The sequence below is a fragment of the Dreissena polymorpha genome, chromosome 4 (genome assembly GCF_020536995.1).
Source record: "Dreissena polymorpha isolate Duluth1 chromosome 4, UMN_Dpol_1.0, whole genome shotgun sequence".
Lineage (NCBI taxonomy): Eukaryota > Metazoa > Mollusca > Bivalvia > Myida > Dreissenidae > Dreissena > Dreissena polymorpha.
This window is the reverse complement of record NC_068358.1, coordinates 82,465,681-83,042,396: the sequence shown is the minus strand read 5'-3', so window position 1 is coordinate 83,042,396 and position 576,716 is coordinate 82,465,681. Positions and strand designations below refer to the sequence as shown.

The following is a 576,716-nucleotide window of genomic DNA, read 5'->3' as shown; positions in this document are numbered from 1 at the left end:
TGTCAGCAATCAGCTAGATACCTATTGATAACAGATACTGATTATTGACAACTGATCAGTGGTGGAGATTAGCAGATTAGCTGGGTATGCAAGTGGTAATGGGTTAACCGTAGTCCCGAGGGTAAACAACCCCATTAGTCAGCCCAGATTTCATCAAGATAAACATTCTGACCAAATTTCTTAAAGACTGGATGAAAACTGTGACCTCTACTGTCTACACAAACAAATTGTTGACGGACGCGCGCACACAAGCACAACGGACGCTGGACATCACACAGTCACATAAGCTCACCATGTCAATTCGTGACAGGTGAGCTAAAAACTTGGTTTTAACCTGCATGAAAGAAAGTTCATCTGAACATGCATTTAAGCATTTTATCCATCTTAGGTGTAACTTCAGTTTAAAAACACATTAGTCAGTCCTTGAAAATATGTACTTTGGAATTCGCTCGAGTAAAACTCAAGATTGAAAACGTTAAATCTTGCAAAGAATACATTCAAGTGGTCGAATCAATGCTGAGAAAGTATCTCAAACATGCAAAAAATGTCTCGAAAATAGTTATATGTGAAGAGAAATACTCCTTCACCCCAGATGATCTGAAGGCCAGTACAAGGCAACAGCGTCACAAAACTTCAAAACAAAGAGACATAGACCACTTGAAACCTACTGCCACATTCTGAATGAAAGTACATTCAATAAAGAAGTTGTTACCAAATCAGCAGCTGAAAAATGCATGATCAGTACATATCTGGCAGAGAATTGTACTTCTCTAGTTCTTGATAGAGACATTCAAGTTGTCATAGACAGTGAGCTGTACAAGAGTAAGCAATGCTCTTGCATACCTCATCCATGCGGTAGCTCCAGTGGTCAGTGTGACAGCAGAGAATATTGTGATCCACTATGTGTCCAGTTCAGTAGCCACGATGGCTATAAGACAGAACCATCGTGTGTTACCCTAGAAAAAGTGGTGAAGTCATGTAAAGGAGAAGCAGAAATGGATGTTGTAGATGGCTGGTTTATTACAGGGTCCTCTTACAAGCTGGAGACTCTGTGATTTGTTTTGTGCCATCTGTAGACATTGATGCCATTTGTGTTCACCTTTTTGCACTTAGTTGGGATTGGAAAAGAGAAGAACATGCAAAGTTCAAACACAATGTTTATGTTGTGTTGCAAAAGCCTTATGGCAAGAGTGATATTTTCAACATAACAGCTTTGTTGGAGCTATTTGAGGAATTCTTCAAAGACAACATGATTGGTTGTAAAATTGCCATAGCTCTGTGCATTGGTGGGAATGATTTCAGTCCAAAGTGTTATCAGTTGTCTCATGATACTGTTTTGAAACATATGCCTGACAATCCTCACCTTCGAAATAACTTAATTTCTTTTGTAATGATAAAGGCGCAGCTCAACTCTGAACTCTGCATTGAGTTTTACAAAACATTATACTGTCCAAAGAGGCTTCAACACTTGAAATTATCATTTGACAAAGTTAAAGCAGAGACATTTGGGAAGTCACAAGATGAGAGCAAAGGTTCTTGTAGGACTTGTGACCCAAGAAAATGGCTACCTCCTAGGTCTTCAATAGAATGATTGGGCAGTCTAATACAGCTTCAAATTGACTATTTGTGTGCAGCTGGAGTTCATGATGCACATATACCAGACTTTTTGGGTAGTAATTGCTTACAAAAGAACTCCAGTGGTGAAATTAAATACAAATTTGGCCCAGAATCAAGCTTAAGTTGTTTATCAACCCACCGGAAGTGCAGTTGAAGTTAAATAAGAAAAGATTCTAGCTAGAAAACACTCCACAAAGTGGTGCTAGTAGGAAACAGCCTGTTACATCTACCCCTGACCCCAAAAGAGACTCAACTGATATTGAAATGATATTCCAATAGTCTTGTACCCCATTATCAGATAACAAAATGCATGGCAATATTATGTCATGCATTTTTCTCACGTGACAGTTCAAGTGTAATTACAAGATGGACACACCCATGATGATTTAGCAACTGTAAATAGAGATGTATTGCATTTCTTTGATAGAATATTGCCTGATATCTGGTATGTTAATATTACAAAACCTGTTTACTCATTCAGTCCTGAAAACTTTAAGAACATTTTAATACCTCATGAATATGTATTAGCTAAATTGCAAATATTGATGGCGCGTTTTGAATAATTATTGTCTTTACATGAAGGAAACAATTTATTCTTGGGGTACACACAGGCAAATTAAGTCTACCCTGAATTAGGGAGGTCTTGATTTGCAAAAGACGATGCGGGGCGTCATCAGGGCTGAATGATTTCAATATATGATTGATAACACTCTGTGCAAATTAAAGCTGTCTGAAACAGAAAAAAATTTGTAATAGCACTGTGTTATTAATAATTGTTCAATCAATACTATTTTTTACGATGCTGTTTCAGCATCGTCTAAGTTATGATACCATGAAAAAAATCTTAACAATGGCAACCTATGTAAAAGACTGAGCCAGACCGATTGAGATAATGCTCGGTTCGAGAAATACCGAAATCCCTGTAATTACCGAAATTATATATATTAGTTTTTCACTATCAAACTTGGATAAAAACAATGTTTCATAAGTGATTTTGTTGTATTTTGCAATATTCTATATTAATTTCCGCAGTATTTTGATAAATAATCAATATTAAGGGGGATTTCGGAAGATTTCTAGGGGTTTCGGGGGATTTCGGTCATTACAGGGATTTCGGTATTTCTACACACCCCTCAAGGTCATACAACAATGGCGGCGCCCATGAATGTTCACACTCGTGTCAAAACTTTCTTACAGCATACATCGGCTTGTTTGGCTATTTAGAAACTGTCATTTAGGATATATGAGTTATTTATTAACTCAATCTCCGCTTATGTCAAGAATGGATTGAATTCGAAGGATACATTCAATGTGAATGCAGGACTTCCTGAACTTAAGACTTGACAGCTTGACTGGTATTTTTAATTATCAATTTAAGTCACATTTTGCTTTGGAAATTGTATTCAAGCATTTTGCGACTTATTGAATGACTATGATACCCTATATCAACATATACATGGGATTTGCAGATCACCAAGATGTCTTGAAAACATTGATTACTAAGTGAGTAAGTCTTTACTCATATTACGGGTTTGTATTATTTCTTCTTTCTATTTTAGTAAAGTCAATTGGTGTATAGCAGATTTTAGTGAGTAACGGATAGGTTAAAAGTTTTTGCAAAATACTAATATGTAAAGATTTATAGTGAATAGAAAATGCCTATTATTGTTCAGTTGATTCATGTTTTAGTTGACGTGTATCAATGTTTAACTTATAATTGTTTCTTTTTTCGAAAGCAAAACAAGGTCACGTTATGTACCCACCATTTTTGTGACAAAAGGAAATGTGAAGACGTATGATTTCCTGAATTTTGCAGATTTTGTTTGGTTAACATTATCTTCACTAATGTAATATTGTAGTATAATGTGTCCTTTCTAACAGTAAGAATGCTCAGAAACCAAATTGATGCGTACCACATAAAATAGGCATGTGAGCTGCAACTCATGATAAAGTAAATAACGGACATGTGGCGACACATTCGGGAATGTGGGGATTGTCTCAAACTAAATGAAAACTCAATTGAAGTTGTCCAATACACATGTGGGTTGGTTGGCGCTTGGCTATGATATTTATTAGTAAAAACATCATTTTGAATGAAAAATAATAAAATTATAATGAAAAATCGTTTTCTCTGAAAACATAGTTTTCACTATCAAATCTATATACATAACTAGGTATTCAACTCAAAACGACCCGAATATAGGGTGCATAGCTTTGAACAGCCATTACTTCTTCCATTGTGCAGCAATTTCAACGAACTCAGTCTTATTAAACGCAGAAATGAAGTTCCTTTTCTGGAAATGTACATATCTTGCAATATGTTTTACAAATGCTGGGTAAAATTTCAAGAAATAACATTGGAAATTATATGTTAACTACATTTTTACGTCTTTTGACTGATTTTTCTTTGTTATTTAAATTGTGCAGTCAAAAGACGTAAAAATGTAGTTAACATATAATTTCCAATGTTTTGATGAAGGCATTATGCCGAAACGTCAATTAAAGGAGTATAATCAGAGAGTTGTTCATTATGATCATTTTAAGCAAGAAACAGTTAAAGTTGTAATTGACTTATTGCAAAGGAATGATTATTTGACATCCATTGATTTACAGGATGCTTATTTTTCTGTACCAATTCATGCAGAATTTCAAAAATTTCTTAAGTTTGAATGGAAAGGTGTTTTATATCAGTTTGTTTGTTTACGGTTCGGACTCAAGTCCGCCCCATTTGTCTTTACGAAGATTTTAAAACCAGTTTTTGCATGGTTTAGACATAGAAATATAAGATGTTCGTATTATATTGATGATTCAATCAATATGAATATGGATAAAATGGTGTGCCAAGAGAATACAGTTGTTGTCAAAAATACTTTGGAAGAGCTTGGGTTTATGATTAATTAAAAAAAGTCTGTTTTGGAACCTGTACAGCGATTGATATTCTTTGGTTTTATTATAGGCACAGTTGAATTCAAGGTTTTTCTAACAGAAGAGAAGGTAAATAAGATTTTGTACAAATCACAAGTTTTGTTGGACAGCAAGATTGTCATTGTTCGTGATTTGGCATCTTTTATTGGGTCTATAATAAATGCTTTTGATGCAATTTTAGAAGCACCGTTGCATTACAGACATTTGGAAAGGAACAAGTTACAGGGTTTAGGTCAAGACTTGGACTTTGATAATAGAGTTTGGTTGAGTAACAAAAGTATAAGTGAACTTAAATGGTGGCAAAACAATGTGGTTACAAAAAATGGAAAACATATAAGACCACCAGTAGTAGATAGTACATGTAGAACGGACGCAAGTCTTTTAGGTTGGGGTGCTATTGAAAGGAGTACAGATTGCCATGCAAATGGAAGATGGAATATTGATGAATCTGTGTATCCTATCAATTATCTTGAACTGTTGGCAATTTATTATGCCCTACAGTCATTGTATTGAGATCAAAAGGGAGTTCATATTTAAATACAGTCTGATAATGTTGCTGCAGTTGCATACATTAATGACATGGGAAGTATTGCCTCACTTAGTATGGATTCTTTATCCAGTGATATTTGGCAATGGTGTTTGCAGAGGAATATATTTGTTTCAGCAAGTTATATCCCTGGGTCTAGTAATACTGCAGATTTCTATTCTAGAAATTTTTCTGAAAATACTGAGTGGAAAATCAAAGTAGACATTTTTCTTAGAATATGTAAACAATTGTTTTGGCCAAATGTTGATTTATTTGCATCAAGATTAAATAAACAAATAGATTGTTTTGTGTCATGGTACCCAGAACCAGGCTGTTTTCATAATGATGCTTTTTCATTAAACTGGAGGGAATTTGAGCCATATATTTTTCCTCCTTTTAACCTTATTGCAAAAGTGTTAAATAAAGTAAGGCAAGATAGAATTAAAAAAGCTATTTTAGTTTTTCCATACTGGTCTACACAGTCTTGGTTTCCAGTTATTTTGGATTGCCTTTGTGATATCCCTGTAAGGTTGCCAAGGCATAAAGATTTGTTACTTTTTCCACATAGCGGGAAAGTACATCCATTGTGCAAGAGGATGAGGATCTTCGCAGCTGTCATATCAGCAAGCAGTTGTCAAAAGGAAAAGTTCCATCAGCAGCTGCGGAGATCATCATTTCATCATGGTCTAAAGGAACGCAAAGACAATACAAATATGCCTGGAGGCATTGGTTGGTTTGGAACAGTGTCAGGTCTGAAAATCCCTTTCCGACAACTCAAGTAAATGTGTTGACTTATTTATGTTATTTATTCCAGATAGGAAAATCATACTCAGTATTAAATATGCATAAGGCAATGCTATTACAAACGCTTCCATTAATGGGAAATACATGGTGTGGTAACTGTGCATTAATTACCAGATTTATGAAAGGTGTTTTTATGCATTCACCGCCTAAACCTAAGTATAACTTTACTTGGGATGTTACAGATGTTTTGAAGTATTTATCTTCATTGTTTCCTTTGGAGAGTTTACCCTTAAAATTGTTGACATTTAAGGTCGTTGCTTTAATTGCCTTAGCAGCAGCCCCAAGGGCACAGACTTTGGTTGAGATGGATGTTGATTACATGTTAAAGGAAAAGCTATGTATTGTGTTCGGTTTCCCTTCCAGGTTGAAAACGTCTCGTGTTGGACATGCATATACTTTAAAAATTGAACATTTTAAGGACGAAAAATTATGTGCGATGCATACGTTGTTGTGTTATCTGAATAGAACAGAGAATGTGAGATTATCCAGAAAAGTTCTTGTTTCATATGTGACATTTAAGGCTGTTTCTACTAGTACTGTTGCTAGGTGGTTACGGTCTATCTTAAGTTTAGCTGGTATAGATACTGCAAAATTCAAAGCACACTCCTTCAGAGGTGCTTCTGTTTCTAAAGCTTTGGATAATGGTTGTTCTGTACAGCGCATATTAAATACAGCAGATTGGAAATCTGACAAGAATTTTCGCAAATTTTATTACAGACAGATTATAAGCAAGAGAAATTTATCTTTTGCTAGCTCTGTTTTGCAGAAAAAATAGATGTAACGTATTTGTTGATTGTATGGATTAGATGTTGTTTGATGACATAAGTTTTTTATGAATATGCAAATGTTTTGTTGCTCTTTGAACATGCTAGTGTATACATGTGAGGCCGAAGGCTATTACGAAAAATAATGGTCCCTCATCCTAGCTTTAGTGAAGGATGAGGGTCATTATTGGAGTAAAGCCGGAGGCTGAGCATGTATACGCCCTCCCATATTGTGTTGTTTGCCTGGTGATGAAGTGGTTATATATAAAGATATATATATATATATATATATATATATATATATAGTTTGTGTTGTACAGTTTTTAGATCACATGCATATAAGGAGTTTTCTCTGACCCACCCGATTAGATTGCAACAAAACATTGGTCTTTAAATTATGAACATGTGTTTTATGCTTCCGGTAAACATCACTTCCGGTTGACTCGATTTTTTTGTTGTACTGGCGAATTAATCGATTATGCCGAACGACTCGGAACATAATGCTAGTGTATACATGCTCAGCCTCCGGCTTTACTCCAAAAATGACCCTCATCCTTCACTAAAGCTAGGATGAGGGACCATTTTGTGCAAAACTTCGTGTCCATAACCGTAGGGCTTAGGGCTACTAAATTTGGTGTTTAGTGACATCTAAGAGTTCTCTACTTAGTTTGTTCAAATTTTGCCCCTGGGGTCAAATTAGACCCTGCCCCGGGGGTCACAAAAATGAACATACGCTTAATAAGGCCTATTTTGTGCAAACTTTAAAACCTTCTTTTCCATAACCGTACGGCATAGGGCTACCAAATTTGGTATGTAGTGACATCTAATAGTCCTCTACCAAATTTGTTCAAATTATGCCTCTGGGGTCAAATTTGACCCTGCCCCGGGGGTCACAAAAATGCACATATGCTTATATAAAGCCTATTTTGTGCAAACTTTAAAAACCTTCTTGTCTATAACTGTAGGGCCTAGGGCTACCAAATTTGGTATGTAGTGACATCTAATAGTTCTTTACTTAGTTTGTTCAAATGATGCCCCCTGGGGTCTAATTTGACCCTGCCTGGGGGGGTCACAAAAAATGAACATACGCTGAAATAAGGCCTATTTTGTGCAAACTTTAAAAATCTTCTTGTCCATAACCGTATGGCATAGGGCTACCAAATATGGTCTGTTGTGACATTTAATAGTCCTCTATCAAATTTGTTCAAATTATGCCCCTGGGGTCAAATTTGACCCTGCCCAGGGGTTCACAAAAATGAACATATGCTTACATTGGGCCTATTTTGTGCAAACTTTAAAAATCTTTTTGTCCATAACCGTAGGGCCTAGGGCTACCAAATTTGGTATGTAGTGACATCTAATAGTTTTCTACTTAGATTGTTCAAAATATGCCCCTGGGGTCAAATTTGACCCTGCCCCGGGGATCACAAAAATGAACATACGCTTAAAAAAGGCTGATTTTGTGCAAACTTTTAAAACCTTCTTGTCCATAACCGTATGGCATAGGGCTACCAAATTTGGTATGTAGTGATATCTATAGTCCTCTCCCAAGTTTTTTCAAAATAAGCCCATTGCATCAAATTTGACCGTTCCCCAGTGGTCACAAAATTGAAAATATGCTTATATTGGGCATATTTTGTGCAAACTTAAAAACCTTCTTGTCCATAACCATTGGGCCTATTTCTACCAAATTTGGTATGTATTATAATCTTAAAAGTTCTCTACAAAGTTTTTTCAAATTTGACCCTGCCCTGGGGGTCACAAAAATGCAAATATGCTTAAATAAGGTTTATTTTGTCCAAACTTTAAAAATCTTCTTGTTCATAATCTGTGATTTTTTTTGCCAGAAATTACAGCCGATATTCGGCTGCTTCCCAATTGCAAAAAATGACGTTTTTTCCCAAAAATTTGTTTAAAATTTCCCAAAAAAAGACAAAATTTTCCCAATAAAGTCAATAAGATTACAATGTAATTAAGCAATAATTTCGAACGAGTGCCGATCGAGTTGCCGAGTCGTCGCCGAACAACAACTGACTTACGTATTGTTCGCGAATTTAGCCGAATACGATTTTACGTTGCTCTCCACATCTCTCTCTATATTGCGGAGGATACCGACGATAGTCGATGTATCCCGATTGTAAACGCCTGTTTTAACACACGCCCAAGATGGCGGCAAGCAGACGAGAAATTTGCGATGAGCGGCGAAAATGATAAATAACATTCAAATTAACAATGGATATCATATGGTTATTACGGAATAATTTAATGCGTTTGTCAATTAACGCAAAATATAACGTTTGAGATAAAAACAACAAATATTTATTACAAATCTTCACAGTGAATGTGCATCACGGAAATCAGTGTTGGGAAATTAGAATTAGTCTACCGTTACTCACAAAGTTAATGCATTTAAGATGAGTATCGTTCGAAAATGGAAAGAGACAAACATGATATGATTTATATGTGAGTGGATCTGTGTAAAATCAGATTCATAATTTCATATGCATATTCTGCTTTATTATGTTTGTCACGCTTTACAGTTTAGTGAAATAGCATTGAAGTGCAAGATGTTGAAAGGTAAAGAAATGAAATAAATTATTTTAACTCCATATAATACATCATTAACATAGCAAGACCACTAAAGCGTTTTTTTTATAAATATTTGTTAATGTTTTCACCATATGATATTTAATTTTAAAGAATACTGAATTAAATTCTTACTGTTAAAGAGGTTATGATTAAATGGTATATTTAAGAATCTATATAGATTATTGCAAGTTCAATATGAATTTGGAAGGATATTAACTTAACATTGTCTTCATTGTAAGAACACATTAAATTAGTACTTTATAATATAAAAATGCTGTCAAACATACTTTAATAATTTTAATTCTGTTCGTATAGATCTAATCATATTTATAATGTTTCCCAATTTCATGGTTTATCGCGCTATTTTTCCCAATTTCATTGTTTATCGCGCTAATTTTCCCTATCCAAAAGGCACAGGCTGTAAGAAAAAAAATAAAAAAAAATCACTGTAATTATAGAGCCTAGGGCTACTAAATTTGGTATGTAGTGACATCTAATAGTCCTCTACCAAATTTGTTAAAATTATTCCCCTGGGCTAAAATTTGAGCCGGCCGGGTGGGTCACAAAACTGAACATATGCTTATATAAAGCCTCTCTTGTGCAAACTTTACAAATCTTCCTGTCCATAACCATTGGGCCTATGGCTACCAAATTTGGTATGTAGTGACATCTTAGTTCTCTACCAAGTTTGTTCAAATTATGCCCCTGTTTATATATAAAAATGCTCACCCTTCCAACTTTAAGCGTCCAGTGGGACGAGGGATAAAAAGAGAAAGTCACATGCTTGAGTACATTTCACCCCATGCGCATTGCATGCTTTTTATGCCCCTCTTTGAAGAAGAGAGGGTATATTGTTTTGCTCATGTCGGTATGTCCGTCCATCCGTATGCCAGATGTCCGTCCACCAGATGGTTTCCGAATGATAACTCAAGAACGCTTAGGCCTAGGATCATGAAACTTCATAGGTACATTGATCATGACTCGCAGATGACCCCTTTTGATTTTGAGGTCAAAGGTCAAGGTCACGGTGACCCGAATTAGTACAATGATTTCCGGATGATAACTCAAGAACGCTTTGGCCTAGGATCATGAAACTTCAAAGGTACATTGATCATGACTAGCAGATGACCCCTATTGATTTTCAGGTCACTAGGTCAAAGGTCAAGGTCACGGTGATCCGAAATAGTAAAATGATTTCCGGATGATAACTCAAGAACGCTTAGGCCTAGGATCATGAAACTTCATAGGTACATTGATGATGACTCGCAGATGACCCCTATTGATTTTCAGGTCACTAGGTTAACGGTCAAGTTCATGGTGACCCAAAATAGTAAAATGGTTTCAGGGCCCTCAATCCATTTTAGGGGAAGCGGGTCGCTAACCATAGCAGGGGGAATTTTTGCGGCGTTTCCCTTTTTGGGGGATTTTTTACTTACTATCTAATTATTACATTTGTAAATGTTTGCACTATATTCATTGCTAATTTTATAATTTAGTATGTTTGACAAGATTAAATTGAAATAGTATTGAGATATGATAATCATGAGACATCTAAAAATGGGGGGGGGGAATTTTTCCCCCCAAAAGGGGAAAAAAAGTATACTTTTCAGGGGGGGGGGGATTTGACAGATTGAGGGCCCTGGGTTTCCATATGATTACTCAAGAACGCTTATGCCTAGGATCATGAAACTTCATAGGTAAATTGATCATGACTCGCAGATGACCCCTATTGATTTTCAGGTCACTAGGTCAAAGGTCAAGGTCACGGTGACATGAAATAGTAAAATGGTTTCCGGATGATAACTCAAGAACGCTTATGCCTAGGGATCATGAAACTTTATAGGTACATTGATCATGACTCGCAGATGACCCCTTTTAATTTTCAGGTCACTAGGTTGAAGGTTAAGATCACAGTGCCCCGAAATAGTAAAATGGTTTCTGGATGATAACTCAAGAATGCTTATGCCTAGGTTCATGAAAATTCATAGACACATTGATCATGACTCGCGGTGCCAAAAAACTTATTAACACACAATGGCTGCCTCTAAAACTGACAGCCCATATGGGGGGCATGCATGTTTTACAAACAGCCCTTGTTTCACATACAAAAACAGTGGAGCGATACAGGGCCCTCTTGTTTCTGGTCCCTCGGGATCAATGACTCAAGCACTTTCTTGTTGAGAATTGAATACTGCTTAAGGCGATGCTAGGGGGCGTGAGAGATGTTGCATCTTCCATTATTTCTCATGAACTGACTCAATAATACTGAGTCAGCAATATTCGACTTAATTTTTGGTTTGGTTGCTCTGATGAGGGATCGAAAAATTTCAGAATCTTCCTAAAAGCCAAGTGGTAGAGTGTCGTCTTTGATTGCAGGAGGATGTGCTGCGGGTTTGATCCCCAGAAGCGACATTGAAAACTAGCCAACTTTGTTAACTAAAAGGCTGCTATACCTGATATACTAAGATAATGTGAATTTTCTCTCAAATGATGGTCATCAGTTATATTATATAAAAACTCACAGCAGAAGTAAACAATGGGACAATAATTAATGAACGCATCTTTCATTTGACTGACACTTTGAGTTTGACATTGCCTAGAATGAAATATGAAACTTGACTTTGGGTCAAGTTCCCCAGGGGAACTACGTCCCCATACCCCCATTTTTTCCGTACCAAAATTATTTTGTACCCATTTTTTGTTTCGTACCCAATTTTTATTTTGCTGCAAAAAAAATGTTCGTACCCAAAATGTTTTAACTCTCTGATTATACTACTTTAATTGACGTTTCGGCATAATGCCTTTATCAAAACATTGGAAATTATATGTTAACTACATTTTTACATCTTTTGACTGCACAATTTAAATAACAAAGAAAAATGTTTTTAAACGTCAAATGACGTTGTACATGATGACGTCATTAATGGCGTTATATAAAATGGCGCCAAAAAAATGTAAAAATTTGCCAAAAATGAAATGACGTTAAACACTTACATATTGTATCTTAATCCTATGTTAAATGTGTGCTTTAGATATTTAATAAATTGATATTTTACAATAAAATAATCATCATCATATGTAATTATAATCTACCTTAACTTATTATCATAAATTAAATAGGGTAAACTTATTTAATGACTCTTATTATTTCAATCCATATCTATGTATAATATTCTAATGATATTTGATTAAATAATCATATATACTTGCTATTCTATATATCATATACACATTATGGACAAGATAAATTGCATAAAGTACTATTATTTTTACATTCATTTATGTTGATGATTAATATAAAATGTTTTTCACATATATTTTTTACAAGATAGGTTCCCGTAGCAGGACATCAAGTTGATTTTTTGTATTTAGTCCATTTGGTGATTGCGTTTGAAACTTCTTTATAAATTCCAATTCTTTAAAAAGTCTGTAATAATGGGAACTGTCTCTTATTTGTGTTAACACTGATACACCCATATCCTGCACTCTGTGGCCAGCACCATTGAAATGTTCTGAGATTGGTTTCTCTCTTCGTAGTCGCACGTCAGCCTCGTGTTCTTTGGCACGTTCCTTTAATGATCTGCTTGTCTCTCCGACGTATACCATCTTTTGGCATGTAATACAAAATATACCGTACACCAAGTTGTAAATGTTACAGTTCTGTTTTATTGCTTCGTTTGGAATTTCACTTTTGGGGTTGTTATGAAAACCTCTTTTCAACATTTTACAGACTATACAATTAGTCTTACACGATTGTGGTATTAGTTGAAAACGTTTGTTTATTTCTTTGTTTGTTTTTCCATGAACTAAAATGTCACCGATATTCCTATCTCGTCTGTATGCAACTATTGGTACGTCTGGGAATATATTTTTCATTCTGTCTGATTTATATAGTTTGTCTGTATGTTTTCCAATTATTGAGTGGATATTTGGAAGGTTGTTAGAATAAGTTATAGCTAGTGGTACTCTCTTGTTGGCTGTTTTATTTGTTTCTTTCTTCTTAAGTAAGTCTTTCCTATTTAAATTATCAACTCGGGATAGCTCATGGTTTACAAATTTATTTGGATATCCTCTTTTTTGTAGATTCTGTTTTAGTTCTTTTTTACGATGTTTGTATTTGTTTTCGTCAGAACATATTCTTTTTAAACGTACTCCTAATCCATAGGGTATTGCTTTCTTCACATTTGTTGGATGGTCTGAGTCATATTGGACATATTGATGTTTATCGGTAGGCTTTGAGTATAAATCAGTTGTTATTTTATTATCTTCTAGTTGAATTCTTGTGTCTAAGAAATCTATCTGTGTTGTGTTCCATCTTAATTATACTTTGATGTTTTCATGTATTTTGTTAGCATAGTCGAAAAATTTCATGAGTTCGTCCATGTGTCCATAGTCCAAACCCATCATCTATGAAACGTTTATAGAATATTGGTTGTTTATTGTATTCAGATAATTGTTCATCCCATTTTCTCATGTAACAACAGGCATAATTTCTCCCAAGTTTCGATCCAATAGCTACTCCCTCTTTTTGTCTGTATTCTTGTCCACAAAATTCTATCACATTATTTTCTAAAACAGTTTCAATCATTTCAATCACCGCTTCAGTGTTGATGGTCTTAAAATGCCAAAAGATGGTTTACGTCGGAGAGACAAGCAGATCATTAAAGGAACGTGCCAAAGAACACGAGGCTGACGTGCGACTACGAAGAGAGAAACCAATCTCAGAACATTTCAATGGTGCTGGCCACAGAGTGCAGGATATGGGTGTATCAGTGTTAACACAAATAAGAGACAGTTCCCATTATTACAGACTTATTAAAGAATTGGAATTTATAAAGAAGTTTCAAACGCAATCACCAAATGGACTAAATACAAAAAATCAACTTGATGTCCTGCTACGGGAAACTATCTTGTAAAAAATATATGTGAAAAACATTTTATATTAATCATCAACATAAATGAATGTAAAAATAATAGTACTTTATGCAATTTATCTTGTCCATAATGTGTATATGATATATAGAATAGCAAGTATATATGATTATTTAATCAAATATCATTAGAATATTATACATAGATATGGATTGAAATAATAAGAGTCATTAAATAAGTTTACCCTATTTAATTTATGATAATAAGTTAAGGTAGATTATAATTACATATGATGATGATTATTTTATTGTAAAATATCAATTTATTAAATATATAAAGCACACATTTAACATAGGATTAAGATACAATATGTAAGTGTTTAACGTCATTTCATTTTTGGCAAATTTTTACATTTTTTTGGCGCCATTTTATATAACGCCATTTATGACGTCATCATGTACAACGTCATTTGACGTTTAAAAACATTTTTCTTTGTTATTTAAATTGTGCAGTCAAAAGACGTAAAAATTTAGTTAACATATAATTTCCAATGTTTTGATAAAGGCATTATGCCGAAACGTCAATTAAAGGAGTATAATCAGAGAGTTATAATTTTTTAATATCCTTTCGGATAATTCAACTGAGCAAAATGTTTTACTACCCAATTTTTTTGTAACCAAATTTTTTTTGGCATAATTTTTTTCGTTCCCCAAATTTGTGTACCAAATTTTTTTTTCGTACCCACATACACAATAAATTGTGAAGATGTAGATCAACTTAAATTGTAGATCAACTTAAATTGATGCTTGTATACATCCATCCTCTTCAAAAGCATCGTCACACCAGTACTGTCAGTACTTTAATTTAACTCTGGGATTATCAGCAGGAAACACAGTGTGTAATTAATATTGTGCCTCAATTACTTAACTCAGGTTACTCTGACACCAGTGCCACACAATGGGCAAAAGTACAATTCCGTGAGCTGTGGTCCAACAGATTCTGCAGCAATTCAACATTAAAGATGTTGAAGATGGTCAGTTTCGTCTGCTATTTTGGGAGGATTCTACAGTACAGCCAAAGCGGCACAAACATAATCCGCGGCTACGCCACGGCCAGATTATTAGTCCGCGGCGGCCGAATCGTGTGTTCACGCGGCGTATCGCCGTGGCATTCGGCATCGATCCGCGTAACGACGCCGAGTCTGTATTAACCACGCGTACTTTCGCGGAGTAAATCCGCCGCATACGTACGCGGCGGATCGAGTGAAAAGATATCCACCTACATGTACATACATGTATGTGTCGCGTAGAATTAATTACGCGCAACTGTTTATGTTTCGTTCGATTATCATTATTAAATTTGTAATCCGAAACACACTTCCGAATTTTAATGCTAACGCGTCCTTTGGCAAATTCTAGCGTCAAATAAACAGTGCTAAAATATCCTTTGTTTCATAAAAAGCGCGCGAAAATTATGCAGACATGTAGAACGTCGTTTGGAAAGTTTGGGTGTATTTTGTGTTGTATAAATACATCAACATCACGTCAGGCGTAAATCGCGTGTTCAGTGGAGAAAAAAACGCCCCGATTAGACGTTATTTCATCATCTCTATAAATAGTAACAAATGCCAAAATGTATTTGATACTTAAGGAAATATCGAGAATGTTTGTGTATCGTAAATATTTACCAGCATTTGCTTTAAAACTGGAATATACGGGATTATCGGGTAATTAGTAGCGATATTTACTGTATAATATGAACAAAATAAAACGTGTTTATATACGCATATTCAAACAATAGTTATAATAAGCTGATAATTAACAAAACTACAAATACGTCGTCACCGTCTTGATTATTGATGTGGCTTCAAACTGCTAATTTTCTCAGCTAAAATATAATAGCGGAATCAACATGCAATTAATTTATAAATCCACCATATGCTGGAGCCTTGACCACTTGTATGTGCGAAAACATAATTACGTGACCTTGTTTATGTGTGAAATACATACGCTACGGGCGGGAAACAAACTTAATAATTGGCCAGACACATTAACTATGCTTACATGTATATGCTAATACAATCCGCGCACAATAAATTTATTATGATTTTAATTATTATTATAATTGTTCTATCAAAATTTGTTAACTACATGTAACTAATAATTAAAAAAATAAATATTTCATGATCGCATCGACTCGGCATCATGTCGCGGACCGCGGCATGCCTCGGCGGACAGATGCGAAATTTCGCGGCGAAATGCGACTTGCCGCCGCATACTGACGCGGCTTCAACGACTGACGCGGCATCGACTCGTTTCGCCTTGCCGCCGCGGATTGCGAAATACGTTTGTTCCGCTTTGGCTGTACTGTACCTTGGGAGTGATCCAGGAGAAGAACATAGTGGAATACAACCCATTCATGCAAAACTCTGAGGGATTTTCCACTGGCAGAGCAAAATACTCACAGAGGGAAACTTTTTCTGTGGCATACCTGGTGAGAGGTAAAGTAGAAAAGTGTAATAGTGCCCCCAAACTTAAAATATACCATGGATTTAAAGTAATTTTGATTTTGAGGTATATTTAAATTATTTACAATTCGTAAATTTCGAAATCTGTATGCATGTTTTTCAGCTGGAAATATCTTCAAATCGTCGGCCTTTTTTTCACTGAAAATTTTCAGCTTACAAAGTTAAAAAAAACTTTTCAAAGGGGCGCAACAACAGTAAATAATACAATTTTCTCTTTGTATAAAAATGCATTGCTTCAATTTATGATATAGTATTGTAGGTTCATAGCTGTCAAGGATTGCAATCATTCGTCAGTTCTTGATAGACTATAATGGTAAGGTCTATACCTAAATAACATGCTACATTACTGCACAGACATTTTATTGATCTTCATGGTATTTGTTCCTGCAATAAAGTCTCAAGTCAACTCGATGTGATGTCATAATGTTGGTAACATCATTACTTTATCTTGAAAAATGGTTTAAATGGTTTTGTACAACATCTTGAGTTACAAATGTATTTTCACACTCATACATCTCATATTATACCTACAAGATCAGATAGTTGATGCACCTTTTTAAAACCATGCCAAAGGTAAGACTATTAAATTATTATACTGTTGTTTCTTTAGTTTAAGAATTCCATTTAATACTTTTATATAATATTAGATGATGAGATTTAAGCATTACTTAATCTGAAATTATTTATTGTGCAGGTAAAAAAGCATTGGTTCTTTTGCACATATAAAACTATTAATTGGTCACACAGGTGTAATTGATATTAATGGTGTCGCCCAAGAAGTCACGGGTTCAATCACTACTTAAAGAACATTCTTTAGATCTCAGAAAATTATGTATAGATTTAGACAAGCATTGTTTTATCTTTTGCAGTGCATCTGCAAGTATCTTTGTTCTAACAAAGCAGAACAATGAATGAAGTTCTACAATGAAATTATTTTACTACATGTATTCAGGTAACAATGTTTCCTGATTTTATGCATTAAAACTTTATTTATTTTACTAAAAGGCTTAGTTATTATTTAAAAACATTTTTTCATTATGTTTTTTTTTTATTCCTTGATATTTTATCATGCTATTTTGTATGGCATGAATGTCCATTATGCCTTATGTTGTTGAATCATGGTGATTACAACAGCCTGTATTTTTTACCCACAAGAGCATTGTCCATTAACTTACATTGTCCATGTTGAGTTTTAAATAACAGCATATAAATATATATGATAATACAAAAGAATGTCTTTGGTTACATTTTAATAAAAATTATTGAATAGAATGAAGTTGAAAATAAACTGTATTTTAACATTGTAATTTTCATGTTTAAAACAACATGTCACAAAAACAAATAAAGAGGTTATAAACTTGATGTATCTTCTGTTCCTGAGAATATGGAATTTTTATTATTTTTGACAGCATTTCTATTATATATAGACAGAAAGAGACCTTCCAATATGATGGTGGTACAAGCCAGTTACAGTCAAGGGCATTTGAAGTTTGGTGGAAATGGTCGACAGTGCATGGCAAATGTCATATGCGCTGCGCAATAGTGTTCACAGTCAAATCCATCTGAATGGGGCACCTCAGCACTTGACTCTATTTTAAAAGGTGACATTATGTATCAGTCAATTGCTTTTAAAAGGCAATACTTGTGTTTTGAAGACATTCCATGGTCTGTTTGTAGACTTGAAAATCTTGTTCATGGATCTTTGTCTATTGGTGCTGATAATGACTCAACATTTTTTAGTCTAGAAGATGCTATTAGTAAGTGTATTGGTACAGCAGAACTGCCGGTTGCGTGTTTACTATGGGGGATTTAGAACAATGCTTTTAAAGTGCCGTAATGAAGCATTCTAATACATATTTCTTTTTTTTACCCTCACAGTCGAAATGAGTGTGGTATGTTCAGCTCAGATGGAAAAGCTACTTTAACCTCACATTGTAATGCCTCCTCCCTTTGCTTATTTATAAGACATCTAGCTTCTTCATCAGTTCCATTTGAACTATCCATGGTAAACCATGAAAACATAGAACATTCTGATTCAGATAATGAGTTTTCAGGGTTTGATCCTGTAAGTGACAGTGAATACACAAAGCGTGTTGCACATTCAGTTGTTGAAAGCTGTAGTGTAAGCACATGCTCAAGTGTTTCATCTATATCTGACTCAGATTGCTGTACTGCAGGGTCTTATTTTGATCACATAATTATGGAAACAATAGCTGGGTTAGATGATAGTGCCACCTTTTTGCAATCAATGATTTTATCTACCTTTTCTGAAGAAAGAGCACACAAAAGCCCTTCAAGCAGACATGCTGTTGACTCATCACTTAATGAAAAAGTTTAAAGTGATGTACCCATGAGTAAAAGACAGAGAATTGACAAGAATATACATGACCATTGCATTTATAGCAATTATGAAAATATTGAAGGTGATGAATTTGATTGTGAAGAAGATGATTAAAAAAATCCAGATTATGTGCCTGATGGTGATGATGATAATCATCAAGATAATCATCATAATGGTGAAAATGAAATTTTGCAGGTTAACAATAATGCCCGATCGACAACAAGTAGGTCAAGCGAGTTGTGTATCGTGTTATTTCTTAAAATTTGACCCAGCATTTGTACATTTCCAGAAAGAAAAATCATTTCTGCTTTGAATAAGACCGAGTTTGTGAAAATCGATGTACAATTGATGAAGTTATGGCTATTCAAAGCGATGCACCCCGTTTTCGGGTGATTTCGAGTTGAATACCTTGTTATATACCTTATATTTGATAGTGAAAATTATTTTTTTCAGAAAAGATGATTTTTGTTATAATTTGATTATCATTTGAAATGATGTTTTCACTAATTAATATCATAGCCACATGCTAACCACTTGTGCTTCAGTCTAATAAAAAAGCAATGGTTCTGTAATCAATACTTCACCTGCTGTCTGATGTAAAAGCGATGGTTCAGTAATCAATAGTTTACCTGCTGTCTGATGTCAAAGCAATGGTTCTGTAATCAATAGTTTGCCTGCTTACTGATAGGAAAGCGATTGTTCTGTAATAATTAGTTTATCTGCTATCTGATGTAAATAAAAGTGACGGTTCTGTAAAAAATAGTTTACCTGCTATCTGATGAAAAAGATACGAGACTGCAATCAATAGTTAACGTACATTGTGGTGTAAAAAAGATGGGTCTGTAATTAATAGTTTACCTGCATTCTGGTATTAATAGCAGTGTTTCTGTATTCAATAGTTTACTAGTGATGAGACAAGCGATGTTTCTGTAATCAATAGTGTGCATTCAGTCTGGTGTAAAAGCGGCGGTTCTTATATCAAAAGTGTGCCTTCAGTCTGGTGTAAAAGCGGCGGTTCTTATATCAAAAGTGTGCCTTCAGTCTGGTGTAAACGCGATGGTTCTGTAATCAATAGTTTACCTTCTGTCTGATGTGAAAATGATGATTCTGTTATCAATGGTTTACCTGCAGTCTCATGTTTACGCGATAGTTCCGATATCAATAGTTTCCTCCATTTTGGTGTAAACGCGATAGTTCTGTAAGTAATGGTTTAGTCTGGCGTACAAGCGAAATGTCTGAAATAAAAGGTTTGCCTACAGTCTGGTTTAAAAACAATAGTTCTGTAATTGATAGTTTAGGCCACGACTTTTTTTTTTATTGGTTTACAAAAATTATTTTGAAAATGGTCCATCGGGCGGTCGAAAAAAAAAAAAAAAAAACATCATTGGAAAAATAAGTTAATACTAATAACATCAGAACAAAGACATCATATCTTTTATAACCTTAACACAGAGACGAAAAATCAAATTATGCAATGAAACACATCTATATCTTCAAATGAAATGAGTCACCTAAAAGCACCTTTTGTAACATCAGGCAATTTTAAACACTCCATTAAATGACATGCGTTCTTCTCCCATTAAAACGAAAAACTGCGCTTCATTTCCGTAATTCGATGCGCACCATTACGCAATGCGATGCCCGTTGCATAAATCTTATATAAGATAAACAACTCATACACAAAGTATGTGTTTGCTCTTATTGGACTTATGACATCGTCCATGAAAAAAAATCGACGTAGATCGATCCCCGATTATGACCGATCAATAATTTCAAAAGTTACATAAGAAATAAATATCTATGCTTCCTGAAGAGGTGCTAGCAGACAGTCAGCATGGGTTGTCAGGTCTCATCTAGATGAATGCATCTTAACAGGGATACAGTCATGCCATAGATTCATTTATCCTGCAAGTTTACTAAATAAACTCTTTAAAAAAAATAATTCTCTATTCAAAAAATGAAAAAGTAGGAATAGTAGGAAGATTTCGTAAAAAAATAGGAAAAAGTAGGATCCTGATGAAAAAGTAGGAAAAAGTAGGAAAAAATAGGAAAAAGTATGACCGCTTGACAGCCTGCAAAAGTTCAGTCACACATTTGATTTAGATTTGATGAAAAAAGATGCTCATGAAATGAAGTACACACCCATCTATGTGAACACAATATTTACTTTTTAAAATTAAATTTGCACTATTTGCACTGACTTGTATTATCTATTGCAGGCTTTGATTCTGGGCAGTTTTTTTTCACCTATAGGGGAATGGTGGCGGGGCCCGTCCAAAGGGGAAAAACGCGTCGATTTTTAGGAAAAGGGGAAAATTAAAAATTTACTCTTTTATATGTAATGATATTTATTATATGAATACACATGTATGCATGAATATAATATTCACAGCTGAATGTCTTTGTCCTATTTCTTAAATATATACCAATGATTTTTTCAACATTAGTTTCAGACAGTTCAGCCTTCATGCACAGTCTTAGTTTTCCTTGCCATTTCGAGTCTAATTGGGATTTTTTAAATTGATAAAATGGAAAATGTGAGCATTTTTTATCAGTACAATGGACAAAATTGTCACAAAACCAGGTTTTCATTGTGAAAAAAAATCTGATAAAGGGAGACAACTCAAACTGAACTTTTGAAATGAACAAACAAAATTAACCCCCTTTGTAAGTTTGTTTTAAAATAAATCTATTTTTAGTCGTGGCGACCTTGACATTGGAGATATTGACGTGATTCTTTCGTGCGACACACCGTCCCATGATGGTGAACAAATGTGCCAAATGATTTTAAAATCTCATAATGAATGACATAGTTATAGCCCAGACAAGCTCATTTATGGCTATTTTTTACCTTTGAACTCAAAGTGTGACCTTGACCTTGGAGATATTGACGTAATTTTTTCGCGCGACACACCGTCTAATGATGGTTAACAAATGTGCCAAATGATTTTAAAATCTCACAATGAACGACAAAGTTATGGCCCGGACAAGCTTGTTCCGCCCTCCCGCCAGCCCGCCCGCATTCGTCAATCTAATAACCAGTTTTTTCCTTCGGAAAACCTGGTTAAAAACCTGGTTAAAAATGGACCAAATTGTTATGGTTTTATCAACGAATATTGACACAATATACCGGTACGTACCGTATTTTACCATGTATAGCGCGCTCCCATGTATAACGCGCATGCGATTTTTTAAAGCCAAAATGGAGAAAAAAAAGAATTCAAGACCAAAAACCTGAAAATTGGGCCGAAAATGGCCGCCATTCTTATATTGCGCAATCATTTAATCTAAGTTTTTCGGGCGCTTAATATTTTGTTTTAAAGTAGGGAGCGTTTATACGATCAGGAGCATGGGTTGCAGGGCACTATATTTTCAACAATTTTTAAGATTATTCTCTCAAGAACACCGTACATGTCCTTATTGCTGCGCACTGTGCGTGTTTTTTCAAGACCCCTGCGCGTTAAATTCGACCACTATTACCTATTCCTCTTATTTGAACAGTGTAACATTTTTATTACCTGCCGCTCACAAAATCGTATGACATAGTCTTCTGCAGACCCGCAACATCGCAATGTCCAATTTTACGCAAATCGTCCGTGGATCCCATTTTATTTTTCATCGACTTAAAATATTTCCCCATTAAGAGATGCTCCCATTAAATCCATTTTGACCCGGTATTTCGCGCCTTCACTGCGTCTAGTTAATTAATCTATGTTGAGACAAACAATACACCCGAACGCTCAATTCCATACAGTTGGCGTTATTGGCGTTATCAGCGTAAAGCAATTAGACAAATATCATTTGTTTGTCTCTATTGAAAGAAAATAAAACGAGTCTATATCTCTATTGTTGGTTTGTAACCTACGTAGTATACTCGCACGGTAGCATATTAATGCAGAGATCAGAAAATCATTGATAAATGTATTCGTCGTTTCAATGCTTAGGGCCTAGTAATTTCGGCAAATCGGAATTCAACTTACGTAAAACACTTGCTCAATAAACAGTTAAACTCCACCTCCGTTCTCTGCAAAAGGTTTGAAGGCGGAGCTTTGCATGTGCTATTATTTAATTGGACGATTGCCATTGAGGAACAAACACAGGATTGGTTCGGCATGTTTATTGCTAGACAAAGGAAGCCAATTTTGTCTGCGAGAAACTTGTCGCTTTATTGCTTCAGACAGGAAGCGGCTTTCCTTTGATGACGTCAAACTGTCAATTCACATAGAGTGTCAATTTTCGGAATTGCTAACATTAAACTTTGGATTAAATTATCAAAATAAAGCAAAAGCGAAGTTGAGAAATATGATGGAAATAATTAGCGTCATTTCAAATTAGACGAGTTTTCATGACAACAAAAACTTTAACAAACAATACCACGACGACGCGGGGATCGATATACTTCGATTTTTTTAAATGAACAATCAATGAAGAAGTGTGAAAACACCAACAAAGACATTTTTTTCATCTTTTAATTTTTGTCAAAACTGTTACTACCCCGTTCATTCCTACCGTTTCCCGCTATTTGTTGTTTCGACAACGGCCCCTTCAGTCTATAACATTATAGGGTGTAGTTTTCTGCAATAAAAAAATGGCGGCAATTGTGAAGATTTACGATCACGAAATGGATTTTTTGCAATTCAGCAACCAGTAAAGCGTTGTGTCAATGTATTACGCGCACTGAATTTTTATTTTGAAATTTGAAGGTAAAAAACTGCGCGCTATGCATGGTAAAATACGGTAGATACATCAGGCCTTTTCCTGGCCATTTTGGGAAAAAAATGCAATTCATGTTAAATTAACTGAGTTGGGAAAAACTAACTTAATATAACTCTTTATAATAATTCAAAGTCATATAAATTATAGTTATATACTTGATTAGTTGTTTATGAAATAAATTTGAGATATATCAGGGCTCAACATTAACCGAAAAACCAACTTGCCCTACCGGGTCAGTACTTCCAAAATCTACTTGCACTGAACGTAAAGCAACTTGCCCAAACATGAAATATCACATCAACTGTAAACCTCATATTGTTTGATAAACCAAAATTATACACCCCAAAAATCTTTTTATTTTTGAACATTTAACAAAATGATTATAGCAATTAGTCTAAATTAAATGCTCTTTGTTCTTTTTTGCACTTTTCCGGGCGGACAACTAGATTATAAAAAAACTTGCCCAGACCCAACTTTTACTTGCCAGGGGCAATAGGACAACCATAAATGTTGAGCCCTGTATATTTATCATATGACAGTTATTTAAAAAAAAACAAAAAAAACCTTCTTTTTTTTACTTTTGGAGGGGATTTTTTGTACAAAATGGGGGAAAAATATATACTCTTTTTTGAGCGGAATGGGGCCGAATATCGGCCCTGAAATTGCCATAAAAAAAACACTGCTGGGTGTTGTTGCTGAGCAATCTTTGTCCATGACAATGGTTCCAGTTCTAATTTTTAATTTTTAAATCTAATTGACTTGGCACAGAATTTGGCAAAAGACAAGAAGGTGTTGGATGCATTATCCATGGACCCCACATCAACCTCCTATAAGATGACATATGGACTGAAAAGAACCTTTCACATTCAGACATTGAAGTGTATTCGTGCCCAAACGTTCTCACTGAACAAGTCAACAAGTAACAACCACAACAAAGTTCTCTCAGTGCTTGTCAGTTACTTTCCAAAGACAGAAGGTCATGTGGATGTCGAGCATCTGGCTGCAATAGAACTTGTAACTGTCAAAACCGACACAATTTTTGAAGAGCTGTGCGACCTCTTGGATCAAAACCAAATACCATCAACTAACTTGGTGTCAATCCTCATGGACTCCTGCGCAGTTATGCGAGGAAGCAAAAATGGAATGGAGCGTCGCATAAGAGGAGATAAGGCTCCAAACCTTCTGGATATTGATGGGGATGTTTGTCACCATATTCACAATTGGACTAATAAACTGTGCACTCGGTTTGAGTCCTGAGTGGAAGATTTGTTCACATCAATATTCACAGACCACAAGAACTGTGTAGACCTAGCAGAAGTATGCAACATTCAAGGTATAAAATTCACATCACCAGAATGTTTCATCAGTCATCGTTGGCTGTCAACATATGATTTTGCTGTGAGTACATTTAGATTGTAAAGTGCGTATCAAGTACAGTCGAACCTGAAGGCGCGGCCACATGAGCTAAGCGCTCAACATGCCGTATGTGGCCAGTTCAGGTCCGCCCGTTCATTTCTACTCTTTAAAAGTCCATGTTACGCACTATTTTCTGGTATGCAGCCAGCGGCCAGTCTTCTTTGTCCAAACAACAAAATTTGACATGACTGTGTATTACGGTCGCTTGACCCAATTACACGCTCTTGATAAAAAGACCGATTTATTGCACCTCAGACCTTGTGTCAAAAACTTGTAAATATGGGATTAAAGACGTGTGAAATGAATTAAGGTGGTCGAAAATTTTAGAAACTGTAAACATCACAAAACAATTTAAAGTCAGGCTTTGCCTGTGATGTACATACCGATCAATAAAAGTGATAAAACTGATTATACAGGGCAGTGAATTAGTAGAACATTATCGGTGATCTTTACAACCTTTGTTTAATGTGACTTTTTAATTTGTCATTAAAAATGGTGTTTATTAAAGAAATGGTGTTGATTAAAGAAGTTTATGGTCTAATTAAATAAAATTACACAATTTAATTTTGATTGCGATTACATTGCAGTTTGCGTTCACTCTAAGGAAGAAAACTAGGAAAATGAATTCCTATAAAATGGACAGATATGAATTTGGGAACCCAGACGCTAAGCGTGTTAAAGTTAGGTGTATCGTACAGTGAAATTGTACAGTCTCTGTTACAGATGGTTTCTGGACACAACATCCAGACAAATCAATGTCAGTGGGCCACTCTTTAAGGAAAAGGTTATGAAATTCACAAGTGATCTTGGACTTGAGGAGTTTAAAGGGTCTGGTGGCTGGTTGGACTCTTTTTTAAAGAGACACAAAATTATAATCAAACAAAGATATCAGTAAAACTGATGGATGCTCCCCAATGATGCTTTGTCGATATATGGTTTAATTGTGTGGAAAAAGTGTGACCTTGAGAAAATATATTATTAGCCTCAGTGACCTTGACCTCAGTGACCTCAAACCTCATAAAAAAGGTAGATGTCAATGCAAAGTTCCTACATCCTAAATATATAAGAGATCGATCAAATATTGAAATATTGAAGGCGCTATGAGAAACTGTAACCAAAGTGTGACCTTGAGGACAAGAAGGTGTTGGATGCATTATCCATGGACCCCACATCTACCTCCTATAAGATGACATATGGACTGAAAAGAACCTTTCACATTCAGACATTGAAGTGTATTCGTGCCCAACCGTTCTCACTGAACAAGTCAACAAGTAACAACCACAACAAAGTTCTCTCAGTGCTTGTCAGTTACTTTCCAAAGACAGAAGGTCATGTGGATGTCGAGCATCTGGCTGCAATAGAACTTGTAACTGTCAAAACCGACACAATTTTTGAAGAGCTGTGCGACCTCTTGAATCAAAACCAAATACCATCAACTAACTTGGTGTCAATCCTCATGGACTCCTGCGCAGTTATGCGAGGAAGCAAAAATGGACTGGAGCGTCGCATAAGAGGAGATAAGGCTCCAAACCTTCTGGATATTGATGGGGATGTTTGTCACCATATTCACAATTGGACTAATAAACTGTGCACTCGGTTTGAGTCCTGCGTGGAAGATTTGTTCACATCAATATTCACAGACCACAAGAACTGTGTAGACCTAGCAGAAGTATGCAACATTCAAGGTATAAAATTCACATCACCAGAATGTTTCATCAGTCATTGTTGGCTGTCAACATATGATTTTGCTGTGAGTACATTTAGATTGTAAAGTGCGTATCAAGTACAGTCGAACCTGAAGGCGCGGCCACATGAGCTAAGCGCTCAACATGCCGTATGTGGCCAGTTCAGGTCCGCCCGTTCATTTCTACTCTTTAAAAGTCCATGTTACGCACTATTTTCTGGTATGCAGCCAGCGGCCAGTCTTCTTTGTCCAAACAACAAAATTTGACATGACTGTGTATTACGGTCGCTTGACCCAATTACACGCTCTTGATAAAAAGACCGATTTATTGCACCTCAGACCTTGTGTCAAAAACTTGTAAATATGGGATTAAAGACGTGTGAAATGAATTAAGGTGGTCGAAAATTTTAGAAACTGTAAACATCGCAAAACAATTTAAAGTCAGGCTTTGCCTGTGATGTACATACCGATCAATAAAAGTGATAAAACTGATTATACAGGGCAGTGAATTAGTAGAAAATTATCGGTGATCTTTACAACCTTTGTTTAATGTTACTTTTAATTTGTCATTAAAAATGGTGTTTATTAAAGAAATGGTGTTGATTAAAGAAGTTTGTTATGGTCTAATTAAATAAAATTACACAATTTAATTTTGATTGCGATTACATTGCAGTTTGCGTTCACTCTAAGGAAGAAAACTAGGAAAATGAATTCCTATAAAATGGACAGATATGAATTTGGGAACCCAGACGCTAAGCGTGTTAAAGTTAAGTGTATCGTACAGTGAAATTGTACAGTCTCTGTTACAGATGGTTTCTGGACACAACATCCAGACAAATCAATGTCAGTGGGCCACTCTTTAAGGAAAAGGTTATGAAATTCACAGGTGATCTTGGACTTGAGGAGTTTAAAGGGTCTGGTGGCTGGTTGGACTCTTTTTTAAAGAGACACAAAATTATAATCAAACAAAGATATCAGTAAAACTGATGGATGCTCCCCAATGATGCTTTGTCGATATATGGTTTAATTGTGTGGAAAAAGTGTGACCTTGAGAAAATATATTATTAGCCTCAGTGACCTTGACCTCAGTGACCTCAAACCTCATAAAAAAGGTAGAGGTCAATGCAAGGTTCCTACATCCTAAATATATAAGAGATCGATCAAATATTGAAATATTGAAGGCGCTATGAGAAACTGTAACCAAAGTGTGACCTTGAGAAAATCTATTATTAGCCTCGGTGACCTTGACCCCAGTTACCTCAAACCTCATCAAAAGGTAGAGGTCCATGCAAGTAAAACTACATGATAAATATGTAAGAGATCGGTAAAATATTGAAGGCGCTAGGAGAAACTGTAACAAAATTGTGACTGAAAAATCTATTTTTAGCTTCAGTGACCTAGACCTTGAACCCAGTGACTTCAAACCTCATCAAAAGGTAGAGGTCCATGCAAGGTACCTTCATGCCAATATGTAAGAGAACAGTAAAATATGGAAGGAGCTATGAGAAACTGTTAAAAAAATTGTGACAGAAAAATCTATTATTAGCCTCAATGACCTTGACCTTGACCTCAGTGACCTCAAACCTCATCAAAAGGTAGAGGTCTATGCAAGGTACCTACATGCCAAATATGTAAGAGATCGGAAAAATATTGAAGGTGCTATGAGAAACTGTAACAAAATATTTGGGAAAAAATCTATTATAAGCGTCAGTGACCTTGACCCCAGTGACCTCAAAATCATCAAAATGTAGAGGTCTATTCAAGGTACCTACATACCATATGTAAGAGATCGGTAAAATATTGAAGGCACTTCGAGAAACGGTAACAAAAGTGTGAAGGAAGTAAGGAACCCCAAACTGGCAACTATATGCTCCCCATTTATATATATAATATGGGGAGCATAAAAACAAAGTGGTGAAAGTGTCTCAGTGAACGCTGACATCGTGACAAAAGAAAAGCAAGAGTGTTTGGGAAGCATATACTCAGAGTGATATCTTTAATATGGATGAGACCTGGTTGTTCTTTTGTGATACAACTAAGACAACCTACTTCAAGAAGGGTGAAGATTGTGCTGGAGGTAAACGATCCAAAGAACGAATAATGTTGCTCTTTGTGCATCAATGACGGTAGAAAAACTGCGCCCTCTGGTCATCGGAAAGTCCCTTAAACCTAGATGTTTCAAATCCCTCGACCCTGCAAAACTTCCTGTTTGCTACTATGCAAATAAGAAAGCATGGACGACGTCAAAATTCATGGAGGATTGGTTACATCACATGGACAATCTGATGAAAAGAAAAGAGACATATCCTACTCTTTCTAGACAATGCACCCTCCCATCCAAACATCCAACTGACCAACATAAAGCTTCAGTTCTTCCCACCCAGCACAACCTCCTTATGTCAACCCATGGACCAGGGCATTATCCAAACTGTCAAACTCAAGTACAGAAAGAGACAACTGCCACACGTTTTAGCTGAAATGGATAGACAGGAAACCAAAACCGGTCCACAGATTCTAACAGAGATCAACGTGCTCCAGGCCATATGTGCAGTATATACATTTGTCATAAATGTGCTATACATTGAATGTGCTACTTTATATTGGAATTAAAAGAATAAAACAGGATTGGATATCTTTTAATTCTGCTCAGCTGACCCTCAACTTCCTTAAATTGTGCTAAGCAGCCAACCTGTCGTATGCAGCCAGTTTGGGTATGTCGCTTCACTGGCTGCTAACCACAGGTTTAGCTGTATGTACATATTGCAACATTTTCTCATTGTGCATGTGTGAATTTCAATGAGTTCCAGGGTGTATCACAGTTGGCTGCTTTGAGGGTGGATGCCCACACCACATACGAACATGCAGCATCGGTGTACGACTTCAAAGAGGCCTTGTCTGCCGTCATAGAAGGTGAAGACAAGCAGCAAGTTTAGTTTGATGATGGACAAAAGTACAGATATATCTGTAAATCAAAACTTGAACATGTACATTTGTTGCTTAAAGTTTGATAGTTTATGTACGCAGAACCTGTCACTCATTTTTTGGCCAAAGATAGTCTTGAAAGGGCAATTGCAGAAGCAATTCATGGAAAGGTTCTAGATACTCTGTCAAGAAAGGGGATTGATATTTCTAAGCTTTGTGGGATAAGTACAGAAGGGTCAGCAGTAATGAGCGATAAAGTCACAGGTTGTAACTAGGTTGAAGGGGGAAGTACCTGGGGTGATGGCTACCCATTGCATAGCCCACAGACTAGCCTAGCCCTTAGCTGCTGTTCTGGGGCTGATTCTATTCTTTATCTTGTCAAGGTTCAAGAAATCCTGAATAGTATCTATAAGCACTTTCAATATTCCCCCAAGAACACTGCCATGCTGGAGGCAGCACAGCGGGCATCATCAAGTCAGGTAAGGAAGTTCAGGGAAAAGTTCCATACAAGGTGGCTCAGTTTCCACAGGTGCGAGGCACTTCTCCAGAAATACTCTAGTTTGGTGTCTGTGTTCCTCGAAATTTCTTTATGTGCTCCACTTTCTTTCTGACATCCTGCTGCCTACTTTCTGTACTTTCCAAGCAATTTCAGAAGAAGGACCTGGATTTTGCAGATGTAGCGCCACTGCTAAACTCAACAGTCCAGACGATTGAGATGTTCTCTGAAGGTAAGTTGGGAAGTAAGCTCTCCTCATTCCTTTCACAGGTCCCAGATAAGCCACAGATTGGAGATGATGGACTAGAAACATTTGAGTTCTAGGGCCATACAATCAGAGATGGAGCCAAACAACGCAAAGAGGCGGTAAGTATAGCCAAATCTTTTTCAGCAGACATGATCCAGACGATGATAATGCAGACAATGACGATGAAGACAATGACGATGCAGCTATCCTGACTGCCCTCAGCAATACTTCAACCTGTCAGTCAGGAAGAATGACAAGGTAAGTGATGTAGGTGTAGCATCAGAATACCTATGTAGTTTAGGCTTTGGGAGTTGCAGGGAAGACCTATTCTTGTTTCTTGGCTACCTGCACTCTTAAGTAGACACTGGAAATCGCACTCAGGGGATCCAGAGATGCAGCAAACTTAGCAATGAAGAAGATAGACCTCTACCCAGAGGCAAAAGGTAGGTTTTTGTTAGCGCCTGTTTTCACAATGGGGTGTGAGAGAGGCTTTTATAAGCAAAATATTATAAAGACATGCCTCAGAAGTAAGTTGACAGTTTCAAACCTTGACAATTGAATGAGGATACTATTGAGGGACTGTGTCCAAAATCGATAACCATATGTGTGTAAATGTGTGTAAAAATGTTGATTTAAATAGAGAGGTATTTTGTTGAGATGTTTATCATGTCTTTTCCCTTTCAGTTAATGTTTATTATGTCCAACTGACCTGATGTCTGATATTACTTTTCCCATTGCAGATGATGTAAATTTGTGGGATTCTATGTTTAAATAAATTACTCTGGAATATTTATGCAGCTAATTCTGTTAAAATTATTATATTATTTTGGTTAGCTGTGTTGTTTATCATGTGGAAAAATTGTTATTTACATACAAAACAAGAGATGTGTTTGTTAGAAACACAATGCCCCCTTCTGCACCGCTTTGAAGCCATATATTTGACCTTTGACCTCAATATGTGCAGCTCCATGAGATACACAATGCATGCCAAACATCAAGTTGCTATCTGAAGCGACATAGAAGTTATGAGCATTTTTCGAAACCTTAATGCCAAACCTAAATGTAAAGTGTGACGGAAAGACTGGTGGAGGAGTATTATGATGAAACTGCCCATGGTATTTTGTCTTCATGTTTATTCAGCTCATTATTTGTAATGACAAAACTGTCCGATTTTCCATTCAGCAAGCATTGGTTTATTATTTTGTTTCCTCACAGGTTTGCTATCAGAAGTGTCATTAAATCTGACATGGATTTGTTGTCATCTGAGGAAATATTCACTGGACATCTGTGTGATGAGTATATAAATTTCCCTCAAAATCAGGAGGAGGCATTTCCATATTATGATCATTATGATGATGGGTGCTCATCTTCCCTTAGTGAGGTACATGAAGATGTGTCAATAGAAACCATGGTTGCGAGTTTCATTCAGAAAGCTTGCAGATTTTGTCTATTGACCATTTTTCTTATGTCACCAACGATGTCACTGAAATGTCTGACAGCTCTGTCGACATTGAGTCATTCGAGCTACTGGAGGACATTAGCATGCCCATTTTGTCCCCGCTCCTTCCTCAACAACAGAACTCCGGCATGAATGTTACCATCGAGACCAACCGCTCCACCATGGAGCTTGTTGAATTGTGAGTGCCTGAGAAGAGCTTATTATATGCCCCTACTTTATCAAGAAAGGGTGGGTGGGTATAGAAACATTTAACATTTAAAGCAATTAAATTTAAAAAAAGCTTGTCCACATATTTGTTTGATTTGTAAATACAAGAGATGTGTTTGTCAGAAACACAATGCCCCCTACTGTGCCATTGTTTTTTTTTTACCTTTGACCTTGAAGGATGACCTTGACCTTTCACCACTCAAAATGTGCAGCTCCACAAGAAGTAAGTAAGAGATTGAATGGAGAAATGAAAAAAAAAAAAATTGACCTTTGACCTTGAAGGATGACCTTGACCTTTCACCACTCAAAATGTGCAGCTCCACGAGATACACATGCATGCCAAATATGAAGTTGCTGTGTTCAATATTAAAAAAGTTATGAAAATTTATGGGTTTTTTATTTTGACCTTTGACCTTGAAGGTTGACCTTGACCTTTCACCACTCAAAATGTGCAGCTCAACAAGAAGTAAGTAAGAGATTGAATGGAGAAATGATTTTTTTTTTTGACCTTTGACCTTGAAGGATGACCTTGACCCTTCACCACTCAAAATGTGGAGCTTAAGGAGATAAACATGTATGCCAAATATGAAGTTGCTGTGTTCAATATTAAAAAAATTAATTAAAACTTTAACGAAGGTTTAAGTTTTAGGAAAGAACAAGATGTGTTTGTGAAACACAATGTCCCCCTATATGATGTTTGACCTTGAAGGATGACCTTGACCTTGTGAAGGATGACCTTGACCTTGACCTTTCACCACTCAAAATGTGCAGCTCCATGAGATACACATGCATGCCAAATATCAAGTTGCTATCTTCAATATTGCAAAAGTATTCATAAAATAAGTGATTTGGGCCACATATATTTGACCTCTGACCTTGAAGGATGACCTTGACCTTGACCTTTCACCACTCAAAATGTGCAGCTCCATGAGATACACATGCATGCCAAATATCAAGTTGCTATCTTAAATATTGCAAAAGTATTCATAAAATGAGCGATTTTGGCCACATATATTTGACCTCTGACCTTGAAGGATGACCTTGACCTTGACCTTTCACCACTCAAAATGTGCAGCTCCATGAGATACACATGCATGCCAAATATCAAGTTGCTATCTTCAATATAACAAAAGTTATTGCAAAATGTTAAAGTTGGCGCAAACAGACCAGCAGACCAACAGACCAACAGACAGACAGACAGGGCAAAAACAATATGTCCCCCACTACTATAGTGGGGGACATAAAAATACAATATTTGACCTTTGACCTTAAAGGATGACCTTGACCTTGACTTTTCACCACTCAAAATGAGCAGCTCCATGAGATACGCATGCATGGTAAATATCAAGTTGGTATGTTCAATATTGCAAGATTTGGACAGAATGACAGACAGACAGGACAAAAACAATATACCCCCAATCTATCGATCTGGGGGCATAAAAAAGGATTGTTTAATGTTAATATATAATATTGAATGTATATTTTGTAATTTTGACATTTTTCCAATTACTTAATTTTTTATAAAATGTCCATTTACCAGTCTATGATGAACAGATCTATTAAATAACAATATTTATATATATATATGTTTGGAATACTGAACAGGAGGATTTTTTCCTTATTATATTATTATGCTTGGTTATTTGTTTTTATTTAATTTTCCTATTTTATTTTAGTGTTTGTTGGTTTCAGAATTTCCTTCTTTGTTTTGTTTAGTTTATATCGGGAGAGGACCAGATCAAGCCATATTTCAATGATCTTCTCTTTGTAAGTATCAATTTTCTTTTTTTTATGATTTCAGAAATCATGGATGCTTTAAAAAAAGTGTGATATAATTCAAAAACTTAAAGGGGTTGGATATCTAGAAACATCAAAATATGTCAGAGAAACATGCAGCAGTTCCAGCTCATTGGAAACAATAATTAAAGACCTAGAACGATTGCACCAACAATTTAAACATCTAAATAAGAGTAAAACAAGAGTAAAAGAGAAAGAAAATTTAGATAGATTTTTATCAAGCAAGTATGAATGCCCCCATAATCAATGTGGCAATCTAGCATGTCATGAAGCTGGAGCTTCTTTTTCTTATTCAGACAGCATGACTTTAAAAGAAGGTATATATAAAAATATTGTTAGAGATTTGTCAGTAGAACTTAATAACAAAACAAAAGAACATGAAAATCTAAATTCCAGTTTTCAAAATACATTAACAGAAAAGAACATGCTTCATATGAAAGTAAGTAGACAAGAGCTTGTTTTGGGCAGTCAACGACAACAGTTTAAGCGCAAAGGTAATAGTGAGATGTAATGGTGAGGTTTCAAAATTTTAATCTATTCACATATGTAATCGATTAAAACAAGCGAGGCCAACGATTAGTAAACAAAATTTGCGAATTTCGAATGAACAACGGTGAAACAATACATATTTATAACTTGTGAAATGTCCGTTTTTAGAATTTAAAACGGCCAGTTATGTAAAAAATCATGGAGGTGTTAGATTTATGAATTGTCTGTGTCAAAATATCAAAATGTCCGTCCAAGGCCAGTCTCAAAGAAGGAAAAAAAAGCCCTGCACTGTCTGTTTTCTGTCAATTAAACTCTACATGTATTATTATATTTATGTAACTTGTAAAACGTTGGTTTTGTGTGCCCCCCATCCGTACGTCATTCTGTCTGTCGGTCTGAAAGTTTTTGCTGTGCATATCTGAACAAGGGACAAAATTGTCACAAAACCAGGTTTTCATTGTGAAAAAAAAATCTGATAAAGGGAGAAAACTCAAACTGAAATTTTGAAATGACCAAAAAAAATTAACCCCCTTTGTAAGTTTTTTTTTTTTTTAAATCTATTTTTAGTCGTGGCGACCTTGACATTGGAGATATTGACGTGATTCTTTCGTGGGACACACCGTCCCATGATGGTGAACAAATGTGCCAAATGATTTTAAAATCTCACAATGAATGACATAGTTATGGCCAGGACAAGCTCATTTATGGCCATTTTTGACCTTTGAACTCAAAGTGTGACCTTGACCTTGGAGATATCGACGTAATTATTTCGCGCGACACACCGTCCAATGATGGTGAACAAATGTGCCAAATGATTTTAAAATCTGACGATGAACGACATAGTTATGGCTCGGACAAGCTCATTTATGGCCATTTTTGACCTTTGAACTCAAAGTGTGACCTTGACCTTGGAGATATCGACGTAATTATTTCGCGCGACACACCGTCCAATGATGGTGAACAAATGTGCCAAATGATTTTAAAATCTGACAATGAACGACATAGTTATGGCCCGGACAAGCTTATTCCGCCAGCCCGCCAGCCAGCCCGCCAGCCAGCCCGCCAGCCCGCCAGCCAGCCAGCCAGCCAGCCAGCCAGCCCGCCCGCATTCGCCAATCTAATAACCAGTTTTTTCCTTCGGAAAACCTGGTTAAAAAAGTGAATGATCTACAGTCTAGAAACTTGCTTACCATGTAAATTTGTGCATCTGTTTTTTTCGTGTGACTTCAACTCGTAAAAGTTACGACCATTGACTAAGTATTTTTTCTTATTTCAGAGGTGCCAAGTTGACAGCCCATATTCAAACGGTCACAAGGTTCGGAGTAAAACCAAAAACCACACTAGACATGCTTCATCTGGGCAACATATCAACGCCCTGAAATCCTCAACACTTTCGGCGCAAAAACATATGCAAACACTGGTTGCCGAAAAGTTGAACAAAGACGACATGTATGCTAACAATCTTCTGAAGACTGCGTACTACCTTGAGAAAAGAGAACTACCCAAAGAAGAAATGAAACATATGCTGTCGTAAGCTACAAATATTGGATTGAATGTATCAAAAGAGTCTTCGCCCTCCTACACTCACCACCAGAAGGTCACAGAACTTCAAAATGCCCTGTCTAGCACCACCGGAAGGTCACAGAACTTCAAAATGCCCTGTCCAGTGTCATTCTTGAGGACAAGATCAGTCAAATTAAGAAGTCAACAGTGTTTTCCTTAACGCTTGATGAAAGCACAGATAGGCGTAACTTGAAGAGTGATAATGTATTCACAGTTTTGTACAGAGTCAGGATTGGAATATGCTCTTCTGTCAAATAAACTGAAAGAGGAAGAGTCAGCCAGTGCCAGGAAAATTGTTGAGATGGTTGTTAGTGAGTTAAAATCAAAAGGCTTGGCCATTCGTAACATGGTTGGAATTGGGACTGATGATGCCAATGTGATGACAGGACGGAGTGTTACGTTGTTTTAGGAAGAGAGCCCAGCTTTGATAAGAGTACATTGTGCTGCCCATCGCGTGTCCCTTGCTACTTCTCAGGCAGCAAAACTTGTTCCTGAGATGGAGAAGTACTCTAGGACAATAACTAGTGTTTTCAGATACTTTAATAACTCTGCACTCAAGTCCAACAGATTACCTGCTGTGCAAAAGCTTCTGAACATGCCTCAGTTGAAATTCTCTGAGATCCACTCCGTGCACTGGTTAAGTTTGGAAAATGCTGTGCGTGTTATGTATCGCACATATCCAGCATAAGTAATGACGCTTGAAAGGGAGGCACACTTTGACGCAGGTGCTTAGGGTATTCTTATGGAAGTGAACCAGTATAAGTTCATAGCGCTACCCATCTATATATAATGATGGACATTCTCCCATTTATCACCAGACTTTCTAAAAACTTCCAGAATGAAACTGTCAACTTCAGCCAAGTGTTTTAACTTTTAGTTAAAACACGTGCGTTAATTGTGTTTCAAGTTGCCAGCAGTCAATATACTTCATTTATGAACGTGCAAAATAACAAGAGTTAGAAGAAACACATGCTTTAATTGTGTTTTAGGTCACCAGCCTTCAATATACTTCATTTATTCCAGGGCTATAGACGCAATTAAAATAACCAAAAAAGTAATTAAATTCAAAATAAAGCATACAAAAACGCAAATACAAACTTAATTACGTAATTTCCGTAAAAAACCTTGCGTCACGAAACACTATTCTTACAAACACCGGTCATATTTTTTAGACTGATTATTTTCCGTACAAAAATGTACCGGATAGTTTATATGCCGTTCTATGAAGAAAAGAAGGCAGTCTTTCCAGCAGTTATCAATCTTTGGGGTATTATTGTAATTATTCGTAGACCCGTTCGATTTCTACTTTCATTATCTGAAATAATCAAAAAGGCCACTTGTGGACATAAAAAGAGAGTCGTTACACAAACAAACACTTTAGACAGGTATTTACCCCAGAATATTGGGGAAACCGAAAGCTTCTGTGCTACTTTGCTAAAAGATCTGTTGCGAGATGTGATCATTTCTCCCGAGAATGTAGTTCGCCCAAGAATATAGTTTGCCCCATATTATCGGAGATTTTGAACAAGGTTGTTAAACCTAAAAAACACGATGTGGGGAGTGTAAGTGAAAAAACTTTATTAAGAGTGGCGAAAGAAACACCCGTTGCTGGTTATGGATATAGAAAGTGGAGTTATGAAATGTAAATTATGTACAAACATGAAAGGTAAATTAAAACTAATTAGTGTATGGGCAGACGAAGAAGGTTCTCCAAACTTTCGCCAAATTACCCAATTGAGTTAAAAAATCAGGGAGTTGAAAAACCAAAGTGAGCTCAAAAGTAGGGGGTGAACATTTTTGCTAAAACTCTATTGAATTTACAAAAACCCTGTTGTTGTCAAGAACACAAAGTGATTACCCAATAATACCCCAAAAGTTATATAAACCCTTGTATTCATATCTGTAATGACAAGAGCTAGAAACAAGAGGGCCATCAGGCCCTAAGACGCTCATCTGAAAGCAAAAGGAACTAGACTATTCTGAAAAAAAATGCAAGCTGATTCATTAAGATTATTTTGGACCAAAAAAGTGATTTTAACATGTTTTTTTTATATTTGACCTTGTGACCTAGTTTTTGAGCTCATATGACCCAGCTTCAATCTCTGGCAAAATTTCATTGGGACAAATGTTCTGACCAAGTTTCATGAAGATTGGCCAATAAATGTGGCTAATATAGTGTCAATAAGTTTTCACTAAAGCCATATAAGGACAACTGCCCCCCCCCCCCTGGCGGCCATGTTTTTCAACAAACCATAACCATTTTCAAACTCACTGAAGCTATTGTTAGAACAAATGTTCTGATCAAGTTTCATAAAGATTGGATAATAAATGTGACTTCTAGAGTGTTAACAAGGTATTGTAGTAAATAGCCATTTAAGGAAAAATGCCATGCCCCCTTGCGGCCATGTTTTTAAACTGATCTCAACCATTTTTGAACTTGCCCAGATATTATTAGTTCAAATATTCTGACCAAGTTTCATGAGCATTGGACCACAAATGCGACTTCTAGAGTGTTAACAAGGTTTTACCATACAGTAAAGCCATATAAGGAAAACTGCCCCGCCCCATGGTGTCCATGTTTTTCATTCAACTGGAACCATTTTCTAACTCGTCCAAGATATCATTATAACAAATGTTCTGACTAAGTTTCATGAAGATTGGACAATAAATGTGACTTCTAGAGTGTTAACAAGGTTTTACTATAGCCATATAAGGAAAACTGCAATGCCCCCTGGCGGCCATGTTTTTCAACCAACCGGAACCATTTTCGAACTCGTCCAAGATATTATTGAGACACATGTTCATACCAAGTTTCATGAAGATTGGACAATAAATGTGACCTTTAGAGTGTTAACAAGGTAAATGTTGACGACGCACGACGGACAAAAGGCGATCACAATAACCCACCAGGTGAGCTAAAAACACATACTTTAATTGTGTTTCACAGTGCCAGCAGTCAATATACTTAATTTATTCACGTGCAAAATGACAAGATTTAGAAAAAGCACATGCTTTAATTGTTTTAGGCTACCAGCCATCCATATATTTCATTTATTCATATCCGTTAAATGACAAGAGTTAGAAACAAGAGCACAGCATAATTAGTGCCAACGCTCGGCTGCGGCTGCAGTTTTGAATTTTTTTTGTTTTTTTAGAGGTCAGAGTGACCTTGACCTTTGACCTAGTGACCAAAAAATGGGTGTGGTGTGTAGAAGTCATCAAGGTGCATCTACATATTAAGTTTCAAAGTTGTTGGTGGAAGCACTTTGATTTTAGAGCCAATGTTAAGGTTTTAGCACAACGCCTACGGCGGACAACATGACACGACACGACGAGCTGGCTATGACAATACCTCGGGTTTTCTCCGAAAACAGCCGAGCTAAAAACACATTCAGCGTTGACAGTTTCGTGAATTATATTTAAAGTTGTTTATGTCGCTTGTTATGTTTCATTATTTGTTATTATATTCATGCTTATGCCCAACAGTTGTTTGTTTCCCCGGCTTAACTGTTGTTTTTTCATTTACTCGACAAAATTTACCGGACATTTATGCATATACAAATTTTATTTTATGTTTGTTAATATTTAACAGATAAATAGCGTATAAAGTAAAATTAAATGAAACAATATAATAAAATAATAATTTATATCTTAATTTGTAACTTTTTACATAAAATTGTTTGTAATCTAGCGTTTCAATTTTTTCAAAAGAATGATGTCTATGCAAAAAAAAAATATTTGAAGATGATTATGATGAAATTCAGTAGATGTTTTAAATACCTAACCATACAGAAATGCTGGTTTTAATGATTTTGCGGTTTGCCACTCTTATGGATTGTATTGTAACAAACAAAGGAAATATGTTTTAATAATAAATCACATTTATTTTTAAGGTCAAAGATAATGTATTTATAAACAATGGTTGCGTGTATGTTATGAGTTGCATTTATTCATACTCTTTTAAAGGTTTCTTCTTGTTTCTAAATATATAAGGTAAAAGGTGTATATTCATGGTGCATTTTCTTACATATCAAAGTACTGAAAACAAATCAAAACAATTACATACAACAAAAGTAATGTCAATTCGTCCCGTATGATGTTTATCTTTTGACCTTTTGAATCTTTTTCAGTAATTTCTTGCATGCAAGATACCTGAGTGGTCTGGAGCCAACCATGCCCGGGTCTTGGTCCATTAAATCCCCAGCACATGCAAAACAGTTTGATGGCGTGAGCTGTGGAGTATATGTGCTACTGGTACATTACATGCATGTTATCTTTTCTCTAAAGTTGTTAGCATCATATACCAGTATTATGTTCCTTTATTTGAATATAAACCGTCTGGCATGTTTACGGCTTATGTTGCCTATGTCCATTGTCTTTCTTTAAACATTTATTGGGTAGCTACATAAAACAAGAGATGTGTTTGTCAGAAACACAATGCCCCCTATTGCGCCGCTTTGAAGGCATAAATTTGACCTTTAACCTTGAAGGATGACCTTGACCTTTCACCACTCAAAATTTGCAGCTCCATGAGATACACATGCATGCCAAATATCAAGTTGCTATCTCTAATATTGCAAAAGTTATGAAGAAGGTTGAAGTTTTGGTTAAAGTTTTTGAATTTGTTTTTTTTACCTTTGACCTTGAAGGATGACCTTGACCTTTCACCACTCAAAATGTGCAGCTCCATGAGATACACATGCATGCCAAATATCAAGTTGCTATCTTGAATATTGCAAAAGTTATGACCAAGGTAGCATGAACCAACAGGGGAGACAACTCGTGATGTCACAAATACGCACTAACCAAAAAGTGGTTCTTGATTACGGCCCTTTACATGTGTCTAAACTACGTTTGAAAGCTTTTTATGATTGATAGAAACAGTGCGAACTCATCCAATCAAATAAGTAGAGACATTAATCTTCCAGAACATTCTCTTGCATTTCGCGCGCGAATCTGGAAACAAAGAGAATTTGCTAACCAAAAAGTTCGGGATTTTTTTTTTTAAGGTTCGAGAGCGTGTTCCTGTCTCAAATCAAGGTAATGTTACTTTTAAATTATTTATGTATTGGTATAATTTAAGAAAGTTGTAGAATATTTGCGTAAAACATTAGAACTTTGATGAAAACTTTTGTCTGCTAAAATGTTCCGACTGGTCACGGAAATTACAGATCGTCCGTAAAACAAGATGGCGGCACCCATTGATTTTGTTGTTATTGAATATCACTAGGTATGATTTCGCTTCTGATTTGATAAAGTAATAAGTTTAAGGCTCAGAAAATTGAAATATGAAAGCTATTCTGTCTTTAGGAATATGTCTGTCCATACATCTATGATCTGAATTAAAAAAGAAAAAACTATTTTTGGTAAACGAAAGTGACTTATTATGTTCTTTAAATTTCAATCTTGCAGCTTGACAAATGCTAGATACATTTAATTAGTTTATTGAAACTTTATATTTATATTTTTTGACATGGAAAATATTTATGTTGTTGTTTTTCTTGCTAAACTGGAAAACAAAGCTGACTTGATATTTGCTAACATAACACTTGTTTTCATTTAGATTGTTGTATTCACAAGACCTTTTCGAGTCTGATAGTGACACAGAGACCCAACCCCCAAGTCAAACAAACACGCAATCCCCATTAGAGGCTGAGCCATCTGTCATTGACCTAGTGTCCGAAGAAGAAACAACTCTGATATTTGCATCAATTAGAGAGAGGTTTCACCTTCAGGTATTTACAGCTTGGTTTTTACTCATTATTTCTATTTGGTTTCACACCGTTTTCAACATTTCAGTCATGGCAGTGCACCTTCCTTACCCGTACTGCACAATAGTTATTCCAAGTCGCTCACTGCATTGCTGCCGGAATACATTAATTGTTATGCCCCCGGTAGGGTGGCATATAGCAGTTGAAAATGTCTGTTCGTCCGTACGAAAACTTAAACACTGGCCATAATTTTTGCAATATTGAAGATAGCAACTTGATATTTGGCATGCATGTGTATCTCATGGAGCTGCACAATTTGAGTGGTGAAAAGTCAAGGTCATCCTTCAAGGTCAAGGGTTTAAAAAAAATCTAAGCGGCGCAGTAGTTTCTGGCAAACACATCTCTTGTTTATCTATGATTCCAATTTATTAGTGATTACATGGTATGGGGCTCCCAATACTTGCAATATAGTCTTCTTATATTTTCAGCCACTGCCAACCACTACTATTGAAAACTTGGATTTTGGTTAGTTAAACTCTCAATACGTGAAGGGCCAAAAAAGAAAAAGGCTTCCAAAAGCCCACAGTGACGCCTGTCAGGCACAAAAAGGCAAAACAATAAATAAGGTACGGTTACACTACAGCATTACTGAGTATTTGATGCGTTTTTTTTTCTTGTGGTTGACCATATTTCTTAATTTTGTGACATAACAAGCAATTTCTCCTTTTGTCACAAGGTTCCCAAGTCAGGATATTTTATGGAACAATGGATTTCGTATAATAATATACAATGATTTTTTTTTATCAAACCTCTCACAAATGATCACCATAATAGGCGAGTTGTGCATGAAATATTTTTTTGGTAATCTCAAGAGTTAAATGTTGACCACAGTTCTGATTGCAATATATTTTGAAGTTATGTAGTCGGTATGATAGAATCCACTGTGATAAAAGCAGAAATAGCTCAAAACTAGCATTTCTTCTTTAAATCAATAATTTCTAGAGTTCTGTTACAAACGAGAATAATCAAGGGATTGCTTGGTAATGGTGTAAACATGTTCTTTCAGCCATTGCCTACTTCTGTCCGACTTGGACATAGACGGAGTTCAAGCTGGCCTGATGCTTCCTCCAGTAAGGTATGTAATAAACACAGAAATTAATGTTTGTTTTATTTTCAGGAGAGGTTATATATGTTATAAAACCTTATTGAACTTTTTTAGTTCCTGCTGATATCCATGAATCTTTATCAGAGGAGTCTCTTACAGATAGGCCAAGCTTGAATCTGGGTAATTTTGGTTGATAAAGAATAGTTTGAATCTTTCAAGGATTTTTTTTGTCGAAGTTCAAATGTTTGATTTTTCTAAAATAATGCAGGATACTAAACAAAATTAAATATTCTAAAGACTATGGTCAGCAGGTTGCTAGCAGTCAACTTTTATGCTTATTCTTCCCTTGGCTTATTGTTTATAGCCCCAGATACAAAGAATATGGGGACTATGTTGAAGTCATATAAAACGTTTGGCGTTTTATAACATTGATTCTCCTAATTAAGTGGACTGTCCACGGACAGACATTGTTTTATAGTCCCCTACCGGTTTCACCGGAGGAGACTTATGGTTTGCGTTCAGTCAGTCTGTCGGTCAGCCAGTATGTCACACTTTTATGGATCCTTCGATAACTTTGAAAGTTCTTCATATTTTTACATGAAACTTAAAACAAAGGCAGATGGCAATATGGAGATTATGCACGTCATTTCATTTTGTTCCTACATCAAAAATTCTGGTTGCTATGGCAACAAATAAAAAAATAATAAAAAATCTAAACACAATGGTGGAGTTGGTAGGGGACATAATTGTTTGGCAATAGTCTTGTTATTTCTGTCATTACTAATATTACAAATATTTGATAAGATCGGAGTACTGGAGGTAAGAAAGGTTGACATTTGCACCCAAACCATAAGTACAGGCGAAATCCTCATCAAGGATATTTTTCCAAATTGAAAGACATAAGATTTTCAGAATGGAAGAGGCACGGGAAAAACTGGTTCAGAAACTTAATTTAGACTTTGAAATATCGTTCACCAATCAAAATGTAATTGAAATGTACAACAAAGTTGCTGGAAGTTCTGATTGCACTTTACAGGACTTAGCTTTAGCTTTAGATTGTGACTGTGAGCGTCTAAGAACACAAGTGTTAAGTGTAAAAAAAGAGTAAAAAGTTGAGAGGAAGAGATAAGGAGGAGTATTCACATGTTATCTTTAAATTATCACATCCGCAAGAACTAGTCAGGCCATCAACTTCAACAAAAATGGAAAGTGCTGTTGAACATTCAAAAGTGGAATCTTTATCACTTACAATAAAAGAATTAAAACATGAAATAAGCAGCATACAAACTTTCAACAGATGAAATAAGAAATCAAAATGAAAAATTAAAGAAAGATAGAAAGAGGCTGATAAGGCAAAAGAATAGACTGGCAATAACATTACAGAATAAAAGACAACAATATAAGCTTCTCCGTTCCAAGCAGAAACTACTTCGATTGATATCAAGTCATACTAAAGTTGTGAATTTAAAAAAACAAGTACATCTTCAGAAAAATGTGCGCACATTGAAAAAAAATGTTCAAATGTTACAACAGAATGCTACAAAATTAGAGAATGAAAACACTGAACTTAAGGAAAAGATAGAAGAAACAAGAACAAACAAAAGTGAAACAGTAGACATTGATGTAAGTAATCTTCTTACAGAAAACCAAAACCTAAAAGAATGTTTGGAATATGCTGAGAATATGCTTCTACAAGAGGAACCTTCAAACATTGTTTTGACAACAAATCCGGAAAAAACTGTCTATTCAACACAAACATCACTATGTGTTATGAATTTGCTTTCTGAGGGTGTTGGTGTCCATCATGTAACTAATGTTATGACTCATGTTGCTGACATGTGTGGGAAAACCTTTTCTCAGCTTCCATCAGTTTCAACAATTAATAGAATTGGTGACCAGCGAGTGAGTTTGTCATACAAACACATATCTGAAGAACTATCAACCCAAAAGGACACTAAATTGCAGTCGGACGAAACAAGGAAGCATGGTGAAGTCTATAAAGTGTATTCTATTAGGGATGAAGATGAAAGGAATGGGTACTAGGTCTTCGGGACATGTCTGATAAGAGCGCGAATACCTGCCTGGAAACACTGAAGTCGATCATTGCAGATATAAGTGATTGTACCAATACTGAAGCTGGTAATACCATTTTAACAAATATTAAGAATACAATGTCAGACAGGGCGGCCACTGAAAAAAAATTCCACACATTATTCCAGTCATATAGAGAAGATCTGTTGCCTTCCATTTACAGTAACTGGGATCAATTAACAGCTGCGGAACAAGAAACTCTTTCACACCTGATAAAATTTTTACTGTGGACTTCACATTTTGGTCAATTTCGCTGAAGTATCTGATGGGGTAATTAAAGTATTTGAAACAAACACTAAAAATGGATTGCTTGGTGCTGAAGCTAATGAAGAAACCTCAACTTTCACGAAGCAAGAGTGGAACAATCAGATTAGTACGGACAGCAAGCAAATGTTTGGCCAGGGGAGGCGACGAGAAAAGTGGATGTTATGTTGATTTTAGGACATTTTTTAATGACAAATATTCCAAGAAGACAAAAAAGGGCTCCCACTTACTTGTTCCATTCAAATGAAACAGATTCAACAGTTTGTTTTATAATTCCGAAGTAATTTTCTATTTGGCTGATGATATAAAATAATTTTTTGATAAAGTTAACAAACCAACAAATAGGCTCCAGAAAGCAGTGGCATATGACATCAATGAGACTACATACCTCGCAGTTGTAAAGGCTTTAGGACTGTGTTCAAAAATTGTAACAGGACCATTTTGGCGAGCCCTTGAGACCAAGGAATGTTCATTGGAGACAGCAAATGAAGTGTACCAGCAACTTTACCATTTCCTTGAAACAAGTAAAGAAGATTGCACTGAGGTGGTATGTGGAACCAGTGCCCCATTCCCAGACATTATTAAACAAGATGAAATTTACAAAAGGTTGACTACTCCTGATGACTTTGATGGCCAATCATGTGCAGTTATGCAACAGATATTCAGCTCCTGGCACACATTACTGAATAAAGCGACAAGTGACCATCTCCTGGGTGGTGCCTTTGCAGAAGTAGAGGAAAGGCCAGAATTAGCTGCAGAAACTAAGTCTGTACCCAGACACAACAAGTTTCCCGAACGAGTTTTTGCACTGTTAGATGCATTAACTCGATTTCGACCGGTTGCGTCAACACTGTGTAATGAAGGGTATATTCTGTTTTCGTTGAATAAAACTGGTGAGTGGCTGAACTCTATCTCCCCTGAGGCCAGAGAAATGTATTTAGATCAGTCAAGGAAAGAAGGTCGAATTGCATGCCAAAACTACAAAAAGCGTCTTGATGAAATTGAAGAAAGACGTCGTGAGACTTTGAAAATAAAAAGACAACAGATTGAGAAACGTAAAGAAAATAAGTACAGGCAAAAAGAGCAATTGACCAATGACATTTTATACAATGGATTATGGCAGTTCCCTGAAACCGTAGATGACAGTCTGAAAGGAATCGAATCAAATGCAGAAAAGAAGAAAGCTCTTAAATCACAGTTACAATTCAGAAAAATTGTCCTTGGTCAAAAGGCAGATAAGAAGTTATTTCAATTGTCTGAAAAGGGAAAGCAGTACACTATAGAAAATCTGAAAGAGAATTTAAAAACATTAATTCAACAGGCGTTAGATACATGTGATTCATCTTTAAACAGAGGCGATTCATTATTTCTATGGAAAAGAGTAAAACATTATCTAATGGATCAAGGGGTAAGAGTTGCTTATCTAGGTCTGGTTATCTCTGCTGTGCCTGGATATCCACAGTGGTTTAATGTGAAATATGATGATGATACGGCAGTTTACGTTTATCAATTATCAGAAGACTATGCTGCGGGAGACTTGGAAATAGTTGCTGAAGGTAGCAAACGTCAACCTGTTAAGTTCTGACAGTTAATTGTTAAGTTTATGTTATGTGTTAATTAGCCCCAATATCTTGTCTCAACCATATATCAAATGACAAATTTGAACCTTTTTTAAAATAAGCAATTTCTCCTTTTATCACAGTGGTTACTAGAGTTGCTGTAGCAAACTTGTTAAGTCTCGTTATTGTTTGGTAAAGGGTTAAGTCCCATGCTTAAAATGCTACATTTAATTTGTGGGGAAAAAAGGTTTTTCTGGATAAATACAACACTTGCTTAGCAAGATGTTGGGGCGTATTGTTCCCTAGATAGACACGTTCAAAATTGGCAGAACAGTTGCATTTTAACACCCTACATATGCTATTAATAGTAAAGTGCTGTTTCCCAGACGGGAACATATGAGTCGCGTTCTGAGATACCTGGGTTTAATGCATGTGCGTAAAGTGGCGTCCCAGATAAGCCTGTGCAGTCCGCACATGCTAATCTGGGACGACACTTTCCGCACAAGCATTAAAGCTGACAACTTACATGGTCTTACTGACTTACCCATTGCACCCAAAGTAATGTTTTCTTCATAACGTTTGAGTATAAGAGCTGAAAAATCACCGACATGGCTAACGGAGCTCAGCTGATGTTGAATTCTACTATGATAAGGATAAAACAACCAATTAATAGTTATGTTAGAATGTTTTCAATGAAATTTAAATGCTATAGATACGCAATTATTAATCATTTATACAATAGAAATGGTCATTTAAAAAAATCAAATATTTTATAAGTACTTTACAGCTACGTTCTCCTTCCGATTCCAGACGAGTATCTGATCAAACTAGTCATTGAATTTAACTCATTTATGCCTAGTGGACTCTCCCATCCTTCTAAATAGGATCAATTTATGTTCAAAATTAGGGACGTCTACTATATTTATTTCTTTATTTAGAAAATTTCTTACAGAAATTCCTTTAAGCAAACAGCGCAGACCCTGATGAGACGCCGCATCATGCGGCGTCTTATCTGGGTCTACGCTGTTTGCAAAGGCCTAGCTTTAATATAAATTAAGTATGTTATTGCTTCTATTTTGGCTTACAGCAGTTGCAGGGCAGAGCATGCTTGAATAGTCTAGAATCTTGTGTTGTTGATATTCTTTGTGCACGGAGTTTAGGGATTTATCAGAATCCAGAAGACCACTGTTTGTTTATGTTCATTGCATGTTACATTTGCCATGCAGTTCAGTGAGAAAACTTGTTGCATACTCATAAGTTTAAAAGATATTTATCATCATTGTTACTATATATGATATTTGTATCTTTTTCCATGTATAGAAAATTCCTATATTACCAACATTATTTAAAGCTTACCCTGCTGAAACCATCATTATATGATTTTTATCATATAATTACACACAATTTATCATGCTAAGCATTTTTCACTTTTAGAAGATATTTGAAACTTTCAGCTCAACAATTGCAGTTCTGTGTTACATTCGGACATATGCAGACCCCTCTGTTGAATAAGTCATATAGATGGGTAAAATTGACCTAGCTAATCAATACTGATATTTAAGAATATTCAAAAGGATATTAAGGTACCAAAAGTACTCTCTTATACTCATAATAGGAAATAGCTAATGCATTGCACAAGTTTTCTTTGTATGTTGAGAACATAGTGATAAAATGGAAATCGCCCCATGTAGCAATTATTTCAAGCATTATAAATATAACAATGTATGCTTTTGAAAAAGGAAAAAAATTAATAAAAGGATTGTCTTATAAGCGAGTATTTATGGTAGTAAAATCATACGAAATCAATGCTCAAGCAAAGTTAAACAATTAATAGTGCAGCCCTTTTCCTGGTCATTTTTGGAAAAATAAAATATCAGTTTTGGGAATTTGTGTGTGATGAAGTCAAATTATGTAGGAAAAATTATAATAAAATATATAAATTAAAGTTATATTTTTTCTTAGATGTTATTGAAATAAAAAAGAGATATAATATTCATAAGGCATTTTTTTTTTTTTTTTGGGGGGGGGGGGGGGTCAAATTTTTGGAAAAACTTATACCATTTCGCCTTGGGAATGAGTCATTTTAATATAGATACCCCAGCTAAAGGCCTGCAGTGATTCAACAGTGAAATTATGTAAATTAGTAAATGAGAAGTAAAGAGGATCAGGTCAGTTGATGCAAACATCATCCTTTCGGCTATTTTCTATTGTTCCGCTTTTAATTACAGAGCTTGTAGAACAGTCTCAGTCGACAAGTCAGCCCACAGATCCGTGTCAAGAAGAGCAGGAGAGGGGTGAAGGTAGCCAGCCAAGAAGAAAAAGGCAGAAAACACTGAAAAAACAACAGTGCAAGTCACCATCCTCAAGATTTAATGCGTGTATTATTGAAAAACAACATATTTCACCTTATACCGTTATTTGAATAAAAATACTTAAAAATCATTATTTATGAATTTTCTGATAAAAATTGGTATTTCTAGTTAGTTAAGATGATAAATGATCAAGAAATACTGATATGATGTTCAATGTGTTAAAGAAAGAAAAGTGTGCATTTCATCCAGTTTTCTCGTGGTACCACTTTTTGGACAGAAATTCAATAACATTATTTAAAAGTTTGTTACCCCTTGTTGCCAAAAAAAAATCATAAAAAATAGAATTTTCAAATTAATCCATCAAAACAAACAAAAAATGCCTTCTAATACCTTATATATTATTCCTGCAGGCATTTTACATCAATTATTTATGTTTGAAAAAATCATTGGTTCATGCTACGATAAAATGACAGACAGGCCAAAAACAATATACCCCTGATCTTTCGATCCGGGGGCATAAAAAAAACACTAACATCATCATGCATTCGTTGATTATTACTTAATCAACCCATAACATCAGACCTGAACTTGACTTAATAAAGAATGCGCTCTTAAAGACCATGTGGACGGATGCTTCTCAGACAGAAGCTCTTTTCTTTGTGCTATTACTATAAGGAAAAGAGGCAAAACTATACAGAGATATTGAATACAGTTTAACTTTGAAGTAGGCAGAGAGATCCCTTAATGAAGTTACACTAGAATTCAATTGGATCAGACGTCATGTGCTACATGAACGTAAATCAATCGCAGCTCGCTTGCGTCACGCTGCAGGTAATTTGGCTTAGTTGTTAAACTTAAATTATTACAGTCAAATATGTTTTGATCAATCAATGAATTAATTTGTTATTCCCTCAATATTTTACGATTGCCATTAAAGTGTATGTAATGTCTAGGTCACGTGCCCCAGGATCACCCGGACATTCCAGAAAACTCGCCTTCGCATATCATTCAGGTATAGATTTCTATCATTTATCATTACTGTTTTAATTGGCGTATAGCATTATTAATACACTACGCGACCCGTAATTTTTGCCTAACTCGCGGAATCACGGTGGACAGTTTGATTTTTTAGTGGAAAATCACAGAGATTTCATGTGATTCATCACTCCGCTGTTGCCGAGTGCAAGATAATTTTCGCGGTTATTACCCGCAATTTTGAGGTGATTTGCCGCCATTCGCCGTGATCGCAGTGAATATCCGTGACATCAGTGATTTGCCAATTGATGTATATAAACCGAATCGTATTGATAACTGTATACATACCGCTTTTCTAATGTTCACATTTATCCAATAATCCAATTTACAGTTATTACAACATCAATTACGAAAAAAAAATCTAAACTTAACATTTATGACGATAAATATGTTTAAGTATTTCATTAACACCAATTAGTTATCAAAGGTCGTATAACCTCTAAGCAATTAAAATTGGTTAAACGGACAGATAAAACAATTAAGCTGTGATTGTCGCCATCTTTGTACCGGATTGCCGAATTTCGAATTTCAGATTTCCATTTTGCGAAGTCATTTTTTGCCAATTCCCAATTCGCCGAAAATTTATCATTTCGGTTATTTACAATGTATACTAGTTTACAGAATGCATATTTCCAATTCCCATGTTGCCAACTTCTTAGATTCAGCAAATCTCGAAAAAAGGTGAATCACGACCGTTCGCAGTGATTCGCGCTAATTGCCTTACAGCGAGATTCATCGTGCGAGGGTCATCATGGAATCGCAGACACATCACCCAAATTTTCTTGTCGCTCGGAATCACTGCGCTTTGTCACTTTGCATTGATCACGGTGATGCGAGATGTATACAAAAATCACGGGCTGTGTAGTGTATATGTTTAACTGGCGTTGCATGTTTTCAGTACTTAATTTGTCATACATGTATATGCCGTTTAGAGTTTTGCAAAACATCTTATCCAAGTTGTATTTACCTATATTGTTTGATATTGCCAAAACACGTACATCAGTGGATGGAGTTACATTGACAATCTTACTGATTGCAAATACGTTGATGATGTTGTAAGTATTGCACATTATAACACACGGAGTTATACCAGCATTTTATGAAAAGGAACCATTGCATTATATTTCATGTTATTTTACATTGCTTTTTCTTTAAAGGCATAATCATGCATTTTTACTTTCATAAAATTGCAGGGCCCGGCGGATGTTGATAAATACGCTGTAACGTGGAAAAAGTGCTTCAACATGGAAGGTGAATTATGTATATATTTTTTCGCATTTTTTTTAATTGCTCTGAAAAACATGCTGACCACTGACTGTCATTGTCCCTTTTCTCCCATTAACATTCAACACAATTTATATCCATAAACAAACTCTTTTTTGGTTTAACTGCCTTTACATATTTTATATCATACATAAGCATGCAAGTGCAGGTTGTAGTGTTTTAAAATTTTGTCCAAATAGCCATTGCTATTTTTTAAAACATAAAGTATGTGATTTGAAGATGCACAAGGCATTCCAGAAGTGTTGCCTCATTTTGACATCTAAGGTCGAACAAAGATAAGAATTTACTGTTGTAACGTTACATGGCGCGACACATGCATGGTGCTCCATATAAATACAGTTCTGCAAATACAGTATAGGTCTTCATGCATATTCATGGACAATATTTTGTTTACAGTGACCGATCAGTTTAAAGGAATATCAATACTTTTTAAATATTAAATTTATTTATTTGCAATAATGTATCAACCATCAGTGTCGTTAGAAACAATTTTTTCATTTAAAATTAATCACCAGGTAATGATAAAACGTAGAATTAATGTATAATAAAATGATCATCACAAGATTTGTAGAATATAGTTTGAACATAAAATACAACTTTTTTAATTCATCAACAATGTTAAGTTTGTTAGAAACAAACTACGACTGTTTAATATTATGCGCTGATGTAGTATCATATTGAACATGTAAAGTTACCCATGAATACAGACACGCTTGGATATCGATTTATTGAATTATTATGACATACATTGGTGTTAAATTGCAAAGTCTTGTTTTATTTCAGTGTTGTACCATGGTTGAAGAGACACTGCGATTTTGTTGCTGCTCAAACTTTTCCAGCCCGTTGCATTGGATTTGGGTTTGCAGTTTTTTCACAAAAGGTATTCTGTCCTTATCGGTTTCAAATGATTTTTAATGGCTGAACGTTCTTAACATAATATAGAAATCTTCCATAATGTGGTCACATATCTAACCCATTTCAACACATGCATTATGTTTTCTTCGCAACATTGCGGTTCACTGGAGGACAAAACTGACCTTTATACATCGTGGAAGCAATGAAAAGAACGTTTCAAATATTAAGAATTAGTAAATCAAGCATGTTCACTTTACCAGATTTAGCTCTTTACATGCAATGCTCTTGTTATGACAATTTCCATTATTAATATATATTTTGATAATTGTGATTGCTTCGTCGACGCAAAGTGTGACGGCCATCGTTGCAGAGGATTTCCAATTTCAATCTAAGTCAGGGAACAAAAAATTCCCCTTAATTCAGGCATTAAGGTAGCGCACCTCTAATGATTTCCCGCGATTTCTTCGAAGGTTGAAGAGCCTACTATTTGGTGCCGTAGCCTAGTGGTTAAGGCGATAGACTAGAAATCTTTTGGGATATTCCCGCGCAGGTTCGAATCCTTCCGACGACGTATACTTTTTTTGCGACGCGTTTTATTTATTTTCTAACGTAATTTGATTTAATATGGCATATAAGCTATATTTATTGTTAAATATGTTGCAATTTTTATGCACATTCTTCAATTATTAAAATTAAAACAACGTTATGGCGAAATTGGGTGATTTACTGTTGAAAATACGAACCATGCATGTTGCATTTTTATTTTTATTTCAAAAAGTAAACGGTAAATCTGTCTATTTCTTGGTATTTTTGCTGTATATAGTGTTTCTATAAAAACTAAGTTTTAAATATGACTTAAATGATACTATTTTGAATTTTATGACACTTTGTTTTTAACCGACCCAATTTTTACTTGGCTGAAATCACTTACATTTCATGGCGCTCTTCCATAGATAAAAATTTGTAAAAAATAAATGTCTGTAAAAGAATACTTATTTAATCTTGTTTAAACTTTAAACACCTTTACAGCATCTGTACACACCAACTGCATGCCCATATTTGGAAATTTGAATGAATTATGGAACTTTTATATACCCCAGGGGTTAAAATAAACTGGACAAAAGCCGAGCGTGGGGGTGGTTTTGAAAAAATCGGTATATTTTTTTTTAAAGCATGGAAAGCCTTCCTACAAATTTGCATGTAGTTCAGTGAATTGATGCTGATTAAGAAAATAATTACTTAGATTATATTTGGATATGTGCCCATTAGAGGTGCACTACCTTAAATGCATTAAATGCTTCATAAGTAAAATGTTAATTAAGCGTATTGCAACTATTAAAATGTTTATTAAACGTATCGCAAATATTATATTTAATTTCAATTGAAATCATACCTTTTTACACAATTGTATACATGATTTTCAGAAGCATTACCTTCTATCATTATTTCAGGATATATTAGCAGTTGAAACAAACATCAGAAAAACATTTGAAGACAAGAGATGAGTTTGTCAGAAACACAATGCCCCATAGTGGCCGCTTTGAAATACAATTTCAATAAATCATTTGGCAGGTTTAGAAATTATCTCCCCTTTAAAGCTTATTACTTCCCTTGGATTGTATTTTTTTACTTTTGACCTTGAAGGATGACCTTGACCTTTCACCACTCAAAATGTGCAGCTTCATGAGATACACATGCTTGCCAAATATCAAGTTGCTATATTCAATATTGAAAAAGTTATGGCCAATGTTAAAGTTTTCGGACAGACACACAGACAGACAGACAAACAGACTGACAGTTCAACTGCTATATGCCACCCTACCGGGGGCATAAAAATGGGTAAGTAAACTTATGGGTTTTTGTAATTTTCTTATTAAAGTTATTTAACTAAGGTAACACGAAATTTGGTAAATACATGTTTACACTTTTAGATTATTGTTAGATTGATACCTATATATATACTTGTTCATGTATTAATAAATTTGGTATTCTGCTTAAATATTATCGATTTGAATGTACTTGTATGAACATTGAACCAAAATCTCAATATTTACACAAACTATTAATGCAAGTGTCTGCATGTGTATGCTGTTGTGTCAGTAGAACTTTCATAATTCTATGATAGACACTTCTTGTTTGGCATATAGAACAACAGAACATTCTCTGGTACAGAGTATAAACCATTGAATCTAAATGTGTCAATTTATATTTTCTGTGAAACTTTATGAAGGGCTCAACCACTTACCGGTATCAACATTCTGGCCTGCAGAAAGCTAGAGATTGCCTTGAAGAAGAAAGAAAGGTAAATATTTACTGCGTTTTCAGCTTTGTACTGACAAACAAAATTAAAATCTCACAATAAATGACAAAGCTATGGCCCGGACAAGCTTATTTATGGCCATTTTTTACCTTTGAACTCAAAGTGTGACCTTGACCTTTGAGATATTGATGTAATTCTTTCTCGCGACACACCGTCCAATGATGGTGAACAAATGTGCCAAATGATTTTAAAATCTCACAATGAACAACATAGTTATTGCCCAGACAAGATTTCGGGACAGACCGACAGACAGACTGACAAAGTCAGTGATTTTTTTGGCTTTTTTTGTTACAGCCTGTGCCATTTGGATTAGGAAAATTAGCGCAATAAACCATGAAATTGGGAAAAATAGCGCGATAAACCATGAAAAATATAATGTATAAATACAATACTCAAAGCCTAACACTTACCTGGTAAAAAAGAGCAAACTAAGAAATTGGTTGCCACATTATTTTAAGGTGGTTATTATTATTATTTTAATACATTATTTTAAATTTATAAGGTCAACGTTATTGTTGTTGCTCCTTATTCATAAGTAATATCTATTTGGTAACGGTTTGCTGAAATGTTAATACAATGGCGATTTTTTTCCTGTTTAGTAAATAAATACATTGAAGATGTGCTCATCAAGGAGGCATTAGTGGCTTTGATGGAGGAGGTATATGTTGATTGTTTTATTCAAACATTGTAAACAACTTTAACATAAATGTAGTCCTTGGTTTATTCTTAAACCATATTGGGTGTATCAATTACTTAAAATATCACAGTTTTGGTCGCATTTGTGTTTTATGTTGTAATTGTTTGTTTTATTATATGCTGTTAGGCAATTGGCCACTTGCCTTAAATAAGTAACTTTCGTTTGATAATAAGGATTTCACTCATAACAATGTTTCTGGAGTTTCTTAAGATTAAAAAATTGTATTCGAAAATGTTTCTATAAAACCGACATACTAGCCAACAAATTTCTCAATATCTTCAGACGACGGGATGGTCTTACATGCAGTGTAATCAAGCGCTGGAGATGACCATTTCTAGAAGCCTTATGATCTCATTCAGCATGGCCATGAATAGTGGTATGTAAAAATTACATATATTTATTATATTTGTTTTTTATATAAAATGGATTAAAATTATCCTATATATGAAACCTCTCTGTCATTTAAGATATAGCGTTGAATGCTTTACATATAATTCTTTTACACTAAAAATGTTCTAAAACATTCAATATTTGTAAATTTTGTGTAGTTATCAATGTTTTTGGCTTCTTTCTTTGTTCAGGAACCAGCATTAAGGAGATGAGTGGTTAAGCTGAGTGGTTAGATATTTTGTTCTGCCACTTCTTATCGATACACTGCAACGCCGATATATAGCGGACCGGTATATTGCACTGTCCAATATATCGCGCTTTGGCTATGGCTCCCAAAATTCCAACGAGCATGATCACTAATCATGTTTTAATCTGAGAATTTGCTTAAGCAAAAAAAACAAATCTAGCTAGTATTAACACCCTATATTTCACGACTTACTATGGCACACAGTGAAGCATGAAAAACAGTTGATTAGTGACAGTGTTGTTTGCATACGGCCGGTGTTGTTTGTAACACTTAAACAAGAGGGCCTGAAAGGCCCAAAGTCGCTCACCAGATATAACAAGATATTATTGCCCCACCCCCTGGTGACCATGTTTTTCAACCAACCATGCTATAGCATTATCGAACTCATCCAAGATATTATTGGGATGAATCTTCTGACCAAGTTTCATGAAGATTGGACAATAAATGTGGCCTCAAGAGTGTTAATAAGATTTTACTATACCCATATATAGCCATATACAGACCTGTTTACCCTACCGATTGCTTCTCAGTAGTTTGGAGGGAATCTCTCAGTAGTTTAGGGCTGTTGTCAGTAGTTTTAATTTTTTCAATCATTTAGAGCATGAAAACAGCATGACTGGGTCACATATCAATTAAAAGGTACATAAAGCATTAGATGAATTTACTTTCTATTAATTTAATCTGTTTATCACGTTATACTGTTATTATTTAGTGGATGTGCACACTGCCCTTCTATACAACACTATAACAAAAGGTTTCACATTGTGCTCACTGCACTTGTAACACAACAAATTACACATCTTTAAAAAAACTAACTTTTACATACATGATACAATGTTACACTCAACTTTAAAATGAACAAAAACTGAACACAAATAAATAAACCTGGTGTCTGATTAACCTATTACTAATTCGTCAAGGAATTGGTTAATTAGCACAAATACATGTTCATTATATATGGCATATATGAACATGATAGGCCTTAAAATAAGATCAAAATGCACTATTCTTTCAATGATCTGTTATATGCCCCTTTCAGTCTTTTGAGTGTGTCTCTGTTATGCAGAGCATTGGATGCCAAGTAGACCTGTGTTTAGTTTGTTAGTCCCAGGGTTGTCAGAGGATTGTCCTGCCTCAGTGATAGTAATAATCTTTTATAATTGTTGAAGAACTGTCTCAAAAGATGAGTTGATGAGATAAAATTGACAATTCATCTAACATGTATCAGCTTCAAACAGTTCAAACCATTACCACTACATACATTTTGACACCATTTTTTGAGAGCCATTAAAATGCTAAATTAATTGGTACCATAAAAGACTGGGTACGACATGCACATAGATGAGAGATTGAAGCTGTAGTTTGTTTCAAATAGCTTATTACCAATTGTAAAAAGAGCTGTACCTCCTAAAATAAACTTTATGCATGTTTTTTTAAATTATAACCGACTTTGAGCCATTTCCAAATCGGGAAACATAACTTTCAGCGTTTTATTCAAGGTCTTCTCCGTTGATAGAGACAAGTTGTTCTCTGAAATTAACTCGCACAAAAAACCTCCGCATTGGTGGTTTTCAAGTTCTTCTCCCAGCTAGATTCTTGCATCATAGTGAAAATGTCTTTATTTGAAGATTTGATCTTCCAATTAATGTAGCTCTGCGAGTCAATGTGTCGCTTGCAGTCATTTTTTCCTCCATGAGCAGGCTTGGCGAAAGTGGAAAAAAGCTGCCGGTCATCCGGACAGGCATTTCAGAAAATGTGCCGGTCCGGACAAAATTGAGCCGGACCGAAAAAAAACAACTAGAAAATTCAAAGATGGCAGCGATTACATCTTGATCGTTTTATTCAACCGTCCCTTAAACCGATTTTAATCGCTTACAGGTTAAACGACACCGGCAGCTAATTGGTGTTAATATGTTGTGTAATGTCAATAAAGGTGCGAAAAAATTCGCGTGTCAGTGTTTATTACATGCACAATGTATTCCCTATCAGCGGTTCGGTGCGCTAATTTCAATAACGTAAGTGCAAGCCGAATAATTATCAAATTATAATTATTCAAAACGATTAAAACATTATTGCATGTACTTTGATGAAATTGCAGTTTGGAGCAGACCGGCTGTTAAATATACTGCGCACAGTATAAAACAAGTTTCCTGACATTTAATTATCATTTTAGTATAAAGGCATTACTTTTTCAGAACGTGTACGAGAAATTAATTAAATAATCAAGATGATTCATTTACATGCTAACGCAGTGTAATTGTTAACAGAGATTCATTTTCATTTTTGCCTGGTATCAGAAAGTCCCCGGGAAGCACGATTTTTACATGACACTGTGTATGATGCAATATAACAGTTCTTTGTACATGTAACGTATTGCATTCAATCTAAATTTAAATTCGCTCGTCCAATGAAAGCTCTGCCCCATAATGCACTGTTCTCTTTACACTTCTGAAAAATGGCGTTTGCAAATGGTTGTGTTATCACTAGAACATTGTTTATACTTAATAAACAACCTTTTTAAAAGCCATGCTTCATAAAGAATTTTTATATTTTATGATATTTTAATGTCCTTATCTACTCGAAAAATATGTCAAAGCTATCAAGATCTTTTTTGTTAGAAGGCAGTTGCCGATTTTTCGACTGAGTTTGAAGTAGGTGTTGTGTAACCAATTGGATTTGCTAATTGTACGTAACAAACCTTTTGCAAACATCAAAACAATGAGCGATTTCATTTTCATGATGTAGTAAGGGGTTTGCTCTTCGAATTTTCAACTTTGAAAAAAAAGATTTGTTTGTAGTCATTTCACATTTTGCCGGTCGCCAGGACCGGCATTCTTGTTAATCCTGCCGGACCAAATGAAAATCTGCCGGTCAGGACCGGCGGACCGGCAATTTCGCCAAGCCTGCATGAGCGCACGAAAAATCAACGTTACATGTTCAACAGTGAACATGTTTCCTTTTTAGGACGGCCCGAGGCATGGCCAGTATTCTCTATAGTTTTCTTTGTACTTTCGACTCTTTTTAGCAACTCTTTGGAGTGTCAATATCGGCGTCTGATTCTGTACCACGCCGTTTGGAAGAACTCGCCATTTTTAAAATGCCAACATCCGGGTCACTAAAATAATGCATTGTCCCCGGGAGTTGAATTTTAATATTTCTTACTACGCAAGCGCCAAAATGATTATGATTGATGAATTACCGACAATGACCGAAAATAAGGGAAAGTACGATTAAAAACCCAAATTTGACCATTTTGAGCGACGGATCCGTAGTTTTACAGTACAAATCCGTAGTGCGTAGTTTAGCCAAAGAACCCGTAGTAACTACAGCGAATCCGTAGAAGTAAACAGGTCTGCATATAATGAAAATGCCCCGCCTCTTGGCAGCCATGTTTTCAAGCAAACGTAACCATTTTCGAACTCATCCAAGATATCATTGAGACCAATCTTCTGACCAAATTTCATGAAGATTGGAAATAAATGTGCCCAGAGAGTTAACAAGGCAAATGTTGACGATGCACAATGCACGACGCACAACGGACAAAAGGCAATCACAAAAGCTCACCATGAGCACGTTGTGCTCAGGTGAGCTAAAAACAAGACTATTGCCAAGCAATATGTCCCCTACTGGCTCCACAATTGTCAGAATTTTTTTATATTTTATTTGTTGCCATAGAAACCAGAATTTTTTACTTTTGAAGTTATCGCAGGATACAGAAAAGTGTGACAGACACACACACAGAGCGCAAACCGTAAGACCCATCCGGTGAAACCAGTAGGGGACAATAAGCAATTGGTGTCACTGCGTAATAATGGCAGTTTACTGGTATATAAATTGTTAAATTTCTTAACTGGTTATTCTGTCTCTGTACCTGAAATACATCGCAAAAATGGCTTGAGCAATACTGTCACATGCAAACGTAAACAGTTCTCGATTACTGAAAAGATCGAGATTATAGACAAGATAAAGGCTGGTCAGCCCCGAACATCGATAATAAAGGAATTCGGTGTCCCAGAAGGTAGGCTAAGGGGATGGCTTAAAGATGAAGAAAAGCTAAGCACAGCAATGTCTGAAATGGACATCCCTGGTGCAGACCAGAAGCAAAAACAGTTTAAGAGTGCTAATAATACCGATAAGGCTGTAATAACCTGGTTCACACAGGCTCGTACCGAACGTGTGCCCATATTTGGCCCCAATATACAACACCAGGCCCTAAAATTCAATAAAATGCTACATCCTGAAAACAACTCATTCAAGGGCAGCACCGGTTGGTTGCGAAACTTCAAACGCCGCCATGGTATCAAACAAGTTACCATCCGGGGTTAGGAGCGTTCAGCGGAAATTGAAGCGGCTGAAGCATACCCGGAAGAGCTGAAAAAATTATCGAAGATCAAGGTTACATTGCCTCACAGGTATACAACTGCGACAAAACAGGACTAGATAACAAAATGATCCCAGACAAAAGCCTTGCACAGTCGAGTGATAATAAAAAAACACTCGGCTTCAAGCAAAGTAAAAACAGACTCACCCCTCTCCTATGCTACAACGCGTCGGTGTCCCACAAGCTCCAGCCCCTGATCATCGGGAAGAATGAAAAACCGCGTTGCTTCCACCACGTCAATCTCAAAACGCTACCAGTCCACTACGACTTCTCGAGTAACGCATGGATGATGGGGACAGTATTTGATGAGCGATACCACAAAAAGTTTGTGCCTGAGGTGAGGAAGTTATCTTCATCAGAAGAAGCTCCCACTGAAGGCGCTCCTTCTTGTGGACAACTGCGCCGCCAACCCTAAGGATCTAAAACCGCAGGATGGACAGATAGTTGTGTCCTTCCTACCAAAGAACACTATGTCGAAAATACAGCCATGTTACATGGGAATAATATCAACGACGAAGCGGAACTACAGGGGACAACAGATCACCGCCATAATCGATAGTGACAAAAGCCTGACAGACTATCTAAAGCAGGTCACAATAAAAGACGCGATGAACCTGTTCGCTACTGCATGGAGCGAAGTATCCGCCTCCTGCATAGCAGTGTGCAGGCAGAAAAACCTGGGTGACGCTGTTGGTGAACAAGCCGACAGCAATAGTGACTTCGATGGATTAGACGAAGCAGACGCACGGGAAGCTGAAGAACGATTCGAAGACTACGAAGGATTCAACAACCATGACATGCTAAACGCCAAACAAACCCTGGGACCAGTGACAGAAGACATGGCTGGCAGCGGACGATGAAGAACAAACATCAGCAGTGCTTAGAGACGAACAAATAATTCAAGCAGTGACATAACCCAAATCGACTGAAGAAGAGGAACAAGAAGACGAGAAGACCATGCCTGCTATGGCAGAAGTAATGTGTAGCATCTAAGAAATGTGCTTCACCGTGCAAAATCAGAAGCTCGATCATTGTTAAAACAAAAGGAATTAACCGACTTCTTTAATTTTGAAAGACAGTGATGTGCATTTTGTTTCGAATATGTATGCTCTTGTAAATATGTTTTTTCTATATAAATGTTTGTTTATGTAAATTTCTTTAAATATATGCATATGAATGAACGCCATATAAATAAACATGTACATATGCTTTATTGAACAAATTGTCTTGTCCTCTGTATTTTTATTTGAAATGCATATTCTTCTTGCACGATATCTTGGTATGCTTGTAAATATAAAATAAAAACTGTAAACAATAGTGGAATGCTACCTACGTATTCTAAAAGACTATTTATAAGGGTGAATTGGAATGTGTGCACAATTATATTTTATACGTATTTTACAGCAATAATTCTTCTTTAAAGCTGATTCGTACCTGAAAATAAAAAATAGAACTTACATTTTTTTTTGTATCTTATGTTCTTCCTCATTATAACTTATTTAAATATAGTGCAGCTAAGAATTGTTCAGAAATTCCTGACATGATGCAGAACTCTTTGATTTTTAGTGATGATCATTTCAAACTAATACAAACCAATCAACTCAACGCAGTATGTCTTTTTTTTTAAAGATATTTCTTGTTTTTAATAAAGGATTTTTTAATTATACTTAAAGAACTTACATTTTCTTGTTACTATTAGATAACAGTTTGTTTTTTTTATTTCGTTTAACCCCTTTGCAAGTAACTCGCAGTCTGTTCAGGTTTTATGCTGTTTGCTGCTTATCAGTATCTAAGAGTTGAAAATAAATTTGACAATTTATAAGTCATCTATTGTTTGGTGCAATTCAGGTGTGAAAATAGCATGTGTTTCCTGTATGTGTGATCATTCTTTTTAATCATTGACAGCTTTGACAACTTTTACGATACATGTTTCAAATCATTGCTAATTGTACAAAATGTTATTTAAATATTGTCTGGTAAAATGCAATTGAAAAAAACATATCAGGCGAAGAGAAAGTTAATAAGCAATCAAGACATCCAAACATAGGGAAATTGTTTACAGAAATTCACTTTCATTTTCACATGATTTTCAGGCATTCCCATGGGAAGCACGTTTTTGCATGACTGTGTATGAAGCAATAAATCATCCCATTACATTCAATCTAATTTAAACTCACTCATCCATTGGTTGTTACAATTAAATCTGAACAGTGCCCTATGAAACCACTGTCCCATAATGCACAGTTCATTTAACACTTCCGAACAATCGGGTATGTTTGTGTTTTTGAAATTCTTTAACACATCATAAATGGTCAGAATAATTATTTTATTGATGTAGTAATTATATTGGATTATCAGATATATTTGCACATTAGAAATTTGGTATGTATAGAGTTATAGATACGATAGGGTTTATATGCATGTACGGCGAATGACAACACAACCTAGCAATAATTTATTTATGCTCGAACTAATAGCGCCAATCTGTTTATAACGCTGTCTTGTGACTTGGACCCCGTCATCCGCGTTATATTGGAGTTACAGTGTAGTAAGAAAACTCTTAAACTTAATTCAACTTTCTGAGGGACTACAAATGCATAACAAGAGCATCGCATAACTGGTGCCACACTCAGCTTCAAATGCTTGTCAGAATTTTTTTTTAATTTTTTTTTAGAGGTCACAGTGACCTTGACCTTTGACCTAGTGATCCAACAAAAGATGTGTTTGTCAGAAACACAATGCCCCCTACTGCGCCACTTTGAAATAAAATTTCTATTTATCATTTGGCAGGTATAGAAATCATCTCCCTTTAAAGTTTATAACTTCCCTTGGATTTAGTCCAATCCAACCGGGGGGGGGGGGGGGGGGGTCTGTAGACAGTCAAAAATGACCAAGTCAGACATCACTGACAACCAAGGCCTGTGGTTTATCAAATGGATCATAGCCAGAGTTCATCATGTATCTATGGACATAAGTTTTTTTTCTTTTTCATAAGTCCACAGGTATGTAATGAACACTACTATTAACAACTAAGTACTTGAAAGAAATGATAATTATATCATTTAAAAAAAAACTTTGACAAATCAATCATTTGAGTTACAACTAATCAAAATAATAAATCTGTACAGTAACTGTGAAAAGAACTTCAATTCTTGGTAAGGAAATATATAATATGAAATTTATAATTATATAAATTACTTCTCTTGAAAATAATTGTCTGTAACAAATCTCTATTTTCAGTAGCAAATAATTAAAAGCCACTACCGTGACTGTAGATTCACCACACAAATGTGCAACTCCATGAGATACACATGCATGCCAAATATATAAAGTGGCTATGTTCACTATAGAATAATTATCTCCCTTTAAAGCTTATTACTTCCCTTAAATGTGCATTTTTTACCGTAGAACTTGAAGGATGACCTTGACCTTTTACCACAATGTGTTTATCAGAACTACTGCGCCGCTTTGATTTATTTAAAATATATATATACATGGGCAGGTCAGATAACTATGTCCATTTAAAGCTTATTACTTCCCTTGAATTTGTTTTTTCGACCTTAGACCTTGAAGGATGATGTTCACCTTGAAATTTTACCACTCAAAATGTTCAGCTCCATGAGATACACATGCATGTCAAATATCAAGTTGCGATCTTAAATATTTAAAAAGTTATGGCCAATGTAAAGGTTTTAGCACGACGCCTACTGCGGACGGCGGACGACGAGCTGGCTATGACAATAGCTCGGGTTTTCTCCTTAAACAGCCGAGCTAAAAATACATAAAGTTGTAAAGTGTTAACATATTTCATTTATCTCTTTCAGGTTTTTTTTAATGTTTTTTTTAATCAAATTCAAGGCAACAGATAATTTAATTATTTAATTATCCAATATGTTTCTTTTTCTACACTGGATCAGGTTAACTTATATACTTAAAGGTTTTCAAAAAAATTCTGTAAGACGGGAAACTACATCTTAGGGAAAGGGCTAATATTCAGCGGGTCTCAAAGAAGGAAAAAAAAACAACCTATTAACAATTAAAATATCCATTTGTTTATACAAATAAAAATATGTATAATACACAAAACACAAAACCAACTTAAGTTTTAACACTTAACACTTACGTTTTCGCCAAAAAGACAGCAACATGCATGGCCATTTTAACTCTATGTGCTTGATGTATACGATGTTACACACCAATATAAATCACTAACCCTGTAAGTTACAGATTATTATTAATATTTACACATATCTTTATGGTGTGGCCCAAGGGATGTGGTCAGTCTGGACCCAAGGGGCATTATAAAATCATACCTTGTAAACAACCTCTATCAAATGCAACTTACAAAATATCAAAACTATAAAACTTGTTGTTTCAGATATTTGCTTTATTTACTAAACAAGCCTTTACATCAAATCTAAACCACTGACCCTCTCAGTGGTTTACAAAAAAATATATTTCCTTAAAAAACTATAACATGGGACGTCTAGGGAATGGTCAGTTGTGACACCAGGGACTCGATGCATGATTGTTGGCACATGTTTTAACACAAAGGGTGTTTCATCAACACTAATGTTTGTATCCACAAATTTATATTTATAAACCTTCTAAGGTGGAAAATCACAAATTCAAAGTTGAACTGAAATCTGCAAAGCAGTAAGAGGAGCTTAGTTCACAAAAGTGTGTTATATTCCTACATACTGAGCTTTGTGCATGCCACTGTAATTTTTGTCATACACATGCAATTAATAATCATTATAGTACCAATTAACACGCAACAAAGCTCTATTCAAGTCTGCAACTTTATACAAAGCTAGTATAACAGTGTAATAGCCTTTTCATCATCCCACTTGTGTTGCTTCAACAGATTTTTTAATGTATTTAATGTCAAACACTTGAGTATAACTACAGAGCAAAGGCATTCACCTGTAACCACTCTCCAATCATAAAGTATGTTTATCATTATATAACTGTAAAATCCAACCACCAACACTGGCGTGTAACAAAGGAATGTGAAATATAACAGCATGCATCAACAACAAAACTGTTAGAACTGTAACTGTGGCGGGGTGAGTAGAGACACCACTAACTTGACATCAACACCACTTTTTGTATCAATATAGGATGATCAAGTGATGGTACAGGTGTGCACAACTCTGCTACTTTTACTGCTGATGGGAGCACAGGCACTTGTTAATATCTTCCAGAATCCTTGACACTCTGTTTTCTAGGCAGCTGTCCTCTAGATACACTGAAAAGAAGCATTACATACACTTGAATTCTTTATCTTGCTAAATGTAATTTACTGGAAATGTATTTTTCTAAATATCAGTTTTTGGGGTAAATTGATATCTCTTTCATAACTACAGTTTCTTATACACAGATATTATTCTTTAGTTATTGTTCCATAATACACACATAACTTCTAAGCTTGTTAATGAAATCTCTTTTAATTGAAGTATTAAATTGCATAAGTTGAGTTGTAATTAGAGCAGGCAGTAAACCATTTCACCACACTCTTCCAGGATAATCTAGTTTACCAGTTCTAAGCGCACATACTTGTGTCAATTAACATCCAAATAGATTCATACTATAATAGCAATAACAAAATCAAGTTTTTCTGATAAAATGATTAACTGAAGATATATCTATGACTGTACCAATGTTGGGATCGTCTTTAATAAGCTCAAGATGTTTGAGATGCATGGGCCACACAACCTTGTCAAAATAGCCTGGCTTGTCGGGTGGATTGTAATTCCTGAAGCTGCAACAGAAAACGTATGCCACACAATGAACATATATTAATGGCTTCTGAAAAAGTATTTTCGAAGTTCTCTACACAGCCATACAAAGAAAAATGTCTCACCCCTGGGGCCCATGTATTTTAATAAATCAAACCTATTTCAAAAACTTTGACAGAAGATCACCCCTGAATCATTTCTGTGAAAATAATTTAAAATCCAGCCATTGATTCCTGGCAAGAATTTCGGCGTTTGCTAGTTTTTGTAAAGCTCTATGATAGTCATAAGAATTAAAAGGAATTCTGTAGATGAACTCCCCAGAAAAATGGCTGACAAGATAGCATAAAATCCAGCATGTGGTTTCAGAGAAGTTATTTGAAGTAAACTGTTGACTCTTAATGAAGGATGACAATATCTGACCATTATAAGACTAAGGATGACTGTCCACAAACAGAACAAGAGCTGTCTCCATAGGAAGACATTTGCCACAGAAAAACACTTTTTCGAAACCTTAACGCAGCTTTCAAAACCTAAATGCGGACCCTAAGTTCAAGGTCAAGGAGGTCAAAATGTGTGTGCGTATGGAAAGGCCTTATCCATATACACATGCATACCAAATATGAAGGTTATATCTGAAGCAACATAGAATGAGCATTTTTCGAAACCTAAACACAAAAGCGTGACGGACAGAAAGACAGACAGACGGAAATGCAATCACTATATACCCACCTTCGGCGGCAAAAAGGATGACAGATGACTGATCATGAATAATTTAGCCTTGCCCTTCAAGACACGGGAGAGCTTAAACTGGATAAATCAAGACTATTAAGTTGGAGGACAAAATGATTTTCACGCAACACATATTTGAACACAGTCATACAGGGCTTGCACTAAGAAATATATTTTGGAAGTCCATTAATTTCTAATTTACGTTTCGTCGAAAGTGGAATGCTAAATTCGGCAAGCGTACGTTGGGACATTATGAACACGAATGATAAGTACACAAATGATAAGTGGTACAAGTTCAAGATTTTTGTCAAATTCATATCTGTGTTTGCCAATTAAAATATTTTGACAAGTTACAGACGGGTCGCAATGTTCTTAATTGAAACAATGGTGCAGGCCTACTAACTGTTACAACAGTTAACAACTTTTGGCAAAACAGGGTCCAAGACGAGGTCTCAACTTCTTTGCCGACATTCACACATTATTGTTATCAAAACATCATGACAATAAACAAGCACTTACTCCAATTAAGCACGAACGTGTTAAGATTGTCTTCTGCTACCATTCTTAAATACACAAGTGTCTACTGTGAGCCTGCGCGGATCATATTGGAAAGTTGGCGGAGTTAAGACTGATCGAGATGTGTGCAAAACACATAGAGTCTGCAGGAAGCAGTGTTGATTGAAGCATTATTTTAATAGACGGCTTACGTCACAGGTTGCTATTTTTGCTGAATGACCAATTTTTAGGAAGTACAGTGGACGTCATGGGGTTTTGTTGTTGGCGTATGGAAACAATTATCGGGCGTAATATACAGCCATACGCCACTTAGTGCAAGCCCTGGTTATAGTCTATGTGGCCTAACCATACTGTCTAATCCAAGAGTGTTTATATTTTACATGTTTAAATTATTCACAAGCTGTATCAAGCCCTCAGTATGAACGTCGTTGCGATGACCTTTGACAAAGACACTGCAGGTGACAAGACATTTCCACAACATTTTATTAACATGTAACATATATGAAAATAGCCAGATTTAATATCATGGCATGGTCAGAACAAGAGGTTATAAGGTCACATCTGATTTCATTTATCTTAAGTGTGACCTTGACCATTAAGTTTTACCAACCAGTGTAGCATGTAGCACAATATCTCCACATGGTGATCTGTGACAGACCAGTGTATTTTTTCACCATTTTGGGAATGGGGCAAGGTCACTGGATTGCGAAATATCACGTACTTTTGTCTACAATTGGGAAATTAATGTTGTTGATTTTATGCTTACAAATTGACTGTTAGTGATTTTAGTATAATATTTTCTGAGGTTCAACTTATAGAAGTCACAATTTGGAGATAATTGACATGTTTAGTCTAAAAGAAGTATTCTTTTTTTGGAAACCTTCAATTGGGATTTGTTAGGTAGCATTTGGGAAAAAGGACTACACATGTACTTATTTCCAATTGGGAATGGGTCCCCCTACCAGACCCAAATTTGAATGAAAAAAAACAACACTGCAGACAAATCATGAATTCAACAGTCTGGAAAGGATTTTGGGGCTTCAGGACTGACCAGTGCAATGCTGTATGCCTCTAAATACCTGTTGTAACAAGCCTATTGCCAAGCAATTTATGTCCCCTACCAGTAAAACTCCACCATTTCAGCAATATTTCTAGTATATTTGTTGCCATAGAAACCAGAATTATTGACGTAGGAACAAAATCAAATGATGTGCATAATCTCCATATTGTCCATGTTTTAAGTTTCATGGAAAAATATTTAGAACTTTTAAAGTTATCGTAGGATCCAGAAAAGTGTGACGGACAGAGACAAAGCTTAACCATATGTCCCCTCCGGTCTCACGGGTAGGGGACAATAAAGATACAGTCAGAAGTCATTAACACTGTGAGTGATAGTCAAATAAATACCGTCGTCTCTGCCAGCAGAGCTCTCTGTCAATGGGAAGAAAGTACTTGAGATCACACAGTTTGGCAAGGGGTCTGAAAAAACATTTGTATAGATATGCATGTTATTTTATTAAGACTCATTCAAAGCGTTCTTAATACTAGAACTATTCTAAGTAGTGCAAAAAAAACTGAAGAGGATTGATCTTTGACCAAGGAAACTTGATCTTGTAGGTGAAATGCTGCCTCGTCATTATCATAACTTACGCCAAGTTATTCAAAAACCCATCTAGGCTGGACAAAGCAATGTTCCTGATAAAGAGCTCAGGACTAATCACATAAACTCAATTTTTTTACCCTGAACTGTGACCCTGGCCAACGGACCTTAATTTTGCATGTGTGGTTTTGTCCATCATGCTGTACTCATCACTTCCATTAAATTATATTACAATCAATCCATGCTGGATTCAGTTATGCTCATGACAAATTTTTGTTGAAACAAGCGCCAAAATCACCTGCCAGCTTGTACAGGCTCGTGATATGGTGTTTTTTCAACAGGGCATAAAATGATTGGCATAACTTTTAATAGTAATTATTAATATCTGTTTATAATCGGAATCGTTTACTTTGAATAATGAACCTTGAAAAATGTAGAAGTACTTCATCAACAACCATTCCTAAATTGGAACAGCAAACTTTTATCATTTCAAAGCAATTCTTGTTTTAAAATAAAGCCAATACCGTTTTACTATTTTACAAACTGTATAATCTTAGAGCTGACCACAAACAGATTGTTAGACAAATATATATTTAAGAAGAATTACAAGTGCTTCTTGAAATTAGAAGGATTACACCAAACAGGGATACTTACTGCCAGCCAAAAATGGTATATCCTTCTATAATGACAATACAGTCGCCTTTGTTTGCCATGCCTGAATGATTGAAAAGATTGAAGACATCAGCAACCATGTTTTCCATTTCAAGGGCCCGGTAATCTGCAACAGGCACAGTGGGGTTACACCGAGTCTGAACAGTGAGCAACAAGGGCAGCATTTCCTACATTGGATCTTATTGGGATGTGCCCACTCCTATACAGTACCTGCAATGAAACTGAATAATGTAATGCTTAACTCCAAAAACACTGCATAAATGATATTGTTTATAGCCAAATGCCTGATCCACACATGGACATTCAGATAATGCAAAGTTTAAACCACAACAAGATGACTTAACTGATGCAATATTCACTCCTTTTTAACAGTAAAGACATGTTATATTTTATATTATAATTTTGTACACTGCAGAGATTAATCAAGGTGAGCATTCCGTGTCTCTGACGCATTAATATTGTAAAAACGCATTGTTCTGAAGTATGAGCGTTCTAAAGGACGAATACAAAATCAAGTGGAATTTATCCATATATGTAATTCTCACGAATTGTAGTTTATACGGCACTGTAACTGTCACACAGTAAGCAAAATGTTTTCATTGGCTTATAAACCCACAGACGCTTGTAGGTAACAAATGAATGCATTTGTATTGAATCCACTCCATCGTTTTTTAAGAGTCTGAATAATCAATTCGTATCTGCTAGTTTTAACAATAATTCCACCAAAGGCTTCAAACTGGATAAAAAAAAACAGCAGACACTCTGCCAGCTTTGGCTCAGCGATTCTTGCAAAAATGATGCATCGGAAACAATCGTGGACCAAGAAATTTCGGATCATAATAGCCCAAAACAAAGTGGTGATTCCAGTCAGCAAAAAAACGCAATTTTTGCCCAAATGCCAGACCATTTACTAGTGGCTTTAAAGGTTTGTTGACAAAACGGATGAACAGTACAATTTCATATACTTTTCTATTTATGAAGAGAACAATTGTAAAAACAGTATGAATCTCTGTGGCAAGCACCATTGGGAACAGTTCCCCAACATGCAAAAACTGGAAGCACTGGCTCTTACGTAAACTGTCCACACTATTGGATGTGAGAGGTTTCTCAACCCAGAAGCGAATCCTAACGGAATTCAGAAACAGATATAGTGCCACAATTCAAGACAAATTGATGGCTGTGAAACTTAGCGAATTCCAATGATCTATGTACAAGAAGTACTGACAGAACAAGTAAGGGTTACTGACGTCAAAATATTAAGTGTATATTAATGTAGCTTAATAGAAATTAATACCTTCCCAGTTATGATGGTCAAGTTCTTGTATGTAAAGGGGCGCCAGTCTATCATCCCCAGGCGGTAAGAAGTAGGTGTCCTGGCAAACGGACACTGCATTTGGCAGTTTATCCAGCAGGTTACGTGTTAGTGTAGATTTGCCACTGTTTGTTGTTCTGTGGACAAAATGTCTAGCAGTTAGTGGCAGAATGTACCTACATGTACTCATGGTTTATATTAATACCTACTGACCAAAATTATACTTTAAACTAGAAATGGCGCGGCAAAGGCCGATGCGTATCCCCACGCCGCATGTTTGACCCAGGGGCGCCCCAGGGTTGGTAATGGGGCCATGCATAATTGAGATTGACCGTATTGTCCAGTGTTTTTTTCACCTATAGGGGAATGGTGGCAGGGCCTGTCCAAAGGGGAAAAACGCGTCGTTTTTTAGGAAAAGGGGAAAATTAAAAATTCACTCTTTTATATGTTATGATATTTATTATATGAATACACATGTATGTATGAATGGAATATTCACAGCTGAATGTCTCTGTTCTTTTTCTTAAATATATATCAATGATTATTTCAACATTAGTTTCAGACAGTTCAACCGTCATGCACAGTCTCAGTTTTCCAAGCCAATTTGAGTCTAATTGGGATTTTTTTCATCAATAAAAAGGCAAATTTGAGCATTTTTTATCAATAAAATGGACCAATTTGTAATGTTTTTATCAACAAATATTGACACAATATAGATCCATCAGACCTTTTCTTGGCCATTTTGGGAAAAATGCAATTCATGTGAAGTCCACTGATTTGAGAAAAACTAATTTAACTCTATAATAATACATCATATTAATTATAGTTATATACTTTGTTAGTTCTTTATGAAATAAATTTGAGATATATTTATCATTAGGCAGTTGTTTCTATAAAAAAAAAAAAAATATTAGTTTTTTTTTTTTTTTACTTTTGGAGGGGATTTTTTCTACAACATTGGGGAAAAATATATACTCTTTTTTGACCGGAATGGGGCCCCAAAATTGCCAGAAAAAACACTGTATTAATTAATTATTAAATATACTTTGTTAAGTCTTTATGAAATAAATTTGAGATATATTTATCATTAGGCAGTTGTTTCTAAAAAAAAAATATTGCAAAAGTATTCATAAAATAAGCGATTTCGGCCACATATATTTGACCTCTGACCTTGAAGGATGACCTTGACCTTGACCTTTCACCACTCAAAATGTGCAGCTCCATGAGATGCACATGCATGCCAAATATCAAGTTGCTATCTTTAATATTGCAAAAGTATTCATAAAATAAGCGATTTTGGCCACATATATTTGACCTCTGACCTTGACCTTTCACCACTCAAAATGTGCAGCTTCATGAGATACACATGCATGCCAAATATGAAGTTGCTATCTTCAATATTGCAAAAGTATTCATAAAATGAGCGGTTTTGGCCCCATATATTTGACCTCTGACCTTGAAGGATGACCTTGACCTTGACCTTTCACAACTCAAAATGTGCAGCTTCATGAGATACACATGCATGCCAAATATGAAGTTGCTATCTTCAATGTAGAAAAAGTTATTGCAAAATGTTAAAGTTGGCGCAAACAGACAGACAGACCAATGGACCAACAGACAGACAGGGCAAAAACAATATGTCCCCCACTACTATAGTGGGGGACATAAAAAAGATATATTTATTTTTTTTACTTTTGGAGGGGATTTTTTCTACAAAATTGGGGAAAAATATATAGGGTTGGTAAAGGGGCCATGCATAGTTGAGATTGTCTGCATTGTCATAAAAGAGGTTCAGTATCAATTTGAAGTGAATCGGTGAAGAGATGAAGAAATTCTAGTAAAAGGCAATTTGGGTGGGCGTGGCCTATGTGGGCAGGGCTCCCCAGGGTTGGTAATGGGGCCATGCATAGTTGAGATTAACCGTATTGTCATAAGAGAGGTTCAGTATCAATTTGAAGTGAATCGGTGTAGAAATGAAGAAATTATAGTAAAAGGCAATTTTTGGTGGGCGTGGCCTATGTGGGCGGGGTGCCCCAGGGTTGGTAATGGGACCATGCATAGCTGAGAGTGACCGTATTGTCATTAGAAAGGTTCAGTATCAATTTGATGTGAATCGGAGTAGAAATGAAGAAATCATAGTAAAACTGCAATTTTGGGTGGGCGTGGCCTATGTGGGCGGGGCGTGGCCTGTGGACGGGGCGCCCCAGGGTTGGTAATGGGGCCATGCATAGTTGAGATTGACTGTATTGTTATAAGAGAGGTTCGGTATCAATTCGAAGACAATCGGTGTAGAAATGAAGAAATTATAGTAAAACAGCGATTTTCCTCCTTCTTTATAAAGTACCGGTAAACGGTACTTTCCCAATCAAACGAAAATTCCCAAATTCCCAAAACGGTACTTTCCCAATCGAGCGAAAATTCCCAAATTCCCAATCGGCATCTGGAAAAATCCCAATCAGCGTCCGAATTTTTTCTCAAAACGATAGAAAGTTTCGTAAAAAAACCAACTTTCGGCGAGCGAACAAAGAAAATCGTATAGTTGTGTGTAACCACGCGCTCGATTAATTTCGGGTTTTATTATTCAGCGCATTCAATCAATAGAGTTGTTACTGTTTCCGGTTCTTTTGCCAGGCAGCCAGCGTACTGTTTTACGTCGGTTTGTAACCTTATCGTAGTTTGAAATGAGTCATAATAGCAAATATTATGCCAAAAAACCAATCGGAACCATCTATCACAGGACACATTGACAGCAATAATGATGCTGTGCAGGGAGGGATGCAAGCAACTGAGTGATGATCAAACATCAAAGATTGTTGAAATTTTCACAAAAATGAAAGAGAGACATTGCTTTAAAAGAGATTAAAACAACTAGTAATTGATTTGGTGTGTTCTTTATAATATTTTGTTATTTATATAAACTTTATAACTTAATGGTCATTAAGGCATGCCTGCAAATGATTATTTAAATGGGTATGTTCAATTAAGTATGAACTGTATGATGTATTCAATAAGACCCAAACTTCACGATGCGATTTTCCCAATTTCAGGATTTCACGACTCGATTTTTCCCAATTTTGAGGTTTTCACGACTCAATTTTTCCCAATCGGACCGGTACGGGTACTTTTCCCAATTGGACAAGGAAAATCGCTGTAAAATAACCTAAAACAAGGGACAAAATTGTCACAAAACCAGGTTTTCATTGTGAAAAAAAATCTGATTGAGGGAGACAACTCAAACTGAACTTTTGAAATGAACAAACAAAATTAACCCCCTTTGTAAGTTTGTTTCAAAATAAATCTATTTTAAGTTGTGGTGACCTTGACATTGGAGATATCGACGTAATTATTTCGCGCGACACACCGTCCAATGATGGTGAACAAATGTGCCAAATGATTTTAAAATATGACAATGAACGACATATTTAGTTATGGCCCGGACAAGCTTGTTCCCCCCGCCCGCCAGCCCGCCCGCATTCGCCAATCTAATAACCAGTTTTTTCCTTCGGAAAACCTGGTTTAAAATGAGTGAAAATCTCTTACCCGGCCCAGCCCCAACCCCCATAACTTTTGACCCAGGGGTCAGATTCAAATTCCAAATAGTGCGGGCTTGCACATATGCTCATAGCTACCATGTGTGTAAGTTTCAAGCCAAGGTTCCCGTGCTTATAATGTAGGAGGAGATAGTGGCCAGGACAGACAGACGGCGGATATAACCACAATATCCCCACGCTTTTCAAAAAGCGTGCAGATAACAACATGTATGTATCTTGAATCAAGTGTAAACCCATGTGAATGAATCTTTAACTAATGTGAATGTATCATTAACTAAGTTTTATTAAAATTGGTTCTGTATGAAAATAAGCTTCACTGGAATGAATACACTAGATGTGTTTTTTTCCACTGATGCATGTTACAGTTATTACTGTCAGACTGTCCAACTTCTACATGAGTGTGCTATTAGTTGCTTTGGAAATATTTTTCAAAACCTGGACCTTGAGCAAAACACTGTCCCATCATGCTTAACACTTCTATCAAATTTATTTCGAGCCCTGGATGTTCCAATAATTGGCTTGTTTTCAATCGAGTCTATAAAACACAAATCTGTTTTACCCACTAATTCCAATTACCAGCACCTTTCCCATCTGGCTTGCCATCACCTGAAAGTACACAAACACAATCTTGTTTTATTGAGGCTTAATGATTAATCATGATGCCCTTTCCAAAGTTAATAAACATCCTGTTCTATTTTACCTATTTATTAAATTGCCCCTTAACAAGGACCTTTTTTGGTGACAGTTATTGGAAAACAATTATTTACAAACTGACCTGTTACCCTCACCTGCTCTAGTTATGTTCTCAAAACATGCTATTTGGCATATTATTTAGTTACATAATTAATACGCTACTCAATCGTGTTTCTAATGTTGCCAAAAAATTACGTTTAACTGACTTTAAGCATATAAAATTAAACAGTAACGCGATGATGGAAAAAAAAAAAGAAAAAAATATCACTGCCACAAGACGCACGTGTTGGTCACTGTTTGTCCTCCCACTCGTCTTTCGACCCCTCTCCCTGAGCTTCCTCCAATTTCCGGTCGGGATTCTCTGCCTCTATGTTATTGATCTGGTCTAAAAACGCAGAAAGTAGTTTTTTGTTTAAGTGATCCGTTTGAGTAATTTTTCTTTCTGGTTGTTCAACTGGCGTGGGGTCAACTTCTTCAGATAAACTCATGTCCACATTTTGGTCGTTCTGAATGTGTGACTTGTCCGCCATGCTTCCCGAAGAATTGATTTCTGTGCTCACATAAAAAGCAACGGCATGTTCGGGAACCAGAAAAACGTGTCGGATCAAGACGACTTAGTCCATAACGGCCTAAACTTCAAAGACGAAAAAACAAAATAAATGTAGTTGCACTCTAATATAATTTGCATTCGTTTTACTCTATTCTGTAGATGTACAGATCGATTGCATTTATCATAAACATACGCACGTATTAAAACTATGCATCCGTACTGGTTTTTTTTTTTATAGAAATATGTATCTAGTATCAGTACTATGTTGACGACTAGGTGTATTCAGTGACGAATATATTTTAATACACACACTTTTCATGACAACTGTTTTTATTATGAAAATAAATATTTTAGAGAGCGTTTATAAAAACGAGAATATTCATAAATAATTTCTGTTACTATTCGTATATTTAATAACCATACCTCAATTTTCTTTTATGAAATATACGGGTATTAATTGATTGTACAAAATGATTATTACATGGATATGCATGTCCGTTTTTTGTAAAACAAAAAAGGTTGCTAGCAATAAACTTAATTATGCTTTAATCACAGGAATCTGTGGTTTTGAAATTTATGCAATCTCTGAAATCTAGCATTTAAACCATGTTTTTTTAGGTTTCTTCTTGTGATGCATTACGATAATATGACATTTGGACTTGCTCTTATGAATATTAGATAACGAGGTATAAAATTGTAATGAAAGTGAATTAATACTCTTTTTAGTTGCTTTTCAATTTGAATAGAAATGATATGCGGTTAAAAACTATGAACACAATTCTGGACTATCGACCATTGTGGGATTCTTCTTTTTTGATACCGGTTTTAACCCAAAGTGTTGAATGCATTATAGGATCTATAACCGTTTCAAGGTGGTGACCCTGAGTAATACGTTTTTATTGTATGAGTGTCTTTTGTGTTATGTCCATTTTGCAAATTGTGCACCGGATTTCTATGTGAGTAAAGTTTATTAACACAATTCTTCACTACTGGTAAATTTGAGAGTTGTCACTTTCTATACCGGTTTTAACCCCAAGTGTTGAATGCATAATATAACCGTTTGAATGTGGTGACCCAGCGCAAGTCATACGTTTTTATTGTATGAGTGTCTTTTGCGTTGTGTCCATATTGCAAATTGTGCACCGGATTTCCAATATAAGTAATGACCTTGAGCATGCTTAAAACCCGCAAAGCTGTGCGTTACGTTCAGCGAGAGGATCCCAGTTGTTATAAATGAATGTTTAGAGTTATGTTGTCGATTGTATTGCCCTTCCTTGTTGACTAGCATGCTATTTGTCACATATGACCGAACAATTGCTTTTGGATGCTGACGAGAGTTCTCTGAAGAATATATCTCTGATGTTTCAATATTTATAATAACGAATATATGTTGTCCTTTATTTAATTGGCGTGGTCGGTAATTTATGTCACTACTTTCCGAATGCATGGTGGTATGTGCCACGCTCTTCTATCAGTGTTTGTGCGTAGCGAGTTATTCAAAACGTCTGGCTACTAAAGCGATAAAACTTTGCAAACATATTGATGAGCATAAACATTCCGTTATTGGTAGAATTTTTAGATAAAAATGTAAATTGTAATGTGGTGGTATCCGTGACCTACGGACGCATGCTGGGTCCACATTTTGAAGTTTTTTTATATAATCATTTTGATTGAATTAACATGGATATAGGTGAATACATGTATACACAACAATTATATGTGTCAACAAAATTAATGAAAAATGTAGTATACATTAGTGTAGAGACATGACATAGGAATGAGAAGCGATGCGTACCATTTACTGCACATGAAGGAAGTTTATGTTTACATGTATATCACTCAGAGTAATGGTATAATACCTAATCCGCCAGCGCCATAAATCTGCAACAACATTCAATCGTGACATTCTTAAAACGGCGTTTACCGGTATTGTTGGGTTGGTCTTGATCAATAAAGAAGATTTAATTGTTACAAACACAGACAATGGTTCGTCTTAAGCCTGTGCTCATTTATAAAAAATTATACTTTATTGTCTGTATGACCCTAAATTAAATACATGTGTGTGACACGAGGGTTGGTGGAGCTTTCTATGTATTATAATGCAGATGTTCAATATATGGGCCCCGAATTGTGTCCATAATAATCTCAAATATCATTTTAAGCCATACATCTTTTTATCACTAGCTTTGAGTGTTTCACTTATATTTTCAGATAGACGTGTCTACAAGTCTTCAAGTCCATCTGCCCCATACGTGTGGTCGAACCCTCTTACTGCTTCTTGATGACTCATTATTTTGAAGCTTTAAATGTTTCGGCCCTCCTCTTCACCCTATGGCATAATTTTATACATTTGATTCTTAATATTTAATCACCTAAACTTGTTTTATAAGTAGTTTAATTTTGCAGTACCGCCCTATTAATATTTTTATTTTAACTTTACAGTACTGCCCCTGGATTTTGTTCACGTCATTGTGTTTTCGCGCGTCAATAACGTCATAACTCTTTTTCTGTTCCTGGGTACATGGATTTTTGTGACGTCATACGACCAACTTTCCAAGTTGTAATCTACATGCATAGGTTATTGAGTTTATAATTTTATTTTTATTTTCTCTGTGACAGGCGTTTCTTGTTTGATTTATTTTTTAGCAGTACATGAACAACCAAGCAATAAAATATGGAACTTTTATACCCATTATTGCTGCTTCTTCATGTATTTGTGCGATGATGATCTGAAATATAAACTTCATGATGCTATATTCTTAAATCTTTTTCTATAAAGAAGGAATTTAGTTGACACTTGTTCATAGTTTCATTCCATCGTTCCTCAAAAAGTTGTAACTCTGTTGCTCTGGTATCTTCAATACCATTGAGTAATTAAATGGTAATTAAATTGAATGCGTTTTAATTCCCTTTTAATTATTGTTTAATTTTAGTTACAATGCTATGAGGTTAAATTTTATTTACACGTACATGTATTATGAATATTGCTGGGCCAAGTGTGAGGTTGAGCGCTCCAAAACCGGTTTAAACCCCCAATCCTTTGCATTGACCGTTCCAAGGCGGTGACCCCAGCTTTATTCTTATTTGTGTTTATGTTGTTTTGTACTGTGCTGTATTGTCCTGTTTTGTACTGTTTTGGTAATCGGTCACTTGCTTTAAATAAAGGACCTACTAATTGTTTATAATAATAATTCAATACTACTCCAGCAGCTGGAGTTTCACTTCTTTATAATACATATATTAACCAAGTCTGCTACTCAAACTATTGAGAAGGCAGCGCGACCGATATGAAAAGATATAGAGCAAAATAGCAGGATGATGCACCATGCCCCTTTTTGTTCACAACTCTTATCCCTCTTGGTTGTGCACCCAGGAGTGAACATCTGCTAACATTTAGAATAAGTTCGCAAATACGCAATGGCAAATGGTATTTGTCTAAACATTTATTACTAGTTTTATACTAAGAAATTCCCAATAATTATTAAAGTATTAGAAAATGTAATATGATTGGTCCGGATTTTCACCATGCCTTTTTAAGTAGCACCCTGTATCTTTAATTATACTAGTTCTTTCACAAAAGCAACAGTCTCAACAACAAGCTCTATCGAGGATTACTTTAAAAGCAGGTTGGAAGAATATGTAGCAGCCAACAAGATTGCTGGTCATGCAACTCTTGGAGTGCTGTGACGAGAATCTCTGGAAAAAAACTTCTTACAGCTCAGTCAATTAAGTCAGTTGCATTACGTGAAGTAAACACAGTTGTTGCTTGGATCACACTTCACAACGTGCGACATGACCGCGATTGGCCTGTGTGCAGTTTAACTGCACGCATACGAGGACAAGCAAATGTGTGCAAGTTTATAATCAAATGCCACTGATGCAAATAGCCGCGAGCTTGAACGGTTTTCATGTGGCTACTGCGAGTCCAGCACGTACAAAACATGTATATTCAGAGAGTTTATAAATGTATTTAAAAATGTTTATTTTAATTTGCGATTGATTCGCGATCTCGTAATACAACTTTGAGCTGCTTTAAACGTGAACACATATCTTCGTAACATGAATTTCGGATCGCATATAGTGCATAACATAACTGACAATAGAGGTCTGATCGTTGTCCCAGTTGTGAAAATAGTATATGGATATCATATACTAGTTGATAGGGAACTATGTGGCTATTATCACTTATCCAGGTTAAGCTGTAGTTCATCACCATTATTTACAGAGAATGCATTGTGAAACATGTTCATGTTTCATATCTAATCATTTATCAATGGTGCATCACGACACTATAGGAGGTATTTAAGAGACTCTTAAATCACCTATTGCGTATATTACAATTATGAAAACATCACTGATTGAAAATGCGTTTTTTAGTTTGCTTGGAAAATTATGGAATGGTTTTCTTCGTTGTTTTTTTATAAATTAATTTAGAATATTTGTAAAAACACCCACAGCATAGTTGCTGTTTTATATGTTGTGTACAATGGATAAGTTATAAAACTGGCTTTAGACAAATATTGACCAAGCAACATGCATATCAATTAAAGAGATAGACTAACCTAGCTTTGCACAAATTATGCACATGCACACTTTAATGCATAATTATGCCTTAAAAGTCGGAACGTCAGAATCGAAAACAATCAAAAACCCTGAATCCGCATTGACATGTTTATTGTCACGGTCTCTAAAAACGTACACCGATGTACATTAATTCACGGTGTATATGCAAATGAACACAAAATAACGTATTTTGGGTAAATTCAATAATACTTTAAGAATGAAAACAGTGTACACATTTATATTATGTAACAACATTCGTGAAAGACATACACTCGAAAATGTTCAGAACCAGACCCTGTCGACGCTTATTTTAGATTACCAGAGGTAAATGTCTGCTATATGTATATTCGCCGTCTTTTCTAATAGGGACGCATCTATTCACTGGCAATAACAAACGTGTCTGAAACATTAAATGGATGCCAAGTCATCATAGTCCAACGCAGCGAGTTTTTCAGCAAGTTCTTGTTCACTGTGTCTGTTGTATAGATCTCGTCCGCCATTTGTCGTAATCGGTGTCCGTAAATTTTGCACATGTGTTCGTCGGCAATGATCGATTCTGAAACTTTGACCACAACTCGCTGCACTTTTTTTCTCGATGAGTTAGTCTGTTGGTGATGCTGTTTGCGTTATGTGATGATTCTGTTTGGTGTTGATTTTCTTAATAAACATGTTGGTCACGTTTATTTTCCATACGGGGTATATTGAAGTGATATATTGAATATCAATATTTCGACAAGGAACACATACCCTTTCCATCTTACGTAATAACAAAAGTGTACAAAACATTAAACGTTTTCCAAGTCACCATGGTTCAACGCAGCGAGTTCGTGTAAAAGGCACTGAGCAAGTTCTTTGGCACATTGTCTGTAGTAGATCTCGTCACCAATTCGTCGTAAGTGTTGTCCGCAAGCTTTGCACATTTGATCGTCGCCAATGAGTCTCAAAATTCGACCACAAATCGCTTCACGAGTATTTCGGTGGCTAAGTTCGTTGGTGTTTCTGTTTATTTCAGTTTGTTGTTGGTCATCCGAATAAACCGGTGGGTTCACTTTACTTTCCATACAGATGTTCAATATCAATAATTCCTCACAGAACTCAAATCAATTTCTGCTAAAGTTTATACTTTTATGAAACGTCCTTTCAGTTGTGTTACAATAACTGTTATGATACATACCTGTTACTCACGTGAAATAATACAGTCAAATTTTTCCTGTTATGTATAAGACTAAACTACCGACACGAAGTCACAAAAATATGCAGGTAAATTACGTCGAATTATAAAAATAGACAGTGCGTAATTCTATTTATATAAGTTGGGGGCTTTCTCATCCGGATAGGTATAATTGTAACATTTTTTAATTTGAGTAACATGGTAATAAATAATAACCTTAATATATACATTTACATCGAATGCGTAAAAATATTAGTTATTTATAAATGCTAAGATTCTGTTGAAATAGTAGCATGAGTAGGGAGGTTTGACGTGACTATTACGTTCGTGCTAAATTTAGAATAAACGGATGCCGTTTCAAATATAGATCCGGAAGTGATGTTGTCTTGTCAACATTGATTTCACATTTCGCCATCTTGCATTGGGATTGGTAGGGTATTTGGTACATTAGGCGCTTTCGCCACGTAAATTTTCCTTCTTTAAAAGGGCCCTGGTGAAATTATATTATTTGGAATAATGACCGCCAGAAGCCCAACTTTTGGGGGATTGAAGAGCATCTCAAACAACTTGTTTGCCGAAATTCACCAGCAATGGCGACATTTACCAGGAAATCAAGGTCTAAACAGCATCGATCAGGCTTCGCAGACGTCTTCTTTAACACCTATCGAAAGTGTTAGGAAAGAGGCTGAAGTTATTGCCAATGACATTGTTAAAAACTTTGGATCTGACAAGGAGAAAGGGCCACCCAACAGATTTTGTAAAACAATGAGGAAAACTGTAAAAGAAGTGTCTGACAGACATGACATAGCCCTCTCATCCATGGTGAACAGGCTGCATATTGACGATGACAATATGTTTGAAACTTTCATTAACGTGGCAAATGAAATATTTGATGATGGTCGTATCAACTGGGGAAGAATTGTTGTTGTTTACGCATTCGCATCACGTCTTACATCACATTTCCGAAAAAAAGATTCAAATCAAGATGAAAAAATTGCGCTCTATGTTGGAAAATATGTAGGAAACAAACTTGGCCTATGGATACTTGACAATGGTGGATGGGTAAGAAACATTCTGATTGCCAGATATCTATAAAACATTTCAAAGAATCAAGAATCATATGTCAATAATTTGTGATGATTAGTTAATATTGTCATGCAAATGTACATGTACTTACATTGGGGAGTTCTTCTTCTGGTGATAAATTTGTAAAAAAAAGATCTTCAGTTTACCATTTTATACTTAAAATAATAAGACACGACAGCCACTTGATCAAAATTGGGTTAAAAGATTAAATATAACAATTTAAAAATCAAAGAGGATTTTTTACAGCTTAGCTTCAGATGACTTTTCAAGTGACAACATGGTGTTGTATAAGGCAACCACACAATGTTGATAATGATTATCTGTTGCAACAAAGCAAAAGTTCATGACTTGTTAAAAACTACATGTATCATGTAATGCAGGATATGAAGTCTTCAAAATGATATCCCATTTAATGAGAATAATGAAATATTTGTGATTGCAATATTAATAAATCCACATTAAATAATAATGTCATAAGTGTCGCATGGTTTGATGAGTTTATCAATGCCTCATTGTTCAAAGATAGGAATGAGAAGTTATATGTCAGCTTTAATAATGTTGTTAATTTCAAGATAACTGATGATTGCAAATGTCATCCTCAGTCAATTTTGTCTTGTTCAGTTTGACCACATTGATAAGCTGCACACAAATAGCATAAGTAATATAGTTATACTTACCTTTGTCTATTTTTATGACCATGACATGCATAGTTACGGTAATTATTTCCTGAAATAAATAATGTCCAAGCCTTATCTTTGCTGCATATTGATGTATTTTGGGAAAAAAACATTGCAACTAAGTCGACTTTTATTAATTTAAACTTACATGTCACATCAAACAATCAACTCCTTACCTAAAAGGTCAAGACCACATTTTTTTTTAGAAATCTGAAATGTTTTCAATTTTAGACAGGGCCCTTGTTTTTCACTTTTTACCGCCGAATATCGACGGCTTCCTCCATGAAAAAAGTATACTTTTTTCCCCCTTTTTAAGCTAAAAATTCCCCCTTCAAAAAAAAAATTCTTTTTTTATAACTTGTATACGTATGTTGCCAGCTGGAATCGTGCTACTAACTTTTGATTAAATGTATATTTACAGTGATTTTTTTTGCTCAAATTTACAGCCGAATTTCGGCTGCTTCCCAATCGCAAAAATACACGTTTTTTCCCAAAATTCTGACCAAAATTTCCCAAAAAAAAGCCCAAATTCCAAAAAAAAAAAAAAAAAAAAAAAAAAATTTTTTTTTTTTTTTTTTTTAGAAAGAAGTCTCATATAACTTAATTATGATTTCTTAAATCTAGGTCTCAACTTTATTTTTTAAACATCTTACAAAATATATAACTTGAATTTAGTCATTTTTGTCCATAATTCATTCCCAAACTTGCCACTTTTATTGATTAAAAAAAACAACAATTTGACCAGACTACTTTTCTAGAAAACTCCCTGAACATGCACTTAAAAACAATATAATGCTTCATTTTTTCCCAATTTCATGGTTTATCGCGCTATTTTTCCCAATTTCACGGTTTATCGCGCTAATTTTCCCAATTCAAAAGGCACAGGCTGTAACAAATTAAAGCAAAAAAAATCACTGATTTATGTAAATCACATTAAAATATAGCAATTTAAGGTGTTGAATGGTTGGTGAAAAGGTCTTCTAAAATTCCGCTTTTCGTCCAAAACGACGCGATATTCCGCCTCTTGAGGAATGTGGGTGGCTTCCCCTGGCGGCAAGAGAGGGCCCTGTTAGAAATCAAAGATCAAAACATTTTAACATCTTTATCAGTCCTGTCTTAGTCATAACTTTACAACATATTTAAGTATTTTGAAATAAATTACCACAAATGACTGTTTAACACAGGACATTTTGTTGCATGTTAAACTGTCCTCCTTACTCAACAGTCGAGGACACACATTTGAGACATAACTTGAATGTGGGCGATGTTCGAGTTATAGAGAGATTTTTTTATATTTCTTAAACAGTCTCATGGATCAAAATATAACATTCCTTCACAACAGTTAAACAAACCAAGTTAACTTAAACATGCAAATTAAAGTTTACTATATATTTTACAGGATGCGTTTGCCGACTTTTTCTCCGATGAAAATCCAGTAGAGGACAAGATTTGGAAGGGTCTCGTGTATATATCAATGGGGGGCCTTGGTGCATTGGCAGCCATGATGGGACGATGAAATGATCTGGCAATTCTTGTGTGCAATCTTACCTTTATCCTAAACTTTTACAGCCTTTACTGTATCAATAATATTTGTGAAGGTTAAAAAGCGATAATCTATCAAATGCTAAGTTTATTTTATTTTGGTTAAGTTATTTTGTTGTGTTAACATTTTAAAGTTTAGAATAATTCTGTCTTAACAACACACTTGCGTAATCCATAAGTTTTTCAAGTTTTTGTCTGTAGACATATTAATCACTTAGATAAGGTTAAACTGTTAAAAATACTTAAATACTACTTTTGCGTGTATATTTACCTTTTGCATCCGTAATTGTTTCTTCTGTTAACATTTGAATTTTTTTTTTATTAATTAAAGAAACTCATTAAAAATGATTTTTTATTTCAGCTTTTGTAAAATATAGACTCAACCTGCATTCATCCCACCCTCCCTCCTCTTGAGCCGATCAATGATATAGGCCTTATTTACAATGACCAAACAGATTGGTGAAACGTTTTATTACTTGATTTTCGGTTATACAAAATCCTGAGTGATTGACTATGAAATGCAAAGAAAGTTTTCTTAAAACTTTTGTTAAATAAAGAGTCACAAGTATTTAAATTTTAATCAAATGAGTTCTTACAAAAAGGTTTGAGCCCAGCTTTTTAATTATGTTTTGTGTTTTTTTTGGATAGTACAGTCCAGCTTCATTTCTTACTTTAAGTAAACAGAACATTTTATGTTCCTAGTTTACAGAACATGTCATTGATTTCTGGTGAATGGTCTTTATGTAGCCTCTGTAAGTACACTTAATGTAATCTCAGCAACCTTATAAATCAAGTTATAACGATGTAGATCTGAACTTTTTCTAAAGAGTTATTTATGTTTTGGGAATCATCGGAATGTATATTGTATTTTAAGCTATTTGGTTTATAATTAAGGTGAAGCTGCATGCAAAACAACACAAAATGTCTTGAAGAATTGTAAAATCATGATGAACAAGTCGTGTCACACAGGTTTTGGTCAGGTCAGAAAAGACGTTTTTAAAACTTTAGCAATCAGAAATGGATATGAAATAAAAGATAAAACTATGTTGTAAATAGTAAAACTGTATGTGTTTTTTGTTTCAGTTATAAATATTAAACAATAGAACAAAATAAAACATGCAGAGGCCTGCAACTCTCATATGACTCCTTTTGCAAGCGCATTGATAATGAACGTGACCTGCTTGATATCTGTAAGGAACTGCAAGTCACATTTGCTATTGTGTCATTATCTCGGCAGGTATGAACTAGGTATTGTGTATTTCTTTAATATGTGAACTTGAGTTTATGAAATTGAGACAAATTTAAAATAATGTTTCTTTAATTAATAAACTAATATGCATGTGATGTTAACCAACTGTGCTCTCAAGCATGGTCATTAAGACTGTCTCACCCATGGATATGTAGAATCCTTACAAAATGTTAACATAAAAAAGGTCAAACAAACAGATATTAAATAATTTTTATATAAAAATGTATTTTTTTTTTTCCTTTTAGATATGGGTTGTTGCATTGTTTATTTTATGCCAAACCTTTTCTCAAATTTAGATTTTTATACCCCCATTACCATTGGTAATGGGGGCTATATAGGAGTCACTTTGTCGGTCGGTCTGTCTGTCCGTCTGTTGGTCTGTCCCGAAATTTCATCCGATCTTCACCAAACTTGGTAAGAAGTTGTATCTAGATGATGTCTAGGTCAAGTTTGAATATGGGTCATGCCAGGTCAAAAACTAGGTCACAGGGTCAATAAGTGTGTTTTTATGCCCCCGATAGGATGGCATATAGCAGTTGAACTGTCCGTCAGTCAGTATGTCAGTCTGTCCTTCCGTCCGAAAAAAACTTTAACATTGGCCATAACTTTTTAAATAATGAAGATAGCACCTTGATATTTGGCATGCATGTGTATCTCATGGAGCTGCACATTTTTAGTGGTAAAATTTCAAGGTGAACATCATCCTTCAAGGTCTTGGGTCGAAAAACAAAGTCAAGGGAAGTAAAAAGCTTTAAATGGACATAGTTATCTGACCTGCCCAAGTATATATTTTTATGCCCCTGGTAGGGTAGCATATAGCAGTTGAACTGTCCGTCAGTCCGTATGTGTGTATGTCAGTATGTGTGTATGTCAGTCTGTCCGTCCGAAAAAAACTTTAACATAGGCCATAACTTTTTCAATATTGAAGATAGCAACTTGATATTTGGCATGCATGTGTATCTCATGAAGCTGCACATTTTGAGTGGTGGAAGTTCAAGGTCATCCTTCAAGGTCAAAGGTAAAAAAAAATCAAAGCGGCAATCTCATAAAGCTGCACATTTTGAGTGGTGGAAGTTCAAGGTCAAGGTCATCCTTCAGGGTCAAAGGTCAAAAAAATAATTCAAAGGGGCGTTCTCATGAAGCTGCACATTTTGAGCGGTGAAAGTTCAAGGTCAAGGCCATCCTTCAAGGTCAAGGTCATCCTTCAAGTTCAAAGGTCAAAAATAAAATAATTTCAAAGCGGGTTTATCATGAAGCTGCACATTTTGAGTGGTGGAAGTTCAAGGTCAAGGTCATCCTTCAAGTTCAAGGTCATTCTTCAAGATCAAAGGTCAAAAAAATAATAATTCTAAGCGGCGTTCTCATTAAGCTGCACATTTTGAGTGGTTGAAGTTCAAGGTCATGGTCATCCTTCAAGGTCAAAGGTAAAAAAAATGGAGAAAAAAAATCAAAGTGGCGCAAAAGGGAGCATTGTGTTTCTGACGAACACATCTCTTGTTGTTGAATAAATCAAAGCGGCGCAGTAGGCGGCATTGTGTTTCTAACATCCAAATTGTGGTAAAAGGTCAATGTCATCCTTGACGGTCTACGGTAAAAAATACAGATTTAAGGGAAGTTATAAGCTTTAAAAAGGGAGAAAATTATTCAATATTGAACATAGCCACTTTATATATATGGCATGCATGTGTATCTCATGGAGCTTCACATTTTGAGTGGTGAATCTACAGTCACGGTAGTGGCTTTTCATTATTTGCTACTAAAAATAGAGATTTGTTACAGACAATTATTTTCAAGGGAAGTAATTTATATAATTATAAATCTCATATTATATATTTCCTTACCAAGAATTGAAGTTCTTTTCACAGTTACTGTACAGATTTATTATTTTGATTATTAATAACTCAAATGATTGATTTTCAAAGTTTTTTTTAAATGATATATATATAATTTCTTTGATGTCCATTACATACCTGTGGACTTATGTCAATAGATACATTATCAATTATGAAAAAGAAAAAAAAACTCTGGCTATGATCTCTTTTAAACCACCGGCCTTGGTTGTCAGTGATATCTGACATGGTCATAATTGACTGTGAGACCCTCCCCTCCCCCCCCCCCCCCCTCCCCAGTTGGATTGGACAAAATTCAAGGGAAGTAATAACCTTTAAAGGGAGATGATTTCTATACCTGCCAAATGTTCAATAAAAAATTTATTTCAATGCGGCGCAGTAGGGGGCATTGTAATTCTGACAAACACATCTCTTGTTAACTGAAAGTTTGTCCCGACCATAACTATGTCATTTATCGTTAGATTTTAAAATGACCTGGTACATTTGTTCACCATCATGGGACGGTGTGTCGTGAGAAAAAAGTACGTCAATATCTGAAAGGTCAAGGTCACTCTTGGAGTTTAAAGGTTAAATGCTTGTCCGGGCCATAACTTTGTCATATATGGTGAGATTTTGAAATCATTTGGCAAATGTGTTCACCACCATTGGACGGTGTGTCGCGCGATAGAATTACGTCGATATCTCCAAGGTCAAGGTCACACTTTGAGTTCAACAATCATTAATGAGCTTGTCTGGGCCATAACTATGTCATTCATTGTAAGGTTTGAAAATGATGTGGCACATTTGTTCACCATCATTAGACGGTGTGTTGCGCAAAAGATTTACGTCAATATCTCCAAGGTCAAGGTCACTCTTAAAGTTCAAAGGTCAAAAATGGCCATAAATGAGCTTGTCGGGGCCATTACTATGTTGTTCATTGCAAGAATTTTAAAATCATTTGGCACATTTGTTCACCATCATTGGACGTTGTGTCGCGCGAAAGAGTTACGTCCATATCTTCAAGGTCAAGGTCACACTTTGAGTTTGAGATAAAAAATGGCCATAAACGAGCTTGTCCGGGCCATAACTATGTGGTTCATTGTGAGATTTAAAAATCATTTGGCACATGTGTTCACAATCATTGGACTGTGTCGCGCGAAATAATTACGTCGATATCTCCAAGGTAAAGGTCACACTTTGAGTTCAAAGGTAAAAAATGGCCATAAATTAGCTTGTCCAGGCAATAACTATGTCGTTCAGTGTGATAATTTAAAATCATTTGGCACATGTGTTCACCATCAGTGGACGGTGTGTCGAGCGAAAGAATTATGTCGATATCTCCAAGGTCAAGGTCACACTTTTAGTTCAAAGGTCAAAAATGGCAATAAATGATCTTGTCTGGGCCATAACTATGTCATTCATAGTGAGATTTTAAAATGACTCTGTACATTAATTCTGTTCACAGTCATTGGACAGCGTGTCATGTGAAAGAATTCAAGAGTTCAAAGGTCAAAATGGCTATAAATGATAATGGCATGATAATTCTTAAAAATCCCCATAAATAAGATTCTCTTGTTTGTGAAGACAGCATGCAAAATAGTCTGTGTCAATGCGGCACGTTGGGGTATACGTCACGTCTGTGACAAAGCTCTAGTTGTTAAAAGTTAAACCTTTGGCTCCATTTAAACTTAGGTAATTTCTGCAAAGTTTAATTGTATTACCTGAAATTTTGAATATTTAAGTATATGTATTCAGATATCTAAAAACCTGTTTGTTGCTGTTCACCACCAACAATAATAGTTGTCATCATTATCAACATAATTATAATCATCTTCAGAAAGAACCAAACTAAATATTTATACCCCCATTTCCATTGAGTCACCTTGTCGGTCGGTCCATAGGTCGGTCTGTGGGTCTGTCTGTCTGTCCCTAAATTTCATTCGATCTTCACCAATCTTGATCACAAGTTGTATCTAGATTATGTATAGGTTAAGTTTAAATATGGGTCATGCCGTGTCAAAAACTAGGCCACATGGTCACTTATTGTGTTTTAAACCGAAAGTTTGTCCAGACCATAACTATGTCATTTATCGTTAGATTTTAAAATAACTTGGTACATTTGTTCACCATCATGGGACGGTGTGGTGTGGAAAAAGTACGTCAACATCTCAAAGGTCAAGGTCACACTTGGAGTTCAAAGGTCAAATGCATGTCCGGGCCATAACTTTATCATTTATTGTGAGATTTAAAAATCATTTGGCAAATTTGTTCACCATCTTTGAACGGTGTGTTGCGCAAAAGAATTTTGTCGATATCTCCAAGGTCAAGGTCACACTTTGAGTTCAAAGAAAGGTCAAATGCATGTCCGGGCCATAACTTTATCATTTATTGTGAGATTTTAAAATCATGTCGACAATTTGTTCACCATCATTGGACGTTATGTCATGTGAAAGAATTACGTCGATATCTCCAAGGTCAAGGTCACACTTTGAGTTCAAAGATAAAAAATGGCCATAAATGAGCTTGTCCGGGCAATAACTATGTCATTCATTGTGAGATTTTAAAATCATTCGGCACATTTGCTCACCATCATTGGACAGTGTGTCGCGCGAAAGAATTACGTTGATATCTCCAAGGTCAAGGTCACACTTTAAGTTCAAAGGTAAAAAATGGCCATAAATGAGCTTGTCCAGGCCATAACTATGTTGTTAATTGCGAGATTTTAAAATCATGTGGCGTATTTTTTCAGCATCATTGGCCGATGTGTCGCGTGAAAGAATTACGATGATATCTCTAAGGTCAAGGTCAAACTTTGAGTTCAAAGTTCAAAAATGGCCATAAATGAGCTTGTCCGGGTCATAACTATGTCATTCATCGTGAGATTTTAAAATAATTTGGCTCATTTGTTCACCATTATTGGATGGTGTGTCACGCGAGTGTTTTACGTTGATATCTCCAAGGTCATTCATTGTGTGATTTTTGAATTACTTGGTACATTTGTTCACAATCATTGGACAATGTGTCATGTGAAAGAATAATGTCGATATCTTCAAGGTCAAGGTCGCACTTGGAGTTCAAAAGTGAAGAAAGGCCATAAATGAGCTTGTCCGGGCCATAAATGAGCTTGTCCGGGCCATATCTATGTCATTCATTGTGAGATTTTAAAATGACTGTACATTAATTTTGTTCACAGTCATTGGACAGCGTGTCATGCGAAAGAATTCAATAGTTCAAAGGTCAAAATGGCCATAAATTATAATGGCATAATAATTCTTAAAAATCCCCATAAATAAGATTCTCTTGTTTTTTGAAGACAGCTTGCAAAATAGTGTGTGTCAATGCGGCATGTGGGGGTTTACGTCACGTCTGTGACAAAGATCTAGTTTTTCTTGCATTATTCAGATGACTGTATTAAGACAATATTAAAATGTCCTAATATAAACTAATTGCTTTCAGATTAAATATTCATATTTTCTCAAAAGAATGGTTCTTTATATCAACAAAATTATTTTAAATGAATATGAAAGAACAACACTTCCGAGCAAATTTCACGATGAAAACTGAAAATCACATCCCATTTAAGATATCATTGGAACCATGGTTGTGAAGTTAAGTCAATATTGGAAGTAAATTTTGTCTCTGGAGTTTTAACAAGTCAAATCTTGATGATAAAAAACAAACAAAAGCCCACCATGGGCGTGTCGGGCTCAGGTAAGCAAAAAATGTACTTCAAACAATATTAAACTATACCTTTTCCATCTTATAATATGTATTGCCTAGCAATGCATGAATGCTTAACATAAATGTTCTGATTTTGTGTTTTAAAAAGGCTTGTCCATCCTCATTTCTGGAGTGTTCTCAAAGTACCAGAGCTTATTCTACTTAACTAACAGACTCAATGGTGTTGTGATAAGCCTTAGTCTCTCAGTGCAGACTAGCTAAAATTAATGGATTAAAAAAACTAATAGGTGATAAACAATCACTAAATGGCAGCGCTTTTCACAGGATATTTTTCAGACGCCCCGGGGCCGTTAGGGATGGGATAGGGAGGGCAACTTCCTGCATACGATACTTGTTTTACATTTAATTATGACGTTATTTGGTCTGCAGAGTTTTTACGCGTTTTTTATCGAGCACTGTTTATTTGAAGCTAGAAGTCATTCATGTCGCGTTAACATTAAAATTCGTAAGCGAGTTTCGGATTGCAAATGTAACTATTATAATTTGAGAATTCAACAAAACATTTATAGTTTAGTATAATTCAACAATAATTTGTTAAAACGCTTTATGAGTCGAATAAATTATTTGAAAACATTATGCATGAAATGCACTATTTCCACGAGGTTGTATTGAATGCCTACAAGTGCGGTTGCTATTGGAAAGCTTGCGCTTTCATTGGCTAATATGGATTTTCCAATACAACAACGCTCCGCCTTTAGGTGGGCTTAAGTTGGGTAAAAAGTTTCATGTAATTGACAGATGATCGTAAATTGGCTCTCAAAATATTCAGCGAAGTCGTTATCGCTTTGATCTAAAGAATGGCTAGTTTCCCTTACTGAAAAAAAAACACACTTATCTGTAAATTTTAAGGGCACTTTAGACTCTAGATTTCCAAATTAAAGCGCCCCGGCCAGAGTCCGTTAATTGGCTTGTGGATGGAGCATAGGATGGTAGACCACGTATAAAACTTGGACCAGTCTGTAACTCTGGCACAGCACAAGGTTATCAAGAAAGTATATTCAATTAAGAATCCTAACTAGCCTAAATAACACGCCGGGTATGCGGATACTTTGATAACGGATGGCACTTCGATAACAGAGAACAACAAAAGCCACGCGCTAGCAGCGAGTTCTTCAGTTTTTAGCTCACCTGAGCACAATTAACGTGCTCATGGTAAGCTTTTGTGATCGCCTTTTGTGCGTTGTGCGACGTCAACATTTGCCTTGTTAACACTCTAGAGGCCACATATATTGTCAAATCTTTATGAAATTTGGTCAGAAGATTGGTCTCAATCATATCTTGGAGGAGTTCGAAAACGGTAACGTTTGCTTGAAAAACATGGCTGCCAAGGGGCGCTGCATTTTTCCTAATATGGCTATAGTTAAACCTTGTTAATACTATAGAGGCTAAATTTATTGTCCGATCTTGAAACATGGTCAGAAGAATCATCCCAATAATATCTTGGACGAGTTCAAAAATGATGTTGGTTGGTTGAAGAACATAGCCGCCAGGGAGCGTTTTTTTTTTCCTAATATGGCTGTAGTAAAACCTTGTTAACACTCTAGAAGCCACATTTATTGTCCAGTCTTCATGAAATTTGGTCAGAACATTGGTCTCAATGATATCTTGATTGAGTTCGAAAATGGTTACGTTTGCTTGAAAAACACGGCTGCCTTTAGCGGGGCATTATTCATTATATGGCTTTAGTAAAATCTTGTTAACACTAGAGGCCACATTAATTGTCCGATCATGAAACTTTCCCCAAAGATTCATCCCAATAACATCTTGAACGAGTGTAAAAATGATGCTGGTTGGTTTAAAAACATGGCCACCAGGGGACGGAGCATTTTCCCTTATATGGCTTTAGTAAAATATTGTTAACACTATAGAGGCCAAATTTATTGTCCGATCATCGTGAAACTTGGTCGAAGATTCATCCCAATAATATCTGGGACGAGTTCAAAAATGATGCCGGTTGGTTAAAAAACATGGCCGCCAGGGGGCGGGGCATTTTTCCTTATATGACTATAGTAAAACCTTGTTAACACTCTAGAGGCCACACTTACTTTCCGATCTTCATAAAACATGGTAAGAAGATTTCAATTATATATTGGATGAGTTCGAAAATGGTTTCGGTTGCTTTGAAAACATGGCCACCAGGGGGCGGGGCATTTTTCTTAATATGGATATATATTGCTTTAGTTAAACCTTATTAACACTCTAGAGGCCACATTTATTGTCCGATCATCATGAAACTTGGCCAGACAATTTGTCCCAATGATATCTTGGATTAGTTCAAAAATGGTTCCGGTTTGTGGAAAAACATGACCGCCAAGGGGTCGTGGCATTTTTCCTTTTATAGCTATAGTAAAACCTTGTTAACGCTCTAGAAGCCACATTTATTATCCGATCATCATGAGACTTGGTCAGAAGATTTGTCCCAATTGTCACGTAATCGGATGTACTTTAGTGAAGATAAAACAAGTCTCTGATGTCTAAAATATTTCTTTTATTTTGCTCTATTCTCTAACACCAAAATTGTACTATAATAATTTCAAAGTCAAAGTAAATAACATAACGTGAATAATTCCTAAGAGAAAGCGAGGCCCCGTCTGCCTATTTTGAGGATTATTTATACTGATCCCGTTGTGTATTCGCTTAATTCGTGACCCACGCCTGTCAACAAGTAATGGACGTCAATGTGTGTATCTTGACGTATATAGACAGATGATGTATGATCCCTACAGATTTTACACCGCCTGTAATCGCGGGCCCCTATGTAATTTGACAAGCCAATTTGTGTTCACAGGTATATTCACACCTGGAACACGCATCGGAACGTCAGTCCTCTCGCTTAACGTATTTACCAACCATTTATATGCATTTTACGAGTCACGAATCTTGCTTAATGGATTTACTAATTGCCTATATGCATTTTGCGAGTCACGACCCCCATGTTTTCTGTTAGTTACATCTCGCTGAAATATTTCTATTGACTTTTCATAAAGTAACATATTCATTATAACCCATTACATTACACATCTACATAATCAATTTCAAATTTCATTACACCCTACCCGAAGGTTCTATTTCCTAAATTAGTTTGTTTATACAACAATAACACGACAATAACAACACAATAATGTACAATGAGATAAATTCTATGATTATATATATTATATGTATACCCTACCCGAAAGTTCTATGACGTTACACAACTCACTCTTTCAAATGATTTTTTTCTATTATTATATATATTATATGTATACCCTACCCGAAGGTTCTATGAGATAAATTCTATTATTATATATATTATATGTACATTACGTTACACAACTCACTCTTTCAAATGAATTTTTTCTTATTTCATGATATGAAAAAATTACGATGATGTCAACAATTTAATCATGAGATCTGTACGAAGATAAAATATTGTATAACTCTGAACCGACGAGATTCTAAAAATATTTCCTGTTATGAAATAATGATTTTTTTTTGTTTTTTTTTTTTGTTTACCAAACTTGGTGATGTCTATTACTAAGTTTACGTCTTTTGCGTTCCAGTAGTATTTGTTTGTATCTCTGTATGTGTGGTAACTGATGTGATGCATGAATGAGGGCTATATCTGGTAATGTCAAATGTGTGAAACAAAATGTACATACACGTGTGTTGTTGAAAGTTCTGTATGATGTGCCACATGTTGGATGATATCTAAGTTTACAACAAGGTGTTTGTACTGCTGCTATACTATGTTTTGAACAGAACTTACATAAAAGTTTTGATAAAAATTGATAACGTCTTTGACGTTGGTGGCCTTGAGTGAAATATTGTTGGATGTGGTTATGCAATTGAGTGTTATCTGTTTGAGCGAATGTGGTGATTGACATGTTGCGTATTTTGTTTGGGATGGATGTTGAATATTTTAATCGACGGAATGTTTGTAGTGATTCTAAAGAGTCAATGCCGTAGTACGTGAATATTGCTTTGCAAATTTGGTAATTGAGAATGTGTTGTTCATTGGTTAAATGATCGAGCATCTGTTGATGAAGAAGAGGTATGTTGAAATACGTAATCAAGAAAATCAATGTATCCACTTGAATTTCGCCAGATCTCATCATATAAGTAAAAATTGAAACATTATGTTCTTGTTCAAGGGTGGACATTTGTTCAAACGTAGTTATAAAATAATGTATTTCTTCTATTTGAGTTTCTTCAATGGGTAAAGTAATGGAAACTGGCAATTGAAAATTAAATTCTTTGTAAAATCTAAAAAATGATTGAAAGAAAATCGAATTAGTGATCCAAAAAGTAATGTGTACAAAGAGGTCAACGAGGTACATGGTTAATAAATGAAATATATAGTTATACAAATAAGGAAATGTTTATATCCGTTTCGTCAGTGGACAACACAGTTCTTGTATGTTGTTTTAGTGGACAATAAAGTTAGTGTAGCTGGGCGTCAGCGAACAATGTTGTTCTTGTAGAGTTGGCGTCAGCGGTTGATGTAGGTCTTGTAGACTGGGTGATATTGGACGATGGAGCTCCTGCAGACTGGGTGTCGGCAGACGATAAAGTGGGTGATATTGGACGATGGAGCTCCTGCAGACTGGGTGTCGGCAGACGATAAAGTTTGTGAAGTTTGGTGTCAGTGAACGATGTTGGTCTTGTAGAGTTGGCGCCCGCGGATGATGGGTTTCTGGTAGATTGGGCGGCAGCGTCCGGTAGAGTTCTTGTAGTTGTTGGTTTGACTCTGCGGTAGAATAACTCGTGGAATCAAAATCATCGTTAGATACAGTTCATGGTGTTGACATTAGTCTTGGTAAATTATATACAATGTGGCAATAACACATATTTCAAACGTTCGTTGCAGATTATACGAGTGTTCAACGCATCTTGGTTAACTATAGACAACATCCGAATAATACATGTTCCAAACATTCTTTGAAGATTATACGAGTGTTCAACACATATATACAGTCACAATAGATGAATACGGGTGATATATCGATCGATGTAGTAGTGCACTAAACAATTGTTCGTAGATTTTAGTTTTCAAGTATATCGTTCTGTTCATTATTGACGATAGTAGGTAATATCCAGTAAACAGCCCATGGTGCTGTTTATGGTTCACAACTTGGTTGTTGACAAGTTGTTATCGCCAAGGATCATCCTGGTGTCGTCGTCTGGAAGGATTTGTTACCCTCGTAGAGACGGGTATAGGGATGACAGTGTTCTCGGTCGTTGTGGGGGTGCCGAGGGCTTTTTGACCTCAGACACGAGAGGTTCGTGCGCCACATCACAGGAAGCCACGCCCACATAACCCGGGGGACTGATTTCTCCCAGGTGCATATCATCGTTGGCAGATCGGAATTGAGTAATTATGGGACGATTAGATCGGGTCATACGTTTACATTTACAGTAAATAAGGAGTGCTGCACCAGAACTCAGAGCGGTCGCTACACCTATGATAATGTAACCCCATAATGGGAAGTCACCTGATGTCGTGTCAATGTCATTTAATTGTCTGATACTCTGCAGTTTTGTTATTAAAGCTTCCATAGGTATTTCTTTGATGTTTGATAGTTCATGAGGCATTTCGGTTTTAGTGAAATTAACGAGAGAGGTATGGAATGGTTTCCAAATGGAAGAACCCTTAAAGGTAGGTATGTCGAGTTTGTCGGTCTTAAGCCGGGTTTGACTGGAGTTAATGTACCAGGCATTTAATGTAAAGTATTCATTGTATGCGCGACAGTTCATGGGTACATTAACAATGTCTATGGGAGCGATAGCGCGAGCGGATATTTTATTTTGGGAATGATCTTGACATATCGTCACGAGGCGTAGGTCTTGTCTTGAGACTATCGCCCAGTTACCAGATCCTAAATATTTGGCATCAGGTAAGACGGTGTTAGGGTGTATGATCACCTTGCAATAATCCTTTATGTGCTGAGTGTTGTTAATCATAATGGCTATGACGCATAATTTAGACATGTCTACTTGGTAGAATGGGGATTGTACGTCACATGTACGTCGCGCTTGACAAGTTTTCAGTTCGTTATTTGTCAATAGGCAGTAGTGATTTAGCGCTTGATCAATCAAGAAGCCCTTAGTTTCCAGTTCGTATCTAGCGGACATGTTATAGTGGATCTTATTGTCATTGATAGTTTCGTTAATGGGTGAGTAGGGCATATCGAAATTGAATACTTCATATACCTCGAAAGAAGCTCCTATCTCGAGGAGAGGGATGTCCATTGTAATGATAATAGTAGTAGGTGACATTACGACGGTCGTTGAGGTAGATTGGTAATAATGCCATAGGTCGGTCTTGGGATTAGCTGGTAGTTGTAAATTATTAGGCACTTTTGTCGCAATGTCTAATAGTACGTCTTTCAGGTGAATAGGTGAAATAAGAGATGGAAAAAGTTTGCCAGTGCTGAGCATATTAAGTTGTCCTTTAAAAGTTTCTAGATATAGTGATGCGTGGAAAACAGCCTGACGTAATTCATCAATCATGATCTTAAGGGAGTTGTAATTAACCGTATAATCTTGAACAGCATGGGTCATTGCCTGTAAACGTTCATGTGTGTGCATGATTTTGTCGTCAAGTTGTCTGAGGGTAGATATCAGAGTGTTAATGGAGTGACGATTCTCAGTTATGTGTTGTTGGGTAACATTGAGAATGGATAAACTATTTTGTAACACATGGATAATAGTCTTCTGGCTTTCTTGAAGTTGATTAACGTGTGTTTGAATATTACGGATGTCAGAATCGTCAGCTGTGCCGAAAAGAAATTTAAAGAATCCGCCTAGGGGTAACAATGAGCGTTTCTGGGTATGACTGAGCGTTTTATAATCTAGATAGCTGTCAAGTACGTTGTCATGGTCAGAACGGATGTATTCGATTTCCGTATGGAGTTGTGCTAATGATTGTTCAAAGGCGTCTGTTTGTAAAAGGAGATCATTTCGTTTGAATTGGAACATCATGTCTTTCGTGGTATTTGTGATATCGTTTAGTCTTGTTTCAAGTTGGGTAAGAAATGTAGAGAAGACGTTGGTATCGAGAAGTAGGGCTATTTGCCAATGAGCTCTGGTCACAGACACTTCGTTAACTTTTTGAAATATAACATTTTCGTTAATCTCAAGTCCCCCGATCATGCGCAACGATAATATAAAAACAAATGATGGCAACATCATCTGAAATATTACAAAGAAGAAGTATATTATCCGATTTGGTTACTAACTAAATGCTATTTACATAACTTGAGGTCATTCAAACGTATAGACGTCAACGTTGCTTGTGTGGTCGTTACGGTAAATATTACATATGATCAGCTATTGCCTCTAGGCACGTGAAAATCACTTTCTTAATAGATTTATTAGATCTCTGACGTTGTCGTATGGATTTTCTTTTTTTGTGCTTAATAGCTATTTCATCAATTTGCATGTTATTATCGGTCGAATCGGTGTCCGATTGACGTGGGGGCGGATATTGTTGTTCAGCCCTATCGTATTGATGTGTGTCAGATTCGCTAGAGTTTGACGCATTGTATTTGAATTGTTTTTTCCGTAAATGTTTTTGCAATTCTGCTAAGGGGATGTCTTCCTCCTCGTCAGAATTGTCCCGAATTTGACGAGTTTGCCTAGTTATGATAGGTAACCCTTGTATTGACTTACTTAAATCACTATCAGACTCACTAGTTTCGGCAAAAGCTAAATTTGCTTTCCTTATGGGGCGTCCCATATTTGTATTTGATATAGGCCACTCATTTATATTAGCATGTCTTATTTGGTCAGCATGGACTTTAATAGTTGAGTTGTCTAATTGATTCTTTATTATGTATGTTAACGGTGATTTTTGTTCGATAATACGATAATATGGTCTCCATTTACTGTCTAATTTATTTGTACGGTGTAAGTTCTTCTAGTAAACGGGGTCATTAATCTCGAATTTGATGTCTTTTGTATTTTTATTCGCATATTCGGCTTGTTTATATTTAGATTTTTGGATTTGTGCACACACCTTTTTAAATGATTTGTGTTGTTCTTCTAATATTATTTTATGATAATCTTCGCCGTGATATTTACGCCTAGGTTTTAACAAATTGTCTATTGGTAGGATGGGGTCTCTGTTAAATACTAAAAAGAAAGGCGAATGTTTTGATGTTTCTGAATGGGAAAATCGCATAGCTGCCAAAGACATGTTTAAATGTAAATCCCATTGTTGTACGTTTTCTTGCACGCGTTTTGATAGTATATTGTTCATAGTCGAGTGAGAGCGTTCATTTTTACCGTTAGCTTCTGGGTGATATGTGGACGTTTTGACATGTTGGATATTCAGGGATTTTAATGTTTCTGTAAACGCCGTACTAGTAAACTCTTTACCATTATCGGTAATTATCCTTATGGGACATGAATGACGACAATAAATCTCGTTTACTAACAGGTGTATTACGCTATCGGATGACTTATCCGGCGACGGAAAAGCCTCTATATATCCTGAAAATTGATCCACGAAACATATTATATATCTATTTCCGGAAAGCGTTGTTGGGTATGGTCCGCATATATCTATGGAAACGACCGAGAAAGGGAATGGTGGTATTGCGGTTTCTGATGATACGGGAGCTTTAATTGCTTTCAAGTTTCTAGTTTGACAGACAATACATTTCGACACGTAATCATGCAATTCTTTGAACATTTTAGGCCAATAATATTTCTCTTTTATGGTATGAAAAAGTCTTTGAGAACCGCCGTGTCCATTTTCGTCATGATATTGATTAATAATTAAACCTGTCAGGTGTTTAGGTACAAAAAGCCTAAAGGTAGGTTCTTCATCGACGCTCGATATATAGTATAATATCTCATCAACCATAATGAATTTTCCATCTTCGTGTTTGTTTAGTTTCCCTAATTTTAATCTCGTTTTAATCTCAGATATGTGTGGGTCTTTTCCTTGTTCAATTTCCATGTTACAATCGTTTATTTTATCGGGTTCGATTGTCTCGTTATTCATAACCGTTTGTGGAATCGTGCTATTATCAATTACTTGTCTGTGATCGATATGCGTAGAGTCAATTACATTAATTTCGCGCGCCTGGTTTTGTCTATTTATTTCCGAACTAATCGTATAATGTTTATCGTTAATATCTAATTCTATTTCCGTTTGTTCGTCTCGGTCATTCGTTATTTTGGTATTCGGTGGTCGGCTTAGAAAGTCGGCAATTATGTTCTTTTTTCCCGATATATACTCAATTTTGCAATTGTAACCTGCTATACTTAAGGCCCATAATTGTACTTTCTTGTTTTGCATCGGAGATTCAAGAAGGAATTTTAACGGGCGATGATCCGTTTTGATAACAAATTCGGCGTTGTGTAAATAATGGTGTAATTTATTTAGACTGTAAAATATGCTGTAACATTCTTTCTCAATAGTACTATATTTACATTGCGTTGGGTTTAATCGGTGTGATAGAAAGAATATCGGTTTTTCCCCTACATAATCTCCGGTTTCATTATCCCCGCATTTTTGAGTTAAACAAGATCCAATGCATTTATCTGAAGCATCTGTATACAGAATATAACCTTTATTCGGGTCCGGATAGGAAAGGTAAGGAATTTGCGTGAACGAGTCTTTTAATTGTAAGAAACTATCTTCACATTGTTTTGACCATGTAAATGGGACATTCTTTCTCGTGAGATTAATGAGAGGCTCTACTACTTCTGAATACGACGGACAGAATCTCCTATAAAATCCCGCTGCACCTAAGATAGATCGTACATCGCGTACGCACTTTGGTCTAGGGAATTGTCGGATCGCTTCTACTTTTAACGGATCTGGTCTTATACCGTTTTCATCTATAATGAAGCCTAGGTATCTAGTCTCCCTTTGTAAGAATTGACATTTTGATAGTTTAAGCTTTAGGTTATGTTTACTGAGACTTTGCAGTACTGTATCTACGTGTGATAAATGAGATTGTAAGTCAGGTGAAAATATTAGAATATCATCTAAATATGCTACGGCGAATCCTTCACAACCCTTAAGTACTTTATTAGCTAATTCTTGAAATATCGATCCCGCCCCAGACGCACCGAATGGCATAACGTTAAAGTGAAATAGACCCCTAAACCCTGAAGCAAAAGCCGTTTTTTCTCTGTCTTCTTCTTTTATAGGTATTTGCCAATAACCCGATATTAAATCTAAACTGGTGAAATATTTACTTTTCCCTAATAACGCCAATATATCATCGATTAATGGTAATGGATATGCAATTGGTTTTGTAATTTTGTTAAGCTGTCTGAAATCGACGCAAAATCTTTTCTCTTCTTTATGATCTTTATTTGAATCAAGGTTATTTTTCTTTTTGTCTACTAAAACAATAGGGAAACTCCACGGACTTCTCGATGGGCTTATTATGTTTGCCGTTAACATTTCGTCAATAGCTTTATCTATGAATACCTTATTGTTTAATGGTGTTCGATACGGTCTTAATTTAATGGGAGGATGGTCCCCTGTATCGATGTTAAATTCCATTGCTGTAGTTTGTGTTAGTTCTAAATTATTTCTTGCAAAGAGAGTTCTGTGTTTTAAGAGTATTGGAAGAATATTTTCTTTTTGATCTCCAGCGACATGTAAATCTGATAGAATCTCATCTTTAGACAAACCTGATTTGGGTGTATTGTTTTTGATAACGCTTTCGATAGAACATATTTCATTATCTTGGATAGATTGAAGTTGGCCTATGGGACAATTACGTCTTAGTCTAATCGTTTTATGGGTATTGTTTATAATTAGAATAGGGAATTTACGATCACGCGTTGTCTTGACTACTGAGTTAACGATTGTTAAACCGGGTTCGTTATCAAAGAAAGAATTACTTATTCCAGTAAAGTCATAATTTTGATTTGAGCGTAAGCTGTTTTTTTTTTCGTCCTGGCAAGGAGTCTATATGCAGTTTGTGGTTTAAGAACGGTATGCCTAGTTAGCCTCGCTATTACCGAAAGGTGTACATCTTCTTCCAGAGGTACATAACAATCTTTTATTCTTAAACATCCTAGATCAAAGTATACACGGACACCGTTGTCTTGTAAAAAATCTCTCCCTAGTATTACGTTCCTATTAATGTTTTCAACGACAAAAAATGTATGTTCAATATATATACTCCCTATTTTAAATTTTAATTTTACATTCCCGCGAATGTATAGCGAGTTACCATCGACCGCTTTTAGATTAATTTTTGTCATTTTAAGTGGTGGTTTGTGTTTTAATAGATCATAAGCTCTTTTACTAATTACAGAAAGTTCTGCACCAGAATCTATCAAGCTCCTAAATTTACAATTTCCTATTGAAATGAGGCAAGAATTTGGGTTTCCACACAAAGCAATATTATACGTCTTTACGTTTCCGTCGTTACCATAGACCCCTTTTTGGTACGACGTTCCTAGTTTTTTTTGATTAAGGTATGGTTTTCTTTGAGTACATTCTCTACTGAAGTGTCCCAATTTTCCACAATTCCAACAGTCTATTTTGTCTTTCCAATTTTTGTCATATTCGTTCTTACGTGCGTAATTGTTTTGACCTACCGCGTATGCATTTATTTCGTTTTTCCTACGTCTACAGTCTTGTATAACATGACCCTGTCTCTTGCAATACCTGCAAGTGTTTGATGGTCTCAAATGATCGATTTCCATGGGAACAGGTCTATTAAGTGGTGTTTGAACTTGATTATGACTCAAATGTGACCTTAATTCGAATCTTGCTCTTACATTTTGTTCGGCTAATGCGGAATTGACTGCTAACGCTAAAGTAGTTGGATTTTCTCGCATTAATTTAAGGCGTAAATAATCATGTCTCAGGCCGTCAATGAAAGTTCCAATTAACTGACTTTCGATCATCTCGAGGTTATCCTCAACATTTTCATACGCTTCACTAGATAAAGACAGAAGTCGTTCCGCGAATAATTGGACATTTTCGTCGGGTTTTTGTTTGAGTGTTTTTAAGAGAGCGAGAGCATAATGAGGGTCCTGGATTTCTGCGAATCTTATCTTAAGTTCATTTTTTAAGGTTGCCCATGACTCATCAGGAAAATCAGTCAAATACCTCTGAATGTAATCGCTAACAAGTCCCCTACTAGATTGGTAAGCTACTAACTTCAATTGATCCCCCGCCAAACGTGAAAGTACCCCATATTTCTCTATGTTTTTGATCCAATTTTTGTATTCTTTAGGATTTCCGTCATAAGTTTGAATTACTTGTGAGACGCTTTGAGTTCCGATAGCATGTGTTACTCCTCTAATTTGTTCGCTTAAATTTTGAAAGAATTGTGGAATCGCTTGATCTGCCATCTTAGATAATTAACCATAGGAAAATAAGTCAGTCACTCACCGAATATTTGCCCGTTCGTTGTGGAGGTCCGGCACGTCTTCTTCCCTCTGGCCCGTGAAAGAAGTGGTACTTCTGGTTGATCCTGGTCACGGCACCAGTTAAACACGTGTCACGTAATCGGATGTACTTTAGTGAAGATAAAACAAGTCTCTGATGTCTAAAATATTTCTTTTATTTTGCTCTATTCTCTAACACCAAAATTGTACTATAATAATTTCAAAGTCAAAGTAAATAACATAACGTGAATAATTCCTAAGAGAAAGCGAGGCCCCGTCTGCCTATTTTGAGGATTATTTATACTGATCCCGTTGTGTATTCGCTTAATTCGTGACCCACGCCTGTCAACAAGTAATGGACGTCAATGTGTGTATCTTGACGTATATAGACAGATGATGTATGATCCCTACAGATTTTACACCGCCTGTAATCGCGGGCCCCTATGTAATTTGACAAGCCAATTTGTGTTCACATGTATATTCACACCTGGAACACGCATCGGAACGTCAGTCCTCTCGCTTAACGTATTTACCAACCATTTATATGCATTTTACGAGTCACGAATCTTGCTTAATGGATTTACTAATTGCCTATATGCATTTTGCGAGTCACGACCCCCATGTTTTCTGTTAGTTACATCTCGCTGAAATATTTCTATTGACTTTTCATAAAGTAACATATTCATTATAACCCATTACATTACACATCTACATAATCAATTTCAAATTTCATTACACCCTACCCGAAGGTTCTATTTCCTAAATTAGTTTGTTTATACAACAATAACACGACAATAACAACACAATAATGTACAATGAGATAAATTCTATGATTATATATATTATATGTATACCCTACCCGAAAGTTCTATGACGTTACACAACTCACTCTTTCAAATGATTTTTTTCTATTATTATATATATTATATGTATACCCTACCCGAAGGTTCTATGAGATAAATTCTATTATTATATATATTATATGTACATTACGTTACACAATGATAAGTTCAAAAATTGTTCCAGTTGCTTGAAAAACGTGGCTACCAGGGGGCGGCGCATTGGTCCTTCTATGGCTTCATGAATCTTCATGAAACTTCGTCAAAATATTTGTTTAAATGATTGGATGTGTATGAAAATGGTTCTGGTTTGTTGAAAAACGTGGCTGCCAGGGTATTCACTAGTCATTAAAGTTGGTTTGAACATTTTTTCTAATGACATATTGGGCTGCACAGAACAGATCAGTTCCTTTGAATCTTAGGTGAGCGACTTTGGACTTTTCAGGCCCTCTTGTTTTGCATTTATGTTCCGTTCATTTGATTTTCAGACACGAAACATTGTTTGGTCGATTAATGGTACTTCAAATTGCGACGAAAGAAAGAAAAACGTTGGATTTTATACAAAAAATATAAAATTCCATCGATAATCGTCATGCTTTAGATGATCAGTACGTATTTCAACAAAATAAAAATACTCGGAAATAAATCAAGAACGCGCCAACTATTCCAAATAAAAGATCAATATGTCCATTTATGTTACAACATGCTATTATTTAGTTTACTAACGTATTTTAGGATATTCAAATGTTAAAGAGTCGGATGCAAAATTTGCATGGACACTTCTTTAACCGATCATCTCAATGGCAATGGCACTTGTATTCCAGATTACTCGACACTTTTTACCAGATAAAACACACTATCTAGTGAATGCGGAATTCGCTGTGGAATACTGTTATAGTAAGCAGGCGATAAATAAAAAGTATGTACTGGCGTAAATTAAAAAAAAGAATTACGAAATAGTTTTTATCCCTTTGGATTATGATTTTGTATAAATGTGAAAGATAAATGTGAAAATAATTCGATATGTCTGATGAGTACAGTCTATATGACCATACATTTTCCATTTTTCGAGTAACCCAACAGATGGATGTTCGCGTAGTACACGATCTTAAACAATTTTAAATTAAATTCTTTGTAGCGAAACGGCTGATCTAAAGCATGTACATGTATACATTATTTCCTAATGAGGGTACTATGGCCATTTACTTATAATATACTAAACAGCATGTCATGAAACATCACTCTGCTAAAACTGCAACTTGGAGAAATATCAGCAGGTCCGAAATTCTAGTTGAACTTTTTGGCTCAGTCAGAAAATTAAAAAATTAGCAATAATGGAACTGGCGGTTGATTAAATCACACGATAGTGGTGCCAAAGTTGTGTATACCCGTCGTTGTTAATGTTATTAATATTAACACAACACATTCTGCATATGAACTTGGATATACATGACATAAGTATAAGTAACAGGATGAGCGAATCGGAGTTAGTGAATTTTCGCTTTTATTCGTTTCTTTCCTCAAATGACGCATACAAGATTTCATAACATATCTATACTTAATATCTAGTATGCGACACTTAAAATACAATTGATATTTTCGTTTAAGGGACCATTTAACAGATTTTGCCATGTATTGGGGTTTGTCATTAACTGCTTTATAGTGATAAATGTAACCATTAGATCTAAAAAAAACTCCAGTAACAAAAAATAAAGAAAAAAGTAGGCTCGAACCACTGACCCCTGAAGTAAAAGTCTATCGCTTAGACCACTCGGCTATCTGTGCTTATACAATGAGTGATGTATTGTATAATTTATATAAGCAATCCTCGTAGTATCACAAAATATAACGACAACAACAAATCTCTCCAAATTATTCAATCGTTTCGCGTTGCAACGCTTTATCATTTAAAAGGGTTTTTTAATCGTCAAAAAATGCATATAATGGATATTTTAGAGCATGGTAACTATTCAGTATTACTGTTTCCTAAAATATATAACTACAACGAAAATTTGCGAATCTAAAACATTTTGTTTAAAGGTTACCAAAACGTGAAAATGCCCCCTTAATAACTTTTTGTTTTGTTGTTTCACTTAGTCAGCTCAATATGATTTTACTGAGATAAGATTGAAATGTAAATAGGCATGCTTGTTTGTAATGTTTCTGATTTTTTTTCATGTTGTTTTTTTAATTTTCAAAACAAGATGTGACAATCATGCAGACACATGTATACCGCATTATTAACTCTCAATCGCTTTTCTCGTCAGTATTTACCAGTACAATGTATATACTTATTAGTCTACTGTATTAATTAATGCGCAGTTTTTATGCAAGTAGGGACAGTTTTGTATTGGCATCTTATTCATCAAGTGTAGTGTTACTTTACTTAGGATTTTATGAAGAACAAATGTGTATTTGCCGCTTTAGGATACCTTTGTTCCCGTTATCTAGAGGCCTGCTAAAATTAAAATTGCAATTATAATATTATTGTATAAATTAATAGTAATGAGATTTTTGAAAACAAACAACGCCATTGGTTATATTTCACAAGTGTATGTAATTACGTTATGCATATACTCCAAATTTGTCGCGCTTGACAATTCTAATTGATTCGTACTTCGAAACGTTTGGTAAGAATAGCCATAATATACATAAATGCATTTCAGTTAGAACATAAAACTCGGTTATCAGAGTACCCAATTTGTTGAAAGTCCATGTTATCCGAAGTTAATCGGGAATCAAAGTATCCGCAACTTCATGAAAACCACCTATTAAAGGGGCCTTTTCACAGAATTTGGCATGTTTTGTTGAAGCTTGTCATTAATTGCTTTATATTGATAAATGTAAACATTTGATTTATAAAGCTCCAGTAAAAAAAAAGAATAAAATAAAAAAAAAGGAAAAAATGTACACCGTATCAGGGCTCGAACCAGTGACCCCCGGAGTCCTGGAGTAAAGACCATTTGGACCGCTCGGCCATCCTGCCAAGTATAAATGGTTCATGTATTTTATACTTTATATAAGTAATCTTCGTAGTTTCACATCATTAAACGACAACAACAGAACTCTCCAAATTATTCAATCGTTTCGCGTTGCAACGCTTTATAATTTTCAGGTTTTTAAATCGCCAAAAGATGCATATAATTGCCATATTAGACCATGGTAAATGTTAAGTATTACTATTTCCTCACAAATATCATAACTAAAACGAAAATTTGCGAATCTGAAACAACTTTTTTCAATTTTGTCAATTTACCAAAACGTGAAAAGATCCCTTTAAAAATGCTCTATCTTCGTTTATATTTCATTGAATACTATCAGAATGTCAGTATTTGAAGCGCATTGATTACTCAACATGCTGGGATAGAAAACAATTTCTTGCAATATTTCTAAGTAGTTTTATTGTGTTGAAATGTTTACTTTTTACCCCGTTTATAAATGCTGTTTTTCGACCGAACTTTCTATTTTTGGGGCACAAATCCTTTTACCGTGATTTATTTTCTTCACCATATAAAGGGATACACCATTTATCAACTCGAACATGTACCTTGTCCCAAAAACTAATCTTTAGGACATAACTTTTGAAAAAAACTGTAGAACTTATCTCTCGCGCGTGGCTATTGTTGTTCCCTGTTATCGAAGTGCCATCTGTTATCGAAGTATCCGCATTATCAGCGTGAAAGAAACTGCTACTTCGGACTGAGGCTCTGGAAACTGACGCGATGGTTCCCAATCCCATGCACGTTACTTTGTTAAGATGCGGGAAAATACTTTGACGCACAAAAAACTGAATGAAACTTTGAAAACGTTAATTAAGCAATTATTTACTTAAAATTTAATGGGCATTAATTTGGAAATAATCATCACAACAGAGAAATATCAATGTCATTACACAACTTGTTAAATAGTCTCAAAGAGAAATATTCTATGAATGTCACTTGTGAATCTAGAGTTTACTGATTACTTGGATCAAAATTTACCCATGAATGGCTTTGATTCCATAACTGTTCTACCACAACATTTATTCTGCATAAAAAGGTCACTGTAACACTTCTTAAGAACAATTTGGGTAAAGAATGTTTTCAATGTAATTTTAATTGAACCTTTTCAGAGTTTTTCATATAAAATCAAATTGAAAATTCTTAGAAACAATAAAAACTATCTATTCATGTAGCAAATCAACAAGAATGCTTATCATAATGATAATGCCATTTTTAAGAAAAATATTCAATGCTCAAGTATGCCTAATTTCAAGATATTGAAAAGTGTAATTATTGTGCAAGCAAAACCTTGAAGTATATGTACACGAAGATAAAACAATGCCTTTGACAGTATTGCACATAATGCAAGAGTTCCCTTAAGGTCAGGTTAAAACCCCAAACAATTAAATTTTGCTATATGTTAATATGGCTCTTGATCTATACACATTCGTGGGATAGTTGTTATTCGGAACTCTCCAGTCTGGGTTTTTCCGATATTTGAGCACGCGTGGTAGGTACAAACAAACGCTGACTCGCATATTTTAAAAGATAGTGAATCAATAATTTCTCTTATCGGTGAATAGTAAACACCACTTTTCTACTCAAACGTTCGTTATAGTTGATAAAAATACCATGATTTAATCATTTTTCTTTAGATGAACTAATCTCGATCGTGTTTAATTTGTAAGAATACAATGAAATACGATATAATGCTGCATGTACATGTAAACAGCTTAGGTCACGTAACTATGTCATTGCATATACTTTGCGTAGGCCTGGGTCCGGTTTAATGAAAAACTACAAAAAACCCGACTGTAGTCGGTTGACTGTGTGGTCGACCGAAGCTCGTCGGCCGCCAACTGACCACTTGCCGCGTTCAAGGAGCAAGTTGCCGCAACTGTGGTCGCACGACGGTTTGGTCATTGGACTGCGGTCGTGGAAGTCGCTATTTTTAGAAAATAACCTCTTCTGCCATCAAAATCCGACGGCGAAATTACACGCGAAAAATGGAAGACGAAGACAGCAACATTTTGAGTCAGTGCCATATGTGGTTCAAAAAAGAGATAGATATATTTTTAGATCTTGTTATCGAAACCAGGAACCTGCTTGAAAAAAAGCACGGGACATTGGTGTCAGAGGCAAATTAGCGGAAAAAGTGCCAGGAGACTGTGGCAGCCATAAACGCGTGTTGGGTGGCGTTGAGGACGGCAGACACTTGTAAAAAAAGCTACGTGACATAAAGAGGAATGCACTAGACTGACAATTGATTGACTTCAATGTACCAGCAGGAGACTCCCAGACAGCCTGAGACGGTGCCAAGACCGCATTGACAACTGCAGCAGACTCCCAGACAGTCTGCGACGGTGCCAAGACCGCATTGACAACTGCAGCAGACTCCCAGACAGTCTGCGACGGTGCCAAGACAGCATTGACAACTGCAGCAGACTCCCAGACAGTCTGCGACGTTGCCAAGACCGCATTGACAACTGCAGCAGACTCAATGACAGTCTGCGACGGTGCCAAGACCGTCTGGGTACATGCACTAGAATTTCATACAGTCTGCGACGGTGCCAGACAGTCTCTCAGACAGGCGGGGCACATGCAGGAGATTCCCAGACAGTCTGCGCCGGTGCCAGGACAGTCTCCCAGACCGGCAAGGCACCAGCAAGAGACTCCTAGACAGTCTTCGACGGTGCTCAGACCGTTTGGGCTCCTGCAGGAGACCCCGACACAGTCTACGACGGTGCCAGAAAGTCTTCGAGACCGGCGATTCAAGTGTGGGAGTCTCCTAGACTATCTGCGACTGTGTCAAAACCGTCTGGACACCTGCAAGAGACTCCCAGGCATTCTGCAACGATATCATGACCGTCTGGTCACCTGGAGGAAACTCCCAGACAGTCTGCGACGATGCCAGACAGTCTTTTTAATCGGCGGGGCAGCTGCAGGATACTACGAGACAGTGTAAGACGATACCAAGACTGTCTGTGAACCAGTGGGAGACACCCAGACAGTCTGTGACGGTGCCAATGCCGTCTGGGCACCTGCTGGAGACTCCCATACATTCAACGACGTGCCAAGATCGTCTGGGCAACTTCAGGAGACTCCCAGACAGTCTGTAACAGTGCTTGACAGTCTCTCAATACGTCGAAGACTGTTTGGGAATCTCTTGCAGATGCCCATACGGTATTTGCACCATCAGAGACTGTTTGGGATTCTCTAGCAGGTGCCTCGACGGTCTAAGAGACTTGTAACACCGTCTGAGAGTCTCCTGCAGGTGCCCGGAGGTCTTGGCACCGTCGCAGACTGTCTGGGATTCTCCTGCTTTTCCCCGACGGCCATGTATATTGTCTGGCACTGTGTGCGAGTCTCCTGTCGGCGCACAGACGTTCTTTCCAACGTCAAAGACTGTCTGGGAGTCTCCTGTCGGTGCCCCGACGGTCTGGGTGACCGTCTTGCACCGTCTGTGAGTCTCCTTCAGGTACCAAGACGGTCTTGGCATCGTCGCCGACTGTCCGAGAGTCTCTTGCAGATGCCCTGGAGGTCTGGGAGACTGTTTGGCACAGTCTGTGATTCTTCTGCAGGTGCCCAGACGGTCTTGGCACCATCGTAAACTGTCTGAGAGTGGCCTGCAGGTGCGCCGCCGGTCTAGGAGACTGGAAACGTCGCACACTGTCTGAAAGTCTTCTGCAGATGCCTCGCCGGTCCTAAATACTTTCTGGCACCGTCGCAGACTGGCTGGTTGTCTTCTGAAGGAGCCCAGATGGTCTTGGCACCGTCGCAGACTGTGTTGAAATCTCCTGCAGGTGTCCAGCTAATGTGGGAGACCCTCTGAAACCATCGCAGACTGTCTGGGATTGTCCTACATGTGCCCAGACGATTTTGGTAACGTCGCAGATTGTCTGGGAGTGTTGTGGCACGGGTTTTGGGTGCCGACAAAGCGACGAGCAGTCGTGGTGTGAGGGGTGGACTGCGGTCGCTCGACAGTATGTCGAACAACACGCGGTCGATGGACGATCGTCGCTCTCCATTAAACCCGAGTATTGTCGCACGACGATTATTCGCTGGTACAACCATACTCGCCCGACCATGGTCGCTCTCATTAAACCGGGCCCTGGGCATACAGTTTAAATGGAAGTTTGTCAACGAAACTACCAAGACATTGACTCCATCGTATATATATTATATTAAACTATTCAAATATATTTAAAATCATGCATACAAGTACCAAACAACAAAAACCTTACTATCTTCAGTCCATTCGTAATACTAGAACTAATATATATCGGTCCATATCAGTTGGATATTTATTTGTCTATTGATATAGCTATATTGTGATGCTTTTCTTTAATCTAATCTGAACATTAAAGAAATTTATTCGCTAAAGACTAAGGCCGAAAGATTAGAAGGCACGTCACAAACGAGCTTTACCATACATGACTTTTATTTGCTATATCTATAAAGCATGCCGAAAAAACAAGAACATGAATAATGTTTTTCAGAAGAAATATTGCATATGTCAAGCCGTTTGTATAGGTTCCTTAATTACTCTACAGCTGAAAAAGTCTGGTTTTAATGTCTGTTATGGATGTTAGCTACTGGACCCATTCGTATAGGCGGCTGTACATGTGAACGGTGTATTTAGACTTCAATTCTGTATTAAACTTCTGACAAACATATATATCAGTGTTAGATTTGTTATGTGTATAAGTATGGAATTTTGACATTTCCTAAAAGAACCACTACTGACGTTTAAATACTTATTATCCACTACTGAATGGGAAGCAAATCGGATATCGACGATAACTGGTCATTACTGTATTAATAACAATGTTTGTACCGCCCGCGCGCGCTAAGAAATCGGAAAAACCCACAGCGCGCGAGTTCCGAATTAAATCTATTTCCATCACATAGTTATTTACGTATATACAGAGTTTTGTGAACATATAGTGTCAATAAGAAAAATTATCGTGAGTATTAATTTTTTTATTAGCTCGGCTGTTTCCAGAGAAAGCCCAAGGTATTGTCATAGCCATCTTGCCGTCCGGCGTCCGCTGTCCTGCATTTGCCGTCCACCGTCAGTGTCGTGCTTAAACCTTAACATTGGCTCTAAAATCATTTTTGGGTCACTAGGTCGAAGGTCAAGTTCACTGTGACCTCTAATATTCTTCTGACAAGCTTTCATTTATTAAAAACTGCAACCACAGCTGAGCGTTGGCACCCGGTATGTGGTGCTCTTGTTACCAGGTACATTTATCTGAAATGTGCAAAAGTATGAGGTTATGCATAGTCCTCTAACACTGTTCATATGTTGATGAAGTTTTCTGTGCTCTTTTCATGTAATTTCTCTTTTTTCCCCTTTTTTCGGGGGGAGAGGGGAGGGGGGTCACAGGCAGAAAAAAAGCAACTTAGAGCAAGATAATGTAAACAAATTTCATGATTATATTTTATGCATTTGTAGAGAAATTACAAAAATATGTTTTGTTTAAATTTTTTGGTATCAATGACCTGACTTGACCTCTAGTGAAAACTGAAAGGTCTTGAAAACTTACAACAGTCTTTTATCATTTTTTTTTAAAGTCTTATCAAATCTTTAGCACTTAATAATAATTGCAGGATCCAGTCATGCATACTTTTCGAGTTGTTAAAGTTGTTGTCCACTCACATACAGACAGACGGATAAACTTTGAAAAAATTAAAAAGACAGACTAATAAAAAAAAAACTATAGCTGAATTTGTAAACCATATTTCCAGATAATATCGTATGCCCTTTTTGAGATGTTTCATATTGTTACAGCGACCTGATAGTTAATGTCTTGTGAAACAAAAGGGCTGTTATGGCCATTCAGTGCTCATCCAGGTTCAAGGACATCAATTGCTGAAGACTTGACCAGGTGATTTAGACTTTGAACACACTTGACCCAAATTCTAGCTTGACCTTCATATAGTCAAGATAAACATCTGAATCAGTTTCATCAAGACTTCAGTTATAAACGTGGCCCTATAGGGCTTACCAAATTGTCAGTGATATTTTAATTAAAGGGATCTTTTCACGCTTTGGTAAATTGACAAAATTGAAAAAAGTTGTTTCAGATTCGCAAATTTTCGTTTTAGTTATGATATTTGTGAGGAAACAGTAATACTTAACATTTACCATGGTCTAATAGAGCCATTATATGCATCTTTTGACGATTTTAAAACCTAAAAATTATAAAGCGTTGCAACGCGAAACGATTGAATAATTTGGAGAGTTCTGTTTTTGTCGTTAAATTTTGTGAAACTACGAAGATTGCTTATATAAGGTATAAAATACGTTCAGCATGTGTACTCGGCGGAATAGCTCAGTAGGCTAAAGCGTTTTTACTTCAGGACTCTGGCAGGACTCCAGGGGTCACTGGTTCGAAACCTGGTCCGGGCAATGTTCTTTTCCTTTTTTAATTTCATTCTTGATTTTTTACTGGAGCTTTTACGATCCAATGTTTAAATTTATCGATATAAAGCATTTAATGAATAAGTTAAAAAATGCCAAAATCTGTGAAAAGGCCCCTTTAATATAAACTAATAATTGTAAAAAATACGGGATTTAAGAACTTTTCTTTTTTCGTCAATCGCGGTTGACGGTCCCTTTAAAGCATGACCTAGTTATTGTTAGCACAAACATATTGGCCCAGTTTCATAAGTTTGAGTAAAAAATAGGGCATGTAAAGCGGTAACAGATTTACTTGAGATTGTAGCTGGTGACCTTGTTTTTGGATGCAAGTGACCCAGATTCGAATTAAGTCGATATACACATTCTAAAATAAGATTTATTTTAAGTCGGCAAGAGTGAATAAAAAAACGAACATAAGCTCAGGCAGCTTGTAATACCGACTATAAAACATGATGAATAAGGATAACAAATGTATAAAAGCTAAAAAACTGAAATCAATTTGTACTTAAGTAAGGCAAATGTACATAAAATATATAGAATGATATTATAACATCAGATATGGTAATTTAAGAAGTTTCGATTTGTCTGCTTAAACGTCAAGTATAAAATATCAACTAAATTTCTTGTAAATAAATAAGAGGTTTTAAGAAATATTTCATCTACACAAAATATATAACACAGCGTTGTTACTAGAAATTTAACATTTTGTAAGCATACATTCGTAAGACAGCACATTTAGTCACCAATAGACAATGCACAGCATCTTGGATTTCTAAAACACATACATGTAAAGCACGTAAAATAAGGCAGAAGCTATAGCTATTTAGTTTACAGAGCATACAAAGCAGCACTTTTAGTCACCATAAGCAATACACAGTATCTTGGGTTTCTAAAACACATATAAATTAATACAGAGAAACAGCATCCATAAAAAACAGAAACTTGCAGATTTAGTATACTGAGCATACACAGACAGCGGCCACTAAGCTCAGCAGATAAAAGAAACATAAAACATTCTGACCATGTTATATTGATTGAGTCATAAATGTGTCCCAAAGAGTTGTTTCAAGAAGTTTCTAAGATATGAAAAAGTGACCGTTTTACGCACATGGCCGAGATTCGAATGCGACCTATGTATTGTCTAAACAACATATATATATATGCCTACCGGTATGTCTTATAGATGTAGCCTGTAATGTGGAAACAAGATTTTTTCTAAAATTTGATCTGCTAAACGTGTTATTGGAAGCACGTATGGCGCTATTGAATTGAATATGAACAGAAAATCTGTTGATTAATTCAAAGCAATAAGTTACACTTTAACATCATGTTCTTGGTAAACATTATCTGAAATTACTAACCATTCCGCATTGTTAGCCAAGCCCGGGAACCAGGCTTCGATAACGCTAAATACATTCGATATTGTTTTAGATGGCGGGAAATTCAAGATGGCGATGACGAACTGTCAACAATTGTTAAACAGATACATTCGATCAGGAAATGTAGAGTATGCGAACTAATTTGATGTTTGCAGAAATTATGTCTGAAACTGATGCCGATCACATGTCCTTAATTTGGTTTTGTTTTGAAATTTAACCACCTAACCAGATATGTCCAAACAAGTCTAAATGTTAGTTGCAATAGTCCAAATAGTCCATATGATATAAACGGACTCCCAGAGCCTTTGATAATGTTTGCTATGGCAGTCCATATGCACCCCTTCATAAACATGGGTGCAGTTCAGCGCAGCGAATCCGTGCACTTCACTAAACAGACGTCGTTCAAGACAAATTGAGGAAAATATAATGCATAAACTTCATAAACATGTTAAATTTACCTGAATGGCAACCTACCGATGTTATCCTTTGCATGCACCCTATAAAAACATGACGATGTTTCAACACACTTTTCTCGCTGACATGTTTATGTTTAAATTTGAAACAGTGTATTCTGTATCGAATACCACATCGTTATCGACTTTATAGGCTGGAGCACATAACCCGACATGCAAAATATTGGTGTACTGCTACCTAACCAATATTGGGTCAATTTTTCAATATGGCCCATACAGCATACAAAACAAAACCTAAGTCAATAAAATCAATTATTTCTTGCTTTAATGGAACCATTTGGATGAGTTTGTGGTTTATATAGGTAATCTTTAATAAGTTCTTGCACTAGTTGCAGTTTCAGTGTTCCTTAACCCTTGCATTGTTGATAAAATTTTGCACCCATGGACAAGAGAGAGCGCATTGCAACTCTAAGCAGCCCATTGGGCTATAAAGCTTAGAGTTGAATTATTGCAACTAAAGTCCAAATGTGCTTTGCTACAGTTTCATTCACGATTCAGCCACAGGTGGTTAGCGTGTGGGTATGATATTAATTAGTGAAAAACATCATTTTGAATGATAAATTATCATATCATATTATAATGAAAAATCAACTTTTCTGGGGAAAAAAAATCACTATCAAATATATATAACAACTTAAAAAAGGTATCCAATATGAAATCACTTGAAAACTGGGTGCATCGCTTTGAACAGCCATTACTTTATAAATTTTGCAGCAATTTTCATGAACCCAGTCCAGGGCTTTCCTCAGGCCATTTAACGATCCCTCGCCGGGGCGCTTGAATTTCAAAATCAGAGTCCCCGGGGCGCTTGAAATTTTCCGATCAGTGTATTTTTCAGTAAAAGAAAGTGGAGATTGTCAAAAACAACCAAGGTTTCTCTATTAGTGTATCAATATTCCCTGTTTTAAAAGAGCACTCGGTAACTACTTTCACAAGTAATCGCCATAAACACCACATGGGGTAATGGATAATCCACTGATAAGAGAATAGCATGACGCGCGTATCGATTATTACAGTCATTTAAATGCTGACAAGGATGTATCAGGTAACTTTCCTGTCGTCAAACTGTGATGTTCATCATCAAATCGCTTACGCGAATGCTTATGAGGGCGGGGTTAACTATCGACCATTATTTTTTATTGACGTCGGGCACGAAGTAATAGTTTATCGCAGCTTGATTAGCAAGAAGTTGTACCATTTACGTAATATAAAACCGGTAACTAGTACAATACATTAAAGACGGTTTCTGGCATCATCATCACACCTTTTTACTGTAAACAAGTGTTACCTATGACTCATAATTAATATGAGAAATTAATTGCAAATGGTAAACAATTAATTACTTATAGCGAGTAAGTTGTGCAAATTACTCCCGGTTACAATTATGTGATAGCAATTTAATTCCAGTACATGTATATTTCATCATGTCAATTTATAGAACTCATTCACCTCGTTTTTCTGACATTTATTTGACACGTTATGCGCTTTAAAAAAATTTCGTTGAATTAATTACGCACACTTGTTAATGTTTTGTCTGATAATAGATACTTAGAAGACTGATGATGGCAACCGGCCATAATCCTCGTGGAAAACGTGAATTTCATGCATAATTTCGTCAAAACATTTATTCGACTTGTAAAGTGTTTAAACAAATTATCGTTGAATTCATAACGCAACTGTTAATATTTGTTGAAATCTCAAATGGGAATAATTAAATTTGTAATCCGAAACCCATTCCCGTTAGTCGATGTTAACGCGTTTTTAATCCAAAACACACTTCCAAATGTAAATGTTACCACAATGTTAAAATATTCTTGCTTCAAACTAGCAGTGCAAATTTATTTTGTGTCAAATCTTTTTCTCAATTAAAAAGAGCGCGAAAATTATGCAGCATGTACAAAGTCGCGTCATTTGCATACTAAGAAAGCGTGCGTGTATTGAGCGTTTTAACAAGCACACAACACGTCAGGGGATTGACGCATGTTCAGAGGCAATATTTCATCAAATCTATAAATAGTCACTTAAAATTTATTTGACACTAAATTATATATATTTTTAAATGACTGGGGGATTTTCTTGAAGAGTCATAGCGCACTAAATGCCGTCTTTTGAAGCTGTTTTTCTTTGAGTTATAACGCACCACAGAATGTGAATTGACACGTTAAATAAAAAAAAACACACCCCTATCAGCCCCGGGGCGCCTGACAAAAATCCTGTGGAAAGCACTGCGGTCTTATTCAACGCACAAATGAATTTCCTTTCTGGAAATGTATATATCTTGTTATATTTCTACACATGCTGGGTCAAATTTTAAGAAATAACACGATACACAATTCGCTTGACCTACTTGATTACGATAAGACAGTATTCATGAATGAAATCTCCAGTTGTAAAGACACACCTTCGCATTGGACTGATGAAATCACTCGTGTGTTTAAAATGTCAGTTAGTTGAAATGTATGTAAGCAAAAGGTTTCAAACAGCGTTGGACAGTTAGTTTTGATGCATAATGCAACGGCAAGCACTGTAAGAATGTTTTTCCATATGTTTTATTGAATTATGGTATTGAGGTCCGTGAACTTTGCATGAAAAATGCCCTTTACTCCGTGAAGATTTCAGTCATGAATACTGTCTGATCGATGTTAAGTGGGTCAGGCGAGTTGTATATCGTGTTATTTCTTAAAGCTGACCCAAATTAAAAATTAAAAAATATATATATTGTTGATGAAACTTATTAGCTCATCTATTTTTTGAAAAAAAATTATGAGCTATTGTCATCACCTTGGCGTCGGCGTTGGCGTTGGCGTTGGCGTTGGCGTTGGCGTCGGCGTCCGGTTAAGTTTTGCGTTTAGGTCCACTTTTCTCAGAAAGTATCAATGCTATTGCATTCAAACTTGGTACACTTACTTACTATCATGAGGGGACTAGGCAGGCAAAGTTAGATAACTCTGGCGTGCATTTTGACAGAATTATGTGCCCTTTTTGTACTTAAAAAATTGCAAATTTTGGTTAAGTTTTGCGTTTAGTTCCACTTTTCTCAGTAAGTATCAATGCTATTGCATTCAAACTTGGTACACTTACTTACTATCATGAGGGGACTGGGCAGGCAAAGTTAGATAACTCTGGCATGCATTTTGACAGAATTATGTGCCCTTTTTATACTTAGAAAATTGACAATTTTGGTTAAGTTTTGTGTTTAGGTCCATTTTATTAGCTCATCTATTTTTTGAAAAAAAATTATGAGCTATTGTCATCACCTTGGCGTCGGCGTTGGCGTTGGCGTTGGCGTTGGCGTCCGGTTAAGTTTTGCGTTTAGGTCCACTTTTCTCAGAAAGTATCAATGCTATTGCATTCAAACTTGGTACACTTACTTACTATCATGAGGGGACTAGGCAGGCAAAGTTAGATAACTCTGGCGTGCATTTTGACAGAATTATGTGCCCTTTTTATACTTAAAAAATTGCAAATTTTGGTTAAGTTTTGCGTTTAGTTCCACTTTTCTCAGTAAGTATCAATGCTATTGCATTCAAACTTGGTACACTTACTTACTATCATGAAGGGACTGGGCAGGCAAAGTTAGATAACTCTGGCATGCATTTTGACAGAATTATGTGCCCTTTTTATACTTAGAAAATTGACAATTTTGGTTAAGTTTTGTGTTTAGGTCCATTTTATTCCTTAAGCATCAAAGCTATTGCTTTCATACTTGCAACACTTACTAACTATCATAAGGGGACTGTGCAGGCAAAGTAATGTAACTCTGACTGGCATTTTGACAGAATTATGTGCCCTTTTTATACTTAGAAAATTGAAAATTTGATTAAGTTTTGTGTTTAGGTCCACTTTATTCCTACAGTATCAAAGCTATTGCTTTCATACTTGCAAGATTTATGAACTATCATAAGGGGACGGTGCAGGCAAAGTTATGTAACTCTGACTGGCATTTGGACGGAATTATGGGCCCTTTATACTTAGAAAATTGAAAATTTGGTTAAGATTTATGTTTTGGTCACTTTACCCCTAAAGTATCATAGATATTGCTTTCATACTTGGAACACTCACAAACTATCATAAGGGTACAGTAAAAGGACAAGTTGCATAACTCTGGTTGTCATTGTTACGGAATTATGGCCCTTTTTTGACTTAGTAACTTTTAATATATGGTTAAATTTTGTGTTTCGATCCACTCGAAGTATCAAGGCTATTGCTTTCAAACTTCAAATACTTACATGCTATCATGAGGTTACTGTACCTGGCAACTTGAATTTTACTTTGACCTTTGAATGACCTTGACTCTCAAGGTCAAATTATTAAATTTTGCTAAAATTGCCATAACTTCTTTATTTATGATTAGATTTGATTGATACTTTGATGAAACTACTCTTACCTGACATACCACAATAGACTTCACCCAAACCATCCCCCGTGCCCTCCCCCCCCTCCCCCCCCTCCCCCCCCCCCCCTAATTTTTTTTTTTTTTTTTTTTTTTTTTATAAGATCATCTCACAAATGACCACCACACCCTCACACTATACCCCCACCCCACCCCCCCACCCCCCCCCCCAAATTTTTTTTTTGATTTTTTTTTTTTTTTTTTTTTTTTTTTTAAGATCATCTCACAAATTATCACCACACCCTCACACTATACCCCCCCCCCCCCCCCCCCGATTTTTTTATTTTTTTATTTTTTTTTCGCTTTTTTGGAAGATAATGTAATAAATGTCCACAACCCCACACTATACACCCCTCTTCACTCCACTCCTCCCTCCTTTGTGATTGAAAATGAGAGTCCCTTCACCTTTAAAAAGAAAATAGATGAGCGGTCTGCACCCGCAAGGCGGTGCTCTTGTCTATTTATGTATTATTATTATTTATTATTTTTAATTATTTATCATAATTAAAAAATATAGCACACATTGTTGTTTTTCGTCTTTCGGTTAAACACCATTATTGCAGATTTGTTTGGAATAAACATAATTTTGATTAAAACATTAGCAAAAAATTGGTATTTATGATGTGTAAATGCCCATTCTGTTTAAAATTATAATTTTCACACAGTATATTGATGTTTATAAGTCTCTTAGAAGCTTTGTTTAAAGATACTGTGAAACCATTTGGCATTTTCCTCCAATTACAGCGAATGGAGTGGTTAAGAATATAAGTAAAGGGATTTCAGAAGTAATGCATAGGCCAAACAATGCCTAGGTTGGCGCTAAGGAAAAAAACTTAGTCGCCAAATCTAGGGGGGTCCGGCAGCATGCCCCCCCCCCCCCCCCCCCGGAAATTTTTTGGATCCTAGATTGTTTGTGATGCGTTTTGGGGCTATTTCCTGAGCAAAATTAAGACTATTTGTTTCTGAAATTAGCCCTTTTTTGCTTGAAACTTTTTCTTTGCTGTTGAGCCACTTGCTGACATTTTGCAGCCAATTTATTTGTTTACATAGACACCGGTGGCGTAGTGATAATGATACACTAACACCGTTAACCAGTTTTCGGTACATGTGGTATTTAGGTTTGAAACCACTAAAACAGCCCGCCCGTCTCGGTAGTAATTATACGACATTTTATAAAATCCAAACATTACTTTTTTCATTTTTTTTTGTTTTTGAAGAAATGCGTGAGAAATTACTAAGTCAGCATGAGACCGTCATTGCATGTCAAAAACCGTGAGACTCACTACGAAACCGTGAACCTTGACATGTAAAGACGTTTCTGATTCTGCATTCACGTCTGCACTTTTTTAGACGTCCTCCGATCTCGAACCTAACATTTGGTCATTTCCTGAGTTTACATTATTCTGTCCGCTTTCTTTTCTAAAGAATTGTGTTAATTTCTGTTGCTTCGACTTTCCATTTTCGCTCGCAGCATCCATTTTCCCATAATCTGCATCTCACTTTCTAAATAGGTCTTTCAAGTCGCAAAGCGACCGTACAGGGAAGTAACTCTTATCTACTTTTTTAGCCAATCAAAATCGTTGTGTCTTGGGAAATTAGTTAATAGTGGCTATGTCAATGCCATAACTCCGCCCATCTGATTAAATGACAATTCCGTACTGGTCGATTCGATAACGTTGAATCATAACATCTATAGCATAGGTCATTACACGGCACGTTTCAGTGATTCAGTCATCACGTAAATCGCCAAGTAACCCAAATGTTCAAAAAGTCTGGTCGCAGTGTAAAGCGTGACCAATTAAGACATTAGCCATCTGTATTATCGACCTAGACGGTCGTCATTATCCCCTGGGGCCTTTCCGGTAAGGGTGTTATCTGTGTAATCTTAGCGATGTTTCTGGCGATTTATACGGCTTGAAAACAGGCATTTAGAGTGTGCATTTGTAAAGCATAGGGTCTATTTTTTTCCAATCGCCAATTTCATGAAAATCTTATTTTTAATCGCCAGCTAGGAATTGTAATCGCCAATGGCGATTTCGGCGATCGGTAACGCTAACGTAGCTGAATGCAGCAAACAACGATTAACCTTCAAAGATTTATTTAATTCCTGTTAAATCCATGTCATAAAATGTTTATTTACAGCTACAGTTTAACCACACAAACAAAGCCGATAGTTCCATGCACACACTCAATAAAATTCACTCTGCCTTTTGTTTACCTGGAATTGAGATGTCACATTCAGGAAAGGGAAAGCACTCTATGATGCAAAAGAATTATGTCTATATCTCCAAGTTCAAGGTCAAACTTTGAGTTCAAAGGTAAAAAATGGCCATAAATGAGCTTGTCCGGGCCATAAGTTCATAACTATGTCATTCATTGTGAGATTTTAAAATCATTTGGCACATTTGTTCACCATCATTGGATGGTGTGTCATGCGAAAGAATTACGTCGCTATCTCAAAGGTCAAGGTCACGCTTTGAGTTCAAAGGTCAAAAATGGCTATAAATGAGCTTGTCCTGGCCATAACTATGTCATTCATTGTGAGATCTAAAATCATTTGGCACATTTGTTCACCATCATTGGACGATGTGTCATTTGAAAGAATTATGTCGATATCTGCAATGTCAAGGTCACACTTTGAGTTCAAAGGTCAAAAATGGCCATAAATGATCTTGTACGGGCCATAACTATGTCATTTATTGTTAGATTTTTAAATTACTTGGTACATTTGTTCACAATTATTGGACAGTGTCATTAGAAAGAATTATGTAGATATCTACAAGGTCAAGGTCACATTTTGAGTTCAAAGGTCAACAATTGCCATAAATGATCTTGTACTGTCCATAACCATGTCATTGCATTGTGAGGTTTTAAAATTACTCGGTACATTTGTTCACAATCATTGGACTATGTGTCATTCGAAAGAATTATGTCGATATCTCCAAGGTCAATGTCACACTTGGAGTTCTAAAGTAAAAAATGGCCATAAATGAGCTTGTCCGGGCCATAACTATGTCATTCATTGTGAGATTTTAAAATGACTCTGTACATTAAATGTACTTATTTTGTTCACAGTAATTGGACAGCGTGTCATGCCAAAGAATTCAAGAGTTTAAAGGTCAAAATGGCCATATATGATAATGGTATAATAATTCTTAAAAACCGCCATAAATTAGCTTCTCTTGTGTTGTGAAGACAGCATGCAAAATATTCTTTGTCAATGCGGCATGTAGGGGTATATGTGACCGTCACATCTGTGACAAAGCTCTAGTTCAATTGATTCAAAATCTCAATGTTTGTGGCAGGCAAGCATGTGAGCTGTTGGAGGGAGGTGCTGACCCTAACTGCTTCTCCGATGGGGTCACGCCGATGCATCTTGCGGCTGGGCTTGGACTGGAGCAACTCGGTCTGCTTTTACAGTTTGGGGGAGACCCTAATGTCAGGTAACAAAAAAAGTTAGAGTGCACAGTGAAAAATTCTGCTTTTAACATGTTTTCTTTTTTTCCAAGCTTTTAACATTAGATCATAGTATAAATACTTATATTGTTGTCATTTCAGGGCAAATATGTCAAGTTCTTGAAGTCTTAATACAAAGAATTAAATTAAACTTATTCTAAATTGTCTGTGTTTGTTAGCCTGGAGAATGATATTTCCCTGATACTTAATTGTGTGTGTTTGTTAGCCTGGATGATGGTACCACCCCACTGCATGTGGCTGCTATCTGGGGACTGACAGACAGTGTGAGACTACTGCTTGCCAACGGTGTAGACACTTCTCTCAGAGATCAGGTATTGTTGCTAAACTACTAACAGCAGTAATTACATGATGGTAATTAATGTTACCAAGTAAAGTCCTTCTTAATCTTGTGAAAGATTAGATGTTTAAATCTTTTTTGTATTGAAAAAATAAGTCAATTTCACATTTATCCAGTTAAAATAATGCTTTTATTGGTATTATTTAGTGTAAGTTAACATGTTTAATTAATAGTCTGCAAAATTAACCCATGGCCTGATTGCCAAATGCGCTGAAATCTCAACTTGCTCAATACAAAATGTTCATCAATTGCCCAATGAGCGATATCAAAAAGCCTGAAAAGACAGAATATTAACCCACAAATGAAATATTAACACAGTTCAAAGGTGCTTGTTCTCAAAAACACCTCTTGAATTTTTTCTTTATGTGTTTTCTATTCATAGTGATCTTCTTTAGATCTTAGAGGAAGTGAAAGCTACAGCTTGCAATTGTCAAATTATCAAACACTTCTGATGAATTGAACTTGTACAGTTTGTCATAAAATGATAAAAAAAAGAAAGCATAATTTAATACTTTTTATGAAATAATTAAAAAGGTTGAGGTCTTGTTCTGGATAGCTTTGAACTTACAAAATGATTGTAACCTTTTTATGTCATTAAGATTTATAAATACTGCTGAGAAATAAATGTTTTGCAGTCCGTTATTATCTTAGTAGAATGTTCAAACTGAGACCAGCTAGCACAGCTGACCTAGAGATGGAGTACAAATCTGAACGTTGCAGGTTCCATCTCCGCCCTGGCCACATAAGTGGTATTGGGCTTGGTCAGGAAATATTTCTACAGCCATTCTCTCTCTACCTCTGTCTCTCCCTACATCTGAATCAAGCAAGGCAGTTGTCGGTTACTGTTGTTAGTTTGTGCACTTAGTTCTGGTATACCAGCTTACCCAGGAAAAGTGTGAGTTAGCTAAGTGACCCCTGAGATATAAATGAAATATTGTTGAAATTCCAAGTTGACATGCAACGAAAACACAAATGCTTTTTGGAATTGTTTCAGGATGGGTTTACAGCCTCACAACTTGCACGTCAATATGGCCATATGGCAGCCTGCAGCCTAATAGAAGCCCAAAGTGATGACTTTTACACAGCTGATGACCAGACGCTGGCACCCAAATACGCATATAGACGTAAGTGCCATTGGGTACATACCTTTCAGACATACATATACTTCCATATTAAAATTAAGATATGAGTGCCAATTCACTCGATAGTCGCCAGTTAACCTCTCCATAATAACAGGCCCAGCACCAGAGTATTTGGAAACCTAGGACATCCTGTCGCACTGCGCCCCAATCCCCCTCTCCCACGGCAACTCATTATTTAATTGATATTTACTTTCACAAATGAATGCTGTGCTTGCATTGTATAATGGTTTATAATGTAACTATATTCTTTTGCACTTTTGCTTTAGCGAATGTAGAAACAAGTTCCATCAGTTCATTTTCTCCACCAATTTCCTGTGGCTATGTACAACATGCAACTTGTTTTGAAAAAGCTTTAAGTTCACTGCTTAGATCAACTGCATCAAAATCTTTGGTTTCTGTGTTGCCAAGCTTTCTCAAAATTTAAGCAACATGCATGTTCCATAGCTTCATTGCTAGTTTTACTCTGCAAATGTGAACACCATAGAGGAAATACAGTTAAATATCTCCTCCAGACATACATGCCACACAGATGGAACTGCCTTTATACTTGAATAAAACTCATCAATAAATATCACTTTCAGACAAACATAAAGCTCTAATTGCCGTTTCACCTGAGTACAACTTAGCATCATACATATATATATACAGAAATAAGTGGCACATTGCTGGTGTATAACTTAGGATCACTCACAGATATGCAAACAGATGTAAGAGGGATTGCTCTTCAGTACAATTTAATATATTACACTAAAAATAAACAAAGCTTGTACATGTCATTTATTGAGACCAGTATACCAACAAGCAATGATCTGGGACAATCCAGTTTTCAACCTATCATGGCTGGATGCAATTGCAGGATTGAGTGTGGAAAGTGATGTCTCTCAGAAGTCCTGTGAAGTCAGCCCACTCTCCACCAGACAGCATCCTCCACCCTCCACAAGGCAGTCATGGGAGGTGAGTTCCCTTCCCCCAGACGAGAGTCCCCAGTCTGGGGCCAGTCATCTCCACGGTTTCCTGGAGGAGTTTACGTCAGGTCGAAGGTCAAGCTTCTACACAAGGCTCATACAGAGAGATATGGACAGGCATTTCAGGAACGGAACCAGCAACTATGTTGTAGATGTCACTTCACCTGGTAGGTATTTATAAGTTTAAATATATAAATTTTAGTTTGATTGCCTTGAAAGCTGTTAACTAATAGACTTAATTGAATCCTTGGTGGAACCAGTAGTTTGTGTCTTATGAGAAGATATTGAGAACCCTCCTGCAGTGGTGATTGAATCCATGACCTTTTGATTGCTAGTCGGATACCGTATATGTTTGTTTTGGGGTGTATATGAGTTAAATAACTTAAATAATTGCAAGAGAAACTTATATGGCTTTGCCCTCTGTCTGTCTGCTTGACTGTCAGTAAATCAGTATTTCCATTTAAATTAAACCTTTAATAACACTAAAAAGGTAAAGCATTTTAATAAAACTTGTTTCTTTTTGTCATAACAATGACAATGTGACAATAATGCACAATATTTTTTTACCAAAGTTTAGATCCTACTAAAAAAATCAATAAAAAAATGTTTGAATTTAAAACTTACACCAGATATGATCATCAAATTCGTTACATGTGCTTAGCATCCATGAAAGTCAGCAGGCCCTCAGACAGAGGCCAAATAAATGCTAATCACTATCTTGCTGATATTGCTGGAAAGTTAGCAGCATTTAAAGAATTAATACAAGTGACAGGTGAAAAATACCTGTCTCAGCATGGACGTCGCCATCTTGTTTGTCACATGATTATCCCCTCTGTAATAACACAATCAGTAACACTGCTCAAAGTTCAGAAAAAATCTAGAATACTGGCCCTTATGGCAATTAAAAAAACAGGCCAACAACCAATTTGAAGTTGACCTGACTTTAATTTTGAATTTGGGCCAGTAATAGCCACAATATTACAAGACCTTGTGGCCAGTATTGTTTTTAAGACTTTCGTGGGGATTCCTAATCCTTTCTCGCTCAGAAGAAATGTAAAAATGGCTTTATGCAAGCAGCATAAAACCAGTATAACCTTCTAGTAACTCACAGCCTGTTCCAGTTTTATGCTCTTTGCTGCTCACCAGTGTCTAAAGGTTGGAAATAAAGCCTTTAAAACTTGAATAATGTAAGAAAGGTCTTAAATTTAATTGGAAATTCTATTAAAGGGATTACAAACAAGCTAAGGTGGGTATCTGAGTGGTAAAGGTTTAAACGCAAACGACTTGTGTTGCAGATCACCCATATGTGGAGCTAAAAACGTCAGTGGAGGCAGGGACCGAGGACTCTCTAAATCTCCAGCTCAGCACGTCAGACTGTGGAGAACAGTCCACAGAGAGCTTCGTCACCTGTGATGGAGAGGTCAGTGGCTTTACAAACATAGCTACACACCTTTGTATTTAGGTCTAAGTGATGTATATTTAAATAAATTTTGTCCTTATGTATTTTAAGCTTGATTTTAGAAGAAATTAGATGATTGACCAAGGCATTTTTTCATATAATTCCTTTAAGCCCAAAGTTTTGTTTACTGAAAATAGAAAAATCACCTTCTGAAAAAGCACAAAAAAAACACACAAAAAAACAGATTTTTAAACTTAAGTAATTTTCAGTAAACAAATATTAAATTAAAATGCTATGCCAAAACTGCATATGTTTATTCAGAATTTAGATATCATATAAACCAACCAGATATTCATTATTTTAAGCAAATTAAAAATATTTTCCCCCACAAGGCTTGACACTAACTTTTTTTACTTACTGACCCAAAGGACCACCAGCTTTCAGAATTTACTGGTCCTCCAAGATTTCAAGTGGTCCGACAATTTCTATGTTATTTGACCTAAAGTTCAGCTTACTTTCTGGACTATCCACAATGTATTGTGCATTTATTAAAAGAAAACTACACTATCTACTAAACTATCTTTTATCCTTTTCATATTTTCTTTGTACTTCAAGCTTCTCTTCATTAGTTTTAGGTTTTTTAGGCGGAGGTTCAACCATCCCCGGAATGAAATTCCACATTGCGAAAACTTGTAATCTTGATAATACGCACGCTTACTCTCCTGCAATATCAAAACATTATTTGGCGCACTCCAGTGTAAATTCGCACGGTAAACAACGTAAATTCTGATGGTACTTAGATCGATAAAATGCTGATTATTGCTGCTTTTTCAAAATAATAAATACCATTTTGTTCGTTTCTCAATCCGAACGCTTCCATTTTTATGTTAATTTGTGTATTGATCATGGCGAAGTCCGGAGACATTTGCGGGAGACAATTGCGGAACGCAAATCAATTTTTTTTATCCGACAACAGGTTTTTTCATCTGGGCTTCTAGAAAAATTGGAATTTCAAATATATTGCTATTTTTTTTATCCTGGTCTTGAGATTGCCCATAAAATAATGATTAAATTATCGGTTTATTATGAACATATAAAGTTGTTTTATTGATAAAAACGGCTTTCCACCAGTATTTCACGATAAGCTGGCCAGGATTTTTAACTGGTCCGACGGATCAACCAAATTTCTAGTTTCACTAGGCCTCCCTATTTTTTACTGACCCCGGGTCAACGGCCTACCGTTAGTGTCGAGCCCTGCCCCATGAAATGGTTTTCCATGTTATACTGTAAAACCATTAAATTTCGTGTGGTACGAATTTTCGTGGATTTCGTTGTTCCGCTGAACCACGAATTCAAGTACCAACGATTATTTTTACATTTTTAATCCGAAATCGGTTCTTTCCGAATGTCATTGCCGACATTCTCTATTGTTTTCGGTTATCTGAGATATTTGATTGAGATATGCTGGGTAATACAATATGTTGTTTTATTGATAAGTGTTTGGGTAATAATACTTTTTAAATCAAACACGGAATTTAAACTGTACATCAACGATTGTTCTCTTTTACGTGACGTCGTCAAATTAACAGTTTGCAGATTTATCACATATGTCACTTAGTGCCAATTAAAGTTAAAAGAGACATAACAGTTTTCACACCTGTATTTTGGGGACCTTATTACTCAATTGTTACTACTAGGGGACCGATTTAGCAGAGAATTGCAAAAATTGTCAAAACAAAATTGATGGCAATAAGCGAGCGGGGACCCACAAGATCGCCGCTTATTCGCTCTTATCGACAATTATCGGCCACACTTTCATGCTTCAGTGCACATTAATCACGAGCCTTGCTGTCAACACACATTAGCAGATTATTCTTCGTTATTACTCTGGTTGTTTTAAGAAAAGTTTAATTATTATGACTGTCAATCTTCCCCGAAAATTTGAAATCCACGAAATTACGTGTCAACGAATTAGTTGTTTTGTATTAAACCACGACATTTCATACCGACGAATTTCTATACATTTACAGTATTCCACTCTGCCCATGCCGAAATTTTCCCAAGAATGGAAATAAGCCTTGTCTATGTGCATTTTATTGACTATACCTCTGTGCTTTAACAAGGATTTGGAGACAGTTCTAAAGGAGCAGACCTCCCCCAGTCCCAGTGGGCACGATGACAGCTATGATGACTACACTAGTCACAGCATCACCACTGTGGTCAAGAACCCCAGATATGCTGGCAAGGACACAGGTAGGATATGATTAATCATTCATTCTCTGTACCTGTAAAGGTTTAGAGATGTTTCTGTTAACAATTCTGTGGTTAAATTGAATTCCATATGTGTTTATCAAACACAGTCTATTGAAAGTCTTGGAATCAGTCATCAGAGACTACAGTGTAAGTTGATTTCTATTAAATCCTTCAGGTGAGGAACTTCACTCCAACAGAAGAAACTTGCTGTCCAGAAAGTACTGTCGTAGAGAGTTGATTGTCCCAGCAGAACCAATGCAGGAGAACTCGGGTATGCAACAATATTCCTGGCAGAGAAGGCATTCACAAATGAAGGTTTTATGTTTAATTATTAAATTACAGTGATCTTTTAGACACATCATTTTCATCAAGCTTGCAATCGGTCCCTTATACATGTGAATATGCTCTTATCATATTCTTTCTATCATGAATTGTTTGGCCCATGCCACAATTACTAGTACACAACAATTAGTAATTAAAAAGACAATACTATCAATGAATTTCCTCTGTACCAGCATTGACTTTGGTGTATAATTGTACTTATGGACTTGCTGAAAAGTAGGATTCTGCTGCCTCCTTGCCTGCTGCAATTCTAGATGTTATAAGAATAATACAAAATTTGCTTGGTTTAACAATTTCAAAAGAAAATGTCTCTTGATTTGCCATGCTTTCCACCCTGGCTCTTGAAAGCAGCACCCGATAAAGTTTGTTATCTAGATATTTGTCTTGTACTTATAAAAATTACATACCACTCCTATGGCTGGTTCCAGGTTCAGGCTGTTCTCAGCCCTGTGAGTATTGCGGTGCAGAGGCTGTAAAGCAGGGAAACAACAGCACTTTGTGTGTGAAGTGTCACAGACTAGCACAGGAGCTAGACCATCTAATGGCATCAGGTTGGTACTTTATCATGTTAATACATATAGAGTTTTAATTGAGTAGCTTCTGCAATGACATATAACATGAGAGGCACAGCCTCTAGTATGATATGAAATAGTGCATGGATTGCATTAAAACCAAAACTTATATTTCCATACAGTTATTGCCCTTTGTTATCTTTATTAACTTTATGAAGATCGCTTGCATGAAGATTTTTTTTATCTCAACATCTAACAGAGGTTTTCACTTCAAACCTCATTGTTTTTAACCAGGTTTTCCAAAGGAAAAAACTGGTTATTAGATTGGCGAATGCGGGCGGGCTGGCTGGCGGGCAGGCTGGCGGAACAAGCTTGTCCGGGCCATAACTATGTCGTTCATTGTCATATTTTAAAATCATTTGGCACATTTGTTCACCATCATTGGACGGTGTGTCGCGCGAAATAATTAGGTCGATATCTCCAAGGTCAAGGTCACACTTTGAGTTCAAAGGTCAAAATTGGCAATAAATGAGCTTGTCTGGGCCATAACTATGTCATTCATTGTGAGATTTTACAATTATTTGGCACATTTGTTCACCATCATGGGACGGTGTGTCGCACGAAAGAATCACGTCAATATCTCCAATGTCAAGGTCACCACAACTTAAAATAGATTTATTTTGAAACAAACTTACAAAGGGGGTTAATTTTGTTTGTTCATTTCAAAAGTTCAGTTTGAGTTGTCTCCCTTAATCAGATTTTTTTTCACAATGAAAACCTGGTTTTGTGACAATTTTGTCCCTTGTCTTGATCTTATTTTGGGGTAGCATTAAAACCTAAATTAAGTCTTCTGATGCTAGGTAGTAAATAAGTAATGCCCAATAACAAAACTGCAGGAATAACCTTTGTTTTAGGTTTAATTGTATGTCATGTTTCATTATAGGTGAGCCAAATACCATACCAGATCTGCTTATGGGTGTCAGGGAGCCTCCAACCGGTTCTACCTCCGCACAACCACGGACAAACATTTCTACAGACCGGCTCCCAGAGATTGTGAATCAGAGGGATAAAACCTTCACAGTCAAATCACACTCTTCTGACATCACATCTACAACAAACAAAGACACTTGTTTCAATCAAAACCAAAATCGTTCTCATGGACATACAATTGTGATCTCAAATGACAGGGTCAAGTCTGGAAGTGAACATGTGAGATCATCTAGGATCTTAACTTCCAACCCAAAATCTGTTTACTCCAAAATTGAAGAAGAAAAAGAACCAAAACCTGTGAACTTGAAAAGTAAAGATGAAAAGAAGCACAAAACTGCACATGAAAGGTTAAGAAAGGAAGTGGATTATATACGAGAAGACCAATCAAAGTCTATCCTGTTGTCAAGTAATAGATTATGCATGCAGTTGCCTAATAATAACCCAATCATGCAGGAGCTTGTGAATCGAATGAACAGGACCAGTCTTGACTTGCGAGACGGGCCTGGGATGTTCTCTGATAGTACTTTCACTCACGTAACTCGATTGGATCATCTCAATGACTCCTTGCTCACCAATGACGAGAGCTTCATGGAACGACACCCACCTTTTGTCAAGAAACATTTTCATGAAAGTGATATAAGCATGCTATCTGCTGACACAACAGTTGATGCAATTGACAATGCCACTATTGCTGATGTGAATAAGTTGTACAGAAACATTGTGAAGAACAAATTCCACCAAGGTGATATCAGTACAGTAAGTACAGACACATTCAAAAGTCATGACCCAGTTTCTGAAAGAAATATGGGTTTTATTGACACCAACTCTTCTTACAGAAAATCAAGCTCTTCAGCACAGAATTCCCTGCAAAAAAGAGCTAACAGTTCATCGGATTCACAGAAACAAACAAATGCTTGCAATAATATAAATGATCTCTGGTCAGAAGTTAGGGCATGTAAACATGAAAAACAGGTGTTCAAAGATAAAAAGAATGTTCTTGACACTGCTTTTTGTGGTAGAGAATCTGCCTGCCCCAGTGCGTACAGTGATGAGTCCACGGTGGACTATGTGTACACAGACAAAGAGAATGGTATTACCCTGATTGAGAGGCATCTGCCCTCCCTGTGTGGAAGCGTGGCCAGTAGGAGGTCCATAGACAGTGTATTGAGCCAGCGGACAGTGGGTAGTGATGACCCAGCCCAGCAGTCAGTGCGTCCCTCGCTGGACTCCCAGTGTACAGAGCCGTATGACTGGCGGGACCGAGGCATGCTAGAGACCTCGGGGGATAGTGGATGCGGCACTGTCAGTGCTCCTACGTCTCAGCCCTGCTCCCAGAAACTGCTGGCACTTGACAATGATGCCATAAGGTAACGCAGCCATGTTTGTATCTTTGTGTTGTCATAAATCATGAGGCATTTCATTGGAATTATAGATATTCAGATCAACCATGAAAGTATAGCAATTCAGATCAGCCATGCTTTCATGCGTGATTTTTACAGGAAATATAATAGTAAAACAATGACTTCCCTGCTTTATTGTCTGATATTATGTTAAACTCTTCCTGCCTTATCCTTGTATACGTTTGATTGTGCTATTTGATTTTATGCATTATTGCGTGTTCTCCTATCAATGTTATGTAGCTTGAAACGTTTCTATAGGTCCAAACTCTGCACGTACGGTGCTGACCCAGGCCCCGTTACCAAGACAACCAGGCAGGCCTACCTGAAGAGACTGAGTCTGTTGGAGAGCAACCCAGACCAGAAACTCACAGTAACAAGGACACCTGGTGAGTGGTAATTGGTTGGGGATATTATTTACTAACAAAAATTGCTTAGTTTATTTCTGTCACCCTGCTTGTCTTGTATTAGGCCATGCTTAAATATTTGTTTGCCATTGCCTATCCAGGGTTGCTGAAAATGAGTATGTATTCTGGTATTTTTGTTACATCTTTATTACCAACAATAAGCAGGTATTGAGTTAATACACCCTGGTTTTATCCAAAGTAAGTCACAAAAACTGATTTATCTAGAAAAGTTTTATTTTCCCCTAACAATCTATTATGAAGGGACAAATTTCTATTTGCAAATCATGTATGTCATAAGGTTAGTTGGCGATAAAAAACAAAGATATTAAATTGTCAGCTGAATGTAGTTTTTAGTGAGGCTGTTTTCGGAGAAAACCCGAGCTATTGTCATAGCCAGCTCGTCGTCCGCTGTCTGACGTCCGCCGTAGGCGTCGTGCTAAAACCTTAACATTGGCCATAACTTTTTAAGTATTGAAGATAGCAACTTGATATTTAGCATGCATGTGTATCTCATGGAGCTGCACATTTTGAGTGGTAAAATTTCAAGGTGAACATCATCCTTCAAGGTCTAGGGTCGAAAAAACAAAGTCAAGGGAAGTAATAAGCTTTAAATGGACATAGTTATCTGACCTGCCCACGTATATATTTTTGTTAAATAAATCAAAGCAGCGCAGTAGGCGGCATTGTGTTTCTGACAAACACATTGTGGTAAAAGGTCAAGGTCATCCTTTAGGGTCTACGGTAAAAAATACAAATTTAAGGGAAGTAATAAGCTTTAAAGGGAGATAATTATTCAATATTGAACATATCCACTTTATATATTTGGCATGCATGTGTACCTCATGGAGCTGCACATTTTGAGTGGTGAATCTACAGTCACGGTAGTAGCTTTTAATTATTTGCTACTAAAAATAGAGATTTGTTACCAGGGGTTTTTTTTAGAAAAAGGGGAAGACGCTGGACGCTGGGTAAAAGGGGAAAATCGAGCGCGAAAGAGACATATTTGGGGAAAAAATAAAAACTGTTCATTTCACCTTTTTGTTCTTAAACACATGAACAAGTATGATATTAAAGTCAAAGTCCTAAATAAAGTTGCAGGGGTAGATCTTATAATGGGAAATGTTTTCAACTGGGGCCGGGGAACGATGTCAATATTGTGATTTCAATTTCATGATGAATGGGTTAACGATCTAGATCTGCTACAGTATTGGAAGGGAAAGGTGCGGCAGCTGCCGATTGTCTACTTTCACTTTCACAATAATCCGACAGTATTAATCGATGTTGATTACATGTACCTCCGAATCCTGCTTGGTTTCAATGGTTTTTGATGATTCATTCTTAAAAAATGCGTCAACGCAATTAATATTTTCCGAGTCCGAACGTTTTATTTTGTTCGTGTATGAACGCCAATTGTGAGACTTTTTCTGTTTTAACGTTTATATTTTGGCTTTCACATAACCCGGATGAAAATTCGACTGGTTTCCAGTAATTAATTGACGAAACACCCTTCTCGCGCAAGACCGGAATCCAGTAAAATAGTCACATGATTAATACGATTAGTTGCCCGGTTTCCATGACGTAATTTCAGAGCTATATATAGAATCACTGGGATTCCCAGATTTGAGTGTTCGTCGGGAGAGAGAGAGAGAGCGAGATCGTTGTACGTGGTACAAATTGGATAAGTGTCGACTTCACAAAAGAAAAAAAACATTTCTTTGAGGGTAAAATATTATATTTTGGTGAAAAGTTATATTTTTGGAGGGGAAATGGTATTTTTAGGGGAAAAATTCTGGTAGGGGAAGTCGCCGAATATCGGCGTCACTTTCTTAGTAACAAAAACCCCTGGTTACAGACAATTATTTTAAAGGGAAGTAATTTATATAATTATAAATCTCGTATTATATATTTCCTTACAAAGAATTGAAGTTCTTTTCACAGTTACTGTACAGATTTATTATTTAGATTATTTATAACCCAAATGATTGATTTGTCAAAGTTTTTTTTAAATGATATAATCATCATTTCTTTGATGTTCATAACATACCTGTAGACTTATGTCCATAGATACCTGCCAAATGATAAATATAAATTTTATTTCAAGCTGACAAGCTTTCACAGCCGAGTGTGGCACCCATTATACGGTGCTCTTGTCTTTGTTTTGGTATTGATTGCTCTATAAAGTAAGAAATAATATCAATCTCTGTATGAATTACTTACATTTTGTGAAAACATTTCATGAGTATTTATATTTATTCACATAACAGTAAAATCATTAAAAAACAATAAATTTAGTGTAACTTTCTCAAGTATTGATGCATTTACTGGTAATTTTCTGCCATTTACTCTGAACCATTATCTGCCTTGAACTGTACATTGGTCATGTAACACAAAATATGCTTACTTAGTAATTAGTTTTCCAGTCAAGAATGGCACTAACCATCCTTAAGGATAGCTTTAACAATTAAATTAGTTCCTACTGTCTGTGATTCATGTCAATAGGAGCCCAACTCTTGAGAAGATCAAGTCATCTTAATTTGCACTAATCTGTTCACCATTATAACAAAAAAGAAACATTTAGTGACACAAAACATTTCATTCATTCAAATCAAAACATAACTTTTCTTTATAAATGGAAAACGTGAACATAATTGCAAAGCTGAATTTCAAGCCTCATTTTTAATTTAATAATATCATCAGGCAACTTGTAAAACTTGCAGCAAAGAAACAAATGCTAGTGGGCTAGTAAGTTTGAAATGCAAAAGTTGAATACTGATGCTCTTTATGTCTCGACCTATAATATTAATCCCCAAGTATTGAATACAGATGATCTTTATGTCAGAGTACCCACGGGAGTTGCGGCAGGCCCTTAGTGGTAACCTGGACCTCTCAGAGATGTCCGATCTGGAGATGCAGATGTTTGAAGCCTTCCAGAACCCGGACCCACAGCGACGCTGGAGGGAGGGAACTCTCAAATCATCATTTAACTACCTCCTGCTGGACCCCCGTATCACAAAGAATCTGCCCAATAGAGTTTGCAATATGTGTTAGAATTGTTTTTATTTTTATGGGTTACCTCCCCTGAAACTCACTCGAAACACAAATGTCCCCATAGTTTTGTCTGTTTTCATTGTTGATCCTTATTTTCTACATAATGGGCATTTATCTCTGATATTTCTGCAATTTATGAACTACAATTAACAACACAAAGAAAAGAAACCTTGGATGTATTATATGGTATACCTTGACCTTCATTTGTCAAGGAAAATAATGGGAGAAACACTGAAGTTCCTAATTGTTTTGCTTATTTTATCACCTCATTGGTTTGGGATGGGGCCCTGATTATTCTGAGTAAATATGCATTATCTTTGGCATTTAAAGCAAGAGAATTTATACCAGATTATTGAAAACTCCAAATGTATGATCAGTTATGAGAAAAAAACCTGTACAGGAAAAGATGCCTTATACATTCTATACGAGGATAAGAAAAGGATTTAAAAAGCTCATCACAATGATACTGATAAATTCAGTATGTTTCCATCTGAAGCACTGCGCGTTTAAACTTATTAAGATTTACTTATATTTGTACATTCTGGGTATGTATTGAAATACTATCACCTTGCGACTGTTTTAGGTGAGCTCGATGTGTTCCAAACGTTTATAGGGGCTACGTTCTACATCGGGAAGGGCATGAGAGCGCGCCCATACTCCCATCTATATGAGGCCATCAAACATCAAAACAACCCGGCCAAGAAGGTACACTAAGTGGCATGAGATTCTACTTTTATCAAATGCCATATCCTGTTTCCCATGTAATATAACCATTACAAATATTTTTATCTTACACATGTGTAATATACTTTTTAAGTGTTTTCATTGGCTTAGTTTTCATTCGATTGACCAGTCGCATTTCGTTATTTTGCTGAAATGACGTTGCAACGTCAAATGACGTCACGAAATGTTAACAACATTTGGGATTTATCATAATGTTTGCGTAAATATTTATTTAATTTGCTCATTTAAAAGCAAAAAGATCTGACACTCGTCATTTCATACCATATTTTATTAAACTCGTCCAGGAAATTCGTTAGTAAGCTCGCCAAAGGCTCTCTTACTAACAAAATTCCTGAACTAGTTTACCATTTAATAAAATATAGTATGATATGACAACTCATGCCAGATCTTATATTTATTCTTCAGAATAATTGGTGAACTGTGTTACATGTATTTTACAATTTATGTATGACATTTGAGTATTAAAAAAGGGTTTTATCCATTTTACTGACTAAAATATCATATTTTGTACAGCATACTGTAACTTATTTTACTGAAAAAAGCTTATGATAAGGAAAGCCCTAGCAATTTTATATTCAATAAAATTAAATAAATCCTTAATATATAATAAGGCAAACATATATCAGTACCAAAAAAAGGTTTCTAAATGGTGTTTTTTGTTTCTGTAAAAATTAAATTGGATGAAAATTGGCAGTTCTTATTTCTCCATTTTTCAAGTAAATATGCAAAAACACTTAAACCACCATAATGTATAAAAGATGAAACAATTAAATCCAAATATTGAAGTAAATTATGTTTATAAAAAGGATATGATTGAGCAGGTTCACAATCATATCCCCCAGTGTGCACACGGAGACATGCACGTCAAACAGTGCTGCCAGTAAGGCACCTTTCGTGCCATGAGAATCTGCCTCCTTTCAGCTTATTATGCCCCCGAAGAAGGGCATATAGTGATCTGAACGTCTGTCTGTCTGTCTTTCCGTCACACTTTGCATTTAGGTTTTCGAAAAATGCTAATAACTTCTATGTTGCCTCAGATGTAACCTTCATATTTGGTATGCATGTGTATATGGACACAGGCCTTTCCATATGCACACAAATTTTTACCCCTTTCACCTTGACCTTGAACTTAGGGTTCGCATTTAGGTTTCGAATTCTGCATTTAGGTTTCGAAAAATGCTAATAACTTCTATTATGTCGCTTCAAATGTAACCTTCATATTTGGTATGCATGTGTATATGGACAAGGCCTTTCTATAAGCACACAAATATTTACTCCTTTTACCTTGACCTTGAACTTAGGGTCTGCATTTAGGTTTCAAAAAATTCTAATACCTTCTATGTCGCTTCAGATGTAACCTTCATTTTTGATATGCATGTGTATATGGACAAGGCCTTTCCATACGCACACACATTTTTACCCCTTTCACCTTGACCTTGAAGTTAGGGTCCGCATTTAGGTTTCGAATTCTGCATTTAGGTTTCGAAAATTGCTAATAGCTTTTATCTCGCTTCAGATGTAACCTTCATATTTGGTATGCATGTGTATATGGACAAGGCCTTTCCATACGCACACACATTTTTACCCCTTTCACCTTGACCTCGAACTAAGGGTCCGCATTTAGGTTTACATTTCTGCATTTAGGTTTCGAAAAATGCTTATAACTTCTATGTCGCTTCACATGTAACCTTCATATTTGGTATGCATGTATATATGGACAAGGCCTTTCCATACGCACACAAATTTTTACCCCTTTCACCTTGACCTTTAACTTAGTGTGCACGTTTAGGTTTTGAAATCTGCGTTTAGGTTTTGAAAAATGCTCATAACTTCTATTTCCCTTGAGATACAGCCTTCATATTTGGTATGCATGTGTATATGGACAAGGCCTTTCCATACGCACAAAAATGTTTACCCCTGTGACCTTGAGATAAAACATTCATATTTGGTATGCATGTGTGTATGGACAAGGCCTTTGCATACACACATTTTTGACCCATGTGACCTTGACCTTCAACTTAGGGTCAGCGTTTAGGTTTTGAAATCTGCGTTTAGGTTTCGAAAATGCTAATAACTTCTATCAAAGCCTTTATAGGGGGAATATGTCATCCTATGGTGACGGCTCTTGTTTTTATAACATTTGACTGAAAATGACTTGTACATGTATGTCCTTTGTGTTTTATGTTCAGGCAAGTGGAAAGGTACAGCGAATCCTAGACATCTGGTTAGGGGGAGAGGGGGTCGTGTCCTTACACTGCTTCCAGAGTGTTATCCCCGTAGAGGCGTACACCAGGGAAGCATGCATGGTCGATGCCATAGGTAATTACAAATTACTGTTGACCTTCATAAACAAATTTGCTTTGTTTCCTCTTGATTCATAGCCTATTTTGATTTGCCAACTACAAAATGACTTGATAATAGTAATGCCTAAATCATGTTTATGGTGATACAATTGCACAAAATAAGAGTGTTAATAATTTTGTCTTAAATCGTCATTAAGATAAAATAAACATTTCTATTTGCAAATCATGTATAAATTAATAGGAAACATAGAGCTGAAGCATTTTATCTCTAATAGTTTTTGATGTTGACACTTTTTTATCTTAAAAGTTCAATGTTTAAACTGTGGGCAATTTAGCTACATGTATCAGTATTTTAAGCCTGCAGAAATCCCTACCAAATCGGTAATGAGAAGTATGGTAGGTAGTCAGCATTTCCTGTCAGTAGTACGATAGTCTGACTATCTCATGTCGGTATTGATCTGAATTGGCAATTTGCAGGTCTGGAGCACCTGACCAATCAAAAACGAGGTGACTACTATGGCGTGTCAGTCACTTACAGCGCACCAAGGAAGAGGACAATGGGAGTTTATCTGCTGAAGAAAGCACTTCAGATATTCCTTGCAGAGGGGGAACGGCAGATATCTCCAGCTGACATCAAGAAACCTTAAATATTGGCAATATTTCCCTAGTGGGCAACAAGAAACCTCGTTTACCTGCCAGATATCCACAGTGGGCATCAAGAAACCTTGAAAACCTGCCAGATATCCCCCAGTACACATCAAGAAACCTTGAATACCTGCCATATACCCCCAGCTGACATTAAGAAACCTTGAATACCTGCCAGATATCCCCCTGTAGACATCAAGAAACCTTGCATACCTGCCAGATATCCCCAGTGGACATCAAGAAACCTTGAAAACCTGCCATATATCCACAGTGGGCATCAAGAAACTTTGAAAACCTGCCAGATATCCACAGTGGACATCAAGAAACCTTGAATACCTGCTAGATATCCACAGTGGACATCAAGAAACCTTGAATACCTGCCAGATATCCCCAGTGGACATCAAGAAACCTTGAATACCTGCCAGATATCCACAGTGGAGATCAAGAAACCTGTTAGATATCCACAGTGGGCATCAAGAAACTTTGAATACCTGCCAGATATCCACAGTAGACATCAAGAAACCTTGAATACCTGCTAAATATCCACAGTGGGCATCAAGAAACCTTGAATACCTGCCTGATATCACCAGTGAGCATCAAGAAACCTTGAATACCTGCCAGATTTCACCAGTGGACCTCAAGAAACCTTAAATATCTGCTAGATATCCCCAGTGTACGTAAATAAATCTTGAATACCTGCCAGATATCCCAAACTGACAACAGAATATCCCCAGCTGAAATCAAGAAACCTTGAATACCTGCCAAATATCCCCAGTGGACATCAAGAAACCTTGAATATCTGCCATATATTCCCAGGTGACATCAGGAAACCTTGAATACCTGCCAGATATCCCAAAATGACATCAAGATATCTTGAATACCTGCCAGATACCCCCATTGTACGTCCAGATATCCCCATTGTACATCAAGAAACCTTGAATACCTGCCAGATGTCCACAGTGGGTATCAACAAACCTTGAAAACCTTCTAGATATCACCAGTGTACGTTAAGAAACCTTGAATACCTGCCAGATATACACAGTGGGCATTAGAAACTTTGAAAACCTGCCAGATATCCCCACTGTTCGTCAAGAAACCTTGAATACGTGCCAGATATCCACAGTGGGAATCAAGAAACCTTGAAAACCTGCTAGATACCCCTAGTGTACGTCAAGAAACCTTGAATACCTGCCAGATATACACAGGGGGCATCAATAAACTTTGAAAACCTGCCAGATATCCCCACTGTACGTCAAGAAACCTTGAATACCTGCCAGATATCCACAGTGGGCATCAAGAAACCTTGAAAACCTGCTAGATATCCCCAGTGTACGTAAAGAAACCTTGAATACCTACCAGCTATACACAGTAAGCATCAAGAAACTTTGAAAACCTTCCAGATATCCCCATTGTATGTCCAGAAACCTTGAATACCTCAGATATCCACAGTGGGCATCAAGAAACCTTGAAAACCTGCTAGATATCCCCAGTGTACTTCAAGAAACCTTGAATACCTGCCAGATATACACAGTGGGCATCAAGAAACTTTGAAAACCTGCCAGATATCCACAGTTGGCTTCAAGAAAAATTGAATACCTGTCAGATTTCTCCAGTGGGTATCAAGAAACCTTGACGATCAGCAAAATATCTCCAGTGGACATCAAGCAATCATGAATACCTGCCAGATATCACATGTAGACATCAAGCAATCTTGAATATGTGCCAGATATCCCAAGTGGACATAAAGAAACCTTGAATTTTTGCCAGATATCACACGTGGACATCAAGAAATCGTGATTACATGACAGATGTCCCAACTGGGCATCACTTAATCTTAAAAAATGGCCAGATATTCCTAATGGTCATCAAGAAATCATGAATAACTTCCAAATATTTGGAATGAGCAAAAAGAAACCTTGAATATTTGGCAGATATTATCCATGGACATCAAGAAACTTTGAATACTATTGTAACAGGGACAGTGGAATAAGTGAATTCAAGGTTACCAGTACTAAAACACACACAATTTTTCTGCCTATTAAATTAATCATGTAATTCATGAACCATTGTGAACAGGCATTGTAGCAAAGTTTACTACCACCAAAATCTGCTGTCCAAAACTTTTAACCCTCGCCCTATCCCTTCAAACATTCTGTCATATATTCAGGGTCCCAGCCACTATTATGACTAGGCTCCCGTAAATTTGATAGCTGTTTACTAATTTCCATAGTAATTTTGTGTATTTTATAATTAAATTGAAGGCAATCATCATTTTCTGATCATTAACGCTCGTTAGATTCTGGAATGTTTATACTGTCTTGCTTCATGACATGCAACATGGAACTTTACAAAATACGAAATTCAAGATATTATACACATGGTGTAACAGTGTTGTGTTATAAAATGAGATTATGAAATTGTTTAGGTGCTGAAGTAATTCATGTAAATGTTGGTTTAAGTTTACACATAAAAATGGGGCTATATAATATTTTTTAGGTGGGTTGCACTTCCTCGCTGGACATTACGATTTTGTTTACTATTTGTATTTAAAGTTATAAAATGTTTATTAAGGAATGAATTTTATGAATTAGTTTATTGTTTGTTACTTTGATTTTTTGTGCAATGTGTTTTCTTTTTGTTTTGTTTGTTGAATGTTTATTTTAGCTGCCCGTATTGTTATATAAATATTAATAGTTTTCCTCTAATTAGTAAGGTATCAGTGTTGAATGTCTTAAATCTTTGCTACCTGTTATGTATTATGTAGATCTATTATATATACATGTACATATATTTCATTGACATTTGTGCAACAGATAAAAAAAATGCTCTCTATAATACTATGGGAAAATAACTTGACTGATCCCAAATATTAATACTTTTATTATTGTTATTGCTATGATTAATAATGATAATAATATTTACCTTGGTTCAAAAGCTTTCTTAAATTGCAGAATAGTTAAGAAATTAGATCATGTAAATTTGATTCTGTTTTGGTTAGTATGTTATTGCTTAGAAAGTCCCTATTGGTGTAAACAGCAAAAAATATGGGTTTAACCCCAGTCTATCTGTTTGTCCATCAAAATCTGGATCCTGCGGTAACTGCAAAACGTCTTTGGTTAGGCAGATTATGTGGATAAAGGGCCATATGGGGGAATGAGCACGTTATTACAGATTTTTTGTCAGACAAAAATTGTTGTTGCTTTTGTTACACATGATAGGTTCCAAAATAATAGCAAACCAAACACTAAAATCTGGATCCTTCAATGACTCAAAAAAGTTTGTTAGGTTGATAAAACTGATGTGGTGATCGAGGGCCATACGGGCATTATGCAGATTATTTCAGTTTTGTCAATTGTCTATCTGGAAAACCTGGATCCTGAGATAAGCAACACGCACTGAAGCTAGATTGAGAATACTAAGTATGTGAAAGGGTCACATAGGATAAAGCTCATGATTTCAGTTTCTTGTGAGACAAAAATGCCGTTTGCTGTGCTTACAGAAATAAGTGAAAACTAAAATCAGGGTCCTAAAACAACTTAAATTTTTTTTAATCAAAGTTGACGAATCTTTGTATGTGTGTGGAGTCTCATATGGTGAATGCTTTTTTTTGGGGTGTAGGCCTTTTGTCAGACAAACTTTTAGTTCCTATGGTTTAAATAATAATTGGAAACCTAAATCTGCATCCTGCTATAACGAGAAAGTACTAATGTTAATGCAACTTAAAGAGATCGTCCTCTTACTACCACAACATCAATCCAGTAGAGCAGCTGTGTTGTCTGTGGTGTAACCTGTATTATTGTTGTGTTGTATATTGATTATGGTTATGGAATTCTCATTCACTGTTCATCATCTTTTTAACTGTGTATTTTATTACAGATCTTGTATGTTTTATTCAACTTTAAATGTTGCCGTTTGTAGCCATGCATTTGCATCAAATGTTTATACTTTGATGCCATATAAAGTTGAGGGAAATATCTACAATCACTTTGCTCAGTGAAGGTTTTTACATTTGGACTTGTCACCAAATAGTCAAAGCTATGCTACTCACTTACTTATCGGCATCTGCTTAATGCTCTGGTCATGGTAAACGTGGAGCATCTCCAAATCCCTTTCTTCTACTTCACAAATTGTAAGAGGTCACTGATTAAGGTTTATTACTCTGACTTTCAATTTAGCATAATTATGCCTTTTTTTGTCTTGGAACTTTGGGTAAGGTAAACATGCAACTTCTCCATATCACCGTTTTATTACTTGTTTTCAATCGAAACTAAACACAGGTTCAGGTCATTTTGTTGAACTCAGAAATTTCAATAAGGTTAACATACTTAGAAAAAGTAAGTTTCAAGTTTGCATGAAGTTGACATGAATATTTATGCCCCCCCCCCCCCCCTTCGAAAAAGAGGGGGTGGGGAAATTGTTTTGCTGGATGTCGGTCAATTGGTCTGTCAGTAGACCAGTTCGTTACCGATCAATAACATGTGAACAGATTGACCAATTTGCTTGATACTTATCATGTGCATTGGCCTTTGCCAGTAAATGACCCCTATTGAAATTTGGGTCACTAGGTCTAAGATCAAGGTCACTGACACACTTATAGCAAAAACATATCCAATCAATAACTTGTGAACTAGGTTAAATCATTAAATAAAACATTAGAACTGTACTGCAATTATTATTTTTAGCTCATCTATTTTGTGAAAATAAATTATGAGCTATTGTCATCACCTTGGCGTTGACATTGGTGTCCAGTTAAGTTTTGCGTTTAGGTCCACTTTTCTCAGAAAGTATCAATGCTATTGCATTAAAACCTGATACACTTACTTACTATCATGAGGGGACTGGGCAGGCAAAGTTAGATAACTCTGGCGTGCATTTTGACAGAATTATGTGCCCTTTTTATACTTACAAAATTGAAAATTTTGGTTAAGTTTTGCGTTTAGGTCCATTTTATTCCTTAAGTATCAAAGCTATTGCTTTCATACTTGCAACACTTAATAACTATCATAAGGGGACTGTGGCGGCAAAGTTATGTAACTATGACTGGCATTTTGACAGAATTATGTGCCCTTTTTATACTTAGAAAATTGAAAATTTGGTTAAGTTTTGTGTTTAGGACCACTTTATTCCTACAGTATCAAAGCTATTGCTTTCATACTTGCAACACTTATTAACTATCATAAGGGGACTGTGCAGGCAAAGTTATGTAACTCTGACTGGCATTTGGACGGAATTATGGGCCCTTCATACTTAGAAAATTGAAAATTTGGTTAAGTTTTGTGTTTTGGTCCACTTTACCCCTAAAGTATCATAGATATTGCTTTCATACTTGGAACACTCGCAAACTATCATAAGGGGACAGTAAAAGGACAAGTTGTATAAATCTGGTTGTCATTTTTACGGAATTATGGCCCTTTTTTGACTTAGTAACTTTGAATATATGGTAAAATTTTGTGTTTCGATCCACTTTACTTCTAAAGTATCAAGGCTATTGCTTTCAAACTTCAAATACTTTCATGCTATCATGAGGTTACTGTACCTGGCAAGTTGAATTTTACCTTGACCTTTGAATGACCTGGACTCTCAAGGTAAAATTATGAAATTTTGCTAAAATTGCCATAACTTCTTTATTTATGATTAGATTTTATTGATACTTTGACAAAACTACTCTTACCTGACATACCACAATAGACTCCACCCAAACCATCCCCCGTGCCCTCCCCCCCCCCGAATCCCCCCCCTAATTTATTTTTTTTAAAGATCATCTCACAAATGACCACCACACCCTCACACTATAGAAATACCGTCCAACCATCGCACCCAAGAATCCCCCCCCCCCCAAAAAAAAAAATTTGTTTTGCATTTTTTTTTTCCGCATTTGTGGAAGATAATGAAATAAATGTCCACACCCCCACACTATACACCCCTCTTCACTCCACCCCTCCCTCCTTTGTGATTGAAATTGAGAGTCCTTTCACCTTTTAAAAGAAAATAGATTAGCGGTCTGCACCCACAAGGCGGTGCTCTTGTTTATAACCAACCTACATTTACAATGAATTTCGATGATTTATTTGTGTCGCTGGTTCATTTAAATTTATTATTTATAGTACCATTTCAGACTGGATAAAAAAAACAACACTTATACTAATTGTACTCCAGTCGAGAGGTACAACATTCCTATTACAAAAACAGTGCATAGACAGTGTTGGTTCAATACATTTTTAATTTGCAATAACACTTGATTCATGATATGAAGAAACACATACTTGCTGATTTAAAATATTGGCCTACTCGTAGATAATAAAGACAATAAGAATATAATCAGTATGGTAACGATATATAACGAAATACACTATATCATGTTATATTCAATTAACACGAAGCCTAAGAGGTTAATGCAGAGACAACAATTTTGTTTAAAAAGTAAACAAATACTGTAGTGAGGAAATATAACGTAGAAGCTATTCATGTTATTTCCCATACGGACAACTTATTTCGGAAGGTGTTAACCTAACAAACAACAATAAACATAGTGCAAATGAAATTATAAGTTGTATCACACAATTATCTAACCAAAAATGTTTGCCGTACTCGCAATGAGATTTTTAATGACCCTCGGGTCTTATGCCATATGCGCCCATCATATATATATATGTATATATATATATAGCCCACTCTTATTTATTTATTTATTTATTATGCCCCCCTTCGAAGAAGAGGGAGTATATTGCTTTGCACATGTCGGTCTGTCAGTCGGTCCGTCCACCAGGTGGTTTCCGGATGATAACTCAAGAATGCTTGGGGCTAGGATCATGAAACTTCATAGGTACATTGATCATGACTTGCAGATGACCCCTATTGATTTTGAGGTCACTAGGTCAAAGGTCAAGGTCACAGTGACCCGAAATAGTAAAATGGTTTCCGGATGATAAATCAAAAACGCATACGCCTAGGATCATGAAACTTCATTGGTAGATTGATCATGACTCGCAGATGACTCCTATTGATTTTAAGGTCACTAGGTCAAGGTCACGGTGACCCGAAATAGTAAAATGGTTTCCGGATGATAACTCAAGAACGCATATGCCTAGGATCATGAAACTACATGGGTAGATTGATCATGACTCGCAGATGACCCCTATTGATTTTGAGGTCACTAGGTCAAGGTCACGGTGACCCGAAATAGTAAAATTATTTTCGGATGATAACTCAAGAACGCTTTTGCCTATGATCATGACAACTCATAGGTACATTGATCGTGACTCGCAGATGACCCCTATTGATTTTAAGGTCACTAGGTCAAAGGTCAAGGTCACAGTGACAAAAAACGTATTCACACAATGGCTGCCACTACAACGGACAGCCCATATGGGGGGCATGCATGTTTTACAAACAGCCCTTGTTTATTTTTTATTACTTTGATTTTTGTGCAATGTGTTTCCGTTTTGTTTTGTTTATTGTATGTTTATTTTAGCTGCCCATATTGTTATATAAATATTAATAGTTTTCCTGTAATAAGTAAGGTATCAGTGTTAAATGTCTTAAATGTTTGCTTCCTGTTGTGTTTTATGTGGATCTATTATATATACACGTACATAAAAAATTCTCTCTATAATACTAAGGGAAAATAACATGACTGATCCCAAATATTAATACTTTTATTATTGTTCTTGATATGATTAATAATGATAATAATAATTACCTTGGTTCAAAAGCTTTTTTAAATTGCAGACTATTTAAGAAATTAGATCATGTAAATTTGAATCTGTTTTGGTTAATATGTTATTGCTTAGAAAGTCCCTATTGGTGTAAATGGTGAGAACTATGGGTTTAACCCCAGTCTGTTTGTTAATCAAAATCTGGATCCTGCTGTTACTGCAAAACGTCTTTGGTTAGGCAGATTATGTGGATAAAGGGCCATATGGGGGAATGAGCACGTTATTACAGTTTTTTTGTCAGACAAAAATTGTTGTTGCTTTTGTTACACATGATAGGTTCCAAAATAATAGCAAACCAAACACTAAAATCTGGATCCTTCAATGACTCAAAAAAGTTTGTTAGGTTGATAAAACTGATGTGGTGATCGAGGGCCATATGGGAACTACGCAGATTATTTCAGTTTTGTCAATTGTCTATCTGGAAAATCTGAATCCGAAGATAAACAACAAGCACTGAAGCTAGATTGCTATTGCTAAGTACGTGAAAGGGTCATTTAGAGTAATGCTCATTATTTGAACTTCTTGTGAGACAAAAATGTGTTTGCTGAGCTTAAAGACCTAAGTGAAACTTAAAATCAAGGTCTTGAAACAACTTTAAAAAAAACTAATCTAAGCTGACGAAAACCTAAATCTGCATCCTGTTATAACGAGAAAGTACTAATGTTAATGATACTTAAAGATATCGTGCTCTTTCTCCTACAACATCAACCCAGTAGAGGCAGCTGTTTTGTCCGTGGTGTAACTCGTATTATTGTTGTGTTGTATACTGTTTATTGTTATGAAAATCTCATTCACTGTCATCTTTTAAACTGTATATTTTATTGCAGATCTTTTATGTTTTATACAACTATAAATAGTACCGTTTGTAGCCATGTACTTGCATCAAATGTTGATACTTTGTTGCCATATAAAGTTGAGGGAAATATCTACAATCTCCTTGCTCAATGAAGGTTTTTACCTTGAATATTCACCAAAGAGTCAAGCTATTCTTCTCACTCGATTGTCGGCGTTTGCGTAATGCTCTGGTCATGGTAAACGTGGGGCATCTCCAAATTCATTTTTCTACTACTTCTCAAAGGGGTCATTGTGTAAGGTCACTGACCAAGTTTCATAACTCTGTCTTTCAATTTAGCAGAATTATGCCCATTTTGTTTTTAAATTAGGTTAAAAATGGAACTTCTCCATATCACCCTTTAATAACAGGTTTTCAATCGAAACGAAACACACGGGTTCAGGGTCGTTGTATTGTACTTAGAAATATGATTATGGTAAACACACTAAGAAAAGTAAGGTAAAAGTTTGCTTTTAAGTTGAAATTAGTTTGAAAGTTTGCATGCAACTAGTAAATATCTGTAACTACATATATATATATAAAAAGAAACTACATATTATGTCTTTGTGGTCATCATGAGATATCACAGACCAAGGCCCATAACTTGTGCCTGCAATTAGCAGAATCATGCCTCTATTGGTTCTTTTTTATACTAGGAATTCAGGTTTACACGTGTGTTCAACAACTCCCTGAAGTGCAGACCTAGCATGGGGTGGCATTTGGGGCCAGTTGGGTCAAGATCATGGTCATTATTGCTAAAAATAGATAAATATAGATACAATTAATAAACAAAGTTTGCTGCCAATAATTTCAGTTAGGATAGAGATATTAAGCTGAAATGTGTTGGTTGGTTGGTTACAGGCTAATCTAGCCATGGTTTGCATTTTGGGTCATTGGGATGAAGGTCGCAGTAACTAAGAACAGAACAAGAGTTTTTACTCAATAGGATGAGGTTTGATGGAGGTGTTGTACTTCAATTTTGGTAAGCTTTCATGCTGACCTAGGGTGGGTTTGCATTTGGGACCATTTGGGTCTATAGTGATTGTTACTTACATAGACCAAATGTTTCAGCTCAATACCGTAAATTTGGGTGGCGGTATTGTGCTGGAATTTTGTTCGTCGGTAGCGTAGGAATCTAAGATGCAGTTCTTGCTCAATTTTATTCGGCGACACCGTTAATTAATTGGTAAAACATTAAAATCAAGTTTCTTTGCATGGTCACAGTTCTTCTTTAAATTAAACAAGAAATATCTTTAAAAAAGATATACGGCGTTGATAGTTCAATGAATGAGATCAAGGATAGCGAATGTCTTTTTCTATGCAGTTCTTAGCTGCATCACACGCAGTACGGGATGTTACGCGGAGTTTTCGCGGCTTATTTTACATTATTACATATTGCTGGTCATAAACCTATAGATACAAAACAGAAAACCAAAAGAAGAATGGAAGTGAAATTAAAACATATGAGTCAACCGGCCACACGCGAAGTATCCGTATTTATAGGCGCGTTCTTCGAACAAACCTGTTTTAGTGGTTTGTCAGGCATTGCTATTTGATTCGATTATTAACAGTATCGAGAATCATCGCTCTCATGCTTAATACATTAGTCAATATGGTGGAATAATTATTATTAAATTAATAAAAAATAATATTTATCATTGTATTGTTGAAAACACATTAAGAATCTATTATTGACATACCATTATTATATTGCTGAATATCTTCATTTAACATATTTCTGGTCTAAAGAAAATTCCAGGTCACCTAGTTAACGGATAGCGGCTTTATTATATAACGATTATTTTACTGGCCGCGAAGTCCGTTGATGACCTGTATATAAACTCTGACATTCACACACTGGCTCGCGGGTTGAAGTGCAATGCATTAAAGTGAGGCCTCGCTTCCATTGCTCTTTATACTTTTACATGTTAACATGTTGACAGGAATATGGAAGTTAGTACTAAATATGAGAACATGGCAATCCTCTGAAAATAAAATTTGCACGTACAAACTGTATTGATGTCGAGAATTGAGTGTAAAACTGTTCTATCTATTAAGCCTTTTCATTAGAAATAAAATTGTTTCATGCAGTAAAACAGTGTTACAAAGACGCGGATATGTTTCCAATGTTCTGGTGGTATACTCAAATCAGCCAATGGAATAAATGAAGTGTATTCATTCGTCCCTAGCCGCGGGAAATTTTATTTGAATTTAATTGGACACTTACAAATGTCAGGTTAGGTGAAAAGCTGGTTTAATACAGCTACGCCGAAAGAACGCTTTAATTTTACATATATCAGTTTTACTTTGAGCTTTAACAGGATTCATCAAACAGCAAAGTTATGTTAAAAGACACACTTACCTCGATAGATAACTTTAATCCGATGCTTACAATAAATTAAATAACAACGATCTGCTATTTCGTTTTCTGTTTTAACATCCGTTTATCTAAATTGATTTTTAATTGCATTTTTAAACGCTTGTATCGAATGCTAACCCATGTAACCACTGTCACCGATCACACGATTTACAAAATCGAATGAATTGTCCGAGCGATTACAATAATGTTATTCCTACCGAAGCTTCAAATTATGCATGACAAACATACAATCCGAAAAACGTTTTGAATTCGTTCGATGTTTAAAAAATATTTAACTGTTAGGTAAATACAAACCCCTCCACGCCCGAATTTTTGTCCCTAAAATCCAGAGAGTCTAGCTATAACTGGTGTGTTTTGTCACAGAAATAACGTCATCTGAAAAACGACATAAATTGCGTAGTCAATTGAATGAAAATAAAAGTACGGAAAGCTGGTTCTGCAATACATTTTAGTGAAGGAAAAAGTAAGTATGATTTAAAATATAAACGATAACACACGACATAGCTGTGCCGGACGTCTATAATCGTCTCTAGCCGCATAAATGCCCTCGGGCCGTTATGTCGGCAGCGGGCCAATTATAAACGTCCGGCCCAGCCCTGCCGTGTGTATTTTGGCTTATGATTTGTTTGTGATTAATATGCGTAGAGTCAATTACATTTATTTCATACGTCTGTGGATGTTGATTGATTTCGGAATTGATTGAATTAAGTCTATCATGAATGTCTAATTCTACTTCATCCTGATCATCCTTGGTATGCTCTTTTATAAATATGTATATTCTAAAACGATTGGAATCATCCAGAGCAATGGCAAAAACATAGTATGATTCTTAAAAACGATGATCTTATTTTACGTAAACCGGTCGGGTATTTCCACCACCTATTTTGGTGGTGACGTCATTTTTACACAACGCCCATGTCAAGGAAACTCGCCCATTGTTATTACGGATTTGAGCTTGACACTTCGCGCTTTACGTCAAAGTTGACATTCAATATCGCGCTATTTTGTTAATTTTTTGGTTAAGTTTTTATTTAAAGCGTTTGTTGAAATTAGTTATTCTACATGGTTCAGTGTGTTGCTTTCAGGTGCATGGAGCGTCCGGACAAAAATACCCACACCGGATTTTATAACTTAAAAAAGAAAATAGCGAGACAAAAAGTCTAAATGTATTAATATTACTAGAAACACGGAAACGCATGATTGTTATGTCTTTTTATAGATCACATATACTGATTATTTAAAATGCCACTATTTTTTATTAACATGAACGCATCAATGGTTTGGTAACAAAAACCAAAGACCTATAGAATACATGTATTGTATAGGCCTTTGCAAAAAAAAACACGTTATTTGAACCTTTCGCTGATCCTTAAGAAATAATAGGTGAATCAGCACAACAGCACAACGGCTATAAAAGATGACAAATACCTTTCAACTTATAAATAACTCAAGATATGGTCTGGGTCACTAAAAATTAAAAGTGTTACAAATATGTGTCTTTATCAAGTATATTTCCTCAACTAATAAGAAATTGAGAGAGAAAAAATATCTTAGCTACACTGATATTTAACCCAAATAAGTTTAATACGGTTTTCTTCACAGTCTACATACAGACAATTTTTTAAACGTCAATTAGAATAATATTTATAAAATTAATATTGTTTGCTAACACTATTTGGTATGACATATTAAAATATTCACAATAAAATATAATATGCTAATGGTTTTGTGCATTGATCATACTTATTGGTAAATATTTTAATAACTCAACTTTGCATTTTTTTCAGTGTCGATAAGTATCTGGATAAAATATATGGTCAGAATTATTGCTGGCTTATTTTTCTAAACTTTCGCAAATATCCAGCAAAAGCAAATCTCAAATTGAACTCAAATTCCATGTTTATGAGGACCATCCGCGCCTGAAGCTGCATTATGTGAGGACCCGGAGTGTGTCCCAGCACTTCTTCCTAATCAGATCTCACGAAAGGTTGGACGAATTTTGAATGATAGCTGCAATTTCAAGCTATTTATTGTTTTACTTAAAGATTTTTTTAATTTGAGGTGGTCTTATGTTGTGGGGGGTGGGGGGGGAAGTCGGAGAACCCGGAGGAAACCCCACCTGTCCGATATGGTGACCACCAACCAAACTCACATGCGCCGGGAACGGGAATCGAACCCGTAGCGAGCGTGCTAACCACTGCGCTAGCCGGACAGCCATTGACACGAGTTATCAGCGCTGTGTATTATTCAAGACAGTGTCAAATAGTTTATTGTTATATGGGTGTTGACATTTGTCTTATCAGCGGATATATCTAAAATTGATTATGGCAGTCACCGTATGGTATCAAATAAGATATTAGACCTACCCCAATTAAATCAACTGTGTATTATAAACATTGATCGCTATCCGACTAGGACCTAACACAAGGGTGCAGAGCCCTGTCGCACCAAGGTCCCATTCTGCCCCCTGTTATCTGCACATGCCCTTATTTTGATTACATCACATTATCATAACGGAAGTTGTATTGGAATTTTCAATAAATCCGTTCACAAATGTATCAAATTTCCGTTCTATGTCGATGTACCGTACAACGTAGTCATATTCAACGCGATCTTACTGTAGAATTACAATCAAAGAAATAAAAAAAACAAATTGTGTTTTGTTTCTGGCATGTGCATTAAAACAGAAAAGTATGTTTCCCAATCCCTATCGCCTACAGGCCCTACACGATGGGCATCTTAAGCACCGGCAAAAGATTCCTCGCTATCCGATTCAGATTTAGAAAAATCTGACTGACAATCACACAATTCTTATACATTAGTCACGTGTACGGTTCAGCAGAATATTCTCCATAATAACTTTCATATTACATTTTCATTTATTATATTTACAAAAGTTGCGAAAAATATCACATCAAAAGCCCTATTATGCTGGTTCGTTATTGCGGGCGAATGAAGACTGTTCCAAACTACGTCACTACCAGTTTGAATGACAATGGCGAGAAGATCGGAATGTGTTGTCGTATTCGTTCTCGCTAATAACACCGTCACTGAATCGAAGCGAGGTGCGAAAGGTTTGTGTATGCACTAAATTCGATAAATAAATGATTTTTAAGGGTTTTAATTTCATAGATACGTTACCTGCTATCTCTTAGCTATAACCTATCCAGGGTGGGTTTAATCATCCGAAAAATAATCAAACTGGGAACCGTCCACCTCTATACTGAAACCAAATCATGTTGAACATAGTACAATATAACCTAACAGGAAATCAAGAACAACAACTCATCTTCCTTTTCCGGACGGCCATGCATACAAGCCATTTTTGGACTTTTTCTGTTGTTTTTTCTGCGTAGTTTGTCGGGCTTTTGAGGGAGAAATCAGATTATTTATCTTCCTCTTTATTCATTCGGTTTATTTTATGTGTATTTTATTGCTGTACTTGTTTGATTCTGCATTTGCTGTTGTTTTTGTAGCGTGTTCATGTTTCTGTTTGTAGGATCTTTTCTTTTATTACAGAATTAAGAAAATGAACAAACTCGAGGTTCTTGCGGACATGTCAAGGCAAAGTGGGATACCAACAAGACTTGCCTTGCATGTACCCATTGCACATTAGAAAATAAATGTGCATTTTGCGAATTATGGTCTAATGACACCTGGCAGAAAGCTGGACGTCGTAGAACATCCCTCAGTCGCAAACGGATGGATGAACCTACGGAAGAGGATAATTACCCGGTGACTTCACTGGTCATGGATGACCAGTTGGATCGTCAGTCACCGGGTACCGGGCAAGATGTTGACCGAAACGGGCGTAATGCTGTCAGTCGGTCGACATCAGACCTTATGGCTCACGCCATACGTCGGTCTGTGCCCGAGGACGTTGATCACGGACCTACGACTGAGATACGTCGATCAATGTCAGACCATATGGCAGCCGCCATACTTCGGTCTTTATCCATGACACCGGTCACCTGTCCATGGCACCGGTCACCGGTTAACGGGGACGGTCTGGTCACCGGTCACCGGAGAAAGGTCCGGTCACCGGTCATCGTGGACCTGTCCGTTCCGGTCACCGGTCAGAAGAAGTCGTTCTTCATCATCGGACTATTCTTCCTCCTCTTCTGCTTCGTCGAATGCCTCTCCGTCATCAACTAGTGTCTACAATTGGAGTAGACATCGTACACGCTCTCCTTTATCGAGCAGTTCTAGACGTCGATACGCTCGTAAGCGATCACGTTAACGCTCACGGAGACGCTATTCTAGGAGATCGCGTTCTCAGCGTAGACGATCTAGATCTCGGCATCGCAGAGATCAAGGACGTCTACAATCCTCACGTAGGCATCACCGTACCTACCATTCATATCGACGTTCACCTTCTTATTCCTTTACGGAATATCATATCTCCATGCCACGTGTGTCAGTTCACATGTTGACATCCACATACGTTACAGTCACTATGCCTAATGTGTACACTTTGAACACTAGTTCATTTAGCTCTCAGGCTTTGAATTCAGGAATTCATCTCGCCACTACGGCTACATTGTATCTTCTACGTATCCTAGTCGTGTACTCCCTGCTTCTACACCGGCGAATCCTGATACTTTATGGATTCAAAGTTGGTCTGGACAATTTGTGCCTGTCAATACTGATAATCTACCGTCGACTTCCGGTTTATATTATCAGTTTGCTGACTTAGTGTATGGTCATTCTTCTTTACCAGATAATTCCAATCTGGCGCAAGATAATGATCCTGTTATTCCCAGTTTTGTCTCTTCCGACTCTATGCACACTACTAGTATTGCAGAGAGTTCAGTTGAATCAGCCGCAGAGTTTAACAGTGAGGCCGATCACTATTTGGCCTCTATTAATAAGGTCTATGAACTTATGTTCCAGAATCTAGGTGAAGACTATTGTCCACGGCCTGCTGTGTCATCTACAAGTTCGACAATCTCTGTCGATACAGAACAATAAGTTCGCATATATGTCCCGACAGGATAAGTTAGGCGAGGTCTCGTCTTGATCCACGCCTTCCTATTGGCTCTTCTTTGTCGGGTTTTTAATCATTGAAATCCGCTAATAAACTTATTTAAAAACGAGGAGAACCGTGGTAAGTTCCTAAGGACCTGTCTGATCCTAAACATCATGAAGGTAGTAAAAGCTACAAGCCTCCTGTACCAGATCCAATTTCCGGTATGGATTTTTCCAAACTTCCAGGTCTGGATCCGGACATCAACAAGCTTTTACTTAATATGCCAAGGGCTTCCAACTCTATCTGTATTCCTTACTCGTTGTTGGAAAATTGGGAATTGAGAGAGCGCAGATCATTAGGTCTTACTAACCAGATAGACAATGTTGGTGACCATTTGTCAGATGGTTTGTGATTGGTCGGACTCTGTTCCTGAGTTATTAATTAATCTTTCACGGACGACGTTGTATTTATCACATAATACTTCTTCTTCAATGTCCGAGATGCGTAGTGATCTTATCCTTTCTTCTTTACCTAAAGAATTTCTGTTGGAACCAGGTATGAACTTGCTCAGAAAGGCTTCTCTCGCATCAGGGTTCCTTTTTGGTGGAAGGATACAAAAAACAATCACAGCTGACAGGGAAGACCAGCTTTATGCTTCCTTAGCTAGAAAAACCCTCTGGACAACGCCAATGGGTCTTAAAGCGTCCTGCTTCAGGGCACCACCGGTTCCAGCAGCCAAGAATGCGAAGAGGAGCAATCTTTTCTCTGAAAGACCTTTCAGTTCACGATCGGTTCCTAACAGGCTTTCTTCCTATACCAGACTTTCTTTTTCTCAGAAGTTTTCTGATTAGGATTATGGTAAAAAGTGCAAACCCAAGCCGGATCAGAGGAACTTAAAAGCTTCTGCCGGTAGGGGCGGACCCTCCTTACTAGCCCTAGGGCCCAACCCTTTCTACCGCCACCACCTTCGATGCCGGAAATACCAGTCGGGGACAGACTTTTACACTTTTTAAATCGATGGCTTCGAATAACTTTGGACGCATGGGCTCATTCTCTTGTTACAAAAGGCCTGACTTTTCAATTCGATAAAAGGCCTCCACTTTCTCGCGGCCCAAAAGAGCTGGTATCTCCGCATCCACATATTCCAGATTCAATTTAAGGTCTTTTGGAAAAACAGGCGGTAGGAAGGGTTCAAGGATTTTACAGTCGTCTTTTTCTAGTTCAAAAGAAAAATGGTTCATGGAGACCAGTAATAGACTTAACAGTGTTCAACATGTGTCTACTCAAACCAACTTTCAAAATGGAGACTCCTTCCTACATACGGAACTCCATCAAACCCCTGCACGGGGGGTGTCTTTGGATCTGAAAGATGCGTACTTCCATGTTACTATACATCCAAACTACCGGAAGTACCTATGCTTCGCCTTTCGAGGCCAGGTCTACCAGTTCCGGGCTATGCCATTTGGGTTGGCGACTGCCCCACGAGTTTACCAAACTAATGGCTGCAGTCGGAGCACACCTCCGAGTTCACGGGATTGTTCTTCTTCAGTATTTCGAAGACTGGCTCTTACACCAGCTCGATCGTTAATTGCTTCTGCGCAACCTAGAATTCTCTTGGAAGGAACTCCTCTCCTTAGGGCTCCTTCTCAATGCAGAAAAATCAGACCTCATTCCATCTCAGGATGTCACTTTCGTGAGAATTAATTTTTTGACCCACATCAATCGGGTCAGAGTGTCACGTCAACGTATATCAGACTTTCTGGTGAAGGTCAAATGGGTTTTGTCACATTCTCATATAACAGCTCAAAATTTCCTCTCTCTCAACGGTATCCAGAGCTCAGTAGCAAACTTTGGGCAGTTGGGACGTCTCTTCCTACTTCCTCTTCAGCACTATCTCTCAGCTTGTTGGAAATGGTCTCCGGACCATCTGCTAACACAGATTCCAATCCTTCCGGCCTAAGTGTCTCATCTTCAGTGGTGGCTAGACGAGGAGACTTTCTTGGCAGGAGTACCACTTCTTCCTCCGCAACCGTCATTATATCAAATTACGGATGCGAGCAGGGAAGGGTGGGGTGCTCACCTGGAACCTCTCAGTCTGATAGTTTCAGGGTTGTCGTCTCGAGGAATCTCATCTACATATCAACAATGTAGAAATGCGAGCAGTCTTTTTAGCTGTATCTCATTAAATCACATCTTCGGCACTCTTGTGTGATGGTGTCACATATAACACATCAGTTGTGACTTACATCCGGGCACAGGGGGGAACACATTATCACTCCCTGTATCTGGAAACCAGGAAATTACTTGTTCTTTGTAAGACACTCAACATTTATCTTCTGGCCAAATATATACCAGGTCGCCTCAACGCCCTGGCAGATGGTTTGTCTCGCAAACACCAGTTACTTCCATCGGAGTGGACACTTCATCAAGAAGTGATCAACCAGATCTTTCTCAAGTTCGGTTATCCCCTGGTCGACCTATTTGCGACCAGACACAACCACAGACTTGCTCTGTATGCGAGTCCAGTTTACGATCCAGCAGCATGGACAGTAGACGCGCTTTCGTTTGCTTTGGACCAACTGGACGCTTACGCCTATCCCCCACCAATTTTAATTCCCTAATTTTTTACGAAAATCATGGTGAGCTCGTGCCGGATACTCCTGATCGCCCCTTGGCTGCCCAGGAGATCTTGGTTCAACGATCTTTTCAGTCTCGTGTACGATTATCCCACGAAACTTCCTTACAGGTTGATCTTCTGTCTCAAAGAGGCAGACTACATGCGGATCCAGAAATGTTCCACTTACACGTATGGCCGTTATCAGGCAATCCCTGCATAAGAAACGTTTTTTTCTGTTAGGGCTTCAACCCTCGTTGCTTCTGCAAGGACAAAATACACCAGAGCAGTCTATTATGCTCGCTGGAAACTCTTCTCTAATTGGTGTATTCGAGGGAAAATTGATCCCTTCAATCCCTCTGCTAGACGCATAGTGGGTTTTCTCATCTATCTTTTTGATGATAAGAAACTTTCTCTTAGCTCAATCAAAGGATACAGATCTATGATTTCGCATACATTGGCTTTTAGTTAGTTTAAGATAAGACCGCATGCATTAAGAGCTATTTCGGCTTTGTTGACTTATATTAATGAGACCCCACTTTCTTAAGTGCTTCAAGCTGCCTCCTGGAGGAATCCGACCACCTTCTCCGCTTTTTATCTTCACTCCCTTGAGTGCTAACACGACACTTTGTATATGTTGGATCCTCTTGTGGTTGCTCAAACTGTAGTTTCTTCTCTGGCGTAAGTATGTTGGTGCCATCCGAGAATTAAAGTACAACACTGTACTAACGAAGATTATCTGAGGACATGATTCTACTATATCTGGCTGAAAACCCTGAATATTGGTTCTGCTGTGATGGGAAAATATAAGCGAACCTTCCCGCCGCAGCTGCAAAATCAACCAAGAGATAGCAGGTAACGTATTTATGACATTAAAACCCTTAAAAATCATTTATTTATCGAATTTTGTGCATATACATTAAAAAAAATACTTACCTGCCAGCGGTAAGTCCCACCTCTTACCCCGCTCATCGACGAATTCTTTTTTGTAAAAGGAAGATGAGTTGTGGTTCTTGAATTCCTGTTAGGTTACATTGTACTATGTTAAACCTGATTTGGTTTCAGTATAGAGGTGGACGGTCCCAGCTTGATTATTATCCGGATGATTAAACCGACCTTGGAAAGGCAATAGCTAAGAGATAGCAGGTAAGTATTTAATAATTAAAATGAATTTTACTTCCAAAATTTGTTTTAAAAAGCATGGCATTTCTACCGTAAATTTAGTGTAAGGTGGTTCACTGAGAAAATTTGCAATAATACTCTTTTTTTCTGAGAGATATTCAATTGTACAGTTGTAACCTGCTATACTGAGATTCCAGAGTTGTACCTTTTTTGAATTGGAGATTCAAGAAGGTATTTAAGAGGTTTATGATCTGTCCTAATAACAAACTCGGCATTCTATAACTAGTGGTATTATTTGCTTAGACTGTAAACTATGCTATAATATTCTTTTTCTATTTTGCTATATTCACATTGTGTGGGACATTATATGTTCGATATGAAGAAAATTTGTTTCCCCCTGCATAATCCCCAGGTTAATATTCTTCCTATTTTTGTGTTTGACAGGCACCTATACATTTATCAGAAGCATCTGTATACAGTATAAACTGTTTATTTGGATCAGGATATGATACGGTATTTGCGTGATTGAGTGTTTTAATTGCTCAAAGCTATATCTTAACATTGTTTTGACCAGACAAATGGAACATTTTGTTTGGTGAGATTTATAAGTGGTTCAACCGTGTTAGAGTAAGAGGGGCAGAACCTTCTATGGAACCCAACGGCAACCAGTACGCAACGTACATCCATGATGCATTGTGGCTTAGGGAATTGTCTAATTTCCTCAACTTTCATTTGATCTGGTCCAAAACCATTTTGTCACAAAACCTAAATACGTAGTATTTTTTGCGTAAGACTTGACATTTTGATAGTATGTATGTGTGATAAATACGTTTTAAGTCAGGTAATATCAGAATATTGTCTTGACATGCTGCTGCAAACCTTTGACAACCTTTGAATACTTTATTAGCTAATTCTGGGTATATTAGACCATCCTGGGTTATAACGATTGATATGACCTTAATTTCAAAAAGACTTCTAAATCCTGAGGCAAATGCTGTTTTTTCTTTGTCTTTTCTTTTACAGGAATGGGCCATTATACTGATGATAAATCCAGCTTTTTGAAGCATTAACTTTTTTTCTAAATTAGACTAGAATATCATCAATTATAGGAAATGACTACGCGACTGGTTTTGTTATCTTGTTCAATTGTCTCAAATCAACGCAAAATCTCCTTTTTTATATCTTTGTTTGAATTAAGGGTATTTTTCTTGACTATTCTAACTATAGGAAGTCTCCAAGGGATCTGGACGGTCTTATAATATTTGCATCAAACATTTCGTCAATTGATTTGTTTATGATTTTTTTTTGTTAACTTGTTTGCGGTATAGTCTTAATGTAATTGTTAAATGGTCACCTGGTGGGATAATAACTTGTACTGATGACGTTTGGGTTAATTTTAAGTTATTGTAAAAAGAGTGTTGTGTTTTATAAGTAAGGGAATAATATATATTTTTTATCTTTATTAAAATTTAATTCTGCCACAATTTCTTCCTTCGATTTTGGTGGGTAATTTTTTATAATGTTTTTTACAGAGCATATTTCACTTTCTTTTATAGATTGTATTTGACCTATGGCACAATAACGTCTAAGCCTAATTGTTTTATTCTTATTGTTAATGATAGACAGTTTTTTTGTTATGTCACGATTTGTATTTTATAACTGCATTGACAATTATTTAGCCGGGGTTCATTATCAAAGAAAGAATTGCTCATTGCATTTAAATCATAATTTTTTGTTTGGTACGTTTTATGAAGTTTCTTTGAGTTTTTGCAAAAAAAAATTATAAACAGTTTGTGGTTTTAAAACAGAATGTCTAGTTTATCTCGCTATCGTGGAAAGGTGTACAACTTCTTCTAGTGGTACATCTCAATCATTGATTCTTTAACATCCTAAATCAAAGTATAAACGGACGCCATTATCTTGTAAGATATCTCTTCTTATCAAATTTCTATTATTGTTTTCCACGACGAAAAACGAGTGTTCTTTATATCGAGGGTTCAGCGAAAAACTGTTGATAATCCATTTTTTTTACATAATTGACAGTTTAAAATTTTTGACACTGGTTTCAATAGATACACAGTATTCAACATGAATTTTAACACATTTCATAAAATTGGGGCCAAAAAGGGCCAGTTGGCATTTTGTTTAAATCAGTTGAACTGTTATGATCAGCGCAACACTCTTCCAACTTGAGTTGGAACAGTGTTGCACATAAGAAAATTACCAGATTCATTAACATTTTTAGTGAAAAACTGTTCTAGATTTCATATTTACAGTTCAATTTGTTTGAATAATGCCATCATACTTAAACTATGATGTTGTTATTGTTATATATACATGCATTTGTATCCATAACATTTTTTACACTTTGAAAATGTTTTGTTAAACCTCTACAGACCATTGAAAATGGTATCCTATTATGATATTGGTAACAATAATGACAATAATAATATATATATATATATATATATATATATATATATATATATATATATATATATATATATATATATATATATATATAATAATTAGTATTTGTATAATTATAATTATTATTATTACTGTAATTATTCGCTTGATGTGTTGTAGTAGTAATAGCAGTATCTTGCTAGTCTATTTCTCCTTACTTACTGTCTAGAAATCAACAAAAAATTCTTTTTTGCACTATAAAAATGTCTGAATTAAGTTACATTTATGGGGTATGCAGTACATTTAGTTAATATTTCTTGTCTTTATGTTGAACCTTATTTTTAATGAGAGCAGGTTGCAGTAAGACATTATCTTGAGTTATTTGCATTTGGATATGTTTTAAGAAACATTTTAATTATGTCACTTTAAGTGATAGAAAAGTAAAAACTTGTTATGAAAAACTGTTTTCACAAAAAATTTGCTATGTTTATGTTGAAATACAACTTAACCAAGGGCATTGGGGATCATATATCCGGTTCAAAATAATTCTTGCTTTACTTGTTTAAAAGCCCATTAACACTCAAAATCAACGAATATAAAAATCAAAGTTCTGGTAAAATGGCATTTTAAAATAAACTTTCCAAATTTAATAGTTATTTATTTTGGAGGAAAACTCATACATCCAAAAATATTGAGTCACAAACATAATTATTTTGGCCAAAAACTCTGGTGTGACTGTCAGAACATTTAAAGCTTCTAAAAAATTAAAGTAATTACGGTGATACCGATTTGAACAGTTACCAAAATACCCAGTTCAAACTATGTGTGTGATAAATAGGCTGCAAATGTTTTTAACCATATTTTATAGTTTAAATGAAGAACAAACAATAAAATCAAAATTTCTGCAATTTATGTATTTAAGTTCAATTAAATGAAATTCATACTTTAGTATAACAAATGATACAAATAATTTCTTGACACACTATATTGGGAATCTTATAGTATATTTTTGTATATACATTTCCGCTTCCCAATTCCTACACAAATTATTTAACTCCAAAATCTTTAAGTAATTACCTTATGTTTTTCAATTTAGTGAGCTTCGTTCATAAGAATATTGAGTGATCATATCTTTGGGTTACTTTGACAGTTTTTTTTTAATTGATGAACATATCAAAAAATATTTGTTTAACATTATTTAGTTACTTGAAATATTATTGAATGCCTCTTCAGATTATTGCATGCATTGCTCAGACTTTGACTTATCAGCACATACAAGTTAGATACTGTATTGTCTGTTCAAATTTATCTTCTTCTCCTAGATCTTCTATTCTAGGGGTAAGCAAAACGATGGTTTACTAAAGAATCATTTGTGAGTAAACTGACCTAACATCTAAGTCAGAAGCCTTTTAGTTTATATAGTCATTACCAAAACATGCTTGTATAGTCCCACCTAGTCGTAACCTGTATTTTTGCTGTGATTTTTGTTAAATTGTGTTGAGAAGCTGCTCAAATAAGAAAAAAAGATAGAGCCATAAGTAAATAGTGATTCCAATGGCATGTTGTCAGGCAGTTTGTACAATTAAACATCTTCATTTCATTTTGCACATGAAATGTTTTTAAGTCGCATTATCTTTCTCCAACGTTAGTTTTTAAACATGATTAAATCACTCACGTTATATAAATAATGATAAAACTAGTGTATTTTTGTTGATTTGAAATGAAAACCTAAAGTCTTTTTTCCCACTATGAAAGTTTCATAGAAAGGTCATAGATGTGATGTCACAAAAATGTATTAACAGACATGTCTATCGTTTCTTAACCATGCATAGAATACTGCGTGGATTAACAGTATCTAGTTTAAACACAATTTTTACCGTATTTTCAATTTATTGCTACAAGAAAACGATAAACAATTGTTAAGAAAAATTGCAGTGTTGTGATGTACGGAAAGAATATTCCATACTTTTGTATTGCAAAGCATAGTCCGAAAGACCAAAATGGTCCCTATAATAATGATTTTTGTGTTCTATGTTCCTACACAAGCAATAACACAGTTTAAAATGTATTATTTAAAAATACAATCTTACATATATATATATATATATATATATATATATATATATATATATATATATATATATATATTAATGTTTATTTGTAGGTTGTTAAATTTGGATCAATTTCATTGATGTTTAAGTAAGAAAATACCAGTTCCTTATTCGACTTTAATAAGGAATAAGGAAATCGTTCGTTTTTCCTTATTCAGCCGCGAACTGGATTATTTATAAAAAAACAAAAATGTTGAAATGTACAAGATTGAAATTTTGTATCACATAAATGTAAAAAAATGGTATATGCTTTTGTTTTGTTTTTTATGAATTACAAAATACCGGTTCGGTTTAAAGGGGCCTTTTCACAGATTTTGGCATTTTTTAACATATTCATTAAATGCTTTAAATTGATAAATGTAAACATTGGATCGTAAAAGCTCTAGTAAAAAATCAAGAATAAAATTTAAAAAAGGAAAAGAACATTGCCCGGAGCAGGTTTCGATCCAGTGACCCCTGGAGTCCTGCCAAAGTCCTGAAGTAAAAACGCTTTAGCCTACTGAGCTATTCCGCCGAGTACACATACTTGACGTATTTTATACCTTATATAAGCAATCTTCGTAGTTTCACAAAATTTAACGACAAAAACAGAACTCTCCGAATTATTCAATCGTTTCGCGTTGCAACGCTTTATAATTTTTAGGTTTTAAAATCGTCAAAAGATGCATATAATGGCTATATTAGACCATGGTAAATGTTCAGTATTACTGTTTCCTCACAAATATCATAACTAAAACGAAAATGTGCGAATCTGAAACAACTTTTTTCAATTTTGTCAATTTACCAAAGCGTGAAAAGATCCCTTTAAGAAGAAACATGAATATGCAACGTAATATATAAAGTAAATGTATTCCATTTTGTTTTCGGACTTCTTTCGAGCAAAATGACCCCGCTCATGGACAGTTGTCAATTGAAGGAAAACAAAATGCGAATCATGTCCAATACATATATATAGCGATACATAAAGTATGCAGTGCAGTTAGGCTATAGATTGCCTCGTTATATGCCAAGTTGCATTTGAAAGAAAATGCAGTCCCCGTCGTGATCCCCCCCCCCCGCGCGCAAAGCCCCAGAAGCCCTCAAATCTAGGTTTAAGGCTGAGCTTGACCACATAGTTTCCGATGGAATCATCGCAGTGGTCACCGAAACAACCGCGTGGGTAAACAGTACAGTTCTTATAGAGAAACCTAAGACAGGCAAACTCAGAGTATGCATAGACCCAAAAGCTTCGAATGACGCCATATGCAGAACCCATTACCCAATGCCGACGTAAGAAGACGTTACGAATAACTTATCAGGGCCTACAGTCTTTAGCATCCTTGATATTACACATGCTTACTCTAGTGTGAAACTGGACCACGAGTCTTCCCTACTGACGTATTTTTCGACACCGTTTGGAAGGTACCGATACCTACCACTGCCGTTCTGAATTAGTTCCTTGGGTGAAATTTTCATGCAGAAATGCAATGAAATTTTTGAAAATTCACCAGGAGTCCATTGAATTGTCGACGACATTCTTATTAGTGACAGGTCAAGGGCAGAGCATGATCAAAACTTGCGCAACGCGCTCAAGCTAGCTGAAAAAGGGTGTCCGTTTAACTCCGGACAAGTGTATTATCGGTGCGACTGAAGTGCCATTCTTTGGCAATGTCGTTTCCAGTCAAGGTCTGAAACCCGATAGTAGCAAACAAAATTACGGATCTTAAAGCCCAACAAACTTGAGCCGAGTTATGGACGTTTCTAGGCATGGTCAACTACCTGGCAAAATTTGCATACAAATGTCGCTGAGATTAGCGAGGTCAGCCCCCCCCCCCCTTAGGAGCCTCTTGCAAAAGGCCTCTGGGATGACGCTCAAACACGTGCTTCCGAAAAAATTAAGGCCGTGATTACGAATGCACCAGTTCTAGGTTAAATTGACCCCAATGAGCCCCTTGTGCTAGAATGCGACGCCTCTCAAAACGGTTAAGGTTGCTCCCTGTGGCAGAAAGGTAGGCCAATTGCGTATGCTTCGAAAGGCTTGACCGCAAGTGAGAAGCTGTATGCAAACATTGAACGCGAACTACTTGCAATTGTGTTTGTTTGCAAGCGATTCCACCAACTGACGTACGGACGACACGTGACTGTTCACAGTGATCACAAACCGATTTGATCAATCATAAAAAAGCCTCTTTCGGCAGCCCCACCTAGGCTGCAGAGACTACTTCTGTCATTACAGAAATACGACATCACTGTGGAGCATGTGCATGGTAAAGACATACCCGTCTCAGACTATTTGTCAAGACACTCAGTAAATGACACGTACCCAACTCTAATTGACGGATCGGACACATCCGTGCATTCGGTCAGAAAGAAACTGCTGGTGACTGACAGACGTTTAGAAATTATCAGACAGGTAATTCGTGACGACAGTCAGATGCAAATTATGAAGCAGACGATACTCGATGGCTGGCCAGAATCTCGGTCAAAATGTAAGCCCGTGGTAACGAAATTCTTCAATCATAGGGATGAGGATGACCTAATTTTCAGAGGTCAAACACTCCTAACTCCGAGATCTCTGCAGCCCGACATGATCAGAAAGGTTCACATAGGTCATTTGTTTAATGGAAAATCCACACAGAATGTAAAAAACCCAGAATGAAACTCAAAGCATGTAATCAACAGTTCCATTGACCCTGAATATACTACATTAGAATTGATAACTAGGTTGTGAGAGTATTACATCAAAAATAAAAAAGAGCATCGCCTACCGGTTGTCAACGCTCGGCTGCGGGTGCAGTTTTGAATAAATCAAAGCTTGTCAGAATATTTTTTAGAGGTCACAGTGATCTTGACCTTTGACCTAGTGACCCAAAATTGGGTGTGGGGTGTAGAACTCATCAATGTGCATCTACATATGAAGTTTCAAAGTTGTAAGTGTAAGCACTTTGATTTTAGAGCCAATTTTAAGGTTTCAACACGGCGGACGAGCTGGCTATGACAATACCTCGGGTTTTCTTCAAAAACAGCCGAGCTAATAATAATTAAACCAATAAATATTTGTAAAAAACAACAACTACTGCATTTACACAGTCATTTCTTAGTTCTTTACAAAATTAATATCACCCTCTTGTAAATTTTAGTTTAAATTGATTGCAATTTTAAGTAACTTTAACTTTAGTGATATACATTTTTAATTAAAAAGGTGAATTACATGTAGGTGTTTCCCTGTATCAATATTTTCTTACTATTGGCATAAGTGATCACACTGTGACTCATGGTAAAAAACTTCAGTAATAAAAGTCTTAAAGTCTAGTGACCCGGTAACTAAATCATGTTTGACAGTTATTTTTTACTTTAGTTAATACATACTTTTTCTTTAAATATGTAATTATTTTGGTAAAGCAGATTCTTGATTTTTCAGCACAGAACAGCATTTCTTAATATAGGTCTCACAAGACTAGTTCAAAAACAATGTGTTGATGCTGAATCTGTACACATGTAAGAAAAGAACAAAATATACAAGCAATATTTTATAACTTTAAATAACAATAATAAGAACTAAGAGTATGCTCCATAGAAAAGTTCATATATTAAACTAAAATTTAAAATATAACAAACATAATTTATTTGAATTATATGCTAATCAAGCCTTAACACACGGTGTATGTACATTTATGGACAATGTAGCCATTTCTCATTTGAGTAAACCAACATCATATGTAAATTTAATTGCAAGATAAAAGTATTTATGAAATTCATTATTGTATTTACATGTAAAAAGGACATTAAGCTGTTGTTAAGTGGCAAACCATATTAAACTTTTTATTGTAATAATGTAAATAAAGACATGTAGGGGGGTCTTTGATGAATAGATGAAGTGTTTGCATATGGTTTTACATTTCTATAATTTTGGGTGTATGTATATTTTATACAAGACTACAGCAACTAGAATTGCTCAAAACAATAGATTTTGGCCTAGATCAAAGAAAAAATAAGTTGTAATTGTCAATGAAGGGTTATAAATTCTTAACTATTTCTACTATCATAATTACTAACATTGTTATTAAGTTTATTTTCTTTTTAATAATTATAATATATTCAACGAAATATATGTACATGTAATCTAACTATAGGAATTATAATTATAATTTAAAGACTGCTATTAACCATTGCAAAGACTGATATCATTTATTTATATAATACTATCATATCTAATAATAATAATCATCATCATCATCATTGAATCGATGTTATATCGTGAATATTACAGCACTGAACATAAAATCTTGTTTCACTTTCAGTTTCGCCTATTTGTAAACACATCATTGTAATTTTTCATTTAAAAGAACAATTCTAACATTTGTTGCTTTCAAAGACTGTGATGTTCTATGATAGTTCAATATATTCATTCAAATAAAATGTATAAACCTAACTGTACAATTATTTCGGATAAAGTATTGAGCTACTTCAGTCTGCGTCGTGAATAGCCTAATAATGCAGGCGGATCACGCGTTGGGTGTATCAATTCCAAGATGGTGGGCATTAGGAACGAGTCCTTTCTCTACGGAGACTACGGAGATGAACGAAGTATTTCGATTGAATAAATTGAGTTACCGGTTGACCTTGATGGACAACCTCTGCGCAGAGATTTTACCGGAATCAGCATAGCTATATCAAATCCCTGCCTTTATAACCCATCACGTGATGATAGCCTCACAACGTGGTGCAAAAATTTAACCGTTGTTATTTTATTTTAATTTAATTTAGGTATTTTTTATTATGACCCTTAACTTCTTTGCTATTTTTTTCAAAATGTTAAAGAAAATGATAATATAATACTTAAACAAAACAAAAATCCTACCAAATCTGGTAGAATTTTCTTATGATGGCAGAGAGTGTATGTGAGAGCAAGGAACGAATACTCAGAGTGGAGCTTGATGGAGTTTTACGTGGTTTATTACATACACATTTTCAAAATTTAAACCATGGCTTTCGTTTCCTGGTACTGAAAACTGTCAGTCTATTCGTTATTTAGCAATAAATTTGTAAATCAAATATCACATACAGTCCGTTTAAATTATTTAACACTTTATTTAAAATCTCCATGTAACGGATATTTTCAGCAACTTCACACCATTATGTCTTTCATACTCACAGAAAAATACTCTTTTAACAAAATAACGTTTTTAATGACAAGAAGTATCTTTATCGAAATGGATATTCTGAGCGTTTGGAGTATACGTGTACTTAAAACGTCCAGAATATCAATCTTAACAAAGTTATTTTCGCGTCCTTTGCTCATTTTGTTACATAAATAATATGATAATAGGAGCTATCTAATTTACGGACAAAAGCTTATTTGATAGCCATGCATTGTCATAAAAAATTGAACATAATTATGTACAAAACATTATATGTGTTTAAAAAATAACGCATCCAAAAAAATAAATCTTATTTTTTGCTGGATGAAGCGCCTAACATCTGCCAAGCATTTAGATCTAATATTTTATAATTGTGTGCTTTTAAAGCCTTAAGAATTCAAAGATAGTTTGGTGGCTGTGGCATAGTGGATTTGGTTCGTATTACACAATAGAAATAACAATCCATAGACATGCGTAGGTTCTATACACTTTCAAGTGGCAAAGACAATTGTTTCATGATATGCATTAACAAATACTTGTTGATTTAAAAGATTGGCCCACTCGTAGATAATAACGACAATAAGAATATAATCAGCAAGGGAAGGATATTTTAAAAAAACACACTACATCATGTTATATTCAATAAACACGAAACCAAAGAGGTTATTGCAGAGACAACTATTTTGTTGCTTAACACACATTTTAAAAAGAAACCAATACTTTAGTAAGGAAATATAACGTAGAAGCTAGTAATGTTATTTCCCTTACGGACATCTTATAAACAGTGAAAATGAAATTATAACTTATATATTTCATTTAGCGTTATCAGACATGAAAAGACCAAGATGCTTAGTGGCATTGACCTAAGTTATGGGAACATTGTTCAGTGTAATGTCGAAATGTAGCGGTTTAAATGCTTACATGAAAATATCGTGGATTCGGGTTTTGGTGGTTTAAAAGAAACGAGCCATGTGACCTTACATGCATCGCGAAAGATCGTTGTTGAAATGGGAAGACGCCTCTGATGGATCTTATACTCGGATGTAAAAGCTGGTGTCGTCAGCAGAGAAACGAATGTTAGGCTTGATGTCAGAGACCATTTCGTTTATATTAATAAGAAAACAACATGGTAAAATAATAGATTCTTAGCGGACACATTCGAAAATAGTTCCCCACTTTGATAAAGAGTCAGTAACTAAGACCACCATCACCAGCTCATTTATATCGTATCTGAATGATAGACTGAAATTATGTATCAATAATTCGTTTTGAGCTCGGCTGTTTTCGAGGTATTGTCATAGCCAGCTCGTCGTCCGGCGTCTGCCCTCCGCCGTCCTTGTCGTGCTAAAACCATAACATTGGTTCTAGAATCAAAGTACTTCCACCTACAACTTTGACACTTCATATGTAGCTGCACCTTGATGAGTTCTACACGCCACACCCATTTTGAGGTCACAAGGTCAAAGGCCAATGTCACTGTGACCTTTAATATAAAACTTTAACATAGGCTCTAAAATCAAAGTGCTTCCACCTTCAACTTTGAAACTTCTTCTGACAAGCTTTCATTTATTCAAAACTGCACCCACAGCCGAGCGTTGGCACCCGCTATGCGGTGCTCTTGTCTATATTTGGATAAACCACGATACTGTCAAAACAACTAACATATGGTTGAGATTCAATAGCTACGATGTCAAGTTTTGATTTTAAACTTGGTATGCTCACGTGCATGATGTTCGAGCCACTGTTCGTCAGACATATATTAAGTGTCTTGGAGGTCGCCGTCATTGTTGGTACTGCTAGTATAGCTATTAAAGGGTGCTGGGTTAGGGTCAGCATCTATATCCTTGAAAATCTTTAATAGGCGACAACGAGCATGTGCACATGAATTTAACGCTGTTGTCCAGCGACAAGGAGCCACATCAATCGCAAATGTAAAGCTTCATTATGAGGGTTTAAAATAATGAGAAACATTCGACACTTAGGATTATGAAACAGCATGAAATGGGAGAAGACGGCTCACTGGGGATGAACAACTTTTGTCACGTGACGACAAGTCAACGAAGGTTGCTGAATTGCATAAGGAATCCCGCTCCGTAAGTTAATTTTCATATTTTTAAAGAAAATATATAACAATTTCTGGACAATACAAAGCCTATGACATACTACATACCTTTTTGTATATTAAGACGCATTGCAATTGTATCGAAGCTTTGCAATTTTTAAGAACACTTCGACACAAAATTTAGATTGTCAATGCAAACGCAGTTTGACTTCATATTTTTTTACTTTCGAATCACTTATATATCATATTTCTAGAAAAAATAAGAGCACACTATGCATAATTTTTGTTTAATTTATTGTATTTGAGATAAAAGTTGTCGTTTTAATATTGTATTTTGTCAGTTCTTGATATTTCAAAAATATACAAACGCGCGTTCGATGAACAAACACAGTTTGCTGAAGCTTGTTTATGACAAACGCAGGTTGGTTGAGAAATGGTGGCATACGCCGATCGATTTAAATTGAATGCCATTTTGTTTCGATTTTGAACGTTGTGCTCATTCCTATGATTTCCTTTTCAGAATAACGCGAAAAAGTCTCACCTCGGGCGGAGCAAACGAAGGACTGGATTGCATCAGACTTTGGAGTTTCTACCGCAAACAACCTCGCCTGTTCGAACAGCAATGAAACGAAAATTAACACCAATAAATTAAGTCGCCAATTCAGCAATCCTTTCGATACATTTTTATAAAGCAAAAAGACACTAGCATCGAGAATTATTTAAAGACAATGATAATCGCGATATTGAGTGGTTTATTGATATGAACTCTGAAATACAAAGTGACAACGCGCCAAAATCAATAAATGATATTTTTGTAAAGATGCTCAGTACTGTTAATGATTCACAATTCGACATAAAATGTGATTTAATTTTATTGTCCTTGCTTCGGTTTATGTCGAGCGGAAAAACGCTTTTAGTTACTGCGATGGAAAATGTTGCAAATACATGGTTAAATAAATAAACACATATCCTTTTTCAGGGACAACGACTTTGACATGCGAAAATGGACGGAGGCTTAATGAAAATTTGACACCGTGTCAACAAGCAGAAACGCTCTCTGCAAAGAAACGGTGGGTGTCAGATGGGAAAGGGCAAGACAAATGACAACAAAATGCTTCTAACATCAAAAATGGAAATTTACATTGCCGCGTAAAAGGAAAACATAATATCATAGGACAGTTTGTAATTCTTTTAAAGACAGGTGTCGGTTTCTATATTTCGTAAACCAAATCATAATTTTATATTTCGGGCTTAAAACCGATTTTGATTTGTTACGTCAAAAAAAAAAAAACAATTTCAGTATGTGGCAATACTGTAATCCCCCACATATCTTAAAAAACGCAAAAGTAATTATTTTAGTGTTAAATATGTCAGTGTGTCCATATATTTTTATTTATTTTTAGGCTATTAGTATTTCCAGTTGTAAACCTTGTCATCAATCTAAACTAGGCTACTACCTATATTTATTCCGTGGTATGTTACTTTTATTGAATCTTTGTTTTGTTTCCTATTTTGATTCACTGTGAAGTTACCTATATTGATTCTTTGTAGTGCTACTGAATTTGATTTTGTGTTGCGCTATCTATGTTAATGCATTGAGAAGCTATACTGGGCCGTATGATGCTGCCGACATTGACGCTGTGTGATGCATCCTTTAACGAGGCCTACCGATATATTCAAGCTTTTAGGTGGATTTGAAACAAGAACAGGCATTTTGGATCTAACTTAATCATGTTTGCTGTTCTATGTGTCAAGTTTTAAAATTGCAGTTTCTAAAATAATGCCTTGAATGTAGAAAAATGTTCAACAAAATTGTATCTTTCTTTTAGTTTGATAATGATAAATTGTGTGGACCAATAAGGAGAGGGTTATCACGAAGCAAATAAAACCATCGATTCCTCTAATTCTGCAAGACATAGAGTTTTCACTTTAGGTGTAAACCATTATCTATTGATCCGATACTGTTGTAATGAATGACCCTTACATGGGCGCCTTATGAATCACCACAGTGTCCTTATATTGATCATAAAATATAATGTCTTAAGCGTGTAAAGTGAGCAACCTGACAATCTTACAATATGAATGTTAGAGTTAATAATTAAAATATAGCTGAAGGCATACTACATATATGTCAAAGTACATTTCACCGTGATAAGTCTGATTATTTAATGAAAAAACATTGAACATCCCAGTGGTTGAACGCAAACACAATCCGTGTCTTAAACAACAAAACGAAGCAAAAATTTGCAGATTATATGTTTTATTGCTGCAAACAATATCCCGTATCGCAATAAGACTCGTAATAATAATATCGACAGCCAAAATTATTACAGAAACGACATGCGTATACGCAAAAAAATAAAATTATCCTAGGTGCAAGGCATTACAGATTTAAATGACAATTCGCAAAATGATTCCAATGATACAAAGATATATCGCCGAAAATATACTTTAAGCATATTGATTCGAATTAGATCAACACAAATCTCAGATTTGTATATTCCAACGGATTGGGTGAGATCAACAATAATCACAGATTATCAATATACATCACAATTAATCGGTTGAGATCAACATTAATCACAGATGAGCAATAATGAACACAATAATTTGTATGAGATCAACCATTATCATAATCAATTTAAAACAGAATAACAAATACAACACCAATAATCATATTAAAAACAGGAATACCAAACAAAACAACAAAAGATAAACGATAAGAAACATAATGCTTTGGATGCAAAATCACACGTAATACAATATATTATTGTATTCAAGTATGTATAATCATTAATCAAGAAAATAATCGCGACACATTGGTTAGAAATATTCAAGAAAAGGGTTAAATATAATTCTTGATGATATCATCGTCATATAACAGATAACTAGGCACAGTGATTTTCAGATATGTGCTTGGATAGACTACTGCGGTACCTGTACCTACTTTCACACATATCGCATGCAAAGTTGTTGACTCCATTGTGGGAGTCAAGGTGGGCCTGAAGTTCAATTTTCTCTCGGAATGTTGCATATCCAATTGAACAAGCAAATTGTTATTTTTAAGCCGGCTAATTTCGAAAACACCAAACGAAGCATTTCAAATAGTGCTTTGTAACTAGGTTTTCAAAACATACTGTCGATAAGAATGCATCAACCTATGTTGATGTGCATTTTGACTTCTTTAACGTTTTAACTTGGCGTTGTACTTGAATAATACAAACCTGTGTCTGTGGAACGCCTGATTTTTGTAAAATGTTTTTCCATAACAGGCGAATCGCCCAGTCCCTCTGTGGCGCTTATCATGAAGCTTTAGACCCCACTCCGATTTAAATGCCTCCCCACAAATTTTACACACGAGCGTTATGTTTCTGTTATTAAACAATGACCATTTTTTTTTATATATTGCTAATTTGTTTTTAATGTTTTAATGAATATACCAAATGCATAACAACACAAGTGATTGGATATGACACAATATTTGTAACAATAACTCCATTCGTATTTTGTCGGACAAAATAGCAAAAACATTTCACAGATAAAAAATAAAGCATATATTAAAACCTACAAATGTCGATTACAGACTAGTTTAATATTTGGATTTTTGTGTATAAAGTGACGCTTTGTTGTGGCAGAGCTTTGCATTGAGACTACGCATAACATTATAATGAGTTCTAAAATAAGGACAATCGTCCACTGCTTGCTGTTTTGATGTTTCGCCTACAAGACTTCTTTCGTGACAAGCTAAACCTGAGAAAAAACATAATTAGGAATGAGTTTAATTAAGTGATTATGTTGAACTCATGCTTCTGATAAATGTGTTGATTAGCATATTCCCTCTCTGTTCAAATGTCGCCAATTAAAGTTCCGTTGTCACAAATTGTTTTGTATAGTTAATGTTTTCGTGTTTGTAGCCTTAACAGCATTTTGAAGACTTCCTAACATGGGCAAAGTGTGAGTTTCATTATTTTTTAATATTGTCGAAACCTGCGTTTGCCATTTTCTATTGCTCAAGAACTTAAATACCAACCTGCGTTTGCAATAAAAAAAAATAAAAAATAACATATTGTTTGTCAAATTTCACCACTATTAATGTCATTAATGTTATTAAATATATTAAAGTAAAGAGTAAAACATACTAATTCAGTTGTTAAACAAATATTTTTAAGAAAATCATCAAAACCACATAAACAAACAGCGTTTGTATTGCATTTCAGAATTTTGTGTCGAAGTATTTTCGGAAAGTGGAAACAGTAAAGACAATCTAATCAAATTAAAGTTTATTTAGTATACTGTGTCATAGGCTAACGCTTTTGTTTAACTGAAATTTCGATCATATCATATGGAAAAAAAACTAACCTTAAGGTAGCACTATACAGTTTTTAGCCTTAGTGTCGAATTAGCAGGGGAGAAATTTCTAATAAATAGCTAGGGCTACAATGAAACTGAGCAGCAATAATAGTGTTTTACAAGTTTAAAGTATCAGATTTGAGTGGTGGTGGTTTGAAATGCATGCTGAGTGAATTCGAAAATGTGTCCAGTGCATAGCCAGTGTCTCTGCTGGGCTGCCAAGGTCATGAAATACGTACATGCTGGTTTCTAGCTCCGAAGGCTAATTTTCCATGAATTTTAAAGGTGCCTCCACTCAACTGAATTTCTGTGAAAATCCACGTGGATGACCCTAGGATTCTTCGGTGTCGGTCAAATATCTGGTTAGTGATACAGTGAAACAGAAAGTGTTTAATGAACTGGCATTTGCAGTTTAGTGGTAAATTTGTGTTGAAAATCACGGAATGGCCGCAAAAACAGGTGACATTCAGACCCCAAAATAGGCTGATTTTCCATGATAAAAATATAGAGCAAGTGGGTGCACCATGGCTATCCATGTATTTTTTTGAAGACATACCCCCAACAATACTGAAGATATGTTTTGTATGATACTAGGTGTAGACGTTGTGTCAGCAGTGAGGACGGACAGTGCCCCCACACCGGCAGCCAGTATCCAATTTGTGAAAAACTGTAGTGTGCCCCCTTAATGTGCAAGTTGCAGACTGTTACTTCAACCGGCGCAATCTCCACGCAAAGTTGTCGTTCCTTGCTCTCACATTCACATGAATGTAATGTAACCGTCGTGAAAGAGATTGCAAGCGGCGTTGACTTTTGCGGTTATAAAGGTTGTTCACCACCGGTTACTGTGTTAAAGGGGCCTTTTCACAGATGCTGGCATTTATTGAAGTTTGTCTTTTAATTCTGTATATTGGTAAATGTAAACATTAGATCTAAAAAGCTCCAGTAACAAATCAAGAATACAATTAAAAAAAGAAAAAAGTATCCCTAAACAGGGCTCGAACCACTGACCCCTGGAGTCCTGGAGTAAAAGTCCACCCACTTAGACCACTCGGCCATCCGTGCTCATACAATCAGAGATGAATTTTATACTTTATATAAGCAACCCTTGTAGTTTCACAAAATATAACAGCAACAACAGAATTCTCCAAATTAAATTATTCAATGGTTTCGCGTTGCAACGCTTTATAATATTTAGGTTTTAAATCGTCAAAAGAAGCATGTAATGGCTGTTTTAGAGCTTTGTAAATAATTCAGTATTACTGTTTCCTCTCAAATAGCATAACTAAAACGAAAATTTGCGAATCTGAAACAACTTTTTTTAAATTTTGTTAATTTACCAAAACGTGAAAAGGCCCCTTTAATAGTGCTAAATGGGTCAAGGTCCCCCCGGGTACTACTTCCCTGTACTCCGGGAACGTTGAAGTATACTTCACCGTACACCGATTTTCAAATGATACTTTGGGGTACCCCTGTATACTTACAGGTACCCCATCTTTCATATTAAATTTTAAAACATGATGTGATACCGTATTTTTTTATAATTATTAGTTTATATTGATTAAAATATTACGACTGGTATATTACATTACTTGAAAAAAGTTGTTAAGTTTTCAAATTTTCAGTATGATCGGTAATAAAATTTTACTGCGTATGTGTACCTGTAACTACCAGTTAACTATAAATAACGCAAGTAGATCATCGTCACGTGGTAAACCCAGGAATGCAAATTGCGCATGCGTAGTGAATATTATATGTTATATATGTAAAATGATCAATCTACTTGCGTTATTTATAGTGTGTATATCGTTATGTCACATATTTTCGCGATGTACTTTAGATTTCACATCGTTAAACCATTAATTCGTTAACGGTGAACTTTGTCTTTGCGGCGTGTTTACATTTATATTTTCGTTGTCCGGTGAATGAAGGTCATATATGCGGGTTTATCTGTGTGTAGGCTTAAACCGGTTGCGCGTGTAAGATACCACATTTCATATGTTTCTTAAACTTTGATTGATTCATTCAGTACGCAAAACAAAAGATGTTGTCGAAGCTGAGTTACGTATCGCGACCGATGGCTCGGCCATATTTGTACACCACGTTTGCTGAGCGTCTTCATCAACTTGCGGAAGCTAACCCTACCCAGGAAGCGTTTGTATTCTATGACTTCCATGGATCCCGGTCCTCTTTGACTCGGAAGCAGCTGCTTGAGCAGTCGGTAGAGGTTGGCAAACGTTTTGTACAACTCGGGGTAAAGAAAGGCACACCGGTTGCGATGAGTATGTACAATTCCTTCGACACGTTGCTGCTGCAGATCGGATTGATGCTAGCAGGCGGTGTTCCTGTTTATCTGAGTACAACACTGAAAGACGGAAGTGATTTGATCGATATGTTGAATGCGATGAAAGTTGAAATTCTGATAATGGATGTATTCAGTTAAGATGGAGAGGCAATAACAGAAAAACTTTGTCAAGAGCTGTCCAATTGCCTCCTTAAAATACATTCTCTATTCGGGAAACATTCAAGAGCACCATGCTTGCAGGATTACTACTATGCCTATCAAAGAGTTTCTTGTGAGTCCTGCTCCAGAGGATGTTATGTTCCCAGACATTCAACCAGAAGACGCATTGGCCCATTTTTGTTCCTCTGGTTCCACGGGCAAACCGAAGACAATAACGTACACACACTTTATGATACTCAACTAGACTGCCCTGACGAATGCTGAATTTGGTATCAAGGACGAAAGTGTTTGGTTCTGCGACAGAACATTCAGCTGGGTGGTGGGATATCCGCGGACATACTTAACTGAGGGTACTACGCGGGTCTTCCTAGACATGCGAATAACGGTGTCAGGAAAAGAAGTCAAACGTGTCTTCGATATCATTGAAGCGGAACGGTGCGATGTTGTATACCTGCCGGGATACTTGCTGAGGGACGTATGCAGTCGTCCTGATTTGTCAGATAAATTCAGATATGTTAAAAACATTGTGCTGTCAGGCGAACGCATTTCCCGTTCAGCGGTGACCGAGTTGCATAAGATCGCTCCTACAGCTTCACTCCACTGCTACTATGGAACCACAGAGACGGGCGGCACTGCTTCGTATACAATGACGGATCCCTCACAATGGGAGGATGGCATTATTGGTATGGACTCGTTTATAAAAAACATGGAAAATATGATTTTCTTATGTGCTAAAATTGCTACACAAATTTGCTTAATCAATAAACATGCATATTTCTATTATCAAACACAATGATAAAAGTATAAACAAATACAATAGCTGCTGGTTTATACATAAGTATAATATATTTCTAGGTTATTTTGAATGCATTTTATACTTCAGGTTCGCCGTTCCGTGGGGTTGAGATGAAACTAGTGGATGACAATGGTTGTGTAGTACCAAAAGGTGAATCTGGTGAATTGCTAATCCGCTGCGCATGGCGGTTTAAAGGATATAAGACCAAAGGACTCGTAGTTGATGACCTAAACTGGTTTCACACCGGCGACGCAGCCTTTCTTCGAGGCGACGATCAGTTGGTTATAAACGGCCGTAAACAGGAACTGATCTCGATTGGCACATCGAAGTTCTTACCTTGGCCAATTGAAGAAGTCCTCAGAAAATGCCCTGGGGTCGAAAATGCTTTTGCTGTCGGTGTGCCCGATCCAAGACTTAAACAGGTTGTGTGCGCATGCGTGGTTTCTAAGTCAGGCGTTCAACCCCTGCTTGCCTCGGGCAAAATAGATCGGCAGGAGATTTCTCGGACGGCCATCGGCAAACTCGGTCTTTGAACAGATGCATGCTGTTTTTATATTTATGTCGCATGTATATTTGTAATGTCACTGTAACTGTGATATATATGTAGTGTGTATCCGATGAAATGAAACTGTTTTGGTATTGTATTATTAATCAATATCACATATCGTTACGATTATAGTCCTACGGCCCAGCTCTGCCGTGTGTTATTGTCTAAAAATGTGAATGCTGCTGTAACTGGGAACCGTATTGTGAATCTTATGTAACTGTAAATTAATATATATAACACGTTGTATCAGGTAAGAATGCAAGCTGGTAATACCACAGAAAGATACTAACTACGTTAATTGGTTGTTACACTCTGAAGCTTTAACTTATGTCTGATTACAAGATAAAATCGTTTGTAATGACAACAGTTCTTAAATTTAGTTTTTATATATTTTGTAAGCAGATAATTAATAGGAATTGTTATATACCTTTTTGGAGTCAATAATTCGTTGATTTGCTATTGGTTTTCATGTGTGTGTTCTGCAAGTATGAGCAAATGATGAAAATGTTTTACATATAAGACAATTTACTACAGAAAAGTAAAAGAGTTTACAATTTATATACATTGTGTTACATAAAAGAATATTAATTAATTAATTATTTTCGGTTTCTAATGATTTGGGTTATGTTGTTTTAATACATAGTTTAAGTGGTCCCAAAAGCACGGGATATATTACAGTTAAGTCCGGTAATCTTGCGCGTCCGGTAATCTTGCGCATTTCGCATTTGCGAATCTCGCAGGCGACAAATGGTTTTCTTTAGTAAAGAAAGATGGAATTTCACATTTTTAATAATTAACGGATTTAAAAGGTACGTATTCCATGCAAAATAAAATTTGATAATTACATTTAAACACCGGTTGCGTCATCCCTATACATTGTGAAAACTGGCCCACTTACGAAAAAATCGAAATTAATCACAAATTCCCTGCAGTCTTTAGCGTTTTCATACTTTAAATTAAAAATTCATAGATCCAACGTGTAATTTAGCATTCAATTGCACAATATCCGATCAGTTATGGTATTTTTGGCCATGAAAATATATCGCATCAGACCGGCATAGTCAATTATTTACCGCCATTCTGTCAAACCAATTTGGTATGATTTCCGCACGCGCAATGGCCTAGTTTTGATATTTTCTGTAAACTTTGGAAGCATGATCGTGGTAAAATCAAATCCGTTATGCATAAACATTTTTTTTTCACGCATACCGGTACTTTTTTTATTAATTGTACACTATAACTAGTGACTATATTATTTGTTGATTTGTAAAGAACAAAAACTGCACTAGAAATCCACATTTAATTTCAATGGTTTTACAAACTGATTTTAAAAATATTTTTCTGGAATGTTTTTTTGTCAATAATTGGACACCATATGTCTAAAATTTTGCCTAAATGCGGTCATTACAGAAAGTGCGCAAGATTACCGAACACTGATAGTTTGAAAAAGAGGTGAGTCATGTTTGTTTTGAAATCAAATCGGACAGTTCTTCACTGAATTAATCAGGTATTTTTGTGCTAATAAGCACATGAATTTATTATTTTCATAATAAATTTAGACATTATGTTGTCAATTTATAAAAGAACATGTTTTAAAACCAATTGACCCTTAACTGCGCAAGATTACCGGATAGCATCGTATAGGTTAATGCAAAACAATAAACGCAAGGGCATGTCAGAGGCTATAGACCTCGTCTTAAACTATTTCAGAGAAGCAATCAAGCCAACTATGATACACGAAGAATTGAATTAATACGTGTATGTATTTTTATTTAAATTGTTACTTTAATCGTTATTAGAGGAAATAAAATACCGTTTACTACACATATATGGTTATATGGTTAGCAAACGAGCTAAATTTGATGTTTAATAATTTAAGTTCAATCTTACTGTGAGAAATATTATATCGAATTTAATAAGAAATACTCGACACTACTCATAAAGGATGAACTTCATTTGCGGTATCTAATATTGTGGCGGTAATTCTTCCCAAAGGGTGCGTCCAGAGAAGTTCTTAAACCTGAAAACGGGTAAATAACCGGGATATCAAATTGTTATTAAACATACGGTAGATTAGCATTGCAACTCCGCGAAGAATTCTGCATAAACGCTAAATCTAGTGTCCCTATGGACATCATTAATATGGGTTACACATTCACTTCAATATAAAGTAGAACTAGTTAAAGTTATTTCCAAACCATGACTGAAATGTATTGGTTACCTCTGCTTGCAAATTGTGTCTACTTCAGCTTCAAAAACTTGTTCAACTATGTGTGACCTATATTGGTGGGTGGGTAAAAGTCCATACATATGTAATGAGTTTATTTTGTACGACCTTCAATTTGAGCCCCATTCGTTTATATAAGCAGAGCACACCTTATCAAGACAGCAAGGAAATAGCTTAACATTTTATGTTGTACTTCCTATGACATCTTTCTTAAGTTACATTAATTTTAGTCTTAAAGTAGTGTTTAATTACATTGCATGCAACTGCTTCAAAAGACAGACTTTGATAAAGGGTACCACAAAGATACAAGGTGTGAAGATTGGTTAATACTTACAAGCCACTTACTAACAGAGAAGTTTTTTAATGTCAGTCTGACTTATTCAGAGATCACAATAGCTGACTCATCTTCATAGAGGGGATGTTTTTTAAGGTAGCGGACATATCTCTGACACAAATTAGGAAAAGAAAAGCTCCGATATAAACCCTTGGCGAACGCAGCATGGTAAACATTTTTGTAAATGACAATTTCACCAGGCTAATGTCTATAAAATAAATTGGACGAAAACAAACGAGCAATATGTGCTGAACAGAAATTACATTGTGTTATCTTTCAAAGCCTGAGAAGAATACAGTACATTCATAAAACAAAACAAAATTCCAAGATGTCGCCGAATCTGAGTAACTAATCGCAAGCTTAGTGATTGCCATATTGTACACCGCGTTTTCTGAGCGTCTTTTCTTGAAGAAGCTGACCCTTCCAAGGAACCGTGTGTTTTAGTATCTATATTGATCCCGGTCCTCTTTTACTTGGAAGCAGTTGCTTGATCAGTCGGTGGATGTTGATCAATCGGGGTAAACAAAGTAACGCGGGTTGGACCGAGCATGTACAATTTCTTCGGCATGTTGTTGCTACAGACCGGATTGATGCTACCTGGGTTGTTCCTGTTTATCTGAGTACAGTCATTAGGTGCCTAGGTGCCTTTAAAAGAGATAATTTTACTCGCGTCTGGTCATTAAAACAGATCATTAAGCTATTCCTCGGTAGTCAGATATTTTTATGTACAACAAAATTGATATGAGCGCAGATGTCACTGAACTGCCTTTTCGAGTTTAAGTAGTGATCTTTGAAAAATTGATGTCCCGATTCAGTCAACCTCAAAAAGCTATCTCGTGGCCAAATATAAACATGTACCTGTAAGTGGTACCTTAACCTTTAAGGTAGGAAAATGGGTGATACACGCAAAACGTCTTCTCATCACGGTGGTCATTTGTAATAAGTTATTTAAAAAAGTGCATGATTTCTAAATGGAGCATTGATTTTTGAAGAATAAAGATGTGTAATACGCTCGACACGTCGTGTTATGCATCCTGGTTAACATATGTGCCAAGTTGCTTTTAAAACAAAAAAATCAAAAGAAAATGATGACTAAGACAGGTTTTTTTTTAGTGCTTTATGGCCAAACTTGCCTTTTTAAGTAGGGAGACATATGCTTCACGCGACACATCGTCTTAGGATGGTTTTCATTTGTGCCGATTGATTTTTAGAAAACGTCAATATATATCAAAAGTATGGCTGATATAAGAATTTTCGGACGCACAATAAGGCGGACGGACAGCAGGACGACCAGTGCAAATGTTTTATTATGCCTTCTTTGTAGAAATGGGGGATAAAATGATGTTTGTTTCCTCTTTCATTTTTACTATATAGAGGAGGGGTGAGTAGATCGGTTTAATTTGTTCAGTTAACTTTTTAAAAATACACGAGTTGTTCCTACCAGTACATCAAAGAAAACACACATACCTTAAAACTCGGTTGAACGCATATGTTTATCATTGGTATGAACAGCTTATCAGTTACATAGGCATATATGCAATGATTTAGTTATCATTGAAATCCAGGGCCGTACGCAGGAAGTTTTGACTGGGGGCCAAACCAGGGAGTGTGCGGGAGGGGTCTTCCCTGTCTGTTTGTTTTTTAATTTTGCATTTTTCAAGGTGAGTTTTTATGCTTAACAAAACCAATTTTTGTAATATAAATTTATGGAATATAACAAGTAAATCAGCACCTTTCTGACGTCTAAAGCTTTAAATATTAGTGTGAACAGCATTTTCAGAAATTTATGATATTTGATGGCGAAGGAAAGCAAACTTTGAAAATCAAAAACCTTTATAAAGTCATGTATCATAAAGTATGACTGCCATATAACCATAATTCTATTTTTTCTTTGAATTCAAGCCTCCACTAAAGTTTCAAAATAAATTCCTAATAAAATGTGTATCATCTACTACACAGTTTTACTTTCACCACCATCAACACAGATAAACCCTCAAAATTGTCTACAACTGACATTAGATTGGCATTAGATTGAACCTTGAAAACGTTTGAATAATAACCGTTTTCCTTAGGTTTTTTTTACGGAACTATATCAGATATTGAGCTGATTTTTGGTATGCGAGTCTAACTACATGACCGAAAGATAAAGTGTGAAATTTGTTCCAGCCCATTGATATTTGGCTAAGTTATTGGCCTTGAACTTAAATTTTTACAATAAGGACCATTTTTCTGAGTTTTTTTTCGCAACTCTTTCAGATATTAAGCTGATTATTATGGCCCGATGTAGGGTGGAATATGGCAGTTGTACTGTCCGTCCGTCTGTCCGGCATTTCATTATCCAGACTTTTTGAAGTATGACTTTCGTTCGGGTCAATTGATTTTTAGCGAAGTTATGGGCCTTAGACTTTGACAAAGAAACTTGCCGGTACAAAGTATTGAATCATTTTCCATATCACCTCTCTAATTGCTTCCAACATTATTTGTTTTTCACAAATTATTTTTTTTAATGCTAACTTGACAGCCAGCTAGGGGGACCGGGTCCCATGCCCCCCCCCCCCTTCCCCGTGCGCACGGGCCTGAAAAATATGGTAATCCGGTACTTCCACCAGATGGTGGTTTAAAGTTCATAATATACTACCATTCCGTTATAATTTTATGTGAAACATTCACTTTTTGTTAAAATTGACCTCAACTTTTCGCACTTAAGTATGCCATAACCATATCTATTCTTACAGCACACTCTAAGCTGAATGCATTAAAAATATAACATGACATGTAAGAGAGACGACAACAAGTATCAAAGTTCACTTTTCAACATTTTCTCTGCTATTGTGGAGTTTAGTAAAACACGCCTTCCACTGTAGTCGCCAAAAGTTAATCTAACTATTTATTTGTTAGTAAACATTACTGCTTTTCCTGCACATATATTGAAAAAGAATATCATAACTAGGGTCATAAACGGAAATTCGAGCAAATCAAGTTAATGACGAGGCAATCTCTTGTATATGAGAGCAAGGATCGACAACTCTGCATGAAGATTGATGACGATGTAGTAATTCGTGAATACAACGCTGTAATGGCGGCGCCCATTATCTAACTAGTCAATGTTAGAATAAAACAAACGGTTTTGATAATCATACACAATGACAGTTCAGTTGAAAACGTTAGTTTGTCAGATAAATGTATCAAATGGACAATTCTGCAGTGACAAGGACAGAGACTTCGCCGATCATCTGTATCAACGTCATAGCCTTCAATCTATGCTTGAAACAGTGGGCGAGTTAACGAGGGATAAGAAATGGAGGGATTTGTGTGACAAATACATCTCCATAATAACAGTACTTATTGATTATGCGCCGCATACATGGATCTCAAATTTTATCCAAGGTTTCAATGATTCAGAAACATTTCACTTTTGTGTTAGTTCACTAAAAACTGCAAGCCGGTTTGCCGAAAGCCAGTCATTTGCTGGAAGGGATTACACAGTCTATGATGAAGCAGATTTTGCTGGGCTGGCAGATAAAGCTTTAGTTGTTTTCAATCTTTTGGATACATTGCTCTTAAAGCAGTTGAAAGTGGGTCAAGAAAATGAAAAGCTTGACCATTGGCAGGCAATACTGCAATGTTGTTATTTCTGCATACTTCTTCTCTCTCAGCATGTCGAGAAGCAATTATGGACCAATTCACAAACAGAAAAATTTGCTAATGACATGGTAAAAGTTTTGATGCAAGAGTTTTGCTGCTCAACAGTGTGTAAACTTCTATGTCTGGACTCACAATATGTGTCTGCAGTTGAAACTGGGGATGAAAGTAAATTAACAGTGAAGAATTCCATATTTGGCAAACTCTTGGTTCAGTGGAAACCTATGCTACAGCGGAACACATGGAAACAAAATCCAGTTATATCAGCAAGTTTCAGCTGGTGTTTACAGCAAATGTCGTTCCCAAATTTGAGCAATTTTATTGAGTTAGTTTTGCCACCAACTTTGCTTTTTATGGACGGCCATGAACTGCATCATAAGATCGATGGAACAAAGTGCTTGATTCACATTTTGAACAACACAGGTGGAGAAGAACTCCGATGGTATGGAAGAGCAGAGGTCATCTATAGTGCACTTAAACTGCAAATTCTGTCAACTGAGGAAGAATTGCTGCCGCTGACTCATACAGCACTTCTGTTAATTCTGAAGGTACTTGTAAAAAATCCAGACAACATTGGTGTAACAACAAAATATGATGAAGTGTTTGAAATTATACTACAGGCTGCAAGTCACGAAAATAAAGTGGCTCTTCGAAGAGTTCACACAGCTCCACTTAGTACATTTATTGAAGCACTAGGAATAAATACTGTGAAGTTTGCAACAAACTTATTGGAAGTCTGTGAAGAATATTTGGAAATACCTGACGGTCCAAGTGAAATGGTCCGAACCCAAGTTTTGGACGCCTTGCAAAGTTTTATCAAGGTCTGTTATCCAAGAATACCAGCACATAGCATGAGGATTGTGAAACTGTTAGTAAAATTCATTCACAGTGTTTATACAAAACAAGATCAGATTCCTGCACTAGTTCTGGAACAATTGACTTCAAAGTGTGGATCGTGTTTATCACTGCTGAAAACATTAGATAATAAGTTCATTAGTGAAGCAGTGCAAGGTCTTTGCAAGCTGCCATTTAATGAAGGTGTTATCAATTTACTTAACAAGATTTAACACAAATAACATTGGTCATTTTGCTAGATACATTTTGTACAATGCCATGATACACTGTCTTTACAAATGCTCATCATGATTATTTGTTGTTGTTGTTCAGTACAGTTGTAAACTTTTGAGGCCCTGCCAATATGCTGGAAGACAATGTGACAGTTTTCGACAGTTATAGCATTGAATTTGCCAGATTTGATTTGTCATTAATGCATGAATGATTATGAGCTGTTTAATTAGCAATGGAAGATAATTAACCAGTATCAAGTTCTAAATTGTGTTTGAGGTTTCTTTTTATGATCATCTTTTTTTAAATTGTCTGAGCTAATAACAACTTGCTTAAATGTTGGTGTCCCCATCTATGCAATTCTCTGGTAAAGGTTAACTTGAAATATCTCTATTACTGTTTTAAGTGCATGGCAAATCTGTTTGGGGTTATTGTATAAGGTCACTGACAAACTTTCATAACTCTGACCTGCAATATGCAATGTAGCATAATTATGCCCTCTCTTCAGCTCCCCTGAGCACAAACTGGGTCATGTGCATCCAAAAACTGCCAAAATCTAATCTTAAGGTAGCGCAACTCTAATGATTTCCCGCGATTTCTTCGAAGGTTGAAGAGCCTACTATTAGGTGCCGTAGCCTAGTGGTTAAGGCGATAGACTAGCAATCTTTTGGGATATTCCCGCGCAGGTTCGAATCCTGCCGACGACGTATACCTTTTTGCGACGCGTTTTATTTATTTTCTAACGTAATTTGATTTTATATGGCATATAAGCTTTATTTATTGTTAAATATGTTGCAATTTTTATGCACATTCTTCAATTATTAAAATTAAAACAATGTTATGGCGAAATTGGATGATTTACTGTTGAAAATACGAACCATGCATGTTGCATTTTTATTTTTATTTCAAAAAGTAAACGGTAAATCTGTCTATTTCTTGGTATTTTTGCTGTATATAGTGTTTTTATAAAAACTAAGTTTAAAATATGACTTAAATGATACTATTTTGAATTTTATGACACTTTGTTTTTAACTGACCCAATTTTTACTTGGCTGAAATCACTTACATTTCATGGCGCTCTTCCATTGATAAAAATTTGTAAAAAATAAATGTCTGTAAAAGAATACTTATTTAATCTTGTTTAAACTTTAAACACCTTTACAGCATCTGTACACACCAACTGCATGCCCATATTTGGAAATTTGAATGAATTATGGAACTTTTTTATACCCCAAGGGTGAAAATAAATTGGACAAAAGCCGAGCGTGGGGGTGGTTTTTAAAAAATCGGTATATTTTTTTAAAAAGCATGGAAAGCCTACCTACAAACTTGCATGTAGTTCAGTGAAATGATGCTGATTAAGAAAATAATTAATTAGATTATATTTGGATATGTGCCCATTAGAGGTGCGCTACCTTAAAAACATACTTGGAATTTCTCTAGAGGCCATAGTTATGCGCAATCTCATTGAAACTTGGTCAGAATATTTATTTTAACGATTTCTAAGGCTGATTTGATTCTGGCTCACGTGCGTTCCAAAACCAGATCACCTGTGAAAATCTTAGAAAATCCTCATTTTCACTGTAGAAGCCACATTAATGACAATCTGATTCAAATTTGTCAGAATGTTTATCTTTACAATATCCAGGCCAAGTTCTTATCAACTTCATATTTGTCTAAAATAAGTTCACTAGGTCAAGCATTAGAAAAAACTTTTAAAGTTTTATTCTTTACAAATGCTATTTTTATGACTTTTTCTTGATTAAATTTGGCCAGAATCTATATCATGATAATGTTTAGTCCAAATTTGAATCTGGGTCATGTGTGTCCAAAAACCAGGTCACCAGATCAAGTTTTTGTCGATTGAGTTTGCCTTGAACTCAGGTGCAGTTCCATAATGAAAGCATGCAACTTTCTATATCACTGTTTATACTGCAGGTTTTCAACTTAGATATGTTTGGGAAATTGTGTGAGGTCACTTACCTAGTTCAGTAACTCTTACATGTGATCTATCAGATTTAATTATTGTTACCACCTTTTTGTGCCTAGAAATTTGTTGAAGATAAACATGCAACTTTTCCATAATGATATCACTTTGTCTTCTTCAGGTTTTCAATTTTAACTGCGTAATTATGTTCAGGGTTTCTGGGTGAGGTCACTTACGCTCGATTGGTCATTGTCGGCTCGGGTACTACTTAAATGAACCCCGGGTACTCTTTAAGTGTACTTTAATGTACCCCGGGTATGGAAAATATTATAACATGTACCTGGCAAATTTAGATTGTACCCGAGTTTTATTCCCGCCCAAAATCTGATGGCGTAAAGCGCGCTACGAAATACGAAACACAATTTTCTTTAAACAAAACCTGCCTCATTATGCTTTTTTGAGTAAGAGGTTCGACAATATAGAGGCAATTTTACAGAATATTAACATAAATATACATATTATTAATTTTTTTTAATAGCCGATAAAGACAAATTTTTCGTTAGAATTCCCGGGCATGTTTCAGTATATTTTTCGTACCCGGGGTACATTTAAGTATACTTAAGAGTTCCCGCGGTACATTTAAGTAGTACCCGAGCCGACAATGACCAATCGAGCGTCACGAAGTTTTATAATATTGACCAGCAATTTAGCAGAATTTTGCCCTTTATTTGAATTTGGTTTAGGTTAATATGCAACATCTTCATATCAAGGTTTCGACTAAAGTATTCAACTGAAATTTTCATAATATGTGAGGTCACTGACCAAGTGCCATAACCATGTCCTGCAATTTAGAAGAATTGTGCGCTTTTTGAAAATTCTGATTATCATTTGTGTGCAACTCCTCTGTATCTATTAGTATATTTAAGAGACATATGGAAATAAACATTGCATATATTTTCAAAATCTTTATGAACATTCTATTAGACCTATAACTTAACCCGCCTTTAAGCATGATAATGCCCTCTTTTATAATAAGAAAATTAAGATTAAGGTTTGCATGCAAGTTGAATTTTAGGTTTAAGTTTGAATGCAACAAGTAAATATGTTAAAACTACTACAGACATTTAATTGACACTTCACACATATCTTAAGGATCATAATGCAAGATCACATACCAAGGCCGATAACTAGGATCTGCAATGTAGCAGAATTATGCCCCTTATTGTACTTTTTGTACCTCCAGTCCTTTTTTAAATTCAGGTAAACTTTTGCTTCCAACATCTCTAGCTACCATGCAGAATAAGCATGGGGTTGCATTAGGGGCCAGCTGGGTCAAGGTCACTGGTGTGAAGGTAGCCTATTGGCTGATCTAGAAAGATAATGCATTTCAGGCCATTGGGATCAATGTCTATGTTACTTAAAATAGAAAAGATGTTTCTCTTTGATAATTTTATTTTTATGCCGTTGGTGCGAAAGATTGGGGCTTATTGTTTTTGGCCTGTCTGTCTGTCTGCCTGTCGTTCATTCATTAATTGTGTGTGTCCCAAAACTTTAACCTTCGTTCAAGTTTTGCAATAACTTTTGCATTATTGAAGATAGCAACTTGATATTTGGCATGCATGTGTATCTTATGGAGCTGCACATTTTGAGTGGTGACAGTTCAAGGTCAAGGTCATCCTTCAAGGTCAAAGGTCAGATATATGGCTTCAAAGCGGCGCATTAGGGGACTGTGTGTCTGACAAACACATCTCTTGTTGATGTAGGTATTGTGTTTTAATTTTGTTTCACTTAGCTTTCATACAGACCTAAAGTGGGGTTGCTTTTGGGGCAAGTCAGGTCAAAGTAATTGGAACTTAAAATAGCAAAATGGTTTTTAACATTGAACTTGGATTATTTTGGGGGGCTGTAATTTTGTGCAAACGTACTTTAGATGCAGACTTTGCATTGAAAGTTTATTAATTTTATCTACATTAATGAATTAAAAGTGGAAAATCTTGTTTCATGGCATTACCACATTTCATGTGTGGATTTATTAAGTGTCTGCTTTAAGTTTACATGTATAAATACTGCAGATGTTTAACATCCAATATGTTAATAATTGTGTTTGTTACATCAGGTGACTAACTAGAAATGAACTAAATTATATTCTAAAGCCTGAATGGCCCTTAATAGCATGCTTCATGTAGATTTTGCTCCAAAAGATTCTGGGTTTACCCCATTTGAATCCGGTTGAAGACAAATGTTTATTCAGCTTTGTATGCCCCACTTGAGTAGAAGGCAGTAAATATTGCATTTAACCATCTAACTGTCTGTATGTACATGTGAACATCCTAACGCTTGTGTTTTCAAATACATTAGGACGGATCTGGCTAAAATTATCACAGTTGAATAGATGCAATATTAAAAGTTTGGAAGAATTATTGCTATTTGTCTCTTTTTATACGCTCGTTTTTTAAAAACGGGACGTATTATAGTTTCACCCTTGGCGGGCGGTCGGGGGGCGGGCGGCATCCACAGCAGTGTCCGCTCTCTAACTCAAATAGCTTTCATCCGATCTTCACCAAACTTGGTCAGAAGTTGTATCTAGACAATATCTAGGTCAAGTTCAAATATGGGTCATGCCGGGTCATAAACTAGGTCATGGGGTCATTTAGTGCATTTCAAGGATTTAGCATGGTGTCCGCTCTCTCATTGAAGTAGTTTTCATCCCATCTTCACCAAAGTTGGTCAGAAGTTGTGTCTAAATGATATCTAGGTCGAGTTCAAATATGGGTTATGCCGGATCAAAAACTAGGTCATGAGGTCACTTAGTGCATTTCAGGCATTGAGCATGGTGTCCGCTCTCTCATTGAAGTAGTTTTCATCCGATCTTCACTAAATTTGGTCAGATATTGTATCAAGACAAGAGCTAGGTCAAGTTCAAATATGGGTCATGCTGGGTCAAAAACTAGGTCACGGGGTCACTAAGTGCATTTCAAGCATTTAGCATGGTGTCCAAAACCTTCAAACGGGCGTATCTTGTGACAGTTTGGCACTCTTGTTGCAATATGGAATATATAGTCTAAAAACTTTGTGTTTTCAAAAGCTCTTTAGCTGCTATGTGTATTCTCTTCAAACTGTCACTACTGAATGACCTCAATGTGTAGATGATTGTTAATTAGTTTTCATCCGATCTTCACCAAATATGGTCAGTAGTTGTGTCTAAAGGACATCTTGGTCAAGTTCAAATATGGGTCATTCCGGGTTAAAATTTAGACCACTAGGTCACTTAGTGCATTTCAAGCATTTAGCATGGTGTCCAAAACCTTCAAACGGGCGTATCTTGTGACAGTTTGGCACTCTTGTTGCAATATGGAATATATAGTCTAAAAACTTTGTGTAGATGATTGTTAATTAAGGAATTTTAGCTGCAGCCATTTTAGACAGAATCGTGAAACTTTGTTCTTTTTGTCCACTGTAAAATATATAATAGATCTGTCTGTGTCCAAACATGTGCTGTAGGAGCATCAGTTTTGTGACATATTTAACATATTAAACCAGGTTTTTTAATGAAAAAGACAATCCTGGTTATTAGATTGGGGTATGGCGGGCAGGTGGTGTCAAACAGTTGATAAGTTTAGTTTTTATTGACTGATCTAAATGAAACTTAATGTAATTTTCAAAAATTTCTGCTCAATAACTTTAGTTTGGATGGAGATATGGCACTTAAATTGTGTGTAAATACAGGTAGCTTAAAATGAAGACCTAACGTGAAATTAGAACTGGGGCCTGTCAAGTCAACGACATTGGCACTAAATTTGAAAAAGCAAACTGGTGGTTTCTGGTTGATAAATTTACTTTGCCATTTTACCTTCTAGCTTAGTCAGAACTGGAATACAAAAGAGTATAACGGGTTTGATTCCTGGCTTAGTCTCATAAATTATGTGGAAATTGTTTATGAATTTCTTTCTACCTCCATTCTCCCCCTACATTAAATTAAAGTTGGGTAGTTTATAGTAACTTGCATAAGTGTGAGCACTTAGTGCTGGTATACCATCTATCACATGACAGGTGTGAGTTGCTAAACTGGCTGCCATTGTTTGGCTAAAATACGATTGAAAAAGGCAGAAAATTAAATAAAAATTGACCAATTTTGACAAATCTTAGAGTATAGCAAGCTTGCTTAGAGACCCACATTTGGAGTTGTTTTGGCTTTGTGGAATAAAAAGGTCAAGGTGACTGTAAATATAAATAGAAAAATGGGTGACTTTCAATAATTATACCCCCACTAAACAAAGTTTAGGGGGGTATATAGGAGTGAGCTTGTCTGTCGGTCGGTCCGTGTCCGCTCTCTAATTCAAGTTGTTTTCATCCGATCTTCACCAAACTTGGTCAGAAGTTGTATCTAGATGATGTCTAGGCCAAGTTCAAACATGGGCCTTGTCGGGTCAAAAACTCGGTCATGGGGTCACTTAGTGCGTTTTAAACATTCAGCATGTCGGCTCTCTAATTCAGACCAAACTTGGTCAGAAGTTGTATCTAGATAATGTCTAGGTCAAGTTCGAATATGGGTCATGCCGGGTTAAAAACTAGGTCACTGGTTCACTTAGTACGTTTTACATATTAAGCATGGTGTCTGCTCTCTAATTCAAGTAGTTTTCATCCGATCTTCACCACACTTGGTTAGAAGTTGTATCTAGATGATGTGTAGGTCAAGTTCGAACATGGACCATGCAGGGTCAAAAACCAGGTCACGGGGTCACTTAGTGTGTTTTAAACATTGAGCATGGTGTCCGCTGTCTTTTGTGAAGACAACGTGCACAATATTCTGTGTCAATGCGGCATGTGGGGGTATTCGTCACGTCTGTGACAAAGTTCTAGTTTGAGTTTGGAAATATTGTACTGAAATTATTTATAGGTAGCTTACACGCAGACCTAGATTCAGATTGCGCAATTATATAATAATATATGTATCTCCAGGGCCTGTCATACCGGGTTGGCAGAGGGCTTTAACAGCATTCTAAACAAGAGGGCCAGAAAAGCCCAAAGTCGCTCACCTGAGATAACAAGATATTATTGGGACAAATCTTCTGACCAAGTTTCACGAAGATCGGAAAATAAATGTGGCCTCTAGAGTATTAACAAGGTTTTACTATAGCCATATAGGGGAAAATGCCCCGCCCCCAGGCAGCCATGTTTTTCAACCAACCGGCATCATTTTTTGAACTTGTCCAAGATATTATCGGGATGAATCTTCTGACCAAGTTTCATGAAGATTGGACAGTAAATGTGGCCTCTAGAGTGTTAACAAGATTTTACAATAGCCATATAAGGAAAAATGCCCCGCCCCTTGGAAGCCATTTTTTCAAGCAAACATAATTATTTTCGAACTCGTCCAAGATATCATTGAGACCAATCTTCTGACCAAATTTCATGAAGATTGGACAATAAATGTGGTCTCTAGAGTGTTAACAAGCTTTTACTAAAGCCATATATAGCCATAAAAGGAAAAATTCCCCGCCCCTGGTGGCCATGTTTTTAAAGCAACCAAAACCATTTTCGAACTCATCCAAGATATCATTGGGACAAATCTTCTAACCAAGTTTCATGATGATCGGAAAATAAATGTGACCTCTAGAGTGTTAACAAGCCATACAAGGAAAATAGCCCCGCCCCTGTGGTGGCCATGTTTTTCAACCAACCGGCATCATTTTTTAACTTGTCCAAGATATTATTGGGATGAATCTTCTGACCGAGTTTCATGAAGATCGGACTATAAATGTGGCCTCTAGAGTGTTAACAAGATTTAACTATAGCCTTATATATAGCCATATAAGGAAAAATGCCCCGCCCCTTGGCGGTCATGTTATTCAAGCAAATGTAACCATTTTCGAACTCATCCAAGATATCATTAAGACAAATCTTCTGACCATATTTCATCAAGATTGGACAATAAATGTGGACTCTAGAGAGTTAACAAGGTTTTACTATAGTCATATTAGGAAAAATGCCCCGCCCCCTGGCGGCCATGTTTTTCAACCAACCGGCATCATTTTCGAACTGGTCCAAGATATTATTAGGATGAATCTTCTGACCAAGTTTCATTAAGATTGGACAATAAATGTGGCCTCTAGAGTGTTAACAAGATTTTACTATAGCAATATATAGCCATATAAGGAAAAATGCCCCGCCCCTTGGCAGCCATGTTTTTCAAGCAAGTTTTCAATTTTTGAACTCATCGAAGATATCAGTGGGACAAATATTCTGAGCAAGTTTCATGAAGATCGGAACATAAATGTGACCTCTAAAGTGTTAACAAGGTTTTACTATAGCCATATAAGGAAAAATGCCCCGCCCCCTGGCGGCCATGTTTTTCAAACAACGGACATCATTTTCGAACTCGTCCAAGATATCATTGGGATGAATCTTCTGACCAAGTTTTATGAGGATCGGACAATAAATGTGGCCTCTAGAGTGTTAACAAGATTTTGCTATAGCCATATAAGGAAAAATGCCCCGCCCCTTGGCAGCCATGTTTTTCAAGCAAACGTAACCATTTTTGAACTCATCCAAGATATCATTAAATCCAATCTTCTGACCAAATTTCATGAAGATTGGGCAATAAATGTGGCCTCTAGAGAGTGAACAAGGCAAATGTTGACGTCGCACAACGGACGACAGACAAAAGGCGATCACAAAAGCTCACCATGAGCATGTGCTCAGGTGAGCTAAAAACTGTGGAGTGCACAGTTTGATTCATTCAAAATAAAAAAATACATAATAAATTGAAACTGTGGCGCTAACTCTGTATCCTCTAAGCATCCTCATTGCATACTCAGAGTGCCATCACATCTTCCCAACAGAAATTGCCGCAGTGTACAATTGGCACAATCTTACACAGCGCAGTAGAAGATCCCTGATTATTGCTACTGCCATGCCACAGTGCTCTCCCCAACGCGCCATGCAAACTCCTAGCTACAGGTATGTTCAAAGTGATCGCTGCCACAGTGACAAGGTTGCTAGGTGATGTCAAGAACCCCCTTGTCTCCACAATGTTGCTGGCGACTGCATAGGGCCCATCTTGGAATTCTTAACATTTGTTGTATGAAGTGAGTGCTAGGTTATCACTATCACAGTTTTAATTTCCATTACATCGTCTATTTAAATTTCTTGATTTTACAAGGCAAAAGAACATTTTGTCTAGTAAGTGATTGATTAAAACATCATGCTGTTCAAAGCTTATAAGGCATCTTGATACCTGTGTATGCTTTAGAATCGACTCAAAATCAATTGATAACAATATTTTATTAGAAAACAACAATTCAGATCATTCATGAGATGTCATTATACAAGAGAGATTTTCTTTGAAATGAATTATAAACATGGGATTGTATAACAATTTTTATATGAAGTAATATGCATATTGTTAGATATTTATTAAAAAACAACAACATAATACCCAGTAATAGAAATTGGCAAAAGCCGGTAAGCACCTCACTGTAAACTTGTAATCAGGCTATGATTAAGAGAATAATACACACATCCTTGTAAGATTTTTCCCTCAAGAATTAAGGCTTGCTTGGCCAAACTGATAACTACAATGACTAGACTTTTACATTAAAACATAGATTATTATAGTTATTTCACCATGATGTTATTAATCATACTGGTAAAACTTTGTGTACACACCTACTTAATTGTAACAAATGTCATGTGTGCAACCCTGCTGTAAGTGTTATGTTGGCATTACATGTTTCATTAATGATATATGAACATAATTTTATACCACATGTTCAAATAAAAAAAAACAAAATTATATTAAACCATGGAACAATTTAAAGCAAATTAACAGAATTGTCTAGTTAAAATCCAATAATATAAACTACATTCAAAGGAATGTAACTTGATTCATAACATTACGATGGAACAGCCACAAAAATGAACATGGATTACAATTTCCATCACTTTAGTAAGCTGAAAACAATATTGTTCTTGCATAAACTGTTTGTTATGCAAAATGCGCTAATTTCTAGGATTGAACATGAACACAAATTTAAGATTTATGTACCTAATGTACAAAAGAATATAAAAGTATAAATTTACTTCACACTGAAATAAAGACACCAGTCAAAAATACTTCATTTAAGTTATTTAGGTAGGTTTGATGAAGCATGTTGGATCATTGTTGCTGCTTAGAAACAAAACACCAGTTATTGTGCTGAAACCAAGTATTACAAACAAAACCTTCAATAGCCTATGGTCAGGGCTGTTGAACTCTGAAGGCAGCACCTCAAAAAATGTGACATATAAAAATGTTCCGCAAGCAATTCCTGTGAGTATTCCTTGCACCAAGAGAGAGCTGTTGTTGTTCCACACGTCCAGTATGCCTATTCCGATACCAACCCCTACAGGTGTCGTTAAGGCAAAAAACAACACTGATCTAATTCTTACAGAATTTGATAATCCACTTGAAATTAAGTTCATACCAAGGCAGAAGCTTACAACTGACTTATGAATAACCAAGGCACCAAATATTCCTAAAACATCATCAGTTTTCTTTTGCAGTCCAACTGCTAATCCTTCAAATATGGAATGTAGTGACAATGCAAGTACCAGCGTAACTGCTCTTAATGAGGAATGTTCATGTTCAGGAAGAATATCACGAGAGGGTGCTGGATGTTTCGGTAAATGACCAGTTCGGTAAATTGATTTATAGAGTAAAAGTCGTGGATGTTTCGGTAAATTGATTTTATATAGGAGGTATACCTACAACGAGGTGTTAATGACACCTATTATCGGCTTACAATAACATTGGGGGCATTTATTTGCAAACTGTGGATTACTTTTGAGTTGAGTAATTAATGCCATGCCTAAGGTAAAGAATTTAGTTAATTTTACGATTTAAATAACGCAATACTGTTGTTTGGTTTTTAAATTGGTGCTTTTATTTAATTAACAAAATTATAACATAATAGTAAAAATAAGAAATAATGATTTATGGCGGAATAAATGTAAGCTCTGCAATTACGTTTAATGCTATTTTAAAAAGTTTTTTATGATTAAAGAATAAAGGTTTCATGTTGAATTTTATATTTATTTATATGTTTTATTATTTCTTTCTGGTTGCGAAAAACACACAAAAAAACAATATATAAAATTTAAAACGTGTACGTAATTAATAAAAAGTAATATAATGATACGCGTTATGTTTTATAATTATGTTAAGTGCGCGTGTCATTGAACGTTGAGTTAAGCGAAGAGATACACATACTTGAAAACTGATAAAATTGACATATAACACAACGCCAGCCGAATGAATACACTGTGTAATAGCAAGCTGCCGTGATGATCATTATCTTATCAAATTAATACACTGGCACCTGACTACTGTACTGGAACAATGGGTTTTACGGCCAAAATAACTGATATCATTTTTTGCCCTAACAAATCGGTTCAATAAATAAATAATAACTGATCTACTTTGTAATCCGTTTTATTTACCATATAATATAAATAAGCAACAACTAAACCTTGGATACTATATATATATATTTGAATATTTCATGTCATTTAAAAAAAATGAGGGAGTAAGCACATATTAATTAGATACATTTTTGACGCACTACAATATTTTTACATTTTTATCACACATTTTTATCATTCAGATGTTCTAATACAAATTAGATACATGTACGACACTGTTCAATTTAATGTTACATTTCAACCATATCAGTCGTTCATCTTTCAAGCCTCGTCGTCGTCGAGCATGTGGTGGACCGCTGTGGATGGTCCGAGGGCATTGATGTGGCTGATGATCCTCAGAAGTTCAGTTGTTATCAGCTTCTCTTCTTCGTAGTCATCCCATGCTTGATGCAGTCTGCCGTGTATCGTAACATACTTCTTCCGCCTGATCTTCGTGAGAAGGTGCTGGCTCACCAGCCGTATATGAAGATCAACAGTCTCAGATTCCTCTCTGAGAAGGTTGGCCAACTTGTAATTTTATAATTACCTAATTACATAATAATGTTATTTTTACCACAAATAAACATCCTTTGATGTCACCACCAGTATTTTTTGGTAAACATGATTAAAGAAGGAAAACGTTTGTTTATTTCACAGTTTGAAAGTTACTGGTCGTGTATGTAAAAACTCGGCCACCAGTGTTAAAGCATGTTCACGATCTAAACATAAATATCTAGATTATTTTAAGAATAATACCTTATGTGCAGAACTGTTTGTAGGAAAAAAAAGCGAGAAATTTATTTACATACGAAACAAACATATTTGATCTTATTATTTTAAACCACCGAAAATTAACCATTACATAAACATGAGGTAGTTTGCCAACATAATGAATATGTTGCCCAGCTCTTGCCACGTGGAGGCCACCTCTTGTAAGAGCCACATTATTATATTTTTTTAACTGCTTTAATTAAGGTATTTATCAACTAAATGTTTAAAAACATATATAAAATACAAAACGATCATGACCTTAATATATAATTTACCTCCATCGATTAGAAATTTAATAGGTTGCAAGCCTGGATAATTAATAATAACACTTTGCAAACATCGTACATTTAAACAGATAATTTAATTAGTACCAAACAACTCAATTAATGTACATCAAAATTAATCCACAGTTTGCAAATAAATGCCCCTAATGTTATTGTAAGCCGATAATAGGTGTCATTAACACCTCGTTGTAGGTATACCTCCTATATAAAATCAATTTACCGAAACATCCACGACTTTTACTCTATAAATCAATTTACCGAACTGGTCATTTACCGAAACATCCATAACCCTCACGAGAGCAGTCATTAGCAGTCTTTTTATCACTGAAATCATGTGCAAAAGAAATATGGTCTTGACTGTCTATGTGTTGATGGTCTGTGCACATTCCTGGATAGCTCTGATTGAGTGACTCATCATTAATGCCACTGATTGCATATTGACTAGTAATAGCATGACCATGCGGTCTTGAAACATGGTCTGTCGTTGAACCTTGTCTAGAGAGCAGAGTTGTCCTTTCATCTGGATGTAGGACTACCAATATCTTCATTTTGTTCGCGTTTTTCCTTCACTTGTAAAACAATTTGCTCCACCATTAGCATGAGAAACAATCCAAACATCATGATAAATTCCGCAACTGGAAATGAAGTAAAGATGTTAAGTTGGTTAAGTGTTTGACCAATATCCACCCGAACATCTGGTAGTAAATCTAGAACACCTGTCGCAACAAACACACCAGCTGCATAGCAGCTTAAAAAGCTGAGTATTGACTTGTATCTAGATTTGTGACTCTCAGTATCGGCGTGTTTCTGGAATATGTTTCGCAGAAGAAATGGCAATATCCCCAGTAAAAATGTCATCAAAAACAGAGTGAACAAAACAATCACTTTCACGACTGAAACATCCATGATGGCAATTTGTCAATCTCGTGTTACGTTTGAAACACTTTGCTGGTCTTGTGTTATCATTGTATAGCACCTTACAACGAAATATACAACGTTCATTGGATTCATTTCTCTGTTTTCAAGCGTTGTAAATTTTGTGTCTACGATCTGTCATCTACCATTTTGCAGTCACATGACACTTAATTGTTTTGAAGGATACATACGACTATATTAGGGTAGAAACTCTATGTTAGGCTAGAAACCACTCTGGTAACTGAATTCCAAACGGTTGTCTTTTCTACTATAAATTAAGCGCTCAAGGTTTCATTTACATAAACCCGTCTCGTTTAATGTTCCCATGACAATAATCAAGAAACTTCAACGAATTATGATCAGGGGCAAATGTTGGACCGACATATTAGGTTGTAAGACTTAAACCTAATTTTTTTACTGAAAATAAAATATCGAACGTAGAACTAGATCGAGTAGCAGTTACCATAAAAATACTTATCACAAAACATCGAAGCGAACTCGTTAATACTGCGCCTTCAAATGAATAAACAATGTAGTCTAATGATACTTCTGCGGCAAAGTACACACTTGCGTCCCATATGATCATTAAAAAAGGGTAAGATCTAAAGTTTTAACAGTTATTTGCATAGTCTTTCCCTGCGCGTATAAGTTTCATAGTCGTGTCAATGTGCGTGATTTGTTTACAAGTCAACGCCCTAAACTAGTTAAAGAAAGAGCTTATCAATCATTAGTTAGACCAAAGTTGGAATGGTCTTCACCCATCTGAAATCCTACTCATAAACAAACAACTCAACTGATTCAAATCGAACAAGTACAGCGTAATGCTGCAAGATTCGTAGCGAACACGCATTTGAACCCATACCAGCCGGATAGTGTAACACCAATCATCAATGAACTAAATTGGAAGACTTTGCAACATCGTAGACAATGCTTTGACTAAGTACTATTCTACAGGGTTGTTTATGGTCTTGTTGCCGTACCAGCTTAATATTTTCCAGACCGTTCCATAGTCAGATCAACCAGACAAAGCAACTATCAAAACTTCATCCCTCCACAAACCTTACGTAACGCATATCAACGCTCGTTTTTCCCCAGGACAGTATCTATCTGGAACTCCTTACCCACCGCAGTAGTAAGAGCCCCGAGCCTGGACGCATTCAAGTCTGCCGTCCGGCCGCTGCCAGTGTTTCGTGCCTAGAGTTGTAGGCCAGTTGTATAGTGTATTATGCGTTGGCGAACGCTATTTTATTCGTACATTTAGAAGCACTCTACATTTGCACAGTTTTAAGTCCTCTTCAGTAAATGTCAGGCGTTGAAGAGTATCACGTTGAAGTTGAACGGTAAAAGTTGAAAATGCCTGTGTCCGTGTAATGTTGATAGTTATGGAAACTAAAATTTAAATAATTAGCCAGCTTCTTCATTCCTCTGAACCAGTTGTGACAAACCTTTAAAGCTGTGGTCGCAACAGATTGTGTCGAACTTGCGTCGAGATTTTGTTTTGTCAAAAACGTGTATCGGACTTTTGTCTTTCGTGCCGTATTTCTCCGCTCGCAAGGACTCCTAAACCGACCATATTAATATTAGCACATGCGCTAAAAACGATGCGTCGGAAGTGCGTAAATTACCTGTTGTAAGGCAACCGTGTGTCGTGGACTGCTCGGCGGAGATATTCCTTTTACATCGATATTCGGTCGGAACTTTGTAAAAAAAACAGATTGACCGAACGCCGATTATTTTTTTCCATGAGATGGCATTCTTGAATATCAAAGCGATAAAAAACTCACTTTGAAAAATAACGCATTATAATTTCACAAACTATGCCTGTGAATTGTTATAGTGTTTATGCAAGGGAACTTGCGACGAACTTGTGAATACACTGCGTCAACTGCGCGTAGGACGTGCGTCCCATTTAGGAATGCGTAACAATTGCACATTTAACGTACGTAAGCTTTGTGACCGCCAACCATATACCGGTACTCGCAATCTTAAACAACCGCTTATGTAGTTTTGATAATTATCAAACGTGCGTCAACCGTGAGATGACCGCCCGTCGACCGCACGATGCCCGCTTTACTTGTTATGCCCCCGGTAGGGTGGCATATAGCAGTTGAACTGCCCGTCAGTGTGTCAGTCCGTCCGTCCGTCCGTCCGAAAACTTTAACGTTGGTCATAACTTTTGCAATATTGAAGATAGCAACTTGATATTTGGCATGCATGTGTATCTCATGGAGCTGCACATTTTGAGTGGTAAAATTTCAAGGTCAACATCATCCTTCAAGGTCTAGGGTCGAAAATACAAATCCAAGGGAAGTAATAAGCTTTAAATGGAGATAGTTATCTGACCTGCCAAATTATTATTTTTTTAAATAAATCAAAGCGGCGCAGTAGGCGGCATTGTGCTTCTGACAAACACATCGTGGTAAAAGGTCATGGTCAAGGTCATCCTTCAAGGTATAAGGTCAAAAATCCAAATCCAAGGGAAGTAATAAGCTTTAAAGGGAGATAATTATTCAATATTGAAGATAGCAACTTGATATTTGGCATGCATGTGTATCTCATGAAGCTGCACATTATGGTGAAAGGTGAAGGGCATACAAGTATCTTAGGTACTTTAAGGTGATTGAATGGTGATTTAATGAGTGATTTGTCAAAGTTTTTTTTCAAATGATTTCTTTCCTGTACTAATTTGTGAATGGTAGGTTTCATTACTTACCTGTTGACTTATGTCCATAGATACATGATGAACTCTGGCTGTGATCTCTTTGATAAACCACAGGCCTTGGTTGCCAGTTATGTCTGACTTGGTCATTTTTGACTGTCTAAAGACCCCCCCCCCCCCCCCCCCCGCGCGGTTGGATTGGACAAATGCAAATGCAAGGGAAGTAATAAGCTTTAAAGGGAGATGATTTCTATACCTGCCAAATGATAAATAGAAATTTTATTTCAAAGCGGCTCAGTAGGGGGCATTGTGTTTCTGACGAACACATCTCTTGTTTTTCATCAAACACATGGGTTTGTCTTAAATCTGGGTCATTTGTGAGGTTTGGAGTTCCTTAAAACCGGTTTAAGCCCCAGTGTTTTTGTCTTGTCTATTGCATTTGTTTTGTTACTCGCTTTTTGGCAAATGGTTCTTTGCAATATGTAAAGGACCTTATTTTATAATAAGGTTTATATCCTGTTGATGCAGGTGAAGTATTACTGTACACCTATTTGTATTTGCGGACTAAAATTCGTGCATCTGGTCTGTGGTCTGCGTCCGAATCAGTGGGTTATGCCCAAGACGAGATGTACCAGTAACCAAAGGCAACTGCGCTTTGCTGCTGATGTGATGCAGTCTCTTTTAGTCATGGAATTAAGAGCAAAAACTTTTCAGAGTTACCGTAAGAGCGTTCTTCTTGTTCATTTGTGTTCCCGCTAGTTCTATCATATTGCGCGTTAAAAAGTTGCAGTTATGTAACGGCTCCTAAGTGAGTTGTAAAACGCCACAAACGCAGGTGATCTGTAAAGACGATCAAAATTCAGTTGCGCGTACTTTTGCTGATTTTATTTTGTTTATGATTTTTTTCGAAAACGTAAAGCTCCAAACACAGAAAAAAAGAAAAATGAGTAAAGTATATCAAAACTGTCTCTTGTATTGACAGATGCATGGTTGATATTGTTATAGAAATTATTCGCCACATACAGAAGTAAACAGAACAGTTTGATTTGCTCTCCACTTATTAATGGATTCAATTAGGCTTTTGTTCACGTGTGTTTATTCGTTTTCAACTTATAGATCAGGATATTGATTGGTGACTATGAAAGTGAGTCGTGTCTCATCTTACACCCAGTCTGTAACCGAACACCGCTCTGTGTGTTTTACTATTTACAAGTTTGTTACTATTCGATACTGTCCAACGTGAATTAACGGGAAATAAATTAGAAGAATCGGTTTTATCATTTTATATAAATCAAGGATTACCGACTACATTTAGTAAGTTCAGACGTGTTTAATAATTGTTCTGCTATAAGATTAAACAGTTCGTGTTTCTTTTAATTTAATGTGTGTGCATGTTTTTATTTTCATCGTTGCTGTATTATTATTAATCCCACGTACACTGATTTAAACAAAATCCATGTTTGTTTTGGATGTGATAGCGACACCGCCTGTTGCCCATGTATCGGAGATCACATGGCGCCTTTATATAAAACAATGAACCAATAGGAGAATCACTATTTTAATGGCATCATAGTCAAGGCATGACGAATAACGAAATAACTATTGCGGCTAGCCCAAAAATGCTTGAAACGGTAGCGCGGGAGCAAACATGCTTCGATTCTGGGAAAAGCAGTGGTTCGTCCTCCGCCATGGTGATCATCCTATTGAATTTTAACTATTCGATATACATTTAAAATGTAATTTGAGAATTTTTAAGAACAAATAAGAACATGCGTATGAATGATTTATAGAATGTAAATACAGACGAACGAAAGCATTTTTTTTAATTAACAACGATAATAAAGAATCCAAGGCAGCAAATAAAACACACGAACAAAAGACCAAACTTATGTACAAACTGCTAAATAAATTAAAATATACAAATTTACAAAATATTTATCGGTGGATAGATAAATGAATGAACAAGTAACTACATAAATAGGTAAACATTATGGTATCAAAAGCAGAGTGTCTTATGAGATTTAAATGTGTTTTCATCTCATGTTTTGAAATCAATCAATGATTCAATATTTATTCCACGCCAACGGTTTCCAAAACAGAGTCCATTTAATCAAATGCTCCGGCATGCATCCGTGCCTTTGAAAAGACTGATTTAATTAAGTTGCATCGAAGTATGATATCGATAAGCAGATGCTATATTGCCTACCATCTATATGCGTCTGAAAGCGCAAGTACACCTCATATCGTTATTGATCATTAATGTCTCTTTAACTTTTCTAAAAGACGATACATTATAATAGAGATTGACATTCCGAAATGTTTCAAACATTTATAAATGTTTAGATTTTTCATAACTAGCTGATAAATTGACATTCCATTATAGCGATGTGTTTAACACACTAGCTGTTCGTTTATTATCACTTTTGAATGAATATTGTCATATAGACAAACACGAAGAATGTATCTGCTGTTAAAATTAAAGAATGGATTTTTTGCAATTTGTGGTATTTTTAAAACGAACCTCAAATTTCACTCAAATCGGTCGTCTTGATCAATGTTGTGTCAAAATATTCAAGCACGTTAGTATAGGCGAAGTGTACGTGAAAGGGTTGACCATAAGTCATTTTGTTATACTATAAGTGTAGAAACGCATACATGTATATGCTAATTGAAACAAAACATCTACACAATATTATACATGTTTGAACTAGTATACTGTATTATTAATGATATTAACACATATCTATTTTAAATAAAAGCTGGTATTTGTTTACAAAATGATTGAGTACGTGTGTGCTTTTGTGAAGATTTTGTGATGATTACCAGTACGTCTTAGGGCTAGCCAATTGACCTATGGCGATGGGATGCGTGCAGTCTTCTAAACCCCGTCCTGCACCTGACACGGGTCCACAGTTATCTAAACCCCTAATAGCCAAGGAGCACGGGGACGCACATGCTGGGGTCAAGGCGGTCAAAAAGTACGAAGTTGTCGACACGGTAAGAACAATCAAAGCATCCAATAAGTATCAGAAAAAGAACACTTTTTTAAACAAGAGACACACGAAGATCAACGGGCGCTTACCTGAAATTAATTAAAGTTGCATGGTTTATTTAACCCAAGTGGCATAAGGAGTGAATCTTTACACAGGATCTCTTTATAATGTCTCTACTAAATACAAAATCTCTATGCACGCGGTTATAACGGAGAAAAATCTTAATTGCAATATAAACTACAGTATGTGCCCACAGGACGGTTCCCATTTATATGAACCCGTGGGTAGAAGAGGTTCAGAAAAAGAAATGCAGTCATCAAAATTAATAATTTCTGCTGTACATCAATTAGTTTAACGCTCTGTGCGATGCCTTAAAATAAACATCTGTTCACCATGACCATGATTTGTATGTGTGAATCCGTCTAACAAGTCACATGTCTCAAGCAGGTGCACGTCCCGGAAGATATCCACGAGTACCCGCCTCCTTACATCCCACAGGCGTGCCGCGGGGAGGTGTTCAACCGCACCGCGAATGGTGCCATACAGGACCACATTAACAAGGTGAGGGACTGGGGACTCTCTCGGAAAGCCATATATGGGTCAAGACAATAAGTTGAAGGTTTATAGTCTGACAATTAAATACGTGACTGTGTCAAAAATATGTCTTGCAGTAAGACGCCGACTCTGAGATAAAAATGTCTCTGGTTGGCAAGTCCCCCAAATCAATTGCATTGTCCTATGCCAGTAAAAAATCTGTATTCGAATCACGGATCTCACGAACCCTGAGCCACCCAACAACTGCTCTAAATAACAGGTTAAACATAGCACAATTACAAATGAGCCCTTCACTAGGAAAACGGGGCTTAGTTCATGTGCTTAAAGTATTGTCCGAGATACGCCTGTGCAGTCCTCACCTGACAACCAGGGACGAAAAACTACCATAAAAGCGATCTGCACACTTTAATATATGCACATGCGTTAAGCCTAGTTTTCACAGAGCGCGGCTTAAAAACATACTCTGTTTTATCTGTTATCAATGTCTGAAATAAATGTACACATAATCGTGTGTATGTCCATCTCATAGTTTCTGTACTGATTCATCTCCAAATTATGCTTCGTGAGGCCGTTGGTCTATGTTCCGTCAATAGTTCCGGTATATTATTAACGACCGTTCAAAAGATTATTGCAAGTACTAGAGAATCCTCAAAAACCTTCTATATCCAATAAATACATCATGTTCATAGTTTTGATAAAGCAAAATAAAAACACACGTATATACCCTGACCTACTCCCTCCGCAGATGCCGCCCAACACCAACCGGACGTACGACTCGCTGCTGAAGTACCTGGCACAGGGAGCGACCAACGAAACGCAGCTAGTCACAGGTACAGGCATGGTCATCTCCAACGCTCCCTCTTGTGCCAAAGTGCTATCAAACGACGATGTTTGGAAAGAGTAATGTTTAATCCATCCAAAAAATAGCGACGAATGAAAAGCAACTTGTCACAACTGAGTCTTTCAGCGATAGTAGCCGAAGGCTTTAGAATGTAAACTAGTGTGTGGTTAATAGAACAAGCCAGGATTAATAATGTACAAGTACATGTTTGACCACATATATTTAGCTTTGAAAATGAAAGGCGTCTCTCTGATTGATTACAAGAAATTATTTACTGACAGGTACCGGTATGGAAAATTGCATGTTTACTCTTTTGAAGCTCGAAGCATGGCTGCTTTTATTTACTCAACATTGAAAAATGTGTTATACTTTTTAGCCTCGTTTTGGGAAAACTGGGCTTAATGCATGTGCGTAAAGTGTCACTTCACATTAGCCTGTGAAGTCTTCCCTGATTAGCATGTGCGGCATGCATTAAGGCCCGCTTCCCAAGAACGAGGCTCATATAATCCCACATACTGTACCACATTCAGTATCCCATACTGTTGCAGCGATCTATTTCTGGATGCGGCTGCAGGATTACGCGAGCCCCTCCCTGGACCCCGAGAAGGCGGACGACACCCCCCGAGGCTACATGAAGAGGATCAAGGAGGACAAGGGAGACCGCACGGACTTCTTCACCATACTCTGCAGGTAGACGTTTGAGATAGGTCCATGGCGAGTTGCACAATATTAATATGTAACTGTTTACCACTCAGATACGCACTTGGACGCGTGTGTAGTCCATTAGAAAATCAAATTAATTAAAGAACATTCTCACTAGATTCAAGTTTTAAAGGGGCCATTTTTCAATCCTGATATACTGATAGGTAACAAGCAGCATAAGACATGAATACACCGCGAGTTATGGCTATTTACACTTTGCGTCAGAATGGGAAAGGATTTAAACAAGAATGAAACAACACACGTTTTAGAATTAAAAGACATCACACGAGATCGTGTAATTTTTTTGTAATAACATGCTTCTGGTTTAAATGTGCCTTTTCTCCTTTATTATTTCCTTTAAAGTGTTATAATTCTTTCGCGTGTAAAAAAACAAAATGACAACTTTTGCATAATGTTATGAATCTATCGCGTACGTTATTTGATACAGCAAAACAATATTCCACATTGCTTGCGCGATGCCATTGATAGACGTTTAAGGCGCTATGGTTACCCATACCCTCATACTATTTTAACGAAGTTTATAAATGTTAAAAATTATAAAACTTCAAGGCGAGCCGGGATCCCGTGCAGGATCATTTCCGGTATCGGTAAAGACGATGACTACAGCATTGGAGGGCCGGAAAGGGACATGACCACGCGATGGTGCGCCGTGTTCGCAGACGACGAGTGGAGACTCGTGCACGTGGAGTGGGCGCTCAGGTGGTCACGTGACCCTAATCAGAACGTGACACAGTCAAGGGTAGAATACTCTAGTCAGTTTAAAAAATGTATATATTCCATTATTGTTTGTGAGCCTATTTATACGCGGTTTTCTGAAACGAATCGATATCATGTACCTAACGGACGTGTCAAGAGTTGATGAATGTAGTTATAAAGCGAGGTATAATTTAACCTAGTGTGTGTGTGTTTCGTAGTTTATGAGGTTCATCCGCGCCCGTGGCTGCATTTTGAAAGGACCCGGATTGTGTCCCAGCACTTCTACCTAATTAACTTACTAGCCACGCGGGACGAATTTTGAAATATATATATTATTTAAAGATATTCCATTTTTATTTAAAAGATGTTTATTTTGGTGTGGATTTGTGCTGTGGGTTGAAGCCGGAGTACCCGGAGGAAACCCTATCAGTCCGGTAAAGTGATCACGAACCAAACTCACATGCACCGGGATCGGGCATTGAACCCGGGTCGCTTAAGTGAGAAGCGCGTGTACTAACCACTGCGCTTACCGGCGAGGCGCTCTCTTATTTAACACAAAGGAGTCCGAACGTCCGAACTACTGTTGTTTATTATTAATTTTTATGATTTTCAATAACTGACATACGATCGGCCAAAATCCAAAACTGCCACACACGATCGTGTGATTGTGATGACAAACGTGAATTTTATACAATAACTGTCCTGATTAAGGTTCTCGCTCAGTAAACACATGAGAGAGACACACCTGAATCTTATAAGATGCTTTGCAGATCTGGGAGTTTTATTTCTTCACGGATCCAGACGAGTTTTCGACAATATGTCTACCAGACGACTTCCGGTGGCAGCTGCTGAACCAGGCGTACTCTCGGAAGGAATTCCTGAACCTGCCGCACTTCCGGCCTCCCTTTTTCCAGCTCGACTCGACATTGCTGAGCCCCAAGGCAGGGTCGGTTGTAACCCACAATGGACGCCAGGATGTCGAACTGGGCTTCCCAAAACACCGAATGGAGACAATACAACTGGGGTTCAAGCTCGATTACAAGCAGCCGACTAATAAAGAGACTCAAGAGGGCAGCACTTTTCCCAGTAACCTTAAGAAATATGTGTTTGTGAATAAAAAACCGAGCCGATTTTTGTTCGAGTTAGTGTTTCCGGTGCCTGGTCGGTATTTATTTGATGTGTACGTCGTAATGGACGATGATGAGAAGACGACAACCGGAAGTACAAACGAGTCTGAAGCGGTCCATAGACTTTGTCAGATCCGGATACACTCAGATCGAGAATTTACGGAGGAAACGTTACCGGAGCCCCTACCGGATACGCCTGCAGTCGGTTGGGGCCCGGGACCCGCATGTCGACGCCTCGGTCTTGTGCCTCTTTCCGATTTCGAGGGCGTCATCTACATAAAGCCGGGTGAGCGCCGCGACATACGGTTCCGGATGTTACGCAACATCGATGTCCAATCGCAGCTCATGCACAACTACCTGCCGATATACGAGCTCGTGGAACAGGTAGAATTGTGTTTACATGTATCAGTTGACTTCGAAGCTATGACTGAATTCACGATCAACTTTGAAATCCCTGTAATCTCGCTTTAACTGTATTTCTCAGTGATGTCTATATCATACATTTCGCTTTAATCCAGGTGGAAAGCATCGTGACGGAAGACGAGCTGTGTTTGCGCACGCAGATACCGGAAGAGGGTCAGTACGCCCTAAAGGTGTTCAGTCGAGAGGCAGGAAGTAAGGAGTTCCACCTTGCCTGTGTGTACCTGTTGCGCCAGAGAGAGCGAACGCGACTTCCGGAGGTCAGAACAAATGAATAATTCAAACTTACGTTAACGAGGATTTTTTATATAAACATAATATTTTCATATGTAATTCAACTAATAATTTAGTGAATATATTATTTAAAGGCGCACTTTTAAACATTAATTTACTCACGTTATTGCACATCCTATTATTCAAGAATAAATCACGGAATACAATCGTGCTTGCCGACGCCTTAATCGATCGTAAGCGAATGATTGTTTGGTTGGTCTCGTGATTATTATCTAGTATTCATAATAATACTAATGATGCTTTGTTAATATATGTGATTAGAACTACGAAAAAGGACACCGAAGGGTAAGTACTCAAAGTGTTGCGTGTTTGTGTATGGACATACATTTTAGACTGGCAAACGACTCGTGTGTTACTCTTTGCGTTCTTTCTGGAATGGGCCAATTTTAATAGTTTTAGTTTATTAATAACTACCCAAACAAAATACTCGAGTTGTGTGTTTTTGTGTCGGTAACATCTGTTTTGTATTGTAATATCTCTATCTTCTAAAGGTTTTCTAGAAGTTATCTGTATGCTGTACTAAACGCTGCGTGTTCACTTTTCTTTCGCCACACGGATTTGTCCGGTAACTTTTAGACATTAATAAGATCATTGTAGAAACAACATGAAAATCAAACATATACAAATTATTTGAGAATATCTAGTTGTTTACGGAAAACACATATATTAAATTGTTTACAATTGTTAAATTTACGTTTTAAACAACACGATCCACAAGTAAACGGCCGCTATCTTATTTGAACCTTATCGTTATGGGCAACAACGCATTTTACATTTTGTATATGCATAAATACTACAATGCGTTTTTCGTGTTGTGCAGTATTTAGTTAGGTATGGCTATATTAAAATGATGTATTGCTTAACTCAATATACAAGTACGGAGATATTTTCAAGACAGATTAGCATTTTCATCGCCATGGAAAGATTAAAATTGCATGCGCCCAAAATGTATGATCCCTTTTAATGGCTACTCTTACAGAAACATCGCGACAAGATGCTGCGCACGCGCCTACAGCACCACATCTCGAGCAACACGAGTCAGCGAGAGTTAGAGGACGCGCTCGAGATGTTCACGTGCTACAACGTGCCCGACCAGGGCGAGCGGAAACGCGCGGCGCTCAAACTTAAACACTACTGGGACGTCAAAAGAGGTCTGTATAAAGTCGTGCACGAAACTAGTGTACCGGTAACTGATGTAGAAACGTTATATGATACAATAGTTCCACGCCCAACCCTAAACTGGTGTGGCGTACTGTGCACTGGCCACATGATACCCCTCTCTATGTGATTGCCGGTAGGTATAATAGTATGTTCGTTATGTCTGTAAATAAAACGAGGTATTACGGTACCTTTAATGGTATTAAGTGGTAACTGAGAGGTTAAATGATGTTTCTTAACAAGTGTTTAACGGGAGCTTTGAAAGCGATGTTGATCCCAAACTATTTATGTTGCAAAGCTTTTATCTGATGCTGCTACGCTACACTTACATTCGATGACGCACCCCAACGTTTCATTACCTAGAATTTAGCGGAATATTGCATAACGGACAGCGTCACTATAACAATAATGATGAGTGGTATACCGCTCAATTGACCCAAAAATTAAACTATTGACAAGCATTTTGTGTTACGTCAGTACCGTATTGTTTTACTTTGGGCCAGATGTATAAGTACTTTTGTGTATGACGTAGTAGTGTTTCGGAACATTAAAAAAATAAGAATTTCTACTTGTGTTGAATGTCCTATGTGCCACGCGTGTAACACGTTACCAGACGATACTGTACGTACCTGTTCATTAAAGCTAAACGGTGCGACCAATACGTAACGATATGATTAGAGAAAATATTTTGTTTAGAAAGATTACACGTAAAATGTTTCCCTTATAGAGCTACACGTGGCTGTAAAGGGCCGCAATGTGCGCGTGCTGGGCCGGGCCCTGGAACGAGCCCACCAATCCATGTTCGAGGCCGAGTTGCAGGAGGACATACATAGGACCGCGGCTATGCTGGAGTCGCTAGAAAAAAGAAAGGGTGAGGAATGGTGTGCTAGTGATTTCGGTACATGATTTGTCTATGTGTCGCAATGTTATTAATACAAAATGTGAAAATTGAGGAAAAATCCGGACAACAAATCCATTATGCTTCAAAAAAGTAACATACAATTATGCAACATATCAGTTACCGATTTCGTTTACTCCTTCGCGAAATCGCAGGCATATTTACTGATAATTAAATCTCATCACATAACATTAACAAAAATTCGTGCAGTCTCTTTAAAAATATGATATTATATTAACAATTATTTCCTTCACGCCTATCCAGGTTATATGCATCCTATAGCGCGGATGGACCCGCAAACCATGCTGGAGATACGTAACTTCACCCGACCACCCCGCATCGTGCATGACGTCATGATGTCAACGTACCTTCTTCTAGGGGAGCAAAGAGAGGACGTGCAGGTGCGAACGCTGACACTGTTAAACTGAAAAGCTTCCTTTACATTCAGCTGTGATACCTAGATATTGCTATTTTGCCACTAAATTGTGTTCCGCAACAATCGACACATTTGCCAATAGTATATCCAAACTTGGAGACAAACAGCATTAACACATGTAACATGATTTAAAATTAAAAGAAACATTTTATAAACCAATCCAGAATTTGTATTATTAAGTAGCCAATTAGCGGGAATATTCATTTAACAGTTTGTTTTTTTATAAATAAGTAACCTATAGAAACTGTCGTCATTTGTCAGTGAATAATAAGTCCACGAGTACGTTTCGTGAGTACTACATCATTGTGTTCGCCAATAGAATGATCGGAAAGTATGATATCGTCAAAATATGTGTCTTGTTCTGATAAAACTGTGCATAAGGCATGTGCGTAAAGTGTCGTCCCAGACTAGCCTGTGCAGTCCGCACAGGCGAATCAGGGACGACACTTTCCGCCTATTGATTTTCTGTACGGAGTGACTCCATTGAAGCTAAAAATTCCATAAAAGCGGAAAGTGTCGTCCATGATTAGCCTGTGCGGACTGCACAGCCTAATATGGGACTTCACTTTTTCGCACATGCATTATGCCCAGTTTTCTAAGAACAAGACACATTATGTACGTCATACACCGTTGTATGTGCAGGACTGGGAGCAGATCCAGTGGCTGATGGGAAGGCAAGGCGCCATGAGTCTCCAGAAGAGGATCCTCTGTCGGCGACCGGAAGACGTGACCCTCGTCCTGGCTGAAGATGCCAGCGCCGTCATGGATCACTACAGCTTAGAGAAAACAAGAGAAGTGGCAAACGGAATAAGCGCATTCTACAAATGGGTATGTTAATAATTGCAGGTGTTGTTCAGTTTTGTGTTAAGATCGAGAACATGAATATTAAGTCAATACTGCATAAGCTTTGGACTGACAGCTGGAAAAACAATCGTTAATAGTGGTTTAATATGTTTTCTTACGAGACTATTGTGCGATTCTAAGACTAACTCTAGGAATTGTGTTTTGCTTTACTTTAGAACAAACAATTCATTCGAGAAGTTCAAAGGAAGGAGATGAGCGAAAAAGAAATGCAGGAAAACTCGCAGGAACTCACGCAAGAACTATCGGACCATGACACATACAAGGATGCCGATACGACTATTCCTGGTTCTCGGGCCACGAATGATTGGAAGCCAATTGTTGTAGTTGGCAGGGGACCATCTCCAGGAAGTAAGGCGCATATTGTGAAACCAGAAATGGAAAGCAACGCAGAGAATAAGGACAGCGAGCAAACAGTGACCATAACAACTGATCTTACAGAACCAAATGATGAACAAAATTCTCATCCTTTTGGTGTAAACAGTGATACCAGTAAAGTACCAGAAATCGCACAGAAGAAGTTTATATTCAGCGCAATGAAGCCGAAAGTGTCTCCGTCGCCCTCGCCGGTGTCTTACGCTGGTTGGAAACCAGAAAATATAGGAACCTAAACAAATGTAACAGATATATTTGGCAGCAACGCCATCTATCTTGTTCTTTACAGCTTAAGATGCTATTGCACCTGTATATCAATTGTATTTCAATTTTGCATGACATGTCTTTAAAATTAATTGATATTTTAACTTTCATTTAGTTGTCCTTGCTACATCACTGACACAACTTTAATGTAATTCAGAATAACTTAAATTCAATCAAATTATGCATGTTTGTATTCATTTACAGAAGCGATGCACATTAATGTTGGGTATATTTATTAGCAATGTTTCACCAAAAAAAAGATTAGAAATACATGTATATATTATCGTTCATTGTAAGTTGTGGATGCCATATCATATATGTACAATGCAATTGACCAGTCGCCAAATTATCGATCGCTCCGCCCACATAGTCACGTGGTCTAGTGATTAGAAAACTCCGACAAGCAGATCGCAATTATAGCGGATTACGTGAGGGAAATTCTATATTTGTAATGATGTATTATGCTCTTTTCTATAAAATAAATTATTAAAGCCGCACACTAAACTAAACTGCTTTGTAAAACGTTAATACAATCATAAAACTTTAGAGAGAAATGGCGTAATCAAAATAAATGAGTTAACGGCAGACTGACTATCAGAAACGTTTCTTATACATATTATATAGGGAGGTGATGAAAAATCCGTTGTAAAAATGAGCATTTATTTCATTTTGATTTTGAACTTGTATTCAACCGTCTGACAGTGAACCCGGTGGCTATTCATATATAATTTTGAAAATATTTTTATTAAATTCAAATGACATATCCATATCATGATGGGTTTTTTGTTTATTAAAAATGTTTAGATCTTTGTTTTATTGTGTTATTTTTAAAAAGACGCCGATTTGTTTTATTTAGATATAAATTAAATTTTTGTTGTAACCATAATTTAATACAGGCCTGATTTCGTGGTTTCATTAACAGATAGTCTAATATGCATTTTATTACATTTATGTTTAATGCGAACCTGTTACATTTCACTATCAAAAAATGAAATGTTGGTATTACGGTGCTGTTCACGAACATTCGAATTGAATAAATTTAGCATATTATGCATTTGCTTATTTATAACAAGATGGCCCTTATATGTTAATTGCAATTTTCACATTTCTCCCCGTATCAATATATCTTGTATTAGAAATGTTGTTGTTGTAATACTAGTATAAGCCTTACATTTTACACTTGAAGTCGCTTTAAGCTGGCTAAGCCGCGTTGAAATCACCTTTTTGTTGTTTTTACTTTAGTTAAAACAATATTTAAGTTAACAATTTTTAATGATTTCCCTTGTTTATGATCCACAGAAAATAAATATATAATTGGAAATCATTTAAGTAATTAAATAGTTTTCTTTTCTTGTGTACAGTACCTAACAATGCCTTAATGTTCCTTCATTCTATGATCCACGCAACATACTGTTATTTATTAATCATCGACAATAACGCTGAGATTAATAAGCACGTGTGGCAATTATTATGTTGCCCAAACTGCTTAATACTATTGTGCATCAAACGGTATAACACGTTTTATAGAACACACACCTGGTGTGGTTAAACTATTTATTGTGTTTGTTTTCTCATTACTCGTTCATATGTTCAAGAAATAAAGATAAAATAATAACCTTTTATAAAGTATTTATAGCACCTACAATTTTGAAAAATGATCGAACAGTAATGATCATGCATTTGATATAAAATCTGTGTAAACTCTTAAAAATTACGTCCATTCCATATGTACAACACGCTTTGTTTGTCGGACAAAATGGCGGCCAGATAAGCGTTGCTGAGGGGTGTGTGAAAAATCGATATCTGATTGGCTGATCGACAAAATGTGGGCGGAGTTGGCGACTGGTCAATTATTTTAATTAAATTATGTGTGCAGCTCATTGTAAACTCTTTTTAATCCCGCTTTTCCTGCTTGAGCATTTTCATTTTACATATACATATTATCCAACATCGCTACCAATGGGCAATATAATTAATTTAAAGAGAAATATTGAATATAAACATTCCCAATAAATACAAAGGTACCACATATTTTCTAATCGTCATGAATTTCTTGGAGCACATACTAATGCTAGGAAATCTCAGTAAACAGCCTTAATCATTTGTCATTGGTATGTAACTGGTAAGGCTTGATAGCATACAGAGCATATTCTTATAGATGGCTTGATGACAAACAGATATGTCTTCTAACCATGTGTCCTAATTAGTTCTACCCAAAATGACACCAACTTCCTACTAAATTCAGGCCAAATAACATCATTTACAGAGCTTCAAATAATTGATTTAGAAACAAGAATCTAATAATAGCCTTATCTAAACGTATTACCCTTTGCATGCTGGGAAATTTGTGGTCTGCAAAAATGTCATCTGCTGAATTTTTAAAATTAGCATTTTCTTCGATTTTTTTCAAAGAAAACTATCAGAATTGCAAACAGTTTGGATCCTGATGAGACGCCACGTTCTGTGGCGTCTCATCTGGATCCAAACTGTTTGCAAAGGCCTTCAAAATTCGGTTCCAGCACTGAAAGGGTTAAGCATTTGCTGAACGTTTTTTTAAACTCTTAATGCTGTGCTTTAGAATAAACTGTGAACCGTCATTGTTGTTTGAAATTATTATTTATGATTTCATTAAAATATGACATTTAATGGTGTTTCAATTTCTTTTCATTGATTCAGTTTAATGTCTACAACACAAATACTAAGCATGATAAGTTTCACAATTTACGAAGGGTTTGATGTGCTGACTTTCTATGTTTTGTATATTTGAAAACAAGAAGACAACAGCAAGCAAATGTGCAATTTATATGATGGCAGAAATTGAGGATACATTACTGAAAAAAATATTGTTTATTGTTGAAATCCAAATAAAAAGGTAAAACAACACAAAACAACATAAAATTAAAATTGAAACAAATGTTAGATAAGCAATTAACACTGTACAATCAATAGAATGATACAATACAGTTGTTAAAACATAACATAAAGACATACGGTTCCTAAACATGTGTGAGACCAAATATTTGACAAAAGAAACAAATCAACATATAAGATCAAGTGGATTTCCGACATGAATTAAAACACAACTGAGATTCCGAACTTTAACAACTATTCTGCTGCATAATGATAACACCATCAACAACAGTCATTTGGTAATGTGCTAGATGATGATATGACTTATGGTGTAGATGCCTAAACAAGAAAAGATGTAAAACTGCAACTTTTTACTATAGCAACCATTTTGACAAAATGAGGAAATAGCAAACGTAAAGCTGAAAAAATAAAACTATAATTATAAATTCGATTTCACATAATTTATGTGCAAGGACTATAGAACTACACCATGCTGCTGATTTGTGTGATAGTTATCTATATAAATGTCTGAACCTTATTTAACAATTAACTTCTTACTGAAGTTGGCAGTAGTCTTTAAAAGAAGAGAACCTGAAAGGCACAAAGTCTCTCACCTGAGAAAAAAAAGGAACTGACCTGTTCTGTGCAGCCCAAGATATCATTATATAAATATTACATGGCTGTCAGGGTGACAGTAAATTTGTCAACTTGAGGAAATACCTCGGCTTCGTCTCAGTTGACAGTATTTTTTCGAAAGTTGACAAATTTACTGTTACCCTGTCAGCCATGTAATATTTATTTTATTATGAAGAAAAAACTATTCAAACATGAATAATTTATATAAACTATTAACAATTTTAATATTCAATAATTGTATTTAATTTCAGCTATGAACAACAGTTAATATTTTGATAACAATAATAAAAACACACTGGTTAACACAGTCAATTTCTTATCACAAAAAATAAAAATTCAATAGTTAAACAGTATTAAGTATGTCTCGTAAAGTGTTTTCTAAGTCTTACAGTCACATAGTATTAACTTCAAACAATTTTCTTCAATGTTATTGTTTCAAACGTTGATTTTTTCGATTCTAACATGATTTCATTAATAAGTTATCCACTATTTAAAGGTTATAAATGAGAATTATATTAACCGAAAGTCCTCCACTTTTCGGAGAAAACTGGACGTCACCACAACAAAGAAAATCAAATGATGTCTTCTTCATTCATAAACAGTGCTCGGACAATCAAAGTGACGTCATTCCGCAAGTAATTGCTAAGGTAGCGGGCGACAGTAATTTTTGGACAGTAAATTTTTTCCCCCTGGGTCTGACAGTATTTCTTTGTCACGATGGCCTATGGGAATTAAGCATTGTGAATAAAAGTGAAGTATAATAATAGAACATACGTTCTGACCAAGTATCATGATTAATGAATTGTAAATGTAACTTTCAGTGTGCTAACAAGATTTTACTATGGCCATATCAGGATAAATTCCCCGACACCTGGTGGCCATGTTTTTTCAACTATAGGAACCATTTTCAAACTCATCCAAGATATCATTAGAACAAATATTCAGACCAAGTTTCATAAAGATTGGACAATAAATGTGACTGTAACAGTGTTAACAAGTTTTTACCATAGTCATATATGGAAAAATGCCCCTGCTGGCCATGTTTTTTAACCAACCGAAACCATTTTCAAACTTGTCCAATATAACACTTGCACAAATCTTCTGACCAAATTTCATGAAGATCCAACAATAAATGTGGCCTCTAGAGTATTAACAAGGCAAATATTGATGCCCCACAATGCATGATGGACAAAAGGCGATTGTGCTCAGGTGAGCTAAAAAAGAACGTTTAATGCAACATAAAATCTGATAAAAAAATAGATACTTAAAATTCGTTTTTTCCCAGTTAGCACACAGTACCACTATAATGCATCATACATTGTGTACAGTAAGTGTCTCAATCATATCCAAACACATATTCTTCATAAAAAACACATTGTCCTGTATCAGTCTGGGTGACAGCTGTCAGTTGAATGGGCCCTTTGTTTGTAATGAACGTCTGGCAGATCTTTTAATTTCTGGGCTGCCTGTAAGATAGTGTCCAGCATGACATACATTGATAGGAGGAACATAATTGTATTCCATACTCTTACTCGCATACACATTTACTTTCTGAATAACATAAAAATGAGAATGGAATAGATAGAATAACATGTAAGTGTTTAAAACAGACAAGTTTATTAGCTTAGCAAGTAAATCTGCACAAATTGCCAAAGCTTGTGTTTAAGATATTTTAAGCGTCTCTAATTACACTTATATAAACTCAACACTTGTGATGCGAAATGTAGCTTGATTATTGTTTGTTATTGTCTACCCCCTTAGGCCAAACAAATGTTTTGTTCCCCTCCCCTTTCCGACCAACCCAATTTTCACAATTGTGGTTCCCTGTACCTGTTTACCACACAGCAAAAGGTTATTCACATGCCCAAATAAATTCTTTTTTGTTTTGATAAAGCTTGCAATGTTTCCAATATATCAACATATTTGATCCGATACATGAGGATATAAACTATATAAAAACAGGATTTTTAAAAATCTAAACGTTTTGCTACCCAAAAAATTAACCTAAGAAACGACACACCGGTATTTTTTAAATACTGAAAATATTAACCACAGAAATAACACACCTGTATTTGTTTTGCTACTCAAAATATTAACCTTAGAAATTACACGCAAGTATAAGTATATGAGGTTAATATTCTTAGAAAACAAAAATCCAAAGGATATCAAGCTAGAAATCATTAAAACAATGAAGTGCTAAGAATTTTGATAGTGCTATCAGAACTTGTTGAAAGTGCCAACGTTTTTTGCTGAAGGAGCTAACGGTACATGTTGCAAGTGCCAACGGTTCTTGCTGAAGGAGCTAACGGTACAAGTTGCAAGTGCCAAAGGTACTTGTTGAAAGTGTGAAGGTAATACTTGTAGTTGAAATGAAAAACTGCATTTGTTGAAAGTGTACTGGTTGTAAGAGCAAACAGGGCTACTTGAAAGTGGGAATGTACTTGTTGAATGTGTGAAGGTATTGTTGAAAGTGCGAAGGTACTTGTCAAAAATGCGGAGGTAATTGATGAACATGCACAGGTACTTGTTGAAATTGTGTTTGGGACGGAAACACACTTGGATGTAAAAAATTTAGAAGAGAGTTCGAGTTCACGAAATGTATTTGATATATACAATGAATGTAGAAGGTAAGGAATATTGTTCCACCTTGACAAATTGTCAATATCATCACAAGATAAGAAAGTTTGACTTAAAGTCAGAAAAAATGTATAAATGTTTTCTGAACTCTGATTTTCTTGAAGTCTTGTACCTGCTCTGCAGTGAGGTCTCTCTGCACCGTGGCCATCATCTCATAGCCAACCATGAACTTCTTGACAGAGGCCGATCGCAGGAGGGGAGGGTAGTACACGGCATGCAGCTGCCAGAAACTGCAGTCCTCTGAAAGATACTTCCCAGTCGGGGCACCTGCAGAAGAGAAGAGACCCTGTTACACAAAAAATACTGTAACAGCTGAAGTGCTGTCCTTCATTAATCTGGAATAACACTACGTACATGCTTTAAGCTCAGTTTTCCAGAACGAAGCTCATACAATGTTTTAGGGGGAATATCGGATAAAAAATAGGAGCAGGGTGCTGCCAAAAAGAGGCATAGTGGAAAGTCATTATGCAACTGGTCTAGTGACACTTTCTAAGAATGTGTATAATGCAAAGAATTTCTCGGTCTTCTATATTTTTCAAGTTAGTTTTCACTTTCCGTGCGTTTTTTTTGTACTTAACTAAGGAGCAAGTGCATAAATCTTTTTTTTTAATTGAGCCATGTGAATGCAGGGCTATTGTATTTGAAAAATCAGATGAACAAGAGATGTGTTTGTCAGAAACACAATGCCCCCTATTGCGCCGCTTTGAATCCATATATTTGACCTTTGACCTTGCAGGATGACCTTGATCTTTCACCACTCAAAATGTGAAGCTCCATGAAATAAACATGCATGCCAAATATTAAGTTGCTATCTTCAATATTGCAAAAGTTATTGCAAAAGTTTATCCAAGGTTAGTTTGAATCCCCTATTGCGCCGCTTTGAAGCCATATATTTGACCTTTGACCTTGAAGGATGACCTTGATCTTTCACCACTCAAAATGTGCAGCTCCATGAGATACACATGCATGCCAAATATCTTGTTGCTATCTTCAATATTGCAAAAGTTATTGCAAAAGTTTAACCAAGGTTAAATTTTAGAGACAGAATAACAGACAGACAGGCCAAAAAACAATATACCCCCGATCATTTGATCCAGGGGCATAAAAAGCTAAAATTCAAATTGCTTTTCACATGAAGTTATTTTAAGATTTTGTGAAACTGACATAGTTAACACACTAATTGTGACAGCAGAATGGAGAATGTTGAGAAGTATACAATATTACATAATATTATAATTTCATGATGTTTAGCATTAAATAAAAATTTCCTTTGATCATTTGTGGGTTAACATACAACAAAACAGATAGTGTTTAGCTAACTCTTGGCTTTAAATATAAATACATTACGGTGCAAATTTTTGTGATATTTTTTTATAAATAAATGTACCGGGTATTGTTTCCAGGTATTAACAAAAAAGATGTAAGTATAATTCCTAGTAAATCAACGACCAGTATTTGTCCAAAAGAATTATGGTGCTCCCACCACAAACTTTAGCTTGGGTTAACTGTCATTAGAAGAGTATCTTTTTTTAATATATATACCTCAATTTTAAAAAGCACACAATTTAGCAATTAATGAATGTTTTAATTGGTAAATTAATATCAAATGAATTAGATTGATGTAAGACCACTCATTACACAGACGGACATTTGCACACTGTACCTGCCCATCCCATGGAGTATGGAAACGACACTTCAAACAAGTTGTCATACTTGGTGAGCAGCTGCTTAGTTATCTCTGCTAAAGCTGCAATACAACATTGCAGAAAACATAAAACCTTCATGCAATACAAATATAAACATCAACATATAAGTTGGACATGGAACTTGGAAAGTATTTAATACTTAAACAAGAAAGCAAAATGAATCAACGAATGAATATTGAATGTTTCAGGATAGCTATAAATCAGAGAGGGGTAAGCACGTGGTAGTCAATATGGCGACGTCCATGCTAAGGCAGGTATTTATGGCCATTTAGTACCCTTTATTACATGTATTTATATTTTTAAATACCACTCACTTTCCAGCCATATTAGCAAGAAAATTACGAGCGTTTTTTTCGTATTAATATTTGCTATTTATCTCTACTTTACTCGCTGCAAAATTTCTTAGAGGTTTGACCTAATTTAAACTCCACTAAGAAAATTTGCGGGGAGTAAAGTCGAGATATGAAATAAACGCTAATCACCTGCCTACTGATATGGCTGAAAAGAGAGCATCATTTAAGAATTAAACAAAAGTAATAAAGGGTATAAAACAAAGAATAAGAGCACCCCATAACGGGTGCCACGCTCAGCAATGGGTGCAGTTTTGAATAAATGAAAGCTTGTTTGAATTTATTTTTTTTAGAGGTCACAGTGACCTTGACCTTTAACCTGGTGACCCCAAAATGGGTGTGGCGTGTAGAACTTATCAAGGTGCATCTACATATGAAGTTTCAAAGTTGTAGGTGGAAGCATTTTGATTTTAGATGTTAAGCTTTTAGCACGACGCGGACGTCAGACAACACGACGAGCCAGCTATGACAATACCTCGGGTTTTCTCTGAAAACGCTGAGCTAAAAATAACTGTCTCGGCATGAACGTCATCATCTTGACTGTCACATGATTATCACCTCTGTAAATGCTACAAGAACTCTACTTATTAGGTTTAAAAAATACCTGCCCAGTAAAATTATTGCATCAAAAAATAAACCAAATAAAATATTTTTAATGGTTTTGGGGTAAAGAAAATAGTTTTCTGAGCTACCATTCATTAGGACGGGTCACTTAAGAGGAAATAAATTATAGTTTAGATTTTGCTATTTAATGATCTTGGAGAAAAATCAAGGTTCCCTACACTGTCGCTGTATGTCTGTAAGGTCTTCAATGCGTAGGACGTGTGTTTTGGGGATCAGCAAGGTCTCATACGGCCAGACAGCCCAGTAGGGCACCAACCACACCCAGTCTGCATTCTCCAACACTACACGCTCCTGAAAGATTCAAGCATTGGAGTCAGCAAATGAAGTATTGTTATCTGTGCTAAAATAAAGCTGAATTTATTCAATTGGGGTATATTGGACAATTAACGTCTGATGATGACATTTTAATTTTCAGAGTATTTACATGTAGCAATACTTGGCTGTAATGTGTTAGCTCCGATTAATGTTTACAGTATTTGTTTTACTCCTACAGTGTTTTGTCAGACAAATTTTGAATTATGATTATAATGAAGGCTAGTACTTTTATGTGAAAAGATAGGAAGCCCTTGTTGTTAAGTACAGAAAATAAGAAGCTTTTACCAGTCAAATTCGATAAATAATAATTAATAATAAATAAAATGTAAGATACTTGAACAGCCTGCCTGTTTTTCCAGTGACTTGCAGGCTGTTCTGGTTATATGCTGGTTGTATACATGTATTTTTGACATTTCACTTTGCTTTAAAGTGGGAAAGATTAAAAAAAATAAAATAAAGTTTTTATACTTCCATGACTTAAATAAAAAACTCAAGAATCAATAATGATGAATTATTTCTTAACTTTCTTTAATAAAACACCTGCATAACTTCATATAATGGCTGTCCATGCAGCCTCATACAAAATAAAATATTTGTAGTTAAAAAAAAGTGTGCAAAACTGAAAAACAAAAGTAATAGTTAACATCTTTTACATATTTCGATGGTCTTCACATGATTGTTTAGGATAGCATATTATGATGAATAGAATAACAGGTGAGTGTTACAAAAGATAGGCTTAACAATGCACAATAACAGGTGAGTGTTACAAAAGATAGGCTTCACAATGCACAACACTGCACAGATAAGCACTTGCAAGCACTTGCCAAGTTTCGCCATGACCTTGCATTTAAAACTTCACCTTGAGCTGCGTGCTGGGAATACTGTGCTTAATGCATGCATGTAAAGAGAAGTCCGAGATTATCCTGTGTAGTCTGCACAAGCTACTCAGACACAAAACCTTTCTACTACACCGAATGTTGGTGTAGCAGAAAAATAAAGAAAATTCCTTGAAAGAACAAGATGTGTTTGTGAAACACAATGTCCCCCTATATGACGTTTGACCTTGAAGGATGACCTTGACCTTGACCCTTCACCACTCAAAATGTGCAGCTCCATGAGATACACATGCATTTCAAATATAAAATTGCTAGCTTCAATATTGCAGAAGTGACATTACATGAGCAATTTTGACCCATATATTTAACCTTGAAGGATGACCTTGACCTTTCACCACTAAAAATGTGCAGCTCCATGAGATACACATGCATGCTAAATATCAAGTTGCTATCTTCAATATTGCAAAAGTATTCATAAAATAAGCGATTTGGGCCACATATATTTGACCTCTGACCTTGAAGGATGACCTTGACCTCGACTTTTCACCACTAAAAATGTGCAGCTCCATGAGATACACATGCATGCCAAATATCAAGTTGCTATCTTCAAAATTGCAAAAGTACTCATAAAATGAGCGATTTTGGCCACATATATTTGACCTCTGACCTTGAAGGATGACCTTGACCTTTCACCACTCAAAATGTGCAGCTCCATGAGATACACATGCATGCCAAATATCAAGTTGCTTTCTTGAATATTGAAATACTGCAAAAGTGTACATTAAATGAGCGATTTTGACCCATATATTTGACCTTTGACCTTGAAGGATGACCTTGACCTTTTACCACTCAAAATGTGCAGCTCCATGAGATACATATGCATGCCAAATATCAAGTTGCTATCTTCAATATTGCAAAAGTTATTGCAAATGTTAAAGTTGGCGCAAACCAACCAACAGACCAACCAACAGAACAACAGACGGGGCAAAAACAATATGTCCCCCACAACTATAGTGGGGGACATAAAAAGTCCATACAGGCAGAAAGTTTTATCCCTGATAAGCATGTGTAGACTGCATAGATTAATCCGGGAAAACACTGTCACACATGAATTAAGCCCAGTTTTCCCAGATCGAGGAACACCTGTATCTAACACTCAACTATTGGTATCTATACAAACATAAGGCACTTGTACTTTGCGCTCCAGTTCCCTGTGTACATAATCGAGCAGCATATTAGACTGGTGCTTTTCCATGTATTCCCGCTGGGTGCGATGTTTCACCGTGGGTTCGTTGGGTAGAAAGGAGCTGGCCCACACCTGGCAGTGAGGGTGAGGGTTCGAGCAACCCATGATGGCACCACGGTTCTCAAATATCTGCAAATATTACACCTTACATAATTATGCATTTTCTTTGCATCTAAACATCCAAAAGCAGATTTTTAGGTTAATTTCTTAATATCATTTTAGCAGACCCATAAAAGATTATAGTGCTGTGAGCCAGTTGGCACTCTTAAGTGCTGTATGAGGGCTTTGCTCAATATTAAAAAGTTGCTACGTCTATTCTGAGATCATATTTAAAAAAATACATTTATGCAGTGGCATGTACTTATTATTTTATTCTGGTAACATAAAAAGTTTCTTAATGAAGTGTAAATAAATAAATAAATGAGATTCTACCAGAACTTGAAGCTTGTTTTCAAAGGAAATTGAAACAAGAGATGTGTTCGTCAGAAACACAATGCCCCCTATTGCGCCGCTTTGAAATAAATTTTCAATATATCATTTGGCAGGTTTAGAAATGATCTCCCTTTTAAAGCTTATTACTTCCCTTGGATTGTATTTTTTTACTTTTAACCTTGAAGGATGACTTTGACCTTTCACCACTCAAAATGTGCATCTTCATGAGATACACATGCATGCCAAATATCAAGTTGCTATCTTCAATATTGCAAAAGTTATGGCCAATGTTAAAGTTTTCGGACTGACTGACTGACCGACGGACAGTTCAACTGCTATATGCCACCCTACCAGGGGCATAAAAAGTATGGGTTACTCTTAAGTTGTGATAGAAATTCTGATTTAAAAAAAAATCATATGTAAAATGCACAATCTTATACAATCCATCAAGCAAACTTTTTAAAAAACAAATAATGTCTTGATTATACAGCTAAGTAAAACCACATTTGGAGTACAATTTTTTATTTTTTTTGTAAGATTGGCGTTTTAAATTTCACATTTCAGAATAATATTTTCACTGCATTTAACAATACTAATGATATCACATAGATTATCCATTCAATATTTATGAATGAAGCCAACTTCATATTTTAGTAATTTTGGTGTGTTGAAGTCACGGAAACACAATTGTGTAAGTTATCTGTATTAAAAGGGCACAGCAGAATTTGAAATAATTGTAAGATATACTAATATAAATTCATAGTAAAATGATTTCACTTTAGTGTTGGCGATGGAAGTTATAACCAACAGCTCATTGTCCCAATGTTTGTTATAAAAAAACACTTCGTCAAATACCCTCGTGATTCATTTGCTACTACATGTAATCAGAACTCCCAACTGCTTGAAACTGCAAAAACAGTTGCCTGGACATTATTTCATAGAAAATTAAGACAACGTCTAGAATTTTGCAATGATTTCATTGGTGCATGCTGTTTAAAACAAGGATTTGTGCTAAAAACAAGGATGTTCGTTAACAATTCTTTAACAGATAGACAGACAGATTGACAGACCGTTTATTTAGACTTATACAAAAGTTCATCATTTTCATGCTTACATATACACATTTTTTCAGTTACGTAAATATTTTGAAAACAACATAACATTACAAATAAAAAAGTGATGTACGAATAAAAAAAAAAATCAATGGCAACTTATGAAGTGCATTGTGTTTATGCTTTTGATATTCATAACTTAAATGATAAAGTGTGTTGCATAATGTAAGAAATTGCACAGACCACTAGTACCTCCTTTAATTTAAGTGACTGATTGGTTTCTACAGTAACTTACTATAATGTGAACAGGACCTCAGTGATCTATATCATTGCATAAAAGGAACATCTCTTGGTTTACATGTAAAATTAATACTGTAAAATTTATGATGATAACTGATGATGATTAGTGTTAGTTTAAAAAGTAACATGATCGCCCAATAATAGAAACAATTGATATTGTCACAGTAGTTAAACCTTGTGCTAGCGTCATGATATGATCATACTAAAAATAGGGCCATTGTTCCATTCCAGAAATGACACATTTGGATGTTGTAGTTTCAATTATGTTTACTTTTGCTTTTATTGTCTTAAGCAACAATATTAATTCAGAATTGAGCTTTTTTATTGTCAAGACTGTAAGATAAAAATCTCACATGCCCTACTTCATATCTTAAGATACAATCCTAGCAAGTTTCAATATTGTACATTGATAAATGTAGGAGCCTGCTCCAAAAAAATTGTGTCTATTGACAGACATTCAGACAGACGGAAGAACGGACGTACAGATGGATGGACAGACATGGTAATTACAGTAAAGACTTAAGTAACTATGAAAACTCTAAGTTTAAAAAGTGGAATAATTTTGCTTTTAAATTCAAGATGACTTTCAGATTGATACCTGGACCCAGGAAAACTGCTTGCCAATGTCAGAGTTGATCTCCGCCCATTTGTCAATCACTACTCTGATTTCTGTTAAGGACATGATAGGGAGGGTGATGTCTGACCAGGGATGGAAACACATCACTTTACATGTCCCCTTGGCCTCGGCACATCGGAACAATGGGTCATCAGACTCATCTAAAATGTAACATACAAGTATACATGTATACAAATCATGTGGCTCTTGGAAAGTGGCATGATTTGAACAAAGTTAGTAGACCATTATATGATGTTACATAGCAAACATCAAACCTCTTATCCTTGCCATTTCTGAGATGATTTTTAATTATATACTATAGTCTGTAGATCATCTGACCCTTGGTGTGTGGCTAGTTTCAAAGGGGCTTAATTTTATTGAAGTTGAGGAGTAACACACCAAATATTTAACCCCTAACCTATGTGGTTTCTGAAACAATTTTTCTAATTTTAATTTCTGTAATCAATTTTGTACTCTGGTAATCTAGATATGCAGCAGACTGCAACAACTGAACAACAAGGACAGTAACCAATAATTCTCTGACGCTTCATTAAAATCTGCTTTTAATAAATAAACGCTTCAGGAAAAGATGTTCTTTGACTGAACAGTTTACAGGCAAATCACACTTTTCATAGCCCAACCTACATAATGAGATATAAGTACGTTTCAAATAGAACAGAAACACATTTTTGATGTTTAAAAGTTTGGGAGATCAAATAAAACAGAAACACATGTTTTGATGTTTAAAAGTTTGGGAGATCAAGTTTGAGATAAGTAAGTATTGCATGAAGTATTATTATTGACTGTATGTAACTTCAAACAAACTCCATAAATAATTATACTAATCACAATTCTGACTATTTAGCAGCAACAAATAACATTTTTTACATATGAGCTGTACTGAGTACATTTGCATGATACCTGGTGCGGGTCCTTCCTCTAACAGTGCCGGGAAATCATTTGTGAAGAGGAATGTACTGTCATAGTCTGGGTTCACCTGCAACATTCAAACATAGAAACTGAAGTGACACAATTTGTTTGTCATAATGTGGCCTGACCGCAATTTCTTAAGAGGATGCGCTTACAAGTACATTGAAGTGATGCGACTTTATTTCATCATAATCTGAGCTGATTTGCAATATTCAAGGAAGCTGTTGCAACATAGCTATTGAAGTGAAGTTATACTTTCTCCATTAAATTTCATTTTGTGGAAAAACAGTATTTTCTATTTGCTCCATTGTTTTACATTTAAAACATCTGAGAACATTTTATATTGTGCAATTTATTAACTGTACAAAAATAGAAAACATTATCCCAGTAAAAATCTTAAAATTGGTTGAAATAGTGCAACAGGGAGATTATGGGTTTAATTTGGACTCCATGATGATTTCCATACATAAAATACTTAAAATCGTCACTATGAGGCTACGATTTCCAATGCAACTGAACAAAAATAAATATAATATCTTCCTCTTGAGTCCTAGGCAATTTTCATCAAGATGTAACATCACAATTTTTGTATAAATATATCATCAGGAAACATTATAAACATATTTTTAAACCGTTTGTCTTTATATTTGTGTTTTTTTCAAATGTTTATCGTCTGTAAACATCAAAATAATTGATTTTGTTGATACTGTCAAACAGCCATCTTGAAAATTACGGTTCTTCTTGAGCAGTTGATTCTGATTGGCTGTCTCAATTTTAAGATGTGAATGCAATAAATAGCCTTAAAACTGACATTGCTGGGGAGGTTAATTTCTGGTCAATAAATGCCAAAGCACAATGTAGCATGGAAAATATTCATAAATAAACGATTTTGTGTTACTTAGAAAAACTATATATGAAAAAAAACATAATGGAGGAAATATTTTATTAGAACTTTTTTGAGTTATGATGAATTCTAATATTTTACTGACTTTGATCAGCAAAACAATGTTTTCCTGTAACAACTGCATAATGCACCAAGGTTCTATCAAGGAATTTCACACAATCTCCATTACCACGACTCAAAAAGAACACACAACTCAAGAAGCAACTACCATATTATTACCTAAAAAACCTGATTTACAGTAGTTTACCATGCCATTAGGACGAGTGTTTCCAGGGCAGAGTGGGTTCTTCCGGTCATGCCGAGGAATAGTTTCCTCTTCTGGTTTCTCCACATGGCCTGCCCATGGTCGCTTCATGCGATGCGGACAGACAAGAACCCAATCATCTCGCAGTGGATTATAGCGCAGATGCTGATGATCTGCAACGAACCAAAATAGAACATTGCATGCAAAATTGAAGCTTGTTTTCAAGACTTGGTCCTGTCATTTGTAAACTCTACATGCAAATCATCATGCACAAATCCATTTAATAACATGCAATTATAAATGGCTAAAAGCCTATGACATACACAATATTTAACATAGTGAAGTAAACATGGAGTAATCAGCGTTCGAATCCACAATCTTAGTGTAATATCACGGCGTAATGCCAATTTTATCTTAATCGAAGCTATCACTTATACACATAGGTCTCCTCCTCCAAATAAACTAAATTGCACATAAACGTTACATGTCAATCTGAGTCCCTATTAGGCTATTGTCCAAAACGGCAGAAGTGTAGTGTCTGACCTAAAATATGTGACATCAAATGTTGCAAATACGTCAAGCAAAGCAAATTTAAAACACATGTCATTCATTTTAAACGTAACATTGAGTCTTGCTTTTGCCATTTTATCCCCTTAATTATTCGTTTTCATACAAAAAAAATATCATAAACTCTTATTGAACCTTGACTGTCAAACTTTGCCATGACTGTCAAAACGTCGAGCGTCGCGTTGACTTTGATGAACATTTTAGGCCGATACGCATGCGTAGAATGAAAGCTTCCCAAGTTTCAATATGGCGGATGTGAAATTGCTGCTAAGGAGCACCTGTGTATTTGAAATTCATTTATAAATAAATCATACACACGTCAACGAAGAGCTATGACATTTGATTTTAACTAAGTTAATATTTTTCTTGAAGGAAATGCAATCGTCCGACCTATCAAAAGACAAATCTTTGATTAAACAGGTAACTATTTAATGCTAATAGCGGGATTGTAAACAAAAAAAGTCAACAGCACAGGCATGTTTTCGGTATTGAACTGTCACTGGTTTGACACTTGTTGCATTGCTTGTTATCTATCCATCATTAGGTTTATCAGTTCTGATTTTTTACATAACCAAAAAAATGTACAAAATAAACTTCACAGCATACATACATGCCATCATTTTTCAGGTCCACATCTAGTCCGTATAAACTGACTCCCAAAGCCTCTGATAATTTTTGCTATGACAGCTCTGGGACTCCATATGCAACCCTTCATAAACACAGCCCCAGTTCTCCGCTTCTGATCAGTGCGCCCTACTAAACTGACATCCTGACAAAAAGAGGAAAGAAATGCATGAACTTTAAAAACGCATAAAATTTACCCGAATGACAACCTACTGATGTTATTCTTCACATGCATTCTAAAAAACACAACAATGTTTGAACACACTATTCTTGTTGACATTTTTATGCCCCCGAAGAAGGGCATATAGTGATCGCACTGTCTGTCCGTCTGTCCATCACACTTCGCCTTTAGGTTTCGAAAAATGCTCATAACTTCTATGTCGCTTCAGATGTAACATTCATATTTGGTATGCATGTGTATATGGACAAGGCCTTTCCATACGCACACAAATTTGATCCCTTGACCTTGAACATATGGGGCATATGTCATCCTATGGAGACAGCTCTTGTTATGTTGAAATTTTGAACAATATAAATGGTCGACATTTGTTTGACATCGTTAGCGACTTACGCTACATAAAAAATCATGATGTGCAAAAGATTGGTGTACTGCAACCTAACCTGAAGTGACACCTTAAGTCGGCAACAATGCGACAGTTTTCCAATATGGTGGATAGAACATACAAAATAATAACAAAGTAAATAAAAAGTGATTATTTCTTGCTTTAATGGTACCATTTGAAGAATCGGTGTGCCTTAGCCCTTGAAGTGAAGATACAATGTACAATGCAACATTTTGGGTTATAAAGCTGAGAGTTGAATTATTGCAACTAGTCCACATCAGGACTATGTGCAATAATCAAACCAGCTTTTGACCCTCTGCTGGGAGTTGTGTAACGCGAGCCGACGGCGGACTTCCTGAGGCCGCCACCGAGCGCTGATCAGCACCGAGCGCTGAAGTCCTCGGAAGGCTAACTGTTTCGTTGAATACAATAAACAGTGTAATTAATAATTTTCCTTAGGTTACCTGCCTTCTGATAATAAACTTTAAATAATCAAGTCGCTTCAGGTATATACAATGCCACCAAAGAGGGGACCGATGCCTTCAACGAACCCTCCGGCTTCCGTGAAGCTACTGACTTCGGCTTCAGTGAAGCTACTGGCTTCGGCTTCCGTGAAGCTACTGGCTACCGCCTCCGTGAAGCTACTGGCTTCCGCGAAGCCACTGGCTCTTCGTCACCCCAAGGCCTTAGGTGAAGCTTCCGTCACTGCCTTGTACCAAGTCTGTAGACTCCAACCCTCTGAAGACCCTCTTACCATACAACAGGAACTCAAAAGCCCGGGGCAGCACCGTTCGAAGTCAACGTAAACACCCAAATGCTTCAGAGCACAGTTCTTTTAGAGTAACGTCCCTTTTCTTCAGATGTTGACCCGCTCGCATACACAGGAGAACTCACTTACTTGCCGATCTGCGCGTCTTTATATACTGGCGAAAAGTGCGCCACCTAGCCAACGGAAAGGCACTATCCGCAAACTACCGACATTTTCGAATTCCCTCCGCACTCTAGGGAGATTACTGATCAGCATTTCTCCTTCACTAACACAGAAACAAGCCGAATATATACGCAGGATTTTACTAGAAACATTCCTTAAATATCAAATACTCTTTAAATGCTTAATACATTATTTATAGCCATACAACTAACTTACTTTATGAAGAACAAGTTACAATTTCATATTGTTTACCTGGCAGATTTAAAACTAAGGGAGGTAATTATACTGTAGCAGTGAAAATAAGCAAAGCATCTATTTCGACTACGAATCCTTTCGTCATAGTTGCAACTCTTAAAAAGGCTTTTTTCATGTAAACTCGTTGCTTTGAGTCCAGGCAGCACTTTAATTGGTAATATGAGCAACATAACATATTTTTTGGCATAAATTAACACTAACATAATATGTCTCTTTGGCCCAAATTAAGACAATCTACCAGCCAAAAGTGCTGTGTATCGATGGATTTTTTAATAACAAAGTGCATGTAAAACATCATAAGAGGAAATGTTGCGTGTCTACCTACCTCAAATATCAAGGTCATACTTAGAGGTCAGAAGTCAAATTTGATCATACATTTTTGTTCAAAATTTGCAGTCTCTGCCTAAAGTTTGACAATTTAGACCTAAAATATATGAAAAAAACACACATCACTAATAATTGGCTCTATTATTTGAATTTGCTAGGTTGTAAAACATTAATTAATCAAGCGTTAGGTTACACATAACAAAGTGATTTCATTTGTTCTTTCACCAAGGGTCCACTCAGGAACAAAAAGGCAGCAACATTTCTTCTTTTTGGGATTATTTTTTTTTACACCAGTTGGGAATTTTTAGCACTTTTGCTTGAGTGGGAAAGCACCATTTACCAGTATTTTATAAAGAAAAACAATAGCTGACTATTCATCATGAACATTAAGAAATAGTTTTTTATGTTCAAGTTAATCTACACTCATTATAAACACATATTTTTTGTTTTGTGTATTGTCTTGTAATAAAAGTAAATCTTTGTTGTGAATGGATGACATCATTTAATACAGGCAATAACATGATATTATTTTTTTCACTTGATGTTTATGTTTTTAATGTGAAACTGTAGTTTAATTTAAACTGTTCTTAACTTATTTGTGTGCTCAGCCATTTTCTAAAGTGGCTATACCTGCACTTTCACATATTTAACCCTTTCAGCACTGGAACTGAATTTTAAAGGCCTTTGCAAACAGTTTGGATCCAGATGAGACGCCACAGAACGTGGAGTCTCATCAGGATCCAAACTGTTTGCCATTCTGATAGTATTCTTTGAAAAAAATCGAAGAAAATGCTAATTTTAGAAATTAAGCAGACAACATATTAGCAGACGACAAATTTCCCAGCATGCAAAGGGTTAAAGGGGAATAACATGTTGATTTCAGGTACTGTTAATTTCGCAGATGCCCAGTTGAGGTTGTTGTTTTGTCTTTGCTTGCAGTACTAAAATATTTATGTTAAAATCTTATTTAATTCCCAGACTTTTTTTTGCAAAATGACACATTTTAGCCATGGGCATGTACAGTAAGTGAATTCAAAGCTTTTTTCAGGACAATGGGTAGTTGCTGTTCTCAGCTGTGATTTTTTTTTCGAATCATTAAAAATTTATTCATCACTTGTTCTGTTTAATAATGAAGCCTTTGTAATCTGTGTGATTTTTGTTACAAAAACAGGTCCAACAGGAATAAGCTTTGGTAAGTAGATGTTCAGATCATAGTTTTGTAAATGGTTAAATGCTGAGGGGTATAAGAGTTATAGTTTAGCCTAAATGTATGATGTATTTATAAACTGTGCACCATAGTATAGTTTGGAATGTTAAACACGGCAATATATCTTGTATACATGTGCATTATGTAATATTTTATCTTTATATTAGAACTATGGAGTTAATTAATTGATTGTAGAAAATAAAATGTTATTTCATGTGTAGTATTTAAACATAAAAGCACTTATAATAAAGTAAGCTTTAATAGATAATAAATATAAAAAAACGTTATAAATTTAATGTACTTAAAAATAAAAATAATACTTATTGAATTTCATGTATGATAGAATAATTGTTTTAGATTTTACAGATTAGAAGAGAATGGATAGTTTGTTATTCCATTATGATTCTTATTTGTCATTTGATTGTGTTTTAAGCTCACAAATTATTGAATGTGCTGTTTTAATAATAATTGTGGATTTATTAAGGGAGACCATCTGTTAACCAATTGTTGTAAATTCCTTCACAGTGACTTCCCCTTACTTGACCAATCCCATCACAACTCTCATAGACCAATCTCATTCCCCAGTTTCATAAATGAAAAAATACAGATATTGTGTACATTTTTTTCAATTGATGGTTTTACACATTTATTCATTTCCTATGAACATTTTAAAATAATGTTTATGAAAAGTGATTTTTGATTACCTTTGATGACTTCATATGACCACACACATCAGTTGATTTCAAGCACTTGTCTGTCCCACTGAGCACTTAAAAATGCACTTAAAGATATGAGCCTCACTCTGGGAAAACAGGGCTTAATGCATGTGTATTAACTTAAGTGTAATCCCAGATTAGCCTGTGCAGTCCACACAGGCTTATCAGAGACAACATTTTCTGCTTTTATGATTTTTTTCATGTAAAGGAAATCTTTTCTTAGCCAAAATCCATTTTAGGTGGGGACTAATGTGTCTGATTAGCCTGTGTTGACTGCATAAGTTTCTGGCTTGACAACTTGCACTCACGCATTAAGCCCCGAATTTTCAGGGCAAGGATTATATTAATATAAGGGATTGTTCCTGTATCGCTTCCACAAATAGCAATCAAATTTATTTTTATCCAATTATTGCACTTAAACATCATGCTCTTAGTAGTTTTACTATTTTATAGATACAAAGAAAAAAATATTGTGACATTTTCAAAGTGCACATTTACTGTTTGTTGATAAATGGAAATGAACATTTCAGCTGTGAAAAACTTTAAGTGGTAAAAGTTGCAACTGTTTATTGTCTTAATTCTGTCATTAAATAGACTAGGAGTAACATATAATAATGGAAATTCATTGAAAAACAGTAAAATACCTCAAATGGTTCACACACAGAAACTGTAACTGGAAACGTTGTGCTCCTGACTTTCCTAGTTCCTGTACAAAACTTATCACATGTACTGCATCAACCAATATTTGAAATTGAGAAGTGTGATATATGATGCTTTGTTATAAATCAAAGCGCTGAAGGCACTGAATTTGTTCGCTGTTGTATAATCTTAGACACAAATCAGTTTTCAAAATTATGTTATAGCTTTTTATATCGCAAGTTTGAAATGACCACAACCCATTCAAATTTATAAATTTATAAATCGAGATGTGTTTGTTTTTTTTTCAAATCATTGATACAGCTAATTAGTGTGCACAGGCTAATCTAATTTGACATGCATTAAGCCCCGTTTTCCCTGAAAGCAGCCAATATGTACAGATTTCAATGATAAACACTAGACTGGCCAACGTTGTCTTACAAGCTGTTAAATACACACTATGTACTGTACCAGTGAGAACAGGCAGATGCGGTGGTTAAAGCAGACGCTTTTAGCATTCTGTCGTCTGCTCAATTTTACTGGAGTTATCCACACAGGCAGTCACGGGTTACAGTTCCTAGCGTAGCTAAGGCATATTGATTTGCAAAATTCGGTCTGCATTATTTGTTAGCTAACGCTCACAAATAAAAACTAAGCAACGAATTGGGAAAACCAGACTTAATGCATGTTGTAAAGTATTGATCCAAAAAGGCAAGTACAGCCTGCACAGGCTATTCAGGGACAATACTTTCCATTTTTAGCTCACCTGAGCACAACGCCTTCTGTCCGTCGTCTGTTGTCCGTCGTGCGTTGTGCGACTTCAACATTTGCCTTGTTCACTCTCTAGAGGCCACATTTATTGTCCAATCTTCATGAAATTTGGTCAGAAGATTGGTTCAATGATATCTTGGATTAGTTCGAAAATGGTTACTCAAAATGTGCAGCTTTATGAGAACGCCGCTTTGAAATATTATCTTTTGACCTTGAAGGATGACCTTGACCTTGAAGGATGACCTTGACCTTGAACTTCCACCACTCAAAATGTGCAGCTTCATGATAACGCCGCTTTGAATTAAAAAAATACCTTTGACCTTGAAGGATGACCTTGACCTTGAAAGATGACCTTGACCATGAACTTCCACCACTCAAAATGTGCAGCTTCATGAGAACACCGCTTTAAAATTTATTTATTTTTTGACCAAAACACAAAACTTAACAAAATTTTCAAGTATAAAGGGCCCATAATTCTGTCAAAATGCCAGTCAGAGTTACATAACTTTGCCTGCACAGTCCCCTTATGATAGTTAGTAAGTGTTGCAAGTATGAAAGCAATAGCTTTGATACTTTAGGAAAAAAATGGACCTAAACACAAAACTTAACCAAATTTTCAAGTTTCTAAGTATAAAAAGGGCACATAATTCTGTCAAAATGCCAGTCAGAGTTACATAACTTTGCCGCCACAGTCCCCTTATGATAGTTAGTAAGTGTTGCAAGTATGAAAGCAATAGTTTTGATACTTAAGGAATAAAATGGACCTAAACACAAAACTTAACGAAAATTTTCAATTTTCTAAGTATAAAAAGGGCACATAAATCTGTCAAAATGCAAGCCAGAGTTATCTTACTTTGCCTGCCCAGTCCCCTCATGATAGTTAGTAAGTGTACCAAGTTTTAATGCAATAGCATTGATACTTATGAGAAAAGTGGACCTAAACGCAAAACTTAACCGGACACTGACGCCGACGCCAAGGTGATGACAATAGCTCTTTTTTTTTCCCCAAAAATTGATGAGCTAAAATGGTAATGTATTACGCTTTTTAGGGCTTTGTTTTATATTAAATGCACCTCTGACACTATTGATCGCTGATGAAAAATAACACTATCCACACCACTTACAATTATAATGAAATTAAAACATTTTAATTATTGTTGAAATATAATTTATTTTATTATTACTATCAGAAAGAATATGGCTAATTTATTGTTTTGTTTTGTGGAATTGTCAGTATTTAGTCTTCCGATCACGTTTTCTCTATGCTTATAACTACTTAGTATTTTTATGACGAGGAAATTTGATTTGTGTATATACATCTATATTTGATACTAAATATGATATATTTGCACTATATTTTAAGAGTTTTAATGTTTATTTCGGTCTTATTACCAATTTATTGACTAAACAAGAGCCCTTTATACATGTTTTACGTTACTGTAACCAGTGTTTTTGCCAACCAGTGAGTGCGCATGCACAGAAAATCCCGAATGTAAACAATAACATTCAACTGGTCTATAATTATGTGTTTGACTGTTTAGAAGGGAATTTTGACTGCTACAAGTTTGGGCTGAATAATGGCCTTTTTTCCACAGTAAAATTTATAGATGATTGATCTGTGTCCAAACATTTCCACACTAGGAACAGTGTCTGTAACTTATAGCTAGTTCATTAAAGGAAGTCTTTTCTAAACAGAGATCCTTTCAAAGCTGAAAGTGGTATCCCTGATTATCCTGTGAAAACTTCACAGACTAATTTTGGACAAAACTACAAAATTCATGAAGTTGTTCAGTTTTTGCAGAGCAAGGCTACATTGTTTGTTAATGTTGTATGATGATTGTTACTTGTAAATGTGCATGGCATTGTGTTGTGTCTAATGCATAACCAGCGTATACTTTGTTACATGTACCTTGCTGTTGATACACATGGCTTATGTATTGGTGGTATTTGTAACCATATACCTGCCATTTACAATTTGGCCTAATTTAAAAATGATAACTGTAGAGCTTTGTATAAAAAAGAACAAGAACATTGTGTATATTGCTGGTAAGCAGCCTGCAAAATAGGTGCGAAATTATGAAAAGTACTTTCTTAACTATGTTATAAAGTGTTAATTGTTAAAAAGCAAAATGTTTTGTCTCATAATGTTGTAATTTAAATAATGTTCACTGTATCTTTTTTTCTGAAATAAAGCTACAATTATCATTGTGATGGGTGTATATGAATAGCCAGGGCTTACACCTTCATTGTTCAATTCCTATTCATCAGAACTCAAAATAAATTACAACTGTACCACACATGCATGTAATGCTTCATTTGTATATGCAGATCTGATCATTTCTGGGCATTCTTAAAGTAACATTACTACTCGAAATCAACGAAACTTTCGTACACTTTTTCGTAAAATAAAGCTAACAATAAAACATCATTGTTCCTTATGGCAATTGCCGAAATTTCAACGCTAGATGTGGTCTTGTAAAATAGATGTTAGTAGATACAAAATGCTCGTTTTTATTATTGATTTGTATTGGTACCATTTTAGTGTTCATGTGTCGTATGAATAGATATATTCGCGGGAAATTAAAATGGAATTTATTGTGCCACAAATAAATAAAAACGAGCATTTTGTATCTACAAAAATCTATGTAATCGTACCGTTGAAATTGTGGCTCTTGCTATGAGGAACACTGATTGTTTAGGTGTTAACTTTATTTTATGAAATTCTTTACGAAATTTACGTTGATTTTGAGCTTTATAGAGACTTTAATTGCTGTATCATACCCTTGTTTTATGCCATCAATAAAATGTACTTTATATTTGGTAAAAGCAATCTTCACTGTTTATGTCCATAATGTTATGTTGTTTAGCTCAGCTGAGCGCTACAGAGCTCTTGTGGTCACAGTTTGTTATTTGTTCATTAGTTGTTGATCCCTGTCAATATATACCTTATGAAACCTCAAGAAACCATATTAATTGCTGAGTCTTCATACAACTTGGTAAAAACATGTCTCCCAATAATATGTCAGTATGATTGTAATGGATCAGGTCGTGTCAAAATCTGATTAACTAGGTAAACATGTTTAATTTAAGAAAATGCTTGTGCACATACTGTCATATTTATTTTTACATTTTTATGCCCCCAAAGGAGGGCATATAGTGATGGGACCGTCCGTCCTTCTGTCTGTCTGTCTTTCCGTCACACTTTGCATTTAGGTTTCGCATTTAGGTTTCAAAAAATGCTCATAACTTCTTTGTCCCTTCACATAGCAATTTGATATTTGGCATGCATGTGTATCTCATGGAGCTGCACATTTTGAGTGGTGAAAGGTCAAGGTAATCCTTCAAGGTCAAATGTAAAAAAACAACATGCATCAAAGCGGCGCAGTAGGGGGCATTGTGTTTCTGACAAACACATCTCTTGTTTTTTCTCAATCAAGATCAGAATATATATTTTTAGTTCATTTCTTATCTGGATAGTTTCTTATCTGGGTCATGTGAGCTCAAAAAGCAAAGTCTCATATGCAAATTGAAGAGAAAGCTTGTAAACATTTTTCATATATCAATTTTGGGAACGAAACAGGAATGGATTTTTTTTTTAAGGAGCTCAAATATTATTAAATTCTGTTACAATATTATTGACAAATTCCTAATAGACTGTATTCAGGTGATTGCCCAAGGGCCTTCTGAGCTATCTTATTAATTTAAGTTACAGTAATATTTTTTTTACCATTTCCGAACAAAGTCCATGTGACTTTTAACTTTGTGTGGTCGATCAAAAGCAAGAAAAGCTTAAATTTTTATTTAAAGAAGTGTATATAGGAATCTATATTTATGTATACAAAAATTTAGAGTCCTTAACATGTTTATATCACTTTGTATGTTTGTTCCAAAAAGTTATAACACATCAAATTCAAATTGGATTATTTACAATTGAAGCGTGTTATATTTTTAACTATTATAAATCTAGTAAAACATGCATGTGCTCATAAACAAAAAACTGAACACAAAAACATTTAAAAAAAAGATTTTACCATGTCTTAGCTAAAATATGTAATTGAATAGTTAACGTCTGTTGTGCATTATATATCTTGCTATATGAGACAAGGTGTGTCTTTCAGGATCCTACAAAAGTTGTGTTCAAGGTGACGAGTGCCACAGACTTCAATCTGATGAAGCGCTTCAATCAGCAGACCCCAGACTTCCCGGTCAGCCATCTTGCAGGTAGGTGGTGCAGAAATCACCTGAACTGCACTTTCATGTACCTTTTACTCATTGGTTTGTTTGCAGGTCTTTGTCAATTGGCATCACTTTCGCCCATTTGTTACACAGTGTTGTTTTTTGGTCTTTGTGCATGGGGCGGGGTTATGTTGAGCACTTTAGAATCATATTTTGGAAAAATTATAGTTAAATATTGTGTACTTATGTATGAAAGAACATTTATATGCCTTTTGATGTAAAGATCGTTACCACCAGAAAGTGGTTCTGCACATAGTTGGTAAAATCATGCCTCATTGTTAAGAATGGCCACAACCCAAGACTAACATGATTTATATAGACATATATAGTTAAACACATTAAAAATCTCTAAAATAACATTATAACAAGGTACTGAGATGAAAATATTGGTAGGTAACTTTTTATAGTCTCACATAATTTTTTATTTTTATTTTTTCAATATTTTTAGTATCTGCTATTAGTTACTTAAATTTTTGCATTAGAGTGTTTTTTTAGTCCCCTACCGGTTTCACTGGAGGGGACTTATGGTTTTGTCCGTCCGTCTGTTCGTTCGTCCGTCACACTTTTCTGGATCCTGCGATAACTTTAAAAGTTCTTAATATTTTTTCATGAAACTTCGAATATTGATAGATGGCAATTTGGACATTATGCCCGTCATTTCATTTTGTTCCTACGTCAAAAATTGTGGTTGCTATGGCAACAAAAAGACTAGAAATACTGCTGAAACTGGTGTTTTTTGTTGGATCCTGCGATAGCTTTAAAAGTTCTTAATATTTTTTCATGAAACTTGGAACATGGATAGATGGCAATATGGACATTATGCACGTCATTTCATTTTGTTCCTACGTCAAAAATTGTTGTTGCTATAGCAACAAATAGACTAGAAATAGTGCTGAAAATGGTGTTTTTTTCTGGATCCTGTGATAACTTTTAAAGTTCTTAATATTTTTTTCATGACACTTGCAACATGGATAGATGGCAATATGGACGTTATGAACGTCATTTCATTTTGTTCCTATGTCAAAAATTGTGGTTGCTATGGAAACAAATAAAAAATGTATTCTGACAATGGTGAAATTTCTGACAATGGTGGAGCCGGTAGGGGACTTTTATTGCTTGGCAATAGTCTTGTTTTTCTTGCTTTTTCGTTTTAAACGCAAATTTCAAGTTGTGTTGTTGGGAATGGGCATTGAATTAAAACTGCTGCAGAATATTTTTCATGCCAGTAGTCTTTCACATCCAATATTTTGTTCCAAATAGCTTTTTCACTCCCAGAATTAAGCTTACATTAGTTTCCTTTTATCTATATGAAACTCATTAAGATATAAACAAAAAATCATGCTGGTTGACCCTATTGTAAATGGTGGAAGCATTTATTCTGTCCGTATGCACGCTTCAAAGCTTCTGTTTTGAACTCCTCTTATACTACTGGATGGCTGGCCATATATATGTACTCAGTTTGTGAGCTCCAAACAAACTTTCAATGTTCTTTACAAATATTCATCAATACAGAAAGGCTGAGTGGTAATTCTTTGGTAGTCTTGTTTGATAAATATATTTACTTTGTGCAATTTTATATAACTATTAAATAATGGTTTGCAGACTATTCATCCAATTTGTTTGGGTAATACATCAGTGCATTGAACAGGATAATACCAGAGTATGTAAGATGAAGAGGTAAACATGATGATGTATGGAAGCCTTTTCTTACACCTGCAATGTAATGGGTATTTCACTGTACATGAATCTCTGCTTATAGCTTTTAGGATTATTTAATTCTCCTAATTCTCTTGTTGCAAGCTTTGGATGTAATTCAATTATTGAGATTTGAACAATGAGTCAGAGTGTAATAAATGATCTTGTAAAGCTGTTAATATAGTACCTGGTAATACCATATAAATATGTTGATAGATGTGACAGTTAGTGTTATTCTTGGTTCAATTTTGGCTGGGGATTGATATAATTTGCTTTCAGAGTGTTTTCTATCATTGGACTGGAATTTCTTAAAGAAAAAACAGTGAAAATGTATTTAAACAAGTTGCTAGGCAAAAAGTAATAAGAACTTTGCGTTCCATTTAAGTGACATGTAACTATAGCTTGACTGTTTATATATAAGCAGCGTCATTTGAAAATGTGTGTTGTGCCATCTGTTCAGGAGTTACCCTGTCCGCTTTAAAGTGACGCAAGGTTTCGGGGTCTCATTACTCTGCAGCCCCTTATCAGACTGCACATATGGTATAAGACCCATTTGTCCAGGGCACGGCTCATATACAGCAGAATATAGAGTCAGGATGGGCAGCAACAGGGAGAACATTTCCATGGAAACCATTAAAAAATTGTTACTCAAAAATAAGGCTCTGTACATTGGATGTGGTAAGTTATTGGTCATTATGTCATTGCCATTATATTAAAGTTATACAATCTCATTTGAAATGTCTGGCCATATAAGCAAGAATGGCGAAATCCAACGTTTGTACTGCCCCTGTAGTGCCAAAACATGTTGACATTTTGCTCAATTAAGTTATTTCTTTAAGATCAAATGACAAATCACTTAAATTAGCAAAATGTCTATGTTTCATAATATTTTGTTACCTGTCACACATTTCAATGTTTCATGGAGCATTGTTGTCTGTCACACATTTCCGTGTTTCATGAGCTATTGTTGTCTGTTACGTATGCCAATGTTTCATGTGTCATCTTTGTCTGTGACACATTTCAATGTTTTATGGGCTACTGTTGTCTGTTACATTTGTCAATGTTTCATGTGTCATCTTTGTCTGTGACACATTTCAATGTTTCATGTGCCATTCTTGTCTGGGACACATTTCAATGTTTCATGGGCTATTGTTGTCTGTTACATTTGTCAATGTTTCATGTGTCATCTTTGTCTGGGACACATTGCCATGTTTCATGTCTCAACTTTGTCTGGGACACATTTCAATGTTTTATAGGGCATTCTTGTCTGTGACACATTTCAATGGTTCATGGGCTATTGTTGTCTGTTACATTTGTCAATGTTTCATGTGTCATCTTTGTCTGGGACTCATTGCCATGTTTCATGGGCCATAGTTGTCTGTGAAACATTTCAATGTTTCATGGGCTATTGTTGTCTGTTACATATGTCAATGTTTCACATGTCATCTTTGTCTGTGACACATTTCAATGTTTTATGGGCTATTGTTGTCTGTTACATATGTCAATGTTTCATTTGTAATCTTTGTCTGGGACACATTTCAATGTTTTATATGGCATTCTTATCTGTGACACATTGCCATGTTTCATGTGTCATCTTTGTCTGTGATACATTTCAATGTGCCAAAGGGCATTATTGTCTGTGACATATTGCCATGTTTCATGTGTCATCCTAATATGTCACACATTTTCATGTGTCATTGGGCATTCTTGTTCTTGACACTTTTCCATGTTTCATGTGTCATCTTTGTCTGTGACACATTTCAATGTTTCATAGGGCATTCTTGTCTGTGACACATTGCCATGTTTCATGTGTCATCCTCATATGTCACACATTTTCGTGTGTCATAGGGCATTCTTGTTTATGACACTTTTCCATGTTTCATGTGTCCTCTTTGTCTGTGACACATTTCCATGTGTCATGGGGCATTCTTGTCTGTGACACATTACCATGTTTCATGTGTCATCCTCATATGTCACACATTTCTGTGTGTCATAGGGCATTTTTGTTTATGACACCTTTCCATTGTTCATGTGTCATCTTTGTTGGTGACACATTTCAGTGTGTGACACATTGCCATGTTTCATGTGTCAAACTCGTATGTCACACATTTCCATGTGTCATGGGGCATTCTTGTTTATGACAAATTTCCTTTTTTATGCTCCCCGAAAATTTTCGGGGAGCATTTAGTTGCCTGTTTGTCCTTCCTTACTTCCTTCCGTCACACTTTTGTTAAGTTTCTCATAGCACCTTCAATACTTTACCGATCTCTTTCATATTTGGCATGAAGGTACCTTGCATGGACCTCTACCTTTTGATGAGGTTTGAGGTTACTGGGGTCAAGGTCAGGGTCACCGAGGCTAATAATAGATTTTTCCGTCACACTTTTGTTACAGTTTCTCATACCAACTTCAATACTTTACCAATCTCTTTCATTTTTGGCATGTAGGTACCTTGCATGGACCTATACCTTTTGATGAGGTTTGAGGTCACTGGGGTCAAGGTCAGGGTCACTGAGGCTAATATTAGATTTTCTGTCACACTTTTGTTACAGTTTCTCATGCCACCTTCAATACTTTACCAATCTCTTTCATTTTTCGCATGTAGGTACCTTGCATGGACATCTACCTTTTGATAAGGTTTGAGGTCACTGGTGTCAAGGTAACTGAGGCTTATAATAGATTTTTCCGTCACACTTCTGTTACAATTTCTCATAGCTCCTTCAATACTTTACCGATCTCTTTCATATTTGGCATGTAGGTACCTTGCATGGACCTCTACCTTTTGAAGAGGTTTGAGGTCACTGGGGTCAAGTCAAGGTCAGGTCACTGAAACTAATAATAGATTTTTCCTTCATGCTTTTGTTACAGTTTCTCATAGCACCTTCAATACTTTACTGATCTCTTTCATAATTGGCGTGTAGGTACCTTGCATGGACCTCTACCTTTTGATGAGGTTTGAGGTCACTGGGGTCAAGGTCAAGGTCACCAAGGCTAAAAATAGATTTTCTGTCATGCTTTTGTTACTTTACCGATCTCTTTCATATTGGTAAGTAGGTACCTTGCATGGACCTCTACCTTTTGATGAGGTTTGAGGTCACTGGGCTCAAGGTCACCAAGGCTTATAATAGATTTTCCGTCATGCTTTTCTGACAGTTTCTCATAGGGCCTTCAATACTTTACCAATATCTTACATATTTGCCATGTAGGTACCTTGCATGGACCTCTACCTTTTGATGAGGTTTGAGGTCACTGTGCTCAAGGTCACCCAGGCTATTAATATATTTTCCATCACGCTTTTGTAACAGTTTCTCATAGCACCTTCAATACTTTACCGATCTCTTTCATATTTAGCATGTAGGTACCTTGCATGGGCCTCTACCATTTGATGAGGTTTGAGGTCACTGGGGTCAAGGTCAAGGTCACTGAGGGTAATAAAAGAATTTTTAGGTGGTTATTAACACATAGATTGACAAAGCGCATCATCGGGGAGCATCCATCAGTTTCACTGATATTCTTGTTTTTATGAGTCATCGTTGTCTGTGACACATTTCAATGTTTCATAGGGCGTTCTTGTCTGTGACACATTGCAATGTTTCATAGGGCGTTCTTGTGTGTGACACATTGCAATGTTTCACTTGTCATCCTTGTATGTCACACATTTCCATGTGTCATGGGGCATCCATGTTGCACATCTGGTTTAAGTTGTTGTAAGCATAGTAAACAAACTCACAATTTCGAAGATACTGAATCTGTAGAGTTTTCATTTGAAATGTAGTCAGGCTAAAGGACCTTATTTACAAGTAACAGTTGTGTTTGTTCATAGGGAAAGTTTCTGACATTTGATTGATAAAATAATTCATAGTTCAATAGGTGTTTTGTGTGATGTAAATATTGCACAAACACATGGAATGATAATGTGTTTACCTTCTAAATCTCAACTGTCACAGTATTTGAATTAGTTGCCACTTTATTGTGATTGTAGTGATAAAAATGTATTAAAATAATGTATGTTTCAGTAAACAAATATAATTAATTTCATGTATGGGTAATGGGACTGGAAAACATTGTTAATGTGCAGCATAGAAAGCCAGTATGTATGGCACCTGTTTGTTAGATTGTTAATGTGCAGCATAGAAAGCCAGTATGTATGGCACCTGTTTGTTAGATTGTTCATCAGAGGCTATTTAAGGCCAGGGGTCTGATACGTATGTGGTCACAAGTGGGACATTGATTTGCCAGACCTAAAATATATATTTTGTCATAAACAGATACTGATTTTTGTCAAAAACAAGTAAAGGTAAATTAAAAAAAACTTCTAGTTACAACATTATTACTTGGAATATGTATTAACTTGGGAAAGCAAAGGAAAAACTACCATTTTAATGATGTTTAAAGTCATAATTGTGTGATAAAATATAAATTAAACTCATAATTTAAAAAGAATGTTTCACAACATTTGCTAAAGGATTTCCTATTGTATTGTGTATATACTTTAACAATTGAAATAGGGCCCTTACACTTTCTTAAAAGGGGTAAAAAGCCCTTTCTATTGCAACAATTGTTCTGTACTGTCAATTCTTACATATAAGCTAGTGGAGGGTTATTGATGCACCTGTGTCTTACTTTGATATTAGTTACATTTAAGTCTGGCTCTGTAGGTTAATAATAAACAAATACGATTTTTGTCTAAGTAAAAATGTAATGTTGGTTTAAACTAAGGTGACATCCCAGTAACAATTGTAGGTCAGGTGACACATCTTCTAATAACTAAATAAATTACAAGTGTATTCAGAATTTGTTGAACATTTTTGCAATTAACATCAACATTGAAATGATTGAATCTCACTGTACAAATTTGAACAAGTGCCTGCAGACAGTATGGTGTAAAATAAATGCTTTTAATTGGTCCACTGTAAGAGCTTTTGTTAAAATTTCATTTCACTTTATGAAAGCTTCGGAGCTTTTAATGTGTGTGTTTATTGTGTTGTGAAATTGATGATTATTTTGGAAATAGATTACACAATTTAATGACAAGAATTATTTATTGTTAACTACTTGAGAGCTGCTTTGGTGCTTTCTTATCCTGTGATTGTTATTGTCTTGTGCTATTATTGTGGTATCAATGTAATTGGATGCACAGATTTAGGTTGAGATAAGTTCTAATGATTGAAACCGAAACATTTGAATTTCAATGAGGTATCAACTGGTATAGAAATAATTATGAGCGCCTTTCTTTTTAATCACTGTGGAGCAAACAAAATAGTTTTAAGATAAAATTGAGGTGCTTCTAAAGTTTTTACTTTAATACTTGTGTGATAATGGTTTGATATCTTGATCTTTGCATAGCCGGAGTGAAAGTGCTTGAACAACCAATCAATGACATTTGAATTAAAAATGAAATGAATGCAAATGGAAGAAAGATTTTATTTGAACGTATTAATTTTAAAAGTTTTTAAGTATGTTTGATGAATATTTAAAAGAATGCAAGAGATTTAGATTCTAATGCTCTTGTTTGTAATTCACAGACCATATAGAACGTAAAACCAGGTGCTGACAAAAATAAAGGGTACTCTCAAGATTTAATGTGTATTGTATTTACATGGATTGGAATAGGGTAGAAATTGAAAGATGTTTAACACATCAAAGACAAATTATAAAAAGTATACCTTGTTAAATTGAATATTCATTTTCTATGTGTCTATTGATAAAGAGATATTGAACTTGTTATGGAATACATGACATACCTTTTAAAAGCACACACATGCATTGTGCTGGTGATGTAACAAAGGGTGGAAGTGAAAGAATGTTGAGAACAACTTATACAATGTTTGTTTTTAATTGTTTTTATTTTTAAAGCGTTTGCTAATGCAAGCATAGTGCAGAACATATAATAATAATATGTAGACAAAGTGAAGGTATTATTATTATTATATGATACATAGTTTAACAACTATATGATACAAAATAGTGAAGTGAATGCAAGTTAACTGACTGTTATGTGTAGTGGTGCTGGGCATGAAATGATATTCACAAGGCTTTCAAGGATTATATGACTGATTGTTAATATCAACATTTTACACATGTGAAATGCAAAGAATTCTGACATACAATGTGTTGGGGATAGTCTTACAGACTTTCCTCCAAGTGTCAAGTATATGCAAATTAATGTCTTTCATTTAATAATTTGCAACAATTATTATGGTTATCTTTAACCTGCTATTGTACAACAGAGCATCATCGGTAAAACAAATGCAGAATGAACAAGAATTTTTTAATAAAAGCTTGCGAGGAGTCACCAATATAAAAACAACTAATTCGAACAAGCCTATAGAGATTTAGTTGTGATGTTAAAGCGGTTGCCTTTGCGTCCACGCACAGCGCCGGCGCGTGTGTCTCGGGTCTCCCGTTTAGGCGTTGACCACGTGGCCCATGGCTCAGTGCCTTTCTGTGTGGTGTGGATCAGGCGTGCCCCGAACATAGGTACAACTACACTTGAGTGCATCAAAATACATATTGATCAGTACTGTATATTTTCCAGGAAATGAACCAAGAAGCTACATAATATGAGAGGGTTAATTGTTCATAATTCTTAACATTTGGTGTTCTATATGTATTAGCCAAAATAATACATAATATTTTGACTGGGACTTGTTCATTGAGTCCGTCCCTTCAAGGTTAACCTCAATTGACAAGTTTTGTATGCCATCACTTTTGATTCCTACAAAACTTTAATATTTCAACAATCCCACACCACCCAAACATCTCATTTTCACACTGAGATTGACTTACCTTTTTAAAAGGACTAAATTGGAAGGTCCAAAATAATCTGTTTAACGAAAACAAGCGTTTTTGTCTAACATCAGAAGTTCTTAATTGTACAAAACTTTGATACTTGCATGGATGATGTCCTACAATAATATCAACACACCCTCATCGCCTGACCACATATGGACCTCCACATTCTTTTAATGTTATTTATTAAGTCTCCACACATCCATGTCACCTGACCTCATTTTGACCTTTATCAACTTATGGACTAATTATGTTGTTCAAAATTCTTGATTAATCTAAATTAGCTATAAGCTGGACATCAAAAGTTCATATTAAAAAGTTTTGATACTAGACCATTAAACACTATAAGCACATACACATCACATGACCTTGTTTTGATCTTGACATAGACATTATTTTGGAATTTCTTAAATGTGCTCATGAATCAATAGTCAGACAAGGCTTCCACCAAGGGCATCAGCGTTTTTTTAATGCAGCATCTTGTTTATATATAGAACTATACATTATATAATATATAGTCCCCCGAAGCCTGTGTTTTGAACTACACTTTAACTGCAGGATCTCCATCAAAGTTTTACAGTCTAATTACCTTAATGTGTAGATGATTATAAATAAATAAATTTTTGCTTCAACAAGATTTGGCAGAATTATGGCCTTTTGCTTCCACTACAGAATATTTAGTACCAAAACTTTATGTTGCCGTGCAACTCCTCTTAATGTTTGGGTAGATCTTGCTCAAACTGTCACAATTGAAAGACTTTTTTGTTCAGAATGATATGATTAAAGGAATTTCCTCTGCAACACATTTTGTCAGAATTATGTCCCTTTCTCTGTTATTCATCTTCAGAATGTATAATACTAACTATTTTTGTTTTTAGCATAGGTGCAACGCACCTATGCTTAAGGTATGTACTACATTTCGAAAATGCACATGATACGGTTGACCATTATGAAGCCTTACCTGATCAAAAATCAGACAAAATTTCTATTTAATATAGTATATGGTAATTCTACAAATTTTTATTTGGAAACATTTTTCTAACGTTTTCTTCCAAGAATATTGCTGACACAGTTTTTAGTGAATTTTTCTAAGACCGTTTTATGTCAAAAAATCTTCTTATAACCTAAAACAAATTTCGTTCGTAAAACAATTCTATCTGCACTATAAATCTCAATCTCCTACGCAGTGGTCTCCCTTATACTAGAAGTTACTGACCGGGCGAAGCAAGGGAAGAAACTGCTGTGAGGAGTTTCTATAAAAATCTGCATTCAGAAATCTGTATTCAGAACTAAATCTGTTGTGCAGGTCTGCATCTAACGCTTACCACAATTTTTACGACAAATTCTTGACGCAGACGAATAGGGTAGCGTCTATTTTCATTTGTGAAAAGAATAGTTCGATACAGATCTGTCAGTGCTTAAATTTTGAAAGGCTTGGGTAATTATTTTTCATAAGCGTTTCAAACACTGATGTAAATGGAAAGTTATCTATTTAAATAGTCGGTAATTGTTTGAAATTATTGATTTGAGAAATTTGCGGATGGCGATATCGAACTACATTATACCACGTGACGCCATTTTGTAACTGAGTAGCTGATTCACCATGATCGCAAGTGTAAAACAACAACAGAAATAAACGTCCAGCCAAAAATAACATTTACATCCGGGCATTTACTTTCTCGCAAAATACCAAGCTCACTAAATACGTGTTCCTGATGTTCCGATTGTTATAGGAAGATTTGCAATATTTCCTCACTTCCTGTTTCATTATTTGTACTTAATCTTAAAAATAACTTGTCTTCTTGATAGCCTTTTAGTTTTTCATTCAGTCAACTGTTCCCTTAACATTTACTTAAGCAGCAACTTCCCTGTATCTTGCACCTATGCTTTTAACGCCATCGGCGCTCTCGTTAAGTACCTTTGATTACTGGGAGATTCTCATTCACACTATCACAGTTTAATGACCTCAATGTGTATATGGTCCAAAGGAAAGGAATTTCCACTGCAGACAGTTTTGAATTATTTTTCTTTTTGTCCTCTGTAGAATATATTGTGGACTTGTCTGTTTTCAAGCATGTGGGTGGGGCCATGTTCTTGTAATTAATTGTTTTACAAAAGCTTGGTGGTGAAAAAAATAAGATGAAAAGAAAACATTAACATTTTTCACTGCCATAAATTATGTTCCTTATTTTGCATATATATAAGCACAATTAAATAAATTAAGAGATAAGGCATGGAAACCAATCAAGATAACTAAATGGTATGAAATACTAGTATTTTGTTATATAGGAATATACATGGACAAGTGCATGCTTGAGCCTTCAAGTAAATAAACGCAGTAAAGACAAAACTGATTAGTAAAATAAGAATCTAATAAAACTCGTCAAAGTCCTTAGACTACCTAGAATACATTGAAGCATATGATTGATAGGTTCATGTACAAGCAATAATGTATACAGATGTTAAATAGTAAAAAGGTCCGTGTACATGAAATAATGTATACAGGTGTTAAATAGTAAAAAGGTCCATGTACATGAAATAATGTATACAGGTGTTAAAAAGTAAAAAGGTCCGTGTACATGAAATAATGTATACAGGTGTTAAATAGTATAAAGGTCCGTGTACATGAAATAATGTATACAGGTGTTAAATAGTAAAAAGGTCCGTGTATATGAAATAATGTATACAGGTGTTAAATAGTAAAAAGGTCCATGTACATGAAATAATGTATACAGGTGTTCAATAGTAAAAAGGTCCGTGTACATGAAATAATGTATACAGGTGTTAAATAGTAAAAAGGTCCGTGTACAAGAAATAATGTATACAGGTGTTTAATATTAAAAATGTCCATGTACAAGAAATAATTTATACAGGTGTTTAATAGTAAAAAGGTCCATGTACATGAACACTAGCCATGTCATCATATGATATGCTTGAAGGATGAGCTGCCATCTTCTTTTTTGTCTTTAATTTATTACTGTTCCCTTGTTTTTTTATAATGCACACAAATTACGTCTCTGAAGAAAGGCATATTCTTTTCAAACTATCCGTCACTCTATCAGTGTTTCAGCCAGACATTCTGTCTGTCTATTCATTTCTGCTATGGAACTGAATCAGTTTTTATTAGATCATCACACATTGTCAGGAAATTTTTATAAGCAAAAAATGGAAATACAAATATTGTAATTTAGTTCTAAAACCTTAACTGAACTTGTTGATAACACTCTATTTTGCTTATCATGACACCGCTCACAAAGCGGCAAATAAATATAGGTTTTTTTTAGTTGATGGGTGGGACATTTTTTTCAACCCCATATATTGGCTGAAATAAGATCAATGCCTTTATGTCTCTTAGCTTACCATCAAGCTCTGCAGTGCACATTACGGACGAGTCTATAGTTGTTGCATGTGGCACTCTAGCGTTATTTCACGCACCCTTTTCTTTGCAGAGAAGATCCCCATTCACTATCGCAGTAGCACAAAACGCACCAATCAGCAGGTAGTTCCTGTTTCGCCGGCCAATGTGCACGACCTCTCGCACGTCCCCGTCGATCTTATCACCGGGGAGGACGAGGATGGTCGCTCTTCACGGGGCTCGCTTTTCTCTTCTAAACAGCCGAAAACCCCGGCCTTTCTCCCAGGTTGGTGGTGGTGTGCACTTCTAATGTGACTGTGGTGGATTTAGTTGTTTGTAACCTAACCAACTGTTGTAGAGACTTTTTTTGCTTTAATGCACAGTTTTAGTTTTATTTTTGATTTGTTTTGATAATGTTTATTCAAGCATGTTAGTAAAAAGATTTTATCACTTTCCCCTTCATAGAAATATATAATATAATCTTGTAATCACTATATAAGTCTGTAGCACTGGCATAATACTGTCAGGCATATGTGTTCTTCACCCATATTTCCTGTAATTGTTGTGTGCATGTGTTGTAGTTTGTAAGATATGGCTGTGTTGTATTGACAGAGAAAATAATGAGTCCAGAAAAGCCACTGAAAAATGCTTTCCTTGTATGTCACGGGAAAAGCTCCAATCCAACAGGGGGTAAGAGCTCTGAAGGTCTCCTAGCAACTCATCTACCTAGTAGGCTACATAGATAACAATTCTTGTAGAATGTACCTCTCTATAGTTACCTAGTAACATTTGCCATGTATGCAAAATATGACCAAAAGTGGGTAGGATTTATTTGGCATCTTTTATATTCAGCAGATGCACCAAATGTTTTTACCTAAGATTTTAAGTTGGCATGCAGTTTACTTGGCATTAAAGGTAGACACCTATTGATTTAGAGATAAAGGGGTCAAAGGTCTAGGTCACAGGAAAGTGTCATTTTAAAATAGTTTTTATGCCCCCAGATCAAATGATCAGGGGGTATATTGTTTTTGGCCTGTCTGTCATTGTATGTGTGTGTCTGTCCCAAAACATTAACCTTGCTCATAAAATGAAAACTCTTGGGTCTATGTTCTTTTATCTTCACATGGGCATGCATCTCATTAAGATCTACAATCAAACATGGTTTGAGGTCACTAGGTCAAAGGTCAAGGTCACTGTGACCTTTACATTCAAAATATAACTTGTTTCTAAAATAGCTGACATGCAGTTTTAAAGCGCCGTTACGGGGGCATTGTGTTTCACAAAAACAGCTTTTGTTTGCTTAATATGTCAAGAAATCATTTACCTATAGGCATCCAAATTGGTATATTGGTTTCTTGGGAGAGTAAAATGCCATTTGATTTTAAGCACAGGAGGTTAAAAGTCAAAGTCACAGGGGATTGTTACTTGAAATTAGTTTTCACTCAAACTATTGTAAATGCTTTGACCTACTATTGTCCAAATCCCAATGCTGGTTATTTGGGTGGAAAAGAAAGTGCCCATTGATTTTTGTGTCAAATTTTAGTCTTTTTTTATTTAAAGCAGCATATCTAGAAAATGCTTTGACTGACAATCAACCAAGTTTGCATATCTAGAGAGTAAAAGCCCACAGATTTTTAGATCAAACAGTCAATATTAAATATTTTTGTAGTATTAAACTGTCTTCAAACAATATCTAGACAATTTTACCCTAGGATCAGAAAAAATTAGTGTGCTGATTAGCCTTGAAGGAAGGAACACCCACTTTTGTATTTGATATCAATGTTCACTTGAATAATAATAAAAAAGAAGCTTTTTGCGCATTTTAACAATATTGCTGCAAGTTGAATGGCAGTCATGTTTTACAACATATATGTTTCTTATGTAAGCTAGATAATATGCATGGTCCAAATGTTATGCATAGTTGTAGAAGATTTATGTAGAAATGTATATTGTTCAAAGGGAAATAACTTTAAAGAATGTAAATTGTACAAAACATGGACTGTTTTTCTTATACATCAGCTCAAAGTGCCTCTGATTTCCATTTAAGCTCTGTCTGTGTAACTTTAATATGGCTGCATTTGTGGGCACTTTCATTATCTTGTTATTTGTAAAGAATTTACATCAATGAGGTTGATTTAAATAGTTTTTATCTAACACTGGAGAGACACTACGAAATAATATGTACCTCAGATATTTTGAAAAATTTAGATTTTTTAATATTTGGAATATAATAATATTTTTATACCTCCAGTAGGGTGGCATATAGCAGTGGGACTGTCCGTCTGTCTGTCTGTCCGTCCGATATCCGTTTTTCCGGATGTTTTTTACACAACACTTTCAGAGATATAGAGCTGATTTTTGGTTTGTGAATCTACCTACATGACCTACAGATAAAGTGTGATATTTGTTCCATTCTGTTGATTTTTGACCAAGATACAGGCCTTGGACTGATCAAAATTTTTGCCAGGGGAAGTAGCAAGCTTTACAGGGAGATAATGTTTATTATTTATATGGCAGGTACAATATCTATTTTTGACTAAAGGAAGCAATATCTTTTAAAGGGATAAAATCCAAGGGAGGAGCTTTTATGAATAGAAAGTAAAAGTCATGGTGATTTGAGACAAAAGTGAAAATAGAAATTTTCTCTGTAATATCCGTTTTTAAACGCAACGCTTTCAGATATTGAGCTGATTTTTGTAATGTGAGTCTTCATACATGACTTTCAGATGAAGTGTGAACTTTGTTCTGGTCCATTGATTTTTGGCGAAGTTATGGGCTTTGGACTTACACATTTTCTCTATTATAACAGTTTTCCATATGGGTTTTTTTATGAATTGCTTTCAGATAATTAGCAGATTTTTAGTATGTGAGTCAACCTACATGACCTACTGATGAAGTGTGAAATTTGTTCTGGTACATTGATTTTCAGCCAAGTTATGGGCCTTGTTTTGTCTAAAATCGCTGCTGTGCTGCTTCTTAGCCCAGTAGGGGGCATTGTGTTTCACAAACCCAGCTCTTGTTTCAATTATAAGATGATCAAAAAATTGAAATAGTCAACTAGTCAAATAGCCGGTAGTTCTATTTGTTTAAAATCGCCACATTTACAGTAGGAGAAATGAATGTATCAAAAGAAAGTTTTTTTTTTAAATTGCATATTGTCTTAAGGAATACAAAAATCCTTGTTTAAACTTTCAATGCAATTTAGCAATATTTCTGACAAATATTGAGCCTAATTTGCTTTGCATTTCTTTGCTATCAATAAATGGCCACATTCTGTTATTAAGTTTCTCTCCCACTGAGTGGTGCGTATATCATCCTTACTCTGTGTTATACAAAGTGGTTAGAGAGACTGCAGTGCTGCTGGTATGTAACCTTTTGCCCTGTTCCCCTACTGTGTCTGTGGATAGAATATTGTCCACAGGTCTGTTACCTGTCCATGTGGACAATATATGCATTACTTCCCTTACCTAATTTGGCAGATGACTGAAAGTAAAGGAATGAGTGTTTAGCTTGACAATTCACCTGTTAATGTTAGCTTTACAACTCACATATTGGTGGGTGTACATTTGATTGTCTTGTGAAGTGTTTACATATGTCTACTACTTAATTAAGATGTTCAATTAAAAGTTTACACATCTCTTCAGTAATCCCTTGTGAATTTTTTTAGAATAATTACTGCATTTTTAATAATATTCCAATAATAAATTTGTTGAGTATTCAAGCAAGGTCAACTGGCCATTTCTAGAATCAAGATTTTTAAATGATTCTAGAATTATTCAAGAAATTTGGTTCTAGAAATTCTTCCATAATATTCTACTTTCATATTAAAGTATTGATTGTATAATTCTATAATTATTCATGAACACTAAGAGAATACATTTGTAGATCATTCAAGAAACATAAAATGGTACCTTCTAGAATCCCGATTCTAAAATGATTCCAGAAACAGAAATTTCTCTAGAATATTCTGCAAATTCATTGAATTGAATGATAAAATTTAACCTTATAAATCTAGATTTATTCTGAAATCACATTCCCAGAAGCGGCAATTGAACTTTAAAAAAATAATTGGCAGTTAGATTATAGAAAATGAAACAAAAATACTTCAATTATATGGGATCAGTTCAAAATTAAAGAGTTTTAAATGAAGGCGGAATAGAATGTAGTAAAAAATGGCAGAGGTATAAAATGCATGCATTCAATATTCTGAATTCTTGAATGTGAAAGTTGGTTTTAGAATTATATAGAACCTTACAAAAATGCATATTGTTTTTTTTTTTAAGGGGATACTTACAGAATATGTTATTTATCATAGAAGAATAAAGAGTTGAGCACACTATCATGATAAGCTTCTTTTTCCTTACCAAATAAAGGTGTCTTACTACTGCCATTATTGTGTACAAATTGAAAAAATGTTGTTGTACGGGAAATTCCATCCCCGAATTAATCACTTTGCTTTTACATGTTCCAAATTTAATATATCTTCTTGGATATGAACATGCTGATTGCTGTAACGGAAGAAACATTAAATAAAAACTGAACACTTAATATTTCATGCTGTAGAAAAAATAAGATGGGTATAAATAGCCTTGCTGTAAAAGGAGTTTGGATAATTTGATTTATTGATCTCAAGCAAGCATCAATTACATCAAACAATGTACCATAAATTGAAAAGAGCAACTGATCTTTTGTTTGAACAATTAAATTGAAAGAGTGGCTGATATCTTAGGAAATTCTGCTTATTTTTAAATGATAAATTTTGTATTGATTTCTGTAATCATTATTGCTCAGTGTAATGAAAGTTTATAAGTTGATGATAGCATGTTTACAGTCTAGCATTAACCACTTGATATGTTTCTAAATCGTGTTTCTCTTAAGCATTTCTTAGAGACATTTATTTACCAATGTGGATTTATTAAGTTTCAAGGATAAACATATATCTGTCATCTGTGATTAAACTTGTAAATACTTGTTTAATGTAGTTGTTTTTTCACTGATTTTCATATATTGTGATCTTTTACATTTATTGTCTAGTTAATTCTTCTATTATTACTAAGAAAAAATAATAGTTGTTATAAATATTGATAAAGAGATCAACATGACACAGATATTTCAAACCTTTCTTGAAATATATAAAATATATGAATATTCATGAAAATCATATAATTTTTAACCTATATTCAAAGTGTTAATTGTTTAATTTTTGTTTCTGCTGAACTTTTGATTATCAAAAATAGTGACTTTATTACAGTGATCATTTTCAAAGTTTTTGTATATGTTAAAAACACCCCAACTTTTGTGATGAAGGCTTGAGTGTGTCGGGATTATATAGAATAAATAGTGTGATGAAGTGGTTTAAGGTGTTTCAAGGACCATACAAGGGGACCAATGGCAAGTTCTTTACCCCTGAGCTTGCTGACCTCACAAGTAAGCTTTCATGCGATACAAAACAAGGCAGGAATGTAAACTATTGGTGAAATAACAAGGCATTATGTCACGTATTGGTTTAATAATAAGGCAAGAGTCTCACATATTTGAGAAATAAAAAGGCTTGGGAGTCATATATTGATTTAAATCAAGGCACAAGTGTCATGTCTTGGTTTAAATCAAGGCATGAGTGTCATATCTTGGATTAAATCAAGGCATGAGTGTCACTTCTTGGTTTAAATCAAGGCATGAGTGTCACATCTTGGTTTAAATCAAGGCACTAGTGTCACTTCTTGGTTTAAATCAAGGCATGAGTGTCACATCTTGGTTTAAATCAAGGCATGAGTGTCACATCTTGGTTTAAATCAAGGCATGAGTGGCACATCTTGGTTTAAATCAAGGCATGAGTGTCACTTCTTGGTTTAAATCAAGGCATGAGTGTCACTTCTTGGTTTAAATCAAGGCATGAGTGTCACTTCTTGGTTTAAATCAAGGCATGAGTGTCACATCTTGGTTTTAATCAAGGTATGAGTGTCACATCTTGGTCTAAATCAAGGCATGAGTGTCACATCTTTGTTTAAACCAAGGCATGAGTGTCACATCTTGGTTTAAGTCAAGTCATGAGTGTCACAGATTGGTTAAAGTCAAGGAAAGAATGCCACATATTTGTTTCAATCAAGACATGCATGTAAACATATTGGTGAAAAAAATAAGGCATGAGTGTCACATATTGGTTTAAATCAAGGCATGAGTGTCACATATTGGTTTAAATCAAGACATGAGTGTCACATATTGGTTTAAATCAAGACATGAGTGTCATATATTGTTGAAAAACCAAGGCATGAGTGTCACATATTGGTTTAAATCAAGACATGAGTGTCATATATTGGTGAAAAACCAAGGCATGAGTGTCACATATTGGTTAAAATCAAGGCATTTGTGTCACATTTTGGTTTAAATCAAGGCATGAGTGCCACATTTTTGTTTCAATCAAGGCATGAGTGTTACACATTGGTGAAAAAACAAGGCATGAGTGTCACATATTTGTTTAATAAATCAAGGCATGAGTGTCGCATATTGGTTTAAATCAAGACATGAGTGTCACATATTGGACTTTATTGGTGAAAAAAACAAGGCATGATTATCTCATATTAGTAAAAAAACAAGGCATGTTGTGTACCACATGTATGTGGAAAAAAAAGGCATGTTTGTTCCATCTAGGTGACAAATCAAGATATGTATTTCATATACATATGTTATAAGTGGAATATACATATACATGTACAGTGGAAATTTAAAATAATGTGTTTGACATTCCAGATGGAAAACAAGTAATGGATGTTGTATTTATGACACATACAAAATCATGTGCTAGAAGGTTTTGTCATAAATTGTTATTTTGTCTCAAGAATACCTTAAATAACTGTGCATTTATGCATCAAACACATGAAACACATTAAATAACAAGACATTCTTCTTGTTTAAATAACAAGACATTGATAGATAATATATATAGATTAAATAAAATGAATTGTTTTTCACAAATACAAATGCTTGTCTCACCAAACCCAGTTTAACTAACTCATGATCTATTTCACAGTTTCAGATGATTCACTTTACAGTATTGGTGTAGAGTATCCGTATGACCATCGGAACTTTGTTGAACTCAAACATGTTTTTATTTTGTTGCACAATATTTGTGCAATAGTTGTTGTCTATTTTTAAGATGAATTGTAAATGTTGTATGCATAGTTAACAGTTGTTTATTATTGAGACATCTTTCCCTTTGTGTTTCAGGGGACCGGGTGATATTTGCAGAGAGCCCATCTGCGCCAGGTATCCCAGTGGTGTACCGGACACCTGATGAGCGAGCTTCAAATCCTGACAGACTCAACCTTGACAGGTGGGAGGCATTGAGTGAACATTTAGTAGTGTTTTAATCATTCTGTCGTCAGAAATAATACTTTCGTGCAAAACACTTATATCTAGATCATCCAGATTGGAAAAAAAACAGATTTAGTTGTAAGTTGAGGTATAAATGGCTTTGTCGAGATGATCCCTGGACGCCTTTTGCCTCTGTGAAACAAATAGCAGGGTCTGTATCAAATCATTTTATGTATAACTGGTGCAAGTATTTATTTGAAATATTTTAAATTAAAACAATGATTTTCTTTAATAATTACATAAATTTATCTTCATATATGTCTTTAAGGGTCATAATGTCAGATAACTGGATCAAATTTAAATAATTATATCAAACAGGAATAATAGTGAAGTGACCTATTCTTTCTCACTTTTTAATTATGATATCTCACATTATTATTCTTATATCTCATTTCCATTGCTATATCTAAGTGCTGTATTGCTAAACCTCAGAACTCCATTGTTTTACCTCACTACTCCGTTGCTATACCTCACTTCTCCATTGCGATATCTCACTGCTCGATCGCCATGACTACAGACGGAAGCTCACTGTGTGCCCAATACTGGAGGGGGAGGAGCAGCTGCGCCTGCTCAACTACCAGCACAATGTGATCCAGAAGATCCAACACCTGGGCTCACTCAAGCGCCTCATCTTCCTTGATCTCTATGACAACCAGATTGAGGAGATATCCGGGCTTGGGTCCCTTAGATCACTCAGGGTACTCATGCTTGGAAAAAACAAGTGAGTGTTTAACAAGCCCTTGGCTCAAAATTTTCTTTAGAAAAATTAACCTTTCTTTAGATTACTGTTTTCTTATTGTGAACACTTAATGTGTTGTTGTGTAGCCAAAGTATTTTTTGTTGAGTAAATTATTGCTATTTCTGCCCCTTCGCCCTAGATCTACTGTTTCCAAGATGCATATAGCGACTGGTCTTGCGCTTTGTAAGATTAACACAAAATGACAAGGCTTGAATAACATCATAAATGCTTCCTTCAAAGTTTTGATACTTGCATGGCTGCTATCTGTGAACACTCAATACACCCATATCATTTGTTCTTGTTAAGACCATGACAAACTCATTCAGAAGGCTAACATTCTTGGTTGACCCAAAATGATGCGTCTCCTCTCACATCCATGCTGTATACTTCAAATCTTTGATACTTGCATTGATGTTATCCATTAATTATTAAACCTATCAACACAACAACATCACTTGACCTCATTTTTACCCTGACACAAATTTCTTTTGGCTTTAGACTAATTCAGTAGGTCCAGATACTTGATTAACCCAAAACGATGCTTTTGTCCGAAATCAATACTGAATGCTGAAAAACTTTGATCCTTGCATTTATGTTATGTATGAACATTATCAACACATTCACTTTACCCTAACTTCATTTTAACCGTGACATTGACCTCCTTTTGCAATTTACCTATTCAGAAGTTCCAAAGTCTTGGTTAATCAGAAATGACGTTTTTGTCGAAAATAAAAAATGCTTTGTACAAAGCTTTTGATACTTAAATTGATGATGTCTTTAAACACCGTCAACAAGCCCACATCACATCATCTGACCTTATTGACTTCAAATAATTCAGACTGTCAAAATTCTTGGTTAACAGAAAATTGACTATGTTAAAAATCAATACTACATTTACTTGCTCAAAAGCTTGGATACCTCCATTTGACATTCGGCGCACTCACATCAGTTGACCTCATGTTTACCTTGTCATCTACCTCATTTTGGCTTAAGACTTATTTAAATGGGCCAATAAATAGATGAATAACAAGGCTTCCCCAACGGGCATCAGCCTTTATTGAACACCGCATCTTGATAATTCTTGGTGATACAAACAATCATGGGATATTATTTAGTTCCACTGGCCAGAGGCTTATGTCATGGTCCTGTGTCTGTCGTGCGTGCGTGTGTTAACTTTTTCTTTAAACATATTCTTCTCCTAAAGTACTGGTCCAATTCTGATGAAATTTCTCAGGAATGTTCCTTGGGTGAACCTCTTTCAAATTTGTTCAAATTATCCCCCTGGGGTAAAATTTGACCTCGCCTCGGGGGTCACAAAATTAAAAATTTGCTTATATAAGGCCTATTTTGTGAAAACTTTCAAAATTCTTTCGTCCATAACCATTCAGCCTAGGGTTATCAAATTGGGTATGTAGAGACATCTAATAGTCCTCTACCAAATTTCTTAAAATTATGCCCCTGGGGTCAAATTTGACCGTGCCCTGGGGGTCACAAAATTGAACATATGCTTATATAAAGCCTATTTTGTGCAAACTTTAAAAATCTTTTTATCCATAACCGTAGGGCCTAGGGCTACCAAATTTGGTATGTAGTGACATCTAATAGTTATCTACTTAGTTTGTTCAAATTATGCCCCTGGGGTCAAATTTGACCCTGCCCTGGGGGTCACAAAAATGAACATATGCTTAATATATCCGCGGCCCGCGAAATCTCTCCGCATTTTACACTGGTAGATTCTGCCTTAGCATTTTTAAAATGAGCGATATAATTGGCTGTCGTTTCCCAATCTTCCAATTAAAATCGGTTTCATAAATTGTGTTTGGTATTTTGTTTGCAAATGGCGCCGTTGTGAAGCGAAAATTAAGATTATTGAAACGAAGAATATTAATCGAATTAATGACTGACATCATATAGTTTGATAGGAATAATGAAATGTGTTTGTCAACGAAAAAGACTAAGTTTTAGATACAAGAAACACATATTTTGTTTACAAATGTGCACAGTGAATTTGTGTCACGGAAACCAGTGTTTCTGTTTGCAAATTGGGAGTTCAGTCTACCGTAAAACGCTGTGTATAACGGGCATTTATGTATAATGCGCATCTACTTTTTTAAGCTAAAAAATCATGAAAAAAAGTTTTTGAAGCAAAAAAATCGGGGAAAAAATTCCGAACCGTAGGCTAACTGAAAATAGTTATATTTACATTGCCGATTTTACGTGTTTTATTGCTTCAATTATTAATTATTTTAAAGACGATAACGATACAACTAGTTTGTGTATTTTTTTTTAATCATATTATGCGTAAAAATAAATGTTTGGATTTAAATGAATTATGCATGAAATGCACACTTTACACAAGGATACCATCAAGGTTTTCATCATATGTCTCCGAAGTAACTGTCCATGATTTTATCGTGGAGGAGTACACATGACAGATGGATTAGTTATAACTTAGAAACTGACATTATCGATTGGTATTGTCACATGGTTATTCATGCATGACTAATTCACAACCGCGCGTTTAATTTACATTGCCGATATCATGCGTTCTTCTGGAGTGTATATACTTGACAGGAGACTTTAACGACTCAAACTTCTCAACACCATTACGACATTACCAGCGATAAACAAACAATGGAGGTGTGAAGCGATTTGGCAGTTCGCATGTTTTGATAATAGCCCAGCTTGTAACACAAAACTTGACAGGTGACGCAAATTACTTGATAATCACATCCTCAATCTTGACAAAACGTATGAAAACGTGTAAACAAACACAACATCAATTTTATTAACACATTTGAAAAGCAAGAAAAATAATCATAAATATATCGGAAAAGACCTTGCCGACATACTATTGTAAATCGACAAGTGCCCCCAAATAAATTTTGTAACCCTAGTACAGTAGGGTATAATATTGTGGGAAAAAAATAACATTTAAAAAAAAATGGCTTCCTTGTTTTCATTCTCTTCTTCAAATTTATTTGAATTAATGCTCTGTACGTACCTGAAAAAGATAGAAAATATTTATGATAACCTTATAATGTTTGTCTATCTTATTCAGATAAATATAACACTATTATTAACATAGTTTCAGTTAAAACACCGGGGAACAGAATGATGCAAATTACCGCAACAGGGTAACTGACAGGGAAAAAATGTCTTGGCATGGCTGTAGTTGTGCATAATGCGCATCAAGTTTTTAAAATGAAACTTTGGGGTAAAAAAGTGCGCCTTATACACAGCGTTTTACGGTACTTGCGAGGTAAAACAATTTAGAAGAGGATCTTTCGAACATAGAAATAGACAAACATGATTTGATAGTGGATCTGTGTATAATCAGATTTATATGCATATTCTGCTTTATTAGTCCCCTACCGGTTTCACCGGAGGGGACTTATGGTTTTGTATCCGTCCGTCAGTCCGTCCGTCAGTCCGTCACATTTTTCTGGATCCTGCGATAACTCTAAAAGTTCTTCATATTTTTTTCATGAAACTTGGAATATGGATAGATGGCAATATGGACATTATGAACACCATTTCATTTCGTTCCTACGTCAAAAATTGTGGTTGCTATGGCAACAAATAGACTAGAAATACTGCTGAAAATTGTGTTTTTCTGGATCCTGCGATAACTTTAAAAGTTCTTAATATTTTTTCATGAAACTTAAAACATGGATAGATGGCAATATGGACATTATGCACGTCATTTCATTTTGTTCCTCGTCAAAAATTCTGGTACGTCAAAAATTCTGGTTGCTATGGCAACAAATATACTAGAAATACTGCTGAAAATGGTGTTTTTTTCTGGATCCTGCAATAACTTTAAAAGTTCTTAATATTTTTTCATGAAACTTGAAACATGGATAGATGGCAATATGGACATTATGCACGTCATTTCATTTTGTTCCTACGTCTAAAATTATGGTTGCTATGGCAACAAATAGACTAGAAATAGTGCTGAAAATGGTGTTTTTCTGGATCCTGCGATAACTTTAAAAGTTCTTTATATTTTTTCATGAAACTTGGAACATGGATAGATGGCAATATGGACATTATGCACGTCATTTCATTTTGTTCCTACGTCAAAAATTCTGGTTGCTGTGGCAACAAATATAAAAATATTCTTACAATGGTGGAATTTCTGACAATGGTGGAGCTGGTAGGGGACTTTTATTGCTTGGCAATAGTCTTGTTATGTTTGTCATGCTGTTCAGTTAATTGAAAAATCATTGAACTAAAGATGTGAAATGCAAGATATTGAAAGGTAAACAAATTATATATATTAATTTAACTCAGTTTAATACATCATTAACACAAGAAGAACACTCAAGTGTGTTTGTTTATATTTAGTCCAATTTACATTGTTTGTATATAACATTTTATAAAAATTTTGTATTGTTTTGTTTGTTTTCACCAAATGGTTAGTATTATTCTTTTATGTTAACATTCTCAAAATTCTTGTTTTATTATAGGCCCTATTTATCAAAAAAAAATTTGAATGACATTTTATGATTGAAAAAAATATTTGTTCAAGATAAACTTAATTAATAACAAATTGTTACATTGCAATTAAGTGATTTTAATATTGTCACAGAGTTACAAATATTATTATATTATTATTTGATTTTTGATTGAGTACATTATAAATTCATACAATACAATAGTTACATTTTCAAAGATATTGAATTGATTTCTGTGAATATGTTTGAATATAATTTCTTTGTCTACTGAATTGCAGTAGAAGGTTACTTGGAACCACATGTTTAACTTGATATTGATTACATTGTGTTAGTTACAGTCTTGGAAGTCTTCTCATGTTAAATTCACACTCAATATGCAGACTGTATGCTGACTGTATGCTTATCAGCTCTAGCTATAAATAATGACTGTGACTAAAGATTCTAGACTAGGTGCTAATTAATTACAGTCTTGTAGAAGTAAGGAAGTAAGGTACTGTATGTTGGATGAGAGATAGATATTATTGGTCAGTGAGATGTGTGGGTGTGACTTGGTATTAGGGATGAGAGAGTTTCAAAAAGGGTGACAAGTTAGTTTATGAAGGAAGGAAGTAGAGGTCAGTAAGAGAAAAGTTAGAAAGTCAGTTACAAGTTAGAGAGAGACAGTTGGAAATAGGAGGATGGAATTTGTTAAATAAGATCTGATAATAATTTAATAGAGTTAAGAAGGAATGCTTAAGAATGAAATATAGGAAGATGGAATTTGTTGAAAATTATGTGAACTATAAATGAATAAAAGAGTAAACGCGGAAAGCGAGTTATGTTATGCCATTAATAACAAGGGCATAGATTTCCCCCGGTCCGGTTACAATATTCAGTAGCAAAAAAGTAAGGAGAATCCAACTTAAAAAAGATGTATCTATTAAAAGTATATTCTGCCAATGCCATGAACAATCCGCTTGTTTATTACATTACTGCCGCTAAGTCTATTACTAGCAACCTATCAGAGAATAGGTCAGATACCTTATTTCAATATATATTGCAATCCTAGTATTTTTTGAAAAGCAAACATGACAGGTAACCAATGTCAGATGGAAAAAGTAAAGTAAAGTTAGGTCAAGCTAATTGTTTGTCATGATATCTCTTTAAACCTCACGCCATATGCAAGTAGTGTTGCCATGATCGCAACATCTTGATGAATTATAATTCAATTTTTTGTCTCATAAACATTTACTTTGTTTAACAAACAACCTCTACAAAGTTATCATTCCTACTGCCTTTCGGCACCTCATGAACCTGAGAAACTCGTAACTTTATGTTTCCTCAAGCAAATATCTTCTTTGTACAATAAACAATTTCTTCACCATGTTAACAATCCTGCTACACTCACTTATGTCTCAAGAATGAAGTAAAGTTCAGGTAATCTACGTCATTAGGTATTTTGCATATGTCATGAACTATATAAGTAACAGAAACTTTGAACCCTACAAACACTTTTTGGAATTTTGGAAAAAGATTCATGATTGAATGAAGGAACTTTCATTAATCTTGTAGAACATGCGTAGATTTGATCTTCAGCATCTAAAAATATGTGAAATAGAAAGAACGACAATATCTTTTGGAGAGATAAATGTACCTACGTTATAAGCAAAGGACCTGTGGGACAATTCCCTGACTTTTTAGTCTGTTTAGTATAAACCGTAGTAACGTTTTCCATATATAAAAAATGCTCACCCTTCCAACTTTAAGCGCCCAGTGGGACGAGGGATAGAAAGAGAAAGTCACATGCTTTAGTACATTTCAACCCATGCACATTGCACGCTTTTTTCGCATAAAAAAACAGTGGAGTGATACAGGGCCACCATGGCCCTCTTGTTATGAACATAGATGACAAAAGGTGTGTGGGTAAAGGTTATGTTTGTGCCAAAGCAATAGTTTTGTATTGACTTAGTGGATATGCTGGGCTCTCATTTTACTATATTTTTACCTCAATATCCATCTTTCATGACAAACTGATATATCTCAGCCTCCAGATAAAATTGTGTTGCTCTTTTTTGCAAATATATAAGCATTTTTTTTAAAAGATAATTTAAACGAGATTAACACTTTCACAATATTTGTAGATTTTGATAATTCCTTTGCACACTTGTGTTTCAAAATAAATATTATATTATTGTACTTTTGTTAAGTTCATTTAAAAATATTAAAATCTCAATAAATGAAATAAAATTAAATTAGTCATTTTCTTTTGCAAAAAATAGCATAGAAACAATGTGCTCATGTACTAACATAACTATTGTTGGTATAAAGAATGTGACAACTTTTGATTATTTTGTTCATACTTGAGAACTTGCTATGTTTTAGCTTCTTACCATATTTATATTTTTAGACAACAGAATAATGCTCTTTTGTGTTTTTTCCAGACTACAGAAGATAGAAAATTTAGAATCCCTAGTCAAGCTGGATGTCCTTGATCTTCATGGCAATCAGGTATGCAAGCAATTAGGAGGCACCTTGTGGAAAAGTGAGACTGTATGGCCAGGCTCATCTGACAGATTTAAGGCTTGCTACATTAGATATCTGGTCAGAGGAGTTTTCCTTAAAACTGTAGATACTAAAATCTTCATGCATGACAGAATTGCGTAAATAATTTATATCAATGTATACACAGTGTATACATAACAATTCAGGTGAACTGTTGTAGCAGCTAACCAAATTGAGATAGATCACTTTCATTATACACGCAGAAAAGGTGCTATATAACATTTCATAGCATTTTCAATAGGTTTATTTTAAGAAAGTGGGCACCTTAAAGTGCTTCAGGGTAGAGTGATATTGCTAAGCAACTGATCCTTATGGTCTAGTGCTCGGAAATAAGGTGAAGACCTTATCATTAAAATTTGAAGTGTCTTCCTTGATCTTAGTAGTAAGGTTGATTTGGAATAAAACTTTAGGGCGATGGATTATCCTTATGTTACATGACACATGCCCAGTTAAATATCAACTAGAAAGCCTAATCTTGATAAATGGTTAAAGCCAAGGGAGGCAATCTGCTAAATTAGACTTGTAGTAGCCTTTTGCTTTGTTTAATTTTATATTTATAAGGATATTTTTTAATTAAATAGATTTTATTGGGATTCATGCATAAACATGTATGTGGACAGAAATCAACAAACATAACAACATGCACCTTTTACCCAAAGTATGTATTGATACCTGGTAAATTAAAAACAAATATTTTAATAGTAGAGTAAAAACTGTGTCACTCGCAAACGGGTCTTATGCTTAGTCATTTACAGCATCTGGCCAGGAGCTAGGCTGTCCATCAATGGGATCACGAAACCTTTCTTGCATTTTAAGCGGACAGTATGGCTATTGACCAAACTGGGCAATTGTGCAGACTCGTTTGGAGCTATGCTGGCCACATGTGCCATAAGACCCATTTTCGCATGATGTGGGTCATAAAATTATGCTTATTTTACAATCTTGATTTTAAGTATGGATGACATCAATGACCATTTCCAAAACTGGTCTTGAACCATGAACATAAAAAACACATTAACACAAAACCTTTGTTCCAATGTGTGTCCCACTGTCTACACCAGATCGGCAGTATTGAGAACCTCAGTCACCTGGCAGAGTTACGGGTCTTGAATCTGGCGGGAAACCTCATCACACACGTGAGTGGTCTGGCAGGAATGGACTCCTTGGCAGAACTGAATCTCCGCCGGAACAAGATCAAGACTGTGACAGAGGTGGACAGGCTACCAAGCCTACAGAGGCTGTTCCTAAGCTATAATGAGATATCAAGGTGGGTTTGCTTGTTTGGATATGTGCCTCTTTCAACAGTATTTCAGTTATTGATAGCTGTCAGTTAACCTATTCACGCTTTTTCTGGGCAATCAAAGCCAATCTAAGCAGTTTACCTGGACTGAATGAACATGGGTATGCCAGAAGTTATCATTGTCCATTTTAATTTGATCCTTGCTCTGGGGAAATGGGAATTAATGCATCTGTGTAATGTGTTGTCCTATTTTAGCCTGTGCAGAATTAAGAGAACTTTTTCTGCTTTTATTGTATTTTTTGTTTGAAGGAAGTCGCTACTAACCGAAATTCCAGTCTGAGCTAAAGTGTCGTCCCTCATTAGCCTGTTTTGACTGCGCAGGCTAATCTGGGTTGACACTTGACGCACATTTCACCAGAGCAAATCTCAACTTGAGGTTTAGGAAAATTGCCTTAGGAATTATTTTGTGACCAATTCTTCACATAAGTTTTGTGGCCTGACTGAGATTCAAACTCAATGTTAACACTCCCTTGCTACTGAGCTGGCACGGTTGCTTTATTTGACCTTGTTGTGTAGATAGTGAGATATTTTGAAATAAATGCTTGTCACATTTATAAGTTTTTTACCCGTTTAGAAAGTACAATTGTTCATTGGCTCATTATAATACTAGTGGTAGTGTTTTTAACAAAGAAAGAGTACATAAGGATGTCCTTCTAATTGGCATCTTGATTCACCCTGCTATCTTAAATCTTAATAATTTCTTGCACTTATGTTGTAATCTGTCATACATCCTCGTTGCATTGTCATCTCTCTTTTTAGTTCACCTGAGCACAACGTGCTAATGGTGAGCTTTTGTGATCACTTTTTGTCCGTCGTCCGTTGTCCGTTGTGCGGTGTCAACATTTGCCCTGTTAACTCTCAAGAGGCCACATTTATTGTTCAATCTTCATGAAATTTGGTCAAACGATTGGTCTCAATGATATCTTGGATGAGTTCCAAAATGGTTAAGTTTGCTTGAAAAACATGGCTGCCAATATGGCTATAGTAAAACCTTGTTAACACTCTAGAGGCCACATTTATTGTATGATCTTCATGAAACTTGGTCAGAAGATTCATCCCAATAATACTTGGACAAGTTCGAAAATGATGCCGGTTGGTTTTAAAAACATGGCCGCCAGGGGGCGGGGCATTTTTCCTTATATGGCTATAGTAAAACCTTGTTAACACTCTACAGGCCACATTTATTTTCCGATCTTCATGAAACTTGATCAAAAGATTTGTCCCAATGATATCTTGGATGAGTTCAAAAATGGTAACCTTTTCTTGAAATACATGGCTGCCAAGGGGCGGGGCATTTTTCCTAATATGGCTATAGTAAAATCTTGTTAACACTCTAGAGGCCACATTTATTGTCCAATCTTCATGAAACTTGGTCAGAAGATTCATCCCAATAATATCTTGGACGAGTTTGAAAATGATGCCAGTTGGTTGAAAATCATGGCTGCCAGGGGGCAGGGCATTTTTCCTAATATTGCTATAGTAAAACCTTGTTAACACTCTAGAGGCCACATTTATTGTCCAATCTTGATGAAATATGGTCAGAAGATTTGTCTTAATGATATCTTGGATGAGTTTGAAAATGGTTACGTTTGCTTGAAAAACATGGCCGCCAAGGGGGGGGGGGGGCATTTTTCCCCATATGGCTTTATAAGGCTTTAGTAAAATCTTGTTAACTCTCTAGAGGCCACATTTATAGTCCGATCTTCATGAAACTCGGTCAAAAGATTCATCCCAATAATATCTTGGACCAGATAAAAAATGATGCTCGTTGGTTGAAAAACATGGCCACCACGGGGGCGTGGCTATTTTCCTTATATGGCTATAGTAAAACCTTGTTAACACTCTAGAGGTCACATTTATTTCCCGATCATCATGAAACTTGGTCTGAAGAAATGTCCCAATGATATCTTAGATGAGTTCGAAAATGGTTTTGGTTGCTTTAAAAACATGGCCACCAGGGGCGGGGCATTTTTCCTTATATGTCTATATATGGCTAAAGTAAAACCTTGTTAACACTCTAGAGGCCACATTTATTGTCCAATCTTCATGAAATTTGGTCAGAAGATTGGTCTCAATGATATCTTGGATGAGTTTGAAAATAATTATGTTTGCTTGAAAAAAATGGCTTCCATGGGGCGGGGCATTTTTCCTTATATGGCTATAGTTAAATCTTGTAAACATTCAGAGGCCACATTTACTGTCCGATCTTCATGAAACTTGGTCAGAATCATCCCAATAATATCTTGAAAAACATGGCTGCCAGGGGGCGGGGCATTTTTCCTTATATGGCTATAGTAAAACCTTTCTTTTCCCATCTTCATGAAACTTGGTCAGAAGATTTGTCCCAATAATATCTTGTTATCTCAGGTGAGCGACTTTGGGCCTTTGAGGCCCTCTTGTTTACAGTATGACACTAATGTTTTTCCTTTCCAAATCCAAGTATTTCCTTTTTTTCATTCAAAGACTTTTATCAATATTGTTAGTGCTTCTATGTTATATAGCTGAGTAAATAATTATTGCTTTAACATTGTATACTAACATATGCTGCTGTTTTCCATAGCTGATATATGCACATTTTGACATTCTTAAGCTACATTATAAATGCATTTATAATATTAAGGTAAAATTATTAGTACTCTGATTTTCTTAAGCAGTTATAATGCGCACTTGTACATGGCAGTTATAATGCGCACTTGTAGATGTTTCTATAATATAGAGTATCTGACTTACAATAGCTGAATCATAACTAAGTGCTTCATCATTCTATAGCTATGGTAATAAGTGCTTCATCATTCTATAGCTATGGTAATAAGTGCTTCATCATTCTATAGCTATGGTAAAAAGTGCTTCATCATTCTATAGCTATGGTAATGAGTGCTTCATCATTCTATAGCTATGGTAATGAGTGCTTCATCATTCTATAGCTATGGTAATGAGTGCTTCATCATCTATAGCTATGGTAATAAGTGCTTCATCATTCTATAGCTATGGTAAAAAGTGCTTCATCATTCTATAGCTATGGTAATGAGTGCTTCATCATTCTATAGCTATGGTAATGAGTGCTTCATCATTCTATAGCTATGGTAATGAGTGCTTCATCATCTATAGCTATGGTAATGAGTGCTCAACATAGGACTGTTCTTGTGTGGCTGTCATCATGATGTAGATCATTCTATAGCTATGGTAATGAGTGCTCAACATAGGACTGTTCTTGTGTGGCTGTCATCATGATGTAGATCATTCTATAGCTATGGTAATGAGTGCTCAACATAGGACTGTTCTTGTGTGGCTGTCATCATGATGTACATTCTCTGTAGTGGAAATACCTAATTTTCCTGGATCTAAGTCGCTTGGGAATATAATACGCTTTCCCTAAATTATAACATTTTTTTAATTTTGTCCATCTATAAGACGCATCAGAATATAAGATGCATATAAACTACAATGAAATATACCCAAGTATGCATTTTTTCTTATGTTTGATGATTTAAGATAAAAGTTACCTGTTCAAGTAATAGTTCTTCAATATCGGGAATATCTAAGTTGATAATTGTAAGGTCAATAAAGTGTTTAGATATTTAAAGTAACTTTTGCATGTGCGTATTATTATGTAAGCTATAAATATGTAGTGTGACATGATTAAATTACACTGTTATGGAACGCCTTCACTGTCTTATAATACCAAAACTTGATATTACGTCAATCTTACTGTGCATGAATGCCTGTAACCATTATATGTATGCATAATCACAATATATAAATACATAATATGAATAAATACAGATAAAGCATTAATATATAAAGAACACTGTATTATGTAAATTGGGAATAAGACATCAAACTGGGAATGGACATCATTTTGGTGATTTTCTCAAACAAAACTATTCATTTCATGATCTACATATATTTTTGTAATACATTATCTATAATTTAAGCTTAAAAAGAAATTTTCCATGACTTTTTCATTAACAGTGATTGAATTTGTATCATTTAAAGTGTATTTTGAAACCGTGTCCATGCGCAGCATGGACACAGTTTCATTTAATGAGGATTTTTTGTTTTAATTAATAAAAAATCCAGTTTTGAAGTAAAATCAATTTAAATGATGCTATTATATATGCAAGTATATGTTTTAATTATAATTTGTAAAACTAGATAAATGCAACATATAAAACTGCATATTATGCACTTTTGATAAAACACAATTTATTCCCAAATTGATGTCTTCTTCCCAATTCGCATAATACAGTGTTAAAGATATAATTTTCTTATATATAGATCAAATGTAAAATATACAGATACAAATGTATTATACACAGATAATCTTCCATTGTATAAAGGCATTACTTTTTTATATGACGGCAAAAGATCTGTATATGAACATACCGTATTTTTCTATGTATAACGCGCACCCATGTATAGCGCGCAGGCTGTTTTATAAATGCAAAAATGGAGGAAAAATATTTAAAGACAATAAAACCACCAAATCGGACCGAAAATGGCCGCCATTTTACTATTGCGCAATCCAATTATCTGGGGCATTGGAAAGCTTAATTTAGCATTCAAAATAGGAAGCGTCATTATGATCAGAAGCATGGGTTGCATAGCACTATACTTTTCTGACAATTTTGTAATTTTCTAGCAACAGATTAACAGTCCATATGCATTTTGTGTAAAACGTGAGAAAATAAGAATTCATGTACATCGTTCATTCTTCCTCGGAGAAAGCATGGGCTTTAAATTTGAATACTGAATAGAAACTTTGTGACGCATGGGAGACAGGGCTACAGTTGTTGAGATATGTCAGTATTGACGTAAACTGTTCATCTATTATGTTGGACAAGTTGGGTTATTGTGTGTCGCACTTCACAGGCGTGAATGTGATGAACAATGAAGGCGCCAAAAACCTGGACCAAACTGGAAAAAAAAAAGGGAAAAGTCCCTGAACACACCTATGGTTACCTGCAAAAAAGACCAAATACCTTTACCAGTCCAACGTAAGCTGCCTAATCGGACCGAAATTGGCCGTAGAAGTGCGCAAACACAGACAAATAAATGTTCCCATACTTTATTCAAACATTTTATTTTTTGTAAATAAGTAATGCTACCCCTTTCATATCTGCCGTTACCGACTTTTTGTTGTTTCGACAACAGCCCCTTCAGTCTGTAAGATTATAGGGTGTAGTTTTCTGGAATAAAAAATGGCAGCTTTTATGAAAATTTTCGATTACGAAATGACTTTTTTGCAATTTAGCAGCCAGAATAGCGTTGTATCAATGCATAACGCGCACAAACTTTTTTATTTGAAATTTGGAGGTAAAAAACCGCGCGCTATACAAAGAAAAATACGGTAAATCGTTATGTAATAATGATAATGAATATTTTCTCATTATATATAGGCATAACTTGTTTATATAAAGGCAAAATAATTTTATATAAACATCAATCGTAGTTATATAAACACATATCGTCTTTATATGCAGATAAAATTTGAAAAATACGTTAAAAATATTAAATTAATTTATGTAAATATGTAATCTCAACACGTACAGAAAAATTTATAGTACAGAAAGATTTCAATGTTTTGTATGATCCTAAATAGTTGTTTTATTAAGATAACTACGTTATTACATAAATCCATACTAAGTTAAGATGCTGATGAACATCGAAATTAAATGCATTAATACAAAATTTCGTAAGCAATATATATAATCTTAATGAATTAAAGATAACATTAAAAATATACGAAGCTTTTATTACACACGGGAGAAAATTTGTTTTGCATCATTTCACAATAATGGATATGGATTTAATACTTGAGCGACTTGGAGTGGAAGAAGGAGTGATACGGCGCTTCAGACAGGAGAAGATAACACCGGACATCATATCACTTATGTCACTGTATATAAACTATTAATTGTAAAATAATACGGTATTTTAGAACTTTTCTTTTTTCGTCATTCGTGGTTGACAGTCCCTTTAATTGCTTGGGTGTTAATGACAAAACAACTATCATGAAATTGCGTGTTGAATGTATTTGTTACCGGAGTAATCCGTGGTAACATAATACTAATTTATGTTCATATAATGATCTTTTGCCTTCATATAAAGAAGTAATGCCTTTATATAATGGAAGATTATATATCTATATATAAAAAAATTATATCTTTATATATTAATGCTTTATCTGTATATATTCAAATAATGTATTTATATATTGTGATTATGCATATATAATGGTTACAGGCATTCATATAAAGATTATTTGCCTTCATATAAAGAAGTAATGCCTTTATATAATGGAAGATTATCTGTATATAATAGATTTGTATCTGTATATTTTTACATTTTATCTATATATAAGAACATTATATCTTTATATATTAATGCTTTATCTGTATATATTCAAAATATGTATTTATATATTGTTATTATGCATATATATAATGGTTACAGGCATTCATATAAAGATCTTTTGCCTTCATATAAAGAAGTAATGCTTTTATATAATGGAAGATTATCTGTATATAATAGATTTGTATCTGTATATTTTTACATTTTATCTATATATAAGAACATTATATCTTTATATATTAATGCTTTATAAGTATATATTTGAAGTATGTATTTATATATTGTGATTATGCATATATATAATGGTTACAGGCATTTGTGCATGGTCAGATTGATGTAATATCACAATTTTTAGTATTATAAGACAGTCAAGGCGTTCCATACACTGTATACCTAGTGCATAATTATCTTCAAAAAGTTGCATTCCCACTTGTTATACCCCCACAAACGAAGTTTAGGGGGATATATAGGAGTGAACTTGTCTGTCGGACCGTATTAAGTGTCCGCTCTCCAATTCAAGTTGTTTTCATCCCATCTTCACCAAACTTGGTCAGAAGTTTTATCTAGATGATCTCTAGGCCGAGTTTGAGCATGGGTCATGCCGGGCCAAAAAATAGGTCACGGGGTCACTTAGTGCTTTTTTTATCATTCAGCATGGTGTCCGCTCTCTTATCAAGTAGTTTTCATCAGATCTTTACCAAACTTGGTCAGAAGTTTTATCTAGATGATCTTAAGGCCAAGTTCAAACATGGGCCTTGTCGTGTCAAAAACAAGGTTAAGGGGTCACTTAAAATTGTGCGCTTTAAACATTGAGCATGGTGTCCACTCTCTAATTGAAGTAGTTTAACTTCCGATCTTCACCAAACTTGGTCAGAAGTTTAAAATAGATGTTCTCTAGGCCATGTTCGAACATGGGCCATGCCGGGCCAAAAACTAGGTCACAGGGTCACTTAATGCGTTTTACAAATTCAGTATGGTGTCCGCTCTCTATTTTAAGTACTTATTTACGCTCTTCATCAAATTTGGTCAGAAGTTTTATCTAGACGATCTCTAGGCCATATTTGTACATGGGCCAAGCCGGGCCCAAAACTAGGTCATGGGGTCACTTAATGCGTTTGACACATTCATCATGGTGTTCCCTATTTCAAAAGTACTTTTGATCCGATCTTCATGTGGGGGTATTCGTCACGTCTGTGACAAAAGCTCTAGTTAATCCTTTTTGTAAGAACATCACAGTCAACACAACAGAGTTTAATAATTTTTATTTTTATTCTTTTCTATTTCTTACTTCTTACTTAAATCCTCTCCCTGATTGCCATCAGTTATTTGAACAACTGACCTGTTTTTTTCTATTTTCTGTCGTGGCCTCTCCTATACTGGTTTTAACTTCCGGTTAGATCCTTGGTTGACGGCATCCATAAAAGTCTGAAATACAATAAACATACACAACTCCAGTTCAGTGTTGATTGCAATTTAATGTTGTTGATTAAACTCTAAAGCAACATTTTCCAATGTCCGTACAAAATTTTGAACTACTAGATACATGTGACAACCTATCCGCCAATGACACCAACAAATTGTGTGCCTTCTATGTCTGGCTGTATGCATGGTACTGACTAACTACTTAAGGTAGCGCACCTCTAATGATTTCCCGCGATTTCTTCGAAGGTTGAAGAGCCTACTAATAGGTGCCGTAGCCTAGTGGTTAAGGCGATAGACTAGAAATCTTTTGGGATATTCCCGCGCAGGTTCGAATCCTTCCGACGACGTATACTTTTTTGCGACGCGTTTTATTTATTTTCTAACGTAATTTGACTTAATATGGCATATAAGCTATATTTATTGTTAAATATGTTGCAATTTTTATGCACATTCTTCAATTATTAAAATTAAAACAACGTTATGGCGAAATTGGGTGATTTACTGTTGAAAATACGAACTATGCATGTTGCATTTTTATTTTTATTTCAAAAAGTAAACGGTAAATATGTCTATTTCTTGGTATTTTTGCTGTATATAGTGTTTCTATAAAAACTAAGTTTAAAATATGACTTAAATGATACTATTTTGAATGTTATGACACTTTGTTTTTAACCGACCCAATTTTTACTTGGCTGAAATCACTTACATTTCATGGCGCTCTTCCATAGATAAAAATTTGTAAAAAATAAATGTCTGTAAAAGAATACTTATTTCATCTTGTTTAAACTTTAAACACCTTTACAGCATCTGTACACACCAACTGCATGCCCATATTTGGAAATTTGAATGAATTATGGAACTTTTATATACCCCAGGGGTGAAAATAAACTGGACAAAAGCCGAGCGTGGGGGTGGTTTTGAAAAAATCGGTATATTTTTTTTAAAAAGCATGGAAAGCCTACCTACAAATTTGCATGTAGTTTAGTGAAATGATGCTGATTAAGAAAATAATTACAGTCCACTCTCGTTATCTCGAAATCGGATATCTCGATATTCTCGATATGTCGAAGTAACCTCAATGTCCCATTTTTTTTCCCTTCTTTGTCTATATAAATAAACATCGCTTATCTCGATTTTCGTTATGTCGAATAATTCGATATGTCAATATAAAATTGTGTCCCCAGTCCCGATTTTACATGTATTTACTGTGGTTTATCTCGAAGTGCGAATAACTGTCCCAGAGTCGGCAAAAAGTGAGAAAAAATTTCTTTGATACTTCACAGTCCCGCTTCGCCCGGCTGCTCCCGATACTGTGCGGTAGGAAATTGATCCGTTAATTGCATCACTGATCACACGTGTATAATGTCGTTAGCCATTAACACTTGAGTAAGGCCTGTCACTTTAATTGTCACTTTTTAACATCAATTAACTGCAATTAATACACAGTCTGCCGAAAGGCCGAAAGACTATTTGTTTTTAAAAACAACATTTCAAAATGCATAATATTTTTGCGTATATAAACCGTTGCAAATTTACAGAATGTTGTTCGATCATTGAACTCCAAAACTCATTATCATGGCTAACTTGAAAGAATATTTCAAACTACAAAATGTACATGTGCAGTTCAGTATTCCGGAACGTGATTTACCCATGTTCAGATGGAAAACCCTTGTCTTGATTGGACGTCAATTGCATCATTACTTTAAATAGCAACATTACCGGATGTTTACTCGACAGTTTAGAAAAATTATAACCGCATGTGTTCATGCAATTTTGTAATACTTAAAACGTCATTTTAAGCAATTAAATAGCAAAATTAATCTTGCCTCGTAAAAACGCGTACATATAAGGTAGAGAGTATTATGCCACACGGTGACGGCTTTAGTTAGACCACTTAGCAGGTATTTAGATGCTAAAAACAAGGTAAATTTTTGTCTCATTTTTCCTTTGAAAACGCCGAATCGGATATCTCGAACTCTCGTTATCTCGATATTTTTTCTTGTTCCCGCCGACTTCGAGATAACGAGAGTGGACTGTACTTAGATTATATTTGGATATGTGCCCATTAGAGGTGCGCTACCTTAAGTGAATAATATTAATATACATTGAAACACTCATTGTGACATGTGCACTTTCCAACCGGAATATGTGCAAAATCACGTGCCCAAAGGTAACGGCATAATATGATGCATGCAACAGATGTCAGCCTGCCAATTACATGAGATTATACAACAATCAATTGGCCGCATGCTTACCCAAGACATGACTAATCAGGGAAACAAGCAAAAGGACGTGTATTCTTCTCGTCTAATTTGATGTTAACATATTGTTTCTGTTTGTATATCAGGTAGACATGATATTGAACTTGATGCAAAAAACATAAATTCATATTATCCTTACTTATATATCTTAGGCCCTTTTTGACACAGTGATGTATTCTTGAACATGTTATTGCTGATTTTGCTAGTTAACAGATTAAAGTTTAATGGGTTTTGATGGTTTTTTTCCAGTCCATTTGCATTATACCTCTTAAGCATTCATTCTGACAATGTATTTAGTCAAGTTGTCATAATTAATCCTTTGATAGTGATAATTTACTTCCATTTAACTGAATTTAAACTCCACAATGGCTATCACATTTTGAAATGCCATTACTTCACAGGTTCTTGTTTACTCGTGAATTAATACTAAAAGATTTCTTTTCTGTCCAACTGGCTCTTGTTGGATTGAACATTATGTATTGTATGCAGAAGCACACACTCATGTTGTGCTTTTAAAATAAGTTAAATAGATTTTAATCTTTTATTGGGAAGAAATGCCATTCATCAGAGGAATTGAAAGTGGTATTGTTGACGTGAGTGGCTGATAACTACAAAGGATTGTTGGATGGATGGCAATGAAGTATTTTAACAATACGCTGTGGCATGGAATTCTTAAGGAATCTTTGTGGGAGTTTTGTTGCCAGGGATGTTGATGAAGAATGTTAGAATAAACATGAGACCCGTGAGGGAATGCAATATGGTTGTTGTCTGTATCTTATGATATTGGTGTAAATCAGAAGTGATGTGACATTATGAAAGTAAAAGGAATAAAAGTATTTTATCAGATAAGAGAGTGGTATCCGCTAGTGGTTGTCTTTGAAAGATAGATGTGTATCCTTTATCACAGAGTTTAAGACTCTCTTGAGTGTGTATCATCTACCACAAAGTGAAAGATTAAGGAAGAGTCTCTTAATCTATTTTTGTGATATTAAAAAACATACTTTGCAAAGGACAGTTTATACCCCAAATTTAAAACCTTAGAAAAAACAATTCATGTTCAACACTTTTTAGCTCATCTATTTTTTGAAAAAAAAAATGAGCTATTGTCATCACCTTGGCGTCGGCGTCCGGTTAAGTTTTGCGTTTAGGTCCACTTTTCTCATAAAGTATCAATGCTATTGCATTCAAACTTGGTACACTTACTTACTATCATGAGGGGACTGGGCAGGCAAAGTTAGATAACTCTGGCTTGCATTTTGACAGAATTATGTGCCCTTTTTATACTTAGAAAATTTAAAAAAATTTGTGTTTAGGTCCATTTTATTCCTTAAGTATCAAAGCTATTGCTTTCATACTTGCAACACTTACTAACTATCAGAAGGGGACTGTGTAGGCAAAGATATGTAACTCTGACTGGCATTTTGACAGAATTATGTGTCCTTTTTATACTTAGAAAATTGAAAATTTGGTTAAGTTTTGTGTTTAGGTCGACTTTTTTCCTAAAGTATCAAAGCTATTGCTTTCATACTTGCAACACTTACTAACTATCGTAAGGGGACTGTGCAGGCAAAGTTATATAACTCTAGACTGGCATTTTGACGGAATTATGGGCCCTTTATACTTGAAAATTTGGTTAAGTTTTGTGTTTTCGTCCACTTTACCCCTAAAGTATCATAGATATTGCTTTCATACTTGGAACACTTGCAAACTATCATAAGGGGACAGTAAAGGACAAGTTGCATAACTCTGGTTGTCATTTTTATGGAATTATGGCCCTTTTTTGACTTAGTAACTTTGAATATATGGTTACATTTTGCGTTTAGATCCACTTTACTTCTAAAGTATCAAGGCTATTGCTTTCAAACTTCAAATACTTTCATGCTATCATGAGGTTACTGTACCTGGCAATTTGAATTTTACCTCGACCTTTGAATGACCTTGACTCTCAAGGTCAAATTATAAAATTTTGCTAAAATTGCCATAACTTCTTTATTTATTATTAGATTTGATTGATACTTTGACAAAACAACTCTTACTCCACCCAAACCATCCCCCACGCCCCCCCCCCCCCCTGAATCCCTTCTCAATCCCCCCCATTTTTTGTTTAAAGATCATCTAATAAATGAACACCACACCCTCACACTATACCCCCCCCCATCCCCCTGCCCCAATTTTTTTATTTTATTCCCCCTGTAGGGTGGCATATAGCAGTTGAACTGTCCGTCAGTATGTCAGTCAGTCTGTCCGTCCGTCCGAAAAAAACTAACATTGGCCATGATTTTTTCACTATTGAAGATAGCAACTTGATATTTGGCATGCATGTGTATCTCATGGAGCTGCACATTTTGAGTGGTGAAAGGTCAAGGTCATCCTTCAAGGTCCAAATGTCAAATTTATGGCGTCTGTCAGTCCGAAAACTTTAACATTTGGCATGCATGTGTATCTCATGGAGCTGAACATTTTGAGCGGTGAAAGGTGAATGTCAAGGTCATCCTTCAAGGTCAAATGTTAAATATATGGATTCTGTCCGTCCAAAAACTTTAACATTGGCCATAACTTTTTTAATATTGAAGATAGCAACTTGATATTTGGCATGCATGTGTATCTCGTGAAGCTGCACATTTTGAGTGGTGGAAGTTCAAGGTCAAGGTAACCCTTCAAGGTAAAAAAAAAATAACAATTCAAGGCGGCATTCTCATGAAGCTGCACATTTTGAGTGGTGGAAGTTCAAGGTCATCCTTCAAGGTCAAGGTCATCCTTCAAGTTCAAAGGTCTTTTTTTTTTTTCAAAGCGGCGTTCTCATGAAGCTGCACATTTTGAATGGTGGAAATTCAAGGTCAAGGTCATTCTTCAAGGTCATGGTCATCCTTCAAGGTCAAAGGTCATAAAAATAATAATTTCAAAGCGGCGTTATCATGAAGCTGCACATTTTGAGTGGTGGAAGTTCAAGGTCAAGGTCATCCTTCAAGGAAAATTTTTCATTTTTTTTTCAAAGTGGCATTTTCATGAAGCTCATTTTGAATGGTGGAAGTTCAAGGTCAAGGTCATCATTCAAGGTCAAAGGTATTTTTTTTTTACAAAATTTCAAAGCTGCGTTCTCATGAAACTGCACATTTTAAGTGGTGGAAGGTCAAGGTCATTCTTCAAGGTCAAGGTCATCCTTGAAGGTTAAAGGAAAAAAAAATATCAAAGCGGCGTTATCATGAAGCTGCACATTTGAGTGGTGGAAGTTCAAGGTCAAGGTCATCCTTCAAGGTCAAGGTCATTCTTCAAGGTCAAAGGTAAAAAATAATCATTTCAAAGCGGCGTTATCATGAAGCTGCACATTTTGAGTGGTGGAAGTTCAAGATCAAGGTCATTCTTCAAGGTCAAGGTCATTCTTCAAGGTCAAAGGTAAAAAAATATTTCAAAGCGGTGTTTTCATAAAGATGCGCATTTTGAGTGGTGGATTTTCAAGGTCAAGGTCATCCTTCAAGGTCAAGGTCATCCATCAAGGTCAAAGGTCTTTTCTTTTTTTTCAAAGCGGCGTTCTCATGAAGCTGCTCATTTTGAGTGGTGGAAGTTCAAGGTCAAGGTCATTCTTCAAGGTCATGGTCCTCCTTCAAGGTCAAAGGTCAAAATAAATATTCAAAGCGGTGTTATCATCAAGCTGCACATTTTGAGTGGTGGAAGTTCAAGGTCAAGGTCATCCTTCAAGGTAAAAAAAATGTTTTTTTCAAAGTGGCGTTTTCATGAAGTTGCACATTTTGAGTGTTGGAAGTTCAAGGTCAAGGTCATCCTTCAAGGTCAAGGTCATCCTTCAAGGTCAAAGGTATTTTTTTTATTTTTTTCAAAGCGGCGCTCTCATGAAGCTGCACATTTTGAGTGGTGGAAGTTCAAGGTCAAGGTCATTCTTCATGGTCAAGGTCATCCTTCAAGGTCAAAGGTAAAAAATAATAATTTAAAAATGGCGTTATCATGAAGCTGCACATTTTGAGTGGTGGAAGTTCAAGGTCAAGGTCATCCTTTAAGGTCAAGGTCATTCTTCAAGGTCAAAGGTAAAAAAATAATATTTCAAAGCAGTGTTCTCATAAAGCTGCTCATTTTTGGTGGTGGAAGTTCAAGGTCAAGGTCATCCTTCAAGGTCAAAGGTATTTTTTTTTATAAAAAATAAAAGCGGCGCAGTAGGGGGCATTGTGTTTCTGACGAATACATCTCTTGTTTTTTTTCAAACATCGTTAAAAAACACAAATATTTATTTTATTATTTTATTTTTGAAATACCGTCCAACCATCCCACCCTCTCCACTCCACCCCTTCCTCCTTTGTGATTGAAATTGAGATAGGTCCCTACACCTTTAAAAAGAAAAATAGATGAGCGGTCTGCTCTTGTTTAAATGCTTCTTATTCCTGTTTCACTGTCCAGGGATAAGGCCAAAAGGCTATAATATTTGTATTATACCTAAGGTCAAGTGCTTTTTTATGTTTCTCTTTTCATTGAAGATTAATTTAAGTTCTTGTAAACATGGACTGCTCATTGATTATTGATTGAAACAATAACTTTCTCCAATGTCAACACACCTGACATCGTATCCCATGTTACAAGATGAACGGACTATGTCATCTTTAACGATAAGTTTGCATAATTAATGTTAAACTATTGTATCAGCGGAGCATTTTGAGTTTAGGTACAATATTCTTGCACCTATTCCTTGTGATGTAGGAGGTTTATTTGTTTTCCAGGATTAATAACATTGTTTGAAAACCACATTATACTAGCAAATGTTTAAAAAAGAGGATGGTAATTTTAGTTGCAAAAAGTACAGCTTTTTTGTCAATATCTTCTGTATAATCACATTGTCCATGTAGTGATTTTTACTTGGACCCTAAATTGCATTTCTATTTATCAATTTAGTGTAGAAAAACGTATGGAAACATTGATTGACTTAATCAGCCATCAGGATCTATATTGAAGACAAGAGTTACTGGCTTCACCAGCATTCACTTTTACTGGATGTTAATCATGGTGCAATCTGCATGCTAATTGATTTGTTCATGGCAAGGATGTCATAAAATTGATTCAGTTTAAGTGGGGGTCTGTGAAGTGAGATAAAAACATTAACTTTATTGACATTGAAAATGATGACAGTCCAGGAAAACAAATATAGAATAATAATTAGTGCATTTATGTTTGTAAATTATTGATTGCTACAATATTTAATATGAATAATTTGCTCATACATTTTTGGAGTATATTTAGTGTATTGTGGCATATGATTAATTATGGAATATCTTAATCATATGGTTCAAGAAAGTTTGACGCAAGAAGTTTGAAGCCATATTCTTAGGTTTATGCATAAGTTCCTATGTGATGTTTATTACTTTAATTTTGAGTGGTGTCTTTCTTTTAATCATGTGTATTTTGTATTTGCAATGTGAGACATTAAATAGTAGGCTTTCTATGAAGTTTTAATGAATTTAAATAGGAATATTAGTTTTAATAGTTTAAAATACTCCAATTTATAGTTATTAATACCCAGTCCATTATGAGTAAGCAATTTTAATTTAATTTATAGGGAGTCATTGAGGTAGCAGATAGAAGCGTGTCTGAGCAATACAGTAGCATACTGATCGTTATCATTCTTTACAATGATAAAGATCAAGACTGATCAAATGTTTTACCTAATTTAATAATTATTTGACATGGGTAACATGAAGAACCCAAACTCAAATAGTTATGGGTGGGGAGCATATTTAAATTTGATTTGAGTTTAACCTTAACTCTGATGTAACATTGTAAATGTGTGCCTTTCTTTAAATATTTATAAGATGTGCTAGGATTATTCACCTAATGGACCACACAATTCCAGCATATATAACATGGATAAATGTGTTCCTTTCTTTAATTTGGGGTGGATTAAATTAATAGTTCAGTAAAATGGCAGCTGATATTTGTATGCTCTTTTGTAGTGAATTATTGTTGTGAATGTTATACAAGTCTGATAAGTGATTACAATAGTAGAATACTCATAAGACCCCAAGCACTGAAGTGGTAAAGTTTGAAGATATTGCTCAGTTTCTTGGTTTGAAATAAGGGGCCTATAAAATATTCCTGGTCTAATGTTGTAATATTATGTGTGTCATGCGAAAATGGATCATATGCCTTAAGCAGCAGCCTGGTCAGGAGCTACCTGGTCTGCTATAAGGTAATTGAAGGTCTCATAAGTGGACAGAGTAGCCGGTTACCAGACTGCACAGCTAAGCTGGCAGCATATGGCATAAGACCCTCTTTCACACGACATGGCTCATAATACAATATTGCTTGCTAGGTTAAATTGCTAATTTTAATCTCTGTGGTTATGACCTGCCTGCTTGAAAGTTTTTTTGCAAGGTTGCAGCAACTCTGTTCAATTTATATGCTGGATAAGCAACTAAAATTGGCACCTTATTTGGGTGATGGAGTAATGTTGATTTAAGTATGTGCTGTCGTATGGAAATTGCCTGTAAAGCAAAGAAGATTATGACAATCCCTTTCTTGCAGTGAATAGATGCAAATGGGTTCTCATTATTACAACTGTCAGAACACATGATAAATGGCTGGTTTAATTAAACTCGGGGATAAGCAGTATTATCTAAGAAATACAATTAATCCAAAAAATGCTTCACTATAGGTAATGCCTATCAATCCAGGAGACTGTTTATTTTGTTGTAAAAACTGAAATGATAGATAATGAAAATTGTAAAGTAACAACTCTGGAATCACTAACAACTCACCAGTGTGCTGTGAAAAGTGGAACATGTTGGTGTCTTATATTACATGGTCAGTTGTGAAACATGCGGATGATAATTGTTATTCGTCTTTTGACTGAAAGGAAATTTCTCTTGAAAATAACCTTGAACTCATCCATGAAAATCAGGATTATTGATGAAATTCTGTTATTTGACATGGCAAGGTAATGATAAAATATGTGTTAAGGAATGGACATAAGTACAGTGCAAGTTACTTTTCATATTAAAAGGGCAGTTTAACAAAAGCCCCACACAATGAATATGTACCGTTGTAAGACCAAGGTAGACTTCTGCCTGATTGGTAGCAATGGCCATGACAATGTGGAAACAGTTGTGAGAAAACCGTCCACTGCCAAGAAACGCGACAAGAAGGCCGTTGCCCGGCCCAGGAGGCCTAAAACCCACTTACCTATCACACGTGGGGCAGCCATTCTTGTCAGGTATGGAAAAGTAGAGCCGTGTTCTGGGAAAGGCAGTCTCTTCTAAACAATCATTCAGTTTAGGCAGAAACTGTTTTCCCTGATTAGCCTGTGAAGACTGGGACAACACTTTATTACGCACATGCACTGATGCCAGTTTTCCAAAAACGAGGATCATATTATCGTTTATAAGTGATCATGAGAATGTGCAATGCTTAGTTGCACTGATTCACTTCAAAAAATAAGTAAATTAAACATTTTTACATGTAAAATTATCATTCAATTCAGTAATAAATTCATATAGCCATGCAAGTATTATTATGCCCCCCTATTGTTTTGCACATGTCGGTCGGTCCGTCCACCAGATTGTTTCCGGATGATAACTCAAGAACGCTTATGCCTAGGATCATGAACCTTCAAAGGTACATTGATCATGACCGGCAGATGACCCCTATTGATTTTCAGGTCACTAGGTCAACGGTCAAGGTCACAGTGACTCAAAACAGTAAAATGGTTTCCGGATGATAACTCAAGAATGCTTACGCCTAGGATCATGAAACTTCATAGGTACATTGATCATGACTGGCAGATGACCCCTATCGATTTTCAGGTCATAAGGTCAAAGGTCAAGGTCACAGTGACTTAAAACAGTAAAATAATGTTCGGATAATAACTCAAGAATGCTTACGCCTAGGATCATGAAACTTCATAGATACATTAATCATGACTGGCAGATGACCCCTATTGATTTTCAAGTCACTAGGTCAAAGGTCAAGGTCACAGTGACTCAAAACAGTAAAATGGTTTCCTGATGATAACTCAAGAATGCTTACGCCTAGGATCATGAAACTTCAGAAATCATTGATCGTGACTGGCAGATGACCTCGATTGATTGTCAGGTCACTAGGTCAAAGGTCAAGGTCACATAGACTCGAAACAGTAAAATGGTTTCCGGATGATAACTCAAGAATGCTTACGCCTAGGATCATGAAACTTCATAGGTACATTGATAAAGACTGGCAAATGACCCTTATTGATTTTCAAATCACTAGGTCAAAGGTCAAGGTCACAGTGACTCGAAATAGTAAAACGGTTTCCTGATGATAACTCAACAATGCTTACGCCTAGGATCATGAAACTTCATAGGTACATTGATCATGACTGGCAGATGATCCCTATCGATTTTCAGGTCATAAGGTCAAAGGTCAAGGTCACAGTGACTCGAAACAGTAAAATGATGTCCGGATGATAACTCAAGAATGCTTACGCCTAGGATCATGAAACTTCATAGATACATTGATCATGACTGGCAGAAGACCCCTATTGATTTTCAAGTCACTAGGTCAAAGGTCAAGGTCACAGTGACAAAAAAGGGATTCACACAATGGCTGCCACTACAACTGACAGCTCATATGGGGGGCATGCATGTTTTACAAACAGCCCTTGTTAAATTTTATGCACGCTACATGTGTGAGATCATTGTAAAATTGCTGTTTATTTTAAATTATCATGGTCAGTTGAATATTAAGTAATAATTATGAAAATGTTAGTGTAGATATAGGCCAATATTATATGGTATATTATAGAAATACTGGTGTAACCAGCTTTAGAGTTTGAAAAAGCTATCAACATTTTGTCAGACAGGCGAAGATATTCTTGAAATCAATTTGTCTTTAGGAGTATTTTATATTTTCAAAGACGCTCCTTAAGTTTGGTCCAACAAATGTTATTGTGGTCGCCCAGCAAGTTATAAGATGCTCTCTGACAAATTATAGTGTCATATTTGTTGGGTTTTTAGGAAGTTGGTTAATGTTAAAAAAAAAAATTATCAAACAATTTGATATTTAAATGTCAGGTCAGCACATAAGGTAGTCGTGAAGACTCAACGTGACCTGTAAATAAACTCTGACATACACACACACACATTTAATATGCTCATATGCTCATGTTCAGAGCTTGTGTACTCGTCTTGTTGGGTATCCTTTGTGCCTCCTGGGTAGTCAACATTTATCTTCTGAAAACTCTAGAAGTCACATTTCATGCCCAATGCTAAATGATCATTAGTCCAAATGATATCTTGACAGATTAAAAACTTTGTAACATGGGGTCTAAAACTAGGTCTGCTTAAAATAAAAGCCCACAAATCCTGCGATAACTTTAAAAGTTCTTCATATTTTTATATGTATATATATATATATATATATATATATATATATATATATATATATATATATATATATATATATATATATATATATATAATATGTATATTGGCAATAGTCTTGTTTTTCTTAAATCTGAGTTATTGCCCTTTGTTGTTTTTGTATGATGTAACTTTTCAGTGCTATATCTCAGATACTATACAAGATTTCAATGTGAAACTTCATGGGTGTACATGTATTATTGAGGATAAGTGCCATGCTCAAGACCCATAACCCTTTCCTTTCTCAAATAACAGTTATTGCCCTTTATTGTTTGTGTATAATGTAACTTTGTCAGGTCTATATCTAAGATATTATACAAGATTTCAACATCAAACTTCATGTGTGTATTGACATTAATAAAGAGAAATGCAATGCATAAAAAGAATAAACCTACACTTAGCTATTTTTCAGTATATTGTAATGTTCATCCATCTGCATGTTGGTCTTTTGAAAAAAAAACACAAGCTAATATTGCTCTTTGTTGTTTGGTTGCATACATGCTCTTTTGCTATACTTAAAAAAGTCATCATTTTTGGATTTTTAATATTAAAAAAATTTGATTTGTAATTTGTTAAAATACAAGACCTTCAAGTGTTGGGGCCGTTTTCCAAGTAACTCTGTAGTGAAAAATTGTGAATACTAACTACCGTATTTCATCGATTGTAAGACGGGTTTTTTTCCCCAATTTTTTAAGGCATAAAGTTGGGGGTTAGTCTTATAAGAGCATCCTAAGAAAAAACTTAGATTTTTTTACTAATATTTGTAAAGTGATAACCGTATTTCTGATGATGAAAAGAAACTATTTTCGTTTAGATACATGATTTGCCGCTTATATCCTTATGTTATTATATATTATAAAAGATATGTCTGTTTGGAATACTCGCGAGTTAATTATCGAATAAAAATTAAAAGTTCATTTATTATTTTTTCCATTATATTCATAAGAATGCATTGATTAAACTAATGACATACAAAACAATGTATTACCGGTAATTATGGACCAAATCGGCAGAGTTGTAATCACACATGTTAATCCCTTTTGTCCGCAGACAGCAGTCTACACAATAGGTCAGTAGACGTGCTATGCGTGTTTTTATGAGGCCCAACAGACTGTTACGATAAGGATACAGTTATCCGATTTTATAATGATATGCACAACGGTTCTGCATCAAACTACTTCTGACCAATCAAAAGTAATTACTCAATCACTTGATGTGCCCTTAACCAATCGTTATTTTTTAACTTCACACAGTATATTTTTTTATTGGATGAAGGTGTGGTTTTGTCCACTTAATCACAACTATCCCACAATTAACAGTTGAATTACTGTTTCAATAATAGCTAAAAGACCGTAACGATAAAGATACAGCGTGTTTGATTTGAAATTAATTTAGAAGAAATTGTTTGCGATATAATTGTGTTAAAAATACCAAAGAAACATTTAACCGAAATCATCAGAATTCAATGTTCTCTTCGCTACACAGTTTGTATAAATAATCAATTCACTCATGCTTTCCATGCTTATATATACCTTGACCTTGTATATTGCCGCATAATTTTCGCGCTCTTTTGTCGGGAAATATACATGACTATATTGGAAGCATTTGTAAACGTCGTGTAAACATTAAAAAATTGGAAGTGTGTTTCGGATTACAAATTATTATTCTCATTTGGGAGTTCAACGGAACATTTATACTTGTGGTATATTTGTTATGAATTAAATATTAATTTGTTACAACGCTTTATGTGTCGAAAAAAAATGTTTTGATAAAATTATGCATTAAAAGCACAATTTCCAGTAGGATAACACCCGCTGACTATCATCAGTCTTTGACGTAACTTGCCATGATTTTATCGCGGTGAAGTACACTGTGCGGCCCGATAAATGTGGGATGTCAAACAAAGCCATAAACTGCAATAAACCTCTGAAATTATCGATTGATAGTGACATGTTGCCACCTAGGGGTGGGCCGTAAAACATGCATTTTGTAAACCATTACGGGTATTTTGACTATTGAAATTTTACTGATTTTCATCCTTAAAAATTGCCCCGTCTTATTAGCGAGGCCACGCAAAATACAGCCGATCTGGGACCTAAAGTTGGGGTCTCGTCTTATAGTCAATTGGTCTTACAATCGAAGAAATACGGTTCTCAGAACGATTTAGTTACTTGGTGTTTTCTGTGAGCACCTTAAAGAATTTGGCCCTCTTAGAATACATTCTTACCTCCCTTTCAGTCATAGGGTTAAAATTTAATTAGTGGTTAATTTTGATACCATCTTTGCTATGGCAAAACTGTTATGGTTGGACTATATCATAAAACATACATACAATTTGAATTTGTGGTTTAAATCTTTTTACTGTATGATGATAGGTAGATATATAAAAGTGCGTGTTAAAAGTCAACTAATTGTGATTGGAGGGCTCTCTAGGTTTGCCCCTTCTGGCTTGTCTGTATGTGTCTGTGGTTCTGTCTATGCGTCTGTCTGTCTGAATCTTGATCCTGCAAGAAATCAAATAGCCCTAAAGCTTTGTTGATGACACTCAGTATGTAGATAGTGAGTCATTTTGGGACTATGCAAGTTATTTTTTTTTGCAGTTACAGAAATATTTGCACACTGACCATTCCAACATCAGCATTTCTTCATTTTCATTCTCACAACAGCATTTCTAAAAAATTGTTCTGTAAGTTTTTCTCAAAACCATATTAACATAAGCTTTTCTCAAAAACAATTCTAACTTAAGCTTTTCTCAAAGACATTTCCAACAGCGGCATTTCTCCAAAAGAATTCCAATATCAAAATTAATCAAAGATCACTCCATCTGGACCTTTCTTAACCACACCAACATCTGCATTTCCTAAAGGTCATTCAAACATCACTTTATCTCATGCAGAAACTATTCCAACATGCAAATGTATTTCCAAAAAAAATATATTGCAGAATCAGCAGAAATTAAAGACCATTTCAAAATTTCACCTAACCATTCAAACATTCCACCTTTTTAGCTCACCTGTCACGAAGTGACATGGTGAGCTTATGTGACCGTGTGATGTCCAGCGTCCGTATGTGTGTGCGTGTGTGCGTGCGTGTGTGCGTGTGTCCATTAACAATTTGTTTGTGTAGACAGTAGAGGTCACAGTTTTCATCCAATCTTTATGAAATTTGGTCAGAATGTTTATCTTGATAAAATCTGGGTTGGGATTGTATTTGGGTCATCTGGGGTCAAAAACTAGGTCACTAGGTCAAAAACTAGGTCACATAATAGGTCATATAATAGAAAAACCTTGTGTAGACAATAGAGGTCCCAGTTTTCATCCAATCTTTATGAAATTTGGTCAGAATGTTTATCTTGATGATATCTGGGTTGGGATTGTATTTGGGTCATCTGGGGTCAAAAAACTAGGTCACTAGGTTAAAATCTAGGTCAAATAATAGAAAAACCTTGTGTAGACAATAGAGGTCACAGTTTTCATCCAATCTTTATGAAATTTGGTCAGAATGTTTATCTTGATGTAATCTGGGTTGGGATTGTATTTGGGTCATCTTGGGTCAAAAACTAGGTCACTATGTCAAAAACTAGGTCACATAATAGGTCAAATAATAGAAAAACCTTGTGTAGACAATAGAGGTCGCAGTTTTCATCCAATCTTTATAAAATTTGGTCAGAATGTTTATCTTGATGAAATCTGGGTTGGGATTGTATTTGGGTCATCTTGGGTCAAAAACAAGGTCACTAGGTCAAAAACTAGGTCAAATAATAGAAAAACCTTGTGTAGACAATAGAGGTCGCAGTTTTCATCCAATCTTTATGAAATTTGGTCAGAATGTTTATCTTGATGAAATCTAGGTTGGGATTGTATTTGGGTCATCTGGGGTCAAAAACTAGGTGACTAGGTCAAAAACTAGGTCACTAGGTCAAATAATAGAAAAACCTTGTATAGACAATAGAGGTCACAGTTTTCATCAAATCTTTATGAAATTTGGTCAGAATGTTTATCTTGATGATATCTGGGTTGGGATTGTATTTGGGTCATCTGGGGTCAAAAACTAGGTAACTAGGTCAAATAATAGAAAAACCTTGTGTAGACAATCGAGGTCACAGTTTTCAACTAATCTTTATTCAATTAATGGTCACTTTGTTTATCTTGATGAAATCTGGGTTGGGATTGTATTTGGTTAGTTAGGTGAGCGATTCAGGGCCATCATGGCCCTCTTGTTTAAAGAGCTTTCCAGTATCAGCATATCTAAAAGACCATTCCAACATTGGAATTTCACAAAGGCCTTTATCATTTCTCCCAGACCATTCCAACATTGACATTTCTCCCTCACCATTCTAACATAAGCAATTCTCATAGATCATTCGAAAATCAGCGTTTGTTAAAAACTATTCCATCATCAGCATTGCTCAAAGAATATTTAATATCAGCATTTCTAAAACAAAAAAACAAGATCAGCTTAAGCCAAAAACCTTTTCAACATCAACATTTTTTTCAACATACATTGTTCCTGGTATAGTAGGTTTTCCAGCAGATCACATGGCATATGTCCTCGTTAGATCTGCTGCACACATACCTCCCTTAAAAATGGTTGCCTCACTAATTGTGTCAGCAAACACAGCAATAACTGGACACTTATCCGATATATTATCAAGCTTCTGTTTACCCTGAGCTAATAAAGGCTTGATAATTATTGCTCAGATTTCTTTTTTCATGAAGCAAAATTATTCCTTGACCGCAATTAAAATCCTTTGACATTGCAAAAATCTGCTGATAAGCAATGCTCAAAGGAATTGCTATGCATGTAATGCAATCTCCTAAACTGTCCTAATATTTATTGGTGTGAAAGATGTTATCTTTACGATGAACATGACAAATCTGGTACTTAAGATTGATCAGGTTTAATTATTAAATTGTTTGGCCACCAACTTTAGATGTTGCAGTATTTTGATCGTGAGAAATTATCAGTTAATAACCCGCTACAATAGGGTTGCTCTTAGTGTAGATTCGCATGGATTTAAGTGTAACAATCGTATCAAAGGATGACACAATTTTTATAGAAATGTCAATCAATTAATTTATAAATGACTCCCATGACTGTTGTAAAAGTTTCCTTTTTTTCTTTAAAAGGGACTAAATAAATCAGTGACTATTGTGTACCTAATGGTGTCTTCTTTTAAATTCTGGCACAAGGCAAATTACAAAGGCGTTTGAATGTCGATACTGTTAATTCATACATTAACCATTGTGAATGTTCTGGTTGATTGAAGATTACAACCAATATCTATTGGATTCAGTTTTGATAAATCTTGAGTGAAAAGAAGCTCAGTGTTAGAGATAACAAAGTACCTCAATTGGATAATAAGTTTCTTAAAATGGAAGATTTATGAAGTGTTGTCTTTCTCAATTGTTGGATTATCAGGTTCTAAGATAGCATATCACTGCACTGCAAACATGTTAATATTGTGATAAAATGTGCACTTGTAGTTTGTAAGTTATTGATTGTAGGCAATAAAAATATGTAGAAATCAATTGGAACAACTTTGATGTAAAGACCAACAGCGTTGATTAGGTGTTGGGACATGGCTGATATGGATCAGGCTGATGCATTCAGGGATGAGAATCAAGTTCATCTGCCTGGTTCCTTTTGTGAAGTGCTTGATTAATTCAAACAGTAGTTAGGTATACCGGTTGAGATCTTGACAAGTTTATTAGAAGCTTCAGCCTGTTGAATATCATGTTTGAAATAATTGTTCAGACGGATTTTAAAAGAAGTTGACATTTTTTATTTTATTTTTTTGTGATGCTCAACTCCATATTTTCTGGGAAAGTGAGAGTGCATAAGTCAGTGAAAAGCATGGGTGATAATTTGGATGATTTGAAATTTGGTATTGGAGTGTTTCCTCTCTCCAAACTTCTGCAAGGCAGTATGAGACTTAACAACAGGTAGATATTTGGTCACCATCTTCACCATCTAACAATAATACCTTTAATATTTATATTTTTATCATTTTCAGCTTTGTTTGTTTATTGCTTTAGTCATCACAGGCATGCACATTTATTGTCTAGCTATTACACTCTTTGGAAAGTGATGAGTACAAAAATATTAACATTATTTGAAACTATATTATTTTTAGCTTTCTTATTGGACAGTAAACATAGAAGATCAGTATCCTTAAATGTCTCTATTTACTGAAGAAAAATATATGTTCATGAAGCATCAATACACTAAAGTTAACAAACAAAAACTTTAGAAAGATGAATTAACTAGACAGAAGCAAACAAAAGCATGCAGGAAAAAGAGCAAGTAGGTTTCCTGAATTACAGAGTAAAAACATATCCTGATTCCAGCATATGAATTACTGTTCCTTCCAATTTGTACAATAAGTGAAATACAGAACAAAAACAGCAGAAGATTATCGTTATTACCACTAAACATGCTTGAATATGTTTTTTAACGAAATGTACTTATTGGCTTAAAATAAATACAATAAGAAGAAAGTGTGTTTGTATTTGTTCAAATGATGCAACATCACTGGAAAGGGAGACAATATATATATTGTTTATACATTTATAACATAATTAAGACACTCTTAATAACATACCAAAGAATAGTTCTTTGAAATGAAGAGTACTCCACTGGGTTTTAGGCATTGTTTAATAATTGTAAAGCCGTTTATATCAAAATAAAAAATATGATGTAAGCATCATTTAATTGTGGCATGCGTTAGCTATTTACATCAATGCCCTGTATATTTTCAGTTTTGAGGACATAGCATGCCTAGGAGACTCAACGAGCCTGTCCGAGATCTCTCTGGATGGCAACCCGCTCACACAGGAGCAGTACTACAAGCAGATAGTCCTCCGACACATGCAGCAGCTCAAACAGCTCGACATGAAGCGGGTCACAGTAAGGAGCTTATACACGTGCTGGTCATTTAATGCAAGCGCTGTTCATTGTATTGTAAATTATTTTTGCTTATTATTGAATTATTATTGGGAAAACTGTATATGTTAATATTTATTAATTGTGGGTCATGTTTTCCTTATGACATGGACTCTTTATGCAACTACATTCATCTGTATACTACTTAAATCATTTAACTCATCAGTGAGTCTTTATTCTGTTTATTTACTCAGTGTATACTGACCTATTGATTATATTTGCACATCATTGACCACAAATGATGATCATGCATTTTGTATAATGATCATTAACTTAGTGAAATTAGCCTTATGCTATCCATTAACCACTTATGCAGGTTATTGATTCTTTATGTTGACCATTGGCTGCTTATGCTGCTCAATGTTTCTGTAGTAGATAATTGATTCCTTGTGCTGCTCAATAATTATCCCCCGCCATAGGCGGAGGGATATTGTTTTGGCGTTGTCCGTCCGTTTGTCTTTCCGTCCGTCCGGAGCCATATCTTGGAAGTGCTTTGGCCCATTTAATTGAAACTTGGTATGTGTATATATACATATGGATAAGAGGATGATGCACACCAAATGGCATTGTACACCATCCGTTATGGCCCTTTGTATCTTGAAAAAATGCTTTTTTTGTGTGTCCCAAGCCATATCTTGGAAGTGTTTTGGCGGATTTCATTGAAACTTGGTATGAGTATATATATGGATAAGACTTTCTTATGCTGATCATTGACTCCTTATGCAACTCATTGATTCCTTATGCTGCTCATTGACTTCTTATGCTGATCATTGATTACTTATGCTGCTCATTGACACCTTATGCTACTCATTGACTCCATATGGTTCTCATTGACTCCTTATGCTTCTCAATGACTCCTTATGCTGCTCATTGACTCCTTATGCTGCTCATTGACACCTTATGCTACTCATTGACTCCTTATGCTGCTCATTGACTCCTTATGCTGCTCATTGACACCTTATGCTACTCATTGACTCCTTATCCTGCTCATTGATAACTTATGCTGATCATTGACTCCTTATGCTGCTCATTGACTCCTTATGCAGCTTATTGACTTCTTATGCTGCCCATTGATTCCCTTTGCTGATCATTGATTCCTTCTGTTGCTCATTGATTCCTTATGCTGCTCATTGACTTCTTATGCTGATCATTGATTCCTTATGCTGATTATTGATTCCTTATGTTGCTCATTTACTCCTTATGTTGCTCATTGACTCCTTATGTTGCTCATTGACTCCTTATGCATCTCATTGACTCCTTTTGCTGCTGATTGACTCCTTATGTGCTCATTGATTCCTTATATGGCTGATTGATTTGTTATGCTGATTATTGATTCCATATGCTGATCATTGATGTCTTATGCTGTTGATTTAATTTTTATGCTGATCATTTATTCGTAATGATGATCATTGACTTATTTTGCTGCTCTTTGATTCATTGTGCTGAACATAGATTCATTTCTTAAATTCCATATGATGCCCATTTACTCCTATGCTGATCATTGTTTCATTGTGCTGTTCTTTAATTCCATATGATGCCCATTTACTCCTATGCTGATCATTGATTCATTGTGCTGTTCTTTAATTCCATATGATGCCCATTTACTCCTATGCTGATCATTGATTCATTGTGCTGTTTTTTATACCATATGATGTCTATTGATTTCTTATGCTGATCATTGATTCCTTGTGCAGTTCTTTGATTCCACATGATGCCCATTTACTCCTATGCTGTTCATTTAGACCAGAAAGTACACAATACCTGATTAAGATACCCCTTGGTTTGTTATGAAGACTAAAAAGAGTCTTTACATTCATCAACTTGATAATTGTGCACAATTGAGTTGTGCAGTGGTTTTGAAATTTTTTTGTTTTTTTTTACTATAATAGATAAAAGGCATTATGTTTGTCATAACTTTTAGATGTGTATTTTGTCACATGATGTTGTCATGAGTTTATAATTTTTAAAAGTATACAAGTAAAACAAGTTGAAGTTTGAAGTAGATTTGGTACAAGGATGTATATATAGCAGTGATATAAAGAAAAATCAATAAGGATTGTTGAATAAATACAAGTATCTGTCATAACCTGAGATGGTATTCTTTGAATGGTGGAACAAGAATATTGTATTTCAACTTGGTATTATTTACCCCCATGCAACATGTATAGTAAAAACTGTGCAGTAATAGCAGAGGAGGTAGTAATACCTTGTTAATGTGTTACATTGAACTGTTAATTATGACTTGGCACCCCACCAAGCTATTTACATTGAGTACATTTGAGTATGTAACCACTTGCCAGATTTAGCTATAATTTGTGGGTTAATTATAGGAAGAAATTATGAACAATTAAAACAGCCATTACATGTTATAAAGACCTTTGGCTTACTATATTTACATATCAATTACATGCTGCATATAGACATGTTTAAAAATTAAGTTTCACAGCGTGGTATTTCCATATGGATCGTAAAACATAAAAAATTAATACCTAAAGAATAAAATATGGAATTATTGTGTGTTTCAAGTTTAAGAATTTGATAAGTTTATGATTTATTTTTTCATTCATTTATACACTAATGAACGCATAAGTGACATATAACAGTGCTTATCTGAACATTTGCATAAAACTAAGTATTGTGAAAACAATCCTTTGCTTATGGTATAATTTAAAACATCAGCTTACATATTTTGACATGACAATTAACAAAACTTAATTTAATGTGTAGTTTCAAAATCAGAAACTTTTGAAAAACTCTGTAGACAATACTATGAAAGTCCATTGTATATGACAGACTTATTGTGTGTTAATATGATCTTGCAGTTGCAAGAAGTAATGATGGAATATTTAACCAAATACAATGATGGGTGACTAATTCTTGCTAATATGAATGATGCGGCATTATACACTTTATCAAAGTAAAATTCCAGCATAAAACAATGATGTGATTCTCAGCTATAGTAATACTACACCTCACAAAGACAACTATTTCTAAGCTTATTTACCACTGCACTGCTATAATTATAACGATGATATTCTTAACATTATGGCAACAATTTCTATAAAAAAAGTTCTACTCTAAAACTATAATTGTGACTATGATGTTATATTGCATCATCAATCACAATGACTGACATTTTACATACTAGTGTGATTTTCAAATACCATATAAGAGATTGATGTGATATTCAGTGATAATATCACAATGGGCGACTATCCATATGCTAATGTGATTCTCCAATACCAGGAAGAGGAGCGAAGGATCGCACTGGTGATGGCGAGGAAGGAGGAAGAGAAGAAGAAGGAGATGAACAAGCTCTCCGTGATGAAGGTAGGTCAGGCTGACCTGGAGGTTACATACCAGTGAATTTTTCCTTGAGGTTGGTGTACAGACCTCCTACTCCTGCCTCTTGTCAGGCTTGCTTTCATGAGTCCTCACAATTTTGTTTTTTAAGCTTTGTCTATTTAATATTCAAGCATAGAGAATCAGCATAATCTATTTTGAAATTGGTAAAAGTAACACATAATTAATCTTTTAAGAATTAAAAATCAATAAATTTGGATTTTGCCTAATTGTTTATGAAGAAAATTGAAAAAGTTAAGGTTAACTTCCTCATTTATATTATGATGTGTGCCTCAAGACATAAACAAAAATCTGTTGAGAAAATAATCTTGGTTTTAATACACCGTTGTGAATAACTTATACTTCTTTTGATCATGATAACGTTTGAAAAAATCACGATAATCTGTATTTACTAGCAAATTATTTATTCATTTAAACTAAGTGATGATATATTGAAGAAACACCAGTTGTCGGAAACTTGACCTGGTTACAGATTTTTACACCATATGGCCCAGATCTTGTAAAAAAACAACACTCTGGTCAAGTGTCATCAGGTCTGAGTCATAAATGTGGTGTTTAGAGTGTTAACAAGATTTTTCTAAGATTTGACATGTTGATAGTTTTTGGATGCGATTTACCCAGGTTTGAACTATGCTTTAAAGGTGCCTTTTCACAGATTTTGGCATTTTTTAACTTATTCATTAAATGCTTTATATCGATAAATGTAAACATTGGATCGTAAAAGCTCCAGTAAAAAATCAAGAATAAAATTAAAAAAAGGAAAAGAACATGGCCCGGACCAGGTTTCGAACCAGTGACCCCTGGAGTCCTGCCAGAGTCCTGAAGTAAAAACGCGTTAGCCTACTGAGCTATTCCGCCGAGTACACTTAGTAAACGTATTTTATACATTATATAAGCAATCTTCGTAGTTTCACAAAACTTGACGACAAAAACAGAACTCTCCAAATTATTCAATCGTTTCGCGTTGCAACGCTTTATAATTTTTAGGTTTTAAAATCGTCAAAAGATGCATATAATGGCTATATTAGACCATGGTAAATGTTCAGTATTACTGTTTCCTCACAAATATCATAACTAAAACGAAAATTTGCGAATCTGAAACAACTTTTTTCAATTTTGTCAATTTACCAAAGCGTGAAAAGATCCCTTTAATACTGTCAATATAAACATTCTGACCATGTTTCATTTAGAATGAGTCATGAATGTGGCTTCTAGGGTGGTTACAAGGTTTGTCTAAGATTTTTAACCACTGGCATCGTCTTACTGGTGTTGAGAAACAATTTAGCAATTGGACCATCTTGAGTCCATTCTATGGTCCATACAAGGTTAACCCAAAGTCACAATTTAAGTGAAATGTCCATAATGCTTCCTACAAAGTTTGGATTGTTGAATGGATGATGTCTTTGAATGCTATCAACACAAACACCTCACCTGACCTCATTTTGACTTTGACATTGACCTAATTTTCAGAAAGTTAAAAAAAAAGTAAACAAAAATGTCAGACTTGGTGTAACATTTTTATCACTTACTGCAGAGGAATGGTACTTACACGGTTGATGTCTTAGAACACACCAGCATCAACTGACCTCATATTGACCTTAGAGTTGACTTACTTTTGGACTAATTTTGAAGTTTTATAATATTGGTTAATCAAAAATGATGCATTATATAAAACATTAATACCTCTAGTTACCGTTACCATGCTTTGATACATACATGGACGTTATTTATGAACACTCACAACTCACCCCTGTCACATTACATCATTTTGACCTTGACATTGAACTACCTTTGGACTTCAACTTGTCAAATTGGCCGATCAATCAATACTGATAAGTCTTCCACTTAGGTCATATGTGTTTATTGCATGCGGAATATTGTTCATCTTGTTTATAAAAACACATATGCATTCCATTTGTGACCTTGACCTTCTAACTATTTCTAAACCTCTACCACATCAGATAGAGTTAATTTATGCCTTGTTTTTACTTGGGTTAAGACGAATTTAAGTAAGAGAGTTGTAGTTGCTATGTCAATTTGTAGGGCCAGAAGAAGCCCAAACAATTTATATTTTGCAAATTTTCATTTAAATCAAGCATGGGTCTGGAACGTTGATTTTTTAGCCCAATTATTTAATATCAGTAAATAGTATGTGTGTATAACAACTTTATAGTTACTGATATGAAAAGAATGATCAAGAGCATTAAATACAAAAAAAATGAGTTTGCTCTGGGGGTAAAAGCCTGAACTATTTTCTCAGTTAAGTGAGAAAATTTACACATTTCACTTGCGCATGTGAAACAATTGATTTTCTCACTTTCCTGAGAAAATGATTTCCCTTTTTAACCTTGAAAAACAAACCACTAATTAATCAATTGCTTTGCTCTTGCTCTAGCACTGCTAGATGGTAGTTGGGCTTGTATAATACAAGCATTTTGCTGTTGCTGTGACTCCTCCAGTCTTTTCACCATCTGAATTCTAAAACTGTCTCCAGTGCACCCTATATTGCATTTTCAACAGTGCGCTGACACATCAACAACTTCTTTAAAAAAAACTACAGAAAAATACATTGTTGAATTGATTTTATTAACACTGATTAAGTTGGATAGAGATTCTGAGTCTATAAAGTGTGAATAATTATAAGACTACTGAAGTAGGTTTAAAAAGCTGGGTTAATATTTCTAGTATCGGTGTTCTAAAGGTGTACATGCAGCCTTTTGTGGGTAAAAGTTTAGGACAGAAGGTACTATGCTACGTGTTTTGCGCATCAATGTTTCTGCACTTGTCAGTCACTCTGTGTCAGTCATGTGTTGTACTTTGCTGTCTTAGGTGTTTGGAATTATGCAACATTTCTGTCATGTTATACAATATTTTATTAAATCGATAATAAGAAATTTAATTTCTCATTTATTTATGCTGAATGGAGGCATATAGTAATCGCATTGTCCGTCCTTCTGTTTTTTAAAGTTTCCATCCTGCTGTCTGTCATTCTGTCCGGCTTACTGTACAGAGAATCAATTGAGAAGTAATGAAGAGATTCAAATGAAAATTCATATACTGAAAGAGGTCATTAAGGGAAAGTGATGAGTAAAAGAACTATAACTCTGTCCTCAGAATTTAAATAGTAATTGCCCTTGAGTAATTTTTTGTGCAAAACAACTCTGTTATTTAGTATTGAAGGAATTTCTATGAAATTTGGTACATTGATTGAGGACATTAAGAGAAAGTGCAGGTAACAACACTCATAACTCTCTTATCAGTTATATTGGAGTACTTGCCCTTTGCTTAGATTTTTAACCAGGTTTTCCGAAGGAAAAAACTGGTTATTAGATTGGCGAATGCGGGCGGGCTGGCTGGCTGGCGGGCTGGCTGGCTGGCTGGCGGGCTGGCGGAATAAGCTTGTCCGGGCCATAACTATGTCGTTCATTGTCAGATTTTAAAATCGTTTGGCACATTTGTTCACCATCATTGGACGGTGTGTCGCGCGAAATAATTACGTCGATATCTCCAAGGTCAAGGTCACACTTTGAGTTCAAAGGTCAAAAATGGCCATAAATGAGCTTGTCCGAGCCATAACTATGTCGTTCATCGTCAGATTTTAAAATCATTTGGCACATTTGTTCACCATCATTGGACGGTGTGTCGCGCGAAATAATTACGTCGATATCTCCAAGGTCAAGGTCACACTTTGAGTTCAAAGGTCAAAAATGGCCATAAATGAGCTTGTCCGAGCCATAACTATGTCGTTCATCGTCAGATTTTAAAATCATTTGGCACATTTGTTCACCATCATTGGACGGTGTGTCGCGCGAAATAATTACGTCGATATCTCCAAGGTCAAGGTCACACTTTGAGTTCAAAGGTCAAAAATGGCCATAAATGAGCTTGTCCTGGCCATAACTATGTCATTCATTGTGAGATTTTAAAATCATTTGGCACATTTGTTCACCATCATGGGACGGTGTGTCCCACGAAAGAATCACGTCAATATCTCCAATGTCAAGGTCGCCACGACTAAAAATAGATTTAAAAAAAAAAAAACTTACAAAGGGGGTTAATTTTTTTTGGTCATTTCAAAAGTTCAGTTTGAGTTTTCTCCCTTTATCAGATTTTTTTTTCACAATGAAAACCTGGTTTTGTGACAATTTTGTCCCTTGTCTATAGTGTTTTTTTCTGCTTTCTCAGGAAGTATTTAATTGGTTCAAATTAAACTGCATATGATACTAGAGGTTATTCTGTGAAGGAAAGAATACAAGAACTATAACTTTTTCATCAGCATTTACAGAGTTATGTTCCATTTTATTGTTCCTAGCATTATTAATTTAGTATTGAAGGTATTCAAATTAAAAGATTGATATTGATACTGCACATTTAGAGGAAGTGCTGAGCTCATGAACCACAACTCTCTCATCAGTTATTTATTGTGCAGATCATAAGTAAAAAAAAATATTACAAGATTCAAATGAAGCTTGATATCATGAAAGAAGACTTCTAGAGGAAGTGAAGAATTCAAGAACCATAAACCTCTTTTTGATACTTGTATTTATGGAGTTATTTCCCTTTGTTGAATGTTCTTGTGCAGACTATAATAATTAGTATGAAATTAATTATAATAAAAATTCATATATCAATAGAGGAATTTAGATTTCTGTTTTTCAATTCATAAATTATATTTGTCTGTTTTATCCAGCTTCAAGGTCAATATCAATTTTTGACTTTGTGAAAACAATAATTTGGGGGCATATTTCACTTATTGTGACAGTACTTTACAAGCACACCTATTGTTATGAAATTATATTATTTTGGAACATACAATGATATTATTTATAACTAATTGTGTTATCTCTTTAATACAAAGGCTTTTAAATGTTCATTATTATTACGTACAGTCTACTCTCGTTATCTCGAAGTCGGCGGGAACAAGCAAAAAATCAAGATAACGAGAGTTCGAGATATCTGATTAGGCGTTTTCAAAGAACAAATGAGACAAAAATTTACCTTGTTTTTAACATCTATATACATGCTAAGTGGTCTAACTAAAACTGTCACCGTGTGGCATTATACTCTCTTCTACCCTATCTCTTACCTGATATATACGCGTTTTTACGAGGCACGATTACATTTGCTATTTAAATGCTTAAAATGACGTTTTACGTATTACTGAATTGCATGAACACATGCGGTTATCATTTTCTAAACTGTCGAGTAAACATCCGGCAATGTTGCTACTTAAAGTTATGATGCAATTGATGTCCAATCAAGACGAGGGTTTTTCATCTGAACATGCGTAAATCACGTTCCGGCATGCTGAACTGTACATGTACATTTTGTATTTTGAAATGCAAATTTCAATTGATTATTAGTACAGAATAAAATAACCCACAGGTTATAAAGTGACAGGCCTTACTCAAGTGTTAATGGCTAACAACATTACACACGTGTGGTCATTGATGCAATTAACGGATCAATTATCTACCGCTCAATTTGAGAGCAGCCGGGCAAAGCGGGACGCTGAAGTATCAAAGAAAAAATTAATCACCTTTGCCGACACTGGGACAATTATTCGCACTTCGAGATAAACCACAGTAAATACAGGTAAAATCAGGACTCAGGAATAATTTTTATGTCGAGATATCGAATTATTCAACATAACGAAAATCGAGATATGCGATGTTTATTAATATAGATAAAGAAAGAAAAAAGTTGGGACATTGAGCTTTCTTCGACATATGGAGAAAGTCGAGATATCCGATGTCGAAATAACGAGAGTAGACTATATCTATTATTTCACAGCAGTTAAATTATTTATACCTATATAAAATAGTAAATGCTGAGTGTAAAACTATTCCATCTTCTAAACATTTCTCTATAAGATGTAATATTTTCACACTCTTGCCTGGAATTACTCCATATGCTACCTTACCTGTTATTATGTACTTGTTAACTTGCCAATCAGGGTAACTTCTCCACTGGGGCACCTTTTGGCCATGCAAATGAATGGGTATGTGTAACAGTAGATCTGCCAAAGAAACATCATTCTGAAATAAACAAACAACCTTATCAAATGATACATTACAAGGTCGAAGGACAAACTGTCTGCCACCTTTCTTTTGGTCCCTGTCCGATGGTATTGAAACATATTTTTAATGCTCAACAAAATTTGTATTTTCCACACATTTTTTAAAATTTTCCAACAAAAACAGCATATCAAAGGTCAGAAAAGCATCTACGCAAACATCACCAACAATGTACAATGTTCATATACCTTTGCGAATGATTTTTCTCAAGACTAAGTGATAAACACCAGGCTTAGCAAGTTGACGTTAAGTACATTTGTCTATTTGTGAAAACCTTTAACCATTCAACATTTATAACACCTATTTCCTCTGCATTTATGACTCAATAATGACTTTCAATGATGTTTCTTGGCAGATTAATTTATAGCTTAGATTTAGGCATTGAATCCTTAAGACACCCTCAAACAGTCAATAGCCTCACTGTGGACTATAACAGTCTGTAGACTTACTATAGACGGTAACAGACTAGAGACTTTTTGAGGACTGTAACAGACCAGAGACTTTCTGTGGACTGCAACATAGACCTACTGTGACCTATGACAGTCCATAGACTTACTTGAGACAATACTCCAAATAGTTATTGTGGACTACAATGTTAACTCACTGTGGACAATAACAGCCTTAGACTTGCTGTGGACTCTGACAGACTACTGACTTATTGTGGACTACAATGTTAACTCACTGTGGACAATAACAGCCATAGACTTGCTGTGGACTATGACAGACTACTGACTTATTGTGGACTACAATGTTAACTCACTGTGGACAATAACAGCCATAGACTTGCTGTGGACTATGACAGACTACTGACTTATTGTGGACTATAAAGTTAACTCACTGTGGACAATTACAGCCATAGACTTGCTGTGGACTATAACAAACTACTGACTATAACAGTCCATAGACTTAATGTGGACTATAACAGACCAGAGACTTGCTTTGGACTTCAACCATTAGACTTGGGCATGTTTCATAGAAGTTGTATGTTGGGTGCATGTGATAATACTAAAATCTGACAGGAATTTTGTTGTCAGTTGTAGTTTTAATAGCTTCATATGTGAATTGAAAAAGTATATGCATTTGAAAAACATTGGCAACATTCTTTTGTCAATTCTTTCAATTGTTATTTGCAAAAGCTTTAATTAATAACTTTACATAATCTTCATGCACAATGCTGGCTTGGATTGCTTGAAGCTAGCTTGTTTTCATGGAATTTTATTGTTTTTGGCTTTTGAATGCTTGAAAAACACAGTTTACTTCCACAACATTCACTGTAACAAACCCTTGGACCTTTGCAGTGTAGAAGGAATTATTCTGTTTTGTAAAATTAGCAAAAAATAAACAAAACACTAATAATATAGTTATAAGTTAGTTTCTTTAAATCTTTTCTGTAATGCTGTATTTTTGTATATTTCCTATATTTTTGTACATTCCATAGAATTAACAATAGCAAATGTTATACCCTAAAATAATTATCAATATTTTTCTTAACCATAGTTTAATGAGTTACATAATGATTGTTGTAGATATAATTATGTTGCATGTCTGTATGGTAGCATGGAACCTTTTGTTCTAAACATAAATGACATTAAATGCATGCAAATGACACTAATTTCAACATCTAAGCATGTGTTTCAAGTTCTTAAATAATGCGGTTGGTGAGTCATGTATGTTCGGGTTAACATTATTTAAGCATATACTGTTGTTTCTTGTATGTAAAAATCGTACTCTGAATGTGAATACTGATAGATGAATCCTACGTAGTTTACCTTCCATATAATGTATGATCAACTGAGCACTGCTTACATGTCCAGGGCTGTATTAATTTACAAATACATTTAAGACCAAGACAAAAAGAATATTGTTGTTATGCTCTTAAAAAGCCATGGTTTTGAGTACATGAGACTAACTTGATATTCATAGATCTTATGAAAGCCTTACTTGTTTGGAATTATTTGCTTAATGGCAATTATAATAATAAATACTTTAGCCTAAGTCCATTCTTTGTTCTATGTATAACAATGGATTAGTAATGAAGGCCCTGCCACTTTAAAAATGTAAACACAGGGCCTTATGTAACCATTCTCTTCATTCAAAATAGCCTCGGTCTTGGGAAAATGGGCTTAATGCAAGTGCATAAAGTGTCGTCCAAATTAAGGGACAACACTCTCTGCAACTATTGTATTTTGTCTTTATACGAGGTCTCATTAGCAACAATCCAGTTAAGGTGGAAAGTGTTGTCCCAGACAAGCTTTTGCACAGGCTTATCTGGGACAACTTTACACCTATTCATTAAGCCCTATTATCCCAGAGTAAGGCTCGAAATGGATTAGCAAATACAGTCACAGCCATATAACTGGAACACTAACACATGTACAACTGGATTAGCGAATACAGTCACAGCCATGTAACTGGAACACTTACACATGTACAACTGGATTAGCGAATACAGTCACAGCCATATAACTGGAACACTAACACATGTACAACTGGATTAGCGAATACTTTCACAGCCATATAACTGGAACACTAACACATGTACAACTGCATTAGCGAATACAGTCACAGCCATATAACTGGAACACTAACACATGTACAACTGGATTAGCGAATACAGTCACAGCCATATAACTGGAACACTAACACATGTACAACTAATTGCAGGAAAAGCGACGACTTGCAATAAACAATGCAAAACGAAACTGGGAAGTGTCCCAGGGCTCGTTGATTCAGCGCACATCCAAGATGACTCGAACCCCTGACCTCTATGCCAACCACATTGGCTCCCTCCCTAACGCAGAGGTTGTCTCCCCTGATCAGGAGGGCGAGGAAAGTCGTGACGAGTCCGAGTCTGTGACAAGGTTGGACAATATTCACCTTTTACTGGCCAGGTTACTATCAGGTTATCATTCTATCCATGTTCCCTAACGGCCGTGGCTAACTGGCGTGGTATAGAGCTTCTACTACTTCACTCACAATGTTATGTGACACATGTGTCAGATGTGTATAGACATTTCCTGAACAAATTTATGTCTAGTATATCTTTAATTCTAAATTTATTGGCTATTTTATCCAACCTGCACATTCTAGTCAAATGTGTCACAGTCAAGCTTTAATACACAAATGTCTTTGAACAGTAGAGATAATGATATTTATGGATGAAAATTAATTATTTGATGCGGGAAGAGGTTAAAACTTGTTTTGAAAAAAACTGGAAAGGTCTGTTGTACTTAAGTGTTGTGTCTGTGAATGCATTTCAGTCCATTTGAATGTTCCTTGCTTTACTAATTAAACTGTGACATAACTTGTTTGATGTAGCGTGAGATCCTTTTGTTTTAGCAATTATTTACTCTAATTTATATATTCGATTCTTACAAATGTATGAGCCATGTCATGCAAACAGGGTTATTATGCCATTATGTGGCTGGTGTAGATCAAGACTTTCTAGGGCATTGATGCATTCTTGTCAGAAGCTACTTTGTCAGCTAATGAGACCAGAAAATCTTGCATGACTTTATAGTGGACAGGGTGGCTTGTCACCATAGTGCAGAAATGCAGTCTGAACAGGCTAATCAGGGACGACACTCTCTGCCGATACTTGTGTTAAGGCCCGGTCACACCGCCAGAACTTTGCTTGAGCGTTCCTGGAGCGGTGAAAAACAATCATCACCTCTCGCTACTGTTCACGACCGCTCACGACCGTTAAACAGAAGTTGGCCCCCGTTAAGGCAACGCCGTATACGCTTGGTCACTGCTGATGGTTCCTCCTACCGCTCAGAAGGTTTTGAGCTGCACAAAATATTGCGAGCGGTGAGCAGCGGACAATTTTCCGTTCCGACAAAGTTCACCACCGTTCCACCAACGCTAAGTCAAAGTTTGGCACCGCTAGACGCAAGTTCGTGGACGTTTGGGTCCACAAGGCCAACGCAGAAATCTTGAATGCTGGACAACTGCTGCTTCGCCAGTTTTGCCCAGGGCGGTGATTAAACGTTGCACAAACTTTGGTGTAGAGGTTGGAAGCGTTTTCCGAACGGACAAAGAATTGCTGGAACGGTGTCGGGCGTTGAAGTAGCGATCCATTGCAGTGATTAACTTTGGTTTGGCGTTGATATTGAGGTGTTGGAGCGGGACCAGAATTTGGCTATAAATACGGGGAGATATGAGTCAGGAGTCCATTTTAAATAGAGCTACCGTTCAGTGCAGACCTCATTTTAATTTGCTCAGTTACAGTAAAGGTGTTCTACCATGGATGCTGTGAGACTTGTTGTGATTGGTGCACTAGTCCAGCAGCAGAATCAGAACCTTCTCAGATTGCAACAAGCTGTTGACAGAAGGAGAAGAGAGAGAAGAAGGAGAGACAGAGTTGTGTGGGTCAGACAAGTGGATACTGAGAAGGCCTGAACATGGACTGTATCACAAGCTGATGGTGGAGCTGAGGAATGAGGATCCACGAGCCTTCCATCACTTTATGAGGATGCCACCAGCCATGTTTGATGAAGTTGTACAGAGGCTGACCCCCCGATTGACCAAACAAGACACCAATTACCGACCAAGCCTGGAACCTGGTCTCAAATTGGCAATCACACTACGGCACCTGGCCTCTGGTAACACCTACAGAAACATGCAATACGCCTGGTGGGTTCCCTACAACACCATCAGTGTGGTAGTAAGAGAAGTGGTAAAGGCCATCATTGAGGAGTACACAGATGAATTGTTGTTTTGCCCAACAACTGAACAAGGATGGAGAGACCTGGCTTACAAATGGTACCAGAGATGGAACTTTCCTCACACAGTTGGTGCCATTGATGGCAAGCACGTGGCCTGTAAAGCTCCTCCTAACTCTGGCTCAGAATTCTACAACTACAAAGGCTTTTACAGCGTGAGCCTGTTTGCCATGGTGGATGATGACTACAAGTTCACCTACATTGACGTCTCAGGCAATGGCTCATCCTCAGACGCTCAGATCTACAATGAAAGTGATCTCCATCGTGGGCTTGACCAGAACAGGATTCATGCCTTTCCTCAGCCAGACCCCCTACCCAATGACAATCAGAATATGCCTTACTTCATCATCGGAGATGACGCCTTCTCACTGCGGACCTACCTCATGAAGCCGTACAACACCAGAAAGCTCACCCATGAAGAGCGCATCTTTAACTATCGGCTGTCCAGGGCAAGACGGGTCGTGGAGAACGCATTCGGCATCCTGGCCAACAGGTTCCAGATTCTGCTCACCACCATGCAACAACACCATGAAACTGTCAGAACCATCGTGGAAGCTTGCTGCATCCTCCATAACCTGATGCGCACCCGCTATCCAGTGCTCCAGAACAGACTTGTGGACCGTGCACAACCAGATGGCAACCTGCAGCCTGGGGCATGGAGAGAAGGACGGAACTTGGAGGACACTATCGTCGTGCAAGGCCCAAACACAGCCTCGCGTAATGGGAAGAGGCAGCATAACCTATTCAAGCATTGGTGCAACTCCCCTGCAGGATCAGTGGACTGGCAGGAAAGAATGGTGGCTATCAACTGAACACTGCACAGAACACTGAGGATACACTTGTGCATTGTCCATATACATGTAATATGTTGATTACTTTGTTGTAAATGTTATTTGTCATTGTTAAAGGAATTCGAACGTTAATGGTGACCCAGTATTGGACATGCAATGAACAAATTGTACTTGTGTTTGTTTGAAATGTTATGAGATTAATAAAGAAACTTGTGATCCGATTCATTCTTGATGTCATATTACATGTATAAAAGCACTTTATGTTAAATCCATTAAGTCCCAGTAGCGCCTTTTCGCACCTCTGAAAATTTCAGTTTCTGAAGCCATTATAATAAATAAAACATTTGCTCCAGAAAGGAGCAAATGCTCTATTGTTTTCAATGATTTCAGTACTATGGGGTCTTGTAAGTTGTTAAGCCTGTAGTAAGCTGTCTTTTTGGTAATTTTAGTCAAAGAGGTAGACTCTAAAAATAGCCTGGGTCTTAATGGGTTAAAACGTGTCTTGTTTAATACTTGAAGGTTTTTTTTTTAAAGTTAGAAAATCCAATAAATAAAGTAGTCAAGAATAGTTTTAAAAAAATGCTGTTTATTTAAGCTCAAAACTTTTGAGACCACCCAAACACACAAGTGCATATAAAAACAATAAACATCAAAACAGCTTTCCAGCTCATCCCTTAAACAAAAATCACATGAAATAACTGAGTAGTCACTTCACCTTCAACACATCACAAGCAGTCTCAATTCTCCTCAACGGTGGCCCTTATCATCAGTCCCTTGAGCTGTAGCGGGGATTGGTATGGATGGAGCATTTATATCCTGCCTTTGAAAGTCCTGGAGAATCCACCCCTTGGTGACGGCGCTCATGGTGGCTTGGTTAAAGGAGTAAAACTTGGGCATGTCTGACAACATGAGTCCTGCGCTGGAGCTCCTTGGGAGGGAGGATGGCCTGCTGCCTCTGGGTGTTTGCAATTGATGTAAGTGCTGAGGCTGGGGCTCAGGCTGAGGCTGCTGCTTGAAGACGTAATGCTGAGTCTGGGGCTGGTAGCAATGCGGCCGCTGCTGGTAGAAGGTGAGTGTGGGGGAAGGTACTGATGTTGGAGGTGGTTGAGCTGGAGGGAGGGGGTCGGGGATGGGTCGCTGCATCTCGTGGAGAATGGCCGTCATTCTCTCTACTGTGAGCTGGTACTGGGCCTCAGGTAGTTGTTGGAGAGACTGGGACATGTACGTGATGAAGGGCTGTCGTGCATGGCTGATCTCCTGGGCTTGGAAAAGTCTCTCCAGGAGGGCGTTGGTAGCCTTCATACTATCTCTCATCTCCAGCATCGCAGGGGCATCTTCAGGCTCGGCTCTGGTGGCGGCACGGCGTGGTCTGGTGGTGGTGGAGAGAGAGCTAGTGGAGGTGGAGTGCCCTGGGACCTCGTGAGTGCCGCTTGAGTTTCAATGAGCAAGAGGGAACCCTCGTCTTCTTCCTGTTCCTCGATGTCGTGGGAAGGCTGGCGAGAGATGCTGGTCGACGCCGAGTGCTGGTCTTCTGGAGGCTGGTTTGCTAAAGTTTCCTGTGTGAGGGGTATGTTTCTAAGTGGCTGGCTTTTCCTGGGCTTGACCTGCTTGTGCAGGAAGGCGCTGTTCCTCTGGATGAACAGTTCTCTGTCCGTCAAGTTCGCTGCAGCCTGGCCAGACTTCTTGCAGATAAGCTTAGCGTAGAGGTCCCGGACTGACTTCACCCATGTCCTGAGAACTTCAGCTCCCTCCTCAATGTTCAGCTCTATTGCCTTCCTGGTCCAAAGTTCCGTCTTCTTCTTTGTATTTTTGTAGTTGGTGGCCCCCTTCCTCCACAACAGTTCATGCTCCCGGACCCACTCGATGAGTTGCTCCTGAGTGTCATTGTCGAGCAGGAGGGCCTTGCGGCGAGACTTCTTCTGCGGCTGACGCTGTTCATCGTCCCGTTCAGAGTCTGAAAAATATAACAGTTGAATAGAAATAATAAATGTATAAATGAAACATATATTATTTAGATCAATTTGTATTGATTTTTCATTGCATATTATCACATTATCATTACCTTCAGCACCAGCAGTAGCACGGCCCTCCTCAGGTTGTTCATCACCGGGTGGTATTTCCTCATTGTCAGGCTGGTCCTGTGTCAGGGCCTTCTCGGGCTCGTCATCAGAGTCTGCAAAAAATAACAAATGAATAATAAATAAGCAAGGTCAACGTAATTGAAAGATTATTATTATCATTATCACTACATTTCATACATTTTCATTGGTGATTACCTTCATCAGCAGCTGCCCCTGCCTGGGTTGTGGTAGCAGTGGCTGTGGCTGTGTTACATGTAGCAGTGGGTGTGCTAACAGTGGATTATGGTGTGGCATTACTGGTCTCTGCAAAATATAACAAATGAATATTACATGAACAATGTCAACTAAATTGAAAGATTATGGTTATTATTATTATTATTATTATCATCACTAAATTTAATATTTCTATTGGCGATTACCTTCATCAATAGCTGTCCCTGCCTGGGCTGTTGCAGCAGTGGCTGTGTTAACAGTGGCTGTGCTAGCAGTGGATTCTGGTGTGGCATTTCTGGTCTCTGCAAAATATAACAAATGAATTATAAATTAAAAATGTTGCAGTAAAATACATAACAGTATTTTTTCACAGTTGTTGAATATTTCTTGACACAACTAGTGGGCTACCTATATTTACCTGAACTCCATTGGTTCAGCTGCCTGCTCAGTAATGATCTTCTTGGAGGCTGCTGCCTCTCTATCTCCAGCCTTCCACTTCTTTTGTCTACATGGCATGATGAACTTTAACTATTGACTTCCATTAAAAATTATCCGAACGGCTATCAAAGCGATCCGTTCAGTTCTGTAGTCAGAAGCGGTATGCCGCTTTACCAACTTTAAACTCCCGCCTAGCCGACGCGAACATGCGCAGAACGCCGCTCTATCAACGCTCCCGTCACTGCTAAACCAACGCTCACTACCGTTAAACCAACGCTAAACCAACGCTGGCTTCAGTCGATTTTTTTCCAATTTTGTGCGCGGTGACGAGCATTGATTTTGATGATTATATAATTATACAGTCAAAACTGACCTAGCAGTCAATGGAGAACAACGGTAAACTGCAGACAACTGTCAGTTTGGATTCCTTCTGGCCGAAATCACACTTGAGAATAACAGTCAACTGTCCATAAAGATCAATGGCCAGTATATTTTACTCGAAAGTCATTTTTGAACTGAGAATGACGATCAGGAGTCAGTCGTTTTGAGTTGCAAAAATGTAAAACACAAAACAGATGCAAGTAACAATAACAATGTGTATTAGTAGAAATTATTGACTGCTGTCTTAACGACTTTTACCCTTGTTGTTTGACTGACCAATTATGTTACGTCATTTTGCTGAAATGATGCTGCAACGTCAAGTGACATCACACAATGTGAACAACTTCCCTGTTTGGTCATGACGTTTACAAAAATATGAGCCTTGCTCCGTGAAAAGGGGGTTTAATGCATGTTTGTAAAGTGTTGTCCCAGATAAGCCTGTGCAGTCCACACCGGCAAATCAGTGACGACCAGTTCCACTTTGTTGCATTTTTCTTTTCAAGGAACACTTTACTACTCAAAAATCCAGTCAAGGCAGAAAATGTTGTCTCAGGTTAGCCTGTTTGGACTGCACAGGCTATACTTTATGCACATGTATTAAACACCCTTTTCACAGAGCGTGGCTCATATCAATTTTGTTCGCTAATTTAAAAGAACGTAATAAAAAAGATCTGACGCACATTGTTATTTTAAACCATAATTAATGATACACATTCAGGAAATTTTAAGGCTTGCTAACAAAATTCCGGAACTCATTTAATAAAACATGGTATGGAATGGCAACTCATGGCAGATCCTATATTTAAGGGCATATTTATGTGTATAGTGTTTGCCTGTGTCTTGTTGTGTGTCAAAGCTTTATGGGATTGAGTCTCATATAGAATATACAGTATTAATTTAGCTTGTTGTGCATTTTCTATTCAATTGTTTCACAATTATTGTTTATTTGATAGAAATATTTGAAGGTTAAAACAAAATTTGTTAACAAACATAAAATGAACATACATTGCTGAAATTTAGCTAATTCATTATTTAATGTAAGCTGGAACATTTTGTTGTGACCACTGATGGTTTTATTTTTCATTTGAATTGAGTGCTATTAAATATATGTTAATATGCCCAGCAGTTTGTACAAACTCAAAGAACTGCTTATATATATATATATTGTGAGTGAAAATGATTCAAATTTTGATAACATTAGATGCAGCCTATTTCACCTGCAAACCCTGATGAATTGGCCTGTGTTACTCTGATTCATTTGACATGTAAGTTGATTGGTTTGTAGCAAGCACAGTAGTCGTGCAGACAGTCGCCCAGGTAGCGCCCACAGTCTGACACTGGATGGTGGGGACACAAGGGAGCGCCCCCGCACTGCCACCCAGGGGGCACGCCGACCTGGCATTGTCACAGAAACCAAACCTGGCCTGTACAAGGAGACGTTGCTGTTTGGGTAAGACAGGCAAACATTTTGGTTTTGAGATATATTTTGTCAATTCTTAAATAACCTAAATCATTAGATTTTGGATTGTTTGTAAAAGGGTTTTCCTCAATAAATAGATAATGCAACCAGTGTTATTTAGTGGCCAAAACTTCACTTTGAAGGCTACATTCTAACGAGCTGACTAAAACTGTACATTGATATTGGGCAGTGCTTTACTCGCTGATTATGTTCAAATCTATGTGTGTTATAAAATTAACAATGGTTATAATTTAAAGGGTTATTGTTTAACATTAGAGCCCATAAAGGCTGAACACATATGAAATAAAATCTTTTCATTAAGCAAGTTGCTGTAGCAACAATCGATGTGCTTCCAGTTTGGACAACCATTGCGAAAAACTAACAAGCTAATAACTCAAGAAATGAGTAACTTTGAGACAAAATGTTGAGGATTAATGGGCCAGCTTTATTAGTTTGTAAGTGCTGGACAACAAATCTGAGATGACATGTTTGATTCACGACCCAGCCACATAATTTGTGTGGCATTTGGTCATGAAATTATTTTTACAACCATTATTTAAGTTCCTCTGTTTCAAGAAGCGTAATTTCAGTCAAATGCAAATTAATTTGCTCTTGGTAGCAGTAATTCATGTGACCCAGGAAAATGGTGAGTAGGTTAACTGAAATGACCATAATAGTTATGAATATGGTGAAAATTTTCTTAAGCCTTGTTGTGGGATAACTTGGCTCAATGAATGTGTGATAAGTGTTGTCCGAGATAAGCCTGTGCAGTCAAAACATGCTGATCAAGGACAACACTTTCTGCCAAACTGGATTTGTATGATAATGGTAGTATCATAAAAGGGGAAAATGTTTTCCCTGATAAGCCTGCACAGACCGCACAGACTAAGTTGGGATGACACTTGACGCACATACATTAAGCCCAGTTTTCCCCCAAGTGTGGCTCCCCTTAAACAAACAATAAGCTGATGCCTTTTTTATTGTGTTTCCAGTGCGGATGACAAGTTGGGTTCAAATCTGAACAATGTGGCTGACCTAGAGGGTGACCGGCTGACCCTGTACGGACCAAAGTCGCTGGAGGCATTGGACCGAAACTGGGGCATACAGGCTGCTGGTGCCGTGGCAACCATCATCTTTAAGTTCATTGACTTTGAGGAGATAGCAAAACATCTCGCAAAAATACGTGTTCGTTTCCCAGCCACTCAGGTAGGAGCACTGTAATGATGTCTGGATTGCGCATGAAACTGTTGTGAATTAATTCTATTATTTTTATGACATATATATATATATATATAACTTAAGAAACTTGCAAAATATTTAAAAAAAAATTGACAGAAATTACTGTTACTGTAGTATTTCCCAGAGCGCACATCGTTATATCATGACACTCCACTCTGGATTTTTCCTACTAGGGTATATTTGGGTAATCTTTACTCTAACATAGCATGTGATATTAATCATTTGTCATTATGATTAACAAGTTCAAGAAAGGTTTATACAGCAAGGCTTGTGGGATATTAGTGAGCCTTACTGAGAAAAGTTGGATAAGTTCAATTGCACTAAGATGCTACATGTAAACTAATAATCTTTTAATCCTATCACACTATTGAAATTATTTAGTTTTTGGTTTGAAAGAAAATGATTCATTCAACTGTAACAAAAGTAATATAAAAACCAATTAAAGTAATTGAATTAAATCTTGTGTAGAAATATAGAATCATTGTGATGTTTTCACCACTCTAAATAGTCCTTAACTATTCCTTGCAAAAAACTTATAAAACGCAAAGCAATCCTTGCTTTATGCCTAGATTCAACTTTCTTCTGCAAGTTAAGTCACTCCCTTTAGAAGTGAAAAGAAGGTTTGATTTAAATTTTTATCTTAATTTCATCCTAATTTTTTCCCCAAAATCTAAGAATTGGTCTTAAAACCCTTTTTCAAAAGTATAAACCAGTCGTGTGACAAAATGGTAAAAATGACAGTTACAAAGGAGTGGTAAATATATGCTTTATTTATTGTTCACATGATCTGTTTCGCACAACACCTGTTTCTGTGTCCAGTGACAGCAGGGCATCTTTGTCCTTCTAGCTCTGACATTTCCGTATATTTGATATGAGGGATCTAAAAGGACATAATTTTAAATGTGTTTGGTGCAATCTAAAATCAACTTGCTAAAATAGTAACGATGGTATCTGCGAAGCAATAGTTGGGAGGTCCTGGGTTCTATAAACCTTATAGGATCATTCTCAAGAGCTGTGCTTTATAAGAAACCAATTTATAGATCCTACCCCGGAAACAGACTCGACATGTCCACTTGTTCTTTTGCAGCACCTAATCTTCAGCGCCACAAATATCCGCAGTTACCAGCAGTTAAATGCGCTCACCTGCATCCGTCGCCTAGACAACCTCACAATTGACCTTGAAGGCAACCCTGTCACAAAGCACAACCTCTGGAAATCCTACGTGCTCTTCAGACTCGCACATTTTGCTCTCAAGAAAATCAATGATGTTGAGGTATGGGATAAGGGTGGCAACTCTTACAGTTGTAAAACTAATTTATTTTATTGTATGTTTACATTAGAGTTACACAACTTTGTAGTTCAAAACTTCCTTGCATCAAAACATTTGCTTTTGTTAAGACTAGTTATTATCTGATTCTTTTTAATTGTAGTAGTGAAGTTTCTTGGTATACTCAAGAAGATCATTGACATTTAAGTCATTTGAAAATATAAAAGTTGTAGCTGTATAGTTGCTTGCATCTAAGAAAATTATTTTATTTAGTAAATGTGTTCTAAATCTTTCAAATGACTTAAATGTTTTGTTAAGTATGTGGTGTATTTATTGTTTCTAGTTTGTTATGCTCCAAAAATATGTGAGGTTAGGTTTATTAACTTTCTGAATGTCTTGTTTACACTAGAAACTACTGGCCAAAATTCAACGAAACCTCATAGAAAATAAGGTATGTAGTGAGCCATAGTTATACAATAATGTTTGAAACCACGTGTTTTGCGTGCCTTTCCAGGTGACAGCAGCAGACATCCTGTCTGCAGAGCAGCTGTTTGGAGCCGTGTCGCAGATGACAACCACAGAGCTGCCTCAGTCCCGTCTGCTCTCGTTGCTAGGGGAGACCAGGTCAGATCAAATACTTAAGTACATGTAAACTGCCTAAGTCCCGTCTGCTCTCGTTGCTAGGGGAGACCAGGTCTGATCACATACTTAAGTACATGTAAACTGCCTTAGTCCCGTCTGCTCTCGTTGCTAGGGGAGACCAGGTCAGATCACATATTTTAGTACTTGTAAACTGCCTATGTCCCATCTGCTCTCATTGCCATGGGAGACCAGGTCAGATCACATACTTAAGTACATGTAAACTGCCTCAGTCCCATCTGCTCTCATTGCCAGGGGAGACCAGGTCAGATCACATACTTAAGTACTTGTAAACTGCCTCAGTCCCATCTGCTCTCGTTGCTAGGGGAGACCAGGTCATATCACATACTTAAGTACATGTAAACTGCCTCAGTCCAGTCTGCTCTCATTGCTAGGGGAGACCAGGTCAGATCACATACTCAAGTACATGTAAACTGCCTAAGTCCCGTCTGCTCTCATTGCTAGGGGAGACCAGGTCATATCACATACTTAAGTACATGTAAACTGCCTAAGTCCCGTCTGCTCTCATTGCTAGGGGAGACCAGGCCATATCACATACTCAAGTACATGTAAACTGCCTCAGTCCCATCTGCTCTCATTGCTAGGGGAGACCAGGCCATATCACATACTTAAGTACATGTAAACTGTCTTAGTCCCATCTGCTCTCATTGCTAGGGGAGACCAGGTCAGATCACATACTTAAGTACATGTAAACTGCCTCAGTCCCATCTGCTCGCATTGCTAGGGGAGACCAGGTCAGATCACATACTTAAGAACATGTAAACTGCCACAGTCCCGTCTGCTCTCATTGCTAGGGGAGACCAGGTCAGATCACATATTTTAGTACTTGTAAACTGCCTCAGTCCCATCTGCTCTCATTGCTAGGGGAGACCAGGTCAGATCACATACTTAAGTACATGTAAACTGCCTAAGTCCCGTCTGCTCTCTTTGCTAGGGGAGACCAGGTCAGATCACATACTTAAGTACATGTAAACTGCCTCAGTCCCATCTGCTCTCATTGCTAGGGAAGACCAGGTCAGATCACATACTTAAGTACATGTAAACTGCCTCAGTCCCATCTGCTCTCATTGCTAGGGGAGACCAGGTCAGATCACATACTTAAGTACATGTAAACTGCCTCAGTCCCATCTGCTCTCATTGCTAGGGGAGACCAGGTCAGATCACATACTTAAGTACATGTAAACTGCCTCAGTCCCGTCTGCTCTCTTTGCTAGGGGAGACCAGGTCAGATCACATACTTAAGTACATGTAAACTGCCTAAGTCCCGTCTGCTCTCATTGCCATGGGAGACCAGGTCAGATCACATACTTAAGTACATGTAAACTGCCTCAGTCCCATCTGCTCTCATTGCTAGGGAAGACCAGGTCAGATCACATCTTTTAGTACTTGTAAACTGCCTCAGTCCCGTCTGCTCTCATTGCCAAGGGGAGACCAGATCAGATCACATATTTTAGTACTTGTAAACTGCCTCAGTCCCTTCTGCTCTCCTTGCTAGGGGAGACCAGGTCAGATCACATACTTAAGTACATGTAAACTGCCTCAGTCCCATCTGCCTCATTGCTAGGGGAGACCAGGTCAGATCACATACTTAAGTACATGTAAACTGCCTCAGTCCCGTCTGCTCTCATTGCTAGGGGAGACCAGGTCAGATCACATACTTAAGAACATGTAAACTGCCTCAGTCCCATCTGCTCTCATTGCTAGGGGAGACCAGGTCAGATCACATACTTAAGTACATGTAAACTGCCTCAGTCCAGTCTGCTCTCATTGCTAGGGGAGACCAGGTCAGATCACATACTCAAGTACATGTAAACTGCCTCAGTCCCATCTGTTCTCATTGTTAGGGGAGACCAGGTCAGATCACATACTTAAGTACATGTAAACTGCGTCAGTCCCATCTGCTCTCATTGCTAGGGGAGACCAGGTCAGATCACATACTTAAGTTCATGTTAACTGCCTCAGTCCCATCTGCTCTCATTGCTAGGGGAGACCAGGTCAAATCACATACTTAAGTACATGAAACTGCCACAGTCCCGTCTGCTCTCATTGCCAGGGTAGACCAGGTCAGATCACATCTTTTAGTACTTGCAAACCTGCCACAGTCCCGTCTGCTCTCATTGCTAGGGGAGACCAGGTCAGATCACATATTTTAGTACTTGTAAACTGCCTCAGTCCCATCTGCTCTCATTGCTAGGGGAGACCAGGTCAGATCACATCTTTTAGTACTTGCAAACTGCCACAGTCCCGTCTGCTCTCATTGCTAGAGGAGACCAGGTCAGATCACATACTTAAGTACATGTAAACTGCCTCAGTCCCGCCTGCTCTCATTGCTAGGGGAGACCAGGTCAAATCACATATTTTAGTACTTGTAAACTGCCACAGTCCCATCTGCTCTCATTGCTAGGGGAGACCAGGCCATATCACATACTTAAGTACATGTAAACTGCCTCAGTCCCATCTGCTCTCTTTGCTAGGGGAGACCAGGTCAGATCACATACTTAAGTACTTGTAAATTGCCTCAGTCCCGTCTGCTCTCATTGCTAGGGAAGACCAGATCAGATCACATATTTTAGTACTTGTAAACTGCCACTGTCCCGCCTGCTCTCATTGCTAGGGGAGACCAGGTCAGATCACATCTTTTAGTACTTGTAAACTGCCTCAGTCCCGTCTGCTCTCATTGCCAGGGGAGACCAGGTCAGATCACATCTTTTAGTACTTGTAAACTGCCTCAGTCCCATCTGCTCTCATTGCTAGGGGAGACCAGGTCAGATCACATACTTTAGTACATGTAAACTGCCTCAGTCCCATCTGCTCTCATTGCTAGGGGAGACCAGGTCAGATCACATACTTAAGTACATGTAAACTGCCTCAGTCCCATCTGCTCTCATTGCTAGGGGAGACCAGGTCAGATCACATATTTTAGTACTTGTAAATTGCCTCAGTCCCATCTGCTCTCATTGCTAGGGGAGACCAGGTCAGATCACATACTTAAGTACATGTAAACTGCCTCAGTCCCATCTGCCTCATTGCTAGGGGAGACCAGGTCAGATCACATACTTAAGTACATGTAAACTGCCTAAGTCCCATCTGCTCTCATTGCTAGGGGAGACCAGGTCAGATCACATACTTAAGTACATGTAAACTGCCTCAGTCCCATCTGCCTCATTGCTAGAGGAGACCAGGTCAGATCACATACTTAAGTACATGTAAACTGCCTCAGTCCCATCTGCTCTTGTTGCTAGGGGAGACCAGGTCAGATCACATACTTAAGTACATGTAAACTGCCTAAGTCCCATCTGCTCTCGTTGCTAGAGAAGACCAGGCCAGATCACATACTTAAGTACATGTAAACTGCCTCTGTCCCGTCTGCTCTCATTGCTAGGGGAGACCAGGTCAGATCACATACTTAAGTACATATAAACTGCCTCAGTCCCATCTGCTCTTGTTGCTAGGGGAGACCAGGTCAGATCACATACTTAAGTACATGTAAACTGCCTCTGTCCCGTCTGCTGTCATTGCTAGGGGAGACCAGTGCCCTTGTTCACCAAAAAATGTTTAGACTTAAGTCTAAGAATAAAGAATATTCTTTAAATTGATATATTAAAATATTGCTTGAATTTTGAGTCAAACTTGGCATTAAACACTTCAATCTATATCATTCTTCATGTACAACATTTTGTTAATGACATAATCACCTGTGGAGGCCTGTAAATGTTCAAACACTGAACGCATTTTTCTTGGTTCCAAGTCTATCCTTTATTCGTAAGTCTAAGAACGGGTTTGTGAATAAGGGCCCAGGTCTGATTACATACTTATGTACTTACATAAAGCTTACCAACATTTCCATGATACTTGTGAAGCATAAATTATTCATTTGAATTGTAATGATGCCATTATTGTTCATTTGATGAGATAGGCTTAAATTTATTTACTGTAATTACTCTAAGTTTTCAGACAATTAAAAATAATTACATTTTTTCTTGCCTGAACATTTAGAGACTGTTATATTATATTTGTTTGTCAATTATTACATTGAAATAAAACAATAAATCAATGCAATAATTTTAATTTGTTGTACTCTTCTTCCTCTGCTTTGAAATAAATACAAATTTGCATCTTTATAATCTCTTACCTTAAATTATACGAAAACATTAAACATATTGCTCAAATGCTGTTGGGTGAAACAATTGTTTATCACCTGTATACATGGTAATTCATACAATAACGCAAATGTAATGGTTCATTGTCCTCAGACATTAATTTGCCAGGTTTTGTTACCTCAATCTGGTTGGGAAACCACATGATCGAAGGGTCTCCAGTTTAGCAAAAACAGGGCCGATATATGGTGAAATAGCGCTGTGAAATAGACTGTCAGAAAATTTAGTGTCTTTACTTATGGACAAAAACACGTATGTCTGAACATTTTGAGTCGCAAACAATTATTATTTTTGCTAAAAAGGGGGTTTCCGAAGTTATTATGGTAACTTTCCCCCAGTATGGAAAGTAATGCATTCATGGTAATTGTATTTCAATGTATAAATGCATTAAGACTGGAGTAAGGTTAATGTTGGTGTAATATACATTAATACTCAATACTTTTATGGAACATTGCATTCTCAATACTTGTTCAGAACATATCACACTAACTACTTGTTTGGAACAAAGCATAAACAATACGAGTACAGAACAATATATACATACTCAATACTTGTAGTGATCACAGCATACTCAATACTTGTACAGAACCTGGATTTCTCAATACTTGAACAGAATATTGAATACTCAATACTTGTACAGAACATAGCATACTCAATACTTGTACAGAATATTGAATACTCAATACTTGTACAGAACATAGCATACTCAATACTTGTACAGAACATAGCATACTCAATACTTGTACAGAATATTGAATACTCAATACTTGTACAGAACATAGCATACTCAATACTTGTAGAGAACATAACATACTCAATACTTGTACAGAATATTGAATACTCAATACTTGTACAGAACATAGCATACTCAATACTTGTACAGAACATAGCATACTCAATACTTGTACGGAACATTGAATACTCAATACTTGTACAGAACATAGCATACTCAATACTTGTACAGAACCTGGATTTCTCAATACTGAGAACATAGCATACTCAATACTTGTACAGAATATTGAATACTCAATACTTGTACAGAACATAGCATACTCAATACTTGTACAGAACATAGCATACTCAATACTTGTACAGAACATTGAATACTCAATACTTGTACAGGACATAGCATACTCAATACTTGTACAGAACATAGTATACGCAATACTTGTACAGAACATTGAATACTCAATACTTGTACAGAACATAGCATACTCAATACTTGTACAGAACATAGCATACTCAATACTTGTAGAAAACATAGCATACTCAATACTTGGACAGAACATAGCATACTCAATACTTGTACAAAACATTGAATACTCAATACTTGTAGGAAACATAGCATACTCATTACTTGTACAGAACATTGAATAATCAATACTTGTAGAGAACAAAGCATACCCAATACTTGTACAAAATATTGAATACCCAATACTTTTAGAGAACATATCATACTCAATACTTGAACAGAACTTTGAAATCTCAATACTTGTATAGAACATAGCATACTGAAAACGTGTACAGTACAGATCATAGCATGCTAGATACTTGTGTAAAACATAACATACTCAATACTTGTATGGAAATAAATAAATTCAATGTATTAAACATAACTTCACTTATTAACAATCCTGAGTGCATGATGCACACATCACACTGGGTGTCTTTTTTTTGGTAGACCTGTGAACTCTTCATTGAAATGTCCTCACAAGTCATTCGGAATTAAAGTATGGTATTCACATTTTTATGTGAACGTTATAATGGGATCAGACATTTTTGGCATTGGAATGCATTGTTGGTAGGTTTGTGAATTTGCTTGATTATAAATATAAAGGTAATATTTTAATATACTTTATACATACAATCTGCAGAGTCTAAAATCTATGTTCCTTAAATAGTATAATAGTATAGCAATGTACAAAGTTTTTCCATTCAGTTTGTCCAATTTACCTACGCAAGAAGACATTTAAGTACTGGTGCTGTCAAATATAATTTATTTTTATGCCCCCCCCCCTCCCCTGAATCGAATGATCATGGGTATATTGTTTTTGGCCTGTCTGTCTGTCATTGTATGTGTGTGTCTGTCTGTCTGTCCCAAAACTTTAACCTTGCTCATAATTTTTGCAATATTGAAGATAGCAACTTGATATTTTGCATGTTTCTCATGGAGCTGCACATTTTGAGTGGTGAAAGGTCAAGGTCTTCCTTCAAGGTCAAAGGTCAAATATATGGCTTCAAAGCGCAGTAGGGGGCATTGTGTTTCACAAACACAGCTCTTGTTTAAAGGTACTATTATTCCTACCTATCAATAGAATTGTGAGTTGACATGAGTAGAAAGTGCTCATGATAAGTTATTGATGTCATCCTGTATTTGGGTTCATGCGCTGTGTGTCAACAACTGATTTGCTCACTAACACTCTTGAGGCTATATTTTTCTTTTAATTTGGATGAAACTTGGTCAGAATGTTTATCTTGACAATATCTATAACAAGTTTGAAACTGGGTAATGCACGTAAAAAAGGTTCTGAGGATGTATCTCAGGATACATTGTAACCATTCAAGAGACCCAATTATGACTCAATCATGAAATATTGTCAGAATGTCAAAATGTTTATTTTTGAAATATCTAGGTTGAGTTTGATTCTTGGTAATGTTTGTCAAAAAACAAAGCGACCAGTTCAAAGATAAATAAAACCTTTTCATCACACTAGAGGCCACATTTATGACTTGATGTTTATCTTGACAATATCTAGACCGAGTTTGATTCTAGTTCACAAGCATCTAGAAACAAGGTCAGCATGTCAGATCTATTAAAAAAAACTTGTCACCCCTCTAGGGACCGCATTTATAACCCTACCATGATGAAACTTTGTCTGAATGTTGATCTAGGTCAAGGTATGAACTGGGTTACTTGGGGTCAAAATTAGGTCATCAGGTCTAGGTTTTGACAATTTGTGTTTGTTTAAATCAGGTGAGTGCTTAACCGCCGCCCTCTTCGCCCTCTTGTATAGTTAAACCTTTCATGTAGATTCAAAAATGTTTGTAGGTCATGATTATCTGGCTGTTATATGTTGTAGCTAGGATATTGGATACATTGTGTACTGATAATCATGCTTGATCATATTTACAATCTAGTGGTTAAAGCTCATCCAAGTAAATTATTTGTGGAGATATTACAGATGTTCCAAAAGAATTCCATTAAACTGATAGCAAGTGTTTACTTCACATTCTTGAGATAATAGCGTTCATCTGCAATTGTGAGTCAAATTGGAAATAAAGTGATATTTGAATGTGTTTGAATTGGATGCACATTAAACTTAAATTTGTTCTATCCAAAGTATTTAAATGAAAGCATCGGAAACCTGGTCCATTTGTGTTTATGAGAGACTTTTTGAAGTTTCAATCCATTTAAGCAAAAGGCATAGATATTGAAATAAATATGATATACTTAAAAAATAGCTCAGCGCATGATTAAAGAAGTAATCTCCTTATTTAAATCTGGTTATTGATTACAAAGCAACCTTACAGTGGGGACTTTGTTATGGAAATTGGGGGTTACAAATTCAGAAAGTCATATTGTGTGATAATCCTTCTTGCACATGGGTAATGACAAAGAGTTGATATTTCCCTAAGGACTGAACAGATAGGACAGCGGTTCAATGGTTTTCTCTGAAATGGTTATGGTTGATAATGGCACATTAGGTAGTCCATTGAGTGGCTTCAAACAAATTACTACAACCAGCATGGTTGACCATGCATAGGTTTTAAACACATCTACAAGTCTTAGTCTTTAAGTCTTCCAAACAATGGAATTAAATGGCTTAATGGAGCATTTATAGCCTAACAGATGGTAAATAGTCAAGGTTTTTTAAACCCTGATAGATTTACTAAACAGTGATTGAGTCTACAATGGCCATGCTAGAAATTAAAGCCCAGTTTTTGTAAAGATTATAGCCCCACTACTGTCCTTGTTATAATACATTGTGCCGCACAATTGATATAATCATCAAGTGTGTTTATTGTATAATATATTAGTATCGATACACAATTGGTAAATACAGAGAGCAAAAGAAGGCTAGTTAACCTGTGCAATCAAACAAGTATTTACGACTTTTGTTAGACCAAACATGGTTATCAATTAATGTTCCCTATTTAAATTGTAAACCATATTGTAACCAATAAGTATAATTTTCAATGAGTGGTTTTTGTGAATGTGTTTAGCAGTCAGTTGCCATGTCATAAGCGATACAATTTCAGGATTATGATGAATTGTCATTCATCATGAACATAAAGAGAGGCAATTAATCAGATCTCTTCAAAAGCAGTTCATTCTGATATGATATTTGATAGTTTCTTAAGAAAAGAATTTAAGGTGTCAATACAAATGATATAATAAACTAGCAGCAATTTTTATGATATTGACAGAAGGATGTGACTGTGTCAACAATTTAACATTTTGTGGATTGCTTATACTCATTAATTATTGATTCCGAAATGGATTAAACTTGAACAAGATCCAGACGTGAAATTGATCCTGATCATGAATAAGAGTTAAGACTAGATTTTCAAATGGGTTTAACATTATAATTAGTGAAAGACTTGTCTGGTTTGTGCAGTGTTTAAACGTATGGGTAGTGGTCAGGGGAAGGCTGAGGACCACTGGAATCTTGTTGAACAGAATTCTGACTTTGTGAAGGAGATGGTGACAGCTGAAAAACCCGGATTTAAGTTTGTTACTGTGCCAACCAATCAGAATGTTGTCAATGGAGCGTATGTATCTGTTGTCTTGTATTATCTGTTGGAAATATTTAAAGTTTTGGTAGGAACTTGATTGTTTTTTAATTTGTTAAGCATGAGGTTTGGTCGTGATTGTTATGTACACACTCACAGTATGACTGTGCTGTTAGAAAACCAGGCCTTATGCATGTTTCTTAAAAAACAGATTAGCCTGTGAAGTCTGCATAGGCTTATCAGGGCAACAATTTTGCTTTTATGAAATGTTTCGTTTAAAGGAAGTCCCTTCTAATTGAAAATCTTGTCTATGTGGAAAATGTTGTCCCTAACAAGCTTGTGCAGACTGCACAGGCTTATCTAGGATGACACTAATTACGCACATTCATAGTTCATTTACTTAGTGGGTGGCTCAGATGGAATTGATGAAAAAAGTATCCTTTCATAGAGATAGAGTAATAGTCGCTAAATGACTCACTTTGGGCTGTTGTTATTATACAGATGGTGAATTAGAATGTATATAGCATGATAATTACAACTTGTTTTATTTGACAGCATACAGTGTGAAGAGGTTTTAATGTTTAAAAAAAACTTGTTGTTACAGGGGTGAAAAATCTATCAAAGATCACTCTGCCCTGCAGGGTTAAGGGTTGCCATAATTGGGCTGCCCTTACTTACTTCATGGGCTCCCTAAGTTTCATGTTTAAACAATCACCCCTTTCAAGAAATGTCTTGTCTAAACAAAATGCAAATCTTAATCTTAAGCTTTTATGACATTTTCTGGAAATCTTTTCCCCACCAGACTGCTTTTCAGATACCATTTTTGTCTGGAGAAAAATTCTAGTATTAAATTCTGGCTAGGTGAATTGGTAATCCTGGAAATAGATTTGAGTATGGCAAGTGGGCAGCATAAAACAGCCATTCAGAATGAGTTGAAGATAGACAGGCAGATTAAACTTGAGATTGCACAATTATTTAAATTAAATCAATAAGTTAAGTATTGAAAACCTGCATTTTATTGTGTTGTTTGTCTCTCAGTTTGTTATGTTTATCACTTATCTCCACCCTGAAGTTCCTTGTTTCCTATACTTTATTCAGTTTCATCTCCATCAAGTATTTCCCATGTATCTCCCATTCTATCTGGAGGTTTGATTATCAATCAACGAGGAGAATATTGTTTTAATATTGTATCTATCTTTCTTTAAATGGGTTTGACACCAATATCAACCAAAAAAAACTGTTTTGATATTATATCTCCTTTTCTTTCTTTTCCTTAAAAAGAAGTCTGTTCTAAACCAGGAGCCAGCTTAATTGGAAGGTGTCATCCCTGATTTGCCTGTGCAGACTGCACAGGCTTATCTGCGACAATACTTTACGCTCATGCCTAAAGCTCAGTTGCTCGGATGTTTCAGAAGGAAGCAGCTGGCCACCATGAGTGAAGAGAAGTCACGCAAGATCCTTGATGGCTCTATGAAGCTGGACAAGGTTCAGGGGGAGTTTGTTGGGCGGGCAGGCCTCACTTACCAAACGGACGGAGCCAAGACTCAGGTAAGTCAGTGTTTCAAGACGAGTCTCGCTCTAGGAAAATGGAGCTTAATGAATATTCTTAAAGTTTTGTCCCAGATTAGCCTCTCAATGCACATAGGCTAATAAGGGATGTCACTAACTGTCTTAATTAGATTTTGCTAAGTAGAGACTTCCTTTAAATGAAAAATAATATAAAAGTGGTATGAGTCTTCCCTGATAAGCCTGTTTTGACCGCCAGGTTAATCTGGGGCAACCCTTCACGCCCATGCATTAAGCCCCATTTTTCAAGAACAAAGCTAAACATTTTGCATATTGATTTTTTGAGGATGCTAAATAACTAGCAAAGCCATGAAATAGGGCACTGGATAAAGTTGAAAACAAGGCACTGCTTATATATATATATATATATATATATATATATATTTATTATAAACACTATTGATCCAATATAATGCGCTCAAGTTTTACCTTTCAGCACAAGATCTCAGGAATTAAAATTATCTGATTTTGATTACAATTTATATGCGGTATAATATTATGGTGGATGTGCACATATTGTCAGATCATTCTGCATCAGTGATGTGTTATTGATCCTTTTAGATCTTGGACACTAATTATCTAAATCTGAAAACTTATATGCAGGCTATGATAAAGATGAACATTGTCACATCATTCTGCTCCAATATAAGGTCGATGTATGGTCAATATTATTGTTCAGGTCTGTTGATCAGGCACAGAATTATTTGCTCAATTTCTTGTTTCCATGTGTTCAACTAAATCATACATTTACAAATTGCACCATCGGTGATCATCTACCAGTTTTAGTGATGTTCTTTTAAGTTGTGTCCTATATTACTGAGAATTTTTTGATTACTTTAAGCAATACAAAAGTATTTTTTATGCCCCCGGATCAAATGATCGTGGGTATATTGTTTTTGGCCTGTCTGTCTGTCATTGTATGTGTGTGTGTGTCTGTCACCAAACATTAACCTTGGTTAAAGTTTTGCAATAACTTTTGAAATATTGAAAATTTAATAAGCAACTTGATATTTGGCATGCATGTGTATCTCATGGAGCTGCCCATTTTGAGTGGTGAAAGGTCAAGGTCATCCTTCAAGGTCAGAGGTCCATTATATGGCTTTAAAGTAGCGCAGTAGGGGGCATTGTGTTTCTGACAAACATATCTCTTGTTTACACTTTCATTATGAAATTCAGGGTATTGTGTTTTTCAGGAAATGCAAGCAAAGAGGAGTTTTGCTCGGAGTTATGTGAATGAAATGACTAAAGAGGCCATATTCACAGACAGAAAGCGGAATGAACTCATAAAAATTTGGCCTCAGATATTTTACGAGATGGTATATTCAGCCATGTCAGACATGAGTGATACACAATCATACATGAAGAAATGCCTGGAAGACTTGGAAAAGACCTAACAGCAGCCACATGTGTTGAAAAACTTATTTTCAAATTGAGCGTCTGTGCTGGTACTTTGATGTGTGCCATGTGACCACTCTATTGGTAGTTTACAGGAAGTGGCTGGGTGAGTACCAGGGAACAGGAAGTGGCTGGGTGGGTACCAGTCTATTCCGGTTTAGATTGTTGTGCTGCCCAAGCAGGAAACATCCAGTCTTAAGAGAATTTCATACATGAAGTTTTCTGAATCAGACAACAATGGCTACATAATGCTGTTGCTGGAGAAAGCCGCCTTCTGACACAATTCAGATAAAACTGGTAGTCTGCCATGTTAACGTCAAGATAGATTTTGTTTTAAATAAATCTAGCCTATTTTTTCCAGAAAAATAGTTTTGTTTTCAAATTTTGTATGTTATCAAAACTGTGCTTATCTGTAAGCCTTGCCATAGCAAAATGAACAAATATGTTAGTTTTGGCACTGTTTTTTTTTGGATCAGTTATGTTAAGTCTGGTGTGGGTTTCTAGATAAAATCTAACTGTGTGTCTGTTTGGTCTCTATTATAATCTAAGAAGTAGACAAAAGTGTAAATGTCTACTTTTATAAGATTATGTTTCAACTAACAGAGTATTGCCCCTTGGTCTTTCAATAATTGGCTGAAACTGCTATGTGTTGCATGTGCTTTATAATTAATAAACAGCTAAGTTGTTTGTCTTTAAAAACTAAAAAAAAATGCTTCAAGACAGTTAATCTTTTACTACTTTTTAGAAAGATCATTGAGACGAAATAGCACTAGCTTCCTGGCATTTACTGAATGAAACAATAATATTTTTAGACATTGTCTTTTGAATACATCTGAACAGGATTAAAAACATATATATTATGAGTGTGCTTCATAGACAAGTTACTTTAATTGTTATGTTCTGTAAAATGGAATCATGATAGTAAATTAAATTGAGGAGAGCTCTGGAAAATTGGCTTATTTTATGTGCGCAGCGTGTTGTCCCTGATTAGCCTGTGAAGTCCCCCTTTGCTAAACACTTAGCACCAAGACTTAATTTTCACTTTGAAGAGACAAACTTAACACGAAAATTACCATAAAAGGGGAAAGTGTCATCCCTGGGACAATACTCACATGTCCAAGAGTGCTGCTCAGTTTCATATAAGTTGTTAATCAGGGGTCCTTTTAGTCATGATTATTTATGTATTCAAAGCATTAATCAGTACTCAGAATTTTCATTTGACATGTTACAAGGGTCTGTCACGGATATTTGTAGACAGAAGCCAGGAATTAGGATCTATTTATATTCATATACCACCCTGTCCCATGACAGGTTACTATATGGCCCTATTCCACTACGAAAACAAGCCCACGATTCGCTGCGATTTCTCACATTTATTGAATCGGGAAGACTCGTGACAGTTTTCGATTCAGTTACGACAGTGGTACGATTGAGTTACGACGAATCGTGGGGTTCGGTTGAAGTCTTAAGAATAGGGTCGGGACTTCACTACGATGTGTACGAATCAACTGCGACTGTACTACGAACGATGCAGATCGGTCACGACTAAGCTAGAACCTCACCGAACGCACCCATGAATACGGCACCAATATCTACTGGTATTGATTCTAACACGGCACGCGACTTGTTTTCTATAGACAAATAAGGAAATAAAGTGTTGGTTATTCTTCAATAAATTATGGGCGGAGCTCAATGTTTCAAAAATAGTTCCGAATAAATAAAGAAAATATTGCAATAAAATGCACATGCTTAAATCCCGATCTTAAAGAAATGTAAAAAATGTAGCACGTATATAAATGTAATGAAACAACAAATTGTATATTTGGTGATAAGTGGCATGACCACGCCTGCTAAGAATTTGTTTGTTAAGAAACGTAATTAAGAAAACATTTATAGCATGTCAGCTTTTCAGAAGAATTAACACATGTGGCGTCATTTAGTTTCTATGAGTGTTGTTCTCAATGAAAGTGATGTAATTTGCAAAATATTTATGAATGAAAACGACATCAAATGTTTGTACAATTCAATGACACCACTAAATAGTGAACTTTGTACTAAGAAGGGCGGAGTATTGAAAAATATAGTTCACGTCCAACAGCTTGAAGCAAGTCAATCAGAATCGTGTAAGAATAGAAATAATATTTTTCTATGATGGCTTGTTGTCGAATAACCCACAGTAAGGAGTATAGATTCGTGTTATCAAAGCACTCGTGCTCCGCATTCGTGATTTAATTCCTACGCATCTATACTTCTTACTGTGGGTTATTCGACAACAAAACATGATGGAAAAATATTATTTCTTTATCATTCTTTACAAAATCGTAACTGTTTTGTAACTAAATCGTGAGAATCTAAGCGGGCTCGCAACTCAATCGGGGTGAACTCTTGAGATTCTTGACAAAGTCGTAAATGATTCGTAGACAGATCACGTGATCACCGATTCCCCGATTGAGTCACGAATTACCTAAGACTCCATTATGACGCCCAAGAACGTACTACGACACTGTTACGAGTCAACTGCGATTAAATTCAGTCTTGGAGGTCTTGGTCAAATTTAAACACATTTAAAAACTGGCCGCTATTTTTTAGGAGCTCACGACTCACCCGCGACTAGCTACGAATGAGTTAGGACCTTCGCCAATTGATTTACGAATGTCTCCGACCTCAAAATATTTGAAATCGGGACAAATCGTGGGGAATCGGGTCGTAGTGGAATACCCCTATTAGCAGCAGTTTGATTTATACGAGTAGGATGCATGAACCTTGTTTTGCTGATCACAAACATTATACCTGAGCAGGCTGTAATTTATTACAATAATACAACATAGTAATACAATTCATAGATAAACTTTACTGAATTATATTTTATGCTCATTTTATGTGATATAAAAGGCATATTCTAATCCATTGTTTTGTAACAAATTATGGATTGATATCAGAGTAGTATTTTTTTAATCTAAAGATGTGTGGCTCTTTTGTTCATAAAACATATGTTCAGAACAATGCTGTGTTCTGATAGCGTCTATCCATGGATAAATAGTGCTGTTAATCAACAATATAGTGCTTCTTGTGCATTATTGGTGAACAAACCAGGCTTTACACAACCAATTTGGCCCCTTGCCTATTTCATAGGCCCAAAGCCCTGCACGGGTCCCATAACTACAAAAGCGCTTTCTCTAACACATAGTCTCAACTCAAAATATTGACTAATCAAATTGCTTGTAACGTTTGAGCCTTTTTGCCAATTTCTAAATGTATTACATTTTTTCGTTGACTGTGCACAGGTATACTCTTAGTTTTTGGCTTGGTTCTGTTATTATCAGTCCAGAAGCAAATTTAAATTGCTGATATCCAGTTTTAAATAGATTTTAAAGAGATAGACATGCACCAATACATTTGAGGCCTGTGTACAAAGATTAGAAATTATTGTATCACTGCTATTAGATGTTCAAATTTCAGAAGCTTTTGCACTATTATTGCTGTGTTAATCTTTGTTTTGATAGTATCTGAGCTCTTATTTTTATGCTCCCCCAAAAAAAATTGGGGGGAGCATATAGTCGCCGCTTCGTCTGTCCGTCCATCCGTGTGTCCGTCCGTGCAAATTTTTTGTCCGGGCTATTTCTCAGCAATTAATGACTGGCTTTCAATGAAACTTTATGGGAAGCTTCACTACTTAGAGGAGATGTGCATAATATCAGCCAGTTCTGGTCGGATGATTTTTCACAGAGTTATGGCCCTTTGAAATTTTCCATTAACTCTACATATAGTGCAATTCTTGTCCGGGCTATTTCTCAGCAAATAATGACCAGAATTCAATTAAACTTTACGGGAAGCTTTACTACCAAGAGGAGATGTGCATATTATCAGCGGGTTCTGGTTGGATGATTTTTCACAGAGTTATGGCCCTTGGAAATTTTCTATAAAAAAATTATTGTCCCCCCAACTACTGTGCCCTCAAGACGTTTCCTTTTATCTGAATATATAGTGCAATATTGTGGAAAAAAAAACTTTGGGGAGCATCACCCGTCTCCGACGGTTTCTTGTTTTTATTTGTATTGTAACAGAAGTTTTTGACAATCTTTCATTACACATATAAACTTTGGTGCCTACTTATTTGGACAAGGAGTGTTTTCATAATGATTCAATAAAAAAAATTTTTTAAGGACTTGAATGGCAAAATAAATTACCTATACTATCCTATTTCTTTATTGTGATATTTTATTGTTTGTTTTGTTTTAATTTTCTACTGTGGCACAGCTATGTTTAACATAATGTGTACTGACTAAGTTGGGTAATTAATTCATTATTTATTTATAGAATAATTTTGCTTCAGTTTGGGTGATTGTGTTTTTTCATTCCATTACAATCTTATAGATCAATGATGATTGAAAAATATATAGTAACTGTTTGATTTAAATATTTTGTTTTACATGTCATAATTTGTATGTACTACACAATAATTAAGTTTGTTGGATTTGTGAGTAAGAGGTAAAAAAAAACATTAATCTTTTTGTAACCAAGTATCACCATGTTTAAATTTTTGTCACAAGTCTAAAATCTTGGATATTTTTATATGAAATGGTTATCAATTTACATATATATACATTTTAGCTTACCTGAGCACAAAGTGCAAATTTTGAGCTTTTGTGGTCGCCTTTTTTCCATTTTTATCTTGTGAGCACTCTATAGGCCCCATTTATTGCCCTATATGTATGAATCTTTATTAGAACATTTGTCCCCATGATTTCTTTGCCTAGTTTGAAACTGACAATGTGAGGTCAAAAACCAGATTATAAGGTCAAATTTTAAATAGCTTGATAACACTTTAGATTGCCCAATCTCCATGAAACTTGCTCAAAAACATTTGACATCTCAGATGAGTTTGAAACTGGGTTATGTTGGGTCAAAAACTAGGTCACTAGTTGCAATTATAGTAAAAGCTTGTGAACTTTCTAGAAGTCATTTTTTTGCACAACCTTCTTGCTGTACTTCAGTTCTAAGGATTACACCATGGAGTGAGATATGGCTATTGTCGGCTGAAAAACATGGCAGCCATGCGGTGGGGCAGTTTTCATTATTGTAAAACCATTTTGAGTCACATTTTTACCTTCTCATTGCAAAACTTGTTCAGAACGTTACAATATTGTATATATCTCGACTCATTTTGATAATGCTTTTGAATTGTTACAAAAAAAATTGCATGTATTGGGGAAGTTTTCATTATAAGTTTATTCCAAAACCTTTTGAACACTTCCTGCTAAGCACAGCAAAGTTTCTTGCAGTCTCAGGTGAGACCCTTAGGGCCTTTGGCCCACTTGTTCATTCAAAATTCAGTTCCAAGAAAAGTGTTAAGTAACAAGTGTATTTTACTTTTTATGTTAAAATTGGTAATTTATGTTTACTTTTGTTCCTAGAAAATTGTTTTGCACTTCTTTATAACATTGCATACTGCATACTTTTAATTTAATTCACCCTAGTGCTGTACACAATTGATGCAAGTTTTGTTCAATTATAGTATTTATTTATTGATGTATTATGTTATGTTATTTATTCTTGTCCATGACAATAAAGAAACAAAGACATTTTTCTCTCTTGATTTGTGTGTCTATAGGGTTAATTATTGTTTAGATAGGCATATTATTTTAAAGAGGGTGTGTGCATTACTGGAATCAAGTAGTCCAACTGGCAAGTTCTAAAAGTGCAGGGATCATGACAGTTCTGAAATTTTCAGGATCATAACAGTTGTAAAAAATGCAGAAATTAAAATAATTATAAATATCAAAATATCTCGTCAGATATAAAGATGCAGAGAACATAACAGTTGTAAAAATGCCAGGATCAAACTAAGTATTAATATCCAAACATCTCAACAGATATAAAAATGCAGAGAAACAGTTGTACAAATGCAGGGATCAAAATAATTATAAATATTCAAAGACCTGAACAAATAAAAAGATGCAGAGATCATAACAGTAGTTGAAATGAAGGGATTTTAAATTTGTAAAAATGTTAGGATCATTAGAGTTGACAAGATTTTAGGATCAGCGCAGTTTTAAAAATGTTGGGATCACAGTTGTAAAAATGTAGGGATGGTAACAGTTATACAAATGTCGTAATCATGACAGTTGTAACAAGAGCACCGCATAACGGGTGCCTACGCTCGGCTGCGAAAGCTTGTCAGATTTTTTTATTTTTTTTATAGAGGTCACAGTGACCTTGACCTTTGACCTAGTGACCCAAAATGGGTGTGGCGTGTAGAACTCATCAATGTGCATCTACATAGGAAGTATCAAAGTTGTAGGTGGAAGCACTTTGATTTTAGAGTGAATGTTAAGGTTTATGTTAAAGTTTTATATTAGAGGTCACAGTGACCTTGACCTTTGACCTAGTGACCCAAAAATGGGTGTGGCGTGTAGAACTCATCAAGGTGCATCTACATATGAAGTTTCAAAGTTGTAGGTGGAAGCACTTTGATTTTAGAACCTATGTTAAAGTTTATGTTAAAGTTTTATATTAGAGGTCACAGTGACCTTGACCTTTGACCTAGTGACCCAAAAATTGGTGTGGTGTGTAAAACTCATCAAGGTGCATTTACATAAGAAGTTTTAAAGTTGTAGGTGGAAGCACTTTGATTTTAGAGCCAATGTTAAGGTTTTAGCACGACGCCTACGGCGGATGTCGGACGGCGGACGAGCTGTCTATGACAATAGCTCGGGTTTTCTCCGAAAACAGCCTCGCTAAAAATGTAGGCATACAAACAGTGGACAAAAGATGCAGGTATAATTACAAATTTTAAGATGTTATGATTACAACAAAAGTACAGGGATCATAACATATGTAAATAGGCAAGGAGTATAACACTTGTAATGATGCAGAGTGGCAACGGAATATATATCTTGGAAATCGCGAGTGTTCCCAGTTCAACTCTCCGCTGCTGTTTTGTTTAGTCTTTAAAAACACATCTTTCTGCATGTTTATATCAGGATTTAATTTTAAACCAGACCATGCAAATCGTGCCAATTATCTATCAGCAGTATAAAAAAAAAGATTGTTTAAGTTATGAAGTCCCAGAATTGATGATAAATAAAGTGAGAAGCGATTGGCACAGAGAGAAGCGTGTATTTTCTCTGGGAGTATGGAAATATCTGCGTCAGAAAAGTAAAAAAATATGTTAAAGACGATGTTTGCGGCAAAGACGATGCTGAATCACAATTCGCAAACATGGTCTATAGTGGCCACAAAAAATAACATCTGGCAATGATTTTTAATGTCAGCTGACACTGATTTAAAATTTGGCGTCGATTTTGAACTCGTCGACAGTTCAATTCCAATTAAAATTGAATCTTCATGTCAGAAAAGGACCCGAGTATAAGCCGATTTTAATCAGGGTTGCTTAAGAAAGAAAGGTATACAATGCAGAATCATTGTAGTTTTTTAGTTTTAATTAAGAAAGTTACGCTTTGATCGTAATAATCACCACCTTGCATGTCCATGAATGTACTTCATTCTTTGATTATATCCAAAATATAAAAGATACCAATTATCATAATATAATATATATAAAATCTTCTTAGGAGATAACCGCTGCGTGGAGTTTGGTGACCAATGGAATGTGTATACCATATACGGATTTATTGATCAAACTTTTTACTCCAAAACCTTATTTGTGTCGTTTTTCAGAACCTGTCTGATACATGCCATATAGCTATCACTTTTTGGATTAGAGATCAGTATCCTCGAAGGCAGATACTGAGTATAATTTTGAAATCTACATAAATTTCAAATTTATATTCTGATAAATTCACATTTGTTCGATATTCACAAAGGAGACGAAGTGCCCATTCATTTTACAAGCATGGCTGAGAATAAAATACGTCTCACGTATTACAAACTGGTTTCCCATGAAAAGGAATCTCTCGGACAGTGTCCCGCGGTAATAGCGCCCAATAAATCTACGGCCCAAATTGTCTCATAGGACGATTTTATGTTAATCATCTGAATTTAAGGATAGCACACTTCTCGATACGATAACCACTTAATTTATGCTCATGAAATTTTAACAAAATCCAGAAAACTATTAAAACGTTCGCACAAAATGTTTACTGCTTCGTAAAAATATTACTTTGTATAGGTATTTTCATACTTTACACGGTTGAAAGTACGTTACAAGTTTAGGAATTTAATATGTGTATAACATGCACACATATAGGCAGTATGTTTGTACTACACAACAATCCGCCATAAGGATGATTTGTCCGAGGATTCCCGATCGGGAGAACCACACGTTTTTCATAGGTGAACCGAACGATGCTAGAACTAGTAGGTTAGGTCGGTCCCTCTTCGCAGAGACGGACACGGCTTCTCGACTTTTATACACCATCGATATCAGCGTCGATACGAATATAATTTTAATATATAACTGTATGTACGTAACGAAGTAAACTGGTGAAACCGTACAATATAGTGATAGTTTAAGAAAAGGACACAAACTGGTTGGTTTGTAGTTTTGTACGTGTATGCACTTTAGGATCAGCTGGATGTACAATTGCCTCTATTTGAATGATACCTTCAGCGCCTTTAGGCGTTATGTCTTTGCCATTGGTTAGTGATACTGAACAGTTGAGGGAACCCCCCTTTATAAAATATGCCTTTTCAGTTAAATTTCATACGACAGAGACACACAACGTATAAGCTCTTGGAGCGTGCATGGGCAAAGAGATAGATTACATGATTACCGGAAACAGTTTTCTTCAACGTATCAATATAGTAGATGAAAATCAAATAATAATACAATTTTTCGAAAATGATTTATTACACATAGACATTTTTTATTACAAAAACATGTGCGTATTTCCTATACTTATATATAATAGTGTCAGATATCATATTATACATGTGTACCGTAATGGTACAAATATAACCATAGTAATTGCATGAAATAATCGGAATATGAGCCTACTACCTAACTTCAGTTTGGTTGACGTGCTGCATGTTTGGTTAACGGATGCACATGGAGTGAAAATTTAGGCCCGTTTGGGCATAAGTCATAGTTATTTGTAACGTAAACAAAAATCTAGTTTTTAAAACAATATTGATGGCCGTTTTAATAATTTTGAGGGTAAGTATTAGTTGATGTCTTAAACAATTGTGTATTGTTTTAATAATGTCTAAATTCAAAAAGGTAAACGCATACAATTTTATTAGTATCCTATGTTATTTCGTATAGTTGTAAGACAACACAATGACAAACTGATATTTCTTGGCACATGTCTTATACTACGCATTTTTTCAGGATGAAAATTTGGGAATGCCATCGACTGAGTTCGGTGTTAATGATTCTTCGTGGTCCTTTTTTTTCGTTATTATGTATACCATAGAAATATTCCTATATTGCTATGTAACAGTTAGGGAAACAATGCTCAAGTTACAACAAGGTCACTCATATTATTGCGTTTGATAGATTGGACTGAAAGTGTCATGTTCATTAATATACACACTGTCACATAATCCTTTTCAAAACATGTTATAGTACAACAAAAAACGTGTATTTACTCTACACTATTTTTACAACGTTATAAAAATCAATATAACACATAAAACCGAAATTCGTCCTTAAAGGGACCTTTTCAAAGATGTTGGCATTTATTGAAGTTTTTCATTAATGCTTTATATTGATAATTGTAAGCATTGGATCTAAAAAGCTCCATTAAAAAAAATAATAATAATAAAACTACAGAAAGAAAAATAGTAACCCTAAACTGGGCTCGAACCACTGACCCATGGAGTGAAACTATAACGTTAAGACCACTCGGCCATCCGTGCTCGTACAATGACTGATGTATTTTATACTTTATATAAGCAATCCTCGCGGTGTCACAAAATATAACAAAACAACAGAACTATCCAAATTATTCAATAGTTTCGCGTTGCACCGCTTTATAATTTTCAAGTTTTTAAACCTCAAAAGATGACATGTATGTATTATAACGCACCTTAAAATTGATGCAAAGCGCACATTTGCTCATGGTAAACACAAAAGCCTTGAACACTACCGGCAATCACTATGACGCACATGATTCCCATAAAGTTTATGAATGGAACAGATTAACGGTTTAACGGATTAGCCCGGTGAAGGTAGGAAGTCGTTGTCCTTATTGTAAGAACCCTTACCACTCCTCCATTCACTATATTTAATAGTGATTTTTTTCAGAGATGTTTATTTTTCGTTATACTTTGATTATTTTTTGTTCAAAATGATGTTTTTACTGATTAATATCATAGCCACACGCTTTTCTCTTATACGAGCATATGGATATACCGAATAAATATGTTGGGCGTACCGGTACATGACAGACCACTACATCATCGTTAAGTCATTAAGTCAAATATTTATAAATTAGCATGCTTGTAACATTTGAGCTTTGATTCGTTAGTTTTATAAAGGAAGAAGTTAAATTTCAGCATTTGCGATTTAATGATTAATTGATCATTCATTCATTTGATCGTTCATTCACAGAGACACAGAGATGTTTTCATTCATTCATGTGTTCTTTACATATAGTATGTTTAAAAGTTGATTGAATTAAAAACAGAACACGTTAATTCATGAATCTCAAATAAATCCTTGCAAAGCTAAATCCCTGCTCGGCCATGCAGAATGCAGACCAACCTATTAAAGGGGCCTTTTCACGTTTTGGTAGATTGACAAAATTTATAAAAAATGTTTCAGATTCGCAAATTTTCGTTTAATGTTATGATATTTGTGAGGAAACAGTAATACTGAACATTTACCATGCTCTAAAATATCCACTATATGAATCTTTTGACGATTTAAAAAACTTGAAAATTATAAAGCATTGCAACGCGAAACGATTGCATAATTTGGAAAGGTTCTGTTGTTTTCGTTATATTGTGTGATACCACTAGGATAGCTAATACTAGTATACAGTATAAAATCCATCACTTGTTGTATGAGCACGGATGGCCGAGTGGTCTAAGTGATAAAGTGTTAGTCCAGGGGTCAGTGGTTTGAGCCCATTTGAGGGTAATTTGTTTTTTTAAGTGTAAAACTATAACTTTAAGACCACTCGGCCATCCGTGCTCGTACAATGAATGATGTATTTTATACTTTATATAAGCAATCCTCGCGGTGTCACAAAATATAACAAAACAACAGAACTATCCAAATTATTCAATAGTTTCGCGTTGCACCGCTTTATAATTTTCAAGTTTTTAAATCTCAAAAGATGCCTATAATGGATATTTTAGAGCATGGTAAATGTTCAGTATTACTGTTTCCTTATAGAAATCATAACAAAAATGTGCGAATCTGAAACAATGTTTTTTATTTTTGTCAATTTACTAAAACGTGAAAAGGTCCCTTTAATTATTTAAAACTAGACTTATATGTCTTAAAATGACTATAAGATCATCGGTCTGGGAAAACCGGGCTTGGTACCAACAACATTAGCTGCGCGCGGAGTACATTTGAAAGGTAGCCTTTGTTTTCCGATGACATGAAATGAAACGAGTAATACTGTCCGGACAACACATTTGTTGACATCCGTCTTTTCTCATTATCAAATAAATAACAACAACAGATCTCGTCACTCGTGGACGTCTAGTGGTCATATATTGAAATACCAGTTTGGCGGCTCCTCAACCGTTATACGATCTCACCATCAAAATCTTTTTCAGTTCGTACAAAATACCGTCCGATATTCTTCTAGTAATAATTCAATTATATAAAATTGCTAAGATACACACGAAACATTGCCCGGTGAATTTAGGGTCCATAAGGACACACACGTTTATCGTTGAAATATACATTATACATACACATTTTGATTTACTTCCTTCTGCGGTGAACCGAAACCCAGATGCCCGTGTACGTCAGTGATAGAAAGTAAACACGTGTATAAAACACAAATACGTGTTCAACAAGTTTGGCGATTTAATGAAAGAATATGTGCACATGTAACATGAATGTGCGCATTTATTCTTCGTCGATTCCTTTTTAAAGCTAGGCAACGACTACTTTTCAGTCTGTTTTTCTTTTTCAGCTAGTAAATGTTTACAACACTCTGTTTCCTTTAAGTCCTCTCCGTTGTCCGCGCTCACAGTCGTCGGTTGTCGTGCCTTGCGTCCCGGCAAGCAGCAGCAGAGGTGGTCATAAAGGGACATGAGGTATCGGGGGTCCGCCCGGTCACGCTCCTCCCGGTACGTTAATAGACTCACCGGGATCCCCACTAGGAGCGTCACCAAAGTCCCCACCGAAGCGTATAGCGCGTACGAAAGCGTGTAAATGACGTCAATACCGCTGACGCCTCCAGTTTTCGCCGGTACCGTTTGTGACACCGTAGAAGAAACGAAACTGCCGTTTGATAAGTCTTCAAATGCGTGTCTGGAATATGCCGTAGTGGATGTAAGTACCGGTACATGTAGAGACGTTGATATATTTGTATGGTTGCTGATGTACATTGACTGGGCGTTGTGAGCCACGCACATGTTTGTGGTCGGTAGAGGAAGCGGTGTGGGTCTCGGCAAGTTGGGAGTTACCGCAGCCCCGATGCAGATCCAGAACGATATGACCAGCCCTATCACGCCGCCCACGAGCGCTCCCTTGTCCGTAGCCTTTCGGTAGAACATAGACAGGAAGAAGATACCCACAGACGGCCCTGTGGCGGCACCCATAATTCCAAAAAGAATCTGTGTAAGGGACCCCTCCAGATTGCTGATGATGAACGCAACACAGATACCTAGCCCACCGTACGCGACCACGGCGACCTTGGCATAGACGGTGAGCACTTGGTCGGACGCCTTGAAGTATGGCCGAATGAGGTCCTCGACGGTGATAGCCGACAGGCCGGCGAGAAGTGACGACAACGTACTCAGTGATGCGCTGAACATGGCGGATATGAACAGCCCGGACAGTCCCGGGTACAGCCGGAATATGTCCGCAACCATGAAAGGGACGATCTGGTTCATGTTGTCGATATTGCGGCTCCTGATAGGATCGCACCCAATAACAGAGTAATATGCGAAGCATATCAGACCCACAGCCATTGACATAGACTGCATTGTGACGAACACTGGGCCGGCAATGTACAGGACCTTCTTGGCGTCCTCGATAGAAGGCGTCGAGTTAAACCTTTGAATGGTGGACTGATTGAGAGTCAGAGAAAACGACCCTATAAACGAGCCGATAATAATGGTCCAGAACGTGTGTCGAACCGTCGGGTCAGGGTTAAAATCAAATATATCCAAACGTCGAGAATTATAGTTTTCGCGAAAGACATTTGCGACACCCCCGGCGTCAATTGTACCTTTGATTAGCGTAGCAATTATACCGAAGTTAATGATGATACATTGTAAAACGTCCGTCCATATGACGGCGAGGATCCCGCCGATGGACGTGTAAACGATGGCAGCGACGGCGATACACAATATGGAGGCCCACACCGGGACGTTCGTGACCGACTGTAAAGCGATGGCTGGTCCAAACAGAACGCTGCCCATGTAGATTGCCTGCGAGACGATACCTATGGAAACGGTGAGCAGCCGGACGCTGTTGCTGTTGTAGCGGAGCTGCAGGTAATGGTAGACGCTGGTGACCTTCAGAGGGTACATGAGCGGGACGATGATACACGTGGATAGGTAGATAGCGGCACACTGACCCACCGAGAACAACACTATCATAAAGCCGAACATGTACACATCTGCCGGAAATCCCAACAGCATGACGGATGATTGAAAAGTTACAACGAGCGAGAGAGCTACCGGTCCATACCGCAACTTCCGGTCGCCAAGGAAGAAATTAAGTGTCGTCTGCTTCTTTCTGCCAACGATGGCGAAATAGACACCGATAGAGACGGATGATAGCACCGTCATGGCAAACACGACGTAATCCGCAGCTTTGAAGGGATGACGAATCATGTTTTCTGCTGCCGATACTAACACTAATACAAATCAAAATCCCGTTGAATGTTTCCCCACTCACTCACAAAATCGCATGTGCTTACTCTTGTCACATCTACAATTCGACTCGTGGTGATTTATTTTAAAGGTGTAAAACTTTATTCAAGATCGTCAATTTTCATGCTGTGCAACATCAAGACCTCGAGGGCGGCTATTGCGTTCATGTACGTCAGTAAATTAATCCTGCCCATTGACCGAAAACGTCGCCGATTGAGCTAGGTGTGTTAATCCTGTGCCAATCTCTTGCAATCTTCACCGGGCAAATTGCTCGGTACCCTACCCCGGCGTCGGCAATCGGTGCACGCAGATTATTTTAAATACTATAATTATCTAATATCCACTTACGTGTTTAAAGTTCATAATTGTTGTAAATGATACAAAAATGAAATCCGTTAAACACCGGCTTAACAATCACTGCGTCGTCACACCACAAATTAAAATTTAACTTTCCGGTAACCGTCCGTAGGATGCACCACGAGGAACCAATATCGGCCAAGCATAACCGGACGTGAACAGGTCCTGTGTTTGTCTAGAGCGCCATCTGATCGACTAACATTAGTAGCTGGTATAACGTTTGCGTAACTTTCCCTGCTAAATATTGGTCAAGCACCATTACGTTCCCATCGAAATGTTGGTCAAACACAGTAAAGTCCCAGCGATATGTTGGTCAAACAATGTAACGCTCCCAGCGCAATATTGGTCAAACACCGTTAAGTTCCAGCGATATCTTGGTTAAACACATAAACGTCCCCAGCGATATGTTGTTCAAACGCCAAAAAGTTCCCAGCAATATGTTGGTAAAACAATATAACGCTCCCAAATGAATGTGGTTGCAATAACGCAACTTTCCGAGCTGTTGTGTCGGTACAGGGACTTTATTTTGCAACGTTTCGCATAAATTGTTACTAGGATCTAGGTTAATCAGTGGTCCGTCGCAGCACGCTGTAAGATTCTCAATACGCTCGCTAAAGCTATTATACACAACCGCCAGAGAGTTCGTATCTACAGCGCATCCTCCACGCTGAATGAAAAGGAGATAGCGTTTTTCCAAACGAAAATTTTAATCGGTCATCCAGACAAACAAAAACCATTCCACGTATATTGGCAACCAATTTCCGAGATGGCTGATAAGTCTGTCCGCACTTGAAGCAATATTACCTCAAGGGTTGCATGACGCGCCTAACAAACAGATTGCGCGTTGATGTGTAAATATAGACTTCAAACATTCAGCCACTGAAGATTATTAATACTCCTGTATTATCTTCAGAGCAAGTGTTTATGAGATTTCTGCTCGTATTATCGTATTTTTCATTTAAGATTTATATTAAGCCCATTTCGATTGGGTTATATTAAATTGTTTGGCGAGGTGTGAAATATTATTACTTCAGTGCGGTACTTCTACGAAGCCTCGACTTTTAAAAAGGTAATGGAGCTTATCTGTTTGTGTAAACGCGGATGAGCCTTCTTGCCAGCGTGAGTTCGTGAGTGGGTGTATTAAATAAAAATAAATTTAATGTTCTTACGGCGGGATAAACGTGTGTGCAAATGACAATAAAATGTACAGTAAGAACAGGACGCATTTTAAAGCATTTGCCTTCGCCGGGACTCGAACGTCGAACAATCGGAATCATAACTGGCGAATGCCCTTACACATCGACCATCCAGTCTAAAACAATACCCGTTTGTCTCCAAAATACCATGAGAAAAAAAGTTTCAAATAGAATTTCTCGTACATGTAAGAATACATTCAAACATTATGTTGTGTTCCCAGGTGCTATTCCTCGTGTATTATCGCCGTTCCTTCTTTAACGCATATTTTAAATCGTATTATTGCAGGTCCGTAAACAGGAACTCGTTTTCAGTAGCTGAAGCGTCTTACCATGTTCGCTCCCAAAACGACACCACAGAGCGATAAAAGCCAATGTTTCATACCATGGCCCGTATTCGTCAACATATTCTAAGACTTTATACCAAAAATAAGGAAAATAAACATCTTGAAAGCTTTAAATATTTCTTGATATTAATTGCATTGCTGCAATTTAACATGCAATCGATTTGTTACCGAAATTAGAAAAATCGATTTATTTTCCAAATTTTCAGACACAACAAAGAAACAATAACAAATATGTATCAACACATATTTAAAAAAAACCCAACTTTTATCGAGACTTCACGATTGAATCTCGTGCTGAAAACAGACTATTTTCGCAGTTTTTTTTTCGAGAATAGCACACATGTCAATGAACCCGTACTATTGTATTGCCAGTTTCTTATTAACATAGACATGGTTACCTCCAAAACATATAGTCAATTGAGACATTCTGAAAGATTATCATTGAGATATTCTGAAAGATTATCATTGAGATATTCTGAAAGATCGTTAACTAACCGAAAGTACTTTAAGGACATTGATGGGTCGTAAAGTTTTTGCACAAAACAGCTAAGATTGCGGTTTAAGTGCGCATTGTCAGTTAAAGGAAACATGAACAAACACTCGATGTACCGGTATTACCGTTATGTATGTTTTATTCAAAATATGAAATGGATTCTAAATATTTATGGTTTGGTTTCTGTGTTTGTTTAAGTTCATGGCGACGCCGTTATTTGCAGTATTTCAGTAAACTAACCAAGTCCCACGTTTCCTGTGCTAGCTGGTTTAGCAGTACTTAGTGCACGTGTCATTAAACCAGGTGCTTCACATATAAATCAGAATAAATATGAACATCGCTCTTAGGCATAATGCATGTACGTAAAGTGTCGTCCCTGATTAGCCTGTGCGAACTGCAATTGATAATCTTGGATGACACTTTACACACAGGCATTATGCCCAGTTTTCTCAGAACGCGACTCAAGCCTCGCTCTGAGAAAACCAGGTTTAATGCATGTGCAGAATCACATCTGACCTCAATCATATCTGCTTTACAATTGTATTAGTTTATTTTAAGGAACAAATATATTCGTAACACTCCAATCATTTAAAATACATGCATCGCTCTTATTCAATATTGTTTACATTTGCAATGTTCGAATATAAAACTCTTAACACCATTATTAGAATGAAACAACAACAACATTGTATTATAAATATATCGTCATTTATCGACCGTCTTCTGATTCTGCATGGCGGCAAGAATAATGGAGACGTCCAATAAAAATGCCCGCTTAATATATCCAAAAGTATACTTCAAATAATCATGAAACTATGTGATGATTTTTTTAGGCATAATATCTTGGCCAAGGAACATAACTCGCAAGATCGGTTGAATTTTGTTAGTATATGGCTCTTGAATAATGTTAAAAAATTGATAAAATGACCATTGTTCGCTCTCGAATTCAAATAGTTTGATCGTGTCATCTACTAACTGGTGACAAAGTGTATGGGAACAATACAATTCTGCAATATGATCCTTGATTTATCCCAAATTTGCAAAAAATGAAATAATGTCGTCTGCTCTCAAATAGGTGGATTCTCAAAAACAGTGTTTGCATTTGTGAACCAATCATGCTTGATTTTTCGCAAGGTTCTCTCGGAAACCGTTTCGAGTCACGAGGTTGCGTTTCATCCTTGTGTAGACAATTGTGGCACGATCATCATATAGCCTTCCTACTATCGAAGATCGTTCCGTTTCACGTGCAATACAGTTACAGAGTCCAGGGGCGAAGCTGCTAATAGGCACAGCTAGCCCGGACCTACATTTTTTTTTGACATGAAAAAAAAATCTTCAACTTCGAAAAACGCATTAAAATGTTGACACTGAGGGGGTGAGGTGTCAGAAATTTCCATTTCATATTGACATAATCCTCGGACAATAGATTCTGGTCGTGTTCAAAGGACATATCTTCCAATTATCAACTCTACTTCTTTCTATGTGCATAGATTCTATCTCGCTTCTTTTCACGTGACTTGCTGTTACAAGTTTACATAGATCTACTGTAGATCTACTTGTAGATCTACTTGTCTCCCTTTCAACACTACAGTAAGTTGTAATCGATTAACGTTGGATTTTTTAGAAACATTCCGAATGATGTTTTTACCGCGGAAATTTAAAATGGAGCACTTGCCCCCGTATCCCGATCCATTTACTAAATCCGGGTCGGTTCGGACCCTTGATGCCGAACAAAAACAAAATTTAGTTCTCTGACATTGAGATACAACAGTAAAATATCAAAGAAAAGCAGGCCAATGACTTAAATTTTCTTATCTTATTATTTGTCTAGATATGCTTTAAATCTCACCACAGGCGTTATAGGATTTAAAATTTTTCAGGGGGATGACCCCCGGACCTCCCCCCCCCCCCCCCCGTTATGTGTATCATATCCGGACCTACATCTCAAACAATGTTAGCTACGCCCCTGCAGACTTCATGCCAACGATAGTCAAAAACTAAAAAAAATAAAACCCGTTAGTCAAACTAAAAAAAGAGGCTATTGCATCTATAAGCCCGTTCGATCTCGCTTGAAAATCATGCGGCTTCCTTAAATTAAAAAGCAACGGTACAGACTTAAGTTGTCTTCAACACACAGGCCCCAGATCTTCAAAAGGGCGAATTTATGTATGAGTTGGCAATCTTGTTTTAAAAATGTAGTTGTAACTTTAACGTGTAAGAACTTCTTTAAGAAGACACGGCCAAGAATAAATGTACCGCGTCAAGCGATTATGGCCCTTATGCCATATGCGGCCAGTGTAACTCCATACCAGCCTGCCCATCCGCGCAGTCTGGTCATGATCAACCCAGTCCGCTAACGTGACCAAGAAACCCTGCGGGACTTGATAGGGGATAGCATACATTCTGACGAGACTGCGCAAACGCGAATGGCCGCACGTGGCATAAGACTCATTGGCGCGGTTCACATAGCCATAATTGTTTAAATATTTTTGTTAAAAAATAAAAAGTGTTGTAATAAAATAATAATATTGTGATGTATTATTGTTTTGTAATTGCCTCTTGTGAATATTGATGGAAGAGCCTCAGAACAACTATGGGAAAGCAGAGCTCGTTCGATTCAAGGGAAATAAACGATAGTACTAATGCATTTAAATGGATGCGTTTGCTTCCCATTGACAACAACAGTATCCGCGTTTGTTTTTTTGTTTTTTTTTTGGGGGGGGGGGAACAAATGACAAAACAAGAAACCGTCGGAGACGGGTGATGCTCCCCAAATGTTTTTTGTCACAATATTGCACTATATATTCAGATAAAAGGAACAGTCTTGAGGGGCATAACTTTGGACAAAATAATACGATGGATGGTTTAACAACTTAAAAATTTCAAAGGGCCATAACTCTGTGAAAAATCATCTGACCAGAACCGGCTGATAATATGCACATCTCCTTTTGGTAGTGAAGCTTCCCATAAAGTTTCATTGAATTCCGGTCATTAGTTGCTGAGAAATAGCCCGGACAAGAATTGCACTATATGTACAGTTAATGGAAAATTTCAAAGGGCCATAACTCTGTGAAACATCATCCGACCAGAACCGGCTGATAATATGCACATCTTCTCTTGGCAGTGAAGCTTCCCATAAAGTTTAATTGAATTCCGGTCATTAATTGCTGAGAAATAGCCCGGACAAAAATTGTGCACGGACGGACGCACGGACAGACGAAGCGGCGACTATATGCTCCCCCCAAAAAATTTTGGGGAGCATAAAAATATCAAATGAAAAACTTCAGAATAAACAACATAAAAAGAACCCACATCTATTAAAACCTGAAACAAATACCCTCTTCAACTCACCCCCACACCCCAAACGCCAAGCAGACATGAACATACTTTGGAGTGAAATATTTTAAAGGGACATTTTCACGTTTTTGTAAATTGACAAAATAATTAAAAAAATGTTTCAGATTCGCAAATTTTCGTTGCAGTAATTATATTTGTGAGGAAATAGAAATACTGAACATTTAACGTGCTCTAAAATATCCAGTATATGCTTCTTTTGACGATTTAAAAAACCTTAAAATTATAAAGCGTTGCAACGCGAAACGATTGAATAATTTGGAGAATTCTGTTGTTTTCGTTATATTTTGTTACACTACGAGGATTGCTTATAAAGTATTAAATACAACAGGCATAGTATGAGCACTGATGGCTGAATGGTCTACGCGATAAACTTTTACTCCATGGGTCAGTGGTTCGAACACCGTTGAGGGTTACTTTTTTCTTACTTAAATTTTATTCTTGTTTGTTTACTAGAGCTTTTTAGACTTAATGTTTACATTTATCAATATAAAGCATTTAATGACAAACTCCAATACATGCCAAAATCTGTGAAAAGGTCAGTTCAACAGTTAATATCGATTGACCTTGCACTCAATGCGTTTCTGTTCCTGGTTACGCTGATGACAGATTGACAAATGTATCTCATCGTGACACCATATTACTTTATGAATAAGGGTGGGCCGTCATTAATGAGTTCGTTTCTTCATAACAATGTGCAACTTATTATAACCAATTTTCATAATATTTTGATCGAATGATTTTGACGGCAGACCACATTATTTTTGTGTGATGCGGTACTGGTGTAATTCATGTGTTGCACATATGTAACGAGTATCCAGATACATGGCTGCTTTGACGATCGACACGCTTTCAATAGTTTGCATTTGAATGAATTATGTTAACACACATTTTTATTATTTTTTACATCTGCATATTCAAAAATAAGCGAAATAAAATCAATTATTTATTACTTCCTGTGTACATACGCGCGAGAAAACTAGATCCCCACGTGGACCAGAAGTATCAGAGCGTCATGGATGAATAATATGAAGTGAACGTTTTAAAACAGTAACATATGAACAATTTTGATAACTTTAGCCGTGTTTGCAACATAAGATTTATAGAAGTGCTGCATTAAGAGTACGATTGGGTGTATAAGTATCATCAGCTGTATACTAGTATATATATTTAACTGCAAACTAAGCTTAGTTGTTATTTGATATAATCATTACATATGAGACTTCGACATGGCAAAGTTGTCTAATTTACACGAAATTAAATGATTGACATGAGGTCATATTTAAGGGTATTTTGTTTAAAAAAAGTTAAACCCTGATAAAACTCCGTTATCCGTTATCTCTCTCGCAAGTGCGATCCTCACTGCGCCTAACCAACTAACTCGTCTCTCACATGAGACGTTATAGGTTGCATTATACTTAATAATCGTGTCATGTAGTTGCTGTACTCTCTAAAAAAATATCATAGTTTACTCGTAGGCATGTTTAACACTTTAAACTGTTGTTTGGGTTTTATCGTTTGGAGATAGTGGTAGGGCATGAATAGGAGTTCACAACTGAAACCCTGAAATATGAGTAACGTAGAGACTATAGTAAAGCATTGCACTGAAAAAGGTTATATTCCACTAAGAAACGGCCTGAAAAAAGCGGCAAAACAGTCGATTTTGATTTGTGTCGAGTTCTTTCTTGGTTTAAACATGACTTACCTTTTTTGCATAAATCGACTACGCTTAGAATGGCCTTTAAGAAAATGTATGGTTATGTGTCTCTATGTGCAACACGTTGCATTTATTTGCGCTTAAAGTTGTTGCTTTACATTAAACTTTATAGGGAAATGTTCGGTATATTAGGAACTTATGGTCTCATAATATAATAAATAGTATAGAGTCATTTTCTTTTATACTTTGAAAATAGTCTATATGTTTAGGTTAATAATACAAAATAAATTACCTAAATAAAAAAAGTAAAAATAACAATGGTGAAATTAGTGTACCATGTGGTTGCTTATAATGGCATGGATTTGATCCAGCTATGCTTGTTCCAGTCAAATCTCTGCGCGGAGGTTGGGACACAACAACAAGAACGGACACACGAAAGCTCACAGTTGACCTTTAAACTCGCCTATATTGCCGCAGCACTTTCCCAATAACCCACCTAACGCTCAATTGGTCATTGGCGGCTCATGTACTACTTAAATGTACCCCAGGTACTCTTAAGTATACTTAAATGTACCCGGGTACGAAAAATATACTAACACCTATACCTGGCCGATTCAGACTGTGCCTGAGTTGTATTCCTCCCTAAATCCTATGTACATAGTAAAACGCGCTACAGAATACCTAACAAATACTCTTTGAACAAAACCTGCATTAACATGCTTTATAAAGAAGAGGGCTATTTCACATACAGTAATATTGACATAAATATGGACAAGCCGACAATTACCAATTAAGCGTTAGAATTTCAGGGTACGTTTCAGTATATTTTCTACACCCGGAGTACATTTAAGTATACACAAGAGTACCTGGGGTACATTTAAGTAGTACCCGTGCCGACAATGACCAATTGAGCCCAAATCAGATGTCTCTTGAGGGCCATGTCCAAGAGGAGAGAAAATCTCTGCAATCGATGCTGCGAAATGAAAGAACTCATCATACTTATTGCATAATAACTAGTATAATTTTAATTTGCAATATGATAAATAGAAAATTTCCAACATTTCACTTTAGAAGTATCAGAAGTTGTGTAAGCGCTTGAACAATTTGAGAAACACCCCGTCTCAATAACAGAGTCTATAAGAATGTATGTTCTTAAAACATTCCTTAGATCAGGGGCCTTTACACGTTTGGGTAAATTGACAAAATTAAAAAAAAAGTTGTTTGGCAAATTTTCGTTTTAGTTATGATATTTGTGAGGAAACAGTAATACTGAACATTAACCATGATCGAAAATAGCCATTACATGCATCTATTGACGATTTAAAAACCCGAAAATTATAAAGCGTTGCAACGCGAAACGAATTAATAATTTGGAGAGTTCTGTTGTTGTTGATATATTTTTGGAAACTTCGAGGATTGCTTATGTATAGTATAAAATACCTATGGTATTGTATCCAGAAGAATGGTCGAGTGGTCTAAGTCGTTTACTTTTTACTCCAGGGTCAGTGGTTCGAGTACTGCTGATGGTTACCTTTTTTTTTTCCTTTTTTAAATTTTATTCTTGATTTGTTACTGGAGCTTTTTATATCAAATGTTTACATTTATCAAATAAAAGCATTTAATGACAAACTTCAAAACATGCCAACATCTGTGAAAAGGCCCCTTTAAGCTACATAAAAAAAATAGATCAACTATGCATGTACCACATTCATCGAAAGAAACAAGCATTATTGGCCCCGATTTTTTATTAACAATAACAAGTAAGGTCTTTCAAAGTAGAGTCAACATTACTTAGATTTGATGTGTAAAAATAAATATTATTTATATGTGGTGACTAAAGTTTAAATACATGAATTTATTGAGTTTCATTTTTAAGTTTTATTTGTTGTTATGTTAACATCTTCAAAAAATGTTAAATTATACATACTTTAGCATAATCTTCTTGCGTTTTTTAAATATTTATCACCTCCGTTGACGCTCTTTCTCACCAATCGTAGCTTTCCGGTCGATTTCTCAACAAGCCGCCTGCTTGCGTTGATGACATCTGAGCAGCTTTTTAACAAAGCTTTTAATGGAAAACTTTGGAACAACCCCTCGTGCAAAATATCCGGTTTAGATTCTAGCGCCACCTATGTCAATAACACTTCAGTTGATGTACTGACAGCTGAATGGAAGTGTGGTTATTCATGTATAGTGCTGTCCAAATAAAATAAACAAACTGTGCAATGGAGTATGGATGATAGACACATTGTGCAAGCAAAAATGAATAAATTTATTTCGGCTGTATTCATAAATTGACAGATAAATATGACTAAACACGTTTGTTTACATTTTGTGCAGAAACACATGTTAGTGAAAACACTAAGGGATGATAGTTGCTGCTAAGAAGTTGACAGCGACTATGGGTTTGAGATTTTTCGTAGCAGTGGCAATTATTTCTGCAACTTGTCTAAATTCAATTTATGCAGATGATCAGGTTAAACACTTACACTATGTAAACGAATGGGCAGCAACTATACCAGGTGGAATAGAAACTGCAAGAGAAATAGTGTCAAGTTATGGCTACACATTGGTTGATCAGGTGTGTATATTTTGTGGTTTTCAATGTGTGTATGTTACTCATTTATAACTGTTATCAATTTTAGAATTATTTGCAAACAAGCAAGTGTTTTCTTTGATTTTTTATTATAGCTTTAGGGAAATTTGATGAAATTTGTCTCACTTAGTCAAAGATTCCTTAAATGTTTGTTCTAAAAAGGAATTAACTCCCAAAATGTATTTTATTGGTTTTCAAAACGCTAAAAGCAACCAAACATTAATTTAAAATAACCACAAAGCATTGATTCCACTTGAAGTATCATCTTGCTTTTTGATGTAAGAATTTTGAAATTAACTATTTTTTGACTGGTGCAAATAACATGTCTTGCATCCTTTAGACACATATATTACAAGGAATCTAAGAGGTAAATGTTTTTTTTATCACGCATTTTTGCTATTTGTGTAGTATTTCACATAAGCTTATTCCCAACAACATTGATCATTGATAAGTATTTAACAAAAAATCAGAAAAAATAACTTGTGGCTTAAGTATTTGACACCTGGTTATCAAAATGTATGGAAATCCCTGATGTAAATAAAAACCATGCTTATAGAAAAATAACTAAAGCGCTGTGTTCTCTTCTGTCGATTGAACTCGATTCTGGAGGTTGAATTGTGTTTCATGCTAATAAAAAATGATGAGATTACCAGACCTTGTGGCCAGTAAAATATTTCGGATTTAACAGAGACTGACCTTAAGGCTTTGTTTCCATCGGCAACATTAAAAAATGCATAATTTTTTTATTATGTAAAGAATTTACTATACTTTTATCAATTAATAGAAACATTAAAGTTAAAATATGAACATGTTTAATACCAAATGGAAAATACAGATAAAAAGTTCTTTTTTACTATGTTGTGGATATAGTTTTGAAGGAATTATGATTTTCTTAGATGAAAATAAAATGTAAAATAAAAAATATGTTCGAGGAAATTCAAGATAATTATACAAAAAATGAGTTGATTTATAAAGCATAGCATCTTTCCTGTGCCATCACTCATCTCATGATTTTTCATCTGTCTAAAAGAAGTCCATGACATTGTCATGATTATGTTCAACAAATAATTACATGTATGTCACTGGTTTTAATAATTTATTTTTCTATTCCTGACATCATTTTTCCCAATAAGCAAGTTATGTTAAATCAAATAATATTATTACAAAGACAGCACAGCTGCTTTCAATAAATACATAAATAATTTGCTTGTAATTAAATTATTAAACAAAAGGATGTTGCAAAAAAACTGAATAGTGCAAACTATTAATTTTGAATGTATTATTCACAAAACCATTTTACATGGTCTTCTACTTGATAAAACCCCTGAATGTTTGTGTAAGTTTCTATAATCAGTTTTATACTCAGTAAGTATTGGGGTAATGTTTTGCTTAAAATAAAGGATGACATATGAAACTTGTAATTAAAAAAACAATCTAACATCAATTTAGTTCTTCATCATCAGATAGTTGTAGGGAATGCAACAATATTAAAGGCTTTGATAAACTAGATACAGTCATTGCTTCCTACTGTTAAGAGGAGCATCATTATTAAACCTATTATACTGTAGCAAAGAATACAATATCCACTTTTCTGGCTCTGCTGGTCCCAACAAGTGATTTTGTTCGAGAACAAGCTGAGTATTCTGGCTTGTCAAATATTTTGGCTGAATGAGTGACTTTTTTTACTGTCTTATTTAAATACTGAAAAAATAATAAGGTTCAACAGGGTTGAATCTCATTTATTGAGCAAAAAAGTTGTGTCACATATAGTAAATTAAAACCTTGAAATACACACTGTGTATCAATTAAATTGAACTTTTCAATACCTATGATAGTGAAAAAATCACACACTGATGAGTACAAAATAACCGAAACTTGTTATACAGGACAAGTGCCTTAAAATATAAATTGTTTGTGACCTATGTAGAGTTATGCATGTATTTACTAAAATCACCATTGCATTCCATCAGTAACTATTTATGTATTGTTCAGGACATGAAGACAGACATTTTTAGGTTAAAGAAACCAAATCAAAGCAGATTTTTTTAATGAATCAATTTCATTCCACTTCTTTTATGGATAAATTGGAAGTACAATGTACAATCATTTTTTCGCAGAGAGCGGAAATTATCAGCTGTCAAGAACTGAAGATTTAAGCTGTATTGATTTCAGCATTCCATAGATTTCCATGGTGAATCTATATTCAATTAATGCCTTCAACTCCCTGAATTATAGCCATTTCATCGTTCCACATACAATAGTAGCAGTATGCTCTCATCAGCTAGATTTAAGTGAGTGTTGGGTAGATGATTTTTTCTCAAAACTTCTCATTACCAATTATAGGGTTGCTGGTTTCACTAGCTTTTCAGGAAACCAAAAGAATGTCCAGGGAAAATGTTCTCTAAAATCAATAGCTGGTGATGTGGAATGTGTAGATAAGTTTGGCCAATGGAGACATGACTTTCACTCCTGCATGGCAGAAGTGTTTATCAAACAGTATTCCCTCATTGTATTTTCTGAGATAAAGTGTTGGGAATTTACTATAGGCAGTTTGAGACTATAAGTCTAGCTATTTGCTTGTGAAGTCTTTTAAGTAGCACCCACAGCAGGTATCTGTCATTTCTAATTTAAGAAATCTTTCTTCAGTATGAGAATGTTTTAAAAATGTCTTGTTCAAAATACAATTTAAAAAAAGTCCCATGCATATTGATTATGTACTCACAAGGTATGAAACCCTCTTTATGCCTCTTGCTGAAATATTGTAGGTCACTCAGTCAAATAAAAAAGTTGTTTATCCTTCAGTCCGTGTATATGTGCGTTCGCACATCCATCAACTTTTTTCTTCTTACAATTTCTCCTCATGAACTACCGGAACTGGGCAGATTTTATGGAACTTCATTTGAATGATACTTGAATGACCCCCTTTCAAAGTCAGGGGTTTTATATGTCAAGGTCTGATTTACCTAGGGGTCATTTTGGAGATTTGAATACTTTTGTAAAAAAAAATGGGGTTGAGGGGTACAACTGATAAGCAGCATATTTCATAAGCAGCCTGAACAATCTGATTGTTAAAGCTCTCCATATATTACACTGGCAGCATTATCCGCATATTGCGCTAGTAGCTAATGAAGTGAACCTATGAGAAATTTATACAATGTTGTTTTTTAAATCTTGTAATAACTGATTTGATTGAATTTTCCTTTTGAGAAGGCATTGGATGTAAGGGTCTCACGTTTACATTTTGTGGTAGGTGTTTAAACGATATTCATTAAATGAAACTATGGTTTGGGCTGTATTTTTCTAACCTTTTAAAAACTTAAAGGAAACATGCCCAGGCCCCCTTAACCTTTTCCCAAAGGGGAATAAATTACTTATCTGGTAAATAGATAATGTTTATTATCACCATTTCCCCCAGAGGCTTGTTTGACCTAGTCTGCAATCCCATCTCTTGTGTGAAAGATTAGTATACTTCTATCTTATGTATATAGGTGTAAAAGATCAGTATCAGGCTTGTGGATGGGCCATTGTTTGTTCAATCATCATGTGGTCAGTATCATACATAGATCAGTGTTGGGTTGCTTCCAGTAGCTTATACAAGACCCATTATGTAATTTGTCAGATATAAATGAATTTGCCGAAGATAGCAAGCGAAGCATGAACAGATGTTTGTATTTTAGGATAATGTGCAAATATGCAGTATTCCTGGTATTTATTTTGTAAATCAGTGTTTATGTCAAAATTATTTTGTGACTTTTCAGTGTAAAAAAAGCTTTTACACTTAAATTCTGTTAAAGTGCTTATGATTCTTTGCTTTGAATATAACATGACTCATTTTGACTGTATAGAAAATGTTAAACATTGCCATTATATTAAGTTATTAGTGAATACAATATGTTTTGTATAAGAAATGTGGGCCATCATATGCTTTATTCCATTTATACAATTGTTGATTTATTAAGCACACTACACCTAAATATTTATGCTGAAACAATTGCAATTGTTAAAATTAAGACATTTAGTAAAGTCACGATAATCAACAACAAAACAATAACACCAACATGAAAACATTCTATTGTCTACCTTAAAGGAAACTTTTTGTCACATGTTTGTAACTTATCTAACGAAAAAGAAGACATTAAAATTGCTGTTCTTCTCATTTTACAGGTAAGGTTGGTAACCTAAAGGAAGGAGATTACTAAGGCAGTTAGCTTGATCAGATAGTATTCATATTATGTGTCTGTCTCCTTTTTCAAATGATAGTATCTTAGTGGATCAAGTTCAAAGTGAGCTAGAAACAATATACTCAATAATACTGTTAATTTGACATCAGCGTTAACACAGATTGCTGGTCTTTTGTTTGTGTGTATTCATTTGGCACACAGGGATATTTGAACCATTCATGTATGAATCAAATGGAAATACTGAGACCTTTAAGAAAATTAAATTATCTGCTTTAAAAAGAAGCAGAATTAAGCCTGACGGTCATGTTTTGAGACCGATATACACATTAAAGAAGTGGTTTTAATGATTATTGCATGACGATAATTTATATAGACCTTTCATGTGCATTTTAGGATAATTAAAACACAGTTTTACTTACACATTATTTGATTCAAACAATATAATTGCCAAAACACACACAAAATATACACATGTAATGCATTTTCTTTTAGACTTTGAAAGATGTACCGTACATTTGCGGCCATAAGTCTACCTCGGCCATAAGTCGAGGGGTATAATGTGGCTAGAAAAACTTGGTTTTTTGCCTTGACTCTGCCATAAGTCGGGGGGTAAATTTCCTTTATCTCGGACATGTTTAAGTGACGTTTTAGTCATGGTTCTGAGGGCTTTTGTACCGGCAGTTGACATTTTTTGGGATATTAATAATTAGAATATATTTAAAACGAAACATTCAACGTTTCAATGATTTATTATCACGAAAAATATATTTTATTGTTCAAAATCATAATAACATATCATTGATTATTTCGAACTTAATATATATTTCACAAATCAAAATTAGTATCCCATTTAACGTAATAACTTTCAGTGTTTATATTATGAGCAGATATTTTTGTATTCAAATGTTAGTGCTATTGATGTGAAAATTCGGTAAAATCTTGAACGCAGAAATTCATTATATGGTCAAAATAATTGTAACATGCTCTCAAATAATCAACAACGCTTTCGCCATTATGCGTGAAACACGTGAATTTACCAACACTCGCATCGCTCGCTATTCGACTGTTATATACATATTCGTAAATCACGAGATACCCGAGGAATATTTTTTGCATTCTGGAAAAACGTCTCATCTGATAATACTAAGCAGATGATCCAAAGTAATTGTGTATTTGATATGTCCAATTACACTTTTTAATAATTCAGGGTGAGTGCGTTTTATTATAATCATTCAATGAATGAAATCTTCAATCAGATAAGATCTATTTATTTACGAAACGATTATGCATAAATTGTGGGACAGTTGTGAATAAATCAACGAAACAACACCTTCATCCAATAAAAAAATATACCATGTGAAGTTGAACAATAGCGATTGGTTAAAGGCGTATCCAACGATCAAGTAATTATTTTTGATTGGTCAGAAGTAGTTTGTAGCAGAACCGTTGTGCATATCATTAACGGATAACTATTTTAGGCGTGACGCAATAAAGACAAATGATCGAAAGGATGCTAACACTTTTTTACACTTTGATCTTAGTCAAAGGCCGAGAAGCGATAATAGGTGGCATGAAGACACCTGCAACTGTTGACAGCTTGTATTTACACGGATTAACTTTAAATGGGTACAAGTGTCAGCAGTCGATTTACTATTGTTCTTAGCAGACAGCGGGCGATGTATCAATAGACAAATTGCCATGTATAATTTTCACCACTTTACCGTATGTCACAAATGTTTAATATTTTCGAAGTTATTTTTACATGTTTTTATTTGGACTTATTACGAAGATTAATGAATTAAAAACCAATGTAAACATGAATATTTTGTTATCGGCGGACATATAAGTAAAAGACGAGTCGGCCTTTCCGTAAACAGTCATCATTCCTCCGCTTCAGAGATTTATTACTTTAAAAAAAACGGTACAGAAATATGTTTTTTTATTTTTTTTATTTAGTACCTCATCCATAAGTCGAGTTGACTTATAAAGTCAATTTTGGCAGCGTTTTTAGGTCGACTTATGGCTGCAAATTTACGGTATACAATAAATTATGTTTGAGATATACATTTGTCATGAAACTCAGTGAGTTATTACTAAATTATTTTCTTTATGACTTGTTCAAGGCTAATTATAGGCCCATTTATTTCTATATAAGCAGCCCAAGCAGGAGTTGGCACCTTCTCCTCCACTAATCAGCCCCGCTCTGTGGGTGACAGAGCTAAGCAACATTCAGGCTCCACAGTCATTTGTCATCATTGCTGCCTGGCCCACCCAAGCACCGACATCCTAATACCTAATACCCCTCCACACCCCAACCTAAGTGTTATGTAAACTTGAATTACAATGCCTTTAGGGTTGTTTGATTCAGGCCTTATGTTTGAACAAGCAAAAACACACATGCTTAAAAAGTCATTTACAGATATTGCTGTTAGTTGTTGTGCTTAGTTGCATAGATTTCAGAAATTTGATTCTTTTGATATTTTTAATTAAGTGGTTTGTAGTTTGGGCTACATATATTTCATTTGAAACATGAGACTGAAATGCAGATTTAATTTCCTTTCCTTGATTTTAAGATTTGAGTCAATAAAAATGTTTTGCCTGATGTGTATAAAAAAGACTCCATGATTCAGAAGTGGAAACATGCGAGTCATATCATGCTAAAATAGGTCTTATTACACATATGGCCACTTAGCTCTAGCCCAGCCAGGGTAATCCCGCAGTCTGGTCAGGAACTACGCTTTCCAGTATGAAGGAAGGTTTTGTGTTCTCATTAGGGGAAAGGGTAGGTTATTACCAGACTGTTCATATGCACAGGCTAGTCTGGAGCTTTGCTGACCGCATATGGCATACATCGCATGACGTGTCTCATATAATTTACATAAATTATTAGTATTTATCCAGTCTTGTTATTAACACTTTCAGTCAAGTAGATATACAATAAATAAACCCAAAGTAATATAAACAATTTGAACATTTTATCTTTCTTTTCATAACAAATATAAATCCAAATCTTGCTCTTCCTTGCAATATTTTACTAAAAGTATAATGACAATTGTCCATGAACATTTAAAAAAAACGTATTGACTGTTAACTTTGAGCTTCCCTTGCAATTAAACCTTTGGTAAAAATGTAAGATTGTGTTGTTGCAAGCACCTTTGTACCATTAAAGTGGTATATTGTGTAAGCATTATTCTGCAAAAATCCTGAAAAACCAATAAACAATATTTATTTTAGTATTGGATGAAAAGATGTTATTTGCCATATAATATTGTTAATTCACAAAGTTAAGTGACAGTTCTTGCCAGTGATTGTGGTTGCTAACTTTGCTATTTAATAATTTTAAACTCATTAAATCTTCAACTTACCGTAAAAGCCCCATTAGTCGCTAATTTGAAAATCTATGGTAATGCAGAAGTAATAGAATGAAGTAATGATATCATATTAATTCCCAATCTTGCAATTGAGGCATGGTACAGGAACAGGTGCTGTGTATTGGATGTAATTGTTGGCAGGAACCTTTATTGTACACCCACCTGTCAGATTGGAAACCTGGTGAACCCACAACCAGAGTGAGAGACATAATGATGCTTGCTATAATTGCAACTTTCCTCACTTTTGTCTGCTCTCAACAGTCTTGATGTATGTGGCAGTAGACATAAAACACACCTTTGTGAATCTTGTTGTTTTATTTGATTGAGCTTTTCAGGTGATTAACATTTCAGTTGGCTTTCTAATTGATAGATGCATTGATATGTTGTCAATATCAGTCACTGAAGTATCATGAGGATGATCTCAAATAAGTTTTATTGCTGAGGCCTTCTGTTGTATCATGCTTCCATGGTGTGATGGAATTTGTAATATGTCAGGATACCTCACTCCTTTTAAATACTCCAATTTCACCAGAAAGCTGCTCTTACTGATTTAAAAGTACAAGATTAATCAAATAATGATGTATGAGTATTGGCAATTTACCAGGCATACTTTAAGTAAGAAGTGTTATCAAATTATTAACATTGCTTGATACTTTTAGGGACAATTGTTACTACCTGATTCGCATTAATTTTTATTGGCTGCCTGTTTAAGCACCCTTCATGTACTGGCAGCTATTATGGCTAATTGTTGCCATATTTACTTGAAAATCAAGTCTCCATGATTGCCAATGCTAACTTATAGTGCCATTTAAGTTACAAATGCCTATATCCATGTGTTCCCAATGCTTACTTGAGCCGCACAGACTATTGTGGCAACAAATGTGGCACCCTAACTCAGTCTAAGTAATCACTGTAATAACAGAGGTGTGACTCCATGAATGACCATCTTTTAAGTTTTAACTTGCAGTTGTTCAATATTTGCCGGAAGACAAACATTTAGCTTACCATCATTTACAAGACCTTTTCACAAACCAGCAAGTAAGATTGTTTCCTTGCTTTTGTAGTTTTTAATGGCTTTGATCTCTGATAGAGGGATGGAGATTCTGAACAGTTGCATCATTGAATACCAAAACTTAAGCACCTAAAAACCTTTTTCTCTCACATACGAGTATCACAAAACAGTAGTTCTATACTGTTCAAGATGAATGGATCAGTCAGAACACTTGGAGTACAGATACAGTCCTCTTCATTTGTGATGATTTTCACAGTTTCAATGTTCCTCTATTCCTGGCTTCCAATTGAACGAGAGGAGGAGGGGGGGGGGAGTGGGGCATGGAATGGGAGGGGTGGTGATGAAACTAAGATATTTGAAATTGTTCGACTTAAGATATGGTATCAGGTATGACAATGGAAATCTCTTTTTCCTTCACCTTTTACTATGCAACTGTTTTCATGGGATGGCCATTTGATGGACAGAAACTAGGTAAATGCCTATTGATTTAACTGAATACAAAATAATGGATGATGACTTTATCAATCAAATTGTTCCAGAGTTATATATTGTAGTTGCTCGCTATAACCTTATTTACATATTCGCTATAATAGACCAATTTCACAATACTACCACTATTGCTATTTTTAGATATCACGTGACGCGTCGAATTTCAGAACGAGGCTGAATGTGTATAGATCTTTGGCGGAGCATATCGATGATTATAAACCAGTTGAATCTTATTATTTTCATTCGGGATTTTCATTAGCACTGACACTGGTTACAGTTATGGCAAACATATGCATATATGGATGTGTTGTTTAGTCAATAAATTGATGAGGGTTATGAAATAAACATTCTCACACCCAAGTCATATTTCAAAGCCATAGTATATAGTACCACTAGTCTATACGTGTATATACATTTTATTTAATCTTGATTCAAATTCAAGATACCCATTGTCATCAGAGCAAATGTGATCTGAAGAATAAACATTGATAATTGCACAAAACAAAGATATACATAAGTCGTATAATACAAAAGGTTATTATATAACTTAAATTATCAAAGGTATCATATGTTTGTTAGTCTGTACTATTTTTCACGAACGATCGAACGTGTAAAATGTGTGTTAACTCAATCATAAGAAAAAGCAATAGAAAATGCAAAGCACATGTTGTGTCATTTTTAGTTAAACTTTTATTAATGTTCTTTTACAACGAAATACAATATTGAAGAATTCTTTTATAAAGGTGAAAAAACGAACGTGGAGCAAACTGAACTGTCTATGCATGCATCTTGATTTCTCTTTAAACATGATTATGAGTGATAAATATATGCCACATCATTTCATAAATCTCTCTTGTGTGTGTGTGTCTTGATCTTTCGGAAACATTCTTGAACCCCGTTGTGGTAAATGAAAATTCTTGTTTTAATTGTGTTCTTCCATACACTAACAAATACTCTTTATAAGACTATTTAAGGACGGAGTTTTATATTAGCGGAACCTGCAAAATAGGTTTCGTGTTTAGCATAAAAGCTAATAAATATTTCAAATGTATATATAAGTATTAAGCACTTAATTATGTATCCAAATATCTTTCACAGGGAAAATTGTTACGCTAATTTTGACAAGGCGGACATTAGTTAATACGTTGTTTTAACTACCAGGAAATTCATTTCCACGCTATTAAGACATCCCGGACAATCGTTCCAACATTATTTTGAAAGACCGGATATATATACTCCTTCATAGTTTTAACGCCCAGAATTCTGCATTTTGGCAAATTACAGATCTCAGTGTAAGTCGATATATTCGTTTATTTTTTAACGTTATCATTCTCATGATCACGATAAAATCTTATAACAATATAAAATATACACATTATAAAATATACTCAAAATATGAGAACATTATTTTTAACTATTTCAATAACGACATATTAAAATACCGGTTAAAAGTGCCACATTATTTTGATAAAATATGATAATAATGACCGGGATAGCAATTATTCAGGAACTAATCTCCAGGCTGTCCAAATAACGTAGGAACGAATGTCCAGACATTCAAAATTATGTAGGAACCATTATGTACATTGTGCATTGTCAAAATAACGAAGGCACGAAATTCAGGTTGTCAAAAACATAGGGACGAATGTCCGCCTGTGTGAAAAATAGGCTAGGACGAATGTCCAGCATTCACTGTATTATTATGATTAAAACTGGCTAATATCCATACAGTATTTAGTTTGAGTATTTGGCGTTACATTAGTCTTAGAAATGACTACGTAATACTTCTATAACGATAAGACATTGGGGTACCATACATGGTGTTCAATGACCAGGCATCTACCACGGGTGGTTTATGACACCATGCTGTTATTAAGTATTTGTCGGCACAGTATCTGATCATAACGAGATGATTGGTTTATCCGGAACATAGGGGCTACTTAACCACAGATGTATCAAAAAACAAGATAGATCTTTTTTCAAACTGCGCGATAAAAAAGCTCTACCAAAGCGTGTCAAATGTGTGAAAAAAAGGAGAAAAACAAGTGCTTTATTAAATTAATCAAGACAATTTATTTAATGTATTGACACTTAAAATGTGAATTACATATTTATAACTTATTCTTACAATGTCATGTTGTGTTTTCTAAGTCGTTACATCGCCGAATGTTCAAAAGAGTGAAAGGCTGAAATCAGATGCTGCGTTGCGCGGGAGTATTGGAAATTTATACACGTTCAGCCTCGTTCTGGAGTTCTGCGAGTCACGTGACTTTGCGCGCTTATCAATTTTGGCCTTTTGTGAAAAGGGTCTATTATAAATTGTCTTCAAATGAGTGTCAGCTATTTTTGCTTCAAATAAATATACAAATGCAAAATGCCTTTATATTGCATCTTATAATTAATAGATAAGATAAAAGTCACACAAGGTTTGGTGCTCTCATAAATGGATTGGGCAGGACCTGATCAGACTGCGCTGATGCATCAGCTTGTCTAAAGCTTACCTGGACTCATATGGCTTTAGGCCCATTTTCCCATGATGCGGATCATAGCAAAAATATCTCTGTATTTATTAATACCTCAGTCCTATATGGGTAGACTCACTGGCTCACCTAGCTCTAATTATAAACAAAAACTTAAAGGATATTAAAATCAGATTATATGTGATTATATGTGAACGCCTTTTTGCCAATAGCAGCTTAATGATTTAAAATACATAGAAATCTAATAGGGTAAGCATGGAACCCTGATGGGTTTCTGTTAAATCTAAAGATCATTGGGATAAAACACATTTAAACTTATTTATTTCATAGATAGACAAGCTTTGCGTTACAGATTTTCTTCAGAAGAAGATACATTTCTTAGCAAAAGAGAAAAAATCCCCCATTTCATCAAGCTGTATATCAACAACTTGCTGTGTTGAGAGCAATAAAAACTTGAGCATTTACTACAGCATAATAGCCACCATATTCCTTCCTTCCAATACTATTGGTATTGCAATCTAAAATACCAATAAATTCATTATGTTTGGAAGGGATTCAAGTTTTTATCAATTCTTTTAACTCCCCTGGTGTTTGAGATACCATTTGAGAGCTTTATGATGTTGTTTGTTCTGTGGTTCTGTGGTTGGCATTATTGTGATGGTGGTAGGTGGGGAAAGTTGAACATGGGGCCATTGACCTCCAGTCTCCCCTTCATTGATATCACATGTAGGTACAACTCAAACAAGTCATTGTCTACAGATACAGTCATCCCATTCTTAATGAAATTGTTGAATACCGTTGTCTTATTTTAAAAATAACACCATTAATATACATACTAAAATTAATTAATTTAAATGTGCACTGTCATCATTGCAATATATTTCTATTTTGAAAAACATTAATTAATTTATTGCAGTTCCAAGCTGAGCTAAAGGCATAAATGTTTATTTTTTTGTCTCACAAATTACTCAAGCATAATTGAAATCGAGAACTTTTTAGCTCAACTGAGCACAAAGTGCTGATGGCGAGCTTTTGTGATCGCTTTTTGTCCCGTCGTGCGTTGTGGGTTGTGCGTTGTGCGGCATCAACATTTGCCTTGTTAACTCTTGTGTGCACTTTTTATACTTAGAAAATTGAAAATTTTGGTTAAGTTTTGTGTATAGGTCCATTTTATTCCTTAAGTATCAAAGCTATTGCTTTCATACTTGCAACACTTACTAACTATCATAAGGGGACTCTGCAGGCAAAGTTATGTAACTCTGACTGGCATTTTGATGGAATTATGGGCCTGGGCCTTTATACTTAGAAAATTGAAAATTTGGTGAAGTTTTGTGTTTTGGTCCACTTTACCCCTAAAGTATCATAGATATTGCTTTCATACTTGGAACACTTGCAAACTATCATAAGGGGACAGTAAAGGACAAGTTGCATAACTCTGGTTGTCATTTTTATGGAATTATGGCCCTTTTTTTACTTAGTTAACTTTGAATATATGGTTAAATTGTGTGTTTAGATCCATTTTACATCTAAAGTATCAAGGCTATTGCTTTCAAACTTCAAATACTTTCATGCTATCATGAGGGTACTGTACCAGGCAAGTTGAATTTTACTTTGACCTTTGAATGACCTTGACTCTCAAGGTCAAATTATTAAATTTTGCTAAAATTGCCATAACTTCTTTATTTATGATTAGATTTGATTGATACTTTGACAAAACAACTATTACCTGACATACCACAATAGACTCAACCCAAACTGCATAATCCCCCATGCCCCCCCCCCCCGAATCCCCCCCCCCCCCCCCAAAAAAAAAAGTTTTTATTTTAAGATCATCTAATAAATGACCACCACACCATTACACTATACCCCCCCACCCCCACCCCATTTTTTTTTTGAAACATGTTTAAAAAATAGAGGATATTTGTTCATGTCAGTGTAAGATCGTTTGTTATTTCACGAGTGACCATAGAAAATATATTTTCATTTTTCTATGATCACAAGTGAAATAACAAACGATCTTACACTGACATGAACAAATTTTCTGTTTCTTTTATGCCCCTTTTTCAAGAAAATAATTAACAGCTGTTTCCCTTTTGCTGAAAAGTTACCCTTTCTTGTAGTTTCTCCCATGGCTTGCCTAAATACATTGATATGCCGTCATTTTGTTGATGAAATTGCGTCATTATTCCAGGGAAATTCTTCAGTTTAACTCTTTTATAATGTAAATAAACAGTAAAAAAAAGCATAAAACTAAAAAAAACGTGTTGGATTCGGTGGAATATCGATTTTGTTTCACTAGTGATCATAGAAAAATATGAACAAGGATATAAACAAGGGAAGTACATCTTGATATGATAATCTAAAAATAGAAAAAGGAATTCCGAAAATTTGTTCTTTTCATCGGTGAAAAGAACAATTGTGTTATTTTCACTGCTGTTATTTCACTGCAGAAATGTCATATTTTATCATTAGGTATAAAAGAAACACAATTATTTATTTTTATTATTCTATTTTTGAAATATCATCCAACCATCCCACCCAAGAATCCTCCCCCCAAAAAAAGATTTTCTTATGCATTTTTTTTTGCATTTTTTGAAGATAATGTAATAAATGACCACACCCCACACTATACACCCCTCTCCACCCCACCCCTCCCTCCTTTGTGATTGAAATTGAGATAGGTCCCTTCACCTTTAAAAAGAAAAATAGATGAGCGGTCTGCAGCCGCAAGGTGGTGCTCTTGTTTTCCTTAAATGGCTATATATGGCTATAGTAAAATCTTGTTATCATTCTAGAGGCCACATTTATTGTCTGATCTTCATAAAACTTGGTCAGAAGATTCATCCCAATAATATCTTGGACGAGTTCGAAAATGATGCTGGTTGGTTGAAAAACATGGCCGCCAGGGGGCGTGGGGCATTTTTTCTTATATGGCAATAGTAAAACCTTGTTAACACTCTAGAGGCCACATTTATTTTCAGATCATCATAAAACTTGGTCAGAAGATATGTACTAATGATATCTTGGATGAGTTCGAAAATGGTTTTGGTTGCTTTAAAAACATGGCAACCAGGGGTGGGGCATTTTTCCTTATATTGCCTGTTGATGAGTTCGAAAATAATTATGTTTGCTTGAAAAAAATGGCTTCCAAGGGGCGGGGCATTTCTCCTTATAATGGCTATAGTAAAATCTTGTTAACACTCTAGAGGCCACATTTGCTGTCCGATCTTCATGAATCTTGGTCAGAAGATTCATCCCGATAATATCTTGGAAGAGTTCAAAAATGATGCCAGTTGGTTGAAAAACATGGCTGCAAGGGGGCTGGGCATTTTTCCTTATATGGCTATACTAAAAACCTTGTTAACACTCTAGAGGCCACATTTAATTTCTGATCTTTGTGAAACTTGGTCAGAAGATTTGTCCCAATAATATCTTGTTATCTCAGGTGAGCGACTTTGGGCCCTTCAGGCCCTCTTGTTTCTTATTATATTAATTTAATTACATACTATAGTGGAAACATTTGTGTACACTTAATTTGTATATTTAAGAGTTCTCAAGCATGGATTATCTAATTCTCCTACTAATGTTCCAGGAGGGGAATATGGGCTAACCTCCAGTATACCCATGTGCCGCTATTTGGGACTGTCCGTCCATTTGAACAATCTGTCCGTCTTTCCCAATCTGGAGTCTATGATTACTTAAAAAGTATGTATGTATCTAACGTTGATAAAACTCTATGAGACCTGGGCCACTTGGTGAATATGCAGGTTATTTCAGTTTTGTTGTCTTAGGCTCAGCATTTAATTCAAATCTATAAACTGTATTCATGGGTAGACTCCATGAAATCTCCTATGGGCCTTTCAGACGCAATGTCAGTGCTCCAGCTAGGATTTGAAAAGGGCAGGGGGGCGCTTCTTCGTCAAAAGGGCACTTTGGACGCGCAGTATTTTGTCAAAAGGGCACTTTTGAGCGCGCATGCGTTTCTGGAATGCTTCCTCTTGCATGTTAATTTATATGTTACATGTATTAATAATTGTTAGAATATATTATTCCCATTATTATTAAACAATTCAAATATATTGTCTACAATGAGGAATAAATTAATTACAATGTATTGTGATAAGGGATTTTTTAATTATCATTATGTAAAAAAAGTTTTTTGTTTTTTTTAAGGGCCGTAGGAAGGGCAGGGCGGAGGGTAGGGCGGGGCGCTTGCATTGTCTTATTAGATATATTCTCAGACATTCGGTCAATCTGTCAGATGTGCATGCTTGTATTTATTGTTTGTTACCTCTTAAATTCCTTAAAAGTAACTGTGTCTGAAATTGCCCAAATGTTTGTTACATGTACACATTTGTAAATGGCTAAACAAAATGTAGGAATACAATTGTTTTCAATGTTACATTTATGAAAATTCAACTTAAAGAGGTGGATGAAAGATGAACTAAATGTTGAGATTTATTTTAAAGGAAAAAAAACAACCTTCCATTGAGATTTTTTGGTCTCATTTTGAAAAAATATATACTTGTTTCTATTGTAAATGTGTCCCTATAACAGCCCCAATTTTTAACGAAAAAAAAACGCTGCTAGTTATTGTTTGTTTGATGTAGATTTTGGCCTAATCTAGACATAAAGAATTGCAGTTGACTCCTGATATTTGACAAATCTGGAGTCCTCTTCTGACAGATCATATTGATTGTAGTCCAGAAATATCATCAATTTGCTGACACTGCAGAATAAAGCCTGGATCTTTGACAGATGAATATAACCAATTTGTCTGTATCAGGGGTAGGCTTTACAAAGGCTGTATATAATTCTATGATATAATCAAAGGTCAGAATTGATCAAGCCTCTTTATTTGAATATCTCTGTAAGAAATCCTGCTTTTGGAATTATTAATGTGGCTGACTGTAACAGACTGACCTGGCAATCTTCTGTGTGGGGTGATATTCTGGCTGTTATAGATTGACCTGCAAGATCAATCAAATTCAGATTTGGCAAACACCACATTTTTAAGGGTTGGTTTTCTCTGCCTATTTTTTTCTGGTTCAAAAGTTTCCATGTGATGATGACACTTGCTGTGTGGTTAAAAGTTAGAACCTGGTTGCCCTTTATTAAATATACTTTAAATTCATTATAGACTTTTCTAATCTGGATTTGGCATTGAACTAAATTATTTGTTTATTATGTACTTAATAATGTCTGTTAACTCATACTGATAATAAAAACTAAACCATACTATGTATAAACATGACGGTACTCTATGTCTGTCTGTACCTATATGTTCGATGGAATTGTTTCCTCATTTACATAGCTATGCCTACCAGAATATCCTTATTAACATGGTTGATAAAAATTGAAAGAATTCCTAGGATATCCTTTCAGTCGCAATTTCCTTCTCCTGGAGGGAGGGGTCAAAGACCAGAGCTACCAGATAGGTAGATGAAGTGTTAAGACTAACAACATTTCTGGAAAGTCTTCTGAGATGTATGGATATTCAGGTATGCAGTAAATTGGGTCACTGTGTGATGTTCATGGCCTCTTTTGGGTTCGCTGAGTTCAGATGAGAACAATTTGTAGTCTGACTCTCTAAAATACCACTTGAACAGAATAATGCGAAAATGGGTCTCATGCCATATATTCTGCATCCGGCAGTCTGGTCAGGAGCTACAATGTACCATGTCTGCATATGAGACCAATAAACCTTGTGTGACTATATAGCAGACAGCATAGCTCCTGACCGGACTGAACGATTGCGCAATCTCAATCTTGTCTAAAGCTATTGTTTGTCACATAGCATAAGATCCATTTTTGCATGATTTTTTATTTCCCATGTTTATACAAAAGTATGCAAAATTCCCTGTTTCAGTAATTTATTTTTCACTTATCACCAGGGCTTTCCACAGGCAATTTAACGATCCCTCGCCGGGGCGCTTGAATTTCAAAAACAGAGTCCCCTTGGCTTGAAATTTTCCGATCAGTGTATTTTTCAGTAAAAGAAAGTGGAGATTGTCAAACAAAATCAAGGTTTCTCTATCAGTGTATCAATATTCCCTGTTTGAAAAGAGCACTCGGTAACTACTTTCACAAGTAATCGCCATAAACACCTCATTACACAGTCATTTAAATGCTAACAAGGATGTATCAGGTAACTTTCCAGTCATCAAACTGTGATGTTCATCGTCCAATCGGTTACGCGAATGCTTATGAGGGCAGGGTTAACTATCGACCATTATTTTTGATTGACGTCGGGCACGAAGTAAGAGTTTATCGCAGCTTGATTAGCAAGAAGTTGTACTATTTAAGTAATGTAAAACCGGTAACTAGTACAGTACAGTACATTAAAGACGGTTTGGGGCATCATCACACCTTTTTACTGTAAACAAGTGTTACCTATGACTCATAATTAATACGAGAAATTAATTGCAAGTGGTAAACAATTAATTACTTATAGCAAGTAATTTGTGCAAATAACTCTCGATTACAATTATGCGATAACAATTTAATTCCAGTACATGTATATTTCATCATGTCCATTTATAGAACTTCTATACCTCATTTTTCTGACATTTATTCGACACGTAATGTGCTTTAACAAATTTTCATTGACTTAATTACGCGCACTTGTAAATGTTTCGTCCGATTATCGATACTTAGAAGACTGATGATGGCAACCGGCCGTAATCCTCGTGGACAACGTGAATTTCATGCATAATTCCGTCAAAACATTTATTCGACTCGTGAAGTGTTTAAACAAATTATCGTTGAATTCATGACACAACTGTTAATATTTGTTGAAATCTCAAATGGGAATAATTAAATTTGTAATCCGAAACCCATTCCCTTAAGTCGATGTTAACGCGTTTTTAATCCGAAACACACTTCCGAATGTAAATGTTACCGCAACGTTAAAATATTCTTGCTTCAAATTAGCATTGCAAATTTATTTTGTGTTGAATCTTTTTCTCAATTAAAAAGAGCGCGAAAATTATGCAGCATGTACAATGTCGCGTCATTCGCATAGAAATGCGTGTGTTGAGCGTTTTAACAAGCACACAACACAACAGGGGATTGACACATGTTCAGAGGCAATATTTTATCAAATCTATAAATAGTCACTTAAAATTTATTTGATACTATAGAAAAATGGCAAGGTTTGTGTTAAAGAAATAATTGAGAGTTTTTATCGTAAATATTTACCAGATAGTGATTTATAAAAACGAAATAAACGGGATTATCGGGTAATAAATAGTAACTTGAAAAGTAGTAAGTATACAGAACGGACTCTAGACTCAATATACGCTCCGTGGTATACAGTAATAGAGACTGGTTGAAACGGAAGTATTGGGGAATCTTTTGAGTCGGGATTTTAATATCTGTGCGGGAAAGTTTTAAAACAATTAAACAATATAAAAAATTATATATATTTTTTTTAATGACTGGGGGATTTTCTCGAAGAGTCAGAGCGCACCAAATGACGTCTTTTAACGCTGTTTTTCTTTGAGTTATAACGCACCACAGAACGTGAATTTGCACGTAAAATTAAAAAAAAATCAACGTCGGGAGGGGACACGCCTCCCGAACTACCCCTGTCAGCCCCGGGGCGCCTGACAAAAATCCTGTGGAAAGCACTGCTTTTCACTGAATATTTACCAAACTCTGCAGATGAGGGTCCATATTTAATGACATATATATTTCTGTTCTATGTTGATATTATTATGCATTTGCATAGTTATCTAAATCTCCTTATTAGAGAAGTTGGATTCAACCACAATTATGGAGCAGGAATGATCAATTTACAGCATTGCCTGAATGTCAGCTTGCTGAACTCATATCATAGAGGTGAGCACATTCCCCCTAGACCTCAGGTGCTACAGGTGGCCACATAAATCATATCTGGGACCTTTGTCTGATTCTGACATACACTGATATATAGCCACCATTAGTTCCAGGGCAATTGAGTAACCATTCTGACTGTCTCCTTTAGTCACCTATTGACTGTCTTGTTTGTCATTGCCGTGATGTAAGGGAATTCCTATGGGAATGGCGTGGTAGACTTGTTGACCAGTCATTAGTCAATGGGCAAGATATATGATTCTCTATAGATTTCATCATAAATGTTAAAAGTCTCTTCAGTACTTTATTTTTCTCATTTGCTTAAAATGTTATGATCATGAAAAGTAGTATCCCATAACTGACATGCTCAAAGATAAGGCATGATTAAGAATCAGGAAAGGGATACTAGTGTGCTGTTCACAAAACAGCAGTGTGATGACCAGTCCAGAGGGGCAGCTGCATGAATATTGAGCAAGATGAAGCAAACTGCTATTTTTCACTGTAGATCTTTGACATTAACCCTTTGTATGCTGGGATTTGTTGTCTGCTAAATTGGTGTCTGCTGAATTTCTAAACTCATCATTTTTTCCACTTTTTTTTAAAGACCACTATCAGAATAGCAAACAGTTTCGATCCTGATCAGACGCCACGTTTTGTGGTGTCTGATCAGGATCCAAACTGTTTGCAAAGGCCTTTAAAATTAGTTTCCAGCCCTAAAAGGGTTAAGATATATACAACTTGTTCTATTATCCTGGCAGGTTATATGTTCAGTTTACTATCTTTAGCACAGCATTTAAGTTTTTTGCAGTGGATAAAGGATCAATAAAGTTGATATTATTGTAGGAATTGAAGATGTACTTTTGTTAAGGTTCGTAGAATAATAGCCTCTTCCTTAAACGATTCTAAAGTAATGTGTCAGTTAATGACCATGTAATCCAGATAAAGTACACACTCTTGAAAAAGCTTTATCCTGGGAAAAGCTGTATTGAGAGAGGCAGAGTGGCCCATTTTGCATATTCAGCTAATGACATTGTAATAACATTCTGATATCCGATTGATAAATTGTTCCATCATTAAGATTGGTAGATAGAATTGATAAATGGCTGTCTCTGTACCGAGCATTCATTTCTGTTAATCAGCAGAAAAAGATAGGAACTGTTATATTTAATGACTGAAAGTAAATCATTAATGACCTATCAAATAGAATAAGTTAACCCATTTATGCCTAGCATCTAGAAAAAAGGCCTTGGCAAACAGCGTAGACCCAGATAGACGCCGCATGATGCGGCGTCTCATCTGGGTCTGCGCTGTTTGCTTTAAGAAATTTATGTAAGAAATATTCTAAATATAGAAATAAATATACTAGACATCTCGAATTTTGTGAAATAAATTTATCCACTTTAAAAGGATGGGTGAGTCCACTAGGCATAAATGGGTTTACCTGCTTTTGCATTCACTGTTCATAGGCTCCTGATGTTGTCCCTAGCTTCCAGGCATGCAGCTAAACCTCTGGAGCTAATGTGACTGGGACAGGCCAATTCAGGTTCACATGAAGATAGAAATATACAATGTATTATCAATATTGGACAAACTGACTGCATTAGATATAATATAGCAAAGAACTTTGTTATTAAACATTTAAACAAATGCAGGAAGCATTTTATTAAGGGGCTATTTATAATTAAATATCTTGTATCCCCTATCATAATTATTTACCTGTAATAGTTTATCCCACACATATATTACAAAGCAACAATTAATCTTTTGGTAGATAGTTATTTCTAAATAAGAAGTTCAATTTCCATGATGCTGTTGTCCGGCTATTGAGGATTGAGAATAAGGGTGGTAACAAATCAAATATTTTAAATTAGAAAAAAAGCTGGCCTGTCTAGTTGAGGTTGGCTCTCTCTGAGCGCTCTCAGCTAGACAGAAATGATAAATCCAAGGATCGAGGGGTTTGATCCCCGGCCAGGCCACATTACTTATGTGGGTATCGGTCATGAAATCTTTTCTACTGTAATTCACACTGTGCCTCTGATTTAAATACAGCATTTTTCAGTAACTGGCTCTAGTAAAACCAGCTTATCCAGAAAAGTTGCGTGTTAATTTACTGTAGTTATATTAGTGAAATACTGTTAAAAAATCCAATCAATGAAAAAACAAAAAAATTAAACAAGAAAAGTATTGAGAAAAACAGTAATGAATCTGGAGAAGAAATATTTTGATAATGAATGCTTGTCAAGCGTTCATTATATTTTATATTTTATAATTGAATGCTTTCTCCTCCTTGAGGTAAAATAGCTTGGCACCATTCTGTTTGCTATGAATAGAATGGAAAACATTTTAAAAGCAACAATGTTAAGCTTTCCATTTCTCAATTTTACAGATAAAAAAAAGAAAAAGAAGTTTGTGAACTTTGGTTTGTAGCTGACCTTTGGATGTGACCATCTAAAACCTGTTTGCAAATAATTTATTTATGAAGGTAATTTATTGCTACTCGCTTGCTTGGCCTTTGATCTGTCATTTACAACATGTATACCGAGGACAGTTATAAACTGGGTAATAATAAAGCAATGTTTGTTTGCAGATACACTTAAAACCTTTCCAGTGAATAAAATGTAACACAATTCAGCAATTTTATCTTGCCATTTAGGATTAATAAAATTTTAATAAAGGTAGTCATTTTGGGGATACCAGATGTAAAATTGCCTTGATTATAATCTTCAAATTTCTCATTAATGTGATACAAATCAATGGGTTTATATACACTTTTGTTGATATGAAGTGTTTAGAATAGGCAACAATTTCAGTGTTACATTCTTTGTACTACCGTAATTACTCTATGTTTTCGGACACTCAAAGTTTTCGGACACCCGTTTTTTAGCAAAAATAATTATTTTTCGTGACTCTTAATTTTCGGAAACATGAGTTTTCGTCCATAATTAATGTCTGTAAGTTTTTGGACAGTATATTTTACAGCGCTATTTTACCAAATTTCGGTACTGATTTCGATTCCTAATGACACTTCGATCATGGGGTTTTACGACCAGATATCATGAATCATGGCAGGTGCAACGGACCATTACATTTGCGTTCTTGGGTAAATAACCTTGTAAACAGGTAATAAACGATGGTTTCGCCCGATAGCATAAGTGTATGACAATTACCAGGAGTAGTGCCTATTAACAGTTCAATTATCTACCGCAATGGTACTACCCCTTCTCAGTAAAATAACTGTGACAAATACTTAACGATTCAAAGTGTGATGCACCCTATTGCAAGTTTTACGAACAATGGAAGGTGTTAGACAACAACTATCGGAAATGAACAAACAAAGAATTCATAGTTTGCTTTTTTATTGCGTTAATTACAGGTTCATACTAGCGAGTATCGGTACATCACATGCTCATCTTTGAACTTGTTGGTCAAAGTACAAGCTTGTATTAACTTTCTGTCAAATGAATTACGCATTTAAAAATTATTTAAAATGCAGTGCAAACATATATAACTGTAATTTATAATATACGGCATGGTACTTTACAAGGGCATGCTATAACCGATAGTCGTTGATACAATTGACGCTATTTTCGGGTACTTCAATTTTTGGACACCTGTATTTTGTGAATATTTTTAATATCTAAGTTTTCGGACACAAAAAAAATTAATTATTATATAAGTGTCCGAAAACATAGAGTAATTACGGTAATCAAATTTTTTTTTCCAATAATGTTTTCATGATTAGAAATAAAATTACTTTGAGATTGGTAGTTTACGCTCATAAGACCATGGCATTCAATGGTAATGTTGGTTTTGCAAAATGGAGAATGTTTTGTTTTCAGAGTCACAAGAAATCATGATACACTTAATATGGTCAATTTTATCTTCATGTCAGTTTGTGAATTATTAGCTCGGCTGTTTTCGGAGAAAGCCCAAGGCCAAGGTATTGTCATAGCCAGCTTGTCGTGTCGTGTTGTCCGCTGAAGGCGTCGTGCTAAAACCTTAACATTTGCTCTAAAATCAAAGTGCTTCCATCTACAACTTTGAAACTTCATATGTAGATGCAACTTGATGAGTTCTGCGTGGGAAAAATTCGGGCTAAATGAATATTCTTATAGTATCGTTCAAATTAGCCTGTGCAGTCAGTAAAGGAAATATCTTTTAAAAGAATAGTCTTGGCAGAGAGTGTTGTCCCTGATTAGGGACGACACATAACTCAAATGCATTAAGCCCTGTTTTCTCAAAGTACCGCTCATATATAAATCAAAGCAGTAACTCTTAGGGGAGTGCACTCCATTTTTAGACATGCATTTTACCTTTATTTTTTTACGGGTTTCAAAAAACAACAACACTGTCATTCATTTGCATTGTGTTTGCAATTTCACAGTAATTGTTTCCTTTTTTAGCTCACCTGATTGCTCAGGTGAGCTTTTGTGACCGGTCTTTGTCCGTCTTCCGTCCGTCCGTCGTTCAACGTTTGGTTTGTAAACACTCTAGAGACCACATTTCATGTCGGATCTTCATGAAACTTGATCAGAAGATTTGTCCCAATGATATCTCGATCAAGTTTTAAACTGGGTCATGCTGGGTCAAAAACTAGGTCACTAGGTAAAAAAAAAGAAAATCCTTGTAAACACTGTAGAAGTCACATTTCATGCCCAAATCTTCATGTAACTTTGTCAAAATGTTTGCCTTAATGATATGTTGGTCGAGTTCAAAAGTGGTTCCGGTCCGTTGAAAAACATGGCCGCCAGTGGGCGGGGCAGTTTTCCTCATTTGGCTATAGAGAAACCTTGTAAACACTCTAGAAGTCACAATTTTTGCCCAATCATCATGAAAGTTGGTCAAAACATTGGTTTTATTGATATCTCGGACAAGTTTGAAAATGGTCCAGATCGGTGAAAAAACATGGCTGCCAGTGGGCGGGGCATTTTTCTCTATATGTATATAGTGTAACATGTGAACACTCTAGAAGTCACATTTTATGGCCCAATTTTCATGAAATATGGTCAGAACATTTATTTCCTTGACATGAGAGTTGAGTTCGAAAATGGTTCCGGTCAGTTGAAAAACATGGCTGCTGGGGGGGGGGGGGCAGTTTTCCTTATTTGGCTATAGAGAAACCTTGTAAACACTCTAGAAGTCACAATTTTTGCCCAATCATCATGAAAGTTGGTTAAAACATTGGTTTTATTGATATCTTGGACGAGTTCGAAAATGGTCCAGATCGGTGAAAAAACATGGCCGCCAGTGGGCAGGGCATTTTTCTCTATATGTATATAGTGAAAACATGTGAACACTATGGAAGTCACATTTTTGGCCCAATTTTCATGAAATTTGGTCAGAACATTTGTTTCCTTGATATGGGAGTTGAGTTCGAAAATGGTTCCAGTCAGTTGAATAACATGGCTGCCGGGGGGGGGGGGACAGTTTTCTTATATTTATATAGTAAAAAAAGCTTGTGAACACTCTAGAAATCATTTTTGCCCAATCATCATGAAACTTGGTACAAAGATTGGTTTTATATATATCACATAATTAATGCCATAATTATTGCCCTTAGATTGTCCAAATTTTCATTATATTATACAAAATCCTTGTTAACATTCTAGAGGGTACAATTTTGTTTCAGATTTTATGAATCTTGGTCATAATATTTATTTTTGTAAGCAAAGTTTGATGTTTGGTAAGAGGGGGGGTCAACTCAAAATATAGGTCACCATGTCAAATCTTACAAAAAACAAAAACAAAAACACTCCATATGCCAGAGTTTTGGTTCAATAATGATGAAACTTGACCAGGATGTTTGACTGGACAATATCTAGGTCAAGTTTGACATTTGGTGAAGATTGAATGAACCGACTCCTCTCAGGTGAGCGAACTAGGGCCATCTTGGCCCCTTGTTTACAATTTCTTAATGTCTGTTCTCAGTGCAGCCCTTTAGACTTCACACAGTTGTGTTTTGCATTTTGTTATTTGGTCAAGGAAAGAATAAATGTGAGAATATGAACATTCATAAATGTCAGGCTTTTTGTATCCCAATGCCAAACAGTGGAATTATTAAGGTAAACAGTGTTGACTGCTGTACAAAGTTCATGTGAAGGCATTGGTTCAAAGATCGATCAGTCTTGCCATTTAAAGTCATGATTAATTATCATTGTGTATTTTCAGTTCTCTATAGTGATTTAATGTTATTATTAATTGAAATATATTGTTGTGTATTTTCAGATCCTGCCAGATATCTACCTTCTACGTCATTCCAGGGTATCCAAACGATCCAAATACCCCAGCAAATACTACCACAAGTCACTTGCTCAAGACAAACATGTGAGTGGGGTGAATCTTTCTTCAATTTTACTTATGTAATATTCTCTGTTATTGGCTATCATGACTGGAATTTAATGTCTCCTGCGCCACTTAATTAGTAAGATCTAAACATCATTTAAAGTTGTGTTTAAATCGTCTTACTTTGTAAGAAAAATGTCTGTAATTTTCTCACGTTAAGTAGTTTTTGCTAATGTCAATAATAACAAGTGTTTAATTGTCTTAAAATATTCCCATTAGTAAAACAATATTCAGGCAAAGATTGGACATAGTCTTCATTTCATTCTTTTATTTTACCTTTCACCTTTAAGTGTGTCAATGATCTACGACTCAAGGTTTTGTTATAGTGCCACTCAGTATGCTTGAAACTACTGCAAAGTTATTTCAAAACTCTGTTTTTCCTCAAAACTATGTTTTGCAAAAAGACCTTGCATGATTTCTGGTGTTTACTTACATGATTCACCTGGTGGTTGCACTTGACACTCCGTCTGATCAGGCTAATCAATTTCTCCAAGATATTTGGAAATCCATCTATGCTCCTGACAAAGACTCATCAAGTACTAATTTAATAAATTTATCTTTTGAACTTCAATTATGACCTTGACCTTTTACATAGGAGCCTGCTTTTCTTTTGCAACACTAGTTTCTTTGATAGATAACGTTGTGAAAGTAATTGAAAATACCCAAATTTTACCCATTAAAATCTTGAATTTTGACCTGGTAAATGGACCAAGGTACTTGATTATTTTACCTTGCTCTATTTTTTAACATGGCAGATCACATCTGGAAAATTAGATGAAAATCCATCCATTTAATGCTGTGGACAGTGTCTAGTATAAATTTGACATTTTTTTACCTTGAATTGTGGCCATGACTTAGGACTTAGGGACCTGGTTCTTGCATGTGACACTCTTTTTCATCATGCTGATCTCTTGATTACAAATGATTTAAATATGTATCCATGCTGACACTTTGCAAAAAGCTATCATGGAGTTATGACCTGAACTTGAATCTAGGAACTTGTTACTTATGACAGAGCCATATACACTTCAGGTGTACTCCTTTTGTTTTGCATTCCAAAACAAAGCTTTAGTTCTCTTTATTATCCCCACGTTTTTCGGAGAAAAAGCGGGGATATTGTGGTGATGTGCGTCTGTCCGTTCGTCCGTCCGTCTGTCTGTCCGTCCTGGCCACCTGCTCCTCCTACACTATTAGCACTAGAACCTTGAAACTTACATACATGGTAGCTATGAGTATATGTGCGACAATGACAGTGACAGAATTTTGATCTGACCCCTGGGTCAAAAGTTATGGGGGTTGGGGCGGGGCCGGGTCAGCGATTTTCACTTATTTTTATGCCACCAGTTTGGTGCATTGGCCATAACTTTTGCAATATTGATGATAGCAACTTGATATTTGGCATGCATGTGTATCTCATGGAGCTGCACATTTTGAGTGGTTAATGGTTAAGGTCAAGGTCATCCTTCAAGGTCAAAGGTCAAAAAAATAAATCCAAGGAAAGTAATAAGCTCTAAAGGGCACGCCGGGTATGCGAATACTTCGTTAACGGATGGCACTTCACTAACAGAGAACAACAAACGCCACGCGCGAGAGGTGAGTTCTTCAGCTTTTTTGTATTTATGTTCTGTTTATTTGGTTTTTAGACCTAGAACATTGTTTGGGTGATTAATGGTATAGCACTTCGTATTGCGAAGAAAGAAATTCGCTGAAAAACGGTGAATTATTAAAAAAACGATAAAATTCCATCGATAATCAGCATGAATTGAATGATCAGTACATATTTTAACAAAATAAACATACTTGGAAATAAATCAAGAACGTGCTTACTATTCGAAATAAAAGATCAATATATCCAGTAATGTTACAACATGTTACATTTTAGTTTACTAATGTATTTGAGAAAATTCAAATGTTTTAAGAGTCGCATGCACATTTTTCATCTGCACTTCGTTTACCGATCATCTAAAAAACAATGGCACTTCGTTTCCCGACATCTAGACACTTTTTTCCAGATATAACACACTCGTTTTTAGTGAATCAAAAATGCAGAATTCGCTGTGGAATACTGTTAAAGTAAGCAGGCAATAAATAAAAATGTATGTACTTAGTACGCAAATAAAAAACGAATTACCGAAGCATGTTCTTATCCCTTTGAAATATGATTATGATTTGGTATAAATGTGAAAGATAAATGCTAAACAAATTGGATATGTCTAATGAGTAAAATCTATATGACCATATATTTTAAATTACGTTCTAAACGGTTGAACGGTAAAATTTTGGATGAAAACTTCTTGAATTAGAGAGCGGACACCATGCTGAATGTTTAAAACGCACTAAGTGACCAAGTGACCTAGTTTTTTACCCATCATGACCAATATTTAAACTTGACTTAGACATCATCTAGATACCACTTCTGACCAAGTTTGGTGAAGATCGGATGAAAACCGAGAGAGCGGACACTTAATACGGACCGACCGACCGACAGACCGACAGACGGACAAGTTCTATCCTATATAGCACCCTAAACTTCGTTTGTGGGGGTATACTAAGTACTGACTCCATAATATGACATTTAAACATTTTATGTACGCATTCCTTTTTTCCAGAATCAGTTGTTTTTACGATTTAATTTTACCCGTGTTTCTTTAAACTCAACCAATACAGTGATTTAGGGTCAGGTGAATCGCACTTCGAGCAAACGGTAGCGTTGCGTAAAGGGAAGTGCTCCCTATAAGCAGGGCTCAAAATTAAGGGAGTTTTACCATTCTCTTTTTAATTTTGTTGCTACGCATAAGTATCGTTCTGATGATGCGATTCAAATAAGCACAACCGACATAGGATTTTATGAAGAACAAATGTGTATTTGCCTCATAAAGACCCCTTCACTACCGTTATCTAGAGCTCTGCTATAAGTAAAATTAAACACGATTGTGTTGATCCGCATTATCCGTTGTATTTTCATTTCTCCGAATCTCAAGTTACCAATAAAAAACAAGTTCATTATGTACACATTTATTTAATAATAAATATTATCTTATTTGAAAATTGCAATTATAATAAACATAGTATAAATTAATAGTAATGTGATTTTTGAAAAATATATTTTCAAAATGTTTCGTATGAATAGCCATAATATAAATAAATGCATTTAAGGTAGAAGATAAAACTCAGTTATTAGAGTGCCCGCTTCGTTGAAAGTCTCCGTAATCTGAAGTGCCCTTTATCGGTAAACAAAGTGCCTGCAACTTTATGTATGCCACCTATTACAACATGCACTATCTTTGTTTATATTTCATTGAATACTATCAAAATTTCAGTATTTGAAGCACAGTGATTACCCTACATGCTGGAATAGCAAACAATTTCTTGCAATAATTCTAAGTAGTTTTATTTTGTTAAAATGTTTACTGTTCATCCAGTTTATGGTGTTTTCCGATCGAATTTTCTATTTTTTGGACAAAACTGTACCATTCTTCCGTGGAATTGTGTATTCCCAATACAAAAGGATACACTATTTATCAACTCCACCATGCGTCTTGTCTTAAAAACTAATCTTTAGGATATAACTTTAAATAAAACAGAGGAACTTACCTCTCGCGCGTGGCGTTTGTTGTTCTCTGTTAGTGAAGTGCCATCCGTCAACGAAGTATTCACATACCCGGCGTGAAGGGAGGTAAGTAAATAACCTGCCAAATGATATAAAAAAAAATAAATCAAAGTGGCGCATAGAGTTACACAGTAGTGGCGCAGAGATGTATTTAGTATTCAATTGTTTGTGTTAACTCATCTGTGAAATGGTTTAGCTCTTCCATCTAATGTTTATACAAGGGATTATAAAATATTGGCGCAAAGGGACACCTGTATATGAGAGAAGAGATAGAATGCAGTCAAGCATAAAAAGCATGAGCAACTCATGGAATAGAGCCTCAAGAATCTCTAAAAGGGCTGAAACTTTCAATTTGTGCAATTACAATTTTAGACTTGTTACTGAAAATCTGTCATAATATTGAAGTGGGAAAAATGTGAGAAACAATTTAAAGCAAGATGGACTTTGAACAGGCACATCAAAGACAGACATGAAATTCAACATATTCATTGTTGTGTACAAAATTGCGATAGGAAATTTCTGAGATGCTACTATTTAGTCAACCATTTAACCTCAAAACATAACATTTCCAAAACAGGAGCAAGAAGATTGGCTATAAGAGAGCATGTTCAGCCATCTCATAAGTCATTCCAATTAGGATGACATGTACATAATTGACTACAGTGAAGTCGATTCATTATTAGATTTGTTAGGAGAGCAGGATGAGGAGGAGAAATTAGGGTATAGATTTTCACTCATTTTTTAGGTTATTTTACATGAAATTCTTCATTTCTACATTGAATTACTTCAAATATATACTGAACATCTCTTATGACAATACGGTCAATCTCAACTATGCATGGCCCCATTACCAACCCTGGGGCGCCCCTGTGTCAAACATGCGGCGTGGGGATACGTGCCGGCCTCTGCCACGCCATTTCTAGTTAAAACAACAAGAAATATCTTTAAAAAAGATATACGGCGTTGATTTTAGTTTATTAAAGGTAAAGAGTTCAATGTTAATGAGATCAAGGACAGCGAATGTCTTTTTCTGTGCAGTTCTTAGCTGCCTCACACGCAGTACGGATGTTACGCGGAGTTAAACAGAAAACCAAAAGAAGAATGGAACTGAAATTAAAACACACAAGTCAACCGGCCACACGCGAATCATCCGTACATATTTTAAATATTTATACTCGCGTTCTTCCGAACAAACCTGTTTTAGGTTTGTCGGGCATTGCTATTTGATTCGATTATTAGCAGTATCGAGAATCATCGCGCTCATGCTTAATACATTAGTCAATATGGTGGAATAATTTTTGTTAAATTAATTAAAAATAATATTTATCATGGTATTGTTGAAAACACATTAAGAATCTTTTATTGACATGCCATATTATATCGCTGGATATCTTCATTTAACATCTTTCTGGTCTAAAGAAAATTCCAGTTCACCTAGTTCACACTATAGCGCCTTTATATTATAATGATTATTTTACTGGCCGGTAACTCGGTCAGCACATAAGGTACATGTAGTCTTGAAGACGCAGCGATGACCTGTATATAAACTCTGACATTCAAACACACTAACCGAGAATTGACCGGATACCTAGCGGGTTGAAATGCAATCATTAAAGCGAGGCCTCGCTTCCACTGCTCTTCATACTTTTACACGTTAACATGAACACAGGAATATGGAAGTTAGTACTTAATACGAGAACATGGCCTTTAAGTACAAACGTTCTCGCGCTGGGAATCCCTAGAAAATAAAGGTGCACCCTCAAACTGTATTAATGTCGAGATTGAGTGTTTAACTGTTCTATCTATTTAAGTCTTTTCATTAGAGATAAAAAATTTTCATGCTGAACACGCAGTAAAACAGTGTTACAAACACGCGGACATGTTTCCAATGTTCTGAACGTATGCTCAAATCAGCCTATGGGATAAATGAAGTGTATTCATTCTGACCTAGCCGCGGGAAACTTTATTTGAATTTTATTGGACAGTTACAAAGGTCAGGTAAGGTAAAAAGCTGGCGTATACAGCTTCGCTGAAAAATCATTTCTCCTTTCAAACATTTTTTACTGACAAGAAGGATGATTATTGTCCCTGATTGTCTAATTCTTCTTTGCCAAATATTTATATAACAGGTCATCATGGATTGCAACTAAAAGTGTTCATTAATTTGGTATTATGATTTGTTTCTTTATATGCTAAAAAGAAACAATTTAATAAACATTAACTCATATGAAATTAGGTTTTAATGATAATGATGTTTCACTAAGACATCTTTATTAACTTCTATTATGTTTACTGTGTTCATAGAGTCATCAAAGGGCAACATTTCCTGCTTCCAATTTTCGTCAATTTCTTCTGTTTTTACCTGTGCAAGATTCATTCTGATCATCAGAATCTGTCTCATAATAGTGTGTCTGTTAATGTACTAATATACTTTGTAATGCAAACAAGTAGAAAAGATGTATACTTAACCTTTTCAGTGGTGGAACCGAATTTTGAAGGCTTTTGAAAACAGTTTGGATCCTGATGAGACGCCACAAAATGTGGCGTCTCATCAGGATCCAAACTGTTTGCTATTCGGATAGTATTATTGAAAAGAAATCTAAGAAAATGCTTATTTTAGAAATTCAGCAGACGACATTTTAGCAGACGACAAATATCCCAGCATGCAAAGAGTTAATGATGAGTTTACCAGAAATCAAAATATATTCTTGAGACTAGGGTTCAGTGTAAATTCACAAGAAATGAGTAATGTCTTTAATCATGGTATGAGTTGATAGGGACTGGCTTTTGATTTCACTTGAGAAAATCAGCTGTACAGGTGTTGAATAAGTTTCAGGGAAACAAACCATTGTCTGCAAGTGTTAATTCTGTAATTCCTTGTTCACATGATGTTACCATAATTTTTTCAAATCACATCAATTTTCACGCTCATTTAACTCTGACTGGTTCTTATTGTCCCGCCCAAATGGGCAGTATTATAGAAGAGGCAGTTGCATGAGAAGTTTTGGGCAACAAACTTCTCATACATTATGCAATTACCATGTCATACGAAAAATTGCTGTCACCAGCTCATAGGCTATATCTTGAATTATTGCTGGATAATTGGAAAAGTATAACACAAATAGTGGGGTTTAAATATTAAGATGCTCTTAGAATGGAATGTGAAACAAATTTGAGTCTCGCTCTGGGACAACAGGGCTTAATGATTGTGTGTAAAGTGTCTGCCCAGATTAGCCTGTGCAGTCTACAGCCTGCGCAGTCTACAAAGGGTTATCAGGGATGACACTTTCCACTTTAATGAAATTTTTCATTAATAGAAGTTTCTTCTTAACAAAAAATCCAGTCGAGGTGGAGAGTGTTTTTTACTGACTAGCCTGTGTAGACTGCACAGGCTTATTTGGGACATCACTTTACGCATATTCATTAAGCCCTTTTTTCCCAGAGCACAGCTCAATTATTTTCAGGGCTGCTGTTTTTGTTGTAAATGATTGTAAGAACCATCACTAATTCTTGTTCCCCTGCAGTAGTTTTTAAGTGTTATTTTATTTTACAGAACCCAGCCAGTACAGTTTACGTGTAACAACTCCATTACATTTCCAATTTATTTTCCGGAAGAATTTTACAGTTATAGGTGTTGATAATTTCATCATTTATTTTTGATGGCTGAAAGTAGTTGAGCAATTCAAATAAATAAGGCCATTATGTACATGATACCAATAATATATGGTAAGAGGTAATCAGAATTCATTAGAGACCAGGCCTGTAGCCAGGGTTTTGAAAAGGGGGGTGCGATTTTTTGTAATAGACGATTGTTATTGAGCAACGAAGAGGAGAAGGGAGTATGTGCAGGAGGGGATGTTGAAACGTAAACTCCTGCATTCTGGTCATTTTTTTAAATGTATTCAGAGACTGAAGTTATAGAGCATTTTATATGAAAATTCACTATCATTGACCATACATAGTGACTGATCTACATGAATATGATACATGTATTCCCCACCACGTTTTTCAATAACCACCTTTTTCGATCAGTCACGGGAATACATCATTTTATACGGTGTTTAACCCGACACTAGTATGCGCGCACACACTTTGTTTACCTATGCAACAAAAATTTATAGAATGTGAAATCTACAATAAGAACGGTATACAATATCATTATTTATTGGAATCTTGGAATCTTGATAAAATTGGTGTGTTTTACCATTCTAACATTCTACCATTTATAAATCGAGCAAATTAAATGGAAATATTTGACTTTTACAAAACAATTATTTGTCTGCTACTATGGATAGTACCAGAGGCATTGCATTGCTCAAAACGTGCTAATAGTGTATTGTACAGCAAACACTGATTAACAAAACTGGGTCTTCTCTAATGTGCATCAATTCTTAAAAGAAATCAAAATGGTATAATTGGTTACTTATTTATTTTTTTAACTATTTTTAACAAATAAGTTATCTTTTTCAAAGCGAATTTCGGAAACATACAAACACTTTAGGCTTCATAAAGACCCTATAACCACAAACTACTGGCCTAAAAGTCCTAAACAATGTATACCAGGACGTTAAAGCAAAAAGATGTACTTATTTGCCCATTATATGCTCAAGATCCGTCACAGTTGATAAAAAAATTAAACGTTAACGTCCAGCTGATCATATAACGTTTTGAATTCATTATAACAACTGTTTAAGAATAGGACATTCATAGTGTGAAGTTTGACATAATTAAAACATTGTGGAAAGTTCTGTATGTGGAGCAGAACAGATGCCATTAAGTGTTGGCAAATAGAAAAAAAGCTACATTGCTTATGAAAAATGATTTGTTTTCTTGTCATTCAAAAAAAATAATCACCTAAAATATATTTTCTTGTTTATAAGATTATTTATTTATTCAAGTTAATAAAATTGTTTTTGCAAGCCATTTATATAATTTTGAAAAAGGTTATTGGACTGGGATTTCAACCCACAATAAGTAGGCTTCAACATTTTGTTATGATATCTCTGGCAGTTATAGCTGTAACAGACATTAAAAATGATTACAAAAGTTACAAAACAATCATTAGTATCAAATATGTATAAATAAGTATCGATTGTATACGGATTAGAGTGCAAGGTTAATAATTTTGCATTATACATGTACAAAAAACAAATATCTATTTTAACAAAGATTCCAATTCCATTTTGCGGGGACCGGCTTCTTAGATCTTCTAAAATTTTGCTTTCACTACTTCTAATGATTTCAACAATTCTACGGTTAAAACTTGTAAATAACCAAAGCGCTGAAGGCACTGAAGATGTTCCCTATTGCATAATTTAACACGCCATTCATTTTTCAAAATCAATCGCAAGTTTGAAATGAAGTGTGTGTCATAGCGCACGGGTCGAGTTTTGTGTGCACTTTTTATCATCCTTATTATTTCATAGAAATGACTAAGACAAAATAAAAACAACATGCTTTTTGGAAGTTCTGAAAGCATAGAAAGTATGATGAAAAAGGTAATGAGAACTTAATATAAAGAAAATTTGCAGTCTCCATCATATTAAAGGAATATTTTTTCTAATTAAGAAATAATTCGTGTACGTTATAGTTTGTTGTCGAATAACCCACGGCCGGAAGTTTAGATGCGTAGGGATTCCGGCCGTGGGTTATTCGACCACAAACTATAACGTACACGAATTATTTCGATTCTAACAAGATTTTTACTAAAGATATATATAATGTATCTTATTTTTCTTGCATACTATTTTATGTGAAGCTCCGCCCATAAAAATAGCTTTCGGCTGTTCTGTCGATCAGATCTCCGCCCTCAATAACAGCCAAACTGGATGGAAAAAACCCATTTCATTTCTCACGTTTGGTTAACTAAGAACAACAACTTGCGTAAACTAACATGTTTTCATTGTACTCTTTAAATTAACGCAAGAGTGTTGAATCTACAAGACAACAACTCCGATTCGAACTTCAGCCATTTCAGTATCGAAGCAGCAGACGAACACCGTGGGAAATTGGGTCAAGTTTACGCATTTCTGTTCATAGCGTAGTATTTTGTCACGTGACTTTCATTCATAAAATAACGGATTATTACGCTGGTGGAAAATGTATCGGCATGTTTTGTTTAGCTACAGCGCGTGCTTTCAGTGTATAAGCTCCGCCCATAAGTTATTGCAGAATAACCCACGCTTGATTTCCTTCTTTGTCTATAGAAAACAAGTCACGTGCCGTGTTAGAATATCAAATAACTATCTCACCAAGAATATAAATTCATAATGAAAGTTCCGTGTACAAAACTTTTGATTTTTGACACCATATACAAATTCAAAATATACAATAATCTTAGTATCTTGTATATGGAGGAATAAAAGTATATAAGCATTGCTGTTTATGCTTTACTTGTTACCCGAGCAGTTCACACGGTGTCAACAACGCTGACATAAACATAGGTATAGAGCACTAATGCGCTTTTAGGCGTAGCTATTTTACTCAGTTTTCATCTTAGTGACTTTTACATAACGCAAACAGACACGCATGAATATTTTCGAATATTTAATAAGCTGAATCGAGATACAACTTCTGAATTTTTGCTACATCACTGCGTATGTGCTCAATTCAAAGGATGTAGCACTGTTCAGTGAAAGGAATTCCGGACTACTCTCTGTATGCTCGAACGACACAAATTGTGACCCTGTTACAATTACGCGTTACAATCCATCTTGCAGAATATCACTTTCGCCTCCAAGATGAGAAAACAATCATTAGCGAAATAGTAAAGTAAGAGAAAATTGTTTAATTATCATACCACAATGTTTGCCGTACTTGGTCAGCACGTCTGGAAATCATTCCTTAATGTGTGGATAGGCTGCCATTTATTAACAAGTTTGCTATTTTGAATTTAATTTTGTATCAAAAAGCATTGTTCTTAAATTAACATTTTCAATTCGCAAAAAGATTTGTAATGACCCTCGTCATGCGAAAATGGGTCTTATTCCATATGCGCCCATCATATAAATAGCCCACTCAGCTATCTCTCCTTCTGGTAAGGAGAAACATAACATATTGAGTGATTTTATAGCGAACAGCATCGCCTATGGCCTGACTGCGCAAAAGCACATGTTGGGTTTAACAAACGCTTGCCGAAATGCATAAGACCCATTTTCGCATGACGGCGCTATTGACGTGTGATTTAAATGTGTCGAAAAAAAAACTGCGTTTAAATCAAATATCAACATACGATATATTTCGATAGTGAAGACAGATACTCATAACAAGGCATATGAGGACACATATGAAGTGCTCTCCCGTAGTATATTTTTTATCTACTCACGCTAATGTGTGGTTTGACAATGCTAACACACATTTCATGCGGTGAATATGCAACTTACAAGTGAAAAACACAACACAATAGTTTAACTTTTGTTTAATTGTATTTATTTATTTAGAAAAGTAAATTGCAAACTTAAATACAAAAAGATCGCCGCTATCTTTTGAGAACCAAAGAACGTTTTCCGGAAATTCCCCCTGTAGTAGCATGAGCGAGGTTACGAAACAGGTCATTCGTATTATTATTATAAATTGTTTGTTATATTCGGATTTAGCAATTATGAAACATTTTTTTGTTTTTGTCTATCGTAAAGCTGAAGTTATTGTTGAACTTATGTTCAACGTTTTATAAATTGAGAATATAAATAAGCGTTAACTTTTTCCCGAATCTATTAATAGCCTCAATTTACGACCTGCACTACTTCATTGAGGTGTATGTGAGAGCGTATCCTATTGTGTTGTTATCATATCATGAATGGACTGAGCAAAAATACTACGTCATGAAGACGCTGCAGAAAGTGGACTATTTTATTCATTCATAAACAATCTCCTCCTCAACACGTACAATACGATCATTGTTAATTGATTCTTTTCTATAAAAGCAACGTTCGAAACTATTGCAGTTAACAAGATATTAATATCATGTTTCCATTTGTGAATGAATATAATTGGAGAACTGAAACCTCTTGCATAAATTATGCAACTCTTTTTCTCACGGATACGCGTAGTAAGCGGGTATTGGGCTCCTAGTAGCTAAGGCGTATCGACCTGAATTTTAGACTAACCACCTTAGATGGTCACTAAGCGACCATCTAAAAATCACGCACTATCTTGGAAATGACATAATCGAAAAAATTAATTATATGGAATCCTGTCGGTTGCATATTGAATACAACATTATTTTAACGCTTAAATACGAAGACTCACTGGGTTCCTGGAAAAAATAAATTTCCGTTTTTGCGTCCAATAAAGTTGGGTGCAACTTAGAGTACATTTTTTTTACTCGTCCAAAAAGATTGGGTGCGAGACACCCAACGCACCCCCCCTGGCTACGGGTATGGAGACACATTATCTTATGTATTATCTAATACTGTGCTAAGCAGAAAAAGATATATATTCAAACTATGTAAGTAATTGATATTGTATTATATTGTTGCTATTTTGTTCCAATAAGGTTGCACATAAAAACAGGCTACGGTATTATGTAAAATTGGAATTCAATCTTGGTATAAACTGATTTTTTTGTTCAACAATGCATGCTATTCAGTTAAACCTGATGTACTTATTAATTTTGACAAATTGAAACATTTTGACAAATTAAAGGTTAAATTGTGATGTGCACGTGTAATTGCATCATTTAAATTAATTTTACCACAAAAATATATGCTTAATTTTAAATAAAAAAATATCCCAAAATGAAACCATGTCAATGTTTGCTTGAAAAGACAAATTAAACATATAGTTAAAATGAAAAAAACACACTTCAAACTTAAAGGTGGTGCATAATTGTCCTAAAAGTATTGACATATTATCACAACAAATACATTCAGAACATGAAAGGAACAGTTTTGTGTGACAAAATGAACACAATGATCCCTATTTCATGTTTTATTTCTTCTTTGAAACTCACATAGTACAGTTTTCATACCATTTCTTTTAAATAATATGTGTGCGAGATAATATAAAACCAATATTGTTTTGTATTTGATCATGATAACTGCAGCAGAATTTCAGACACTCACACAAAAGCAACATTTCAGTGTTTGAAACAATCAGTTTGCAATTTTATAAATATTCTTATAAACAATAATTAAAGTGAAAACATTTAAGATAAGTTTGACATGTTTATGATTATTTTTAAGTCTACAACTTTTATGAATTTGTGAATAATGAAAACTTTTTACTTATACCAATTAGCAGATTTCTATTTTGTAAATGCTAAATTTTTATGAGGGGAATAATGTGCGGTTATAGTGCATCCTTGGTCTGGCTATTGTTTGCTGTGAATTAGGTATTGATTGGTGGCCAATTGGTTATACCCCTGAGAAATGATTCTGGTAACATAGACTAGTAGAATAGTCCTGGCCATTTGGCATGTATTTTGCTGAGACATGGATTTTTGGTTAAAGCAAGCATTTTTGCCATGTACATTGTAAAGTTGGACATTGCAAAATTGAAGGCAGCACAAAGCATGGAGAACATGACCCATGTCATTCAAAATTACCGGTTATCTCATGACGCGGTTCATATAGCATTTGCACTCTACACAGACATGACATTATTGGTTGAAAGTGCATGTTCATGGTGTTTACTGAAGGTATATATGTTATGCACATGCAATCACATTTTTTGAAGATGATTGGCCTTATCAATTCAGTCCAAAAAGATTGACCATTAAGATGGCTACATTGAACATTTACATAAAATGAAAATAAGGTTCTTAGAATTCCATTAAAAAAATACTTCTTCCCTGTATGCAAATGCCTTACAAAATATGCATGATAATTTGGCATTGGATTTACGACCGGCTCCATCGATATTGATCATTGGAAGAGGTTGGATGAAAATTGCAGCCATCAAGCCTCCTTCATATGTGCAGCCATAGGGATGTAAGCTAGATCAGTCGTCAGACTGATACTTTTACTGAACATTTACTTACAACAGAATGACTTAACCCTTTACCACTTAGATACATATTTTGGCGTATTTGTAGTCCCATAGAAAGTTAAATTTAATTAAATACATTTCTTACTAAATTCAAGTTTTAAAGGCTTCATTTCCAACCCTTTGATACTGGTGAGCAGCAAACAGCATAAAATCTGAACAGACTGCGAGTTACTTGCAGACTTTTCTGGTTTTATGCTGTTTGCACATAGCCATTTTAACTTTGAGTGGGAAAGGGTTATATCAGATGTTTTGGTGCTATTATGTCAGAATGGTTTAATGCTTGAGTGCAGATGTTTTTTCAATGTTAGGCACATTAAGCTTTGATTCAAATATTAAGCATATTAAAAGCTGTAACATGGTATAGAATTGCTCTATTAATAATATTATGGTAAGAAATATTTGCAAGACTTTCCCCAGTTGTTTTTTTCAGGCACAATGACACTTAGGAAGGGCAGAACGGGGTTGGTGCTTTTAGCTCACCTGAGCACAACGTGGTGAGCTTTTGTGATCACCTTTTGTCTGTCGTGCGTCGTCCGTCGTCAACATTTCTAGAACAATCTAGAGGCCACATTTATTGTCTGATCTTCATGAAATTTGGTCAGAACGTTTGTCCCATTGATACCTCGACTGAGTTTGAAATTGGGTCATGCTGGGTCAAAAACTAGGTCACTAGGTAAAAAAAAAGAAAAACCTTGTGAACACTGTAGAAGTCACATTTGATGCCAAATCTTCATGTAACTTTGTCAAAATGTTTGTCTAAATGATACGTTAGTTGAGTTAAAAAATGGTTCCGGTCCGTTGAAAAACATGGCCGCCTGGGGACGGGGCAGTATTCCTTATATGGCTAAACAGAAACCTTGTGAACACTCTAGAAGTCACAATTTTTGCCCAATCATCATGAAACTTGGTCAAAACATTGGTTTTATTGATATCTCGGACGAGTTCAAAAATGGTCCAGATCGGTGAAAAAACATGGCCGCCAGGGGACGGGGCAGTTTTCCTTATATGGCTATAGTAAAACCTTGTTAACACTCTAGAGGCCACATTTATTGTCCAAAATTCATGAAATTTGGTCGGAAGATTGGTCTCAATGATGTCTTGGATGAGTTCGAAAATTGTTACGTTTGCTTGAAAAACATGGCTGCCAAGGGGCGGGGCATTGATCATTATATGGCTATATAATTGCTTTAGTAAAACCTTGTGAACACTCTAGAGGCCACATTTATTGTCCAATCTTCATGAAATTTGGTCAGAAGATTGGTCTCAATGATATCTTGGATGAGTTCGAAAATGGTTTTGTTTGCTTGAAAAACATGGCTGTCAAGGGGCGGGGCATTTTTCCTTATATGGCTATACAGTACAGGCAACGTGTACTTTGACAAACGCCACTCGTCGCGGTGTTCATTTTACGGTGTTCGCTTACCAAACGACCCCCGCGATGGGTGTTCAGATCAAATATTCGCGGGGGCCGTTTTCAATAAGGTGGACACCGCGAATCACCGCGGACCCATTATATCTACCGCGGTGTTCATCGTGTTCGCAAAAAAAAATTAATTAAATATAAACGTAAATTATTGATCCCTTTCATTTAAAGCGGGTATATACGTTGTTGTCAAATATTTATGAATTTATATAAAATGTGTAATAAACTTATTATATATATTTAAATATAAATTAAAATAAAAGTTAAGAAGAACGTGTCGAAAAATGCGAAATAAGCCAGATATTTAATTCTGAAATTTAAAACGGCTGTGCAGCCGAATTCGCTAGCATGTAGACCATACATGTACGATGTGAATCTAAACTTAGTTTAACGGTTTATTTGAATTCCTGCAACGATATCTATTCATACGACACACGAACACTAACTCCGATCCTAATGCAAAGACGAATGCTTCGGTTATTGTAGGAAAATATGTACGTCACAATCGACTCGGGGCGCTAATTTGTCTTTGCTGCATTTTATGAAATTCGGCTTTAATGTGTAATTTTTCTTGCCTATTTTGTGTTATTGTAACATATTTTATCAATGTATTACAATTAAACACATATAAAAAATCGTATATACCCGCTTTAAGCGATAATGAATACAAGTAAATATAGTCTATTTTTATGTACATGCTGGTCGAAGGATATTTTAAGTATTTAACGTAATATTATGCGCATCTAACAATATATGCAATGTTTATAGGTGTCTATCGCAACCGTCGGTTATTTTTTGGTGTTGTCACTTTACATAAACTTATATCTATGAATGCATCATCAACATTCTAAAACGATATCCCGGAAAAATCAAAAAATCATTTGAATATCAATTGTACTTTCGTTATGATTAGGGGTACGATGTAAACCTAAATTTCATTTTAGTGCAGATTCATTCATACGACACAAAGACACAAATTTGTTTTACGGATCATTTCGGCTTAGAGGACTGAACTGTCATGAAAAATATCGAATATTATATTTTTTTATTAACCACTGGAAGCAAGACGAGTTGTAGATAATTTAAAGTGATGGGCATTTTGTTACTGTTGAATTGAGCTGAAAAGAAACGGGTGAAAACAATAAGTTATAATGAATGTGGTATCTGAAATTATCTACAACTCATCTTGTTACCGGTTGTTTATAAAAATTTTATATTATTTTCGATATGTTACATGACTCACCCATCCCTCTAACCTGAAATGATCCGTAAAACCAAATTGTGTCATTGTGTGGTATGAAAGAATCTGCATGAAAACTACATTTAGACTCGCATCGTACATCGATTCATTTCTGTCGTAAGTTGTCAAAACGAAAGTACGGTTGATATTCAAATGGATTATTTTTCTTTTCGGGATATTGTTTAATTATGTTGATGCTGCATTAACAAATACAAGTGTATATCGAGCGAAAACACAAAAAACAAACAACGGTTACGATACACACCTACATTGTATATTGCAAATACTGTTAGTTGCCCATAATATCACTTTAAGAACGCATACATTTGCACATACATGTAGTTTATTATGTTCATTTGTACATTGTACATGTAAATTTAAAACTCTTGAATGACCATCGCAGACAGGTATTACATGTATCAATGGCCACGCGGCATTGCGGTGATCACGGGTGTTCCAGTTAATGATAGCGTGCAATCGCGGCGATTTTGGTCAGTAGCGTGTCCGCCCCCCGCGAAATGTCACCCATCGGGAAAATTGAACACCGCAGACACGCGTTTTTGTCAAAGTACACGTTGCCTGTACTGTATATAGCTATAGTAAAATCTTGTTAACACTCTAGAGGCCACATTTAATGTCCCATCTTCATGAAACTTGGTCAGAAGATTCACCCCAATAATATCTTAGACCAGTTAAAAAATGATGCTGGTTGGTTGAAAAACATGGCTGCCAGGGGGCGGGGCTATAGTAAAACCTTGTTAACACTCTAGAGGCCACTTTTAATTTTCTGATCTTCATGAAACTTGGTCAGAAGATTTGTCCTAATGATATCTTGGATGAGTTCGAAAATGGTTTCGGTTGCTTAAAAAACACGGCCACCAGGGGGCGGGTCATTTTTCCTAATATGGCTTTATATCATGCCTTAGTAAAACCTTGTTAACACTCTAGAGGCCACATTTATTGTCCAATCATCATGAAACTTGGTCAGATGATTTGTCCCAATGATATCTTGGATGAGTTCGAAAATGGTTCCGGTTGGTGGAAAAACATGGCCGCCAAGGGGGCGTGGCATTTTTCCTTATATAGCTATAGTTAAACCTTGTTAACACTCTAGAAGCCATATTTATTGTATGATCATCATGAAACTTAGAAGATTTGTCCCAATGATATTTTGGACAAGTTCGTAAGTGGTTCCAGTTGCTTGAAAAACATGGCCACCAGTGGGCGGGGCATTTTTCCTTATATGAACTTTTGTCAGAATATTTGTTTAAATGATATCTTGGATGTGTATGAAAATGGTTCTGGTCTGTTGAAAAATGTGGCTGCCAGGGTATTCACTAGTCATGAAAGTTGGTAAGAACATATTGTTCTAATGACATCTTGGGCTGTACAGAACAGGTCAGTTCCTTTTAATCTCAGGTGAGCGACTTTGGGCCTTTCAGGCCCTCTTGTTCTTTGGTTACCGTTGTCCTGTACTAAATCAAAATCTACACTACTACAGAGCTACTAAATAGCACCTGATATTTATGCCCCCCTTCGAAGAAGAGGGGGTATATTGTTTTGCACATGTCGGTCGGTCGGTCTGTCTGTCGGTCTGTCAGTCCGTCCACCAGATGGTTTCCGGATGATAACTCAAGAACGCTTAGGCCTAGGATCATGAAACTTCATAGGTACATTGATCATGACTGTCAGATGAACCCTATTGATTTTCAGGTCACTAGGTCAAAGGTCAAGGTCACAGTGACTCGAAATAGTAAAATGGTTTCTGGATGATAACTCAAGAATGCTTAGGCCTAGGATCATGAAACTTCATAGGTACATTGATCATGACTGGCAGATGACCCCTATTGATTTTCAGGTCACTAGGTCAAAGGTCAAGGTCACAGTGACTCGTTTTTATTTTCTTTATATTTCTTCTATTTATTGCAGACATTCACATACATTAAAGATTGATCATGAGGAAGTGCTCTATGCATTCTGCAAAAGAAGTGTGCTAGATATTAAATTTTTCAAAAGAAAGGTTTCAAATTAATGTATTACCAGGTACATACATTTATTATACACATTTTGACATTATTTAAGCAAGCATGACAATAATTCACACCATTATTATGATTTATAAACATTCAAAATGTGTTTATTATGATGTAATGTTCTTAATTCTTTGATGAATTTTGTTAACAAAAACATGCATTCTTAATTGCACCGAGACACCAGAATGAGTTATTTATAATTGTAATGTTTTCGCTGAAGTATGTTTTTGCACTGTGCAGATTCATTCAGGATAAACTGCACAGATTCCCAACATATGCTTAACATCGCTTTGTCAAGTGGGCTGCTTGTTAAAACAAACCATTACAAGAGAGTTACTGCAAATGAACACTCCAGAATTCCATTGATGCATTTTAACAATGTGATCTCTTCTGCAATAAGGTGGTTTACACGTTGTTAACTTGTTTATTGCCATCTTGACAAATGTTCGAAAAACTTAGATCGGATTTTTGCATCTGTGACATTTTTATCTCGGCTTTTTGTTAGCGCATATAAGCGTAAAAGATAGAACACTGGGCTTTTTAGGTTGCTTTTGATGTAAGGATGTGAAAGCTTTATTAAATTTCATTTTTCAACAGAATATAAAAACTGTAGCAGAAATACAGAGAACCTGGTAAGCTAAAAGAGTTGTTTTTATAGTTTGACATGTAGTGATGCCAGTGGCAAGGAAGGGATGCTATCGACTCTTATCAGTGTCTGATACCACTGTGTTCTTGTCTGGGAGTACCAGACCTGAATGCTACGATAGACTGGCAGATTGATGGGCAGAAAATGTAGTAACATGTTGCTGGTGTTTTTCTAAATAACGGAACCAATTGATTTTCCCCATTGCTAGAGTTTTACCATTAATTTGGAATCAATCTTTCTGGTTTGTTACAATGGCTTTCTGCAGACTATTGGGCTATTCTGTGATGCCAAGTTTGACCACTGTCATCAGCATTAACTATTTATAATATTAAATGGTCTCCCAATGAATAATTCATGATATTTCCAATATGCAGCTTTGCTTTTTGTTCCTAGTAATTTCTTATTGTTTTGACAAGAGCTGTTGAAAACTTGACAAACCTCCTGCAGATATTGCAAAGTTCAAACAAATATCTTTTTATGTATCTTCACTATGTCTTACAACACTAAGACGTTTGGGTGTAATTCTCTGAGAGAAAACCCGCTGGCAGACTGGTATGCATTGTATGACATATTTATTCTGCAGTTTGTACACTTTTCAGGTGTTTTTTAACCAGTCTATAAAGTAATAAAACACTGGTTCCTATCTTGCCAGAACTGACACCTGTTTAATGAAATAGAGAAACATGGCAAGAAATTGGTGAAGGTTGGGGAGTGTGTCGCCACTGTGCTTCCAACATGCCTACCTGGGTGATTCTGCACTCTATATAGACAGGATTGAAGGAGGTTGTAACATTTTGAAGTTGCAAAACTTTTGCTGGTAAAACTTTGATATAGTAACAAAAATAGCAAAATACGGGGTGATTTATATCTCCCAAGTGGTCATTCTTCACTGTGTTAAAATGTTGTTTGTTTTTCAATAAATTTGCTCTCTTTGGTTATACCTGAATCCAAGGGTCCTTGGATGGCAAGTCAATAAACAGTCATCTCCTGAGATTTTCAGGTTAGTAATCACAGTATACTAGCAGTGCCAGATGTGTGGAAACCCCAGCCTAGGCAAAACAGAAAAGGGCATTATTAGCCACCAAGATGAACAGGACCAAAAAAAACTATGGTTGAGTGGTTCAGAGAACATCCAAAACTCACTTTTTAAAACTATCATGGATCAAAGATAAGAGAAATATATCCTTGAAGCCAATCATGCCTGAGGTCTAATGACAAGGACGTTGCTATGGATTTGGTATTGGTCGATGTGCACAAGATATCAGAAGCTAGGAAAATTGATCAACTGCTATATTACAGGGTCAACCTTTCATGCTAGGCATATCTTATAGGACTGAACTGCAACTCTGCAGTTAAAATTGCGTTGCTTCTGCATCTATGATGTTATGACTAGCAAGGTTGCTTACTAAGCCGTTAAGGGCATTTTTACGCTGTGTCATGTACAGCAATGCAGTCTAAAAATTCTCATTTTATTATGCTTCCCCAAAATTTATTTTGGGGGGAGCATATAGTCGCCGCTTCGACTGTCCATCCATCCGTCCGTCTGTCCATGCACAATTTTTGTCCGGGCTATTTCTCAGCAACTAATGACAGAAATTCAATGAAACTTTATGGGAAGCTTTACTACCAAGAGGAGATGTGCAAATTATCAGCGGGTTCTGGTCGGATGCACAGAGTTATGGCCCTTTGAAATTTTCTATAAACTGTACATATAGTGCAATTCTTGTCCGGGCTATTTCTCAGCAACTAATGATCGGAATTCAATGAAACTTTATGGGAAGCTTCACTACCGAGAGGAGATGTGCATATTATCAGTGGGTTCTGGTCGGATGATTTTTCACAGAGTTATGGCCCTTTGAAATTTTCTATAAACTGTACATATAATGCAATTCTTGTCCGGGCTATTTCTCAGCAACTAATGACCAAAATTCAATGAAACTTTATGGGAAGCTTTACTACCAAGAGGAGATGTGCATATTATCAGCGGGTCCTGGTCGGATGATTTTTCACAGAGTTATGGCCCTTTGAAATTTTCTATAAACTGTACATATAGTGCAATTCTTGTCTGGGCTATTTCTCAGCAACTAATGACCAGAATTCAATGAAACTTTATGGAAAGCTTCACTACCAAGAGGAGATGTGCATATTATCAGCGGGTTCTGGTCGGATGATTTTTCACAGAGTTATGGCCCTTTGAAATTTTCTATAAAAAAATTCTTGTCCCCCCTACTACTGTGCCCTCAAGACGTTTCATTTTATCTGAATATATAGTGCAATATTTTGACACAAAAACACTTTGGGGAGCATCACCCATCTCTGACGGTTTCTTGTTACTAAATAAGAACAATACTGTGAAGAGCCTGCCTATAAAAATGAGCCATGCCCTGTGAAAAGGGGGTTTAATGCATGTGCAGAAAGTGTCGTCCCAGATTAGCATGCACAGTCCACATAGGCTTATCTGTGATGACACTTTCTGCCAAACTAGATTTTTGCAAAGAAGAGGCTTTCTTTAAACGAAAAATATCATAAAAGCGGAAAGTGTTGTCCTTGGTTAGCCTGCGTGGACTACATGCATAAAACCCCCTTTTCACAAAGCACAACCCAAATATAAGAATCATTAGCATGATGCTACTTTTGTTAACCAGTGCAGTCTTTATGTGATTCTGTGAATATATATCCCAGCAAGAAAACTTGGTTTAATGTTTGATTTTGCTACGATGTATTAGTCATTGTACTTTATTGAAAACAGTGGTATATTTATATAAAGTTTAGCAAATATTTACATATTTTATTTGGCTCATTTGACTGGAAACGAGTACCAACAGCATTAATTTAATGTAAATATTAGTAACAGTACATAATTATTGATCAGATCATGTCTGACCTGACAAGGTTTTGGTGTATAATAATGCTGACCAGTAAACTATTGTCCATGGTGGCCGCATGCAAATATATGCAAATCAGTGTCTATCAGTTAGGCTGGGCACAGATGCAGAGCAAGCTGTATTGTAAATGTGAGTGGTCTCTTGTCAATAGTATTAGGTCTTTCTCAAGACACTTGCAGCTTTGGAAGGCACACAATTTCAAAGAATATAATAATGCTAAAAAAAAATAAGTTCATTTTCAAGGTATCATTTGGTGTTTATTTTTTATCCCATTTTCACCGCGACATTGACGGTATAACACGTTGTGGGATATACTTGCTTGTATTCAACACTGTGGAATATACCTGTCGCGTGCACGGACTACTTTTTAAATGACGTCATGCGATATGCGCTAAAATTAGGTCGATATTGTTTGGTTCATTGATCGAATTTTAAGGTCACCCATTAGAAGAAAATGTGCACATTTTGCAGAAAAACATATATCTGACATATTCACCAAAAGAAATGTTGAAATAAAATATGAAATTACACGATTTTTGTTTTGTTATTTTTTTATTTATAACAAAGTCGACAAAACTTAAGCTTCAAAATTATACGACCTTCAACCTTTAAAACTAGTCATATGACATAATTTTTCGCCATCCGTATAATGAATCAGCTGATTGATGGCGTCATAAAATGGCATACTTGTTGCGTCATTTTCCTCATTTTTTTGACGATTTATTATAAACGCGACTTATTTCACATTTTTTCTACATGTACTGTATGTCGACATATCTGAATTGTCAATTGATCACATTTTCCTTATTTCGTGTAATGTGCATTGCTTATAACCAAAGCATATACTTTTGACATTTAACTTAAATATTAAGAATGTACAACAAGCCATACACATATCGCACAGTTCATGAATAATCTGCTATGTTTGCTTTCCTATTTAATTCACGTTAGGCATAGAGCTGTGTAAAGTATAAGATGGTAAAAATAGCACCACACTGGAATTGGGAACGTCCCATTTTGTACACGGGTATTTTCTACTTATTTATCTGTTGTGTACTGGAATGTTTTCCATTCTTTGTGTATTTATATATTAAATTATTTTCTCGTACAATAAGGGCATTTACCATAGATAAATAAAACATTGTGCAAGTTTAAACATAATTATGTTTGTATGCAGAAATCTGCAAATGCAACCGAGTTTACCAACGGCTATTATTAGATAAACTGCTCCGGTTCATTTGAACAGCAGTAATGTAGAGTACATGACGTAGCGTGTGACGAAGAAGAAAGTTTATCGCGTTCATAAACTCATTTGAATAAAGTGATAGAATGGCATAAGGGTCTTTATTTAACTATGCTAAAATAATTATTAAAGACCCTAGATGCAAAATCGTCAATTATTGAGTTAAATGGATTATTAGATGGATTTTAAAGGATAATTAAAGGTAAGATACTAGTTCTTACGTGTTTTGATTTTTGTTTGTACTTTTGTCGTTCCCTGTTCTCGGGGAAATGATTTTAACATGGGCGCCATTGATGCATCGGATCACACACGGCATACCCATAACATTTTATAAAAAACACGTTCTGCGCGTCCTTAAATTCGTCCGAAGTCGGAAAACGTATTGCCCTGTATATTTTGTCAAATAAAGTGTCAGTCGCTGCAATTGTCTGTTTACTCGTCAAAATTGTCAAGGTCTTCGATAGCTAAAGAAACTTCAGCGTACAGTTTATTTAGTATTGAAAGACCTGTACAAAGTCGCGCCAGTCAAAAATCATAAAAAGCGACATAAAGTTATGGTAGCCAGAACTAGGTCGTCGATGGTGTACATGTATGTTGACATCGACAGCATTTTGTCAGGAGCAATCGCCGCCATATTGGATTTGATCATTTTCTTTCGAAAATAAAATGAATTATAGTAAAGTAAAATCTTCTTTTCGCGGTCGTAATGTGTTAAAATTCGCATACTGCGTAAAATTGAATGTAGGCATATGGTGATATTTTTTACTTGTTTTACAGTTTGTGTGTGAATTTTTTAAAGACTATTTTGCGTACCAGAACAAATACATGTAAATCACTACGCATGGTTACATTTGTTAGATTTTAAGCGCTTTTATGACTGAATTAAAATTATTGTTAAGGTTATTAGATCTATTTATGTTAAATGTCACGTTGAAAAAATCAAATGGGATAAATAGAATACTAGGATTAGCGTTGAATACAGAGAAGTTTATGTTGCTCGGCTCGAACACCGAAAGCGCTCGCCAAGGCTCGCGCTTCCGGCGTTCTAAGCCTCGCAACATAAACTTCTCTGTATTCAACGCTAACCTAGTATTCTCTATGTCACACTTAATTCTGCTGGGTTTATGATGTGCAACCTTTTCCATGAATAAATCAATAATTGAATTAGTGGCTGTAGCAGTCTATAATACTGTATCTATGCTTAATTATATAGCTCAAAAATGAGAAGTTTGACACATTGTTTAGCATTTTAAAAAACAGTGATTATTATTATTAATGAAGACTTACATGTAATTAATAATATTAACAATATATTTCAGCTCAATAATAAAAGGTTTATAATAATATAATAATATTAAAGCAATTGCTTATCTTTTTATGCCCCCTTTAGAAGAAAAGGGGGTATATAGTTTTCGCACTGTCCGTCAGTCTGTCAGTCAGTCTGTCTGTCAGTCTGTCACACTTTTTGTGTCCTCTCTCTATTTCAAATAGTTTTCATCCAATCTTTACAAAACTTGGTCAGAAGTTGTATCTAGACAATATCTAGGTCAAGTTCGAATATGGGTCATGCCGAGTCAAAAACTAGGTCACGGGGTCGAAAAAAAAAATCCAAGGGAAGTAAAAAGTTTTAAATGGACATAATTATCTGACATGCCAAATTATATTTTTTTGTTAAATAAATCAAAGCGGCGCAGTAGGCGGCATTGTGTTTCTGACAAACACATCGTGGTCAATGGTCAAGGTCATCCTTCAAGGTCTAAGGTCAAAAATACAAATCCAAGGGAAGTAATAAGCTTTAAAGGGAGATAATTATTCAATATTGAACATAGCAACTTGATATTTGGCAAGCATGTGTATCTCATGGAGCTGCACATTTTGATTGGTGAATCTACAGTCACGGTAGTGGCTTTTAATTATTTGCCCCCCCCCCCCCCCCTGACGAACACATCTCTTGTTTCTCTGTGTTCTCTGTGGTCAAAGAACGGTATTGGAATATTGATTTCTGAAGAAGAAAATTAACAACACAAAAAATGAGCTTTGTCAGCGTGTCCAATTTTTTTACACTAAATTTGGGAGATATTTTTGTGTATCAAAACTTTTGGACACATTCTGTTATCTTAAAACGTTTACAAAGAACTAAGAGTAAGCTCTATATTTAGAAGAAAATTTTGCACTTTTCACATGTGCTTTTGCACCCACCATCCTTTCAATAGCAATATCAATAAAATGCTATTTAGATTATTTGACTGACATAAAATATGGTCAATGCAATATTGTATGCTCATATTACAGTCCATGACTTCCCATGAATAGGATTTTTAAACACTATTATTTCTATTATATGTGAGTGTATATGATGAAGGTGTGGAATATGCTCTGTCCTCCCAAAAATGAGATTTCAATATTAATGCCAGGTAGTTCCGGCCTATTAAAATGTGATTGACATGTCTGCATTAAGGCTGTTAGGAATGGGCAATTTAATTATGCTCTTTTTTAAGAAAGTAGAAGAAATACGGTACTTTGATATTGGATAAAATTATCATAGAAATGCCCTTTCTGTCTAAAAGCCATTATTTTTTATGAGGCATTTGAAAGAGGGATTATGAGTTTGATGAAGCCTATCAGCCTACATCTCATGTCTTGGTTTGGCTTTTTCTTGATTATTTGATGTCCTGCTGTGAAATCAGAACATCAGCATAACTTTGTTTCATTTTTTATGAACATTAGTAAGAATATCCAGCTAAATGCTTATGTGTTATCAGTTTTTCCCAATAAAAATGTGAATTATGTTATTTTCAAATTTCAAAGATACAGGTGTTTTGTATGTTATAGAACTATTGTATGTTTGTTACTGATCTTCCTGGAGACTCATCAGTGTGATTATATTCATGTGTAAAAGATGGCTGACCTGACCGGCTCAGTTTGTATTGGGATGGAATGTGTGTCAATCAGGGGATTGTGGGTACGGACCTGACTTGCTCAGTTTGTATTGGGATGGGATGTGTGTCAACCAGGGGATTGTCGGTATGGACCTGACTGGCTCAGTTTATATTGGGATGGGATGTGTGTCAATTCTGGGGTTTGTGGGTATGGACCTGACTGGCTCAGTTAGTATTGGGATGGGATGTGTGTCAATTCCTGGCCCTATGACATAACATGTGTGGGTGTTCTTCATGAAAAACTTTTAAATGCCCTCCCCCAACACACATCTGTGTGTCATTAAGGTTAGTAAAGGCCCTGATATGGCCCTGAAAGCATCCAAAAAAACAAAACATTAATTAATGCACATGATGGAATTATGTAAGTCAAAGTGACACCAGCTTAACCAGGCAAAGTGCGAGTAGCTCAACTAACTGCCATGATATGACGAGAAAACTGGTGTAAAAGGTGAACAATTAGAACAAGCAAAAATTCAAAATCAGACATAAATAGTTACTGAAATTTGTAACAAAGAGTCAATTTGAGATTGATTTTACATTCTTTGTCATGATTAAAATTGTTGCATGGTATGAATGAGTCCAAGCTGTTTGAGATTGTGGATTGTGTTGCAGATTTCTGTTTAAAAACAGTTGCCAATGTCACTCTTTCCGATGTTAACAGCAATAATTGGCCTTATCTTTCATATGTTGTTGTTTTGATTTACCTGATTCAAAGTAAATAGAGTATAGAAGTAATATGATGGTCGTTAAGTTTTTAAATTTTTAAAATGTACTCTTTGTAGATTTCATATTAAGTGTCATTTTCACTGGTCCATTAATGTTAAAGATAGAGCCATTTGGCTGTCAACAGTTGGCAACAAGTGAAAGAAACTCGGATTGGGACAACAGGAACAATCGTCTTTCCTTACCTTACAAAAAGCAGTGATACACTTACCATTATAGAGACATCATGTTCAGTATGATCTGAAATCTTCATCAATATTTGCAATTCTTAGTCTCCAAATAATTATACATCACCATACAATTACTAAATACACATTTTCTACTTTTCATTTTAATACCATGAAAGAAACACTGTTTGGAGGGCTGACATGTGTCCATGAGATGACCTGTTAACCCTTTCAGTGCGGGAACCGAATTTTAAAGGCCTTTGCAAACAGTTTGGATCCAGATGAGACGCCACAGAATGGCGTTTCATCTGGATCCAAACTGTTTGCTATTCTGATAGTATTCTTTGAAAAAAAATTAAGAAAATGCTTATTTTACAATTTCAGCAGACGACATTTTAGCAGACGACAAATTTCCCAGCATGCAAAGGGTTAAGATTTTCAAGTCCTCAGATTTGTTTGTAGTTACAAAGATCAGATATTCAGCAAACTATACAAATATGTCAGAAGTACTGGTATTAAGCTTATAATTTTGTTTTACTGTTTGATTTGAAAAATATTGTTTAGTAGCTAAAAACAGGCAAAAACAGTGTAATAATTATGCAATGGAACTGTTGGAGAAATGTTCTATATGCCCTAATTGCATGTAGATCTGTTGAAGTTGTATGCAGAGCTTTTATGCAGAACTTGAACACGATCCACGTAATGTTCAAAGTTTCTTCTCTGATAATTCTCTCTTATTATCATAGATACAACTTCTGAAAAATAGAAAGTAAAGAAAAACCACCCTCTTTCATCTCTGAATTCCAGCTAAGCAGCTTACATTGCCTAATAATGAATGTCTTGTAGCAATATGGTAATTGTCTTACATAATGGTGCAAGATAGGTTATACCATTTTTCTTGATAATAACAATGTGTTAAAAGCTTGGCAAATGATAGCATGATAAAGCTGGAGCATGTTCTGATAGAAGTGCCTGGAAGATAATTTGGAAATATAAATACACACCTGAGGTTCTAATTATTAGCTACAGGCAATGCACTGCAAACACAAATTATTTTGTGTAATTCTCTCATAACTATCTGATAATTAGTTAAACAGTTATTTTCCTTGATCATTACTTTAGTGAATATGTCATTGTTTTTCCTTGGGAAGAAAAAACAACAACTTTTATTTTACCCTTGATTACCCCACCCCCCCCCCCCCCCCCCCCCTCTTGACTCATTCCCCCATTTCCCAACCCCAACCCAACCCAACCAGCCGCTCCCCAGCCCCTCACATTCCCCACACCACACCATTCCACTCCAAAGTCCCCCAATGTTCCACAGTCCCTCCTGGACTCCACCCCCCCCCCCCCCAAAAAAAAAAAAGGTGAAAACAAAACAACAAACAACACATCACCACCACCAACAAAAACTTCTACAAAAAGAAGTATTTAGTTAATTAAGTTGGTCCTTTATTCGACATTTGAACTGAAACTGGCCGGAAACAATAAAGACTTTGACCAAGAAATACATGTTTTTGTATGGATTTGAAAATAAATAAAATCACAGCAGATTTTCTTAGAATTTATTCTCAGATTTTATGTCTGTGTTTACAAAATGAAAGAATCTTATAAAAAGCTCCACTATTCAATTAAGATGTGATGTCACTCACATGGCATTTATTTGCAGCTTTCTTTGATAGATTGTTTACTATTAAATGGCAAAATGTTAATGGTATTCACTGATTGGATTGTTGATTAAATTTGCTGGAATGGGAGCTATGTTAATTTGTAAACATTTTGGAGGATGAAATTCAAGGATACCACAAGTTCTGACCGAGATTTCTTGAGAATGTATTAGTGCATTTATTGTATAGGGTAGTTTTTCATATCAAATTAATACCAAAATACCAAGGATAAAATAGTAGTAGAAACCTGGCTTGAACATAAACCATCATTTTACTGTGAACATTTCATACAATTGCATAGTTTATATTGGTGTCGATCTTTTGGGCGGCTTGTGGGCAACAAATGTTATAATTTTGTTGAGCGAACTTTTCAAGTGATTTAATTTAGTCTTCTTATTGTCATTATCATGAAGTGTGTATGTGCAAGACCTTTCTGTCATACTGTCACCCGTGTGCATGTGTGTGAGTGTGTGAGTGTGTTGGGGGGGGGGGGAGGGGTTAGTCACATTGTTGACAAAGCTCTTGTTGAAGTCTATACTGCATATGTAAGGTGAATTATATGTTCTTATGTATATTTCTCAATTCTAAACGGAAAGATTGAAGAACATTATGATTAACAGATATTTTGTATGTTAGGATACTTTAAAGGTTAAATTTGGATCATAAATCCATATAAGCTGCCTGTCATCTTGACAAAGGTTAGTCTATATTTGAATATTTATCCTTTATTTTGAGTGACACTTATCCTATTTGTCATATTTTAGAAAGATATGTCTCTCTTATAATAAGTGCCTCGACACAAGGGTTTTAATTTAACCATGATGGATGTGGATGAAAAATAGGAATTCTGTGACATAAAGATTGCCATGGAATGAAAAATCAAATATACCAATGGAACCAAACAATGTTTTGTGAGAGTCTTTTTTGCTGCATGTTGTTATCATATTCAAAGGGTTTATTTTGAAGAACATTTTTCTATATATTATGTTTATTATAGACCAGGCTGCACAAAACATTATTTTTGTCAAAACTTCAGTATAAGTCCCACAACTACAAAACATCTCTAACTAAGTTTGAAGTAAAAATTACAATGGATGGAAATGTGATAAATGCGAGAATGTTGATTTCCAATTGATGAATTTTCAAGATTTAGTTATTAAAGGCCCATAAACACTCAAAATCAACGACAATTTAGATTTTTTTCGTAAAATAAAGTTAACCCAAATCAGTGTTCCTTATAGCAAAAGCCAAAATTTCAACGCTATATATATGTGGTCTGTTAACATTGATTTAACGAGATAGAAAAAGCTCGTTTTTATTTTTTTGTGGGACAATATATTCCATGTGAATTTCCTGCAACAAAATTCGAACATTTACGAGCGAATAACAGATTGGCTTCGGGCAGCATCGGAAGCACAAGATAATTTTCATGAGTAGCTATTTACTTTATAAATTAGCTCTAGCGAGTAAGCGCTTCTCTTAACTATTCAGCAAGAAAACAAGAGATGTGTTTGTCAGAAACACAATGCCCCCTACTGCACTGCTTTGAATTTTAATGCCCCCGGATCGAAAGATCGGGGCATATTGTTTTTGGCCTGTCTGTCTGTCATTCATTGTGTGTGTCCCAAAACTTTCACCTTGGTTAAAGTTTTGCAATAACTTTTTCATTATTGAAGATAGCAACTTGATATTTGGCATGCATGTGTATATCATGGAGCTGGACATTTTGAGGTCAAAGGTCTAATACAGTCAATCTTGTGCTTGCGACCACTTGAATTAAGCGACTTTTGTCTTATACGACCACTTTAAATCCCGCCCGAGCATTTTACCTATATTTTCATATTGTATTAAGCGACTTTTGTCTTACGCGACCAGCGACCGCTGATTTTAGTGTATTTTGATGCCCAAGTCTTGAATTAAGCGACCGCTTTAAGGTAAAAGTGGTAAATCTGTTGACTGTTCAGGGACAAATCAGTGTTGATTGTTTTATCTGAGCCGATAACATGAACGATGACACCTTTGTTGTGATTTCACACCAGCCATTTTCCTTTGTCTCGATGACCGGTTCTGACCGGTGTTCATGCTGACTGCGTATCAATTTTTGGTGTTGAATAATACAGTGAGGTATTGCCAACAGTCTACGGGTTAAAGAGTTTACTATCTGGGACGTTAAGTGACAAATTTGATCGCCGATTTTATTGCAGAAACAATGCTCCGACGCAACAAACATTTTCACAGTGTTCTCGAGAGGTGTAAAAAATTAAACTATTGATCGGTAACATGTAGCGAAATCTGTTCATTAAAAAATGTAATTGATATTATGCTAATTAGTTTGTGTTAGCAAATTTTCCAATCAGGCGTGTTTATTTAGTTTTCAATCACAGTGTTTTATTTATTTCCCTATGTACCATCATCGAGTCAGATATATATAAGCTTACATGCAGATATTAAAATGTCAAAACGGAAAGTACCGGTATTAACGTTAAATGAGAAAATTCTGGTATTGGAAGCTTCGAAGAGTAAAAGTGCACGTAAATTTCATCGCTAATGAGTTTGGAGTTGGAAAAACACATTCTCCGTGCAAACCATTTACATTGTATTTAGAATTAGAGAGAACAAATACAACTTATTTTAAGTAAAAAAATGTTTTATTCATTTTATTTATATTTAGATTCATTTGATTACAAAAGCAGAAATCGCTGTGTCAAAAAGAGATAATCCGATATCTGGATTTAAAATCAAAGGTCCGCATTCATCACAAATGGCCTTTTTTTATTTAAAGACCATTTTATTAAGAGACCACTTTTGGTTACTCCCTTTATTGGTTTCTAAATACAAGATTGACTGTATATGGCTTCAAAGGTGCAATAGGGGGCATTGTGTTTCTGAAAAACACATCTCTTGTTTATATGTTTACTTTACAAAATATTATACAAAATATTTGTTGATTTTGAGTGTTTATGAACGATCAAGGTAATCAAGCTATATCAAGGCTGCACATTCATTGGTCAATGGCGAACGTTGAAATTGAGGCTGAGAACACTTACATGCACAGGACATCTTTAAGCTTAGCACCAACACATCGGTGTTGCTTATGATCACCTCCATTACAACCAAATTTTTCCCATCACTTTGACCTTGACCTTGATATGGACTAATTAAAATGGACATTTCTTGGTTAACTAGATTTTATTATTTGTTAAGCAGCAATGCCTCTTGCTACAACACTGTTATTTACAGTACATCGTTATGACTATTTTTGGACCTCAGTAAATAATTCGAATGAACTGACCTTCAAAAAGGTATAGCCCCCATATTACTTTTTTGCACTAATTTAGAGAAATATGACAACTCTTTTATTTGTGTACTTTCAGGTGATATGGCTCGAACAACAAGTTGCCAAAAAGCGCGTCAAACGCTTCATACAGTATCAGGAATTCAACGACTCAAAATGGCGAAACCAGTGGTACCTTGTAAGAACTCTTGCTTTGTTCTCAAAGATGTGATGTCACAAGAAATTATCAAATATTCATATATTATCCAAAATGATATAGATAACAAAAAGATTTGTAATTTATTTGGTTTATTATGAATTGAATAGTAAAGTCATTCATACTCTGAATGTTTTCCGAAAGCTTCATTAAGGAATTGCATTCAACAGTGGTTACAACATGACAGGATGATCTGCATTCAATTGTCATACGTGATAAATTGCATGCCTTTACGTCTAGTACGTAATTTATTGGGTCATGGAGCCTAAGAGATGGCCAACCATGGGCAATAAATAAAATGTCTTGCCCAAACTTGAAATGCTGGCGTGTAGTTGTTTCTGTCGAGGGAGCATGCAGTGTGCGTGTATGCCAAATGCTATTTACAAATATTTACTGCAATATTGAATAGATGGTAATTACCGCCATGAAAAAACTGCTTGGGTATTGAATTCCTTTAGACCAATTTCCTTGGTCTGCACATTCTTGCTGGTTTACCATATTATATAAGGATATGTTACTTGATGGCAAAATTTGTATGCCATCATGTTACAACAGAAAACGCATTTATTTATTACAGGCTGGAATTGGGCAGTTATTTATTCTTGTTGTGGTTCATTTGAACCAGACAGCAAAGATCCTTGTCTAATGACATTATTTACTTTAGCCAATAGCAATCTGCTGATTAAAAAAATTCTCAGGCAGTTTTTTATATGTCTGCAAAAAAACTGCTTATTTGATATTATTTGGTACAAGAATATGTAACTGATGACACAATGGCAAAATGGCAAGATGTGAAATATAAATTTGTACATTTATGATACTTCCTGGTGTTTTCTTACCGAAGACTATGTCTCCTCAAAGAAACAAATGTTCAATAAAATATATGTTTATGAAAACATTGGATAAATTCAATGTTGAATGCTTAAACAATTTAGTGTTTGAGCTGTATAATTTTAAAGACTTGTTATTTCCCGCTATTGTCTGAACGTAAATGACCCCATTAAAAGCCTTTTTTGGTAATTATTTATATAAAATGAGTGGTGATTGTTTACTGCTTCAGTCTGCTGACAGATATGAATGTTTGGCCTGGGTTACCAGTTGCATCCGGTGTTTATGTGCTGGGATTCCTCAGCAACAATATCTGGACAATTTTATTAATATCTTGGCTTCTATCTGGTTTAATATTATCTGATAAAACATTGAAATTTTTTACATGTGATTGTTTAAAGTAAAATGTAGTTCTTCTTTGAAAAAACAAGAGTGACTATTACAAGTCAATCCATGAAAAGTGTGAGTTGGTTAAATGTACCACAGTTATATGACAGAAATACTGTTGAAAATGGTGAAAATTTATACTAAACAAAAACAAACAGGTCATGTTCTGTTGACAAACGTGGCGACCAGAGGGGGAAGGGGAGTTTTGCCTTGTAAGGTGTTCAGATATGAAAATAAACTACCATTTCATTAATAAGTACCATAAACATTATATTATGTAAAGTTGGAATACAACATTAATTCTAGAATGGACTGTTTCAGCATCATTTGCTTGATTTTTACCATGCAAATGTCAGTGGTCATAAAAACAACGATTAAAGCCATAAATTATAGAGTTATCAATTAAAAATAGATGGACCTTTACTCATGCACCGCTTGGGCAAACCCCCATTGCTCATGCACCGTATGGGCAAACCCCCTTTGCTAATGCACCTCATAAGTATACGGTGCATGAGCAAAGGGGTTTTGCCCATGCGGTGTATGAGCAAAGGGGGTTTGCCCATACGGTGCTGAAACAGTCCATTCTGGAATAAATGTCTTATTCCAACTTTACATAATAGACTGTTCATAATACAATTATCATGAAATCTAGTGAGCATCCTAAGGACCTCATATTCCCTTATTTTAAGTTTAAGATGTATTTATGTTAGGCTGATTGCATTGAAAGAATTGAGATGCAACAATGTACTCTCGACTACCATAATTATCATGTGTAGAACCAGGGCTTTTATGTTTTTGGGCCCTTATAGACTTGAGACATCCCAATTGCAAAGTGGAGGCCATATTCACGAAGACTGCCAATTTTTTTCTGTAGAAAGAAGCTTTTACTTTGTACTTTTTGTGTTGTTTTCCTCGTGATGGAAGACTACTAAAATTCTCATCCGGGAATTGTATAACAAATTGTTCCAAATTGTGTGCCTTCGATGTGATGGTTTTATTAGGTTCCACATTTATGAATATCTCTTTTTTTATTAAGATCAATATAATAGTGTTTAAAGTGGGGACTTCTACTAAATGGGAATTCTATTTATTTTATTCTTTTTACGTTGTTTACAGTGCACCAAAATGAAGAGAGTTTGCCAGCTATTGATTTCCATTACGCCCCAGTGTCATTGGTAATAAATCTTACATGAAGAAAGCTAAATAAGCATTTGTCCCAGAAGCTATTCAATAATGTAGAAATAATTCTGGTTTATGGGGCCCCCAACATCCTTTGAATGTTTGAGACACTACTAACTTAATCTTGTTGAAATAAAAGAAAATTAATGTACAATGATTTTTGAAGTTTGATATGAATAGAGAAGCATAATCATATCAGAATCGGCATGCTCAAATTTGTCTTGTGATATATTTGGCCAGTGTAGCTTCAGACCAGCCTGTGCATTCATGCAATCTGGTTAGACTCTGTGCTGTAACACAGGCTGTATCATGCACCGTATACTTATGAGGTGCATTATTTTCATCTGGAATCATCCTTTGTGGAACTTTTCTAGGCAGTCATTTTACCATTCTCTTGCAGGAATAACATCAAAATCCCTTTTATCTTGTCATAATTCTGTTTGAAAACAGTATGATTTATTGGTGTGCATATTTTGCATATCAAAGCTTTGAATATCATAACACTAGGATTAACAAGTGTAAGAACACATGTTTTTAGTGCAATAAGGAATGTGAACATAGTTCTGAGACAAACAAGCTAGCTCTATAACTGGCTGTAATTAATGGGTTCCTTCATTGGGTAGACTGGTTCAGTCAGTCTGCCACAGTTTTGTGATGTCAGAACAGTAATTAACATGAGTTCCCTGGACATCATAATTAATGCGTAGTAACACATGTGTTTGGGTGCAAACGGAGATATGAAAATGATGATGATGATGATGATTATGATGATGATGATGATGATGATGATGATGTTGATGATGATGATGATGATGATGATGATGATGATGATGATGGCATCACACTGAGTCTTAATAGCAACTGATGTAATGCTTTTTGTTGTTGACTGCATTGGTTTTCAGTCAGCTTTTTTATGTCCCTCATCCACTATAGTGGAGGACATATTGTTTTTGTCCTGTCTGTTGGTTGGTTTGTGTGTTTGTTTGCCCCAATTTTAACATTTTGCCGTAACTTTTGACAAACACATATCTTGTTACTTTATGTAATCCAACATAAGCATGACATATTGCATGTCTTCAAAGAACAGCATTTTCTGAAAGAATGTCAACATTAAAAAACAGCTACAAAAAAAATAACAAAAATATTGCAACAACAACTTATTCTTGCTAACCCACTTTCCAAAAGCCTTGAGAAAAATAAAATTAAAATTGAGTGATTTTTAAAAACTTGTTTACCAGGTCAAATCTTCAATTTAATAACCTTGTTCTCTTGAAGCCAAATTATGACTCAATGGGAATAAAACTTTGTCAGAATGTTTATATTGACTATATATAGGCTGATTTTAGATCTTGGTCATGTGCATACAAAATCTAGGTCAACAGGTCAAATTTTAGAAAACGCTTGTTTTAGTTCTTGAGGCCGCATTGATCTTTATGAAACTGGGTTAGAATGTAAATCTTAATAATATGTAGGCTGACTTTGAATCTGGGTAACATGCATCCAAAAACTAGGTTACACATCTTAAAAATACATTGCCATCCCTGAAGATGGAAACATATTTATAAACTCAATCTTGATTAAACTTGGTCAAAATCTTTATCTAGACAATATTTAGGCCCAGATTGAATCTTGGTCAATTGCATCCCAAAACTAGGTCACATGGTCAAGTCTTAGAAAAACCTTGTAATCTTGTCTAGGAGCCACATTTATGATCTTTGAAATTGGTCACATTGTTTTCCAGGACAATGATTAATTTGTGTTTGATTATGGGTCATGTGCAACCAATAGAAGGTTACCAGGTCAGATCTTAGAAAAACCTTATTACCAAGCCAGATGCTACATATATGACTCAATTATGATGAAATGTGGTAAGAATGTTTATCTTTACAATGTCTTGGCTGAATTGGTAAAATCTTTTTACCACTATAAAGACCACAATTATACCTCAATCTTGATGAAACTTGGTATAAATGTTCCTCTTGTAAGCACAGATCAGCTTGGAATCAAGAAGCAGAGTAGGAGCAAGTTTACTGACATAGTCATTAATTTCAGCAGTATTCTCAAATTTTGTCATGTGCCATATACGGCCAGCTTACCTCCAAACATAGCTCCAGACTAGACTGCACATTCACACATTCTGGTGAGGAGCTTCCATGTCAGTTATAAAACATGCAAGGTTAAGTGGTCATTTCAAGACAGGGTAACTCCTGACCAGACCGTACACATGCATAGTCATAAGCTAATCTGGCTGCATATGACATAAAATCCATTTTTGCGGCTCTCAATAAAGAATAAATACATTTTGGACAGAAAAAACTGCATCCGTTTACGTCTACAGTATGATTGAATAGCTTCTTTTTACTCACAGAACCGTGGTGATGGTCTTGACATGAACGTACAGAAGGCATGGGCGATGGGTGTGACAGGCAAGGGCGTAGCAGTGACCATCCTGGATGACGGCATTGAGAGAGAACACCCAGACCTCAAGAAAAACTTTGTAAATATTTTGCAATTTGTATCAGAGATTATTTATACATTTTGAAGATATTGATACTCTTGAGCGATTAATGTGAACTTTTCGCAAAGTTATTTTACATGAACAAGTTTCACATTCAAGCCTCCAAAGTTGGTGTTCATAATATAAACATAAAATATGTGATCACCATAAAGTGTAGATGTGGAAGACTCTTTTCATTCCCAGGGATTCAGATGCATATACAGTACACTCCACGCGTTTTCCCCAATTTCCCTCCATACTCCGCGGGTTTCGACCTGGAGGGAGATTAAGAAAATCCCGCTATACGCGACGTTTGCATGATTTTGGACGCGGCGGTTAACGATCGGCAAAACTGATAAGCCGACGCGGCGGCCCTCGGCGTTGGCAACGCGGGGGAAACTCCGCGTTTTACGAGATAACGATCAATTTAATTTTGTTTGACTTCCTGATTTTCAAATAAAATTACATTTATTACAAGTACATACATGTACATGTAGTATAATATTTACAATTAAAAAAAACAACCAAGATAGATCGATCCCGATGTGGTTGTAGAAGTAGTTGTTGTTGTATAGAAAACTCGTTGATTTACGACACACAAAACGTCGTCTTTTAACTAATACTTACCAATTAATATATACACAGTTTGCAACATTGTTTTTATTTTGATAATTTAATCCAAAGTTTTCATGTTAGCAGGTGATTTTCTATACTGAACATGTAAACAAATGACCAAGGACCCTAAAAATCTCGCAAATCTGTGTGAATTGACAGTTTGACGTAATCAAAGAAAAGCCGCTTCCTGTCTACAGGCATAACTTACTCAAGTAAACACGTTCAACGAATGCATAAGGAATGGTTTTAATTGTCGGAACAAAGTCAATTCTCTGCTCGCTAATGCATTGATTTTCTCTTTGTTTGTAGGTTATTCCATTGATTGCTAAAAGGTGGTAACTATTGAGATGATAATTGCATTTAATATTCACAGTTGTATTCTTGTTGCGTCGACATTCTAAACAATGTTTATCAGTAATTATGGACCAAATCGGCAGAGTGACATTCACACATGTTAATCCCTTTTGTCAAAACACCGCAGACAGCAGTCTACACAATAGGTCAGTAGACAAGCTTTGCGTGTTTTCATAACGTCAAACACTTAAAATCCAGTTCCGCCCAGATGTCTTCTTTAATCAGTTTACTATACAATTAGTGTTAAAATAATTACTCTACTAAAATACCGTAACGATAAAGATTCGGCGTGTTCGATTTGAAATTATTTTAGAGGAAATATTAACTTATTCGCGATATAATTTCGTTAATAAATACCAAAGAAACTTTTAACCGAAATCAAGAAAATTCAATGTTCTCTGCGCTACAAAGTTTGTATAAAAAAAAATCAATACACGCACGCTTTGCAGCAGTATACATTGTACCTTGACCTTGTACATTGCAGCATAATTTTCGCGCGCTTTTGTCTGGAAATATACATGACTGTATATTGGAAGCATTTGTAAACGTCGTGTTAACAATTAAAAATCGTAGTGTGTTTCGGATTACGAATTATTATTCTCATTTGGAAATTTTACGGAACATTTATTCTTGTGTCATATGTGTTATGATTTAAATATTAATTTGTCAAATGTATTATATAAGACTAATTCATATTGTAGACGTACCTGTGAATTAAAAAACATAATTTTTATACATATTAATTTTCTATACAATTATCTTTTTTATACATGTACTACAGTGTTTAAACAATTAATTATAACAATGTTTTTATTTTTTGGCATGCCCAGTAGCACACTGCTAACGCTGCGTTGCGCGGCGATCACTGATAAGAACGAAAGTGTCTGCATTTACCGACTAGCCTAAAGTAATACACGCCGCGGGAATTAGCGAACGCGGCGTAACGCCAAGCGTTTTATCGAGTTCACCTCGCTCTTCCAACGCCGCGTGAACACTCGCTAGCAGAAAAAACCCGCGGAGGGAGCGCGTTTTTTGGGGAAAACGCGTGGAGTGTACTGTAGGCACAAGTTATATTTAGGTGGAAAAATATGTATATATATCCCCCCCCCCCCAGTTAGACATAAAAAATTCTGTGACAGTATCAAGGGATTATAAAATCTGATGGTGAAGCAAAGTTGTTGAAATAAGAGAGCAAACATAAACATTCCTTACAGCATATGGCAGACTAGATGAGATACTATCTTACAACAGTGGTCTTGTTCATGTGCAGGAGTTAATATAATCTTATGATTTACTAAATGATGTCATGTAAACATATCATGTATGTGTTGTCATCTTGATTTAATACTTGATTTAATACTAACTGATTAGTTCACAACCATTAATGTGTGTTTTTATGCCCCAGGATCGAATGATCAGGGGTATGTTGTTTTTGGCCTGTCTGTCTGTCAGTCAGTCAGTCATTCATTCATTTATTGTATGTGTGTGTCCCAAAACTTTAACCTTGGTCATAACTTTTGCAATATTGAAGATAGCAACTTGATATTTGGCATGGATGTGTATCTCATGGAGCTGCACATTTTGAGTGGTGAAAGGTCAAGGTCATCCTTCAAGGTCAAAGGTCAAATATATGGCTTCAAAGGGGCACAATAGGGGGCATGGTGTTTTTGACAAACATATCTCTTGTTTTAATTACTTATTTTATGAGCAATGATGTCTATATTAATTGATGATGCAATATAAAAATGATACACATTATTTATCATTAAGAATGAAAAGAACATATGTGTTGTTTACCTTGAGTTTTAGTGGATTGTCATTTATTGTAAGGTATTGCAAGTGGTTGCATGGTATAGTCTGTAAAGTTAGAGTGTTTCAATTAATGGTAGTATATTGACATTAATTACTGGTAATTGCAATTAATTCCTTGTTATTGCCAATCATTGCAGTAAATTGCCATTCTTTGCAGTACTATGCCATTATTGCAAGTGCATGGCAATTAATTACATGACATTACAGTCATTGTCATTCATTGCAGGGTATTTGCCATCCAAGTGCAGTACATAGCTGTAATTGCAAGTAGTACATTAAAATAATTACATGACAGTGCCATTCATTGCATTACATAACCATTCATTGCAGGGTAGTTTCCATCCAATTGCAGTAAATTGCCATTGCAAGGTGTTTTTATAATTGAACTACATTCGCCATTTTTCAATTTTTTAGGACAAGGAATGAAATTCCTGTTTTGTATTGCTGACATTTAACAAAAACAAGTGGGCGTAAAAATTGTTTCACCAAACTGGGTCAGAAGTTGTATCTAGATGATGTCTAGGTCAAGTTTGAATACGGGTCATGCCAGGTCAAAAACTAGGTCACAGGGTCACTTTGTGTTTTAAACCTCACCATGTTGTCCGCTCTCTAATTCAAGCAGTTTTCATCCAATCTTCACCAAACTTGGTCACAAGTTTTATCTACATGATCTCTAGGCCAAGTTTGAACATCGGCTGTTGGGCCAAAAACTAGGTCACAGGGTCACTTAGTGCGTTTTTTAACATTCAGCATGGTGTCAGCTTTCTAATTCAAGTAGTTTACATTTGATCTTCACCATGCTTGGTCAGAAGTTGTATCTAGATGATGTGTAGGTCAAGTTTGAACATGGGCCATGCCGGGTCAAAAACTAGGTCACGGGGTCACTAAGTGCGTTTTAAACATTGAGCATGGTGTCCGCTGTTTTTTGTGAAGACAACATGCAAAATATTCTGTGTCAATGCGGCATGTGGGGGTATTAGTCACATCTGTGACAAAGCTCTAGTTAAACTATAAACTGATACACTAAGTGCGATATCCGAAAGGGAGGATTGGGATGGCTAATAAAGCTGAGTTTATTGAATCGTTCATGTTTTGACGGAAAGTGTGGCTGTCTCATTTTGATAGCACTTTTTATGAAGTTGTTTTCAGAGTTCATAGTTATGTTTGGTGATATTTACTGCACAGATAAGATCTTGATGTATATCAGAAATATTTTATACTGATATATTAAAAACGAAAACTGAATCTGAGATGGTTTGCTAAAAAAGTAAATATGACAAAGCACATGTTTATTTTGAAAAACTAGATTACTATTTGCAGTAGTTGTTCTTATACACTTTCCTCTGATATTATGTTGAATCCTTACTGCTCATGATGTATAGTTGGATAACAATATACCCCCTAAATCCTACAGTTTGATAATAATTAACAAACAATGTTGTATTTTAATAGCATGATACTAAGAATTATGAAAAGTTATTACTGTTATTGCTCGCTAGACCAATTATACAGAGTCATAATTCATACTATCTCAACATTTTCACTTCTATGGCATGTAAAAAAACTATGATTGTTGTTTTCTGTTTTCCATTCACAAATATAACCAAGTATTTTAAATACAGTGCCTAAATGAACACCAACATTTGAGCAGGTCTCCATAAAAACAGGCTTAATGAATGCGCGTTAACTGACTACGCAGATAAACCTGTCAAGTCTGCACAGGTGTTTTTGGACAACACTTTCTGCCTTGACTTGATTTTTGTTTAGAAGAGGCTTCATTTAAATGAAAAATTCCATCAAAGCAGAAAGTGTCCTCCCACATCAGCTAGTGACTGCACTGGCTATTCTGCTTTAATACGTCTTGAACATGCATTAAGCCAGAAAGTGTCCTCCCACATCAGCTAGTGACTGCACTGGCTATTCTGCTTTAATACGTCTTGAACATGCATTAAGCCAGAAAGTGTCCTCCCACATCAGCTAGTGACTGCACTGGCTATTCTGCTTTAATACGTCTTGAACATGCATTAAGCCAGAAAGTGTCCTCCCACATCAGCTAGTGACTGCACTGGCTATTCTGCTTTAATACGTCTTGAACATGCATTAAGCCAGAAAGTGTCCTCCCACATCAGCTAGTGACTGCACTGGCTATTCTGCTTTAATACGTCTTGAACATGCATTAAGCCAGAAAGTGTCCTCCCACATCAGCTAGTGACTGCACTGGCTATTCTGCTTTAATACGTCTTGAACATGCATTAAGCCAGAAAGTGTCCTCCCACATCAGCTAGTGACTGCACTGGCTATTCTGCTTTAATACGTCTTGAACATGCATTAAGCCAGAAAGTGTCCTCCCACATCAGCTAGTGACTGCACTGGCTATTCTGCTTTAATACGTCTTGAACATGCATTAAGCCAGAAAGTGTCCTCCCACATCAGCTAGTGACTGCACTGGCTATTCTGCTTTAATACGTCTTGAACATGCATTAAGCCAGAAAGTGTCCTCCCACATCAGCTAGTGACTGCACTGGCTATTCTGCTTTAATACGTCTTGAACATGCATTAAGCCAGAAAGTGTCCTCCCACATCAGCTAGTGACTGCACTGGCTATTCTGCTTTAATACGTCTTGAACATGCATTAAGCCAGAAAGTGTCCTCCCACATCAGCTAGTGACTGCACTGGCTATTCTGCTTTAATACGTCTTGAACATGCATTAAGCCAGAAAGTGTCCTCCCACATCAGCTAGTGACTGCACTGGCTATTCTGCTTTAATACGTCTTGAACATGCATTAAGCCAGAAAGTGTCCTCCCACATCAGCTAGTGACTGCACTGGCTATTCTGCTTTAATACGTCTTGAACATGCATTAAGCCAGAAAGTGTCCTCCCACATCAGCTAGTGACTGCACTGGCTATTCTGCTTTAATACGTCTTGAACATGCATTAAGCCAGAAAGTGTCCTCCCACATCAGCTAGTGACTGCACTGGCTATTCTGCTTTAATACGTCTTGAACATGCATTAAGCCAGAAAGTGTCCTCCCACATCAGCTAGTGACTGCACTGGCTATTCTGCTTTAATACGTCTTGAACATGCATTAAGCCAGAAAGTGTCCTCCCACATCAGCTAGTGACTGCACTGGCTATTCTGCTTTAATACGTCTTGAACATGCATTAAGCCAGAAAGTGTCCTCCCACATCAGCTAGTGACTGCACTGGCTATTCTGCTTTAATACGTCTTGAACATGCATTAAGCCAGAAAGTGTCCTCCCACATCAGCTAGTGACTGCACTGGCTATTCTGCTTTAATACGTCTTGAACATGCATTAAGCCAGAAAGTGTCCTCCCACATCAGCTAGTGACTGCACTGGCTATTCTGCTTTAATACGTCTTGAACATGCATTAAGCCAGAAAGTGTCCTCCCACATCAGCTAGTGACTGCACTGGCTATTCTGCTTTAATACGTCTTGAACATGCATTAAGCCAGAAAGTGTCCTCCCACATCAGCTAGTGACTGCACTGGCTATTCTGCTTTAATACGTCTTGAACATGCATTAAGCCAGAAAGTGTCCTCCCACATCAGCTAGTGACTGCACTGGCTATTCTGCTTTAATACGTCTTGAACATGCATTAAGCCAGAAAGTGTCCTCCCACATCAGCTAGTGACTGCACTGGCTATTCTGCTTTAATACGTCTTGAACATGCATTAAGCCAGAAAGTGTCCTCCCACATCAGCTAGTGACTGCACTGGCTATTCTGCTTTAATACGTCTTGAACATGCATTAAGCCAGAAAGTGTCCTCCCACATCAGCTAGTGACTGCACTGGCTATTCTGCTTTAATACGTCTTGAACATGCATTAAGCCAGAAAGTGTCCTCCCACATCAGCTAGTGACTGCACTGGCTATTCTGCTTTAATACGTCTTGAACATGCATTAAGCCAAAAAGTGTCCTCCCACATCAGCTAGTGACTGCACTGGCTATTCTGCTTTAATACGTCTTGAACATGCATTAAGCCAGAAAGTGTCCTCCCACATCAGCTAGTGACTGCACTGGCTATTCTGCTTTAATACGTCTTGAACATGCATTAAGCCAGAAAGTGTCCTCCCACATCAGCTAGTGACTGCACTGGCTATTCTGCTTTAATACGTCTTGAACATGCATTAAGCCAGAAAGTGTCCTCCCACATCAGCTAGTGACTGCACTGGCTATTCTGCTTTAATACGTCTTGAACATGCATTAAGCCAGAAAGTGTCCTCCCACATCAGCTAGTGACTGCACTGGCTATTCTGCTTTAATACGTCTTGAACATGCATTAAGCCAGAAAGTGTCCTCCCACATCAGCTAGTGACTGCACTGGCTATTCTGCTTTAATACGTCTTGAACATGCATTAAGCCAGAAAGTGTCCTCCCACATCAGCTAGTGACTGCACTGGCTATTCTGCTACAATACTTCTTGAACATGCATTAAGCCAGAAAGTGTCCTCCCACATCAGCTAGTGACTGCGCAGGCTATTCTGCTATAATACTTCGTGCACATGCATTAAGCCAGAAAGTGTCCTCCCACATCAGCTAGTGACTGCACTGGCTATTCTGCTACAATACTTCGTGCACATGCATTAAGCCAGAAAGTGTCCTCCCACATCAGCTAGTGACTGCACTGGCTATTCTGCTCCAATACTTCATGCACATGCATTAAGCCAGAAAGTGTCCTCCCACATCAGCTAGTGACTGCGCAGGCTATTCTGCTACAATACTTCTTGAACATGCATTAAGCCAGAAAGTGTCCTCCCACATCAGCTAGTGACTGCGCTGGCTATTCTGCTACAATACTTCGTGCACATGCATTAAGCCAGAAAGTGTCCTCCCACATCAGCTAGTGACTGCGCCGGCTATTCTGTTACAATACTTCTTGAACATGCATTAAGCCAGAAAGTGTCCTCCCACATCAGCTGGTGACTGCGCAGGCTATTCTGCTACAATACTTCGTGCACATGCATTAAGCCAGAAAGTGTCCTCCCACATCAGCTGGTGACTGCGCCGGCTATTCTGCTACAATACTTCGTGCACATGCATTAAGCCAGAAAGTGTCCTCCCACATCAGCTAGTGACTGCGCCGGCTATTCTGCTACAATACTTCGTGCACATGCATTAAGCCAGAAAGTGTCCTCCCACATCAGCTAGTGACTGCGCCGGCTATTCTGCTACAATACTTCGTGCACATGCATTAAGCCAGAAAGTGTCCTCCCACATCAGCTAGTGACTGCGCTGGCTATTCTGCTACAATACTTCTTGAACATGCATTAAGCCAGAAAGTGTCCTCCCACATCAGCTAGTGACTGCGCCGGCTATTCTGCTACAATACTTCGTGCACATGCATTAAGCCAGAAAGTGTCCTCCCACATCAGCTAGTGACTGCGTCAGCTATTCTGCTACAATACTTCATGCACATGCATTAAGCCAGAAAGTGTCCTCCCACATCAGCTAGTGACTGCACTGGCTATTCTGCTACAATACTTCTTGAACATGCATTAAGCCAGAAAGTGTCCTCCCACATCAGCTAGTGACTGCGCAGGCTATTCTGCTACAATACTTCGTGCACATGCATTAAGCCAGAAAGTGTCCTCCCATATCAGCTAGTGACTGCGCTGGCTATTCTGCTACACTACTTCGTGCACATGCATTAAGCCAGAAAGTGTCCTCCCACATCAGCTAGTGACTGCGCAGGCTATTCTGCTACAATACTTCGTGCACATGCATTAAGCCAGAAAGTGTCCTCCCACATCAGCTAGTGACTGCACTGGCTATTCTGCTACAATACTTCGTGCACATGCATTAAGCCAGAAAGTGTCCTCCCACATCAGCTAGTGACTGCGCCAGCTATTCTGCTACAATACTTCTTGAACATGCATTAAGCCAGAAAGTGTCCTCCCACATCAGCTGGTGACTGCGCAGGCTATTCTGCTACAATACTTCGTGCACATGCATTAAGCCAGAAAGTGTCCTCCCACATCAGCTAGTGACTGTACTGGCTATTCTGCTATAATACTTCGTGCACATGCATTAAGCCAGAAAGTGTCCTCCCACATCAGCTAGTGACTGCGCTGGCTATTCTGCTACAATACTTCTTGAACATGCATTAAGCCAGAAAGTGTCCTCCCACATCAGCTAGTGACTGCGCCGGCTATTCTGCTACAATACTTCGTGCACATGCATTAAGCCAGAAAGTGTCCTCCCACATCAGCTAGTGACTGCACTGGCTATTCTGCTACAATACTTCGTGCACATGCATTAAGCCAGAAAGTGTCCTCCCACATCAGCTAGTGACTGCACAGGCTATTCTGCTACAATACTTCTTGAACATGCATTAAGCCAGAAAGTTTCCTCCCATATCAGCTAGTGACTGCGCTGGCTATTCTGCTACAATACTTCGTGCACATGCATTAAGCCAGAAAGTGTCCTCCCACATCAGCTAGTGACTGCGCAGGCTATTCTGCTACAATACTTCGTGCACATGCATTAAGCCAGAAAGTGTCCTCCCACATCAGCTAGTGACTGCGCAGGCTATTCTGCTACAATACTTCTTGAACATGCATTAAGCCAGAAAGTGTCCTCCCACATCAGCTAGTGACTGCGCAGGCTATTCTGCTCCAATACTTCTTGAACATGCATTAAGCCAGAAAGTGTCCTCCCACATCAGCTAGTGACTGCGCTGGCTATTCTGCTATAATACTTCGTGCACATGCATTAAGCCAGAAAGTGTCCTCCCACATCAGCTAGTGACTGCACTGGCTATTCTGCTACAATACTTCTTGAACATGCATTAAGCCAGAAAGTGTCCTCCCACATCAGCTAGTGACTGCGCCGGCTATTCTGCTACAATACTTCGTGCACATGCATTAAGCCAGAAAGTGTCCTCCCACATCAGCTAGTGACTGCGCTGGCTATTCTGCTACAATACTTCTTGAACATGCATTAAGCCAGAAAGTGTCCTCCCACATCAGCTAGTGACTGCGCAGGCTATTCTTTTACAATACTTCGTGCACATGCATTAAGCCAGAAAGTGTCCTCCCACATCAGCTAGTGACTGCGCTGGCTATTCTGCTATAATACGTCTTGAACATGCATTAAGCCAGAAAATGTCCTCCCACATCAGCTAGTGACTGCGCAGGCTATTCTGCTACAATACTTCGTGCACATGCATTAAGCCAGAAAGTGTCCTCCCACATCAGCTAGTGACTGCACTTGCTATTCTGCTATAATACGTCTTGAACATGCATTAAGCCAGAAAATGTCCTCCCATATCAGCTAGTGACTGCGCAGGCTATTCTGCTACAATACTTCGTGCACATGCATTAAGCCAGAAAGTGTCCTCCCACATCAGCTAGTGACTGCACTGGCTATTCTGGTATAATACGTCTTGAACATGCATTAAGCCAGAAAGTGTCCTCCCACATCAGCTAGTGACTGCGCTGGCTATTCTGCTTAAATACTTCGTGCACATGCATTAAGCCAGAAAGTGTCCTCCCACATCAGCTAGTGACTGCACTGGCTATTCTGCTTTAATACGTCTTGAACATGCATTAAGCCAGAAAATATCCTCCCACATCAGCTAGTGACTGCGCCAGCTATTCTGTTATAATACTTCGTGCACATGCATTAAGCCAGAAAGTGTCCTCCCACATCAGCTAGTGACTGCACTGGCTATTCTGCTATAATACTTCGTGCACATGCATTAAGCCAGAAAGTGTCCTCCCACATCAGCTAGTGACTGCGCCAGCTATTCTGCTATAATACTTAGTGCACATGCATTAAGCCAGAAAGTGTCCTCCCACATCAGCTAGTGACTGCGCAGGCTATTCTGCTACAATACTTCTTGAACATGCATTAAGCCAGAAAGTGTCCTCCCACATCAGCTAGTGACTGCGCCAGCTATTCTGCTATAATACTTCGTGCACATGCATTAAGCCAGAAAGTGTCCTCCCACATCAGCTAGTGACTGCACTGGCTATTCTGCTATAATACTTCGTGCACATGCATTAAGCCAGAAAGTGTCCTCCCACATCAGCTAGTGACTGCGCCAGCTATTCTGCTATAATACTTCGTGCACATGCATTAAGCCAGAAAGTGTCCTCCCACATCAGCTAGTGACTGCACTGGCTATTCTGCTATAATACTTCGTGCACATGCATTAAGCCAAAAAGTGTCCTCCCACATCAGCTAGTGACTGCGCCAGCTATTCTGCTATAATACTTCGTGCACATGCATTAAGCCAGAAAGTGTCCTCCCACATCAGCTAGTGACTGCACTGGCTATTCTGCTATAATACTTCGTGCACATGCATTAAGCCAGAAAGTGTCCTCCCACATCAGCTAGTGACTGCGCCAGCTATTCTGCTACAATACTTCGTGCACATGCATTAAGCCAGAAAGTGTCCTCCCACATCAGCTAGTGACTGCGTCAGCTATTCTGCTACAATACTTCATGCACATGCATTAAGCCAGAAAGTGTCCTCCCACATCAGCTAGTGACTGCGCTGGCTATTCTGCTACAATACTTCGTGCACATGCATTAAGCCAGAAAGTGTCCTCCCACATCAGCTAGTGACTGCACTGGCTATTCTGCTCCAATACTTCATGCACATGCATTAAGCCAGAAAGTGTCCTCCCACATCAGCTAGTGACTGCGCTGGCTATTCTGCTACACTACTTCGTGCACATGCATTAAGCCAGAAAGTGTCCTCCCACATCAGCTAGTGACTGCACTGGCTATTCTGCTCCAATACTTCATGCACATGCATTAAGCCAGAAAGTGTCCTCCCACATCAGCTAGTGACTGCGCAGGCTATTCTGCTACAATACTTCTTGAACATGCATTAAGCCAGAAAGTGTCCTCCCACATCAGCTAGTGACTGCACTGGCTATTCTGCTCCAATACTTCATGCACATGCATTAAGCCAGAAAGTGTCCTCCCACATCAGCTAGTGACTGCACTGGCTATTCTGCTCCAATACTTCATGCACATGCATTAAGCCAGAAAGTGTCCTCCCACATCAGCTAGTGACTGCACTGGCTATTCTGCTACAATACTTCGTGCACATGCATTAAGCCAGAAAGTGTCCTCCCACATCAGCTAGTGACTGCACTGGCTATTCTGCTACAATACTTCATGCACATGCATTAAGCCAGAAAATATCCTCCCACATCAGCTAGTGACTGCGCTGGCTATTCTGCTATAATACTTCGTTCACATGCATTAAGCCAGAAAGTGTCCTCCCACATCAGCTAGTGACTGCGCAGGCTATTCTGCTTCAATACTTCGTGCACATGCATTAAGCCAGAAAGTGTCCTCCCACATCAGCTAGTGACTGCACTGGCTATTCTGCTATAATACTTCGTTCACATGCATTAAGCCAGAAAGTGTCCTCCCACAACAGCTAGTGACTGCGCAGGCTATTCTGCTTCAATACTTCGTGCACATGCATTAAGCCAGAAAGTGTCCTCCCACATCAGCTAGTGACTGCGCAGGCTATTCTGCTACAATACTTCGTGCACATGCATTAAGCCAGAAAGTGTCCTCCCACATCAGCTAGTGACTGCGCTGGCTATTCTGCTACAATACGTCTTGCACATGCATTTGGCCCGTTTTCCTAGAGTGCCGATCATTTTACTCTGCCTTTTATTTTCCTCTGTTCTTTTCTTCAAAGAGGTAAAAAGGTAAAAAATGTGCCTTCAAATAAATTCTCTGCCATCTTTCAATACAATTTCATGGCAACCACTCTTCAGTTGCGTAAATGAAACAATAGATAATAATTTAAAACATATGTAACCCCGTTTGAATCTGCATTAACTTGAATTAACAACAGACATCCGGGGGTACCATTGAAATGCTTTACTGGTAATAAATTCTGGACTGAGATATTATTTATAAACCTCTTGTTGTTACATCCCATCATCAAATTAAATTCCATGGCCATCATTTGTGGGCTGGGATTTGTTCAGTTGATCAAAAAGATTTTGGAATTTTTAGTAAATGCCAACCTTCTATTTTAACCACTGAACCTAATAAAATTGAAGGCTTCAATTTTACTTTTACATGATTAAGAAATCAGATTACAAAGGGTATGAAGTTTTGTAACCTTGGGGGGGTTTTGTCTTATGTTTTGTCATGCTGCAGTTTGGAACATCAGTAGTCTAGTGAAGTGGTTCTTGGGTTATGTTTCAACAGCCACTTGATGAGACATTCTTTGTAGATGCTCTATACTTATACTTTGATGCAAGTACTTCATGATGCAAACTTATATAACTGTTACACTATTAGAAGAAGTGGTTGTCCCCAAGTGGCCCTATTTAAGCAATTGGACACTGTAGTTTGGACCTCATTTTCTTTAGAGGGCTTTCTTTATGCATGCATTAAGATGTATGGTATGTTTTTTGAGGGGGTGCACATTTAAGTAAACAGTAAACTTTTAAATTAAAGTTAATTCTAGTTTGGACTTAAAAGTCCTACCTTCAGTCTAACCTTTGTGAGATGAGATGTATGTCCTCAGAGTAGCACAATTATAAGATGAGATGTATGTCCTCAGAGTAGCACAATTATAAGATGAGATATATGTCCTCAGAGTAGCACAATTATAAGATGAGATGTATGTCCTCAGAGTAGCACAATTATAAGATGAGATATATGTCCTCAGAGTAGCACAATTATAAGATGAGATGTATGTCCTCAGAGTAGCACAATTATAAGATGAGATATATGTCCTCAGAGTAGCACAATTATAAGATGAGATGTATGTCCTCAGAGTAGCACAATTATAAGATGAGATATATGTCCTCAGAGTAGCACAATTATAAGATGAGATGTATGTCCTCAGAGTAGCACAATTATAAGATGAGATATATGTCCTCAGAGTAGCACAATTATAAGATGAGATGTATGTCCTCAGAGTAGCACAATTATAAGATGAGATGTATGTCCTCAGAGTAGCACAATTATAAGATGAGATATATGTCCTCAGAGTAGCACAATTATAAGATGAGATGTATGTCCTCAGAGTAGCACAATTATAAGATGAGATATATGTCCTCAGAGTAGCACAATTATAAGATGAGATATATGTCCTCAGAGTAGCACAATTATAAGATGAGATATATGTCCTCAGAGTAGCACAATTATAAGATGAGAAGCCCCATGAAGGAAAGCCATTGTTACTTTAACACTCAGTATGCATCTTGTTGTAAACCAGTTAAAAAGGGGTTAATGTTCATACAGTCTGAAGTCTATGTTTAATACATGTTTGGTGTATACAATGCTGCAAGAAAGTGAACTGTTCTCAATGACCAGTACATGATTTCACTGTTTTTCCACTGTACTTTCAGGATGAGAAAGCAAGCTATGATGTGAACGGTCACGATCCAGACCCCACCCCACGGTATGACTACAAGAACGAGAATAGGTAAGCTACAACACACTCATAATATTTTAATAGACACCAAGTTGTTTGGTTTCGCCAAGGGAAGAGACATCAACGGTTCTGTCTAAGCCCAACTCTTTTGATGCAGTCAAGCTAAAGTAAAATGAGCTGCATCATGCAGAATTGGGTCTTATGCAATATACGGCCAGCAAAGCTCCAGACCGGTCTCTCTATGAGCTCAGTATGGTCAGGATCTAAACTGTACACTCGTGATATCACAAAACCTTGTGTGACTTAATGAAGGACAGGTTAGCTCCTTACATGACTTTACAATTGCCCCATCTTGAGGTTTTCTTGCTCCATTGGACAAAAGCCCAGTTTGTGCATGTGGCACTTAAATAGTGTTAAGTAAACCATGGCTGCAGAGGTTACAGCATGTGATTTTGCAACGTTTTCACTGTTGGTCGGAACTGAAGCAGGCATGGTTTTGTCGTGAAGACCACTTTGCCAAAAATGTTAGGTCTGAACATTGTTTTGTTGACAGTGGAAAAACCTTGACTTTTTCTATTGCATCTGCAATTTTTATCTGGTTTGTAAACTGAATGGACCACTTATGATACAAATTCAGCTTTAAGGCTTCTTGCAAACTCCCAAACTTTTTCTAAGCTTCTTTCAATAGAATTAAGGACAAAGCCTAATTTGACTTTTTTTCTCTTATAAGTAGTGGATAGAAAAACTTGTTTACCCCCCATTAATTGAAGTTTAAGTGCAAGGATCTTCCAAAAAACACATGAAAGACTTTGAAAAAAATATGTTCTAAGCTTTGCTGCTACATATTGGAAAAAGTAACATCGTGAATGTTCCTACATGATCCAAGGATCAATCTTTTTCCTAATACTTTGATTTTAAGCATCATATTTTTGCTGCACTATTTGAAGCTTTATTTGCAATATATTCACCTTATTACTTCATTGTATCAGTCTGAATGATGATGCTATTTACATTGGATGGAGACTTTTGGTACATTAGTGGAGATAATTGTTTGTTAGGAATTCCCTCGCCATAAATGACTGCAGACTTCTCTGCAATTCCTTGTCTTGTGTTCATAATAAGAATTCTGTTTTAAAAACAACCAACCAGCCTTTAACAACAGACATACTTAGCATTTTGCACTTTAGCACAGCTATATCTTAATCTGGGAGCCACAAATGTCACTGTCAATCAATGAACTCTATGAGGTACTTAAATCTTATCAGATTGCTTAATGTTTGCAAAGATGTTTGCCTGGCGGTCATTGCATTGCTGGACTTTTGGGTTGGGGACTCAAGTAGGAACAGACCTGTTGTTTTGTTAGCACATGCTGTACTTGTTATTGGTACCACAGTAAGCTGCTAGAAATAGTTGAAAGTTTTACTTTTGTTAGTTTGTTATCATTATACTTTTCCAGAGCTTTTAAACGGAACCTTTTACAACATCTATGTGTATCTTTACAAACTGATATATTTATGTTTTGGGGTAAATATCTAGAGTTATCTAATCTGTTTAAGGCAAAACAGAATATGTTTATGCTTCATGAAGTACAAATTCAAAAAAATCAGCAATAACACCCTTTTTCTTTACTCAGTGTTTACTTTTTATTGCTTAGGCACATAAAACGAAGGTTGGTTAACAGCTTTTTTTATAGAGTCTTGAGTTTTGCAATAATATGATTGCAATAAATGGTAATAATTGTAGCAAGTATTTCACGGGCTGCGATATAGTAACGAAGCCTGAATAAAGCAAGAAAATAATTGGTTATGTCAGGTAACGTTTTCATCACCTTTAGTGTACTCTGAGTGGAACTTGAGAATAGTTATGAATGTTTGTTGCTGTTCTGAAGAAGGTGATGAGATGAGGTTAGTCAGGTGTCAAATATTATGAGAATACAGGTAATGTGAAATTATCGATCAGGATAAATTAAAATAATCAACTAGATTAAAATAGTACATGGGGCTGTATTGAAATAATTCAACAAGCTAGATTGAAATAGTCCACCTGATTAGATTGAACAAGTCCACTGGGTTATATTGAAATTATTCACCAGTCTAGATTGAAATAGTCAACAAGGCTTTATTGAAATAGTCCACCAGTCTAGATTGAAATAGTCCACCAGTCTAGATTGAAATAGTCCACCAAGCTAGATTGAAATAGTCCACCAGTCTAGATTGAAATAGTCCACCAGTCTAGATTGAAATAGTCCACCAGTCAAGATTGAAATAGTCCACCAAGCTAGATTGAAATAGTCCACCAGTCTAGATTGAAATAGCCCACAAGGCTTTATTGAAATGGTCCACTAGGTGATATTGAAATAGTCCACTATGAAATAGTCCACTAGGCCACTAGGCTATATTGAAGTAGTCCACCAGATTACATTAAAGTATTCCACCTGGCTAGTTTTAAATCTGTATGGCACATTGTTAATTTGTTAATGTGATTGATATGACTTGTATTACAGTTTTGTTCTGTAAAAGATAAGTAGAAATCTTATGAAAATGTTTGAAAATGTGGATTCCATATTGCCACACATTATAAAGTGAATTCTTTGATATAATATGATTTCTTTGGGGGGGGGGGGGGTCAAACTAAGACCATCTTTAAAGAAATGTTTGTCTGGAATAACCAGACCCATTGCATGGCTGGTGGGTCCGTAGGTAGGTAATTTTTTATGCCCCCGGTAGGGTGGCATATAGCAGTTAAAATGTCAGTCCGTCTGTCTGTCTGTCAGTCTGTGTGTCCGTCCGAAAACTTCAACATTTGCCATAACTTTTGCAATATTGAAGATAGCAACTTGATATTTGGCATGCATGTGTATCTCATGGAGCTGCACATTTTGAGTGGTGAAAGGTCAAGGTCATCCTTCAAGGTCAAAGGTAAAAAAACAAAATCCAAGGGAAGTAACAAGCTTTTCAGGGAGATAATTTCTATTTTTATATCATTTGGCAGGTACATATCATTTTCACAAGGGAAGTAATATTTTTCAAAGGGATATAATTTTATTTTTTTATTCAAAGCGGCGCAGTAGGGGGCATTGTGTTTCTTACAAACACATCTCTTGTTTAATGAAAGTGTTTTTAACACATAAGTCTTTTTATTTATCCCAATAATTAATCAATTTTATAGTACCTACAATTTATCTACATTAAAAACACTTGTTCACACAACATATGACTAACAAACTATAATTCTGCAAAAATCGAGCTAACTTGTGCTGTGAGTACACCATCATGTCTATTGTACACTAATGATATACAACATTTGCATATTCTGACCATGTGCATAACTTATACTAGGTAGGCATATGCACAACTCACAATAGTGTAATTTCCGGCCATTATTAGCTCGGCTGTTTTCGAAGAAAACCTGAGGTATTGTAATAGCCAGCTCGTCTAAAGGCGTCGTGCTAAAATCTTTACATTTTGTTAACCTTTTGAACATTGGCACTAAAATCAAAGTGCTTCCACTTACAACTTTGAAACTTTGTATGTAGATGCACCTTGATGAGTTCTACATGCCACACCCATTTTGGGGTCACTAGGTCAAAGGTCAAGGTCACTGACCTCTTAAATTGTTATTTTTTTACAAGCTTTCATTTATTCAAAACTGCACCCGCAGCCGAGCGTTGGCACCCGTTATGCGGTGCTCTTGTTTTAACAAGATGTAACAGGAAAATTTAATAATATACATGTATAAATATAATGTGACTGCCAAAGGTTGTCAACCATTTAGATCTGTTGGTACCATGAAGGGAGTAACAAGATGCATGCAGTTTTGTTTTTATATTGGCCAATAGTGTTGCGCATAGAACAGAAAGAATAGAATGTAATTCTGATTCTGAGTGGTGCAACGTGATCGTCTAAAAGTGAACAAATGCATCATAATCATTAATCATTGACTATTTGCAAAAAAATACAACAAATAAAAAAAATGATGAATTAGCTTACTAACTTGCTTGATCAAGCTCAATGAACTCGACAAAGTCATCCAGTCACTGCACAATTTTAAGTTTGTCAAAAACTTTGCTGGCCGATTAGCAAAAATCCATTTCTGACTGCCTGGTCAACATGGTTTCATTTCATCATCATCATGTACATGTACATTTCTTGTACATTTTATCTTTATTTTAAATCCAGACACCTAAGAAGGGTATGCCCAATATTGATGAGTCGGTCAGGCTATCCCAAATCAACGTTTATAAGGATGACCTTAGTGGAAATATTTCTGTAATACTTACATTTACCTTATACCATTCAACTTTTGCAATGCAATTGATTGCCTGTTCTGGGTATTATCAACAAACTGCCTTCTATCCTTTCATAGTTCAACACATTCTATCAGGCAGATGTATATCTTAGAGTGCTGAACTTTGGGACAACTTCCCTTATCTTGTCTTCCCCAAGTGAAATCTGTTGCCAGTATCAACACACTTAATTACCAAGTTTATGAGAATATGGGTTGATAATTGGCATGTTAATTGCTCATAATGATGTTAATTTGGGGTATCTTTTTCTTGGTATGTTCCTTTCCAACTCTCAGTTGGTCCAATGTTAATGTAAGCAACTGTTTCCATCTTCTACAGGGGTACATTGTAGATCAGCAGCCACATGTTTGGATTGGTTCTCATAAATTATTAACTGTCAATCAGATGAACGGGACATATGGACATAAGTGAGCCGAAAATGTATTATTATTTAATATGACTGTTAACTGTTTCTCACATTAACCTTTATTGTTATCTAGTTTTTATGCTTTTTGCTTAAGGCTGTATTTTGTTTAAATATAGTCACCAGCATTATCCATTTTCTGTTCAAGTGGTATACTGTTTCATAACAAAATTTAACATTGTTGTTTTTATATAACAATGCAAACAAATTAAAAAGCTGTATGATTGTGTATTCCTGAGAATTCAAAAAATGTAATTAATACTATAATTAAGGTATAAGTTATATGCCAGTTGCTCATTTGGTAGGGCACTGGACTACAAATCTGAGGATTGCCGGTTTGATCCCCAGCCGGCCACATACCTTGTGTACGGATTGGTTATTGAATTCTTCCTAAGGCCACATTACCCCTTCCTCTTATTTAAGTAAGTCAGTTGTCATTGGCATAAGTTATGTTAAAACTGCTTACCGAGGAAAAATGTGAGTTGATTACAGCAGATACAAGACTAAAAACAAAGAAATATTTGCACCTGTCAAGTTCCATTTTTTAAGGTTGTCTCCTGTATAATTTAATAAAAATCTATCCCTCTGTATTTGTCATCGGATGGTGTTTTTTTACTTGTCATGTGTAATATTCACACAAAAATGCCCACACTTATGAGTTGGACTGAACTTGTTTTATATGTCAAATCCAACATAACATCATAGTAATGTTTTTAATATGTGAAACACCTGGCATTTACAGCCTCAAAATTAAAATATTAAGTCAACATTTTCAATAATTACTTGATCAATGCTTCATAAAAATCTCAAACATGTGTCAATGTCTAATTTCATATTTCTATTAACATGTTATGATAGGAATGTAAACAATCTGGAAAACCACACAGCAAAACATTCGCCTACAATGTTTCAAATTTGACAGCAGCATGCAAAGAGGAAGTGAGAGTTTAATGAGCCTCCCATTATATCATTACCAAGCTGTGCTAAATAGCAGAAAAAACAAGTGTAATAACAAGTGCCAGAGCTTTTTGTTCACTCTTCTGGCAATTATGATCATAGTAAGCTAAACGCAGGTGCATTCATTGAAGGCAAGGTTTTGAAGGAAGTTAACTTATGAAGTTGTAAAATTTTGTTATTGGCTTATTTTGTTATTAGAGTTTTTTTGATAAATGCCTTAAAAACGTGTTAAGGTTTTGACCTTTAGGAGTGCAATTATGTTAGGGGAAACTTTGATTGGTTTATTATTTGTGTGTTTTTGCATTAAAGTCCCTTCTATAATCTGCTTTGATAACAGCGTCTAAAATCTTTTATGTCTTTATTATTTGTATTTTTAAATGTGTACATGTAAACCAATATACAGGTTACCATGCTTAAATTTATCAGAATATCCAAATTTAGCAGCAGATCCCTTTAAATTAGTCTCGTTCTGTGAAAACTGGGCTAAATGGATTAGGGTAAAGTGTCATCCCAGATAAGCCTGTTTAGTCCACACTGGCTTTTCAGGGACATCTCTGTCTGCTTTTATGGAATTATTTGTTTAAAGAAAGTCTTAACTAAGCACAAATCAGGTCTGGGCAGAAAGTGTCGTGCCTGATTAGCCTGTGTGGACTGAACATTCTAAGTTTGGTCAACACTTTACACAAATTCATTAAGCCTCATTGTACGCACAGGTGTTGGGTGTGTGGCAAAGTCACACTATCAATATGTCATAAAACATTTTTTTTCATCATTTTGACCAAAAAAAATATTCTGATATAATATATATATATACACAGTGATTGTACACAGAACTGGGCGATAATCATCAGCAGGACTGACTAGCATGTAGGACATGCTCAATTTTAGTGGCGCAGGTATAAAATGTCTTACTGTTTTGACAGTACAAAAACTGCATCAGTTGCGCAATCCAATGCAAAGTCAACTATGTCTTAATATGCCAAGGCTAGTAAAACATGTCACAAAGAAGGAATATAATTGTTTCTTAATACTTGTGCTGCCTGTCACATAATACGTATTATGTCCAGTGGGAAATGAGGCATATTACAAGTCATAGTCAGTTCAAAAGTTCTTATAAAATCAAGAGTTCTTTCAGAGGGTAAACTTATTGTTGTAAACAATTCCTTCTTACTAAATTGCACTAAGTTCTGATTAAACTTCTGACGGTTGTTTCCACAGACCACAGGCAGTTGTACATACCAGATGCCCAGGTTCCGACCATTGGCTTATACTTAAACCTGATTTTCCAGTCGATTTACCAACAAGATCATGTCAATTAAAATGTTTATGAGACTTTTTGGAGTCTGTAATTTAATGTGAAACCATCATCAACTAAGGAAGTATCCCATGAACTGCATTTTATGTTGAACACACTGGGTGTTAAAACCTCATGAAAAGCCCTGGAGATCAATAACATTATAGTATATTATACAAAAATCTGATAAAATTATTTAATGATATGTTTCTGAAAATGTTACAAGACAGTTCACACTTAATGTTTTTACGTTCATGACGTTCATGACGTAAATAAGTCAATCTGTCTTATTTTACCTGAATAATCTCCAGACATAAATTTAGTTGCAGAGAATTGTAATTGAACCATAGTGTCTATAAATATAATAAGCTGGAATATTTTTAGAGCATTTCGTGTCTTGGAAATTTCAGGTTCACAAATATTGACGGATTTCTGATTGTAAGATGCCCAAGAATGTAGTATATTAATTATTATGTCTAGGTTACAAACATGCTGCAAAATGTTAGTGTTTTTGTTTGGTATTGGAATAAATCTGGGGCATTCATTATTTAAACTGTGTCATGCAAAAATGGGTCTTAATTATGTCATATTTGGATAGCATAGCTCCAGACCAGCCTGCGCATCTTAGCAGTCTAATCATGAGCTACCATGTCTGAGAGCATGACACCTTTTGCGAGGTTATGGCAGACATGGTTGCTCCTGACTACACTTCCTTCGCAACAGTGCAGGCTGGTTTGAAGTTACCCTAGCTCCATATGTCATAATACCTTTTTTTGTAAAATGCGGCTCATTAGAATTAGATGTAGTAAATTATAAGCCAAGTTGACAATCAGTTACACAAAGTCTGGTTCTGTTTCTTCCCATGTAATGGTCTAAATAAAGACATTTGATTGGGTGACATATTTTTTGATGGCAGGAATGTTCAGGGTTGAGACGTGTACCTAATTCAGCTGATTTCCTCCATCTGAGTGTCAAGATTGTCAACTCTAATGGATCTGATAAATAAGACTTTTGATGAATTCAGTAAAGGAGGTGCTTGATAGGGGGTGTTTCCCAAAACTAACAGACCTGAATGTTGAACCCATGCACTATTTGATATGGTGGAAAAATGATCATATTTTGGTCAGTTAAATGTTACAATTGCAATGGCTGTACTACTATTGATTATTGAACAGTGGCCAGGTGATTTGATTGCCCTGCTCACTCAGTTACAGACAAATTGGTGATGTTCAAGCATCTTCAATCAGATTGGTTTATTTGATGGACAGTTCGCAATCAGTCAATTGATTAACAACATTATAAAGTAAAATATTGAGGCACATGGGCAACCTTATTTAAACAAAGTAACAGTAATTAGAAAATGCTACTTGTAACAAGCCATCAATTTTGATCTGTTCTGAGAAAATACCTGGAGTATTGTGTGTTGAGAATCTGTTTGTTTTCATTGGCCAATAAAAATGTAATATAACATTGGTTTGTGTTTGTACTACAGATGATTATATTGTGAATCCTGATACTGTAAACATATTTTATTAGGAAGCCAGCCTCCTGAGCAATCATCAGTTACATTCCCAGAAATCATCAGTGAGTTATCAGTAATAATAATCATAGATATGTCATTAAAATGCATTTGTAGGAGGTAACGCATGATTGTTATAACTATCGCAATCCTATGGTAGCTGATTTCTCATTAGTGGTTTCGATGTGATTTCTATTGCGCGAATATTGCCATAATCAAGACTCTCTAATGTTACCTTGTGGAAAATAAAGAATCATTGGACATTGGCTGCATGTGTAGGGGTTCAAAGAAACAAAAACTACATCAAGTTTTCAAAACAAACGTCGTGGTTACAAAAGTTCTTTTGATGTGTTTTAGAAATTGTAATTATTGCATGGTCAGAAAAACCAACACATTATTTTTCAGGAAATTGAGATTATTGTTATATTGCATCTGTGAATTTTCATTTAATAATTATGTAAAGTTAGGCATCCTGTTTAGGAAAAAGTAGGCCTTGAAAGTTGGTAACAAGGTTTTGAACAAAGCTGAAAATCCTGGTTATTAGATAGGGTTACAGCGGTGGCCGCAAACAGGAGGTTTCTGGTCAATGACTCAAGTTTGCATTTAACCAATCATGATGAAACTCTGGATATAGCAACCTAGCAGGGGGAGCTAGCTTTGGATGGTATATAGGTGGGTCAAGGTTATAGTAACTGTTACTAAAAGTAGAAAAACAGATTTTAGATAACTGAATTTTGGAATAAGATTTTGCACTGAAAGTTTGTGTGTATGTAGCTCACATGAAGATCTAGTTTGGTTCTGCTTTTTGTGCCAGTCATGGCAAGGACACTGTTACTTAAAATTAAAAAAAAAGCAAACAAGTGATTTCAAATTAACACCTGTATTTTTCATTGACCAATCCTCAATTATTTGTATTAAATCAGTAATTAATACATTTAAAACATGGTTTCATGTTCTTGACATATTTCTGGTTTAAGAATTCTGGTTTCTCATCAAACGGTTGTTCCCACTCACAATGGCATGCAGACAACACTAGTTCCAGTCCTTGTTTAGTCCAGTCCTGTCCAGCTCTAGCGGTCCCAATGGGACAATAGTTCTGTGGGCTTATTGCTTGCCTTGTTGTGTCTGCATTACATATTGATCAGTTTACAGGCTTTTTGGTGCTTTTTCTCCATGCTTTTGTCAAAAGTGGGTGATAAAGTTATCATTTCTAGAATCAGAATTCCACTCTCTAAAAATCCCCTGTGAAACTGCTTTTCAGATAACAGATCTGAATTTACCGAAACTACTTGTTGTGCTCTGTTGGAGAAGCCAAAAATATCCCATCTTGCTTCATTCTTGTAGGCATATGAATATTGTATTTGGGAAAACAGGGCTTTATGTATGTGCTTAAAGTGTTTTCCAAGACTGACCTGCACAGGCTAGAAATCTATTCTAATTATCCAGTTAAAGTGTAAAGTGTCTGTAAAGTGTAAAGCAGACTGCACAGGCTAGTCTGGGGCTACACTTCACACACATGCATTTAGCCCAGTTTTCCCAGAGTGAGGCTCATTTGTTTGGGACAAGGAAAATTACTGTCTGCTGTTGTCTTGGATGATGATGGGTGGTTGTGATGTACTTACTGGAGTCTGGTAGTGTACCTGTGGAACATGACAGGGCTATGTTGATGGTGATAAAGATAGTGTTGCTGGGATGTGTTATGCAAGACACCACTGGTATTAAGTGGCACTGAGGCGAGGCAAGCTGGCAATGAACTTCCACATCTGTTGCTTTGATACTTTTTGGCACAAAGCTTCCTGTATTTTTTACAATTTTCTAAATTTCCTACCATAGTATTGTGCCTATATACCAATGCTATAACAATGTTTTGCTGAACTTTGATCTGTTTGACCTTCAAATCCAAATCAAACGAAACAAACAGTAGACTGATTTGCTTTATTGAGAACTAAAAACAATAATAATCAATACCTTCCAGCATCTTTCAGGATCATTTGCGTCATTGGATCAATTTATGTTTCTTTTGGGTAATGTTTGTATCGGATGGGGTCTCTATACGTCTTATCTGGACACAAGTATAGGCTGATTATTGTACTAGTGATTTATCAAAGGGCATGCTTTTTGATGCTTTATGTCTATCTGTAGACAAACTTTGATAATTCTTTGAAAGATTGAGCTTGGCAGAAAGTTTCCTTGACAAATGATGGGGATAACAAAACTGATCAGTATAAAGCATTATCATAGATCATGCACAAAACATTGAATACTCATTATGAGCGGTGTCATGCGAATAGGTGCCTTATGCCATACACAACCAGCACAAGCTCCAGACCAGCCTGTTGTTTATATGATCCAGGCATGGCACTGATGCCTGTTGTTTCTTTGTTTCAGGCATGGCACTCGTTGTGCCGGGGAAGTGGCGGCACAGGCCAACAACAGTGAGTGTATAGTCGGGGCAGCATATGATGCTAGAATTGGAGGTGAGTGACACTTTGTTATTCAGTGTTCATGCTTATATATGCTTATTTATATATATATATATATATATATATTGGATTATGTCACTTGGATTGTTTTAATTGGTCATTTATTTATCTCTCAAATAACAGTGGTCATGTAACCTTCTCACAATTTTCATTTCCAAGCTAAACATTTTGCCAATATACCAATATTAAATCGATATACTTATCCCCTTGACATTGTGTGAACTATGATGATGAAAAATCAACCTTCATAATGTTCATGTGCAAGCTCAGTAAATAAATTACTTATTTTTCCCGAATGTTTTAATTCCCAGTTTGTTCAAACAGTTGAGTCTGAAGTTTTGTTTTTCTGCTGATGGCTATGATATATTTTTAACGTTGTATGGAGATTTTCTAATGCCCATAAAATTGAAAGAAAGTCCCTTTTGAGGATCATGTTCTTTTGATCAATGTGATTAAATTGCATCATGAATGCATGCAACCCAAATAATGAGCGATGTATTATCTTAGCAGTACATAATCACATGGGTATGGCTGTGCTTAATAAATATGCAGCCCTTTGTTATATTCAAAGACGCAGGCATGTGATCATCTCAACTTTGTTTCATTAACAAGAATAGAATGTTCTCTAGAAATAGAAATGTTTACTATACAACTGTTTCTAGTATCTAGTATAGAATTTCTCTATATTTGGGTATATAAATATGTCTTTTAGGATCAATTTTTAGGTGTATTTTTTTTTTTTTTATCACAAAAGTGAAATTATGATATATCTTATCCTCCTTCTGCCAATATTTCCCAGTTGCCATAAAATTCCCATTTTAAGAGCCCTGCTATTTTCCTATTCGGTCAAACTCTGAGCATGAAATCATTGTGTCTACTTACCATTCATGATATCCACTAGTTTCACAGCCAACCCTCGATCACTGCCCTGGCTTTCAGGTGTGCGTATGCTGGATGGTGATGTGACAGACTCCGTGGAGGCTCAGTCGCTTGGCTTGAACCCACAGCACATCCAGATCTACAGCGCCAGCTGGGGACCAGACGATGATGGACGCACAGTGGACGGGCCCGCTACACTCGCCCGCAAGGCCTTCTATGATGGCGTCACACGGGTTAGTGAGACAGTCTAAAATAGCAAGGGAATCCTGCAAATTGAAAGCTATATTAGAAAAAGTTATGTAAGATTCAGTAAAACTGGCTTTAATGTTAATTTGCATTAGGAACATTTAAACTGACCTCTATGTGTCTGGTTTTGTATTGTTATTTAAAGGACAGTGACAATTTTCCTTTTTAGCTCACCTGAGCACAACGTGCTTGTGTAAACTTTTGTGATCACCTTTTGTCTGTTGTGCGTCATTGGTCATCAACATATACCTTGCTAATAATCTAGAGGCAACATTTGTTTCCAATTTTCATAAAACTTGGTCAGAACATGTGTCCGAATGATATCTTGGACATGTTAGAAAATGGTTCCGGTTTGTTGATAAAAATTGCTGCTGAGGTTTGTGGCAGTTTTCCATATATAGTTCTATTTAAACCTTGTTAACACTCTAGAAGTCACATTTATTGTCCAATCTTCATGAAACTTGGTCAGAACATTTTTTTTCGTATACAAAATATTCTAATTATATCTGGGCTAAGTTTGAAAAAGATTCTGGTTCGCTAAAAAAATTGCCTACTAAGGGGTGGGGCATTTTTCGTTATATGGCTTTAATGAAACCTCGTTACCTCTCCTGAAGACACATTTTGGTCCAATCTTTTTGAAACTTGGTCAGAACATTTTGTTCTAATGATAACTTGGCTTAGTTTGAAAATAATTATGGTTCTTCAAAAAACATGGCTGCCAGGGGGCGGGGCATTTTTCTTTATATGGCTATAATGAAACCTTGTTAACACTCTAGAAGTCACATTTTTGTGCAATCTTTTTTAAACTTAGTTAGCAAACTTGTTTTAATGACTTCACGGTCGAGTGCAAAAAAAATCTGGTTTGTTAAAAAACATGGTTGCCGGGGGGCTGGGCAGTTTTTAGCTCGGCTGTTTTCGGAGAAAACCCAAGCTATTGTTATAGCCAGCTCGTTGTCCGCCGTCTGCCGTAGGCGTCGTGCTAAAACCTTAACATTGGCCATAACATTTTAAATATTAAAGATAGCAACTTGATATTTGGCATGCATGTGTATCTCATGGATCTGCACATTTTGAGTGTTAAATAAATCAAAGCGGCGCAGTAGGCGGCATTGTGTTTCTGACAAACACATTGTGGTAAAAGGTCAACGTCAAGGTCATCCTTCAAGGTCTACAGTAAAAAATACACATTTAAGGGAAGTAATAAGCTTTAAAGGGAGATAATTATTCAATATTGAACATAGCCACTTTATATATTTGGCATGCATGTGTATCTCATGGATCTGCACATTTTGAGTGGTGAATCTACAGTCATGGTAGTGGCTTTTAATTATTTGCTACTAAAAATAGAGATTTGTTAGAGACAATTATTTTCAAGGGAAGTAATTTATATGATTATAAACCTCATATTATATATTTCCTTACCAAGAATTGAAGTTCTTTTCACAGTTACTGTATAGATTTATTATTTTGATTATTTATAACTCAAATGATTGATTTGTCAATTTTTTTTTTAATGATATAATTATCATTTCTTTCATGTATTTAGTTGTTAATATTAGTGTTCATTACATACCTGTGGACTTGTGTCCAAAGATACATGATGAACTCTGGCTATGATCTCTTTGATAAACCACAGGCCTTGGTTGTCAGTGATGTCTGTCTTGGTCATTTTTTACTGTCTACAGACCCCCCCCCCCCCCCCCCGTTGGATTGGAAAAAATCCAAGGGAAGTAATAAGCTTTAAAGGGAGATGATTTCTATACCTGCCAAATGATAAATAGAAATTTTATTTCAAAGTGGCGCAGTAGGGGGCATTGTGTTTCTGACGAACACATCTCCTGCTGGGTCACTAGGTCAAAAGTCAAGGTCACTGTGACCTCTAAAAAAAAAAAAAAATCACAGAAAAGTCTAGTTCCTTTGGGTCACAGGTGAGTGCCTTATAGTATATGGACCTCTTGTTTCAATATACATTTATTTATTTTTCACCAGCATAATCGTAAGAAAGTTGTTTGTAGCTAGAGAATAGCTGACTTTCAAATAATGTCAAATGAAAATAAGTTTATCAGGTTTTGTAAGTGGTCAGTAAAAAAAGATTTACAAGATTTGAAAACAAATCTACTGAAAATCTGTATGCAGCACCGACATTTAAGAAATCATGAAGTCTTGCTTTCTGTTATTTATAGTTTATTATGCTCCCCCAAATTTTTTTGGGGGGGAGCATATAGTCGCCGCTTTGTCTGTCCGTGCGTGTGTCCGTCCGTCCGTGCACAATTGTTGTCCGGGCTATTTCTCAGCAATTAATGACCAGAATTCAATTAAACTTTATGGGAAGCTTCACTACCAAGAAGAGATGTGCATATTATCAGCCGGTTCTGGTCGGATGATTTTTCACAGAGTTATGGCCCTTTGAAATTTTCCATTAACTGTACATATAGTGCAATTCTTGTCCGGGCTAATTCTCAGCAACTAATGACTGGAATTCAATGAAACTTTATGGGAAGCTTCACTACCAAGAGGAGATGTGCATATTATCAGCCGGTTCTCATCGGATAATTTTTCACAGAGTTATGGCCCTTTGAAATTTTCCATTGTACATATAGCGCAATTCTTGTCCGAGTGATTTCTCAGCAACTTATTACGGGAATTCAATGAAACTTTATGGGAAGCTTCACTACCAAGAGGAGATGTGCATATTATCAGCGGGTTCTGGTCGGATGAGTTTTCACAGAGTTATGGCCCTTTGAAATTTTCTATAAACTGTACATATAGTGCAATTCTTGTCCGGGCTATGACTAGAATTCAATGAAGCTTTATGGGAAGCTTAACTACCTTGAGGAGATGCGCATGTTATTTGTGGGTTCTGGTTAGATGATTTATTTAGAGAGTTATGGCCCTTTGAAACTTTTAAGTTGCTAAACCATCCATCGTATTAATTTGTCCAAAGTTATGCCCCTCAAGATGTTTCCTTTTATCTGAATATATAGTGCAATATTGTGACATAAAAAACCTTTGGGGAGCGTCACCCGTCTCCGACGGTTTCTTGTTTTGTATAAAATTATTTAATTTTGGGAAAGATAAAAATAAAATGCAGAATAATATTGATACTGATGTTTTGCAAAGACAGTTTATTGTAATATATTGCTTATAGATATAGTCAGCACATTAACAACAAAACCTGTTTACGTCATATTGCATTTTCTAAGATAAGTGGAAGGATTATGTTTTATTAAGCATGTGCTGTGAATTTATAATACAAATCTAAATCTGGAAATTTATTTTAAAGAGGATGCTACTTTTATGTGTATTTACAAGTTATAGGATAAGCATTTTCATGAAGAAAATTGTAAATAAATCAATAAAACTGTGTTGCTGTCAGAGTCTATATGTCTCTATGATGATTATGAATGAAGAGTTTAGATTTTAGGTCTTCCATCAAAGAATCTTGAAATTAATACACATTATTAAGAAGTCCCTACCAAAAAGAACCAGAAGAAAAATGTCTCAACTGCATAGATATTTGTTCATAAAAAGATCAATTCTGCACTTCTCCAGCGAGATCTGTTGAGGAATTGATTAACCTGATATTCTCCATGCCTTGAGATATTAGATATTAGGAATTTTATCAAACATTTCTAAACATTTCTTGCTAAGATATTTACGAAAATAAAAAGGATGCAGTTTTAATGACGCATTTTTTCCGCCGTTGCATGGCAGATTGCCTGAAATTACGGATAAGAGTACAGATACGCTGCAGTTGTAGTAGTAGTGGCTTATCATATCTTCGTGCTGCAAATGTAAACGTAAATTGCAGGGTGTGGTGATATTTATGACTACTATAAACTTGTCAAGTTTTGATTTACTCCTATGTGAATTTTCATCGAGTCTGATGTATGTATACACTTGTTAAAATATTTATTTGTAATTTTTGCAAAGCAAGCTTGTAAAGATTAGTGTTCTTAAAACTATTTGTTAATTTGTTATGTAATTGTTTTTAGCCAAATCTATCTGGTTTATTTATATCTATGATGAAGTTAAGTTTGCAATTTCAATTGAACTTAAGTAAAAATATGGCAAGAAAGTTTTTTATTTTCACCCCCTCCCCCAGTTTTCAAAAAGGGAGGGAACTGAATATGAACAAGACTTTTTAGTTATGTTTTACCTCCCTTGCATTCATTGTAAAAACAGCTGCTTAATATCTACAAGTACAGTTCATATTAATGATGCAGATTGTATGATTATGAATAATCCCCATGGAATAATAACAGGTGATTTAGTCATATGCATCTGTTGTAATGAGGTGTAACTGCAATGCATATGATAATTATTTCATGGAAATGCTATAAAGAAGTTACCTTGCACAAAGCTTGTACATTAAGTACCAAAAATGTACTTTCAATACTGTGTTATTTCATCTGCCTGTATACAACTGTTCAAGCAATTAATCGTTTCTCATTAAGCCAACTTCTAAAAAAGGAAAAAGCGCAATTGTACATCTGCAAGAAATGTAAGCAATACTGGATTTCATTAAGATTAAAAATAAATGTTTTGTAGTTTTCATAATATTTTGTTTCGATATTTTTATGCCCCCGGTAGGGTGGCATAAAGCAGTTGAACTGTCCGCCAGTCTGTCCGTCCGTCTGTCAGTCTGTGCGTCCGTCCGAAAACATTAACATTGGCCATAACTTTTGCAATATTGAAGATAGCAACTTAATATTTGGCATGCATATGTATCTCATGGAGCTGCACATTTTGAGTGGTGCAGGGTCAAGGTAATCCTTCAAGGTCAAATGTCAAATATATGGCTTCAAAGCGACGCAGTAGGGGGCATTGTGTTTCTGACAAACACATCTCTTGTTTATGTTAAGGATTACCTGTTAAATGTTAACCCTGTACAAAATAAAGTTAATGCTCTATCATTTTGCCAATTTTAAAAGCCATTTACCATATCTGGTATATTTGCATACACCATGATGTTTGTTTAACTAGTACATGTACTTGTTTTAGTTCTGACTGTCTTTGACTGATTGAGTTCCAGAAAGAACGATTGAAAATCCCAAAAAGTTGGTCTGAATTGGTTTGCAAAATTGTTCCTTGTCTGCATAAAAATAATGAAAATGGCCCCATCCCAATGATCTCATATGCAGGGTAGTGTACACACTATCTCCTCCTGATTTAGATATGATAATTCATCTGAATTCAGTATTCAGCGAAATCATCTTATATAGTGATAAAATTTAATAAAAAACAATTGGAATTAACTCCTGACAGGGTATAAGATACAGTTCCACCTTTCAGATGTTAACAAAATTACACCCCTGATAATTTTAAAGTGGACAATACAAAGTTAAACAAAATCAACCTTCTTACCCTTTTGTTCAACAGTCTTGTTTTCATGGAACCTTCATTTTCTGTTCTCTGCAGGGTCGAGGTGGCCTGGGCTCGATATTTGTGTGGGCGTCAGGTAACGGTGGACGTGATGATGACAGCTGCAACTGTGACGGCTACACCAACAGCATCCACACGCTGTCTATCAGCAGTGCAACTGAGAACGGCAAGATCCCCTGGTACTCTGAGGCCTGCTCCTCCACCCTGGCCACCACGTACAGCAGCGGGTCTGCAGGAGAGAGGCAGATTGTAAGCATCATATCAAGTGCCATCCTGTTTTGAGATTTATATTAGAACTTGTTGTATATAGCATGCAAAGGGACACTTTAACAGTTTTCAGAATGTCATTTTATGAATAAGACTTATGGTTTTATTATGCTATGATGATTATTGTACAAACTTGACTTTTCCACTTCTATTATGCTTCGATGATTATTGTGCAAACTTGACTTCCACTTCTATCATGCTGCTATGATTATTGTGCAAACTTGACTTTTCCACTTCTATCATGCTTCGATGATTATTGTGCAAACTTGACTTTTCCACTTCTATCATGCTGCAATGATTATTGTGCAAACTTGACTTTTCCACTTCTATCATGCTGCTATGATTATTGTGCAAACTTGACTTTTCCACTTCTATCATGCTGCAATGATTATTGTGCAAACTTGACTTTTCCACTTCTATCATGCTGCTAATGATTATTGTGCAAACTTGACTTTTCCACTTCTATCATGCTGCGAATGATTATTGTGCAAACTTGACTTTTCCACTTCTATCATGCTGCGATGATTATTGTGCAAACTTGACTTTTCCACTTCTATCATGCTGCGATAATTATTGTGCAAACTTGACTTTTCCACTTCTATCATGCTGCGATGATTATTGTGCAAACTTGACTTTTCCACTTCTATCATGCTGCAATGATTATTGTGCAAACTTGACTTTTCCACTTCTATCATGCTGCAATGATTATTGTGCAAACTTGACTTTTCCACTTCTATCATGCTGCAATGATTATTGTGCAAACTTGACTTTTCCACTTCTATCATGCTGCAATGATTATTGTGCAAACTTGACTTTTCCACTTCTATCATGCTGCAATGATTATTGTGCAAACTTGACTTTTCCACTTCTATCATGCTGCGATGATTATTGTGCAAACTTGACTTTTCCACTTCTATCATGCTGCGATGATTATTGTGCAAACTTGACTTTTCCACTTCTATCATGCTGCAATGATTATTGTGCAAACTTGACTTTTCCACTTCTAATCATGCTGCGATGAATTATTGTGCAAACTTGACTTTTCCACTTCTATCATGCTTCGATGATTATTGTGCAAACTTGACTTTTCCACTTCTATCATGCTGCAATGATTATTGTGCAAACTTGACTTTTCCACTTCTATCATGCTGCGATAATTATTGTGCAAACTTGACTTTTCCACTTCTATCATGCTTCGATGATTATTGTGCAAACTTGACTTTTCCACTTCTATCATGCTGCTATGATTATTGTGCAAACTTGACTTTTCCACTTCTATCATGCTGCGATAATTATTGTGCAAACTTGACTTTTCCACTTCTATCATGCTTCGATGATTATTGTGCAAACTTGACTTTTCCACTTCTATCATGCTGCTATGATTATTGTGCAAACTTGACTTTTCCACTTCTATCATGCTGCGATAATTATTGTGCAAACTTGACTTTTCCACTTCTATCATGCTTCGATGATTATTGTGCAAACTTGACTTTTCCACTTCTATCATGCTGCTATGATTATTGTGCAAACTTGACTTTTCCACTTCTATCATGCTGCGATAATTATTGTGCAAACTTGACTTTTCCACTTCTATCATGCTTCGATGATTATTGTGCAAACTTGACTTTTCCACTTCTATCATGCTGCTATGATTATTGTGCAAACTTGACTTTTCCACTTCTATCATGCTGGGATGATTATTGTGCAAACTTGACTTTTCCACTTCTATCATGCTTCGATGATTATTGTGCAAACTTGACTTTTCCACTTCTATCATGCTTCGATAATTATTGTGCAAACTTGACTTTTCCACTTCTATCATGCTGCGATAATTATTGTGCAAACTTGACTTTTCCACTTCTATCATGCTGCAATGATTATTGTGCAAACTTGACTTTTCCACTTCTATCATGCTGGGATGATTATTGTGCAAACTTGACTTTTCCACTTCTATCATGCTTCAATGATTATTGTACAAACTTGACTTTTCCACTTCTATCATGCTGCAATGATTATTGTGCAAACTTGACTTTTCCACTTCTATCATGCTGCGATGATTATTGTGCAAACTTGACTTCCACTTCTATCATGCTGGGATGATTATTGTGCAAACTTGACTTTTCCACTTCTATCATGCTGCGATGATTATTGTGCAAACTTGACTTCCACTTCTATCATGCTGGGATTATTATTGTGCAAACTTGACTTTTCCACTTCTATCATGCTGCAATGATTATTGTACAAACTTGACTTTTCCACTTCTATCATGCTGCTATGATTATTGTGCAAACTTGACTTTTCCACTTCTATCATGCTGCGATGATTATTGTGCAAACTTGACTTCCACTTCTATCATGCTGCGATGATTATTGTGCAAACTTGACTTTTCCACTTCTATCATGCTGGGATGATTATTGTGCAAACTTGACTTTTCCACTTCTATCATGCTGCAATGATTATTGTGCAAACTTGACTTTTCCACTTCTATCATGCTGCGATGATTATTGTGCAAACTTGACTTCCACTTCTATCATGCTGCGATGATTATTGTGCAAACTTGACTTTTCCACTTCTATCATGCTGCAATGATTATTGTGCAAACTTGACTTTTCCACTTCTATCATGCTGCGATGATTATTGTGCAAACTTGACTTTTCCACTTCTATCATGCTGCAATGATTATTGTGCAAACTTGACTTTTCCACTTCTATCATGCTGGGATGATTATTGTACAAACTTGACTTTTCCACTTCTATCATGCTTCGATGATTATTGTGCAAACTTGACTTTTCCACTTCTATCATGCTGCAATGATTATTGTGCAAACTTGACTTTTCCACTTCTATCATGCTGCAATGATTATTGTGCAAACTTGACTTTTCCACTTCTATCATGCTGCGATGATTATTGTGCAAACTTGACTTTTCCACTTCTATCATGCTGCAATGATTATTGTGCAAACTTGACTTTTCCACTTCTATCATGCTGCAATGATTATTGTGCAAACTTGACTTTTCCACTTCTATCATGCTTCAATGATTATTGTGCAAACTTGACTTTTCCACTTCTATCATGCTTCAATGATTATTGTACAAACTTGACTTTTCCACTTCTATCATGCTGCAATGATTATTGTGCAAACTTGACTTTTCCACTTCTATCATGCTGCGATGATTATTGTGCAAACTTGACTTTTCCACTTCTATCATGGTGCAATGATTATTGTGCAAACTTGACTTTTCCACTTCTATCATGCTGCAATGATTATTGTGCAAACTTGACTTTTCCACTTCTATCATGCTGCGATGATTATTGTGCAAACTTGACTTTTCCACTTCTATCATGCTGCGATGATTATTGTGCAAACTTGACTTTTCCACTTCTATCATGCTTCAATGATTATTGTACAAACTTGACTTTTCCACTTCTATCATGCTGCTATGATTATTGTGCAAACTTGACTTTTCCACTTCTATCATGCTGCTATGATTATTGTGCAAACTTGACTTTTCCACTTCTATCATGCTTCGATGATTATTGTGCAAACTTGACTTTTCCACTTCTATCATGCTTCGATGATTATTGTGCAAACTTGACTTTTCCACTTCTATCATGCTGCGATAATTATTGTACAAACTTGACTTTTCCACTTCAATCATGCTGCGATGATTATTGTGCAAACTTGACTTTTCCACTTCTATCATGCTGCGATTATTATTGTGCAAACTTGACTTTTCCACTTCTATCATGCTTCAATGATTATTGTACAAACTTGACTTTTCCACTTCTATCATGCTTCGATGATAATTGTGCAAACTTGACTTTTCCACTTCTATCATGCTTCGATAATTATTGTGCAAACTTGACTTTTCCACTTCTATCATGCTTCAATGATTATTGTACAAACTTTACTTTTCCACTTCTATCATGCTTCAATGATTATTGTACAAACTTGACTTTTCCACTTCTATTATGCTGCAATGATTATTGTGCAAACTTGACTTTTCCACTTCTATCATGCTGCTATGATTATTGTGCAAACTTGACTTTTCCACTTCTATCATACTGCGATGATTATTGTGCAAACTTGACTTTTCCACTTCTATCATGCTGGGATGATTATTGTGCAAACTTGACTTTTCCACTTCTATCATGCTGCAATGATTATTGTGCAAACTTGACTTTTCCACTTCTATCATGCTGGGATGATTATTGTGCAAACTTGACTTTTCCACTTCTATCATGCTGCGATAATTATTGTGCAAACTTGACTTTTCCACTTCTATCATGCTGCGATAATTATTGTGCAAACTTGACTTTTCCACTTCTATCATGTTTCGATGATTATTGTGCAAACTTGACTTTTCCACTTCTATCATGCTGCAATGATTATTGTGCAAACTTGACTTTTCCACTTCTATCATGCTGGGATGATTATTGTGCAAACTTGACTTTTCCACTTCTATCATGCTGCGATAATTATTGTGCAAACTTGACTTTTCCACTTCTATCATGCTGCAATGATTATTGTGCAAACTTGACTTTCCACTTCTATCATGCTGGGATGATTATTGTGCAAACTTGACTTTTCCACTTCTATCATGCTGCAATGATTATTGTGCAAACTTGACTTTTCCACTTCTATCATGCTGGGATGATTATTGTGCAAACTTGACTTTTCCACTTCTATCATGCTGCAATGATTATTGTGCAAACTTGACTTTTCCACTTCTATCATGCTGCGATGATTATTGTGCAAACTTGACTTTTACCCTATCATACTAGGATTATAAATGTACAACAATGTATAACTGACTTTTCCCATTCAATCAAACTATAATGACAATTATACACACTTGACTTTTTCCTTCTGAAGAAAGTCATTGTCAGAAAAGTGGATCAATTGTAGCACAGGTTCATAAGCAAAAGAAACAAGAACAATAATAAGAACAGAACAAACACATAATACATTATATTTGTATTTGAGAAAATATTTCTAAATGAAACATACCTATCAAAAAAGAACCAAAAACAATAACTAATGGAATTTACCATAGCAATAGAAATGTTATAAATTATTATATTTCCTACTGCTGTTTACCAAATGTTCCCAAGTGACACGATGTCAATGTCACTTTCTATGCTGACCAATTATCTCATGTGATGCTATTCCAACAGATGACTACAGACATCAAGAAGGGCTGCACGGAGACTCACACCGGGACCTCAGCCAGCGCACCCATAGCAGCCGGACTGTGTGCCCTTGCACTGCAGGCAAAGTAAGGGGTAGTGTGCCCTCAGAATCAAAGTGAAGAATGGCTTTATGCAACCAGCAGTAACTAGCAGGCTGTTCAGGTTTTATGCTCATTAGTATCTGAGGGTTGGAAGGAAGCCGATAAGACTTAAAATAGATTTATAAAGGACTCGAGCACATCAAAGTGCCTTTCTGAGGGGTAAATGTTTTAACAAACCTGTGGGTGTAACATTTCAAATGTGTGACATTGTAATTATTTGTGTGATTTGGAAAAAAGCATGAGTGTGATATTGCTAGTAGTGTGACATTTTAAGTGTGTGTCATTGACATTGTGTGACACTGCCCACTGTTTGTTTGCAGCCCTATGTTGACATGGAGGGACATGCAGCACATTGTTGTGATGACTGCAAAGCCTGACTACCTCCAGGACCCCACGTGGACCACTAACGGGGTGAGCCGCAAAGGTCAGTGCTTAAAATGTGTTTTTCTTCTTTTTTAAGCGCACCTGAGCACAGCTTTTGTGATCGCCTTTTATCCGTTGTCCGTCGTCAACATTTGCCTTGTGAACACTCTAGAGGCCACATTTATTGTCCGATCTTCATGAAACTTGGTAATAATATTTGTCCTAATGATACCTCGACCGAGTTCAAAAGTGGGTCATGCTGGGTAAAAAACTAGGTCAAAAAAAAGAAAAACCTTGTGAACACTGTAGAAGTCACATTTAATGCCCAATCTTCATGTAACTTTGTCAAAATGTTTGTCTTAATGATATGTTGGTTGAGTTAAAAAATGGTTTCGGTCCATTGAAAATCATGGCCGCCATTTCCTTATGTTTATAAAGTAAAAAAAGCTTGTGAACACTCTAGAAGTCACACATTTTTTGCCTAATCATCATGAAATTTGGTCTTAACATTGACTTTTTAGGGATATCTCAGACGAGTTCAAAATGGTCATGATCAGCGAAAAAACATGGCCGCCAGGGGGCGGGGCACTTTTTTCTATATGTATATAGTGAAAACATGTGAACAGTCTAGAAGACACATTATTTGCCCAAACTTCATGAAATATGGTCAGAGCGTTTGTTTCCTGGATATGACGGTTGAGTTCGACAATGGTTCGAATCGGTAAAAAATCATGGCCGCCAGGAGGGGGGGGTCTTTTTCATTATATTTATATAGTAAAAAAAACTTGTGAACACTCTAAGTCACATTTTTTGTCCAATCATCATGAAACTTGGTCAAAATATTGGTTTTATTTATATCTTGGTTGAGTTTGAAAATAGTCGTGATCAGTGAAAAAACATGGCCCCGAGGGGTGGGGCAGTTTTCTCTCTATATATATATGTATATAAGAAAACATGTGAACAGTCTAGAATACACATTTGTTGCCCAATCTTCATGACATTTGGTCAGAAGATTCTTTCCTGGATATGACGGTTGAGTTCAAAAATGGTTTTGATCAATCTAGTAACATGAACGCCAGTGGTGGGGGGTCCGTCATTTTCCTTAATTTTATATACTAAAAAAGCTTGTGAACACTCTCAAAGTCACATTTTTTTGCCAATCATCATGAAACTTGGTTAAAACATTGGTTTTATTGATATGTTGGATGAGTTTGAAAATGGTCGTGATCAGTGGAAAGACATGGCCGCCAGGGGATGGGGCAGTTTTCTCTATATGTATGTAAGAAGCATTTTCCTTATATATATATGTAAAAAAAATCTAGGTATTAAAAACATGGCCGCCAGGGTGGGTGGGGTAATTTTTCTGTATAGGCCTATTGTGAATACTTTGGAACACCTTATTTTTAAAGTCAGTCTTCTCATACCAATAATTTGAAATATTTGCTGAAGAGTTTTAATCTTTGTTCTTTCCATCTTAGTTTCTCAGGTGAGCGACCCAGGGCCCTTTGGGGCCTCTTGTTTAGCAATTTTTGTTGGCATATTACACAATCAGCAAATAATTGTTGTATCACTGATGAATGAATGAAGATGATTTGTGTTTGTTAGGATATTTCTCCATTTTCAGTGATTTTGTCCTCTTTTGACTCTTGATTAATCTACTCACTTCTTTTCCAGGGCAAGCCTTGTTGCTCTAAGCAGTTTACCAGTTTAATTAATTGCTAAACCTGATTTCATTAACTGACAATTGTACTACTAGATTTTACTAGATTCAGGAGTTTTGAGAGAACAGCTGCAACAATGATTTGATAACAAATCCCGAATTGTTTGCCAAGCAGGGATTTAAACTAGAAAACGGCATATTGATAGTTCAGCTTTCTACCAACTGTGCAAGCAGGGTCAACATAATGCAAAACAATTGTTGTAATTCCATAATTTGTTTAATTGTTCTGCATATTCTGTGTGTTACAGTGAGTCACTCATTTGGCTACGGACTGATGGATGCTGCAGCCATGGTTCAGCTTGCACGTAACTGGACCACTGTCCCACCACAGCACATCTGTGAGATACGTTCCTTCGACACAAACAAGTAATTCAACTTCTTAATATGGACTTGGGCCCATTATATACCAACCAATTCTTAATTCTTAGACTGAATGCTAATAATTAAAAAAAGATATTTAAATGTTAATGTTGATAGTGTCTTTATGTTGGATATTCTCTATAATTGTTATTTTGTCAAGATTATTTGTAACTGTTTGACAAACAACAACTATTGTTCTGGAGTGGTAGTGTTCTTTTGAAAATTACCAATTCCCTTAAAAATCAAAGTCCTCCATAATCTGAGCATTCTTCTTGACTGAACATTTTCTTTTGCTATGTTTATGGTTGAACAGAAATTCTATTCATGTTAGATTTTGTATAGTGTTAATAATGAAAAAAATAGCCAAATAAATATTTCTTTAGCCAATTATGCCAATGTGTAGTCATTTGATAGTTTGTTAAATGGTAGAGTAAGTGTATAATTTATAACAATTTGTTATTTCATTGATTGGAAGAAAAGAGCCTATAATTTTTGCTTGCATGTTTCAGACCAGTGCCCATGAACGGCAAGATCTCTGTTCCCCTGTACACAGACGGCTGTGAAGGCACAGAGTACGAGGTCAAATATCTGGAGCACGTCCAGGCACGCATCACGCTGAAGGCTAGCAGGCGGGGCGACATCCAGATCTACCTCACCTCTCCCATGGGAACGCGCTCCACCCTGCTGGCCAAGCGCAGTCAGGATAACTCCAAGGAGGGCTTCAACAACTGGGCCTTTATGACCACCCATAACTGGGGCGAGCTTGCCAAGGGTCAGTGGGTGCTCGTCATCGAAAATGGAGCACGATCATGTAAGTGGGACATGTGATCTTTATGTGCCCCAACCAGCTGCATTGTCAGAACTCATTGTTGGTGATATGTGAATAATTAATGACCCATCTCTTTGATTCTATTGAAATATTGCAAAGCTTATCAAATTCATTTAGCTCATGTTAACAGTTATGGATAATCTCCTTTACAATATATTCTGTGTTATCATGCACATTGTTAATGAACCCACAAGAGTATTGAAAAGACACAGATCAGTTTTATTGGGTCATATGATTAGTCAGAAAAGTGCTCAAGAATATTTATTAAAGCAAACCATCTACAGTTTATTCTTCCATAGTAGATAATATAGTGCTGACGAATTACATACTCTGGTAACATGCATTGACAAATTGTTTTTTGGATTCTGACGATGCACTGGTATTTTGTGTTGGCCCGCCTTTCTGGTGCTGTCACACATTTCCTTTCTCATACACAAAGCCAATCACATCAAATTTGTCACAAATTTGGTGCATACTTTTTGTTCACCACATGAAAATGAACCTTGTTTTATGCCACCCTTCAGTCAGATAGAAGTCTGACTCCGAGTTTGTCTGTCAATTTGTCCATCAGGCTGTCCGTTTTTTTCCTTACAAACTTTGTTTTGATGTTTGGTATGTGAGTGTACCAGCATGAGTTACAGATCAAGTTAGAGTTTTGTTGCGGTCCATTGATTTTGGCGAAGTAAATAATACTTTTCCGAATTTTTTTTTATAAATGCGTGCAGATATTTACCTGATTGTTGTTGTGTGAGTCTATCTACATGAGTTACTGCTCAAGTTTGAGTTTCAATGCAGTCTATCAATTTTTTAAGAAGAAACAGGCCTTGGACTTAAAAAAAAAATTCTTGAAAATAATACTTATTGGATTTATTTTTTCTTAAACGCTTCCTGATACTGAGTTGTTAGTCTACCTACATGACCTTCAGATCAAGTTGGAGTTTCACTTAGGTCAATTGATTGAGTAGTATTTACCCTTGGGTTTAGGAATTTTCTTTAAAATAATACTTTTCAGTATTTTTTTCCCAAAACACTTTCAGATATACAAAAATGGAATGAGGGGGCATCTGTGCGCCATTGATATGGAATGAGGGGGCATCTGTGAGCCATTGATACATATCTTGTTTTTTACCATGCTTAATGCTTATCTCAAAAATGACTTATCATTGGTCTGAGAGTTTATTGTTTGAATTTCAATAATCATTATTGAAAGTTAATCCCTTTAAATGCTTTTTTCTGCAAGAAAGTTTCTCAATAAAATTGACTCTGTTATGAGGTAGTGTTCTGGCCTTAAAGGGCTTCAGTATATAGCAGCTGTAAAAATGACGATTTAATGGACTAGATTCTATATGGCTTTTAGTGTTTGGTGGAAAAGTTGTAATCATATTAAAAAGGAAAATGGTATTGTTTACTGAAACAGTTTTTATCTCGGATGCTATAATAAGTGTGTATTTCAGATTGGTGTTGTTTTGTGATTTGATAAAATAATGTTTATAAATAGATACATGTTTTTAAACCCAGAGAAAGTTGGTGAGATATGTTACCAATAGTGAAAATGAATTTGCAATTTACATGAAGATATATTTTTATGCTCAAGTAACTATTGTGCTTCCACACATCAATCTGATGTTTTATAGTATAGATGCTGTTAATATAAGTTATTTTCCATATTTATATTATCTTTATTAATGAACCAGCCTGTATATCTTTGTAGCTGACGGTAGTTTTGATCTGAATGGCGATATCGAAACTTGTAAGTGATGCTCGTGTACATTTAGTCATAAAGGGGAGGCAATCCTTCTAATTCTGTGGCTTTTCACACAAATTGTGCGGATCTCCAAGTGTCTGAAGTGTAACATTGTTAAATTGAACCAACTAAATGAATTGTAAAGCAAAGTTTATGAAGTAAAAGTTACAGAACAATGTTCATTATCATTTTGGAATTGTTAAATCAACCATTTGTGGTAACTAATTTCAAGCCATTCTGTTTAATGTGGGAATAGCACTTTTTCATTTCTGTAAGAATCATGAATTTCTGCAGTGAGGAGATGCCATGTTGTGTATAAAGCCTCTGAAAGTGAAGGATGTCATATTTCTCAATGATGAGCAATCTGTAGCTATTGTCATCCTGGGGCCGATCTTATCAAAGATCTTACAACAAGTTTACGTTATGACCTAATTGTGTACTCTAAAATTAAGACATTTATGATCAATATGTTCCTGAAATTAGGAATATGTGAATGAGTACAATTTATGAGCATATGATATAATTTAGGCCTGCTCTGGAAAAAACGTGCTTAATGCATGTGAGTAGAGTTTCTTCCAAGATAATTCTGTGCACATCGCAAGAACAACACTGCGCCTAGACTATATTCTTCTTCAGAAGAGACTTTCTATAAACAAAAATTCCTTTAAAGCACAGGCTTATCAAGGATGATACTTTACGCACATGCATGAAGCCCTTTTTCCCCGGAGTGAGGCATGATTATATGAGAAACTGGGCAGAGTGCATGTCCGCACAGGCTAATATGGGACTACACTTTACGCACATGCATTAAGCCCAGTTTTCTCAGAACGATGTTCATATAATTAATCATAGATTGTCCTTAGCACATATGCATTTTTCCAACACTGTTTTTGTAATGTTATGTCGTACGATGTTTAATAAGACGTGTCCCAGTATTGGTATTGTCAGCTTCACACAGCCTTATTGGATGTTCCAAAACATAATTAGGCTTTGGTAGGAATAGGTACTCTGGTACTCAGGTGCTTAATTTATAATCAAAATTGTAAAAAAACTCCTGCAATTTTTATTTGGGCAGTTGGTTGTTAATAAAAGTTATTGTGTGTAAAACAATATTGGAACAAATGAATAATCATTATAACAGACAAGAAAAGTATTAATTTAATTTCAGTTAATAACTCTTATAATATATATTAAGTGGGTTTGATTGATACAAAAGATAAGAAATACACAAATAAATAATAACCATACCTTATATCCTCATGTTGGTTTTGTGAAGTTGTTACGGTTATTTCTTTAGTATATAAACATAGAAGAAGCCCTGCAATATTTCTCATCAAGCAAATGCAAGTTCTATTATATGACATTGCTTTAAATATAAAATACACATATGACCTTAGTCATGCAAAAATGGCCTTTATGCCAGTATAAAGCCAGCATAGCTTTGCCAGCCTGTGCATGTGCACATTTGCGCAGTCTGGTCAGGAGCTAACCTGTTCACTATTAAGTCATGCCAAGTTTTGTGGTCTCCTTACGGAACAGAGTAGCTTCTGACCAGACTGCTCCAATGCTACAAAGGCTGTATATGGTTACTAAGACCCATTTTTCTCATGATGCAGCTCTTATGACACTTTGCTAACAATTGCCCTACTTTCTCTACCATTCTGACATTGTCTGAATTAATTGATAATAATATTCTACAATTGCTAAGTCTATATTGCCTTTACTTACTCTCACTGCTTAAGAAATATGCACAAAAAAATTTCCTTTATTTAAGGATTTTTAAAAGCATGTTTATTAAATAAGTAATATTAAATTAAAAAAAGATCTGTAGTTAAACAGAGCAGTATATATTACTGCTCTATTGTTGTTTGTTTGGTTATTATCATATTAAATGCAGAAAAAGGAAGGTCAATTTGTTGACCTATACAGAAGTTTTATGGACTTATTTTGTCAATGAAAAATATTGTAGAAGGACTAAATGAAATGGACTAGAATTTTAACTTTTGGGTTATTAGATACATATTTCTATGAAGTTAATGGTGTTTTTGCTTAAAGATTAGCAGAAGTACCTGGTATTAAATTTGTTCAATGTATGAAACTAATAATAATTCAACTCCATTGAATTAAAAAAAAGTGACTTCATGTCATGGTTCTGAAAATGATGAATGAGGATGCATACTGCCACATACATTTATCTTTAGTTGAGGAAAAAACAGGGATACATTTATCAAATAAATAGTGTACCATTATGATACATAAGTTTATTATGAGTTATACAAAATTTTGGGCTGAGGTAGATTTTTTGTTACCAAAACTATTTATTGTTCACTTTGGTACCTTGATAAAATGTAATTGCTTAATTTCTGCATCATTATGTATACATTATGTTTAAATATCCTCCCCATTGTCTTACATTGACTATTTTATGGAAGAAAATGACATTTTATTTGAACATAAGTTGGTGCTGCATGAATGCTCCTTGGTTACTGGCTACACAAGTTGTCTTGGATCCCAAAATATATGGGATCATTAAGTGGGATGACAATTTTCATGTCTATGTTTTGTTTGTCAACTTATGTTTTGCCTATGTTTGCTTACTTTGTGTATTTTCGCTGATGTAACTGCTTATTTGTCAGGCAGGCTTCATGTATCATTGTTTTGGTGTGTATTGTTTGATTGTTTTAACTTTGAGCTGTTTTGTTCTTTGTAACATGCTTTGCTTTTTTCACATTCTTCATTTTGTTAAACAAAGTCAAACATTTTTGCAAACTTATTATTGCTATTTTTTACAGATCACCTATTACGTACTTTCTTTAATTGTGGATATTTTACTTGATTTAGTAATAATTTCTCTGCTATAAGTATTTTCCATATCCATTTATAGCAGTAAACAACATTCATTTTATTATGCCCCCCTTCAAAGAAGAGGGGGTATATTGTTTTGCTGGATGTTGGTTGGTCTGTCAGTCTGTCGGTAGACCAGTTCGTTTCCAATCGATAACCCGTCAATGGATTGTCCGATTTGCTTGAAACTTTACATGTGCATTTGCCTTGGACAGTAGATGACCCCTATTGAAATTGGGGTCACTAGGTCGAAAGTCACTGTCACAACAAGTGTGAAAATCATTTCCGATCAATAAGTCATCAATGAATTGACCGATTGGCTTGATACTTCACATGTGCATTTGCCTTGGACAGTAGATGACCCCTATTGAAATTGGGGTCACTAGGTCAAAGGTCAAGGTTTGTGTCACAATAATTGTGAAAATCGTTTCCAATCATTAACTTCATTAACTTGTCAACTAATTGACTGATTTGCTTGGTACTTCACATGTGCATTGGCCTTGACCCCTATTGAAATTGGGATCACTAGGTCAAAGGTCAAGGTCACTGTCTCAATTATTGTGAAAATTGTTTCTGAACAATAATTCGTCAACGGATTGACTGATTGGCTCTATACTTCCCATGCACATTGGCCTTGGAAAGTAGATGACTTCTTTTAAATTGGTGTCGCTAGGTCAAAGGTCAAGGTCACCATCACAATAAGTGTGAAAATCATTTCCAATCAATAACTCGTCAACAAATTGACTGATTCACATATGCATTCGCCTTGGACAGTAGATGTCCCCTTTTGAAATTGGGGTCACTAGTTCAAAACCCTGTTTGGGGGGGCATATGTCTCTGACCGTGGAAGTCCTGTTATAAAACATACTCATTTTTCTCAACATAACTAGTGTGGGGGGTTGAACAACATGCTGATGGTGAGCTTTTGTGATTGTCTTTTTCCGTTCTTCATCGTCAAAATTGGCCTTGTGAACACTCTATAGATTCCACATTCATTGTCCAATCTTAATGACAACATTAGAACTTAGTCACAACATTTTTCTCAATGTTGTCTGAGTTTGAAACTTGGTCACATGAGGTCAAACACTATATCAAATTTCATAAAAAAAGCTTATGAACATTTTAGAAGTCTTATTCTTTGTTCAAGTCTTTGGGAAAACATGGCTGCCAAGGGGCTGGGCAGTTTTCCTTATATGGCTGGAATAAAATCTTATGAACACTATAAAGTCAAACAATTTTGTTCAATCTTCATGAAACTTGGTCAGAACATATATTCTTATGATATCTCTGCTTAGTTAGAAAATGGTGTCAGTTCATTGAAAAACATGGCTGCAAAAGGGCAGGCAATTTGTCTTATATGGCTATCATGAAATATTGTTAACACTCAAGAAGTAACATTTGTTGTCCAATCTTCATGAAACTTGTGTTGTACATTTTTTGTTATTTTATCTTAATAGTTCAAAATGGTTCTGGTCATTTGAAAAACATGGGCACCCAAAGCATGGCAGTTTTCCTAATATGGCTGTAGTGAAACCTTGTGAACTCTAGAAGTCACATTTTGTATATAGTGTACATGAAACTTGCTTAGAATATGCATGGTCCGAGTTTAACAATGGTACAAACTAGGTGAGCGAAACTAGGGTCTTTTGTCTCAAGGCCAAATTAAAAAATAGCCCTCCTGAAGCCAGAAACCATGTCATCAGGTCAGATCTTCTTCAATTGTTGTACTCCTTGATATCAGGTGAGCAATTTAGGGCCATAATAGCCCCCTTGTTGGAAACCCATGGTGTTGGAGTTAGATGTATTAAATGCTGGAAACCAATAAACACTTTCAGGAAGAAACATTGATAATGTCTGCATTAAAATGTGAATAAAACTAGAAACTAAAAATGTCTGTGCTTTGAAGCTTGTTGCTAATAAAAAGAAAACAAAAAGAGAAGGTTATAGATTAATTTAATTAGATATCTCCATTACTATTTGAATTTTCCCAGGATTGTGTTAAGCTTTTCATTTTAGTTTTTAGTGTATTAAGTTAATTCCTTTTATACTAGTTTAACAGTATCACAATAGTTTCCTTTTTTTTGTTGCACATGATCAATGTTGTCTTGTCTCTTTTAAACAACTCTCTGATTGACTGATCATTTTCATTTATAACTTGTATTATTAAAATATAGTTTAAGAATATGTGCTGCTTGTTTCTGAACAAAGACCATAGTATATGATAATTAACTGAATGCTGCTAGAAAATATTTGTCTCTAGAGTATTGGCAAATCACCAATTTGCCCCTATTTGTTACTGTACAAAGACCTTGGTATATAATTACTAACTGCCTGATACTAGAACATGTGAATGATACTAGAAAATGTTTATCTCTAACCCTTTCCCACTCAGAAACAAAAAGTGAAAATGGCTATATGCAAACAGCATAAAACCAGAACAGTGTGTGAATAACTCGCAGTCTGTTCATGTTTAATTATGTTTGCAGCTTATCAGTATCTTAGTGTTGGAAATGAAGCCTTTACAGCTTAAATCAAGTAAGAAAGGTCTTATTTTTAGTTTGATTGTCTCAAGGTTCATGTACTACAAAAGCTTCAAAATGCTTTTCTGAGAGGGAAAGTGTCTAACAGCCTGATAATAAGCACTGTTTGTGTCTAGTCTCTGTGTAACCATAGCAACACTGGTCTTTTTTCAGTCGGAGGTGCGAGACTCAAGGATTGGGTTCTCGTCCTGTATGGGACTGAGCGTAACCCGCAGCAACCACTCACCACCACTACCACAACCACCACCACCAGTCCCTCCCCCACAACCATGAAGAACAGCAGAAAACGTAAACACAACCCCCCGCCATTCTCTCCTTACTATCGCCCTATTGGCGAGGGCATCAGTTACAAAATATTTGATAAACCAGCTGAACCGGAAACTACTATCAAAAGTGAAGAGCACCAAGAGATAAATGAGACAAAAAAAGAGCCAAGCGAAGGAAGCAAAAGCACAAGCCAAAATAATGTGAAGTATGTTTACAATAAGAAGGGAGCGTTCACGATTCATCCGGACCATGAAAAGCATATGTGTCTGTTTGAGACTTTGGCCAAGCAGAACAACATGTCGACGCGACAGTACTATCAGATGATGAAGAAAGACCTCACCTCAGGCAAGGCTCCGTCATGTGACTCACAGATCATGTGACCTGTCAGCTGTTGCCCCATTGGCCATGCCTCACCTTAGCGATTTTACTTTATTCACAGCTTTGCAGGGGGTGTGGTTCTTCAGTCTGAGGCTGATTCAATCTCTTTTGAGAGGCACATTTTTTATCAAAATAGTGGTAAAAATTGTCACATGTTAATTTGGAAATAATATTATGCAGTTTGGTTTAATGGTTCTATGGAATTAAGTTTATTTTCTCTCTTTGATTACTTGATTTATCACAAACCTTTCAAATTACACTAGAAGAAACCTTGTGGGAAGGATAGATTTAAGAGTATAACATTTTGTATGCTCTCAATTGTGATATTAAATGTTTATGTGTACATTTTTTTTTCCATACAACCCCTTGTCAGCCAGAACAGGTAAACAGCCTTGACTGCAAAGAAGCTGATGAACAGTCTGGCTTGCATGGGACAATATGGTGTACTAAAATAAAACTAAGACAGAATTAAAAAAAAAAGGTTTTAATTAAAAAAAAGTCAATCACTATCCTTGTGAAGAAATGCGATGCAAACAGCAAATATAAGCACTTTTTGTGTTCTAGAACTATGCTGACCACATGTGTTATGTTTATATGGTATCCTTGATTACTTATGAGAGTCTCTAACTTCCAGAGAAGAGGGGATCTGCCACACTAGACAGGTCACATGACGATCACATGACTGGCATGCTGCTTGTTGTTGTGGTAGCTAGTCTAGATTTTGTGCGCCATTTAGTGCTCGACATGTTCATACTAACTCACTAATGACTGTAACTGTTCCGCACTTATTTTGGTTTGTGTGAGCTCCTCAGTTGTGTTGCCTTGCATTGTGCAAGTATCTGTAGCCTAGGTGTCTGTGCCTTTAAAACTAAAATGCAATTTTATGTTTATTATGTGTTTAGTGTGTATTTTTTTTAATTGTTTTATTGCTTCATATGTTTTTGTGTCCATGTGTAGTGCTTAATTTACACAGTGAATCATATTAACTAGTTTAAAACTGGATCACAAATCATCAAAAGGCAATTACCGGTATGAAGGTTTCAATTTAAAGTTTTTAACAATTAATGATTTCACTTCAATTTTTAAAACAAGCATTATGCAACGAATTTTTGCAGAATAATTAATTGCAAAACAAACTCGAGAGAATGTCATGTAAAAACTAGTGAGGTTAAATACAAATGATATTTATGCTACATGTATGTTTAAAATTCAAAATTACCAAACTCATGTGACATACTGAAAAATTTAGTCATATTGTTTTGTTTAGTATCTAAATGTTGTGACAATGTTCTTAAACTACAAGAATTTTTATATTGTGACTTTTGTTAGTGTATATGTTTTTATCAGTAATACTGTAATATTTCAATTTTGATATTCTTATAAGTCCATGACATTCAGTTCTTTTGTGTGTATGTTAATGTTTTACATTTTACTGCTTCCTCCATGGAAGAAAAGGTTGGTTGTTTTTTTTAACTGCAGAGTTTTAATCTGCCAAAAATAAAGTTTTGCCATTGATATGTTGAATTTTGTGTATTTCAAATTGTTCACTCACTACTTTAATGGTTTCAATATTTGCAGTCCTGAAGTGTAATACCCGTCAGAATGTTCACAGCCATTTTGTCCCCCTCCATGTTACATGTTTGTCTCTTGCTTGTTGCTGACCCACCTGCTACCCCACCCACTGTTTGACCAACACAGATATAAAGGAGCTTTCATGCAGACATATCAATATATCCTTGTTTTAATTGTTGTTGTGAACATTGAGAACATTTGATGACTTCAAAGTTTGAATAACAGTTAAAATTATTTCAGTTTGTGAGAGAGCTACGCTTTACCAGTTTATGTATTTGGTGAAGAAAAATCATTATTTTTTTGCCGTTTAAATTTCACAAGGAATTACTCAATATTTTTATGCAGTATTAAACATAATCAAACTACCAGGTTTTGCTAAATAAACTTAAAACATGTAAGAATCTGACAACTTAGCAACTCTGCAATCAGTGATCTGTTCAAAGATTGCGATAAAATCTAAATTAGATGATGTAGCGATCTGAATTATAATATGCTTTAGTTGTTACAATACAAATTATCAGAAGTCAATATTAACAAGTTTGGTGTGACTGTAATAATGAAAACATAGACAAATAAATAGGGGACAAAAAGGGTTGGTCATATTGAAGTGGAGTGCGGCGAAACAATGGGAGGGGGGGGAATATTTTAAAAGGGTGTGGTATAAAAATGGAAGGCCCCCACCCCGCCACTCTGTTAAGCTTTGTCCCTACTTTTTATGTGTTTCACATTTATTGTAGGTTTTACTATTTTCAGGTGGAGAAAATAACACCACCATGTATCACATTTTTTGTGTGCACACATATATGTATTTTACATGTTATATGTGCCTGTTACAGCTGAGCTGACAGAGTGGAAGCTGGTGTTGATGGGCACTAAGACTCACCCCCAGGCGTACAATGTCACCCCGCCTGTAAACTCGGACCAACCCTTCACCTGCAGTGGCATTACATCAAATGGAGTCTGCATAGGTAGGTAATGGCATAGCGTGCCAGGAACTGGGACCATTTGTATTGAACCATTTTAAGGCTTTTGAGACTACCATTCTGGAAGATTTTAATTTTAATTTTACTTTGTACCTGACGTGGGATTGTGAACTTTATTTCTATTGACTGATTTCTTAAGTTTTTGACGTCAATAGATGTCTTTTAACGCTTAGCTCATGCAATATTTTTGTTGGGTCTAAACCTTTATTCTTCAGTATTATATTTGTGGGTAATGCTATATATTCCAGTCAATATACCATACCCATTGAAACATTGCTTATTATTCCTTGATCATAAAAATCCTGTCCTCAGCAGTGGAATATGAGGTGTAGTAAGGGATAACTGGCCTTAGTACACTTGAATAATGGGTCATGTATGAAGTCTGTGAGTCTTAACAGGCTAATCCAGGATGGAACTTGAGCACTTGAGGTCCATTGTGTATTAATGGTTAGAGGAAACTTCATCACATCTTAACCCATGTATGTCTAGCGTCCAGAAAAAAGGCCATTGCAAACAGCATAGACCCAGATGAGACACCGCATGATGTGGCGTCTCATCTGGGTCTGCACTGTTTGCTTAAAGGAATTTCTGTAAGAAATATTCTAAATATAGAAAAAAATATACTAGACATCCCTAATTTTGGAAATAAATGGATCCAATTTCGAAGGATGGGAGAGTCCACTTGGCAGAAATGGGATAAATGGCATAAAGTGTAGTTGTAGATCAGGTCTGTCGTAGATGACACTTGATCTATCTGCATAAAACCCTGACATGCCTCATGTATAATGATTACCCGCACACAACCTATTGGAATGAAGTTAAGTGAAAACTTGAGAAAGAAATCAAACACATTAAACTTTGGTTAATTGTAAGTATTGTTTTATCACAACCTTGACTGTTAGTTGATATAATTTAACCAAATATTTGATGGTTAAGACATCAAATTGGATGTCATAAAGAACTCTTAGTTAAACAAATAAGGGAGACAACTTGTGTTTATGTAGAGAAAAAAGTAGAACACTGAAGTTTAATAGGTAAGTTTCTTGTTGAATTTTAGTTTTATTTTGTTTTAAGTTGCTATATTTCTGGGCCGACTATTTGCTTGGTAAGAGGTAAGTTGAACATTCAAAAAGCAATGCCAGTCATCTTTTCTACATTTAATAGAAATATTGTTTGTTGCATCATAGTCTGGTATGGGAAAGTGGATTGAAGTACACTATTCTGACCTTAAATGTGTTGTGTTAACATGCTTTTCGATCCTTGGGGAATTCTGAGAACACTTTATGCAGATTTATGTTCAAATTAACCATTGTTAATGCAGCATATCTATCTAGAAACACAAGCACATTATTGGTGTGGGATCTCTTAAGCCATGTTGGTTCAATACATATACTACATTTATCATAGAGTGTAACAGTATACCACACATGGGTATTCAACAAAGCGAAATAATGCACAAATGTTTATCATTATTTGCATTTTTTACCGAATTTATTGTTAGATATCTACAAACAATGTTTTAATTGATGTAGTTTTTGTTCGATCTTCTAGTTGATTGTTAAACTTTCTTCTGTCATTCACATGTATTGCTTTCTTTTCCAATGTTTTTATTCATAACCAATTCATTAATATATGAGCAGTGTCATGCAAAAATGGGTCTTATGCATGACTTAGCCACTGTAGCTCGAGACCAGCCTGCGCATCAGCGCAATCTGGTCATTAGCTACCCTGTCTGCTTATTAAGTTTCATGGTCTCATTTTGTCAGAAGCTACCCTGGCCGCATCGTACATAAGACACATTTTGCATATGACATGTTTTATATTATGCTGTTACTGCATGTTTCAATAAAAATATTATCACTGTTTATGTTTGTAAACTTGTTCTTTCTGTACATGATTATTCTTACCATGCCAGTGTTGGTATAATATAATATCATATAAAGAAAGATCCATTAATTATCTCATTTTACTCATTACTTGAACAAAACGTAAACATGGACACGCACAATTATTAATTGATTAAAATATGTAACATTATAATGTTTTCAGGAAATCAATGAAATTTATCCCAGTGTGACTCAAATTCGACGATGTAATGGTTACATGAAGCAATATTTAGCAAATAATGAAAGAAATAATGAAATGTTTAATAGCACAAAATAATAATTTTAAACTCGGCTGTATTACTTTGAAATGATTCCAAGACAATAATCATCCATTTAATCAATACAAATCGAACATCGTCGAATTTAGGTGTCGTCGAATTTGGGTTACGGTAGGATATTATGTCATAAAACAATGTCTATAGACATATTATCAGGCCCATCATAGGTACACAATGTTATTCTATTGGCTTGTTTATTCAACTAAATGTGTAAGTCCCATAATTTCAAATCGTAATTCATATATAACAAGAATTTCAACTCTGTTATGGTAGATGAAAAATTCTAGTGCAATTGTCCAGTATTTCAGGATGAACAAGCAAAACCCTTACTGAAATAAACATAACAAACATGGCTTTTTAATATATAAGAAAAAATGGAATAATTTCCATTAAGGTTAATATTGTATTTAAAGGTATGTGCTATAACTAATTACAATGTGTTTTCCAGAATGTCGGCCTGGATACTACAAGCTGAAGGACGGGTGTGTGGCAAACTGTCCGGAACATTACTATGGCATGATGCAGATGGTGCGTCTTCGATCAACAGAAAATACCTCAATCAATAATTCCAAGTACCAGCGCCAGGGCGTGTGCAATCCTTGTCACGAGGCGTGTCGGACCTGCAAGGGTCCTAGAGAATCAGAATGTTTCCAGTGCACAGACGGATATGAGAAACAGGAGGGCCATTGTCAGAAGAAGCTACTGCTGAATTTTCTCGACCCGGACATGCTAGGGTTCTTTATCTGGGTCATAGTGCTGTGCATAGCTGCCATTGTGTTGTTTGGTGTTATATTTGGGCTACTGCACGCCCGTGACCGGCGCATGCTGTGCTGGAAGGGAAGTAAGCTTGACGCTAACAAGTGTGAGTACAATGGCATTAATTTGACGCAAGAGGATCTGGATAATGACCTCCATAACTTTGATATTATTCGCAATCGTAACTTCCGACATGCCAGTATACCAGAGAGTCAGGACCCACTGTGTACAGTCCGTGTGAATCAGCTAGAAAATGAAATCCATTTAAAAGACTTGACAGAGTCATACAAGCTGGACAGGTCAACTAGTCGGAACAACCCTGTACGTAACAGCGGGGGCAGCAGCCTCAGTGACAGCGTCCAGGACCGCAATAGCCTGTCCAGCGACAATTACTCTAAAAAGCACCATAGCGATCATAGGAAAAATAGGATGTCTGACCGCAGTAGTGGTCGCAAGTACATGGAAAGTTATGTTAGCTATGATATAAACAGCACATTGACTCAAACTATTGGGAAAGACCTACCAAAAAATGATAGTGTCCAATTGGCTGCCAGTGGGAGCCCTAATGACGTCAACTACAAAGCTAGCTCTGGCAAAGATATGTCCCGGAATGCGAGTCTGCCTGCTGGACTGATGGGTATCCCGGGACACCCCAGCTTCCATACGGCCCGTAGTGTCAATAGTCTTAGGCACTAGTATTTGTACAGCAATTATTCACCTTGTCAATGTTGTTACAGCTTGTTGTATGTAAATGTACATATTTATGAACATGTGTTACTGGTAAATGTGACTGTAATTGTTAAATTTATATTGTAAGTCAGCATTAGTCCAATATCTGTATTTATAGTATGATGCTGTGAACATTGTAATGAAGATGAAATTGTGTTAGATGTTTGCATAAAGTACTTTCTATTAATATGTTTACTATTAATATATCTCATGATTATATCTGTCATTTGTATCGCAAGCCTTTTCTTCTACATGCAATTATTCCAATATTTATTGTTTGACATCTTAAATTCTCCTTGTATTGTCTCAGTATTGCCTGACACACTCGTATTTATCTGTTTCGTGAGGGTTTGTGCAATAGGCATGTACTCTGAGCTAGAGTGCCAGTGCATGCAGGTTTCATGATATTGCCTCTTGACGATTAGTTCTCTTCCTACCACATTCATACTGACCTGCATTCAAACTGGTCTGCATTCATACTGGTCTGCAGTCAAACTGGTCTGCATTCATACTGGTCTTTTGTCAAAGTGGTCTGCAGTTAGACCGGTCTGCAGTCATACTGGCCTCCAGTCATGGTATGGTGCAATGATATTATTTTTCAGATATTGTTTCTTGCCTGGCCTATGGCTTTTTCTTGTGTGCTGATCAATGGTCAATTGAAGTCATTTTCTTCAGTAATAGTGTTGTCACTCTAACCTAAATGTTTGCAAAATACCTGAGGAAATATTATTTTAATTGGTCTTTTAAGTAGATTTTTATGCTCCCCCAAAATTTTTTAGGGGAGCATATAGTCGCCGCTTCGTCTGTCTGTGTGTGTGTCCATCCGTCCGTGCACAATTTTTGTCCGGGCTATTTCTCAGCAATTAATGACCGGAATTCAATTAAACTTTATGGGAAGCTTCACTACCAAGAGAAGATGTGCATATTATCAGCCGGTTCTGGTCGAATGATTTTTCACAGAGTTATAGCCCTTTGAAATTTTCTATAAACTGTACATATAGTGCAATTCTTGTCCCCCCAACTACTAGACATTTCCTTTTATCTGAATATATAGTGCAATATTGTGACAAAAAAAAACTTTGGGGAGCAACACCCGTCTCCGATGGTTTCTTGTTTTGTATGGTCAAGAGATGTTTCTTTTCAAGCAAAACTGTTGTTTTTTTTAAATATAATAACTTGATAGTTGTTGTGTTGTTAAATATTGAAATTTAATATTCACAAAATTAAATATAAAACTTAAATTAAAGAATATAAAATTCAGTTTCTGATATATGTGTAATGTATTGGAGGGATGAGAGGGAGTTGCTGGATGTGCTGTGTATGAGCCACGTGCTGCATTCGTCCAGTCTGGTCAGGAGCTGTCCTGTTGGCTATAGTCATGTCAGGTTTTGCAGTCGCATTATTGATAGGGTAACTCCTGAAAGGACTTCACCTTGCAGCTTATGGCATAAGACCAATTTTCACAGTTTTCAGCAATTCAGCAATCTTTTTCAATTATGCGAACAAGTTTCAAAACAATTTGCTTATTTCAAGTCTAAAACAAGTGGTATTTCAAATCTTAATTATGTAAAATATTGTTTAAATAACAAAATATAAAGGTTTTACAAAATATTTTTGAATATTGCAAATCAATAAGGAATATTTCACTAGTCAATTGTTCTATGTGTTTGTATCAGTCGAGTGGCTTGTGTGATGATGTATCTCACAAGAGGCGGAGCCTCGAGTGTGATAAGAAATAGCGCAAGCCACAAGACTAATACAAACACTTGTAACAATTGACTTGTGTAATATTCCTTTTATTATATACAACTTTGAATCATTTAAGTTAAAAAAAAAAAGTAGTTCATAATTAACCAAGAATGCTCTTATAATTTTTTGCATTCAAAGTGACGCCGTTAAAAGATGTACTGCTAGTATGGTAAAACGGAATTGAAAAACTAGCGAGTAGCATAATATGGGAATTATTTCTGTGCAGTTGTATTTTACTGATTGATACAATTTGTATTTTTTTGGGAACATAAAGCAGGTATATAATAAAAAAAATTATTGCCAAAATAAGCTGTTGATTGCTTTCTGTTGTAGCTATCACTGTTATCATTTTGCATATAACATTTACCTCTTCCCTAACTGTCAAATATTGATCACTTTATTATATTTTTGTCAAGCATAATGCCAAATACAGCCAAGGTTAAACGAGAAAGAATGAAATCCATAATATTTCATATTCTACACAACAGCTTTTCTTTTGGCTTGACTAATTTGCAAATCAATTGCTCTGCTGTTTAAATTACAATTTATTAATAAAGTAAAGTTTTTTTTAACATGATATCTGCAGCATCCTGTTGTTCCATAAACTAGCCACTGTCACCCATGCAGTTTGTCTAAGCAGGTTCAGCGCAGTTTACTTGTTATGTTTTTAACTAAATTAGGTTTGTGTGTCTTTCACTGAACTGTAATTATGTATTTATGTTGATGATTGTGTATTTTGGCCAGTATTTGGTTTGTATTTTTAATTATGGCATCTTTCATTGGATTACTGACCTTGTGATAAAAGCAAACAAAAATAGCTTTGTGAAGGTTTCCTTCTGATTTAATTATCATTGATGTTTAATATTTATCTGATAAAGTCACAAGATAAAGTGTTTCTTCACAATGTTGTAAACATTTCTCGAATCTTCAAAAATAAAGTTTTTTGTGTGTTAATTTTTGCAGTAAATGTTATCATATTTGTTTAAAGTATATGTAAATAGTAAACCTATCAAATTTTCAAATTTCTCTTTTGATAGTACAGAAAATCTAGAAATAATGAAACACTTTTCCATATAATACTCAACTAGAGACATTCAGCACTATGTTTGTATTTATTTTATGGATTGCTACATTTTCCCAACAATCTGCTTTCTTCGTTTAAATATGCCACATACTCTGCTAGTGTTACACTCACTCATATAAAACATTGTAGTGAGCCCTTAGCCAAATAATGCAATTGACGTAAGGAACATTTTAGTAAGACCTGCATCATGCATAAATGGGTCTTATGCAATATTTCGGCCTGCTTAGCTCCAGACAAGCCAGGGTATCCACTGGTCTGGAGCTACGTTTGTGGAAAGATACACTTTTGTATTCAAATGGCTTAAATAGTCATTTTATTTCTTGCTTAAAAATAAATGTGCCACAAAAGTGCAAGTGACACAGTATGTCCATTAAATTACCTCAATTTACACCAAAACCAAAAATATTTCATTTTGTTATATTCATTTTAAACTATGTGTTTTCTTTTCTTGTTTGCAATCAATACAATTTGTAAGTTATATACAATGTTTAAGTATTATTTGTTAAGTGTGTTTGTTTTCTTGTAAATTTTGTCGTTAAGACTGATTTTGTACATTTATGTCAAACCATGTTGTGTTCAATGGTCTTGTAAATGAAAGAACATTTTCAAATAAACATATGAGGGTTTGCCTGAGAACTCCAGGTCAAATGTATGTGGGTAAAATGTCCATCTGGATCACTGTACAATCTGCAAAGGCTGAACCAGTCTGCACTTTCTGTTAAGGCAATATACTAAGGCAGAACCTATATAATATGCAGTTGGTAAAGGTAGTACAAATAAAGCTTTTTCCACCTATGCAGATTGCAAAGGCTGACCATTACGGCACATTCCGCCTATGCAGTCCACAAAGGCTGTACCAATATGGCACGCCTGCCCATATTTGATTTAAAAATGACTTCCTTTTTTTAAAAGCAGAAAGTGTCACCCTGGATCAGTCTAAACACTTGTAATTGATGATTTGGAATGGCACGCTATTCATATGTATGGAGCTCGGCTTTAACATGATTAGCCTCATGTTATGCCCTGTGTTATAGTGTTAATCTATTTGTTTGTAGTATTAAATTCACTAGACTAGTTACCAAACTTGTTTTCACAAGAGCACAACTGCCAAACATATATTGGAATTGGTTTGAAAGTTGCACCATTATTTATGATTGTCAACATTTATGTATGAACATTGAAATGTGAAGTAATGCTAACAAAAAGTTGTATTTGGCTTGTTGTCTTAAATGATAGCGTAAGCAAAAGGTGGAGTTTTTCTATGAGGTTATCTAAAATGTCATTTTGTTTTCATATCTCAAGATTCATGTATATGGTAAACAGCACATTTGTATGAGTTTTATTCATGAAAGACATAGTACGATTGTAATAGTTCATATCCTTTTGTCTTTTGTTATTATTGAGGTGTGAATGGATCCATTTCCGTATCAAAGATCTGTTGCAGATTGTTATCAAAGTGTTTACACAATGTGTTTGTTAATTTTGTTATGTGTTTTTGTTGCAACTCAGGTTCTATTTGTTTAATCAATATAATTATAGATATTCATTGTTATCCATTAGATGTTAGGGAATATTTGGTTGATCCAATGTACATTGTTTAGTAGTCTGGTACACTGCAACGCCGATGTATCGCGGACCGGTATATCGCGTTGTCCAATATATCGCGCTTTGGCTATGGATCCCAAAATTCCAACAAGCATGATCACTAAATGACATGTTTTAATCTGAGAATTCGCTAACTTAAGCAAAAAACCGGTTCTACCTAGTATTAACACCCTATATTTCGCGGTTTAATTTGGCACGCAATGAAGCGTGAAAAACAGTCGATAAGTGACAGCGTTGTTTGCACTCGGACGGTGTTGTTTTTAACAGTTAAGAAATGAGCAATTCGTGTCACTGCATAGGTAATAATGGCAGTTTACTGGTATATAAAGCGTTAAATTTCGCAACTGGTCATTCTGTCTCTGTACACGAAATAAATCGCAAATATGGATACGAGCAATAGTGTCACACGCAAACGTAAACAGTTCTCGATTGTTGAGAAGATCGAGATTATAGACAAGATAAAGGCTGGTCAATCCCGTACATCGATAATAAAGGAATTTGCTGTCCCCGAAGGTACGTTAAGAGGGTGGCTAAAAGATGAAGAAAAGCTATGGCAGAAGTAGTGCGTTGCATTCAGGTGGGGTTACGCTGGGTAGAGAAATCTGCGAAAAGCACCCCAGCTGAAGTCATGCATTTTAGAAATGCACTTTACCGTGCGAGATCAGAAGCACGATCATCCTTGAAACAAAAGGAATTAACTGACTTTTTTAATTTTGAAAGACAATGATGTGTGTTTTTAATATGTATGCTCTCGTAAATATGTGTATATATAATTGTTTTTATCTATATAAATGTTTGTTCTTGTAAATGTATTTGTATTTGTAAATGTTCATATGAACACCATATAAATAAACATGTACATATGCTTTATTAAACAATTAAATAAATCGTATTGTCCGCTGTATTTTTGTTCGGACTGCATATTCTTCTTGCTTGATATCTCGGTATGCCTGTAAATATAAAATAAAAACAAATGTAAACAAAAGTGGCATGCAGCCTATGTATTCTATAAGACTATTTGTAACGGTAAATGCGTATTTGACAATCATAATTCTTCTTTAAGCTGATTCGCGAGCGATCGTACCTGAAAGTAAAAAAATATATAATTAACATTTTGGTTTACGACAAAACTAATACAGATACGTATGTAGTTATGAAAATGTAATCTAAGAATTGGTTTGCAATTATTACGATACAAATATATAGCAGCGCCGCATATAAAATGAAAACATTGGGGAAATTTGACAAATTAATCGCGGATACGATTAAGTTAGACATTTCTCGAGTTACAAACTCTATATCACGCGCCGGATATATCGCGCTCGCGATATTTGGACCCCACCAACCGCGATATATCGGCGTTGCAGTGTAATTATAATTGCACAATTGTTTTGTTGACTGGGACTTGTATTAGTGTATTTACTTAAGTTCCACAAATTAATTGCTTGTTATTGACTTGATAATCAAAATAGCTCTATGACCGTTAACATTTGTATGCCCCTGTCATGATAATGGCGGAAGGGCATATAATGTTTGCCCTGTCTGTGTGTAGTTGTTTGTTTGGGACATTTTGTGTCTGGCTCATCACTTTGTTCCTCACAATGGGATTTTAAAATAAATTGGCACACATTATCATATCAAGATGTCTTGTTGTGTTCAACAACCATGTTGTTCCCTTCAAGGTCAAGGCCACAGTTTACACCAACGTTTTGCATATTCCTCAATGTAAACATAGTGAAGTACATGTTTGTGACTGGCCCATAACTTTGTTGTGAATGATGGGATTGCATAATAACAAAGCACAAATGATCATTAATCAAGACATGTTGCGTGCATCAACAATGTCGCTCGCTTCAAGGACATGGTCACAGTAGACACAAACTTTTTTGTTTTTAATTCCTTATAAGTATATAGTGAAATTCATGTTTGTGTGTCGCCAATAACATTGTTGTGCATGATGGGTATCTAAATAGAAAAGCTAAATGATAATTATATCAAGACGATATGTTGCCTTCAACAACTATGTTTCACACTTTAAGGTCAAGGTGACAGTGGACCCATGGAGTTTGTGCGTATTCTCTATATTGCGTATATCTTGTGCAAATAATAACAAATAATCATAATATCTGGAAGATTTCTTGCATGAAAGAACCATGTTGGTTGCTTTGAGGTCAAGGTCACAGTGGACTCACAAATTGTGTACAAAGCCCTTATAAGGTATAAGTGAGGTTTATGTTAATGTGACTTTTGGTTCTCTTTCTTAATAGTGCAATTGCATCATAACAAGATGGCATACTGAAAGCACCAACTATGGTGCTTGCTTAAAAATTTATGTCACATTATGTAAAATAAGCTTTATGTGTTAAAAAGTACTGGTACATACATGATGTAATAATTGTTTGCATTATGTCTGACAAACAACACTTGTTTCTGTTTCTAGTGAAATAAAGTGGGGACATCCATGTCCGATGGACACATATCTATTTTCCTTTTTCAAAATATATTAGGACATTTTACTAATTTCCCATCATTATGATTCTACATTTTTTTTGGCTGTTTGTGTTGTATGATATACGCAAGCTAATATGTCTTCTATTGTAATAAATGGCAGTTTTCCGTTACTTATATAAATATATATATATTGACATGATAAATGTTTAATTAAGTATAGGTATTGGCAATGTTATACAAGGTAGATGTAAATTTTTGTGAATATTTAAATAGCCAATTTTGCATTGATTTGTCTATATGGCAAATACAATAATGAATTTAAGTGTTGTTGTTGATTCTTACAATTTTCATTTCAACAAACCATACTCTAGGAACAGGAAAACCTTTGATAAAGTGTTGCAGTGGCTTATTAAAAAAATTGTCCTGTTTATTAAAAGATCTAACCTTGAGATTATGTTTTGACTAAATTTTTGTAATCTAAAGAAAAAGGTACTAATGATATGTATGTTTCTAAAATAAATTGAGGTTTGATATGGCAAAACGGGGCTAAATGCATATGGGTGAAGTGTTGTCCCAGATTAGATTGTGCGTGCCACTACGCCCGGTTTTCAACAAGCAAGGCTCAATTATACTTTAATGATACCAAAGAAATAATTTAAATGACTGAATTAATCATACACATTTAGATGATTGGTTTCAGCATAATATGTTTATTAAAAAAATGGTATTTTAGCGATAAAATGCCTTATGGCGTTGAGTAGACAAATACACGGCGTTGACTTTGCGATCATGAGATTGATTTCTAATTAATGCATTCAAATAAATTTCAGGTAACACAGCAGGAAACGCAATCTGTGTCTAAATGAATAATAAGCCGATACAAGTTCAAGAGTGCTTGGAACTAGTAAACACTGAAAATCTGAAGATTTTACTGTTACATTTCCTAGCTTAAATTATCTAGGCACTGTATTTTTGCATAAATATACCACAATACTGTAATAAATGAAATGCTTTTCATAACAGACAAAGGCAAGCATGAAAAAGTTGTGTTTGTTTAATTGGATTTTCCACCATTTAAAAAGTATTTCAGTCATATTACTGTGATTCAATTAACCCTTTCCCACTCAGAAGCAAAGTCAAAATGGCTTATGTGCAAACAGCATAAAAACAGACCAGCCTGCGAGTAACTAGCAGTCAGTTCAGGTTTAATCCTGTTTGCTGCTCATCAGTATCTAAATGATTGAATTGAAGCCTTAAAAACTTTAATCTAGAAAGAAAGGTCTTAAATTAAATATAACTTTCTAAGGGACTACAAATGTGTCAATACCTTTCTAAGTGGTTAATGGTTAACAAACTTACACTCATCTCTTGGGTTTGCTGGTTAACCTGTACGAAGTGCATTGTTATGCCTGTTACTGAAACTGGCTTAATTGAATCAGAGGAAGCGGGAGAATGGCTGTAGTAAGGATTAGACCAACCCCCCCCCCCCCATTAGTTATTTTTCTCAGCAGGGAATTGAATCTCTTATTTGCTATTCAGCACAACCGAATGAGTTTCCAGCACCCGACTGTATAAACACTGGTTAAAGTTACCGCTCGGTAACTTTCAAACCTTGGTAAGTTTCAGGTTATTCAGGTTTAGTAACCTTCAAGGTAAATTGATTGTATAAAAACGATATACCGCAAAGTAACCTAACAGCGCAAAGTTGAATTCAACCACCGGTAAATTTAACCAAAACATTCCCACAATGCATTTTCTAATGACATAATTTTCGCGTGAAGTGTCACACTTCGATTTCGTTATCACACAAAATAAACATGTATTTTTTTGTCAAATTCATTTACAAATGAATTCTCAATAAAATATTTAAGTGTACATTTTAACTATGGGTTCATCAAATTATTTAAAGTGTTTACGAACATATGACCAGGGAAAAATTTATGATGAGGTGGGGATTTGCATTATTTAGTGGAATCCCTGGTGCTTCCAACTGCGAGAGAGTGCTTGCAAAGACGCCTACTTTTCTTGTTGTTTTAAGTGATGTAACATATACATGGTTGTCGTAACATGCTAGCCTATTCTTCACATTTGGCTTATAGCCCGTTTCCATTACTGCGTTATAAAACAAGGGCTGTTTGTAAAACATGCATGCCCCCCATATGGGCTGTCAGTTGTAGTGGCAGACATTGTGTGAATATGTTTTTTGTCACTGTGACCTTGACATTTGACCTAGTGACCTGAAAATCAATAGGGGTCATCTGCCAGTCATGATCAATGTACCTATGAAGTTTCATCATCCTAGGCATAAGCATTCTTGAGTTATCCGTAAACCATTTTACTATTTCCAGTCACTGTGACCTTGACCTTTGACCTAGTGACCTGAAAATCAATAGGGGTCATATGCATGCCATGATCAATGTACCTATGAAGTTTCATGATCCTAGGCGTAAGCATTCTTGAGTTATCATCCGGAAACCATTTTACTGTTTTGAGTCACTGTGACCTTGACCTTTGACCTAGTGACCTGAAAATCAATAGAGGTCATCTGCCAGTCATGATCAATGATCCTAGGCGTAAGCATTCTTGAGTTATCATCCGGAAACCATTTTACTGTTTCGAGTCACTGTGACCTTGACCTTTGACCTAGTGACCTGAAAATTAATAGGGGTCATCTGCCAGTCATGATCAATGTACCCATGAAGTCACTTGGTAAATAATTTTTATGCCCCCGAAGGTAGGCATATAGTGATCGCACTGTCTGTCACACTTTTTTGAAAAATTCTCATAACTTCTATGTCGCTTCAAATGTAACCTTCATATTTGGTATGCATATGGATAAGGCCTTTCCATACACAAACAAATTTTGACCCCTTTGACCTTCAACTTAGGGTCCCCGTTTAGGTTTCAAAATCTTAGTGGAGGTTTGGATAAATGCTCATATCTTCTATGTCGCTTCAGATGTAACCTTCATATTTGGTATGCATATGGATAAGGCCTTTCCATACACAAACAAATTTTGACCCCTTTGACCTTCAACTTAGGGTCCCCGTTTAGGTTTCAAAATCTTAGTGGAGGTTTGGATAAATGCTCATATCTTCGTTGTCGCTTCAGATGTAACCTTCATATTTGGTATGCATGGGTTTATGGACAAGGCCTTTCCATACGAACACACATTTTTACTCCTTTGACCTTGACCTTGAACTTAGGGTCTGCGTTTAGGTTTCAAAATCTGCATTTAGGTTTCGAAAAATCCTCATTACTTCTATGTCGCTTCAGATGTAACCTTCATATTTGTTATGCATGTGTATATGGACATGGCCTTTCCATAAGCACACAAATTTTTACCCCTTTCACCTTGACCTTGAACTTAGAGGTCCGCATTTAGGTTTCGAAATCAAAGTGTTTTGGGGGCATATGTCATTCTATGGAGACAGCTCTTGTTTTATCATTTAGCTGTCATTACCAAATGAACAAGAAGCTGTCACAGACAATGTATCCCTTGCCACATGTGCATTGTTGTCAACATATATATTCATTTACAATATGAATTTAGAATTGCATTAAACATGCACAGAAGCTTTCATATGTACTTTAAACAAAGGGGAATAACTCAATAAAATAATAAGATCATGAAATACTGACAACACTCTAGAGGACACATCTATTGTCCAATCATCATGAAAATTGGTCAGAAGATTTTTCATAATGATATCTTGGACTAGTTCGAAAATGGTTCCATTGCTTGAAAAACATGGTTGCCAGGGGGTGGGGCATTTTTTCTTATATGGCTATATCTGTCTGCTGCAGTAAAACCTTGTTAACACTCTTGAGGCCACATTTATTGTCCGATCTTCATGAAACATGGTCAGATGATTTGTCCTAATGATACCTTTTAGCATTTGCAGATAATTATTCTGTGCAAGTTTTATGAAAATCATAAACTGTAGGAGGAGTTGCGCACAAGTGATATACGAAATTGTAAACGAAAGGAATAACCCCCTAAAACTAATGCAATAGTGAAACCTTGAAAACATGCAATGTTTCACTTGAAAAAAATTATTCTGTACAAAGTTGACAAAAATTGCATACAATCGACAGTAATATGTATGTAATGTACGGAATTAATAACTTCAGCATCGCAACTATTGTTAAAACCTATAGAAATTTGAAAGCATCTAAAATGTATAAAATATAAAAGCTGTACAAAATCACATACATCTGCGTTCATGCAGCAGACGCACATTTATTTTAAGTTCACTGATTTATATTTAACTAGACAATCTATATTTACTAAGCAAATAACTTAAAATCTGGGCAAAAATGAAAGCACACAGAAGCTTTCGAATTTCCAACACAAAGACATTGAAAAACACTCCTTGATAGACTGTAAAGTACAGTTAATGTGGCAATTAATTTATTCTAAGTTACACAAATTAAGAATACAATTTAAACATGTTTTTTAATTTCATAATTATGACACGTTAAACTTAGAATTTTATTTTGAACAAATATAAAGTTGGTTCCCTGGCATTCCTGCAGCAGCTGTTATTATGCCCCTCTTCTAAGAAGAAGGGGTATATTGTTTTGCTGAATGTCAGTCGGTCTGGTCTGTCTGTCTGTCGATAGACGAGTTCGTTTCCGATCAAAAACATCATCAACCAATTGACCGATTGGCTTGATACTTCACAATGTGCATTGGCCTTGGACAGTAGATGACCCCTATTGAAATTGGGGTCACTAGGTCAAAGGTCAAGGTCACTGTCATAATAAGTGTGGATATTGTTTCCAATCAATAACTCATCAACGAATATACTGATTGGCTTGATACTTCGCATTGGCCTTGGACAGTAGATGAACCCTATTGACAATGTGGTCACAAGGTCAAGGTCACTGTTACAATAAGTGTGAAAATCGTTTCTGATCAATAACTCATCAACAAATTGACCAATTGGCTTGATAATTCAAATGTGCATAGGCCTTGGCCAGTAGATGACACCTGTTTAATTTGGGGTCACTAGATCAAAGGTCAAGGTCACTGTCACAATAACTGTGAAAGTCGTTTCCGATCAATAACTCATCAACTAGTTGACCAATTGGCTTGAAACTTCACATGTGCATTGGCCTTGGACAGTAGATGACCCCTATTGCATTTGGGGTCACTAGTCAAAGGTCAAGGTCACTGTCACAATAAGTTTGAAAATTGTTTCCGATCAATATCTTGTCAACAAATAGACCGATTGGCTTTATACTTCCCATGTGCTTTGGCCTTTGACAGAAGATAGCCCATATTGAAATTGGGGTCACAAGGTGAAAGGTCAAGGTCACTGTCACAATAAGTGAAAATTGTTTCTGATCAATAACTCATCAACGAATTGACCAATTGGCTTGATACTTCAAATGTGCCTAGGACAGCAGATGACCCCTATTGAAATTGGGGTCATTAGTTCAAATCCCTGTTTAGGGGGCATATGTCTCCGACCACGGAACTATTGTTTATATTGTCTCACATGTCATCTCTTGTCTTTCCACATGTTTTGTCTCTTTAAAGATGTAATAACAACTCAGGAATGTTTATAAAAATATATTGGTTTTAGTGAAGCGATTAGAGTCAGATAGTGAAAAAACACTCACACTTTTAACTTCTGAATATGGACATCTTTGAAAAATCTTATGTAATACATGCATGAGCAATTAACTGTAACGTTCTTGGTGCAAATCATGAGGCACTTCTTTCCACATGGAGATAAAACTGTAGACACTCGTCATAGTAAACATCATATTAAATATCAGTCCACTCCTGACAAACCAGGAAAACATTCATCCACAAAGCAAATCTCAAAGATGATTCTAGTGTCTTCATACACCTTCCTGTAGCATTTACAAGAACATGTAACCACTAGGCAATTCACCGCCGAGTTAATGTGCCGTCATGCTGCAAAGAACGCAGATCGGAACATAGCTCGAGCACATACATGACAGTGGGCTGATGGACACTGCAGGAGGTCAGAGAGTTCAGCTGGGAGATCCTTGCAACTGCTTCTCACGCCTGGTTGTGTTTCTGTGACAAATAGCATGTTGTACAAAAGATTTAAAGGCATGTTTTCACAACAAAGGGTCTGATTTCAAGGAAAACATTCATGATTTCCAGGAGACAATGCATTTGTGTTGGTTTTTTTTTGCGGAAAGAGGGAAAATTCTAGATTGAAATACTTCTTATATCAAACAGATTAGTAAGACATTAATTCATGGTGAAATGAAAATAATTTCTGGCTAATAGTAGTAATTGTAGTAATAACCAATGGTTTGTTGATCCCTTACTTGTTACTGAGACTACTGCCCCTATTCCTAGGCATTGGAACACCAAAACATTGGTTATTACCTCAATAACCAACACTTTACCCGAAATTATTTCTTAAAAATAACACTGGTTATACCACCAGCCAATAAAAATGAAAATTTATTATTTTCAAATAATCTTCAAATTTTTAATATATAATACTATATCAACCATCAATAAGCCCCTGTAATAACAGTTTTACTTTAATACAAAAAGAAGCTTACAGAATTGTCAAAACCAAAACCTAGGTAGTTACCCATCAAGTCAAACACAGCTCTCAATGCCAGCTCCTGCAGCCCTGGTACTGAATGTGTCCCATACTGGCAGACCTCTTGAAACTCTGGCGGCAACACAACATGTGGTAGGTCCCTGCGAAGGACAATATGCAGCCCATGTACTGCAGGCCTTTCTGCAGTTAAATTGCTGAAATGTACACAATATTCAATAAAACATTGTGCAGGCTCCATAGTTTCAATGGTGAAATTGAATGCAAATTGGTATAAAGAGAAACGTTAATCTTATGATATATGAATACTACCAAAAGATACAGTGCTAGTTAACGTCTACTTTGTGTGACATTAAATTAAGTTTAAATATATTCAATAAACTGAAATCAAGCTAATGACATACACTAACCTATTAAAAGATAAAGGAGATTAAATTGACAGTGCAATATGAGATATATGAATATGCAATGTTTGATTGTTGAAATGTATTACATATTTTTGTAAACGTGTTTCTCAGAGGTTCTTAAAGGAATCATGAAAAATCCAACAGACATGGGTAAATTACTAGAGCAGCTCTCAAACATTCAAAAGCAATTATGGTGTTATTTTAAATGTTCCTGATAGCACCCATTACCTGGCATGGAGTGCCGTCTTTGAGATGATTAGAATATTATTATCATCTGGGACTTCCAGGATGTAGTGTAGATCCACATTATCATCCACTATCAGATGTCTCAGCCTGGGAAGTCTCACTACATCTGTACATGGTATACTTTTAATTATAATACTGTTTTCACACCATCATTAAGCCTGCATTAGAGACATAACACCCTGAGGGATAACCTCAGCTGGGATTCTACCGTTTTCAATACACAAAATACAAAGGATATACTCATTTTGTTGTTTATCATTATAACATGCAATGCTGTAGCCATTTTATGTGTGTTCTTCATGTTTTTATTCCAACAAATGGTGAACAGACCAGGATAACTGTTGATTGAAGTGAAATCTATTTTCTCACCTAAACTCTTACAGAGCCAATTACAATGATCTATGCTTTACAAAATGCACTGGTCCATCTTTAACACTTACCTAGTATTCAATTATTTTACAGTCAAGCCCATTTCCACAAAGCGGGGTCAAATGGTTGGTAGGTCGGTCACTGGAAGACGCTTTGACCCCAACTACGCAAATTGTTATGATTGTTTCTTAGGATTATAGGAAAAGCAAAGCAATTTTTAGGTCAACATGTCAAGTTCACAGAGATACGTAACATGACGAGATACACTAGTCACTTCAAGTAGTAATCTAAAGTACTGTTTATACCCCTTCGAAATATCCCTTAAGCTGGCTTCAATTGTGCTAAAACACCATCGGTAAATAATACCCCGAATATGCCTCAGTCACAAATAATCCGGTCGCCGGCCGATGTGTCCGATCTTCAGGCATCGGGAAGACTGGACACGTCGGAGTCGTCCGCCGTCCGATGAGTGACAAAGTTTAAAACCTCAGTCACAAATAGACACCGATCACTGTCCGATCAGCGGCCAACGTTTTTTCTGCTCATCGGGCTGGCGCCGGCCGCTGATCGCGCGCAGATCGGGTCATTTTGTAGCATCCGGCGGCGTCCGGATTAATTTTTTATATCACAGCTTGTTTTACCCGACATCGGGCCCGGAAAGGAATCGAGTTGAGATCGAAAAACGATCGGACGATCAACGAACGGTTATCGCCCGGCGTGCGCCCGACATCGGATTAATTGTACATGTATCATAACGAGCATCGTCTGGCTTCCGAGGGGCATCATGCGGAGGCCTTCCGGCAATCAGACAGTCGCCAGCCGAATTATATGCCTCTGGGAAATACCTTTACTTTTGCCGATACACGTTCAATGAATCCGATGTCGACCGATACCCGTGCGTTGATCGTTTGATCTTGTTTCGATCTCAACTCAATTCCTTCCCGGGCCCGACGTCAGGTAAAATTTTAAGTGAGACTTAAAATTAATCCGGACGCCGCCCGATGCTACAAATTGGCCCGGTTTCCGTGCAATCATCGGGCGGTCGCCAGCCCAATGAGCGGAAAAATACGTCGGTCGCTGATCGGACGGTGATCGGTGTCTATTTGTGACTGAGGTATTATTGGATAGTTCATGGAATTGACAGCTGTAAATGGTTAAAGCATTTAATCCTTGATGAAATGGTGTTTACAAAAAACACACACACTCTTCCATCATGTTTCATTTGCTTTATTGTGATTTGTATTGCTTGCTAATGCCTTATGGACTAAACGTTTTTTAGATTTACATTGAGGGAAAAATGTTTTGTTTAAGCTTAAATTATCATCTTGATATTTGTTTTTTATATGATAAAATACAACTGATGTTCTTTGTCATCATTGAACTGTCAAGTGTGCTGCACTTTTTCTTCATAAAACAATATTAACACATACGTAACTGACTTATAACATGTCATCATTATGTGACTTCACAAGAAACCAATTTCATAATACAAGCCTCTGTGACCTTGACCTTTGAAATATTGACCTTAATATTGATATGCATCTTCCTTTCATTTCATGTAACAATCACACCAATTTACATGATCAAATGCTAAGGCATTCTATAAGTATAGTGTTGAAAGAAATGTTCAATGGACCAACCAACCGGCAATCCATCCAACTGATTAAAAGTAGAATAGCTATATACCCCACCAACTTTAAATGGGGTATACTTTAAATAAGTAAGCGTCCCAGAATCTGATGCAGGCGTCCACTCACCCAAAGGTAGGTACTGGAGATTGTTGCCAGCCAATGATACTTCATTCAGATCACTGAGGACAAAGAGTTGCCGTGGTAACCTGACCAGTTTGTTTCTATCAAGAGCCAGTAGTTTCAAGCATTTGCAAAACATGATCTCCTTAGGAACAGTTGTTAGAAGGTTCCTGGATGCTTCAAGGATTTCCAAGTTTACCAGTTTTCCAAGGTCTGAAATCAAGGTTTCAATGAATGCCATCCAATACAGTCCCAGAGTCGCAATAGGTAGGGTGTAATGTTGAATGATAGTTGAATACCTATTAAAGCAGGATGCACATGATGAATCGTAAACTGTACAATTACAGTAAGACACTGAATCTAATCTACAAAAGTTTTTCACAATTTAGCAAGTTTGTTTTCAAGTCCATGCATTTAATTGTTGAGTTCAGCAATTTAAACAGAAATATTTTCAAAACATGAAGCTCCTCCATGATTATTGCAGAATAAACTGTGCTTGATTTTTAGATGGGCGCTTTAGCGCCCGTCTAAAGTGCTTAGTGTGAAATTCAGGTCGATACGACTAGGTATGATTAACCCAATACCCGGTTGCGTATCCGCGCAAGAAAGAGTTGTATTATTTATGCAAGAGGTTTGAGTTCTCCAATTATGTGAATTCACAAATGGCAACATTATATTAATATCGTGTTACATTCAATATTTTCGAACGGTGTTTTATAGAAAATAATCAATAAACAATGATCGTATTGTACGTGTCGCGGAGGAGATTGTTTATGAATGATTAAAATAGTCCACTTTCTGCTGCGTGTGCGTGACGTAGTATTTTCGCTCAGCTCATTCATAAATCTGAGGCTGGCGATAAACAAAGGGGAGTCCGTGTGAGAATAACGCAGTAGTATAAGGTTACGCTTGTTTATATTCACAGGTCTCAATTAATAATACGTTGACCACGAGTTCAACAATTATTACAGGGATACGATAGACAACATAAAAAAATGTTTCATTATCGCTGAAACTGTTAAAAAAAACATTTAAATATAACAATAATATTCTCTAAAAAATGTAGTCTTGCTGTTTTGAAATAAGGTTTGGAATTTTGTTTTCTAAATAACTTAATTCAAAACAAAAGTTTAATTATAGTGTTTTTTACTTGTTAGTCGCATATTTACCGCATTATAATGTGTGTTATAATAGGCAAACCATACATTAGTAAAATTCAATCTGCTTTCGCACATAGAAGGAATGGATCAATTAGGTGCTGCGTTTCCTTTGCTTACTTCAGTTAGAGGTCAATTATTTAAGTAATAGCAATCACAAGGCTCCGACTTCAAAGGAATTGCGGAGCTTTCTTACCTAATAAAAGTTGTAGTCGCATGGTATTTGCGTTTTGCGTCCTATTTGGTCACGTGGTTCTTTTTCACGGTTGTTTTGGTATTCATGATATATGCGTCTGTCGATAAACAAAGGAAAGATTACGGGTTATAACAACGCAATAGGTTACGCTCTCGCATACAACTCAATGACGTAGTACAGGTCGTAAAATGAGAGATTCGGGAAAAAGTTGACGCTTATTTATATCAAAGACCCATATTATCTATAGGTCAACAATAACTTCAGCGATACGATAGACAAAAAAAAGTTTCATAATTGCTAAACCCGAATATAACAAACAATTTATAATAATGATACGAATGCAATAGCAGAAGGTTAGTAGAAGGTTAAGCTTGTTTATATTCACAGTTCTCAATACATAGACAGTTGGATATGAGTTCATGAATTACTACAGGCATACTATAGGCAACCTCGAAAATGCTTTTTAATCGCTAAAACCGAAAACAACCTAATATATTATATTAAATATATTTATAACAATAAATGTCTTTTAAAAATGTAGTCGGCGTATACGCTGACTTTGAAGTAAAGTTAGCAATTTACTTTTCTAAATAATTAAATACAATTAAACAAAAGTTTAACTATTGTGTTGTGTTTTTCACTTGTAAGCTGCATATTCACCGCATGAAATGTGTGTTAGCATTGTCAAACCACACATTAGTGTGAGTAAAATAAAAAATATACTACGGGAGAGCACTTCATATGTGTCCTCATATGCCTTGTTATGAGTATCTTTCTTCACTATCGAAATATATCGTATGTTTATATTTGATTTAAACGCAGTTTTCTTTCGACACATTTAAATCACACGTCAATAGCGCCGTCATGCGAAAATGGGTCTTATGCGTTTCGGCAAGCGTTTGTTAAACCCAACATGTGCTTTTGCGCAGTCAGGCCATAGGCGATGCCGTTCGCTTTAAAATCACTCAATATGTTATGTTTCTCCTTACCAGAAGGAGTGATAGCTGAGTGGGCTATTTATATGATGGGCGCATATGGAATAAGACCCATTTTCACATGACGAGGGTCATTACAAATCTCATTGCGAATTGAAAATGCCACATTTAAGAACAATGCTTTTTGATACAAAATTGAATTGAAAATAGCAAACTTGTTAATAATGGCAGCCTATCCACACATTAAGGAATGATTTCCAGACGTGCTGACCAAGTACGGCAAACATTGTGGTATGATAATTAAACGATTTTCTCTTATCGTGACACTATACTATTTCGCTAATGATTGTTTTCTCATCTTGGAGGCGAAAGTGAAATTCTGCGAGATGGATTGTAACGCGTAATTGTAACAGGGCCACAATTTGTGTCGTTTGAGCATACAGAGAGTAGTCCGGAATTCCTTACACTGAACAGTGCTACATCCTTTGAATTGAGCACATACGCAGTGATGTAGCAAAAATTCAGAGGTTGTAACTCGAATCAGCTTATTAAATATTCGAAAATATTTATGCGTGTCTGTTGGCGTTATGTAAAAGTCACTAAGATGAAAACTGAAACAGCTACGCCTAAAAGCGCATGAGTGCTCTATACCTATGTTTATGTTAGCGTTGTTGACACCGTGTGAACTGCTCGGGTAATAAGTAAAGCATAAACAGCAATGTTTATATACTTTTATTCCTCCATATACAAGATACGAAGATTGTTGTATATTTTGAATTTGTATATGGTGTCAAAAATCAAAAGTTTTGTACACGGAACTTTCATTATGAATTTATATTCTTGGTGAGATAGTCATTTGATATAAGAAAAAAATATTCCTTTAATATGGTGACTGCACATTTTCTTTATATTAAGTTATCATTACCATTTTCATCATACTTTCTATGCTTTCAGAACTTCCAAAAAGCATGTTGTTTTTATTTTGTCTTAGTTATTTCTATGAAATAATAAGGATGATAAAAAGTGCACACAAAACTCGACCCGTGCGCTATGACACACACTTTATAAAGTTGAATGGCGTGTGTTCATTTCAAACTTGCGATTGATTTTCAAAAATGAATTGCGTGTTAAATTATGCAATAGCGAACATCTTCAGTGCCTTCAGCTGCTTTGATTTTCTTTATCTAAGAAAGTGAGCCTCTATTCATGCTAGAATGATAATTTAAAAATCATATTTGCAGAAGAGTATAATCAAATATTGTTTCTGTATGATTTGTATGTGCAATATTATGGGCATGAATAGGTATACTACTTGCCACTGGGTAATTGTGTTAGTCTATTGTCAGATATCTGCAGTTTCGTAAGGGATGCAAGTTGACACACAGAGGTCGGAAGTAGCGTCAAGAGGTTGCTGTTCACATTTAACACATGCAAGAATACCAGACTGCTCAGCTCATCTGGAAGACATTCAATAGAGTTGCTCTCCAGAAGCCTGTCAAAACAATGGAATAATATATATATATATATATATATATGAGCCGCTCTCTGTGACAACGGGAATGAATGCATGTGAGTGGGTTTTTTCCTTTAAAGAAAGTCCCTTCTCAGCAAAAGTCCAGTTTATTGGAAAAAGTGTCATCCCTGATTAGCCTGTATGCACATGCATTAAGCCCCGTTTTCTCAGAGTAAAGCTCATATATAATACTAGAGATTAAAGGGATTTGTACAATTTGGTAAAATGAAGTTTTTCAAAATCATTGTCATATATTCTAAAAATTATGTATGCATGATGTTTAAACAAACAAAACAACTCTCTTGACTAAGAAAAATGTTTAAAATACTGGTTCATTAACAGATATTCATCATTAAAAATCTGTGAAAAATAAAGCATTATTTTGTAATGGTTTTCCTGGACACTTTGGAAAATACATATACGTAAAATATTGAGATTATATTTTACAGCACAACATGAAAGGCTGTGTGGCAGTGGAAGCATGTAAGCTTTTTTTTCTGAGGACATGTGTTCCAATTGCTGCGGCTGCAATATTTTTTTATTCAACTTTGGTTCTTGCTGTTATAATTAGTAAAGACTATTAAACACATTATTGACTTATGACATTTAAAGAATTCATACAAATATCTGTGAAAAAGTATCTTTAAAACAAAACATATGATAACTAATCATATATAGTCATATGTCTTGCATAATAGATTGAAAATGATATGAATTGTGTAAAGATATCTTTTACAAGTAAAAACAGAGATTAAACGTGTGAATAAGTCTTTGTAATCAAACTTTGTTCTTACACATTTGGTTGTATTTCTAAATGATGATTGTGTTACTTACAGTTCTTTTAGTCTGCACAGTTTGGCAATGCTTTGAGGCTGAAAGAAAAAGCAGTGATATAATATTCAGATATACAGTAGTAACTATGGAAAATACATAACCGCAGAGTACCATTTCTCAATAAGTACCCATTATTAAACAAATCTTATAATATTTATCAAGATCCTTCTACACATTTTCATTTAAACTTGAGTCAATTATTATAAAAAGCTGATGTTTGAGGCTTGTCTGTGAACTGTACAAATGTTGTATTGGAAAAAAAGACTAACTCAGCTTTTATCCAAAAATACATCTCCAGACAAAGTTTTCTTATCTACACACAATCAATTTTAATGTCTGTCTTGACAGCAATGTTTGCTGTGGTTAAATCATATTTTATCTTAAGATTAAAACACTTAAAGCAAAGCCATTCTTCAAAATCTACTGCCTTTCACTTTATTAGGCTAATAAATTAAGTAATTAGCAAGAATAAATATGATTGGTGATTCATATTAAACTTTGACAGCAAGTTTGATGAAAACATCTTACTTGTGTAAAAGTCAATTTTGGTCAATTTGAATTTGTGAAGTCAGAGGTGTAGGTTATGGGGAGGCAGGGGCGGCGGCCTGCCTCCCCAATATTTCGACTAGTCGTCTTTATATAAAGAAAACGTAAAATCCCCAAAAATCGCCGCCACAAAACCAGTACATGTATTTTTGTTATCACGCGCCATCAGTGCAGAAGCCATGTGTCCCCTCTCCGTCTGCTTAGAGGTTGCCAATAGTGATGTGTCAATATCCCTTGTTAGGTGTCATAAACCAGGGGCCCGGGTAAATGTCATTGCATTAATTTTATTGTTTTATTATTTTCCGTGATTGCACTGTTGGTGTTTTGATTAAGGACAGGCTATTCTTTTAATTTTAATTTATCGCTTTAATTCAAAGGTAACTGCCACTTAAAACAATTTGAGTAAATATACACGTGAAAAACATTAATTTGATTGAAAATATTTGTGTTCTTTAAGTAAAACAGCTATTATTTGATTAGAAATCATTGAAGCAATATCATATATGTAATTGTTTAATGTTCAAAATGAGTAGTTCTAATCAGCCTAAAAATTTCTAAGCATACATTCAGGAAGAAAAAGCCAGAACAGCGTTCATTCCAATCTAGTTGGTTTGATTTGTTCACAACGACTCGGAGATCCGTACCAGGATAGTAGGCGTGTCCCAGATGGAGAGCTTCAACCTCTTCTTTGGTTTCCACCCAGGTCACATCATCAGAGGGTCGCTTCAATGACATGGAAACATTGACCAGCAAGCGCTCCGACGATGCCTTCGACAAGTTTTGGGTTGACATCAACAGCCAGCTCGATGACGTCGACGTAGGAGAGCCAGTGGTTCCCAGGCGATGCAAGGTGCCGAAACGCTATGACGTTGGGACCAGGGCCCAGGTCTACTTTGAAGCATTCGATTTGGTGATCGCGTGTATCAAGGCAGATTCGCTCAGCCAGGCTACAAGACCTTCAGATCCCTCTAAGACTTTCTGGTGTGCTGCGCCCTTAATGGTGACTACGCCACTCATCTGCGGAGCATGAAGGACTTCTACAGGGACGACTTTAATGAGGAGGCGCTCACCACTCAGCTGGAGACGTATCAGGTCATCGTACAGGGCAAGGAGGTCAAGACCATCACGGACATTGTCATGTTCTTCCGCGACTTGCTTCCTGAGTCTCGCCTCTTTTTCACAGAGGTGATGCGCGTCCTCCGCCACGTTCTGGTAATGTCCGCCACCAGTGAGAGGTCATTCTCCGCCCTGAGACGCCAGAAGACGTACATCTGGACGTCTATGACACAGGAGAGACTCACCCACCTCATGACGCTCCACATGCACAGGTGTGTGACCGACGCAATGGACTTGTTAGCCAATGAGTTTGCAGTAAGAATGAATCAGGGTTAACTATCTTCGGGTAGTTTTCATAGAATGTGACACTACTACACTTGGCATTAACATTACGCGAACAGTGCATGATAAATTGTGTCTTCAATCAACACATAATTTGGCGTGGATTTAGTTCTAGGGACTTTAAAAATGAAATATGCCTTAATTTTTGTTTATTGAACTTAATTTAATAATATTTATTCATCCTGGTTCAGTATTTAAATAGTGCTCGAAATGTGCATATATTCTTTACTAATCATGTCATATTGTATTGTTTGTTGTGTATTTTCAAGTGGTTATTTATTACAGTCTTCCCATTTCAGGTGTTAAACTTGTCCATCAGTAATAAAATATAAGTGTTGTGAATGTAATGGTAATGTTATTATTTCTCATATCACTTGTTAAACTCCGTCATTAAAATACATAAACATTTACTTTATTTATGTTTAAAGTAGCACGAGTTTTTGGAAAGAAAAAATAACTGTTGCGATTTCTGGGTCGTTGTCGGCGGCATTGGACAAACTGATTTCATGACAAACTGAGAGTGAGACAAAATTCGGGCATTTATATCAAAATGAAAGTTCCCCCAAAACGCATTATATTTATTGTAATTATAAATTTTTTCGGAACCACAGGAGAGGACAACCCTCTCAAACAAACCCCTTTATATTCCCAGTACAGAAACTGAACCGCCTCCCTAATCTACGCCCCTGGAAGTTTGATGTACAATAATTATTTAAGATTACAGAGTACTAATAATGAAATTAAATTTTTATTAGTAATATTCAAATTATGTCATAATTAGAGTTATTATAAGAAATAGTATATCCATTGGCTGCTTTTTTTATCTAGCTCTACAGCATCATAAAGATTAAGGTTTTCTCTGATACAAAATTGTTAATTTGGTCTAAATACTTGTCACATGTTTCTAAATTTAATTAAACAGATAAAAATTCAAAAATCATTAAACAGATCAAAATTCAAAAATCATGTTAGATTTTTTTCCCATAATATCACTTGCAATTCTCAATAAACTGTGTCTTAATCACAATTTAATAATAAAAGCACAATAATATTAATATTAAGACAAAATCAGCCTTGATACAAATCAGACGCATTATGTTTAACTCTATCCTATCCTATTCATCTATTTAATGAACAAATCATTGCAAACCACAAGCAGAGTGTACCTAAGCACATGTTTTAGGGAATATTGAGCTTCTTTTTCTGATATTTGTTTCATTTTAACCCAGGTATAATTAACAGAAACACTAAATGTATTGCATGATGTTTAAATAGATTTACAATGCGCAATATAACACCGATCCTGCCACAAATATCTCATTAGTTAGAGAGTACGTGTGTGTTTTCCATGTGATTTACATTACAAAAAAAATGGAACAAGGTTGTGTAAACCAAATTACCTACCAGTTGTGTAAGCAAGTTTCGTTTAAGATAAAGGTATTCCACGTGAAGGAAGCTGTCCACATTTATGTCATTGTCTTCCAGACCCGCATAATTCAGCAAAACAACGCTCTGTTCACTAAAATACTGCTTGGAATTAATAAGGTCGAGAGACATTCTGACATTATTTGCTAAGCCAAATAGTGGCATATTTACAAGAAAGGGAAGTAATTGCGTACAGTAAAACAAAAAAAAATACCTCAACGCAATATTTCGCCAAAATTAAGGTTACATACCGAATGATAAATAGAAAAGTTGAAGTTCGTTATTTATGTTCAAACAATTTATTGCTAATATGATTATAGGTGCTACCTAATTTACGGGCAAAAGCTTTTTATTTTATGTTTGATAACCATGTATTTTTAATAAATATATGGACATGATTGTGTTCAAAATATTATAATTGTTGCAATAATTAAGTAATGCATCTTAAAAATTCAATCTTAAAACGAGTTTACATGTTCCTAGCTTAAAGATCTAGCATCTTATAGTTTTTTTGTTTTCTAGCCACTGGAATTTAAAGCTGGTTCAGTGGCTGTGGTATAATGGATGGGGTGTCTGCTAACTGGATTAGTCACTGGGAGGTCTCTGTATTGATCCCTTAAAGGGGCCTTTTTTCACAGATTTTGGCATTTTTTTAACTTATTCATTAAATGCTTTATATTGATAAATGTAAACATTGGATCGTAAAAGCTCCAGTAAAAAATCAAGAAAAAAATTTAAAAAAGGAAAAGAACATTGCCCGGAGCAGGTTTCGAACCACTTACCCCTGGAGTCCTGCCAGAGTCCTGAAGTAAAAACGCTTTAGCCTACTGAGCTATTCCGCCGAGTACACATGTTTGACGTATTTTATACCTTATATACGCAATCTTCGTAGTTTCACAAAATTTAACGACAAAAACAGAACTCTCCAAATTATTCAATCGTTTCGCGTTGCAACGCTTTATAATTTTTAGGTTTTAAAATCGTCAAAAGATGCATATAATGGCTATATTAGAGCATGGTTAATGTTCAGTATTACTGTTTCTTCACAAATATCATAACTAAAACGAAAACTTACGAATCTGAAACAACTTTTTTCAATTTTGTCAATTTACCAAAGCGTGAAAAGATCCCTTTAAGTGGGAGCATTCTTTAGATAACCAAAAGACATACTATGGCGTACCATTTGGGTTGAAAGTTAATAAGACCTACTAGGTAAAAAGAGAAATGTACGTCGAAGTACAACAATTGTACGTCGACATACAAATAAAAAAAACTTCAAAGTATATGTTTGTACGTCAAAGTACAATTTGTACTTCGACATACATGTTTGTACTTCGACGTACACATTTTCTGAACAGCCAATCAAAACACTTGTCTATTGAGCCGCTTTTCCTTCAGATTTATTCATAATAAATGTTTAAAATCTCTTTTTTAATTAAGGACAAAATGAATATAAATATCAGAATGGCAAAAAAACCCATAGAAGTTTCAAGTATTTAATGCATTGAAATAGATTATACATGTATACAAATTTGAAGAAGATTCAATTGTTACCTTTTTAAAATTAAAATTATTCAGCATATTGTGAGTATTTATTCATGCGGGGCGGAGTATCACGACCGTCCAGCGCATTACTGTGTAGGAAATTCCCAACGGTAACCAAACAGTTACCAAACATTAACGGGATAAATAATGTATAATCACCTCCCCGTTGGTCGTATTTTGTAATAACGATAACTTGCATAAGTCAGAGGTTACTTCCGCCACGCCAGGTCAATAAATACGCACAATATCTATGAGTAAGCGGTCGATAGTCGCATAATTTGGTATAAATAATAATAATAATAATGTTCAATGTCAAATATCTCTAAAAGCAACAGATGTAAGGTGTCTTCTGATTGGCTAACACTCAAGGGTCGGTGAAAATTGTACGTCGAAGTACATTTCTCGTTCTACCTAGTAGGTCTTGTAGACTTTCGACGTCATGGTACGTCATACATGTATAGACACTAAGTACTGGTCCTACCCCGGAAACAGTTTGTTTCATCAAATGTCTCAATCAACTTGACAGCTTGCTAAAGCAGTTGCATTTAGCATACAGTACACTGATTTGACATAATCAAAATCATATGATGTGTCAAATAAATTTTGATTGACAAATTTGACAGGATTTTTTTTAGTCCAATATGTTTTAGACTGTCAAATAACACACACTACGTATTGCAAGCCATACCTGAAGCTTTCGTCTGTATACCACTGACTTCATCAGAAGAATGATTTCTACTGTTGGAAAAAGGTTAACACCGCTAATTGTCTTCTTATTTATTATCAATGTACAATTATGTGTAACAGCATAACAACATACTTGTTTCGCAATTAAAATATTTAATAAATACAGGTATCTGGCAGGTTTCTAATTTTCTTTCACAAACTATTGTTCGAATAGTTTATATTTTGTCGCCACTAAAAAACTAGCCATTTTGTAGCAATTCTTAAAGCACAGTCTAAACTGCATACACTTAACTCTATAGATACAATTTGAATGCAAATATTAGAATGCATCATGTTATATCATCCATATTTTTTTAATTTAAACATTCAAATAACACATAACACAGTACATATATAAAAAGGTATGTGGTATTGTGTGGATATACAAAACACTTCACATCATTTATTTGCATATAAAATAATAGTTACAAAATAAGTAATACTAAAACACTGTCATCAACCTACAGTACACGAATATTTACGTATATCAAATTACAAAGTGGTGTTATTTTATTACCTTTTACAAAATTAACAATGCTGGTTTTGTACTAGCCATACAACATTTATCATGGATTAACAAGTAACAACCAATTTATTAATTACACAATATAAAGGAAATCATATTAATTGCACTATGCATTTACTAAACAAGCTATTTGATACTGTTTAGAATTACACTATCTTACTAAAAATGATCACAACAGGTACTTAGTGCTTTTACATACTTGTGGTAAGTTGTGTATTACTAGTTTGACATTTATTTGCAGACACTTGTCGATATACAGACTAAATTTGCATGGGAACTTTCATATTTTTTTCAGCATAATTGCCTTCAAATTGTTAATTAAACAACCCTTTGACATTGTTTGCACATCTGATCTTATTATACCATAGCTGATTTTTGTTTATAGATAGACAGATATAGACTTTTCAAAGTTCTATAAAAGTTCACACATGTTCCATCAAAGTAAACCAACAGAACCAATAAAGATCACCACAGATAATAACTGTGTGTATAGCTTGGAAACTTTGATAGTTCAGGAATCCCTCCTTTGTTGATTTCTGTAAACCAAAACTGTCAGTTTTGCTGGATAGAATGGCTTGTGTGATGCCCAGTTCTTGCCTTGGCAGAACAGCTTCTAAAGACGGAAAACCAACAAATTTCTTAAAATCTGATCAATAATGCAGACATTTTATAAATGTCTTATTTTTTGTTGATCTCGAATCTGGAAGATTTTTTACGTAAAATTGTGGTACAAAAATCCAAAGGTATCGGATTTTGTGGTTTTTAGGCCTAAACTTATTATAGTGATATGTAACCTTTCGGGATATCGGTAAAGTGCGAGCAGACGAGGTGTAAATACGTTAAAAATTAAAGCTAAAAGACTAAAATGTTAGATCGAAATATCTTTAAATTTTGTGAATAAATGTGTTTCTAATGGATAACAACGACAACTTACCAGAATATTGCTCATGATCAAACGTACAACTTCTTTCTGAGAGCGAATAGAAAATGCGTCACGAATTCTGACAAATAAACAGTAGGGTGTCTTTATTGAAATACCGCGATAATACTGGAAGAATAGAGATGCCAACTATAATGTTTAAAACAAATTATTTTTTAACAAGCGTTTGTGATTTGGCAGGATGATAATAACAATAAGATATCGAAAAGATCAAAGCAAATAAATTCGACAGAAATCTGAGACTCGGCAATATATTAAAGACGGGTTATGTTCACGTAAATTGTGTTTGGTAAAGACTGTCACTATATGTAGTGAACCAGTCTTCGGCTTATACCCACTGAAGATGAGTATTCAGGGGAGATAATTGAGTAATGACTTAATTCTGGAACGGTTGCGAAGAAAAACAAATAATGCGAGAATATTTAGTGCGATTCGCTACACAATCATGATGTCATTGATATAATTTTTCCTGAGATATGTATTTACATGTGATTTAGCATATGTCAAAGTGTTTTTTATTTGTTCAAGGTCATAAATAGCATCGCGAAAATATATGTCGCGTGGCAAATTTTTTTGAGACGCATCCATATGTGGTATTCTTATGTAATTTTATGTCTAAATTTCCATATGTATGAACGGTCAACGCCCGCTTTGCGGGCTTTTGCCCGTAATATTTGTATGACAGTGTGATATTAATGAGACAGGGACCTACTTTTTGATTTAATATGTTTTTGTTTGAGCACAGAAAACCCATACGTTGACCCTGGTGCACACTAAAATGACCGCACGTGTACACGTGCATGCACATACACACAAACCATATTGGAAACGATGTTAATATAAATATTAGTACGCAAAACACCGGAATATATCAGATGCAAAACTAATAACTATGTTCATGTACGAAATTTTATTTGTTAAAACAAAATTACATAAAAGAAATAAGTACACAACAACATTGAAGAAATAGATCTACACCAATAAAAATCAAAAAGGCGCATTATTTAATGTTATGTATGGCAAGAAACTTTCCTTTACGTGCACATAAAGGTCATTTACAAATCGTTATTATAGTGTAAAGTTTGTTGAAACAAATAATAATATAAATACACAAATATCGAGTGTTTTTTAAATCAAGTCAAGTGACAAATTACATGACTTTATAAAAGACATGTCAAAATTTAAACAAAAAATCATCTGCATCATGCGAAAATGTGTCTCATGCTACGGCCAGCTACGCTGTCCGCTATAAGTTTACACAATGTTTCCTGGACACCATAGGGTAGCGCAGACTGCGCGATCGCTAGCCGCATATGGAATAAGACGCATTTTCGCAAGACGCGGTTCAAATATTTATTCATTCCAGTGGACCACCTCTAACAAAATATCACGAATCCTTCGCCAAGCCTAGGTGTTTGTCCAGTACCAACATATAGTAGGATCTGTGGACTAGGTCAAAGGTCAAGGTCACAATAAGTGTTAAAATAGTTTCCGATCAATAACTCGTCAACGAATTGACCGATTGGCTTGATAATGCACATGTGCATTGGCCTTGGACAGTAGATGACCCCTATTGAAATTGGGGTCACTAGTTCAAAGCCCTGTTTTTTGGGCATATGTCTCCGACCGCAGAACTCTTGTTTATATTGTCTCACAATCATGTCGTCTCTTGTCTTTTCAAATGCTTTGTTTCTTGAAAGATGTAATAACAACACAGGAATGTTTATAAAAATCTATTGGCCACACTTTTGACTTCATCGTCGGATACCCACGACTAATTAATTCCGTTACTCTCCAGCATTAGCCGTGGGACAATATAAGCAATACACGCCGTTTTGACCTTAACTGTAACCTTTCAGTAGACCAACAAAATTGCAGTTTACAAAAAGAATTTCGCTTTGGAGGTGTCAATGCTTCGCCTGGATAATTGCGATTTGATAACCAAGCTTTTCCATCCACCTGTCCGAGTGCTTAAAAAGACATCGCGCCCATGTAAGAGACTAGAGATAATTTTACTCTGATAGTCGTTTAAATTCTCAATTTTAAAGTATACACATGCACGACGAAATTCCATTTCTACGGACGACGCAATTTTGACAACAAACCCGAAGTCTCTATAGTACGAGTTGTATCATTGGTAAAAAATATCCTCATGAAACCATGAGAGATCCAATGAAATTACTGGATTTGACACACCCTAAAACGGTGAAAAGAGATCGTTATGTCCCACGGTCGATAAATGGAGAGTAACGGAATGGGTCGAACGTGTGTATCCGACGATGTTTTGACTTCTGAATATAGACATCTATGAAAAATCTAATGCAATACATGCATGAGCAATTAACTGTAACATGCTTGGTGCAAATCACGAGGCACTTCTTTCCACATGGAGATAAAACAGAATGTTGTACAAAAGCATATGTTCATAACAAAGGGTCAGATTTCAAGGAAAACATTCATGATTTCCAGGAGAAAATGCATTTGTGTATTTTTTTGCAGATAGAGGAAAAAGCATAGATGGAAAAACTTCTAATATCAAACAAATTATTAAGACATTAATTCATGGTAAAATGAAAATAATTCAAGTATTGATTTTGTGGTAATAACTAATGGTATGTTGATCCCTTGCTTATCAAAGCACTGAGACTATTGCCCTTATTTCTAGACATTGGATCACCAAACCATTGTTTATTACCTCAATAACCAACACTTTACCCAAAATTATTTCTTAAAAATAACACTGGTTATACCACCAGCCAATATTTATAATTTAAAAATAATCTTCAAATTTTGAATATATAATACTATATCAACCATCAATAAGCCCCTGTAATAAAATTTAAACTTCAATACAGAAAGAAGCTAACAGAATTGTCAAAACCAAAACCTAGGTTGTTACCCATCAAGTCAAAGACAGCTCTCAATGCCAGCTCCTGCAGTCCTGGTACAGAATGTGTCCCATTCTTGCAGACCTCTTGAAACTCTGGCGGCAACACGACACGCGGTAGGTCCCTGCGAAGGACAATATGCAGTCCGTGTACTGCAGACCTTTCTGCATTTAAATTGCTGAAATGTACATAATATTCAATGAAACAATGTGCAGGCTCCATAGTTTAAGTATTTAATGCTGAAATTGAATGCCAATTGGTATAAAGAGAAACGTTAATCTTTTGATATATGAATACTACCAAAGAATACAGTGCTAGTTAGCGTCTACTTTGTTTGACAGTAAATTTAATTTTAATATATTAAATAAACTGGACTCAAGCAAATGACATACCACTAACCTATTTAAAGATAAAGGAGATTGCATTGACAATGCAATATGAGATATATGACTATGCAATGTTTTGTTTGATGAAATGTGTTGCAAAATCAGTCAATAGATTTTTGAAAACGTGTTTCCCAAAGGAATCGTGATATATCCAACAGATATGGGTAAATTACTGGAGCAGCTCTTAAATATTCAGAAGGAATTTAGGTGTTATTTATTTTAGATGTTCCTCATAGTACGTATTACCTAACATAGACTGTCTCCTTTGAGATCTGGAGAAAATAATCATTATCTGGGACTTCCGGGATGTAGTGTAGATCCACATTATCATCCACTATCAGATGTCTCAGCATGGGAAGTCTCACTACATCTGTACATGGTATACTTTTAATTATAATACTGTTTTCACACCATCATAAAGCCTGCATTAGAGACATAACCCCCTGAGGGATATCCTCAGCTGGGATTCTACCGTGTCCAATACACCAAATACAAACAATATTATCATTTTGTTGTTTATCATTAAAACATTATAACATGCTATGTGCGTTCTTCATGTGTTTTTTTCCCAACAAATGGTTAACAGACCAGGATAACTGTTGATTGTAGTGAAATCTATTTCGCTCACCTAAACTCTTACCGAGCCAATTACAATGTTATATGCCTCAAAAAATAAACTGGTCCATCTTCAACACTTACCTAGTACATGTATACTATTATTTAACAGTCAAGCCCATTTCCACAAAGCGGGGTCAAACTGTTTGTAGGTCGGTCACTGGAGGACGCTTTAACCCCAACCATGCAAATTGGTATGTTTGTTACTTAAGATTATCGGAAAAAGCAAATCAATTTTAAGGTGAACATGTCAAATGTCAAATAGTAATTTCAAGTAGTAATTTGAATTACTATCAAAACCCCTGACAAACATCCCATAATCTGACTTCAATTGTGCTAAAACACCATCTGTAAATAATACCCTGATTATTGGATAGTTTATGGCACCGACAGCTGTAAATGGTTCAAGCATTTTATCCTTGATGAAATGGTGTTTACAAACAAAACACATTTTCAGCACGTTTCATTTGCTTTATTGTGATTTGTATTGCTTGCTTATGTCTTATATGAGGGACTGTAACTATTTAAGATTTGTATTAAGTTGGGGGGAAAAATGTTTTTTGTAAGCTGAAATCATCTTATATGATATTTGCTTTTTGATATGATAAAATACATCTGATGTTCTTTGTCATCATTGGACTGCACTTTTTCTTTATAAAACAATTATAACATATACATACCTGAATTTCTAACAAGTCATCATTATGGGACTTCATCAAGAAACCAATTTCATAAAACAAGCCTCTGTGACCTTGACCTTTGACCTGTTGACCCAAATATTGATATGCATTTTCCTTTCATTTCATGAAACAATCACACCAATTTACATGATCGAAGGTCAATGCATTCTATAAGTATAGTGTTGAAACAAATTTCCAATAAACCAACCGACCAGCAATCTGACCAACTGAACAACAGAAGCAAAGCAATTTACGCCAAAAACTTTAAAGGTGGTATACTTTTATATAGAAAGCGTCCCAGAATCTGACGCACGTGTCCACTCACCCAAAGGTAGGTACTGGAGATTTTTGCCAGCCAAGGATACTTCATTGAGATCACTGAGGACACAGTTGCCGTGGTAACCTGACAATTTTGTTTCTATCAAGAGCCAGTACTCTCAAGCATTTGCTAAACATGATCTCCTTAGGAACAGTTGTTATAAGGTTCCTTGATGCTTCGAGGATTTCCAAATTTACCAATTTTCCAATGTCTGAAATCAAGGTTTCAATGAATGCCATCCAATACAGTCCCAGAGTTGCAATGGGTAGGGTGTAATGTTGAATGATAGTTTTATAGCCTATTAAAGCAGGATACACATGATGAATAATAAACTGTAATAATTGCTGATTCTACTTGATCCAGATATTGATGAAATGAATAGATTAATAAAAACGACCATCAGTTCGTTTGATGCTACACTTAAAGTAAGACACTTAAAAATTACAAATGTTTTTTTACAATTGTACAAGTTTGTTTTCAAGTTCATGCATTTAATGTTCAGAAAATTAAACACACATATTTTCAAAACATCGGGCTCATTCATGATTATTGCACGAATAAACTGTGCTTGATTGTGTTCTTTGTCTAAAGAAAGTGTGCCTATTGTCATGTTAAATTGAGAATGTAAAACTCATATTTGCAAAATCGTATAATAGTATATATATGTTCTGTATGATTTTTATGTGCAATATATGGGACATGAATATGTTTACTACTTGCCACTGGGTAAGTGTGTTAGTCTATTGTCAGATATCTGCAGTTTGGTAAGGGATGCAAGTTGACACACAGAGGTCGGAAGTAGCGTCAAGAGGTTGCTGTTCACATTTAACACTTGCAAGAATACCAGACTGCTCAGCTCATCTGGAAGACATTCAATAGAGTTGCTCTCCAGAAGCCTGTCAAAAAAGGAATAATATATATATATATATGAAATGCTCTCAACGGGAATTAATGCATGTGAGTGGGTATTTTTCTTTAAAGAAAGTCCCTTCTCAGCAAAAATCCAGTTTATTAGAACAAGTTGCCCCTGATTAGCCTGTACGCACATGCATTAAGCCCCGTTTTCTCACTCATATAATTATAATACTAGAGATTTAAGGGATTTGTTAACAGTTTGATAGAATGAAGATTTTCAAAATCATTGTCATATATTCTAAAAAGAAAGTATGCATGATGTTTAAACAAACAAAACAACTCTCTTGGTTAAGAAAATTGTTATAATACTGTTTCATTAACGGATAATCATCATTAAAAATATGTGAACAATAAAGCGTTTGTAATGCTTTTCCTCGATAATTTGGAAAATACATATACATAAAATATTGAGATTATGTTTTGCAGCACAACATGAAAGGCTGTGTGGCAGTGGTAGCACGTAAGCTTTTGCTTTCTGAGGACATGGATTCCAATCGCTGCGACTGCAATATATTTTATTCAACTTTGGTTCTTGCTGTTATAATTAGTGAAGACTATTAAACACATTATTGACTTGTTTGTAAACAGGTTTTATGACATTTAGTTTTTTTAAAAATCTGTGAAAAAGTCTCTTTAAAACTAAAAAATACAATAACTAATCATATATCTTAATATTTCTTGCATAATCGATTGAAAATGTTATGAATTGTGTAAAGATATTTTTTACATGTAAAAACAGATTTAATGGGTGACTGGCAGTCTTTGTATTCAAACTTTATTCTTACACAATTGGTTGTATTTCTTTAGATTATTGTGCTACTTACAGTTCTTTTAGTCTACACAGTTTGCCAATGTTTTGAGGCTGAAAAAAGCAGTGTCTATATATAATATTCAGATATACAGTAGTTACTATGAAAAATACATATTCTCAGAGTACCGTTTCTCAAAAAGTATCCGTAAGTAAACAATTATTATAATATTAAGCAAGATCCTTATACACACTTTCATTTAAACTTAAGGTAGCGCACCTCTAATGGGCACATATCCAAATATAATCTAATTAATTATTTTCTTAATCAGCATCATTTCACTGAACTACATGCAAATTTGTAGAAAGGCTTTCCATGCTTTTTAAAAAAATATACCGATTTTTTCAAAACCACCCCCACGCTCGGCTTTTGTCCAGTTTATTTTCACCCCTGGGGTATATAAAAGTTCTATAATTCATTCAAATTTCCAAATATGGGCATGCAGTTGGTGTGTACAGATGCTGTAAAGGTGTTTAAAGTTTAAACAAGATGAAATAAGTATTCTTTTACAGACATTTATTTTTACAAATTTTTATCTATGAAAGAGCGCCATGAAATTTAAGTGATTTCAGCCAAGTAAAAATTGGGTCGGTTAAAAACAAAGTGTCATAAAATTCAAAATAGTATCATTTAAGTCATATTTTAAACTTAGTTTTTATAGAAACACTATATACAGCAAAAATACCAAGAACTAGACAGATTTACCGTTTACTTTTGAAATAAAAATAAAAATGCAACATACATGGTTCGTATTTTCAACAGTAAATCATCCAATTTCGCCATAACGTTGTTTTAATTTTAATAATTGAAGAATGTGCATAAAAATTGCAACATATTTAACAATAAATATAGCTTATATGCCATATTAAATCCAATTACGTTAGAAAATAAATAAAACGCGTCGCAAAAAAGTATACGTCGTCGGCAGGATTCGAAACTGCGCGGGAATATCCTAAAAGATTTCTAGTCTATCGCCTTAACCACTAGGCTACGGCACCTAATAGTAGGCTTTTCAACCTTCGAAGAAATCGCGGGAAATCATTAGAGGTGCGCTACCTTAAGTCATTTATTATAAAATGCTGATGTTTGAGGCTTGTCAACTGTACAAATGTTGTATTGGAAAAAATGACTTACTAAGCTTAGATTTTATCCAAAAATGCATCTCCCGACAAAGTTTTCTTTTCTACATGCAATTAATTTTAGTGTCTGACTTGAAATTTAATGTTTGCTGTGGTAAAATCATTTTTTATCTTAAGATTAAAACCCTTCAAGCTAAGTCATTCTTCAAAATCTACTGCCATTCACTTTATTATGAAGAATACATATTATTGGTGATTCATAACTTTTACAGCAAGTTTGGTGAGGGTAAAGATCTTTAAAAGTCAATTTTGGTCAATTTAAATTTGTTAATATTTATGTACAATTAAAGATTACAGGGTACTAATAATTAAATAAACATTATATTAGAAATATTCAAATTGTGTTAATAAGAGTAATTGTATAAAATAGTATATCCACTGGCTGCTTTTTTATCTACCTCTACAGCTTCATAAAAATTAAGATTTCTCTGATATAAAATTGTTGATTTGGTCAAAATACAGGTCATAATGATAATCACAATTAAATGATAAAAGCATGATAATCAAACATTTGTAATATGAAGACAAAATCAGCCTTGAAACAAATCAGACGCATGTGCAATGTTTAAGTCTATCTTATCCTATCCATCTATTATATGAACAAATCATAGCAAACCACAAGCAGAGTGTGCATAAGCACACATTTTATGGAATATTGAGCTTCTTTTTGTTGCAATATTTGGCTCATTTTAGCACAGGAATAATTTAAAGTAAGTAAGTACTAAATGTATTGAATGATGTTTAAATAGAATAAAAAAACGCCGAATTTACCGTAGAATGGATACCGTAGAATCGTTGTTAGGCTCGTAAGTAAGGATCAGGATCCTTTTTAGCCTACATCTTCGTTATCAAATGATGACTGGACTTCTTTAGTACTAACAGGTTTTTTAAATTCACTTTTCACACACACACAAATCTAGTGATATTTGGTACATCCAATATCTCCATTGAGATATAACACAGGTTAGAACATGTATTGAGCATCATTATCACACAGTTTGTCGAGTCTGCTTTTAAAAATATTTAAAGACTTCGCAGACACTACTTCATAACGTAAATTATTCCATTCTTATATGATTCTTTGAGAGAAATTTTTCAGCCTAAAATTTGTCTCACATCTAGGTTTTGCAAGTTTAAAACAGTGTCCTCTAGTTATAGCTTTGTTTAAGGAGATAAAACGTTCACATGGAATATCATCAAGTTGATCAATAATCTCATAGCACTGAATAATATCTCCTCTTTTACGTCTGTGGGAATATAACAACGATCCCGCCACAAGTGTCTCATTAGTTAGAGAGTACGTGTGTGTGTTTTCCATGTGATTTACATTTAAAAAAAAATGGAAAAACCGCATATCGGTAAGTGACATTATTAAAAATTATATCTGATTGTCTATATTATTAAGCACTTGATTAGAAATATATTTTGCAATGTTTATTATGTCTTTTTTATTAGCTGACTGCATTAGAATGTCAAATTTATTTAACGTTTGCCACCTTTGAAAATATGGTTTTAAATGTTTCGGGTTCAGCATGAGGGCCTTGCTGAGGTGTACAGACGTCGCGGAGGCGTGTTTAAGTACATCCGCATGCTGATGGCCCTGCAGTTCCTTCCCGCTCCACACATAGAACGAGCCTTCGAGACTCTAGTGCTGAGGGCAACGACGGACGCGACACGCCTCCTGGTCGCCTATATCAGCCGGCAGTGGGTCCACGGCGGGTCGTTTGAGCCCAGGGACTGGTCTGTGTTCCGACAGGACGTCCGGACCAACAACGACCTTGAAGGTGAATAAAAACAAAAAATATATGTACTTTTCCATTATACATTTATAAGTATATATATATAATTTTAAATAAATAATTCATTTACTATTGCTAACATTACATTTATTCTTAAATTTCATATTATATTTCCAGGATACCACAACCGCCTGAATTCAAAAGCCGGTAGCGGTGTCGGTTTTTACCGACTGGTACCTCATCTTCGCCAAGAATCGGAAATGGTGAAGATGCTAGTTGAAGGCAGCGACCTCCACCGGATCACAACGACGCGGTCGGCTAAGGTCCAGAAGTCCCTGGTGACCCTCTGGGACAAGTATGAGGCGAAGCAATGCACCACCTCCGAGTTCCTGGCAAAGGTCGGTCATGTGAACGGTGTTGTGGTGGAGTAATGTTCATGTATAAAGAAAAGTTCATGCATGTATATTGTATTACGTAGATCAAATTCTGTGGTATTGTGTCACGTTCACTGAATATTCTCTGTAATTTTTGTTGTAAATGTATTTTGTGCAATAAAGAAAATTAAAAAAAGTTCATAGATGTATATTGTCTTATGTAGTTCAAATTTTGTTGTATTTTGTCACGTTCACTGTATATTCTCTGTAATTTTTGTTGTAAATGTATTTTTTGTTATAAAGAAAAAAAACTTCATACATGTTTTATGTCGTACCCCATTTTGATTTAATAAAAAATAGAATTCACATGTTTAACAATATTATTACGTAATTATGTTATAATTGGTCAGTGTGAATGCATATCGTCTGTAAATGTTAACTTGTAACTGTATATTTTGTTATATAAATTGTGTTACCGTGCTTGTTCATTGGCTATATATATCGTAAATGTTTATTTAAACATCAACAACAAATTAAGAAAATGATATACTTTATACCTGTTGTATGACTTATTCCATTTTGATTTATGTGTATTTGATGGTAAACACAATTTAAAACCTAAAATAACAACAATTGTATTAAGGCCTTTTTGGTTCATTTTTTGGCCTTTTTGGTACGCTTTGAGGCCTTTTTGGTAAGGCCTTTTTGGTATTCGGCCTTTTTGGTATGCGGCCTTTTTGGTTTTCGGCCTTTCTGGACCTAAACCTTTTGGCATGTATTGAAGCTTGTCATTAAATGCTTTATATTGATAAATTTAAACATTGGACCTAAAAATCTCAAGTAAAAAAACACAAGAATACAATTAAAAAAGGAAAAAAAAGTAACCCTCAACTGGGCTCGAACCACTGACCCCTGGAGTCCTGGAGTAAAAAGTCTCCCGCTTAGACCACTCGACCATCCGTACTCATACCATGGCTGGATGTATTTTTTTTACTTATATGAGCAATCCTCGTTATAACGACAACAACAGAACTATCCAAATTATTCAATCGTTTCGCGTTGCAACGCTTTATAATTTTCAGATTTTCAAATCATCAAAAGATGCAAATTTTTAGAGCATGGTAAATGTTCAGTATACTATTTCCTCACAAATATTATAACTAACACGAACATTTGCGAATCTGAAACAACTTTTTTAATTTTGTCATTTTCCAAAACGTGAAAATGCCCCTTTAATGAGACAGTGACCTGCTTTTTGTTTTTATTGGACTTTGTATGAGCACAGATTGAGAAAACCCATACGTTAACCCTATTGCACACTGAAATGACCGCACGTGTACTAGTGCATTCACACACAAACAAAAACCATATAGACCAGTTGACGAGTGACGTCACGCGCACCTGCAAACTTTAAAGGGGCCTTTTCACAGATTTTGGCATGTTTTGAAGTTTGTCATTAAATGCTTTATATTGATAAATGTAAACATTAAATTTTAAAAGCTCCAGTAAAAAATTTAAAATAAAATTTAAAAAAGGAAAAAAACGTAGCCCGCAGTAGGGCTCGAACCAGTGACCCCCGGAATCCTGAAGCAAAAACGCATTAGCCAACTGAGCTATCCTGCCAAGCATACATAACAGCGTATTTTATGCGTTATATAAGCAATCTTCACAAATTTAAACGACAACAACAGAACTCTCCAAATTATTCAATCGTTTCGCGTTGCAACGCTTTATAATTTTTAGGTTTTTAAATCGTCAAAAGATGCATATAATGGCTATATTAGACCATGGCAAATGTTCAGTAATACTGTTTCCTCACAAATATCATCACTAAACCGAAAATTTGCGAATATGAAACAACTTTTTTCAATTTTGTCAATTTACCAAACCGTGAAAAGATCCCTTTAAACTCCGCACACTGGTTGGCAAAAGAGGTGGATTTCATATTTATAAGCGCGTATAGAGAAGGTTGACGAAATCATCGTTTTTATTGATAATCACGCACAATATCAAATATAATTTTGCTAATTATGTCTGAATAAAACCTTAGCATCCAAGGACATTAATTTTTGGAACGATTATATTGTTGTTAATATTTGTTTTTACTAACAACGAAATCGGGAGTGGAATATATCTAATAGCTCGGTATATGGTGACCACGAAAATCTCTCTACTTGGCACTTTTTTTCGACCATTTTTAGTTCAAAACTCTCAGAACTTGAAATGATTTCAAAATACAATAAATTTAATGAACAAAAAACAATTCAGGATGAAAACAAACAACAAATAGATCGAGTTTATGTACGCAACATAAATACTGATTCGAACCATTATATTTCTTAAAAAACTTACCTTGTTACACATTAAATAAATTCTCTTGATAAATGTAATTGTTTTATTTAATTGTTCACACCAATTTTGACACTCTTTGTTGCAGCATTGTAACCCGGTGTTTAATTGCACCTTTGTTCATCACAAACCAATTATCTTGCTATGATCGGATACTCTCCAGACAGAGAAAACATGGTGTCATAAACCCAGGCACCTATACTTTGGTCCCTGCATAAACCACATGTTGCAGACGAGTGTGGGGTCATTAAACACAATTTATGATACCCCCATGTCATCTCTTGACATATTGAGCAGTCATTTAAGCCTAAGGTTAAAGCCAAAATACTTGACAGTTGCTTCACTACAATATTTCAACATTAAAAAAATGAAACTCATTTGTCGGAAATGGATAAACAGGAACTATTGCACATATATTAGCCAGTTTAATCATAAGGATACAGTGTTGAATAACTATAAATTTAAAATATTGTGCAATTTTACTGCAACACAATTAAGGTATTAACGCGTACCGGCAAATGTAAACTCCGCTATTTAATACGTGTAAAGATCGTTCGTTACTTTAGTGTGCGAATGTAGGTAAAAATGCCAGATGTAAAAATGCCATAGGTAAAAATGCCAGAGGTAAAAATGACAGAGGTAAAAATGCCAGAAGTAAAGTGGTAAAAATGCCAGAGGTAAAAATGCCATAGGTAAAAATGCCAGATGTTATTTAGTAAAATAGAGTTTTGAGCAAATTTTTTTCAGGATATTGAGTATTGTAGGAATTACATTCTTTGCTTACGTTACGGAAACATTTTTTTAATTGAACATGTTATATTCCTTTTAAAAGCTGTTTGATTTTTATTGTTGGAATTGAATCTTTTGATTTTTGAGGACAATAAATTATTAAAGCAATGTGACAAACAAGCAGGGTTTCGATGGTGATTATGTTTACATTAATTATTAAATGAGACCAGAAAATATGTATTGATACGTCTAGCTTATTTCTGTATTGAAGCATTTAAACTTAAGAGCCGATAATATATAGATTTATTAGAGAGTTAATTTTTTCCCACCACTGAAATTTTGTATATAATATTTAACTGCATATCGCTTTTGGTACTATTACCGAAAGAGCGCGCTCTCAGAAAATCTAGAGATCCGAAATTAAAGATGCAAATGTGTCTTGGTTTGTTCTTGCATTTCTTGTCGACCTATATTGCTAGCTGAAAGTTTATACAATTTATCAAGACATTGAGGGGTATGCAAATAAGTCAAGGTTATTGACTCTAATTTAATATATCCAATATTAATTATCCTATTGCTCAATAAACATAATGAATAAATTACGAAAAAAAACAACACTAAATTACAGTCTAAATTTAGAATAAATATAGCATGTTCAATTAGTAAAAAAATGTAATAAGTAACATAAACATAGAATGTTATTCCATCAAAACCTGTTCTCAATATTCTTAAAAATATTGCTCAAAACTCTACTTTACTATATAGCATCTGTTAATTTTACCTATGACATTTTTACCTCTGGCATTTTTACCTATGGCATTTTTACCACTTTACTTCTGGCATTTTTACCTATGGCATTTTTACCTCTGGCATTTTTACCTATGGCATTTTTACCTCTGGCATTTTTACCGCACACCGTGCGAAACACCATCGTGAAAAGAAGCAATCACAACATGGTCTACAATACTTCCGTTAAATAAATTAAATATATAGAGGATATTTGTTGGATTCGGTGGAATATCGAATTTATTTCACGAGTGATCATAGAAAACAATATTTTCACGAGTGGCGAAGCCACGAGTGAAAATATATATTTTCTATGATTACGAGTGAAATAAAATCGATATTCCATCGAATCCAACAATTTTTTTTTATTTTATGCTTTTTTGACCGTTTATTTACATTGTAAATGAGTTTAACTGGATAATTTCGCTGGATTAATGACGTCATTTCGTCGAAAAAATGACGTCATTTCACAGTAAAACAGTGAAAAATATCGATATTTGTCACTGTTATTTTTCACTGTTTAAAACAGTGGAATACCAATTTTATTTCACTGATATTTCTCTATAAACCACCGGAAAGCATAAAATAAATAGATTTATTTAGCATAAAATGCTAGATTTTTAACACTCCTTATCACTGGTAAATAGATTTCAATATAAATGCAAAGACAGTTCAATTTGCATAATATGCAGGTTTTATTCCCTTTTGTATGCTAAAATTTATTAATATTGTCATTAATGTTAACGAAAGGAAAAATTATTCAATGGAAAAGAAAATTACCACAACATTTAAAATTGTAATGTATACCGCATTTTAGGGCGCTGTTTAATAATTGATAAAATACACCTCTAACACTTTCGGTCGGTGATGAACAATAACATTATCCTCATCACTTATAAATATAATCTAATAAATATATGTTTAAATATTTTTGAAATATTATTATTTAAGTCAGAAAGAATAGGGCAAATTTATTGTTTTGTTTTGTGGAATTGTCAGTATTGAGTCTTTCGACCACGTTTACTCTGATGCTTATATCTACTTCGTGTTTTTATAAAGAGGAAGTTACATTTTTCAATGTACATTTATTGGTACTATTTTTAAGAGTTTGAATGTTTATTTCGGATTTTTTGTATCGATTTATTGACTAAACAAAAGCCCTTTATACATGTTTTAGGTTTCTGTAACCAGCGTTTTTGCCAACCAGTCAGTTCGCATGCGCGGAAAATCCCGAATGTAAACAATGATGGTAATATAAATATTAGTACACATTACAACGGCATATGTCGGATGCAAAACGAATAGCCATGTTCGTGTACGAAATTTTATTTGTTAAAATCAAAAATTATTAAAAAAAAATAACATAACAACAATGAAGAAATAGATCTACACCAATAAAAAGTAAAAAAAAAAACGCATTATTTTATGTAACTTATGACGAGAAACTTGTCCCTATGTGCATATAAAGGTCATTTACAAGTAGTTATTATGGTGCAGAAATTGTTGAAACAAGGAATAATTCAACTACATGAAAATCGAGTGGGTTTTAATCAAGTCAAGTAACAAATTACATAATTTTATACAAAACATGTCAAAATATAGATAAAATCATCTGCATCATGCGAAAATGTGTCTAATGCCACGGCCAGCATGTGCCTTTGCGCAGTCTAGTCAGAAGCTACGCTGTCCGCTTTAAGGTCACACAATGTTTCCTGGTCTCCATAGCGGACAGGGTGGCTCCTGATCAGACTGCGCGATCGCTAGACTCATATGGAATAAGACGCATTTTCGCAAGACGCGGTTCAAATATTTATTCATTCCAGTGGACCACCCCTAACAAAATCCTTCGCCAAGCCTAGTTTTTGTCCAGAACCAACATATAGTCCGGGATCTGTGGACTCGTTTTATCACGTGGCATGTTTTGGGCGTTCGCATCAATGATAGTAGGGACCTCAATGTCTTGATCTGCGCGAGGATTCACGTGACCCATTACGTCATCATCCTTGTCAGCACATGGAAACGTTACGTAATCAAAATGGTCAGCACGAGGAAAAACGTTACCTGGGACGTCATTATCATGGTTATCCCGAGGATACATCATAAAGTCATCGTATTGAGGAGGTCTTACGTCATGTGTGACGCCATGTGTGTCCTTGTAGAATCGAGATATGTCGTGTATTGGAGCTTTTCCTGAAAATAAACAGTCCCATTACGTTAAATAATTCAGTAGATTTAATCAACGGGAATGTAGGTTGCGCACAACGCTAATCAACGAAGACACTTCCCACTTTTCTTTTATATTTCATTTAAGGAAGTAACTTTTTGACGAAACCCGGTCTGGACAGAAATTGTCGTCCCTGATTAGCCTATGTACAGTCCGCAGACTGCACAGGCTCATCTGGGACGACACTTTACGCACACGAATTAAGCCCGGTTTTCCCAGAGCGTGGTTCTCATGTATTGAGTACCGTCAGCCGTGCCCACGCGCTCCTTCTTGCGCGTCTTCTTCTTGACGATGACGCCGACGATCACGACACTGATGACGACGACGAGTGAACCGCCGAGCACGAACGTCGCCATCATCCAGGAGTTCCTGAAAGTGTATACTATTGTGTTTGTTAAAGTTTGTTTCATCTCTATCGCGGGAGACTTATCCGATATTATGTTTACCGAGCGATTTGGTTGGTCTGTTTTAAATAATTGTGTTTTTACAAGTTAAAGTAGAATCTACATTTGTATTCAAGTCAATTTACGGTGATCGGTTATCCTGAAGTTATTTTTTTAAACATTGTTGGCAATTAGTGTTACGAGTGAGGAAGAAAGTATGGGATGTGAGTGAGTACACGTATGACAAAATCTTACACTTACTTATCTACTAATCTAAATATAGACGAAAGTGATGACATTACAAAATCTTGTATTGAAGAAACTGTACGATGTTTCATATTAAAATAAAGTCGAATGGAAAAAAACGTTCCAGAGCATCATAAACCCTAATAAATATTCTGATAAAACCTACCGTGATAGCGGGACTGAAATGCAAAATAGGTAAATCAAATGAAAAGGGGGCAACTCAGGTAGAGGTATCATTCCGTTGGGAGAGAGCTGTGTCCACTGGGAAAGGGATGAGTCAAATGGGAGAGTGGAAAGTAAACTGGTCAACGAAAAGGAGAGAGTTCATTCAAGAGAGGTCACTCAAAATGGAAATAATTTAGTCAAATGGGAAATCGGGCAGTTAATTGGGAGACAGGTCATTCAATTAGGAGAGACGTCAGTCAAATCGGAGAGAGTTCACTCAGTTCAGTCAGATAGGAGAGGTCGGTCTAACGGGAGAGAGGTCAATCAAATAGAAAAACTGTGAGTTTATTAGGAGAAAGGTCCGTCATTTAGGAGAAAAAGAAGTTTATGATATTGGAAAAGTTAAATAAAATTGCACAACAAGCAGATACATTTTCACTTTCTAAAAGAAGTCAGTAAAATTGAAAAGAGGTGAGTCAAACGGTTGAGCGTCTCTATACCATTCCTTCGGTTCGCAGCACTTGCTCGGCAGCTCTGCGGTTGCACAACATCCGTCCTCACAGTACACGGTTGTCTCGTGCCTCGTAATGCTCATACCGGTCTGTGACGTCATGTTGTACACGCACTTCTCTGCACACAACGCGCTTTCTGAAATTCAGTTGGTCGGTTTGATTAATAACTCGATCTACCAGATTCAAACTGAGTTTATACTCAAAATAACGGAAACATGGCACTTTCTGGTGTTCATCAACAAATACGTACGCTTTTGTATTACAAAATTGTGTTACATGGGTAAATACATTTAAAAAAAACAACAACATGTTTTGGTATTCTGTTAGCAAATTATATTTCTATCTATTTCAAAAAGCAACTGCATATTAGCGTTATGCGAAATGGGATTTATGCCATATGCGACAAGCGGTCAGGAGCTACTCTGTCCTTCTATAAAGCATCGTGAATATCCGTTTTCTCATTAGCGGACACAGTTAATAACTAGCAATATTTGCAAGATTAAGCTATGAAACCAGATCAACATCTTGTTATTTAGGCAAAATATTTGTCGACTTATTTGTTACCTTTTTGAATTTATGCAACTCAAACAATAGTATGTAAACTATTATGCGTGTCCTTCAAAGTCCTTCATATCATAAGTATTTTTGTCATGCTAAGATGTCTTACGTATATTTTTTTATTCATCAAAAAGCTATGACATACCTAGCAGCGAGGAAAGAACAAATGCTAATAAAATCATTCCAGTTTTTAATAAGTCCGTTTGATGAGCGAAACGTATATTAAGCAATAACAAATACATGTACGTATTTAATACGAGTGAGACATAATCGCTACTATTTAGTTTCACTTCAAAACTTATTTTCAATGTTAAAGAGACGGGTATTGAGTTTCATTAATAGACAAAACATTTTATGCCGGTGTTCACATACCGTAACTGAAATAAAAAACTGGTTGACTTTATTTAAACATTTGTGCACTGAAGGACTGGCTGACAAGCCGGTGTAATATCATAATGATTGCCCGCTATTGTCACGCTGGCTTTTGCCAGAAATGGCCAGATTGTAAATGCGTTGAAACGCGTGTATACATGGTACAGCAAAAATATACGGTCTCTAACTAAATATAGAAGGTTTGAGCGAACAAACTGTCACAAAAATGTTAAACTATGAAAGGGAGTTGTATTATTAATTTAACGTTTCATTTAGGTTAACTGAGAAGAGAGGTCTTTTCTCATGTCTGATCTATCAGATATTCGTGTCATTTTTATTATTCCCACGTCCTTGTATCGCTTCATGTTGTTAACATTACTTCCGCACACTAGGCGGTGGACAGCTTTAGGATAACAATAATTGTATGTCGTAGCAGTCACAGAACTAATAATATACAATTCACTCAACTTTCCTTACTTAAATGCCTGGGTATCGTGACAATTAATTAAGTCGAATAAATATTTCGTAATATTATCAGAAAAACGCTAATGAAATTAACTTTAAAAAAATAATATTAAATATGTTGCAATATTAATGTCATATCAAATTAATTCAATTAATTTACATATCTAATTGAATATCAACTATTCGTTTTCCAAAAGATGACTTATCAGAAATGCCATATATTGGTATTGTTTACAAACGCGATTTATCAATGTTGGTAGTGTCTCGATTTTATTGATTGATCTTCTTATGATATATATTCTTAAGAATCAAAGTTGAGTGACTATATTAAACTCAGTTGCAATTGGATCGTGACAAATGTTATGACATAAACGTCAGTTTATACTCTGCTTATAAATAAGTTTACGTGATGGAATTGTTCACTAAGATCGTGCTGTGTTCACTCGCGTCTATATCATTTCTGCGTCAGAGGACATTTTCTCTAAACTTAACACACTGCGCGACCGGAAGTGCTAACTGCTCTTTGGAGGCGTGGGTCCGTCGTCAGTCTGCGGCAAGACTTTCAAAACCGGAACTCGCAATCGACAGCGCGGCGTCTGCTGTACACAGGCGGAGAAGGTCGAAACATGTGTAACTTCCTGTCACTTGAGTGTCGCGGACTCCATGCAAAGTGGAACCTGCTCAGAAGAAATATTTCAGGAGGATGTTTAGACGGTAATTGATAAAAAACGCTTTCTAAATCATAATAATGCCTTAAACATTTACAGATAGACAGACGGACAGACGGACGGACGGACGGACGAACGGACGGACGGACGGACGGACGGACGGACAGACAGACAGACAGGCAGACAGACAGACAGACAGACAGACAGACAGACAGACAGACAGACAGACAGACAGACAGACAGACAGACAGACAGACAGACAGACAGACAGACAGACAGACAGACAGACAGACAGACAGACAGACAGACAGACAGAAAGACAGACAGACAGACAGACAGACAGACAGACAGACAGACAGACAGACAGACAGACAGACAGACAGACAGACAGACAGACAGACAGACAGACAGACAGACAGACAGACAGACATAGACAGACAGACAGACAGACAGACAGACAGTGTTGTCCTTAATTAGCCTTTGTAGACTGCACCTCTCCCAATGCCCTGACCCAACGGATCGACCCAGCCCCCTGAGCCACTTAGTGAATCCCAGGCCTATTTTGACACACACATAGTCTTAAGAATAAAGAATAGACTGAGATCCATGAACAATATTTCCAGCGTTTGAATTTTAACAGGCTTCCACTTGTGATTAAGTAATTAACAAAATGTTATGCATAAAGAATGATGCAGATAGAGGTGGTTGACACCAAGGCTTCTTTTCTAAAAGTTGTTGATAGTTTTAACTGCATGCTCTAAAATTGTTACTAGCTTGTTACAGACTTTATTAAACATGTGTTGGTTAAACTATTATATTGATCGGAAGCTGCCTCATTTATTTTCCCTTTTCTTCATAAAAGTCTGAATTATGATTGAATGTATGTTAAGAAGTACACTTAAATAAAGCCTTTATCTGTATAAATTAAATTTTAATATTTAAATTATGTACATCCAGCTGTGTGCGTGTACAAGGGCAAGTCCTACAGCAAATGTCAGCAGTGCCAAGAAGGATGTGATTACAATTGTGAATGGGTTAATGCTGTGGCTGGACTGTGTATAATTATGTACCGAAATGTAAGAGCGAATAAAATGGTTTCTTGCTAAGCAAATTGTTGATTGTATGGTCAAAAGAGTTATTGAACACGTTTAAAAACAAAACAAAACAATTTAAGCTCTATATTGGTATCCCCCCCTCAAAAAAGTGCAGATAATTCACGTTTGCGTGTGATATGTACATTTCTTGAATAGTTCATTGCTCTTGTATTTTCCAGATGTGCTTAATACACAAGCGAAGTCCACCCTGGCACCACACCTTGGCCCTACTATTTCTCGATACATCCCTGGAGCCAATCCAACACCTGCTCCAACACCAAGGAGTATGTTTTAACCAATTTGTTAACGCTGATTGAATCGAACGCCAAATGCTTATTTGAACACTCTGGAGTCCGTTTCCCAGATAGAACCAGAACTTTTTGTATATAAGATCTCAAGAACGCGTCAACAGTGGGTATAGAACTCTTGACCTCCTGATTGCTAGGCGGACGCCATATCCACTACGCCCAGGCAACCTTAAAATATAAAGAGTATGTGACCTTCTGGTGTGACAATGTCATTGAGAGTGTTGTCAGGAATGGTGCTTCTCGTATACTTACTTACTCAAAACCGAGTTTTGAGTAATTTGATTATATTAATATGTTATGATTTTAGACTATGACTTAGATTCATAGTTGTATTCAGATTGATGCCATAATGCACCAGTCCTATTAATACTTGTATACTGCTATTCCAGTAATTATATTGCTATGAGATACCTTTGTAAAGTGTGAGTTACTTGCATCTGTTTCAGACTTCTGCGAGTACAATGGCATCAAGTTCTCCCAGGGATGGGATGATGGCTGCCATCTCAAGTGTGTCTGTGAGAATGACATGACCGGCTACTACAGATGTGACCAGAGGTTAATTTACCAATTGTTAAGAAAACTTCAATATCAGAAGTTGGCATTTTTACTGTGATTCATGGTTTACGTTGACTGTATTATGTCAATTCTATTATTTTAAAAACACAATCATTTGCCATGTAAAGTTAAAAATGTATTCACAGTTATAAACTGCCCAGCATAGGATATTTGTTACAACACATGCCTTTGAAAGTTATTTACCTACAAATGTATCATATAATTGACACATGTAATTAATCTCAAGTTATGTTAAGGCCGATAATTTTTTGCAATCCTTAGTTGATCCGACTTAGTTGATTCAAACATGAAGTTTGTAAGTACAAAAAACCTTCATAGTAGATAAAACTACGTTCATTTAACATTTACATTCCCCAGGTGTGGTGTGTACCAGAACCTGCCCGTGGGCTGCAACCTCGGCACTGACCCCAACGACCCTTGCTGCAGAGTCCCGGTCTGCACAAACATGCCCTCCCGGACCCCAACCCTACATCCGCGCCCAACCTCACAGGACCCGTGACAAGACCCAATATTGGGCAGACGTTTGCACCGACATTCCCGGTCAACTACCAGTCAACTCCTGAGCCACCAGCCACACTGGTCCCAGCAATCATCAACAGTCAAGGTCTGAGACTTTAAAAAAAATCAGAATATAAATATTAACTGAATAGTTGCTTTGCTACTGCAAACAGTAATAGTTAATCAGTGCTCTGATATTGGCCGAAGCCGCTACTAGACGTGTATGGACGCTAAACCGTGCGCGCTACTGCGGTTTCTGTTCCGTCAACACTTCCCTTTCTGTCAGTACAACGACTCAAGAAATGACTTCAGGTCTATCAGTCAACATGATTAGATGCGATTCGGGTAGTGTTACACACGCACACCTGTATAAATAAATAAATGAATAATTAATTAAATAAATGAATGCATGAATGAATGAATGAATAAATGAATGAATAAATAAATAAATAAATAAATAAATAAATAAATAATAAATAAATAATAAATAAATAAATAAATAAATAAATAAATAAATAAATAAATTAATAAATAATGAATGAATGAATGAATGAATGAATGAATAAATGAATGAATGAATGAATGAATACATACATACATACATACATACATACATACATACATACATACATACATACATACACACATACACACATACACACACACACACACACACACACACGCAATTTAAATTTAAAAAAAAGTAACAGACTAGAACATAAAAATGGATTGAATAACACAAATTAATTACTCAATTGAGTTATGGCTGTAAATCGGTCTTTATAGGAAATCATTCCAAATTGAAAAAGTAAAATTCCTTATGTAAATAAATAAATAAATAAATAAATAAATAAATAAATAAATAACGAATGAATGAATGAATGAATGAATGAATGAATGAATCAATCAATGCATGCATGCATACATACATACATACATACATACATACATACATACATACATACATACATACATACATACATACATACATACATACATACATACATACATACATACATACATACATACATACATACATACATACATACATACATACATACATACATACATACATACATACATACATACATACATACATACATACATACATACATACATACATACATACATACATACATACATACATACATACATACATACATACATACATACATACATACATACATACATACATACAAACATACATACATACATACATATATAAATAAATGAATAAATAAATAAATAAATCGCACAACACACAATTAAACAGAATCTTTAACCTCATGGAATCGCAATTTAAATTTAAAAAAAAGTAACAGACTAGAACATAAAAATGGATTGAATAACACAAATTAATTACTCAATTGAGTTATATTCACAAAAGCAGCAGTATTACAACTTCAGTGTTTATTCCCTGAGAATTCATGGCTGTTAATCGGTCTTTATAGGAAATCATTCCAAATTGAAAAAGTAAAATTCCTTATGTAAGGTTTCGAAATATTGATTTAAAAATAGAGTTTAACATTTACTTTATCTCCCATTCAGCTCTTTAAAACACTTTATTACTAATTGTTTAGGTCTTTTGTTATAAAAACAACAGCGCAACAAAACACATTTTCCAATTGTAGTCAAAACAACATAATTTTTCCAAATCCAAAAGGACCAGGCTCCACTCCCAAAAGGGTGAAAAAAACACACTAAACTTTCTGAGGCTCGTTGAAATACAAACCTGATGTACAAACGCGATAGATCCATATCACTCGAAGAAATTTTCATGACCACGAAACGATTAGGTAATAATAAGGCGTGTTTTTCGGACATTATTATCTACGAATATTTTAAAGAAAGTGTCCATGTAAAAGGTAACGCATGGAATTATTATTAAATCATATTCGTAAATTAATTAAATGCTTTATATTGATAAATGTAAACATTGGAATAAAAAGCATAGTAAAAAATCAAGAATAAAATTTAAAAAAGAAAAAAAGTAACCCTCAGCAGGTCTCGAACCACTGACCCCTGGAGTTCTGGAGTTATAGTCTATCATCAAGACCACTCGGCCATCCGTCCTCGTACAATAAAGGATGTATTTTATACTTTATATATTACGCAATCGTCGAAGTTTCTTAAAGGGGCCTTTTCACGTTTTGGTTAATTGACAAAATTTTAAAAAGTTGTTTCAGATTCGCAAAACGCGAAACGATTGAATAATTTGGAGAGTTCTGTTGTTGTTGTTACATTTTAAAGGGACCTTTTCACAGATTTTGGCATGTTTTGAAGTTTGTCATTAAATGCTTTCTTTTGATAAATGTAAACATTTGCCATAAAAAGCTCCAGTAAAAAATCAAGAATAAAATTGAAAAAAGAAAAAAAAGTAACCCTCAACAGGGCTCGAACCACTGATCTCTGGAGTCCTGGCGTAAAAAGTCTCCGATTTAGATCCCTCGACCATTCTTCCGCATACAATGTCAAATGTATTATATACTATATATAAGCAATCATCGTAGTTTCACAAAATAATGCGACAACAGCAGAACTCTCCAAATTATTCAATCGTTTCGCGTGCACAACGCTTTATAATTTTCAGGTTTTTAAATCGTCAAAAGATGCATATAATGGCTATATTAGAGCATGGTAAATGTTCAGTATTACTGTTTCCTCACAAATATCATAACTAAATCGAAATTTTGCGAATCTGAAACAACTTTTTTTCAATTTTGTCAATTTACCAAATCGTGAAAGGCCCCTTTAAGCGTATGAATAGTATTTCAGAATTTTTGAATCCGGCATAGGTTTAAAACTACGTGAGATATGTTCGCCGATAATGTTTTCATTATTCTTAAATGATATTGAGTTGTACTTACAAGCTGATATTAATGCGGGCATTACTATTGATCAATTATCAATCTATCTGTTTTTCGCCGACGACGCAGTATTAATCTTTGAATCCGTTGATAGTTTACAATCTTTCCTGAACAATTTGCTTAAGTATTGCACGAAGTGAAATTAAACTGTCAATGTCGACAAGACGAAAATTGTCATCTTTCATAAAGGCAGATTACGGTGAACAAGAACTGTGTTTGTGAAACACAATGCCCCCTACTGCGCTTTGAAGCCGCACGGCAGCTATTTTAGAAACAATGTTATATTTTGAATGTAAAGGTCACAGTGACCTTGACCTTTGACCTAGTGACCTCAAAACATGCTGGACTGTAGATCTCAATGAGGTGCCTGCATATGTGAAGTTTAAAAACATAGACCCAAGAGTTTTCATTTTATGAGCAAGGTTTGGTACAGACACACACATACACGGGCAGACAGAAAGACAGACAGACAGACAGACAGACAGACAGACAGACAGACAGACAGACAGACAGACAGACAGACAGACAGACAGACAGACAGACAGACAGACAGACAGACAGACAGACAGACAGACAGACAGACAGACAGACAGACAGACAGACAGACAGACAGACAGACAGACAGACAGACAGACAGACAGACAGACAGACAGACAGACAGACAGACAGACAGACAGACAATAGTTAAGTCAAGCAGTGGCGTGTTTATACAAGCCACAAATACTTTGTCTGCCAAAGCGCTAAGGGCGATGAAGTCATTATTTACAATTACAAAATCTTTGAATGCACCTGTTAAAATCATGTTTAATCTGTTTGATGCCTATGTTGCCTCAATTCTTAATTATGGAAGCGAAGTGTGGGGATTTACTAAAGCTGAAAATATTGATGGAGTCTAACGCAAATTTTGCAAATGGCTTTTAAATCGGAAAGCTTCTACAAATTCAAATGCTTTGTATGCCGAAGTTGGTAGGTACCCGATATATATGTCGATATTTACGAGTAGTTAAATATTTCTTATAATTGTTCAACGAACAATCGTCCAACTGTATTTTAAGCAATATTGTTTGTAGACAATATAAAGAAGTATGTGATCATCCTCATTCAAAGTCATGGGCATCAAACGTTCGAAAACTTTTGCAAGAGTCGGATTTAAATGACGTGTGGATAGAGGGGGTAATCAAGTGATAGTCAAGATGGCGACGTCCATACCGAGACAGTTTATTTTCGCCGTTTTATACCCTTTATTACTTCTGTTCATTGTTTAAATGACGCTCACTTTCCAGCCACATCAGTAAAAAGGTGATTAGCGTTTATTTCGTATTTAAATTCGCTTTATATCTCGACTTTACTCCCCGCAAATTTTCTTAGTGGAGCCCTGATTAGGTCATCCCGCTAAGAAATTTCGCACCGAGTAAAGTCGAGATATAGAGCGAATTTTTCTTTGAAATAAAAGCCAGTAACTGTCTTCCTAATATTGCTGGAAAGTGAGCGGAATAAAAAATAATAATACAAGTAATAAAGGGTATAAAACGACGAAAAATACCTGCCTCGGCATGGACGTCGCCATCTTGTTTGTCACGTGATTACCCCCTCTGTATCCAGAATCTGTTAATGTTTACAGCTTTATTGTAATGTTTCGCAATAGATTACATGATTTGTTTATTTCAAAATGGCGAACTGATGTTAATGACACTTCATCACTATTTCTTTACAATGAATTGAAACCCATCTTTGTAGAACTTAGAAAAAAATTGAAAATTCTAAATTTAGAAACATACTAGCAAAAATAAGACTAGCTTCTCATTTTCTATGTATAGAAACTGGTAGGCACCAAAACATTCCAAGAAATGAAGAATTTGTAAATTATGTACTCTTAATGAAATTGAAGATGAATACCATTGTGTTTTGATACATGTATACCCTTTGTATGATAATTTTAGAAATACACTTATTATTACCTGATGTTTACAGAAGAAGACCAAGTATGTTTAAATTTTTACAATTATTGAATGAGACTAGGAAATCTATGCTGATACGTCTTTAACTTATAGCCGAAAACATTTGTTAAGCTTTTCCTCAGAATATGAATTTTGTATATATTATTTAACCGCATTATTTTTTTCTCAATCAATTACGGACTTTAACATTCATTTAACTTTGTTAAAAAATAATAAAGAGCACTCTCTTACATATAACATTCTCACAAAAATCATATATTAATAAAAATGCATAAACAAACTTGTTGTTGTTTTAACGAATGAGTATTTATGTGTATTAATTATTGCTATATTTTTTATTTTGACGAATAGCTGTATATGCATAAATCTGTTCTGTACTGTATTACAAACTACATGTTATATGTTGGATATGTTAAATCAAATTCATATAGGAGTTGCTGCTGCTGTTGCTTCTGCTACAAGTAACGTCAAGAATGATATCTCATTAAATAGGTCATTGCATACTTACGGCAAATATTTATTAAGCAAAGGTTTGTTGAAGTGCTTTTAAATAAAATGCAGTTGATATCTAGATAGTTATTGCGTCAAGCAGCCACTGTGAGGTCATAGCACCACGAACAACCATTTGAGGTTAAACTGTCATGAAATATCCTTAATATGTAAAGTAATTAAACGAGATCACTATATAGGTTAGTTTTTGTTGTTTTTATTCAGATGTGCTTGTGGTCTTACTGTCATACATGTCATAATGCCATTTCAGACAACACGTTTGGATCAAGTACCAGTTTATATAACACAAAAGGTCACAACGATACCGGTCTACAAGAGACACTACAGTCTGTGAGAGCTTCAACAAACGTGACACACACGTGAAGGCACCCCTGGTGCTGGCTGCCTCCTTCGTACCGTTGGTGATCATATATGTCATCATCGCCATCACGAGCGGCATCATCATCAAGAGCAAGTACCGAAAGAGACAAGTCACACTTGTGATTTTACTAAAGCCATATAAGGAAAAATGCCCCGCCCCTTGGAAGCCATGTTTTTCAAGCAAACATAATTATTTTCAAAGTCTTCTAAGATATCATTGATACCAATCTTCTGATCAAATCTCATGAAGATTGGACAATAAATGTGGCCTCTAGAGTGTTAACAAGGTTTTACTTAAGCCATATATAGCCATATAAGGAAAATGCCCCGCCCCTGGTGGCCATGTTTTTAAAGCAACCAAAACCATTTTCGATCTCATCCAAGATATCATTGGGATAAATCTTCTGACCAAGTTTCATGATGATCGGAAAATAAATGTGGCCTCTAGAGTGTTAAAAAGGTTTTACTATTATTAATAGCCATATTAGGAAAAATGCCCCGCCCCCTGGCGGCCATGTTTTTCAACCAACCGGCATCATTTTCGAATTCGTCCAAGATATAATTGGGATGAATCTTCTAACCAAGTTTCATGAAGATTGGACAATAAATGTGGCCTCTAAAGTGTTAACAAGGTTTTACTATAGCCATATATAGCCATTATATGAAAAATGCCCCGCCCCTTGGCAGCCATGTTTTTCAAGCAAATGTTACCATTTTGAACTCATCAAATATATCATTGGGACAAATCTTCTGAGCAAGTTTCATGAAAATCGGAAAATAAATGTGGTCTCTAACGTGTTAACAATATTTTACTATAGCTATATAAGGAAAAATGCCCCGCCCCCTGGTGGCCATGTTTTTAAACCAACCGGCATCATTTTCGAACTCGTCCAAGATATTATTGGGATTAATCTTCCGACCAAGTTTCATAAAGATTAGGCAATAAATGTGGCTTCTAGAGTGTTAACAAGATTTTACAATAGCCATATATAGCCATATAAGGAAAAATGCCCCGCCCCTTGGCAGCCATGTTTTTCAAGCAAATGTAACCATTTTCGAAGTCATCCAAGATATCATTTAGACCAATCTTCTGACCAGATTGCATGACGATTGGAAATAAATGTGGCCTCTAGAGTGTTGGCAATGTTTTACTAAAGCCATATATAGCCATATAAGGAAAAATGCCCAGCCCCCTGGTGGCCTAGTCTTTAAAGAAACCAAAACCATGTTGGAACTCATCCAAGATATCATTGGGATAAATCTTCGGACCAAGTTTCATGAAGATCGGAAAATGAATGTGGCCTCTAGAGTGTTAACAAGATTTAACTGTAGCCATATAAGGAAAAATGCCCCGCCCCCTGGCGGCCATGTTTTTCAATCAACCGGCATTATTTTTTAACTCGTCCAAGATATTATTGGGATAAATCTTCTGACCAAGTTTCATGAAGATCGGACAATAAATGTGGCCCCTATAGTGTTAACAAGATTTTACTATAGCCATATATAGCCATATAGGGAAAAATGCCCCGCCCCTTGGCAGCCATGTTTTTCAAGAACCATTTTCGAACTCATCCAAGATATCATTGAGACCAATCTTCTGACCAAAGTTCATGAAGATTGGAAATAAATGTGGCCTCTAGAGTGTTGAAAAGGTTTTACTAAAGCCATATAGAGCTATATAAGGAAAAATGCCCCGCCCCCTGGTTGCCATGTTTTTAAAGCAACCGAAACCATTTTCGAACTAATCCAAGATATCATTGGGACAAATCTTCTGACCAAGTTTCATGAAGATCGGAAAATAAAAGTGGCCCCTAGAGTGTTAACAAAGTTTAACTATAGCCATATAAGGAAAAATGCCCCGCCCCCTGGCGGCCATGTTTTTCAACCAACTGGCATAATAATCATACTCGTCCAAGATATTATTGGGACAAATCTTCTGACCAAGTTTCATGAAGATCAGACAATAAATATGGCCTCTAGAGTGTTAACAACGCTTTACTATAGCCATATATAGCCATATAAGGAAAAATGCACCGCCCCTTGGCAGCCATGTTTTTCAAGCAAACGTAACCATTTTCAAACTCATTCTAGATATCATTGAGAACAATCTTCTTACCAAATTTTATGTAGATTGGAAAATAAATGTGGCCTAAAGAGTGTTAACAAGGCAAATGTTGACGCCGCAAAACGCACGACGCACAACGCACGACGCACGACGGAAAAAAGGCGATCACAAAACCTCACCATGAGCACATTGTGCTCAGGTGAGCTAAAAACTGGTGGCAACTTGTATGTATTTAATCGAACAAACATCAGCGTCTCAGTTATAGATTAAATTATCATCCTAAAAAATTGTGTATACTTTTAAAATGGTTTTCGCATCCAGAGACATACGTGCACGGACTCTAGATGACAATATACGCTCCGTGTGTATTGTGACTTTGTCCTTCATCGTCGTATTAGTTGAGTTTAAACCTATTTATCTCAGCTCGATTGCATCGAAAGCAGAAGGCTTATAGAAACGCTCTCGATTCCGTTTCTTGGGTAGAACCAGTACTTTGTGTCTTTGTGGGATTTCGAAAGAACTCTCCCGCCGTGGAGATCAAACCCATGACCTCCCAGTCGCTACACGGCACCAGATCCACTACGCAACTAAATCGTACTGTAAAAGTTGAAATTGCTGTATACCTGTACATGTAAGCATATGGTAACATGATGTTGTGTTGCATCAATTAAAATCCAAGCAAATTTATAGTAACGTGTCAAATAATACCGAAAACATGCAATTGGCTTTCTGAAAACGTAAATGGAAATGGAGAGTCTTATTTTCGATAAGAACGAATTCTTTTTTTTTATGGTGTATACAAGTATTTGCCGTTAGACCTATTTGTTTTGCTGATTTGTCATTTAACTAACGGCACATTAAGTACTGTTTGACAGTACAGCAATAACGTTAATAATAGCATTAAACAACAGTGGAGCGTGTTAAGGGTGTGACTAATAAGCAGGTGTATACTAATAACATCATGTTTTCATACCAGTGCTATTGGGTAAGTGTTTGTATTAAATGAAATAGACCTTGGGTGTCTCGTAAATTCTGTATACCTGGTTAAGCGAGCAGCTCATTATGTGCTGACAATATGTGGTTTTTAACTAAATAGTGATAGCATATATCATTACTGTCGAGCAAATAAGCTGTAAGAAATAAAAGTAGAATAATGAATCTGCAGTCATTGTATTATCAAAAGACTTGAACACAACTTGTGAGATTCCGGACCAGCAAGATCTTGCCTCAGGACCGATCTATCTTCTTGTAACGTGTCATTTTGATTATCGCCACTCACTTCTATCAATAGAAAATGTTGATATATTGCTTCCGAAAACAGGCCGAAAACCAATTGACCCCCACCCCCCAAAAATGTCTATAGGGACTGATAACAAATTTAAAGCAGAGTCAGTATTTTTTAGCATTTAATAAAGTAACCTGCAACGCATAAAGTTTACGAGCTTACCGGGTAGTTAAAATATTAATATAAAAAAACTTCATTTTTGAATTTAAAAATATGAATGTAACGATAATATGGATAGCCATCTTCGTATCTGCATCATTATTGTGGCAGACGACGTATTCCCAAATCTCGACTCACTGCGTAACTGGAAGTGCTGACTGCTCCTGGGAGGAGTGGGGTACTTGGTCTGCTTGCAGCAAGACTTGTGGAACCGGAACTCGAACACGACAGCGCGGTCTCTGCTGCACGCTGTACCATACGTTTAGTGAATGCGTCACTTCATGTCACGTGAGGGATTACGACTCACTGGAGACGGAAACCTGTACAATCGTATGTCCGGCAGGTAAGAATACGGACAGTTGAAACAGGGAAATAATGAGAATCAATACATAGAAAAGTCACCGCATACACGTGACACCTTTCGTCTTTGCAGTGATTGTAACCGCATAGACGCGGCCCATCGATGTTGTGAAAATGCACAGCGGGTCTGTGTTACTGTTGTAACGTTCTCTAGTTATGGCGGAGGAGAAAACTTAATAAATAAGAGCTAGGAAGTTGATGCATTACATATGTTGATGAGTTTAACACTTGTTAAAAGTATTGATAGTAAAAATTTAAAATGGACCTGCGGAATACTGTGAACATGTAGCTGGATATATGCTTCAACTCATGGACCACCTCTTTTTATGAAAAATTTGTTTACGGGTTTTAATTTTAGATTTTCTTACCTGTTTTGTGAATTTTGAGCATCCATTTTTCTTGTTTATGACAGAGAGGCAGCGAATAATGAACAGATAGGCAGCATTTTGACAGAAAGGCGACCGATATGCTTCCACACCGTGTAAATGAATAGTGGATATGGCATTAGGTTCAGTCAAATTATGTTGGGTATAAGATAGTGGTAAGATATTGCCGAAGGTTTTATTTCTTGAACGCTTAATTTTAATAAACTGACTTGAATTAAAAAAAGATACCACTAAACATACTATACGTTTGGCTAAATGTATGGAAATGTGCCTCAATCAAATGTCAGTTTTATCCAGCATAATGATAACTTGACTCCATCAACTTGAGTTTTTTACCCCAAAACACGATAATTTAGTTAATCTTAATGTCATAAAGACCTTTTATATGCCAAATATACTAAATCAGATCTTTTTATGTTAACTAACTGAACATTATGCAAATTAGATTCAACCTGATGTCTTAGTAACTTAATATAATCCCATCTTGACCCAACATTATGCCACTTTAACAGAAAACTATGATACTATGTAATGTAAACATGTCTCATAAAATTGCCGGCTGACTCAACTAATTGCTAACTAGCCAAACTTATCAGTTTCTTTCAACTTAAAGCAGTTACGGCGTTCCATTAATGCAGTTCTTGCATCAGAGGTAGGAGGAGTAAGGAGTAAGAAAAATGGATGCTCGGAATTCACAAAACAGATAAGAAAATCAAAAATTAAAACCCGTAAACAAATTTTTCATAAAAAGAGGTGGTCCATGAGTTGAAGCATATATCCAGCTACATGTTCACAGTATTCCGCAGGTCCATTTTAAATTTTTACTATCAATACTTTTAACAAGTGTTAAACTCATTTTACTGAGAAAAATAAAAATATCAATCGACGACTAGGCTTCCCGTGCCAGAAAAACGAGCCAATCGAGAGGCTATCCGTGCCACAACGAAAGCGAAAGTAGGCATTTTCAAGTAAAGTTGATGAAAATTACTATATAGCGTACATTGAACGTGAAGAGTTGATCATACAGATGATATCAATGACATTAGATATCCCCTCTCAAAATTGTGACACATGGACCAAACATATGTCAAACTAATACCATCTTTACTTCAACATAACGCAATTACGACTTGATGTAAAAAAACTAGCACATCAGTTTCTCTCTATAAAAGACAGTTTGTTGTTTAACAGCATAAGTATATGCACGTTGCACTGGTAAACTAGCTTCCATGCGAAACGTGTGAGTAGGTCAACTTACCACCGTGATATCACTCAAATACATGTACTGTTTAAAACGGTGAAACATTTCCGTTGTTGTATTTTATATTTAATTCAATGATGGAAATCGCGTTCCTTTTTCTGATACTTGTTTTGCGACAGGAAACTGCATATACGAAAAAATAGCCGACACCGGTCTCGAGGTTACAGACTACACGACACTGATCGGCGCCGACGGGAAGATCACGAATGCTCCCTTGCACTTGATCACACCGACTGAGCGGTAAGTAACTTTGATTTTGAAATGCTGTTAACAATTATCGCATGAATAAGCAGAAAAAATTGTAGACGCCGCCCATGTTTCTGCTTGTACTGCTCCAGATGAAGATGATGACGGTGATTACAATATTTTTGTTGTTATAGATGATGATGTTGATGATGATAATGATGATGATGCTGCTGCTGTTGCTGCTGCTGATGATAATGATGATGATGTGAATGCTGAGGATGATGATAATGATAGAAGTTGTTCATTCTATAAATTAATTTTATTAATGTGTTTATCAAATTTAAATAGTAAAGTACTCGTTCCATTCATATGTTAATTTACAAGCAGTTCACAATAATTTTTTGTGATGACATAGGTAGTGTAGTACGTAGAAATGGTCCATGTTATTTAACGTATTGACGTTGCATCGATACACTATTTGCAGTTCTAATGCTACGTATAGTATACATAATGTGTAATAATTAACATAACCACCACTGACTTGTCGTGCGTAAAATATTGTTCATACATTCCTAAAATAATTTTCTTACCAACTAATATGCTTTACATGCCTGACAAATTCATCTTCCGATACAGCAATACTTTTTAATAAAAGATGTCTGTATAATTATGTTTTCGAAATTGTCTAGTAGTTGCATTCAATTCAGTTGTCCGTAGGTAATAGCCAAGACAAGCACTACGAAACTTGTGAATTAATTGTTATTCTAGAACTCTCTTCGTCCCATAACTCTGACACAATTATTAAAGCGGAACATCCTCAGGAGAGGTAGTCACGTGATCGAAACTATGAAGAGTATGTACGGAATATGGATGAATGAGGCAACGATTTTGCAATAGAAATCTCATTAAAGCAGGTATTGCAATGAATTGCTAAGTACACGAAATTTCGTATAAATTCTTCGTATGACAGCAGCGTTCACTTTCTCCTTTTATAGTTGATATACGATTGTGATTTTGGAGTTTAACTAACTCCTCAACACAAGTTTTTAAAACGTATAAACAGTGAACGTTTAAATAAACATAACTTGTTAAAAAGTATGAAACGACTGTGCTGCATTTTTGACAAAATGTCTCTGGTTTAAAGATAGGAAACGACTATGTAAATTAAATCATTCTATGAGAGTTCAGTCCTCTTTGTGCAATTACTACATTCATAATATAACAAATTAAATCAAAGCGCTGAAGGCACTGCGGTTGTTCGCTCTTTGAATGTACATAATATTACAAGCATATGACATAAAGTTCGACTTTTTAACATAGGCCATTCAAATAACCACGAAAACTGCTTACATCAATGCAATTTACTTTTAATTGTCTACAGTGGTGAGATTTTGCAAAAACATTAAGGAGTGAAATGGCATAGATTTACTATCTCTAATAATTATATACAGGATGCACACAACTCCACTTATTATTACACAGATGAAGCTTACTTTAAACAAGATATATCTTTAAAAAAGGATATTCGATGTATAAAATAATAAATAGGTTGGCGCTTAGGAAAAAAGTTTTAGCCAAGTTTCGGCGTTACGATGACAACCAACATCATAAGCTTATTTGCTCTATGTACATGAGTGTACCTGTCGCTTTGTGTGCGTCAACAAAAAATGGACCAAACCATAATTATAACAATAAATATAATAAGTAAAGAGCACTGTATTTAATTCTCAAGCATAACACATTAAAAAAAATATATTTTTCTGCCTGAATTTTAATTCTAAATTTAATTTATTTCCATTTCATTTTTATCCATTTCAATGCATTGACAGCAAAGTGTTTCTCCTGTTCTCTTCGCCTCCCCACCGTCACCAATATTGTTATAAAGTACCATCTACTGCAATGTATTAGTCGAAAATTGACGTTTTGTTTCTATAATTACAATGAGTCAATACTTTCTCATAGTGTGCATTAATTCCGTTATTTTTTTAAATCATACAATGCTAAATGTTTGGAGTTGCACGTCTAAATTAAGTTACAGCACCTGGTCTGTTGCAACATGCATTTTTTTCATGCATGGACAGGCGACAGCAACTATTTCGAGTACTTATTAAAACACGGGTTTTACATGGCGTACATGTTTAGTGAATGGTTTACCCTGTAAATGCGTACGAAGAGACTTGAAAAAGCAACTGTTATCAACTGACTATAGAAAAAAAGTGTTAATAAGGTTTATAAATGGACAGGAATTACATCGCTACCGCGTATTTGTTTTTAATGTAATTGTTTTCGCAACTTAATCGCCATAAGGATTCGATCGCTCACCATTTGCTTTTAACTTTTAATAAGTAACTATTGTTTACAGTTTAATGGTGTGATGATGGTGCCTGACATTGCATTTAATGTACTGTGTTAATTAGCGTTTTATATTACGTAAATGGTAAAACTGTAATGACTTGTTAATCTGCGGTAAACGCTCACTTCATTGACCGACGACAATGAAAAAAAATCGCCAATTAACCGCCCCCTAATGAGCATTCTTGTTAGTCGCAAACAACATGTACATGTTCGTAAATAAAAATTATGCTACGGGAGATCGCATCAAACGGCTTATTATGAGTTGATAATTTCACATTCGAAATATATGGCATTTCAATATTTGATTAACACGCAGTTTACTTTCGACACATTCAATCCCTTTTTTAGAGCTTTTTTTATGACGCACCTGGTCAGGAGCACTTGCACTGTCCGCGTTAAATCACGCAAGGCTTCGTGGTCTCATTAGGTATCTCCTGACCAGACTGCGAGATGCGCAGGCTGGGCTATAGTTACGCTGGCCGCATAAGATATAAGGCCGATTTTCGCACAAAACAACCTCTAAGTTTTTTTTAAAATGGAACATCTTAGTACACTACTTTTTAGAAATTGATGTCAAATTGTGTTATTTATACCAAGCTGGCGAATTTCGGTAGCTTATTCAGTCTTTCAAAAACGATTTCCATACCGACTGACACAGTACGGCAAACATTTTTGGTAAGATAATTAAACGATTGCCGTCTTATCATGACATTATACTATTTCGGTAGTTTTTGTTTCCTCATATTGAAAGCAATACTGTGTTATCAACGTTTATTGATAGCCCATAACGTGTTCTCCGGACGATTAAGTGACCGAGTATCAATTCAAAGCGCGATTTTTTTTCCATCGATGCGAAAAACTGACTAATAGTTATATAAGTATTATTTAAATATATATAAAACACAATACTATAGGAAATTATCAAAACAAACCTTTTTGTTGTTTTCTGGCGAGTTTTAGCGAATATTGATAAATAATTTCCGATTGTCAAGATTTATCTCGATTAACAGCCTATTACTTAACATTATGAAACATTAATGAAATGGAATTAAATGCATATTAACATAAAACCTTTTTCTTTTAATTTTTATTTTTAATTTACATAATGAAATTATGGTCCTATTGATCACTTAGTAAAATGGTATTGTGGTTTTCCGTTGTTCTGCTGTTGATCTTATAAGGAATCGGCTGTTATTAAGGCTGCTAATTAATAGCCTCAGCAGCTGTGCAGCGCACGAGTTTGTGTGTACTAGTATTTAATTTACAGGTCCCGTCGCGTCTTCGCGAATGCATGTATTGGTTGACGCCCCTTCCCCCACTGTGACCTTTAAGGAGAGCCGTGTTACGCGATTTTACCGTTACATGTAATGGACTATTTTCATTATGAAAAATTGTAATGTAAAGTTTACTCTCCCGCGCCGCGAACTCCTTCTCGTTGCGAATGCGGGTTAAGTTTGATTCGGTGAATCATAGTACCCTGCGTACCAATGTTAAAAACACCATTATTAACCTTAATTGTTCTTGCAAACAACTACAAATTGTATTATTTTTATTTATTTAACATTATGTGCAAGCGTATTTAAGTAAAAATCCATTGCACTTTGTCATAAGCTTTTATTGCATTTTGTTGTTCGCAGGTTTTGATGGACGTCTTCTTTAGAATTGTACTTAAATATGATAAATGAACAAAATACAGTTATTTGATGGAGCTTGTATATATAAAAGTAGGCAAAAAGTGCTCCAGAATTTGGATCATATCAAGCGATATTGATGTAAAACAACGTTCTTGTTACGAATTAATTCTATGAAAAATACCACATTTTATGTTATGCTTTTCGGTGGTTTATAAAGAAATATCAGTGAAATAAAACTGGCATTTCACTGCTTTAAACAGTGAAAAGTAACAGGGAAAAATATCTATATTTTTCGCTGTTTTACTGTGAAATGACGTCATATTTTTCGACGAAATGACGTCATAAATCCAGCGAAATTATCCAGTTAAACTCTTTTACAATGTAAATTAACGGTGAAAAAAGCATAAAATAAAAAGACAATTTTGTTGGATTCGATGGAATATCTATTTTAATTCACTCGTGATCATAAAAATACATATTTTCACTCGTGGCTGCGCCACTCGTGAAAATATTATTTTATATGATCACTCGTGAAATAAAATCGATATTCCATCGAATCCAACACATATCATCTATTTCTTGAAAACTCTATGCGACAATATAAATATATAAATTTGACTTCACATTCATTTTAACCATTAATGTACCTTGAAGTGCGTGGTTTCTAGACTAAAACAACTATCATTGTTCCCAGCATTTATATGAACACACACTTACTGTTATTTTAAATATCATGAACATCACGAAATATTTTAAATGACATTTTGTAGTAATCCGTTTGCAGTTTCAACATCGATCTGCAGTTTCCATGCCCAAATTTTAGCAATCTTCCATGGACTCTACCACAACACTTCACCTGCATCAGAGACAAATGTTGAGGTTGTGTCAATATGAACGATAATTTATGCGACAATTAAGGTATCAATAGAAAGCTCTCGATTCCGATCATAAGATAGGTTAGGAAGAAAATGAAAAATAAAACCTTTAACCTGATAAAAATGATAGATATTATAAATTTATCGTTTGAGCCACCCTTTTTCTGCGATTATGTCATAGTGTGATCACGTGATTAACTCCACTGATCCAGGGAGTATGCATCACACTTCTTGGCTAATTAGTTAATAAGTCCAATTGACTAGTATATAGGTTTCCGTTTCGTTGTTTTCCGACCATGGATTGCTGAGAAATAGCACAGCCAAGAGAGTGGAGCGGGTGAAAAAGGACAGACGCACGGACCGACGGACAAAATAAACACTCAGTTACCATGTGCGGTAACTCTGCAACTAATATCATGTTTGCTTATTTAAGACCTATCAAACAAAACAGATGTTTATAACGCTGATGACACAAAAATAAAAGAATAGAATCAAATAATCTTATTTATTATTATTATTTCAGTTTTTGTAAAACTTCTTGTGAAAACATGAATTTCAACAACGGCTATTTCTGCTGGGCTTATACTTGGAACAATGTGACCAAGTGTTACCTGCACTTCTATACGAAACCTTTGATCGTGGCCCAACCGGAACTGAAGGCGCAGCACACTGGGGAGTCCCTAAATATCAGGAGCTGTACTGAAAGTAAGTGTACTTAGTGGAATTACTTGTAAAGTTCTTTTGAACGTTCAGTTCTGGCATTTATTTCGAAAAGTTGATGTCTTTCTTTAAACGTCTTTTATAAGGTAATAACATGGTCGCATATTCACAGACCAACTCGCTCAAATGCCATCGATCGTCATTGATTCAAAATAATGCTCTTGAAGTTCTGTTTAAAACTGCAATTGCTGCTAAAGAAACCTGCTCATACGACTTTTCAAAGTTCATGGTATTCGAATTGGGCAACAAAGTGTAAGAACTTATGTTTGAATATCCCGCAAGCAGAATCGGTTGTCAAAATATATTGCATTGCTAACCAATTGGTGACAGTGTTAATTTACAGAAACTTGTTCCAGTGATCTCTACTTTTTATGGCATTCAATGAGACAATAGTACAATTAACTATCTTTAGTGCAAACGTTAGTTGCCGTGATATTGTCAGATGTACAGAGACATCAAAAAATGAAATTGAGTTATATTTTGTTCATATGTTCTATATTACAATGTATAGGTTAATTGTTGTAATATGCAATGGTCGCTCACGGTCATTGAAGCCATAATGATATTTCAGACGAGGGGCTCGAGTCGAGAACAGGTGTAAATTATATAACCAGCCATAACGATACCGGTCTGCTGAGGTGCAAAGACGGAGTGAGCTTGAACGAATGTGACACAGACACGCTAGCATCCCGCATACATAGCTCAGACAGGTTGGTTCAGATGCTCTCTACGGAACATTATAGATTTAAACGTGCATCAATTTTAAGTGAAAAGTGAAGTTTAAGGCATTCGCAAACGTTGAAGCATATTAAACAATTCATTGAAATACAATGCTAAAACTGTATCATTGACTCGTTCGTTCATGAAGTCTTTGTTACTTACCCTGTGATTTTTGTCTTAGTCATCGCCGCTGTCTTCAGGGGATGTTGTAGAACAGGAAACGGGTCGCAACGCTGTGTACTCTCAGTCCCATCTTAATTTATCTATTGCCTCCCCAAGAACGTCATGGTGCTGACTGCGATCCGCATACTTGTGATGATCGTCTTAGTTATCATCGCCGTCGGCAGTGGCGTCCGCATAAATAACAAAGTCCGAAACAGGAAAAAAAGTTTGCTGTCCGCGTGCTATGTCATTCCTAACTAATTGTAGCTAATTCCATCCCTCCACAGGAGCCCTTTGGTGCTGACTGCGTCCCTCGTACCATTGATGATCGTCCTAGTTACCGTAACCATCGTCAGTGGCGTCCTCATCAGAAGGAAGTTCTTAAACAGCAAACAAGTCGCACCCGTAGGGCCCAAAATAAATCAGCCCTGAGTCGTGTTTGACTTTGTGTTGATGATTTAACTGTTAGTAATTAACATGATATATTTATATAATAACATGGCATACTATTCGTGGTAGCGATTTCGTTCGACATAATCCACCAATAATTCATAATTTATCAATTAGCTTTCTGTAAACATAACTTAACGTAGCAAATTCATATATACTGTAATATCTTAAGTAAACGAATTTCATTGATTTTAATTTAGGAGTATGTAATTTAGTTTTGTTTGCAACTGAAAATGTTGGCTGATTTACATAAAATTGACAATATATTGTATTTTTTTCAGCATCCAAACATTGATTAAATTCTGACCCATGTATTGTTAAAGCCTAACCGGAATGGGTTTATTTTACAACTTCATTTTTTTTATTCCACACACTAATTGCTGAACAATAAAACTCATAATATAATTGTTCCTATTGTACTGGAATAAACATCAATTTTAAACTTATTTGTAAATATTAACGATGTCGTGGCAATGTCGCATTTGAGACACTAAATTCTTTTTTTTGGACTGTTGCCGTTATGAGTGAGTACATGTGTCTGCGCTCCTACCACCCCCAATATACATGCGTTCCAATCATAAGATTATGTCATCTGCTGTGACAGATTTTAGTATCCCTTAGTAGAGAAAAGAACGCAAGTGTTATTGGTTGTTACAATGGTTGTTTGTGTGGATAAAACATAATTGATATGTACAAATCAATCAAATGTGTCCAAAAACACATGATGAGCCACGGTTGTCGTACTAGATTGATAAGAACTTTTTTTTATTGAATTTTTCACCATATTGACCAATTTATTAAGCATGGCCGCGGTGATTCCCGATAAGAAGTAATACTTGAATAAAATAACAATGATCGGCAAACCACTAAAACAGGTCTATTCGAAGAACGCGCGTATAACTATTTCAAACGTTAGGATGATTAGCGTGTTGCCGGTTGACATAAACGTTTTAATTTAATTCTCTTCTTTGTATTTCTGTTCTGTATCTATATATTTATGATCAATAATACAATGCATCTGAATAATGCGAATAATGCGAAATAAGCCACGAAATCTGGCGTAACACCCCGTATTTGATTTGCGTGAGATTCAGCTAAGAACTGCGCGGAAAAAAGGCATTCGCGATCTTTGATATCATTATATCTCACCATTACCAACAACAATCAACGCCGTATATCTTTAAAAAATTTTTATTGTAAACCGGTAATTTGTAGTGACCATCTGGATTGAATCAACTATCTGGAGCCCCAACAAGTGATCCGTGTGCAAACAGCGAGTTAAGAAAACATGTAAAATATAATTACAACGAAGTTTCATAGACTTTATCGAATTAGACGGCTTTCAGGCTTGATTTAACGTGATTTTTTCGGCATGGAAACGACAAACAAAATTACTGAAAGCCATATCGTGCAAAATCCTTCCCATTCATGTCACTTGTGATAGTGGTAACATAAGGGCTATTCGAAAGATATTGATCATTTTATAGACGGACACTCTTGTCGTCGAATTTTTATGACACGCAATGTTTATAAGACACATTATAATGTACATTTTTTAATGGACAACTATTTTCCAGTAAATTAGTGATTGAAAATTCTTTTAAATCAATAAATATTTGAAACAATGCAATAAGGGCGCCGTATAAATCATGTTGCCTCTCCTGTGCCGAAGGGTCGATCTAATTGATTGGTGGTTCTAGAGCTCCACTTGCCCTCGAAGGAACCTCTCGTGCGAGTAAACAGACCACAACATACAAAACCGGAACTTAAAGAGTTCAGGAAGGCGTTCGACGAACGAGATATCGCGATCGAGGACTTCCTCAAACAGGTCGCGTAGGGGTCCTTGCGTTTACAGCATTTATAACAATCATGTCGGCATCAGTTTCTCACGATATCAACAATTAAATAAAATATATCAAATAAACAAGCAATCACGAGTTTATAAAAACACAATCAATGAGGAAATATAATAACGTCTAGAGTTATCATTTTTTATTTAATTGACATGAACGTATATTAAAAAAACTACAGAACGTTGTTTATTATATAACTACTAATTATGTTTTAAAGATAATAATCGGAAGATTCAATACAAATACGAATGTGTGCACACATAAAAGTAGAACATTAAAAAAGCAGTATTTGTACATCTATGTTTAGTATAATACCACTTAAAAACGTATCAAAGACAAGATACTTAAGATTCTGTAAAACTGAGGCCAAATAAACCCTGAACAAAATTGGCAGAGAGGCCGATAACGCCCCGAAAAATGCCGATGCTCAATCAGCCCTCTGCCTTTCCGTCGAAGGGTAATGCGAAGGCAAGAGCTTCCGGGGCACAAAGCTATAATAGTACATCTAATGCCAGGTATGAAGGTTCAAACTTGACTGGATATAAAAATCAAAGCGCCGAAGGCACTAAAGTTGTTCGCTATTGCATAATCCTAGACGCAACTCATTTTCCAAATTAATAGCAAGTTTGAATTGAACAAAAGCCATTCAAATATATACAGAGCAAGCGAACAACTAAAAACTGTACTAGATTTCTTACCAATTATGCACAAATATGATAATAGTCCGTAACTTTGTTGAATTTGTGGTATAAACCGTTTGAACTCTTCAGAAATCATTACGGTTTTTATTAATTATTAATTTAAAACGTATCATAAAAATTGTTAAATTGTTTGCGTTTCAATCAATTGTTTAATAAGGAAACTAAGCACGAACGTAAGGGCAAATATATCCCTGGGTCGCTTACAAGAGTTAAGCACTCCATAATGATGCATTTGAACGAAAATAATTTATTATCAGAAGTTTTATTATTTGATGTTATGATTCATTTATTCAAAACAAAATTTGGGGACAAAATTTTGTTGAAAATATGTAAATAAACTTTACACAGTCTATTTACACTGTCTTCAATGTAAAATAAACACAAAAGAAAAAAAAAGAAAAAAAACTATTGCCAAAATGCATATATACGGTCAAGATTTGATAAATACAAAGCCAATTTCCAAACCAATGTTTTTTTTTGTATTTCAATCACCAATAAGAAGTAATTACTATGATTTGAGAGCCCTAATTAAAGAATTGATGGTCTCAAATGAGGAATTTATAGTGTTTATTAGTTATTTCTAAATTTTGAACCGGTGACCAAGTGTTTGACCCATTCAATCTGAATTTGAACCAAGTTTAAAATGTTTAAAAGCAATGTGCGTGCACTTAAAAGTATAAAAAAAATACAAAATACATAAACGTAATAAGTTAACAAGCCTCGTATATCTCAAAATAAAGCAATATGCACATTAGGATTTCTTTCTGTATATTTGTCATTTACCCTACCCACTTTTCTTGTCTTACAAATCACGTTTATATTATCATATTCACATGAAATTTGATATATTATATTTCTTAGTCCAATAGGTGTGTATAAATGTGGTTAGGATGCTTATTGTATCTAAACTGTTTTTTTTTTCAGATACAAATTGAAACATGTCATAAGCACAACAACATATGTTTGTTGTACCTTTTTCATTGACATAGTCATTTGTTTCATAGGATGTTTAATATTTCAACGAAAAACTTATTTGATGAATAAGGATAATATGTTCTCAATTGCTTAAATTAAAAAGCTTTACCAAAGCATGGAAACTTTATGTTGTTTGTTTCATTTGCGAAAAAACGCAAATTTTCTATGTTTTTGGTCGGCCATCTTGGATTTAGATCGCTTGGGCATGACATTTTTCTTGGGAACAATTTTTTTCTTTTACCAAGACAATGCAGAACATCATCAGCATATTTTAAAAGAAGGTTCCAATCATGCACCGTGGACCTTCGTTCCTTCTAGACTAGTATGCCTAGCTAAGCAATATGAGACTCTCGTCATACACGGCGACATTAGACATTAAGTAATGATTAAAGCTGAGGTCCATGCAAATATTTCAGTAATGGAGCGTTAAAAACAGACCAATCATAAACATGAAAACAATCGCACAACACATAATTAAAAAAAAATTCAACTTATGGCATCACAATTTAAATAAAAAAAGTAACAAACCAGACAATGAAATTGGATTTAATTGCAAGTTAATGACTAAATTGTGTTATTTTCACTAGAGCAGAATTATTACAACTTCAGTGATTTTTCCCCAATATAGGCTTAGAATTCATGGCTATAACTCTGCCTTTATAGGATATCATTCCAAATTGAAAAAGTATTGTTTTACGAATAGGTTCTACCAATTACTTATTAAATATTAAAAAAAATATTTAAAAATAAATTTTAACATTAAGTTCATCTCCCAGTCAGCTCTGTAATTTGAACCTTGGTACAAATGATATTGAAAACACTTTAATTCATTTTGTTATAAAAACAAAAACAACACGACTAGACTTATTTCCCAATTTTAGTAAAAACAACATAGTTTTTCCCAATCCAAAGGGACCCCCAAAATGCGTGAAAAACACACATTTAACTTTCTGAGGCTCGGTGAAATACAGATGTATTACAAAATACAGCTTATATGTTGGATTAGTTAAATCAAATTAATATAGAAGTTGCTTCTGTTGCTACTGATACTGCTACAAGTAACGTCAAGTATGATATCTCATTAAATAGGTATACACTTACAGCAAATATTTATTTAGCAAGGGTTTGTTCAAATGCTTTTAAATGAAATGCAGTTTATATCTAGATTGCGTCAAGCAGCCACTATGGGGTCATAAAACTACGAACATCCATAGGAGTTAAAAGTTTATGAAATGTCATTAAAATGTAAGGTAATTAAACGAGATCACTAAATAGGTTAGCTGTTGTTGTTGTTGTTCATATGCGCTGGGGGTCTTAAAGTCATTCATGTCATAAGACCATTTCAGGCAACACGGATGGATCAAGTACCAGTTTATATAACACAACAGGTCACAACGATACCGGTCTACAAGAGAACACAGACGGAGAAAGCTTCAACAAACGTGACACACATGTGAAGGCTCCCCTGGTGCTGGCTGCCTCCTTCGTACCGTGGGTGATCATCTTAGTCATCATCGCCATCACCAGCGGCATCATCATCAAGAGAAAGTACCGAAAGATCAAACATGTCACACCAATTGGGACGGAAATACGTCAGCCATGAGACGGCGTTATACTCTTCCCTTAATGATTTTCTGTGGTTTATAGGGAAATACAAGTAACTTTAAAAAGATAACGCGCTGTTTCAAACAGTGAACAATTTCGATATATTTTTCATTGTTTTTCGGTGAAATGACGTCTTTTTATAACATCATAAAATCAATATGTTTAGCCTAATTCACCTGAAATCTCTTAGAAATGTTAATATACGGTGGAAAAAGCATTTAAATAAAAGAGCATATGTAGATTTTCAGTTGCTTATTGAATTTGATTCACTAATGATAATAGAAATTAAATATTTTCACACGTGGCTGCGAAGAACACGATAATTTACTGAAACCAAAACTTCTCCTACATAGCTTGATGGTTGTTGGTAATGTTGTGGTAGCTTAGATTACTTTTCACATTGACGTGGCTTTATTAGACAATAGCGGAGAGTTCCAATAATTCCTTTTCTGAAAATGTGTCAAGAGTTTCATTTTTCCTGTTATTCTATTACCTTTATTTTGTTTAATAATCTGCCATATCATATCTTGGAGAATTACATTAATGTTAAAACAAGTGGCAACTTGTATGTATTTAATCGAACAAACATCATCGTCTGAGTTGCAGATTAAAATTATCATCCTCAACGATTGTGTTTACTTTTAAAATGCTTTCCGCATCCAGAGACATACATAGTACTGTATTGTGACTTTGTCCTTCATCGTCGTATTTGTTGAGTTTAATCTATTGATCTAAGCTCGATTGCATCGAAAGCGGAAGGCTTATAGAAACGCTCTCGATTCCGTTTCCTGGGTAGAACCAGTACTTGGTGTCTTTGTGAGATTTCGAAAGAACTCTCCCGCAGTTGAGATCAAACCGATGACCTCCCAGTCGCTACACGGCACCAGATCCACTACGCAACTAAATCATATTGTAAAAGTTAAAATTGCTGTATACCTGTACATGTAAGCATATGGTAACATGATGTTGTTTTGCATCAATTAAAATCCAAGCAAGTATAAAGTAACATGTCAAATAATAACGAAAACATGCAATTGGCTTGCTGAAAATGGAAATGGAGAGTCTTATTCTCGATAAGAACGAATTCTTTTTTTTTAAATGGTGTATACTAGTATTTGCCGTAAGGCATATTTTTGCTGATTTGCTGATATAACTAACGGCACACTAAGTACGGTTTGACAATACAGCAATTAACGCATTAAACAACAGTGGAGCGTGTTAAGGGTGTGACTGATAAGCAGGTGTACATCATGTTGTCATACCAGTGCTATTGGGTACGTGTTTGTAATAAATGCAATGGACCGCGAGTGTGTCGTAAATTCTGTATACCTGGTAGAGCTCATTATGTGCTGACAATATGTGGTTTTTAACTAAACAGTGATAGCATATATCATTACTGTCGAACCAATAAGCTGTAAGAAATAAAAGTAGAATAATGAATCGGCAGTCATTGTATTATCAAAAGACTTCAACACAACCAGTGAAATTCCTGACCATCAAGATCTTGTCTCAGGACCGATCTATCTTCTTTTTCGTGTCAATGTGATTTTTGCCACTCACTTCTATCAATTGAAAATGTTGATATATTCATTCCGCAAACAAGTCGAAATCCGGGACTGATAACACATTTTAAAGCAGACAGTAATTTTAAGCATTGAATAATTTAACCTGCAACGCATACAGTTTACGTGCTTACCGGGTAGTTAAACTATTAATATAAAAATAACTTCATGTTTGAATTTAAAAAATGAATATAACGAAAATATGGATAGCCATCTTTGTATCTGCAGCTTTATTGTGGCAGACGACACATTCCCAAAACTCGACATTCTGCGTTACTGGAAGTGCTCACTGCTCCTGGGAAGAGTGGGGTACTTGGTCTGCTTGCAGCAAGACTTGTGGAACCGGAACTCGCAGCCGACAGCGCGGGCTCTGCTGCACGCTGAAGCAGACGTTTAATGAATGCGTCACTTCATGTCACCTGAGGGATGACGACTCAATTGAGACGGAAACCTGTTCATTCGTGTGTCCGGCAGGTAAGAATACGGATACTTGACATTGGGAAATAATCAGAGTCAATACATTAAAAATTAACGGCATACACGTGACATCATTCGTCTTTGCATTGATTGTAACGGCATAGACACGGCCCATCGGTGCGCTGAAAATGCACAGGAGGTCTGTTTTACTGTTCTATCGTTCAAGTTATGGGGGAGGAGGAAATTTTATAAATATAGAGTTTAATAAGTTGATGCATTACATATGTTACGCATACATTTGGTTATCAATTCATGGACTTTATTCATTTTGTGACTCTAGATACATATTTTCTTTAACTACTTACACGACTATCAGATGTGATCACAACGTTTTGCCATATTTTATGCGATTTTGTCCTTCGATGGTAAAATTGGAAACTTAGTGTAGTTGTGTTGAATTTTATTATTATTTATATATATACAGGGTACATGTTTTTTCTACGGAATTGAAAGGTGGGAAGTAACTTCATCGTGTGAATAATACATAAACTGACATCGTAGTGTTGCCAATAGAAGTCCTATTTAAGATAATGATCAAATGTGAAGTTTAAAATATGATACTATTTCATCGTTTTAAAATTCCGTGTTTTAGTTTAACATATATCAACAAGTCAATGCTGTCCAAAATTCTGAAAAGTGGGTCTACACCATACCCATACAATGAAAATAAATGCACTAACGTTAACTTCGAACCACGATATGGACGTGCCACATGAAGAAAGTACGCTGGTAAACAACATGTGAATTGTGAGTTTAAAATAAAAGTTAAAACGTAACCAAATAATTAAGATCGTTCACAGAATAAACCACAACAGACAATATGTATACATTTAATACCTAATTGCAAACGACAAGAAATGGACTCATACATATTAACAAAGTAACAAAGTACTCTTACACAAGTCTTTTTCAAATGAAGTAAAATCTTCGATCTCTTGCACGACGGTTACATTATATTCATGTATGTGAGAGCATGGAACGACAACTCTGCGTGAAGATTGTAAAATCTCTGCGAATACAAAGTACTTAAAGGGACCTTTTCACGTTTTGGTCAATTGAGAAAATTAAAAAAACATTCACAAATTTTCGTTGTAGTTTAGATATTTGTGAGGAAACAGCAATACTGAAAATTGGCCATGCTCTTAAATATCCATTATATGAATCTTATGACGATTTAAAAACATAAAAACTAACAAGCGTTGCAACGCGAAACGATTGAATAATCTGGAGAGTTCTGTTGCTGTCGTTATATTTTGTGACACTACGAGGATTGCTAATATAAAGTATATATAAAGTATAAAATACATCACTCATTGTTTGAGCGCGGATGGCCGAGTGGTCTGTGCGATAGACTTTTACTCCAGGGGTAAGTGGTTCGCGCCCAGTTGAAGGTTACTTTTTTCTTTGTTTCTTTTTTACTGGAGCTTTTTAGGTTCAATGTTTACATTACTCAATATAAAGCATTTAAGGACAAACTTCAATTCGTGCTAAAATCTGTGAAAAGGTCCCTTTAATATTTTCCGTACTCGTCACGACCGGCTTTAATATAAACCAACACATATGGTTTCGATGTCCTTTAAAAAATATTTGAATATTCTTAACAGACGTCTATCATTCTACTTAAGCTAAATAACTGCAACACACGAAACAATCAATTATTGAAGGAGTTCGTGAGAAAAAACTTACACATAAAACATGTTTTTGAATCAGACGTAATTTTATTACGGTAAATAAGATGTATTTTTTTTTAATATAGAAGTTATCAACTCAATTAAGAAGTCACCAACTACATGAATAAAACATATTGTACGACATATACCAAATATTTGTAATACTAAATAAAACCAAAAACTAAATTCTCAATATTATCAAAATAGTTCATCGACAGCAAGTTTTGTATACAGTATATAGATTTAATTCACGAAATAAATATAAGATAACATTTCTTCTTGAAACGATGATTTATGCCCCTTAATCCAAATGCTTAATTTACTAAAAGAACATGGTCAACGAATCTTAATTAGGCTCATATATATTGTTTTTCCCACTATCAACACCAACAAATGAAGATAGCTCGGTCTCTTTCCGTTAACTTTTTGTATAATACATGTTAAATGTTCTTATCTTACAAAGACGAACGTTTCAATCAATCAAGCCAATATTATTCGCACGGGAATCAAATGTGTTTTAAAGTAGTTAACTTACAACAATAAATTATGTCTTGTAAACATAATAGAAACCATTACTTAAATATGTCACTCTAAAATAGATATAAATGTGCAGTGGCGCCACCTCCTAATCTTAGCGCCACCTCCTTGGCATTGGCTCCATCTTGTTTTGAAAAATGCAAATATATCTATTAGATCGGCTAGAAACCGATATTTTTGTACATGTATTAACTTTAACATGTTCAAAGCAATCGTTTTGGCTGGGAATGTGCTCATCACACAGGCAAATTGCATAAATTTGCTTTTACGAATTCTACCATGCCACAACTTATAAAGGTCCTTACGTTTCCAGATGAGTTGTGATTGTATGTTTCTGTACATTTTTGGATGAATTCATCTTCACTGAATCGCCCAACATTGGATGATTTTTTAAAATAATGCGAAATATGTTGAAAAAAACATATAAAACCTAATCACCCTGTAAAATTACCCGTTAAATTTCAAAACATCCGGGCCTGAGCGCCAGCTCGGAAGTAGCATTTATTAATGAATCTCAAATAAGAGGTGGCGCCCGTGATAAATGGCAGTGACTTTACCCAACACAATTTGATTCAACCTAATGCCATATTGACACTTCATCTTCACTGAATCGCCCAACATTGGATGATTTTTTTAAAATAATGCGAAATATGTTGAAAAAAACATATAAAACCTAATCACCCTGTAAAATTACCCGTTAAATTTCAAAACATCCGGGCCTGAGCGCCAGCTCGGAAGTAGCATTTATTAATGAATCTCAAATAAGAGGTGGCGCCCGTGATAAATGGCAGTGACTTTACCCAACACAATTTGATTCAACCTAATGCCATATTGACACTTCATTTAGCTATTTTCTCCCAAAATTGTGGCACATAGACCAAACATAATGGCAAACTAATACCATGTTAAGTCAACATAACGTCATCATGACTCGACATAACTAACGTGCATATCAGTTTCTCTCTATAAAAGACAGTTTGTTGTTTAACAGCCTCAGTATATGCACGTTGCACTGGTAAACAAGCTACCATGCGAAACGTGTGAGTAGGTCAACTGACCGCCGTGATATCACACAAATACTGTTAAAAAAGGTTAAACATTTCCGTTGTTGTATTTTATGTTTAATTCAATGATGGAAATCGCGTTCTTTTTGCTGATACCGGTAATTGTTATGCGACAGGAAACTGCATATACGAAAAAATAGCCGACACCGGTATCGAGGTTACAGACTACAAGACACTGATCGGCGCCGACGGGAAGATCACGAATGCTCCATTGCACTTGAAAACACCGACTGAGCGGTAAGTAACTTTGATTTTGAAATGCGGCTAAACATAACCATAAGAATAAGCAGTTAAAAATGTATACGCCGCCTCTGTTTCTGCTTCTAATGCTCCAGATGAAGATGATGACGGTAATGATGATGATGATGATGAGGTTATTTAACTGCATTGACGTAGCATCGATACACTATTTGCAGTACTAATGTTACGTATATTATACATAATGTGTAATAATTAACATAACCACCACTGCCTTGTCGTGCGTACCATAATGTCCAAAATGCTTAACATGTCACACAAATTCATCTTCCGATACAGCACAAAGATGTGTGTATAATTATGTTTTCGATATTGTCTAGTAGTTTAAGTATTTCTTTCGCTTTCAATCAGTTGTCCATAGGTAATAACCAAGACACGCACATGAAACTTGTGAACTTGTGAATTTATTTTTATTCAAGAACTCTCTTCGTCCTATAACTCTGACAAAAAGATTCAAGCGGAACATCCTCAGAAGAGGTTGTCACGTAATCGAAACATGACGAGTTGTACAGAACATGGATGAATAAAGCAACGATTTTGCAATAGAAATCTCATTGAAGCAGGTATTGCAATGTATTGCTAAGTACACGAAATTTCGTATAAATCCTTCGTATGACAGCAGCGTTCACTTTCTCCTTGTATATTTGATATACGATTGTGATTTTGGAGTTAAACTAACACCTCAACACAAGTTTTTAAGACGTGTAAACAGTGAACGTTTTAATAAACATAACTTGTTATAAAGTATGAAACTACTGTGCTGCATTTTTTGTCAAAATGTCTCTGGTTTAAAAATATGAAACAACTATGTGAATTAAATCAATTTATGGGAATTCAGTCCTCTTTGTGAAGTTACTATATTCAAACATAACAAACAAATTAAATCAAAGCGCTGAAGGCACTGCGGTTGTTCGCTCTTTGAATGTAATTAATAATACAGTCACCTTACATGAAGTTCGAATTTTTAACGAATGCCAATAAAACGGACACGAAAACTGCAAACACCAATTTATTTTATGCTTTCCGGTGCCACTCGTGAAAATATTATTTTCTATGATCACTCGTGATTAAAAACGATAATCCACCGAATCCAACAAATATCCTCTATGTAATATTTTACTTTTAATTTTATACAGTGGTGAGATTATGAAAAAACATCAAGGAGGAAAATAACATTTAGATTTACAATCTTTCATAATTATATACAGGATTCACACAACTCAACTTATTATTACAAAGATGAAGCTTAGTTTAAGAAGATGTATCTTTAAAGACAGATATTCGACGAATTAATAATAGATAGGTTGGCACTAAGGAAAAAAGTAGTAAGCCAAGTTTTAGCATTACGATGACAACAAAAATCAAAAGCTTATTTGCTCTAAACATGAGTGTACTTGTCGCTTTGTGTGAGTCAACAAAGAATGAACCAAAACTTAATACTACTACTAATAATAATAAATATATTGGTATCAAAGAGAATTGTATTAAATTCTCAGGAAATCCACATAAAAAAATATTATTATGTTTTCTCCTGAATTTTAATGCTTAATTTAATTTATTTCCATTTCATTTATATCCATTTTCGAGTATTGACAGTAACGTGTAACTCCTCTACTCCTCGTCTCCCCCTGTCACCAATATTGTTTACGAATGAACCATCTATTACAATAGACGTATTGTTTTTATAGTCTCAATGGGTAAAAACTTTCTCAACGTTTGCATGAATTCCGATTTAAATTTATCATCATAAAATACTAAACGTACTGAGTTGCAAGTCTATATTTAGCTACAGCATCTGGTATGTTGCAACACGCACGGTTTTCATGCCTGTACAGGCGACAGCAACAATTTCGAGCTCTTATTGAAACAAGGGTTTGACATGGTGTACATGTATAGAGAATGGTGTACCCTGTAGATGCGTACGAAAGGACTTGATTTTCCGTTTTGTTCCTTTTTCTCCCGTTGTCAAGGGCGTATCTATATTTTTTTCAGAGGGGGGATGGGGGCTCAACTGGGGAGGGTGCGGGAGTGGTGTCCCCTCTCGCGATCGAAAAAAAATTGAAATGGCACCTTGAAATGGTGCAGTTTCCTGCTATCTAATCAGCATTTTGCATGATAAAAGTGCATGTAAAACAAACAAGAATTTGAGTTCAGATATCAAGTGTGCAGACATCAAGTGTGACAGACACACAGGGGTAAATCAAATGTCTCTCAAACCACTAAAGTGGTGGGAGACATAATCTTTATGACCAGATTTTTTTAAACAGTGTTAGATGGGTGGACCTCCTATTTAACCTTGTTGGATATCCTACTAGTTCACCCTGTGGGATGGGTGGATATTTATCCAAATTGGTTGTAATCATATTATGTATACCTTGTTGAGTCTTGTAGTTCAAAAACTGTCAAGTAAGGCAAAGTCATTGATAAACCTTTTTACAAATTTTAAAAATAACATTTTAAGCAACACTCTTTATTTCCAGTCCTATGAATAAACTAAAAACAAATTTCAAAGACATCAACATATCAAACAGTTGCTTTTAGTGACTTACATATAAATCTCTCATCAAATCTGTGAAAAAGTATAAGATCTCTCTTATTAGATTATGAATACCCATATTTTTCAGTATTTACAGCAACGTATTGTAATGTCATATTAGTGACTATTGTCAAATAAGCTTTTAAATGATTCAAAAACTCACACATTTATTTGTGCATATCTAAAACTTAAAATGCATTCAGTCATCATTATTTTAACTTAAAAAAAACTAAAGATGCATCTTTAACATGTACTATAAAAGTTTAATAGTTTATACAAATTCGACTCTAATTTGAGTAAGACTGATCTTCCTAAAGACATATAAATAAAGATAAAAAATTATATGTGGTGCTATTAAAGTTATATAATTATGAAATTATATTTAAAATAAAAATGATTAATTGCCATTCATTAAGTATGCTGTTGAATTTCACTGGCTATAACTTGCTACTCAAAAGGATTATTCCCCTCAACAGCTGATACCATTGCATTCGTCTAAACTCTTTGATTGCTACAAATTGGAATATTGTTTTTCACAAGTCCCATGCGGCAGCCATTTGTAAACATTTACCTATAGCTAAATGTATCGATGAATTTCATTAGTTTAATGTATCTCCTTCAGCCAATCAAATAGCGCAGTTTATCACTTCAATCAATGAAGCGTGCAGTTTAGCTGGCGAAGGTTAGATCGTCTGCACACATGCCTGGGGGCTAAATCACACTTATCGACAGCTGTTTATGGCTAATTAGGGGCTTATGACAGGAAATACACAAGTGGATATGTTTGGAACTTTAAGGGGCTCATTAAAAAAAATAATCGTATCTAGCCAGCCAGCTGGGTGGGGGGGGGGGCTTCAGCCCCCTAGCCCCCCGGCTAAATACGCCCCTGGTTGATCTGATAGGGAATCGGCTGTTATTAAGTTTGCTAATTATTGGCCCAGCTGTTGTTCTGGGCACGTGTTTGTATGTTTTTAATGTACAGGTCCCGCTTCGTCTTCGCGAATGCATAAATATATTAGCTGACCTGCCGATGACCTTTAAGGAGAGCTGTGTTACGCGATTTTAACGTAACGCGCAATGGACTATTTTCAAAATGAAAAAAATGTAATGTAAAGTAAACACTCCCGCGTCGCGAACTCTTTCTCGTCGCGAATGGGGGTTTAGTGTGATTTGGTTAATCGTAGTTCACTGCGTACCGATGTTCAAAACACCATTTCTAACCTTAATTGTTCTTCTGAACAACTAAAAATGGAAGATTTTTTATTTTATCATTATTTGCAAGCACATTTTAGTAAAAGTATATTTTGAGTTGTCATAAGTTATTATTGCATTTATTTTGTTCGCAGGTTTTGATTGATGCTGACGTATGTTTTGATATCGTGCTTAAATATGATTAATGAATAAAAAAAATGAGTGAAATTGATGGAGCTTTTAAATAAGCAAGAAAGTAAGCAAAAAGTGTATAAAGTGCTTCAGACTTTGGGTTATATCAAGCAAGATTGATGTAAAACAACGTACTTTTAACAAATTATTTTTATGATACCCCCCACCCCACATTTTCCTGAAAACACTTTGAGACAATTAAAATATATTAATTAGACTGCAAATTCATTGTTACCATTATTTTTACCAAGATGTGCGCGGTTTTTACCCTACAGCATCTATCACAGTTCCCAGCATTTTTGTGAACACACACTTAGAGCACTTACTGTTATTTTAAATATCATGAACATCAGGCAATATTCTTTATGACATTTATGATCAATCAGTTTGCAGTTTCAACATCGATCTGCAGTTTCCATGACCAAATTATAGCAATCTTCCATGGACTCTACCACAACACTTCACCCGCATCAGAGACAAATGTTGAGGTTGTGTCAATATGAACGATATAATTTATGCGACAATTAAGGTATCGATAAAAAGCTTTCCGATCATAAGATAGGTTGGATAGAAAATGAAAAATAAAACTCTTAACCTGGTAAAAATGATAGATATTGTAAATTTATCGTTTGAGCCATCCGTTTTCCGCGATTTGGTCATAGTGTGATCACGTGATTAACTCCACTGATCCAGGGAGTATGCATCACACTTCTTGGTAATTAGTTAATAAGTCCAATTTAGTTATGTGAAATTCTAGCAAACAGTTGGTCGGCGACTGTCCAAAAAAACAAGTGTCCATTATATAGCAAATACAGATATTTTAATTGTAAGTACCTATACGTATAGACCTTGGTAATATCTTAGTAGTATGCAGGTTTCCGTTTCGTTGTATTCCGACTATTGATTGCTAAGAAGTAGCACAGTAAAGAGAGTGGAGCGGGTGTAATAACGACAGACGCACGGACCGACGGACAAAATAAACACTTAGTTATCATGTGCGATAACTTCTGCAACTAATATCATGTTTGCATGTGTTAGACCTATCAAACAAAACGGATGTTTATAACGTTGATGGCACACAAATTAAAGCATAAAATCAAATAATCATATTTATTATTATTATTATTTCAGTTTTTGTAAAACTTCTTGCGAATGCGTGAATTTCAACAACGGCTATTTCTGCTGGGCTTATACTTGGAACAATGTGACCAGGTGTTACCTGCACTTCTATAAGAATCCTTTGATCGTGGCCCAACCGGAACTGAAGGGGCAGCACACTGGGCAGTCCCTAAATATCAGGAGCTGTACTGAAAGTAAGTGTGCTTAGTGGAATTTCTTGGACAGTCCTTTTGAACGTTCAGTTGTGGTATTTATTTCAAGAAGTTCTTGTCTTTTATTTGAAATGTATATTATAAGGTAATACCATGGTCGCATTTTCACGGACCAACCCGCCATCTATACTACGGAGTCAATCACTTAGAAAACCCGGATTTATCCGATACGGATGCGCTACGGATGCAGAACGATTTGTCTGCGGATTGTGTCATGAGATTAGAATATTGATTGTTACCATGCCACGCGGTTATATTGGGGCCGCTCTAAAGTGCGGGGGTCATGGATATCCCGCAAACAGAATCGGTTGTCAAAATATTGTATTGCTAAACAGTGTTAATTACATAAATTTGTTCCAGTGATCTCTACTTTGTAGGCATTCAATGAAACAATAGTACAATTAAGTATCTTTCAATGCAAACGTTAGTTGCCGTGATATTGCCAGATAAACAGAGACATCAAACAGTGAAATTGATTTATATTTTGTTATTATGTTCTATATTAATAGATTTTAAATAAAATTAAAAGTAAAAACAATTACAGTAATCCTTATCATTTCCGGTCACATTTTAACATAAAAAAATTGTGGATAATGCAATACATTTTAATATGTTTGAAATAAAACTTACAATTCTTTTCAGAATGTAAACGTGAAAAGAGTTAATGGTTGAAAATAATGGTTTCTTTAAAATATGAACGATTAATTGAAAAATTCATAACGATAACTACATGTAATTATGTTCCAACTAAAATAGTTCTACATATAACAGTTTTATAAGGACACAGACCTTCCGAATAGGTACGGAGTTATACGGTTTTGACGGGGAGTAATACAGAACAGTACTTTTCAATACGGCTAAGTAAGGATGTTATTTTACTATTGTTTCATTCGTTGCAAAAATGTGCGCGCGTTAAAAATTGTCACGGTTATACAATTACTCCAACGTTTGACTACGGATTCCATACGGAAAGCTAGGGAAAATACAGACTGTCACAAATGATGCCCAATAATATCAGTACTTACAAATGTGCCATATCTGTGAAAGTTTGACAGCGGAAATATAGCAAAATTCTTCATAACAATATATATTATAATAAATAAAATGGAGTTGAAATAAAATAAATAAACCCACTATTTCATTATGGAAACACGAATAACCTCATTAAAAAGTTTACTGAATCATCATAATTCTGTAATACTAATGAGTTGGATATACAATTTATCACATGCCATACCATGTTTTCCATGTAATATAACCATTATAATAATTATATTTTAATCTTAGACATGTGTAATATACTTTTTATGCGTTTTCATTGGCTTAGGTTTCGTTAATTGACCAATCGCATTTTGTTATTTTGCTGAAATGACGTTGCAACGTCAAATGATGTCACGAAATGTAAACAACATTGATTTATCATTATGTTTGCGTAAATATTTATTTAATTTGCTCATTTAAAAGCATGTGATAAAATTCCTGAACTCGTTTAATAATATATGGTATGATATGACAACTCGTGCCAGATCCTATATGTATTGGTTAATTGTTTTAATCTGCAATGGTCGCTCACGGTCATTGGCGTCATAATGATATTTCAGACGAGAGGCTCGAGTCGAGTACATGTGTATATAATATAACCACCCATAACGATACCGGTCTGCTGAGGTGCAAAGACGGAGAGCGCTCTAACAAATGTGACACAGACACGCTAACATCCCGCATACATAGCTCAAACAGGTTGGTTTAGATGCTCTGAACGTAACATTATAGATTTTAACGTGCACCAATTTTTTAAGGGTCAGGCGGTTTTTGTTTCCCATTAACAAAGTGAAGCTTAAAAAAGGCAATCGCAAACGTTGAAGCATATTTAACAATGCATTGAAATACAATGCTAAAACTGTATCATTGAATCGTTCGTTCATCAAGTATTTGTTACTTACCCTGTGATATTTGTCTTTGTCATCGCCGCTGTCGTCAGGAAAGTTGTAGAACAGGAAACAGGTGGCAACCCTGTGTAATGTCAGTCCCAACTTAATTTATCTTATTCCTTTCCCAAGAACTCAATGGTGCTGACTGCGATCCACAAACCTGGAATTGATCGTCTTAGTTACCATCGCAGTCGGCAGTGGCGTCCGCACAAAGAACAAAGTCCGAAACAGTAAAAATTTGCTGTCCGCGTGTTCTGTCATTCAAAACTAATTGTAGCTAATTCTTTCCCTCCACAGTAGCCCTTTGGTGCTGACTGCGTTCCTCGTACCATTGATGGTCGTCCTAGTTACCGTCACCATCATCAGTGGCGTCCTCATCAGAAGGAAGTTCTTGAACAGCAAACAAGTCGTACCCGTGGGGCCCAAAATAAATCAGCCCTGAGTCGTGTTTGACTTTGTGTTGATGTTGTAACTGTTAGTAATTAACTAAACATTATATATTTAAATAATAACATGGTATACTATTCATGGTAAAAACATGATATATTTAAATAATAACATGGCATACTATTCGTGGTAACGATTTCGTTAAACATAATCCACCAATAATTCATAATTTATCAATGAGCTGTCTGTTTACATAATGTAACGTATCAAATTCATATATACTGTATTATCTTAAGTAAACTAATTTCATCGATTTTAATTTAGGAACATGTACTATAGTTTTGTTTGCAACTGATACTGTTGGCTTATTTAAATAAAATTGACAATACATTGTACCTTTTTCCAGCATTCAAACGTTGATCAAATTCTGACCACTGTCTTTTAAAAGCCTAGCCGGAATCGGTTTATTGTACAACTTCAAAAAAAAAATCATTACACACACTAATTGCTGAGCAATCAAACTCATAACAAGTTTTATTTCACTGGAATAAAAATCCATTTTAAACTAACATGTAAATATTAACGATGTCGTGGCGATGTCGCATATGAGACTCTAACTTCTTATTTTGGGCCTGTTGCTTCATTAGTGAGTACATGTGTCTATGCTCCTAACAAGCATTCAAATCATTGATTATGTTATCTGCTGTGACAGATTTTAATACCCCATAGTAGAGAACAGAACGCAAGTGTTATTGGCTGTAATCACATGACTTTAACCATGGTTGTTTGTGTGGATAAAGCATAATTGATGTGTACAAAACAAACAAATGTGTCCAAAAACACCTGATGAGCCACGGTGTTTGGTACTAGGTTGATAAGTACTATTTTTGATTGAATTTTCCTTCATATTGACCAATTTATTAAGCATGACCGCGGTGATTCCCGAAACTAGTAATACTCGAATAAAATAACAATTGTTCGGCAAACCACTAAAACAGGTCTATTCAAAGAACGCGCGTATAACTATTTCAAAATCAAAGTACTGACAGTACTGATGTGACGATGCTTTTGAAGAGGATGGATAAAAAAGCATCAATTTAAGTTTATCTACATCACCAAAATTGTGTATGTGGGTACGAATATTTTGGGTACAAAACAAAATGTGGGTACAAAATTATGCCCAAAAAATGGGTAAAAAAATTGGGTAGGAAAATAAAATTGGGTAGGAAAAAAAATGGCTAAGAAAAAAAATGTGGGTACGACAAAAAATGGGTACGAAAACAATTGGGTACGAACAATTTTGGGTAAGATTTTTTTTTTTGGGGGGGGGGGGGGGGTACGGGGAAGGGGGAAGTAGTACCCGTGGGGAACTTGACCCATTCAGCGAAACAGGGTAGGCGGGTTACATTCTCGATCAATATAACAAGAAATATCTTTAAAAAGATATTCGACGTGTATTTTCTGTACCACTTATCTTAAAAAACGTTTTGTTACAGTAAAACTTTTGTGGGTTATAACATTACGTTTCAGCAGAAATATTCAAAACTTGACATGATCTTTAATTACACCATGCTCTTTAATTTCACATGTATATCATACCAAACTTGATAGCGTCTATATTATATAAAGATTATTTTACTGTCCGCGAACTGACCCTGATACCATGCGGGTTGGGATGCAATGCATTAAAGTGAGGCCACGCTTCCACTGCTGGAACGATGGCTTGTTTAAAACTTTATACTTTTACATTTTAAATGTTCAATTTCGAAAACAATTTAAAATGGTTTGACCAAAACGAATATCAGGATAGGGAAAAACGATACTTTTATGAACTTAAATTTACTAGTACACAGACAGGAATATGGAAGTTATTACTAAATATGAGAACATAGCCTTTAAGTACAAACGCTCTGGCGCTGGCAATCCTCTGAAAATATAAGGTGCACGAACACACTATATTGATGTCGAGAGTTGAGTGTAAAACTGTTCTATCAAGCCTTTTCATTAGAGATAAAATTGTTTCATGCTGAACACGCAGTAAAACAGTGTTACAAAGACGCGGTCATGTTTCCAATGTTCTGGTAGTATGCCCAAATCAGCCAATTGAATAAATGAAGTGTATTCATTCGTGTCTAGCCCCGGGAAATTTTATTTGAATTTTATTGGACACTTACAAAGGTCAGGTAAGGTCAAAAGTGACGTTCAACAGCTATGCCGAAAAAGATATTTCTTGTTTATATATAAATCATGTTGCCTCTCATGTGCCGAAGGGTCGATCTAATTTATTGGTGGTTCTTAAGCTCCACTTGCCCTCGAGGGAGTCGTATCGGGTGCCACATTAATGTCATTGTCTTCCAGACCCGCATAATTCAGCAAAACAACGCCCTGTTCACTCAAATACTGCATGGAATTAATAAGGTCGATGGACATTCTGACATTATTTGCTAAGCCAAATAGTGGCAATTTACAAGAAAGGGAAGCAATTCCGTACAGTAAAATAAAAATACCACAACGCAATATTTCGCCAAAACTATGGTTACATTCCGAATGACAAACAGCAAAGTTCTTTATTTATGTTCAAACATTTATGTGTTATGACAGTGTGATATTAATGAGACAAAGGACCTACTTTTTGTTTTATATGTCTTTGTACGAGCACAGAAAACCCATACGTTGACCCTGGTGCACACTGAGATGACCGCACGTGTACACGTGCAGGCACAAACACACACACAACCATATTGGACACGATGTTAATATAAATATTAATACACAAAACAACGGAATATGTCAGATACAAAACTAATAACCATGTCCGTGTACGAAATTTTATGTGTTAAAATCAAATTACATAAAAGAAAAAAGTACACAACAACATTGAAGAAATAGATCTACACCAATAAAAAGCAAAAAGCGCATTATTTTATGTTACTTATGACAAGAAACTTTTCTTTAAGTGAACATAAAGGTCATTTACAAATCATTGTAATAGTGTAAAATTTGTTGAAAAAAGATTAATTAAACTACGCGAATATTGTGTGTTTTTTTAATCAAGTCAAGCGACAAATTACTTAATTTTATACAAAACATGTCAAAATATAGACAAAATCATCTGCATCATGCGAAAATGTGTCTAATGCCACGGCCAGCATTTGCCTTTACGCAGTCTAGTCAGAAGCTACGCTGTCCGCTTTAAGGTCACACAATGTTTTATGGTCTCCATAGCGGACAGGATGGCTCCTGATCAGACTGCGCGATCGCTAGCCTCATATGGAATAAGACGCATTTTCGCAAGATGCGGTTCAAATATTTATTCATTCCAGTGGACCACCCCTAACAAAATATCACGAATCCTTCGCCAAGCCTAGTTTTTGTCCAGTACCAACATATAGTCCGGGATCTGTGGACTCGTTTTATCACGTGGCATGTTTTGGGCGTTCGCATCAATGACAGTTGGGACGCCCATGTCTTGATCTGTACGAGGAATCACTTGACCCATTACGACATCATCCTTGTAAGCACATGGACACGTGACGTCATCAAAATGCTCAGCACGAGGAAAAACGTTACCTGGGACGTCATTATCATGGTTATCCCGAGGATACATCATAAAGTCATCGTATTGAGGAGGTCTTACGTCATGTGTGACGTCATGTGTGTCCTCGTAGAATCGAGATATGTCGTGTATTGGAGCTTTTCCTGAAAATACACAGTCCCATTACATTAAATAATTCAGTAGATTTATCGACAATCAATGGGAATTTAGGTTGCACACAACGCTTATCAACGTAGACACTTTCCGCTTTTCTTTTATATTTCATTTAAGGAAGAATCTATTTAACGAAACCCGGTCTGGGCATAAATTGTCGTGCCTGATTAGCCTGTGTCGTGCGCGAACAGCATAGGCTCATCTGGGACGACACTTTACGCACAAGAATTAAGCCCGATTTTCCCAGAGCGAGGTTCTCATGTATTGAGTACCGTTAGCCGTGCCCACGCGCTCCTTCCTGCGCGTCTTCTTCTTGACGAGGACGCCAACGATCACGACACAGATGACGACGACGAGTGAACCGCCGACCACGAACGCCGCCATCATCCAGGAGTTCCTAAAAAGCGATCACCATTCTTTTTTAAGTTCGTTTCATTTCCATCGCGGTAGACTTATCCGATTTTATGTTTACCGAGCAATTTGGTTGGTCTGTTATAAAGTCTCTATAACGCTCAAAATCAACGAAAATTTCGTAAAGTATTTCGTAAAATAAAGTTAACACCTAAACAATCAGTGTTCCTTATAGCAATAGCCACAGTTTCAACGCTAAATGTGGTATGATTACATAGATTTTTGTAGATACAAAATGCTCGTTTTTATTTATTTGTGACCACAATGAATTCCATGTTAATTTCCTGCATATATATCTATTGATACGACACACGAACACTAAAATGGTACCATGTTATCCACAAACATCTATTTTACCAGACCACATATGTCGTTGAAATTTCGACAATTGCCATAAGGAACAATTATTTTTTATTGTTTAGCTTCATTTTACGAAATATTGTACGAAATTTTTGTTGATTTTGAGTAGTAATGTTACTTTAAATAATTGTCGTGTTTTTACAAGTAAAAGTATACCAGTAATTTCACGGTGATCGGTTAATCTGAAGTCAATTAATGTATTTTAACATTTGTGGCAAAGGGTGTTTCGGCTGAGGAAGAAAGTAAAGGATGAGGGTGAGTTCACGTATGCCAAAATTTTACACTGACTAATCTACACGATGTTTCGCTTCAAAATCTAGACAAAAGTGATGGCACTAAAAATCTTTTATTGAAGAAACTACACAATGTTTTATATCAAAATCGAATCGAGTCGAAAAAAACAACGTATTCCAGCGCAACATAATCCCTAATAGAATTGTTATAAAACCTTCCGTCATTCATAAAAAACACGGAACATGAAATGCAAAAGAGGTAAACAAAATGAGAAGTGGGCGACTCAGGTAGAGATATTATTTCGTTGGGAGAGAGCTGAGTCCACTGGGAAAGGGATGAGTCAAATGGGAGAGTGGAAAGTAAATAGGGAAAAAGGTCAACGAAAACGGAGAGAGGTCATTCAAGAGAGGTCATTCAAAATGGAAATAGTTCAGTCAAATGGGAAATCGGGCAGTTAATTGGGAGACAGGTCATTCAAATCGGAGGGAGTTCAGACAGATAGGAGAGTCCGGTCTTACGAGAGAGAGGTCAATACAATAGGAGAACTGTGAGTTCATAAGGTGAAAGGTCCGTCATGTAGGACAAAAAGATGTTTATGATATTGGAAAAGTTCAATAAAATTGCACAAGAAGCAGATACATTTTCAAGATGTCAGTCTAAAAGGAAATAGGTCAGTAACATTGAAAAGAGGTGAGTCAAACGGTTGAGCGTCTCTATACCATTCCTTCGGTTCGCAGCACTTGGTCGGCAGCTCTGCGGTTGCACAACATCCGTCATCACAGTACACGGTTGTCTCGTGCCTCGTAATGCTCATACCGGTCTGTGACGTCATGTTGTACACGCACTTCTCTGCACATAACGCGCTTACTGGAATTAAGTTGGTCGGTTTTATTAATAACTCGATCTACCAGATTCAAACTGAGTTTATACTAAAACAAACCGAGATATCTCGATGTCTGGTGGTTATCGACAAATGCGTACGCTATTGTATTACAAAATTGTGTTACATGGGTACAAACATTAAAATCAAACAACAACATGTTTTGGTATTCTTTTTGCATACGCTTTTTTTTCAAAAGATAACTCGATGATGACGATGGTAATGATGTTGATGGTGTTGCTGATAATGAATAATGGCGGTGATGCTAATGATCAGTTCCTGATAAAATAATACTGATGTGCAATATCAAATTTAAGTTGACGCGATAATCTATGCCAAAAAGCAACTGCATATGAGCGTTATGCGAAAATGGAGTTTATGCCAGCTTCAAGCGGGCAGGAGCTACTCTGTCCTTCTATAAAGTCGCACGAGTTTCCGTTGTTTAAGAAGGGGACACAGTTGTTAACTAGCAATTCTTGCAACAAGAAGCTGTGAAACCAGATCAACATCTTGTTATTTAGGCAATATATATTATATTTGTCGACTTAGGATATTTGTTACATATTTTAATTTATGTAAGCGTGATGCAACTCAAACAATAATATGTAAAAGATTTTGTGTATCCTTCACAGTCTGTCATTTCATAAGTATGTTTGTGATGTTAAGATGTCTTAAGTATATTGTTTGTATTCATCAAAAATCTATGACATACCTAGCAGCGAGGAAAGAACAAGTGTTAATAAAATCATTCCAGTTTTTAATTAGTCCGTTTGATTGTAGATCGAAATTTATATTTAACTATAACAAATACATGTACATGTTCACATACCGTAACTGAAATACAAAACTGATTGACATTGTTTTATTAAGCTACATTTGTGCGTAGTGAAAGACTGGCTCACAAGCCGGTGTAATATCATAATGACAGCCCGCCATTGTCACGCAGGTGTTTTCCAGAAATGGCCATATTGTATATGCGTTGAAACACGAATATACCTGGTACAACAAACATGTTAATGTCTGTTCAAAATATACGGTCTCGAACTAAATATAGAATGTTTGAGCGAACAAACTGTCACAAAAATGTAAATTGTGAAAGAGAGTTGTATTATTAATTTAACGTTTCATTTAGGTTAACTGAGAAGAGAGGTCTTTTCAGTGTCTAATCTATAAGATATTCGTGTTATCAAAAGGCTTTAACACAACCTGTGAGATTCCGGACCAGCAAGATCTTGCCTCAGGACCGATCTATATTGTTGTTACGTCATTTTGATTATCGCCACTCACTTCTATGAATAGAAAATGTTGATATATTACTTCCGAAAACAGACCGAAAACAAATTGACCCCCCCATCTCAAAAAAATGTATATAGGGAATGAAAACAAATTTTAAAGCAGAGACAGTAATTTTAAGCATTGAAAACATTAAGCTGCAACGCATTTAGTTTACGAGCTTACCGGGTAGTTAAAATATTAATATAAAAATAACTTCATGTTTGAATTTAAAAAATGAATGTAACGAAAATATGGATAGCCATCTTCATATCTGCAGCATTATTGTGGCAGACGACGTATTCCCAAAACTCGACTCACTGCGCAACTGGAAGTGCTGTCTGCTACTGGGAAGAGTATGGTAATTGGTCTGCTTGCAGCAAGTCTTGTGGAATCGGAACTCGAACACGACAGCGCGGCCTCTGCTGCACGTCGAACCAGACGTTTAGTGAATGCGTCACGTCATGTCACGTGATAGATAACGATTCAATGGAGATGGAAACATGTACATTTTTGTGTCCGGCAGGTAAGAATACGAATAGTTGATATAGGAAATAATCAGAGTCAATAAAATTCACCGCATGCCAGAGACACCTTCCGTCTTTGCAGTGATTGTAACCGCATAGACGCGGCCCATCGATGTGGTGAAAATGCACAGCGGGTCTGTGCTACTGTTTATATTGATTAAAATATCACGACTGATATATTACATTACTTGAAAAAAGTTCATATTTTCAGTATATTCGGTAATGAAATTTTGCGATGTCAAATCGACAGTACTTCGCGAAAAAGGTGACATAACGATAAACAGACTATAAATAACGCAAGTAGATTGATAATATTATATATATAGAATATAATACAATTCAATACGCAAGCTCCATTTGCATTCTTGGGTTTACCACGTGACGATGATGATCAATCTACTTGCGTTATTTATAGTTAACTGGTAGTTACCTGGTACCTGTACCAAGTAAAATTTATTACCGAATATACTGAAAATATGAAAACTTAACAACTTTTTTCAAGCAATGTAATATACTAGTCGTGATATTTTAATCAATATGAACTAATAATTGTAAAAAGATACTTAAAGAGACCTTTTCACGTTTTGGTCAATTGACAAAATTTAAACAAATTGTTTTAGATTCGCAAATTTTCGTTGTAATTTAGATATTTGTGAGGAAACAGTAATACTGAAAATTGACCATGCTCTAAAAAAGGCATTATAGGCATCTTTTGACGAGTTAAAAACCTAAAAATAATCAAGCGTTGCAACGCGAAACGATTGACTAATTTGGAGAGTTCTGTTGCTGTCGTTATATTTTGTTAAACTACGAGGATTGCTTATATAAAGTATAAAATACATCACTTATTATATGAGTGCGGGTTGCCAAGTGGTCTACGCGATTGACTTTTACTCCAGGGGTCAAACGTTCGCGCCCAGTTGAAGGTTACTTTTTTCTTTCTTATTTTTTACTGGAGCTTTTTAGGCCCAATGTTTACATTACTCGATATCACAAGCATTTAAGGACAAACTTTAAAACATGCTAAATTCTGTGAAATGGTCGCTTTAACATTGACCGTACTCGTCACGACCGGCGTTAATATAAACTAACACAATCATATGGTTTCGATTTTCATAAAAAAATATTTGAATATTCTTAACAAACGTCTATCATTGTACTTAAGCTAAATAACTGCAACCCACAAACCAAACAATTATCTAAGGAGTTCGTGGAAAAAAACTGACATGTTTTTGAATCAGACGAATTCTCCTGCATTCTGTACGATAAACAGTATTACGTTAAATAAGATGTAGTTTAAAAAAAATATATAAGTTATCAACTCAATTAAGAAGTCACCAACATGAATACAAAGTATTGAACGACATATGCCAAATATTTGTAATACTTAATGCAACCAAAAACTAAATTCTCAATATTATCAAAATAGTTCATCGACAGCAATTTTGTCTTCAGTATGATAATTTACGAAATAAATAAAAGAGAACATTTTTTCTTGAAACGATGATTTATGTCCCTTAATCCAAATGCTTAATTTACTAAAAGGCCATGGTCAACGAATCTTAATTAGGCTCATATATGTTGTTTTCCCCACTATCAACTCCAAAAAATGAAGACAGCTCGGTCTTTTTCCGTTAACTTTATTGTATGATACATGTTAAATGATCTTATCTTACAAAGACGAACGTTTAAATCCATTATTATTCGCACGGGACTCAAATGTGCTAAAGTAGTTAATTACAAAAATAAATTTAGTCTTGTAAAGATAATAGAAACCATAACATAAAATATGTCAATCTAAATAGATATAAATGTGAATTGGCGCCACCTCCTAATCTTAGCGCCACCTCCTTGGCATTGACTCCATCTCTTTTTGAAAAATGCAAATGTATCTATTAGATCGGCTAGAAACCGATGTTTTTGTACATGTATTAACTTTAATTTTTGAATGAATTAATCTTCACAGAATCGCACTACATTGGCCGATTTTTAAAAAATAATGCGCAATATGTTGGAAAACGCATAAAAAACCTTATCACCCTGTACAATTATCCGTTAAATTTCAAAACATCCGGGCATGAGCGCCACCTCGGAAGTAGCATTTATTAATGCATCTCAAAAATGAGGTGGCGCCCGTGATAAATGGCAGTGACTTTACCCAACACAATTTGACTCAACCTAACACCATAATGACTATTCATTCAGCTGTTTTTTTTCCAAAATTGTGGCATATGGACCAACATAATTTCAAATTGATACCATCTTAGTTCAACATACCGCCATCATGATTTGACATAACTAAATTGCATATCAGTTTCTCTCTATAAAAGACAGTTTGCCGTTTAACAGCATTAATTATATGCACGTAGCACTGGTAAACTAGCTACCATGCGAAACATTGAGTAGGTCAACTGACCGTCGTTACTAAAATACTTTTTAAAACGGTGAAACATCAAACAAAATATAAAAAAAACGAAATTCCGTTGTTGTATTTTAGGTTTAATTCAATGATAGAAATCGCGTTCTTTTTTCCTGATAATTGTTATGCCACAGGAAACTGCACATACGAAAAAAGAGCCGACAGCGGTATCGAGGTTACAGACTACACGACACTGATCGGCGCCGACGGGAAGATCACGAATGCTCCCTTGCACTTGATCACACCGACTGAGCGGTAAGTAACTTTGATTTTGAAATGCTGTTAAAAATTATCGCATGAATAAGCAGAAAAAAGTGTAGACGCCGCCCATGTTTCTGCTTCTACTGCTCCGGATGATGATGACGGCGATTACAATATTTTTGTAGTTATAGATGATGATGTTGATGATGATAATGATGATCATGTTGATGATGCTGCTGCTGTTGCTAATAATGATTTGAATGATGAGGATGATGATTATAATGAGGATGATGATGATGATAATGATAGAAGTTGTTCATTCTATAAATAAATTGTATGTGTTTATCAAATTTAAATAGTAAAATACTCGTTCCATTCATATGTTAATTTACAAGCAGTTCACAATAATTTATTGTGATGACATGGGTATTGTAGTACGTAGAAATGGTCCATGTTATTTAACTGCATTGACGTGGCATCGATACACTGTTAGCAGTACTAATGCTACGTATAGCATACATAATGTGTAATAATTAACATAACCACCACTGACTTGTCGTGCGTAACTATATTGCCCATACATTCATAAAATTATTTTCTTACCAACTAATAGGCTTTACATGCCTGACAAATTCATCTTCCGATACAGCAATACTTCTTAATAAAAGATATGCGTATAATTATGTTTTCGAAATTGTCAAGTAGTTGCTTTCAATTAGTTGTCCGTATGTTATAGCTAAGACACACGCACGAAATATGTGAATTTAGTTTTATTCAAGAACTCTCTTCGTCCCATAACTCTGACAAAACGATTAAAGCGGAACATCCTCAGAAGAGGAAGTCACGTGATCGAAACATGAAGAGTTGTACGGAACATGGATGAGTAAGGCAACGATTTTGAAATAGAAATCTTATTAAAGCAGGTAGCGCAATGTATTGCTAATTACACGAAATTTCGTATAAATCCTTCGTATTACAGAAGCGTTCACTTTCACCTTTTATATTTGATATATGATTGTGATTTTGGAGTTTAACTAACACCTCAACACAAGTTTTTAAAACGTGTAAACAGTGAACGTTTTAATAAACACAACTTGTTAAAAAGTATGAAACGACTGTGCTGCATTTTTGACAAAATGTCTCTGGTTTAAAGATAGGAAACGACTATGTACATTAAATCATTCTATGAGAGTTCAGTCCTCTTTGTGTAATTACTCCATTCATAATATAACAAATTAAATCAAAGCGCTGAATGCACTTCGGTTGTTCACTCTTTGAATGCACAGGTGGTGAGCGTGTGGCTATGATATAAATTAGTGAAAACATCATTTTGAATGATAAATTGTCATATTATAACGAGATATAAACTTTTCTGAAAAAAAATGTCACTATCAAATATATATTACAAGGTATCCAACTCAAAATCACCCGAAAACGGGATGAATCGTTTTGAACAGCCATTACTTCATCAATTTTGCAGCGATTTTCACGATCTTGGTCTTATTCAACGCAGAAATGAATTTCTTTTCTGGAAATGTATATGCATTGTAATATTTTTACAAATACTGGGTCATCTTTTAAGAAATAACACGATACACAACTCGCGTGACCCAGTTAACATCGATCAGACCGTATTTATGACTGAAATCTTCAGGGAGTTAAGGGCATTTTCCCTGAAAAGTTCACGGACCTCGATACTATAATTAAATAAAACGTATAAAAAAATATTCTTACCATGCTTGCCGTTGCATTATGCATCAAAACTAACTGTCCAGCGCATTTTGAAACCTTTGTTTACATTTATTTCAACTAACTGACATTTTAAACACACGAGTGATTTCATTGGTCCAATGCGAAGGTGTGTCTTTACAACTGGAGATTTCATTCATAAATACGGTCTGATCGATGATAACTGGGGCAAGCGAATTGTGTATCGCGATATTTTTTAAAATTTGACCCAGCATGTGTAGAAATATAACAAGATATATACATTTCCAGAAAGGAAATTCATTTTTGCGTTGAATAAGACCGGGTTAATGAAAATCGCTGAAAAATTGATGAAGTAATTTCAGTTCAAAACGATGCACCCCGTTTTCGGATGATTTCGAGTTGGATACTTTGTTATATATATATTTTTGATAGTGAATTTTTTTTCCAGAAATGTTGATTTTTCGTTAAAATATGATAATTTATCATTTAATATGATGTTTTCACTAATTAATATCATAGCCACACGCTAACCACCTGTATTTGAATGTACTTAATATTACAAGTATGTGACAGAAAGTTCGACTTTTTAACGTACCACGAAAACTGCTGACATCAATGTAATTTACTTTAAATTTTCTACAGTGGTGAGATTTTGCAAAAACATCAAGGAGGAAAATGGCATAGATTTACAATCTCCATTAATTATATACAGGATGCACACAACTCCACTTATTATTACACAGATGAAGCTTACTTTAAACAAGATATATCTCTAAAAAGGATATTCGAAATATAAAACAATAAATAGGTTGGCGCTTAGGAAAAAAGAAGTAGCCAAGTTTCGGCGTTACGATGGCGACCAACATCATAAGCTTATTTGCGTCAACAAAGAATGGACCAAAACATAATTATAACAATAAATATAATGAGAAAAGAGCGCTGTATTTAATTCTCAAGCAAAACACATGAAAAATTATTAAATATTTTTCGGCCTGAATTTAAATTGTAAATTTAATTTATTTCCATTTCATTTTTATCCACAACAATGCATTGACAGTAACGTGTTACTACTCCTGTTCTCTTCGCCTCCACACCGTCACCAATTTTTTTTATATAAAAGTACCATCTACTGCAATGTATTAGTCGTAAATTGACGTTTTGTTTCTATAATTACAATAAGTCCATGCTTTCTCATCGTGTGCATTAATTCCGATTTATTTTTCTTAACCATAAAATGCTCAATGCTTTGAGTTGCACGTCTATATTTAGTTACAGCACCTGGTTTGTTGCATCATGCTTGGACAGGCAACAGCAACTATCAGCTCATAATATATTAGAATTATTTCTTTACCCTAGTTATATCAATGTATTACATAATATTTTACTTTTACTGTGTATTAATATTGTATCCGGTATTGTTTTATTGCGAGGGTTCTTACAGCATTTTAATTTATATCACACAATTTTAGATTATAAAACCTTTATTTAATGCTGCAAAATAGTATCAATCACTATCAATTTTATGTACATATGTATATATATGTTTTGTACAACGCCATTGAATATAATTATATAAATAGGCGTTTCATCAAATTAAGCAAGTTTCAAGTTTCAACTCTTTCGAGCACTTATTAAAACACGGATTTTACACAGCTTACATGTATAGTGAATGGTGTACCCTGTAGATGCGTACGAAGAGACTTGAAGAAGCAACTGTTATCAACTGACTATAGAAAAAAAGTGTTAATAAGGTTTATAAATAGGCCTGATGAAATATACATGTACTGGAATTACATCGCTACCGCGTTTTTGTTTTTAATGTAATTGTTTTCACAACCTAAAGTGATATTATGGGCATTTTTCAGTGTTGAATTGAGCTGAAAAGAATTAACAGGTCAAATGAGTTAGTTAAAATGTGGTTACTGACCAACTATCTGCAAGTCATCTTGCTATCAGTTGTTTTTTTCAAATATATTTTATATACGATATTTTACATGACTCACCCAGTCCTCTAAGCCGAAATGATCCGTAAAACAAAATTGTGTCTTTGTGTCGTATGAACGAATCTTCAAAAACTAAATTTAGGTTCACATCGTACATGCATCGATCAGTTGTCAAACGAAAGTACGGTTGATATTCAAATGCATTATTTTTCTCTTTCCGGGATATTGTTTGAGTATGTTAATGCAGCATTAACAAATAGTAGTATAAAAATATTATTAATTGCACAATAATATTAATCTTTCAATTCTGTGCTGTCTTTAGTGAGTACATTATTTAGTTTCATGTTAATATTTTTAAGTTCTAACGCAATGTCTATTTCATTGTTTTCATTTTCGGAGAAAAGACAAGAACGTCTTGAAAAATAATGCATTTGAATTTGCGATATTGATGTAAAAAACGTTTTTGTTACATATTAATTATATGAAAAATAACACATTTTCGTGAAAACGCTTAATAAGATGCGACAATATAAATATATTTATTAGACTGCACACTCATTTTACCATTAATGTACCATGAAGTGCGTGGTTTCTACCCTACAACATCTATCACTGTTCCCAGCATTTTTATGAACACACACTTATTGTTATTTTACATAGCATGAATATCACGAAATATTTTAAATGACATTTTGTAGTAAGCCGTTTGCAGTTTCAACATCGATCTGCAGTTTTCATGCCCACATGATAGCAATCTTCCATGGACTGTACTACACGCTTCAACCGCATCATAGACAAATGTTGAGGTTGTGTCAATATGAACGATAATCTGTGTGACAATTAAGGTATCGATAGAAAGCTCTCGATTCCGATTATAAATAGGAAGAAAATGAAAAATGAAATTCTCAACCTGATTAAAATGATAGATTTAGTAAATTTATCGCATGAGCCATCCGTTTTCCGAGATTGTGTCATAGTGTGATCACGCGATTAACTCCACTGATCCAGGCAGTATGCATCACACTTCTTGGTAATAAGTTAATAAGTCCAATTTAGTTATGTTTAATTCTAGCAACAGTTGGTCAGCAACTGTCAAAAGAAACAAATGTCCTTTATATAACAAAATCGGTATTTTTAATTGTTAGTACCTATACGTTTAGAACATGGTAATATCTGAGTAATAGTTTCCGCTTCGTTGTTTTCCGACCATTTATTGCTGAGAAATTGCACAGCCAAGAGAGTGGAGCGGGTGTAATAACGACAGACGCACGGACCAACGGACAAAATTGACACTCAGTTACCATGTAGGATGACTCTGTAACTAATATCATGTTTGCTTGTTTTAGACCTATCAAACAAAATAGATGTGTATAACGTTGCTGACACAAAAATTAAAGCATAACATCAAATAATCATATTTAGAATTATTATTTCAGTTATTGTAAAGTTTCTTGCGAAAACGTGAAGTTCAACAACGGCTATTTCTGCTGGGCTTATGAACAATGTGACCAGGTGTTACCTGCACTTCTATAAGAATCCTTTGATCGTGGCCCGACCGGAACTGAAGGGGGCAGCACACTGGAGAGTCCCTAAATATCAGGAGCTGTACTGACTGTAGTAAGTGTGATTAGTGGAATTACTCGGACAGTCCTTTTGAACGTTCAGTTGTGGCATTTATTTCAAGACGTTCAGTCCGTTCTTGTCTATTTTTTTAAATCTCTATTATTAGGCAATACCATGGTCGCATAGTCACGGACCAACCCGCCATCTCCACTATGGAGTCAATCACTTAGAAAACCCGGATTTTTAGAATTCCCATACGGACGCGCTACGGTTGCAGAACGATTTGTATACGGATTTTGTCATGAGATTAGAATATTGATTGCTACGATGCCACGCGGTTAAATTGGGGCCGCTCTAAAGTGCGGGGTCTTGGATATCCCACAAACAGAATCGGTTGTCAAAATATATTGCATTGCTAAACAATTGGTGACAGTGTAAATTTACATAAACTTGCTCCAGTGATCTCTACTTTGTAGGCATGAATGAAACAATAGAACAATGCACTATCTTTAATGCAAACGTTAGTTGCCGTGATATTGACTGATGAACAGAGACATCAAAAAGTGAAATTTTGTTAATATGTTTAATAGATTTTAAATAAAAGTAAAAACAATTAAAGTAATTCTTATCATTCCCTGTCACATTTTAACCTTTTTTTAAATAGCGGTTAATACAATACATTTTAATATGTTAGAAATGCGTAAAATTCCTTTCAGAATGTAAACGTGAAAAGGGTTGATGGTTCAAAATAATTGTTTCTTTAAAATATGAACGATTAATTATCAAATTAATTACGATAATTACATGTAATTATGTTCCAACTAAATTAAAATTGTATCATTCGGATGGCCTATAAAGGTTTTCCTTTTATTACTTTTTTACCTAAAAATCACTTGTTCCGCATAATAAACTGGTAAATGGAGCCACTAAGGTCACCTATTCAATATAATTAGGGAGGCGGAAAACTACAACGGGCGAGGCATGGTCAGGGGTGATAACCCCCCCAAAAAAAAGGTTAGGGTAAGGGTTAGGATTAGGGGTCGGGTTAGGGTTAGGGTTGGGTTTAGGCTAACCCTAACCATAACCCGACCCCTAACACTAACCCAAACCCTAACCCTCTAACCCCCCCCCCCTTGCGCAATACCATACCATGCCTCGCCCGTTGTAGTTTTCCGTCTCACATATAATTATGGGCTAGTACTAAATAAAACAGTCTTATAAGGGCACAGACATTCCGAATAGGTACGGAGTGATACGGTTTAGACGGGGAGTAATACGGAACAGTACTTTTCAATACGGCTAAGTAAGGATGTTATTATATTATAGTTTGATTCGTTGTAAAAGATTAAGCGCGCTCAAAATTGTCACGGTTATACAAGTATTCCAACGTTTGACTACGGATCCCATGCAGAAAGCTAGGGTCCAAAGGGACAAATACAGACTGCCATAAATGATGCCCAGTAATATCAGTACATACAAATGTTACAGATCTGTGAAAGTGTGGCAGCGGAAAGATAACAAAATACTTCGTAACACACGTTTGATATATATTATATTAAATAAAATGGAGTTGAAATAAAAAAAATAAAAAAACCCGCTTGTTCATTATGGAAACACGAATCACCTCCTTTAAAAGTTTACTGAATCGTCATAATTCATAATACAATTGAGTTAGATATACAATGTATTGGTATTTTTTTTAATCTGCAAAGGTCGCTCACGGTCTTTGGCGTCATGATGATATTTCAGGCAAGGGGCTCGAGTCGAGTACAGCTGTATTTAATATAACCAGCCATAACGATACCGGTCTGCTGATGTGCAAAGACGGAGAGAGCTCTAACAAATGTGACACAGACACGCTGGCAGCCCGCATACATAGCTCAGACAGGTTGGTTTAGATGCTCTCAACGTAAAATTATAGATTTAAACGGGCATAATTTTTAAAGGGTCAGGCGGTTTTTGTTTCCCATTAACAACGTGAAGCTTTAAAAAAGGCATTCGAAAACGTCGAATCATCTTAAACAAATCTTTGGGACCATATGATAAAACTGTATAATTGAATCGTTCGTCCATGATGTCTTTGTTCCTTACCTGGTGATTTCTGTCTTAGTCATCATCGCTGTCATCATGGAAGTTGTGGAACAGGAAACATGTCGCAACCTTGTGTCGGCATTGGCTTGCGCACACAGAACAAATTCCGAAACAGGACAACAGTTTGCTGTCCGCGTGTTCTGTCATTCCAAACTAATTGTAGCTATTTACCACCCTCCACAGGAGTCCTTTGGTGCTGACTGCGTTCCTTGCACCATTGATGATCGTCTTTGTTACCGTCACCATCATCAGTGGCGTCCTCATCAGAAGGAAGTTCATGAACAGCAAACAAGTCGCACCCGTGGGGCCCAAAATAAATCAGCCCTGAGTCGTGTTTGACTTTGTGTTGATGTTGTAACTGTTAGTAATTAACATAATAGATTTAAATAATAACATGGCATACTATTCGTGGTAGCGATTTCGCTGAACATAATCCACCAATAATTCATAGTTTGTCAATGAGCTGTCTGTAAACATAACTTAACGTATCAAATTCATTTATATTGTATTGTCTAAAGTAAACTAATTTTATCGATTTTTATTTGGGAGCATGTAATTTAGTTTTGTTTGCAAGTGATAATGTTGGTTAATTTACATAAAATTGACAATATACATGTAACGTACTTTTTTCAAGCATCCAAACATTGATTAAATTCGGACAAATGTCTTTTTAAAGCCTAACCGGAATGGGTTTATTTTACAACTTCATTTTTTTTATTCCGCACACTAATTGCTGAACAATAAAACATAATATATTTTTTCTTATTATACTGGAATAAACATCCATTTTAAACTTATTTGTAAATATTAACGATGTCGTGGCAATGTCGCATTTGAGACACTTAATTCTTATATTGGGACTGTTGCTTATATTAGTGAGTTAATGTGCTTATGCTCCTACCTTCCCCAATATAGGAGCATTCCAATCATAAGATTATGTAATCTGCTATGACAGATTTCAGTACCCCATAGTAGAGAAAAGAACGCAAGTGTTATTGGTTGTTACAATGGTTGTTTGTGTGGATAAAACATAATTGATAGGTACACATCCAAAAACACCTGATGACCGTCGGTTTTCGGTACCAGGTTTATAATTACTATTTTTGATTGATTTTCCACCATATTGACCAATTTATTAAGCATGACCGCGGTGATTCCCTATACTAGTAATACTCGAATAAAATAACAATGTTCGGCAAACCACTAAAACAGGTCTATTCGAAGAACGCGCGTATAACTATTTGAAAAGTAAATGATTAGCGTGTGGCCGGTTGACATATACGTTTTAATGTGCATTCTCTTCTTTTGTATTTCTGGGAGCAGTGGTCTTATGGTAGGACGCTGGCTTAGGGATCGAGAGGTCCCGGGTTCGAATCCCGCCCTGACCACTGGAGTTTCCTTGAGCAAGAAATTTATCCCACATCTGCTCCTCTCCAACCAGGTGTATAAATGGGTACCTGTGAGGGAAATAAGTCAATGTGCCGTGGCTGCATACTACGCCAAGATGTTAACGGACGACTTGTGACCCAGTGATCAGGGAAAAACATGTAAAGCGCCTTTGAACGCATCCGCGAGTATGAAATGGGCGCTATATAAATGTGGTATAAAAAAATAATTCTGCTCTGTATCTATTGATTTTATGATCAATA

The 576,716-nt window shown here is 35.7% G+C and overlaps 17 protein-coding genes, 2 long non-coding RNA genes, 1 other non-coding gene and 1 pseudogene across 34 annotated transcripts in view; 13 read left to right on the top strand and 8 right to left on the bottom strand.

Annotated features, from left to right (window-relative positions):
* The window catches only part of LOC127878552 (piggyBac transposable element-derived protein 4-like), a 3,970-nt gene extending 2,915 nt beyond the window's left edge, over positions 1-1,055 (top strand). The window contains exon 3 of the mRNA XM_052425083.1: positions 775-1,055. Within this exon, the coding sequence (XP_052281043.1) occupies positions 775-1,055 (281 nt within the window). The remainder of the gene's footprint in view (positions 1-774) is intronic.
* A 27,727-nt stretch (positions 1,056-28,782) lies between these two features.
* On the top strand, positions 28,783-32,087 carry LOC127878551 (tigger transposable element-derived protein 4-like). Its single transcript, XM_052425082.1, has 7 exons — positions 28,783-28,858; positions 29,102-29,331; positions 29,601-29,708; positions 30,087-30,182; positions 30,356-30,431; positions 30,620-30,704; positions 31,946-32,087. The coding sequence occupies exons 1-7, from the start codon at positions 28,783-28,785 to the stop codon at positions 32,085-32,087; spliced, it is 813 nt and encodes a 270-aa protein (XP_052281042.1).
* A 32,154-nt stretch (positions 32,088-64,241) lies between these two features.
* LOC127877636 (nicotinamide riboside kinase 1-like) lies at positions 64,242-75,582 on the bottom strand. Of its 2 annotated transcripts, none has more exons than XM_052423713.1 (7): positions 75,310-75,582; positions 74,893-74,939; positions 70,765-70,919; positions 69,453-69,576; positions 68,606-68,677; positions 65,873-65,976; positions 64,242-65,463 (listed from the first exon to the last, which is right to left on the bottom strand). In XM_052423713.1, exons 2-7 carry the CDS (start codon positions 74,934-74,936, stop codon positions 65,378-65,380), a joined length of 585 nt encoding a protein of 194 aa, XP_052279673.1. In that variant the 5' UTR covers positions 74,937-74,939; positions 75,310-75,582; the 3' UTR covers positions 64,242-65,377. The 2 variants fall into 2 exon arrangements, with proteins under 2 accessions (XP_052279673.1, XP_052279675.1); XM_052423715.1 differs by lacking the exon at positions 75,310-75,582 and adding an exon at positions 75,122-75,224.
* A 6,084-nt stretch (positions 75,583-81,666) lies between these two features.
* LOC127877634 (bcl-2-like protein 1) lies at positions 81,667-85,753 on the top strand. The gene is made up of 2 exons (XM_052423712.1): positions 81,667-82,372; positions 84,473-85,753. The coding sequence occupies exons 1-2, from the start codon at positions 81,827-81,829 to the stop codon at positions 84,587-84,589; spliced, it is 663 nt and encodes a 220-aa protein (XP_052279672.1). The 5' UTR covers positions 81,667-81,826; the 3' UTR covers positions 84,590-85,753.
* Positions 85,754-115,480: 29,727 nt separating this feature from the next.
* Positions 115,481-144,907, top strand: LOC127877613 (uncharacterized). The gene is made up of 15 exons (XM_052423657.1): positions 115,481-115,545; positions 123,589-123,726; positions 123,966-124,071; positions 125,092-125,221; positions 126,096-126,371; positions 127,500-127,624; positions 129,727-129,856; positions 130,032-130,127; positions 130,627-130,749; positions 131,654-133,067; positions 133,359-133,486; positions 136,344-136,547; positions 137,136-137,257; positions 139,486-139,615; positions 140,077-144,907. The coding sequence occupies exons 1-15, from the start codon at positions 115,487-115,489 to the stop codon at positions 140,244-140,246; spliced, it is 3,351 nt and encodes a 1,116-aa protein (XP_052279617.1). The 5' UTR covers positions 115,481-115,486; the 3' UTR covers positions 140,247-144,907.
* LOC127877642 (uncharacterized) lies at positions 129,722-135,280 on the bottom strand. Its single transcript, XR_008048510.1, has 4 exons — positions 134,800-135,280; positions 131,672-131,818; positions 130,606-130,668; positions 129,722-130,143 (listed from the first exon to the last, which is right to left on the bottom strand). It is a non-coding gene; the product is annotated as an uncharacterized LOC127877642 (long non-coding RNA).
* A 33,713-nt stretch (positions 144,908-178,620) lies between the features above and the next one.
* Positions 178,621-303,303, top strand: LOC127877630 (uncharacterized). 3 transcript variants are annotated; one of them, XR_008048506.1, is made up of 4 exons: positions 178,621-179,072; positions 179,273-180,111; positions 302,426-302,674; positions 302,999-303,303. XR_008048506.1 is itself a non-coding variant. In XM_052423701.1 (2 exons), exons 1-2 carry the CDS (start codon positions 178,763-178,765, stop codon positions 179,716-179,718), a joined length of 756 nt encoding a protein of 251 aa, XP_052279661.1. In that variant the 5' UTR covers positions 178,621-178,762; the 3' UTR covers positions 179,719-181,452. The 3 variants fall into 3 exon arrangements, 1 of the variants encoding a protein (XP_052279661.1); XR_008048505.1 differs by having other exon boundaries at positions 302,426-303,303; XM_052423701.1 differs by lacking the exons at positions 302,426-302,674; positions 302,999-303,303 and having other exon boundaries at positions 179,273-181,452.
* Positions 185,354-191,347, top strand: LOC127877623 (TELO2-interacting protein 2-like). The gene has a single exon (XM_052423690.1). It carries the CDS (start codon positions 185,437-185,439, stop codon positions 187,000-187,002), a length of 1,566 nt encoding a protein of 521 aa, XP_052279650.1. The 5' UTR covers positions 185,354-185,436; the 3' UTR covers positions 187,003-191,347.
* Trnaa-agc (transfer RNA alanine (anticodon AGC)) lies at positions 187,626-187,707 on the top strand. Its single transcript has one exon. It is a non-coding gene; the product is annotated as a tRNA-Ala (tRNA).
* LOC127877635 (zinc transporter ZIP1-like) lies at positions 199,379-200,499 on the bottom strand (annotated as a pseudogene).
* Positions 205,884-217,235, top strand: LOC127878550 (hillarin-like). The gene is made up of 12 exons (XM_052425081.1): positions 205,884-205,994; positions 206,438-206,551; positions 207,291-207,375; positions 207,935-208,076; positions 208,659-208,848; positions 209,576-210,316; positions 210,451-210,612; positions 211,626-211,797; positions 212,532-212,675; positions 212,967-213,103; positions 213,781-213,966; positions 214,158-217,235. The coding sequence occupies exons 3-12, from the start codon at positions 207,291-207,293 to the stop codon at positions 214,608-214,610; spliced, it is 2,412 nt and encodes an 803-aa protein (XP_052281041.1). The 5' UTR covers positions 205,884-205,994; positions 206,438-206,551; the 3' UTR covers positions 214,611-217,235.
* On the bottom strand, positions 217,471-231,099 carry LOC127877625 (galactose-1-phosphate uridylyltransferase-like). Its single transcript, XM_052423696.1, has 9 exons — positions 231,019-231,099; positions 230,320-230,489; positions 229,160-229,235; positions 228,221-228,399; positions 225,788-225,967; positions 223,600-223,732; positions 222,425-222,508; positions 220,874-221,028; positions 217,471-219,590 (listed from the first exon to the last, which is right to left on the bottom strand). The coding sequence occupies exons 1-9, from the start codon at positions 231,080-231,082 to the stop codon at positions 219,510-219,512; spliced, it is 1,122 nt and encodes a 373-aa protein (XP_052279656.1). The 5' UTR covers positions 231,083-231,099; the 3' UTR covers positions 217,471-219,509.
* Positions 231,098-335,905, top strand: LOC127877618 (leucine-rich repeat-containing protein 49-like). 7 transcript variants are annotated; one of them, XM_052423676.1, is made up of 18 exons: positions 231,103-231,303; positions 234,755-234,775; positions 241,032-241,134; positions 253,086-253,277; positions 260,216-260,321; positions 260,880-261,083; positions 267,982-268,048; positions 269,164-269,369; positions 295,590-295,737; positions 299,020-299,103; positions 305,093-305,137; positions 307,878-308,074; positions 315,127-315,291; positions 316,293-316,506; positions 317,627-317,812; positions 318,321-318,430; positions 328,770-328,905; positions 330,117-335,905. In XM_052423676.1, the coding sequence occupies exons 3-18, from the start codon at positions 241,083-241,085 to the stop codon at positions 330,315-330,317; spliced, it is 2,313 nt and encodes a 770-aa protein (XP_052279636.1). In that variant the 5' UTR covers positions 231,103-231,303; positions 234,755-234,775; positions 241,032-241,082; the 3' UTR covers positions 330,318-335,905. The 7 variants fall into 7 exon arrangements, with proteins under 7 accessions (XP_052279632.1, XP_052279637.1, XP_052279635.1 ...); XM_052423672.1 differs by lacking the exon at positions 234,755-234,775 and having other exon boundaries at positions 231,098-231,303; XM_052423679.1 differs by lacking the exon at positions 253,086-253,277 and having other exon boundaries at positions 231,105-231,303.
* On the bottom strand, positions 277,049-353,742 carry LOC127877645 (uncharacterized). The gene is made up of 3 exons (XR_008048513.1): positions 353,621-353,742; positions 305,060-305,174; positions 277,049-277,181 (listed from the first exon to the last, which is right to left on the bottom strand). It is a non-coding gene; the product is annotated as an uncharacterized LOC127877645 (long non-coding RNA).
* LOC127877620 (sodium-coupled monocarboxylate transporter 1-like) lies at positions 339,112-345,616 on the bottom strand. Its single transcript, XM_052423686.1, has one exon. The coding sequence runs from the start codon at positions 344,251-344,253 to the stop codon at positions 342,352-342,354; it is 1,902 nt and encodes a 633-aa protein (XP_052279646.1). The 5' UTR covers positions 344,254-345,616; the 3' UTR covers positions 339,112-342,351.
* Positions 353,743-353,827: 85 nt separating the features above from the next.
* LOC127877616 (furin-like protease kpc-1) lies at positions 353,828-478,612 on the top strand. 5 transcript variants are annotated; one of them, XM_052423666.1, is made up of 17 exons: positions 353,828-354,274; positions 379,884-379,982; positions 411,938-412,036; positions 416,817-416,945; positions 431,094-431,170; positions 441,987-442,075; positions 443,021-443,193; positions 448,628-448,840; positions 454,037-454,137; positions 454,473-454,576; positions 456,484-456,601; positions 457,105-457,406; positions 459,136-459,174; positions 464,706-464,840; positions 467,606-467,737; positions 468,757-468,786; positions 470,365-470,502. In XM_052423666.1, exons 1-16 carry the CDS (start codon positions 354,062-354,064, stop codon positions 468,774-468,776), a joined length of 2,043 nt encoding a protein of 680 aa, XP_052279626.1. In that variant the 5' UTR covers positions 353,828-354,061; the 3' UTR covers positions 468,777-468,786; positions 470,365-470,502. The 5 variants fall into 5 exon arrangements, with proteins under 5 accessions (XP_052279626.1, XP_052279625.1, XP_052279621.1 ...); XM_052423665.1 differs by lacking the exon at positions 468,757-468,786 and adding an exon at positions 468,827-468,864 and having other exon boundaries at positions 470,365-470,478; XM_052423661.1 differs by lacking the exon at positions 468,757-468,786 and having other exon boundaries at positions 470,365-478,612.
* A 4,075-nt stretch (positions 478,613-482,687) lies between these two features.
* On the bottom strand, positions 482,688-495,796 carry LOC127877626 (leucine-rich repeat-containing protein 28-like). Its single transcript, XM_052423697.1, has 7 exons — positions 495,610-495,796; positions 492,262-492,299; positions 491,231-491,406; positions 487,633-487,839; positions 485,489-485,612; positions 484,884-485,050; positions 482,688-484,348 (listed from the first exon to the last, which is right to left on the bottom strand). The coding sequence occupies exons 1-7, from the start codon at positions 495,793-495,795 to the stop codon at positions 484,218-484,220; spliced, it is 1,029 nt and encodes a 342-aa protein (XP_052279657.1). The 5' UTR covers position 495,796; the 3' UTR covers positions 482,688-484,217.
* Positions 495,797-508,634: 12,838 nt separating this feature from the next.
* On the top strand, positions 508,635-509,288 carry LOC127878549 (uncharacterized). Its single transcript, XM_052425080.1, has 2 exons — positions 508,635-508,902; positions 509,035-509,288. Exons 1-2 carry the CDS (start codon positions 508,635-508,637, stop codon positions 509,286-509,288), a joined length of 522 nt encoding a protein of 173 aa, XP_052281040.1.
* A 5,180-nt stretch (positions 509,289-514,468) lies between these two features.
* Positions 514,469-517,453, bottom strand: LOC127877632 (uncharacterized). 2 transcript variants are annotated; one of them, XM_052423702.1, is made up of 4 exons: positions 517,329-517,453; positions 516,614-516,761; positions 515,564-515,688; positions 514,469-515,285 (listed from the first exon to the last, which is right to left on the bottom strand). In XM_052423702.1, the coding sequence occupies exons 1-4, from the start codon at positions 517,423-517,425 to the stop codon at positions 514,951-514,953; spliced, it is 705 nt and encodes a 234-aa protein (XP_052279662.1). In that variant the 5' UTR covers positions 517,426-517,453; the 3' UTR covers positions 514,469-514,950. The 2 variants fall into 2 exon arrangements, with proteins under 2 accessions (XP_052279662.1, XP_052279663.1); XM_052423703.1 differs by lacking the exon at positions 517,329-517,453 and having other exon boundaries at positions 516,614-516,838.
* A 15,071-nt stretch (positions 517,454-532,524) lies between these two features.
* LOC127877638 (uncharacterized) lies at positions 532,525-539,836 on the top strand. Its single transcript, XM_052423717.1, has 4 exons — positions 532,525-532,615; positions 537,949-538,130; positions 538,717-538,855; positions 539,315-539,836. Exons 2-4 carry the CDS (start codon positions 537,974-537,976, stop codon positions 539,457-539,459), a joined length of 441 nt encoding a protein of 146 aa, XP_052279677.1. The 5' UTR covers positions 532,525-532,615; positions 537,949-537,973; the 3' UTR covers positions 539,460-539,836.
* A 6,404-nt stretch (positions 539,837-546,240) lies between these two features.
* LOC127877628 (uncharacterized) lies at positions 546,241-558,137 on the top strand. Its single transcript, XM_052423699.1, has 5 exons — positions 546,241-546,647; positions 550,038-550,158; positions 555,230-555,411; positions 557,031-557,169; positions 557,658-558,137. Exons 1-5 carry the CDS (start codon positions 546,359-546,361, stop codon positions 557,800-557,802), a joined length of 876 nt encoding a protein of 291 aa, XP_052279659.1. The 5' UTR covers positions 546,241-546,358; the 3' UTR covers positions 557,803-558,137.
* Positions 558,138-576,716: the final 18,579 nt, after the last annotated feature.

What these genes read in the sequence shown, in the direction of transcription:
- LOC127878551 (XM_052425082.1), top strand. Translation starts at nt 28,783, where the DNA reads ATGGATGAGACCTGGTTGTTCTTTTGTGATACAACTAAGACAACCTAC. An exon ending in GGGTGAAGATTGTGCTGGAG is followed by an intron (nt 28,859 to 29,101) that starts GTAAACGATCCA and finishes TACTCTTTCTAG; the next exon opens with ACAATGCACCCTCCCATCCA. An exon ending in AAGGTGAAGACAAGCAGCAA is followed by an intron (nt 29,709 to 30,086) that starts GTTTAGTTTGAT and finishes TATCTTGTCAAG; the next exon opens with GTTCAAGAAATCCTGAATAG.
- LOC127877636 (XM_052423713.1), bottom strand. Translation starts at nt 74,936, where the DNA reads ATGGCAAGCCAGATGGGAAAGGTGCTGGTAATTGGAATTAGTGG. An exon ending in CTGGTAATTGGAATTAGTGG is followed by an intron (nt 70,920 to 74,892) that starts GTAAAACAGATT and finishes TTTTGTCCACAG; the next exon opens with AACAACAAACAGTGGCAAAT. An exon ending in TAAAGACGATCCCAACATTG is followed by an intron (nt 65,464 to 65,872) that starts GTACAGTCATAG and finishes GCTTCTTTTCAG; the next exon opens with TGTATCTAGAGGACAGCTGC.
- LOC127877634 (XM_052423712.1), top strand. Translation starts at nt 81,827, where the DNA reads ATGACCGCCAGAAGCCCAACTTTTGGGGGATTGAAGAGCATCTCAAAC. An exon ending in TACTTGACAATGGTGGATGG is followed by an intron (nt 82,373 to 84,472) that starts GTAAGAAACATT and finishes TATATTTTACAG; the next exon opens with GATGCGTTTGCCGACTTTTT.
- LOC127877613 (XM_052423657.1), top strand. Translation starts at nt 115,487, where the DNA reads ATGGCGATGACGAACTGTCAACAATTGTTAAACAGATACATTCGATCA. An exon ending in TCGTCACCTGTGATGGAGAG is followed by an intron (nt 127,625 to 129,726) that starts GTCAGTGGCTTT and finishes TGCTTTAACAAG; the next exon opens with GATTTGGAGACAGTTCTAAA. An exon ending in CACAGTAACAAGGACACCTG is followed by an intron (nt 133,487 to 136,343) that starts GTGAGTGGTAAT and finishes TCTTTATGTCAG; the next exon opens with AGTACCCACGGGAGTTGCGG.
- LOC127877630 (XM_052423701.1), top strand. Translation starts at nt 178,763, where the DNA reads ATGCGAATAACGGTGTCAGGAAAAGAAGTCAAACGTGTCTTCGATATC. An exon ending in ATGGGAGGATGGCATTATTG is followed by an intron (nt 179,073 to 179,272) that starts GTATGGACTCGT and finishes TTTATACTTCAG; the next exon opens with GTTCGCCGTTCCGTGGGGTT.
- LOC127877623 (XM_052423690.1), top strand. Translation starts at nt 185,437, where the DNA reads ATGACAGTTCAGTTGAAAACGTTAGTTTGTCAGATAAATGTATCAAAT.
- LOC127878550 (XM_052425081.1), top strand. Translation starts at nt 207,291, where the DNA reads ATGCCGCCCAACACCAACCGGACGTACGACTCGCTGCTGAAGTACCTG. An exon ending in TTCTTCACCATACTCTGCAG is followed by an intron (nt 208,077 to 208,658) that starts GTAGACGTTTGA and finishes TAAAACTTCAAG; the next exon opens with GCGAGCCGGGATCCCGTGCA. An exon ending in TAAGCGCATTCTACAAATGG is followed by an intron (nt 213,967 to 214,157) that starts GTATGTTAATAA and finishes GCTTTACTTTAG; the next exon opens with AACAAACAATTCATTCGAGA.
- LOC127877625 (XM_052423696.1), bottom strand. Translation starts at nt 231,082, where the DNA reads ATGTTCATCAAAGTCAACGCGACGCTCGACGTTTTGACAGTCATGGCA. An exon ending in ACAGGGAACTGGAGCGCAAA is followed by an intron (nt 223,733 to 225,787) that starts GTACAAGTGCCT and finishes TGAATCTTTCAG; the next exon opens with GAGCGTGTAGTGTTGGAGAA. An exon ending in GAGACCTCACTGCAGAGCAG is followed by an intron (nt 219,591 to 220,873) that starts GTACAAGACTTC and finishes ACTATCTTACAG; the next exon opens with GCAGCCCAGAAATTAAAAGA.
- LOC127877618 (XM_052423672.1), top strand. Translation starts at nt 231,259, where the DNA reads ATGCAATCGTCCGACCTATCAAAAGACAAATCTTTGATTAAACAG. An exon ending in ACAAATCTTTGATTAAACAG is followed by an intron (nt 231,304 to 241,031) that starts GTAACTATTTAA and finishes TGTGTCTTTCAG; the next exon opens with GATCCTACAAAAGTTGTGTT. An exon ending in AGAAAATCAATGATGTTGAG is followed by an intron (nt 317,813 to 318,320) that starts GTATGGGATAAG and finishes GTGCCTTTCCAG; the next exon opens with GTGACAGCAGCAGACATCCT.
- LOC127877620 (XM_052423686.1), bottom strand. Translation starts at nt 344,253, where the DNA reads ATGATTCGTCATCCCTTCAAAGCTGCGGATTACGTCGTGTTTGCCATG.
- LOC127877616 (XM_052423661.1), top strand. Translation starts at nt 354,062, where the DNA reads ATGATAGTTGCTGCTAAGAAGTTGACAGCGACTATGGGTTTGAGATTT. An exon ending in GGCGAAACCAGTGGTACCTT is followed by an intron (nt 412,037 to 416,816) that starts GTAAGAACTCTT and finishes TTTTACTCACAG; the next exon opens with AACCGTGGTGATGGTCTTGA. An exon ending in GAATGGCGATATCGAAACTT is followed by an intron (nt 459,175 to 464,705) that starts GTAAGTGATGCT and finishes GTCTTTTTTCAG; the next exon opens with TCGGAGGTGCGAGACTCAAG.
- LOC127877626 (XM_052423697.1), bottom strand. Translation starts at nt 495,795, where the DNA reads ATGCCACTATTTGGCTTAGCAAATAATGTCAGAATGTCTCTCGACCTT. An exon ending in AAGACGGCACTCCATGCCAG is followed by an intron (nt 485,051 to 485,488) that starts GTAATGGGTGCT and finishes TGTACATTTCAG; the next exon opens with CAATTTAACTGCAGAAAGGC. An exon ending in AGCTGTGTTTGACTTGATGG is followed by an intron (nt 484,349 to 484,883) that starts GTAACTACCTAG and finishes TATTTGTCACAG; the next exon opens with AAACACAACCAGGCGTGAGA.
- LOC127878549 (XM_052425080.1), top strand. Translation starts at nt 508,635, where the DNA reads ATGTTTCGGGTTCAGCATGAGGGCCTTGCTGAGGTGTACAGACGTCGC. An exon ending in GACCAACAACGACCTTGAAG is followed by an intron (nt 508,903 to 509,034) that starts GTGAATAAAAAC and finishes TTATATTTCCAG; the next exon opens with GATACCACAACCGCCTGAAT.
- LOC127877632 (XM_052423702.1), bottom strand. Translation starts at nt 517,425, where the DNA reads ATGTATTTGTTATTGCTTAATATACGTTTCGCTCATCAAACGGACTTA. An exon ending in TGTTCTTTCCTCGCTGCTAG is followed by an intron (nt 516,762 to 517,328) that starts GTATGTCATAGC and finishes ACTGAATTTCAG; the next exon opens with AAAGCGCGTTGTGTGCAGAG. An exon ending in GCGCGTGGGCACGGCTGACG is followed by an intron (nt 515,286 to 515,563) that starts GTACTCAATACA and finishes GTTTATTTTCAG; the next exon opens with GAAAAGCTCCAATACACGAC.
- LOC127877638 (XM_052423717.1), top strand. Translation starts at nt 537,974, where the DNA reads ATGAATTTCAACAACGGCTATTTCTGCTGGGCTTATACTTGGAACAAT. An exon ending in TATCAGGAGCTGTACTGAAA is followed by an intron (nt 538,131 to 538,716) that starts GTAAGTGTACTT and finishes ATGATATTTCAG; the next exon opens with ACGAGGGGCTCGAGTCGAGA. An exon ending in CGCATACATAGCTCAGACAG is followed by an intron (nt 538,856 to 539,314) that starts GTTGGTTCAGAT and finishes ATCCCTCCACAG; the next exon opens with GAGCCCTTTGGTGCTGACTG.
- LOC127877628 (XM_052423699.1), top strand. Translation starts at nt 546,359, where the DNA reads ATGAATATAACGAAAATATGGATAGCCATCTTTGTATCTGCAGCTTTA. An exon ending in TTCATTCGTGTGTCCGGCAG is followed by an intron (nt 546,648 to 550,037) that starts GTAAGAATACGG and finishes GTTATGCGACAG; the next exon opens with GAAACTGCATATACGAAAAA. An exon ending in TATCAGGAGCTGTACTGAAA is followed by an intron (nt 555,412 to 557,030) that starts GTAAGTGTGCTT and finishes ATGATATTTCAG; the next exon opens with ACGAGAGGCTCGAGTCGAGT.